This window comes from Eleutherodactylus coqui, chromosome 5, assembly GCF_035609145.1.
Source record: "Eleutherodactylus coqui strain aEleCoq1 chromosome 5, aEleCoq1.hap1, whole genome shotgun sequence".
In the NCBI taxonomy this organism is placed as follows: Eukaryota; Metazoa; Chordata; class Amphibia; order Anura; family Eleutherodactylidae; genus Eleutherodactylus; species Eleutherodactylus coqui.
This window is the reverse complement of record NC_089841.1, coordinates 43,938,770-44,471,809: the sequence shown is the minus strand read 5'-3', so window position 1 is coordinate 44,471,809 and position 533,040 is coordinate 43,938,770. Positions and strand designations below refer to the sequence as shown.

Genomic DNA, 533,040 nt, shown 5'->3' with positions numbered 1-533,040 from the left:
ATCAAACGACTTGATGATAGCCAAATCGAGGGGCGACTACTCCCTACTGATCCTCCTCGACCTCTCCGCAGCATTTGACACTGTTGACCACAAACTCCTCCTCAGTATGCTTTACTCCATCGGCCTAAAGGACACTGCTCTCTCCTGGTTCCCCTCCTACCTATCTGACCTCCCCTTCAGCATCTCCTAAACTTGCTCTATCCCCTCTCTGCTCCCTCTCACTGTTGGGATCCCCTAGGGCTCGGTCCTCGCCCTGTTACTCTTCTCTATCTACACAGCCCTATCAGACAAACCATCAGGAGATACGGCCTCCTATACCACCTCTACCTTGACAGGTTATACACCTCCTCCCATGACATCTCTGCACATCACCGACTCTCCGTCCGCTGTCTCTAACACTATGTCCTCCCTCTTTCTCAAACTTAACATCTCAAAAACAGACCTTCTCGTCTTTCTGCCTTCTGCCAGCCGACCTCATCCTGACATCTCCATATCAGTATCTGGCACCATCCTTAAGCAGCAGATGAACATTTGCTACAATGTATCACTATGGAGTGAGCTCACAGAGCGTTGTCTTATATGTAAATCATTAGTATTTATATGTAAATTAGGTAGTCATAGTACTGTGTTTGGCACTTTCTAGACACTGTAGGGCATGCAGTCATTGTTTATAATGAACTTTATGGAGTTGTAATGGCATCCATATTGGTTGTACTAGAAAAATGGGGAAGTGCAATAGAAAACAAACCTGATGAACTTTTCTGTGGACTTTTTGATCCTCCAGCTAGATTGAAATGTCCCAAAATGATTCAACCAACTTTCTCAAGCCCCTCTTTATTTATAGTATCGGTTAGCACCAGATTCCACGACTCCCTACCCCGAGACTATGATAAGGCACGTTATTATTGGCTCCAACCTCAGTTTTTGTGTGACCCCCAGGTCCTGTAGTCGGCAGGACACTCACATTTGCACTTAGGTAACAACTCCTCCGCTATTCCCATTATTGCACCCTACAGAAGATGGAATATGGCCGTACACAATTAGTTGTGTCGTCCTGCTGATGTTTACATGGAGCATCATTTGACATCCTTTCAAGGTTTCCGTGTGGCCTTCCTTGGCCCCTGTCCTTCACATGAAGATAACACGCTGTTTTGCTGATGCGGGATTGTTTAATCTGCCTGTTTCCGGTGTTTTTGTTCTCTGCAGTCACTTTCTATGGCTCTGCATTTGAATCTGGATGATCACATAGAAAACTTTACAAGGATTGTGTTCCTCGGCTTCTTCTCTAGTGACCCGGTACACAATCATACTCATATGTACATGGACAACTAGCCCTGATTAACCCTCACCACCACCCTCTGCATTTTATTGATTCATCTGGATAGTAGATCTTCTGTATTGTATAATAGCTACCTGTAAGGTCTCCTGCAGACGGCCAGGTTGGATCCGTGCCCCTGCAGTGACCTGGCGCCCATCTCCTTCCGGCGTCTCGCTCTGCTCTGCGCTGGCTGCCACCCAGCCGGCACATGCGCAGAGCAGAGCCAGCGCGTCACTAACGAAGTTTCTGTGCGAGCCTCGCAGGGGCTCGCACACAAATAGGACATACCGCAATTTGTTTACTGCGCGAGTTTTCACGCGGCCAAATTGTGTCTGTCTGCATAGGACTGCATTGTCTAATGCAATCCTATGGCAGTGGGCATAGGTGGAAATTCTGCGGGATATCTCGCCGCAGAATTTCCGCCCGTATGCATTTGGCCTTATCATGGTGTTGGGAGGGGGGAAGTATGAATGATAATCCTACCCAACAGGCCCTGGCGCTAACCTGTATGGGACACGAAGACCTGACACCTCCGCTGAGTGGAAAAACGGGTGTATAAATGAGTTGTTCTCAGTGCCTCCACTCAGGACGAAGCCTTTGACATAACAAGGATCTCTTCCTGAGTATTACCTATGCATTACCCTGAACAGGCAACTGATTGTATATTCACATTATACAAAACTGTTAGTGCAAACCAATTTTTTCTATACGATATGCTATTGGGGTCCAAATTCAATTTTAGAGGTAAGCTGAGCTCAGGAGACTAACATTAAATCACACAGCATGGGATGTGATCCAAAGTAATCTGTTTATTCAGTGACAGGCAACATTTTTTATAGAGTCATATGTTCAATTACAATAATTCAAATCTATTTTAATTCATTTGTTACCATTGGTCCAAGAACATAAACAAAATATAAATATACAAGATAAAGAATTTAACATCTAAAATTAAGGCTGAGTGCCCACGGGCAGGACAGAATATCGCAAGCGATATTCTGCCTCGGGGCAGCACTAATATCACCGTGATTTTCCTTGATGAATCTATCCTAACTTTTAGATGCGAGTGATTTTCCACTCGTGCAGATTGGGCTGCGCTTTCCATAGTTATCCTATGGAAAGCATGTCATGCATGCTTCATGTGCGATTTATCGCTGCGGATCACGCTAAGAAAAATTGCCCGTGGACAGCCAGCCTTAAGGCAAAAACCACGCAAGGGCAGAAGAGTCACACGTGAGTAACTTCTCAGAATACAAAAGAACAATAATTATAAACCATAAATTGTTTACATAGAATGTTTGGGAACATATGTGAACAGCTAGGAACATGTCAGTTTTGGAGCAAAAGCCTTAGTGATAGAGATGAGTTAGTATACTCGCTAAGGCTAACTACTCGAGCGAGTAGTGCCTTAGCAGAGTATCCTCCTGCTCGTCTCTAAAGATTCGGGGGCCGGCGGCAGCGGGGAGTGGCGGGGGAGAGCGGGGAGGAACGGAGGGGACATCTCTCTCTCCCTCTCTTTCCCCCGCTCACCGCCACAACTCACCTGTCACCCGCGCCGGCCGACGAATCTTTAGAGACGAGCAGAGAGATACTCGGCTAAGGCACTACTCACTCGAGTAATGTGCCTTAGCGAGTATACTCACTCATCTCTACTTAGTGATTCACTCAAGGCTTAATAAACAACAATTTAATATCCATAAATCCTGGAGAAAGAGAACAAATGAATACAGTGAAAAGAGACACAGAAGATGGCTACAGATAGGATAGAACATGGAGTCATATTAATTTCACTAACATTCCCCCCTTTTGTAGCCGATTCATCATGCTACTCAGCTCCTCCCCTATACCGTCAACAACATGACCTCTTCCCTCATCTCAAAAACTTGGGCTAACCACTAGGAAATGTGTTGCCTTACCTAGCAAGGAAGATGGAGTTTCCTAGGAGCCATCCATAATCCTCTGATTACACCCACGTAGGGTGGTCTCAGCTCATCCCTAAGGCCTCTATTCTAACCCTGGGTCTGAGAGCAGAGGATTCATATATGCCGCATGCTGGGATAGATGATGAAGCATGACACAACCATTTAGTGGTATCTGAGTTAGATTTCACCTAAACAACATGACCATATTTTTTCTTTTTAACAAAACATAAACTACAAATCTGTGTATTAACGGACCAGTGAACCAATTATTGTATAAATACTAGATCAGGTATGTACTGAATGCAGCAACTAAGGAATATACAAGTTTACCACTATACTGCGAAGTATGCAGAAAAATAACCCAAAACCCAAGAATACACTGAAACAGGAACCAGGAAATCAATCAAACTATCAGGATGAAATAACAAATACCGCAAAAATGTCTTATATCTATGATCAAATAACATCAATTGTATCTCTGTTCTGTAGAGTAGCATCTTAAGTACCTTGTACTTCCACCAGTAAAACGTCTAAGGTCTATAAGGTAGCATTAAGTGCTCTTGCCATATCACATGATATACCATTTATTACCCTGTTATCGCTAGTCCCCCACTAGTGATGCTCCCAGCGCTATTACTTCATTATTACTTAGCAATGTGGAAGGTCTATCACAGGCTTTAACCAGCACATAGGATTCCCTGTAGCTCTAAACTGTAGTCAGGTGATCGATGCATGAGGATACCTGAGTGTAACAAAATACAAAACATACTAGCACTATTGCATTTTGGTTGTGAATGAATTAATCTTGAGTTGCTTTAGTTGGTTAGATAGCCCTAATAATAAAAAAATATATATAAAATTTAGACAATCAGTAACTTGCATTAACTAATCCCTCATCCTGTAGTATGATTGGGCAAATAAAATCATCTAGTAGGCCTAGTCCATAAACATTACATGAGGCTTACTATTGTCCTCAGCTAATTAACCGCAGCTCCCCTGGACAGTGTGCACTCACAGCTCACCATTTATGACAGACCATTATGTGGTAACACAAAATTTAGCATGGCTACTACTGTGTGATCTAGGGCAATTGTCATCTAAAAGTCAGAGCCTAGTTCTGGGCCAATTATATAGCATTGTATCTCACATATTGGGTACTGGTGTACCTTGACGCCACCGGAAGCTAGAGGTTTGATAGGGGTTGCATGGAGGAACACCCCTGTCACGCCCCTAGCTCCCGATTGCCTGAAATCTTTATGGATTTTTGCCTGGGCAGGAGGGTTAGGGCTATTTTTCCTGTTAGTCTTACATTATATGTAAGCCCAACAGGAAAAGTAAGCCTGAGCGTAACCCTTCAGCCCAGGCAAAAATCCATACCGACGCTGCTGCTACAACCTGGGGCTCTCCTACTACCGCAACTGCCACCAGGTCTTTTGCTCCCACTGGGTCTCCTCCTGCTGCCGCCACTGCTGCCTGGTCCCCTGGGGCCTCTTCTCCTGGCACTGTCTCTTCTCCTGTTGCTACCTATCCTCCCGGTGCCGCCTTTCCTCCTGTCGCTGCCTCTTCTCCTGGTGCCAGCTCTCGTCCACTCACCGCAGCCGCCATTGCCTCACCTCCTGGTCCCGCCGCTGCTGCCGCCGCCTCTCCTCATGATGCCAACGGCGCCTCTCCTACTGCTCCTGTGGCGGCTGCTGCCACTCCCACACTTGCCGCTGTGCTTCCCGATGGACAACGGCACTTGAGGGATGAAACACGCCCCCAGCCAATTACAAGTGGGGGCATTACTCCATGTCAAAATTGCTGTATTATGTCGCCACCTCTAACTTCCAGTGGCGACATAATACACCAGTACCCTCTATTTTATTAGTTAGCTCATTGTAATCCCCATAGGGGATGTGATTTGGAAACAGAGGCACTAGATTATTAATGAGGTCCGCGCGCACACACACATCTTGTCTAGGAGGGATACAGTCTATAGTGACACTTTTTCCTGTACAAATGAGATGGCATGATGATCCCCAGTTCATGGGAACTAACCAGGGGTCACCGAGCCATGTGTAACCATTTTTGGGAAATATATATACATACATAAGCACATTTATTTTTAAACATGACCTGACCTCCTTCATAATGAGGTAATGAGGGGTATACACACAAAAGCGTAGAGGAGGATATTATAGGAGCATGGCTATACATAAAACAGTTCTTCAATTTTCTACAAGTACTTCATGATTTTAACGCACACATTGTCTCAGTTATTTTCTAACAAGCCCAAACCCATGGTATTATAATCATAACTTAAAAGCTATGCATAGTCTAGCGGGTATTTCATTCTTTCTTTAGGATGGAGACTCGCATACAGTGGTTGGCATGGGCCCAATTATATTTTCTTTTCAGTTTCTCTTCAACTGAAGTGGCAGTCATAAACTGGATCTGGTATGGTCCACCAAATCTCCATTACGAGCTTTTTCCCAACATGTCCTTCTGAGGACAAGCCAGTCATCATACAACACAACCTTAAGTCTGCATCTGGAATCGAGGAAAACACTTTTATGAGTGACAGTAAACTCTTATCATAAAATAATCACATGAGAAGGGAGATTCCCATGCCAGGACTGGAGCAATATGTGACTGTTCTCAGAAAGAAAAAGAAGGTGATCTTGTAGATATGAGACCCTCTAATGGCTAACAAAAAGACATGATGTCATAGTGAGCTTTTGAACCTACATCGGGTTCTTCCTCAGGCTCATGGCTAATGAAAAAGAGCTGTAGATTTTATATATATATATATATATATATATATATATATATATATATATATATATACACACACACACACACATATACATACATATACATATATACACATATAAACACATATAACTTTCAGATAACACAATCACTTTTTGCCCCACTGGCTAACACAGTACTAAACTTTTCTCGCTTTACCTGACTGAAGAAAGTATAGGTCTATTACAGGGGCCCTACCAGACATAAGTTCCCAGGGATTCAACTCAGTTTGATGATCAGGCACAGGTCTGACTGAGTAGAGGACCAAGGAAATGTGTACCTCTATTATTTTCCATATATGTACATGTTGCTATGTCTGCATGAGACGCTCTGGATACGTAACCTGAAAACACCACGCCACTGCATACTAAACCGTACAAAACAATAAAAACAACCACATAAAAAGGAACAAACTCTCTCTAATAAACTAAAACAAGGAAGGGACCCACCCGGAAAGAGACCCACCCAACCAGCAGACTAACCATCCTGACAAGGACGGACCTTACCTTGTACCTCAGCCACTGGTTAACCCTATAAGGGATAGGGGAATAAAACAGAAAACAAGAAAAAATAAATATAAACCTGCTGTACTAAGCTTTGCGTAGTCACAGGTAACAGAGGAACCAGCTCCAGGCTTCTGGCTTCCTCCACAGCAACACATACATATATGTATAACTAGCTGATATGCCCGGGTTCACCCGAGTTAATTTGCTACTGGTGTCTATCTGGTGTTCACACGGAAAATCTTATGAAGTCGTGATTACTTTAGAAATACCGGGAAAAACATATGTTCACCCTTTTGCATAGTTCTCTGCGTTACCCAGGAAACACAACGGGGAGGTAACCATGCGACGTTACCTTTATATAAAATGACATCAGGAAGTGAGAGAATTAAATTCCATATGTAAAATTTGGACGCTAATTCTTTTGCGCATAGAATTGAATAATCGAGTTGGGACCCATTAGCTTTTCCTATTTATGACATAATCAATGCTCATGCCAAATTTCACATTTCTACGACACCGGAAAGTGAGAAAATTACATTCCGTACATAAAATTTGGACGCTAATTCTTTTGCGCATAGAATTGAATAATCGAGTTGGGACCCATTAGCTTTTCCTATTTATGACATAATCAATGCCCGTGCCAAATTTCAAGTTTCTATGACACCGGGAAGTGAGAGAATTAGATTCTGTACGTAAAATTTGGATGCTAATTCTTTTGCGCATAGAATTGAATAATCAAGTTGGGACCCATTAACTTTTCCTATTTATGAGATATTCAATGCCCATGCCAAATTTTAAGTTTCTATAACATTGGGAAGTGAGAGATTTAGATTATGTACGTTAAATTTCAACACTAATTATTTTGCGCTAGAATTGAATAGTCGAGTTGGGACCCAATTACTTTTCCTATTTTGAAGATAATCTATGCTTGTGCCAAAATGTATGTTTCTACGACATCGGGAACTTGGAGAACTTTTGGCGAGTCAGTCAGTCAGTCAATCAGTGAGTGAGTCAGTCAGTCAGTGAGTCAGTGAGGGCTTTTGTCTTTATATATATATAGATCAATGCTCGTGCCAAATTTCACGTTTCTATGACATTCCGTACATAAAATTTGGACGCTAATTCTTTTGCGCATAGAATTGAATAATCGAGTTGGGACCCATTAGCTTTTGCTATTTATGACATAATCAATGCTCGTGCCAAATTTCACATTTCTATGACACCGGAAAGTGAGAAAATTACATTCCGTACGTAAAATTTGGACGCTAATTCTTTTGCGCATAGAATTGAATAATCGAGTTGGGACCCATTAGCTTTTATTATTTATGACAGTCAATGCTCCTGCCAAATTTCGAGTTTCTATGACACCGGGAAGTGAGAGAATTAGATTCCGTACATAAAATTTGGACGCTAATTCTTTGGTGCTTAGAATTGAATAATCGAGTTGGGACCTATTAGCTTCTCCTATTTATGATATAATCAATGCTCCTGCCAAATTTCGAATTTCTATGACATTGGGAAGTAAGATTTAGATTATGTACGTTAAAGTTCGACACTAATTCTTTTGCGCTAGAATTGAATAATCGAGTTGAGACCCAATTACTTTTCTTATTTTGGAGATAATCTATGCTTGTGCCAAAATTCATGTTTCTACGACATCGGGAAGTTGGAGAACTTTTGGCGAGTCAGTCAGTGAGTGATTCAGTGAGTCTGAGGGCTTTCGTCTTTATATATATAGATTAGTTCATTTGTCAATCTCTTAGCTGTAGTTTTGGCATTGGCATTTTTATTTATTTTATTCTGCAAGCCATGCCTCTAATTGAGAAGAGGTTTATGCAAACCAATATAGACTCCAAGACACCTACCTCTGGTAGCTGTATGCAGTCATCTGCATTCCCTGAAATGGTTAGCCTGGCTTACAGTGAGGTGGTAGGTTGACCCGTTGGTCTGCATTATAATAGGCGCATACCATGCAGCCCAGTACAAACCGGGTCGCAGCAGTATTGAACCCTGGGTCAAATTAAACAGAAGACACTATGCCACACAGTACCCTCTTGGATTGATGGGATAGCTCATTGCCTAGATGTGACATCATGGTATAGGGCATGCAGGGAAAGCACAGGAGTTTATCCTACCTCCAGACCCCATCAGTGTGTAGTCCACTCTTCTTTCTTCTACCAGTCCTCCTTGTCTCCCTCAGAGACTCCTTCAAGCAATCTAAGCAACAGAGAAATATCCACACCCAATCTGTGTGAAACCAAGTTAGCAGCCATACCCTAGTTAAGGAGAGCCCATCTACTGCGTCTATTCTCCGGAGTTACAGGGGTTACATCCTTTGTGTAAGCTTTGGCAGAGATCTAAGGTAGCCAAAGGCAAAGTCCAGCAGACTGTTTTTGTGGGTGGCTTGGCATTTCCTTCCCTAGTCATCTTCTACTCCTCCCCCCGCCCAGCAAGCTGCGTACTCATTTTACAATGGAAGGCTGAGTAAACCTTGGGCCCTACCTGAACGATACAGGGATTGAATACACAACATTCAGGTCGTGAGCGAGAGCTTAGGACTGCAGTTCTGCTGCCCAATGCTCTGCACCACACGAGGCTCTCTGGGAAGATCTGTGTGGACTTGTATAAAGACAACTAAACACTGCTTCTGTGTTCTAGATTGATTTACACAATGGTTCAACAAAAAAAGCAAGAAAAATTTCCACTGCGCCACAAATTGTGTGAAATCGAATACGATTCCAAAAGTGTACCGCAGGTCGATTCTCACCTTCAAGCCAGTCCTAGCCATTGTAACCAGTGCCATCATCTCCAGCCTCCTCAGATATGTCCCAGGAAAGGAGTGGTTATTCCTCCTACTTACTAATATTGGCCATCAGTGCAAAACCTGTTCTGCTTGTCAATTTCCATGATATCCTGGAACAATCTACAAAAACCCAAACCTTGCATTAGTAATTGTTTTTTTTTACATGCTCAGATGCAATTTTGTTCTGTGGGATCTAGTGATTTTAAAAAAAACTGAGTGTTTTCAGGCTGGTTAGTGTTTACTGTTCCCATTTCCTCCCCCTTTGATTACTTTGGATCACATCCCATGCTGTGTGATTTAAGGTTAGTCTACTGTGCTCAGCTTACCTTTACTGAGATAACAATAAAGATAATCACAGAGACTTTATAAAATCATAACTGGAGAGGTCACAGATATACATTACATGATATATATATAGTGACAAGTTGTGGTCTGCTTGCCACAGGATCGCCCACTTTGTGATACTGGAATGGGCACCTCACACGAATTATGCTCCAGAAACTGAAGTTTTTCTTCAAATTTGGCTCCTGCCAGCCTTTATTTCCTAGCACGCAAGGAAATGATATACAGTCCACAAAAGCAAATAGGGTTCGCAACCCACAGGGCTCTGTCAGTAACCCCTCCTGGGGCGTCTGGAGGGCGTCTCTTCCTCCGTCAGACGATGCGACAGACCCAACTGGTCCACACTGGACCTCAGCCTGCAGCCTGTCCTGCACTGCCAAGCTGTAACTTCCCCCTGAGTTTGTTAGAAACTGAGCTTTTACCTAGTTTCTGCTGCACGCCTTGGTGTTAACCTCCTGCTCCACCCCTTGGTGTTAACCCTAGCACCAGAAGTCCTGTCTGCAGCCCTCTATAGGCCCTTCTGTGTACTACACTACTATATATGTCCCATGAAGTACCATGCACAATACCTCAGAAGTAAAATAGATCTTGATGTTGGGAGCCTGCAAGGTGGAGGTAAGGCATTGTGGTCTCAGTGTATATGCGCCAGAGTCAGGCCATCTGAATGGGCGCACAATCGTTAAATTTGTGCGCCCGTTTACGCATTATGTGTAAGTAGGCCTTAATGCTGCATGCTCAGACTCCAGACTTCTGCTTTTAGTCTCTCTATCTCTGCACCACCCTAAGGATGGACTCCGCCCTATCTTATATACCACACACTTGTTACCAGAGTGATTGGGGAAAATGGCGCATTGCTCCAGGGACGGGTTGCCCTCACCAGCACTCAGGGGCACAGAATTAAAGCAAATGTGTTACACAACCAACAAGAATAGAGTAACAATCATTATCACCATCACAACCCCCTCCTACAGGAGCTCTCATGAAGAAGCCACTATAGGGAGGCTTTGTGAGAGGTCTGGACAGATGTTTATCTAACTGATGTTCTTGCTGGCCTGTATCGCCATCGCTTGAGGAAGGAAATCTTCAACTTTAGAATTTTACTTGGTAACAATGAAGATTTCATGGGGACTGTGGACCAGAGTTAAGAGCTGTTCTTCCTTTGGCGCACGCGACAGGTCCATGTATTGCACGGTTGGCCATCCATTGAAATGTATGACTAGACTTACATGAATCAAATAATTGCCATTCTAGGTTCAGCTGAAATAGACATCTTGATGACACGAATAGCTTTAGTCTGCAGTTAATCTTTTTGCAAATTTTGGTAAGAACAGTGGGGCAGCTTTAATTTTACTACTTCTTGCATGTGCAAGTGATGGCGAGAAAACAGGTGGGGAGAAAAAATAGAGACCTCCTGGCACAGGCCAGTGTGTAAAAAAAATGAGGCGGAGCTCTTCCCGTTGGCAACTTTAGAAACCCAATAATGACTCTGCCTGTCGACCTGAATGGCCGTATGAACCGGTAATCAATGGAGGCATCCAAATGTTGTTGTCATCCAAACTGGTGTGGACAGTAATGGAGAGTCATGTGAAGGAGCGCAGAGCAAAAGCAATTTCTGTTACAACTTTATTAGAATCTAAATTCCATAGTTTGAAAAGCTTAAAGGGGTTGTCATAGTATTTCTCTAATCATACAGTAGGTGCACATGTGTTACCGTCCTCTTCCCTAGTGATCCAATGCTGCAGTCCCATGGTCCTCTCTGTATTTGTAGTGGAACAGCCACCCCCTGACCAATGTAGCCAATCAGAGGCAACAGCAGTCAGATGGTGTTCTCCTGGCATTGCCCAACAAAGACCAGGAATGCGCAGAACTCCAGTGCTGGATCACTGAGACCGAGGAAAGGTGAGTACCACTGTTTTTGTTATTTCAACACATGTGCACCTATAATTAAAACATCATCCGACAATCAGGCAAACCCTTTAATCCTCTTTATCTTTAATATCCAGCAGCTAAACGTTTCAAGGCCTATTGCCTTTTCTTCAGGAGTTAACATGATTGCTCCTCCTGGGAAAGCTCAGTGTCCCCAATAGAGGGAAATGCGACCAATAAAGTTATGCCAGATCTCAAGCTTTTACTCTAACTTTGTTGCACACACTTTCTGTTGTGGCCTATATATAAAGATGTATTAAAGGGGTTGTCTCGAGGAAGCAGTGAAATTTTTTTTTTGCCCAGTCCCCCTAATTAAGCATACATTACTAAGCCCCCCTGTAAATGACTTTTCTAGCTGGTTTGTACTTACAGTTCCAGCGTTTCAGCAACTTATAAAAGGTTTCCCCAAGATGGCTGCCGGCTCTTTTCCCGTCGCTTGCTGTAGCCCGACGTGCGCGCTCCCGAGACGCTACCAGCTGTGTCTCCATGACAACACGACGCCCCGCAGCCGCCGACCGGACCCCGGGATTGAACGCGGCCGACCAGTCACCCACCGCCAGGCAGCAGGTAACCGGTGCTAGGCCCCGGCTCCCCCGCGGTAGGCCCCGGCTCCCCCGCGGTAGGCCCCGGGGCCCAGCGGTAGGCCCCGGGGCCACAGCGGTAGGCTCCGGGGCCACAGCGGTAGGCTCCGGGGCCACAGCGGCAGTCAGTCACGCGTCACCCCCGTCAGTCCGTCACCCATCACTTACCTGGGCGGCTGGGCGGCTCTGCTGGGCGACTGGGCGGCTCTGCACCTTCCTCTAAAAGAGGATGGTAGCAGAATGGCCGCTCCAGCGCGCTTCCGAGAAGATACAGCTCGTCTGCGCATGCGCAGAAGAGCTGTAGCGGCAAGCACACTGAAGCGGCTCGTGCTCAGAGCAGAAGACCGGACTGCGCAAGCGCGTCTAAAAAAGCAAGCCGCCAGCGAATTTAGACAGAACCATGGAGACGAGGACGCTAGCAACGGAGCAGGTAAGTGAATAACTTCTGTATGGCTCATAATTAATGCACAATGTACATTACAAAGTGCATTAATATGGCCATACAGAAGTGTATAACCCCACTTGATTTCGCGAGACAACCCCTTTAACTTTGAGTGTTGAGTGTCCCCTTTGCTCACACCAAGGGTGTACGTACCATAGTTGCAGACCATGGACTGCAGTTTGACCCCTGAAGAGAAGGGATCCCAGCTCTGATTGCACCATCTTTTTTTCTACTGGGTAGTGAGTACATATACAGGACCCTCCACCAAAGAAGAACTGTATTGACAGTAAACAAAAAGATGGAGAATTGGCTCAAGGGTCATTTTAAAGGACATTAAACTGCAAAAAAAAAAATCTTCCAGTTCTGAGTGGCAAAACCAGAAAACATAACAGGGACCCATTTAAGTTTTTACTATGGGGCCCCAACACTTGTATGTATGCCATTGGTTCAGGCAATAAGACAACTGGTGCGGAATATGCTATGGTAACAAATGTGAGTATATTCACCTTTCTTGGCAGTTCAGAGAAGGTTTCCCCATGGCTATTGTTGACTGGTATCTATACATAGAAGATAAGCCATTGAGTGTATTTAATTGGATGAGTAATTGTTGGTTCGTTGTAAAAAGGAAACATTATAGTAGAAAACACAGGAAATGTTGTTTCTCAAACTCTATATACAAGACCCACAACCTCCACCCCTGGTATGTTCTTGAGAAGATGCCCCGCTGTGTTCTCGTCTATGTGTCCCCCCCCCCCCCCCCCCCCCCCGGTGTCCTGTTGCTGTGTTTGCACTTACAGTAATCCTTGTGTAAGTCTCTCGCAGGAAAATTTCCCATGTAATTATTAAGGAAACTAACAGCTAATTGTCTTTCCACAAAAGGTAGGACTTTCTTGGAAACATCTACAAATGCGATAGTTATGTAAAAGTTTGATGATCTTTTTATGCCTCATTTAGGAAAGATCCATGGTATAGCATTCGTCAAAGGAAACTCAAAAGATTTATGGGACAGTCACGATTTTAAAGTGGCCATACATATGAAATAATGGTTACCCAAATAGCTGATTTTGGCCATTCAAGGTGATATATTGGTGGGAAAAGCAGCATGAAAGATGGAAGACCATAGTCTGCCAAAAACCTGATCCATTCTGTTGAAAACTTTGGGCTGACGATAGGTGAAGATGCAACTGTAACCAACTGGCTACTACTCTGGGGACCATGACCAGGGAATCCACCAGGAGGACTATACCCTCTTTTGGAGGTCTTAGGGTGAAGAAATGTAAAGCAATTCCCTGGACCTGGGACAAAATATTGTTCTAGGACCAAAGGAGGGGTTGGTCATATTACTTGGTGCCTTCTATGGTGATCCAAGATGGCCAGACAGCTGCTTAGGCTACCCAATGAACACTGTGCATCAGTAATCAGCCAATGCATGCTGCTTTCTCATTGGACAGTGCTGCTCACGTGAGCATCAGAAAGTCTAAGTCATCTTGGATCACCAGAGCTGGTCTGCATGAACTGGTGCATTGGCGGCTGCATGGAAATAAGGGAGGGCACCAGGTCATATACTCCCCTTCTTTGGTCCTGAGACAATACTTTGATTGGAAGGTTGTATTCGTATTAACTATAAACTTCTCTGCTGAGAACGGTAATAATGTTGAGTTTTTTTAGTGTAGCATTGGGATTAGGCTTTAATGGACTTTCCCAACCTAATCACTGTAGGCATATCAATTAGATAAAGTGGTGCTTGAAAGTTTGTGAACCCTTTGGAATTTTTTTCCATATTTCTCCTTATATTTGACCTAAAACTACATCAGATGTTTTTTCTCAAAATATAACGCTTTCCTTTTAAGCCAAAAAGCTCTATTTTGTTCTCCTCTGCCCACAAAACATTGTTCCAACAGCCTTCTGGATTGCCCAGGTGATTTTTTAGCAAACAACAGATGGGCAGCAATGTCTTTTTGGAGAGCAGTGGCCTTACCCTTGTAATCCTGCCATGCACACCATTGTTGCTCAGTGTCCTCGTGATGGCGGACTCATGAATGTTACACATTAGATAATGTGAGAAAGGCCTTAAGTTGCATAGAGGTTACCTTGGATTCTTTTGAGTTCCTTCCTCGCAGACTATTATACACCCTGCTCTTGGCATAGTCTTTGTTGGTTGACCACTCCTTGGGATGGAGAGGTCCCGTTCACACCAGGGAATTTGCGCAGCTATATTAGTCGCACAAAAACTATTAGAACCAATGGTGTCTTATGAAAACGTTCAGACGAAATTTTAGCCACGCAAAACGAATTGCAACTAAAAAAAAGGACATCGGCTATTGAAATTCAGCAACTCAAATTCCCTGCTGCACAAGAATATAGGGCTTGACCTATCTTTGGTGCGCAAAGCACAGGAGTGTCCATAGACTCCTATGGGAGCTACAAAAAAATGGAGTTTAGCTGCGTCCAACGGTTGGAAAAGAAGACAGGTGCCTGTATTTAAGTCATTAGAAGTCATTAGGAGGATTTCTATCAATTGAGGGAATTCCAAACAGCAGCGCATTATTTCTGCAACACTCCGCTCCCGATCGTGCAAATGGGTGATTTTAACAATAATGAAGCTTGGGACTCAATAGAAGAAAATCGTCCATTCACATGATTTTATGCACAGTTAGCCGATATTTTTTTTCATGATTAGGTCCCATGTGTGTACGAGCCCTAATAATAGTCCGAAATGTCTTACCCCAATATTCCCTGTAGAGCATGTAAAACCACAGCTTGTAGTCTTTGTTATACTAGTAACCAAGAATGTCTTCCTGTATAGTAATTATGTTTCTTAAACAAGAATTGGATGAGATATGAGGGCCGTTTCCGGCTTCCTTCCTATTCCACCATCCCGCTCTTCTGCATCTTCTTCACAGCCCTGTAAGTAATATGATGGGTGTTTAGCATAATGTTTATCTCAATGCTAATATACTGTATCGGTCACACAGTACACAGATAGGCCGCCTGCAGACGGCCGGGTCGGATCCAGCTGCGGGAATTCTCGCAGCGGGACCAGACCTGAGCGTCTGCAGAGAGCAGCGCGTCACTCACCTGCTCCCGCGGCCCCGGCTCTTTCATGTGCCGGCTGCCAGGCAGCCGGCTCATGTGCAGACCGGAGCCGGCGGCCGGGGAGTGACGCTTCTGTGTGGGGCTCTGCGAGACCCGAACAGAAATAGAGCATGCCGCGTCTTGTTTGCCGCGCAAGATTTCGTGCGGCCAAATCGCGTCCATCTGCCTAGGATTGCTTTTGCTAACACAATCCTATGGCAGCTTCCACGGGTGGAAATTCCGCGGGAAATCCCACTGCGGAATTTCCGCCCGTCTGCAGGTGGCCATACTACACAGAGTATTATTTACCCCCTTTCCACTGTAAACAATTAAAACATTTTTATTGCCAAGTTTTTGCACTGCCTCCCAAAAGGGGGTCAGTAAAATAATTGTAATAGCAAATTTTTATAGGTTTTTTTTTTTTTATATTTTACTGCTTTTAAAAACTGAAAAAACTTTTATTTATTGTCGCCAAATTCTAACACCCAGAGCTTTTTTATTTTTCCATCATTGGCAGCAATCTGTACTTTTTAATCAGTAATTTTTGGGGTGCATACAACTTTTTGCCAGTTTTTTATTCCATTGTTTTTCAGAGTTAGTGACCAAAAATAACATAATTCTGGCATTGTGTATTTCTTTTTCTTATGGCATTCACTGTGCAGGCTAAAGAGGTTTTCTGGAACTGTTTGGCTTTTTTAAATTAATGACTTGTCCTCAGGAATTCATTAAAAGCCGCGCCTGCAGTAGCAACCGGGTTGCTGCATTATGGCCACTGCGATCTGCTTCCTGCACTGTCCATAGTGATGGTGTCACTGGGAATTAGCTGATCAGCAAGGATCCTGAACAACAGGTCAACTGTATAAAAAGATGCAAAAAGTATTTTAATCAGACTGAATATGGCAATATCAATTAAAGGGGTTGTCCCGCGCCGAAACGGGTTTTTTTTTTTTTCAATAGCCCCCCTGTTCGGCGCGAGACAAACCCGATGCAGGCATAAAAAAACCAAACCGTCCAGTACTTACCCGAATCCTCGCGCTCCGGTGACTTCTGACTTACCTTGTGAAGATGGCCGCCGGGATCTTCACCCTCGGTGGACCGCAGGTCTTCTGTGCGGTCCATTGCCGATTCCAGCCTCCTGATTGGCTGGAATCGGCACATGTGATGGGGCGGAGCTACGAGGAGCCGCTCTCCGGCACGAGCGGCCCCATTCAGAAGGGAGAAGAACGGACTGCGCAAGCGCGTCTAATCGGGCGATTAGCCGCTGAAGATTAGACGGCACCATGGAGACGGGGACGCTAGCAACGGAACAGGTAAGTGAATAACTTCTGTATGGCTCATAATTAATGCACAATGTACATTACAAAGTGCATTAATATGGCCATACAGAAGTGTATACCCCCACTTTGTTTCGCGGGACAACCCCTTTAAGTATTTTTATATTTTTTACTTAAAAAAATAGGAAAGCTTTTTTTAATAAGGATGAGCGAGTATACTCGCTAAGGCACTACTCGCTCGAGTAATGTGCCTTGGCCGAGTATCTCTCTGCTCGTCCATAAAGATTCGGGGACCGCTGCGGCTGACAGGTGAGTCGTGGCGGGGAGCAAGGGAGAGCGGACGGGAGAGAGGGAGAGAGAGATCTCCCCTCCGTTCCTCCCCGCTCACCCCCGCCGCTCCCCGCTCCGCGGCGGCCCCCGAATCTTCCGGGACGAGCAGGGAGATACTCGTCGAAGGCACATTACTCGAGCGAGTAGTGCCTTAGCGAGTATACTCGCTCATCCTTATTTTTTAACTTTTTTTATATTTTTAAAAATTGTTATTAATTTTTTAAATTCCCCAATTGAGACTTGAACTTGTGATCTTTTGACCGCTTCTGCAATTTTTTTTTGGTAACCCCCTTCATAAGAAACAAGAGATAAATATTGTACTGATAGGCAGTTTACTTATCTTCTGCTTGTGCAGAAAGCAACAAGATAACAGCAGACACACCCCAATAGAGGGAATAAATACTGTACCAGAATCAAGCTCAGCATCTAAGTACAGCATCAGAGCCAAGCTAACCTCAGTACATAGATACAATAGCAGAACCAAGCTCATAACATAAATGCAGTGGCAGAACTAAGCAATTGTGTTACCAAGCACCTATGGGCTGACAGCGGACCCTCTGAACATCAGAGGAGAGGTGACAGAATCAAGAGGATGATGATTCATGTAGCTTCACAAGACGCTGCCATACAGAGTAAGATCAACTGACCAGTTGGACTTCAGAGGATGATTGCCCCCAGCCCATATCCATCTGGTGCTCTGTCACAAGCTGTTGGCAAGCACCCTGTGCAACCGCACAGGCTGCACATACCTAAGGATAGCCATGACCGAAAGACATTTTGCAATCTTGTCACAAGTCACGGGGGGGAGCCATTTAGATACTGTTGAATGTGTCATTTGGCTCACATGAGCAGCGCTGGTTAATCAAAGCAGGTGTAGCATCTTAGACTAATGATGCATACTAATGCACAGTGTTATGAGGTAGTCAGAAAAGTAGTTCGGCCATCTTTGCTTGGCCAGGACCAGAGGGTCACTTTAATGTAAAATCCTATGGCCAGATCTACCCTCGCTCAACAAGAAGCAGCTCTTTCTCTGGCGGGACTTGATCTGCTCATGGATTATATGGATGGCCATTCATTTGAATGGAGGCATGTAATACCAAATCTCCCCTGTAGTAGCTGCTGTGGGGAAAATGAGTAGCCTACAGCAATTGGAACCATGACAATCAGCTGATCACTACAAATTAAATGATTTAATGATAATTGGCTATGGACAGGGACATGTGGATGTTTTTCTATCAATAATATGAAATCTCTTGCTGTACTGGAGGGGGATTGGAGGGACTTATATTTCACAGCTTCATCCAGAGGTGGCTATGAAATACAATGAGAGCATACAGTCTCCCTGTAGATGTTGCCCTGCTTGGATTATATCCCATAGTCCCTGTGGTGCCAGGATGCAGTTCCATCATGCCCCCCTTCCCCGGTAATGCACATAGCTTCTGTAATAATATTATTGTATGGAGAGTTCCGGAATATCTCCCATGAGACAGAACAAGAAAAACAGAGATTTCCTTTCCCTTTCAACTCAAGATTGAAAAAATCCCCTTATACTTGATTTGGAATTTAACTTTCTCTCTTATTATTTGTGTCCTTCAGTGTGTAAAACAATATTAGTAGTGACTGTTAATTAACTGGACGTCTGACCGAAAACCCCCTGAATATATCACAGAGTCCAAGAAATAACACCCCGTTGGAAAGAGGATAATTTGTCGAAATTTTTTTGTAAATCACAGAAGGCAAGAAAATGCCTCTTGGAAGCCGCCATGAGAGGAACACATGTGGCTGCAGGACGTCCTGAACATATCACTGAGCTGTCATTGTCCCTCGTACCACTACTAGGGGGGACCGACATTCGTATGTGATGGCCCCCCCAGACAATCGCACCAGCAGGGGGCAGTGTGCTGCTCCACAGCAAATGCAGGATTGAGGCGCTCACCCCGAGGTCTCCAGACACGAACACGACCATCGTCAGCGCCCAAACTAAACCTGGATTTGCAGTCAAGACAACCCGGTTCCACTTTGTAGCGTTCAGTTCCATTATTCATGTCACTACTGCAAGTGGAGGTGACAGTGGGTGTCAAAGACAGTACACATAATGAGTGCCGTGAAACCAAATGTGCTTCAGGCGAGCACCTGGAAATGGTTCCCATAGACACAGGGGTGTAACGATGGCGCCACCTGTCTCTGGATGGTGAACAACGAAACAGTTGAAGCTGCTTGTGCTTGTCGGACAATCAGATGATCCTATCTACTGGTGGTCTGTCGGGGGTTCTGAGCCCGGTCACCTTGTGCACCCTCACACATCCATTGGTCCCAACACCTCCTAACAGTCTGGTCAGGCGCTCCTCTCTACTGGTGGTCTGTCGGGGGGCCCTGAGCCCAGTCACCTTGTGTGCCCTTATACATTCACTGGTCTCAACACCTCCTAACAGTCTGGTCAGATGCTCCTCTCTACTGGTGGTCTGTCAGGGGGTCCTGAGCCCAGTCACCTTGTGCACCCTCACAAATCCACTGGTCTCAACATCTCCTAACAGTCTGGTCAGACACTCCTCTCTACTGGTGGTCTGTTGGGGGTCCTGAGCCCGGTCACCTTGTGCACCCTCACACATCCACTGTTCTCAACACCTCCTAAAAGTCTGCTCAGACGCTCCTCTCTACTGGTGGTCTGTCGGGGGGTCCTGAGCCCGGTCACCTTGTGTGCCCTCACACATCCACTGTTCTCAACACCTCCTAAAAGTCTGGTCAGACGCTCCTCTCTACTGGTGGTCTGTCGGGGGGTCCTGAGCCCGGTCACCTTGTGTGCCCTCCCACATCCACTGGTGCCAACACCTCCTAAAAGTCTGGTCAGAACCTCCTCTCTACTAGTGGTCTGTCGGGGGTCCTGAGCCTGGTCACCTTGTGTGCCCTCACACATCCACTGGTCCCAACACCCCCTAACAGTCTGGTCAGATGCTCCTCTCTACTGGTGGTCTGTCAGGGGGTCCTAAGCCCGGTCACCTTGTGTGCCCTCACACATCCACTGGTCCCAACACCTCCTAACAGTCTGGTCAGATGCTCCTCTCTACTGGTGGTCTGTAGGGGGTCCTGAGCCCGGTCACCTTGTGTGCCCTCATACATCCACTGGTCCCAACAGCCCCTAACAGTCTGGTCAGAACGGCTGGTGGGGGACAATTCATGGATACAACCATCCAGCTTCTCACATCCCAATAAGAGTCAAAACGAAAAAAATGAAAAACAATATTACCCCCGCTCTTTAAACACGCCAAAAGGACTTGACTTAGTGATCCATTGGAGACCTTCAGTCCAGATAAAAATGTTTATTAGCTATGCCTTTCTCAAGCTTCACATACATAGATGCATATACATACTTAAATACATGTGATATCACTTACAATTCGTGGAGTTCGTCAGTAGCGCCACCCGGCATTGACGTGATTATGGGGAGGGAACAATTCTCCTCTCTAACAGGAACGTAATATGTAACTAAGCCTTTGGAACCCATTGTGCGTTCCATTCTTTCAACAAACTTAATTGTACTCTGTTCAGATGAACAGAAAGACGATATTCACTAATTGGGAACTACACCGTTATGTTCACCATGCTAATGCCAATTGGATCTATCATTTTAAGACTATAATGCAACAGGGCTTAAACGAGTGGCCAACAAGCTCTACACAAGCGGAAGAAGAGGTCACTACACACAAGGAGCCTCCGAGAGCCTCTTATAGGCCAAGGGGGGAACCACTTTTAGGGCCTCCGGTGACAAGACCGTTCATCTAATCACCACAACTCTCATCATTTGTATATCTGCCTGAGATAGAACTGCAGGACGGGTTTTACAGCAAAATGGCAACTTCTTCTAGGGGCGGGAGTGTTTTTTGACAAAGTGTTTTTTCTGAACTACTCTAAAGTTCTATGAATTTCGGATTTTGCCAATTGCGGATATTAACCCTTTAAATGCCACTGTCAATTCTGACAGCGGCATTCAAATCCCCCGAACGAGCGGTGTGATCAGGGGAGCTGTGCAGGTGTCATGGCTGCCGGGGGCCTTCTGAAAGGCTCCAGGGCTGCCTTAGGAGACTGCCTATTAAGCCATCTCCATGGGGTGGCTTGATATACTGCCTGTCAGAATGCAGTATGACGTAATGCTATAGCATTACGTCATACTGCAGGAGCGATCAAAGCATCGCATGTTGTAGTCCCCCAGGCGGGCTTAAAAGAAAAGTAAAAAGAAGATCAATAAAGTTTAATTAATTGTAAAAAAAATGTAATAAAAGTTTAAATCACCCCCTTTAAACTTTAAATCTAAATGATAAAGGAAAAATACATATTTGGTATCACTGCATCCATAAAAGTCCAATCTATCAAAGTAGCGCATTATTTACACCGCACGGTGAACATCATTTTACCTTAGATTATCATTATTCTGCTACCTTCTACTTTGCAATATGCTGTGATACACAACACTTTATTTTATAATAAGTCACACCACGGTACAAATAGTATCGAAGCAGGGATGGATTGGAAACTAAAGATAGTCCCAGAATATAAATCTGAAGGTGCGCTCATGTTGTAGGTAGTCCCCCAACTGCAGCCAGCAAGTGATCCAACGTCCATCCACCCTGATTCAGCTGCAAAGAGCCCATTGGCTCTGGACATCTGCCCAGGCGATGACGCCAAACTTGCCTGTTAAGCAATGGTAGAATGTTCTATGGAGGGATGAATCCATCTTTACATTAGATGTCTGTCCCTGATGTGGAGGAGCCTGGGAAACACCTTCTGCCTGAGTGCGTTGTGCCAACAGTTAGGTGCGGCAGAGGTTCCATTATGGTCTGTGGATGTTTTACTATGGTCTCGGTCCATTGGTTGTAGTGACAAGAACCATGAACATGGAGGTGACCCTGACATTCTTCACAATAATGTGCTGCCGAGAATGTGGTAATACTCTGGGAATGGTCAGCCATACTTCCAACAAGACAACGTACCTTGTCACAAACCCAGCACTATTTTACGTTGGTTTGAGGATACGGATGTTCCACGATTGGAGTCCCAACCTGAACCTATTGAACATCTTTGGGAAATATGAACAGCGCCCATATTCTTTAAGAGAACTCGCCAGATGTTTGCAGGATGAATGGAGGGAAATAGCAGCTGAAGTGTATCAGACGTTAGTAGAAAGTATGCCACGGAGAGTATCCGATGTCATTTGGACCGAAGGAGCCCCACTAAGGATTAACATATGGAAATAAATTCTTGCTCAGGTGTCCAATTACTTTTTGCAGGATAGTGTACATTTCCATTAGGAGAGTTGGAATAAGTCATCATCTATACTGATGTTTATGGTTGTTCCCAAGCTACTGCCCACAATGTGATATGTGCTCCGGGGATGTACAAAAGAAATTGTTCTGTGGGTGATAATTAGTATCCATCACTACTGCCTGACACATCTAGTACTGTACCTGGAATACACAATTATAGCTACGTGCGATCATACATAAATCATGACATAATATCATTAATATTTACAAGTAATGTATGTGTGTGTATGTATATATATATATATATATATATATATATATATATATATATATATACTGCAGTATTAGTATTAAGTAAATGACTCCTGCTGTACATACATAACACCCTGCACCAGTATTTCTTGACTAACATTCCTCCTGAGGTGAACACAGGTATGTCACAGCAATTTACTGAGGTGAGGTGGACATGCAAGAACCAAACCAGAAGCATCCAGGTGGGGTGAGTCGTTGACCATTAACATTTGCATGTTGATATAAACCTTTACAATGAACGGCCTCTTGATTAGAGCCCCCAACCCTCACGATTGGCGTTTCAGTATGAATCTACATTAGATGGGAAAATCCAGCGATCTGAGTGACGTCCAACAAGGCCGGGTCATCGGTGCTAGACTAGCTGGGTTCAGAATGTCCCTGCCAACCGTGGGGGGTTTTCTCATGTCATGGTGTGCAGAGTATACCGAGAATAGGGTGATCAAGGAAAACATCCAGCAAAAGGGGATCCTGTGGATGGAAATAACTAATTTCCAAAAGGGGTCAGAGGAGGATGTCAGGAATCATTCTGAATGACAGACGCTGCACAGTCAGGTGCAGCCGAATACAACGCTGGCGCTTCAACTAACGTATTTGAATACACAACTCGCTGTTCCTTAACACAGATTGACTATAACTGGAGATGACCAGTTCCAGCACTATTTCGTCTGTGGAATAAACAAAGTTTTTTTTGCACACGCTTTGGCATATTTTATCCTAGTTTTTGCACCCGTAAAACATGTTTATTCATGCACAGCCAGCAAAGGCACACCGATTGAAATGACTAATTAGTCTTAACCCATATAGGACCAAGCATTGTAAATATACAGCGCTTGGTCCCAGGCTTAAAGCCCAGCCATATGTAAAATTATGGCGGGGATTAAAGTCTCCTGCTTCTGTAATCAATCAGAAGCAGGACGGGTTGTCAGCTGTTAGTCACAGCTTGCAACCCGGAGGAGGAGGGAGAAGTGGGTTTTATTCCTTTCTGCCTCCTCCTTTCTTCAGTACACAGTGCTTAATGAGCGATATGTACTAAAGTGAAAGTGGAAGTATAACTTCCACTATACGTGCCGGGGGTCATGTGACTGCTGGGATTCCCTGCTACAGCAGAGCTGCAGGGTCGTAGTAGACTCTGATCAGCTCTGCCAGTGAGTATTATAACTACAGGGGATGTTTTCTCCTGTAAATCGGACTCCTATGGATGCAGCATCTATGAATGCCCCAGCTACAGTGGGAAAGTATCAAGTAAAAAAACATGTGAATGTCCCCCAGAGGTTTTACATGACAACATGGGGGACATAGACAGTAAAAAAAATAATTATATAAAAAAGTAAATAAAAATTACAGAATACAACAACAAGACAGTTACGGGAAGCTGTGGGGTTGCTAGGCAGCCGGGGACCTCCTGAAAGGCCCCTAGGGCTGCCTATGCAGAGTGCCCATCAAGCGCACGGCTTGATAGGCACTCTGCATAGACAGCTCTAGGGCCTTTCAGAAGGCCCCCGGCTGCCTAGCAACTGAGATCTGACCGGACAGGCTTCTATCAGGCTTGATAGTAGCCTGCCCGGTCCCTGCACAGTATGATGTAATGCCATAGCATAACATCATACTGTGCAGGACAGATAGTTCGTATCTTGCGAAATTCGTAAGTCGAATGTTCGCAAGTCGGGGACTATCTGTATATACATAAGAAAAAAAATAACCCAAAGCCGATGCCAACCAAAACCGTCGCTATATGCGCCCTATAATCCAAAACTATACATATTATATATCGAAACGTCCGAAGCAAAATGAGGAACCAAATTTCCAAACTTTATTTTTGCGTAAATATACTAATTAAAAAAAAATAACTAGAAATGTTAAAAACTTTTTTTTAGCTTTTTATCCCCAATAAAACTAAAAAAAAAGGGGAGAAAAGTCAGTGAAAAAGATATTTAAAAAATATCCCTAAATGTCATAGGAAAAAAAATGCTGAAAAATAATTTTGGTAGCTAAAGGAAAAAAAATAGGACAGATAAACCACCACATGGGTAAAATCCTTAAAAAGTGTCTGGTCCTTAAAGGGGTTGTCCCGCGCCGAAACGGGTTTTTTTTTTTTTCAACCCCCCCCCCGTTCGGCGCGAGACAACCCCGATGCAGGGAGGTAAAGAAAGCTCACCGGAGCGCTTACCTTAATCCCCGCGCTCCGGTGACTTCTCTACTCACCGCTGAAGATGGCCTCTTCCTCCGTGGACCGCAGCTCTTCTGTGCGGTCCACTGCCGATTCCAGCCTCCTGATTGGCTGGAATCGGCACGTGACGGGGCGGAGCTACACGGAGCTACACGGAGCCCCATAGAAGACTGCAGAAGACCCGGACTGCGCAAGCGCGGCTAATTTGGCCATCGGAGGCCAAAAATTAGTCGGCTCCATGGAGACGAGGACGCCAGCAACGGAGCAGGTAAGTAAAAAACTTTTTATAACTTCTGTATGGCTCATAATTAATGCACAATGTACATTACAAAGTGCATTAATATGGCCATACAGAAGTGTATAGACCCACTTGCTGCCTCGGGACATCTCCTTTAAGGTACAAAACAGCCTGGTCCTTAAGGGGTTAATAAGTTCCAGATGAGCTGTTTTTCCAGCGCAATTACGTAGTGTTTCATGCATCTCCTCACGTATTGTGCGCCCATTTGCGCACCCCCATTGATTTCTATGGTGAAGAAGAAGTTTACAAATCACACACAACACTGAATGTGATTAGACGTTGTGTCCTTTATTAGTTAATCCTTGGAAGTATTAATACAGTCTTTAGACAAAGACATTTGAAATGAGGCTAGAAGACGCCTCACTTGTAAATATGTATAATTTATTATAATTCATTTATTATCATTGGTTATTAAAAACTCAGCACGCGCCCCACGTTGGGGTGACATTGCTTTAGAGGCAGGACTTCTCTCAGGCCGATGGAAACTGTTTCTCATAAGACCTCAGTAAACGGCCTTGCATTCCTGTAATTATAATATCTGAATATGGGCTAAGGAAAGACAGAGAAATGGAGAAGGGCAGGTTACAAGACAAGATGGAGGATAGAAAATATTGTGGCTTCTCTCACACTGGTAAATCTACTTGTTCACTGCCTCAGGTGGGACTGTTTTAACTATATATTCTGTACATGACATTCTAGTTTCCAGGGCAGTGGGGACTTTTGGCGCGTTTCGCCAGCCACGGGTTCCCCCAACCCCGTGCCCAGGGGGTACATTGCTTAATCACAATATTACTCACAATCTCATTCTTAAAGGGCTAGTAGGTTCCATTTTTCTGTTCCTCTAACACCTTATCATTTTTACTCTAATGGCCGGGAACATTTCGTCTGAATGTCAAAAGTAACTGATCACAGAGAGAATCGAAAGTCTGGTCACTCCCCAAGAAACCAGTCATTGCGTCCTCGCATCTTAATCCAATGGGACTATTTCTGGAAATGCGGCTGTCCTGCTGAGTGTTTACAATGAAGCGTTCACCTTGTTCTCCTGCATTGTCCCTTGTTTCCTGGATTTCTTTGTTAGTCTCTCAGTTCTGGCTTAGACTATATTTACATACTGCAATAAATAAGTAAACACGTTATTTAGCCTCTGACTTCCTACTTTGTCACTTCTATTCTCTGGACTGATGTTATAGACGCTTATTGTCAGTTTACTTGAGGCCGGCTTCACACGGGCGAGAAATCCACGCAAGATTTGTGCGTTGCGAGATGAACAAATCTCGCACAAATCTGAGCCCAATTCTTTTGAATGGAGTCCTACACATGAGCGTCGCTTTCCCGCATCGCACTGCTAGATGCACGCAGTACGAGGTCTCCTATTAAAAACAATGGGAGACACTCCGCGATAACATAAATCCAGGTTAATACTTAACCCTATCAAGGCCTCATGTAACTTAAATAGTGGCATCATAACTAGATTACATTAACGCTCCCATTAGTCATTTCCCTCACTGTCAGCTTCACATCCCAGCTGCAGCGTTCGTGGCGATTCTTCTGCACCGCCATCGCAAGGTAATCAGAAATGCGATGAGGGATTGTCCCTCTCCTCTCATGCTGCTACAGGGTGCTTCACTCCTGGAATGTGGCTGGTCCTCCATCTTTGCCCTCGGGTCATCAGGGCACACAGTGGTCACTGCCTCTCTCAGGGGGGGCAGCTCCTCAACATGAGGAGAGTGCCCGCTGCTGTACTAGCCCTGAAATGGCCACCAACACCTCATTGCTGATACTGCAGAGACCCCCACCCATCCTAAGAACAGGGGTCCCGTATCCCCCTTCCTTCACACTGCCGCCTTACTGCACCCTCTGCAGTGAGGAGGAGACTGAATGGAGTGCTGGTTGTTCAAGCTTAGTGACACTCCATTCACTTTCAATGAGGTTGCGGAGATAGCTGGGTAGAAGCGCTCAAGTATTTCCATCAGCCCCATTTAAATGAATGGAGCGCCATCCGCACATGCTTGGGCAGTGCTCCATTTATTCTGACCTCTCAGCGGTGGGAGAAGCAACCCCACAGTGATAGGCAGAGAGAGACATGGGACCCTCGTTCTCAGGATCAGTGGGGGCCTGAGCAGTGAGACCCCCACTGATCAGCAAATTATCCCTTATCCTATGGATATCTTGTGATCCTGGTACAACCTATTTACAATGCCATATAAATAGTGCTATACAATGCCCACATCAATAGTCAAACTCCCATGAGTAGCCCCGGTGTATAAAGGGGATGGAAATACGAGTTTGGTGCTCTCAGATAAATGCTGTAGTTGATGATGCTTATTGAACATCCACTATTGTTTGTCAGGCAGCGGTTTATTCTGATTGCTGCAACAGTCTCTGTTGTGGCCAATGTGGACATTGCATGTTTGGTCTCTATCTCAGTCTGGTGACCAATCTAAAGTTTGCACAAGTGGTCAGTTTTGGGAAATCATGTGAGTCTGCTGACAAAAAATAGGGCACCTCTTGCCTGCAGGGTGGTACCTTGTTTTAGGTATAAATGGTGGAATGTGGCACACAAGTGTAGTTGTTGATTCCACTGTGGAAGAATAAGCAAGCAAGTACAAGAAGATTTGGTTTGGCCTGAAGTGATAACCTGCAAAAAGCCTTGGAGCCTCCTGAGAGAGATTGAGTGCAGTAGAAAGCACTTAGCTGTGTGAAAGCCCCGGAGACTGGAGACTGCAGAGTTGAAGCTACTCCAGTTGTTGACCTGCTATATTGCTGAAAGGGGGGAAGCCCTTACACCATAGAAACTGTGAATGCATATCCTTGTGACCATCAGTGTGTACCCAGAGCTATGCCAAGGCTGAGGTGCATTTAAAGAGACTAGCTGTGCCAAAAAGAGACTGTAACTTGAAAACCTAAGTATGGAGTACTACAATGAAAATATTTAGTTACAAGATAGTTTGAAGTGACTTGTCTCACTGAGCCCCGTGTGGTGCAGAGTGTTAAGGCAGCAGAAATGCAGTCCTAAACCCTCACTCATGACCTGAAGGTTGCAAGTTCAATCCCAGCATGGTTCAGGTAGCTGGCTGAGGTTGACTCAGCCTTCCATCTGAGGTTGGAGTACCCAGGTTGGGGGAGGCGTAATAAATGAATTACTTGCAAGAGCTGTGGAATAATAAATTATTACTGAGGGTTCCCTTGATATGTATAGTAATATGTTTCAGCAGGTCACCCAGCATAAGGTGAAAGGTCGACAGAAGGTGGCAGAGCAGTACAGACCTGGGTGAGAGAGACGTCTACAACGTCTGGCGTTCCTGGTGCAAGGATGCAGCCTCTGCGAGGTGGTTTATGGTCAGGATGTTGTACGCACGTCATGCTATGTTATGAAACGTTTAAGTAGTCCAAAAACTTCTCTTCAGTGACTAGCATCTATAAAGCTGGTGTTCAGTAAGCATATTTTTGAATGGCACCATACAGTACCCATATGAATAGTCATATGATGCTCATTTCCTGGCTTTTTCATTAACCACTTCAGGATCAGACATATATCACTTTTTTATTTTTGTTTTTTCATCTCCGCCTTCCAAGAGCCATAACTTTTACATTTTTCCATCAATTGGGTTGTACGAAGGCTCGTTTTTATTGCAGGGTGAGCTGTAGCTTTTATTATTATTATCATTTTAGGGGTCCATACATCTTTTTGATCAATTTTTTGGGAGCTGTGATTTAAAAAAATAAATAAATAAAAATCACAATTCTGGTATTCTGTCTTAAGGACATGGCCTATTTTGGGCTTAAAGACGCAACGGTTTTTGGCGGATTTTCATCTCCATTTTTCAAAATAAGGCCATAACTTTTTTATTTTTCCATCGACACGGCTTTTTTTTTGCGTGGCGAACTGTAATTTTTATGGATGCCATTTTTGGGTGCATAAGACTATATTGTAAAACTTTCATCAATTTTTTTTATGACAGCAGGGAGAACTACAACTTTTTTATTTTTCCATGAAGGGAGCTCTATGAGGGCTTATTTTTTCCGAGACGAGCTGTTGTTTTTATTGGTACCATTTTGGGGTACATACGGCTATTTTGATCACTTTTAGGGCTTACTCAAATGGCCGCAGGAATTTTTAGGTGTTCCCACCGGCGTCGTAAAAACACGCGAACAGGCGCACAAATCTAAAGTTTGTGCGCCCGTTCAGATGGCCTAAGCCCGACGCATATATATGCCGAGGCCGCAATGCCCTACCTACCCCTCGCCGGCTCTCCCCTCTGGCTGTTAGCAATGGAAGGGGGTGGGGCAGGGCGGAGCTAAGATGCCCATTCCGCCCTTTTCCCATTGCAAACAGCCGCTAAACTCCCTCACACCTACCTTTTCCGAACACGGTCATTGGCTCCCATCGGAGTGTATGCAGCGGCCGACGTATTCCGGCTGGGAAGATAGTTCCAGGACCATCTTTCTTGCTGGCTGTAAAAGTGCCCGGCACTATATTTGCCGTCCGGGCACTTTTACACCGCAGGGATATGCCTGTGTGATGGTAGCATATATTGGCCGGCCGTGAGAACGGCGGCTGATAAACACTCGTGTGAATAAGCCCTTATTGCATTTTTCGGAGGCAAAATGAAAAAAAGAAGCATTTTGCTTCCGATTTTTAGCTGTTTTTTTTAATGCTTTTTGCCATGCAGGATAAAAAGCGTGTTCCATTTATTGTTCGCGTCGTTACAGATACGACGATACCAAATAAGTGGGATTTTAATTTTTTTAAATTATTTGGTATGCTAATATCGGAAAAAGCACAATAAAAAGTTTATTTTTCTTTACATTTTTTTAACATTATTTTTTATCTTTTTTTAAACACTTTTTATGTTCCTGTAAGGTACTTGTACAATAGCTATGATAAATGCCTTATCGCTTATATTAGTAAACATGGGCACTGGCAATGCTGGACGCCTGTAGCTGGCATCCTGTTGCCATGGCAACACGTCGTCCCCCTCACCCCTGCGTTTACAACGCAGGGGTCCGATGACGTTGCAGAGAGCGTGCTCACTCTGTGAACCCTTTACATGCCGCGATCTACATAGATAACAGCAGGGAAGGGGTTAACAGCGGGGGGCGCTGTCCTGATCTCGGCTTCTGATCTCACGCTATCCACAGAGTGTAACAGTACGTCCTGTTGCGTTAAGTACCAGGGAGACGGGCGTACACTTACAGCCTGTGGCAGGAAGGGGTTAAAACTGCCTTCACCATGCAGGATAAATATTGTGATATTTTAAAAGTTTGGACTTTTATGTAAACTGCAATACTAAATATGTGAAGTTTTTTTAATAGGAAAAATTGCAAAAATGTTTTTTTTTATATCTTTTTGATTTTATTAACTGTTAAAAACTTAATGAAATCTTTTTTTTTTTTACATTTTTATTTAGTTCCCCACAGGGAACTTGAACTTGCAATCCTTTGATTGCCTGTATTATATACTGCAATACTTCTTGATGTTGCCTATGAAGTATAGGTATCTATGCGTCGTAGCTCTCGGAGTCTTCAGCAGGTTCGTGTCTGCTATTGCAGCTTATCGGCACCCTTCAACTGTGCTGCAAAGGGGTGCTGATGGGGTGTGGGAAGGGGGTTTAAATGCACGGTTAGCTTTGACCTAAACAGTTAAGTGCCACGATCAAAGCTAACTCTGATCACAGCAATTACCGGCGGCTGTCAGAAACAGCTGATAGAACGGACTCGGCTCCTGAGCCCACTCTGTACAGGCCTCAGGATCGCAGGATATTTATAGTCGTTTGGCGGTCCTAAAGTGGTTGACTTATCTATTTTTGCTCTGAAGTTGAATCAGGACACACAAGCTTCTTACCATGTGTTATGCATATAGATGCAGGTTGGATGACATCATCTTGCTGGCTGCAAAAACGCATACCAGTGCACGCTGAAACTGAAAAGGGGCTTCTTAGGCTGCTGTCACACCGGCGTTAGGGTCAGTTCAGAGTTTCTGTCTCTCTGCTACGGTTATGCAGGAGAGAAACTGAAATAAAAAAGAAAAAATGTATCCATTTTTTCCCCCATTGATTTCCAAAAAAAAAATTTATGGAACGGAAGACAACTGAAGCCTTTCTGTTTGCTTTCAATTTTTTTGAAACCCCATTGAAATCAGTGAGGAAACAAACGGGTACGTTTTTTTCCATTTTATTTCAGCTTCTCTCCTTCAAAAACGGAATAGAGAGATGGAAACCCTGAACTGACCCTAACGCAGGTGTGAACGCAGTAATATCTCTATATATAACTGTAACATGCTGTCAAAGTGGAGCTTAAAAGTATACAATAAATGCATTTAGCTTCCTTCTTAGAATCATCCGCGGTCATTGAGTTCCCTTTATTGACAATCGGCGAGCTGAGAAGATTAATCACCTGTATTAGGTCAGAGAAACAAGTGGAAGGGAACCTGAGCCCCGTATACATGAGTCACTCCGAGCCGTAGACTTGGATGAAAGACGTCTCTTCTTTGGGACTTATTGCAGGTTTAGAAGACGATCATGCGGAACAAGGTGCGATCACACGCCGACAATAGCCCCATTCTTCTCTACAGTATGAGCCGGGTGCTTGAAATAACAGAAATGTGACTTCCTGTTGTGAACCGAGAACAAGGCAGGTGGTTTGGTCTCCGCAACCAGAAAGGACGCACACGGGGTGGTCAAGTTAGGAAAAATGTATTTACTACAGGTTAAAAAAGGCAAGTTAATGGTAAAAGAACAGGAATAAGGACAAGCAAAATACACAGTATAGTTGGAACAATTCAAGTTAGATTTCACAATATATTCCATGTTTACTATGTCCACCTCCACAGCACGGACACTGAAAGAACAATAGTCCCAAAACTATCCCTAACTGACCCTAACTTCGCATTTGGGTGCGCACCCCTCTTACCAGTGGCCCGGGTGGACTGCTTACAGTTTGTAGAAGCGCGCGTTGGGGCCCAATGTCGTTCCTTCCTTGTATAGCGAAGCGTCCTCTCCTCACAGTTATCACAATATCCGAGGCAATAAGATTCTTCTCAGCAGGCAGGAAAACAAAATGGATGAAATGGGATCCAACCGCAAGTAGCTCAGCACACTGACAGTCCTGCAGAATCCATACACCGCGGTGTGATATAAGCCAGGGTTGTGCAGTTACCGTCCGGTACTCAACAGCACTGCCAGTCTTTAGCTTTGGTGGCAATGTCCACAGCCACAATGTCAGTATTACTGGTTAGCCACTGGGCACAGTTCTTTCAGCATGGCTCCACTGAACATACTGTCTCTTTATACTCTGTCTGCCTCTGGACTGAATTACACACAGGTTAGCTGCACAGGAAAGTCCTATAAGATCTCCACACACTCTCAATGCAGCACAGACACTTGGTTCTCTCTCTGCAAAGATGGCTGCTGCTCTCTGTGTGTCGTCACATCCTGCTTCCTTCTCATACTGGGTCTGCAGACAGGCAGGCTGACCTCATAGGGGTGTGCCCCTCCAGCATCACATTCCCATTGCAGGGGCTGCTGAGCAGAATCACAGAAACACATATACACTCAACTTTAACACAGTATAAACAAATGAAACTTGGCACATCATTGGGCTGTATATTAGGACAAGTATATGCACAGAAGCAGCACTCCTATTGCCATAAGGCTGGGACACAGTCTGTATATTACATATTCCCCCCACTTTAAGATTGGCAGTCCCTGCCAATGACTGAATATCCAGAGGGTTGTACTTTTATGCGCAAAGTGGTAGTGTACTGTTGTATGGCAGGCCAAACAAACTCATACTGCAAATACCGAACAGGGGGGGGTGCCAGCATTTGTCCTAGTGGTCCGTCTGAGGACCTGTGAAATACTCTGGGGTACTTCAGCCATGGGCTGAGAAGTACTAGCAGACTCCGCACCAGTGGGGACACAGGCTGGAGGCTCAGTAGTCACCGGTGGAACATCCTCAGGAGCAAGGATCGGCCAGCAATCATCCTCATCGTCATAGGCCCATTCCACACCACCAGTCTCTGACTGTGGGAGCTCGTTGACGTTGGCAGTTCTGGTACAATTTGTTTCTTCAGAATGACATAGGCGCAGCATATTTCTGTGAAGTACTCGAACACAATCAGCTCCTTCCTTCTGGACTTGGTACACTGGCCCATTGGCATACTTGCGGCAAACAAGACGATATGGCACAGCCTCCCATCTGCTTTCCAGCTTCCCTTGGGGCTTCTTGACACGCACCAGAACCAGGTTGCCTGGCTGCAATGGTGCTTTTTGCACTGGGGTCTTATCAGAATGAGAATGTTCTCGTAGACGCTGCCGCACCAATCGATGGATCGTCTCAAGTCTCTGCCGATGTGCTCGTACCCAGGAGTTTGGATCCCTTGGAGGGAACCCATCCACATCAGTCAGCTGTAATTCTCCCATACTTCGCCCAGAACGCCCAAAGAAGAGAGTATAAGGGGAGTACCCCGTTGTAGAATGGACCTGATTATTATAGGCCCAGACCATCTCAGACAAGAACTGAGGCCATTGTAACTTCTTGTCTTCCTCCAGCGTCCGCAGCATCTGTAGCAGAGTTCTGTTGAATCTTTCACAGGCCCGTTCCCTTGCGGATGGTATGGAGTTGTGTGCGACTTCTTTATTCCATAGATACGTTGAACTTCCTTCATTACATGGCCCTCAAAGCAGGCTCCCTGATCGGAGTGGATGCGTTGAGCACACCCATACACTCGAATGAAATCTTGACACAGAGCCCGAGCTGCTGACTCAGCTGTCTGGTCCTTGGTGGCAGTTACCACTGCAAATTTGGTAAAGTGGTCCACCATTACGAGGCAATACTGATGCCCGCTGTTGGATGGGCCCACCATTAGATAGTCTATCATGACGATTTCCAAAGGTTCCTGGGTCACTATGGTTTGCAGGGGAGCCCTCTGTTCTATTGCCTTATGGATCTCACAAGTTCGACAGCTGCGGCATACTTCTTCAACCATTTGACGGAGACCATGGCAGTAAATCAGACGCTGTAACCAACGAAAGGTCTTCTCGTGACCAAAGTGACCATTCTTGTTATGAGCCTCCATCGCCAATGAGCGAGCCAGTTCACTAGGCACCACAATTTGGTATCGAACGTTGATTTCAGAAGGTAGATAAACCTTTCGGCATAGAACTCCATTTTTCATCTCTAACTTCTCCCACTGACTCAGAACCGATAATATCTCCCGTGTCAGTCGTTCTCTTTCCTCTCTACAGGGCTTCTTGCCTTCCTCAACAAACTTGATCATCCGTGCCAGCCCCTCATGGGCCTGCTGCATCTGTGCCCATTCCTGTCTTGAGGGACCAAAGCAAGGAGCCACTTCAGTCCCTTCCATTTCACACTGATTAGCGGTGGCCAAGGCCTGTGAAAATCTGTTGAAGTCAGGCACCTCCACATGCTCTAACTCGTGATCCACATCTCCTGTGGGGGTCTGGGTAGTTACCCTAGAAAGTCCATCAGCATTCTGGTTCTCTGTCTTGGACCGATACTTAATGTGATAATTGAACTTAGATATTCGGGCTATCCACCTCTGCTCTAAAGCCCCAAGCTTGGCATTTTCCAGATGAGCTAATGGGTGGTTGTCAGAGCATCCTTCAATTCCCGGAAGGCGTTTTCCTGTTCAGTTCCCCATTTCACAGGCCGGTTCTTCGGACCGCCAGATGTGCCCCGTAGGAGGGCATTTAGTGGTGCTGCTACCCTGGCAAAATCCTTAATAAACCGTCAATAGTAACCGGCTACTCCAAGAAACGCCCTCACTTCTCGCAGGGTAGTTGGTGTTGGCCAATCCTGAATAGCCGCTATCTTGTCCCTCGACGGTCTCACCCCTTCTCCTGATACGCGATGACCCAAGTAGTCAATTTCAGATTGGAAGAACCGACATTTGCTGGGTTTTAATTTGAGCCCGTGTTCCCGCAATCCTCAAAATAGTTGACCCAGTTGGTAGAGATGGTCTTCAAAGGTTGCAGAATACACTATAATGTCATCCAAGTAGATGAGAGTGAACTCAAAGTTGAAGTCACCGAGACATTTCTCCATCAATCTCTGGAACGTTCCGGGTGCATTTGTCAGCCCGAAGGGCATCCGGTTAAATTCATATAGTCCCATGGGCAAGATGAAAGCTGTCTTCTCCTTGTCTTTCTCAGCCATCGGCAGCTGCCAATACCCACTAGCCAGATCTAGTGAGGAGAAGTACCGAGCTCTCCCTAGCGCTGAGAGGGACTCCTCAATCCGGGGTAAGGGGTAGGAATCTCTCACGTTGAAGGCATTTAACTTCCGATAGTCTACACAAAACCGAAGAGACCCATCTTTTTTTTTTACTAACACCACTGGGGCTGCCCAGGGACTTTGGCTTTCTCGGATGATCCCACCTTGCAGCATCTTAGTCAACAGTTCTTTCACTTCCTGATACAACCGTGGAGGAATTTGTCGGTAGCGCTCTCTAATTGGAGGAGTGTCTCCTGTGGGAATCTCATGGCAGACCCCAGTTGTACATCCAAAATCTTCAGCGTAGCGCGTGAAAGTGGCTCTGTTTTCCCACAACAGCTCATCTATCTTCTGGACCTGTTTGGGAGAACACGAATAAGTCTCCATCTTCATCTGTTCTCGAATTGCACAGCCATTCCATTCAGAGGAGGGACCCTCATCCTCTCCCATAGACACAATTATGGTCCACTCATCTCTTTCAGCCGGCTTCAGATGCATCGGCGTTACCCCCTTTACGTCTTCCGGAGTTACATAGATGTTAGCCAGCATCCTTCCTGGTGTCAGATCTACACTCTGGTCCCGGGTGTTTACACATCGGAGTGGTACTCTCCCATTGCGAACTATTGCCAAGGAACGGGCTACTAGCGGATCAACACCTCCTTCAGCTGCCGGCAGTGGTTTTACCAGACAGCTATGCCTTCTAATTTCCGACAGGTGCCTACAGGCATGGACACGATCATCTCCCGACGGGGTGGCAGTGTAACTTTTGTATGCATAGGGACAGAAATTCGTGCTAGAGGACGCTGTGCATCCGAGCTTTCCTGTAAGCCACATATCCGGATCAGCCGCTGGAACGCTGCTCGAGTAGGCCGATGGGTGGTAGTTTGTTTCCAATAACCATGACCTTTCTTTTCAAAGAGGATCTGATCCAATTCTTTTAGCACATTCATCCCCAAAATGACAGTGGCCTTTACTTCATGTGGCTTCTGTACCACCACAATGCCTTTCTTACCTAGATCTTGACCACATAACCGGACATTCATCCAGGTCACTCCCACTACTGGAACTGGTAACTGGTTGGCTGCGACCACTCGTACGAATGTATGGGGATCATATTTCACATGTTGTCGGAAGTACCGTTCATAACAATCTCTACTCAGAGTCGCTACTTGAGAACCCGTGTCAATCATCCCGATAACCGGAATACCTTCTAATTCCATTTGGATGACAGGACTTGCAGCAATTAGGTCATCATCAGGGCATTTTTCCCACATAATCTCCTTCTCAGTCTCCCCTACTCAGTGCCCTACAGGAGCAGGGGACCTTAGTTTAACGGCAGTCTCTCATAAGCTTGTCGCTGGTCTGGACATCTGGCAGCAACGTGGCCCATCCGTCCACACTCCCAGCAGCGTATTTCCCGTCGTTCTGGACATCGATTTGGGCCCCTTCTGTAAGCCCCTTCGGTTTCTCCTGAGCGCTGTACTAAATTATTGGGACCCCTTCGGTAGGTCCTGTTCTCATCCCTCCAGCGGAATTGTGGGTGGTTCTTACCTTCTTGGTGTGGACGGCCCACTCCTTCATCTCTAGTTCTCTGGAAGTCTGCAATTCTCATAGAGTTTTCATCACAACAGGTTTGCAAGCGTTCCATTTGCTCTTTCAATTTCTGCATTACTGTTAGAATTTCTTTAGCTGGCACTCTTTCTACTGTTTCTAGACTGGAGCTAGCCCCCTGCGACAAAGTGACTCCAACTGCGGTCTGGGGCTTTGGGACAATACTATTGGCACGTGAGATGGCCTCTACCTGCACATCATGAAATTTAGCATTAGTCTCTCGTCGTATAAAGTCCTGCATAGCAACAGTCAAACTGCCGTCGCGGATCCCCAGAACAAACTGGTCACGGAGAGTCCGATCAGGGTTACAGAAGGCCGGTGAGCCTCTTTCCTTCCCTTGAATATCTCGGATCAGTTCTTGTAGGGCATTTGCATATTGGGGGAGACTTTCATTCTACTGTTGCACTCTCTGGAAGAATCGAGCCTGCAGGGATCCCAGCAATGCTGTTTCTCCATAGATGGTTTCTAGAATCTGTACCACTTGCTCAAATGTTCGCCTTTGATCGAATGGCCTTAATATCACTGTGGTCTTAGCATCACCTTGTAACGTCAATATTGCTAGCTATACTAGTACTTCTGGTGCGGTCTGGTACATTCGCTGTACCATTCTTATCTGCTCCACCCACATACTCACAGACATATTATTGCCATCAAATTTAACTAACTGACTCACTATAGCTCCTGCTGGCATTACTCCTCTGGCACCATCCCCTCTAACTGGTGCGTTGTCGTCCATTCTGGAAAGCGGATCCTGCCGACTACGCCAATTTGTGAACCGAGAGCAAGGCAGGTGGTTTGGTCTCCGCAACCAGAAAGGACGCACACGGGGTGGTCAAGTTAAGAAAAATGTATTTACTACAGGTTAATAAAGGCAAGTTAATGGTAAAAGAACAGGAATAAGGACAAGCAAAATACACAGTATAGTTGGAACAATTCAAGTTAGATTTCACAATATATTCCACGTTTACTATGTCAACCTCCACAGCACGGACATTGAAAGAACAATAGTCCCAAAACTATCCCTAACTGACCCTAACTTCACATTTGGGTGCGCACCCCTCTTACCAGTGGTCCGGGTGGACTGCTTACAGTTTGTAGAAGTGCGCGTTGGGGCCCAATGTCGTTCCTTCCTTGTATATCGAAGCGTCCTCTCCTCACAGTTATCACAACATCCGAGGCAATAAGATTCTTCTCAGCAGGCAGGAAAACAAAATGGATGAAATGGGATCCAACCGCAAGTAGCTCAGCACACTGACAGTCCTGCAGAATCTATACACCCCGGTGTGATATAAGCCAGGGGTTGTGCAGTTACCGTCCGGTACTCAACAGCACTGCCAGTCTTTAACTTTGGTGGCAATGTCCACAGCCACAATGTCAGTATTACTGGTTAGCCACTGGGCACAGTTCTTTCAGCATGGCTCCACTGAACATACTGTCTCTTTATACTCTGTCTGCCTCTGGACTGAATTACACACAGGTTAGCTGCACAGGAAAGTCCTCTAAGATCTCCACATACTCTCAATGCAGCACAGACACTTGGTTCTCTCTCTGCAAAGATGGCTGCTGCTCTCTGTGTGTCGTCACATCCTGCTTCCTTCTCATACTGTGTCTGCAGACAGGCAGGCTGACCTCATAGGGGTGTGTCCCTCCAGCATCACATTCCCATTGCAGGGGCTGCTGACCAGAATCACAGAAACACAAATATACTCAACTTTAACACAGTATAAACAAATGAAACTTGGCACATCATTGGGCTGTATATTAGGACAAGTATATGCACAAAAGCAGCACTCCTATTGCCATAAGGCTGGGACACAGTCTGTATATTACACTGTTATTGTAACCGGTCGCGGGTGGTGGTGGTGCGACAGGTTCAGGATGGAGCGGCGATGACAAATGGAGGCTTGCTGATACCGCACGTCGTTGGGTGAGCAGTGCAGAGTAAAGGATAGAGATGCAAGACACGTTTTTTTTCGGACTTATTCTCGTAGAAAGTCCCTGGGCATTGATCTCTTTCCCTACTTGGGAGTCTCGCTCTCAGTATCAGTCCAATGGACAGCCAGGCTTAGCTGCTCTAGAAAAGAATTGCCTATTACCTGTGTTACTGGTATCGAGTCTAGCGAATGTGTCATCAGGCTGTTCTCCCTTAGAAGAAAGAGAATGTTCTCTATTGTTGACCACTGACGTCAAGTAAAAAGCATTATTCAGCAAACATGTGGTCCTCCAGTGCTTTGACTTGGGGGCTGCAAGAACTACAACTCCAGTATGCCCAGGTAGGATGATCCATGGGACAACTACGTCATCGTCAGACTCTAGCCCTTCTGCCCGGTCCAGCAAGGGAGTCTCTTACCGAGCATACTCCTAGCATTGTTATGTCCAATTTGTCAAAGGGAAGCCCCACGACTACAGACCTCCAGGGTCCAATCCTCGGCATCTGCTTTGATCATAGCACTGACACTACTGCAGGGGAAGAAGTGATCGCCACAGTGCTAGACAGAGGGGGACAAGGGACTTGAGGTCTTCGCTGAGACCCCCACTGATCGGCAAGTTATCCCCTATGTTGTGCGTAAGCCATAACTTGTAATTGTTATACACTAAGGGTGTCACATAGCTTATGGATGTTTTTGTTGAATTCTATCCTTAAAATACTGGGTACTGTTGTATCTTGTCTCCACCAGATTGGTGGAGACAAGCTGCACGCCCACAAACAACGCCCCCAACTTGATTGGTTGGGCCGCACAATAGGTTTCCATTATGTCCCCTCCAACCTCGTCGTGCCACTGATCCCACGGCCACTCTCCCTTGTGCCTTTATCTGCTTCTGCACTAGACTGCGCTAGAACAGGGATGGGAGAAGGAGGCAGAGTGCCAGGGGCAGTGAAACTCCGCCGCTCTCCCTTGTTCCCTTCAAGGCTCTGTGAATCTCTTTGATGCCGTCACGTATTGCAAGCATTATGCGACGCCGTCAAGGAGACTGATAGCAGGTGACCAACTTTGCCGGAGCAGAGATGGGAGAAGGCAGAGTGCCTGGGGAAGTGCAGTGGAGCGGAAGGGGAATTACAGTGCCAATGTCGGCAGGGAAGGTCGCCGGGGGAAGTATCACTGCGGACCTACAAGCCCACGCTTGAGGGGTTGTCGCCTGGGGATATTGACAGTGCAGGAATGCAATGGATGAGGAGGAGGAGGGGGGGGGGACTTACACCACCGAAGCTGGAAAGGAAGAAGGTCACCGGGGAAATTATGACAGCAGAGCTAGGAGCACAGACCAGCCAATGAAGTTGTGGGCATTGGTTGTGGGCATGCAGCTTGTCTCCACCCATTCTTCTGGTGTGAGAAGATACAACTGTACCAAAATACCGTTGGCAACGTCTGTTTTAATATTGTGCCCTTTGGACGCTTGGAAGGGCAACCTGTGGCTGGTGCAATGTGCCAGATGTACCCCATCACCCTGGGAACCAGGGTGTGGTATAAATTGGAGTGTGGTGCCCACTACCTGGTAGGGCGAGTCAGGATATTGAAAGTGTACAGTGAGTGTTAATGACGTACCAAGCCTAAACCCTTGGAATTAGTGTATCGGGGATGATTGTACCACCCTAAAAACCAAGCTCCACATAGACTGCAATAAAACCCGCTTCTTTTGATGACTGATGTGAGCCCTTTAAGATAAAGTTACCCTTGTTGATGGATGGATACACTTATTATGGTTAACCCGAAAGAGACCACAATACGTCTTTTTACCGACCTCACTAATTGGTTTTAAACCACACAGGCTCCTACTGTACCTGCCAGCAGATTCTGGCAATTTAACACCTTACTTGCCACAATCACTAGCAGCTGCAGCATGTAAGCCGATAACAGGGAGAGTGGGTTCCTTCTGTCACCCATTGACACCATGCAATGTGATTGCAAAGTACCAATGGGTTCTCATCCATAGCAGCTGGAAGCCTGACAAAGGCCTCCATGTCTGCCATGTAACTCAGCCTATTAGGCCCCGCCTTCTGCAGAGTCTAATAGGCTGCTGTCATGCGATTGGTAGAATGCACTGCATAAGTAATGCAGTGTACTATTCTAGCAATCAAACAATCACAACTAGAAGTCCAAGTTCAATGTCTAAAAATACACTTGTATATTGGGTATTGTTGATGAGCTTGATGAACGTACCCTCCTGGGAATTCAGAGAATTGCATCAGGTGTGGAAGCTGCTTACTGCCCGTTGGATGCAGCCGGCACCCGAGAGGTTATACCTTTGGAAAGGGGAATATATAAAAAAAGAGGCAATTTGACTAAGTTTGAGGAAGTTTGGGGAAGATGATCTGATATATATTGGATAGTTTGCATTAAGTGCTGGTTGCCTTGAGGTATCAATGCTGATGAGGGTGGTGAGGGAGAAGGTGGAGAAGAGGAAGTATTTTTTTTTCTTTTGGATGTGTCTAAGACTGCCTCCACATGGGCTAGAAGATCTCGCTAGAAAATCACTGCTACAAAACGCATGTATGTGAAGCCCATGGTTCACATGTAAAAAAACCCACCAAACAATACTCACTTACCCCCGGCGTTCCGGGGCTTGAATACCCAACTTCAAGCAAGCTAATGCTCTGATTGGTTAACAGCGCCGCGTCAGCCAATCAAAGCCAGCGCTCTATTAACCAATCAGAGCATTAGCTTGCTGGAGGCGGGATATTCAAGCCCCGCTTCCAGGAAGAACTGCTCTGTCGGCTTGAAGGAGGATGTGGCAGCCTACAGTAGTGACGGAGAGCAGCGCGAGGATTGGAACGTCAGCGGTAGGTGGGTATTATTAGACACCTTCCCTGAAAATAAGACACGGTGCCTCTTTTGAGGCAAAAATTTATATAAGACAGTGTCTTATTTTGGGGGAAACGTGGTAGTTATGATTTATTGTATTGTTTGGGGGAGGTGACAGGAAGTCATATGTCTATTATATATATTAATGTAGAAATGTGTATAAATTAAGCAATAATTGTATTACAAAATATACTTAAAATATAATTTCAATAAGGCCTCTATCTCATGGCTGCCGCCAGAAAATCGCAGCGATATCGCATCGGTAGTCTGTGTGATATTGCTGCATTTTCTCGTGGCGATGTTGCTATGTTGTATCGCTACAAGGTCACACGTGGTGCTACAAAGTTGAACAACTTTGTAGCACCACGTGCGAGGATTTTTTGGGGGAAGCTTGAAATATAAGTCCTACCCTGAAAATAAGCTCTAGCTGCAAAAAAAAAAAAAAGAATTTATTACCTTTCAGGCACTGTCATATCCTTGCGCCTCTCCCTTGAAGCTCCAGCAGACCTGCTTGAAGTCTTCTGTCATCGCTTCCTGGATTGGAGGTTCAAATTCCCCACCTCCAGGAAGCTCCGGCTGTGATTGGTGCTTGAGCACCGCGGCTCCGCCAATCAGAGCCACCGTTGGATGAACCAATCACAGCCATTCAATCAATATGCAATGGCTGTGATTGGTTCATCGAGCCCTGGCTCGAGAACCAATCACAGCCAGCGTTTCCTGGAGGTTGGGAATTTGAACCCCTGACCAGGAAGCGCTGAGAGAAAAGCGCTGAGAAGATGCGGCGGAGTGAACAGCGTCTTTTAGGTGATGTTTTTGTTTTTTAATGCCGCTAGGGCTTATTTTAGGGGACACAGTATGATTTCCTACTGTACAAGGGGCATCGCACCGCAAGAAAACAGTCATTTCGTGTGATGCAGCACGTAGGAAGGCTCCATAGGGAAACATCGGCTACAAAACATGTAAAAAAAAAAAAATCACACTGCATGAAAAATGTGTCTGCATGTAAGTGTCATGTGATTTCTAGTTTTGTGAGCCTTGTGTGGTGCAGAGTGTAAGCTCTCGCCTACGACCTGAAGGTTGCAAGTTCGATCCCCGCATGAATCAGGTAGCCGGCTCAAGGTTGACTCAGCCTTCCATCCGTCCGAGGTCGGTAAAATGAGAACCCAGCTTGGTGGGGGGTAATAAGTAATAATTACCTGAAAGCGCTGCGGAATAAGTTGGCGCTATACAAATACCATGATTTGATTTGATTTTTTTAGTTTTGCTCACCTTAAACCGAAGGATTAACTGATTACGATGATAAATGGAGTGATCACACATATAACATAAAGCAGGACTCAACGGGCGTGGGAAAAAATGCTACAAATAAAACATGTAATTCCTTTCCCTCTCTGCAACGTGACCTTCATAATAAGCTTTACCCTCCGGGTCCTGCAGAACCTGAAATCCCTAATTCTCTTCAGCCCCCGATGATAAGCGCTTCTTGAAGCACTGCAGCCAGCAGGACTTGTAGGACTCGTACACTCTGCTGCCTCAGGCTGCCTTCACACCGGCGATATCAGGCTGTGAATCCCGTCCTCATATCGCCCTCGCCATCCATGTGAAATCCCCGTGGATGCGAGGTGTTTTCATGTGAAAACAGCCTCACATCACTGCGGGGATGAAGGGAATCCCCGCCGCGACTGTCACAGCTGCGGCAGAGGATCGCCGAGTTCTCCCATTGCTTTCAATTGGACGGCGCTGCTGCTGATGGCCTCATTGGAAGCTATAGGACTGCGCTGCAAGATCTCGCAGCTAGATAGATCATGACACGATTTGTTTCCTACATTGTATCGTATCGTGGTGCCACGCAAGAAAACATCGGTCATGTGTTTGACCCCGTTCAAAAGGGTGGGGTTTATATTCGAGATTTGTGTGTCTTGCACGGCACAAATCTCACACGATTCTCATTCTAGTGTGAAGCCGGCCTAAGGGTCCTTCCAAATGAGTCAATCATCATTTCAACGAGTGAGTGCACAGAATGAGCGGGGAGGAACGACAGGTGAGCCTGCACGGGGGTAGGAGAACAGAGGGATGGTGTTTAGCAGCCACGCTGCTAAACTCCCTCCCACCTATGGCCCTAGGAGCCCATGCAGTGGCCGACGTATTCCGGCCCAAAAGATAGTTCCAGGACTATCTTTTGGGCCTCACGTAAAGACACCCGGCGCTATATTGGCTTGGCCGGGCGTTTTTATGTCTCAGGAATACACCCATGTGATCTGATACATTGGAATCCAATGCATCAGATCACAGCGCATGTGACTAAAAGGGACTTTATGACAAGTGACCAAGCTAACGATGGCTTTTATGAACGACGAACGAAAAGCGAACAATTAATCTTTGGTCCTTCCATTGTTGGCTGCGTTTACATGGAATAATTATCATTTACTTTTGCTCATTTCAGTGATTTTTGAAACAATAATCATTGCATGTAAAAGGGCCTAAGAACACAGGGAACACTTTTTGAGTTTTCTTAAGGTTTTGCCAACAGTTGACCTGAGATGATCATCTATAGTTTACAATTGGACAACTCTTTAAGGACAAGACTCTGGCTACACAATTCCAAGACACAAATCTTCTTTACCAACCATTCCTTACGCCGGCTGCACGCGGGCAGATTCTTGCTGTGGAATCTGCGGCAGGCGTCCGCACCGTGGATCTGAAGCAAATACTGTCCATAGCATGCTATGGGAAATCGATTTTTCCTGCATGGAAATCAATTGCGGTTTCCGCTCACGGGGGAAAATCGCAGCATGCTCCATTTTTGCGCGGATTCCACACGGACAGCTTCCATTGAAGTCAATGAAATCCATCCAACCCCCGGTCTGTCCACAATTAACATTGTGGATAGGTCACAGATTCCGCCACATCGCCTAGCGACGGCACAGGTGTACTGCGCATGTCTGACAGCGAGCTGAGGCACCCTCCATAAACCATGAATATGCAATAGAACACAGAAGTCCTGGGGAATGGGATCCATGGATGTACCTGCATGGCACTGAAACACATGGCACAGGTGCGGGATTTGTAGGAGTTGACTGCTGTCAATCAGGTACCATGGGAGGGGTTATAACTCCACTTCGTGAATGTGCGGGACTCAACTCCAGCTCAACTGCTATACTGGTACACTCAAAAGTGCCACATCTGCATACTATTTGGAGAACTTCAGACGGTGCATACAGGAAAATGGAAAGGTACTGGATTATAGAAATCACTTCAACACCTCCTTTGTACACATATCACAGCTGTACTGGTATTTTAGGTACTAAAACCATGGTGACAGGTTCCCTATAACACTAGAGAAGAGAGAGATTATTCAAAAGTATCTGGACAACTTGAACAGTGAGCAGCAACTAAGAGAATGGTATTTAACAAAGAGAAATGCAAAGTCCTACATCTGGGCAAGAAAAATGAAGAAAGCACATACAGAATGGGAGGAATTGGGCTAAGCAGCAGCACATGTGAAAAAGACTAGGGTATACTGATAGATCACAGACTGAACATGAGTCAACAATGTGATGCAGCAGCAAAAAAGACAAACACAATTCTGGGATGTATTAAGAGAGGAATAGAGTCTAGATCACGTGAGGTATTTATACCCTCTACTCTTTATTAGTCAGACCTCATCTGGAATACTGTGTCCACTTTTGGGCATCCAACTTTAAAAAAGACAAACTGGAGCAAGAAGAGTTACTAAGATGGTGAGCAGTCTGCAAAACATGTCCTATGAAGAACGGCTAAAGGATCTGGGAATGTTTAACTTGCAGAAGAGAAGGCTGAGAGGAGACAATAGCTGTCTACAAATATCTGAAGGACTGTCACAGTGCAGAGGGATCAGCCCTATTCTCATTTGTACAAGGAAAGACTAGAAGCAATGGGATGAAACTGAAAGGGAGGAGACACAGATTAGATATTAGACAGTGAGGGTGATCAATGAGTGGAACAGGTTACCATGAGAGGTGCTGAGATCTCCTTCAATGGAAGTCTTCAAAACAGAGGCTGGACAGACATCTGTCTGGGATGATTTAGTGATCCTGCACTGAGCAGGGGGTTGGACCCGATGACCCTGGAGGTCCCTTCCAACTCTACCATTCTATGATTCTATAACCCAATGACACACAACATAGTTACGACCTGTGCGATGGAGTGGGATCGGGAGCCGCTCCAGACAATGCAGATGCCAGCTGTTTCTCACAGCCGACACCTGCTGGCTACAGTTCTGACAGTGGCAGTTAAATCTCCTGATTGGTTTTGCTGGGTCCTAATCTACTGCATTTGGTCGCCAATTGCCTGTAGCATAGCCTGATGGAATGCCTTTCAGATCACAGTACATTGATACTATGTTATTGTTTCATACTACAGGAGCTATCAAATGATCACAAGTTCATGTCCCCTATGAGGACTAAAAAAAAAGGTAAAAATTAGTTTTAAAAAGTTTTATTAATTATTAAAAAACTAAAAGCTATTAAAAATTTAACCCCCTTCTCCTTTTCCAATATTTATAAAAAAAATCAAATCCAGAAAAAACATATTCGATGTTGCTATGTCAATAAAAGTCTGATCTATCAAAGTAATGTATCGTTTATCCTGCAAGGTCTATAAAAAAATAAAAATACAAAACCCCAGAGTTGCCCATTTTGGATCATCCAGTCTAAAAGAAAAAAAATGTAATAAAAAGCAATCAGAACGTCGTATGTACTCCAAAATAGTACCAATAGAAACTGCAGGACGTCCTGCACAAAATGAGGCCTCGCATAAGTATGTCGACAGATAAACCTACTGCTGAAAATAATTTGATGTTTTTCCAAAGGTACTTTATTTTTTTTTAATAGTACAGCCAAAAGAAATCATAAATTTGGTACCTTCGTAATCGTACCGACCATAGAATAACCTTATGCCATTTTTACTGCAGTGTGTGCACCATAAAAACAAGAACCCCGCCAAAGATGATGGAGTTTAGTGATTTCCTTTTCACTTCACTTAGAATTTTTTTAGGTTTTTCAGTCCATTATATAGTACCATTAAAAAATACGACTCGGCCTGCAAAAAACAATCCTCAGGCTGGATTCAGACAAACGTATATCGGCTCGGTTTTTACGCCCAGCCGATATACGGCATCCTCATCTGCAGGGGGGAGCCTGGAAGAGCCAGGAGCAGGAACTGAGCTCCCGCCCCCTCTCTGCCTCCTCTCCGCCCCTCTGCACTATTTGCAATGAGGAGAGGCAGGACAGGGGCGGGGCTAATTCTCAGAACTTAGCCCCGCCCCGTCCTGCCTCCTTTCATTGCCAATAGTGCAGAGGGGCGGAGAGGAGGCAGAGAGGGGGCGGGAGCTCAGTTCCTGCTCCTGGCTCTTCCATCCTCCCCCCCTGCAGATGAGGAGACCGTATATCGGCTCGGCGTGAAAGCCGAGCCGATATACGGTCGTCTGAATCCACCCTCAGACAGTGACGCTGATGGATAAATAAGAGTTACGATTTTTTGAAAGTGGGGAAGAAAAAATGAAAATGAAAAAAGGGCGGCGTCCTTAAGGGGTTAAATGACTTCGATATAAATATGTCATCCTGTATCCTATCCCTGAACATTACAATAAAAATCTCGAACTACGATGAAGGATTTCTCTCTGAGCCTCAGGAAGCGGTGATTGCTTTTGCGTGATTAGAACATTTGCTAAAACAATTATTGCTTTCACAAAGCGCAGGACTCTTGGCAGCCGATTCGGGAATACCCTCCTGCTGCATTGTTCCAGCACAATCCTGTCTCGGAATGTTAATTACATGCATTTTCTATCAGCAGTTTTTCTGTCCTGTACAGTGGTGTGCATTACATCTGCACATTTCACTAAATACAGTCTCTACAGTCTTCTCCATTTCAGGTCTGGTTGTATACAAAGTCCTTCCCCCTCTGCCCCACTCAACATTTTTAGACACTTTTTGTGATCATGTCAAAAGGGGTGTATATAAAACTAGCTGATATACCCGGCTTCGCCCGAGTTAATTAGGTACTGGTGTTTATCTGGTGTTCACACGGAAAATCTTATGAAATCGTGGTTTCTTTAGAAATACTGAGGAAAAAAATACCCAAGAACCCAGGAAACACCCCGTGGAGGTAACCATGCGACGTTTCCTTTATATAAAATGACATCAGGAAGTGAGAGAATTAGATTACGTACATAAAATTTGGACGCTAATTCTTTTGCGCTTAGAATTGAATAATCGAGTTGGGACCCATTACCTTTTCCTATTTATGACATAATCAATGCTCGTGCCAAATTTCAAGTTTCTATGACATCGGAAAGTGAGAGAATTAGATTTTATACGTAAAATTTGGACACTAATTCTTTTGCGCTAGAATTGAATAATCGAGTTGGGACCCCTTTACTTTTCCTATTTTGGAAATAATCTATGCTCGTGCCAAATTTCATGTTTCAACAACATCGGGAAGTTGGAGAATTAGTGGCGAGTCAGTCAGTGAGGGCTTTCGTCTTTATATATATAGATAACACCACCATACAATACCTTAATAATACCCTCATGCTGTGCCCACGAAATACTGCCATCTACAGCCTTTATAGTACCACCATATGGTACCCCAATAATGATATAAAGTATTCAAATTATACGGCTTTACAAAGGGCTGCCATATACATAAGGCCGCAATTCCACTCCTGAATAAGAGCTTCTTCACATCAGTGTTTTTGCTTTTCGCTTCTGACACAGTTCCGTTTTTAAACCCCACTGATTTCAATGGGACTTCATAAGCTTCAGTTAGGGCTCATTCACATCAGCGCTTGGAGATGCTGTTTTCCTGCTTCATTTGAGAAGCAGGAAAACAGCATCCCCTAACCGAATAGCTTCATCTTATGATGGAACCGAATTGCACTGAACGGACACCACTGACTATAATGGGTTCTGGCTAGACATCCGGCTGTTTGCAAGAGGAAATAGTGCAGCATGCTGTGCTATACTGCCCTGTTTTTAAATAGAATTCAGCTATGGCGGCTGAAAAACCTCTGACGCTGATGTGATTGAGCCCTTATGTTTACTTCAGTTCTCTTTTATTTCCGTTTTTTTAAATGGATATTCGCAATTGAGTCACATTATATGAGCACCTCCTACTTTCGACGTTGGTAGCACATAGCCGATGACGTAAGTAACGTGTGATTGGCTGGCTTGTTGGGTATATAAGGTATGCGATAGGCCGTCTGCTCACGTATCACTCCATGTTGTCAGGGGTAAAAGGGGTGACTTATCAGAGTTGCAAAAAGGAATGATTATCGGCTTTCGGCCAAGTGTGGCAATATTTCTCAAACAGCGCAGTTTGTGAACTGTTCACGTGCTGCTCTGGTGAAAGTATATCATGAGTGGACAAATGTTGCTCACTGGGAATGACCAACATGGAAACTGTGGAGCACCATGTGCCATTGATGGGATCATCCCCATCTGGTATTTAGCAAAAATCACCAAAATATCAGAAGCAGACAGGGCATGTGTGTTGGCTGGGTGCTGCTGCCTTGTAGGGCTGGAGTTCTAGGTTTTTAATCGGACCTTGATTTGGATTGGGACCTGGGACCCCACCACTGCAGGGCAGCAGTGCTGACCCCTGGGCCACTACTACCTCCTCCACCAATATTGTTCAAGGAACATTTTGGAGGCCAAATTAGAGAACCACATTTTTACTCCCATTGATTTTAACGGAATTCAGAATTGGGAGATTCGATTCACAATTATTTTTTAAAACCTGTTTGGTCATTCCCGATCCGATTATTTCATTGATCGCTCAATGCTAGTCAGGATGAATTGCTGCGGTTCTGAAGACCAAAGGAGTTCCAACGCGCTACTAGATGTGGAGAGGGGGGGGGGGGTTGATAAAGTTGTCATTCAGTGTATTTCCAACATCTAGGGGATATTTTTCCTTATATTTGAATTCAGTTGGTACATCCACTGGGTGCACCTCGCAGACATGGAAGTGATATTGCATTTTACATGATGCGCTTGCTGGAACACCTAAGGGACAGTGAAGTGTATACGGGAAACTGGACTCACGGACATACATAACATAGAACTAAAAGCCGGCCAACACACTCACCAAACATTCCCGCACGCATAGGCAGATGGAATTTCTGTAATAAATACAAGGAATTAGTTTGTGCATTGGCCAATGAACTTAAGCTGCGAGCCCAGCTTCAAGGGTCCTCGTGTCTCGGGGTCCCTACTCTAATGGGACAACATGAACCAGAACCCTGCCTACAAGCAGAGCGATCACCTCGATAAAGGCAGCCCTGCGCTAGAACCTAAGGACCATACTAGCCTAGAGATGATACATGATCCAGCCGCACAGGACACAGTTCACACTCCAACACACTAGGGCTAGCATGCAAGACAGAACAAACACAGAACAGGACTGTTCACACCTGATATCTGGCCAGCTGCACAAACACTGGACACTGTTCACACACATAACACATATACAGGCATGCAGAACCAACAGACCCTAGAGTGAAGGGATACCAGCTTCCTCTTGCAGAGGGGCTGGTGTATATATATGCAGCAGACCCGTGGGGATTGGCTGGCAGGAGGAACTCCACACCCAGCCAGCTCCCTCACTTGTGAAGGTGTGCTCCTGGAACCCTGTAGAAGAACAGATCCCAGCAGCACAACCTGACATCAGTCTTTGTGATTACTCTTTTTGGAAGCGATGAGTATAATTTAGTAACAACCCTCTTTCTTTCCCAGAGTTCAACGTTGAACATTGTAACAATCAAAACATGTCATTACCTGCAGGAACAATGTTGGCTATGGAAGGTCTAGTGCTCTTCTTCGAACCTGTGCTTCAATTCAAACTGAGTAAAATCACAGAATCCGCCTTGATCAATCTTGTGCATTATCTCATTTTCCAAAATAGTCTTTTGGGTAATTTATGTAAATTAACCAGTGATGTATTTTGGCGTTCTATTTCTGTAACCAACAATAAAAATTCACAACCAGCATAATACTCGTAAAATATCATTTAGATCTAGGCGAAGTGTGAGCCCCCGCACCCCTGGGAACTGTAAAGCAGCAAGTTTGATTCTAGATTTTTTTCCCCCACCCAAGTGAGATCATTACAGATACCTTCAAGGGACACAAAGAAAGTTTGTGAAATCCACATTAGTGAATGATATGGACACTAGGGGCTCTGGGACAGGAAGTCCAACAGTGAAAGGGTGCCCTGCCAATTAATCAAGTTGCACCTGAATAGGCTTTGTAAAACGCGTAGGTGTTCCACTCAATAGTGGTGTTGAGCCAGGGGTGAGGAGCAGCCTGAGCTTGTGAGTGCCTGAGACTGAAGCACTCAGACTGCATGGAAGACATACCCTAAGTACTGCTGCCCAAAAGATGGTAAATTGTGAGAGGAGTCACAAAGTGGACAGAGGGAGGTATGACTGGTGTGTGGGGTGAAGTGTAAGGGATTAGTTGTGTGAGGGGTTTGGGTTTACCAGGGTGCAGTTGGGGCTAGTCCTAGGGTGGTTGGTATATAATGTGGGGGCATAGCTTGCAGCAGCCATCATCTTCCATGAGCTTGTTGTGCAGTTTTCCCACTCAATCTCCTTTGTTGGCTGTTTTTAATAAAGGGTTATTGTCATGGCAATGAGGAGGAGAGATGTGGTCATGAGAGGGATGGATATGAGTAAATGGAGGGCAGATTTGCAGATGATGGTGGACGGGACCCTCTGGGGTGAACCCAGAGGTCAGCTGTAGCAATAATTGGCAGACCCATTATGTCCGGTGCCCTCGAGGCAGTATTGGTGGCTGAGGCCAAATGGATGGGCTGATGGCATTAAGCCGGGTAACGTACTCATGACTGCATTTCTCTATACTGTACAATTCATGCATACGGTTTGCATGTGTTAAGCTCTTAATATGTTGATTGATAAGTTGTTAATAAGCCATGTAACACAATGGTATGCTTTATTTAATATAGTATCCCCATCCCCTCAGTATTGAACTGTGATCCTGTTGAGATAAACTGTGTTATGTTTAGGCATTAGGACTTGTTAGTGAGGGGGAAAGATAATGTATAGTTAGCGGCCAGCTGGCCAGGATTTATTTTTATGTAATGGTAACAGTGGGAATTACTGTGAACCGCTGCTGCAATGCAATAAAACTGGCAGCTGCCAGATTTTTTAAAAAGTTCTGAGTGTCAAATGTATCTGTGAGTGGCATCAACCATCTTGAGTGGAGAAGATGGCGTTCCTGAATAGTGACGAATTCCCTAATGTCACAGTACCTGCAGCCTAGTTTGACACTTAAGGATGCAAATTTTGGGGGATGTTCATCTCTACATTTCAAAAGCGATAATTTTTTTATTTTGCCATCAACATGGCTGTATGAGGATTTGTTAATTGCGGGGCGAGCCGAGGTACCAATTAGGGGTACAAATAATGCGTAACTTTTATTAATTTTGTTTTGTTTGGGGGGACAGGGTGAAAGAAAACAACAATTCTGCCATCTTTCGAGGGCTTTCACCATGTGGTACAAATGATGCGATTATTTTTTTCTCTGGGTTTGTGCTATTACGACAATACCAAAATTATGTATACTTTTTAGGTTTTTCCACTTTTGCATAATAAAACCCCCTTTTTTTGCATCACCATTCTTCGGTACATATGACTTTTTTGATCACTTTTACTGTATTTTTGGAAGGCACAGAAAGGCACCTTGGCTGTTATTTTTGCTTTTACCTTTTTATAGCATTTGCTGTGTGGGATAAATAGTTTTCAGTTTATTGTAATGTTCATCACAAATTTGTCAATACCAGATGGGTTTCTTCTTTTTTTGGGGGTGGGGGGTGGATAAGAGGGGGAATGCGAGGGCACAAAAATGTTTTTGCTTATTTCTTTTTTTACTTCTTTTTTTGACTATTTCTTTTTATGTCCCTGTAAGGGACTTGAACCTACACTCCTATGATCGCTCAGGTAATACACTGCAGTACGTCTATGCTGCAGTGTACTATCTCTTATCTTTGCATCACAAGCCATGGCAGATCTGGAAGCCGTTGTCAGGTGTCTGGTTGCCATGGTAAGCTATCAGCTTTCTGTCATTGGGTGAAGGAGGGCCGATGATGTTGAAGATGGCACCGGCTTAGATCCTGAGGCCACGCTATGTACATGCCAACATGCCATACATGTATGGCACTTTGTCTGAGCCGCTTCCCTCCTATGATATACATGTAAATCATGATGTGGGAAGGAGTTAACAAGAAATATAATATATTTATAAATTAAAACCAGATCTTGGAACATATATTTTTCTAATCTGTCTTTATTTTCCAATTGTAGATTTTTCTCTTTCCATGACTAGGGGGGCGGCCATCTTGCCTGAGCTGCTGTTAACAGTATTTAGAGATTTGCTTTACAGCAACTACATAAACCATAGGAGACTGTTGTCTAGAGATGACTATGCAGGGGACTGCTGTGGGCATGCTCTGTAACCTATGCAGGGAGGGGGAGGAGGTAAGCTGTGACATCACCTATTGCGAATGGTGGATCCTGCGTTATCTATATATAGGTGTAATCCTGCCGGTGATGATGAGATGATAGCTGAGAAGCTCTCTATAGAACAGGAAGTATCAGACTATTATTAGGCTTAGTGGTCGGTGTGAAAATGTGCTCTTTATTTTATATATTCTGTGCCTTTTATTTTTGTCTTTTTTATGTACCTGAGGATTATAAATATCTCCCTCTACGTCTGTGTTTATTCCAGACAAGTATATATATTCTGAGGAGGGGAGGGGACTTCCCACTTATTCCTGTAAATGTCTGTGGCTTCCTCTAATTAATATGGATTCTGTCCATCCCATCTGCCTTCCATCTGGCTTCCCTGAGGAATGTCTCCAGTGAGTAATGGCTTCTAGTCAGATCTTATAACCTCCTTGTCCACTCTTCTGTGTTGTGCAATGGATTCGGCAATAATCACTGCTCTGCGGCTCATTACCCCGTATCACTGGCTGCGCTCACATCATCTCTTTATACATAATATGCATACTGGTGCTGCTGTCACATTACTTTTTTTACCTTTGCTCAGCTCTAACAGTCTACTGGATCTTTTACTCTATTTTATCATTTCTTCTCTATACTCTTTTTTTTTTGTAATCACTTCTGCTTTCCCCCTGCTGTGTTCTAATCACCTCTATGCTTGGCTCTCTGTTCTGCTCTATACCCTGTTCTACAATCACCCCTGCTCTATGTCTGCTGTTCTCTCTGCTCTTTAATGTATTCCATTCTTTACTTTATTCTATAATCATCTCTTCTCTCTACTCTGCTCTACAACCACCTCTTGCCCCTGTCTACTCTGCTATCTGTTTCATAGTCACATCTGCTCTCTACTATTCGATCATGTTCTGTAATCACATTTGCTCTCTATGTACTCTTCTTTGTACTCTGTTCTGTACTGTCCTATAATCACTTCTGCTCTCCATCTACTTTTTACGCTGCACTATACTCTGTTCTAGATGCAGTTCTACTTTCATATCTACTCCTTTCTTTACCCTGTTCTGTAATCACCTGTGCTCTCTATCTATTCTTCTGTGTACTCTTCTCTCTTCTATAATTACATCTGTTCAGTACTCTCCTCTCTTTGCCCTATAACATCCACTTTGTACTATTCTGTTTCTCTGTTCTATAATCACCTCTGCTCTCTATTTACTTTTTTCTTTGCCCTCTACTCTGTTCTATAATTACCTCTACTCTGTACTCTTCTGTCTACTCTGCAATACAATCACCTCTTCTTTCTACTCTATGCTATAATCACTTTTGTCTACTCTGCTCTATAATGACTTCTGTCTACTCTGTTCTATAATCATTTCCTCTCTCTACTCTGCTCTATCATCACCCCTTCTCTCTGTCCACTCTTCTCTTTATCTCTTCTATAATCACATCTGATTTCTACTATTCTCTGTCATGTTCTGTAATCACCTCTGCTCTCTATGTATTGTACTCCTCTCTGTTCTGTAATGCCCTATAATCACCTCTGCTCTCCATTTGCTTATTTGCTGTTCGGTACTCTGTTCTATATTCAATTTCCTATCTCTACTATCTTCTCTACTCCTTTCTTTACTCTGTTATGTAATCACATCTGCTCTCTATTTTCTCTTCTTTGAACTCTTCTGTCTACTCTTCTCTCTTCTGTAATGATGTCTGTTTAGTACTCTCCTTTCTTTGCCCCATAATCACCTCTACTTTTTATTATTCTCTGTTTCTCTGTCCTGTACTCTGTTCTTAATCACTTCTTTTTTCTACTGTGCGCTATAATCACCTCTGCTCTATCTACTTTTCTCTTTTCTGTGTTCTATAATCACATATACCCTCTACTCTACTCTGCTCTATACTATGTTCTGTAAACAAGTCTGCTCTCTATTCTGTTCTACCCTGTTTTATAATCACCTCTACTTCTTTCTCTACTCTGTTCTATTATCACCTTTGCTCTCTATTCTCTAACCTCTGGCACTTTCACCTCCTCATTTAAACACTCCATCACATCCCCTCTGCTTAAAAAAACTAACCATGGACCCGACTGATGCCGCCAACTACTGACCTGTCTCAAACCTACCATTTATTGCCAAATTACTAGTATGCTTGCTCTGCTGCCGCCTCTCATGCTTTCTCTGACAACTCACTCCTTGACTCCTTCCAGTCTGGTTTCCGCTCTCTACACTCGACCGAAACTGCCCTTACAAAAGTAAGAAATGACCTGATGACAACAAAGTCGAGAGGTGACTATTCCCTACTAATTCTCCTTGACCTGTCTGCTGCATTTGACTGTCGACCATGACCTCCTTCTTACTATGCTCCACTCTATTGGTCTAAAGGACCTTGCTCCTTCCTGGTTTTCCTCCTACCTCTCTGACCGCTCTTTCAATGTCTCCTTTGCTGGCTGTATCGCTCTCCACTTCCTCTTGCTGTCGGGGTCCCCCAGAGCTCGGTCTTTGGTCCCCTCCTCTTCTCTATCTATGCAGCCCCAATTGGACAAACCATCCACAAATTCGGTCTCCAATACCATCTCTACGCTGACAACACCCAACTATACACCTCCTCTCATGAGATCTCTGGACCATTCCTCCAAAATATCACCGACTGTCTGTCCACTGTCTCTAACACTATATCCTCCCTTTTTCTCAAACTAAACCTCTCTAAAACTGACTTCCTTGTCTTTCCACCTTCTAACCAACCTTCCCTCAACATCTCCATTCCAGTGTCTGGCACCATCATAACCCCCAGACGGCATGCCCGATGCCTTGGGGTCACACTGGACTCTGACCTCTCCTTTACCACCCACATCCAATCTCTGGCCCAAACATACTACCCGCACCTCAGAAATATTGCTAAAATACAGCCGTTCCTCACCATGGACACGCTAAAGACACTTGTGGTCGCCCTCATCCACTCCCGACTTGTCTACTGACACTTGCTACTCATCAGCCTCCCCTGCACCTGACTCGCTCCACTCCAATCCATAATAAATGTGGCAGCTAGGCTCATTTTTCTATCTAGCCGTTTGTCAGATGCCCCCACACTATGCCAGTCACTTCATTGGCTGCCAATCCACTGCAGAATGTAATTTAAACTCCTCTACCTCACTTACAAAGCTCTGCATGGCGCCGTGCCACCATACATCACCTTCCTCCTGTCTGCACACCACCCAGCCCGCTCACTCCGATCGGCTAACACACTCAGACTAAACACCCCTGTAATACGAACCTCATATGCTCGCCTCCAGGACTTCACCAGAGCAGCACCAATCCTCTGAAATGCTCTACCCCATGGCATCCGGACAATTCCTGATGTGCGAAATTTCAGATGCGCCTTAAAAACGTACCGCTTCAGGAAAGCATACCAAATCCCCTGACCTAGTCCCCCGCCCCTCCCTATGGTGCTCCACATCTTCTACCCTGCCTATCACATACGACCTCTACACGTGCAACTCCTTACCGCCCCACCCCGTTTGCTTTCTAATAACTGATTTCCGCATGAAATCCCCTACTGCCTGTGTTCCCCATGCCTCGCTCCCCCCCCCTTCTACCTCCTGTACCACCCCAACCCATTTGTTTCAAACTGATTGTACCTCCCATTGTAATTGTTGTATTGTTTGCATTTCTCCAATGCCTGAAAGTGCTGCGGAATAAGTTGGTGCCATAAAAATAAAGATTATTATTATTGCCTTTGCTCTGTTCACAGCCTGGTGCTGTCATCTCTCCCTGTACAGCCTCCGATGACCTCAGGGGTTGATCACCATTCTTACTATCTTATGTGCTCTGATTGTCTTATTTAGGGTTTTTTTGGGGGCAGTTGCATATCTAACCAACCCCTGTGCATAATCAGGCTATTTATGAGCATAGACACATCTGAACACTGCATGCCTTAACGTTTTATTTGTAGGATAAGGAAGGGGCTTACTATGTACCCATTCTCACTTCCGCTCTTATCCCATACCCTCGTTACTGGGAAAAGAGAGGCTAGCGCATAATAGTATGTCTTTTGGAAACATTTTTTGTGGCAGGTGCCATGCTTGTTTTAAACTCGGCACAAAATAGGGAGCCCAACGTCAATCACAGCAGGAGGAACTGGAGCAGGAGGCCTCACCTGCCTTCCACGATCATGATCACAGCTGCATGCTTCTCCTTCCTTTTGGGCACCATTTGCAGGCCAGTCTGCATGCCTCAATAGTCGTAGCTCTGCCATCTATAACCGTACCGCTCGTTTGGTGAGTTGGTCTGGCAGACTTTAACCTGGCAGTTAGCACCTTTCTGGGAGAAGCGCCATTCGGTCCCCAGCTCTATCATTTCGAACACTATCACAAGGACTAGGACTTGTGAATCTCTCTAGCCTCGTCTTTTACACAGTGCCATTACTCCGCTGACTTCTGTCTCACCATGGCTCTGTGAAAAAGGAAGAGTGAAACAGAATTTATCCTCATTTGTAGGGCAGGGGTGGTGGATAAAGCTAGGATTGACTGACCTCCCCCAGCCTGGGCCATATTTCTTATCTTCCTAAGCTAGATCCATTTACTTTCTCTACCTTTACCTTCTCCAGATCCCTGACACTTCTCCTTCCTTCCTCTGCCCTATACAAAGGGTCCTAAAGTTCAAGCCTTCACCTTGTCCTGCCAGCCTTGCCTCCTTCCACGAGCTTCATGGATTGCCCGGCTTGGGAAAGCGAGAGAGGTTGGGGTCCTATCTACCCATCTACCTTCCCCCAAGCCCTTTCTCTGCATTCCCAATGCACTTGCCAGTGCCCCCTTATGGCTCCTCTTCCCTAATTTAACCATCCATCATGATTCTGATGTTGTGAATCTCAGGCTATAACTCAAGCTCATACATTTATTAAAAATAATTACGTTTTGATGCAAAGTTGCATGAAGGTGTCCATGAGTGTAAACAACTGGGAGGCATTTTCACAAGATATCTGGGCAGGGGGGTAGAAGACATTTTTTTTCAAACAGTAAACCCTGTCTCTAAAGCTCCAGCAGTAAAAGGGTGAAAAAAATAGCAAAATGCTCCTACAAATCGTTCTATTATGTAATGTGTAATTATTATTAATATGAGTAAAGTTTAAATTTAAATCTCCTTTTCTCATCTGTTTGTTGAGCGTTACTAAAAAAAGAATGCGCCTCTAATATTGTAAGGAAGGAGAATGAACTCACGAAGGTCGCGCCCGCAATATGAATGTTCTACCAGGGGAAACGGAGAACAATAGCAAATCAGCAGGAAGTATAGATCTGCAATTTCGGGAAACAAACCTCTTAATTCCATAACTCCCCTGACTCCTTCACTAATCAATGACATTCCTGTAAACTGCTTGTTTTTTTTTCTTCAGAGGCCCCTCCTGCAGAGGTAAACACTAGAGATGAGCGAACGTACTCGTCCGAGCTTGATACTCGTTCGAGTATTAGCGTGTTCGAGATGCTCGTTACTCGTAACGAGTACCACGCGATGTTTGGGTTACTTTCACTTTCATCTCTGAGACATTAGCGCGCTTTTCTGGCCAATTGAAAGACAGGGAAGGCATTACAACTTCCCCCTGCGACGTTCAAGCCCTATACCACCCCCCTGCAGTGAGTGGCTGGGGAGATCAGGTGTCACCCGAGTATAAAAATCGGCCCCTCCGGCGGCTCGCCACAGATGCGTTCTGACATAGCTGAGGGAAAGTGCTATCGTGTTGGAGCTGCTATGGGGAGAGTGTTAGGAGTTATTGTAGGCTTCAAGAACCCCAACGGTCCTTCTTAGGGCCACATCTAACCGTGTGCAGTACTGTGGAGGCTGCTTTTTGCAGTGGTGCACATTTTTTTTTTTTTGGTATATCGGCCGTGCAGAGCATTGCGCCCTGCAGTAATACTCCAGGGACAGAAGTGCGTAGGCAGGGCCAGAAGACATATTATATTATTGATTGAATATAGGCAGTGGGCCTTTGCTAAAAAAATTTGGGCAAAAAATCTATTTGGCCTGCCTGTCACTGTGCTCAGTGTTCTGGGTCTGTCTGTGCTGGGTGTAGTAGTTCTACAAAATCATATGCAGCCAGCTAAGTGTTACAGCAGGCTTGCGCCAAATTATTTCCTGGCTCTGTCTGGGCTCTTAAATCACCGCTGTGTTGCAGTTGACAGTGCAACACTCTGCAGTTCTGTGACATACTCCAGGGACAGAAGTGTGGAGGCAGGGACAGAAGACATATTCATTGAATATAGGCAGTGGGCCTTTGCTAAAAAAATTTGGGCAAAAAATCTATTTGGCCTGCCTGTCACTGTGCTCAGTGTTCTAGGTCTGTCTGTGCTGGGTGTAGTAGTTCTACAAAATCATACGCAGCCAGCTAAGTGTTACAGCAGGCTTGCGCAAAATTATTTCCTGGCGTTCCGTAAACGAAGTCAGCCTCCAACCACAGGCCAATAAGCGGCACATTTAATTACAGCGTTCTGTTTCTGAACTACTGGTAATACAGCATGCTGAGGGGTAGGGGTAGGCCTAGAGGACGTGGACGCGGGCGAGGACGCGGAGGCCCAAGTCAGGGTGTGGGCACAGGCCGAGCCAGTGCGGTGGCCAGGGGTAGAGGCAGGGCCAGACCGAATAATCCACCAACTGTTTCCCAAAGCGCCCCCTCGCGCCATGTCACCCTGCAGAGGTCAAGGTGCTCTACGGTGTGGCAGTTTTTCACAGAGACGCCTGATGACCGACGAACAGTGGTGTACAACCTTTGTCGCGCCAAGATCAGCTGGGGAGGCACCACCACCAGCATGCGCAGGCATAAGATGGCCAAGCACCCCACAAGGTGGGACGATGCCTGTTCACCGCCTCCGGTTTGCACCACTGCCTCTCCCCCTGTGCCCCAACCTGCCACTGAGATCCAACCCCCCACTCAGGACACAGGCACTACCGTCTCCTGGCCTGCACCCACACCCTCACCTCCGCTGTCCTCGGCCCCATCCAGCAATGTCTCAGCGCAGCGTCCAGACGTCGCTAGCGCCACTGTTTGAGCGCGAGCGCAAGTACGCCGCCACGCACCCGCACGCTCAAGCGTTAAACGTGCACATTGCAAAATTGATCAGCCTGGAGATGCTGCCGTATAGGCTTGTGGAAACGGAGGCTTTCAAAAGCATGATGGCGGCGGCGGCCCCGCGCTACTCGGTTCCCAGTCGCCACTACTTTTCCCGATGTGCCGTCCCAGGCCTGCACGACCACGTCTCCCGCAACATTGTACGCGCCTTCACCAACGCGGTTACTGCCAAGGTCCACTTAACAACAGACACGTGGACAAGCACAGGCGGGCAGGGCCACTATATCTCCCTGACGGCACATTGGGTGAATTTAGTGGAGGCTGGGACAGAGTCAGAGCCTGGGACCGCTCACGTCCTACCCACCCCCCGAATTGCGTGCCCCAGGTCGGTGGTGGTATCTGCGGCGGTGTATGCTTCCTCCACTAAACCACTCTCCTCCTCCTCCTACGCAACCTCTGTCTCGCAATCAAGATATGTCAGCAGCAGCACGTCGCCAGCAGTCGGTGTCACGCGGCGTGGCAGCACAGCGGTGGGCAAGCGTCAGCAGGCCGTGCTGAAACTACTCAGCTTAGGAGAGAAGAGGCACACGGCCCACGAACTGCTGCAGGGTCTGACAGAGCAGACCGACCGCTGGCTTGCGCCGCTGAGCCTCCAACCGGGCATGGTCATGTGTGACAATGGCCATAAGCTGGTGGCGGCTCTGCAGCTCGGCAGCCTCACGCACGTGCCATGCCTGGCCCATGTCTTTAATTTGGTGGTTCAGCGCTTTCTGAAAAGCTACACACACTTGTCATACCTGCTCGGAAAGGTGCGCCAGCTCTGCGCACATTTCCGCAAGTCCCACACGCACGCTGCCACCCTGCGGACACTGCAACATCGGTTTCATCTGCCAGTGCACCGATTGCTGTGCGACGTGCCCACACAGTGGAACTCTACGCTCCACATGTTGGCCAGGCTCTACGAGCAGCGTAGAGCTATTGTGGAATACCAACTCCAACATGGGCAGCGTAGTGGGAGTCAGCCTCCTCAATTATTTACAGAAGAGTGGGCCTGGTTGCAAGCCATCTGCCAGGTCCTTGGAAACTTTGAGGAGTCTACCCAGATGCTGAGCAGGGATGCTGCAATCATTAGAGTCACCATTCCTCTGCTATGCCTCTTGAGAAGTTCCCTGCAAAGCATAAAGGCAGACGCTTTGGAATCGGAAACGGAGGCGGGGGAAGACAGTATGTCGCTGGATAGTCAGAGCAACCTCATGTCTATATCTCAGCGCGTTGAGGAGGAGGGGGAGGAGCATGAGGAGGAGGGGGAAGAGACAGCTTGGCCCACTGCTGAGGGTACAGATGCAGCTTGCCTGTCATCCTTTCAGCGTGTATGGCCAGAGGAGGAGGAGGAGGAGGAGGAGGAGGATCCTAAAAGTGATTTTCCGAGTGAGGACAGCCATGTGTTGCGTACAGGTACCCTGGCACACATGGCTGACTTCATGTTAGGATGCCTTTCTCGTGACCCTCGCGTTACACGCATTCTGGCCACTACGGATTACTGGGTGTACACACTGCTCGACCCACGGTATAAGGAGAGCCTTTCCACTCTCATTCCCGAAGAGGAAAGGGGTTCGAGAATGATGCTATACCACAGGGCGCTGGTGGACAAACTGATGGTAAACTTCCCATCCGACAGCGCTAGTGGCCGAAGGCGCATTTCCGCGGCCCAGGTAGCAGGGGAGGCGCAGAGATCGGGCAGCATGTACAGCGCAGGCAGGGGAACATTATCCAAGGCCTTTGCCAGCTTTATGGCTCCCCAGCAAGACTGTGTCACCGGTCCCCAGTCAAGGCTGACTTGGCGGGAGCACTGTAAAAGGATGGTGAGGGAGTACGTAGCCGATCGCACGACCGTCCTCGGTGACGCCTCTGCCCCCTACAACTACTGGGTGTCGAAGCTGGACACGTGGCCTGAACTCGCGCTGTATGCCCTGGAGGTGCTTGCTTGTCCTGCGGCTAGCGTCTTGTCAGAGACTGTGTTTAGTGTGGCTGGGGGAATCACGGATAAGCGTACCCACCTGTCAACCGACAGTGCCGACAGGCTTACACTCATCAAGATGAACAAAGCCTGGATTTCCCCAGACTTCTCCTCTCCACCAGCGGACAGCAGCGGTACCTAAACAATACGTAGGCTGCACCCGCGGATGGAAGCATTGTTCTCTATCACCATCAAAAACGGGGACCTTTTAGCTTCATCAATCTGTGTATAATATTCCTCCTCCTCCGCCTGCTCCTCCTCCTGAAACCTCACATAATCACGCCGAACGGGCAATTTTTCTTAGGCCCACAAGGCTCAGTCATATAATTTTTCTAAACAATTTTTATACGTTTCAATGCTCATTAAAGCGTTGAAACTTTCACCTCAACCAATTTTTATTTTTACTGGGCTGCCTCCAGGCCTAGTTACCAATTAAGCCACATTAACCAAAGCGATTAATGGGTTTCACCTGCCCTCTTGGTTGGGCATGGGCAATTTTTCTCAGGTACGTTAGTACTGTTGTTACACTAATTTTTGGGGGCCCTCGCCTACAGTGTAATCCAATTAATTTTTTGCCCACCTGCATTACAGCTGACGTAACATCAGCTGTGTTGGGCACTCCAATGGGATATATTTATGTACCGACGGTGGGTTCCAGGGAGCCACCCATGCTGTGGGTCCACAGGGAGTTGTAAATGCATCTGTCCACTTCTAAAGAACCCCGGTCTGACTGGGGCATGCAGTGTGGGCCGAAGCCCACCTGCATTAAACATGACATTATTACCTCAGCTGTGATGGGCAATGCAATGGGATATATTTATGTACAGCCGGTGGGTTCCAGGGAGCCACCCATGCTGTGGGTGCACACGGAATTCCCATTGCGGAGTTGTACCTGCCTGTGACTATTTATAAAAAAACGCGGTCTGACTGGGGCATGCAGACACCTTGACAGAATAAATAGTGTGTGGCACATAGGTTCCCCATTGCTATGCCCACGTGTGCAGCTCCAGATGGAGGTGGCACAGGATTGCATTTCTCATTGCTTCTGTACAGCATTGTGGACTATCGCCCCACCCCTTTTAAAGAGGGTCGCTGCCTAGCCGTGCCAACCCTCTGCAGTGTGTGCGTGCTTTTCCTCTGGCAGACACACTTATAAATAGACATGAGTGTGGCGTGGCATGAGGGCAGCTGAAGGCTGGGCAGGGACAGTTTGGTGTGCGCTGTGGACACTGGGTCGTGGGGGGGGTTGGGCAGCATGTAACACAGGAGAAGTGGCAGCGGAGTGTCATGCAGGCAGTGATTGTGCTTTGTTGGAGGTAGTGTGGTCCTTAGCTAAGGTATGCATTGCTAATGAGGGCTTTTCAGAAGTAAAAGTTGTTGGGGGGGGGGCCCACTCTTGCTGCTATTGTGGCTTAATAGTGGGACCTGGGAACTTGAGATGCAGCCCAACATGTAGCCCCTCGCCTGCCCTATCCGTTGCTGTGTCGTTCCCATCACTTTCTTGAATTGCCCAGATTTTCACAAACGAAAACCTTAGTGAGCATCGGCGATATACAAAAATGCTCGGGTCGCCCATTGACTTCAATGGGGTTCGTTATTCGAAACAAACCCTCGAGCATCGCGAAAAGTTCGTCTCGAGTAACGAGCACCCGAGCATTTTAGTGCTCGCTCATCTCTAGTAAACACCGTATATCGTACAGCGGCGAGGTAAATAGCGGAGCCGCTTCAGCATTTTTATTTTTAATAAAATAATTTAATTTATGTATTTTGTATAATTATTGGTAGATTTAAAAGCGGAAATTAGATAATATTTAATGATATCAAAGATAATTACAGAATGAAATATTTAACAGAAAAGCAAATAATCTATTAAAAATATAAAACCTTGAACTCCTCTAACCATGTCTGAAACCCTAGCGCCAATGTCATTCACTGAGTTATACACTGAACGGCCCCTTTATTGGACCCCCATCTAGTATCGTGTTGGACCTCATTTGGCTTTCAGAACTGCAGCTGTTCATTGTGATGTAGATTCCACCAATAGATGAAGTCGCTCTGTAGGAATATCGGCCCCTGCGGACAGGAAGCTTCCTGTAGTTGCTGCAGATTAGATGGAGGTGCTCAGATGTTCTGATCAGCTGACAGGAAGGGGTCATTGATTCATGCTGCTTGTGCCATCAGCCTGGTACAACAGAGATCTGGATCCATCTGACCAGGAGATGTTTCTCCGCTGCTCAGTGATACAATTTGTGCTCTTTTGCCCCCCGGAGTCTCGTCTTTGTTTTTACCTTGGACAATTACAGTCAAGAATGAATTTGTTAAATTTAAGGCCAGAAAATGGTGCAAAAAGTTTTATAAATCTGCACCTGCTCATAGTAGCCATAGATTAAATTTTTTTTGGCTTCAAAACAGACCAAAATGCACCAAATGTATTATGAGACTTTCGCCTTTTATTATGTCCGTTTCTATGGACCGCTTTTTAATATGTCCGTTTCTCACAACGGACACGCTAAAGACACTCGTTGTCGCCCTCATTCATTCCCGACTCGACTACTGCAACTCACTGTTCATGGACCTCCCCCGCACCAGACTCTCCCCTCTCCAATCCATACTAAATGCGGCAGCTAGACTCATCTTTCTATCCAGTGGCTTCTCAGATGCCCCCGCACTATGCCTGTCACTGCACTGGCTGCCCATCCACTGCAGAACTAAATTCAAACGTATCACCCACAAAGCTCTCCATGGTGCTGCGCCACCGTACATCGCCTCCCTCCTGTCCATGCACCACCCAGCCCGCACACTCCGATCTGCTGACACACTCAGACTAAACACCCCTCTAGTATGAAGCTCACACGCTCACCTCCAGCACTTCACCAGAGCAGCACCCATCCTCTGGGACACTCTACCCCAAAACATCTGGACAATCCCAGACACATAGAACTTCAGACGCGCCTTAAAGACTACCTCTTCAAAGAAGCTTACCAAATCTCATGATCTAATCCCCCTACCCACAACATGCCCCCTGCCCCTCCTTATGGCTCCCCACACTTTCCACTTTGCCTATCATATATACCTTCTGCCTCCGTACCTCCTTATCACCCCCAACCCAGTTGTTTTCAAATAACTGAATAGCACATGTAATTTTCATACTGTTTGTGTTCCCCATGCCTCATCTCCCCCACCCCCCTCACTTCTATCTCCTGTATCACCCCCCCCCCGCCCCCCCCCAAAAAAAAAAAAAACACCTCACAAAAGCTCTAAAACATTATAGGCATGAATAAAAAGAAGAATAGCTAAATAATGTTTCATCAGTTCAAAAATATGTTCAGTATTAAGGGGTTAAATTAGTATCTAGATAAATATTCTGGCAAGACTGTAGACCAGGGGCGGCCGTCTCCCTGCATTCCAGGAACAATAATAAAGAATTGAAGAATTCTAATTTGCTTCGCTTTAGAATTACTGGTGCATCACAGCATTCAGACTCTGGACTCAGACCCCCCAAATTAATACAAACCCCCTCACTTAAACCACTTCTGATAAATACAGACCCCCAGGATAAATTCAGACCTCAGACTCTAAAAATGACTTCAAACTGCAGATTACAATGTCGTCTCCCTGCATGAGCATCACACCCTAAACCACCAATTCAGAGTGGAGCTAAAACAGTTGTAAGAAAAAGTAAGTGAACCCTTTGGAACTTCCTGAATTTCTTCATTGATTACTCATAAAATGTGGTCTGATTGTTATCTAAGTCACAATCATAGATAAACAATATACCTAATAACACAGAGACAGTTGTATCATTTGTGCCTTTTATTGAGCACATTGAGTAAATATCTACAATGTAGAAAGAAAAAACAAGTGAACCTTTGAGGTTAATAACCTGTAGATTCCGCTTTCACGGTAATCACCTCCACCAAAAGTTTCCTGTTGCTGCAATTAAGATATTGAATTTTGAACCATTCCTGCGTGCAAATATGTTTTAGTTCATCAGTATTTCTGGGATGCCTTGTGTGCACAGACATCTACAGGCCACGCCACAGCATCTCCATAGGGTTGAGTTCAGGATACAACTCTGAACACAAATCTTTTGGTTGCATTCAAGCTGCACACAGATATACCTTATCCAGATTGGATATAGTTTGATGTCCAAAATGGACAGGTATATACAAAATGTATGAACAGAGAACACAAAATATTTCTAACAAAACCAAAATGGGGAAACCGGGAACTCTATCCCCAAAGTACTAATGCAATGAGACCCTACTTAAAAGGAGCGCACTTGCCCTGATTAGGGTGACCCTACATCAGGAAGCTGGGGTTACCTTGCCTCTCCCTAGTAGGAAAAAGGGCTAATGCTTGCTGAAATGACACTGAGCATGCACCGGTATGCATATCACATGGGTCAGGGTTAACGCTGTGACATCACTCCAGTTGATCCCACACAGCCAGCGAGCCGTGACTGTTTTCCTGCAACTACACTACAGATGGCTGGCTGGGAATTCATCTGCAGGGGGGAAAGACCTTGCTGCAGCTTGATAACTACCTACAGACATCAAATATATGGTTTACACAACTCCTCCCTATAATCAGCTTTTCCATGGGGGATGCCACACAAAACTGGAGAATTCCCGCACTCACATTAGTAACTATTCTGCAAACTTTTAACCCCCAAATAATTGCTGATGTTATTAATGCGGAAGACAAAAATAAGCAGAAAAAGTTTGGATTTGATTTCCCCTTTTTAGTAACTCTTTGTGCCAGTATATGAACTCCAGGACTCACAGATCGCCTCCTCCGGGCCGGGTTCTCCAGCTGTTTACTTTCTCATAATCCAATTATTTTGCAACTGTCTGAAGAATGTGCAGCTGCTCACACAGAGGAGGGGAAAGTCTGAATACAACCTATATCTGTAGTGGAAGCTTCTGTATGGAGACACAACTGATTCCTGAGACCTCTCATCACCGCTCTTCACTAAAGTCATTGCACAAGAATGCTTGAAATGGCGCGAAGATTGGATTTTTGAAGAGATTTAACATATATTGCTTCCAAGCTATATGAAAAGTGTGAGACAGTGACCGGCAAAGTGCTGGAGGGCAGATATATTTCGCCTAGGATGCTCTCCTATGTGGCTTTAGGGAGCACTTGGGCAGATACGTGCCACCGAGCAGCCTGGGCTCGGTGGAGGAAGGCGGCAGTCGGGTGTCAGTAACATTAAGTTACTGACACGTTGTAGTGGGTAAATGGCTCCAAGCTGCATAATCAGGGCCAGGTTTTCCTGGAGTGGTCAAAGTAAAGGGTGGGATGGCCACTCCCACGTACCAGGTGAGGCTGGTACCAGGCCCTATGAAGCCTGGGCCTGCAGGTCCTGAAGGAAGTGTGCTGAGACCTCTGCAGGTCTGAGAGCCTGGCTGGTTGTGCGCAGCAAGCATTTGTTTTGCAAGTGAGTAGTCAGGGTTGGTCTATGTCTAGTAAGTGCTCAGACGAGCAGGAGTTACTTTATGTTGGCTTGATGTTAAGGCCTGGTTTTGCTTTGTTTTTGTGCTGAAATAAAGCCAGGCGAAGCCTGGACTACAGACTTTATCCAGAGTGTCACTGTCTGACTGGTTACACCCAGATTGCTACCTGTCCTAACGCTGAGCCCTCACAAAAGGAATAAAGTTACATTTAGCTGCTGTTTGGATCAATGCACAGTCCTAATCAGGAAAACGTCCATTCCCAGTCATTTAAAGGGGTTTTCCTACTAAAGACACTTATCCCCTATCGGCAGGGTATGGAATACATTTCTGATCACTGTGTTGGGAGATGGTGTGTGACACAGGTTCAGGATACGATGGAGCCAATGGAGTTACCAAAAATATAAAAAGGTTTCTTTAGGAACACGAAAATGTTGGTGAAGAACAGTGTATAAATAAGTGATCAATCCAATGTTTACCGTATGGCTACTTGAGGCTATCTATACTGGCGAAATCCTAGAAAGGATACTCAAAGCAGGATAAAAGTGATACTTCAGAAACAATATTAGCAATACTTGGTGAAGGCTAGTCCTTCTACACTGGAATAGAGTTCATGCACTACAATACACAGAAGGGGGTTCTTTACTGTAAGAGCAGTGAGACTGTGGAACTCTCTGCCTGAGGACGTGGTGATGACAAAATCTATAGAGGAGTTTAAGAGGGCTCTAGATGTCTTTCTAGAGCGCTACGACATTACAGGATATAGACATTAAACAACCAAAAGGGTTGTTGACTCAGGGATCTTCCAACTGACGGTCTTGGAGTCAGGTAGAAACCTTTCAAACGTTGATCCCGGGATTATTCTGACTGCCATTATGGAGTCGGGAAGGAATTTTTTCCCAAAAAAATAAGGGGTAAATTGGCTTCTGCCTCATTGGTTTTGTTTTTTTTTTGCCTTCCTCTGGATCAAAAAGGGGGATGGAAACAGGCTGAACTTGATGGACATTTGTCTTTTTTTCAGCCTAACATACTATGTTTCTAGGTTATGAGCAAGGTTATCACTTCACTACTGTCAATACAGTATAACTGAACACAGTGTTTTTACTCCAAGAGCTTGCGTTGGTGCATGCCGTTTGGTCTCCGTCCATAACTTGGGAGCAATGTCTTTTTAGTTATTCTCTAGACAACAGGCCTATTGTGTCCTTCATCTAGTCTCTAGCTGTGTGCATACTTATTTCTTGTGTAGAGGGAGACCTCACTTACAGCTTGTTGCTTAGGTTGGGAGGAGTAGCTGTCCAGAAGCTCTCCTTATCCAGTCTGCAGTCCAGTAACACGAGTGCCTCTTGTATCCACACATGCAGCCTCTCTGTAAACACTTGCACCCAACGTTTCCCTCTCACAGATGCTGGACCCCACAGTCTCCTGGGGCTGGCTCCAGATGTATGTCTCCCACGGGCAGTCTCTGCTCTGCAGACCCTGCCATCCCTTGGACTGTCTCAGCAGCAGCACCTCTAGCTATCAACTACACTCTGTTCTTTCTGGTGTTGCAGTAAACAATTCTTATAGTCCAGCCAGCAACCAATCAGCCCAGACTCTTCTGGACATGTTCAGTTCAGATTGTCACAAAAATTTAGCACTGGCCAATTTTTTTTGCACAAATTGTTGCATCTCACTATCTATATTCATGGCAACTAGTTAACCCCTTTTTGGGCAGCCCCTTAAATCTGGAAGCTAGGATCCAAATCCTTAGAGCTACATATAAGTGAATTCACTTCTATGGGATGGAAGAAGATTGATGTGCTCGGCAATCTTCCTCTGTTCCATAGAAAGGGCTGTGCTGATTGGCTGAGCGCTCAAACAATTACAGGCAGCGCTTAGCTATTCATCCAGCGTTGACTGTAATTGGCTGATCACTCAGCCAATCAGCACAGCCATTTCGAGAGGCGGGGATTTTTAAATCCCGCTTGCTGAAAATGCTGGACAGCAGTGCAGGGGAGCCAGCCAGAGGATGCATCTGAGCGACGAAGAGGTGAGAAATTTTTTTTTATTATTTTTTTTAGGGAAGGGCTTATATTTCAAGCCCTTCCCGAAAATCATGCTGCGGGGGTTGCCACAAAACCACTGCTTTCAATGGGGACAGCAGCAGCACCGACCCCATTGAAAGCTATGGGATAGCATTCTGGACTTCTGCCACAGCTATGGCAGAGGATTCCTTCATCCCAGCGGGAAGGAAACTCCTGCCACAGCTGTCACAGCTCTGGCAGAAGTCTGCGATATTCTCCCTAATATGTTTTCAATGGATCTAGTGCTGCTGCCACTGCCCCATTGAAAACACTGAGTGATATCGCAGATTTCTTCTCTGCGATGCAAAGCTCTGCTGAAACATTGCAAATGAGTATGAATCCATTGGTTTCATAATCATCGCTGTCGCATCGCAGACAAGAAAAATTGCAAGTGGGTGTTCACCCTAAAATTGCTAGTTCACAAGAGAAAAGTCACCCAAAATGACTGATTTTGTCCATTTTGGCTGACCAGTGGTTAAAAATTATCCAGTACTTTTGTGGCTGATGGCAGAATTCTATCTGACGAGAATTGATTGGCCACAATCAGCTTAAAATTCAGCCGCAGTCAGCTTAATGCACATATATTCTAAATATTTGACATTTTGTATAATCCTGAGGGAGTTAGTATTTTTTAAACTGCTTTACTCATCTTCCACTTTGATCTGCAGTGTTGCTGATTGGACTGATTGTATGGATGATCCGATGGGGATCGCTGGGATCAGCTTATCTTTATGGGATCCAAAATGGGATTATCCAAAGTAGACAATCCCTTTAAGGTCAAAATACATTACAGTCTTAAGGGGAGTTGTCCAGGAATTCAAAAAAAATGGCCACCATTTATGCAGCCAATAGAAACCCATCCTAAGGGTGGATTTATCTCTAGACCCGAGAAGAAAGGGGATCAGACCGGGACAACGGACGAAGCCTAACACCACAATGTTCATTGCTGTCAAACTTACCAGGGCATTAGGCTCCATCATTGGTGGCCATTTTGTTGAATTCCTGGATAATCCCTTCAAGATGTTTAACCCCTTAACGACGGCCCCATCGGGAAACTACGTCCTCAGAAAGTGGGCCTTAAACCTAGAGGACGTAGTTTTATGCATCCTCTTTGGATTGATGCCCACTGGCCTGAGGACGTGACAGCTCCATGCTGTCGGTGCCCGAAGGTAGCCGACAGCATGGAGCTGTCATCCCAGGATGCGGGCAGTCCCCCCCGGCATTGCGATCGGCGCTATGCAATGGATAGCGCCGATCGCAAAAAAGCAAAGAAAAGTGCGTAAAAAGTTAGATATTCAGCTGCTATGATGGATCGGATCCATCACGGCAGCTGAAAATACTCACACGGCTTGTCGGCGGTGTCCCCCGGAGATCTGGTCCTCCCGGACCCGCCGGCGGCCTTCTGCGCATGCGCGCCTGACGATGACGTCACGCGCACGCGCAGAAGCCCGGGTGTCCTCGGCAAATTTAAAATCTCCTGGCTCCCGGCTCCTGAAGGTAGCCGGGAACCAGGAGGTGTTACCAGGGACCGCTGTGAGCGGTCCCCGGGCCCGCGATCACCGCTATCCATTGCGATAGCGGTGATCGCGAAAAAGTTTAAAAAGTAAAACAAAAGTAAAGTTTCACCTCCCCTCATGGATCGGATCCATGAGGGGAGGTGAAGATACTCACCCCCGGTCCTCTGCGATGTCCCGATGTCCCGGGACCCGAAATCCCCGTCTGCGCATGCGCGCCCGATGATTGACATCGGGCGCGTGCACAGAGGGGCTCGAGCCCCGGGAAATTCAAAATTGCTCTGCTCCTGGCTGCCATGTGTAGCCAAGAGCAGAGGGATGTCACCAGGGACATGATCACTGTCATCCAATGGATGACAGTGATCATGTAAAGTAAAAAAAAAGTGCAAAAAGTAAAAAAAAATAAAATAAAAAAAGGGGTAAAAGGTAAAAAAAAAAAAGTGCAAAAAGTAAAAAAAAAGTTTTAAAAAGTTAAAAAAACCTTGCGTTTCATCTCCCCCCACGGATCATATCCGTGAGGGAGGATGAAATGACGTACCTAAGGCCTGCGGATTTATCCGCGGACCTCAACCCAGCTTCTGCGCACGCGCCCGTCACCAATGTGGCAGGCGCATGCGCAAAAGCCGTGGTTTTTTAAAATCTCCCTGCTCCTGGCTACAAAACTTAGCCGAGAGCCTGGAGATTTCACGGGGGCCGCGGTCAGCGGTTCCTGGTCACGTGTTCGCCGTTATCCAAAGAATAATGGCGATCACGTAAAAGTTAAAAAAAGGTGAAGCTTCATCTCCCCTCACTGATGCGATCGGTGAGAGGAGATAAAATTTTTTACCGGAGGCCTCCATATTTGCACCCCGACGCAATCTTCTTCCGTGAACTTTCCCGTATTCTGCGCATGCGACCGCCGGCAAAACACCCGACACATGCGCAGGAGTCGGGGAGCCCAGGAAACTTAATATCTCCTTGCTCCCAGCGACCAACGGTCACCGAGAGCCTGGAGCAGTGACGGGTGGCCTCGTTGAGCGGTCCCCGGTCACGTGATAAAAAGGTAGCGATCTACCTTTGGCCGGTCTCACATGACCGGATAGGAATTACGGATTCCGCATGCGTTTGATTAGCGGTAATACGCAGATCAATCGCATTGGATTACACAATTCCGCTCACATTAGCGGGTTGGAATTGCGTAATCCACTCACAGAAAAGAGAACGCAGCAGGTTCTATTTTACCGCGGATATCTGCAACATAGAGCCCATTGTGCTCCATGGTCGTGGATATACCCGCTGCTCATACGCAACTACGTTGTATACGGGCTGCGGGTACCCGCGTCATCGCTAAGCGACGGTGCGGGAAATACAAACAACAAAAAAAAAAAGTGTACTGCGCATGACTGCCCGTGTAAGTACGCAGTTATGCGCAGTACATTACGCGGCCGTACGCAGGGTCACAGCCGGGCTCACAGCTGGGATCCACCTACGGCTGTGTGAGCCCGGCGTTATTCAGACCGCTACCTGTAATACGCAATTTACAAGAAGCCCCGGGAACGCTCGCCTTCCTGCAGTTCCAGGAGCAGCTTGTTGAGCGCCTTCTGTGCGAGACCGCCGCACCTCATCAAGCTTACGGAGACTCACAGAGCGCCACTTTTTACACCCCATCCCCGCCACTGAGGTCAAAAAATGACTCCCAAAAAGCATGAGAGGAGGGGGGATACCCGGTTTTATTGCCCCATGTGCCCATCCCAACCAGCCTCCATAATTACCCGTCTTTGGAAATACTACACAGTTCACATTATTACTTTTATCTAAGATTTGGGGAACGCCGAAAAGGGCGTGGAGGGGGGGGGGGATTTTAGGGAGTCAATTTTTATTCCGTACAAATGAGCAATGGGGCCTGGAATTTATTCAGTTGTGCCCTGCAATCCAACGGGTGTTCCCTCCGTTACAGGCCTTGCCATGTTTCCTGTAAGTAGATTAGGGCCACAATGGGTATGTTTTTGAACACGGGACAAACGGGGGTATCCATTTGGGGTGAACGTCTTCATTCCTATGTAAACTGTACAAAAAAAAAAGTTTTTAAATTGACAAAATTGCCAAAAAAATGAAAATTGTAATTTTTTTCTTCTGCTTTGCTGAAATTTATTCAAATACTGTGTGGTCAAAATACGCAGTACACCCCTAGATGAATTCGTTAAGGGGTCTAGTTTTTAAAATGGGGATATTTGTGGGGGTTCTTTATCGTTTTGGCTGCTCAATGGCTCTATAAGTGGGCAATGGGGCCTGGAATTTATTCCGTTGTACCCTAAAATCCAACGGGTGCTCCTTCCATTATAGGCCTAGCCATGCGTCCTTTAAGTAGATTAGGGCCACAAGGGGTATGGTTCTGAACACGGGACAAACAGGGGTATCCATTTTGGGGTGAAAGTCTTCATCCCTATGTGTGCTTTACAAAAAAAACAGTTTTTAAATTGATACAACTGCCAAAAAAATGAAAATTGTAATTTTTTTCCTACTGCTTTGCTTAGATTTATTCAAAAATTGTAGGGTAAAAATACACAGTACACCCCTAGATAAATTCGTTAGGGGGTCTAGTTTTCAAAATGGGATCATTTGTGGGGGTTCTCTGTCGTTTTGGCCGCTCAAGGGCTCTACAAGTGTGCAATGGGGTCTAAATCACCTTCATGCTAAATTTCTGTTCTGAAAGCCACCGACTACTCCTTTCATTTTGGGCCCCGTTGTGCATCCAGACAAAAGATTAGGGCCACAATGGGTATGTCTCTGAACACGGGACAAACAGGGGTATCCACTTTGGGGTGCAAGTCTTCATTCATGTGTGTGCTGTACCAAAAAAGCAGTTTTTAAAACGACAGAATTGCCAAAAAAACGAAAATCACAATTTTTTCCTTTTGCTTTGCTTCAATTCATTCAAAAACTGTGGGCTCAAAATGGGCAGTACACCCCTAGATAAATTCATTAAGGGGTCTAGTTTTCAAAATGGGGTCACTTGTGGGGGTTCTCTTTGATTTTGGCCGCTCAAGAGCTCTACAAAAGTGCTATGGGCCTAAAACTCCTTCAAGGAAAATCTATGTTCTTAAAGCCACCGACTACTCCTTTCGTTTTGGGCCCCATTGTGCATCCAGACATAAGATTAGGGCCACAATGGGTATGTCTCTGAACACGGGAGAAACAGGGGTATCCATTTTGGGATGAAAGGCTTCATTCATGCGTGTGCTGTACAAAAAAAGCTGTTTTTAAAATGACAGAATTGACAAAAAAATGAAAATCACAATTTTTTCCTTTTGCTTGGCTTGAATTCATTCAAAAACTGTGGGGTCAAAATGGGCAGTACACCCCTAGATAAATTCGTTAAGGGGTCTAGTTTTCAAAATGGGGTCACTTGTGGGGGTTCTCTTTGGTTTTGGCCACTCAAGAGCTCTACAAAAGTGCTATGGGGCCTAAAATGCCTTCAAGCAAAATTTATGTTCTGAAAGACACCGACTATTCCTTTCATTTTGGCTCCCGTTATGCATCCAGACATAAGATTAGGGCCACAATGGGTATGTTTCTGAACACGGGAGAAACGGGGGTATCCATTTTGGTGTGTAAATCCTCATTTTCATGGGCTCTATAGGAAAAAAATATGTCTTTAAAATGACATATTTGCAAAAATATGAAATTTTATTTTTTGTCCCCTAAATTGAACTAATTCCTGAAAAGAACTGGTGGGGTCAAAATACTCATGACACCCCTCAGTGAATACACTAAGGGGTGTAGTTTTTAAAATGGGGTCATTTGTGGGTGTATCTATTATTCTGACACTTATGAGCCTCTGCAAACTTGGCTTGGTGCAGGAAAACAAAGTGCTCCTCAAAATGCTGAAAAGTAATGTTAAATTTGTACGTCCTCTAAATGGTTAAAAAAAACACAAAAGTTTTTCAAGTGTGCATTCAGAATAAAGTAAACAGATGGAAATACATATCTTATCAAAAATTTGTACAGTATGTTTGGACATATTTGAGATATTACGGTTGAAAATGTGAAAAAATGACAATTTTTTCAAAATTTTTCCAATATTGGTACTTTTAATAAATATACACAAATTATATCGGTCTCTTTTTACAATCTAAATGAAGTACAACATGTGGCGAAAAAACAATGTCAGAATCACTTGGATATGTAAAGCCTTTACGGAGTTATGCCACGTTGAACAACGCATGTCAGATTTCCAAAATTTGGCTCCGTCACTAAGGCGCAAACAGGCTTCGTCACTAAGGGGTTAAAATGCCGTATAATATTCCAGAGGGTGTGATGATTAGTAAGCAAATGATGAGTGGGGGGGGGGGGGGGGGTGATTTATCAGTAAATAAGGGGATGTTCCATTATTCTATCATCATCTAAAGCAAACATCCTCCTGCAAAGTCGGCGCTCTAGAATCTGCTCTGCGACAAACATGAACTTACTTGTGCACATTTCTGCCATCCGTTTCCCACAAGTAGACATTCCGGTAGAGCCGCTACACAGGAGGATCCGACCACAAGATCAGACTCGCTTTATACTCACTGGCGGTTTAAGTAAAACATAGAGGAGTCTTAATCCAGTTATTCTTAACATTAAGCTGTGGTTATAAGTCCACGTTATTGCGACAGTTAACTATTACGACACAGTATAGATGTCACTAGAATGTGGTGACAACAACGGTGGTGGAGAACCCCACAACAGGTCCTCCACTGGGTACAATACAGGTCATACCAAAAAAGAGCCCTTGTTTGCTACCTTAAGGTCATCCCATGGGACCTGCACAAGGGTCCTATTACTAATTCGCAAGTACGTAGGTCATTTATTATGTGTAAGTCAAACTTCACAAGCCACAATTAGTCTTCTGTTTCTCTGTTCTACAATGATCCATAGCCAACCTAAGCTATGTGCAACACGTGTGGTGCCACAGGATCACCAGCTTGTAGGAGGAGCATTGGGCAGATATAGGCTCGGGACAGTATTCCCATTTAACACAATCACTTGGTTCTGCTATTTTATTTGAGGAATTTGGTATTGGTACTGCATCCATTTACTTATGTTGGATCATACTATATTTATGTACTGAAGTAGGTTTGTGCTGTAATGTTATGAGATTGGTTCCAATGTAATATTTATGTTATGAGCTTAAACTAAGACGAGACAATCAGAAGATGCGCCAAGTTTATCACAGCGCCCATTGCATATTAGATTTTGCACCATCTTCTTAGACACTTATCTTCCCAATGCTACCTCTTGGATGGCTTACTTCAGAAAAAAAAAAAAATTCTACCAACATTTTGCCACAATTTGATGCATTTTAGGCTACACTCCCCTTTTGTAGACACTTTTCATAACGGTCTAAAAAGTTTTTAAAACGCATAATAAATCTAGTGTAAGTCATGGATACCATTTTTTTGGCATGAAATTAGCCAGAATTCTCATGCAGTTAGCTTAGTAAATATCCCTCAATGTGTTCCAAGACAGAACATTGGGCTAAAACTACTAGAGGGGCCATAACCATTCAGACAAATACAAACAAGACAAAAGCGAGCACCAAACTACAAGGCTAAGTAGCAAGCATTGAACTAGTAATAACCATAGGAAAAGAAATATACTGACAAGAAACAAAGCTAGACTAGGAACAAGATGTTAGAAGTGTGCAAGGAATACAGGATTTAAATGCACATAGCTTATGCTATAACCAGCAAGACACTGCAGAAGCCATATTTAAAGAAAGGCTATTCAATCAGGAGATCTCAACAATCAGGAAATTATCCACCATCCCTGTAGATAGCAGTCACAGAAAATGGCCGTTACTTACTGAGTGAGGAGTGCATTTAGATGCATCCTCTCACCATGCAGGTAGCTGACTACCAAATGGAGGAGCGAATTACACCTGTGCAGGACACCGTGAAGTGGTTAGTGGGCTCATGTATCTTGGCCAACATCCAACCAATGCCTTGCATTTATTATCTATCATTCACATGCAGTGTGGCTTTAAGACTCCAGGGGGAGCCCAGGGTGGCAGTACCAATGTGGTCCACTGATGGAAGTGCAGGGCAACCCACTGAATTATCATGGCGTCATTAATAGGTTGCTGGTCTGCATGGTGAACTACATATATCAGAATGGTCTGGCACCCTGTATCCACTATGTGTGGGAGTGTACACCAAGTAGCCACCCCCCTCTATATCAAAAGGCAGTGTGAGTAGCTGTCTCATCGGTGTCCTGCAGTAAGTACTGGCCGTTTTCTGTGACTATTCCTGTAGATAGGGAATAACTTTTCATTCTGGCACAACCCCTTTAAGAAATATTTGAAAAAGTGGATATTCACTTTAAAGTTCTTTTAACCACCTAACCCCTTAACGCTACAGGACATACAGTTACGTCCTGCAGAGTTGGGGTTTGCATGGAGCGGGATTGAGGATTTCTTACTGCCGGCACCCGCAACAGCTCCGATTAGTTGCGCCACTGATCAGAGCTGTTAACCCTTTAAATACCGCTGTTAATTCAGACAGCGGCATTTAAATGCCCCGATCAATGTTCAGGAGTCCCGCAGTGCTCCCCGCACTGCCCCCTGAAAGGCCCCAGAGCTGCCATTGCAGATTGCCTATCAATCCATGCCTGTGGCATGGCTTAATAGAATGCCTATCAGACTGCAATACATTGTAATGCTATGGCATTACATCATACTGCAGGAGCGATCAAAGCATTATAAGTTCTTGTCCCCTGTGAAGTACTAAAAAAAAAAACTGTAAAAACTAGTTTAAAAAAGCTTTATTAATTATTAAAAAAATAAAAAATTATTAAGTTAAAAAACAAACATTATGCTATATTTATATTCAAAGAATCTAAAAATAAAACAAAAATGCATATTTAGTATCGCTGCATTTGTAAAAGTCCGATCTATCAAAGTAATACATTATTTACCCCCCACGGTGAACGTAGTCAGCAAAAAAAAATAAAGAACGCAAGAATTGTTCTTTTTTTGGTCACCCTGTTTCCATGAAAAAAATGTAATAAAAAACAACCAAAAAGTCGTAAGTACTCCTAAATGTCACCAAATAGAAACTACTGGACGTCCCGCAAAAAATTAACCCCCGCACAACTAGGTCGACGTAAAAATAATGTTACGGTTGTCAGAAGATGGCGGCAGAAAAGAATTTAAATAAATTAAATATCTTTCGAAAAAAATAAAAGTAATCCAGCAAAAAAGAAAACCATCAATTCGGTATCGTAGTAATCGTACTGCTCCATAGAATAAAGTTAGCAGGTCATTTTTGTTGCAGTTTGTGCGCCGTAGAAACAGGACGCACCAAAGATGGCGGAATTTCATTTTCTTTCCGTTTCACACCGCTCCCCGCTCGTACCTAAAGGTTCGGGGGGCGGGGACGAGGGGGGAGGACCGGAGGGGAGATCTCTCTTTCCCTCTCCCCCCCCCCCGCTCCCCTCCGTTCCTCCCCGTTCTCCCCCGCCGGCCCCCGAATCTTTAGAGACGAGTGGCAAGATACTCGGCTAAGGCACTACTCGCTCGAGGAATGTGCCTTAGCGAGTATACTCGCTCATCTCTAATAAATAAAAAAGTTCTGATTTTTTAAAAGAGGGAAGAAAAAACAAAACAAAAAAAAAAAAGTCTGTGTCCTTAAGGGGTTAAAATTGCTAAACCAGGAAGCAGCAGCAGTAAAATCGCTTTCTTGTTCGCACAAACACACTGTAAGTAATCCTCGTATAATAAAAATGCCAGCTACAGTTTCATCAACTGAACCCTATCAATGCACCCTAATGAGACAAAGACGGGTTTATCAGCGCCGAGCTACAGTTACTGGCCAGCGCGGATCCGGTTACAGCGCTGGAAATAGCGCAGCTGCCTCTGCCGCTTCCCACGCCCACTCAGGTAAATATGAACGTTAGCATGAAGGGAGAGAGAAGCCGATTCTATTCTTCTATGTACAACTGCAGCTAATTATCACCCCAGCGCCGTAATTACCCCGTGTTACTGCCGCGCCTGCTCAACGGAAAAATATGCTGCAGCACGCAATTCCGGCGATTGGCTAATAGCTTAAATGGTGGCAGCTGTCTTCTTTCCGGACGCATGTAAACCTTTTTTTCAGCTCCCATTGGAGTCTATGGGAGCCTCCAGTTTTTTTCGTCAAAAGATGACTGGAAATGATCGCTGATTTCACGTTTTGATGGTGTGATTTATTCACGCGCGTGAAAATGACCCGTGTGAACAAATACATCGGAATCCACTGCTTCACATGGTCGCGATTTTTGACCAACGTTTTATCGCGGAAAAATATCTGCATCGGAATCCGATCCTGTGCCCGTCCGGTGCCCCCCGCGTACCTGTCCAGATTCTTCCTAGGCCACGGTCACACAGGGCGGATTCCCGATGGAAATGACGCGGTTTGGCCGCAGCTAAAAAGCGGCTTTGAAGCGGCCCGGCCGCTCGCTCTTCCACTGCGGCTGGCGCTCCCATAGAGGAGAGCGCGGCCGCAGCGGGAAAAAAAAAAAAAAGACATGCTGCGGTCGGCAAATCCGCGCCGCAGCAGCGGCTTCTGCCGGCTTAGCCGCAGCGGATTTGCCGTCCCGTGTGGATGAGATTTCTGAGAAATCTCGTCCACATGGCTGGCTAATCCCGGGATTAGTGGCCGCATGCGGATTTGCCGCAGCGAAATTCCGCACGGAATTTCCGCGGCAAATCCGCCCTTGTGAACCCAGCCTTAGGGCTCCTGCGTACGGCAGACGCAGAATCCTTTTGTACTGCAGATGTGCCGGCCGGCGCACATGCACAGTACAGATAATGCCTGCTAGGCAATGACGTGGATCCAGTGACCTTTCCGCAATGATGATTGTGCAAGGGTCATGGGTCAGAGGGCTTCCATTAACTTCTATGGAAGCCGTCCGCACAGAATCTGCCTCAAAATAGAGCAGGCTGCGATTTTCCCACCTGCAAGCGGTAAATTGCAATTGGTTTCCGCTCTGTCCAGCGACTCCCAGGTGGTGGCCCAGCTCTGCCAGCCCTACCCGGGCATCGTAGCCACCCGCTAAGGTAGGAAGCTCAGGGCTAAAGTAGTGGATAAACCCCATCATAGTGCATAAAGCTCTATAGCCATGTTAAGGAGTACTTGCATTTGGGGCTCATTCACATCCAAAAATCTCGCTCATTAGAACCAATGGTTCCCCTTTGGATTCCTTCAGTAACGAGTTTGATATGCGCAAACGGCATTTTGATCGCAAAAAAAAAGATCGACTGGCTAGCACAAATGTATCAGCCAGCTCCTTGCCATCTCCTCCCTTCATTCATGCGAATTTACGTTCCGTACATTCGTGTGAATAAGCCCTAATATGAACTAAAATAGAACATGCTGCGAATACCTCAATGCAAATCAACGGTGTTTAACATGTCCGTATTGCACACGTAAAAATACATACTACAGAGCATAAATACGCCCGGGTGCAAAAAAAAAAGTGAGGATGAACCCATTGAAATCAATAGGTTCTACTCTTCACGTTATGCGTGGGTAACACGTTTGTCAGTTTAAGCCCTAAGACTGATGAGGCCCTCGGTAAAAAGGAGATTAAGGCCGCTTTCACATGGGCGACAAAATCGCGCAATTTTCAGCGCTACAAATCGCATGTATGTAAAGCCCGTGCTTTCCTATGGGTTTCATCACATTAGTGATGCCTTGTAGGCTGCGACATTGCGAGAAAGAAAATCACGGCATGCTCTATACAGCGCCATTTGCGATGTTTTGTAGCCCATGTTTTCCTATGGAGCCTTCCTATGTGTTGTATCACATTGAATGGCTGTGATTGGTTCATCAAGCGCTGCAGTGATTGGTTCTCAAGCACAGCGGCTCAGCCAATCAGAGCCAGTGCTTCCTGGAGGCGAATTTTTGAACCTCCTGACCAGAAAGCGCTGGCTGAAGACTACAAACAAGTGTTGGGGAACTGCTGGAGGAGAAGCGCGGCGGAGCGAACAGCGCCTGTTATGTGATGTATATATATTTTTTAAAACAGACAGGGCTCATTTTGGGGTAGGGCTTATATTTCAAGCTCCCACGAAAATCCTGGCAAAAGAAAGCCACAAAGTCGTGATATCGCCAAGAACATAGCTGCGATATCGCTGTCGCCCGTGTGAAAGAGGACTACCACCCCTGTCATAGACCATATGAGGGGCTCCTAACAAGGCATCACCTATGGATGACGACTTGCATTGGATGTTAAAAAGGTCTTCCAATCTATAAACGTGGCACGTCCCGCACCATGGCGCTGTTCGCAATCCCAGGCCAGCAGGTTATTAATACGTGGTATGTGTATGGAGTATAATACAGCGTCCCGCTGCTTCAAGAAGAGAATGATAGAAGAAGTCTAAAGTAACCGGACCATTAATACTGAAAGCTTCGTGAAATCACATCAAGCGTGTACCGCGACTTACTGGAAGACGCTAATGCAATAGTCTGTAATGTACTGAGAATAATTGCAGCTGTCTGACTTTTATTGCTCCGTATCTCCTTACAGACATACAGATGTAACTGGCAGCAAACACATCAGAAGGAGAAAACTATGGCTTGATGAGCTTCTGAAAACCATCTGATTAGATCTGATTATTGCTCCTTCAAGGGGGTTTTCCAAGATGATAATGTGATGAATTTTCCTTAGTATTGGCCAACAGTATCTGATTGGTGGGGGGCTGAGTCCAGGCACCCCACCAACCCCCCGTTTCCTGATTGCCTTGCATTCTAGCTGCAGCTCAAAGCCGCTCTAACTCATCCAAGTAGATAGGACCAACTAGTAGTACACTCTATCAAAAACATCCGGCGCCTAGAAGAAGTTGATGCTTTGCTGTAAAACCTGGCATGCAGTTACATCTCAGGTAGATATGCCAATGATTGGAGTTGTGCTGAGATTAGATGAATGGTCTTGCCCCCCGAGGCCCTAAGGCCTCATGTCCACGGGGAAAATGTGATTTAAAATCCGCAGCGTTTTTCCCGCAGTGTGATCCGCGCCCCATAGGGATACATTGGACACCCGCAGGCAGTTAAATACCTGCGGATGTCATTTTCCCCTGAGGCGCAGATTGCGTCTGCGGGAAAACACCCGCGGCATGCTCCATTTTTAGTGCAGGTCTCCCGCAGGCTTCTATTGAAGCCTATGGAAGCTGTCCAGATCCACGGTACACCCGTACCTGAATTTCAGCTTTCCGGCGCGTGCTGAGTAAATCCGTCGGGCCGAAGAAGGAAGATCAGGCCGCGACGGAGGGAAGCTCCGCAGCGTCCGGACAGGTAAGTTAAATCTTTTTAGCCTCATGTCCGCGGGAAAGGAGGGACCCGCTGCGGGATTCTACATGGAGAATTCGCGGCGGGCCTGATTTTCCCCGTGGACATGAGGCCTAAAAGCATCATGGCATAGTTACGGTAGTAGCTTTGTTACCACTAATGGGACACTTGACAGTACTATTATCACTAAGGGGACAGTTGGAGGCACTATTACCACTCTTGGCGCCCTGTTACTATTAGGGCATTTGGCACAACTACTATTAAGGGGATATTTGGGGTACACTGTTACTATTTTGGGGGCACTAGAAATCGTGCACTCAAAGTGTCTATCTGCGAGAGGTGCTGACCATCTTAGGACCTGAGGATGGCGGTCACCATGAGGTTAGCACAATTGGTGGAGGATGCGCTGGCAGGGAATGGTGGCAGGAGGGCTGAATGTGAAAGTGCAGTTGCCATAGGCAATGAAGGTCCAAGCAGAGGTCTGGGCTGTGGTTGGGTGTGGACCAAAAATGCTAAGTGCGGTTGTCAAGGGAGACGACCAGAAGGAGCCAAGTTGGGGTTGTCTAGAGATAGACCACTGTATCTACGGATGTCCAGAGGTAATGTAGCCAGTTGAACCCCAGTGGAGTATGTCTGGAGTCACAGTAAGGGCTTAGTCAGACGGGCGTTTTTAGCCGCGATTTGCGCATGCGTCCGGTGATTTTATAAAACCATTGCTTTGCAATGGTATCGGACACATGAGCGCTTTTTATGCGCTCGTCCGATAAATTATAGAACAGAAATCGCAGATCGCACCTATGTGCGATCTGCGATTCCTGTTCTCTTCTCTATATGCGCTCAATGGGGCCGGCGGCAGCAGCGCCGACCCCATTGAGAACATATAGAACACAAATCATTCTTCTCTGCCACAGCTGTAACAGCTGTGGCAGAGAAGAACGATGTTTGCCCATTGAATTCAATGGAGCCGGCAATACAACCGTCTCCATTGAAAGCAATGGGCTGCCGGCGAGCGCTGGATGAATTGTCAGGAAGGGCTTAAATATATAAGCCCTTCCCTGCAATTCATCCTAAAAAGTGTTAAAATAAAAAAAAAATGGTATACTCACCTTTCCGCTGCAGCCGGAGTTCTGCCGCGGCCGCTGTCAGTTCTCCTGAACTGCTTCTCGGCACTATCAGCCGGCGGGGCTTTAAAATCCCCGCCTGCTGAATGATCTGCCTCTGATTGGTCACAGCCTGACCAATCAGAGGCAGGTTTCACTCACACACCCATTCATGAATTCATTAATGGGTGAGTGACTGCTGCCTCTCATTGGCTCTGCGGGACCAATCAGGTGCAGCTCCCGCAAACGTTTCGCAGATTGGTGTGGTGGAAATTGCGCAGTGTGCTCTGGCATCTAGGAGAGACGTAGCTGAAGAATTAGAGATGACGTGTTACGAGTTAGGAGGAGATTCCACAGATTTGCCTAATCAAATTGCAGAGTTGAAAATGCAGTTAGATAAGAAAAATGCTGAACTGCAATCTCAAATAAGTGAACTTAAAGAAAAGTTGGAAACTAAGAAAGCTGCTTACAGCCAAACAGAAAAACAAGCAGAGGTCTTGGAAAATATGCTGGACATCAAAGCGCTCCATGAGTAAGAGGTGACCCAGTTGAAGATAAGCTTAGCATCTCTTAGCCATCCAACGTCCATCTGGGAATGGTGCCAACCACATTAGGACGACGATCGCCATGAGCGAATAACTCCCAGGTTACCACACCACTTTGACTAAGGATGCTGTGAGTTCAGGTCAGTAGACCTGAGGTTGGACTGGGATACTCATCTGTATAAGGCTTCTTTCCCATTAGCACATATAGGCCCGCCATTTTCACGGCCGGCCGATATGCGCTGTGATCTGATGCATTGGATTCCAATGCATCAGATCACATGGGCGTATTTCTGAGACGTAAAAACGGCAAGCCAATATAGTGCCGGGCGTTTTTACGTCGGGCCCAAAAGATAGTCCTGGAACTATCTTTTGGGCTAAAATATGTCGGCTGCTGCATGGGCTCCTATGGGAGGACCTTAGGACCTTTGGCGTGGCTAAATATAATTATATACATATATAATTAGTTACGGTACTGTATTTATGTTAAACAAGTAGGTTAAAGGATTAATGTTTCTATTGATGACCTGTCCTCAGAATAGGTCATTAATAGATGATCGGTAGGGTCTGCTGCTCAGGATCCCTGCCGATCAGCTGATTCCAAGTGCTACTGGCACTAAAGACAGCTGCAGCAAGCGGATTTCACTAATCATAGCCCAGCAGTTTGTACTGCAGGCACAGCTCCTATTAAATTCAATGGGAGCTACGCCCGCAATATCAACCTGGGCCACTGCGCTATGGACAGCATGATCTGCTTCTTACGCACTCCATAGTAACAGGGGAACTGGGAATCAGCTGATTGATGGGGATCCAGAGCAGCAGAACCCCAACGACCATCTGTTAATGAATTGTCTTGAGAACAGGTCATCAATAGAAAAAAAAAAATCAAGAAGTCCTAGACAACTACTTTAAGGGCTTATTCAGACGTCCATATATCAGCCGGGTTTTCACGCCCGGCCGATATACCCTGTCCCTCTCTGCAGGGGGAGGAGGCAGGATGGGCCGGGAGCAGTGCAATGAGCTCCCACCCTCTCTCCGCCTCCTCTCCGGCCCTTGCCACTGTGTGCAATGAGAGGGGCGGGGCAGGAGCAGAGCTAAGTTCCGCCCCTCCTGCCCCTCCCATTGCAAATAGTGGTGAGGGGCGGAGAGGAGGCAGGAGCTCAGTGCACTACTCCTGGCCCATCCTGCCTCCTCCCCCTGCAGAAAGGGACGCCGTATATCGGCGGGGTGTGCAAACCTGGCTGATATATGGATGTCTGAATAAGCCCTATGACTGGAAACATGGTGTACTTACTATAAACTACCAAACTGCGCCGACCCACAATGGCCAATGACTGCACAATATAGCAATTATTTTTTGTGGCCATTGGCAGCGTGGTTTAGCCTTGTGCAGCCATCCGCACCGTACGTTTCCACCTCGGGATGCGCATCTACTCATGGACCAGTGCTGTGTGCTTGCCCCACTAAGCTAAAATGTGCGAGCCTTTTTTTGCTGCCAATAGACCCCAACTGATTAGATATCAGCAGGCTGTGTGTGGTATTGCAGCTCAGCCCTATTCAAGGTAGCTGCAATGTCATGTAAGTTCCGCCCCCGGCCTCCCCTTTCCCATTGCAAATATTGGCGAGGTTCGGAGAGAGAGCAGAGAGGGTGCGGGGGCTCAGTGCACTACTCCCGGGCCGGCCCGCCTCCTCCCCCTGCAGAGAGAGACTGTGTATATCGGCTGGGCATGAAAACTGGGCCGATATACACACGTTGGAATAAGCCAGTAGGGGGTGCGCAAATGTGCTGAGATGACTGCATAATTCCGCTGAAAAAAAATACACATCAGGAACTAATTAGCCATCTCAATCAGTGCGTTTGTTTGCTGCAAGCCAGTGAATGTGCCCTATGGGGGCAAAAAGTACAGTAAAATATGCCGATGCGTGCGCAAAAATGCAGCGTTCAGGCATATGCCAATATGCTTATATGCTTGTGAAGCCGGCCTAATAGGGAAGCTTCCCATAGGTGCCATTGTGGAGGTACTTTTCCATCCCCTATTTGTACATAGGTGTAAAAATGAAGCTTTATCTATAGGACCCACAATCTCCTGGCCATGAAGTGGTTAACACACATTCCTCGATTTTCCTGAAATTAAAACTAAGAAACTCCCTCTATTTAGTGAAGCGTCTTGGGATCCCGTCCTTAAATGAATGTAACTTTCTTTCCTTCCCGATGACTCCGTTTCCTGTAAGTCTTACTGGGATATTACTAAACCGGATAACATGTTCCAGAAGTGGTTTACACGGCGGCTCGTTATGCAAGGACGGACAGTGAGAGCTGGAGGATGATGGTTTCCTCCTGGCTGCACACCGGTATCACTGCTGGTAGCATGCACTGATCACATCTGGGGTCCCTCCTACGTAGGGGATTTTTCTTCATGTTCAAGCACGATGATGATGATGATGTGGGTGATCATTGTGTATTTGGATACAAACAAACTTTTCTCTTTCGTTCCTAATTGCTGCTTGTTAAAGCAATCTCCCCCTATAGTGACCAGGTCTCACCTTGGGGTTGTAGTGCATACGGTATACATTATGTTGAAAAAAGTATTGGACTCCCACCTATCCTATGCTGTCAGGCATAGGGGATATACAAATTGGATCTGTGAGCATTAGGCCGCTTTCTCACGCACTACAAAAAAAAACCGCACGATTTTCTTGCGATGCAACAGCGCTACAAATTGCAGGTATATGAAGCCCATGCTTTCCTATGGGTTCCTTCACATTAGCGATGTTTCCCAATGGACCATTCCTTTGTGTTGCATCGCCCAAAATTGCGGTTTTTCGTATGGTGCGATGCAACTTTAACAGTAGGAGGTCCTACTGTTGCCCCTAAAATAAGCCCTATCTGCATTTAAAAGAAACCACAAAACAATACATTACCTAACAGGCACTGTCCCTTCCGCTGCAATTGTTTGCAGTCTTCAGTTGCTGCTTCCTGATTAGGTGGTTCATAAATCCCACCTCCAGGGAGGCTCTGATTGGTTCATCGAGCGCTGCATTGATTGGTTCTCCAGCGCTCAGCCAATCACTATCACCATACCACTGGAGGGACGTATCTCTTAAAAAGCGACTTGTGGAAAACCCTATGGGCCTTCCACGAGTTCGGCATATATGCCTTATGCCATGGGGTTAATTACTCTGGTGACTGAAAACGGCCCCATGAACCGAGGAGCTAGCTTTAGTGAGGGTAGCTTTAATTTGTAATAGAGTCCATCGACAGATGGGACCACGGTCTATCTGGAACAGGAAGAGGTAGAAGCTTCCTCTCAGGCCATCTACGAACACCCTTCCCTCGGGCCCAAGTGGAGCATGACCTAACAAACTCCTTGACATCCCGAGACATCTGCGGCCACCAATACAACCGGGCACACAGTTCCAATGTACCTTGGACCCCTGGATGACCGGCCAGGGCAGACAAATGGACTTTCTCCAGCACAAGGAGACGCAGTGCACTAGGGACGAACAACCTCCCTTCCAGGGAGGTCCTCAGGAACCGCCTGTTGGGCCGCCAGGAGTTGAGTGGAGAAGTCAGATGTCAGAGCAGCAACCACAACTCCCGGGGGCAAAATACTCTCCGGCTGGGAATCGTCCACCTCAGGGACCCCAAAGCTGCCTTCACATTCTTAGGTCCAGGCACATAAGTAACCACAAAATTGAAGCATGTGAAAAACAGAGCCCATCGTGCCTGCCTGGCATTAAGGAGCTTAGCGGACTCCAAATAAACCAAGTTCTTATGGTCCGTAAGGACCGTAATAGGGTGCTGGGCCCCCTCCAGGAAGTGTCTCCATTCTTCGAAGGCCCATTTTATAGCTAGCAATTCCCTATTACCAATATCGTAACTGTGTTCTGCCGGGTTAAATTTTTTAGAGAAAAGGCCACAAGCTTGGAGACTGGCCCGGCCTGAGGATTCCTGGGAGAGAACCGCCCCAACTCTGTGTTCCGAGGCATCGACCTCAACGATGAACGGGGGTTAAGATCAGTCTGAACCAGAATCGGCATTGTAGAGAAGGCCCTCTTGAGAAGTATGAAAGCCTCTACAGCCTCCGGAGACCAGGAGTCAACCTCCGCTCCCTTCTTAATAAGGTCGGTCAAGGGTTTGGCCACAACCGAAAAATTCGTAATAAATTTTCAATAAAAATTAGCAAAGCCCAAAAAGCGTTGCAAAGCTTTTAAATTGGTGGGCTGCACCCATTTGGTAATGGCCCTAACCTTGTCCGAATCCATACGTATGGTTGGAGAAATGACATAACCTAAAAACGAGATCTCCTGAACCCCAAACAGACATTTCTCCAGCTTAGCAAACAAGTAATGTTCCCTGAGACGTGACAGGACAGTACGCAGATGCTCTGCATGGGACCCCTAATCAGGAGAAAAGACCAAAATCTCGTCAAGATAGATGACTATGAACCTGCCCAACAAATCATGAAAAATGGTGTTCATAAGGCCCTGAAAAACTGCTGGAGCATTACATAACCCGTACGGCATGACTAAACATTCGAAATGCCCTAGCGGTGTGTTAAAAGCAGTCTTCCACTCATCTCCCTCTCTGACACAAATCAGATTGTCAGCTCCCCTGAGGTCGAGTTTGGAGAATCACTTGGCCCCCACAATCTGATTTAGAAGATCCGGGATCAAGGGCAAAGAGTACTGGTTCTTGATAGTAATCTTATTCAGCTCTCTATAATCAACACATGGCCGGAGACCACCATCCTTCTTTTCCACAAAAAATAAACCTGTCCCCGCAGGAGACTCTGAAGGTCAAATATGGCCCTTGGCCAGACTTCTGTGATGTATTCCTTCATAGCCTCCCGTTCGGGAACAGTTGCATTATATATTCCCCCCTTGGGAATCTTACTCCAGGGAATTAGGTCTATCTTGCAATCCCACTTTTGGGAGGGGGGTGGGTAACGCTTCAGACAGTCCTCAAAACCCTCAATATATTTAGATAACACAAACTCCTCACCACTAACTTAATGAACCGGAACCGAAACGGCAAACCCTGAACCACATCTACAGAAAGATTCTCCATCACCAAAAAGGAACAGGTCTCTGTGTGTAACGCCTCTACCGAGAACTGAAGCTCCAGAGTTCTTCTTCTGACAATGCCAGCATACAGGGGAGTGGAGTCAATTCCGGAGACCCATGCAGGGTGGCTCAGGAGTTGCAGACACTGAGACATGGGCTTAATAAAGTCAAAATTCACAAAATTTGTGTCCTCACCAGAATCAATAAACGCTCGGCTGACAAAATGGTAACTACCGTAAATAATAGCACAAGGAAAAAACTATTTTGAATTTTCCAGAAGTACCTGAGCTCCTAGGCGATCCCTCCGGTCATCACCTAGGAGCGGAAGTTTTCTTGCAGCTGTCTCTTGCAGCAGGTGGCGACCCGGTGTCCTGGATCTCCACAGTAGAGGCATAGCCGATGCTTGAGCCGGTATTCCTTATGCTCCTGTGGGGACATGGAGCCCAGTTCCATAGGTTCTGAGTCTTTGGTAGGTGAGGTCTGGGCCTGGTTCCCTGGAGGAGCAGGAGGTACTCTGTGCTGATGGTTGCGTCTGGCTCTAAGTCGTCGGTCTGCCCTAACTGCCAAAGGTCATGGCTTGATCTAACGTCTCCGGTTCAGGATGTGACAACAAGTCTTACTGCCTCAGACAAACCAGTCAGAAACAAATCCTTTAAAGCACGGTCATTCCATCGGGACTCAACGCAAAACTGACGGAACTGTGACCAATATTCTTCCGCTGAGCGTCTATCCAGGTGAAGTTTTAACAGCTTACTGACAGCATACCACGTGCTATCAGGCTCATCATATATTTGACCAAGGGCCGATGGACTGACGGGTGGTGAGTCGGGAGGAAGCAAAAACGCCCAATTTTGAGGGTTACCCCTCAACCGTGAGATAATCAAGCCCACTCTCTAGTGTTCAGAAGCGGACAAGTAGGGTCGCAAACTAAAGTATAACTTGCAACCCTCTCGGAAAGAAAAGAAGGCTCTATGGTCACTTGAAAAGAAGTCTGGCATGGTGGCCTTAGGCTCACAACAGGCCACCGGAACAGCAGGGGCAGCCGGTGGGGCTCTGGTAGCAGTTTGTTCCTGCTGCTGAAGTCGAGCTGAGAGATCCTGCACCAAACCAGTTAGGGCTTACAACTGGTTCACCAGAACGGATACAGCCTTCATATCTGGACTCACCAGGGCAGGTCGGAGAGAAAAACCCGAGATCGTTTGGACCAGTGTTTCTGTTATGGCTGGTAGGGAACAGATGGCCAAAGGGGGGTCCCTACATCAGCCCACTCCCGTATCCCTACCTACTTGCCCCACGGCGACAACTGGGCAACGGTCCCTGCTCTGATCTAGTGACAGGGACCCCAAGGGAGAGAGACAGGATACGGATGGTCAAACAAGCCGGGTCAAAACCTACTGAGAGCAAAACGACAGGGTAACAGAGTAGTCAAGGAAAACCGAGTCAAACCGGGGAGACACGTGCGTAGTACAAAAGGACCAAGACAGGAGCAGAGGCATAAATGGGTCAAAGAACAAAATAGTCAGGAACAGTATTGTTGCGTCCTTACCGGACGTGCAATAGTCAAAAACAAAAGAAAAAGGCACAACTGTGCAACGGAAATGCAAAACTAAGGGGAAATGCTTTCCATGAACACCCCTAACCCGGGAGGGGGCCCAGCCTACTCGGCAGGCCGATCGCTTCCGACAGGTGCGGACCCACAACGCATGCCTAGGCACTAATAATTCCCTACCAGGGGGTCCTAATACAAAAACGCAATAATACTTAACGTAAACGTGCAGGAGCTCCAGAGCTGGCTGTGCTCCTCAGCAGCAGTCCAAGTAGCAACTGAAAAATTGACCACCACTGAGGTCAATTCTAGCCCAGCTTATATAGGAGCAGAGCTACTCAGAAACAGATGAGGACTGACATCACTCATCCAACCACCACACCCCTCAGCTACAGAAAAGGTAGAGACTCTGCTAAACCCTGGTCTGGCCTGAAAGCAAGGCGAAGACTTCAGAATAGCTGCAACAAGTATATGCGGGTGCTAGCAGAACGAAGTCTAACCAAACACTGGCAACCTCTGTTAGCACTCAGCAGCCTGATATATGAAAGTTCCTGCCCAGACAGGTTGGGGAAAGGTGACAGGGGGGATAGGGGAGATGATAAGACCGTCTCTCCCCGGGGCTGTGTACTATACAGAGAGCCGCGCGGCCAGCCAGAGGGAGCACAACCCCAAGCGCGGCGGGAACGGGCAACCACCAACATGGGGGAATCCCGACCGATGGCACCCGCATTGAATCCCGCGGCACCAGGAGGAGCAGAGCGCGACCGCCGGCCGCCAGTGTCCCCAGCGGTGACCCTATACCTAACAAGTGGATACAATTCAATGCAGTGTAGACAATGCTCTGTGAGCTAAACAGCCCGGACTCCAGACTGATACATTGTACATAGCTAGTCCTGCTCTCAACTGAGGAGTGGATACAATTGTATCCAGTGTAGACAATGCTCTGTGAGCTAAACAGCCCAGACTCCAGACTGATACATTGTACATAGCTAGTCCTGTTCTCAGCATAGAAGTGCATACAGTTGTATCCAGTGTAGACAATGCTCTGTGAGCTAAACAGCCTGGGCCCAGACTGATACATTGTACATAGCTAGTCCTGCTCTCAGCAGAGAAGTGTTTACAGTTGTATCCAGTCTTGACAATGCTCTGTGAGCTAAACAGCCGGGACTCCAGACTGATGCATTGTACATAGCTAGTCCTGCTCTCAGCAGAGAAGTGCATAATCCAGTCTAGACGATCCTCTGTAAGCTAAACAGCCCGGACTCCAGACTGATACATTGTACATAGCTAGTCCTGCTCTCTACTGAGAAGTGGACACAATTGTATCCAGTGTAGACAATGCTCTGTGAGCTAAATGCAGCAGCTGCACACATCTCTCTGCTAGTTTGCTGCAATGCATCAGTCTGAAGTCTGGGCTGTTTAGGCTGGCGGAGAGATATTTTTCCAGCTTTGAGTTGGGTTACAGAAGTGCATATCCTGCATATATGAGCTGTTTATTTTATGTGCAATGTTTATCTTGTTACTAGAAATTACTCCTTCGTTCAATGACCTTCCAGGGAATTACTGCCTGCATAGTGATCGGCCTGCTAGCAGCACATTGCTACTTGTAGCGTTTACTTAACTTATAAATGTAGTACAAATTACAAGTAAATGACATATCAGACATGCACATACAAGCCGGCATGTAATTGTGCATGTGGTTATGGTGTTTGATGTGCAGCTCAATTAGAGGAAGTCTGTCAACAAAATTTACCATATCCAGATATACATTACATGTAATTTGCCCAAAACAGATGAATGTAACAGTAGCTTTTTTATCCTCATTGTCCTCAATCATTCAAAATCCACTTTTACACAATTCCTGCACGGCATGTACAAAAGTCCTGTATTGAATGATGGGCAACTCAACTCATCTGGCCTTTCTCCAGCCTTCCCACTCTGTAAGACATCTTCTATAACGTAGAGCGCCCCCTCTGTGGCCACCAATAAGTAATAGTACGTCCCCTCTGTGGCCACCAATAAGTAATAGTACGTCCCCTCTTTGGCTACCATTAAGTAATAGTGTGTCCACTCTGTGGCCACCATTAAGTATGGGTGTGTCCCCTCTGTGGCCACCATTAAGTAACAGTGTGTCCCCTCTGTGGCCACCATTACGTAATAGTGTGTCCCCTCTGTGGCCACCATTAAGTAATAGTGTGTCCCCTCTGTGGCCACCATTAGGTAATAGTGTGTCCCCTCTGTGGCCACCATTATCACTTAAAGGTTGTTTTCCAGGCATTTTTTTTTCATTGGTGACTTATCCTTAGGATAGGTCATCAATAGTTGATTGGCTGGGGTCTGCCACTTGGGACCCTGATCAATCAGCTGTTCCAGATACAAAACGAGGGGTATGGAGCCGAAGTAGACTGCTCCTACCCCCATGCAGTGAATGGTGTTCGTAATTGCAGGTGCAGCTAATATTGATTTTAATGGTTGTTGCACCTGCAATTACCAACACCACCCACTACACAGGAGTCAGAGCTGTCTGCTTCTGCTCTGTACCCTGTATTTTGTCGGTGACAGCGGGCACCTAAACATTTGATTGGTCACGATCCCGAGTGGTAGTTGCTGATCAACTATTGATGACCCATCCTCAAAATAGAAGTAGAAAACAAAAAAGTGGCAAGAGCACTCAAAATACATTTGTTATCAGAAATATACCAAACTTCTTGATATATAATTTGATTATACATACCATGTTTCCCCCAAAATAGGTCCTACCCTGATAGTAAGACCTATAGTTTTTTTGGGGGAGGCTTGAAATATAAGGCCTCTCCCAAAAAAGAACCTATCACAGGTGACCCCAAAAATAAATAAAAAATCAATACTTATCTTGTCTGCGGCGTCCGGATGATCCGTGGTGTCCTGATGGTCTCTGGCGGCGCTGCGGCAAACGGCTGAGTCCTCCCCATCTGCCTGCTCAGCTTCTGCTGGTGACAAGGCTTTGAATACCCCGTCTCCAGCAGAGCGAGCCCTGTGATTGGCTAATCTCAGCGCCGGCAGCCAATCACAGCCGGCGGTCGATGAGCCAATCACAGGCATTCAGTGATGTCACTGGGCTGCTTACATAACACTTTGCTCCAAAGGCTAGTATTGTAAGATCAGTGGAATGACCGTCACTGTTTCTTACGGAGAAGGAAACACACTGTTACCAAACATAAAAATATGAAAGGGCGACTGGCAGGAAAAAGAGAGCAAAAATATCATCGGAGCAGTCAGTAGCTTAAGTCAATACAGCTGTCTGTGATTTGAATGAGGTGAATGAAAGGCCCCGCCCCCTGAGACAGGCTAGAACGGGCTGCAAACACTAAGACTGGACTTAGGGGTACACAAATGACCTCCAGTCATACATAGATAACAATCATACCATATACACAGTCTCAAGCATATGGTGACTGTACTGAATTAGCAGGAATTGATTACATTAGACTAGACATTAATTATGCATGAGAATACTAAATGACTTTAAGCTAGAAAAATTACTTTAGAGAGCATGAGCAAATGAAACTTTAAACATGAATACGCCTTCACTTCTTCCTCCAAGAAAGAAATAGTGGAGGCAGCAGTTGATGCAATAAGTAAAGAGGTTTATTCCTCCCACACAGAAAAGACAACGTTTCGACTCTTGTGATAATGAGTCTTTGTCAAGTACTTACGTAAAGAGCACTACAGAGGAGGAAGGAGGTAGGGATCACTCCGCACACACTCTGGCAGCAATTATTTACTTGAAGGATTAGCACCCCACACGGCAGGCGCGTGGGTGTGACTCAGTAGCGTACCTCTATACGGTGATTCTGATTTTGGAAGGCCGCTTAGGAACAACTTGTGCCTGAATTGGTACCTGTACGGTGGGTCTCTTTATACAGAGTTACTCGGGGATACTCTCTCTTATGGTTTTAGGACTTACTCCACTCACATCCACACATCCACACTCCAATCGCTACGGAATATCTCTCCTCCTCTTCCATCTTCACCTACATGGAAGCTGAAGGTGCTTCTATGTGGCTCTATGTTAGCACTCTCTAAAGATGGACTTAGCACACAGGTTGAAGACAGAACTCCTCCCCTGCTTTCAAGCACTCCTATATATACTCTCCCTTGTACCACATGACATGACAGACTGATACATTTACAGGCAGGCAATGATTTTATTAGAGTTAACCTCTCAAGCGCCGCAGCTGTCCAACACAAACACTGGATATGACAGGACAAGCTTTGCACAGTGCATCCACATAAGACAAATATGTATGACACTTATGGAGGGGACTAGAATGATGTACTGGGCCACTGCAAGTCCTCATTGGCACAGCAGATTTTTGCCCTGATTTAGATGTAGATTCTGCCCTGTTTTAGTCTTCTATTGATTGCATAAAATTCGTGCTGCGCAGAATTCTTTTCACACGCAGACTCTCAAGGCCATGTTGCCCCAAAAAAGAACTGAAATACCAAGTCTTGGTGCCAAAACTGCATTTGGTAGCAGCACACAGGTTTGCCCTATTGACTGCGGCCAAATCTGCATGCGGATGTGCATGAAAGTCTGTGGTAGAACTCCAAAGCTCAGCCTCAGAGGGTTACAGTGCATTAAACTGTCAGAACCATGGTGGAAAATTTCAATGTGGATGTGGCATTTTAAAAACTGTCGGAAAACATCCTAAAAATGGCATACTAGTCACAGGCCAGTGCTGTGTGCTTGCCCCCAGCCTAAAATTTGCCGTCCAGTCCCTGGCGATAAATATTTGATCTCTTGGGATCCAACCACTGGGACCCCAGTGATTACAAGAACACAGCCGTCCCATAGAAGTGACTGAAGCAGTGATCATGCATGTGCACTAACACCCCATTCACACAAGGGACTAGGGGATGCTGCTATTGTGATATCCAGAGCATAAACATTGATGGCCTGTTCTTAGGATAGACCATGAATGTTTGATTATTGGGTCTGACCTCCAGGACCCTAACAAATCAGTACAATGAAGAGACCACAAGTACCGTACTAATGCTTATCCATGTGGTCTGCGGCTGTACCTAGAACTGTCCTACTCCCTTGATAAGGACTGCATGGCGTCTGGGACTGATGGCCTATACAGAAGTATAAACTATCTGGGTTTAAAGGGGTTTCCCCAAGAAAGGACAGGGTATAACTTGCTGATTGGTGTGGTCTGATTGCTAGGAACCTAAGAACAGGGGCACCCCTTCCATGAGGCAACCTAAGCCTTGTGCCTCAGGCAGCACCCGATCAGTACTTATTTTTTACCAGCCGTGTAAATAGCTAGTAAAAAATAATTGCCAGCTGCAAGCCAGCTGAACAGCAACCCCACAAGCATTGCATTCACTGGGTCCACAGCTGCTAGTTTGTGACCCCTGACCACTCTCTTCCTCCTGCATGCACATGCTGGCCTTTATGCAGAGAATTCAGGGGTCACAGGCTGATTCCAGCAGCGGTGAGCACCTGACTGAAGCTGTGGACCAAGTGAGTGCAATGCTTGTTAGGTTGCTTCCCAGCTGAAGGTCCACTATGGGGGTCACTGTTACTACTGGGGCCTCTTTGGGAATCGCTATTAATAGTGGGGCCACTAGGGGGACTATGGAGGTCACTATTACTTCAAGGGGCCACTATGAGGGACACTAATAATACTGGGGCCACTATGGGGTCACTATTACTACTGGTACAATGAATGGGTCACTATCACTACTCTGCCACTAATGGGATCACTATTACTACTGGGGCCACTATGGGGGTCACTACTAATATGGGGCACTATGCAGAACACTTAATACTGGAGCCACTATGGGAGACATTATTAATACCCGGATCACTATGGGGGTCACTATTACTACTGGGTCACTCTCCACTCAATATTACTCGAAGACACTTAATACTCAAGCCACTATGGGAGTCATTATTACTATTGTGGTTACTAAGGGGCACAGTATTACTATCGTGACTATTAAGGGGACACTTACTATTGGGGCCACTATTACTCTGTCACTTCAGACAAGTCTTAATACTTCAATTATGTGTTGGATATCTTGTGAATTGGCATTTTCAGTGTCTCTAAAATGAATGTTTTTTGCGTGTGAGGAAGGAGGGGCTCTAAAAACCTGAAATATGGGCGTTTTTGGTAGGGTGCTGACGGTTATGAAAGGCATAGCGTGAAGCTTCAGGGCCCAATGCAAAATCAAGACCCCCACCTACCATGTGCCATCTATAATACTGGTGTCTTCTTATGAAGTAGAGGGGTCTCCAGGCAGCCTGGCCCAGATATGACTGCTACTGCAGCGCTCTTCATAACTCTTTCTGCCTACGCATCTTTCAAGAGTCCCATAGATATGATTCCTATTCTGGTAACCCAATCCATTTCTCTGGTGGTCTGGGCTCGGAGCCAGCCTGTTCCGCTTCATGGGGTATCAGTGCTGCCTACACGTGTGATTTAATGCAGTTCTTCCTACTTGCTGCAGGCCGACACTTGTAATCTAGCAGACGAGAATCAATACTTTTCTTGGAATATCTTTTTTAATCGTTTCTTATATCGTGGCAGTAGCAGAGGTCTCCACCCGGTCGCATCATTATAAAGATGTCCTTCATTTTGACAAGAGATTCAGTAAATGCGGCGGCTGCCGGGAGACATGCGGAGATTTACAGGAAGAGAAATATCCAAATCTTACATTTACGGGAAAACTGTATGTTTACTGCGATTAATAAAAAAATATCCATTTCTGTGCGCTCATTTACTAATGTATCTTTATATTTAATAAGACGTCCAAAAATAGAAAAGCAAGAGAAGATTAAAGGGGTTCTCGCTGTAGATAATCCCTACTTGTTAGAAGGGTCCAAATGCTGCAACACACAGGGATCAGCTGTAATCTATTGGGAAACCTGACAGTAAGTGTTTAATTTCCCTGCAGCTCCCCTACAGGAGGAATGAAGCATTACATATCAATGAGTTGTCTGCATAAAACAGGACAGTAAAGGTTCTCCAGAAAGAGATGCTCTCAATAACCACTCTCCACTCTGGTCATTTAACTGTTAAAGCACCACAATTCATGTAGATCATAGCCCCGATAAAGCAAATCAAGATTTCCATGGCCGATAGATATATACTGGTATTTTAGACCCTATACAGGAAGAGGTCTCCAAAATTCTTGTACCAAGTAGTAGCATTCCGTATGGAGCCCATGAGATTCTGGACAGTTCCCTCTCTAGTGTTACCCAGGACTGATAATTACCCCGCTTCTTGTTGCAGACCTTATTTCCCCATATTCTCCCCTTATAGACACTGAATGGTCCCTTTATTGGAGCCCCTGTCCCTCTTAATTATGAGATATGAGAAAATTATAATCGGCACTTCAGTTTTCTTGTGTAACGGTGTGGAGAGAATGGCGTGATTTAGGAAAACATCCAGCAAAAGGGGATCATGTGGATGGAAACAACTCATTACCAAAAGGGGTCAGAGGGGGATGTCAGGAATTATTCTGACCAACAGGCTCTGCACAGTCAGGATCAGCCGAATACAATGCTGGCGCTCCAACTAACGTGTCTGAATGCACAACTCGCCGTCCCTTAGCATGGATGGGATATAACAGCAGATGACCAGTTCCAGCACCATTGTGTCTAAGAGAAACAGAAACTTGAGACTCCGGGGGGCAAAAGAGTACAAAAATTGTATCACTGAGCAGCGGAAAAACATCTCCTGGTCAGATGGATCCAGATTTCTGTTGCACCATGCTGATTGTAGGTCAGAATTTGGCACAAGCAGCCTGAATCGTTGACCCCTTCCTGTCAGCTGTTTTGAACAACCATCTAATTTGCAGCAACTACAAGAAGCTTCCTGTCTGCAGGGGCTGATATTCCTGCAGAACAATTTCACCACCTAGTAGAATCTACACCATGATGAATTGCTGCGGTTTCCCTCTATTCTAGCCGCGTTCTGCTGTAGTATTGGTGGACTTGGACTAGTTTTTTGACTATTTCAGCTGACTAATACAGGCCCTCAAATGCCTTCTGCCACTGGACAGTGGGCCTGATTCCAGACCTTGACACCCATCTACAGCCATTGCACCTTATTTCAAGCGATTTTGGGGAAGTAAGGAGCGGCATTCTATAGTGCAGGAAATTGTGCTCGGTTCTGTACATGTATATGTACAACTGTATTGGGACACACATCAATTCTGTGGTATCAGGTGAAGCAGATATGCAAATTGGATTTGTGAGCATAAGCCGCATCCACACGGGCGATTTATGAGTACCTCATAAACTGGCAGAACGTGGACAACGAGGCCTTGTAGGAGCTGTGAAGACATCACACACATCGTCTGCCCTCACTCAGGAGGTCTCACAGACCATTGGAACATCCATTAGCACCAGACCCATCCATAGGGAACTGCATGTGAAGGGTCACCATGGACGAGCGGCGGCACACAACATCACAGCAGATGGGGCTTGGAGCGTCGGACTGTAAATGAGTGGAAGCAAGTGTTGTGGTGTTGGGTATTTCTGCTGGGTAGGATTAGGGTCATTGGTTATAGTGAAGCTTACCATCAATACCAATGGGTACAGAGACATTCCGGACAACGTGGCATCACCTACCCTGCGGCAATACTTTGGTACAGCTCCCTGTCTCTACCAACATGATGAGCACCATGTCATATATCACACAGGGTTGAGGTTTGGTTTGAGGAGCAGAATATCTTCAAGCTTTATTGGCCGACCCAAAGTCCGGATCTCAATCCCATTGAGCATCTTTGGGACGAAGTAGAACACTGTGTCTGTACACACCCAACACGCCCATCATTACCTGAAAAGATACCCCAGTTTTACCTTGAGGAATGAAGGCAAATCCCTCCACACATCTATGGGAAATTGGAGGAAAGCTGCTTAGGAGGGTTACTGCAGTCATTGAGGCCAAAGAGGCCCAACACCGGATGGAAAAATGTGAATAATCCAATTTCATCACCTTTGAGGTGTCTGATACTTCTGTCAACATAGTGTATGTATTATATCAGCCTCGGACCATCCTGTTTTCTATGCAGACGTAGAGAGAATAAAGCCTTTAATCCTACGACTCTCAGGTGACATTTTCTCTGCTTGCAGGTATTCGTTGTCCCCAACTTCTCCATTTGGCCTGGAGCTGTTCTCATCTTTGAAGTGGGAGATTATGTAATGTGCATGCAGCATGTTTAAGGAAGAGAAAAGTGGGACTGATGAAAAGTAGTGTTGTAGAAGCTACCATGACCCAACGAGATGAAGGGTCATTTCTTTCAGAGTAGTATGTTGCAGGGCAGGCTTCAACAGAGGTGTAGGGGCCTGAAAGAGGTGTAGCGCTGTTTAGCTGTGGGGACCGGTAATATAATAACCGTCCCTGGGGGTTTAATCTGAGTCATGTTGCACAGCAGATGCAGGTAACACAGCAATCAGTTAGTCATTTTATTCAGCTGCACAAGTTAGAAAAAATGCTTAGAGACTCAGATGAGGCAGGTAGCCTAGCAAGCAGATAGGTTGTGATTGGCTGCAGACAAACTGGTCAGGTGACAGAGGCGATAAATAGCTGGACAATGGTCGCAGGGGGCAGAGTAGTGACAACAAAAAGTGAAGCTCCAGAAAGAGAAGAGTAAGAGAAAAGAAAGTACCAGGCAGGAGAGAGACGTGGCGGAGAGAGAGAGAGCAGCAGTGACAGCGAGAGCCGAGCAAGAGAAAGAGAGAGAAGAGAAGAAAGAGAAAGAGCAGAGGAACAGGGAGAAACAAGAAAAATCTGAGAAACCGTGAGTAACAGAGAAGGAGAGTCAGCTTTGACAGTGAGTAGAGGAATAATAAAAGAGATGTAAATATGAAGAGATAAAGAGAAAAGAAATCCAGAGTAAGCTCCCAGGATATAAATGTGTTAGACACAGGTGGATACATTATTGCAACTTGTGTATCATTTATTATTCACTGAGTGTGTTGAAGAAAATTGCCTTATCTCCCTGCTTTATTTAATGATACCGTGTTTACAACAAGTTAAGCAACATATCTGACTCAGTGTATTATTCAGCACCTTCACTATTACAAATTGTGCCCTACAGCACTGGCGTCTGACCTAAAACAAAAAGAGAAAGCAAATAACAATTAATTGCCCACAATACCATAGAGGGCAGCACCTCCAAGACCTACAGTGCAACAGTAGAAACAGGCTGTATAGCCTGCAGTCTGACTTGCAGGGGAAATTTACTGTATGTCTGCAGAGCATAAAAGCAAGATTTAATAGCAGTAAATGTAGTTCAGGGTATTATTGTATCTTGGCGCCACCAGGAATTCCTGGTGGAGTCAAGATTGACAGGGAGGTGACGCCCCCTGTACCTGATTGGCTGCACATGTGTTAGCCCTGTATGTCCTACAAGGCCACTACCAAATCCCAGCTGGCAGCGGTGACCGCGGCATCACATTGGGAGCTGTGAGCGGACTGGCTGCGGTGATCGTGGCAGCACACAGGCAGCGCTGTGAGTGGGAGCGACGCTGATGGAGCAGAGAAGCGACAGGTTCGGCAGGCAAAAACCTGACTGGCGGGGGCTGGGAGAGAGGACTGAAGCGGCGGCTGGAGCTGACTGGCAGCAGTGATCATGGGAGCGTCGCTGAGGGAGCAGAGAGGCGGCGGGGGTCGGCTGGCACGGAACTGACAGACAGCTGCTGGGAAACAGGACTGAAGTGGCGCTCGCCTGGCTCTCCCAGCCACCACAGCACAAGCCCCGGCTGCTGCACCATTGCTATTGGTGAGCAGGGGAACGGAATTCAGGGAGCACAGATTTCTGCTCCGGTGACAGTAATAGCTGCAGCGTGTGCATTGATGTGTGGCTACGCTGCAGCCTTAGGCTGTGGGTTTGTGTTCTTCTTAGGTGTACAGTATTACATGTTAATGACGCCATGTTACAGCCGTAACATGCAGCATTTACAGCTCATTATGTACACCTAAGAAGAACAGAAATCCTCACATGACGGTGTCACATGACGCGCTGGCGGTGTCACATGACGTGCCGGCAGCGTCATATGATGCGGCCGGCGGTGGGCGGGGCGCGTATCCACGTCATACTTTCGCTGTGCTACAGCAGAAGTATAGCGTGACGGGCGGCTTCCATTGACTACAATAGAAGCCATCCGCGCGTATTCCCGCGGCAAATAGGACATGCCGCGGGTAATTTCGAGCTGCATAATTCCGTAGCGTGTACATTGAGCTATCAGGTTCAATAGAATTCAGCAGTATTCTCGGTGAGGGGGGAAATAGCTAACTTCTGAAACTGGAGTTAGAGATGATAGGTCATTAATATGAACACTGGGGCCTGACCCCAGAACCACCACCGATCAGCATGAAGAAGTTATAGTGCTCCTTTCTTTCACTGATTACACAGGCACAGCCCCATATATATGGTTGTGGTTGTACCTGGTACTGCAGCTCAGTCTCTTTCAATCCTACGATCAGCACCAGGCAAACCTGGGCAGATGCCAGGGCACACTAAGTTTTAGGGGCTCCTAGTGATCTGAGCAAACATGCCTGGAGTTGGTGTCATGGGTAATGGTGCACGACGCAGATTTCAGCATGGAGCTCACGAAATTACAAAGAATATACAAAGTTTATTTAAAGGGGTTGTCCCGCGCCGAAACGGTTTTTTTTTTTTTCAACCCCCCCCCCGTTCGGCGCGAGACAACCCCGATGCAGGGACGTACAGAAAGCTTACCGGAGCGCTTACCTTAATCCCCGCGCTCCGGTGACTTCTATACTTACCGGTGAAGATGGCCGCCGGAATCCTCTTCCTCCGTGGACCGCAGCTCTTCTGTGCGGTCCATTGCCGATTCCAGCCTCCTGATTGGCTGGAATCGGCACGTGACGGGGCGGAGCTACACGGAGCCTGCATTCTGCACGAGCGGCTCCATTGAAGAGAGCAGAAGACCAGGACTGCGCAAGCGCGGCTAATTTGGCCATCGGAGGGCGAAAATTAGTCGGCACCATGGAGACGAGGACGCCAGCAACGGAGCAGGTAAGTATAAAACTTTTTATAACTTCTGTATGGCTCATAATTAATGCACAATGTATATTACAAAGTGCATTATTATGGCCATACAGAAGTGTATAGACCCACTTGCTGCCGCGGGACAACCCCTTTAAGGATAAATATTTTAAGAATAAAGAATTTAAGATGTAGCAAATAACGATATGGGAGTAAATAAGCAACTTGACTTCCACTTTACAGTGGCCTAATGCACTAATCTGCACTAAAGGCCCATTTACACAAAAAGATAATTTTTCAAATGACTGAAAGATTTAACGATCTTTTTGCATACAGTGTTAATGGCCATTAATAGCCATTAACACTGTATCATCTTCATTTGCATGTAAAAAGGCCTCCATGAGCTGTTTTCAGAGCCCAGCTTGTGATTAATCACAAGCATAGCTGTGCACACAGCTGCATTGTTCTCATCGCGTGGAGATAACAGCCTGTGGTCTACTGACAGATAAATGTGTTTGCCTTATCTCCAGTAGCTAAATGATGGATTTTTAAGTTCACCTTAAAATCACTGTTCAAATGAAAAGTGCCCGATGCCCGCGTTTAAATGTAACGTTTATCGCTCATTTTCGGTCGTTTTTTGAGTGATAATGATGACATGTAAATGGGCCTTAACTCAGCCCTACTGATAATATTCACACAAGAAATAAAAGAGCAACAGTGTTTGGAAAACAGTATTAACATTACTTTGTAAAAGTTTGTTCTATAACACAGAAATGCATAGTTCACAGAATACAATATACTGTCCCTATGAGAAATGTTAACACCCCCCCCCCTGCTAATAGTATAATAAACTGCACCCAGCATCCTTAATCCTAGAGCTTGCCTTGATATACAGCGTTTGTTCTCTGTCAGTGACCTGTGAAGGAAGTCCCTTTAAGGCCTCATGTCCACGGGGAAAATCAGATCCGCTGCAGATTCTACATGTAGAATCTGCAGCGGGTCCCTCCTGCCCCGCGGACATGAGCGCCGAAAATAAGAATTTAAAAGTATTTACCATCCGGCGCGGGCGGAGAAGATCAGCTGTTCCTCACGGCCGGATCTTCATTTTCGGCCGGCGGATGAATTCCTGACGCCGGCGGCACGTCGCCGGCACGTCGCCGACGTGCCGCGCGCATGCGCCGGGCACATCCGCCGAGCCGAAGCAAGGAAGATGCGGCCGTGAGGAACAGCTGACCTTCCCCGCCCGCGCCGGATGGTAAATACTTTAAATTCCTATTTTAGGTCTCCCGCGGATCCGGACGGCTTCCATAGGCTTCAATAGAAGCCCGCGGGAGCCGTCCCCGCGGGAGACCCGCACGAAAATGGAGCATGGTCCGGATTTTTCCATGCTCCATTTTTTTTAAAATCCCTTTTATTGACGATCCGCGGGTATTTATCTACCCGCGGGTGGTCAATGCATCCCTATGGGATGCGGATCCGCATGCGGGAGATCCGCTGCGGATCTTAAATCATATTTTGCCCGTGGACATGAGCCCTAAGTAAGAATTGCTGCAGCATCAATATATGTATATTTACCAGGCACGTTACTTACTCAGTCCTTATGAGTGTGCACACCCACTATTCCTAGCGAGGTTGACCTCACTTACAGTTCATCGATTACAAGAGTAAGAAAGCATTGTCTAAATTGTCACCTAAGTTGTTGCATCTCTCTTTTGCCGTAGTAACCAGTTATTCACTTTGAGCAGAACATTACACTAGCACTGACCCTGAGACATAGACAATAAGTGCACAGTAGACAATATTCTCGTCTTCACATTTGCCTTTTCTTGAAGATATAAGAAGATTACACATCTCTATGTCAGAGGGTCGTTGCAAAGCTTTCCCAGGATTGTTTTCCTAGAAATTCAGGCATGCTCCGACCTTACTGGGAAAGGAGTCAATGTGAGGCACTACTAAGGATTTTACCTTCATTTCCTAGAATAGGATACAGACAAATCTAGACAAGTGCATCCAAAATTTCTTAATAAAAATCCCAGCAGTTCTGTTAAAAATTAACTTTTATTTATCACATCAGAAAAATTATCCAGGTGGTGTGAACCAGAAGAAATGAGAGGAGAGGGCAGAATAAAAATAAAATAAAATAAAAAAACACAAAAAAAACCTCCCCCCCCATATTCCCGATCAGTAAATGTATAATAAATCGTTTTTGTAATTTAAACCAGATGGAAATCTAGTGTACAACTCAAAGATCCGAAAAGCTTGTCTGTGTAACAGCTCCTCTTTCTATCGCCTCTGCATATGGAGTTGAAAAAACTTTTGATCCAGTAGTATGGGAAGTAGGTAAGATCCCTCTTATGCTGGGAGATAAAGGACTCAGCAGCTCCCGCTACATCTTTAGCTTCCCCATTATGTATGGCGGAAATGTGTTCAAGAATTCAGCGTTTTAGTTGTCTAGTGGTCACTCCACATACTGCAGCTGGCACGCCGAGCATTCAATGATACATACAACATATTCACTGTTGCCATTTATGTTATTTACATGTACCCTCCCATGTGATCAAGTGTTTATATTTAAGTATAAATACGTCTTTAGATTTGTTCCATTAACCCTTTTCAATCCACTGTCTGACGTCTTCCTACATTCAGATTGAAGCTTGTACAGCTTCAATGTCAGAAGACGTCCGACAAGGTATTCTTACCGTCTATTGCCAGCCCCTCCTCTGTCAGAGCCTCTCTAGCGCACAAACACTGGCTTTAGCCAGCAGATGGCACTATTGTATAACAGCAAAAAGAGAAAGCCTTTTAGGAAACCCTGAATCCAAAATTGGATTGGAAAGGGTTAATCCTGAGGAAGAACCCTGAGAGGTTGGAAAGCTCGCTATAACATCATGTATTTTTGTTAGCTATTAAAAGGTATCATATCTACAAGATTACCTGGTTTGTCTTACTGAGAACAATCACACTTTGCTCTACTGGCTAACACCGTACTAAAATATTTTCGTAATATCAAAGAGACGTGTGCCTTCGCATGGTAAATCTGCTCAGTGTGAATGTGAACCGGCAGCTGTGCAAATATTCCTCCCACACTTCAAATTTCCACTATGGTGCAACAACGTTTTCTCCCTCATATTATGTATGAACAGACTGGGTGACAAGTGATTTTCCAGGGTGCATTGAGAACAATGGGCGATATCGCAGAAGATAGGACATGCTGCGATGGGCTTCCTACATAGCATTGCGTCGCTAATGTGGATGGATCCCATTCAAAAGAATAGGTTTAGTATTTGAAGAAGGCAGCCTGAGAGCGGTAAAGCTGGAAACGCTTAGGGGCTCCTTTGGTCGCACCACCTGGATCATTCAATATTGGGATTTCTATAAAAAAAAACATTTGGATACAATTCTATATCTCCAAGGGTCCATTGGAACATACACCCTCCAACATTGGAAACTGGTTTGAATCATGACCTGCAGCATTGGGTGAGCTGACTTTTTCTTAGTTTTTTTTCAAATCTTAGACAAGTACAATATTAGAAAACGATACCGAAAGTACAGTGTGTGGCAACTATACCGGCTGCATGGTACCGGATGGATGAAGCAAAAAAACATTTATTCCAGGACTAGGATAATAGTGCTCTCTAGTGGACAGTGCAAACATGATTATTTCAAGGTGTTATCACTAGGATACATTGCTTTAACCCCTTAACGCTCCAGTATGTACAGTTACATCATGGGGATTCGGGGCTGAGTGAGTGAAGTGCTTGCCTGGTTGCTGCCCAGCCGGCACTTACTTTTTACCCACCACTAGAATGGTGGGTAAAACAAAATAACAATCAGCCAGGTGGCAACCCACTACTTCTCTGAGGTCCTGCAGACCATCGCCTGAGGCAGCAGTCTCAGGTCACTCATGGTCCCAGGTAGGGGACCCTTACTAATTCAATATTGATAACCTATTCTGAGAATAGATCTTCGATATTGGAGACCTAAAAAAACCTTTTATGAGACATGCAACTCCTAATAAATGTGATGAACTTCTCTCCAGTGCTTTCCTTGCCTAGACTGTCGTATGAAACAGCAGTCAAATTAAATCACCTCCTTGACTCTATCTGCTTATCTTGTTTCAAGCACTGGGATGCATTATGTGATCCTTTGTTCATTCATTGCTACTGATTGGCCAAGAGGAAGGGGAGATGTTTAAGAGCATGTATAGGTATAACAGGCTGGACCTTGGAATCACCTTCGGTTCACAGTGGCCATGTACTCTGACTCCCGTCCGGCTATGCTACAAGTGAAGATAGGGGTGGTTGTTGTAATTTGTTACACCAGTTTGTAGTGGGTATATAGGATGTGCGATAGGCTATCTGCTCACATATCACTTGTTGTTGTCGCGGTAGGGCAGGTGACACAGAAATTCGGGCACGATGCGGACACCAGGCTTACAAAAATATATTGTTTCATCATAACGAATAAACTAGGAGATGAAGTTGTCGTAGAAACCGTAGAGTTGCCGTAGAGTTGCTTGAACTCATGTATTTTAACTGACAGGTCTGCGTATAAACCACTACCCCTGTGCACACGTCAACCTTTTCCTGAGGACCAGCCTCACTTACAGATCTCCTGTGTGTTTGGTACCACAATCTAAGTGACACGTTTTTGGATGTCTATTGGGTGTGCTTTGTTGCGAGTTCAATCCTGTGTGGTTCAGCTAGCCGGCTCAAGGTTGACTCAGCCTTCCATCCCTCCGAGGTTGGTAAAATGAGTACCCAGCTTGATGGGGGGGGGGTAATAAATAAATTACCTGAAAGCGCTGCGGAATACGTTGGCGCTGTACAAATAACAAGATTTATTTTTAATTTTTTTTATTTATGAGTGTACAAATGGCGCTATTGGGAATAACAGATGTGGAAACTGCGAAGCACCATGTGCCAGTGATAGAAGAGGTGAACATTAGCTAAGAAGGTAAGCGACAGGTGGCAGATACACTACAGTAGAGCAGCTCACCATGAAAATGAACCAGAAGGCTACCAGACGTGTGTCTACAACAGTTCAGTAAACCCTACTGCTTATGGGGCTCCAAAGCAGACACATGGTCACTGCACCTATGCTAACAAAGACGCATTGAAAGAAAAGGTTTCAATTTGTATGTCAGTATTGGCATTGGACCAGTAGTGACTGGCAAAGAGTTACTTTCTCTGATGAGTCACATTTTCTGCTTCATCGAATGGATGTTGGCGTGTCAAGTGAGAAATCTCAGAGAACAAACACCATTGCTGGAAGAACACAAGCTGGTGGTGACAACGTTATGATCTGGGGTATTCTCTGGGCCCGCTCATCCATGTGGAAGGCACTCTGAACCAATGTGGTTACAATTCCCTTCTGGCAGATCATGTACACCCATACATGCTGTGTGTCTTCCTTGGGGCAGATGGGATCTTCTAGCAAGACAATGCAACATGTCACCGGGCTAGAAATGTCCAACAGTGGTTGAAAGAGCACGACCAAGACTTCCAAGTACTTCACTGGTCCCATAATTCCCCAAACTTGAACCCAATTGAGCATCTGTGGGACCACCTCGATCATCGTGTTCGCTCTATATATCCTCCCTCATGAACCCTGCAGCAATGGATGGATGCACTGCAGTTAGCATGGCTCCATATACCTGACCACCTACCAGCACTTTATTCAGTCACTCCCAGCTCGTCTAGCTGACGTCTATGTGGCACATGGCAGTTACTCTGGATATTAACTACTGGTCATTATAATGGGACTTGACTCTGTATGAACAACATAGGGTATTCCAGGACGACCTACATGTACCCTGACGAAGACCCCTTTAAAAAGGGGTTTTCTAGCACTAAACTGTTAATGACTTTTCCTCAGGATGGGTCATCAATAGTTAATCGGTGAGGGTCTGCTGCTCAGGATCTGTGCCAATCATCTGACAGAAGTGACAGCGGTGTTCGGGTTAGTGTTACAACCGCTTCAGTCCACACTCAACACAGCATTGTGCATCTTATAGAAGTGGTGCCTAGTATAGCAGCTTGATCCCATTCACTGCTCTCAATTATTGATGACCTATCCTGAGGCTAGGTCATCAATAGTTTAGTGTTGGAAAACCCCTTTAAAGATAACCTGTCCCCAGTATCAAAATACTAACAACCACCTGTCTGTGAGTAAGTGAGTGACTGTGTGAGTTACGTCATATAATCAGTCACGTGGGCTCTGAATTCCGCCCCTGATCACATGATGGTGACATCATGACAGGTCCTTCATCCCTGTGAATATTACAGGCAGACTACATCCCCCACAAACCCCCGCATCCTCAGTTGCTATGGAATACCAACCACCACCTGTCCGTAAGTGAGTAAGTTACATGTAAAGATGCCACCATCATGGGATCAGTCATTGGGGCTCTGAGTTCCACCCCTGATCATATGACAGTGACATTATCACAGGTCCTTCATCCCTGTGCACTAAATAAGGGATTATGGGTGGACTACATTCTCCACAAACCCCCACACCCTCAGTTGCTATGGATACAGCAGTACTCAGTCTGGCAGTTTTTAGCTGGTTGTGACACAGCTGGATCACTGTGTGGAGTCTCCAATAAATGACACCCCACAAATGTCCACATACATAGCTGGCGGTGCATATTGACCAACAACATTGAAGCATAGTCCTTCACCACTATCTTCACATCTCCTGAACGTGATATCATGTCATCTCAAGTGCTAATGCCTGTTATACTTTTATAATTACGTGACACATATGTAAATTAGTTTCAAGTGATCTGGGTGGGCACCTGTCATCACCATCCTCTTTGTAATCCCACACATGCTCTGTCTCCCATGATTTCCCCATCTAGTGTGCTCATGTGCAGTGAGCCGAGGTGTATACACCTGCGCATATGTGCATCCGCCAGAACCTACTGCTATTAACTTCTTCTTTGTAGAGATGGAACTGACGAATGACAAGTGCTCTGTGGAAATGTGCAATGCCCGCCAGCAACACGGCATGAAAATCATTCTGGCTGCGGGTTTCGGTGGATGCACCTATAGGCGTGTAAAGTTGGGGTATATATGAAACTGGTGGTCTGGGGCAGAGTCCACCTCCCCCAGATTGTGATTGGATGATGGGTGTTGTAGTCTCTGGAGGTTCAGGGAACTGCCTGAAGTTCAGGTCTCAGAGTCCTCCAAGGAGAACCTGGTGTCCACATCATTCACCCAGCTCCGGACGCTCAAGAACAGTCTTGTCTCAGTCTTGTCACCCGCTGTTGGTAACCGGTAGTCCTTTTGGTCCCCTGGCTTCGTCTCATCACAGTGAGAAACAATGGAGCCCGCATCATCATCAAAATGAATGCGCTTTATTGGCACGCAGAGACACTCACTGTCAACTCTCAATATCTCTGTCCTGACTCACTATGCCAAGGGGCCCTCCGGTTTATAGCACACAATGGTTGCCATGGTGACGTGGATCATTTTATCTATTGTGTCAGCCATGGGTTTCCATTCCCAGTGCCCAGGGGGCACAATATTCAAAAACAGATGTTACTAACAGTATGTAACCCCTTAATGCTCCAGAACGTACAGTTATGCTATGGAAGTTTGAGATTTGTATGGTGGGAGATTGGGGGTCGATACAATACAATGTATGGAATACCATACAATGTGGGTGATGGATGTTTCTAACGGCTGACACCCGCCCGCAACAGCTGCAAGCAGCACTAATTCTGATTGTGGCTGTTACCCCTTTAAATCCAGCAGTCAATTCTTAAAGTGGCAATTAAATGCCCCGATTGGAGTTTGGGCGTCCCGAACGACCACCCGCGATGAAATAGGGAGGTGCCGTTTGGTTGTCATGGCAGCTGGGGGCCTTCTGAAAGCCTCCAAGGCTGCCATTGCAGATTGCCTATCAAGCCATGCCTGTGACGTGGCTTGTTAGATTGCCTGTCAGAATGTGGCATAATGTAATACTATAGCATTACATCATACTACAGGGGCAATCAAAGCATCGCAAGTTCTTGTCCTCTATGGCAGGGGTCCCCAACTCCAGTCCTCAGGGACCACCAACAGGTCATGTTTTCAGTAAGAACACCTGTGGCAATGTCTGAGGCACCGACAATAATTACATCACACTGAGGAAATCCTGAAAACATGACCTGTTGGCGGTCCCTGAGGACTGGAGTTGGGGAACACTGCTCTATGGGGCCATAAAAAAAAATATGTAAAAATCAGTTTTAAAAGGTTTAATTAATTATTAAAAACAAAAGGTAATAAAAGTTTAAAAAAAACAAAAACAAACACCTTTTACCATATTTATAAAAAATAAATAAATAAAAGGTCCCAAAACACATTTGATATCGTTGCATCCATAAAATTTTGATCCATGAAAGTAGCACTTTATTTACCCCGCAAGGGGAACATCATCAGAAAAAAATAAATAAAACACACACAACGTCAAAATTGCACTTTTTGGGTCACCCTGTCTCCAAGAAAAAATGTAATAAAAAGTGATCAAAAAGTCATATGCACTCCAAAATGGTACCAACAAAAACTACAGAACGTTTCGCAAAAAAACGGGCCCTCGCACAACTGCGCTGCCAAAAAATAAGAAAAGGTCTTGTTGTCAAAAAATGGGGGAAGAAAATAATTTAACTTTTTTCCAAAAAGATTCTCTTTTTTAATATTAGTACACCAAAAGAAAAACTATATAAATGTGATATAATTGTAATCGTACCGACTTACAGAATAAAGTTATCAGATCATTGCTGTACTGTGTACACCATAGAAATAACATTCCCCCCTCCCCAGAGATGGCAGAACTGTGTTTTTTTCCCCATTTCACTCCACTTTAAGGGCGAGCACCCACTGGCGTTTTTTTACCTGCGTTTTGCGTTTTGCGTTTTTCCTGCACAGGCATAGAGATAACGTGTTCCTGTCCACTGGCGTTTTTTTTGCGTTGCGTTTGCGTTTTTAACATAGGAACTGTCAGTTGCATATGTGTCCTTATTTTTCTCCATGGAAATTAATGGAAAAGCCGCGAAAACGCCGCGAAAAACGCCGCGAAAAACGCGCGGAAAAAACGCGGGAAACGCGGCGAAAACGCTGCGTTTTTTTCCCGCGGAAAGCGCAAACGCCAGTGGGTGCTCGCCCTTAGTGTTGTAAAAGTTTTTCAGTACATTATATAGTACCGTTGAAAAACTCGTCCCACAAAAAAACAACCGTCAAACAGCGACGTTGATGAGTAAATAAAAGAATGATGATTTTTTTCTAGTAGGGAGGAAAAACTAAAAAAAAAAAAAAAATGGTCCACGTCCTTAAGGGCTTAAAGATATAGTACAAATAAAAATGTACATATGCTATATGACACCTGCTTACATATACACTGCTCGTGTGGGCACTATAAGAGCTGATGTAGCCTGTGTGGGATTACAAAGAGGATAGCACTGATGTGAGTAGTGGGAGGCAAGGGACAATCGGGCGGGGGAAAGAGCTGGAATTGACGGTGCCCACCCAGATATGTGGTGTGCGATTTCAAAAGTAAGTTTTATGGGTAATACAGGAAGCAGCGATTTTAACAAGATTCGGTCACTGGTGGTGTTTACAGGTGGAAGAGCACCTAGCCGGCAGTTTAATACCCCAAAAAGGCAGCAGCTTCCCCTTTAAGTGTAATCAGGTAAAACCTTTTTAGCGAGAATCATAGATTCTGACCTTAGATGGCGTTTGCGCGGTTTTAGTATGACTATAACTTCAGGTCCTCAGGAGCATCTGCTCATGTATTAGTCATGTGCACAACCCCCTGTATAGTCAGTAATGACTGGGTTGGGCTACATGTCATTTTTTTGGAGCAGCGAGAAATGAAAGTGAAGTCGCTCTGGGCTTTTTTCCAACTAGGGCACAGGTCAGGAATTCTTCACGGCACACAAAGCACAAACAATGCGCCGATACCGAGAGAAACAACTAATGCGATTTACACGTTAGAAATATGCAGTACAAGGGTGACCGCTCGTAAAGAAGGATAGCTTTTATCTGTTCTCGGAGCACATTATGATGGCGGATCCGAAATACAATATATTGCTGATACAATGGGGCAGCTTTACTTAGAATGGCGTTAAAGGCACAGGGTTGAAGTAAAGTTTGCGCTGGGTGAAGTGCGACAAGCGTGTTAAGAGGGGCAAGCCGCTTAATAGATTTGGTGCATTCTTTGGGACTTAAGTTGGAAAAACTGGCATCAAAAACTGCCCTGATGATAAATACCCCCAATATAAATGCAATGGGGCACACTTAGACTAAACTAGGCACCAGGCGCAGAACGACAAGTGTATTAAAAGGTGAAGGGGTTTCCTACGGCCTAAAATTGCTTCATAACCACTCTGTACTTCCTGTTGCTCCTGACCAGGACATGTGACGGCTACAGCCAATCGCAGGCCACAACCATGACTTTCTACAGCCAGTAATAATAATAATAATAATAAACAACTTCATTTGTATAGCGCCAACATATTCTGCAGCGCTTACAAAGACAATGGTCAGACATTTAGCCGTGTGATGGCAGAATCGGTATGACTGCAGGAGCGGTTTATGATGGCTAGCAGGGATTGCAGTCAGTAGGTCAGGGAGCATGTTATCAGGCGGAGTACAGAGGGGTTTGTTTAGGGAATTCGGTATGCCTCCCTGAAGAGGTGCATTTTTAGAGCAAGCCTGAAGTTCTGCGAGTCCTGGATTGCCCGGGTAGCCTTTGGTAGTGCGTTCCAGAGGACCGGTGCTGCTCTGCAGAAGTCTTGGAGGTGGGAATGAGAAGTTCAAATTAAAGGGGCGCTCAGTCTGGTTTCATTAGCAGAGCGGAGAGCCCGGGCTGGTTGATGGATTGAGATTAGGTAGGCAATATAGGGGAGCGCTGCGCTGTGGAGGGCTTTGTGGATGAAGGTAGCGAGTTTAAATTGTATTCTGTATTTCTGCTGCAATGTATGCCAGTTACTAGTGTACATTAATCAGGATGGGTGACGGAGAAGTAGGCGGGCACCGGACTCTAATGAAAGCTGTCTAAGGCTTATTTCACACAGGCTACAAAACGCATATATGTGAAGCCCTTGGTTTCCACTGGGTTCTTCCACATGAGAGATGTTTTGTAGCCTGAAAAAAAACATTGGAAACCACGGGGCTTCATATACATGCGTTTTGTAGCGATGTTGGGTCAGGTAATGAAGCTGAAGTCAATGAGGCTGCGCAACAATACCAGAAACAACCTGCTGACATGAGTGGCGCAGTTTCTGCAATTTCATACCACCCCTTTAAGTAATAACTGCAGCTAACTGGACACCAGATAAACCTGCTGCACAGTATAAACTATTCCTGCATAACAGGCATGAACTCTGATAATACCAGAGATCTCTGGATTGTAGTAGGAATGCATCATGGGAAAATATTAACCCTTTCCAATCCAATTTGTATCCTAATTTTCCTAGGGGGCTTACTCTTTTTCTATTGGTATACAACGGCGCTATATGCTGGCTAAAGCCAGTACTGCATGAGACGACACACGTGGGATAGGTTCCGACAGCAGAGAGGCTGGCAATATACAGTAAGAGAACACCGACGGGCGTCTTCCAACATCGGAGCTGCACAGCCTTAAATCATAATGTCTTCAGAGGTCAGACAGTGGATTGGAAAGGGTTAAAACTGATATTATTTCTACATTGTTATTGATGTAAAAACCACAGCACCAGCTGTTACAGGGGCCCAATATCCAAGGGGCCACAAAGGAACAGCAGGAGCTGATAGGAGCACAAACTGAAACCAACACTAGAGGGAGCTCCTTATACATAAATCCATACAGCTAGTTCTGCGTTCAGCATTTTGTTTGCTATGATGAATGGATGGTCATTTAGACCCAGGATCGGGGCTTCCAAATGTGCAACACGCTCACATCCCATACAGAAGTATGCACCCGGCTGTTCCAGAACTGCATACATGGCACAAGATGTACACTGGAAGGCATTGTCAATCATGGAGCACATTTTAAATGGGGATCGTACAGATAGAGTAGATAAAAACATGTATGCAGAAATTCAAATAGGTAAGCAATAATTAAATACAAGTGAAGGTGGTTTCACATCTGTACTGGGGATTCTGCTTTCCTGCTCCATTCGGCGAGCAAGAAAGGGGAATCCCTGCTGCTGGACGGTTGCAGAGACCAATCGGCATCACTAGAGATTTGAAGTGTCCCTATCTTGTTCTGAAAGCCATCTTCCACTCTTCCTTAGGGTAGATCTGTACCAGGTTATATGCTTCTCTGAGGTTCAGTTTAGTAAAGACCTTGGCTGCCCGAAGCCTTTCTATCAGTTCTGGGATTAACAGGAGAGGATGGCGATCCTTAATAGTGATCTTGTTTAGTTCCTGATAGTCGATGCACGGTCGAAGAGTAGAATCTTTCTTTTCAATGAAGAAAATGGGTGCTCCCAGTAGGGAAGAAGAGTAACGGATGAAACCCTTCTTCAGATTCCCATCCAGATGTTCCTGAAGGGTCTTTAATAGAGATGAGTGAGCGTACTCGCTAGGGCAAATTACTCGAGCGAGTATTGCTTTTTGCGAGTACCTGCCCTCTCGTCTCAAAAGATTCGGGTGCCGGCGGGGGAGAGCGGTGAGTTGCGGGAGTGAACAGTGGGTAGCGGGGGGAGGGGGGGGAGGAAGGGAGAGAAGTTCCCTCCGCCAGCACCCAAATCTTTAGAGACGGGCAGGCAGGTACTCGCAAAAGGCAATACTCGCTCGAGTAATTTGCCTTAGCGAGTACACTCGCTCATCTCTAGTCTTTAACTCTGGTTCTGCGAGGTTGTAGATACACCCAAGTGGAATGGAAGATACCAGGAACAACTCAATAGGCCAGCCATACAGCCTGTGAGGTGGAAGCTGACCAGCTTTCTTCTTGTTGCAAACATCCCTGAACATCCGATATTGAACGGGTAATTTCTCAAAGTCCTGTTGACCATCCTCAAGGTTCTGTACTGGTTTAGTGGGGGAAGGTGCTATCTGGCAGTTCTCTTTACAGTATTCTGAAGGAAAAGCAATGGTCCTTGGTTCCCAGTTGATAGAGGGATTATGGATCGAGAACCAGGGGATCCCGAGAATCAATGGAAATTTAGGGGAAGAGATAAGCTGGAAGCTGATCGATTCTTGATGGTCAGGTTTCATGTGGAGCTCCAGTTCGATTGTCTCCTGTGTGACAGGTCCCAAGGACAAGGGTGACCCATCCCTAGTTTCTAAATCAATCGGCATGGGCTTAAGTCTGGTTGCAATGTTTTTGTCAGAAGCTAATCTCAAGCCCCTGAAGTTTCCTCCCACTCATAAGTCCAAGGTCGCTGATCATGTTGTCTTCTGGTTAACCGTTAGGATCTCTATTGGGAGAACAAAATGGTGGAGCGGGGGAAGGGTTTTCACACCATCTTGGACTATCGGTGCAAAGGTGTGTTTGGTGTCATCCATTTGTTTTTGTTTACGATTGGTCGGGGTCTTGACATTGGCTAAGGCGAGATTCCTTTGGAACTTGTTTGGACACTTTAAGGCATAATGTCCTGAGCTCCCACAATAAAGACACAGATTTCCAGCACAACGCCTTTCTTTTTCCGTGGGAAAAAGGGGTTTGCGGATAACATCAACCTGAATTGGATCTGAAGGGGCTTCGGTCCTTGGCAGGGGATTCAACGTGGATCGACTGAAGTGTACTGCAGTGAGTGCAGAGAAATAGTGTTGTCTGGAGTGGAAAGCAAAGATTAACATGTTTCTGAATCAAAAGCAGTGTGGAGGAGAAAGTTTGGGACCTGTCTTCTTATGTGAGTTACACAAAACCCGGTTAAAAGTAAAGTCAGGGAAAGTGAAAGAGGCCCATCTTAAATCAACTTCATTCATCTGCCGTGTAATCTTCTAACAAAGCCCAATCAGATAACTAGGACTGTGGGAATTCTACTGAGTAACCTCTAAATGCAAATAGAGAGATTGAAGATTCATTTGTGTTGTGCTGGACTGAACTGTGGAGCATGCAAAGCAATACCTCTGCCATAACTGCGAGACTGTAATTGTTGTTTAGACTATTACTAAAAGCTGAAGAAAACTGTGTACCTTCAGTTTGCTAATCAATGCTACCAGGACTCGTGTCAGTTATTTCATCATTAACTCTTGGAGTCCCTGCAAAGAGGTGCTGGCATCACATGACAAACCACCGTTAATAATTGTTGACTGTAATAACCCCTTTTGCCAAGAATTGTTCCTCTGCAATGAGAGCCAATTGACAAAGCATGTTATCCTGCAGTATGCACTGCTAACACACATAGCAGATGATCAAATTTATGGGGATGAAAAATGATTTGGATGTTCTGCAGCAGCTGAGGTGCGTATTAGGATGCTCTGCAGCAGCTGGGGTGCGTATTAGGATGTTCTGCAGCAGCTGAGGTGCGTATTAGGATGTTCTGCAGCAGCTGAGGTGCATATTAGGATGCTCTGCAGCAGCTGAGGTGCATATTAGGATGCTCTGCAGCAGCTGAGGTGCTTATAATGATGTTCTGCAGTAGCTGAGGTGTGTATTATGAGGTTATGCAGCAGTTGTAGAATGTGTTGTAATTTCCCATAGCCACCAGGACACTGAGAAGACCTCTACATGTCAGTCAATCAGTTCTTAACACATGAGAGGGAACTTTCAGCAAGAGTGATGTATGACAGACTGGTTCTGCACAGAGATCAGCGGCGCCAGGGTGACCTATCATTCAGAAATGTGAAGCAATGAAAGACAGAATCATTGTGCAGTGTACAGCACCATGTCCGCATGCTTCAGCCACACTCAGGGAAGATTGAAGTCAGTGATTGGGATATGATGTCCTCTACAAGTTCAGTTTTAGCCACTTAAACTTTAAGCTTTCTTTAGTAACACCTACAAAAGAGCAGTCAGACTGATTAAGTTCTGCTTCATCACAATAAATACTCATTACAGAGGATTTTTATGTGCGAAAGACTGGCCACTAGACGGCGTGCAGTCTGCTTGTAGGACACCAGGTGGCGCCACTGTCCACAATTTTTGCCATGTACACTGCTGGTTTGTAGAAGATTGTTGCTTTGCTGCAGATCTCATCCTGCAATTCCATCTCAGGCAGATCTACAAATGATAAGAGTTGTGGGGATTAGATGATCGGTCTTGTCACCGGAGACCCTAAAAGTGGTTCCCCGCTTGGCCTATAAGAGGCTCTCGGTGGCTCCTTGTGTGTAGTGACCTCTTCTTACACTTGTGTAGAGCTTGTTGACCATTAGACTCTTCTACGACACAGATAAGTGATTTCACCCCGTTACCAGAGTCTGAGAGGGGTACATTATTGGGATGTGAGAAGCTGGATGGTCGTATCGATGAATTGTCCCCCACCGGGCCGTTCTGTCCAGACTGTTAGGAGGTGTTGGGACCAGTGGATGGGGGCACACAAGATGACTGGGCTCAGGACCCCCAACAGACCACCAATAGAGAGGAGCATCGGACCAGACTGTTAGGAGGTTTTGGGACCAGTGGATGTGTGAGGGCACACAAGGTGACCGGGCTCAGGACCCTCGACAGACCACCAGTAGAGAGGAGCATCTGATCAACCAGCAGTTCCAACAGTTTTATTGTCTGCTCTCCAGAGACAGGTGGCACCATCATCACATCCCTGTGTCTGTTGGAACCATTTCCAGGCACTTGGCTGAAAGACATTTGGTCTCACAGCACCCATTACATGTACGGCCTTTGACAGCCAGTGTCACCTCCGTTTGCAGTGGTGTTGTGAACGATGCAACTGGACGCTGCAGAGTGGAACAGAGTTGTTTTTAATTAGGAGAGCTATAAACTAGAACAATATGGGAAGTGAAAGGCCAGGTAAAAATATACAGCTAATTAATACATTTGAGAACCTCGCTATTAGAAGTGGAAAGAAAGAACTGAGACGAAAAATTCAGAAGGCAAGTAGAGGAGCAAGAGACACCGATCACAAACTAAAATGTTTTTACACAAATGTACAGAGCATGAGAAACAAACTGTTACGATCGTATTTTGTATCTGTTTTCTCTCAGAAAGTAGATGGAACATCAACTGATCTTGCCTGTGCTATTGGGTGAATAAAAGAATGCAGGCTATCTTAAGCAGAGAGATGGTGAGGGAACACTTAGCTAACTTAAATTAATTAAAGTCTCCAGGTCCAGATGAATTACATCCTAGGATACTAAAGGAAGCAGCGGAGGTAATTGCTGAACTTGCCATAATCTTTAAAAATTCCTGGAGAAAAGGAGAAAACCCAGAAGGTTGGAAAAGGGCAAATGTTGTCCCTATTTTCAAAAAAAGGGAAGAAGGTGGATCCAGGAAGCTACAGGCCTGTGAGCCTGACCTCTATACTGGGAAAGATGTTTGAAAAAATTATTAAACAGCATGTATTCAAGTACTTGGATAAAAATGGAGTAATTAACGAGAGCCAGCATGGGTTTGTAACAAACAAGTCATTCCAGATGAATCTAATTTCCTTCTATGACAGAATCACCAACAGGGTTGATCAGGGAAATGTGGTGGACATGGTATATCTTGACTTTAGTAAAGCATTTGACAAAGTATCTCATATTATACTTATTAAAAAAATGTAGGATTGATAAGGCAACTGTTAGGTGGATTCACAACTGGCTGAGTGATCGTACTCAAAGAGTGGTCATACATGGCTGCACATCCAAGTGGAAGAATGCATCAAGTGGGATACCACAAGGCTCTGTCCTAGGCCCAGTGTTGTTCAACATTTTTATAAATGATCTGGAAGAGGGGATTGATGGGAAACTGATCAAATTTGACACAAAACTAGGAGGGATAGCTAACACTAGGGAAGAGAGGGAGAGTATTCAAACAGTGGGCCGCAACTAACAGAATGGTATTTAACAACGAGAAATGCAAAGTCCTACATCTGGGCAAGAAAAATGAAGAGAGCACATACAGAATGGGAGGAATTGGGCTAAGCAGCAGCACATGTGAAATAGACTTGGGTATACTAATAGATCATAGACTGAACATGAGTCAACAATGTGATGCAGCAGTCAAAAAGGCAACACACAATTCTGGGATGTATTAAGAGAAGCATAGAGTCTAGATCACGTGAGGTCATTATCCCCCTCTACTCTTCCTTAGTCAGACCACATCTGGAATACTGTGTCCAGTTCTTGGGCATCCCACTTTAAAAAAAAAAGACATAGACAAACTGGAGCAAGTTCAGAGAAGAGCTACCAAGATTGTGAGCGGTCTGCAAATTATGTCCTATGAGGAACGGTTAAAGGATCTGGGAATGTTTAGCTTGCAAAAAAGAAGGCTGAGAGGAGACTTAATAGCTGTCTACAAATATCTGAAGGGCTGTCACAGTGCAGAGGGATCAGCCCTATTGTCATTTGCACACGGAAAGACTAAAAGCAATGGGATGAAACTGAAAGTAAGGAGACACGGATTAGACATTAGACACTGAGGGTGATCAATGAGTGTAACAGGTTACCACGGGAGGTGGTGAGTTCTCCTTCAATGGAAGTGTTCAACGAAAAGGCTGGACTAATATCTGTCTGGGATGATTTAGTGAATCCTGCACTGAGCAGGGGGTTGGACTCGATGACCTTGGAGGTGCCTAGCAACTCTGCCAGTCTATGATTCAGCAATAAATCCAGGTTTAGTTTGGGTTCTGACGACGGCCGTGTTCGTGTCCAGAGACCTCGGGGTGAGCGCCTGTATCCTGCTTTGCTGTGGAAGCGCACACTGCCCCCTGCTGGTGTGATGGTCTGGGGGGCCATCGCATACACCAGTCGGTCCCCCCTAGTAGTGGTATGAGGGACAATGTTCAGGACATCCTGCAGCCACACGTGTTCCTCCATGATGGCTTCCAAGAGGCATCCAGCAGGATAATGCTCAGCTGCACACACAAAGGGGTCACAGGAACCCCCCACAACATTGTCACACTTCTGTGGCTGACCGGTCACCAGATTTATCACCAATAGAACATGTATGGGACCATCTGGGATGCCAACTACTACAGCCTACGAGTTTGAACAATCTAGAGCAGGGTTTCCGAAACTGTGCTACGCAGAGCCCTTGGAAGAAACTCTGAAATCCTCGGCCGCAGTTGTGGCAGCCACGGCAGGGGATTCTTTCAGCCCCACAGTGGGCCACCAATATAGGGGGTCACTATTACTACTCAGGCCAATATAGGGAACTTTATTATCACTGGGGCCACCAATATAGGGAACGCTATTACTACTAGGGCCAATATAGGGGATGCTACTACTACTAGAGCCACCAATATAAGGGATCACTATTACTACTGGGGCCGATATAGGGAACGCTATTACTACTATGGCCACCAATATAGGGGACACTATTACTACTGGGGCCAATTTAGGGAATGCTATTACTACTAGGGCCATCAATATAGGGATCACTATTACTACTAGGGTCACCAATATAGGGGATGCCATTACTACTGGGGCCAATATAGGGGGTCGTTATTACTACTGGGACTGATATAGGAGATACTATTACTACAGATTTGCTTCAGAATTTACAGTAGCTGCAGCAGCAAAGTGGATGAGATTTTGAAAATCTAATCCACACACTGTAGAAAAAATCTGCATAAAACCCGTGCGGATATTGACATGTGATGCGGGATTTAATTCAACAACATGTTAATTTTAAATATAAGGTATATCAATAGCCCAGCTTTCCTCCTTTTTTTCTTAAACAGCTTTGTCCTTTTTATAATGACAGAGGTAAAACTCATATGTTGTGATAAGCCACGCCCATAACCCCTCCCCTGACCACACCCTCCGTGGGGCTCCACTATAAAGTTTTGCTTCAAAAAGTAAATACTATGGCCGAAACATCCCAGCAGTGAAGACGAAACCAATCTCCTATTGAGATCAGTGGTTTTGTTTTGTCCCTTTGTGACGGCTGTATAAGGGAAGAATAACACGCCCGTGTGTAAAGCCCTAAGTATAGAATTCCTGGTTGGGATATTGAATGAGCACTGATGAAACCAGGAGGCACGGCAGAAGTTTGGGGAACTAAAAAGCATAAATCAGTCCAGAACTGCACAACCAAAGTTTTCTGCGGTCTGGATATTTTGAGCGGTCTGATCTCTAACCCGTCACCCCGAGTGCCTATTAGCTTCCTTCCTCATCTACTAAGGCCAACTAAGGGCTTCCTGCAGCCGCTCTGGGATAAATTCTCAAGCTTATAGCACATGTTTAGGGTGAATCTAGATGAGGAGTCTGCAGCCTTTGGTGCCCCCAGAGGTGGGGAAATCACTTCATTTCTTGCAACTAGTTAACCTCTGTTTAAGATGGAAAACTTTTGGAACTCAGTCCCCACCTGGAAACTTACGAGGAAAGATAAAAATCTGCCCAAATACACATCTTTAAGGCTCACACATACGGGCATATTTTCTCTGCGTATTTTTTACATGTGTAATATGCACTGCTGTAACCTCATTGACTTGCATTGAGGGATTCATACATGCGCTTTTTATGCATATATTTTAAACGCGTGAAAAAAAATATCACAGCATGTCCTATTTTGCTCTGAATTAGGCCGGCTTCTCAAGCGCAAAATATGCATAACGTACCGTGTTTCCCCGAAAATAGGTCCTACCCCGATAGTAATACCTATCAGGTTTTCGGGGGAGGCTTGAAATATAAGGCCTCCCCTGAAAATAGGACCTATCTTGGGTGCCCCACTAAAAAAAAAGGAAACACTCACATGGTCCGCGGCGGCGGTGTCCATGTCCCTGGCAGTGTCGGCAGCGACGTCCCAGCGGTGGTGGCGGTGAGGTCCCAGCGGCGGTGAGGTCCCAGTGGTGTCTGCGGCGGTGAGGCCCCAGTGGTGTCCTCCTCCGTCTCACAGCTGCCTTCTGCTGGCGACGGAGCTTTGAATACCCCGCCTCCAGCAAAGCAAGTGCTGTGATTGGCAGATCGAGCGCTGGCAGCCAATCACAGCCAGCACCCGATGAGCCAATCACAGCCATTCAGTGAATGACATCACTGAATGGCTTTGATTGGCTCATCGAGCGCTGGCTGTGATTGGCTGCCAGCGCTCGATTAGCCAATCACAGCGCTCGCTTTGCTGAAGGCGGGGTATTTAAAGCCCCATCGCCAGCAGAAGGCTTCTGTAAGACCAGGAGGATGCCACGCCGCTGCCGGAAACCATCGGGAGGAATCGGGACGCCACGGACCAGGTAAGTAAAAGGCCTCCCCTGAAAATAAGACACTGTGCCCTTTTTGGGGCAAAAAAATATAAGACAGTGTCTTATTTTCAGTGAAACATGGCATTTGTGCCGTGAATGTCGTACTTTTGCGTGTGTTTTTGTGCATTTTACAGTATTTTTTTGTCCTGCGAGACTTTTCCTATGTGCACGGGACACAAGCATCCTTTCATTTAAAGGAGATGTCCCGCGCCGAAACGGGTTTTTTTTTTTTTAAACCCCCCCCCCGTTCGGCGCGAGACAACCCCGATGCAGGGGTTAAAAAAACCACCCGCACAGCGCTTACCTGAATCCCGGCGGTCCGGCGTCTTCATACTCACCTGCTGAAGATGGCCGCCGGGATCCTCTGCCTCCGTGGACCGCAGCTCTTCTGTGCGGTCCACTGCCGATTCCAGCCTCCTGATTGGCTGGAATCGGCACGTGACGGGGCGGAGCTACACGGAGCTACACGGAGCCCCATAGAGAAGAGGAGAAGACCCGGACTGCGCAAGCGCGGCTAATTTGGCCATCGGAGGGCGAAAATTAGTCGGCACCATGGAGACGAGGACGCCAGCAACGGAGCAGGTAAGTATAAAACTTTTTATAACTTCTGTATGGCTCATAATTAATGCACAATGTACATTACAAAGTGCATTATTATGGCCATACAGAAGTGTATAGACCCACTTGCTGCCTCGGGACATCTCCTTTAAAGGACTATGTAGCCCAATTAGTTCCAGATGTGTTCTTTTTCTCATGAAAAAAAGAATATACAATTATGGAGTGTAGCGGTGCATTACACAGAATGACCTGCAGAGTGTGCTAGTCAGACATTCTAATACCTGCAAGAGGGAAAGAAAGGGTTAATACCCTATTTGTAGCAAGAGTTAGCTTCAAAAGAGGCAGCTGTGCAGGAAGCAGCAGAGGACCCGTGCAGCAGAGCTGAGGTGCTGCAGGCTGGTGGCCTAGCAGAGGCCAGAGTCCGACAGGGGCGACAACCCTGGACTCACACCCAAGTGGGGTGCACATGGACGGTGTATAATGCCGTTGGATGGTATTGCTGTGTTTTGTGATTGCGGTGATGACAAATAAAGGCTGGCAGGAGCCAGATAAAGAAATCCACATCTCCTGAGCAGTTTCTACACGTGTGGTGTGCCATTTTCATGTGCAAGAGGTCGGCGATCCGCAGGCAAGTGCACCCCGCTTGCTTACATATGGTGGAGGATACGGGCAAGATCTGGAGTGGCGCACAAAGCTGCAGGAGCAACACGTGCATGTCTGCTGGGAATGGCTGTGCTGGATGCCGTTTAAAGGGCCAGGAGGCCGAAACTGCGGTTAAAGGGCCAGGAGGCCGAAGTTTGCGGTTGCTGTGGGAGCAACAGAGGACCAGGCAGAGGAAGTCTGTGAGGCAAGTTTGTGAACTTGTTTGTTTATTATGGACTGTGCAGTCAAGATTGCGGGTGGTGCAGGAGGCAACCAGAAAGAGCCATGCTGGGGGCGTTTGCAAATGGATTTATATACGTTCGGATATCCACTGGCCAGTAAAACCCCACTGGTCTGTGTTGGAGGCTAACTGCAAAGCTTTGAGGGCACAGCAGGAGGTGTCCCTGCCAAAGGACTGTAACAGAGATCTGGAGAAGAATCCATGGAGTGGTGAGGCCACTAAAGAGACTGCGGGTTCTGGGCAGTATGGACTTGAGAGGGAGAAAATGTATGCCAATGTGGTTAAAATGCTGCATAATAGAATGTTTTCCCTGCAGGAGAGTACTGAGAAAACTGCAGTGTCTGCATTGGGTGCAAAAACGTTCAAAAACCGTATGGTACATAATGTGTTGCATGATACGTTGTCTGAGAACTGTGTTGCTGACCGGGTGGTGCAAGAAAAGTCCATTAACCCTGAAATTTCAGGTGTTGGGGATGGTGGGATGTATTCTGTGCCTAATATGTGTAAATATGTTTCCCAAATGAAGTCCGGATGTGAACAGGGTGCAATGAGGAGTGCAGCCAACGCCCATGTGGGAGCCAGTGCAAATGTACCTCTAGTGAAAGCGAGGAGTAATAATGAAGATAGTGTGTGTAAGACTAGAAATGCTGGAGTTAGTAGTACTATGCCTTTAGAGAGAGAAAGGTTAGATCATACTAAATGTGCAAAGAAGAGAAAAAAGAAAAAGGCTGCTGCTAGTAAGAAAAGTGAATTTATCAGTGCAGATCCTGAGGTCCAGGGTGAGACAGCAAGAGAACACTTGTTTAAAATTCAGGAGGGATTTGCACCAATGCAAGCTTATATAAAATTTCCTGAGGAAGCATCGCAAACTGCTAATAGAAATTATGAAGTTCAGTTACAGAAAGAAAGGACTATCTTATGTCTGCTTGGAGAAGAGGCAAAGGCTGCTAGCAGAGAATGCAGCTTTCTTAAAGGAGAATGAGAATCTTGAGAGATTGGCTAAGGAGGAAGCTGATCACCGGGTGTTGCTGGAACAGAAGAATGTTCAGTGTGAACAGAGCTTAGAAGAGATGAGAAGTGAGAAAAAGTATGAGGGATCTCTTTCAACAGCTCATGGAGAGATACAAGACCTCAGAGATGTAGCCAAAGATGAGGCTGATTGGAGAGTATGTCTGGAGGCACAATCTGTGCAGTATGAACAGTACTGTAAGAAACTGCAAATGAAAACCCAGGAGTTGGAGATGACGTGTTGCAAGTTAGAAAGGGCTTCTACAGATGCACGGAATCAAACTACAGGTTTGCAGAATCAGGTTGCAGAGTTGAAAATAAAGTTGGCAAAGAAAAGTGGTGACTTGGAGTGCCAAATAGGTCAGCTCAAGGAAGAGCTGGAACTAAAGAAAGCAGCTTGCAGTCAGGCAGAGAAACAAGGGGAGATCTTAAAAGACTTACTGGGTTACAAGGAAAACCAGGAGGCATTGCATGAGAGACTGGTGTCCCAGCTACAGATGAGCCTGGATGAGGAAGCTGAAGAATATGAAGCTCAGATCCAGGACCTTAATCGGACCCATGCGCTAGCTATGAAGGAATTGTCCCAACGGTTAGAGCAAGCTGAAAAGATGAATGAAACCTTGGAAGAGGTCAAACAGGCTGTGGAAACAAGTGTACTAAGCTTACCCATAAGCTGACGGTCCTTTTGCAGGCTAAACAGGAGTCTGAATGCAAGAGAAATACAGTAGAGATGCAGCTTCAAGAGCTCTAAATAAAAATAACTGAAGGTGACAGTGTGCAGACAGCGTTGTCTGAGCAGGCTGCAGGTGGAGCTGGAAGCTCAGAGTGAAGAGTCCCAGAAGTTGCTACAGGAAGAGACGCAGCAGAGGATCGGTCTCAGTGCACACCTGAAGACAATGCAAGATGAGAGAGATGTGTTCCTCAAGCAGGTGTGCTTGGATTCTGTGGAAGAGCAGAAAAGAGAAATACAAGAGTAGTTAGAAGCTAAGAGGGCAGCAGTATAAAGAGAAGACAGCTGCCTGTTATAAGCTTGAGAAGGTTAAAGTAAGACTTCAGCAAGAGATAGAAGATGTTTCTGTGGAGCTCGGTCTCCAAAAGGAGCTTGTGTCCAAACTGAGGAAGACGCAGATAATATGTGAACAGCAGCTTACAGAGGAGAAAATCAGGTCTGCAAGATGTGTCACTGCATGTGAGCCTGCTAAAGAAAGGGTCCGTATTAGAGATGAGCGAACCTACTCGTTTCGAGTAATTACTCGATCGAGCACCGTGATTTCAGAGTACTTCAGTACTCGGGTGAAAAGATTCGGGGGGGGTACCGGGGGGCGGGGGGAGGCGTGGCGGCGCAGGGGGGGTAGCAGCGAGGAACAGGGGGGTGAAAAAGGGGCGTGGCCGAGTAGACTCGCTCATCTTTAGTCCGTATGAAAAAGACTGAAGTGTTAACTTTAACACGCACCCTAAAAATGATGTCAGAGAAAAAGGGGCTGTTCCAAAAGTTCGCCAAGAATTCAAGTGTGAAGATGAAACGCTGGGCAGCACAGTGTCATGTTGCTGAAAAGAAGGTTCAGAGACTAGTGCGGTCTAGGAGCCAGTTCAGACAGCAAGTAAAAGAAAAGATCTTGGGGGAAGATAATAATGCTGGAAAGCGAACTCTGGTACAAAGAAAACGCAAGGGCGTGGTCCAACAACTGGTGGCAGGAATGAAGAATTGTAAAAATAAGACACAAGTGGTGAAGCATACCAAATTAAGTGAAGGTGACCTGGGCACTTCAGGTGGACAGTTTGTAAAGACTTGGACGGTCTGGAGGAAAGAAATCACTTCTGTAAACAAAAGAAAAGAGCTGAGCAAAAGATGCAGACTGAACAGACCTCTGAGTTACAAGAGGTAGTAAAAATAAAAAGAGACCCCTGAGCCTCGAGTTTTGACCCTGGAGGGCCAAAAGAAAGTGTGATACAGCCTATATCAAAGTGGGGGGGGATGTAGCGGTGCATTACACAGAATGACCTGCAGAGTGTGCTAGTCAGGCATTCTAATACCTGCAAGAGGGAAAGAAAGGGTTAATACCCTAGTTGTAGCAAGAGTTAGCCACAAAAGAGGCAGCTGTGCAGAAAGCTGAGAGAGAGGACCAGTGCAGCACTGGTGAGGTGCTGCAGGCTGGTGGCCTAGCAGAGGCCAGAGTCCGACAGGGGCGACAACCCTGGACTCACACCCAAGTGGGGTGCACATGGACGGTGTATATTGACGTTGGGTGATATTGCTGTGTTTGGTGATTTGCGGTGATGACAAAGGCTGGCAGGAGCCAGATCAAGAAATCCACATCTCCTGAGCAGTTTCTACACGTGTGGTGTGCCATTTCCATGTGCAAGAGGTTGGCGATCCGCAGGCAAGTGCACCCCAACTTGCTACAGTGGATATTACTCTTAAGGGGCCTTTGGTGCGCACTAAAATATAGCATGCTGTGTTTTTTTTTTCATGTGTGCCAAATATGCATGCACAAACTAGATTGAGAATGAACCTATTGAAATTAATTTTGCAAGGGTCAGTTGGAAGCTGCTTTTATGGACCAAAAGCACTCATGCAAGTCTATGGGAGCATTAACCCTTTCCAATCCACTGTCTGATGTCTGAAGACATTATAATTTAAGGCTGTACAGCTCCGATGTTGGAAGAAGTCTGTCGGGGTTCTCTTACTGTATATTACCAGCCTCTCTGCTGTCAGAGCCTGTACAAAGTGTCACCTCATGCAGTACTGACTTTGGCCAGCAGATAGCGCTGTTGTATAGCGGCAAAAAAAAGAGTAAGCCCTGTAGGAAAATAAGGATAGAAATTGGATTGGACAGGGTTAAATATATTCAGTGAATACGCATGATGCATGCGTATTCACTGCACTCCTGGAGGTGCAGGTGGTCGCCACCATGCTCTTGCTCCTTCCGCTGTTCGCTTCCGCACTTTTACCCATAGGGCTCGTGTGCGATCCTACACAGTCTCTTAAAAGGCCAGTGCATGCTTCCATTTCTTGTGCCTCTCCAATCCTGTTCTTGCACTGCAGACCCTAGGGTGGATGCCTGGGTACCCCAGGTGCTGCCCCCTCAGATAGCCCAAACCCATATGTGGCAAGATGGATCCCCATTCACTTGCCTGACAATTTCCATGAATGCTTCAGGGACCCCAGTGTGTATTGGGCAATGGGAGAGCGACCTTGGAAGAGAATTCATGGAGTCCGAAATAGCCTTCATCTTAGCCAGATCACAGGGCTTTTAGAGATAAGTCTGTATACAAGAATATCCATACTAGCCGGTGGTCCAGGACACCCATCTCCTATCTCAGCCACACAGTCTTGCTCAGACTTTCCACTCAGGCTGCCATGTGAGCATAGGTCACTCTCCACCACAGTCCATGTCCCCCAAATTCTTGCTGCCATCACCCCTAGAGGCTAGGAAACCTTCATACACACACCCACACTTCTCTCCAGAAATCATAGGGTTAACACCACGTGTGCCTCTTGCACACGACAGGGTCAAATCTGGCACGTGGGATCCCGCAGCTGAATATGACCCTGTGCGCAGCTGGTTACCCCGCTCACCTGTCCAGATTCTTCTTTTTCTGTACTGCTCGAGCGCCGGCACGCATGCACAAGACAGATAAAGCTGCACCATTGCTAGGCAATGGCGCGGATCCCACGACCCTTCTGCAGTGCTCACTGTGGAAGGGCCGTGGGATGGACGGCTTAGATTGATTTTAATGAAAGCAGTCAGTGCAGAAAACCCCACAGAATGGAGCATGCTGCAATTTTTCTGCTACAAGCGGAAATTTCCGCTCGCGTGCAGGAAGCAGCGGGTCTCCATAGGTATTTGCGGCGGAGTCCGAAGGCAGCTGCCAGGCCGCGGATTCTGCAAATCAAATCTCGCCCGTGTCCAGGAGCCCTAAGGCTTAGGATCAGAGCCCCAAGGTCTGCACTTATCAAAGTTTTTAGACTTTATACAAAAATGCATTGCTTATAATAAAAAGGTAAAAATAAAAATAACATCGATAAATGCAAAACAGATCTGAAAATAACATGGAGAAATAAACAGAAACTTAGAACTTACAGGACATACTAAAGTACTTATAATCTTGAGGGTGGATGGAAAATGGCACACATTCCAGCTGTGATGCGCTGTCCTCAATAACTGTGATACATTTCTATTGTTCAGAATTTCTTTCTCTATATTCCACGCTGGACGCTAGATTAGTAAGTACACACTCCTTAAGACCCATTATCGTTTGATTTTAAGTTGAACTTAAAATCCATGGTTCAGCTACTGGAGATAAAGCAAACATGTTTGTAGCTCAGTAGACCACAGGCTGTTATCTCCGCGGGGAGTCGGCAGATAACATTGTAATTTGAGAACAATGCATCTGTGTACATAGCTGGGCGTGTGATTAATTACACACTGGGCTCTGCAAACATCTCTTGGAGGCCCTTTTACATGCAAATTAAGACGATCAGGGGGTCTGAAAGATTATCTTTGCCTGTAAATGGGCCTTTAGTCCATTAAGTAAATCCCTGGGTTAGGATTGGACAGTGGGATAATAAAGAAGAATAGAATGAATATTCAACAGTCCATTTATTTCCCCCCAACTGGTGATAGGGGCTGCTGAATTGGCTTATCTAATTTGCATCTGATTTGATAGAGGGTGACTATTTTAACCTTGGATAACAATATCCAGCCAGTTTGCCCAGGCTGGACATTGCTATCCAGCATAAAACAATGCCCCCTTCCAAGTCTCTTCCTGCAAAGGTGAACCAAATGGAATCTGTATCCATCGAAAGTATACACTATGTTGATAAAAGTATTGGGATGCACATGCAATGACCGAGACACAAGGCACACCACTGAGGAGATGGCGGGGGTGGTTGTTAGGGATGTCATGGTGGCACTACCAAATCCTCCCCTGAGAGACGTGTGCAACGTTGGCCAAGGCGCCACCAGGCCTCTTCCAAGCAACGCTGAGGCAGCGGTTACCTGAATAGGTAGTGTAGTGGACTTCAAGAAGTGTCACAGTAGATGCCACCGTTCCTTACTCCGTAGGATGTCCGAAGGGGAAAGTAAGAGAGCCCACACTTGAATAACTTGACAACTTCGGTCACTGGTAAGTCAATGACTGGACTTTATTTGCAGGATAAACAGATTCTTACACCAGTGCAGGAAGGACAAATTACAGAGGTCAGGGAGGAACAACGCAGGATGACACCAGGCCTACAGTTCAAGTTATCTGTAGGACTCCACTCCTGGAAACACACACACACACAACCAGAGGAGGACGAATCACTCCACTAACACTCCCTTTTGGACGGGCTTCTGAACACTGCATGGCGGTCTCTCTCTCTCTCTTAGGATAAGGGCCCTTGAACCAGGTCATTACGGTACCTGTCTTCCTCTTTCATTCTTCTCCACATGAGGGTTAAAGGTACCCTCATGTGGCCAACACTCTCCTTCCACACTCAACCATTGAAGCAATGGAATTCCTCTTCTTTTGCACTCGCATATATAACTTGCATACTCATGTGACAACATAACTTGTTTAATTTCCAGACATATCCCAGACATTCACAGACATTAACCTCTTACATGCTGCAGCTGTGCAATACACATAACTAAAGACAAGACAATTTACACAGAGCACCCACATTAAAGATATGACATGTATGACAGTTATGGAGGGGCCAAATATATAGGCTTCGGGCCACTTCATACATAGAAGGTGATGAAATATGAATTTGTTTACATTTTTCAGTACGATGTTGGGCCCCCTTTGCCCCCAATGACTGCAGTAACCCTCCTAGGCATGTTTTCCACCAAACTCTCATAGATGTGTGGAGGGATTTACCTCTATTCCTTGAGGAGAGCTTCATATAGCGATGCAGAGGATAAGTGTATTCGACGTGCATGGATGCGGCATTTTTTTTTGTAGCAAATATGCTCGATGTAATGGAGATCCGGACTTTGGGCTGGCCAATGAAGTTTGCAAATTAGTTGCTCCTCAAACCAAGCCTCAGCACAGACACAGAGCTGTACCAAAGTATTGCCACAGAGTAGGTGATGCCACATTGTCCAGAATGTCTCTACCCATTGGGGTTGAGGGCGGACTTCACTACAACCAATGGCTCTAGTCCTTGCCAGCAGAAATCCCCCACCTTAACCTCCTCCAAACTTCACTGTTGGGATGATGCAGTCATGTTGAACCCACCAGATAACCATCACACCCAAGTGCGGCCATCCAATTGAAAGATGGTGTCCTGTGATTCATCTGTCCACAACACAGCTTCCACTTACTTACAGTCCGCTCCAAGCCCCATCGCAGGCACCGCTGTGCAGTCACTGCTGTGATGTTGTGTGCAGCCGCCAATCCATGGTAACCCTTCACATGCAGTTCCCTACAGATGGTTCTGGTGCTAATGGATGTTCCAATGGCCTGTGAGACCCCCTGAGCGAAGGCAGACGATGTGTATGATGTCTTCACAGCTCCTACAAGGTTTCATTGTCCACATTCTGCCAGTTTACAGGGTCTCCCTGAACGTGGCGGCAACCGCACATACTAGATGGTCTTCATCTCCCAATAACATGGCCAACAGAAGACTTTGGAAGGTCTAAAAGTGCTGGGATGCCCCCTACTGATTAGTTGGTGAAATCCCACCACCAGACCATGTTGTCAGCTCTACACTTGGTGGCATCTGATGGTTTCTGTACTATGATAGAATACATTTGTAAACATTAGAATTGTATCTTTACAGTAATTGATGCCACAATGTGTATGTCATGATCATCAAAGGTCTACCCATCTATGCACCAATTCCCCCACCTTCTTTCACCCCCTCCACTGTTTTTGACAATTTTTTTGGTGAACTTTTTCCTAATTTGATCTTCTTTATAATTATACACATAAATCTAATAAATAATAAATCTAATAAAAACATTCAATTAAAAGAACATAATAAAAAAAAAAAAAGTTACTGTATGTCCATGTTTGTAAATGGGAGTCAGGAGACTGAGCACTTGGTGGAGATCCAGATCTTTGTTCCTCGCTCTGAGTCCTGCACATTCACTGAGGGAAAAACTTTTCCAAAACAATTTTTGTGGCTTTCATGAAATAAACTGTGGAACGTGACCTCCGTTTTCCACAACATAAGCACAAAGCACACAAGGGATCCCTTTAATGTAAGTGTGTTCCTGTAAGCTCTTCACCAGGAATTACACTCTATCTGCTCTGTGATTAGTTGCAGATGGGACACGAAGTGCAGTTCTCCTAATACAATGTTATCCAAAAGGGCCAGCGTTAGCAAGAGTCCCACAAACTGGACTGCAGTTTATGCAAGTTTGGATCTAAAAGGGAAATTTCTGATCCTTTGGGAGCGTTTGTCGTGACCAATAGAGCTTAATTTCTTGGAACTTATTCTAATTTTATTCCATTTCTAATTGAAACCATAATTCAGTGCTGGACGGATACCAAGGGTGCTCGATGGACCCAATAATTTCTAGTGGGGTCTATATGGATCCATTGTGGTGTCTGTCATAGATACGGGGTTAATGAGTTTGATGGTCACCAACCTATGATGTACAGTACAAAACTTCCCAGATTCTGCACTTGTGCACTATGGAGCCCAAATCGCACCAAACATGGCCTCCAATGCCTCAACACACTTTGCTGCCACCACTGACCATTTCCGTCAGGTAGGTCAGACACCTCTGTTCTGCTCACTGTGTGGATACAAGCCTTCTCGGTCTCCACCAGCCAACACACTTCGATGTAATGGAGTCTTAAGGAGCGGCTAAATAAAGTTTGAAGCTTCATTCTAAAAAAGGGTTAGCAGTGCTTAGGTAAAAATATACAAAAGGAGTAATTTACAAAAAGGGTAAGAAGCATACAAATTCACACAAAACCAATATGAAAATAAAAAGGAATAAAATAGAAAATACCAGTCTATGCGATTGTTTCAAATAGGCCTGGGGCAAGAAGTGAGTGAAAGATGGACAGTCCTGCATCAGATGCAACTCCTTGAATCACAATGAGGAGAGGACCCCCACTTTAGTTTCAAAGACATTCCGATCCGCACATCTGCCCTTCTCATTGTAAAATTGTAGTGGCCCGAAGTCTATATGTCAGGCCCCTCCATAATTGTCAAACATGTCATGTCTTCTGTGTAGATGCACTGTGCAAAAAGTCTTGTCTCTTGTTATGTGTATTGCGCAGCTGCAGCATGTGAGAGGTTAATGTCTGGATGTGCCTGGGATATGTCTGCAAAAGTATCAATTTATGTCCAGTCACGTGGTATGCTAGACACTATAAGTATGGGTGTTTGAGAGCAAGGTGTGGGTTCTTCTTCAGTCAGACCATCACTTTCAACGGTTAGGAGAGGAGTAGAGCGCCGGCCACATGGGGGTACCTTCAACCCTCATATGGTGAAGAGTAATGGAGGAGAGAAAGAGCGATATCCTGAGGTCCCCAGTTCCTGGAACTATTTGTGAGAGCGGGCGGGCGCACGCACGAGAGTGAAGGGTGAAGAGTCCGCCGTGCAGAGATTCAAGTCCTCATCAAGTGAGTGTCTGGAGTGATCCTTCCCCATCCTCCTCTGGATAGTTTTCCCTTCCAGGAGTAGTACCTGACATATTTTGCACTGCAGAAACGATATCAACCCAAGTTTCCTCCCTGACCTCAATTCTTCTGTACTACCCGCACTGGTGTGTTTTCCGCTGTATACTGTCAAAGCTACAAGTAAAGTTTTTCCAGCCCCTGAGGTACCAGGGACTGAGGTACTATAAGTTTATGTGTGTGGACTTCCTTCATTTCTCCACGGAGGTTCATTCCAGTGAGTAAGGAATGGTGGCGTCACACATGGCATATCTACATTTCACTGCACGTTTATAGGCCATGCCTGTTCCAGGGGCATCTGGAAGAGGCCTAGTGATACTTGGGCTGAGGTGGGGTGGCATGTGTCCCTCCGAGGAGGAGTCTGGTAAGAGCCACCGTGACAACTCTACTCTTCTAGTTCCTTAGTGCGGGCCTCGTGTCCTGGGTGGCCCTTTGGGGCACCACAAAATCACCAAGAGGTTGGCTCAGTAGATGCACAGATCTTCCAGATGAAAACCCAATTAAATATTTTGGCCATGATTCTCCAGAAGCCGCACCAATAGGGAAACTGTGTCCATCATATTTTCTAGCATGAATTTACCAACTATTAGATTTCAAGCATCATGTCTACAGGATTATTAATCAGGCAGGGGTGTGATTCCATGTGTTCTGGGGGTCGCACCGCAGCGGGAGTGGGATGCTGTGTAAAATGTAAAGAAAAAAAGGATTAAATGTTTTGGTAATCTCATGTATCAGAAGGTGGAAGGAAACATTTTCCATTTCATTTTAAAAAATTAACTTATTCAGAAATTGATGGCAGCAACACATCTCACAAAAGTTGGGAAAGGGGTAACAAAAGGCTGGAAAAGTAAATGGTACTAATGAAAAACGGCTGGAGGGGCGATTTTCTACTAAGTCACATGGCTGGGTATAAACAGAACATGTTAAAGAGGCAGAGTCTCTCAGAAGCAAAGATGGTCAGACGTTCACCAATCTGTGAAAAACTGTGTCTAAGACTTGTGGAACAATTTCAGAAAAATGTTCCTCAATGCAAAATTGTGAAGACTTTGAATATCCCACCATCTACAGTGCAAAAGATTTCAGAGAGATTCGAAACATTTATGAGCACAAGGGACAAGGCTGATGCTCAGTATTGGATGCTCGAGATCTACGGCCCTCAGGCAGCCCTGTATCAAAACAGGCATGATTCTGTAATGCCAATTACTGCGTGGGCTCAGGAATGCTTCCTGAAATTGTCTGTGAACACAGTTCACCATGCAATCCACAAATGCAAGTTAAAACTGCATCATTTAAAGAAGAATCATATATCAACAGAATCCAGAAGCGCCGGCATCTTCTCTGGGCTAAGCTCATTTAAACAGTTCTGTGGTCAGGTGGATCAAAATTTGATTTTTTTTTGTAAAGCACGGACACCGTGTTCTGCGGACCCGAGAGGAGAGGAACCATCCAGCTTGTTATCAGAGTACAGTTCAAAAGCCTGCATCTCTGATGGTATGGCGTTGCATTAGTACCAATGCTGAGCAGCATATAGACATTATAGAACAATTTATGCTCCCATTCAGACCATTACCAATAGAAAATGTTAGGCACATTACGAAACAAAAGACGCCCCCAGGACTGTTGAGCAGCTATAATCCTACATCAGACAAGAATGGGACAACCTTCCTCTCCCAAAACTCCAGCAACTGGTCTCCCCACTTCCCAGATGTTTACAGACTGTTAAAAGAAGAGGGAATGCTATACAATGGTAGATGTGGCACTGTGCAAACTTTTGTGAGATGTGTTGCTGCCATCAGTTTCTAGCCCCATTGAAAGCATAGGGAGAATGCCGCGGACTTCTGCCACAGCTATAGCTATTCATGAATGAATAGCTAAGGGCTATGTGTGATTGGCTAAGCGCTCAGCCAATAGCTAAGCAGTAGCTGCTATTGGCTGAGCCCTCAGCCAATCTGCACAGCCCTTTCAGGAGGCAGGGATTTTTAAATCCCCGACTGCTGAAAGAGCTTCATAGCAGTGCCGGGGAGCCAGCAGGAGGACGCGGCTGAGCGCAGGAGAGGTGAGTAATAAATTTTTTAATTTTTTTTACACACTTATTGATGATTATCAGGGAAGGGCTTATATTTCAAGCCCTTCCCCGATAATCATTCCGTGGCCTTGGCAGAAAGCAGTGCTTTCAATGGGATCAGCAGCAGTGCTGATCCCATTGAAAGCAAAGGGCTAGAATGCCGGGGACTTCTGCCACAGCTGTGGCAGAGGATTCCTTCATCCCCGCAGTCCACGCGGGGATGAAGGAAACTCCTGCCACAGCTGTTACAGATGTGGCAGAAGTCCCCGGCATTCTCCATCTCTTTTCAATCTGGCTAGCGCTGCTGCCGCTGGCCCCATTAAAAAGACCTGGTGATATCCCGGCGTCATGCCGTGTTTTTTTGTTGTTTTTTTTTTTTCTCGCGATGCGAGACTTTAACTTTAGAATTGCATAGCAGTGGAGAAAATATTGCCAGGGTGTGGGAGCCCTTAGGGTGTATGAGATGGGATATGTTTGTCTTTATGTAAAGTCCTGTTTAAAGCCCACATTATGGGAAAATATATGGGATGGAGATGAACATGTGGAGTCTTTATGGGTAGAGAGATACATGGGGGGGGGAAACATTTCAATAATAAAATCTTCATAGGGGTTCTGTATAGGCCACCAAATATAGCGGAAGCCACCAAAAAATCTATTACTGAGGCAAGCTGCAGATCACAATGAGGCAATTATGAGGAGACTTTAACAATCCGGATATAAACTGGGAAGCCGAAACTGGCGTTGTGCAAATAAAGATTAATATTAACCAACAGACCGGACACCATAAAAGGGGTGCAAGTCGGAGGGCACCTGGGAAATAATGACCATAATAGAATACATTTCCACTTGGCTTTTCAAAAGGAGTTTTATAGGGAAGTTACACATAGAACACACATTGATCGTATTTCACCACACATTAGTCATCATGATTTGTGCCAAAACACATAAAATGAAAGTAACCAATATTTCACCTTCTTCACCCAACATAGAGAAGCACTCAACATCCTGGAAATCTGGAGTAATTTATGCTCGGGGTTTGAACTCGTATGATTAATCTTTTCTATTAAAGCTTAGGGCTTGATGTAATATTTATGGAGAATATGGCCGCAACTGCTGGGAATTTGGCTCCTGGAGAAATATCTTACTATAGGAGAACATTTCCTGTAAATGTCAGTGAAGAGGAACATGTGTGCGACTGACAGGTCAGTGTGGGACTGTGCTGTCTAGAGCTCACTAGTAATATTCATTCTGGGGGACCATTGTGTAGCTACATGCAACTATTGCCTGATCCCCGTTCACAAATTAATTGCCGCTGCATACTCCATATACATCAGTAGAAAGGTGGCTGCGTTCGTGTGTATCACTATCTCCACTGCAGTATATGGAGGATTCAATGGGCTGAAATTGGTAGATTGTCATTAATCCAATTCGTGTAGATACTGTACACAGCTTGGGTGGGGTTTGAGGGCCTATGTTGGCTCAGGACCCAGCGGGGGAGTTACCTGCTTTCCTGTGGGCTAGTCCAAGCCTGGCTACAATTGTATCCAGTGTAGAGAATGCTGTACTACAGTTTATTAGTCTGGCGTCTTGGCTGTTTAGCTCACAAACCAGCAGAGAGACTTGTGTAGCTGTTGCTGATCTGTGTAGCTCACAGAGCATTGTCTATACTGGATACAATTGTATCCACTTCTCCACTGAGAGCAGGACTAGCTATGTACAATGTATCAGTCTGGAGTCCGGGCTGTTTAGCTCACAGAGCATTGTCTATACTGGATACAACTGTATCCACTTCTCAGCTGAGAGCAGGACTAGCTATGTACAATGTATCAGTCTGGAGTCCAGGCTGTTTAGCTCACAGAGCATTGTCTATACTGGATAGAATTGTATCCACTTCTCAGCTGAGAGCAGGACTAGCTATGTACAATGTATCAGTCTAGAGTTTGGGCTGTTTAGCTCACAGAGCATTGTCTACACTGGATACAATTGTATCCACTTCCCAGCTGAGAGCAAGACTAGCTATGTACAATGTATCAGTCTGAGCTGTTTTGTTCACAGAGTATTGTCTACATTGTCTAGAAGTGGTGTAAGGAGGAGAAAAGTATCTAACAGGATATGCTGAAAATGTTTAGCATGCTATAGTCCATGATTAGTGCTCAGCATGATTTGTCACATGTTTTGGGCACTTTTGTATTTGGCTTAATCCTATCTCCAAGCATTGTTGAAGTTTGGGAAATCTTGACTGCTCTAGGGATGCTGTAGAAGCCGAGTCATGCGGATTCTCCAGCCATCCACAATCCTAGTTAGCTGCTGACCGTTGCGTCCCTGAAGCCTATAGCTTGTGTCACATTGTTTTCAATGGGTCTGTTCACATGAGTGTATTTTGCACATGCATTTTGTCTGCGCAATAAAATATTCAGCACACGCACAATTCGTGCACCGAAAAAGTACAGTAAAACACGAACACACTCATGCAGCTACATGGCGCAAATGTGCACATAGATACCCTTATACCCATGTGACTCCAGCCTTACTCCTGGATCTCACATGAGAAAACTACTGTTAGCTCCCTTTGACTCCCTGATGGCCTTCTTGGTCATATGTATGGCCCACACACCTGTATGGGCACTACCTCACTACCTGAAGTGGCCTTCTTGATCCTTTGCCGATGCCTGCTGGGAATTGCTGGACCGAAGCTGCTGGCTGCTCCTTTCTCTGCTGTTGCCTGACAAACCCAGATACCTCCACAGTTCTTTTGTGTTTATCCAACTGTGCCCTTTGCAGAGCTTGTAAGGGACTCGCCAGCAGGAGCTAAAGGTTTGCACCAAATTTTGGCACAGCAGAACTGAGGATGCTCAATGGATGCTTGCTGATTGGCTGAGGTCTGCCAATAAGAGACCATTTTTGCTGCATGACAGGAGTACGGGGACTGGAGACAAAATTAGAAGAGATGCTGTATGACTGACTAAGAAGGGAGAAGATGCCAGCCAGGAGGGCAGGAGGTTGCGGGCTGAGAGGACGCAGGAACTGGATTGTCTCATCCTAGACAGCAGAATGCCGGCCCGAACCAACCTAAGGATGGAGAGCAATGCTGTGGGATTGTTGGGGTCAGTAGAAGCTGCAGCCCCCACATGAAAACTCCAAGTGAGGCTGGCCTCAATGGGACTCTGGCTGTGCATACCAATAGGGTTACAAGATTAGTAGGTCACTAATCAATTCCTTATATCCTGGGAATTGCACAGCGACAGGAGTGGATGCATTATATCCATGGAATGCTCCCAGTTTCAAAGATATACCAAGCGTCTGGCTAAAATTCTTAGATTATTATAACCCGGTGTTTTATTTTCCCTTCGTCTCAGCTCAGTGCTTGGAAGTCGCAGCCAGCAAGTCTGGGGAATGTGCATTACAGGAGCAAGGGGACAATGGTTGAACCCAAAAGGAGCAGATGAGATCAAAGACCCCCCAAAACTGATGAGCTGTGCTTCTCAAGATACACACCTAAACATCTGCCCTATTTTACACAACTTTTTTAGATTTAAAGGTGACAGATACCAGAGAGAATAACGGACATGCAAAGATGGGTGAAAATCTACTAATATCACTCCATTACAACAAATGACTTCTAACACTTAAATCCTCATGGGTCTTACTCTGTAATGAATTGTATCCCAAAGACTGAATATAGGATGATGTAACATTCTAATAGTTAGCCCACCCTGACTGTGCTTCCCATCAGCACATGCAGATAAGAGTATCTCATCTAGGATGCGTTCTCCTGTGTTCAGAGATGCCTATAGAATAATCACTTCTGTATAGTTGGGGAGATGTTCAGGAAATGCCTACACCCAGCAGCCCCATTCTGCAATCCGTGTGAAGAGTGAGGTATATTAGAATATTGACACCCACAAGGATCCAGTCCTGCTGTAGGGTACACAGCTTTAGAGGGATTTTCTGGGACTCCAATGTCAATATCCGATTGGTGGGGGTCTGCCGTTCAGGTCTCCCGTAGACCACAGCACTCGGGCAATTGTCGCATCCTCTTCACTGCATACCCGACATAGTGCCATACATTTTGTAGTGGCAGTGTCTGGTGGAGCAGATCAATCTCATTGACTTGACTGGGACAGCCATCGTATATATCTTAGCTTCAGAGGTGTAACATGAAGGCCCTAGTGTAGGATCTGTACCAGGGTCTCCACCTACCATGTGCCATTTATAACACTAGTGTCCGCTTATGTGGCACAGGGACCTTTGAGGCCATCAAGCATCCGGATCCCAAATTTAACTGCCACTTTCGCACCCTCTAAAGCTATGCTCTAAAGCTTGAGGGGGTAAAATGCTTGAAGGGTTTCTTATAGATGCTATCCTGGAGGACATCAAGGAACATAGCTGTATAACTTCGTATCAGCATGTGTATATGAGAGATCCCTCCTGTCCAACCAACCTGATCAGCTTCTATGAGGAGGTAAGTTCTAGACTGGACCGGGGAGAGTCACTGGATCTTGTGTATCTGGACTCTTCCAAAGAATGTAATACTGTGCCGCATGAAAGGTTGTATATAAAAGAAGAATGCTTGGTCTGGGCGAGAATGTGTTAAGTGGGTCAGTAACTGGTCAGTGATAGAAAGCAGAGGGGGGTTATAAATGGTACATACTCTGATTGGGTCACCAATACTAGTTGGCTACCACAGGGGCAGTATTGGAGGGGTCACCATTACTAGGGGGGTACCACAGAGGACCGTATTGGAGGGGAGTATTAGTTGGATACAACAGGAGGCAGTACTGGACCTTATTATTTTTAATACATTTATCTTATTACTACTGGGGCCTATACAGGGGGCATTATTACTACTGGATTCATTATGGCAGGAACTATTACTACTGGGACCGCTAATAGGGCCTCTTACTACTGGAGCCACTACAGTGGGTCACTATCAGTACTGGGGCCACTATGGGTGACCCCATTACTACTGGGAGCACTACTGGAGTCACTATTACTACTGGGACCACTATGGGGGTTACTATTACTACTGGGGCCATTATGGGAGCACTGTTACTACTGTGGCCACTATGGTGGTCACTTACTACTGGGGTTACTAAGAGAGACCGTATTACAACTGTGATCATTATTACTACTGGGGCCACTGTGGGGGACCCTAGTATTACTAGGGACACTATGAGGAACACTTATTACTGGGGTCTCTATGGGGGACACTTACTACTGGGGCTACTATGGATATGCTATTACTACTGTGGCCACTGTAGGATACGCTATTACTACTGCAGTCCCTATTACTACTGGGGCCACTATGGTGGTCACTTTCTACTAGGGCAACTATGGGGTACCCTATTACTACTGGGGGTCACTGTTATTACTGGAGTCACTATTACTACTGGGGGGGACACCATTACCCTGTTTCCCTAAAAATAAAACCTACCATGAAAATAAGCCCTAGCATAATTTTTCTAGATTTTTGAGGATGTAGCATGATTTTTCAGATTTTTGGAAGATGCTTGAAATATAAGCCCTACTCCAAAAATAAACCTTAGTTGAAGTTTATTTAAAAAAAAAAAGTCAATTTAAATAGTGTCCAGGCATCTATACATGTAAAAAAGTTTTTGGAGCAAAAATTAATATAAGACCCTGTCTTATTTTTGGGGAAACAGGGTACTATTGGGGCTACTATGGCACTATGGAGGATACGGCTACTACTGGGGCCACTATGTGGGACACTATACAGCTTTACAATTACAATCGTCCCTTTAAAGGCAACCATAATGCTGATATGATATTTCCCTTGGTGAAAAGGTGTTTGACATCCCTGGTCAAGAGGAAAGAAGGTTTCTACACCAACATAGAAGGGGGTTCTTTACTGTAAGAGCAGTGAGACTCTGGAACTCTCTGCCTGAGACGTGGTGATGGCAAACTCGCTAAAACAGTATTAAGAGGGGCCTGGACAGCTTTCTTGAGCGTTACAATATCACGTGTTATATCACTGATTACCTCAGAAGGGTCAGTGATCCTGGGATTATTTAGATTACCAGATTGGAGCCTAGAAGGAATTTTTTTTTTTTCACTGAAATGGGGAAACTTGGTTTCTACCTCATTATTGGTTTTTTTGGCCTTCCTCTGGATGACAAATAGGCTGAATTAGATGAACAGATGTGTTTTATCAGCCTAAAATGCTACGTTCCTAGGAGTTCTTTGGAAGTCTTATTCTGCAGAAAAGATAAGTGTGACTTATTTCTGTGCATAAATTAGACTTTTACTTCTTTCGGGAAGTATGGAAGCTGGCTTTGCTAAAACATGTTTCTGGAATTACATTCACCTTATCATTCACCTACACCCCCCCCCCCCCCCCAAGGACTGTTGTGTAATAGGAAGGACTGACGCTGAAGTTTTAGGAACAATCAAAAATCTTTTATAATATTACCACTTCTCCCCTCTGAAGGACTCCCAATACCTTCCACAGTATCCACATAGGTACAGCGCCCTCTCCTCTAAGCATGTGAAATACATGGTGCAAGAGAGTCAGACAATCTCCCTTACCACCAGCCATAGTAGTACCAAACTTGTCAACCAGTTTTCAGTAAGTGTCTGCAAACCTTTCAGCTTCTAAACAATGAAAAAAAGGACGATTCTTCCAGCGTGTTGTACTCGCAAAGGTACATTTTTTCAGTTAGGCCACACCTCTTTTATTCTTTGTGTCAGCTCACAGCAATAGTGCCTCTCAATGACCCTTCACGGTAATGGTACCTGTCAGTGACTACTAACAGTAATAGGGCCCCTCAATAACCCCATCGTGGTAATATTAATCCTTAGTGTCCTCATAGCATTAATAGCCTTGCAAGCGTCTGTTCAGTAACAATGCCCCTGCATACTCGCTCCCACATGTGCCTTTCAATAATAGTGCCTCTGCTTGTGTCCCCCTCAGTAATAGGCTGCCACATGTGCCCCTCATTAATAGTGTCCCTCAGTAACAGTGTCCCCACATGTACCCTTCAGTAATAATGTGTTTGCATGTGTCTTTCAGTAATAGTGCCCCCACATGTGCCCCTCAGTTATAGTGTCCACACATGTGTTCCTTAGTAATATTGCCCCTGCATATGCCTGCAGTAATAGTGTCCCCAATTATAGTGCCCCTGCATGTGCCCTCAGTAATAGTGTCCCTGCATGTATCCCTCAGTAATAGTTCCCCACATGTATCCCTCAGTAATTGTGTACCCACGTTTGCCCTCAGTAATAGTGTCCCTGCATGTATCTTTCAGTAATAGTGCTCCCAAATGTGCCCCTCTGCAAAACTGTCCCCACGTGTATCCCTCAGTAATTCTATTCCCACGTGTGCCCCTCAGCAATAGTGCCCAAGATCTGCCCGTCAGTAATAGTGACCCTACATGTACCCCTCAGTTAAAATATCCTCACATGTTCCCCTCTTTGATAGTACTCCTGCATATATCTCTCAATAATAGTGTCCCCTAATGTGCCCATCAGTAATAGTGCCCCTCCCTAGCAGTGTCCCCTAATGTGCCCATCAGTAATAGTGCCCCTCCCTAGCAGTGTCCCCACATGTGCCCATCAGTAATAGTGCCCCAGCAGTGTCCCCACATGTGACCCTCAGTAATACTGCACCATATACCCCTCCTTAATAATGTCTCTGCATGTCTTTCAGTAATAGTGCCCCCACATGCCCCTCTCAATAATAGTGCCCCCACATGTGTCCCTCAGTAACCGAGCCCCTTGATGCTCCGTTTCATGCAGTAAAATAAAATGTAACACATTTTATCCTCCCCTCTCTTGCTTCTGCTTCCATCAATGCCTACCACATGGTCCTGTTACCAGAAGTGAGAGTGGAAACTATAGAAGCATGTGGTCTGGTGAGGAAGTGAAAGGGATGAAGCTAACATTTTTTTGTCTTATTCCATCCGTGATGCAGGACAACTCTTCTTCTACTCAAGATGGTGGGACAGTCCCCAAAATCCAGGACTATCCCACCTAATCTGGGACGGTTGGGAGACTTGTCTCACATTCCCCATAAATTCTCGTCACAGTTCCCTATAAATGTCATACAAAGAGACCCATAAGTATCAGCTACTGGGCCCGCATCAGTGTCAGTCCTGGCGCTCCCATAAGTCTCAGTAACCTCAGAAATGCATCATATTAATAAGGTTTCTCTAGCGAGGTCGTTATTTTGGATGGATGTTTGGCAGGCAGCAGGTTATTTAGAGGCGATGGTGACAACCACTTTCTGAGCAAAGATAAATGGATCACCGAATCTTATTATTTTATGTTCCTTGTTAATGTCCTTCCAGAGAACTTTTACTATCCCTCCTAATTGATCCCATGTAGATGTCAGACAGCAGTTCCAACAATAACATCACAAGGCCGCGCCAAGATAAGAACCAGATCCAACCATAACATTGCAAAATGCATTCACAGAGATTTTATACCGGACATTTCCAGTTATTCCATTCCTACACCGGCCCTATATCAAAAAGAATCTGGAGCAAAAATAAACTACAAGTCAATGAGGAAGAAAGGAAATAATATCTATAGATGGTCCAAATGGTCACTGACCAAACATGCCACCCAGAAGTGCAACCTAAAGCTTCTGGACCCCAATGCAAAATCTGAAACAGGGCCCACCTATCATGTTCCCTATGCACTCAATGATCATTGCATTAGGAATACCTACTCAATAATGGGTTGCTCCACCTTTTATGGCGATCATGGCTTTCAGACATCAAGGAACAGATTCCACAAGATGGAAAACATCCTCCATACTCAGCTCAAACCATGCCCGCTTCAGCAGCTCCATCAGTTGATACACACTTTGCAGATAAGTGGGAGCAGATCTCACAGCCTTTTCAGCATATCCAAAACATGTTCAATGGGGTCACAATCCAGTGAGTCTGGGGATCAAGGCAGTGTGGAGAATTTATTGTCATGTTCTTCCAACCCCTCCTTAGTGATCCGAGCTCGATGATGTTGACATGTAGAAAGATTGCACTCTAGTCGGGGAACGCTTCCTGAAGATATGGGTGCAGATGGTCAGTTAACAGGTCCTTGAAGCATTCATCCTTCAAGGACTGTGGTAGGATGACGAACAGTCCTAGGCCATGCCAGGAAAATGTTTACCAGACCATGACACTGCCACTACTAGCCAGTTGAACCCCAGTGATGCATAGATGGGATATGGCTTCATGCTATTTACACCAGAAGCAGACTGCTATCCATATAGTTCAGCAGGAAATTGGACTCGTCACTTCAGATGACCTTCTGCCATGTGTCCAAGGTCCATTGACTAAACTAAACTAATACATGGAATGAAGGGACTGGAATACCCAGAGAGGCATCAAAATTGGGATCATTTACCCTGGAAAAAAGACAGCTAAGAGGCGATCAAATAACTATGTATAAATACATGAGGGGACAATACAAGGATCTCTCCCATGATCTGTTTATACCCAGGACTGCGACGGTAATGAGAGGGCATCCGCTATGTCTAGAAGAAAGCAGGTTTCATCGCCAACACAGAAAAGGGTTCTTTACTGTAAGAGCAGTGAGACTGTGGAACTCTGTGCCTGAGGACGTGGTGATGGCAAAATCCATAGAGGAGTTTAAAAGGGGACTTGATATCTTTCTGGAGCGGAAGGATATTACAGCTTATAAATCTTAGGTCAATTGTTAATCCAGGTATACAGACAGATAGCAACTATCAGGGGTTGATCTAGGGATTAGTCTGATTGCCATTAGGGAGTCGGGAAGGAATTTTCCCCCAAATGGGCTAATTGGCTCCTGCCTCTTGGGTTTTTTTGCCTTCCTCTGGATCACCAACATAGGAGGCTAAACAGGCTGAACTAGATGGACATTGTCTTCATTTGGCCTTACATACTATGTTACTATGACTGGGCCCATGCAAGGCATTGTTGGCGATGACAGGGGGTCATCAAGACACCCTTGTCAGTCCTCAGATATTGAATCCCTGTTGCTGCAAGGTGCGCTATATGGTCATTGTAATGGGAAACAAAGATCCTGGTGCTGCAGTAAATTGGTATTAGAAGGAAGCAGGAGAAAACTTACTTCGTAGGGGTGTCAGTGACATTGTTTCCCATTGCTTTCTGCTTTCTCTGGTAATTCCTGCCTAGAGTCACCCTGTGATGCTCTCCCTCTCTGGGATGTCCTTCTGACCAGTTCATTGGACCAGTATCTGACAACACCTGCCATCCAGGACCATTAGACGAACCGTGACCTTCCTTGTAAGGTCCGGTTACGTCTGGGGTGAGTCCCATCCTACTTCCTTGTCTGAGTACTTCTTGCCATTTTCTCCCCCATTGGAACGCTACTAATCTCATATTTCCACATGGTCATTGTAAAAAAATTGTCTAACTTCCCTGCTGTTGTACTGCTGGGTCATTTGGTCCACTGTGGCATATCGTTGCCAAGATACCTGAACCTCGCCTCTAGGATCAACCACATGTGGCCTGCGTGATCCTCCGTCAGATGTCTGTTCATGGTTCAACCAGTCTTGGCACACCCTTGATACCATAGTTTGGGATCAGCCAACAAGTGTGACAGTTTCAGAAACACCGGCACCACACCTCCGGTCACAAACAATATGTCTGTGGTCAGAGTTACTCAAGTCACCACATTTACCCATTACTGCCAAATGTTGTCTTCTGCTGCACAAAGGAGAATTCAGCAGATTTGAGAGCATATTGCTCTAATTAATTCAGCATAATGTTCCATAACTAGGTTGAACAACAACGTGGACAAAGGGCATCATTGACAAGTTCCATTTGTAATTTGGAATGATTTAGAGAGAATGCCGTCAACATGAACTCTTGCAGCGGGAGAACTATATAGAGCTTGTATTGCTCTGAACATATTGCCCTGTATGCCAAATTTGTGTAGTGTTGAAAATGTGAAGTCCACGATGTAATCTGTCAAATGCCTTCTTTGCATCCAAAACAAGGATTTGAGAAGATTCAGCTTTTGTGATAAGATGGAGAACCCTCCTAGTACCGGCAGATTGTAGGCAGATTGCAGGCACATTACAGGCACATTACAGGCAAATTGCAGCCAGATTACTGTCAGTATATAGGAGGTGCTGAGACAGTGCAGAAACGGGGACTACATAGAGGGCTGGATGGAGGGGGTTAGCTGCTGCGGGGAGCGGGTGCTCTTACCTAGGCTTCTTTGTGGAAAATGGCAGGGAGAAACATGTGGTGGCTGAATCCTCCCTTGGCCGGCCTGTCAAATGACTCCACCTCCCTACTGCTCGTCGTGCTGTCCAGCCAATGGGATGGCTGGAATCGGCATTACAAGCAGTAGAATTCCCTGCCTCCCGCGATGACGTCATCAACTGAATCACGTGACCGGCGTCTCGGGAGCGCGCACGTAGGGCTACAGCAAGCGCGGTGCACCTTGGGAAAGGACCGGCGGCCATCTTTAAAGAAGAAGTTTTATAAGTTCATGAAACGCTCGAATGGTGAGTAGAAACCATCTTTAAAAACGCTTTACACGTGTACATTGTAATGTTTGCTTTAGAAGGGGGACTGGGCAGAAAAAAAAATTTTCGCTTTTGCCTCGGGACAACCCCTTTAATTATGGATAATGTTTGGAAGAACTATAAGAAGTCTCTGAACTAGAAGTTTTGAGTATATTTTAATGTCACAATTAAGTAAAGAAATTGGCATGAAATTTGGTGGTGAATCTGGTGGCTTTCCTGGTTTGGGTTTAGTAACAATAGTGGCTTGAAGCATTCTTCTGGTAGACGACCAGAGGAAATCGTTCTATTAAAAGTTCTGGTTAAGTGAAGGGTTAAGATACTGTAGATGAGAAAAATGTATAATATTCATTAGCAAAGCTATCTGAGCCTTGAGATTTATGGGATTGGAGAGATGTAATTACTCCAGCAATCTCCGGAGAGAGTATCGAAGGGTTAAAAAGACTGAGTTTTGCCAATAATAAGAATGGGAGGTTAATGATGATCAATCTTATTTGTGTTGTCTGAGGAGTTGAATTATCTTTTAAATTAATTAGATAAATTAGAATAGAAGGCATTGAGTTCGTCAGCTATATTTTGGGGATGGGACAGTTTTTCTCCCGAACCATCTGATTTTATTTTTTTTTATTTTTTATTTTTTTTTATTTATTTATTTTTTTAAGTTTTAACCTTTTGCTGTTTAACTAGATTCGCCATCAGCCTCAAAAGTTTTTGTAAGAAGAATAAAATGTCATGCATGAAAATGTTACTTTTTTGGTGTATTCTTCTAGCAGAACCAGCATTAAATTATGCCATCATTTAAATAAATCTGCATGAAGGAAATCTAAATGAGAAGATTGTATCAATTGCTCTGTTGGAAATTTGTGAGAGGACATCATTGATACATAGCTGTTTTTGTCTTTTACATTGTGAACTTAGTTTTATTTAAACTCTTTGAATAAATGCTTCCAGATAGAAAATATGTTTGTTTCAGGGCTCCGTCACACGGGCGCCGATTCACCCGTGTTTCTGGGCGATAAGACGGTCGCACTGCAGGTGTGGACAACTCTCCGCACCGGCCGGAAAAAAGAACATATGGCTGGCCATGGAGCCGGTCATGCGGAGGTTCATCCGCACGCGGTGCGGCTGTCTAATCATCCAGAAACACAGGCGGATTGGCGCCCGTGTGACTGAACCCTCAGGAATTGCGTTAATTGAAAAGTATTCATTCAGGGCTTCTGTAATAAGCTCTTTATACTGGGAAATGTTCATGAGTAAAATATTATTCCACTAGTTGTACATGATGGGTTATTTAATGAAAAAGTTAAAAAAAAAAATAGGAGAGTGGTCAGACCATGTAGTCATAACTATCTCCAAGGTGAGCACCAAAGGAAGAGTCCATCTATCCACCAGAAATAGGTCAATACGGGAAAGGATCTATGGTGGGAAGAATATTATGCAAGTTCTTTAGAAGAACAATTTAAACTTCTAAATGTATCATATATAAAGACGAAAGCCCTGACTGACTGACTGACTCACTGACTCGCCAAAAATTCTCCAACTTCCCGATGCCATAGAAACATGAAATTTGGCGCGAGCATATGGTGAACATATTTTTTCCGGTATCTCTAAAGTTACCACGACTTCATAAGATTTTCCGTGTGAACACCAGATAAACACCAGTACCAAATTAACTCGGGTGAAGCCGGGTATATCAGCTAGTGTATCATATAAAGCTTCTCTGTAAAGCCAAGAAGCAAGAATGGGAGAAGTCCTATTAGCATGACCAGTAGAGTCAAACTTGAAATTAAAATCTCCACAGACAATCTTCCACTCTGGAGCCTACAAATGTTTTTAACAGTGTTGTTCAGAAATCAGATTGAGATAAATTTGGAAATCTATATTTACCAGAGCCATTTGTGAACAGTTTATAAACCCCAATATTATAATGAATCTTTCCTTAGGATTTACGAACTTCTCTGTAAGGACACAATTATCACAGAACCCTATCAGGACCTCAGCTTGTTTTTTACATGCACATGCCATGTAAATTTTTGAAAATTTTTAATGAGTGAATTTGCGACAAGAAAATAATGCAAAGTGGGCTTCTTGTAGGCGTAAAGGTCAGCCTTATTATATAATGCCTATTTCCAGACTAAGGATCTCTTAAAAGGAGATTTAAGCCCTTTTATGTTTAGGGAGAGCATTTTAAGTGACATGTACATTTTAGTAAGAGATGATATGTATAATAGAACCTTGGTATACTTGCCTTTAACTAGGAGAAGATAACATAAAATCATAGGAACAATTTTGAACATTCCGAGCCTTTCATACCCAATAGGAATCACGAAAGGTATTCTCTCAGCTGGATGAAGTCTTGCCCAAGTCTTGAGTTATTTTGGTGGATTTTCTTTTAGAGATGCTTTGTTGTTGTCTTGAAACTTGTAAGACCCATGATGCCAGTAGTTTGGAATCCTGGTTTGCTTTTGATAAGACTTGTGTAGATCCGTCTCTTTGAATTAAAGGGGTTGTCCCGCGCCGAAACAGGTTGTTTTTTTTTCAATAGCCCCCCCGTTCGGCGCGAGACAAACCCGATGCAGGGGTTTAAAAAAAAAAAAACAGATAGTACTTACCCGAATCCCCGCGCTCCGGTGACTTCTTACTTACCTTGCGAAGATGGCCGCCGGGATCTTCACCCACGGTGGACCGCAGGTCTTCTCCCATGGTGCACCGTGGGCTCTGTGCGTTTCATTGCCGATTCCAGCCTCCTGATTGGCTGGAATCGGCACACGTGACGGGGCGTAGCTACGAGGAGCAGCTCTCCGGCACGAGCGGCCCCATTCAGAAGGGAGAAGACCGGACTGCGCAAGCGCGTCTAATCGGGCGATTAGACGCTGAAATTAGACGGCTCCATGGAGACGAGGACGCCAGCAACGGAACAGGTAAGTGGATAACTTCTGTATGGCTCATAATTAATGCACAATGTACATTACAAAGTGCATTAATATGGCCATACAGAAGTGTATACCCCACTTGCTTTCGCGGGACAACCCCTTTAAGAGTTTTGTAGGAAAACCCCATTTATAAAGAATTTTGGCTTACCCTAAAGTGTCTATGATGTTGATAAAGGCTTTTCTTGCTTGAATTGTGGCAGACAAAAGATGAGATTTGCATAAGGACTTGGAAGGATATTAGCTTTACAGGCTGCAAAGATTAAAGCCTCTTTGGTGGGAAAAAAGTGTATTCTAGATAAAACAGCATATGTTTCCGGAAAGGAATCTCGATCTTGGCAGTCTATGTGCTCTATCAAGGAGTTCTTGGGGTGAGCTAGAGGGTAGTAGTGTTTTCATCCAGTGAAACAGATAGTCTATCAGTTCTGATTAATTTATCTCACAATCTCACAAAAATTTACATTATTCCTTCTACTCCGATCCTCGAGGTCTGCCAGTTTGCTTTTAATAAAATCAACATCTTTCACTAAGGAGTAGGGAGCGTCAATTAGATGGTGCTCCATTGGTCATGCTGGTGCTCCATTGGGACAAGCTTCAATCTAATTGAGGTCTGATGTGGTAATTGAGGTCTGATGTGGAGTTGCTACAGGAAACGTCGAGTGGAGCTCAGAAAGAAGTGTCTGTCTCAGCTCACAGTCAGGATTGTCTAGCCAATGCATGCCCTCAATGGTGGTGGAAAAGTTTCTCAAAAGTTTCTCTTAGCATATAAACAACAGTGGTGAGTCATCTGTGGGCTTCACCAGTCACTTTTTGGGGGTCACCCAGCACCTCCATAGGTCTTAGTGACAACTACCCTACTACCATCACAGGCTCGACTTCAATCAGTGACAGAGATACAATGATCACGCTATTGATACACCCACTGCACAGTTACCTACACTGCTCATTGGTCGGTCAAAATACAGTTCAATTGGCAGAACGCCACTATGGATTAGGGTGCCGTCTCATTAACCCTTTCCAATCCAGTGTCTGACCTCTGAAGACATTATGATTTAAGGCTGTTCAGCTCTGATTTAGGAAGACGTCCGTCAGGGTTCTCTTACTGTATATTGCCAGCCTCTCTGCTGTCGGAGGCTATCCAATGTCTCTTCTCATGCAGTACTGGCTTTAGCCAGCATATAGCGCCATTATATAGTAGCAGAAAAAGAGTAAGTCCCCTAGGAAAACCAGGATATAAATTGGATTGGAAAGGGTTAAGGGTCACTCCAATGTCATATTGCACTCTTCATACACCTGTTAAAAGTTGTAAGTAATGTATAAGTTCCATTGGACCCTTCACTAGAGTGGGTTATGGTCAGCTGCGCTCAGCCTTGACTGTTCTATAGTAAGAATTTGTACATTTTTGTCTTGTCCGTTGCGGTTTTCTCCTGGAGAAGTGACAGCATCCTCCCTACATTGTTTTTGGACTCCGTGCGCCACATCTCAGCTGAGTGGAAATATGACTCCAGCGAGACTTTCCTTAGAAGTTCACATACACTTTCTGGCAATTGCCTTGATTATTTAAACCATCTGTTGAATACAGAAATAATGACATTATAAAATGTTGTCTGTTTAAAAAGAACAAAATTGACGAAATGTATAAAGTTGGCAAAGAAAAGCTAAAAATGCTTACAATCGAAAAATGAAAACAAAAATAAAAAATTGCATTAAAAATTGCAAAATAATATTCAGAAATACCAAAAAACATAATTCTGTGACAGATCCATCAGCCAATGACTTTAAGCACTTTTCCACCATACTGATTATTCTGAGCTGTGCTTAGGCAGCAGCTTCTCTCCACACAGTTGGACCCATTCACACCATTCTTTTACCTTCTGCTAATTTAGCCTCTGAATCCCTGGCATTTTGGCACTCAATTGAATGCTATGGAAATTCACGTCATAATTCATTTGGCTCAGATTTCTGTCATGGATTAAAGGAATATTTGGAGCTTCTTTAACTGGTGACCTATCCTTTTGATAGTCATCAGTAGTTGATAGAATAGGGTCTACCACTCGGGATCCCCATTCATCAGATGATCGTCCAGTCTGCCACACTGGCTGGCAGTGGGACCATATGTTGTCATCAGTGGCCATAGAAGGAAGTCACAGTGCTGGGCTTATTTCCATTGAAATAAAGAGGAGCACCACACTGCTTTTACATTTCCTGCTCAGGGCAAAATGTGACGTCCTGCCCATGTGCAGTGACCGACGCACACCACTGAGGAGATGGTGGGGTAGATGTTAGGGATGTCATGGTGGCACTACCAACTCCTCCCACGAGGGACGTGTGTGACCCTCGGCCAAAGTACTGAGGCCTCTCCCAGGCAATGCTAGGGCAGCGGTTACCTGAATAGATGATGTAGTTGACTGGAAGAATTCTGTCACGGGTGACGCCACCGTTCCTTACTCCGTAGGATATCCGACGGGAAAATAAGTGAGTCCACACATGGTTAACTTGTTAAACTCAGCTGCTGGGAGCAGTCAACAACTGGAACTTTACTGGCAGATAGATATCTCAATACAAACTCATAATTCTCTGTGGGTAATTTCACACCAGTATAGGAAGAAGGACGGAGGTCAGGGAGGAAAACACAGGATGACACCGGGCCTACAGTCGAGTTATCTGTATGACTCCACTCCTGAACACACACACTCCAGACGACAAGAACACTCCACTGACACTCACTTTCTGATGGATTACAGAACACTACATGGCAGATTCTTTTCTCCTCTTTCACACTTTCTCTCTTAGGATAAGGGTCCTCGAATTAGAACTGCTCTTCCTCTTCCATTCTTTACCACATGAGGGTCCACAACATGGTCCTCAGCAAAAAGTGCAAGAGCAGCATGGTGCCCCTATTGATTTAAAAGGGAGTGAAGCTGATACTCCAACTTCCTCCTCTGACCACTGATGATGACGTCCAGCACTGGCAGCAGGTCAATCAGCTAATGGATGTGGGTACTAAGCAGCAGACCCCATCCATTAACTACTGATGACCTATCAAGGGATGGGTCATCACCTAAAAGCTCCAAATACCCCTCTAAGTATCAGATCCACATCAAAACATCCCAACCGAATGCAGAGGAGTAAATAGTTATATTGGTCTTTCAAACCAAAACCAACATCATTAAGGGTTAATATGCACTAAAGGACTTTTTACTTTCAATGTGACCTATTAGGGTGTAGATGGGGGTCAATATCATTGCAAATACTAGATCATTTAAAGGAGGCTCACAAAGTATTCTACAAATCACTGCAATAACCACCCCTAAAAGTTATACTTTATTAAATGCACTCCTAAAACACCCGAAAAGACAGATAACATGATTACCATATAAAACCTACATGCTAAGTGAGGTCTATACACAAAGTAAAATAAAGTATCAGGGCATGGGAATAGAGGTGATAAATCATACCATTGCATTAATCCTTATTACTCACGATTCTATCAACCTCACCCTGTTTAGTCTTGTGTATTCCAAGATTACAGATGATGCAGCAATTAGTTCTTCAAAACTAATCCTCTGAATCAATGCACCTATCAAGGCCATATGGGCGAGATAGATATCCTCACACTGACCACTAGAATTTCCTGTCTAACGGTGGGGCTGCCTCCCTGAGAAGGATGCTCCACTCCATGGTGGTGGTCACCTATAACAACCCTCCAATGCCCTATAAAAAAGACAGAAACTCATCAACCCGAGCCCAAGATGCGCTGAATGCCTTAGGGATCTAAAATTGTCTAGCTTATGTAGTTACAAGTACAGGCCTGACTCAGTTTGTCTGCCCTGCGAGTGAGCCTTGACCCCAGGATGGTGATAATGCAAGAGGTTGAAATAATCGGTCACTATACTGGGGAGAGATGAACAGTCGTGGAAACAAATGGGAGCTGTTAGGCGCACCTCCTAGGAGGAGCTACATGGGAGTTTACAAAGTGTGTGCAGTGCCGAATGGCATGAGATGTTGGGTGTGGCAAAAGCCATGACACAAATGCCTTATGACCCTATTACCCACCAAAGCTGATTAGAGTACCATGGCTCCATGTTGGGCCGAAACCAATATGCAAACTGAAACTGTACTATCTCAACCTTCTCCTGTGACCCAGGGAAAATTCAAGCCTGATCCTCAGCACCATGTTAAATCCTGGTCATAAAGGACAGTTTGACCTTGTTAGATCTGGTTGGGGTACCAAGAAAAGGGCTCCCTCTTTCCTCATGGCCAAGGACTGAGTGCACTGCTGTGCATGGAGAGTGTGAATCGCCTTTTATTACATGTTTACTTGGTACCTACCTGCCAGAGTAAAACCATTTGTGTTACCACAACATTTTTCCTGTCTCTTGCTGGAGCTAATGATATATGCCAGCCAACCCCTGAAGATACAAAACTACCATCCAGAGGAAGTTGTAGCTGTCACCTGAGCCAATGATAAATCAGCTCAGGTAGGAAGAAGGTGGAAGAGGGAACTTAGAGTGGCAGGAAACCTATGGAACCCTCAGGACAGGTAGATTAAAAGGGTTTGCTTGGACATTAAAAAAAAATAAAACAGTGCTAAAATAAAGAGGAATTGAATGCTCACTTATCCCTGCTGCTCCCTGTTCAGTGCTGCAGCACCATTACCCGCTGCACAGAATCCATAAAAAGCAGCCGGCGGTCAGGTGACATACCTTGTGACTGCTCATGTGGTGACCTGAAGGGTCCACTCGGGACACAAGGCCCACGTGGAGGAGCTGGGAGGGTAAAACTGTCATGGGTCACAGCATACCAGTCTCCTTCCTGGAGGGCTACACGTGAACTCCACCCAAGTGCCACTAGGCCACTTCCAGACACCCCCTAGGATAGGCATGGCCAATAAACATTTAACGATATTTTAGATTGTCACAGGTGACACCACCATTCCTTTCCCACCTGTATAAGACGTCGGCGGTAATAAGCAGAGTCCACACAATATTAACTTTTTAGTACCTCAGTCCCTGGGAATGGTCAGGGCCTGGGAAAAACTTTACTTTAGTAACTGGAACACTTCACAAGGTACAATGATACACCGATGCAGGCAATACAGAGAAAGACGGCCTAGGAGGAACTCAGGATGATGTTGGTCCTACAATCCTTAGGACTTGTATGGAAATACTCCTGAAAGGGGTATACTCAGGATGACACTGGCCGGATAATCCTAGTTATCTGTCCAGGACCGCTCCTGGAAAAAGGGAAGGGGCAAACTCTCCCCAGATAATCTCTGGACACAGTACCTCTGCACGGTGATCTGGGCTCGCCTTTGCACTCACTCTCTCTCTCTCACACACACTCTCTCCTCACTTTGCATTGATGTCCTGAAGATACCTTTCTTCCTCTTCCATTCTCTTCCCCACATGGGGGTTGAAGGTACTCCCATATGGCTAGCACTCAGAAGAACTCCTGATGAACAATCTCTGAAGAAGAACTCCTTATCACACCCAATCACTCATATTTATAGACTCTAAACCTACCACATGACTTGAGAAGGATACATTCGCAGACATTAAAGGGGTTGCCCCCGCGCCGAAACGGGGTTTTTTTTTTTTTTCAACCCCCCCCCCCCCCCCCCCCCCGTTCGGCGCGAGACAACCCCGATGCAGGGACCTAAAGAAAAATCCGCACAGCGCTTACCTGAATCCCCGCGCTCCGGTGACTTCTTACTTACCGGCTGAAGATGGCCGCCGGCATCTTCTCCCTCCGTGGACCGCAGGGCTTCTGTGCGGTCCATTGCCGATTCCAGCCTCTTGATTGGCTGGAATCGGCACGTGACGGGGCGGAGCTACACGGAGCCCCATTGAGAACAGAAGAAGACCCGGACTGCGCAAGCGCGGCTAATTTGGCCATTAGACGGCGAAAATTAGTCGGCTCCATGGAAACGAGGACGCCAGCAACGGAGCAGGTAAGTGAAAAAATTCTTATAACTTCTGTATGGCTCATAATTAATGCACAATGTACATTACAAAGTGCATTAATATGGCCATACAGAAGTGTATAGACCCACTTGCTGCCGCGGGACAACCCCTTTAACTCTTCATCCACTGCAGCTGTGCAATGCACATAACAAATAACAGGACAGTTTCTGCACAGTGCATCTACACAAGACATTACATGCATGACATTTATGGAGGGGCCAAGGATATATGTTCTGGGCCACAACAATCAACCACTCACAGGCTTCAGTGGCCATAGAAGAATCATGGTTGAAGCCTGTGACTGGCTGAGCGATCGCATGCACGATGAATGGCACATGACTGCCTATCACTTCTTCTGGGTTCCGTGCAGCGGGCACCGGGGCTGCAGCTCTGGACACGGAGCAACAGAGATAGAGGAGTATTCAATTTTTTTAACCCTATATAATTTTTTTAATATTCATGAAAACCTCTTTAAGAGATGGCAAATATGTTGCAATAAACAGTAATAGTCTTTACTTGGCTGCAAATTTAACGCTGCATTATCCTTTACATTGGCACACACTTTCAGAACTTTGCAACACTGTTTTAGCACTTGACAACACTGTCTTGACCTTTCAGGCCTTGTGGGATCAAGCCACAGTCTCTTTAAATGCATAGCAGACCTGGCGTGGCTTTGGGGACACACTCAATGACTCTCATGGGTATGCACTCACAGTCTATATGGTGTAGATTCTGTCATTCTCTCAGCAATATATCAAGCCAATGATTGGAGTTACCTCAGCTCCACAGTCGCAGGGCTTCAGGACTTTCCTACATCTGACTGCTTTCAGCTGCACCCAAACTCCCAGCAGTCTCCACATCTCTCTTTCGGCTCTTGACTACAGCCCACCTCCAACTTTCTCAAAGATCTCTCCTTCTTGCTTGTACACTCCACCACATCAGCAACAACAACCATATTGTGTGCCACACCATGCCATTTGTACCACAAGCAGGCACTGCCCTGTGAGGCAAGACGTGCCTTACCATTTATCCAACAGACTCACATGCCCAGCACTGTGACTGGCTATGCAAACCTTAGAATGGCCATGAAACTCGTAACATACCCATACATACAATGTCCACAAGGGCTACAACAGTCTCTGTTACAATGATCAGATTAAATGGTTGCATAATGAACATTAGTAGTTGGACAATATACATCAGCATTGATGGCATTCACCCAACTACACAACGCTAACATTTTCATCCTCCTTACAAACCGCTACTGCAAATATGAAAAACAAGTGTTTTGAAGCTTGGCTACCATAGGTCAAATATACTGCAGTAAAATGCAATATTATAGTATCAATATTTAATAAAAATGAATAATAAAAGTTCCGGGTGAATTTTCTTAAGTAGCAGCACTAAATCACGGTCAATAAGTGAAGCAAGAACATAAAAAACTACTTAAAAGGATAAATAAACAATTAGTTCACATTAGCGTAATGCCTTCCATTATAACAGTGCCAAGACAGCTGGGACAGATCTGTTCTCCAGTGGATCCCAACCAATTCCGATGGACCCCGGTTCTAGTATTTTTTGAGGGTGGCCACAAGGTGCAAAAAAAGATGACAATAAAAATACAAAACAAGTAAAAATAGGTTTTGTTCACATCCACATTGTTCTTTCCATTCTTGGAGCAGCCTAACAACAAAAATAACAGAAGTGCCGACTCCCTGACATGATAGACACCAATGGCACCCAACACACAACATGGGCTATAATGGGGTCTATTGGGTGTTTGACATTTTACAATGGCAGAGCATGCTAAGCTATCTTCTCTATAGCAGGCAGCAAAAGGAAAAGATCCCCACGCTCACAGATCCCACAGGTTTAAAAAAGGACTCTGCGGTCCGTATTCAAACATCTTTATTAAAAGATGCAACGCGTTTCGGCAAATTGTTTGGTTTGCCCTTTTCAAGCATGCTTGAAAATTTACAGAACAATTTGCCGAAACGCGTTGCATCTTTTAATAAAGAAGTTTGAATATGGACCGCAGAGTCCTTTTTTAAACCCGTGGGATCCGTGAACGCGGGGATCTTTTCCTTTTGCTGCCTGCTATATTGTATCACAGACCGGGAGGGCTGTATCCCAGAGACGTCTCTCCGGTGATCCGGATCTGGAACCCAGGGTGGTTTTACAGGCGATCGTGGATATCGGGTGCCAGTGGGCTCTCAAGATCGGGAGTCCCACTGAGCACCAGGTGAGTTGATCCAATATTCACCTATTGATTGAAATATCCAAAAATTTGAGTTTCTGATACTTAAACTTTTTAAGCTATCTTCTCTGGCATTTCTGAGGGAATAACCAATGAGCAGCCTTATAGAACGCAAAGAAGAAAACAACGAAAGGTCTAAACACATGCAGCACTAGTAAAGAAGTGGCAGAGGCCGTTTAGTGAGCTGATTTAATGACATAACCTGCTGGGGGTGTGGAGAGAACTCCACTTGTATGTGCTAAGCAGGGGGATTCAAGAATGCTAGAGCAAGAGTTGAGGTGATTCCATAGCACAAACCATAGCAAAATCTGTAGTGTTGGTGTTGGGGGGGGGGGGGCTAAATTGGGCAATGGCCTAGGGCTCCCATCTCCAAAGGGGCATCCAGGCCACCTGAGGCACTGACTGGACCTGCCAATGTGCAAGTCTACAGACAGATTGTGACACCCTCCCTGAGCAGTGGCATAGCAATAGCAGTTGCAATTGTGGGGCCCATAAGTAGGAGGGCCCAAGAGCCCTCTCACCACTGACATAAACTTACAAATGACACACAATGTGCTGGCTTCTTCCTGTCAATGTAAAAGTCCTCTGAGCTGCTGTCTAGGGAAGATCCCTCAGTGGGCTCAGTGTGTAGTGTCCCCCCACAGCCCTGCTGTAGTGCTATGCATGCTACAGTGGCCATGGAATGTTTTCATTGAAGAATCCTTAGGCTATGTTCTGAAAATCTGTGGCATTTATAGTAGCAACAGAGTCGATTAGATTTTTACAATCTTGTTCACATGCAGGGGAAAAAATGTGCCCAAAACCCATGCGGAAATTAACACACGGTGCAAATTTTAAATCTGCAGCATCTCATTTATTATATCTGCTCCAGATATTCTGTAGCAAACCCGTCCGTGTGATCATATCTCCAAATTATCTTCACTGCTATGTGAGGAGTAAACCTTTCCAGTAGTGATAGAGTTATAGCCCAACACATTTCATCATCAGATGTGAATGGGTGAGAAAAAGTTTATATATACACACACTGGCCGATCATTCAAGGTCAACTGTTTGCCAGGGTGCCAAGTGGTGTTTGTGCTGGGCGGCGCATTCTTAAAGGGGCTCTGTCTGATATCACAACCCCTTTAGGGTACTTTAACATGGGATGGAATATTATGCAACAGCACTGAGGAATGTCCTGAAAAGCAGCAAGTTAGTTAACGAGCCTGCTAGGGACTGGGAGGGGGCATGATTTGTTTAAAAAAAGGGGGGAGAAGCAACCAGGATAGGAAGGGGTAGAAGGGTTAGGGATATAGAGGAAGAGGAAGAGCCTGACAGTCATGGTCCAGGAGAAGAAGAAAGAAGACACCTGCCCGCCCAATGATCAGGAAGGGGGATGGATCAGATGGATTGGAAGTTGTCACAGCTGAAGGATTGCAGGAGATTTTACTTTCCATGCCCGCAATGGTCTGGAAAGTGGCTTTCCAAGCCCATTTCATGGGGCTTTCTTACGCCTCGCTTTTTGGTTCACTTTTGGAAGCATTTTATAAAGCATGGAAAGGACTGTTGGTTTTTTAAAATCTTTTTGAAATATTTGAAAATTTTTTACATCTTTTTTAATTCATTAAAAAAGTTTTTACAAATTGTTATTAAAATGTTTTAATAAACCTGTGGCCTATCACACAATAAAAGCTAGGAAACAGTGTAAGTGGTCAATTATTGGGAAGGGAGCGTTAGTAGGGGAGGTAGCGAGTCCCCCAGTCCTGAACTCCGCACCAAAATCCGTACATATAACTGTGCAGAATTGCCGGCAGAATGCTGCCATTTTCTGTTCCGCTCAAAATCTGCATGTTAGCAGATGCTGCTGACAAATATTTGGTCCTGTGTGAAAGTACCCCAACATTTTGATTTCATTAGGCTTCGTTTTCCCCTCTTCCAACCTACAGGCACCCCCCCACACACACACCTATGTTCTGATCATAATGCTCACTGTATGGCAGTACTAGAAGTGGGCATGGTGGAAATATTGGTAGTATGGGTCATTATATAGTGCGTTCTGTTAAAAACCGGTATGATGGTAATATGTAACCACTGTATGGCGATAATACTTCCTGGTATTTGGTAACTAGAAATGGACATGAAATATATATATATATATATATATATATATATATATATATATATATATTTATTTTTTTTTACTTTAAACCCCGGCAACACCCCTAGAAGTCCTAGAGTTCAGGGTCATTATGTAGTGTGTTTTGTTCCGAGCGGTATGGAGGCAATATGTAATCACTCTATGGAGGTAATCTTTTGTTTCAATGATTTTTAATGAATTACTACAACAAATAGGATCATCTTTCATGTACAAGGAAATATAGACGGATTACGTCATGCAGAATTAATTGCACGGTAATCATTGATTTGAATTTAATTCTGTGAAACATAACTAGAAGAGAAAAACGAGTAGAAAAAAGAAAGTAAATAAATGTAACGAAGTTACCAGGTCTGTAAAAATGGCCTGATCCGTGTCTCACCCGAATGGTTGGCAGGCTTATCCTGGGGAGAGCGTCACACTCCACCCGCTACATAGTAGGTTCTAACGTGCTAAAGACTACGCTCTCCATATGTGATGGAATTTGGGAAGCATAAGGCTGGGTTCCCACACGGCGTATTCCTGAGGGAAGTCTCGCGGTTCTGCCGCAGCGGAAAAAGCTGGAAATTTCCGCCTGGAAAGCGCTGCTTCAAAACCCATGGCATTTAGCCGCTAGTTTTGGAGCGGCTTGGCTGCATGCTTTTCTGTTTCGACCGGCACACCTATAGAGGAGAGCGCGGCTGCAGTGGGGAAAAAAAAAAAAAGAATGGACATGCTGCGGCCGGCGAATTTGCGCCGCAATGCTGGCTTCTGCCGTCTTTGCTGCAACAGATTCGCCGTCCCGTGTGGACAAGATTTCTGAGAAATCTCGTCCGCATGGCTGGCTAATCCCGGGATTAGCGGCCACAGGTGGATTTGCCGCAGCGAAATTCCGGACGGAGTGTCCGCGGCAAAAACGCCCTGTGTGAACTCAGCTTAAGGGCTTCTTTAGACGGCTAAGCTTTCAGATCGTTTTGTGATCGTGAAAATCATGTCCGCAAAACGCGACAAAACAAAACCATTGATTTCAATTGTTTTGTTTCCACTATCGTGATTCTCATACGTTATTACTATGCACAAAAAATAGGCCCTGCACTATCTTTCTCACATATAGTTTTAATACATACAATACATACATTTTTTTTTAACCTCCTCGCAATAGCGTGAAGCCAGACTATAAATGACCGGACAACCAGAACCAGGTGAGATCTGTCATCACTCACCTGACACCACACCCCACAGAACCAGGAAAGGCAGAGATACTGCTAAAACCTGATCCGGCCTGCACGCCAGAGGGTGATATCTGCACAGCTGCAACAAGGACTACAGGGAATCTTCCTAGACTTTAAAAAGTGGGTAATATTTAGTACTCTCCTTGTGTTGTCTGATGCTTGGTAGCCCTTCAAGAATCCCACCGATTATTCTTGGCAAAATAGGTGCCAGTCTAGAGGCCAATATTTTTGCGTAGGTTTTGATGTCAGTGTTTAATAGTGAGATGGGTCAGAATTTGTCGGGAACATGTTTTTTTTTTGTTTTTTTTATACATTCTTTATTTATTGCAGGTAACCGTTCAATAACAACTGAGTTACAACTTTAAGGTTCAACCTTATTCACATTGCCAGTGTGCCTCAGTATTAGAAAAATGGTTAGATAGAGAATATTTCCATGTAAACATAAAAACATGTCAAGTAGTATGATATAATAAATGAAATCTTGCCTAACTTCCTGGCTCCGTCTGTAATTCTTTCCACTGTACACTGTGCAGAACTTCATACCTTTATGCACTGTATAACATATTCAAAAGTGTCCAGTGAGACAGACAAGACACATGAGGGGTGTACACAAGGGTTGAGGGTAGGTGTATAGCTGATGGTATTAGGGGGGTGGGGGGTGTGACTGGGTAGGGGGGGTAGTTTAGTTAGTTTGGGGGTTAAAGGGGTTGTCCCGCGCCGAAACGGTTTTTTTTTTATTCAATAGGCCCCCCGTTCGGCGCGAGACAAACTCAATGCATGTGTTAAAAAAAAAAAACGTTTAGTACTTACCCGAATCCCCGCGCTGCGGCGACTTCTTCCTTACCTTACCAAGATGGCCGTCGGGACCTTCACCCACGATGCACCGCGGGTCTTCTCCCATGGTGCACCGTGGGCTCTGTGCGGTCCATTGCCGATTCCAGCCTCCTGATTGGCTGGAATCGGCACACGTGACGGGGCGGAGCTACGAGGACCAGCTCTCTGGCATGAGCGGCCCCATTCACCAGGGAGAAGACCGGACTGCGCAAGCGCGTCTAATCGGGCGATTAGACGCTGAAATTAGACAGCACCATGGAGACGAGGACGCTAGCAACGGAACAGGTAAGTGAATAACTTCTGTATGGCTCATAATTAATGCACGATGTACATTACAAAGTGCATTAATATGGTCATACAGAAGTGTATAACCCCACTTGCTTTCGCGGGACAACCCCTTTAAGTAGCTGGCGGTATTCTTCTGAGTCTTGGAAAATTATCCAGTGGTACCATGTTTTGCGGAACCTTTCTTGCGTACCCTTTAGTGCTGCAGAAAGGTCCTCCATCTCCTTAATCCAGTTAACTGTGTTTAGCCATAGTGCCAGCGATGGCGGGGCTGTCTGTCTCCAACATCTGGCTATACATGACCTCGCCGCGCTCACCAAGAAACAGACTACCGATTTTTTGTAAGCAGCCAGCGGGATATCACTGTGATGTAGGAGGAAGAGCGCTGGTGTTTTTGGTAGAGTGAAATGGGTAAACTTAGAGGAGATCCGACAGACCTCTGACCAGAAGCCCGCCAGCACCGGACAGTCCCAAAAGACATGCAACATGGTCCCTTGCTCTGATCCGCATCTCCAACACATGGGGGAGACCGACGGGAATATCTTATTCAGGTGGGAGGGCACCCTATACCATCTGGAGAGAATCTTAAAGCCGGATTCTTGTATTCTGCTGGAGAGGGATGAGGAGTGTGTGATAGTGAATATTTTGTCTGTTTCCTCTGTGGTGAGATTGATTCCCAGTTCCTCCTCCCATTTCTCAATGTATCTTGGGGGGGCAGTTTCCGGTTGTGAAATAAGGATATTGTAAATTCTGGATAGAGTGTGTCTAGAGGGGCCCTCTTCAGTGCATATTGCTTCAAATTGTGTTTTTGGATGGGAGAACCCATTTGGCTGTGGTAGGGACTGTAAAAAGTGTCTTAGCTGTAGTGTCTACCAGAGTGGGAGTGGGGCTGGAACGGTGGGCCCTCTCAACGTGTCCACCGAAAGCCACTGGCCGTTTTGTATCAAATGTTCAGCCCTATATCTACCTTCTGTGAGCCATGTGCGGAATACTCCCTTCTCCCCTCCCGGACGAAAGTCCGGGTTACCTAGGATCGGGAACAGTGGGGATGGCCTGGGGGATATATCTGTCCTCTCTAATACTTTGGCAGCAATTGACAGTGTAGGACCGATAGTTGGGTGTCGCGTCAACTCTCCCAGGCTGGGGCCATCCGACCAAGGGAGGACCACCAACGGTGAATGAGATGCGGCTTGTTCGATGGCTATCCACTGCTTGAGTGCAGAGTGCCGATGCGAGTCTATTATGCATACCAAGTGAGCCGCTTGGTGGTATCTCACAAAGTCCGGTAACCCCAGGCCGCCCTCTTTTTTTGGCCTAGACAGTGTAATACGTGCTATCCAGGATGTCTTTCCTGCCCAGATAAATGTGGTGGTAAGAGAGAGAAGGTGTTGGAAAAAACTCTTTGGAACATGTATGGGGAGGGCTTGGATTAGATATAGGACTATATATGAAAATCAAAGGTGACAGAGGGCATCCCTGTCTCGTACCATTCGTGATGGGGAAAGGCGCTGAGAGCTGGCCATTTACTCTTACTGATGCTGTTGGATGGGAGTATAGGCTCGTGATCCACTATAGCATGTTAGGTCCCATACCCATATGTGTCATGGTTGCAAACAGGAAGTCCCACTCCACCCTGTCGAAGGCTTTATCTGCGTCTGTGAACAATAGGCATATTGGCAAGGGGAGTTTGCGCGCTGCATGAATTAGATTAATGGCTTTAGTTGTATTGTCCCTTGCCTCTCTCATTGGGACGAAACCGACCTGGTCTTTGTGGATTGTGGTCTGTAGGTAGGGGGAGATCCTGTTTGCAAGAATTTTGGCAAACAATTTCAGGTCAGCATTTAGCAGGGAAATTGGGCGGTAGCTTTGGCACTGTGAGGGATCTTTGCCCTCTTTAGGGATGACCGAGATATTTGCTGATAGGGTGTCTCTGGGAATTTCATTCCCGGTGGTTATGGAATTAAATGCCTGGATAAAGTGGGGTGCTAGAGTTTCCGTGTATTTCTTGTAGTAAGTTAAAGTAATCCCGTCTGGTCCCGGGCTTTTCCGGGCCGGGAGGCTGCGAGCGCTTCTGCTAGTTCATTTGGGGAGATGGGTACTTCCATCATGTCTATTGCCTCCTGCGGGAATTTGCAGAGGTTCGCCTGCTGCAGGTATTCTCGAATTGTGGCTCTCTTTTGCTCTCTAGCCTGGGTTGACTGTGGGGGGGATAGGTTGTAAAGAGCGTGGTAATATTCCTGAAATGCACCAGCTATTTGTTGCGGTAGGTGTTGCATGTGGCCTTTGGAGTTGTTGATATGCGGGACGTATGTTCTGGCTCTTGTGGTCCTCAGGGCTCATGCCAGTGTGCGACTGGGTTTATCTCCAAACTCATAGAAATGATGCCTGCATTTCGCTATGCCTGCTTTGGCCCTCCCCAGGCAATAAGAGCGGACCTTTTCCCTGAGTTGGATCAGTTTTGCTCCTCTAGAGCTGTCGTGGGTAGATTTATGGGTGGACTCTAGCTCTTGGATCTGGTCCAGTAGTTTTTTAAGGTGTGCGAACCGTTCCTTTTTGATGCGGGAGCCTAGGTTGACACACTGTCCGCGGATTACACATTTGTGCGCCTCCCAGATCGTTAGTGGGTCTACATCTGGCGTTGTATTATGGGTAAAGTAGTCTTTTATCGTTTTGTGGATTTCGTCCGAGATTTCCGGGTTGTGGAGGAACGATTCATTGAACTGCCAATACCATGTTCTGTTGTATAAGGAGGGTAATTTTACTGTTAATGTGATCATGGCATGGTCTGAGAAGGTAATGTTGTCTATTGTTGCCGAGACTAAGGACAATAGTGTGGAATGTTGGAGGCGAAGTAGTCAATTCTGGAGTACGTGTTGTGTGGGTGGGAGAAGAAGGTGTAGTCTTTGGTCGTGGGGTGCAATGTTCTCCATGCATCTACCAGTTGGTGTCTGTGGAGTGTTCTTTTGATCCTGCGGTGTACGGAGGCGGAGAGGCTGTCAGATCCCTTAGATGTATCTATCCGTGGGTCCAGGGGGACATTAAAGTCTCCTCCTAGCACCAGGGTGCCCTCTTTGAATTCGTCCAAGTCCTCCAGGATCCTTTCGAGAAAGGACACCTGGTCGGAGTTGGGGGAATAAATCACGGCAAATGTGACTGGTGTGCTGGCCAGCTTACCTTTTGAGGAACAGGTACCTGTCTCCCGGGTCATATCGCGTCTCCCCATGCTCCCATGGAACGGAGTTGGCCAGGAGGATTAAGTCCCCTTTGGACTTGGACTTAGCGTTCGTACTGTGGTATGCTTTTGGGAATCTGGCGTCCGCGAACCTTGGGCAAGCGTTCGTACGGAAGTGGGTTTCCAGAATGAAGGCCACCTGTGCTCTCTTCTTCCAGAGTAGATGGAGGATGGAGGACCTTTTCTCTGGAACGTTTAGGCCCTGTGCGTTGATTGAAATTATCGAAAGGTTATTAGGATCCGATGACATGGTTACCTCTGAGCCTTGGGGTTGTTACTAGAAGATAAACACAGGGAAGGGGGGGAGGGAGTGGTATGTAGAGGGAATGGATGGAGAAGGAAGAGGCGGGGAGGTGGGGGTCAGTTGGGGGAACACACGACACAAAAACAAAAATAACAGGAAGGTTAACCTCTAACTAACCTAGTGGTTAGCAACTACAACTTAATCAGGGAGCCTGATGCCTCCAAACCGTGAGGCCGGAGCAGGTCCCCTGATATCCTACTGGGGGAAACGTGGACGTTCACCGAATCAGCAAAGCCGCCTCCGGGCTCTCAAGTCTGTTGACTGTGTCTATCAAGTAGAGGGGGAACCGTATTCTTTTCTTGTGTTAGTTCCTTTCCTTTACAATCCTGCCTGGGAGCTCCAGGCCGCCGCTGATGTAGGATCTAATGTGTGGGGAACCAAGAGAGGGTCTGTTACTGTATAGACCGCTGGTTCTGGGGCCATTTCCGCCTGAGGGCACTTTTTGAAGAACTTTCAACGATGAAAACAAACGAGAACAAAGTCAATAAGTCCCACGTTCAATGTGTATGTCACGTGAATCTAATTCCAGGGCTGGGGTGTTGGTGTCCTCTTCTTGGGAGATTCCTTTGCTCAGGGAATTGTGGGAGCTAAGTTAATGGGTTCAGTCCAATCCGGGATCGGTACCGCTGGGACCTCCAGGAACCTAAACGCTCCTTCCAGGTCTGACGGGGATCTAACCGTAAAAATGCGCCCTCTTTTTCGGAGGATCAGGGGGAAAGGATGACCCCATTTATATGTGGCATCCGCTCTGCGGGCTGCCTCGAGCAAGGCGCGGATCATTTTCCTACTGTTGAGGGTCAACCTAGAGACGTCGGGCAAGATAGTGATCTCCGCTCCATTGAATTTAACTAGGCCTCTTTCCCAGGCCAGTCATTGGATTTCCTCTTTTTGCCTATAAAAATGCACCCGACATATTACATCCCTAGGCAGATTGGCGTTACGTGTTCTGCCCCCTAGCGTCCTGTGGACCCTGTCCAGTTCTATTATTCTGTCCTCCGGGCGCTGCATTACTTTATTGAAGATGGCAGTTACACAGTCATGCAATGCGTCTGGGGGAATGTCTTCTGGGGGGCCTTGTAGTTTTAGGTTGTTGCGGCGACCTCTGTTCTCGATGTCATCAAGATGAAAGGTCAGGTCTCTAATCTTTTTCTGCTGTTTTTCTACTATTAGTGAGAGTTGTTGAAAATCCGTAGACGAGACCTCTGGGTTTTCCTCGAGGGCCGCAACCCGTTCTGTGAGGGCCTGTACTGAGTGACTGACTGTAGCGATGGCTTTATCATGTTTTTCTTCAATACGTCGCAGTTGCATCTCGAGATCTGTCTTAGTAGGTAACGCATGAATCATGACCCACACGGCCTGCAGTGTTTGAGAGTCATCAGCAGGTGGTGTTATTGGGTTGTCGGGGGTCGTCTTTGTAGGTGGCTGTGAGAAGTAAGGGCCAGGTGGAGTGCGGCTGCTTGCTTTAACCCCTTCAGTGAGTGGAGGACGAGTGTGGGGGGACAGAGAGCCCTCTTGTTCTCCTGTAGTTGTAACTGCAGTTTCTTTTGTGGGTTGTGTGGAGGATGCTCCTCTACTATATGCGCTGGTCCTTGCGTTAGTGTTGTGACCTTGTTTATGCGCTTCATTAAAATCACTTTTCTTCCCAGACACTGCGATTATTGCGGCCTCTTGTGTCTGGGTGATGGCTGCCTCAGTGCCTCCTAAGTGGGGCTTTCCCATAATGTCATGCCCCTGTCTGGGTGCTTCAGCATCCCCCTTTCCCCCTGTGTGGTGCATTGGGTTGGTGGGGCGCTCCTGTGGTGTCCCAGGGTCTGCTGCCCCCTTCCCCTTACTGACCGTTATAGTTGTCCCTCCTGGGAGTTGGGGTGCCGCTCTTTCTGCGTGCCGAGGTCCCAGCGCCTTGTGGTGTCTCGGCGCCATGTTGCATAGGGGAGGGGGGGTTCTTCTTGCTTCCCCGGTGTCTGTGTGTGGAGCCTCTGCTCCTCTTGCTGTCTTGCTGTGTGGCATACTCCGCGTCCCTGTGCAGGGTTTTGAAGGTGGCCGGGACGTTGGCTACTGGTTCCGGAGCCTCTGCATCTCCGGCGGGCTTTCTGTGTGGACCCGGTGCCATGTTGGCGGAGTGCATCAGTGCTCCTACTGTGCTCTGTATCGGGGAGCCCTTCTCCTTGCTCCGCGGCTGTTCGGCTTCCTTCTGCAGCCCCTGGGTGCCCAATATCAGCTTTTCCTTTGTGCCTGTTGCTGTTGTGAGCAAAAGAGCCTCTGCTCCCCTGGGCGGTTGCGGAGCGGGCTCCACGTGCAAGCCGGCCGGTCTCCTCTCTGCTCCGGCGCTTGTTCCGTTTAGGTATCTGTTGAGCGGGGATCCGCGGGACTGCGGCTGGCTCACCCTTCTCTTCCCCACCCTGGTCATCATTCATGGGGCTGATTGCTGTCTTGTTTCCCCGGTTCCTGAAGTTTAGCGGCAGCGGAGCTCCGGAGCATGCGACCTTACTCCTCCATGGCTAGCCACACCCGCCCCCCTTCCCCGAGAGCGTGTTTTTTTTTCCGGTTTAGGAAGGGTAACAATTAGAATGTTATTGGCTTTCCTTCGGAAAATAACCCTTTGTGACCCTAGCTGAAAAGTTTTATACAGAGATAAACTCACTTGGAAGGTTTTGTAATAAGCATCTGTGAGTCCATCTGGGCCTGGTGATTTACCCGCTGGCAAGAAGTTAATATGTTCAAGCACTTCTGATATTGTGATTGGAGAGTTGAGAGATTCTCCCTGAACCAGGGAACGTTAATTAAACTTTTGTGAAAAGGGCCGCACTAGAAAAAGGGAACAGATCGTCCTTCAGTTTATGTAGGGCTGAATCATAATCTTTAAAACTATTTGCTATACTGTATCCATTGGATTTTCTAATTTCCCTGTGTCACTTGGACCTAATAGATATGAGATCAGAAATTTTAAAATGCTGGACATTAGGCCTCTTTCACATGGATGACCGCGATTTTGCTGCAAGAAAATCGCAGCAATATCACATCTGTGTTCTGTGCAATGTCGCTGCATTTTTTTATGGCGATATCGCGATATTGTGTCACTCTTTTGCCGGGATTTTCAGGGGGGCTTGAAATATAAGCCCTACTCCGAAAATAAGCCCTAGCTGCATAAAAAGAAACAAAAACACAATCCATCACCTAAGAGGCGCTGTCCGGCCGCACGTTTCCTTTGCAGCTGTGATTGGTTCATCTAGCTCTGCAGTGATTGGCTGAGCCACAGCGCTCGAGAACCAATCAGAGCCAGCGCCTACGGGAGTTTTTTAACCATTAATCAGGAAGCGCTGGATGAAAACAATATATTTTGGAGTGCCCGCCTGCAGTGAAACAGTTCTGCTCGTTGTGTCCTTTGAGTTAATTTATTGTGTGCTTCAAGGGACTTCATTTTACTGGGTTTCTTTTTTTACGTAGTGTCCTGATCTTATGAATGAGCCCCTTTATACGCTTTGTATGCGTTCCATAAGACATGAGGATTTACCGCAAGGGATGTATTAATAGGAGATATTCCCTTGGGTCTCTTTCAAGGTTGTTCTTGTGTCCGGCCTGAGATAATAAAAATCATTACTTCGCCACAAGTAAGTGGGTGTTTCATTATATTGCGACATGATCGGTCCACGTAATTGTCTCGACCGTCGCAGTCTGATACAGCAATAGTAAATACCTCAGTTATAAACCAGCCGGTCCGCTAGTAGCTGTTATGGACATGGGAATAAAAGGAATAATCCTTCTCACAGCTGTGCATAGCTCGCCAAAACCCAAAAAATTCTTCTTTCCACCAGGGATTGGGCGTGCCTACGCGGTTTAGAGGTCTTATCTATGCTAATGTCTGAAACTGCATTGAAGTCTCCACAAATAAAAAATCTGCCTTGTTTTAGTTTGGAAAGGATGTGTAGAATTTTGTGAGTAAGGCCGAATGCCCACGGACAGATTACCGCTGCGGAATTCCCGGTCAGACACCCGCCGCAAATTCCACATCAATGTCCGTCCATAGACAGGCGGTGTTAAATGATTCTCCCCTGCCCCCAAGCGGAAATCAACTGCGATAAATGTTGCCGGATTTGATTAGAGTCTTGGCGGGTAAGGAAACATTAAGTTCCATTGGTTTAGAAGGTTGATTCCATCTTCCAAAGACTTGATGACAAAATTAGTGTTGTCCTTGGTGATCAAAAGCCAAACAGAAAAGCCCCATCAATACAGGATTCTGAGATCTATAAAGAGGGGTGTATGTGAGCGGGAAGGAGGTTGATGATCTTCCATCTGCCCATGCTGTTGGAGGACCCACAGTGATACAGGGGAGCACCTTCAGCTTCCTTGTATCAAAAATAGTGAAGGATAGGCTCCCTAGTTGGAGCTGAGGATCTTCCCTCTTCCCTGATCAGCTAAAGAATCTGCAGGGGCGCAGAGGGACATCTCTGGTTACTTTGCACCTAATATGGAGGAGACGGAGAGACCACCAGACCGCATGTGAAGTGCATGGGAGTGAGCCTAAGGCTGGCTGCACATGGACGGATTTCCGCCGAGTAATACGTGGCGAAAATCCGCCGCGTTGCCCGCAGCTATTAGGTTCTATTGAACCTAATAGCTCAATGCTCACAGTGCGGAATTCTATTGCGTAATTCCGCACCATGAAATCATCCGTCCTCATCCGCGGCATGCTCAATTTGCCGCGGGTGTACGCGCGGACAGCTTCCATTGCAGTTAATGGAAGCCCGTCCGTCACGCTATCTTCCGCTGTAGCACAGCGGAAGATAGCGTGAAACCACTTCCCCGCCCACCGCCAGCCGCGGTGGGCTTGTCATATGACGCGGCCGGCGCGTCACATGACGCTGCGGCACATGCGTGATTATTTTATCCCACTGCATCTCGTGTGATAAAATTCAAGGATATCATGATCACTGCCTCCTAAGGTCCCAGCCACCCTTACTTCCTCAACCATTCGCTCCCTGTTGGTAAGAATTAGGTCCAAGATGGCAGATCCCCTCGTTTTCTCTTCTACCTTTTGGAAGATAAAGTTGTCAGCGAGAGCGGATAAGAATTTGTTGGATCCATTACTTTTACCAGAGAGATTCCCAACAAATGTCTGGATCGGTAAAATCTCCCATAATCACCATGTTGTGCTTTTTTAAACCAAATACTTTTTATTAAACATTTTCATACAGTACACGATGTTATAATCTCACATGTGTTGCTTGTACATAGGTTATACATTGAGTTTAATGATGAGCGAACGTGTTCTTAACGAACACTTACGCACCCGGACACCGGCTTTGCCGAGGACTTCAGTGTCCGCGCGTAAAGCTTCGGCGGGCGCCGGGGGGCGGGGAGAGGCGCGGCGGCGCGGGCGGCAGCAGCGGGGAACAGGGGGGAGCCCTCTCTCTCTCCCTCTCCCCCCCCACTCCCCGCCGCACCCCCCCGCGCTGCCACGGCGACCCCCGAACTTTTTTCGCCCGAGCACGGAATTGCTCGCAAAGTTCGGTGTTCGGGCGAAAAGGGGCGGAGCCGAACACGTTCGCTCATCTCTAATTGAGTTCTTTTATCTTATTATAATACATTTGTTTAACACTTGAACAGCAGTGTATAAGTTCTTTACATGACAGATTTGTATATTCAAATAATAAGACGTTTCTTGTGTTGCATCAATTAGTTGTGTTTTATCGGTATTGTCCTATGTCCTATCTTTTAGAAAAATTTGTTAAATGCGTAACATATTTTAATAAATGCGTTTCAAAAGTGAGAGATTCTGAGATCTAAATATTCTAACCTGCTAAAATGTTATAGTTTTTTACTTTAACAAAACTTAAAACAGTTCACAACTTACTTTCCTGCCAGTACTTCCATACATCGTTGAATTTATGTAAGCAATTATTATTTTTAGCATGCATTTTTTCATAACAATAGTGATCTGTCATCATATCCAACAAATCTTTAATTTTTGGAGGGTGTTCTAATCTCCAATTTCTTGCAATAATATTTTTTGCCGCTAATAGAAAATGACAAATCCATTTCCTCTTCTTTTTGGGGATAGAATCGCAGCCCAAGAGCAAAAGGGCTAATTGCGGGGAAAATGTTAGTCTCTCCTTCGTGATGCTCTGTATATTGTCAAATATCTCTTTCCAATATGTTTGGATCTTGGGACAGGCCCAAAACAAATGAAGGAGAGATCCCTCGTTCCAACATTCATTTTTTACATTGTCAAAACATTTTGCTAGTTTTAATGGTGTATAATACCACCTTGAAATCACTTTTTGATGGGTTTGGATTAAATTAGCTGAAAGGGTGGCTTTGTTTGCCCATGTGAATGAATTCAGCCATTGTAGTGAAGAGAAGCTCTCTCCCACGTCTCGTTCCCAATTTATTAGATGCATTTTCTTGACATTGCCCATGCTTCCAGAAACGTTGCCATATATTAATCTAGTTAATGAACCTTGAGAAGATCCACACCTTTGGAGTAGGGTCTCTACTTGTATAGGGAGAGAGCATCTCTCCAAACGGGAGATATTCAAGAAGGAAACCACCCTCATATAGGAAAACAATTCTGAGTTTGGTAGGTTGAATTTTTCTTGGATTGACTTGAATGTAAGGGGTTTATTATTTTCTAATAATTCTGTTACAGATTCAATCCCCTTTTTTCTCCACTCCTTTATGTTAACATCTTGAACAAAGTACGAGAGAATCTCTATAGGTATATATAGAGACGTAATGCGAGGTGCGTTTTTAAATTTGTGTGCTAGGTCTTTCCAACACTGTAAAGTCAATTCCATCATAGGAGAGATATTTTGTATTTCTAATGCTGGAATAGTTTTAGGGTATAAGTTTTTAATAATAGAGGCTTTAGTAAGCAACCCTAGGGGCCTGTTATGGTTTTTGTATTTTTCTATATACCCCCAAGGAGGGGTTTGAGAGTCTCTCAGCCAGGTACCAGATTGATTTATAATAATTGCCTGATAATATGTTAATAGGTTTGGGACTCCCAGTCCTCCCTGTCCTTTACGTAGGTACAAAATTGATGCTGCTATCCTGGGTTTTTTCTTGTTCCAAATACCGTATATACCGGCGTATAAGACGACTTTTGAACCCCGAAAAATCTGCTCTGAAGTCGGAGGTCGTCTTATACGCCGGTAATACAAAAAAAAAGTGTAAAAAAAAAAATCATTACTCACCTCCCCCGGCGTTCTGTCGCGCTCCAGCAAGATGTCGCTCGCTCCTCGTCCCCGGCGCAGCATTGCTTTCTGAATACGGGGCTTGGAATCCCCGCCTCCAGAAAGCTAATACACACGCCGTCAGCCAGTTACAGCCATTCAATGACAGCATTGAATGGCTGTGATTGGCTGAAGCCACGTGTGTTAGCAATCACACCCATTCAATGATGTCATTGAATAGTGTGATTGGCTGAAGCCACGTGCGCCTTCAGCCAATCACAGCCATTCAATGCTGTCATTGAATGGCTGTAACTGGCTGACGGCGTGTGTATTAGCTTTCTGGAGGCGGGGATTCCAAGCCCCGCATTCAGAAAGCAATGCTGCGCCGGGGACGAGGAGCGAGCGACATCCTGCCGGAGTGCGACAGAACGCCGGGGGAGGTGAGTAATGATTTTTTTTTTTTACACTGTATTACCGGCGTATAAGGTGAAAGTTGGGGGGTCGTCTTATACGCCCCGTCGCCTTATACGCCGGTATATACGGTAAATGTTAGTAGTTGTTTTTGGAAATTTGCGATTGTACTTTTAGGAATAGGGTAGGATAATGTGCGAAATATGTAGAGGATTTTAGGCAGGATCAGCATCTTATATAATATGATTCTGCCTATCCATGAGAACTCCTTTTTCTTTAGGTCTTCCAGTTCTTTATTGAGTGTATTTAGTAGTGGGTCTAGGTTGGAAGATATATTTTTTGCTCTAGACTGGCATATTTTGATACCTAAATATGGTACTTCTGTGTGCCATTTAAAGGGGAATTCCTTCTGGATGGCTTTTTTCAGTCCTTTTTCTATATTAAAATCAAGGATCGATGACTTATCTGAGTTTAGTTTATAATAAGATGCCTCGCTAAATTGAGTTATGCATTGTTGGACATTTCTTAGGGAGTTTAGAGGATCGGTTAGAGATAGAAGAATGTCATCCGCGAAAAGTCCGATTTTATGTTGTCTTAGGTTAGTTGGTATTCCTCTAATATTTACAGCTGATCGGATTGATTCCGCCAGTGGTTCGATGAACATCACAAATAATAAGGGAGATAGAGGGCATCCTTGTCGGGTACCATTTGTTATGCTAAAGGAGGAGGATAATGCTCCATCCACCAACACCTTTGCAGAGGGTGTCGTGTAAAGAGCTTGAACTGCATTCAGATAGTTACCGTTTACTCCGAACTTTTTGAGGACCGCAAATGCAAATCCCCAGTGGACCCTATCGAACGCCTTCTCTGCATCCAGGGAAAGGAAGAGAGAAGGCGTCCGACTCGGGCCCACCATTTCTATCAGATTTTGAGTTCTACGTGCACCATCTGACGCATTTCTTCCCTTTGTAAACCCCACCTGGTCACTATGTATTATATCTGGTAATACATCTAACAATCTCAGAGCCAATATTTTTGAGTAGATTTTTGTGTCTGAATTTAATAGTGATATAGGTCTAAAATTTGCTGGGGAGGTGGGTTCTTTTCCCGGTTTGGGGAGTGCTATTATCATGGCCTGAAGCATTTCATCTGGCAACGCTCCTTTATGCATAGATTCATTAAATATGGTGACCATACGTGGGGATAAAATAGATGTGAAGATTTTGTAATATTCGTTGGACAAGCCGTCCGGGCCTGGAGACTTGTGATTTTTTGTAACGTTTATAGCTTTGTTTATTTCGTTTATAGATATTGGTTTATTTAGTTCTTCCTTTTGCTCTCCTATTGAAGGCAAAGAGATATCTTTTAGGAAATTTTCTATGATTGTAGATGTCGGTTGGGGTGTTGTAGCACAATTTTTTAAGTTGTATAAGTTGGCATAAAATTCCCTGAATTGTTCCGCAATATGTTGCGGATGGGATATCTTTGTTGTGGGGTCCTTACTGCATTTTATATAAGGGATCTTTGCCTTCGTTGGTCTCGTTTTGGCTAGTTTGGCCATTAACTTTGAAGGTCTGTCAATGTTAGAATAATAATTAGCCTTCAAGTAGGTCATATTTTTATTATAGCTGTCCAGTAATTCTTTTCTTAATTCTCCTCTCAGATGCATCAGGTCCGATAAGGGTCTGTTTTGGGGGTTTTCTTGTTCTATTTTTTCTTGTTCTTGTATTCTTTCTAACAAGGTTTTTATTTTTGCTTGTTTGCTCTTTTTATCTTGTATTTTTAGCTTTATCATAACCCCCCTAATTACTGCTTTATGTGCATTCCATATAACAAAGTTATCTGTTTCTTGGTTTTCGTTTAATTTAAAATATTCTAACAAAGCTTGTTTGATTTGTTCTTGGGCTTTAGGTGTTTTGAGTAGGTTTATGTCATTTCGCCATATTTTAGTTTGGCTGAATGGACTGCCTATTTTGATGTTTATATATATAGGAGAGTGATCCGACCATGTGATCGTTCCTATCATAGATTCTGATATGGACTTGAGTGTCCATCTATCTGTTATAAATAGGTCAATACGTGAAAACGTCTTGTGCCTTGGTGAAAAGAATGTATATTCTCTTGAGGTGGAGTTCAGGCATCTAAAGGTGTCGTATAGACCCTCTTTGTTTAGCCAGGGTTGTAGAACTGGTGCAGTTCTTTTTTGTGCTGTGGAGTCCATTGCTTTATTGGGTATAGTGTTGAAATCGCCACAGATAATTAGTTTACCCTTTTGAATTTTCCTAATTTTTTTGGTTATTTTATTCAAAAAGGATACTTGAGAGCTGTTGGGAGCATATACGTTAGCTAGAGTAATTGGTGTTTTATTGAGAATGCCCTGAAGGACGATATATCTCCCCTTCAAGTCAATTATTTGTTTTTCTACTGAAAATTGTACGCTGTCTTTAAAGGCAATTGTCACTCCTGCGTGTTTTTTGTTTCCGGCACTGGCTGAGAAAATTTGGGGGTATTGTTTGTTTTTAAATTTTGCGGCGGCTAGTTCTGTGAAATGTGTTTCTTGTAAACACAAAATGTCTACCTTGTTTGTCATTGCATCCTTCCAGATCATAGACCTTTTAAAGGGAGTATTCAGTCCCTTTGTGTTCTGTGAATATAATTTAATGGACATGGTAGATTTTAATATGCAATCTTCTATACAGAATTATTTTGGCAGTGCGAGTTGTGAACAAAACATTGTAAATCTTATATAAAATATCAACCATAGGTCTTCTTTTAAATGATCGTTTGCTTGTGTAAGTGTTGCGAAATAGTTGTAAGACCTGTAACATGAAACAATAAAATTTGTATACAGTCTCAGGGTAAACCTGATGTATTTTTGGGGGGTGAAAGTTCGCCTTGCAGGGTAAAACCCCTTTTACTCACTCGTTTGTAGTCCCAGTTAGTCCAATCCGCTTGGTTTATTCTGAGTTTGGGTGTACTTCCCTTGGTGGAGTAGAAGGCAGAGCGCGTCTGTTGGTCCCATTTTTCGGTTTTGTGTTTTCAGTTGTTTGCAGCGGGATGTTCCATTTCTCCAAGATCTTCTCTCCTGCTTCTGGTGAAGAAATAACATGCATAACGTTGTTCTTGTGTATTATGATTTTCGTCGGAAACCCCCACTTGTATGGGATTTTGACAGAGCGTAAGGTTGCAGTCACTTGTGCAAAAGCTCTCCTAGCTTTTATCGTGGACTGTGACAGGTCTGTGTAAAGACTAATGTTCTCATATGGGGGTGGCAGAGAATGGATGCGCCTCACCGTTGCCATCAGTTCTTCTTTTGTATGGTAGAAATGTAATCTTGCGATTACGTCTCGAGGTATAGCGTCTGGCAGAAAGCTAGGTTTGACGAGTCTGTGTATCCTGTCAATTGTGCACTCTTGGTTAGTAGAATTAGGGAGGACCTTTTTTATCAGGTTGATAAGGTATTGTTTTAACTCTGGTTGGGATACTTTTTCTGGAGCGCCTCTGATCTTTATGTTGTTCCTCCTGCTCCTGTCTTCTAGGTCAGTTAATTTGTTTTTAATAATTTCTACCTCCTCCTCTAGCGCATAATGGGCGTCTATCAACTTGTTATGTGAAGTTGTGATTTCTCCCATTTTTGTTTCCACATGGTCCGCACGGACCTCTATCTCATGTATGGAGTTGTTTACTGTAGCTGTCAAAGCTTGTATATCTTTCTGCAGGGATCCGTGCAGGGCCAGCATCATATTTTTTATAAAGTCCTCTGATGCTGGATGTTTGGAGGAAGGGACATTTTTTATTAATTCTTCTCCAAAAAAAAGTTTCTGGCTATGTGAGTTAGGAGAAGTTGAGAGACGAGGTCTCAGTTTTTCTGGGCTTGTGGATGGGGAGGAGGATGCAGAGAGAGAGGGAGTTTGTGAGCCGACCGGCGCCATTTTGGGAAGCTGAGCCGATATATTTTGGAGCTCTTCAGCTCCTTCACTCACCCCACTGCAGCGCAGGTCTCCCGCTGTCCCTCCGTTTCTTCTGCTTAGGCTGACAGCTTCCTTAGGAGATGGTGTTCTGGGACGCAGTTCACCTCCGCTGGCAACGGGGCTTGTGTGCGGGACGGCGCCATTTTGTTCAGCAGGGGATGCTCTTGCCAGGCCGCGGGACGAGAAGAAGTCCGACACTTTGTGTATCGGCGGTTTTCCTCCTCTTCTCTTCGGCATGTTGTTCAGTAAGCCGTTGGGCACTTCTCTCCGCTATTTGGACGCGCTGGGTAAGCTTTGTGTTGCTATGCAGGGGTTTTAAAACCGGAGCCTGGCTCTATACGTCTACCTTCTGCTGCATCAGGCCACGCCCCCCATGTTGTGCTTTTTTGAGAGCTTGGCCATCTGATGTAGATAGAGTTCCCCCATATCTTCTGCTTGCCCAGGTGGCCTATATTAAATGCCTACAATGGTGTCCTTTCTGTTCTCTCCTTGTATTCTTACCCAAACAGTTACTACAGCCGTGTAAGTGGGATCACATGTTGTCTTCATTTCATTTTAGTTTATGGATGTAATTTGAGTTAAAGCACTTTCCCCTCCCTGATTCATATTTCATCATGTCCTGAAGGCTTGTACGGTAGATAACATGAGTCAGCAGGAGTTTCAGCCTCAGCTGTTTTTGGAGAGCATTTAATACCACATTACAGCTCTGGATCTCATCTGATGTCACAAACAATTGGCAAACAATTCCTAATCCTTGTTCAGACTTGAAAATTCTGTGTTTTTGCCCAGCAGCCAGTTCTAGCGCTTACTAGTCAGAGTTTTCATGTTTTACTCTCTCCATTCTCCAATGAATTTCTATACAGAGACCAATTGATCTGATCACACAAAGGAATGAGCAGTGATTAGGCAAGTAAATGACCACTGGGCAACAGAAATAGGAGTACAAAAGGGTTATTTTGAACTAGTACACCAACAGCTAGTTTTCATGGCACTAAACTATTCCCAGAGGGCTTTTAGCCACAAAGCACCTTTCTGAATGTGTATCTATAATTGTCCATTAGCCTCTTAGGAAAAGTACTTCTTAATAATCCCATGACATATGCTAATAAGGGCTGAAGGGGGTTTTCCAGGCACAAATACTATTGACAACCTCTCCTCAGGATTGGCCATTAATAGTTGATCATGGAATGCAGATGATGCAGAGAGCGGGTGCATGCTGCTCCGACCTCTGTGTAGTGGCCGGGGCTAGTAAGTGCAGGCTGGGGTCTCGCTAAAATCAACAGGAGCTGCCCTTGGAATTAGACTACCATTCAGCTAGCAGTTGTATCTGAATGGTATAAAACTTTCTCGGAGATCTATAGGAAACTTTCTTGAAGATCTAAGGAGTTCATCACTCAGGACCGGGACAGTCATGACAAATCTATGCAAATTTGGACCCTTGGTTCCCGTTCAGGGAATCCCATGAGTTCTGTGTTCGGCTCTGTAGCCTTTAGAATTTTGCATTGTTTCCACTGTCTTTCTACTTCTATATTTTCCCTTGTCTTTTTTCTCCCTCCTCTTTTTCTCTTTATGTTGTTTGAGTCGGTTTCCCTTTTACAGGATACATTTGGTTTGTTTTTTGATTATGAAGGTAAATTCTGAGTGTTTCTTTACCTGTTATGCCATTCTTTATTCTTTGTGTCTTATACGATAACAATTGAAAGTGCTTTGTCTTGTTTTTTTTTCTTTGCTAGCTTGTATAACCGGCATTGCCCAGGTTTCCACTTCTACAGCACATTCCATTGAAATTTCTTGGCATGACAGTAGCTACATATTTGGTCCATTTGTCTAATAATAACATTTGGATGTCGATTGTAGTCCTTGTGATGATCATACTGAAAACTTCCAGAAGCAGATTTGAATGCTCATTAGGTTGTAGCACGGCCAATGAGCTAGATAAAATGAGGTTTGGCCCACGGGCCTTGTGTTTGTAATGTCTGATCTATAAGCTCAGTTCCAGATATGCCGCAGGATATGGCTCTAGGAATGTGACAGTGAGAAGAAAATGAAAAATTGGTTGGTCATTAAAGGAGATGTCCCGAGGCAGCAAGTGGGGTTATACACTTCTGTATGGCCATAATAATGCACTTTGTAATATACATTGTGCATTAATTATGAGCCATACAGAAGTTATAAAAAGTTTTTTACTTACCTGCTCCGTTGCTAGCGTCCTCGTCTCCATGGTGCCGACTAATTTTTGGCCTCCGATGGCCAAATTAGCCGCGCTTGCGCAGTCCGGGTCTTCTGCTGTTCTCTATGGGGCTCCGTGTAGCTCCGTGTAGCTCCGCCCCGTCACGTGCCGATTCCAGCCAATCAGGAGGCTGGAATCGGCAGTGGACCGCACAGAAGAGCTGCGGTCCACGAAGATAGAGGATCCCGGCGGCCATCTTCAGCGGTAAGTATTGAAGTCACCGGACCGCCGGGATTCAGGTAAGCGCTGTGCGGGTGGTTTTTTTAACCCCTGCATCGGGGTTGTCTCGCGCCGAACGGGGGGGGGGGGTTAAAAAAAAAAAAACCCGTTTCGGCGCGGGACATCTCCTTTAAGAATTAAAATGGAACTATCATGAAGGGGTTAACAAAAGAACAAAAAGAAAAAAACAGATTTAAATAATGAACATTTCCTGATGATACTTTTTATGCTGGTTTCTCCTTCAACTTACAGCTTAACTCCTTCCCGCCCAATGACGTAAGGGTATGTCATGGCAGGCTGGTACTTCGCGCAAAATGACGTACCCTTACGTCAGTCACAGCCGGCAACCTGCTGCAACAGCGGGGGGCATCGGAGATGCGCCCCCCGCTGTTAACCCCTTTCCTGCCGCGATCTAAGTAGATCGCGGCAGGAAAAGAGTTCACAGAGGGAAAAGAAAAATGTAAAAAAAAAAGTAAAAAAAAACCTTTTTTGTGCTTTTACTAATATTAGCATAAAAAAGGTAAAAAAAAAAATTAGAACCCCACATATTTGGTATTTACGCGTCCGTAACAACGTGTACAAAGAGTTGAACACGCTTTTTATTTTGTACAGCAAAAAGCGTAAAAAAACGCTAAATTTTTTTTAGCATTTTGCCTCCCAAAAAATGCAATAAAAATGATCAAAAAAGGCGTACACTCCCCAAAATGGTACCAATAAAAACTACAGCTCGTTTTGCAAAAGATAAGCCTTTATAGAGCTCCGTACATAGAAAAATTAAAAAGTTACAGGACTTTGAATGCAGTGATAGAGAAAAAAATTTTTTTCCAAAAAAAAGGGGTTTTATTACAAAAAAGTGTAAAAACCTAAAACAAATATAAGAATTTTAGTATCATTGTAACCGTACCTGCCCGCAGAAAAAATGTAGTGTGTCATTTATGCTGCATGATTAACGCTGTAAAAAAAAATCTATGGCAGAATTGATGTGTTTTCTCTTCCTGTTATCATAAAAAAAATAATAAAAGTTTTACGATATAGTCTATGTACCCAAAAGTGGCACCGATAAAAACTACAGCTCGCCACGCAAAAAACAAGCCCTTATACGACCGCGTCGACGGAAAAATAAAAGTTATGGCTTTTGAAAAATGGAGATGGAAAAATACCAAAAATCGCTTGGTCCTCAATGCCAAAATAGGCCATGTCATTAAGGGGTTAATGAACCCAATATAGCCGCAGTATCAGTCATTACTTAAATGATATATTTACGAGAAGGAATGATAACAGAGATATTTTCCAGGTTCATTACACACAACTTGGAAACACTCGATGGATTGTGAAACAGAGTTTGTCCATTCTGCCTTGAGGGCGATCGCTAAGAAAACTGCTTTACTGTAATTACTGTATCACATTTAGTGCAACTAAAGACACAGGAAATAACTTAGTATGTAGCAGACTATGTGAACGCTCCCTATGTGACTATCCTCGGGGTTCCATGACAGCTGCTACGGAATCCCAGAACGGAAAGAAAAGGGGGCCATTCACTTCTATTGCGAAACGAACATGGCTGTTTTACCAGATTCCCGTTCGTTTCCATTACATTTGGAGTATAGAATAGTGTGGTTAACTACATTATTCTGTACTCACTCCAAATATCGTTGAAACAAATGGAAACCTCGTAAAACGGACACCAAAGAGGTGTAAGAAATGAATGCACCGTTTGTTTCAATCTGGGGATTTAGTCGCAGCGCTATTTTCATTGAATTATTAATGGCTGAGCGCTGCCTGTGATTGACTGAGTGCTGTGACTAATCACAGGCAGCGCTCAGCTGTCATTCAATGAATGGCTGAGTGCTGCCTGTGATTGGCTAAGCACTCAGCCAATCAGACACAGCCCTTTCTGCAGGCAGGGATTTTAAATCCCTGCCTGCTGAAAGAGCTTCAGAGCAGTGCACGGGGACCAAGTGGCTAGACGCACCTGAGCCCCAACAGCGGAGAGGGGTGTATATTTCTTTTTTCCTATTTTTCCTATATTTCCTATCATGCTAGGAATGATTTTCAGGGAAGGGCTTATATTTAAAGTTCTTCCTCAAAAATCACTGCAGGGGTTGCCGGCATCCTATTGCTTTCAATGGGGGCCGCCAGCCGCAGCAGTGACCCCATTGAAAGCAATGGGAGAACATTGCGATCCTCTGCCACAGCTGTCACAGTTGTGGCAGGGAATTCTTCACTCCCCGTGGGGAGTGCCATCATTACTGAACACTGTGACAGTGCTGTCACAGTGTTCAGTGATGAGGGGACTTTCCGTGGGGAATAGTTACGCACGGCAAGGACCTATGCGGTGCACGCATGTCCTATCTTTTGCAGGTTCACATGTTTGCATGCCTGTAAAACACGGACATGTGAACACACCATAGGAAACCAATGGTTCTAATAGATGCGTGGTTTTGTGCGCACATAAACACGCTCGTCTGCATGAGGTCTAATGTGGATTCACACTGAAACTGATCCACGGAAAACTTGTCACGTGAAAACTTCTCATGACTGTAATTCCAGACAGGGGAGCGCCAATCATTAGAGGGCCGGGGCTCTAATAAAGAAGCCATTCATTTTAGACAGTACATTGTTGGAGGTTATGTCTACAGTCATTAATATATCCTAGTGGCACTGTGAACTCGAAAGAGATGCAGCAGGGCGCACAATATAAGGCACTTCTTGTCTCACCTGTACAATGACTGCAGAAATGGGAGATCAAGAATTCCACAAATTACACAATCCAAACAAAAAATTAAAAGGTTTCAATGAGATGAAATATAGTATTTATCTGGGCATTGTATGACCATATCTTGCATTGCATGTGCTCAGGGGCATAACTATAGAGGGTGCAGGGGATGCGGTTGCACCCGTGCCCAGGAGCCTTAGGGGGCCCATAAGGCCTCTCTTCTCCATATAGGGAGCCCAGTACTATGAATAAAGCATTATAGTTGGGGGCCCTGTTACAGGTTTTGCATTGGGGCCCAGAAGCTTCAAGTTATGCCTCTGTGCAGCATGGTTTAGGTATGGGTACGGGTACAGATACAGATAGAGGGGTGGGGGGGGGGCCCAGCTCACCTTTTGCATCAGGGCCCCTGAGCCTTTAGTTACGCCCCTGCATGTGCTGTTTACCCGGGCATTGTATGCTATTTATCTGGACATCACATTGTACTGTCAGATATTTTTCTGGACATGATCTAAGTGCAGAATTCACTCTTGCGCAATTTACGGCACCATTAGAGCATCTCAGACACATCAGCTGATTTCAGCTGCCAGTATGTTTTTGGAGTGTGTGAGGAAACTGGTGCAAACATAGAGAGAAGATACAAACTCCATGCAGATGTTGCTTTTAGTCTGATTTGAACTCTGACTCAAGGGCGTAACTATAGAGGGTGCAGGGGATGCGGTTGCACCCGGGCTCAGGAGCCTTATGGGGCCCATAAGGCCTCTCTTCTCCATATAGGGAGCCCAGTACTATGAATAAAACATTATAGTTGGGGGCCCTGTTACAGGTTTTGCATTAGGGCCAGGAGCTTTAAGCTATGCCTTTCTCGTGACCCAAGTACTAACCACTGACCCCCTATATGCTGCAAATACTAACATAATGATAAAAATATATTTGATTCTAAATTTTCTTCAGGCGAAAAACAGCTGAAAAGAAAACAAATATATTTTTGTGGAAATCTCTATTTTGGCTCCTGTTGGCCTCGAGGATGGGAAACAGGTGGGTGGTGTTGTGTAATGGCATGGTGGTGACAGACAGAGGCAGTACTTATTTTACACAATCTTACTTTTACTGTACGAATGCAAAGACTAACTGGTTACACTGCATAGGAGGTTGGAAGAATGTACTTTGAGCGTTACATCTTTTTAACCGTAAGTCACATATATGATTTATATTCACATCTCCACTTCTTGGCGAGACAAGCACTTTGAATTTCTCTTAAAACTAACCACTGTCCCTGTAGTACTCGATACTCCTAGTCCTACTCCATACTATATCCTCACAGGTCCATGGCATGACTAACATTGAGGTCTCACACACCATAGATGCCAAAGTACATCACCAATTTAAGAGTCCCACATCACTGCAGACTTCACGCACCATAGATGCATACAGACATATCTCATACACTCACATCTCACATCGTCTCTTACTGGCGCATAGCGCTAATACCCCAAGGTGCCTTGTTCTCCTGTTACATATCACACATCGTCTTATGGCATCTCTTCGCACATAGTGCCTTGCATCACATTTACTATTCTCCTACTGAACATCAGACAAAATTGTAACCATTCCCATATTCTCTGTATCACCGTCCCTTCCAGGGTGCTACTCCCTTAGTCACATCAGTCCTATAGTATGCACCCACTAAATTGTCATTGGACCAGTTTGAAATTGTCATTGTCTTCCAGCTCTATGTCAGGATCTATGGAGGTGTTCACTGCTTTAGGACGGAGTCCATGACAGGATGGGAGGCTCCCTCTCCTTCTATGCAGCGTTTTGTCATTTTCAGCCCCCAGGTCATCAGGACCCTTTCTCCAATGCTGCTACTCCAACACTCGGAGCATTTTCCACTTGCATATGCGTGTATCACCTGATGATACCTCCTTTTTCTTGCATATGACCCTTTGCCCATGATTGTGATCATATATTTCAAACATTTTCCTATACCGAGGAGGACGTTTAAGTCTTCCACTTATGTCCCTGGGAAATAGGGCAAATCTGTACTCTCATACGGGTGATTTACCTAATGAGTGCTTATTTGTCTCAGGCAGCCTGCAATCTGGATTTTTAACCTTTATCAAGTGAAGTTAAATTTATATCTAATGTATTTTAGGAAACATGATATAGGGGTTAATGCTTTTGTATTTGCTTTCACTTTTAGTCCCCATTCACAGCCCCAGCACAGATGAGTCCCAGGGAGTTCCAGGACCTTTCTGGGAATGGGGCCAAACGTCCTTTTAACTCCTCTGGGCCAGAATTCCTATAACAGTGGTCAAAAGTCCAAAAAATCAAGTTTCATAAATGGCGCTGATAACTGTGTTTTAATAACGACGAGGGAACAGTCTGTTCCGATGGGTAGAGTCAGGGTTTTTTCTGATCACCACTCATCTGATGCAATCGTTTCAAGTCGCATCTTGTTCTTATATTTCGGATTGTGAATTTGTTGTTTTTATTCTTCGTTTTGCACGATCTGTGTAATACATTTAGTTATGTTTTATATAAGAAGTGATTACTGAGAATAGTTAATTAAGGGATGGATTTCAGAATTCTGTTCATTAGTTTGCTATTAAAATTACCATATATACTCGAGTATAAGCCTAGTCTTTCAGCACATTTTTTTGTGGTGAAAAAGCCCCCCTCGGCTTATACCGGAGTCAGGGAAGGCTTAAAAATAAATACCTCCATCCTCACCTCCCAGCCGGCGTCTGTGTCTTTGGCGGCGGTGCAGCAGGCTGCTTGAATTCTCTCCACTGTCATCCCCCGCCGTCCTCTTTACTCGGCTCTGTCATCCCCCGCCATCAGCGCTGTGTAAGTAGGAGCTGTGATTGGATGGAGTGCCAGCCAATCACAGCCAGTGCTCAATCATTCACAGCCAATCCAATCACAGCACTTACTTACAAAGCACTCTCAGAGCCAAGCAGAGAGGACGGCGGGGATCACAGCAGGAGAATTCAAGCAGCATGTCGCGCACACACAGACACCGTCTGGGAGGTGAGTATGGAGGTATTTTTTTTTTACCTAGTATATACTCGAGTATAGCTCGGCTTATACTCGAGTCAATAGGTTTTCTGAGTTTTTTGTGGGGAAACTTATTGTCTCGGCTTATACTCAGGTCGGCTAATACTCGAGTATATACGGTATATATTACATTATTACAGCTATGAACAATACAGAAATTAATTAGTACTTGAAATAAAATGTTTATTGAGTTAAATTTGACAATATTTGTTTTTTCACTAGAAGATTACAGTATAAAGCCTAATAACAAATTTATTCTTTTGAACGCGTTTATATATATACTAGCTGATATACCCGGCTTCGCCTGAGTTAATTTGGTACTCGTGTTTATCTGGTGTTCACACGGAAAATCTTATGAAGTCGTGGTTACTTTAGAGATACCGGAAAACATATGTTCATTATTTTGCATGGTTCTTTGCGTTACCCAGGAAACACCACGTGGAGGTAACCATGCGACGTTTACTTTATATAAAATGACATCAGGAAGTGAAGAGAATTAGATTACGTACATAAAATTTGGTGCTAATTCTTTTGCGCTAGAATTGAATAATCGAGTTGGGACCCATTAACTTTTCCTATTTATGACATAATCCATGCTCATGCCAAATATCATTGAGTCAGTGAGGGCTTTTGTCTTTATATATATATAGATTCTGTCCGACCAGCTGCCCAGCATACAGTCATATCGCTGATTATCGTAACAGATTCTTATTCGGCACCCGCGAATTAGTAAAACTACCAATTTTGACCATTAAATTCATAAATTTCACTTTTGTTCAACTTTTAAGGTATGCTGGCCCAGTGTGCACAGCCACAAAATCATAGTAAATAATCATGTGACTTAAACATATAGAGGTCTACCATGTACATGTTGGCACATCAAACGGGTTTAACCCCTTACGTCCTCCTTTAAACATGCAGCATCATTTTTATTTTTCGTCTCATCCCATTTCAAAAGCCATAATATTTTTCTTTCGGTTTTTTATGCTTTTTAAAGATAGCATTTACATTTTTTAAGTGGGACGTATAACAAATGTAATTCCGTCATTGGATTTCCTTTTCCTGTTTTTTTTGTATCAGTAGTTCTCTGAAAACCATAAATTATGTTTTATATTTGTTGTATAACTTGTAATGATTTGGAGGACATACTATGAAAGGTTTATCCTGCAATCCCACATTTTTTTTCAAAAGTGCAGTACCTTCCTAACATCATTAAATAGAATGCCATATGCCCAAATGCACTTACTATGTGCCCCTCCTATATATTTAGACTCTGCTACGCCAGTTGGTGAAGGTTCCTTCACTGATCAAACTGGGTGGCTGCCTCTGATTGGTCACAGCGCTCAGCCAATCAGAGGCAGTGCTTTCAAGAGGCTGGGATTTTTAAATCCCTGGCCAGAAGAGAAGGACTAGAAGAGTGCTGGGGACCTGCTAGAAGATGCACCAGAGATGACTGTGCTTCCAAGGTGATGTATTAATATTTTTTAGTTATTTTCTACAGTTCATGGGTTATTTTCGGGGGCGGGAGGGGTCTAATGTTTCAAGCCCTCCCCGAAAATCCTCACCATGGGGAGTCCCAGAGGATCGCGAGCATCTCCAATTGATTTCAATGGGGCTGGCACTACTGCCGCCGGCCCCATTGGAAACACTGGGAGAAGATCACTATGTCCTGCTGTGGCTGTGACAGCCACAGAAGGAGATTCCTTCTGCCCTACTGGGATGGGAGGCTGCTTCCCTGGGGAAATGCCTCACATCCGGGGCTTCAGAAGGATTGCGAGAGCGATACCAGGGCGTCAATCACATCCCGATAGCGCTCTCGCAGGAGCCCTGATAGGACCAACTGAAGGTTGGACCTGTTCATATGAAAGGGTTAACATTTTGTCAGAGGTAAGGGAGCTGAACTTACTGAATGCAGAGGAGAGAGAGCAGAGACACAGCCTGTTCTGCACAAAGTCACCCTGTGTGCTAAAACAGAGACATAGCAATGACATAGAAGGGAAGACAGGATGAACTGAGTATACTTGACCAGAGTGAAGAACTATTGAAGGACGTGTCCAGGAGCAATCAAAGATAAACAGAGAGTTGGGACAGGATGTTTAAAGGGGTGTGGGGTCAAGACTGGAAAATTTTCAAAAAATTGATGCATCTGAAAAAAATTACTGGTTTTACATATAGAACACCAATGCAATCCTGGAAGAAGAACCCCTTTAACCAAAACTTTTTTTTAATTAAAAACCATCCTGTATAGGCTGGAGCTACACCTTGTGGGACCAAAATAGTTATGCAATGTCTTAGTTTTGCAATTTGGCTGTAACAAAAAAATGCAGGCAAATCCGAAGCAAGTCAAAAAGTTGCATGGAACTTACATTTCAGTCTATGATAACAAAATCACAACCTACTTGTGATCTGCAACCAAACATCTAGCATCTAGTAAAATCCTCTGCTGTTCCACGTGGCAGGCAATGCCAGAATAACCACCCAACTCGGGTTTCACCTGTCGGCTTCATCTTGGGCATAGCATACAAAAGCCACAGGTGAGTTTTTATGTGCAAAGCTTCTTATGCCGCTGATTAAAACTAATAAAACACATAAATACCATAAAAATATTTTACTAAGGCCGCTCTCACATGAGCATGTTGTCATTGCACACCGTATACGCAACACGCAATGCCGATAGCCCATTGATTTCTATTGGGCCACTCACACCAGTGTGTTTTTTGCAAATGTGAAAAGAAATCCTAACATACACTATCTTGGCATATATTATGCGTGTATACACGCCAAGATAGTGCATGGGGATTGGCACTCTGTTCTATGTATCTTGTGCCAGGATTCAAAACCCGTCCTGCAAGACGCCTCGACACACCTATCTTTCCTAATGACACTCGTTCTTGATAATAGATTGCTAGAGATGAGCGAGCACCAAAATGCTCGGGTGCTCGTTACTCGAGACGAACTTTTCGCGATGCTCGAGGGTTCGTTTCGAGTAACGAACCCCATTGAAGTCAATGGGCGACCTGAGCATTTTTGTATATCGCCGGCCGATGCTAGCTAAGGTTTTCGTTTGTGAAAATCGGGGCAATTCAAGAAAGTGATGGGAACGACACAGCAATGGATAGGGCAGGCAAGGGGCTACATGTTGGGCTGCATCTCAAGTTCACAGGTCCCACTATTAAGCCACAATGGTGGCAAGAGTGCCCCCCCCCCGCACTGTCAGCGTAAAGATCGTTCTCCTCTGCCACAGCTGTTACAGCTGTGGCAGAGAAGAACGATATTTGCCCATTGAATTCAATGGAGCCGTCAATACAGCAGATTCCACTGAAAGCAATGGGCTGCCGGCGATCGCAGGATCAATTGTCGGGAAGGGCTTAAATATATAAGATAGCCCTGACCTACCACCAAGGCCAGAGGCGCTGCTCTATTCATGCTATACTCTATACCACTATATCTCAGATAGAGACCTATTTAGGGACATGGAGACTCTGCTACAGTGACCCCACTGTGCATATATCTAGCTACTAGATCAGACTCAGGTTTTGCCTATACCATCTTTATTGGAAAACCTGAGCCTTGCACTACTTGACAGGGGTCACTTTTATTTATTTGTTGGCAGAAGAGGGCTTATTCTCTAATTTTAAAAAAGAGGCTTCCTCTAATATAACTGCCGCTATAGGCAGTATTTGCTCTATTTTGCCCGTTCACAGGCACAGTTAAAGAATTGCTACTGTGCACGCTTTATCCATGTAGGCATAAGAGGGCTTATTCTCTAAAGAGGTCTCCTCTAATACAACTGCCGCTACAGACATTATCTGCTCTATATTGCCCGTTCTCAGGCACAGTCAAAGAGTTGCTACTGTGCATGCTGAGATACTGAATCAGACCTAGCTGTTATATAGACTTTCTTGGACAACAGTCTCGGTCTGGTCAGGGGGCATCCTTTGGCAAAAAGGTCCTTCAAGACCCACTATTAGCCCACATCTCTAATGCCACTTTCATTCTAATACCTCAAAGAGTCTCCCTCTATATAAACACGAATAAAGGAGAGGAAGTTATGGAGGGCGCCAAACACTTTTCAAAAAAGTAGTGGGTGACTTATATTAACTCACCTGGTGCTAGACATGACACCCTGGGGTGAGCATGTCAGCACCTAGTATCCAGGCAGGCATATAGCATTTTTCTTTCTTATTGTCACAAACGAATCCACCGGATTGTCCTCCAATGGAGAGCTGCAGGTATCTGAGGTAAAAAAGAGAAAAAAAGAAAAAAAGAACCGGTCTTTGTTTTTCGTGTAAAGTAGCGCAGGAACACCATTTTTTCTGTTTGTTCTATATAAACACGAGATATTACCGTTACTTGGCAGTATATGCTTGATATTGGTTCGGAGTAAACTCGGAAATACATTATGAACAAGCACCAATGATTCGTGCTTTTTGTACTAATAAACATATAAAATTGATCCTTTAGTACTAAACTCATTGATCTCCTGATGACCCGCCATTATTAGCGGAGAAACGCGTTGAGAATAAATGGAAAGAGATTATACAGTACTGAGAGAGCTAACTATGAGTGCATCAATGCCGATATTAGTAATCTGAATGAATTAAGAATCCAGGACTACTAAACAGGCCCTGGAAGGAGAAGTGTGCTCACTGACATTTATACTGGGCCCACAACTTGTCCTTATATCCTTTCTCTTTTGCTCGCATGAATTCAAGCATAAGAGGGTTTCTAGAGAGGCATATAGGTTTCTGAATAATGATATGAAGATCCGCACTACTGCATGATACATTTCAATCAACCTTTATTACAACACAGCTCTCTAGAAACTTATTTTCCCTCTGTTTAAAACTATACTATGCTCATCTATTTAAGCTTCATTGCTGAGTCTATCTAGTGATGGTAGCTGAGCTGTTCATTACTTTGATAGTGAACTAAGAGCACAAGAGAGGGATACTAGTATAGAATTTGGTCCGAGTTCTTTTTAATTGTTCGTTGATTAAAGCCACTGTACGTTGCCAACTTCCCATAACATGCTCTTCCTCTCTGCTATGATTGTATACAGAGGGAAGCAGTATTAGGATGTGGCACCTAGGTCCTTGAAGAGACTCTCATATCTCCATCAACCCAGTGGCTTCTGTGTTGTGCCCCGTGTTCGTTCAAGTAATTTTTAAATATAATTAATAAAGAATTATCATTTTAGATTTGTCTAAACTGTGAAAGGGCTTTATTACTAATAATTTAGACGTTAATCTGCTTCTGTGACGGCGCCTTGGGTAACAGCTGTTGCAGCATCCGAGTGGCGCACGTCAATGTGGGGAAGACCACGGGTTAACAGGATGGTTGTCACAGGTGGCTCTGACATCTCTCCCACCAATTGTGGCCAAGTGCCTGGCTCGGCTGCACAAAGTAGCAAAAGGATCAGTGTAGTAAAACACAGTTCAACCGTGGTTTGTCACATAACACCAGCACCTCTTCAGGAACTTTGGAGTTAAAGACGAAATAACTGACACAAGTCCTGATAGCTTTAGTTTGCTTATGAAATAGTGGAACAATCACAACAATGGCAGACTTGCAGATTATGACAGAAGTGTTCACTTGACATACAGTTGGTAACGTTGCTTCGCAAATCCAGTTCAGTACATTTAACACTTTTACTCTTCAACACTCTCACTATTTGTTCCTAGAGGTTACCTAACAATCCTCCCACAGTCCTAGTTATCTGTTGGGGTGTTTGATCTGAAGACTTTACAGTAGTAACTGAAGCTGGTTTAAAGATGGGCCTCTCTTATTTTCCCTGAATGTATTTGAGCAGGGTTCAGTGTAACTCACTGTTAGATGGAAAGGTCCCAGTTTGTTTCTCCACACTGTGGGTTGATTCGGAATCTTTTTTAATCTTGGCTTCCCACTCCAGGCAATGTCTTCTCAAATCATCCCAGACAGATATTTGTCCAGCCTTTGTTTGAAGACTTCCATTGAAGGAGAACCCACCACTTCCTGTGGCAATCTGTTCCACTCATTGATCTCCCTCACTGTCAGAAAATGTCTTCTCATATCTAATATGTGTCTCCTCCCTTTCAGTTTCATCCCATTGCTTCTAGTCTTTCCTTGTACAAATGAGAACAGGGCTGATCCCTCTGCACTGTGACAGCCCTTCAGATATTTGTAGACCGCTATTAAGTCTCCTCTCAGCCTTCTTTTGTGCAAGCTAAGTATTCCCAGATCCTTTAACCGTTCTTCATAGGACATGGTTTGCAGACCGCTCACCATCCTGGCAGCTCTTCTCTGAACAGTTTGTCAATGTTTTTTAAAGTGGGGTGCCCAAAATTGGACACAGTATTTCAGATGAAGTCTGACCAGGAAAGAGTAGAGGGGGATGATTACCTCACGTGATCTAGACTCTATGCTTCTCTTAGTACATTCCAGAATTGTGTTTGCATTTTTTTGCTGCTGCACCACACTGTTGACTCATGTTCAGTCTATGATCTATTAGTATGATGATTATGATGAACTATTCAGTTGTTGCCGACTCTGGGTCACCCGATGGATCAACTCTTGCCATTTTTCTCTATCAAGTACAGCTTCTTTTAAATGGCAAATAGTCATGCCAGTGTCTGCCATGATTGTGTCTAACCAGCAAGTTCTTTGACGACCTCTTCTTCGTGAACCACTCTGCTTGCATGTGGTATCGGTGCAATATTTGGGTAATTGGAGCAGTCATGTGCATCACTTTCTTTTGGTATTGCGATGAAAACAGATCTCACCCACTCTTTTGCCAAGCTTTTGTTTCCAAGACCTTCTGACATAGAACTAGTATCCTTTTAGGGACTACTCAGGTCAATTCTGCTGGCAAATTGTCAGTTCCTTGTGCTTTGCGGTTTGAAAGTCGTTTTAATACGAATTTGATTTCTGTTTCTGTGATGTTAGGCTCTTGCTCTGCCTGTCTTACAAGCATGCTGACGCTCAATTGACTTTCATTGTGACTGCAGAGATTCCTGAGCGACAAGTGCTTGGCTATATCTGTATTAACCCCATTGAACGGAACACTGACAGTGTAGGCTCGGACAATGCTCCATTCATACTGATGCTACTGCGTGGGAGAAGTAACCCTCAGTGATAGGCAGAGGGGGACATGGGACTCCCGTTCTTTAGTACAGTGTGGGTCTCAGTGGTGAGATCCCCACCAATCAGCATGTTATCCCCTATCCTGTGAATTCCCTGTGGGTAGGGGATAACTTATGATCTCGGTACAACCCCTTTAAGGCTTATTCCCATCTTATAAAATGTTGATATATACCTCAAGAAGATGCAGTCACTTTGTGTAGTTTAGCGGTGCTGCAATTCCCAGCGGAGGGCCAACTGTGCTGAAAAAAAATGGTGAAGCAGTAGGGGTACTTTTAGCCTGGGTTCACCCGCGGCCGCTAATCTCGGCATTAGCCAGCCATGTGGACGAGATTTCTGAGAAATCTCGTCCACACGGGACGGCCAATCCGCTGCGGTAAGTGTGGCTGAAACCACGGCTGCGGCTTCAAAAGATGCAGCATGTCTATTTATTGTTTACTTTCATCGCGGCCACACGCTCCTCTATGGGAGCGCCGGCCGCAACGGAAAAGCGAGCGGCCGGGCCGCTTCAAAGCCGCCGCGGGTTTTTCCGCAGCGGTTCTCCTGGCGGAAATCTCACAGTTTTTGCTGCCGCCAAACCGCGGGATTTCCGGCGGGAATACGCCCAGTGTGAACCCAGCCTTACACGGAGCGAGAAATCATTCACTCAAGAGAACAAGTAAATGATGACATAGTTTGTTCATGTACAGGATCGTTCAATCGTTCAGCTTCACTGTATAAGTGAATGAGAACTACTGATCGGTTACTATTTAAAGCCTGTTTCACATCGGCGACATGATATCGCTGCTAGAAAATCGCATGATATCGCATTGGTGGTCTATGCGATAGTGCTGCATTTTCTCGCAGTGATAGTACGATTTTGTACTGGTATACAGTCACACGCGGTGCTACAAAGTCGCATAACTTTGTAGCGCTGTTTTGCTGGAATTTGGGGGGGGGGGGGGCTTGAAACATAAGTTTAGAAAAAAAGACTTTCATCCCACCTTAGACGGCTTCTAGCTCCTGGTTCCGAAAAGCAGGTGCGTCTCCCAGTGCTCATACAGCCTTGCGATCACTTTGGCTTTCTTTCACAAGTAAATTCCATAGACGGGGAGGCACTGGGGTGACAAACTTCCTGCTTTATTGTTTAAAATATGTGCATATTCACAGATAAAGAAGGACCGGTTTCAACTCTATCACGAGCCTTGTTAACCCCGGCATTATCCCACAGCTATTAGGTCCTATTGAATCTAATAGCTCATAGCTCAATGTTAACGCTGCGGAATTGCGCAGCGTGAAAGAAACTGCGGCATGCTCTAATTACCGCGAGCAAACGCGCAGACGGCTTCTATTGTAGTCAATAGAAGCCGTCCGTCACACGATACTTCCGCTGTGAGCACAGCGGAAGTATCGCGTGCTTATGCGTCACCGCCAACTGCCGCCCTTCGCACTGCCAGCGCTTCATGCACTACACTGCGTATACGCGCCGGCTCGCCAGATGGGAGTCGCACAGCGGATCCGGAGAGGTGAGTATGGGGGGCGGTGTGTCAGACCCCGCTGCGATATTCCACTGGCGGAGTCCAACACAGCCGTGGGCATAGGGCCTAAATAGGAGTGCTTAAGAGTGGGAAAAGGGTGGTCCATGTCTTCTGGAGCCCTATTCAAAAGGTTGAGCTACATGGGGATACTATTAACCGTCATGTAGTAAAGCATGGAAGAGGAGGAGAGCTTTTCCCAGCTTGGATGTACATGTGATGAGGAAGGAGTGAGCCCCACCTAAGCAGAGCGAGAACAACCGTGAGTTAGTGCTTTTTAAGGCCCAGTGCAGAGGTACTGTCTACGCCATATTTTCCTACGAGTCCATCTGGATCCAGTGGATCACCGTGTAGAGGTACACCCAGTTCTCTTAAGTCTATTGTTCACGCACGGGTGTTCTGAAGTCTGGATCATCAGTCTGGAGGTACTACTGTTCAAGTCTATTAATTTCCTGCACTGTCCTTCCACTAAATTGTGCCTTGTACTGTTGAAGTTTGGCAAGTAAAGTTATTCCAGGCCCTGACCATTCCCAGGGACCTGAGGTACTTCATATCTGTCTGCAGCACATTTTATTCTCCGCCGGGGTTCATTCTGGTGTGTACTGGAACAGTGGCGTCACCCGTGACAAACTCTTTCCCTGTTCTACCATCTATTGGGCATCCGTATCCTAGGGGTGTACGGAAGAGGCCCAGCACTGCCCTGGCCTTGGCTGTGTGCGTTCCCTCCGGGAGGGAGCGTGGTAAGTGCCACTGTGACAAGCCAGCATCTTGCCCTCCGAGCTCTTCAGCATATGCCATGTGTTCAGGGTCACCCTACAGGACGCTGCACATGGATGGCTGAAGTCTGCCAGAATGGGACCTATTCTTACAAATCAGCTCTCCATTATGGCTCACAGATGGGGGGCCTGAGCAGAGGACTCCACCCCTTTATGATGCTCACATGTCCTAACAGAACATAGGGACAGGGGTTGTATTCATCAGACAACCTTATTAAAGCTGAAAACTAGTAAAAAAGAAATTTAAATAAAATTTATACTCATTGCTTGCACTGCCGAGCAGCACTGCCGTGGATGAGACTGCAGTGGGAAGTTTATAGCTTAAAGGGGTTCTGTCATTAAAAAAATCAATACTTACCTATTCCTCTCCAGGCAGACTACTTACTGCACCTTCTCCCGCCGATCTTCTCCTGGCTCCTGTATTCCTCGGGTCATGTCACCTACAGCCAGCCAGATTCTTCTGATTCTTCTGCGCATAGTACTACACATTTTTGCGTATGCCCGTTCACATGGCTGCGCAATGCACCCACGCCCTGATTTAAATGACTATTTAACCTAATGAGGTCCAGATGTGTTCTCCTCTTCATGGAATTGCACAGCATCTTGTGCATTTTTGCTCACATTGCGCATGCATTTCCACAGCTTCCAAAGACTTTTTTGGGGACGCTTGATGAGCAAATGCACACAAAATAGAGCAGGTCCTAATTTTTTGCGTGCGTGAGAAATGCGTGCGCAAAAAAAGAAGATGAGAACAAACTCTGCTCTGGCAAAATTGCAGTGCGAAGACGTGTGCAAAACCTGATTATAAGCCTTTCCAAACCTCATTCATGCACAAAGAGTGAAGCTACCCTATAAAGACAGAAATAATGAGCCTGAATACCGTACAAATCGCATCCATAGGCTGCTGAGTTTTTCCGCACAGAAATTGACCCGTGGTGCAATTTTTAAAAAAATCTGCAGTATTCGATTACTGGAACAGAGATTTGTTGCGGATTTGTTCATTATCCTGACACTTGTATAAATCACATAATATTCTTCACCTACAGAGTTTCTAAGTGTCTCCTGGTCCTTGTTAGTTTTACTGATGCAGATTGGTTATCTGCTTCTACTCTGTGAAGTCAATCAAGCAGTGCTATACAATCTAATGGAGAGTGGAAAGTTTATTGGCTCACTGAGCAGCAGTCCCCCCCCCCCCCCCCCCATCCCATAAAACAGTTGTCAGTGCTGCACTGCCTTACTATAGCCCACATCACCCCTGATGAAGCCAGTCATGGTGAAACATGTTGGCGCAGGGGCGTAACTATAGAGGGTGCAGGGGATGCGGTTGCACCCGGGCCCAGGAGCCTCAGGGGGCCCATAAGGCCTCTCTTCTCCATATAGGGAGCTCAGTACTATGAATAAAGCATTATAGTTGGGGGCCCTGTTACAGGTTTTGCATTGGGGCCAGGAGCTTCAAGTTATGTCTTTGTGCAGCATGGCTTAGGTATGGGTACGGGTACAGATACAGATAGAGGGGGGGGGGGGCAGCTTACCTTTTGTATCAGGGCCCCTGAGCCTTTAGTTACGCCCCTGTGTTGGCAGGCAATATGTTCATGTTTTTAGTTCAGGAGTTTTGTTTAGTCCATAAGATATGACTGTACTGTGATAGCTAGAATGCTTTATATGGAGGGGGATTCATTTACCGCTCTCCTATTACTAAGATAGTCAGGCAGGCTTGCTTAGCTTCAGCCAGTTTGGTCTGACTACGGTATCACCTGCAATACGCACATCTTAAAGTGACGCATTGGCTCTGTGTATTTGGACCACCTGTTCCTGGATTATCTTTGTCTTAGCACTTTTGCATACATGTAATAATAGTTTATTATTTTATTTTCATTTTGGAAAGGCATGACAAATAGATAATTTTTTTGCCTCTTTGAAGTTTAATGTAATGAGACCTAGTATACCTTAGCCCTATTCACTTCAATGAAGCCGACAGGTGTGGTGGTGTTTCTGGAGGAAAGCAGACATCTTTTCCTAATCCTGGAAATCCCTTTAGGCGAGCGCGATATGGAGCCGTGAATCACACCCTCATATTGCGCTTCCCACCATGTGAATTACCTGAGGATGTGAGGCGTTTCATGTCAAAGCAACCTTGCATCACTTCGGGGAAGAAGCAGTTCTCTGCCACAGCTGTCAGCTGCAGAGGAAGATCACAGAGATAGAACATGCCGCGATTGGTTTCCGGCATCGCATCACGGTGCCCTCCAGGAAAATATCGATCATGAGTATGACCCCCATTCAAAAAAATGTGGTGACATATATGTTCCTCTCGCAATGCACAAATCTCGCGCGCTTTTCTCACCCGTGTGAAGATGGCCTCAAGATGCATTATTGTGGGTTTTGCATGCTTCCACAGCAAAATCTGTAAGTGTACGTTCTAAGTGACTTTTATTTCCCTCAGAAAATCTGCATGAACTGATGTGGATTTGCCATTGTAGATTTCTGAGGATTTCCTATTCGACATTTGTGCATCACATGTAATCTGTGTGCACTTACCCATTAAATCCTGGCCAATCTGATCTTGCAGCCATTTATTACTTCTTGTTAGTGTTGAGCAAACCAAAACAGTCACACCCTGTGAGGGGATCACCAATGGGCATTATTATTGTGAGGGAGTCACAGGCGGCCACTATGTCTTTGAGGGGGTCACTGAGAGACACTGTTACTGTGAGAAAGTCACTAAAGCACACCATTACTGTGAGAGTCACTGCGGGGCACTATTGCAATAAAGTATCACTGAGGAACCCCATTACTGTGAAGGAGTCATTGAGGGTCATTATTACTGTGAGGGGGTCACTAAGGGCGAGTAATACTGTCAGGGCTCAAACCCAGGGCCTCCTGCATTCTAGTCAGCAACTCTCTCCACTAACCCATCCAGGACTTGGACAGCTCCTCTGCTGAACACCTAGCCATGCCCCTGTGTGTCGCTGACTGGCGCTAAACACTGTTTTCCCTGTTCTAGCTCTGCTCAGTTCACAATCAAGCAAACTATAAAAGCCTGGCACTGCCTCTGCCCTAGTGTGAGACTGTGCTTGCTGTCTCTACAGCTCCTCTCGATACAATTGCTAAGACTTACTGATACTGACCTTTGGCTTCCCATCTAATTGACAATGATATCCATTTCCTTTACCTGTATTGCGAACCAAGACATACTGATACCAACCTCTGGCTTCCCTTCCTTAGAATTATTCCCGCCTCCACCATTTGTACTTCGAACCTAAGATCACCTGTTGCTGACTTATGGCTCTTCCCTGACTACTCTCTGGCTGCACAGTTACTACACCCATGGCTCCAAGCCTAGTGCTGGAAACGCTACAAAATTATCTCACCCAAAAATGAGTGACCACCCTGCAGAAACAAATTACAAAGCTCCAGGAATTATGTGCCTCCAGTTTTCTGGATTACAGTTATGGATCAACAGAAGGAGGCAAGACAAGCACCATGTGCAGTGTCCAAGGAGCGGGCCCCAGCATAGGAGACAGCGGGGTAGAGTTTGGGCCTTGTCACGGGGCCCTCCTGTCTTCTACCCGGAGGGTAACTAGGAACATGTCCAAGGGGCTGAGGACAGGCTATTAAATGGGTAACCCAAACTGTGATGTACTTTAGTTTCTTGTCATGTGTGACGCTACTGTTACGTTCTCTGTGGTGAATTCTAGACAATGTAATAGAGCCCACGCATGATCTTCAAAGGCTAAATCGGAAATGGGCGGTAGAGCCATTTACTTGCAAAATAACTTAAATAAACGTGGAGAACAGTCCATACAATTTACATCCTCCGGCAAGACACTGCTGCAGAAGGACTCGAGATGTGGCAGGGAGGAATCACGGGAGAACAGAGGGATTACACAGACCTAATTATCTGTGGTTCTCTGGTCCTGGGCACTCTTCATCTTGCACCATCTAACTCTCTGTCGGTTCACACTTATGGGGTAGAACATACACTCAGCGCTGCACGGTGTGATTTTGCAGACTTGTGGCTCCTCTCTTGCCCTTCAGAGACAGGGCTTAGGTAGAAGGAACCCAAGACACACATATGCCATCCGCTCAGATTCCTCCATCTTCCCTACATACAGGCTAAAGGTGTCTGTGTGCAGACAGGCTCCTGACTTGGGTATCTCAACAGAAGGCTGATAGAAAGACCACACTCATGCAGCTTGCAACCACATATATAAAACAAGGTCACATTGGTACTGGTGTATCTTGTCTCCACCGGAAGAATTGGTAGAGATGCGGGTTGGCCTGGTTGAGTTGTAGCGGAGGGCTTGGTGATGCCCACAACAGCTCTCCTATCTCCCCTGCCGAAGATGCTGCTGTTAGTGTCTCGCCTCCCATCTGCCAGGCCGACCCCACGTCACCCTGCTGCTGTGAGCCTCACATGCCGGTCCCACAGCCTGTGCTCCCTGGGCCGCTGATTCCAATAATAAGGATAAGAGGAGCCCAACCAATCGTCCAGAAAATATCCTGCTTTATTTTAATCCATACACAGAAAATTTTCTGTGTATGGATTAAAATAAAGCAGGATATTTTCTGGACGATTGGTTGGGCTGCTCTTATCCTTATTATTGGAAACGGACTGTGTGGTTCTGGAAGGCTTGGAACCTGGTGAGCTTGCACCCTTTCCTGTCCACACCTCGCACCTGCCTATGGTGTATTTTTGCTAAGTGCTGCTGCACCACTTTACTTTTGCCCTCGGCCGCTGTGACTGTCAACCGTTGTGAGCTGTCTATCAGCTCCCTCTGCCCTGGCATCCCTGCTCGCATCTCAGCTGTCACTCTGCACCCCCCCTGCCATCGTCTGCTAATGGCCCCGTTGGCTCTGTGTCCCCCGTGCTGTGCCATGTGACAGACCCGCACTCCCTCACTCTCCCCCAGCGCTGTCCTCCCCTCTGTGCTTGTGGCTGTGCTGTCATTGTCCTCCCCGGCCACTGTCAGTCTCCTCTCCAAGCACCTGTGCTCCCTCACTCTCCCCCGGTGCTCTGTGCTCCCAGTCTCCTCTCTGGCAACTGCGCTAAAACCGAGAGTGGGGCCGCCTTCTGGGGCACGGGGACAGCATACCATATTGCAGGAAGGCCGGCATGAACACACTTACAGCCAGAGGCATTGTAGGGAGGTCGACAGGGAAGCCACTTGAAGCTTAGACAGGAGGGTATCGCACAGCCCAGGCAATCAGCAGCTGTGGACATACCCTATATCTCCCACAGCACAATCCCAGGTCTCCACCGATTTTTGTAGTGGGGACAAGATGCACCAGTAGCGGTCACATGACATACAAAAGATACATTTCCAGACATAACACAGACAGTAAGCCATTAAGTACTGCAGCTATGCAATTCAAAAACGTCCAGAATGTTCTGCACATCAACTTCTGTACACTAAACATGGGCTCTGTTTTTCTCCAGGTTCAACGGTGTCATTTCCTACCAACCCGGTTCCAGAAATGGCAAGGCGGATGCTTTGTCCAGGATTTTTTCAGAGCCTGAAGGGGATAGTCAATGGACTGCACTATTCTGTCCCCACTTAATTTTTTTGGGATTGTGCACTCAAAAAACCTACTAGCTAAGTTTAAAGAAGGATAGAAAAATGACGCTTTCCTGAATCATTCCTCTAAAAGATGTGTAGCTTGTTTTTAAGAATGGAATGTGGATGTGAAAAGACCAATTATATCCCCCCAAGGCTGGTCAACTCGAAGTTCTTAGACTGATTCATTATTTCAGGCTTGCCAGTCAGCTTGGGATTACAAAGACTTTGGAACGCTTACTTCGTTCCTTCTGGTGGCCCGACTGCAGGAGGAATGTGAAGAGGTATGTCACCTCTTGCAACACATGTGCTTGAAACAAGACGCTTTACGGGAAGCCCAGGATACCTATGAAATAGCAGCTGACCGACACCGCCAAGCTGCTCTTATCTTTTGGGTTGGAGAAAAGGTGTGGTTATCCACCAAGAATCTGAAGACCCATGTATTCTCCCAAACTTGGGCAAAAATTCATTGTACCCTTCCTAATCTTAGCGAGGGTCAGCCAGGTGGCATTCTGGTTGAAGCTTCCAGGCAGCCAGAGTATTCACCCTGTGTGGTCTAGTGTATAGAGGAGCTGTTGACTCTCCTGTGTGGTGTAGTATATAGAGGAGCTGTCGGCTCTCCTATGTGCTGTAGTATATAAAGGAGCTGTCTGCTCTCCTGTGTGGTGTAGTATATAGAGGAGCTGTGGACTCTCCTGTGCGGTGTAGTATATAGAGGAGCTGTTGACTCTCCTGTGTGGTGTAGTATATAGAGGAGCTGTCGGCTCTCCTGTGTAGTGTAGTATATAGAGGATCTGTCGGCTCTCCTATGTGGTGTAGTATATAGAGGATCTGTCGGCTCTCCTGTGTGGTGTAGTTTATAGAGGAGCTGTCGGCTCTCCTGTGTAGTGTAGTATATAGAGGAGCTGTCGGCTCTCCTATGTGCTGTAGTATATAAAGGAGCTGTCTGCTCTCCTGTGTGGTGGAGTATATAGAGGAGCTGGCGGCTCTCCTGTTTGGTGTAGTATATAGAGGAGCTGTGGGCTCTCCTGTGTGGTGTAGTACATAGAGGAGCAGTGGGCTCTCCTGTGTGGTGTAGTATATAGAGGAGCTGTCGGCTCTCCTGTATGGTGTAGTATATAGAGGAGCCCTTCTGTGTGGTGTAGTACAGTATATAGAGGAGCTGTCAGCTCTCCTGTGTGGTGTAGTATATAGAGGAGCTGTCAGCTGTCCTGTGTGGTGTAGTATATAGAGAAGCTGCTGGCTCTCCTGTGTGGTGGAGTATATAGAGGAGCTGTCGGCTCTCCTGTGTGGTGTAGTATATAGAGGAGCTGTCGGCTCTGCTGTGTGGTGTAGTATATAGAGGAGCTGTCAGCTCTCCTGTGTGGTGTAGTATATAGAGGAGCTGTCGGCTCTCCTGTGTGGTCTAGTATATAGAGGAGCTGTCGGCTCTCCTGTGTGGTGTAGTATATAGAAGAGCTGTCGGCTCTCCTGTATGGTGTAGTATATAGAGGAGCCCTTCTGTGTGGTGTAGTACAGTATATAGAGGAGCTGTCGGCTCTCCTGTGTGGTGTAGTATATAGAGAAGCTGCTGGCTCTCCTGTGTGGTGTAGTATATAGAGGAGCTGTCGGCTCTGCTGTGTGGTGTAGTATATAGAGGAGCTGTCAGCTCTCCTGTGTGGTGTAGTATATAGAGGAGCTGTCAGCTCTCCTGTGTGGTGTAGTATATAGAGGAGCTGTCAGCTCTCCTGTGTGGTGTAGTATATAGAGGAGCTGTCGGCTCTCCTGTGTGGTGTAGTATATAGAGGAGCTGTCAGCCCTCCTGTGTGGTCTAGTATATAGAGGAGCTGTCGGCTCTCCTGTATGGTGTAGTATATAGAGGAGCCCTTCTGTGTGGTGTAGTACAGTATATAGAGGAGCTGTCGGCTCTCCTGTGTGGTGTAGTATATAGAGGAGCTGTCAGCTGTCCTGTGTGGTGTAGTATATAGAGAAGCTGCTGGCTCTCCTGTGTGGTGGAGTATATAGAGGAGCTGTCGGCTCTCCTGTGTGGTGTAGTATATAGAGGAGCTGTCGGCTCTGCTGTGTGGTGTAGTATATAGAGGAGCTGTCAGCTCTCCTGTGTGGTGTAGTATATAGAGGAGCTGTCGGCTCTCCTGTGTGGTCTAGTATATAGAGGAGCTGTCGGCTCTCCTGTATGGTGTAGTATATAGAGGAGCCCTTCTGTGTGGTGTAGTACAGTATATAGAGGAGCTGTCGCCTCTCCTGTGTGGTGTAGTATATAGAGGAGCTGTCGGCTCTCCTGTGTGGTGTAGTATATAGAGGAGCTGTCAGCTGTCATGTGTGGTGTAGTATATAGAGAAGCTGCTGGCTCTCCTGTGTGGTGGAGTATATAGAGGAGCTGTCGGCTCTCCTGTGTGGTGTAGTATATAGAGGAGATGTTGGCTCTCCTGTGTGGTATAGTATATAGAGGAGCTGTCGGCTCTCCTGTGTGGTGTAGTATATAGAGGAGATGTTGGCTCTCCTGTGTGGTGTAGTATATAGAGGAGCTGTCGGCTCTCCTGTGTGGTGTAGTATATAGAGGAGATGTTGGCTCTCCTGTGTGGTGTAGTATATAGAGGAGCTGTCGGCTCTCCTGTGTGGTGTAGTATATAGAGGAGCTGTCGGCTCTCCTGTGTGGTATAGTATATAGAAGAGCTGTCGGCTAACCTGTGTAGTGTAGTATATAGAGGAGCTGTCGGCACTCCTGTGTAGTGTAGTATATAGAGGAGCTGTCGGCTCTCCCGTGCGGTGTAGCATATAGAGGAGCTGTCGGCTCTCCTGTGTGGTGTAGTATATAGAGGAGCTGTCGGCTCTCCTGTGTAGTGTAGTATATAGAGGAGCTGTCGGCTCTCCTGTGGGGTGTAGTATATAGAGGAACTACCGGCTCTCCTGTGTGGTGCAGCATATAGAGGAGCTGTCGGCTCCCCTGTGTGGTCTAGTATATAGAGGAGCTGTCTGCTCTCCTGTGTGGTGTAGTATATAGAGGAGCTGTCTGCTCTCCTGTGTGGTGTAATATATAGAGGAGCTGTCGGCTCCCCTGTGTGGTGTAGTATATAGAGGAGCTGTCGGCTCTCCTGTGTGGTGTAGTATATAGAGGAGCTGTCGGCTCTCCTGTGTAGTGTAGTATATAGAGGAGCAGTCGGCTCTCCTGTGTGGTGTAGTATATAGAGGAGCTGTCGCCTCTCCTGTGCGGTGTAGTATATAGAGGAGCTGTCGGCTCTGCTGTGTGGTGTAGTATATAGAGGAGCTGTCAGCTCTCCTGTGTGGTGTAGTATATAGAGGAGCTGTCGGCTCTCCTGTGTGGTGTAGTATATAGAGGAGCTGTCAGCCCTCCTGTGTGGTCTAGTATATAGAGGAGCTGTCGGCTCTCCTGTATGGTGTAGTATATAGAGGAGCCCTTCTGTGTGGTGTAGTACAGTATATAGAGGAGCTGTCGGCTCTCCTGTGTGGTGTAGTATATAGAGGAGCTGTCAGCTGTCCTGTGTGGTGTAGTATATAGAGAAGCTGCTGGCTCTCCTGTGTGGTGGAGTATATAGAGGAGCTGTCAGCTCTCCTGTGTGGTGTAGTATATAGAGGAACTATCGGCTCTCCTGTGTGGTGTAGTATATAGAGGAACTATCGGCTCTCCTGTGTGGTGCAGTATATAGAGGAACTACTGGCTCTCCTGTGTGGTGTAGTATATAGAGGAGCTGTCGGCTCTCCTGTGTGGTGTAGTATATAGAGGAGCTGTCGGCTCTCCTGTGGGGTGTAGTATATAGAGGAACTACCGGCTCTCCTGTGTGGTGCAGCATATAGAGGAGCTGTCGGCTCTCCTGTGTGGTGTAGTATATAGAGGAGCTGTCAGCTCCCCTGTGTGGTGTAGTATATAGAGGAGCTGTCGGCTCCCCTGTGTGGTGTAGTATATAGAGGAGCTGTCGGCTCTCCTGTGTGGTGTAGCATATAGAGGAGCTGTCGGCTCCCCTGCGTGGTGTAGTATATAGAGGAGCTGTCGGCTCTCCTGTGTGGTGTAGTATATAGAGGAGCTGTCGGCCCTCCTGTGTGGTGTAGTATATAGAGGAGCTGTCGGCTCTCCTGTGTGGTGTAGTATATAGAGGAGCTGTCGGCTCTCCTGTGTAGTGTAGTATATAGAGGAGCTGTCGGCTCTCCTGTGTGGTGTAGTATATAGAGGAGCTGTTGGCTCTCCTGTGTGGTGTAGTATATAGAGGAGCTGTCGGCTCTCCTGTGTGGTGTAGTATATAGAGGAGCTGTCGGCTCCCCTGTGTGGTGGAGTATATAGAGGAGCTGTCGGCTCTCCTGTGTGGTGTAGTATATAGAGGAGCTGTCGGCTCCTCTGTGTGGTGTAGTATATAGAGGAGCTGTGGGCTCTCCTGTGTGGTGTAGTATATAGAGGAGCTGTCGGCTCCCCTGTGTGGTGTAGTATATAGAGGAGCTGTCGTCTCTCCTGTGTGGTGTAGTATATAGAGGAGCTGCCGGCTCTCCTGTGTGGTGTAGTATATAGAGGAGCTGTCGGCTCTCCTGTGTGGTGTAGTATATAGAGGAGCTGTCGGCTCCTCTGTGTGGTGTAGTATATAGAGGAGCTGTCGGCTCTCCTGTGTGGTGTAGTATATAGAGGAACTACCGGCTCTCCTGTGTGGTGTAGTATACAGAGGATCTCATAGCTCTGCTCTAAGGTCTGGTGAGACATGACTTATCCTGTAGTCAGAACATGTTAAATACACTAAAGTGTAAATACTAAAAAGAAAAAGTACTAATCCCTCTTTCCCAACGTCATGTGATTCACCGCCCCTTCCTGTCGTCCACCCCCCTCTCTCTCTCTGTCTCTCTCATCTACTGGTTGATCTGTTGACCGCTGGGATTTTGGGATTCAACTAGATATCATGAAGAGGATCTGAATAAGTTCACAGGAGAAAGTTTCCTCGCAGTTCTGGGCTGATGTCTCCTCTTCTTCTCCGTCGTCTTCTTCTTCCCTCATGTGACCTTTAATTAATTCAGAATTTTTGGAAGCTGCTCAGGAATTCTCGTGGGCAAAGAAACAGTGAGTACATGTATTCTGACCCGAGCGAAGAAAGTGTTAACAGTCAGGATACTACCATTCATATACGTAGTAATGCATGTTATGTACTCAACTGTCCCTAAGTGTTTAGCTAGGAACTCGCAGGTATCAGCCATGGCCATATTGTGATGAAGCAATAGTGAAAGTTACCCCACAGCCGAAGCTGAGAGTCTGACGAGAACCGCAGGAAGGATGGATTTCATAGAATCCTAGAATGGTAGAGTTGGAAGGGACCTCCAGGGTCATCGAGTCCGACCCCCTACTCAATGTAAGGTTACACATGAGTACAGATGCAGAAGTAGGACTGAAGTTGCCACAGCTCTTTGTCACTCTGTGCCATGTTTCAGATGGGACTGTAGGCAAAGTTACAGTTGGGTTCAGATTGTGACAGACTATTGACCGTTCTACAGGGGTTCGTGGGGGAGCTCAGAGGTACTGGAGCCCCTCATGCTCGAATAGTGCAAATGTGAGACGCACCATAAAGATTATTGCTGAACTGCTGTCTCGTTAAATATGGCTTGGGGTAACATTAGAGCTAAACTTTCATGGAACTGCACTAAAACTGTTGAAAGTATTAACTCCTTAATGACACGGCCCTTTTTTTTATATTTTAGGTTTTTCCTCCCCACTCATTACTCTTATTTATCCATCCATGTAGCTGTCTGGGGGTTTGTGTTTTGTGGGACGGGTCGTATTTATCAGTGATACTATTTACTGAACCATATCATATACTTAAAAAATATTGAAACATTGTTAAATGTAGTAAAATGGGAAAAAATGCTATTTTGTCATCTTCATGGGAGGGGGGTGTTGTTCTTGCGGTCTGTGGGTCAGTGCAATTACTACGATATCAAATTTACATAGTTTTACTTCTTTCTGTACTACTTTTTAAAAATAATATATTATTGCAAAAAATGTTTGTTTTGGATTTTTTTTTTTGCTGCCGTCTTCTGACAACTTTTTAATATTTTGTGTTGATATAGTTTTCGGAGGGCTTCTTTCTTTGTAGTACATCCTGTAGTTTCTATTGGTACCATTTAGTAGTTCATATGACTTTTTGATCTGATTTTATTAAATTTTTTTTTTGGAGAGGTGAAGGTGACCAAAAAACATAATTCTGGTGTTGCATTTTTTTTACAACACTTCCAGTACGGGATAACTAATGAGCTCCTCTGATAGGTCTGACTTTTATGGACACGGAGATACCAAATATGTTTTTTTTGTTTTGTTTTGATCTTTTATTATAAATATAGGAAAAGGTTTTTTTTAAAATTGTATTATCTTTTATTCCTTTACATTTTTTTTAGTCCATATGAGGGACTTGAACTTGTGATCGTGTGTTCATTCAGTTCTGACATGCACCACGTTCTGATAGGCAATCAGTCATGGGAACCTTAGGGTCCTTCAGAAGGATCCATGCTGCCATGGCAACTGAACAGCCTCTTGCAATCTCATTGAGTGGGAGAGTGCTGTTCAGAACCCCCAAACGCCAGTCGGGGCATTTAAATGCTACTGTCAGAATTGGCAGTGGCATTTAAAGGGTTAACAACCACGATCAACGTTCACACTGATCGCAGCTGTTGCAGTGTCAAAGGCAGCTGGCACCCACAGTGTATGGAGTGTTATCGACTACTGATCCAACTCCATACAAAGCCCCTGCTCCCAGGACTTTACTGTATGTCCTGGGGCAGGAAGGGATTAAAGAGATTATCCAGCCTTTGAAAATGAATGGCTTATCCTCAAGATTGGCCAACAATATCTGATTGGTGGAGGATCCCCCTTAATATCTGTGCCAATCAGTTGATTGGGGGGGCTACATCGCTGTTGTGAATGCCTATTCAATGTTTATATCTGAGCAGGCTTCTCCCATTGAAGTGAATGGAGCAAAACTGTAGTACTCAACAAGAGCCAGCCATTCATTGGCTGTGATTGGTTCATTGAGCGCTGGCTCTAATTGGCTCTAATCTCTTGCTGGAAGAAGGTTCTTCAAACCCTGTCACTAGCAAAAGATGGTCTGTCGGCGATGACAAGTACCCGGCAGCCAGCCCAGAACTCCGGACAGCAGCGGGAGTGACCCGGACATCACCTGCTAGGTCAGTGTTGATTTTCTTTTTGGTAGTGCAGCTAGCTCTTCTGTTTAGAGCTGCCAAAAACATGGTACCAAGTTGTGCCACGTTTTCAGCAGCGCTTAAACTGCTGCCCATTCATATCAATGGGCGACGCACGGCTGAAAACGGCCAATGATAGAACATGCTTCGCTGTCAAAGCATTGAAGATGCTGCATTTTGATGCTTGTGTGAGCGGCCCCATTGAAATGAATGGGAGCGTTGTACAACGTTTAGCGCAGCGCTGAATAGGCAGCGCTAAATGCTGTACAAAAACGGATGTCTTAAGGACACGGACATTTTTTTCCCATTTTCATTTTTCCTTCCCCCTTTTAAAGAATCATAACTTTTATTTGTCCACGGGGGCTTGTTTTTTGCAGGATGTGTTGTATCCTTCAATGGTACCATTTAATGGACTGAAAAAACTTTAAAATAATTCAAAGTGGAATGAAATGGTAGAAAAAAGCGCAATTCCGCCATCTTTGGGTGCGTCTTGTTTCTACGGTGTACACACGGCAACAAGAATTACCAGATAGCTTTATTCCATGGGTCAGTACTAGAGATAAGCGAGTATACTCGCTAAGGCACATTACTCGAGCGAGTAGTGCCTTAGCCGAGTATCTCCCCGCTCGTCTCTAAAGATTCGGGGGCCGGCGTGGGTAACAGGTGAGTTACGGCGGGGAGCGGGGGGGAGAGAGGGAGAGAGAGATCTCCCCTCCGTTCCTCCCCGCTCTCCCCCGCCGCTCCCCGCCCCCCGCCGGCCCTCGAATCTTTAGAGACGAGCAGGGAGATACTCGGCTAAGGCACTACTCGCTCGAGTAATGTGCCTTAGCGAGTATACTCGCTCATCTCTAGTCAGTACGATTACTACGATACCAAACTTATATAGTTTATTTTTTTGCTGTACTACTTTTATTTTTTTTTTAAGATATATATTTTTTAAATTACTTCTTGCCGCAATCTTCTGACAGCCGGAACTTATTTTTTTGTTCATGGACATAGCTGCGCGTGGGCTCATTTTTTGCGGGACGTCCTGTACTTTCGGTTGGTACCATTCTGAAGTAGATGTCACTTTTTGATCACCTTTTATTACATTTTTTTTCTTGGGGACGGGGTGACCAAAAAGTATTTACCTTGCGGGGTAAATAATGCATTACTTTGATAGATTGGACTTTTATGGATGCAGCGATACCAAATATGTGTTTTTTTGTGTTATTATTAAGATTCCTTTTTTTTTAATATTTAGTAAAACTTTTTTAAACTTATTTGTACTTTTTTTTTAGTCTCCAGAGAGGACCAGAACTTGCGATGCTTTGATCGCTCCTGCAGTATGATGTAATGCCAAAGTATTACTTTACTCAAACATGCTCCCATTCATTTAAATGGGCAATTAAGTTAATTAATTGTGCACAGGAAAATAGAGCATGCTACGCATTGTTTTTTCTTATGGGAATGAACCCATTGAAATCTATGGGCTCTATTCACTGTGTTTTGCGCGCACAAATACGCTCGTGTGACACAGGGGTTGTTTTCCCGTGCGATTTCCGTATTTGCACAGAAATCCTGCAGGAAAATCGCCCGTGTAAATGCACCCTGAAAGCGTTAAATGGAAAGCCCCTAAACCGCCGCCAGAGTGTTGATGCAATCACATTGCAGCTGGAAAAATATCTCTTAACGACTCCCGGGCCTCAAAATAAGCCGAAAATGATAGGTTTCAGGGACCGCGGGTCACCAGCTCTGGATTTCGCCCTTTTACTTTCCACAACATATAATTTCCCATTGAGCTGTTTTATGACTTGTGTATTTATAGAGGCTTATGTCCCTCGGCAGGCGATTAGCTGTGTGTTATGGCATAGGGACGGACAGTAGTGCCGTATATCAGACCACACATAAAGCCCGGTGGGGCACCACCTTGTTTGGTCACATGAAAAATTAATGAAAATGCTGCACTTCAGTGGACACCGCTGGGCCTTACAACACTTACTATAGAGCATCCTCAGGGCTCACTCACTCGGGCGCATGTGTCCTGCGTATATAAATAAGGAAGATGGAACAGTACCTCTGCAGCGCCACCTATTGGATGGCAGCATTCCTGCATATCAATGTCCGACCCTTTATACAAGTCTTTAGAACAATGATTGGGAATTGACCCAAAGCCCGACTCGCATCACAGGCCTCTCACTAGCCAAGCCAGGATCCTACTGCACACTGATTAGGGGCAAGCACCCCGAAACAGCTGTCTGTGTATGGGTTCTGGCTCGGCTTTCAATTCACGGTCATTGCTCTAATGACCTGTATAAAGGGTCTAACATTGATTTTCAGGAGGTAGCGCTGCAGAGGTATTGTTCCATCTTCCTTGTTTGCATATTACCCAGAGGAGGAAGCATGGCCTTATAAGTCTCCTCACTCACCTTCTAGGTGTCTCCTTAACCCCTTCGTGACGCAGCCCTTTTTTTCCCGCCATTTTCGCTTTTTCCTCCCCCCATAACTCCTTTATTTATCCATCGACATCGCTGTATGAGGGCTTGTTTTTTGCAGGACGAGTTGTATTTTTCAGTGGTGCTATTTAATGTACCATATAATGTACTGAGAGACGTTTAAAAAATTCTAAGTGGAGTAAAATGGTAAAAGAAACGACATTCCACCATCTTTCAGTGCGTCTTGTTTCTACGGTGCACAAACTGCTAGAAAATGACATGATCGCTTTATTCTACGGGTCGGTACGATTACTACGATACCAAACTTGTATAGTTTTTTAGTTTTGCTGTACTAATTGAATTTTTTTTTCAAAGACATTTAATTCTTTAAAATTATTTTCTGCTGCCATCTTCTGCGCGCAATAACTTTTATTTTTCCATTGACGCCGTTGTGCGAGGGCTCATTTTTTGCAAGATGTCCTGTAGTGTGCATTGGTACCATTTCGGAATACGTATGACTTTTTATTGTTTTTTATTATATTTTTTCTGGGAGACAGGGTGACTGAAAAAGTGCATTTCTGGCATTCTTTTTTTTTTTTTTTCGGACGACGTTCACCTTGCAGGGTAAATAATGCGCTACTTTGATAGATCAGACTTTTATGGATGCGGCGATAGCAAATATGTATTTTTGTTTTAGGATTTAGAGTTTTTATTATACATGTGGCAAAGGGGGTGATTTAAACTTTTATAACTTTTTTTTTTACCATTAATAAAACTTTATTGATCTTATTTTTACTTTTTTTTTTTAGCCCCCCTGGGGGACTACAACTAGCGATGCTATGCTATAGCTATATTTGCTGTAGCATTATATCATATTGCAATCTGACAGTCTGTCTGCTAAGGCAATCCTGGGGCCTTTCAGAAGGATCCCGGCTGCCATGACACTCACACAGCTCCCTGCGATCTCATGCAGGGGGGCCGTACGGGACCCGTGAATATCGGGGAATTTAAATGCCGTGAGGCCGATTGCAGCTATTCCCCCTGGAGGGGTCAGCTGTAATAAACAGCTGACGCCCGCACTGTATGAAGAGAGATTGCGCCCTGATCTCTCTTCATACATAGACTGCCGATACAGGCCGTGAAAAGGCGTATCGGCAGTCGTTAAGGGGTTAAGGAGAGATGATAGCCCCCCAGTCCTGCAAATTTCTCATGCGCGTGAAACTCGCAGTAAACAGCAATTACATGTGTATTTGCTGTGTAGGTTAAAAAAAATAATCGCCCTAGGCCGGCCTCATGCAGATATATGTACATTTATGCATGCATTTGCGCTGCGTATATGCCTGATGGGCATTGCATTTTTGTGCATGCCTGCGCGTGTTTAAAGCCCCTTCACATGGGCATGTTTGTGAATGCAAAATACACATTTCAGTCGCACAAAAAATCAGCGGCCAGTGCGCAAATGTGCGTAAAATACACTAGGAGATGTGGGAAACTCTGCGAAACAAAACATATCTGGAACTCATTAGTCTAGGTAGCCATTTCAATTGGTGCGTCTTTGTTTGCTGCGTGCAAATGCACATGCCTTGTGGGCGCAAAAAATACGACGATACTCGTGCAAATGCGCCTACGCTCGTGTGAAGCGGGCCTTGCTGTATTTTTACGTATTTTTGCGCACCTAAAAAACACACAAGCTTTCTCCCATTGATTTAAATGGGCAATTAAGTTAAATTAGTTTAGCTAGAGTGACCTGATGTTCGCTATGCGAACATAAAATGTTTCAGGAGTGAGGGTTGTGAACCTCTAAATCTGCTTGGTTAGTGATTATTTAGAGGGTCACTGTGTATTTGGAGCAGATATCTAATATAAAAAAGCCTACAGGTCTCTCTCTGTCTGTCTGTCTCTATCTATCTTTCTGTTTGTTTCTGTCTCTTTCTCTCTCACTCTGTCTCTTTCCTTCTGTTTGTTTGTTTCTCTCATTGTCTGCCTGTCTCTCTGTCTGTTTGTCTCTCTCTGTCTCTCTATCTGTCTCTTCCGTTGTCTGTCTCTCTCTGTTTCTGTCTGAATATCTCTCTTTCTGGCCCATCCCTCTCTGTCTGTCTCTCACTCTTTCTCTCTATCACTCTGTCTTTCTCTGTCTCTCTATCGCTCTCTCTATGTCTCTCTGTCGCTTTCTCTGGGTCACTCTATCACTCTCTCTGTCTTTCTATCGCTCTTTCTCTCACCATTTCTCTCTCTATTGCTCTCTCTGTCTCTCTATCGCTCTTCCTCTCACCGTTTCTCTCTCTATTGCTCTCTCTGTCTTTCTATCGCTCTTTCTCTCACTGTTTCTCTCTCTATTGCTCTCTGTCTTTCTATCTCTCTTTCTCTCTATTGCTCTCTCTCTGTCTCTCTATCGTTCTTTCTCTCACCGTTTCGCTCTCTCTGTCTCTCTATCGCTCTTTCTCTCACCGTCTCTCTATCTATCTCTATGTCTCTAGCTGTCTCTCTATCGCTCTCTCTCACTCTGTCTTTCTGTCTGTCTCTCACTCTCTATTGCTCTCTCTGTCTCTCTATCGCTGTCTTTCTATCACTGTCTCTCTCACTCTGTCTCTCTATTGCTCTTTCTCTGTCTTTCTATCATCTCTCTTTCTATCGCTGTCTCTCTCTCTAATGTTCTTTCTCTCACTGTCTCTCTATTGCTTTCTCTGTCTCTATTGCTCTCTCTCTCTATCATTGTCTCTCTCTCTATCACTGTCTATCTATTGCTCTTTCTCTCACTGTCTCTCTATCGCTCCCTCTGTCTCTATCGCTCTCTCACTCTGTCTGTCTTTCTTTTGCTCTCTCTCTGTCTGTCTCTCTATTACTATCTCTCATTCTGTCTTTCTCTCTATTACTGTCTCTCTATCGCTCTCTCTGTCTCTATCGCTCCCTCACTCTGTCTTTCTTTTGCTCTCTGTCTGTCTGTCTCTCTATTACTATCTCTCACTCTGTCTGTCTCTCTATTACTCTCTCTCTCTCTATTGCTCTTGGTTGGGTAGGGTATGATGCAGATTAGCAGTGCATGCTGTGTTGCTTAGCAACGCTTCACTCATTCCAGCGCATGCCTGAAGCACAGCAGCGCCACCCATAGACCTAACATTGTAACTTTCACCCCACCTGACAGTCCCTGAATGTAATAAACTCACATCTGATGATTTTCCGGCAGCGGTGAGCATGTGTGCCTCATCTAATGACACCAACATCATACACCAAAGTTACAGCAAAGGGGGCAAAGTGTGGGGCAGGAAAAAGTATGGAGGCTTATTTATATTAGATGTGTACTTCATTTGTGCACAATACGCATGAAAATAGAATATGCTGTGTATAAAATATGCTCGTGTGGACAAACCCATTGAATGCAAATGCCCTAGTCTATATTGGTGCGTTTTGCGCACAATACACACCAAAATAGGACAAAAGAAGGCAGAAGCCCAATGCTTTTTTCCTGCATATTTAAAAAAAAACTCGCCAGCAGACAGTTGGCATTCGTGCGCTGCCTGTTTTTTTCTCTCCCCGTTGACTTGAATGGACGAATCTCTTCCATAAGACAGATCAGAGTAATGCATGGGATGAGTTATTTCAGGCAGTCCATATCTGTGTGAAGGAACTCCGTAGTGTGTAGCACCATGGAGTAATACGGGTCCATATTCTGTCCATGTATCGTCCGTTTTTTGTAATGGACTACGTACAAACGAAAAAAAAAAAAGTAGTGTGTCAGAGACCTTAGGGCTCAAACAGATGGGCGCATGCACTAATACGCTCACCGCTATGGAGCGCATTAGCGAATGACCCTGGTTTTTGTTTATGACTATTCAAACTCCGCACTATAGCGAGAAAGATAAGGCATGTCCTATCTATTCTCCTGCGTAGTATTAACCCTTTCCAATCCAATTTGTATCCTGGTTTTCCTAGGGGAGTTACTCTTTTCCTGCTGTTATACAACGGCGCTATCTGCTGGCTAAAGCCAGTACTGCATGAGGTAACACATTGGATAGGCTCTGACAGCAGAGAGGCTGGCAATATACAGTAAGAGAGCCCCGACGGACGTCTTCCAACATCGGAGCTGTACAGCCTTAAATCATAATGTCTTCAGAGGTCAGACAGTGGATTGGAAAGTGTTAACGTGCGAGAATCCCGATAGTGAAACCGAAACCATTGGAATCAATGGCTTTGTCCTTTTTTGTGGCCGTGATTTTCATGTCAGAATAAAATCACGCCCATGTGTTTCAGCCCTAAAGGCACACAAGTGTATATTCAGACTCGGGCTAGAACACTGAGCCACAGTAGTCCGTGTGGCAAGACGGACATCAGTTTTCCTACATGGGCACATGGATCGCAACAAAAAAGTCACAGCATGCACTATTTTAGTTCAACTGGTGGGCAAGACTTGCCCATGCAGGTAAATGGGGATGCAAAAAAAAAAAACAATGGTCTGCACTCAGATGCCACCCATGTGCTGTTGGTTTTATACCAGTCAATTGCCAGGAAATGCATAAAAAAAAGAGCTAAGAATATTTCCAATTTTTTTGGAATTGGATTTCTTCAAGTCTTCAAATTTTGGAAGTGACAGGCAATCATACAGAGGTTGTTGTAAAAGGCTTGAAGTACCCATTCTCTGCAATACCCCACTAGTCCCAGAGTAGTATGCAGTTCCTGGGGGTTTCTGGGAAGAGGGACAGCCTGAACTGGCTGTACTGTCAGCAGTGATGTGTCTAGTACCTTCTAAGATGCAATGATCCAGAAACAGGGCTGTCAGTTGGCAAAGCTGAAGTTTGGACTTGGATGCCTTGTAACCATTGTCAGCAAGAAATTGCAACAGACTCATTGATAGCTTCTACTAAACACTCTTCAACAGTGTGGCAACACAAAAGAAAATCATCAACATATTGAAGCAGTGAGGTGCTGACATATTTTGGGACCTAGTTTTGTAAACTACTTGTAGGAGTCATACCCTGGGGAGTTGGCTGCTCCCTGCGGCAACATACAACAGTAATATTGCTTGCTGCGATGTGTGAAAGTGACCCCTTTTTGTACCGGCACACTAAAAAAAGCATCTGTGAAATCCACGGCTGCAAAGAAGGCAGGGCAGGCCGGCACCTAAAACAGCAAGATGTAGGAATTCGGTACAAGTGGAGTGTTTACAATAGTTACAGCATTCACTGTTTACAGACCCGAAAGGTGGCAGATTGCCAAAGATGGGGGACGACGATCTACCAGTATTGTCTCATCAGATGGAAACCCCAGGAGCAAACTAACGTCATCCGGTATTATTTAACAATGCATGATTGTATTATTTGGGAACTGAATTGCACTATTATGTGGACTCTTTAACTACTTGCAAACTCGCTCATCCACATATTATTGTGCAGAATCGTATTCAAACATCTCTGCTAGAGACGAGCGAGCATTCTCGATAAGGCAAACTACTCGAGCGAGTAGTGCCTTATTCGAGTACCTGCCCGCTCGTCTCTAAAGATTCGGAGCGGCGGGGGTGAGCGGTGAGGAACGGAGGGGAGATCTCTCTCTCCCTCTCTTCCCCCCGCTCCCCCCTGTTCACCACCGCAACTCACCTGTCACCCGTGCCGGCAGCCTAATCTTTAGAGACAAGCGGGCAGGTACTTGAATAAGGCACTACTCTGCAGAGTTTGCAGCTGCATGGAAATCAAGATGGGCTTTACTATCATCTCTGTCTTCCTTATCGCCATGTATTCAGATCGGAAATCGGCAATATGGGGTAATCGTTGGGTGCTGGGTAGCTATAAAATCTTAGCAGACCCAAATCAGCTCTGTTATGTAGTCAGGAGTCAGTATTCCTCCCTTGGCCTCTCAGATAAATGTATTTCTCAATGGCCGTAATACGGACGTAATATAGATGAAATTGCATCCATATTTAAACTATTTTTGCCTGTATTTGCCTTTTTTAGATTATTTTAAAACTGGGTAAAAAAATCCATTATTTGCCCAATAGAAAACAAACAATACCAATGAATGCAAATACGGACGTTAAACGGCTTCATCTGTATTTTAATCATCCTCAGTAGGAGTCAATGGGCATATTACATCCATAGAATGCAGGAAACTAGTGGATGCTCCGTTTTTTCAAATATGTGCACATTCATACCGACTAATGTTTGAGCAACAAAAAAAGAGGGACAACCATAGCGGAGCACGTGGGATGCCGCAGCAGTGTTTTAGGACAGGCCACGCCCCTTTTATATTAAAGCGTGCCATTTGTATCCTATAATAGTGCCCTTCAGTAAACCCCTTACAGTAATAGTGACCAAATCTGGGGTGGTTGGGATACATTTATAGGTATTGCAGTGTAGTATACTAGGAATCTTCAAGTTCATTCAAAAAGTACATAAAATTGAAATAAAAAAAAAAATTCTTCCTTACAAAACTTAAAATTGCTATTCATCCACCTCCTAGAAAAATGCAATAAGGAGTGATCAAACAGCAACATGTAGACTAAAATGGTACCAATGAAAACAACAACTCGTCCCACAACGATCAAAACAGAATCCAGCTCAGTTGGCGGAAAAATATAAATGTTATGGGTTGTTGAATGCAATGATGGAAATACAATTTTTTGATAGTCCCCAGTCTTGAATAATACCCCCTCATTATTCCACAGTCTTGAATAATGCCCCCAGTGTTTAATAAGGGCCTGTTATGCCCCCAGCCTCAATACCCCAATTCTGTAAAATAAAAAACAAAACTGATTTTACTGTTTTTTTGATATTGTTAATTGATGTTAATATCATTGCTATTGAAATCAATCAGAGCCGTGCCTGCAGCTACCAGCACCGGCCACTCCGACCTCAGTTATAGCGGTGCTGATAGCATGCGCCCGCACAGCTGATCGATCGGCGTCCCGAGCGGCAGACCCCAGCCGATCAACGGTTGATGACCCATCCTGATGATAGATCATCAATAGTATTTCCACAAATCCCCTTTAAATATGTATTTTAATAATACTGTCTGCTATTAAAAAATCTATTAAAATTCTGACCTGACAATATTATACACCTATATATAAGGGTGGTCTCACATCTGCACTTGAGGTTCTACTTTCCTGCTCCATTCCATAGTGGAACTGAACCGCCCCAAGTTCCAGTCAGCCGTCCGGCTTTTGGAACCAAGTAGCACCAAATGGACACCATTGACTATAATGGGGTCCATTGGGTTCCTGCTCAGCTACCAGGCACTTTTTCTTCTGGTATTTTGTGCCGGATCTGTGCCGGACCCTCTGAACAGACGTTCCTGCGCACATGTGAAACCACCATTATTTTTACAGAAATTATAAAATCAGTTCCATTTGTACCAATCTTGCTTGTATGAGGAATGAAGCGGGTTGTAAGAAGTGCTGAGGTCACTGATATCCGGATATTGCGGTCAGTATGTGGTGTATATATGATATTAAAGCTCTCTGAAGTCTCACTAAAAGGGCAAAAACTCTCATCGCTTTGATCTGAAACATGTTTTTTTAAATCTGTGCAGAGAATTATGGGCCGTGTTGCATCTCTGTAGGTTTCATCAGGACTTGTCTCGCCTTTCTTAATCTTGGTAAGCCTTCATAAAATCAAAAACACCATCATAATGTCTACAGCATCTTACTGTAATCCCAGGCTGTCCAGTCAGCATTTCACAACCACTTGGGATTCCAAGTCTTATAATGTGCAGTAAGTGCGATATAATCCGGCACTTAACGTCACTTGGTTCCATCCAAGTCAGATGTTAACTGTTGGTATGTAACCCTAAATACCACCGAACTCTGGAGTGCAATTAAATGGTTCCAAGCGCCTACTTACTGTGCCCATTAGCTCCAGTGGCTGGACAGACGCACTTCCTCTTCCTGTCACCATCGGTTGGCTGTTTCCAGCACATCAGCTGCCTCTAGTAGAAGGCCCGCAATGCTACACGCCGCAGCTCTCCTAGCGACCAGCGTATAGTATGAGTACGACCTCCTATTTTGAACTGTGACGTCACATACTGCCAAATACAAAAGGACGTCCTTTGCAAACCTCTGACCCTATGTGACTCCAACACTCCAAGTTGTTGTATCTGACAATGTTGATTTGTTGTCCTGATTCTACCTTGTGTCCCCATTTCTGAACCATTGCCTGTAACCCTGACCTGTTCTTGTCTACCGTCTTTGAACTTGAGCCTGTGACCTGAGCTTTATTTTGGCTAATTTCTTGGATCTTAGTTTGGCACCGCTTCTTCATACTGTCATTTTGCTATCTCCAACCAGCCAGCAGGTTTATGACAGGTCAGCTCACACTTCCTTGGGTTGGCTTCTGGTGAAGTTAGGGGGACCTGTGAAAGCAGGTGGTTGGTGCATGTATGGTGCGGTGGGGTCAAACAGAACAGAAACTTTTAGGCCTCATGTCCACAGGGAAAATCAGGCCCGCTACGGATTCTCCATGGAGAATCCGCAGCGGGTCCCTTCTGCCCCGCGGACATGAGGGCTGAAAATAGAAATTACTCACCTCTCCGCACGCTCCAGATCTTTCTTTCTTCGAGGCTTCATCTTCTCTCCGTCGCGGCCGGATCTTCTTTCTTCGGCCCGGCGGATGTGCACGGCACATCGGTTGCGTGCCGCGCGCATGAACTGGCCCGAAGAAAAAAGATCCTGTCGCGACGGAGAAAAGATGAAGCCTCGAAGAAGGGAAGATCCGGAGCAGGTGAGTATATTCTGATTTTGGTCTCCCGCGGATCCGGACGGCTTCCATAGGCTTCAATAGAAGCCCGCGGGAGCCGTCCCCGCGGGAGACCCGCACCAAATGGAGCATGGTCCAGATTTTTTCATGCTCCATTTTTTTTAAAATCACTTTTATTGACCATCCGCGGGTATTTATCTACCCGCGGGTGGTCAATGCATCCCTATGGGATGCGGATCCGCATGCGGGCGATCCGCTGCGGATCTAAAATCTTATTTTGCCCGTGGACATGAGGCCTTACTGAACAGCAACTGGATGAATAATATTTTCCCTCCATAGAAGGGCACTGTGCTTGAATGTTAATTAATAACACTTAGTATAAAGTAACCAATACATTTTTACCACCTTGTATTTCGCCCCAGCATTTACATTTCCGGTATGGTGTCTCAGTCTGGTGGCAGCAAGGCACATGACTCTTGGTCCTTTTCTCATCAAGCCCGACACCAGTTACACTATCTTTATACTGACCCCTCATGCTCCATAGGAGATGCGTCCTTTCCTTACCAGATGCACAGCGTTGTTGACATCATTAGCACCAGGGTCACTGTCCTGCCCGGTTCATGGCATGGAGTTAGTCACCATGTAATCAACAGCTTGGTGGTGACTGGTGAAAACTAGATGGCTTATCTAGTAATTGGGTGGTCTTCATGTTGAGTTTTTGCTTGATGCTCCAGTGTCTGGCGTTCAATAGTGGATGCCAGTATCTTGATATCCAATATATTGATGCCCTGGTTCCTATTGTGCAGTGAATTGATGCCATGCTACCTTGTAGGCAGTAATAACCTGGTCCATTGGTTGAAAGTGACCCTCCATTCCAAACAAAGATGGCCAGAGCACTTCTCTCACTAACTGATGCACATTGTGCTTAATATGCATTGGTAGTCTAAGACAGTGTTCCCCAACTCCAGTCCTCAGGGACCGCCAACAGGTCATGTTTTCAGGATTTCCTCAGTATTACACAGGTAATATAATTATTGTCGGTGCCTCAGACATTGCCACAGGTGTTCTTAGGCCTCATGTCCACGGGGAAAATCAGATCCGCTGCAGATTCTACATGGAGAATCTGCAGCGGGTCCCTCCTGCCCCGCGGACATGAGCGCTGAAAATAGAAATTTAAAAGCATTTACCGTATATACCGGCGTATAAGGCGACGGGGCGTATAAGACGACCCCCCAACTGTCACCTTATACGCCGGTATTCAGTGGAGAAAAAAAAAAAAATTTTATTACTCACCTCCCACGGCGTTCTGTCGCGCTCCGGCAGGATGTCGCTCGCTCCGGCAGGCTGTCGCTCGCTCCTCGTCCCCGCCGCAGCATAGCTTTCTGAATGTGGGGCTTGAAATCCCCGCTTCCAGAAAGCTAATACACACGCCGGCAGCCATGACATCATTGAATGGCTGTGATTGGCTAAAGCACACGTGGCTTCAGCCAATCACACTATTCAATGACATCATTGAATGGGTGTGATTGCTAACACGTGCGCCTTCAGCCAATCACAGCCATTCAATGATGTCATTGAATAGTGTGATTGGCTGAAGCCACGTGTGCTTTAGCCAATCACAGCCATTCAATGCTGTCATGGCTGCCGGCGTGTGTATTAGCTTTCTGGAAGCGGGGATTTCAAGCCCCGCATTCAGAAAGCTATGCTGCGGCGGGGACGAGGAGCGAGCGACAGCCTGCCGGAGCGAGCGACATCCTGCCGGAGCGCGACAGGACGCCGTGGGAGGTGAGTAATAAAATTTTTTTTTTTTACACTTTTTTTTTTTTTGTATTACCGGCGCATAAGACGACCCCCGACTGCAGAGCAGATTTTTCGGGGTTCAAAAGTCGTCTTATACGCCGGTATATACGGTACCTATCCGTAGCGGGCGGCGAAGGTCAGCTGTTCCTCACGGCCGGATCTTCATTTTCGGCCGGCGGATGAATTCCTGACGCCGGCGGCACGTCCCCGGCACGTCGTCGACGTGCCGCGCGCATGCGCCGGGCACATCCGCCGAGCCGAAGCAAGGGAGATGCGGCCGTGAGGAAGAGCAGAGCTTCGCGGCCCGCTGCGGGTGAGTAAATGCTTTAAATTCCTATTTTAGGTCTCCCGCGGATCTGGACGGCTTCCATAGGCTTCAATAGAAGCCCGCGGGAGCCGTCCCCGCAGGAGACCCGCATGAAAATGGAGCATGGTCCAGATTTTTTCATGCTCCATTTTTTTTTAAATGCCTTTTATTGACGATCCGCGGGTATTTATCTACCCGCGGGTGGTCAATGCATCCCTATGGGGTGCGGATCCGCGCGCGGGAGATCCGCTGCGGATTTTAAATCACATTTTGCCCGTGGACATGAGCCCTTACTATAGGATATCCTGAAAACATGACTTGTTGGTGGTCCCTGAGGACTGGAGTTGGGGACCTCTGGTCTAAGACACTACATGCTGATCTGACTGGCAGCACTGCTCATGTGGGCTTACAGCACTAGGGTCATTGGTTGAATGGTCAAGTCCCAGATCACAGACACTTGATCAATGGCACATTTAGGTTGGAAGCATGTGCCTAAGGTGCCAGATGCCAACAGGGGCATCATCATCCCACTCTCCCCATGCAAAGATTTTAAATTCAGGGAACTCAAACAATTTTCATCGATCTTTCCACTGTCTGGAAAATCATCTACAAATGGAGATTTCCCACAACCTCTTGAGACCAGCAAGATCAGCTCTAGAATAATACACCATGCTGAAAGAGAAGATCATTCTGGGGCTACACCATAGGAGGGAAGCATTAGAAAGAATGCACACATGGCATCTACATGGGGTTGCCAAGAGGAGAACACTGGTGTGTAAGAAGGGAGCCCAGGTTTGGGTTTGTGCTGTAGTGAGCTCTGCTATGGTTCTTAGCGTTATGTAATTTGAATGGTATAAGGGCAACCTCTACTGGCAATCCTACATTACTGCGGTTTGTTTATTTCTGCATGGAGTGTTGTATGTGACTTCTCATTGGCTGCAGAGGTTGGGTGGGAGATCTGGAGGACTTGAGATCATAGAGAGATACAAGCTGGAGACCAATTCCAATGGTACAGCATTACATTACTAAACATGAGGAAAATACATGTAAGTGAGGTCGGCCCTCAGGAAAAGGCCTGATATGTGCACATGGGTAGTGACTTAAATGCAGGTCTGCCAGTTAAAGTGCGCAAACTCTAGCTGACACCAGAGGAACACATATTCATCCGCCAGTTGCGGACAAGATATTGGACAACACTTGCAGGCCACCATCATTGTTGGGTTGAAACGTTGGGTGGTACCACCACGTGTTCTACAGTTGAAGTGTGTTGCTGATCTCTGTGGTTTATAACAGATCGCTACCAACCGCCACTAATGTGAGTGTTAATATCCGCATATTGCTTACCTAGTAACAGAAACTTCTGACATACCCCTAGCATCATCCATGTGGCTGCTCGTTGTGCAGCGATGGGTCACTTAAAAGATCCAGTAATGTAGCATAAGGTTTTTTTCAGAGTTCTTTTGGCAGCTGTGAAGGGTTAGTTACAGGGGAAGGGTGGGGAGGCCCAGGCTGAGCTTTTGCACCGGACCCATGAGCTTTTAGCTACGCCCTTGTATATGGAGGACATGAACCTTTGAAGAAATTTCTGCAAATTGTTTTGACATTACTAGATACTTCTTGATGAAAACCTCTCCAGCGTTGTATCCCTGACCCTTCGCTTATCACCATATTATCCGCGGGAGATCCATTCTGCAGAATATTAGTCGGCATCCGGTGCTGCCAAATAAAAAAAACTCCCTGTATTGAATGGCAATTAAAAGATAAGCAAACAGAGATGGTGCCACAGCTACTGCAATCGCCGACGCGTTTCTGACATCAGTCCTTAAGGCCTCAGTCAGACAAACGATTTGGTTTTTTTTAGCGCATAAATAGGCACACTTAACCCCTTAAGGACACGGCCTATATTGGCCTTCAGGACCAAATGATTTTTGGCTAATTTTAATCTCCACTTTTCAAAAGCCATAACTTTTTATTTTTCCGTCAACGCGGCCGTATAAGGGCTTGTTTTTTGCGTGGCGAACTGTAGTTTGTATTGGTGCTATTTTTGGGTACATAGACTATATTGTAAAAAAAAAATTATTTTTTTTATGATAATGGGGTGAAAAAAAAACATCCATTCTGCCATAGATTTTTGTTTTGTTTTGTTTACAGCGTTAATCATTCAGAACAAATGACACAATCCATTTTTTTCTGTGGTCGGTACGATTACATCGATACTAAAATTCTTATTTTTTTTTTTTAGGTTTTTCCTCTTTTCTGCTACAAAAACCCTTTTTTTGGAAATCTTGTTTTTTTTCTAAATTACTGCCTTCAAAGTCCTGTAACTTTTTAATTTTTCCATGGGCTTATTTATTGTGAGACGAGCTGTAGTTTTTATTGGTACCATTTTCGGGTACATATGGCTTTTTTGATCACTTTTATTGTGTTTTTTCGGAGGCAAAACGCTAAAAATTAGCCTTTTGCCTCAGTTTTTAGCGTTTTGTTTAACGCTTTTTGCCGTGCAGGATAAAAAGCATTTTCCATTTATTGTACGCGTCGTTACGGACACAATGATACCAAATATGTGGGGGGGGGGGGGGGGGGGTTTAAGCCAATATGAGAAAAAGCATAAAAAAGGTGTTTTTACAATTATTTTTTTTCAATTTTTATTTTTTGTACATTCTTTTTATCTTTTTTTTTTTACACCGTTTGTGTCCCTCTGGGGGGCTTACACTTATTACAGTGATCACAGTCACTGGCAATATAGGCCACCAGTATCTGGTGTTGTGTCACCATGTCAACCAGCGGGGCTCTCTGTGATTATATCGCGAGACCCCAACAACGTCACAGAGGGAGCGCGCTTCCTCTGTGAACCCTTTGCATCTATGTCGATCATCTATGTAGATCGCAGCAGGGAAGGGGTGAACAGCGGGGGTCGCTGCTCCGATGCACCCCCGCTGTTGCAGCGGGAGCCCGACTATCAGTGACAGCCGGCTCCCGCTGCCGGATAGCGTGAGATCTGTCATGATCTCGCGCTATCCCTGTAACGTAAGGGTACGTCCAGTTGCAGGAAGTACCCCGCTGCCCATACGTCATATGGAGGGAAGGGGTTAAAAAGTGTCTCTATAAGAACCAATGCTTTCCAATGAAAGTGTTGACATGCATGTTTTTTAAATAATTGCACCTGCAAAAGATAGGACATGTGAGTGCAAATTCGCCCATTCACGTGATTTTTTTTTACACGCGATGTGCGAATTTTTTTTTTTTTCTTTTAGCGCAGCTATTCATGTGCTTGGTTCATGAGAACAGTCTGAAAAACGTAACATTTTTTAAGGGGAAATGCAAAAGCAAAATGGAAAAAAACACATCTGGGCCATTTTTGGTTAAGTTTTACTTTTATAGCCATCGTGGTGCAGTAATAATGACACGATGACTTTATTCTGTGGGTCAGGATGATTATGATGATAGGAAATCTCTTTAGTTTTTTATGTAGAGATACTAATAAAAAAAACTTTAAAAAAAATTATTTTCTGTCGCCATCATAATTTTTTTTATTTTTACGTCCATGGGGTTGTGTGAGAGCTCATTTTTTGAGAGGTGACTTAATGATGCCAAATTATAATTTTTTTTAAAAGTTTTTTTGAATTTTAAATATTTTTTAGACTAATTAACCCCTTAAGGATGCTGCTTTTTTTTCTCCCCCCAACTTTCAAAAAACGTAACTTCTATCTTTTCGTCGACATAGCTATCTAAGGGCTTGTTTTTTGTGGGCCGAGTTGTATTTTTTAATAGTACTAATTAGTGTGCTGAAGAACTTCAAAAAATGTTTAAGTTCAGTCAAATGGGAAAAAAAAAAAATCACAATTCCGCCATATTTGGGGCGGTCTTGTTGTTACACCGTACACAATGCAGCAAAGATTACATCACTTTATTCTATGGGTCAGTACGATTACTACAAAATCTACCGGTAATTTATATAGGTTTTGTTTTTTTTTGCTGCACTAGTTTTAAAAAGTTAAAGATTTTTTGAAAAAAGCTAAATTATTTTCTGCCGCCATCTTGGGACCGCCATAACTTTTTATCCACCCGTTGACATAGTTGTGTGAGGGCTCATTTTTTTGTCCCATAGATTCCATTGGTACCTTTGTTAGCATAGATGTAGTGACCGCCCGTCTGCTTCGGAGCCCCATACGCAGTTGGGTTCGCTGAGCTGTTGTTGGAGACACACGTCTGTTAGCCCCTGCTTCATTCTCATGCTGACAGAAAGTAGGAGCAGATTGTAAAAATGTGACTCAGCTGTTGTGGTTGCTTCCTTGTCCTGTGAGCCTCTGCCTGTAACCTACGATCTCATATGCTTTGGCAGCAGCTGCCTGATACTGGTTGCTAAAGTTGAGTTTACTGTCTGCCAATATCCCCAAGTCCTTTTCTGTGGCAGTTTTAGGATTTGGCAGTGTCTATAATTATACATTTTGTTTCCTTGGCCCAAATGCATAACCTTACATTTAAACGTCACCAGCATCGCAGTCATGTGACTCAAATGGCCATCATGGCAACTGGCCTGTCAGCATCCACAGCCCTCTGAAGGCTTGCGGTGGGCCGTGGGAGCCGACAGAACAGGATTTTCTTTTTGGCTTTGCCTTACCCCACCCTGGCAGCTGGAGCCACGCCGAGGCTCCACTGCACCCAGATAGGATTACAGTTACCTGATGAGTAATACGTGGATGTTGTTTCAAAGAAGAAGGTTGGAAATCATTGTTTTCGGCATTTTGGAGTATGATGGAAAGTACTTATCTTATCGACAAAAATAATTACACCCATCATGTGCCAGAGAGAGACTCCTGAGCAGGAGATTAAATATGTGATACAGATATGTCAACTGGAAACCATGCCACGTAGCTGTAAGTAGGGTGCAGCCGGTGGTGTCCTCCTTGGGCACTGAGCCCCATACCAAGCTGCCATATTTGTTACCTGGTATTTATGCCCATGTAAATCCTCTACTCATTTCTAGTCGTATCCGGTAGATTCCAAGATTAGACAGTGAGGAGAATCCTAGGAAAGGTTGACAACTGAGGCATCAGGGACTCTAGAGATGGTGCAAATGGGAAGATTGAGCCTCTACAGCGCCACCTATTGGAAGGCAGCATTCCAGCAAGTCAATATCAGATCTTTTTACAGACTTTGTAACAATGACTGGGAATATAAACCAAAGCCAGAGTCTTCTCCAGAAGGAAAAGATAAACCATTCACAAACTGTTTCAGGGTTTTTGTTGCTCCTCATCAGTGTGCAGTAAGTATTGTTCCATCTTTCTATTTGGATATTTCCCGAGTCGGCGGTGAATCCACTGCTTCCCTCCTGACCACGGGGGTGGTAGTCCTTCCCCCTGGAGGGTGATGTAATACATAAGTGCAGATGGTGACGTGGTGAGAAGAGAGTCAGGAGGAACCGTGAAACAATAAATGCTTTATTTACGAAGGAGACTCTTCAGTAGCTGACATGTTATACAATGGGCATCGCTCTATTTCCTGATATGGATAAATCCATACCAGCACTGTAATTACATCTGCACGCTCAGAGAAATAAGTCCAGCAGCCACACTCTTCTGTAGCCTAGACTCTTACTCCTTCTGTTTCTCTCTCTTTGTTTGCTCTGTATTTCTTCTTCTATCTCTTCTTGCTATTAATTTCTTTCTTCACTATATTTCTTTATGCATTCAAACTCTCTTTTTCTTCTCTTGCTACTGTTACATGAACTATTTCTTTACTCCTAGATTAATGCATAAACTGGTTCTTCTTCCCTTTTCTTTCTTGTCTATATAAACTATTTCTCATGCTTTCTCTCTGTCGTCTCAATGCAAACTTTCTTGTGGTACTCACACTTCCACTTCTCACCGCACTGTAACTTTCTTTAGCTTTGGTCTTTGCTTCTTTGCTCTTCACTTGCTTTTTTCTGTCTCCTTCTCAGATTCCACTTCCTCTTTTCTCATGAAATTTTCTTAACCAATCAGTGAGGAGGGTTTATTCTCCAATCACAAACCAGCTGTCTCCTTGTTACCTAACTAGCCAATAGGGTACAGTGTGAGTTACCAGACAGAATATGCGTGAAAAACAAACATTTAACATTCTTAAAGTAGTACACACATATTTCAGTAAAGCAACTGTATTGCCTTCTGCAGCGGCCTTATAAGTCTCCTCACACCTTCTATGTCATCTCCTTAAGAAGAAACTCTATTCTTTCTGACCCTCATTAGAGGCCTATAACCCAGCAACCTACTGCACTTTGATGGGAAGAAAAACCTTGAACAGTCTGTCTGTCCTGGTGATCTTTTCCTCCTGGAGTATAGTCTGGGTCTGGCTTAAAGTATATTTCCAGTCATTGCTAAAAGACCTGCGAAAAGGTTAGACATCGATTTGCAGGAATGCTGACTTCCAATAAGTGGCGCTGTAGAGGTATTGTTCCATCTTTCCATTTACATATTTCCTAGAGGAGCATGGATGGCCTTATAAATCTCCTCCCACCTTCTAGGTGCTCTCCCTAAGGAGAAATAATACCCTTTCTAGAGACAGTGATTTCTAGAGTAGCTTGCATAGAGCTGGGTTGGTGGATTTCCCATTTTTTGCATCGTAAGTAGCTATATCTAAGCCAATACAGCAGATGATAACGATTTCCTCTGTATTTCAGATACCTTCTATCAATGGACCCTTGCACTGGGCAGCATGGAGTCATTGTCGCCCTGTTCCTGACTCTCAATTTTGGACTGTGGCTTTGTCAAGGTAAGTCATAGATTTCTACAGATCTCCGATGTGACTTGCTGATGTTCTCTATTAGTTCCTAGTAGACGCCTCCACTCCCAGCAATAGGACAGATAATAAAGTTATAGGTCAAAAAACTGGAACTGCTCAACAGTGAAAGAGTGGTCACTGGTGGGCTTCTGGATGCCAAAAGGGGTACCAACCTACCTTACCTTGGCCAGGAGGTTTAAATAGAGGACTTGGGCAATAAACTGACCGTTGTGCCGGTTGAAGCGAAGAGTCTTCCATTTTCCCACCTAAGATATGACCCTACTGGTCCAGCAGCACAAACAGATGTCAGTAAATGGGACCCGAGGTGACAATTGCTTTCATCTTGCCAAAATAATAGACAAAGTTCTCACCGTTTCTCGTAATTCACATCAATTTACGAATAAACAGACGACGCTATAAACAATTAACCTCTTCCAGCCGGCTTTATGTAAATACACTGCAGCCGGCAGTGTGTCATTCGGCAGAGCTGCCATATATTTACAGTCCTCGTTCCCCCGATGTTTGCAGGGTTTCTGCTGCATGGAGTGCCCAGATTTGGTTGTACCCAACGGCCTCTGGTCTGAGCAGAATGATTGGGTCCTGATGGGTTCAGGTACCAATAACTTTTCCAGGACTGGAGGCTGTTCGTTATTACCAGACCTGAATACACGTATGCTGCAGCGCATTAGAAAACGGGGCGGGAAAACTTCAAAAACAGATTGCAGAAGTATCGGCAGGGATTACAGAACCAAACAGCGATGAGGAAATCTCATTAGCAGCGCTGCTACAGGTCATGGAGAGACAATACAGACATATCTGACTAACGGCCTTTTTATTATCGCTCAAAAAATTGTTCAAATGGGCAGAAATGATATCCGCTCAGTGCAACCGCAGCAATGATGCGTGTAAAAGGGCCCTTTACTAGAGATTGGTGATCACAGTACAGCGCTCTCTCTACATGGGGAGAGATGAGCTCCACTAAAATAGGAGCGTATTTGCAGAGCCTATTATGTGTGCAAAATGCGCAGTGAATAGAACCCATCGATCTCAATGGGTTCACTCACAAGCGTGTTTTTTTTCACGCAATATACGATCGTGTGAAAAAATACGCAGCACGACCCATTTTATTGGGCATTTGCGCACCACAAGAACCCATTGAAATCAATGGACATGCGTAAAAAAACCTGCCTATTCCCTGCGCATACACACACAAAATGTGATTTTGCGCATTTTTTTTCTGTTCCAAAACACGTGGTGCATTTGCGCACACAAGTACAAGCCGAAGCAGCCAAAATATGTGAGCGTAAGCGAGTTTCGGTCACAGCTAGAGATGAGCGAGTACGCTCGAATAAGGCAGTTACTCGAGCGAGCATCGCTCTTCTCGAGTAACTGCATTCTCGTCCGAGCAGGCTCGGGGGGGGGGGGGGGGGAGAGATCTCACTCTCCCCCCCCCCCCATTCCCCCGAGCCTGTTTGGACAAGAATGAAGTTACTTGAGAAGAGCGATGCTCGCTCGAGTAACTGCCTTATCCGAGCGTGCTCGCTCATCTCTAGTCACAGTGTATTTGCGCTTCCAAAATGTGCTTACGCCTGTGTGAACGAGACCCAAGTGCATGGGCATTGATTTCAGTGATTTCGATCTCATGAGCATATTTTTTTACATGATGTGTAAAAACGTGAAAACATATGCAGCATGTCCAATTTTAGAGTCTATTACGGGAAGCCTGCGTATTCACTGCATATTTGCGCAACAAATACATGGGTCCTACTGCGTATTTTTTTGCATGCCCAACCACGTAGTTTACTTCCACACACAACAACCTACAGCAGCAGACTGTAAAAATATGATTTTCGAACACGTAAAAACGCAGCATATTTTCGCAGCCAAAATGTGATTGCACCCGTATGAATGACCCCTGAGGGCCCTTTGTCATGGGGCGACCTGTTGGGCGCAGATACCTGACCAGTTGTCCCAGTGATAATCGTCTCTGAGCTCTTACACGGGAATGAGCATCGCTCTGCGAATTGAGGCGGAGCTGGACGGAGATCCTTGCATCTACCCGCCTCCATTCACAATAAACAGGCAGTTGGTTATAAGTGATCAACTACACGCTGAAACGGTAAAGCAATATGTGATTGTTCTCAGCAAGAAAAACCAAATCGTCTTGTAGATATGATACCTTTTAATGGCTAACAAAAATACATGATGTTAATGTGAGCTTTCCAACCTACTTAGGGTTCTTCTTCAGGCTTAATGGAACAAATCTACAGATGTATTTATATTAAAACATATACACATGATCACATGGGAGGGTACAGACATGGGGAACTTAATTTGCACTAGATAAATACCAGAGACATGATGAGAGGGCATAGATGTTGTGATTAACAGCACCTAGATAAATACTAGGGAGGGGTGAGCATAGCAGTAAGTAATTAGTCAAGTGACAGAGGTAACATGCTGACCTACAAACTTTCACATTCCTTGTCATTGGACTAATTATTTACTGTTATGTTCACCCCTTCCTGGTATTTATGGAAATGTTGTGTGTGTTTTCTCTATGGAGGCAATAAAGAAGCATTGTTTGATCTAAAGAGAACTTCTATGGTGTGCTGCTAATCTGATCATCTCTCTGCTGTGTTATGGAGGATTTATAAGTCTGACTCCTATACTGGAGTGCGCATGCCTTCTGCTTCCCCACCACCTGGTTTGTGGTTGTGCTGCTGATGTCTTCTTTATTTTGGGAATTACTATTAGGTGGTATGGTAGTGTCATTAATGTTGTTCACCTGCCTGAGCTTTCCTTGGCAGTGTGCCGGGTTGTAGGGCTGCAGAAGGTCAGACAGGGGTCTACGAATGTTACGAGGACATTACCATATTGTCTTTTCACTTTTTATATATTTTTCATATATTACTGCAGCTTTTGTACTATAACAAGTCCATGTGTGTTGAGTTTCTTGACCCAACCAGAGATCTTGACTCTATCCGCATGTTCTTAAGCCTTTTTATGGTTTTTGACCATGTCTGTTTATTTGTCATTTGATATCTTTTCGTAAAGCTATTTCATTGGCTCAGATGTGCCTTCTGTTATATATGTATTGGACTTGTTGCACTCCATAATATACATTTGTGGTGCCCCCCTTCTCTTTAGTTACCTTCCCTCAGACGATGACTGCTTGAACCTCATACAATAGACTGCTGGTCACATAGCAAACACATGAGCAACAACAACAATTTCTCTTCTAGGACAAACATGTGTCAAGAATTATCATAATAGTCCACCTACACAAGGATGACTGGCCCATTCTCCAGCTCCACAAGTCTTAAAGGGAATGTGTCATATACATTTAGCCTCATTTATTAGAGCTTGCGGCTGTAGAAGAGAAAGAATGTGTTTTTCTGTTCTAGAAACTTTGTAGCTATTTTTTATGCATGAATGATTAACTTTTGGGCAGAGTGATTTCGAGGACATATATTTCCTGTATTGTCTGTATAGCTGTGGCCATATTGGAGACACGCGCTTTCGTATTGTCTGCATTGTCAACTGTGCAGTAGGTCGTACGTGCCTTATAGCAGCTATAATAAAAGGGAATCAATGGACAGAGAAATGTCATAGATTACTACAGTCTCAAGGAAGTAATGAAGTACCACTCCTCCCTCAAAAGACCAAGGAATGACTAAAAAGTTGCATGCACAACCTTATCTGTGTGTAGAGTGTTATTACCCTGCCTTATCTAGGCTTCCAGTGGTACAAAAGGGTTGTCAGAGTCTCTCCTGCCCACTAATGTTAATGAGATGACTCTGCTGATTCTTTCCCAGTCTATACAGTGAAGCTGACTAATGAGCTACAGAAGACAGGATGTTAGCTGGTATAAGTATGGTGAATTCCCTCTACCCATGGGGGGTTGAATCTTTTGCATTATTCATTACTGTGTGTTTGTAAAGTCGGTGATGGGGGCTCTTGGAGTGGATGCTCATGTAACTGTATTAGGTGGGCACGGCCAATGGGGGGACGCTGATCTCTGTGGTGGCAATGAGAGCTCAGCTAGGATAGATGGAGACAGAGGAGACCCAGACAGACTCCCCGTCAGATGACCTCAGCTATACCCATAGACAGGCAAAAGGACCAGGGTTCCCCTAATCTGGGCCTCGATGGTTCGAAGCTCAGTCTCAGACAATAAATATCTTGGCACTGGTTCAAAGCTCATCACAACCGAAAATTTCTTAAGAACTTCTCCAGGGGTCCCTTGGGTATGTAGTTTATTTAAACAAGTTGTTTAAACAAGCAAGTGCAGCTAGCAAGACGCTTGCACCCAGTTCACACAAAGTTTCTAGTAAGGAAAGTTTCTCTTAAGGTGACAGTTCCAATGTAGGGCACTTGGCAAGGCAGCGTACCTTGTGTGCTGAGGGACTATGGTGCAATTCATTTTGCCTCCTACACAAGGGAAAGGAGCAAATGCAGCTGTTGTTAAGCCGTAGAGATGCTTGCCAGAAATCCTGTAGACTACTTCTGAACAACCTGGTGAGTCGCACTTTTGGCTGCTGGTGGGCGTTGCACTGGTGGAGAACCACCGGTCTCTCTTGGGGTGCCACCACACACAGAATGGATCCCCTGACTTCTGTCCTGGCTGTCATCTCTGCTCACTCTGAACAAAGATTGCCTGCACTTCTTTCCAGCTCACGCTAGTTAGTTGGCATTGAGGTGGAGGGAAGCATAGCCCTGATTGAGTTGGGTGAGGAGCTCTGGAGCTTTGGAAGAGACAGCCGAGGAGGAAGCAAGCGCTGCCAGTGCTGAGTCACTGAAAAAATATTGGGCTCTTAAGAAACAGTTCTTGTATTGTTGTGCCGGCAGAGCCCTATCACAAGGTAACGAATGGTGCTTACTGTTGGTTATGTACCTTTAAGTCGATGGTCCCTGGACTGCCAAAAATTCCTACAAGAGAGTAAATTTACTGTCCCCAAAGATCCTGTTACGCCCGTGCATGGCTTATCCATTCATAGTCTACACAGCGTAGGTCCTAAAAGGATAAGCACAGTCTTCCCAGTCTATACAGCAAAGCCATCAAGAGAGCTGCAGAAAACAGGAAATGTCAGCATACTTGTGCTCTACTGGCCAGTGTGAGAACTGCAAGATTTCAAGATTTATTTTATTTTTTAGAAAATATTTGTGTAAGACTCTGACTGAATTGAGGATCTGCTAACACATACCTAATGGTTATGACCAACTTTAAGAGATCCTCCATTGGCTTCTGGCATTGTTACATCTGTGCAGGGCTTATTCTTACATTGCCTATGCAAGTGTAAATTTACTGTCCCCAAGGACCCTGTAACGCCCGTGTAGGGCTCATCCATACATAGCTTACACAGCATATGTCCTAAAAGGACCAATTATTATGTCTAGAAAGCACCTATTAAATACGTGCAGGAATTATTCATACATGGCCTGCATGGTGTAAATGTAATGTCCTAAACAGATGAAAATATACCACCAAAGAAAACACGACAAAACGCAGATATACAAAACATATACACTTTATTTGGTACCAAAGCGAATAACCTAAATGGCATAACAAGAATGTAAGTGAAGAATCTGACCCTGATCTGCCAAATAGGGAAAATATTAGCAATAAGTGGAGTGATCTCCCTGATAAGGACGGCTCCACATTAGGAACCTAGGGCAACCCTGGTTTTCCCTAGTTGGCAACAGGTAAACAGTGGCAAACATTGGATGATGCAAAATAACTACAAGAACAGGGATCAAGATGATACAACATCCCTGCTTATAAGTAAAACTACAGACGGACTTGTCATGATAAAGGTTCTTGTTCTGACTTGTGCAGAACATGAACAGGTGTAGCTGAGGAGACAAAAAGCACCAACAGACTGAGAGTCTACAGAAAGAAGTCAGACAGGGTACAGAGCAGGAGTGAGACAGACATCAGATGAGACTCAGAACACAGCCACAGACAAGACTTTGGTGTCAGACATCACATCTGAGTATGTTTAGACCGGACGTGGGCCCAGACTTAGACAAGAAACAAACATAAAGTCAGGACACAGACAGAGATCTGACCAGCATGCATGATCAACCTGACAACAGGAGAATAACCAGCACCCTCTGAGAGGAGGGGCCAGAATAAATGTGATGTACAGACAAGCAGTGATTGGCTGCCTGAGCACATTCACCTCACAGTGAAGCAAACCAACCTACACCTGTGGAGAAGTGCTCCTGTCGGTGCCTAGTGCCAGTATGATAGGGTAAAGTGTGATTGTTCCCAGCAAGAGAAACCAAGTAATCTTGTAGATATGATATCTTTTAATGGCTAACAAAAATACATGATGTTACAGCGAGCTTTCGAGCACAGGCTAACACACAAAGGTGTCATAGTGTTCAGAATCTGAGAAACTCTTTTTTTTTACAGAGCAGGGAATATGATGCCCTTGTCTGCTGCACAAATGAAAGGTGTTATCCAAAGCATTTCTTATATTTGCTTTATTTTTTTCTGTTCCAGAAGCTGAAGTGTTTTTCACACCAGTGAATCTGAAAATCCTCAGTGATTCACCGCACCAACGCCTACTTGTGGAATGGAGTGTCAGCAAAGAACCGCACAAGTCTGATACCAACATAAAGTTCCACATCCAGGTGGCCAGGTCGGAAAAAATGAACATTATTGCAAATGTGAGTAATTATCTAATCTCATATCTATCTATACATCTCTCTATCTATCTCATATCTTCTGACTGACGTGCTCCTCTCTTTCTCCATTAGCCCATTGCTTGCCAACCACACATGTCCTTGCAAAGGACACTTCAGTACCTAAAATGTATAACGCTTATCCTTGCTATTGCTGGCTGTATCTCAGGTTGTGTTGTGGCTACAGCTTTGATTTTAGGTTTCTTTTAAAGATATCAGCTCACTAGACATAACTGTAGCAGGAAAAGTCATGTAAGTAAAATAGCTCAATAGTACTATAAAGACAAAACCCTCAGCTAAGGCTGGTTTCACATATGTGTCGGAACCTCTAACGCAGTGTTCCCCAACTCCAGTCCTCAGGGACCTCAAACAGGTCATGTTTTCAGGATTTCCTAAGTATTGCACAGGTGATGTAATTATTGTCGGTGCGTCAGACATTGCCACAGGGGTTCGTACTATAGGAAATCCTGAAAACATGACCTGTGGGGGTCCCTGAGGACTGGAGTTGATAAACACTGCTCTAACCGGTGGTTCAGTCACATATGTGGCTGAAAATACTGGAAGAAAAAGCGCTTTTTTCTTCCATCCAAAAGCTGGTCAGACAGCGGGCAGACCCCATTATAGTCAATGAGGTCTGCCCGGCGCTGTTTGGTTCTATCCAGAAATGCACAAACGGAGGTATCCCCAGCTCAGATGTGAAAACACTCTAATCTTTGTTAGTACTTGTCAGGGTTTGGAGCAGAGAAGCAATGTGCTAAGCAAGGAATTGCAACAACCACTGCATAGACTTCAACACAATGACTTATAATGCAATCACTTCTCTAGGAGGAAATACATGTTTTTGTAAGATACCTCCTGTAGATTAACTTCCATACCCCCCGCTGAAAACAGGATGTACCTACCCAAAACAGGCTTTAAATAGTGCTGTAGTACACACCAGCAACATCAAAAGCTCCAAAACAGAAAGACTAGTCAAGCGTGCCCTTAACCAAGATGGCCACAGCTGCTTCAGGTAGCAGAGCGGAATGTCGATTTCTAGAGTCCTACCTTGCAAATATGGCTGCAGCCATATCAGACAAACAGAATAGAGCCAGAAGAGACTTCTGGTTATACCCGCGGAAGATGTGTGTGACCTATGTGACTATTGTGGTGGCAGCGCACATACTGGGACCAGTACTGCCGCCGCTATGGGCCTGGAGAACAGCTCAGGAACCAGTGCCTGGAAGGGGGTGCTGGTACAAGGTGCATAAAAGGGCCATTTTAACCCAATAAGGACCAAGCGCTGTATGTTTAAATCTCCTGCAATCTAGAAGGTCATTCATGATACCCCTGCAAACGGAGGCGACGGTGGGTGTCAGAGGCAGAACATGTAATGGGTGCTGTGAGACCAAATGTCCTTCAGCCAAGTGCCTGGAAATGGTTCAGACAGACACAGGAGTGTGACGATAGCGCCCCCTGTCTCTGGATGGCTGACAACGAAACAGCTGCTTGTTGGATGATCAGATGCTCCTCTCTACTGGTGGTCTGTCAGGGGTCCTGAGCCCATTGTGTGTCCTCACGCATCCTCTGGTCCCAACACCCCCTAACAGTCTGGTCAGACGCTCCGCTCTACTGGTGGTCTGTCGGGGCCTCCTGAGCCCGGTCACCTTGTGCCCTCACGCATCCACTGGTCCCAACACCTCCTAACAGTCTGGGTTCTCAGCTGTCTCTGATAGGACCCAAAGGAGGAGACAGAAGTGCTTTTTAAACACTTTTGCCTTCTCTTTTACAGGCTACATAGCGCTCAGAGGGGGCACTATGCAGAAGAAGCAGCGTTGCCGTTTCCTCTATGGGACCCAGTGACCGCCGTAATCCCTGGCTTGTCAGAGCTGCAGGGTCTTAACAGACCTCTGACCCACTCTGCCAGCGACTACTGTCACACTAGGGGGATGTATTCCCCTGTAACTGGGGCTGCTACAGATGAGGCTCTTATGGATGCCCCAGCTACAGTGGAAAAGCGTGAAGAAAAAAAAGATTAAAGTGTGAATGACCCCCAAGGTCTTATATGCCATCATGGGGGACAGAGATGTACAAAAATAAGTTACAAAATAAGTTTAAGAAAATTACAGCATTAAATAAAAATATTTACAAAAAAATAAAAAGAACATGACCCACCGCCGACGCCAACCAAAATGGTCTCCATAACCGCCCTGTTATCCAAGACTATACAATTATATGTCAAAATGTCTGAAATAACATGGCGAGCGCAGCGCTCATCCTTATTGTAGCCCAAATACAATAGTGTTAGAAATAAAGAACTATACATTTATTTAATTTTTTAACTTTTCGTACAAATTGTACCAAATAAAAAGACTAGAAAAACAAAAAAACAAAGACATTTTTAAGTGAAAAACATTATTAAAATATAGATAGCCCTGTGTGTCATGAAAAAACACAGCAATTTTAGCAGCCCAAGAAAATAAAAAGGGCCAATAAGCCACCAGATGCATAAAATTACCAAAAAGTGTCTGGTCCTTCAGGACTGAAACACTCTGGTGCACCTGTCAGCAGAACCAACAAGTAGCTAGAAGGAGGAGTCAGATGGATGATACTTTCTCTGTGTGATTGTAACACTGATATGAGTAGGTGATTACAATATCAGAGTAAAAGGGTCATTTATTGTGGAGAACTGACCCCTTGTAGGGAGGCTCTAGTACCCTGTTGTACCGCCTATAGCTTGTATACAAGATGTGATACGGGCAGGCATGGAGGCTCTAGTACCCAGTTGTACCATCTCTAGCTTGTATACAAGATGGGATACGGTCAGGCATGGAGGCTCTAGTACCCTGTTGTACCGCCTATAGCTTGTATACAAGATGTGATACGGGTGGGCATGGCGGCTCTAGTACCCTGTTGTACCGCCTCTAGCTTGGATACAAGATGTGATACGGGCAGGCATGGAGGCTCTAGTACCCTGTTGTACCGCCTATAGCTTGTATACAAGATGTGATACAGGGGGCATGGAGGCTCTAGTACCATGTTGTACCGCCTCTAGCTTGTATACAAGATTTGATACAAGTGGGCATGGAGGCTCTAGTACCCTGTTGTACCGCCTCTAGCTTAGATACAAGATGTCATGTGGGAGGCATGGAGGCTCTAGTACCCTGTTGTACCACCTCTAGCTTGGATACAAGATGTGATACGGTGAGCATGGAGGCTCTAGTACCCTGTTGTACTGACTCTAGCTTGGATACAAGATGTGATACGGGCGGACATGGAGGCTCTAGTAACCTGTTGTACCGCCTCTAGCTTGGATACAAGATGTGATACGGGCAGGCATGGAGGCTCTAGTACCATGTTGTACTACCTCTAGCTTGGATACAAGATGTGATATGGGCACCATGGAGGCTATAGTAGCCTGTTGTACCACCTCTAGCTTGGATACAAGATGTGATACGGGAGGCATGAAGGCTCTAGTACCATGTTGTACCACCTCTAGCTTGGATACAAGATGTGATACGAACGAGTATGGAGGTTCTAGTACCCTGTTGCACCACCTCTAACTTGGATACAAGATGTATTATGGGCCAGCATGGAGGCTCTAGTACTCAGTTGTACTGCCTCTAGGTAGGTTACATGATGTGATACGGGCGGGCATGGAAGCATACAGGTTCTATATGCTATCCTGCAGCATATTGCTTTATATTTCCTGTAACAGAGCCCCTAGATCGTGTAATCTCGTGAGCTGTCGCAGGTGGCGTCCCAGATTATCCCATACATGTTCTATTGGTGATTGCAACTGGGCAGGTGACGGAAGTGTGACAATGTAATGGGGACATTCCTGTGACCCCCTTGTGTGTGCGGCTGAGCATTATCCTGCTGGAAGCTGCCATGAGAGGAACACATGTGGCTGCAGGATGTCCTGAACATATCGCTGAGCTGTCATTGTCCCTCATACCACTGCTAGGGGTGACCGACTGTCGTATGCAGTGGCCCCCCAGACTATCACACCAGCAGGGGGCAGTGTGCTGCTCCACAGCCAAAAGGCAGGATTGAGGTGCTCACCCCGAGGTCTCTAGACATGAACACGGCCGTTGTCAGCGCCCAAAGTTGGATGATCAGATGCTCCTCTCTACTGGTGGTCTGTTGGGGGGCCTGAGCCCAGTCACCTTGTGTGTCCATACGCTTCAACTGGTCCCAACACCTCCTAACAGTCTGGTCAGACACTCCTCTCTACTCATGGTCCATAGGGGGTGTCCTGAGCCCGGTCACCTTGTGTGCCTTCACACATCCACTGGTCCCAACACCTCCTAACAGTCTGGTCAGACACTCCTCTCTACTGGTGGTCTGTCGGGGGTCCTGAGCCCGGTCACCTTGTGTGCCCTCACACATCCACTGGTCCCAACACCCCCTAACAGTCTGGTCAGAACGGCCCAGCGGGGAACAATTCATCACTACGACCATTCAGCTTCTCACATCCCAGGGAGGGGTGAGCATAGCAGTAAGTAATTAGTCAAGTGACAGAGGTAACATGCTGACCTACAAACTTTCACATTTCTTGTCACTATGACTAATTATTTACTGTTATGCTCACCCCTTCCTGGTATTTATCGAAATGTTGTGTGTGTTTTATTTATGGAGACAATAAAGAAGCATTGTTTGATGTAAAGAGAACTTCTCTGGATTCCTGTGCGCTGCTAATCTGATCATCTCTCTGCTGTGTTATGGAGGATTTATAAGTCTGAACCCTATACTGGAGCGTGCATGTCTTCTGCTCCCCCACTGCCTGGTTTGTGGTTGTGCTGCTGACGTCTTCTTTATTTTGGTAATTACTATTAGGCGGTATGGTAGTGTCATTAATGTTGTTCACCTGCCTGAGCTTTCCTTGGCAGTGTGCCGGGTTGTAGGGCTGCAGAAGGTCAGACAGGGGTTTACGAATGTTACGAGGACATTACCATATTGTCTTTTCACTTTTTATATATTTTTCATATATTACTGCAGCTTTTGTACTATAACAAGTCACACATCCACTGGTCCCAACACCCCCTAACAGTCTGGTCAGACGCTCCTCTCTACTGGTGGTCTGTCGGGGGGTTCTGAGCCTGGTCACCTTGTGTGCCCTCATACATCCACTGTTCCCAACACTCCTAACAGTCTGGTCAGACGCTCCTCTCTACTGGTGGTCTGTCGAGGGGTCCTGAGCCCGGTCACTTTCTGTGTCCTCACACATCCACTGGTCCCAACACCCCCTAACAGTCTGGTCAGACGCTCCTCTCTACTGGTGGTCTGTCGGGGGGGGGGGGGGTCTTGAGCCCGGTCACCTTGTGTGCCCTCACACATCCTCTGGTCCCAACACCCCCCCTAACAGTCTGGTCAGATGCTCCTCTCTACTGGTGGTCTGTCGGGGTCCTGAGCCCGGTCACCTTGTGACCTCACACATCCACTGGTCCCAACACCCCCTAACAGTCTGGTCAGAACGGCCGGTGGGGGACAGTTCATCGCGACGACCATTCAGCTTCTCACATCCCAATAACGCGCCCCCCTCTGGTAATGGGGTGTAATCTCTTCTCTGCGTTGTAGAGGCGTCTAGTGGCCAACAAGCTCTACACAAGCGGAAGAAGAGGTCACTACACACAAGGGGCCTCCGAGAGCCTCTTATAGGCCAAGGGGGGAACCACTTTTAGGGCCTCAGCTGACAAGACTGTTCATCTAATCACCACAACGCTCATAATTTACTGATCTGCTGAGATGGAACCGCAGGACGGGTTTTACAGCAAAACAACAACTTCTTCCAAGGGAGGGAGTGTTTTTTTGACATAGTGTGTATTAACAAGCATGTGAGATCATCATCCAGTTCAGAACAATGCACTAGACTGCTAAACAGGAATTGCGTAATAAGTATAACATTATATATAGCAGCTGTCCTGCTTGCTGATGGTTTCCAGTGCATACATACAGCACATTGGCTGTGTTAATGATAAAACCTATTTCTGCCTATTATGACCAACTGTATTTATTCTCAGACCTGCTCTTTTAGCTCTACATTCCTGATGTGATTTCCCATCTCAGTGCTGATATTTTTAACTCTATTGCAGAAATACATTACATCGAATTTCTCCCGAAGTCCTGTGCCGTTCGGCTGGAGCTGGGAATCTCAACTGCCCTTGGAATGTGACTCTCATTCGGTGCGGTTACGGAGCGCAGTTGTAGGAAATGATCCCAAAGCAGACATGAACTGGAGCGAGTGGAGTGAGTGGACAACCCATGATGGTGAGTTGGAGAGGTTCTCGATGTCTGACTGGGAGGTGTTTTGTAGGGCAATGCAAACATTTTTCCTCCATAGTTATGTGGGGAGTCCTGGAATCTCCCGTCCCCTCTAGTAGTAAACATAGTCTCCCCCTCTTGCCCAGTAGGCACAGCAGACTCCACTTATTTACAGCAAACCCCCCCCCCACACTTTTAGCCAGCCCATCGCCAACTTCTGACTCCCAGAATGATTCAGAAGTGCTGATCTTGTCCCTAAATGGTCTTCTCTGTCTGACTATATGTCAGATTCATAAATATAGCGCCAGTAGACTTTGTAATAATTTTTGCCTAATTGCCAGTTTAACACTGGTGCTAAATTAACGAATACCCCCACTTGGCTTAGTCTGGGTCGGAGCAAGACTACGTGGTTATGCTATATCCCTGAGTCCCTTACTCAGAATCCTTACTGGAGTCACCCATATGATTCCCGGGTGCCCATATACTTCCTAAGGCTTCTTTCACATGAGCGCATATATTTTCACGGATTCCAATGCATCAGATCACATGGGCGCATTTCTGAGACATAAAGACGCCACTCCAAGCCAATATAGCGCCGGGTGTTTTTACGTTGGGCCCAAAAGATAGTCCTGGAACTATCTTTTGGGCCGGAATACGTCGAACGCTGCATGGGCTCCTATGGGAGCCCATGGCAGCGGCCGTAGGTGGGAGGGAGTTTAGCAGCATGGCTGCTAAACTCCCTCCCTCTGTTCTCCTCCCCCCCCCCATGCAGGCTCACCTCTCATTCCTCCCTGCTCGTTCTGTGCAATGGGAGGGGACGGGATGGGGGTGGAACTAAGCGCCGGTCCGCTCTTCCTCCTTCCATTGATGGCTATGGACAAGGGGCGGGACGTGGGCAGAGCTAAGTGCCTGCTCTCTCCCACCCCTTGTCCATAGCCATCAATGGGAGGTGGCGGGGGGGGGGGGACGGCGCTTAGCTTTGCCCCCATCCCGCCCCCTTCCATTGTACAGAACGAGCGGGGAGGAACGAGAGGTGAACCTCCGATGGGGAGGGAGGGGAATTGAACGATGGCCTGGTGAGCTCAGCGCATTTACGCCGGCCTCACTAGGCCATATGAATGGGCGCACAAACGCTTGATGTGTACGCCCATTCGCCAGATTTTTCACTCCCAATGTAGCGTATATCAGCCGGCTGTGAAAACGGATCGCCGATATGAGCTCGTGTGAAAGAAGCCTAAGGGAGAAGGAACACACAATCTATATCCCCATCCTTGGAGAGTACAAGTGAATTAGGATTTAGCACAGGGGTGGCGATTCTTTGTTTGAAGATTTACGTTTTGTTGGTTCTTGTAGCCTTCTTATTTTAGAATGAATGAAATAAATGGTAAGTCTTAGAGTCAGTGCGGTGACGGCATACATATGAAAATGATGATTATTATTGCCTGCTTGGTATAATTGGTTAGTCATACAACTGACTATAATCCTACAAAGTCCATGACTGTGTGCAAGTGTACCTAGAAGATCTGGTGCTGTTTGAAGGTAAAGGACGATCACACCAAATATTGATGCCATTTACATTTCTCTTTTGTTCAGTCATTTAGCATTTTGTTAATTTACAAATATGAAGCATTAACATGTCCAGTTTTGAAATTATTCTTACTTTGCAGCATTTTCCCACACCTGCCTAAAAGTTTTGCACCGTGCTGTACGAGTTGTACTGGGGTGGATCTTGCTTCATGCATGTGCAGTAGGCAGAACTAACTGCACCTGTAACTGCATCCAACCACTGGGACCCACAAGCATCACATGTCCTCAGATAATAAACGGTTCAATGGAGCACTAGTTAGCTTTTTCTGTCAGTCGCATTTATACTCTCTGTCAAAAACAATCCGGCGCCTAGAAGAAGTTGTAATTTTGCTGCAGATCCCGTCCTGCGGTTCCATCTCAGGCAGGTATACAAATGATGAGAGTTGTGGTGATTAGATGAACGGTCTTGTCACCTGAGACCCTAAATGTGGTTCCCCCCTTGTCCTATAAGAAGCTCTTGGAGGCTCCTTGTGTGTAGTGACCTCTTCTTCTGCTTGTGTAGAGCTTGTTGGCCACTAGACGCCTCTACGACGGATAAAAGAGATTTCACCCCGTTACCAGATTCTGAGAGGGGCACATTATTGGGATGGGAGAAGCTGGATGGTCGTAGCGATGAATTGTCCCCCACCGGCCGTTCTGACCAGACTGTTAGGAGGTGTTGGGACCAGTGGATGTGTGAGGGCACACAAGGTGACCGGGCTCAGGACCCCCGACAGACCACCAGTAGAGAGGATCATCTGATCTTTCGACAAGCACAAACAGCTCCAACTGTTTAGTTGTCCGCCATCCAGAGACAGGGGGCGCCATCATTACACCGCTGTGTTTGTCAGAACCATTTCCAGGAACTTGGCTGAAGGAGATTTGGTCTTACGGCACCCATTACATGTTCTGCCTTTCATACCCACCGTCACTTCCGTTTGCAGTTGTTTTTTGAACAATGAAACTGGATTGCCACAGAGTGATGAATCCAGGTTTAGTTTGGGCGCTGACAATGGCAGCGTTCATGTCTGGAGACCTTGGGGTGAGCGCCTCAATCCTGCCTTTGCTGTGGAGCGGCACACTGCCCCCACTGCTGGTGTGATGGTCTGGGGGGCCATCGCATACGACAGTCGGTCACCACTGGTAGTGGTATGAGGGACAATGACAGCTCAGCGGTATGTTCAAGACATCCTGCAGCCACATGTGTTCCTCTCATGGCGGCTTCCAAGGGGCAGCAGGATAATGGTCGGCCGCACAAGGGGGTCACAGGAAGCCCCCACAACATTGTCACACCTCCATGGCTGCCCGGTCACCAGATGTGTCACCAATAGAACGTGTATGGGAACATCTGGGACACCAACATCAACAACCTACGAGTTTGCAGGATATAGGGGCTCAGTTACAGCAAATATGGATTCATATGCCGCAGGATACCATAAGGAACCCTTATGCCTCCATGCCCGCCCGTATCACCTCTTGATCCAAGCTAAAGACAGTACAACAGAGTACTAGAGCCTACATGACTCCCGTATCACATCTTGTATCCAAGCTAGAGGCGGTACAACAGGGTACTAGAGCCTCCATGCCCGCCTGTATCACATCTTGTATCCAAGCTAGAGGTGGTACAACAGGGTACAAGAGCCTCCCTTCAAGGGGTGAGATAGAGATTAGAGATAGATTTATGTGATACATTCCCTTTAACTCTCTATCCTTTGTAATAACTCTACAGGTAGGGTTAAATAGTAGAGAAAAAGTCTATGAATGCAATTGCAACAATATACAGGTAATCAGTAATGATAGCAAACGACCGACCAGACGTGAGATGGAGATGTCATTGAGCTGGTGCTTCTACATCGTTCATTATATGGTGACATTCCTGGTGCCAGCTGTATGTTAGATAACCTGCTGCCAGCTGCCAGTCATACAGTTCTAACCTCGGTGCTCAGTGCCAGTGAAGCCATCTGCAGCTATCTGGGCATCAGCATCTTGGGGGTCTGAGAGCTGCATTTGGTCGGGTTATTTGGAATCCGTTAGTTTTGTGGTTTTGGGAAATTGTGCTCAGTCATCATCTTTCCTGGGAAAATGACATAGAAGAAAAACAGTTATGTGAGGGATTAGGGAGGTCCCTCGGCGTGCGGGGGTTGTCTCACATTTTATTTTTTTGTTAAAGCCAGGTCCCTCACAGCAAAAAATAAGATGCCAGCTCATCCTCACCTCTCCCAGCTCCCTGTCTATGACTTCAGATCTCCTCTCCGACATGTTGCTTCCAGGCTGCAGCAGCTTATGTACAGGATGTCACAGACTACTGCAGCCAATGACAGAGCACATGATCAAGCACTCAGTTCTGTCATTGGCTGTAGTAGCCTGTGACATCCTATACACAAAGTGCTGCAGACTGAAAGCGACATGTCAGAGATGGGACTTGGAGCCACCGAAGCTAGGAGAGGTGAGAATTAGCTGGTTTGTTATTTTTTTGCTATGGGGGACTGGCTTTAACAAAAATATTTCCTTGGACAACCCCTCTAAGGGATTTGGGGCAAAAAATGCACAGCATATCTATTAGAGGAGGTACAAACAAAAATGTACATCTAAGATTAAAGCAGAGAACATTTCTATAAGCACGCCAGTAGTTTGTATTAATTACTGAACATTTGGCTCAAAAGCCAATGAAAATACTCAAACTCTATTCAGCTGTTTTCGCCTTTAGGGCTTTAGAGCCATTTATGTTGGGCCTGTAAAAACAGGGATGTACTCAGAGGAGGTTCTGTAGTACCTGCAAACCCGGCTTATGAGAAGCCATAACATTTCTTCTGTTGCCACTAAGGGGAGATCACTTCTTATGAATTTATTACAAATTTAATTGGTAGCTGTAGAAATGTCTGCGCAGTGAGCTCCCCCTAGTGGTGGCTGCAGAATTATATTATGCAAGACTTTAGCTATGTTTGCTGTCAGTGAAAGAAAACACTCTTGATTCCATTCAGAGGCAAATAGCTGTCAGCTGTGAAGTGGATACAATTGTATCCAGTGTAGACAATGCTCTGTGAGCTAAACAGCCCGGACGCCAGACTGATACCTTGTACATAGCTAGTCCTGCCATCCACAGGATGTATGTTTATGCCCTGTCGCATTAAGGGGTTAAGTAAGTTTTTTTTTAGTGATTCTATTTACAGGGAAAATGTAGAATTGCATGATGGTCATTCACATGAATCACTGCCCTGTAATGCCAGGATGGCACAAAGCTCTTGGCTCATCACTTTAATGTATTGTTGACACGCTGCTGAATCTGTGCACACAATGTGCAAAATCCAGAAGTCTAACTGGCCAAAAACAAATATTAGCAAATCAGGAGGCGGTTATAGAAATTCAGCTGCAGACTACAAAACAGTAAGAGTTATATGACTGCCGGGGGTTAAAGATAAACACAGGGGCTGAATTATTAACTATCAACAAGTCAAAAAAAGAACTCCTTTAATTAACCTCTTATACCCAGGCTATTTTATTCCGTAAATCATATAGCAAGAAAATAGGAAATCAGTGTATAAATAAAAAGTTCTAAAATATCTTGTGTTTCAAATCTCAACCATTTTCAAAATCATTGCTTGCTGTCAGAGGCAGTAACCCTGTACATACCTAGTCCTTCAGCTCAAAAATGAATACGATTGTATCCAGTATAGACAATGCTCTGTGAGCTAAACAGCCCAGCCTCCAGACTGATACATTGTACATAGCTAGTCCTGCTCTCAGCTGAGAAGTGGATACAATTGTATCCAGTGTAGACAATGCTCTGAGAGCTAAACAGCCCGGACTCCAGACTGATACATTGTACATAGCTAGTCCTGCTGTCAGCTGTGAAGTGTATACAATTGTATCCAGTGTAGACAATGCTCTGTGAGCTAAACAGCCCGGACTCCACACTGACACATTGTACATAGCTAGTCCTGCTGTCAGCTGTGAAGTGGATACAATTGTATCCAGTGTAGACAATGCTCTGTGAGCTAAACAGCCCGGACTCCACACTGACACATTGTACATAGCTAGTCCTGCTGTCAGCTGTGAAGTGGATACAATTGTATCCAGTGTAGACAATGCTTTGTGAGCTAAACAGCCCGGACTCCAGACTGATACATTGTACATAGCTAGTCCTGCTCTCAGCTCAGAAGTGGATCAATTGTATCCAGTGTAGACAATGCTCTGTGAGCTAAACAGCCCGGACTCCAGACTGATAGATGTTGATGTTTTGTGTACACTCAATACAGTTATAGCCCCCTCTCAGCTGAAAACAGGACTAGTTATGTACTTATGTTGTTTAGCTCACAGAGCTTTGTTTTCTAGTGGTGGGTGTATAAATCTGTATACAGTAAGCTACCCCTAATGTAGGTTATACAAATCTATATACAGTGAGTTCTCCCTAGTAGTGGATATATAAATCTGTATACAGTGAGCTCCCTCTAGTGGTGGCTGTATAAATCTTTATATAAGGAGCTCCCCCTAGTGGTGGCTGTATAAATCTGTGTTCTCTGAGCTTTTTGTACACTTTTTGCATTATGCTCCCATCACTTCTCATTAATTAACCCTTTATTTCATCACTTTTTCCTTCACAGGAGAGAATATAGGGAGAAAGGACACAAAAGTTTACCCACGTGAGCGTGTGGTTCCAGAGGGGTCCAATGTCACATTTTGCTGCTTGCCTGGACAGGATCAGACAATACAAGAAATGATATACGGTCCTGAGAAGATGGAGAGATGCCTCGACATGGGAACGGACGTTTATGTAACCTCCAGAAATAATGTGTCAATGACCAGATCAGATGGAGCCAATGTGGTCTGCCTGGTGGATAAGGATGATGGTGTTCCCCCCGGGACGGTGCTCATCGTCAGCAGTAAGTGTGACGCATGGTTGTAGCCCACTATATGTGGAGGTGATACATCTCTTCCCTGGAGTAATGATGGTGCCCGCTGGGGTGTTATTTTGGCACAGTATGATGACATTATTTGGTTGCTATAAATCTTTTTAATTTGGGCTTTGTATGTGTTCATTGTATGGTACTAATTATGTGATCACTGTATGGCAGTGTTATGTGGGCACTGTATGGCAGTGTTACGTGGGCACTGTATGGCAGTATTGTGCATATTGCTAACTAGCTGATATACCCGGCTTCGCCCGAGTTAATTTGGTACTGGTGTTTATCTGGTGTTCACACGGAAAATCTTATGAAGTCGTGGTTACTTTAGAGATACTGAGGAAAAAAAATATGTTCACCATTTTGCATAGTTCTCTGCGTTACCCAGGAAACACCACGGGGAGGTAACAAAGCGACGTTTCCTTTATATAAAATGACATCAGGAAGTGAGAGAATTTGATTTCATACATAAAATTTGGACACTAATTCTTTTGCGCTTAGAATTGAATAATGAAGTTGGGACCCATTAGCTTTTCCTATTTATGACATAATCAATGCTCCTGCCAAATTTCCCGTTTCTATGACACCGGAAAGTGAAAAAATTACATTCCGCACGTAAAATTTGGACGCTAATTCTTTTGCGCTTAGAATTGAATAATCGAGTTGGGACCTATTAGCTTTTCCTATTTATGACATAATCAATGCTCGTGCCAAATTTCCCGTTTCTATGACACCGGAAAGTGAGAAAATTACATTCTGCACATAAAATTTGGACGCTAATTCTTTTGCGCATAGAATTGAATAATCGAGTTGGGACCCATTAGCGTTTCCTATTTATGACATAATCAATGCTCGTGTCAAATTTCCCGTTTCTATGACACCGGAAAGTGAAAAAATTACATTCCGCACGTAAAATTTCGACGCTAATTCTTTTGCGCATAGAATTGAATAATGGAGTTGGGACCTATTAACTTTTCCTATTTATGACATAATCAATGCTCGTGCTAAATTTCACGTTTCTATGACACCGGAAAGTGAGAAAATTAGATTCCGTACGTAAAATTTGGACGCTAATTCTTTTGTGCATAGAATTGAATAATCAAGTTGGGACCCATTAGCTTTTACTATTTATGACATAATCAATGCTCGTGCCAAATTTCACGTTTCTATGACACCGGAAAGTGAAAAAATTACATTCCACACGTAAAATTTCGACGCCAATTTTTTTGCGCTAGAATTGAATAATCGAGTTGGGACCTACGAACTTTTCCTACTTATGACATAATCAATGCTCGTGCCAAATTTCACGTTTCTATGACACCGGAAAGTGAGATAATTAGATTCCGTACGTAAAATTTGGACGCTAATTATTTTGCGCATAGAATTGAATAATCGTGTTGGGACCCATTACCTTTTCCCATTTATGACATAATCAATGCTCGGGCCAAATTTTAAGTTTCTATGACATTGGAAAGTGACAGATTTAGATTACGTACGTAAAATTTTGACGCCAATTCTTTTGCGCTAGAATTGAATAATCGAGTTGGGACCCAATTACTTTTCCTATTTTGGAGATAATCTATGCGTGTGCCAAATTTCATGTTTCTACGACATCGGGAAGTTGGAGAACTTTTGGCGAGTCAGTCAGTGAGTCAGTGAGTCAGTCAGTCAGTGAGTCAGTGAGGGCTTTCAGCTTTATATATATAGATAAGTATTTTCTGTATGCTAATAATATGTAGACATTGTATAGCAGTATTATGTGAACCATAATTGGCAGTATTGTATGGGCACTGTAGGGAAGTTTAAAGGGGTTGTCCCGCGCCGAAACGGTTTTTTGTTTTTTTTTTAACCCCCCCCCCCGTTCGGCGCGAGACAACCCCGATGCAGGGGTTAAAAAAACAAACAGCACAGCGCTTACCTGAATCCCGGCGGTCCGGCGTCTTCATACTCACCTGCTGAAGATGGCCGCCGGGGTCTGCTCCCTCCGTGGACCGCAGCTCTTCTGTGCGGTCCATTGCCGATTCCAGCCTCCTGATTGGCTGGAATCGGCACGTGACGGGGCGGAGCTACACGGAGCCGGCATTCTGCACGAGCGGCTCCATTGAATACAGCAGAAGACCCGGACTGCGCAAGCGCGGCTAATTTGGCCATCGGAGGCCGAAAATTCGTCGGCACCATGGAGACGAGGACGCCAGCAACGGAGCAGGCAAGTATAAAACTTTTGATAACTTCTGTATGGCTCATAATTAATGCACAATGTACATTACAAAGTGCATTAATATGGCCATACAGAAGTGTATAGACCCACTTGCTGCCGCGGGACAACCCCTTTAAGCACTGTATACCAGTATTGTGGGCCCTGTATGCTATTGTTGAGGGCACTGTATGGCAGCATTATGTAGTCACTATATAGCAGTATTATGTGAGACCTGTATAGAAGTACTGTTTATATCACTAATATGTAGGTTCTGTATGGACGTGTATGGCAGTCTATGGTAATAGATGTATTATGTGGCAGTATTCTGTGTGTAGTGTATTTTATTGTTATTAAGAGTTCTGCAGTGCTATTATTCATCCCCACATGGCGGTATTATTTAGGCAGTATAATGGAGGGATCAGTCTAGGTTTACACCACATTAGGGTACTATGTTCAACATATACATGGAGAAATACTTCTGATGTATAGTATAGACTGACACACAAATGCCATACAGTGCCCAAATATTACAGCCCTACAGTGCACATACAAAGGAATGCCATTCGGTCCTGTGGGGTAAATCCTTGGCAGTGCCCTGTTCTTATTAAGATGTGACAGGAAATCCATGTAATGTCATTTGATCACATCAACTGATCACCGTTGTATGACTGAGTGGCAGCCTGGAAGTAAGATAATTTTGTCAGGCCTCAATTGGATGCTGCAATCACTTCAAACAGATGGTAAACAAGTAGTGGGCATCAGTGGTGCAAGATCAGCAGTAATGCTATACAATACTATATACACTATATACCATATATACACTACACTGTATAGGCTGACCTCTAACACAGGTCTAAAAATACAGGAAAGGATTAAAGATTCTTAAATGAAGCCCCACCATGTACGCATTATCTTAACCCCCCCCCCTTTTACCCTGAAAATAAGCCCTAACCTGATTTTCAGGATTTTTGGGAAGGCTAGAAATATAAGCCCTACCCTGAAAATAAGCCCTAGCTGCATTGCATTAAAAAAAAGAAAGTAATACATTGCCTAGCAGGTACGGTCCGCATTCTCCTGCTGCTCTCTGGAGCTCCGACGTGCTTCTTGCAGTCTTCGCCCCCCCACCAAAGACCACATCCTGGTTCCAAGATTCATAAATCCCACCTCCAGCGATGGCTCTGATTGGCTGAGCAGTGTTCGAGAAACCAATCAATGCAGCGCTCGATGAACCTACGCGATGGCTGTGATTGGTTCATCGAGTTCTGCATTGACTGGCTGAGCAGCGGTGGAAGAATTAATCACAGCCATGGTGTTGTTGTTTATGAATTGGCCAATCAATGTCGCAGTGACATGGACCAAGCCTGCTAGGTAAGTATAATAAGACATCCCCCGAAAATAAGACCTAGCACCTCTTTAGGGGGAAATAATATAAGACAGGGTCTTATTTTTTGGGAAACACAGTATATATGTCCTGTGTCAGTTTGTAACTGAAATACTGCCACCCTCTGGTTAAATGACCACATTCCTCGCTAAGGCATTTATATCTATGGGCCAATAGAGGGGGACTTGACCCCTAATTGTTTATACTGTAGAGGACACTGTGGCCCACACTCAGCAGGTGGGGGTTGAGGAAGAACGATGCCATACCACTCACTCACCAGTGTAGCAGAGAGCAGCTCCTGCTACACTCACAGTTAGCACCCGCATTGAAGCGCTGTATAGGATGCACAGCATGATGTGGGCAGTGCCAAGCAGGGATAGGGGGGAAGTAAGCCATCTCATCCAAACTACCTCCACTGTGCCTCAGCAGTGCAGCAGAGAGTGGCTTCCACTACATTAACCTGCACAATTAGCTCCGCTACTAATGCCCCACCAACATACGGCCGGCCGTTCCTGCTGCATTCAGCGCCCACATGGAAGTGCTGCACAGGGATGTATATAATTTAGATCAGAGGGATAAAGTAACCCCTATTATTTAGTATCTGTCTACTGTATTTTATTACCCCCCTCAGCTCGGTGCTGCTGGGAGGACCCCAAAGTGTATAAAAGTTACTGCTCAGTTCCAAAATCTTCAGAAAGGAAAGCACTTGAGGTGTAGCAACAAGTACAGACAGTTGGTTAAGGGAAACTGCCAGGTACAATGTTGCAGGAATCGTCCCAGTGACAAACCTGGATAAGCAGTACAGGACTTTGTTGTAGGCAGCGGTACCTCCAGTCGCCATCTCCTGACCTGGATATATGGAAATGGACTGTATTCAATAAATGTAAATCTTGATGTTAATTCCATTCCTGACTCCTGGGGCTCCTTTTCACTAGGGTACCTACACCAACTGCACTGTAAGATCATCCCTAGAGGAAGAGACCAGCACATAACATCAAGTCCCCCATCATTCACTGTGGTGCAGGCGAGTTGGAATTATAGGCTCTATCTAACAGGTGTGGGAGTGCAGTACACGGAAGGGCCTGTAGAGGACTGCAGACAGGACTTCTGGTACTGCAGTGAAAGGGTTAACACCTATGGATGTGGCAGAGAGCTACATAAAAGTCTTGGTTCCTGACACATTCAGGGGAAGTGATAGTGCAGTAGAGTTGAGGTGGTGCAGGTCGGTGGTCTAAGGTGGACCAGCAAAGGCCTGAGTTGGACAGGGGACAACAACCCTCGACTCATATTGTAAGGCCTCAAGTTTGACAGGGAAGACGACCCTAAACTCACACCCAGGTGGGCTGCGGTTAATATGGACACTGGTATGCTGTACATGATTGCTGTGTGATGTGCCATAAATACTGGCAAGCGCCAGATTTAAAGAGAGTCCACGTCTCCTGAGTGTTTTCTGCACATGTGGTGCCCATTTCCTGACAGAGAGGTCGATGATCTGCAGGCAAGAACAGCCCCCCTCCCTCCCATCCTTTGCCACACGGGCCTCCTGCCCTGGTTCACTACATGTACAGTGTGATGTGGGCCCTTAAGTAGATGCATATTCTATTAGTCACCGTCCTGGGATGGGCTATCTACTAGTAAATGCATCTGAGATTATTAGAGGGGTCTCCATCCTTTTCACATGTGGATCATCTTTGGTATCTTACAGGATTACCGGATGAACCCAAAGACTTTTCATGTAAAACCCAAGACCTGCGATTACTGAGATGCACCTGGGATCCTGGACACGGCTATAACTTTTATAATCATCTCAGCGTCCGTTATGTTCTCCATGAATGGTAAGTGGTGATAATAATGGGAACGCCGTCAGACAATATAAGGGTGGAGCTATAAAACTACAAGATCTGTGATTTGCACACACACACTCACACTATTGGGGTGTGTTCATACAGCGGAATCCGACATGGGCTTTTCTGCATGGTTTCCACCTCTAAGGCTTCCATCATGCAGGATGTTTGAGCTGCGGAATTCCTGCTGTGCTTCTGCAGATGGTGGAGCTAACGAGCTTTGTGGAATTTGCTGCTGTTTTAGTTGCAGGTTTTGTTTATGTGGTTGCATCTTTATGTGTGGATTTTATGCGGTGGAATGTATTGCGTTTTTGTGATATGGTAGCGGTAGGGTAAGAGAGCGGGGCACAGGCTTTGGGTTTTATTGGAGTATTGATTGCATTGTATGTACTGTCTCTTTAAGATTGCGTTGTAAAAAATGTTTTGTTTAAGATTGTACCCTCTGGACACGGGGTTGGACCACCCATTGCTGGCGCAACATGCCAAAAGTCCCCATTGTCCGGTAAGCAGGGTGTGATATACAAGTGTAAGGGCGGTGCCTGCTACCTGCAAAGAGTGAGTGAAGCTGATTTCACATCTGCGTTCAGGGGTTCCGTTTCTCTGCTTTGATCTGAGAGCAGGAAAGGGGAATCCCCTGGCTGAACGGATCCATCTTATGACAAAGCCGAAGAGTACCCAACGGACCCCTCTGACTATAATGGGGTCTGTTTGGTCTCCGCTCAGTTATCTGGCATTTTACTGGATAAAAAAGTCCTGCAATCAGGACTTTTCTTTCAGTATTTTGGATCGGATTCGCAACGGAACCTCCAATCGACTGTTCCCAGTGTGTGAGGATCTACATACTGCGAGAAGTCTAAGGCGAAGTGAGGACTACCTTCTGAGCTCCCAGTGTGCCACCTCAGCGACCAGAGCGAATCCAAGCGTCACATTAAAGTTCTGTTGAAGTTCACTATAGAGGTGCGTTCTGGTACTTCTTGTGGGGATAAAAACCGGAAGGAATGCAAGTTATACAGAGTGGGAGATAAGACCGTAGCAGGGGGATAAGCTGGGCAGATGATGTGGACCGCAAGGTTTCCTGTGGAAGACTCCACATCTTGAGATCCAGGTAGGCTCCAGAACCCCCAGAGACTGCTACATCTGTCGGCCGATCCTGGCTCAGAGGACTCTGTCCCTTTTCAGTCATTCCTGGCTTTAAGTTCACACTGGCAAACTTTATTTTCAAAAATCCACAAACGCAGATTCACTGTTTCCGCTGCAGAAATGCTTCAAAATCTGTAACAAAATTCTATTTGTGGCTATTTTTTTTTGGGGGGGGGGGGGGGGGGGGGGCGATGACTGTTGAAAATCTCATTGCTCTCACGTTTACTTGGGGATTGATTTCAGTGTAGATTTACTAAAGAATTATAAATCTTGTTATTTGTATAGTGCCAACTTATTCCGCAGCGCTTCCAGGTAATTTATTTATTACCTCCCTCCTGCAGCTGATCCCTCTCTTCCTCCATCCCTCTGCCCATCCACAGCACACAGAAATTGAGCGAGAGAACCTCCTGCAGCTGTATCCCCCTTCTCCCTTTACCCTTTTACAGCACAAAGTCCCTTTATGACAGACAGTGCTGCAGCTGCATCCCCTCTTCCCTTCATCCCTCTACCCTCCCACAGCACACAGGCACTTTATGACAGGCAGTGCTGCAGCTGCATCCCCTATTCCCTTCATCCCTCTACCCTCCCACAGCACACAGGCACTTTATGACAGGCAGTGCTGAAGCTGCATCCCCTCTTCCCTCTACCATCTGACAACACAGACACAGAGAAAACATACTGCAGCTGCACCCTCCTCTCCCTCTCACAGCACATAGACACTTTATGAGAGACCCTACTGCAGCTATTTCCCCTATTCCCTCTACTCTCCCACAACACACAGACTCAGAGAGAACATACTGCAGCTGCATCCCCTTTTCCCTTTATCCCTCTACTCTCGCGCAGCACACAGACACTGTATGACAGACAGTGCTGCAGCAGCATCCCCTCTTCCCTCTACCATCTCACAACACACAGACACCGAGAGAAAGAGAACCTGCTGCAGCTTCATCCCCCTCCTCCCCCATTACTCTTTTTTTTTTTGCAAGGAGGTTTAGATACATTTACAGAGATCCTGCGGGCAGGAAAAAGGCAAACCATAAACTGCTGGATGGTAAGGAAGATGATGCTGTTCCCTGATATTATAGATTACAGTGATTCATTAAGTGGCTTCTTCTATACTACTTACTCCTCCTATTATATCTGTCCTATATTTGATTGTAATTCTCCTTCCCTTTTATTCAAGGTCGTCACGGAAAAATATTTCTTGTGAGAGAGATCACTGCGATCGCTGGCCGATTCAGATGGACCAGCAGATGTACAACTTTTCATTGACCGCTACAAACCCAATAGGAGAGAGGAGGATCAACTCCATTGTGTATCTCACCGAGAGTGGTATGTGCTATCCGTAACCATACCTACGCTACAGGCAGGGGTATATCTGTAACCATAGCCACGCTACAGGCAGGGGTATATCCGTAACCGTACCTACGCTACAGGCGGGGGTATATCCGTAACCGTACCTACGCTACAGGCGGGGGTATATCCGTAACCGTACCTACGCTACAGGCGGGGGTATATCCGTAACCGTACCTACGCTACAGGCGGGGGTATATCCGTAACCGTACCTACGCTACAGGCGGGGGTATATCCGTAACCGTACCTACGCTACAGGCGGGGGTATATCCGTAACCGTACCTACGCTACAGGAGGGGGTATATCCGTAACCGTACCTACGCTACAGGCGGGGGTATATCCGTAACCGTACCTACGCTACAGGCGGGGGTATATCCGTAACCGTACCTACGCTACAGGCGGGGGTATATCCGTAACCGTACCTACGCTACAGGCGGGGGTATATCCGTAACCGTACCTACGCTACAGGCGGGGGTATATCCGTAACCGTACCTACGCTACAGGCGGGGGTATATCCGTAACCGTACCTACGCTACAGGCGGGGGTATATCCGTAACCGTACCTACGCTACAGGCGGGGGTATATCCGTAACCGTACCTACGCTACAGGCGGGGGTATATCCGTAACCGTACCTACGCTACAGGCGGGGGTATATCCGTAACCGTACCTACGCTACAGGCGGGGGTATATCCGTAACCGTACCTACGCTACAGGCGGGGGTATATCCGTAACCGTACCTACGCTACAGGCGGGGGTATATCCGTAACCGTACCTACGCTACAGGCGGGGGTATATCCGTAACCGTACCTACGCTACAGGCGGGGGTATATCCGTAACCGTACCTACGCTACAGGCGGGGGTATATCCGTAACCGTACCTACGCTACAGGCGGGGGTATATCCGTAACCGTACCTACGCTACAGGCGGGGGTATATCCGTAACCGTACCTACGCTACAGGCGGGGGTATATCCGTAACCGTACCTACGCTACAGGCGGGGGTATATCCGTAACCGTACCTACGCTACAGGAGGGGGTATATCCGTAACCGTACCTACGCTACAGGCGGGGGTATATCCGTAACTATACCTACGCTACAGGCGGGGGTATATCCGTAACCGTACCTACGCTACAGGCGGGGGTATATCCGTAACCGTACCTACGCTACAGGCGGGGGTATATCCGTAACCGTACCTACGCTACAGGCGGGGGTATATCCGTAACCGTACCTACGCTACAGGCGGGGGTATATCTGTAACCATACTTGCGCTACAGGCGGGGGTATATCCATAACCGTACCTACGCTACAGGCGGGGGTATATCCGTAACCGTACCTACGCTACAGGCGAAGGTATATCCGTAACCGTACCTACGCTACAGGCGGGGGTATATCCGTAACCGTACCTACGCTACAGGCGGGGGTATATCCGTAACCGTACCTACGCGACAGGCGGGGGTATATCCGTAACCGTACCTACGCGACAGGCGGGGGTATATCCGTAACCGTACCTACGCTACAGGCGGGGGTATATCCGTAACCGTACCTACGCTACAGGCGGGGGTATATCCGTAACCGTACCTACGCTACAGGCGGGGGTAGGTTTCAGTTTTGTCTACAACAGTTTCTGGCATAAATTATAACAAGAATATGCCAGCGTCCAGATTATCGTGGAGAGGATGAAATATCGTGTACACGGATGGGTAATTTATGTGGATTTGAAAATGGCGACTTACTGCTTTTCTGGTTGATAGGAAAAAAATATTCCTTCCCCCCACTGCACATAAAACATGTTTGATGAAGCAATTTAGTCAAAGTGCTTGGTCATAATGGAGACTGCTTACACCACGTATGTTTAACCTTTCCAAGTCTGAGGAGAAGGAAAATGCAGGAATATTTGATGGACCTCTGATAAGAACTCTCTTCAGGGATGCCCACTGTGTTACAACTATGAAGCTGGAGCTTGGAATGCCTTCTCTAATGCGGGCAGACGTTCTTAGGGAACAGGAAAGCTGACAACTACTAGATTGTGGAGGAGCTTTTCTTGAGTTTTCAATCACTTGGATATAAAATGAGTATTGAGGTGCACTACTTACAGTGATATGAAAAGATTGAAAAAGCTATCCATAGCAACTTGCCACCAATTGTCGATCACTCTAGTGATATTGCAAGCCTCTATACTAACGACTCCAAGCTTGTAATCTCGTCAGCGTGACTGATCGAGGCTCTGCCGTGATGGCTGGTAGTGACAAGTGCTCTCAGAATAGGCGATCTATGAGTAATCTGGGATAGATAGGTATCATCCCCTCTCCCTCCTGTACGTGGCAAATTGGTTGTAGCGGTGGTATTCTAACAACTCCAAGCTTGCAATACTGCTAGAGTGATCCATCGAGGTTCTGCCATGACGGTTGGTAGCGGCAAGTGCGCTCGGAATAGTCAATCCGTGAGTAATCAGGGACAGAGGTGGGATTGATAGGTATTGTCTCCTCTCCCTCCTGTATGTGACACTTACATTGTCACTTGGGTAAATTTCCAGAGAACCTGGGTGATGTTAGTGAAGAGGAAGGTGAACGCTTTCATCAAGATATTAAAGTAATGGAAGAACGCTACCAAGGCCGATGGGGCTCCAATATGATGGCAGGTTACTGCTGGAGCTTGATGAGATGTTCCAAAAGTTGAGCACGACAGAATGTCAAAGAAGAGGAAGTTTATGTAGCTGTAGCATGACCGAAATGAATACAATTTTTGGATGTCTCGATTTTTACTTATTCCACTATCAGCATAAAATTAAAGTTTCTAGTGAAAATACAATATCTCAGATCCCGAAAACCTGATGTGATGGACAAAATCTGATGACCTATTTAGATTCAGCACCCCAAAATTAGCTAAAATCCATCGGAAAACCTTGTGCCAGAAAAATTGTGTTATCATTCGTCATTCATATGCTGCCGGTACTTACACTGAATGATTGTTCAGATTCCTGCGATCCAGCGAGAATCTAAATGATTATGGCTCAGTGTAAAAGGGCCCCTCATTAGACCCCTTTAACCCCTTGAGTGGCACGCCCGGAAATTTTGCGGGACGAGCTCCACTGCTCATAGTGACATAGCCCGGAAGATTTCCGGGCTATGTATCACTATGGGAGCTGCAGAGCACAATGCCACAAGCTGTGACAGTGTGCTCTGCCTGCAAAGACCCACACAGAGCAGTGCAAGGGCTTTTTAAAAACCAGCAGAAGATATTGCCGATATGTCGGCAACCTCCTGCTTTGTTTACAGGTTGCCATAGAGACCATCGGCTTGTCAGAAGCAAGCCGATGGTCTCTGTGGCAGGGAGAGCTGGTTGTTAGCTGTCAGAGGACAGCTAGGTACCAGCTCTTACAGCAGAGATCAGAGAAAACCTCCGATCTCTGCTGTGTTAACCCTTTACATGCTGCAGTCTATGTGACTGCAGCATGTAAAGGGCTGTCACTGCAGCATGTAAAAGGCTGTCACCATCGGACCCCTGGAATGTGATCAGGGTCCTGATGAGTCCCTGTGGAAGTCCCCTAAAGGGACAAAAAAAAAATGTAAAAAATTATTTAAAAAAATAATAACACTTGTCTCCCTTTACTTTGTAAAAAAATCAAAAATACAATCACACAAGTGGTATCCATGCGTCGTAATGACCCAGAGAAGGAAGTTAATACATTATTTAACCCCTTAATGACATGGCCCCTTTTTTTCTTTTTTCCCCATTTCTTTTTTTCCTCCCCCCTGTTTAAAAAAAATCACAACTTGTCCTGCAAAAAACAAGCCCTCATATGGCCATGTCAATGGAAAAATGAAAAAGTTATGGCTCTTGAGACGCAACTGCAAAATTAGTTGAAATTCAATGATTAGACCATTTAAAAAAAACCTGCCCTGGTGGGCACGACAGGGTGGTAGGAAACCCGCCACTCAAGGGGTTAAGAAAGACCATCTATTTAACATCTGCTCAGGGCGCCATGTGCATTGTATACAAATGAAGCCTTCGCTCACTGGCACCATATAGTCGTGACCATGGCACTCAACTACATGGTAGCGCTCCACCTGACTGGATTGGATTCCATGGGCATTTGGGTGTTGGTCAGCATCTGCTGATGGGAATCCGAGCATATAATGAATGTTGTGGTCTGTCCGCTAATCGATTCTCTTCAAACTAAGAAGGATCTCTATCATGACCATCTGATAACTTTCCCGCGCACAAACAACTTCCTCTAAGACAAAGTCTTCTCTAGAAGGAAAAGATCAACCATGTACAGAAGACTTTGGCTTCTATTCCCAGTCATTGTTACAAGGTTTGTGAAAAGGTCTGACACTGAATTGCAGGAATGCTGCCTTCCAATAGGTGGCGACATTGTTCCATCTTCCTATTTGCATAAATTTCCCAGTGGAGCATGCAAGTCTCCTCCCCCTTAGTAGATGCCCTCTCTAAGTCTAGGCATTTGCTTACGGTTACTAAGTACTCCCGAGAGATTTGTGCGCAACTCGCATCGGACACCTGTCCATGTGCTGTCTGATATATGGAAGGTCTGCACACTGATATGTATTCGCACGTCCTAATTCTGGTCTGTGATACGGAGACCATTGTTCATGTGGCCCATTGGTCCGTGTGAAAAAATAGCAGTGTGCGTAGCCTCATAGGCTATAATGGGTCGGCGTGCTGCCATAAATTAACACAGACAACACTGACCCAAATACTGTAGTGTGCCGGAGGCCTCAGGAGAAACTTTGCCCCTTTCAACCCACATCGTAGGCCTCTAACCCAGCGGCCCCCTGATGAAGGGTAAAAACCCCCAAACTGTCTGTCTTTACATGGTAATCTTTTCCTTCTGGAGAAGACTCTGACCTATACTCCCAGTCATTGTTACAAGGCTTGTTAAAGGTCTTGCAGGAATTCTGCCTTCCAACAGGTGGCGCTGTAGAGGCATTGTTTCATCTTCCAATTTGCATACACAGAGACTTAAGGACCAATTACACGGGACGACTGTCAGGCAAACGGTGTGTAGTGGCCTGAAAAATAGGCACTACATAGCACATTTTCATTATGGGGACCGGTAATATAATAACCGGCCCTAGGGTTTAATCTGAGTCAGTTTACACAAGGGATGCAGGTAACCTAGCAACCAGATAGGACGTTTATTAGTCAGCTGGACAAGATAGAAAAAATGCATAGAGACTCAGATGAGGCAGGTAGCCTAGCAACCAGATAGGCTGTGATTGGCTGCAGACAAACTGGTCAGGTGACAGGAGTCAGTTGGTGAGTGAGCCAGTGAGTCGCACCAGGCAAAGCAAGTGCCAGAGAGAGAGCACCAGAAAAAGAAGCGCCCGACAGGTTCGGGGGGCGGCGTGGTGGAGTGGGGGGTAGCAGTGGGGGAACGGGGGGGAGCTGACCCCCCCACCCACCGCTCACCCCCGGCGCCCCCCAAATTCTTTCACCCGAGTAGTCAGTTACTCGAAAAAAGCGGTGCTTGATTGCGAAATCGTGCTTTGTGGTGTTACGATAATGCTTTGAACTGGCACCATAGCCATTTCTGGCGACATAACAGATGCCCGACACTCTTCTCCGCATATACTCACTCCCATGCTGTTAAACAGGAGCAAGTATTGCTGGCTCGCTCACAGAGTGGCCAGCAGTGGGCCGGGGCGGCTGGAAAAGATTTCTCTCCTCCCTCTCCCCCGCCCCTCTCCATTCATTTAACGCAGCCATTCAGGACCGCTGCATAAAGCTGCGGTAAAATCCTGAAGGATCGTTTAGTGTAAACAGCAGCAATTCAGTACTGAACGGCCTCTGCTGAAAGTGAATGGAGAGGGGCCACATTGAAAATCATTGGTTTCATAATTGTGCGTTTTCACTCATCACATCATGTGATTTTATCACCGGTGTGAAGGCACCCTTATCCTCAGGATAGGTCATCAATAGTTGATTGTGGGTCCACCACTCAGGACCCTAGCTGATCCAGCATCTGCCATCAGCACCACAACACACAGTGTATGGGGGGGAAAGCGGTTAGCTCCAACCTCTATGTAGTGGCTGGTGATGGTAATTGTAGGCTGGGGTCCCATTAAAATGAATAACACCAGCACCTGCAATTACAAGCGCTGGCCACTGTACAGAGGACGGAGCTAAGTGCTTCCGCTCTGACTCCTCTGTGTCATGATGCTGACAACAACTGCCCAATAGAGATGAGCAAGCGTATTCGCTAAGGCAAACTACTCGAGCAAGTAGTGCCTTATGCGAGTACCTGCCTGCTCGTCTCAAAAGTTTTGGGTGCCGGCGGGGAGCGGCGGGGGAGGAACAGGGGGGGGGAGATCTCTCTCTCTCTCTCTCACTCTCTCCCCCCCGCTCATTCCCGCAACTGACCGCTCTCCCCCCGCCGGCACCTGAATCTTTTGAGACGAGCGGGCAGGTACTCGCATAAGGCACTACTCACTCGAGTAGTTTGCCTTAGCAAGTACACTTGCTCATCTCTACTGCCCAATCAGCTGATCGGCTGAGGTTCCGAGTGGTGGACCCCCACTGATCAACTATTGATAACCTATACCGAGGATGGGTGATAAATAGTAATAGCCTGGAAGACCCCTTTAGGGCCCTTCCAGAGGATGGAATTACATCACAGCCAAATCTGCAGCTACAGAAGTCCACATCAAAATCTGTAGGTAGCCTGCGGATTTTGGTGCAAAACTTACCGCAGCTTGTGGTGCTTCATGTGGCCTATTCCATCCGGTGTGCGAAGTCTCTTATAGTATGCCTTGTCTGCACCCCGCTGTGCCATGTAATTGTTACATTGTGTCCCCCCGATTGTAAGGAACTGCTCTTACCTTATTTTTACTTCCCAGTTCTACTTTTGGCACCCCACAAACTGAGTGCAGAATCCGTGAACGCCTCCGCCATCACACTCACCTGGTCGCTGAGAGCCGACTACACGTCCCTGCTGGTCCGGTGTCAGGTGGATCTCCAGAGGAACCCAGGCAGTGAGGTCTGCCATACTTTCTATCTCTTCTAATTGAGGGCTTTTCTCAGGAACCTAGCAGATATAAAACTCATTACACTAATTGCCCGTTACAATCAAAAGGTGCATGGTATGTGTGCAAAATGTATAGTAAAACGTTTCAATAGCAAAAAAAATGTATGTTTAATCACATTGCACTTGCATAAAAATTGCATCAAAATGCAAGTGTTTTTTTTTCCCCCTTTTTTTCCTCAACTCCAATAGAAAATAATATGCAAAATAGGACCTGCAGTACTATTTCCAGACTATCGGTCCAAGAAACAAAATTGGTCATTCACACACGCAATAGCTGACCGTACGTCTACATCATGCGTGAAGCTGGCCGGTGTGAATGCACCCTAGCTCCAGAAGTGGGCGCTGTTGTAATTGGATCCCCTGTTAAACCGTTGATTTTTGCTTCTGGGGGGCGAGAGTAGAGGAATATCAGGGGTCGCGCATCCTGATGCACGGCACCTTTACAATTCACAAAAACTGTGCAAAATCCTTTAACTGTTCTGCTTCAAGTTTCATAAAACTAAGGGTCGATTCAGACGAATGTATACCGGCTCGGTTTTCACGCCCAGCCGATATACGTCGTCTCTCTCTGCAGGAGGGGAGCCTGGAAGAGCCAGGAGCAGTGCTCTGAGCTCCCGCCCCCTCTCTGCCTCCTCTCCACCCCCTATCCGCCCCTCTGCACTATTTGCAATGGGGAGAGGTGGGACAGGGGTGGGGCTAATTCTCAAATTCTCACCACTTAGCCCCACACACGCCCCACCTCCTTTCATTGCAAATAGTGCAGAGGGGCAGATAGGGGGTGGAGAGGAGGCAGAGGGGGCGGGAGCTCAGTTCCTGCTCCTGGCTCTTCCATCCCCCCCCCCCCCCCTGCAGATGAGGACACCGTATATCGGTTCGGCGTGAAAACCAAGCCGATATACGGTCGTCTAAATCCACCCTAAAAATGTAAAATGTTGCAAATTTTTGCCCCCAAAAAGGCTTGTCTTAAACTATACAATTTTTTTCACACCCTACTTAATAACCTCACTCTCTGTATTTGTAATGCCCCTTACATGACAGAAGATCCTGATTTTCTTGGTTTTACGTCATTCATTTAGGTCAATATGACGAGTAGAGGAAAACAGTCTACTGGGATATACAATGTCAGACTGGGCGGATTAGAACCGTACACACTATATAACCTGACAGTGCGCTGCATGGCGGTGTCATCGCTGGCCGGATGGAGCAACTGGAGTCATCTTTTAGTCACGACACTGGAGGATGGTAAGTAGATTGTACAAAGAAATGTCACTTTCAGTTTTTTCATTTTTTTTTTACTTTCATGTGGGCGGCCATATTGGAGCAGGACACTTCCTGTATTGCCTTTATACAGGCAGCCATACTGGAGACACTTCCTTCCTGTATTTTCCTTATATATACAGTAAAGCATGTGGTTTGCACTTTATCAGAGTTAATGGACAGAATAATCTCATAGTTTATTACAGTCTCCAGGAAGCGATGCAATACAAACCAGGGAGTGCTATACAGATTACTATCTGTATACAGATTAGTATCTTGTATTATCTAGGCCTTCAGCTGTACAATAGAGCTATCAAGAACTCTCTCACCCTTTAATGATATTGAGATGACTCTGCTCATATGTTCCCAGTCTATACAACAAAGCTTTCAAGTGAGCTATAGAAAACAGGAAGTGATGCAGCACAGCCCCTTCTCCCAGAGACCAAGCAGTGACAGGGGAGCTGCATAGAGAGTCTTATTTGTATTACTATCCTACCTTATCTAGGCCTCTAGCTGTACAGTAGTATCTCTACATGTATTGCAATCCCAAAATGATTTCATATAACTCATGTAATCCAGCTCAGATACATACATACTAAACTTCTCCCCATATAAGATTTATCAGGGAGGATATTGGGGCAAGGGGGGCACGGAAAGAAGGGAAAAGAGAGGTTTCTTTCTTTATTGGGGTGGTGGTGGGGATGGGGGGTTGGAACACTGGGGAAGGGGGTAACCACAATGGCCCTCAACCAGGCCTCTAATAACCAATAACCATTGACCTGCCCGACGCCAAGATGATTCTTAGATGTCTTTCGAATGTGTTTTTTTTTTTTTTTTTCTCCTCCTGCTATTATTTCCAATTTGGTATCGGTGAGGTCTCAGGACCTGTTTCCATAACATGGCGCCCAGGTCTCCCGACCAATGTCGCAGAACACTTCTATGTGGTATTTATTGGGGGTCTCCCACCATCACTCTCTCCAAGTACCAGCAACTTAGTTTAAAGGACTCCTTAATAGCTTCTTTTACCCGTCGAGGCAAAATCTCAATGAAGCTTTCCCATGTTTCAAAGAAATTTTGGACCTGTGCTTCTTTTGCCAATGTTGCCTCCGCCCAATCCATGTGCATGAGGAAAGATAGTTTTTCCATAAAGAGCCGTAACAGAGGGGAGGATGTGTCAACCCAGGTCTGCAGGACTGTTTTAACCCCTGCCATGGCCACCATGTGTAATAGTTTTCGACTGCCTGATGTACATCTGATTTGGTCCTGGTTAATGTGTCCAAAAATTGCCCATGTCGGGTTAAACGGACAGGCCGACGTTAGATGTGTGGTAGTGAATCTATGTACTCTGATCCAAAAGGTCTGAACTACCGGGCAGTGCCACAAACAATGGCGGAGACCTACCCCCGCCTCCCGGCAGCGAGAGCAATTGTTGGTTGTTAATACTCCCATCTTAAATCCCCTGAGGGGGGTGATGTATGCCCTGTGGTAAACCTGGAAGGTCATCTCTACGTATCGGCTTGAGGGGAGAATCCGCAAGCTATATTTCAAGGCCTTCAATAACTGGGATGTTGTTAAATCCGGAATATCAGCGGTCCATTTATTAGTGGCCGTTGGGGAAGTAGTGTGATCTTTGGGCGTATGGAGGAGACTGTCTATTTTTGTTGTGTCTCCTCCTGTGTGGGGGATGGGTCAGACATGTTATCAGGCAACAATCCCTCCCGTGGTCAAACATTAGCGGGCACTTTTTCAATGTAACTTTTGGCTTGTAGGTATGAAAAAACAGTTATGTGAATTTGTGGGTATTTGTCTTGTAAGGGTTAACATCTTGTAATAAGCAGCCTATGTTAAGTATACCTCCAGCCCTCCATCGTAGGAATTCTACCCAGGGTGCATTGCTTTGGAAACTGGGATTATTTAGCAAAGTTAAGAACGGGCTCAAGACTTTTAAAGTGACGGGCATCAAGGATCTGAGACAATAGACCAGAAGGGTGCTGCGGACTAACTCTGATATCATTATTACATTTCTCTAACCTGTCCCAAGGCCAACCCAAAAAATAGCAGAAATGTGTTTCTAATGTAAATCCCCTGCAATACTCTTTTTGCATGAATTGCATATACACATTATAGCACTCCTGATGCTGAACTCAATAGGAGCTTTATATACCTGTAAGGAGCGCTCCCTAGTGGTGGGTTCAGGCACAAACTATTCTCTCATTTACTGCTATGACTATGTGACTTTTGCTCCTGAGCAGTGCCGATCCTTTGTGGCCCCTCAGACTTTAAGCCTTATAATACTCCTACCGCTGTAGTTACACCCATGGTGATGTAGAATCAGTTGTAGCATTCACCCATGATGCATTTCTACAATTTATTTGGTATGTATTTCAGCACCCGCAGGAACGCTGGATGTTTGGAGGCATATTGAAGAAAGTGATGGTGAACAACGAATTGTGACCCTCTACTGGAAGGTACCAGAACCAAGCTTATAACACAAATACAGCACCAGAGGCAAGCTCATAACATACCGATTAAAGAACCAAGCTCAGTACATATATACAGTACCAGAACCAAGCAGAGTCGCTAACTGGCTGACAGTAGTGCCTCAGAACATCAGAGGGAAAGACAAAGCCAAGCAGAGGATGATTTGTGTAGTTCCACAAGGCACTGCCGCACAGAGGGAGATCTGGCATAGTGGATCTGGAAGGGGAAGATCGCTCCCAGCCTACATAACCTGGTGCCCACCCTACAAGCTGGTTGTGGACCCCCTGTGCGACTCCATGGTTTACATGCAGCTAAGGCCAGCCATGATGTTATAAAGACTTATGTCAGGGGGACATTTAGCAAATAAGAGACCAGTATTCCATAATCTTAGACAAACACTACACAGATATCTATGGTATAATAAGGGTTCAGGCCTCTTATATAGGAATATCTTATACTATATGTAGGTGTTTGGTTCAGTGTCCAATTAGCTACACTCATTTCTTAAAGGGACAGTATGAAATTGCAGAAACGGTGCCACTCATGCCAACAGGTTGTTTCTGGTATTGCAGCAGAGCCTCATTCACTTGAGCTTCATTACCAGGCACTGACCAGAGTGGTGTAGTTCTAGAAAATAATCAACCTTTTTTTTTTTCGAATCATGGATGTCTTTATTAAACCCTTACACCGCTACTGCAGAACCTCTTTTAGAGGAGATGAGGGGTGCTCCATGCCAATGGATGAGTGATCAACATGAAGTTAATCTCTTTTTTTTTTTTTTTTTTTTAAAGAATGTTCTGCCGCAGTAGAGGTGTATATCATGGAGTACATTAGGGCAGGGGGCACTAACTTTCCCACTGTCATCTGTGTGTTGCTGGATGTCTATAACTGGTGCATGCTGCCATCTGTACGTCCATGTAACGTCTACATTTTCCATCCATCTGCACCTTCGTGTGACGTTTCGCACAGTGGATTTCATTTTAATCTTCGCCGTTCGCATGTCCAACTTCTTATTTCTTCACAATTACGTTTCAGCCGTCGTCGTTATTTAGAACCAATGGAAACCTCTCTCACTATAATATAAAATTCTGGGCCCTTGAGGGCGGTCCTGTGGGCAGCGAGAACATCAGCTCCAGTGTGAACAGCTCCCGAATATCTATGGGCATAAGAGCGTATTCTATCAGCGTCACTGCCCACAATAAAGCTGGAGGATCGCTACCTGCGGAGCTGAGGATCCCCGCAACCGCTGCGCCTGGTATGTGCTTATCTATATGCCTGGATACAGGGGGGTCTTTATGTATAAGGAAAACTTGAAGGCGACTTGAAGACATGAGTAGGCTTTAACCCTATACTAATAATGTAGCGATAGTTAGATCTGAGATACAAACCCAATTCCAAAAAAAGTTGTGACTGTGTAAAATGTAAGTTTATGTAAAGAAAAAAAAAGAATGCAATGATTTGGAAATCTCGTATAACCATATTTTATTCACAATAGAACACTCATCACAAGGGGAAAGAGAGACCTTGTTCCATAGCATTTTTAAAAAATGCTAACAAGGTTAACAAAAGGCTGGAAAAGTGGTAGTAGTGAAAAACAGCTGGAGGGAGGGCCAATTTCTAGTCAGAGGACTGTGTATAAACAGAGAATGTTAGAGAGGCAGAGTCTCTCAGAAGCAAAGATGGTCAGAGGTTCACCAATCTGTGGACCACTGCGTCTAAAAATTGTGGAACCATTTCAGAGAAATGTTCCTCAATGTAAAACTGGGAAGACTTTGAATATCTCACGATCTATAGTATAGAATAGCATGAAAATATTTAGAGAATCTGAAGAAATTCATGTGCATAAAGCTAACGGTCAATATTGTATGATTGAGATCTACGGGCGTCACTGCATTAAATACAGGCATGATTCTGTAATGCAAATCACTGTGTGGGCCCAGGAATACTTCCAGAAATCATTGTCTTTGAACATAGTTCAACGTACAATCCATAAATACCAATTTAATCTGTATCATGCAAAGAAGACCCCATATATCGCCACAAGCCAGAAACGCCAGCGTCTTTTCTGGGCCAAAGCTCATTTATAATGGATTGAGGCAAAATGAAAAACTGTTCTGCGGTCAGATGAATCAAAATTTGAAATTCTTCTTCAAAACCACGGATGCCGTGTCCTGCAGACTCAAGAGGAGGGGATCCATCCAGCTTGTTATCAGCGAACAGTTCAGAAGCCTGCATCTCTGATGCTATAGGGTGGCATTAGTGCCTATGGCATGGGCAGCTCACACATCCTAAAAGGCACTGTCAATGCTGAGCCGTATATAGAGGGTTTAGAACAACATATGCCCCATCCAGACAACGTATCTTTCAGGGAAGGCCTTGTATATTTCGCCAATAGAAAACATTTGGTGCCTTGAAAAATCCAGCAGAGACGCCCCCGGACTGTTGACGCGCCAGAATCCTACATCAGACAAGAATGGGACAGCTTTCCCCCCCCCAGAACTCCAGCAATCGGTCTCCTCGCTTCCCAGATGTTTGCAGACTGTTGTAACAGATGAGATGCTACACGATGGTAGACACGGCCCCAGAACAACTTTTGTGAGATGTGTGGCTGCCATCAGTTTCTAAATGAGTACATTTTTTAAACAATTAAATTGAAAAATCTCCCCCCCCCCCCCTCTGATGGGTTCTGTTTTATTCTATATAAAATATTATATGAGATTTTTGAATCCTTTCATCACTTTTTTTTCCCGTTAACATTTAGTTCCTTTTTTACACAGTCACACTTTTTGGGGGAATTGGGATTGTCGATAGATATGAGAGATATTCATTCGCAGCAAGCTTCCCCTACTGGTAGCTACCAGAAGCCTGTTCTACTGAGTGTGCCAAATCTCTCCTAATTCAGGAGACTCCCAGACAATACAGGATGGTATATAGTATTCTGTATACTGTGCATGAGTGTATATGTATCTGTGTACACTATATCTTGTATATTTGGTCATATACACATATATATTCAATTAATCCGGCACCTGATTTATTGGAAATACAGACTTTTCAGCATTTAAAGGGGTTGTCCCGCGCCAAAACGGGGGGTTTTTTTTTTTCAACCCCCCCAACCCCCCCCCCCCCCCCCGTTCGGCGTGAGACAACCCCGATGCAGGGGTTAAAAAAGAACACCGGAGAGTGCTTACCTGAATCCCCGCGCTCCGGTGACTTCTTACTTACCTGCTGAAGATGGCCGCCGGGATCTTCACCCTCGGTGGACCGCAGGGCTTCTGTGCGGTCCATTGCCGATTCCAGCCTCCTGATTGGCTGGAATCGGCACGTGATGGGGCGGAGCTACACGGAGCCCCATTGAGGAAAGAAGAAGACCTGGACTGCGCAAGCGCGGCTAATTTGGCCATTAGACGGCGAAAATTAGTCGGCTCCATGGAAACGAGGACGCTAGCAACGGAGCAGGTAAGTGAATAACTTCTGTATGGCTCATATTTAATGCACGATGTACATTACAAAGTGCATTAATATGGCCATACAGAAGTGTATAGACCCACTTGCTGCCGCGGGACAACCCCTTTAACACTTATAGTCTAACACCAGGTTACCTTGTAGGACACCCAATAGGCTAGCGCTGTTCATGGTACAATGTGCCATCCCGAGGAATAAGAATCAGTATGTAGCATCCGACACACAGCTATCTACAGCATGTAGGACAGGGCTTATAATTACAGTCTGGTAATCCGGTACCTCAGTGATCCTAGGATGCCAGACTAATGGAATTGTACTGCAGCTGTAACTATTCCATGTCCTACGTGATTATTACTTATATCCTGTAATTGTCGCCTTTAGGCACAGAGCAGATAACTGCCAAGAGAACGTATGGCAAAGATGGAGGAATTTACATAACTTGGTCGCAGAAGGCCAACGCCCATGGATATGTGGTGGAATGGTGCGCTGCACCTGGATCTCCTCACTGTGACCTCCAGTGGAAAAAGTACAACTCCTCCGTCAGGAGTGACGTCATCAAATCACGTAAGTGGTAGGAAACGCTTGGAAAATATTACCATCAATAAAGCAGAGAAAAGACATTTAAAGCTTCAGACTTGTGCAACCAATTTATTTTTTGCTCCACTGTGTCTAACATAAAAAATGCCTAACGACTTCTCACTGTTTTGTGCATACTGTTCCAGGCCAGACATTCATCCCTTCAGATATCCCCCTGTAGTCTGATCCTGCAGGTGCGATATTATTAATAAGGCCCATTTGAAACGGAGCTAAAAATACAATTTGGTTATAAATGTCTACTGTCATTTTTACAAAAACATGCATTTTTCACAAAGAGCGGCACGTGACTCCAGCCTTATGCACTTCTAGGACTTATTTCCATATGGCCCCACAAAGGTCACCATGCTCTATAATTATTGTGACATAATATCCCTTGACCCCCATAATTATAACTGCAGCCCCATAATAGCCAGTCTACCCTCAAAATAATCACTGACTCCATAAGTCAATCTACACCAATCATAATCACTGTGACACTGTAATAGCCACTTTACCATCATAAGCCCTGCGAACCTATAATATCCAGTCTACCCTCATAACCATCCTTGTGACCCCTTAATAGCCAGTCTACCATCATAATAATCACTGCAACCCCATAATATCCACTGTCAGTCCATAATGGCCACTTTACCCCCCCCTAATAATCACTGTGACCCTATAACAGCCACCCTACTCTATATTTTTCACTGTAACTCCGTAATAGCCAGTCTACCATCATAATAATCACTACAACCCCATAATATCCTCTGTCAGTCCATAATGGCCACTCTACCCCAATAATAATCACTGTGATCCAATATTAGCCACTTTACCCCCCCCCCCCAATAATCACTGTGACCCTATAACAGCCACTCTACTCTATATTTATCACTGTGACCCCATAATAGCCAATCTACACCATAATTATCACTCTGACCCCATAATAGCCAGTCTACCCTATATTTATCACTGTAAGACAATTATCAATGTGATCCCATAATAGCCAATCTACACCATAACTGTGACCCCATAATAGCTCCTCTACCCCCTAATTATCACTATGACTCCAGTCTACAATCATAATAATCTCTGTGACCCTTTAATAGCCAGCCTACCAATATAATAATCACTGTGAGCCCATAGCAATTAATGTGACCCCATAACATCCACGGCGAGTCCAAAATGATCACTCTACCTCATAATTATCACTGTCACCCTATATTAGCCACTTCATCCCCTTAATAATCACTGTGACCTTATAATAGCCAATGTAACCCATTCATCATCACAATACCCCATAATAATGACTGTGACTCCATAATTGTTGCATAGTCCTATAATAATAATGACCCATTTGCCTCAATCCCATCTGCTCTCTGTCTCCTGTCAGGCAGTGACATGTTAGAATCACTTAGCAGCAGCAGGATATGATTGATCCCACCTTGTACTGCATAATCTGCTAAGTGTGGCTGGTGGTCTATTCATATAGTTGAGGTTCTGGACTCCCTGGGGATCTGAAACCATAAGGGTATAAAGGGTGCAGATGGCACCAGGTCCAGATGAGGATTGGTGGCACCCCCTTCTCAATAGTGTCTGGATAATTGGCCATACACATTAGATAATTCTCAGCAGATCCCAAGTCGGCCATAATGAGCAGAACCAATATAAAATGTTCCCCCGTCTGTTCTAACGGCAGGAGTCTTCAGACCAGAGGTGAGATATGACTTCAGAATTTATGGATCTATGAAAGATGGAGAACGCCTCTTAGAGAAGATGGTCGGGTACACACAGGAAGGGGGTAAGATACTCGTGGGCTTCACCCCTAGCTCTGAGCCATGCTCGTTGTGGGTACTAGCCACATCCATAAATGCCCATCAATGTGTGTGAGTATACAGCATATTATAAGTACTTGTTTTTGTATTCCACCATTATTTTAGTATGTTCCATGAAACCAAATGTGAGAATCAATGAGCTAAGACCCAGGTCAGTTTCCTTGGATTGGTGGCCATATTCAACTGACAAGTGCCTGAAAGGATTTCTTACCGGATACAACATTTATGTGAAGGATACAGAAGGAGACTGCAAGCTGAGCAAATCTGATAGACATATACAGCAAGGTGAGGAAGCAATCAGCTCGTCCCTACAGCAGCTACATTATGGAAAATTATAGAACAAACCCAAAAGTCTCTAATCTCTTCTCCCCTTCCTTAAGGCCCATTTACACACAGAGATATCTTTCAAAAGATTGAAAGATCAGTGATCGTTTTGCATAAAGTACTAATAAGCACTAATTGCTATTAGTACTTTATTAGCTTCTTTTGCATGCAAATGAACTTCTGGGAGCAGTTACAGAACTCAGCAGGAGCTCTGAGCTTTGTAATTAGCTACATTGTTCAGCTACGGGCTCCCCGTGGAGAATTCAGAACCATGGACAGCAGATACAGCATGCTGTCCTGCTTATCAGCTGTAATCAGCTCTTTGCGGGCAGAGTTGTGGTTATTAGATGAACGGTCTTGTCACCTGAGGTACTAAAAGTGGTTCCCTCTTGACCTATAAAAGGCTCTCTGAGGCTTCTGGTGTAGTGACCTCTTCTTCCGCTTGTGTAGAGCTTGTTGACCACTAGTCACCTCTACGACGCAGAGAAGAGGGGGCGCATTATTGGGATGGAAGAAGCAGGATGGTTGTATGGATGAATTATCCTCCACCTGGGCCGTTGTCACTAGACTGCTAGGAGGTGTTGGGACCAATGGATGCATGAGGGCACACAAGGCGACCGGGCTCAGGCTTCCCTTAACAGACCACCCAGTAGATCGTCTGACAAGCATGAGCAGCTCCAGCTGTTTCATTGTCTGCCATCCAGAGACCACCATTATAGGCCCCCTGAATCTGTTAGAAGCATTTCCAGGTGCTTGGCTGAAGGACAGTTGGTTTCACTGTGCCCCTTATGTGTACTGCCTTTGACACCTCCATTTCCAGTGATGTTGTGAATTAAGAAACTAGACTGCTACACCATGGAACTGGGTTGTCTTCAGCAACGAATCAAAGTTTTTAGTTTTGGCACTGATGACAGCCATGTTTGTGGCTGGAGACTGGAGGGGTGAGCACCTCAATCCAGCCTTTGCTGTTGAGCTACACACTGTACCCACTGTTGGTGTGATGGTCAGGGGGGCCATAGCAAATGACAGTTGGCCACCCCTAGTAGTGCTACGAGGGACACAGCACCCAGCATGTGTCACAGTCAGCAGATTTATCACCAATAGAACACATATGGGATCATCTGGGACACCAACTTCGACAGCCTACACGTTTGCACGATCTAGTTACAGCAAATATGGAGTGGTATACCACAGGACATCATATGGAACCAGTATGCCTTTATGTCCGCCTGTATCACATCTTGTATCCAAGCTAGGGGCGATCCAACAAGGTAGTAGAGCTTCCATGTCCCCCATATCACATCTTGTATTCAACCTAGTACAACAGGGTTCAAGAGCCCGGTCAACCCATTACACATTTTGTATCCAAGTTAGAGGTGGTATAACAGGGTACTAGAGCCACCATGCCTGCCCGTATCACATTTTGTATCCAAGCTAGAGGCAGCCAACCGGGTACCACATCTTGAATGCAAGCTAGAGGCAGCACAACAGGGTACTAGAGCCTTCATGCCCCCCCGTATCACATCTTGTATACAACCTAGAGGTGATTAAAAAAAAAAAAGGGCACTAGAGCCTCCATGTCTGTCTGTATCACATCTTGTATCTAAGCTAGAGTCGGTACAACAGGGTACTAGAGCCTCCATGTCTGTCTGTATCACATCTTGTATCCAAGCTAGAGGTGGTACAACAGGGTACTAGAGCCTCCATGCCTGCCTGTATCACATCTTGTATCCAAGCTAGAGGCGGTACAACAGGGAACTAGAGCCTCCATGCCCACTCATATTACATCTTGTATCCAAGCTAGAGGCGGTACAACAGGGGACTAGAGCCTCCCTATAAGGGGTTGGTCGGTTCTCCACAATAAATGATGCTTTTGCTCTGATATTGTAATTCCTTATGACAACGTTACAATCAGTTTCATTCCATTCGGACTTCTTCTAGGGGAGGGATTGTGTTTGAAAATGAGTGTATATCTCTTTCATCTGTGTTATCTTTTTGTAGATGGCATCATCTTGTGCAGATTTCATATAGGAAATCCAAATAAAACACAGATCACGATCAATGAACTAAAACCAAATGGAGAATATGAGGTGGCTGTTGTGGCCCTCACCGGAGGAGGAGAAACTCCTAAAGAATACATTAAAGCCCGCATCCCCACAGACGGTGAGCATTGTTATAATAGTTGGTCAGAGACTACAGAACGGTGGGGCATATGTATTAAACATCATGCGATAGATTTCTGGAGCGAAAAAGTCACAATTTTAGAGTAGTTGCCAAAATTGTGACTTTTTGGGGCTTTAAGCTGCGACCTGAACTTTTTGTAAAAACTGGGCAAAGTCTAGCATTAGGGGCATGTGATTAGGCATGTCAGATTTGCCGTAATTTACGCCAGAAACAAACAAATTATAGTCGAAACCTCTGCCAACTAGTTGGCTTCATCCTGGCACACAGAGGTACCACCAGATACAATAAGTGTATGTAGAGGCTTGGGCCTATTAATATACTCTTTGCACTTACACCGGAGCAAAACTTCATAGACCAGAATTTGAAACCCGGTCTTAGTAAACATGCCCCAATGTATGACTACAGGTATGTTGTCTGGATAGATTGCTCTGTCACAATGAAAATTTTGGATCCTACGCCCATGTTGATAGTGAGGAATGTTTATTCATACACTGTGTACTTGCCACAAATCAAACCTCTTGTAGCAGATGCAGATTTGAATTTGGCACAAGTGGAAGTAGCTTTCTGCTATAATGGACACCAGTTTGTCATACATTCTAGTAAATGGAATGCATCACACAAAGCCCGGCTCACTTCTTGAAAAATTCGTGGGGTCTGGCATAAAAGTCTAAAGTTGCGGTTTTGGCACATGCAGCAAAATTGCAACTTTTGTACATCAGAAAACTAGTGTACAACAAATTCTAGACCGGCTCCATGTGGAAGTGCTTCTTTCCAACTACAACTTTCAGCATATATATACTAGATAACAAATAAGTGATGACTGCAGCAAGCAATGGGTAACTATAGGTTTATACTGAGTGTGGATCTGTTACTCTCACTATGGCCTAGGCTTGGATCTAACAATGTATCCATGTCCTAGGGTTGGATCTACACTCTCCTACCAAATGTATTTGTACCCAACTATCAGTAGAATGGATTGGGTCTTGCTAGCATGTCACGTGTCCTAAACCATGCTCCATAAGATGCAGACCCTTTGAGGTGTCAGCCATAGTTTGTGACGGGAACTGCCCGCTATTGCATATACAAGTTATGCCGCTGCACACAAGCAGTCCATCACGAAGAACAATGCATCGGCCTGTATGCAATGGTGCAAGGAATGCCATCATCGGACAGCTGAGCCATGGAAGAACGTTCTACGTAGAGGCAAATCATGCTATTGCATCTTCAAGTAAGATGGATATACCTGGGGAATTTCTTCTGCCTGGGTGTATTGTGCCAACAGTTAAGTACGGCGGAATATTCGTTATGGTCTTGGTCCGTGGCAAGAACTATGAACGTGAAGGTGTACCGTCTAGATGTCAATGTGCTGCTGACAACGTGCCAATACTCAGTGAAAGTATTGTTGACAGTTTCCAAAGACAGCATGTCACTAATCCAACACTGTTTGTTGGTTTGAGAATATGGATGTTGCATGATTGGACTGGATGCACAGAGTCCCCACCTAATCCCTACTGACCATCTTTGGGACGAACTGAAACATCGGGTCATAAAACCTGAACAGCGTCGGTCTTCTTTGGGAGAATTCGCCAGACGTTTGCAGGATGAATGGAGGGAAATACCAGCTGAAGTGTATCAGACATTAGTAGAAAGTATGCCATGGAGAGTATCTGATGTCATTAGGGCAGAGGAGCCCCACTAAGTATTAACATGTAGAAATAAATACTACTTCTGATTCTTGCTCAGGTGTCCAACTACTTTTGGGAGGATAGTGCAGCATCTATGTACTAAGCTCAGTTCTGCACTGCACAAGCTTTGTATCCAGGAGCTGTGGAGAGGGGCAGGAAACTATGGTCTGTGCTGCCAAACTCTATCCCCCGCCAACATTCCCCTGAAGCGCAACTTAACCAAAGGCCCTGTGCAGGTTTGTGGTTCACTTATTCTTCTTGTTCTTCATTTTAGACGCAGCAGCACTACTTTCCATAATCGTGCCGATCATTATGGTTTCGGTGTTGGCACTAGTGCTACTATTCCTAGGATGCTGGAAGAGAACCTGGTGAGTGTTCACACACTGCATATATGACTTTACTGCATACAGCAGCAGTTGCAACAAATCACAGAAACACAATTGGACCACATGATGTGACTCTTCCCAGGGGCATTTGTGTGATCTAATGTCACTAATTAGAAAACACTTCCAAGTGTGATATCCTGTCCCTCCTGACAACAGTGGCGGTCTTGGGTAAGATGGCACTCTGTGCGCCATTTTTTTTGCGTCTCCAGTCTTAAGAAAAAAAGATATATTGCACTGATAGGCTGTCTGCCTGTATTCTGCTTGTGCAGAGAGCGGCATCGCTACACCAGAACTACTCAATGGCTAAACATTGGCCCAGAAACAAGTCAAGAATAGAAATGCAACACCAGAGCCACTTTCCACTGGGTAGATTCTAATCTCTGTGCTAAAACTTAACTTAAAGGGGTTGTCCCGCGCCGAAACGGGGTTTTTTTCTTTTTTCAATAGCCCCCCCGTTTGGCGCGAGACAAACCCGATGCAGGGGTTAAAAAAGAAAACCGCATAGTGCTTACCTGAATCCCCGTGCTCCGGTGACTTCTTACTTACCTGGTGAAGATGGCCGCCGGGACCGTCTCCCTCGGTGGACCGCAGGTCTTCTGTGTGGTCCATTGCCGATTCCAGCCTCCTACAAGGAGTCGCTCTCCGGCACGAGCGGCCCCATTCAGAAAAGAAGAAGACCGGACTGCGCAAGCGCGTCTAATCGGGCGATTAGACGCTGAAAATTAGACGGCACCATGGAAACGAGGACGCTAGCAACGGAACAGGTAAGTGAATAACTTCTGTATGGCTCATAATTAATGCACAATGTACATTACAAAGTGCATTAATATGGCCATACAGAAGTGCTTACCCCAACTTTGTTTCGTGGGACAACCCCTTTAAGTAGTGCGATACCCAAAAATGGGCAGACGATGCGCTAACAGAACAATCGCATCATTTATAGCGAATCCATGGGCTTTATGGTGTCAGTCACAGGGATGACATGGGGTGTTGCTCTGGACTCCCTATGTATATTTTCTGTAGCTAGGTGAATTGGCGCGGTGTTCCTTTAGCGTATAACAGGAGCGGCACCAATATAATAGCCCTACTTCATCTCACTGTACAGACAATATCCAAAAGGATCATGGATGAATGATGCGCATCCACTACACCAAGTCCAGTGACTTTATAGTTATTAGTCCCTGGGATAACATTCGGTATTATACTGCACTCCCAGTGGGTGTATTTTCCATAATTGGGTAGATAGATACTGTATTTAAGTGAGACAGAAGTGGTATAAGAATGGAGGGCCTATTGGGTGTCACCATCAGACGTCCAACTGATCGTGCCTGACAAGTTTACCCCAGAGTTCATCAGCAAGCCCCAGAGGTAATTACTCTACTCGTTAAGGGACAATACTCGAGTATCGTCTTTTTCGAGTACCTGCCTGCTCGTCAGAAAAGATTCAGGTGCCGGCGGGGAAGAGCCGCAACCCAACCGCTCACCCGAATCTTTTCTGACGAGCAGGCAGGTACTCGAAAAGGACGATACTCGAGTATTGTCCCTTAACGAGTATGCTCGCTCATCTCTACTGACATATATGCCACATAGGGACTTGTAGCCATTTTCCCCCGGTGTAATGAAGAATAGAAATTTTAGCAGTAGTGTTAAAGTGCATATTAGGAAATGTGAGCATATCAAGCACATTAGATATTATCCGGCTACTGCTCTCACCAGATTAGTATCTGAATGGAATCCGGTCTCCTCTGGTGAGTGTATTGGAGACAGGGACTGATGGGAATGATGGCAAGCTCTGTTCTGCACTATATAAGAAACCTTTTAAGCACCCTTTTTAAGAATCCTCTCCTTTTAGGCTGAAGAGAATGTGTCTTCCTGATATTCCAGACCCCAACAAGAGCAAAATATTCTCCTTCAATAGACTGGAGGTAAAAGATGAAATTTATTATTGATGTTTATTCTTATTAACCCCGTCAAGGGATTTCACAGCTTTAAAAGAGTGATGAAATTGTTGGCTGAGCCACTTCCACAGTTTATAGAGCAGGAAACAGCTCCATAGATTGTGCGGTGGTCGGGCGTGGTATTGCAGGCACAGCTCCCATTGAAGAGTCACAACACAGGGCTGTGTGCGTTCTACTCTGCACACTGTGACAGCAGCCCAGTAAACAGCTGATTGGTGGGAGTCCCAGTTGTTGGACCTCCATTAATCAGCTGTTGATGACCGATCCTGCGGATGTTCTGGATAACGCCTTTAATGACCGAGACTTTTTAGCAATTTTGTGCATGAGATAGTTTATCTGCTCTGGTTTTTAATTGGTTGGGGTATCAAAATAATTTTTGCTGTTTTCTTTGCGACACATTAGGCTGCTTTTCAGCCTTTTTTGACACAATGCTTTCACTTAGTTGTATTTGGTGTAAACTGTAAATATTTTATTCAATTTATAGAATTCCAGTTCTTCTCTATTTCCTTAGTGATTCGCCTATTTGGTGCCTTAAGGACGAAGCGATTTTTCTCATCGTCGCATTGCAAGTGCCATAACAGATTGACATAGCCGTAGGAGGGCTTATTTTTTGTTGTATATTTTAATGGCAGCTCTCTGGGGTAACATGGAATGTGTTGTGTGACTTACGAGGGGCCGATGGGAAAATATCCAGAAATTCCACTATTGTTTTGGGGTTTTAGTTTTACAGCGTTCGCCATTTGGTAAAAATAACATCAGTTTATCTGCAGCAGCACGATTACTGCGATACCAAGTTTATAGAGATGATCTTTAATTTTTTTACTACTTCAGCACATTCAAAACACTTTTTTTTTTTTTTTTTTTAAAGAAAACCAATAGAATGTGGCGATGCAAATTCAAAGATCCATAACATTTCTTTCTTTCGTGCTTTTTTGCAGAAAGAGTTGCAGTTTTATTGGTACCACTTTGAGGTATATGTGACTTCTGAATTGCTTTTTATTACATCTTTTGGCAAAAAATAGGCAAAAAAAAATTGCAATTCTGGCATTTTTAAAAAATTCTTTTAACAGCGGTCACCATGCACGATAAACAACTAGATTTTCATTGTCTAGGTCTTTATGAACATGTTAATAACGATTGTGTTTTTTAAAAATATTTTATCCATATAAAAGGGTTTGTTTTTTTTTAATGGGAGAAATATGTAATTAAAAAAAGAAATCCAGTTAAAAACCACCAACTATTGAACTTTACAGTTTTAAGGCTGATTTACACACAGTGCTCATCGCTCAAAATTCGTCCAAACGACTGCTTTTTAGTAGCTGTTGTGTGTAAATGTGTGCTAATCGTGCACACTTCATCCATCGCCGACTTCAGGTCAGCATAAAATCGGTCGTCCCTGATGAGAGGGACTGTGTGCGGCGCGGGCAACGCTGATACCATTGTGTGCATCCTGCTGCCTGTGGCAGAACAAAAGCGGTGTATTTAGAGAACAGACCACCTGTTCTCTAAATACATACAAATGAGACTAGTTAGCTACTAATGGGCAGATTAGCCCATTATTACTTAATACAAAACGATCACTCAAACCTGTCAGTTTCTGATGAATTTTGACCGATCATCTTTGCGTGTAAATGGTCCTTTAGTCTCTGAAGGGGACTTCGATGTGGTTGTTCAATCACTAGAATAATCCACGACCTTACTGACGTATTGCATTCTACTAACCCTGTGACATCAGTTTTAGTCTTTGCTGGAGGGGGGGCCTAATACGCTGATTTACATGGCAGACATGGAGGCCTTTGTCAGGCTTCCGGCTGCCATGGGAACCCATTGGTACCTTATAATCAGACTGCCGATGGGTAAGAAGTATGCCCCTTCTACTGTCCTTTGCTTACATCAGAGGAAAACAATCCTTAATGGGTTAATAGTCACTGGCGGAGCTGATCAACAGGTCCAGTAGAAGCAGCAACATTTCAGTTGCCTCTATTCACTACCGCTTCTGCTAGATTGACGGAGCACTAAAGAAACACGGTCATCAAAATCTACATTGACCCAAACCCTAGGCACTAAGAACAGTGAACAAATTTGTATCGCTTCACGCCGCTCATTGCCATTCAGCGCAATCAACACTATTCCGCTGAACACCATCAGACCATCCCATGGGTAGTAAGCTGACACAGACTGGTCTTAGCTTTCTTCTCTCATTCCTCCCACACCTCAGCCATTACCTGGAGATGACTTTTAGATACTTTGGAACCCTTTTTTTTTTTTTTTTTTAAAGCTGACAAACGGGCTGCGCAGTCAATAAGGCCACTCTTACACGGGCGCTTGGCAAAATGCTGTGATTTCAACCACCATTACTGCAGCATTCAAAATAGATGTGTGAGTGGGCCAAGTCAGATCCAACACTATATCTTAGTGCTGGTGTCCCATATTGAAATAGTGTACTTGAGTAGAAAGGCATGGATGTGCTACACGATGGTATGGCTCACGGACTCCATGGATTTCAATTTTATGTTGTGGCCCGTGTAAGAGAAAGTAAACCCCAACTGCAAAAGTAAAGAGTAGCACGTGAGAAGCAGAAATCTGTTTTCTGCGTCTCTCTAAGTTCTGTGGGACCGCTGCTAGGACTGAAGGAAAGTGTACTGAAGTGTCCGCCTCCTGCTACAGTCATGAAGCCATCATTGGACTCGTGTTCATTCCAGGGACTCAATGTGGATCGGTACCTAATTCTGCTGCAGGCGACAGTGGATGACCTGCCCTTATTGTAGTACAAGGAGGCTGCTTAAGAGTAGGCCTTTTCTCTGCTTCAGTAACAACTGTGGTCCCATGGAACTTAGACACGTAAAGCAGATTTCTGCTTCTCCCATTGGTTTTTTACTAGAGATGAGCGAGCATACTCGATAAGGCAAACTACTCGAGCGAGTAGTGCCTTATGTGAGTACCTGCCCACTCGTCTCTAAAGATTCGGCGGTGACAGGTGAGTTGCAGCGGTGAGCAGGGGTGACGGGGGGGGGGGGGGGGGGGGGAGAAAGGGAGAGAGAGAGATCTCCCCTCCATTCCTCCCCGCTCTCCCCCACCGCTCCCCGTCCCCCGCATCTTTAGAGACGAGCTGGCAGTTACTCGAATAAAGCACTACTCGCTCGAGTGGTTTGCCTTATCGAGCACGCTCGCTCATCTCTAGTTTTTACGCTCTTGGTAATTCTCTCTAACAGGGACCACAACTCAAAATTGAAATCCATGTTCCGGAACCCCCAGGGGCCCATATGCCATACCATCATGTAGCACATCCATGCCTTTCTATTCAAGCACGCTATTCTTTCAATATAAGCTAACAGTACTGAGATAGCGCGCTGGGTCCGTCTCTTTAAACCACATTCTGTATAGTAAAACTTTGATAGACTGCATGACTATAAGCCATGAAAAGCTTACACATTTTTCTTCTTTTCACCAGGGTTCATTGAATCGAACTATCTTACCAACCCTTAACTGTGAACCCCAAATGGTGGACATCGTCAGCTTCCATGAACACGGGCAAGCCAAAACACTTAGAGAGGTGAATGACTCCCCCGAACATCAACTACACAAGACAGACAGCAGAATCCGAATAGAAGTTGAAGATTACTTTAGCAAAGGTTACGTTCCTTTTGACAATGAAAAGTCTATGTATCTATCGATGGATGATCCAACATACAAACTCCAAGACCTTCCCCACCAGGCGTTCTTCAACCAGACCTACACCTATACATCAAATTGTATAAGTGACAATGTACCCGGCTACAAACCTCAGACTGACATCGCACAACTGCATTGTCCGCCATATGATGTGCCAAAATCAAGACTTGATGATGATGATACAGCCATCTGCTTAAAGAGTCCTGGTTATTACAGTGAACCAATGAGTCCAACCTCCGTAGATTCTACTGCATTCATGCTTGTAAACTGATCTGAACTTTATCTGGATCACACGCATTAAATGGCCAGATGTCAAAAACACACTTGGGCATTAAACAAACTTCAGGAAAAGGTGATTGTGAGTTTTAGCATTTGAAGACTTGTATATTGAACCTGAGAAACAGTGAGACCAAAAACTTTTCTATTACAAATGCTGCTCTTCTTTGGAATAACAGACTTGTCCCATGCCTGGACTTGTCCCATGCCTGGACTTGTCCCATGCCTGGACTTGTCCCATGCCTGGACTTGTCCCATGCCTGGACTTGTCCCATGCCTGGACTTGTCCCATGCCTGGACTTGTCCCACGCCTGGACTTGTCCCACGCCTGGATCCTCACATATCTCATCAACTGAATATGGACTCCCACTTGAGCCTTCTCTTTGATGTCCTACTCAAGGCTCAGTCCTGGAACCTTGTTTTTTTTTTCTACCATTGGCCTGGGACCAATCATAATATCGCGTAGGTATCAATGGCACTATTATTTTGAGGATACCCAAATTTGCCTTTCTCTGACTATTTTTACCTGTCTGCTATACAAAGTGTCTAACCACTATATCCGCTAACCCCCCCCATTCACTAAAACTCAACATGGACAAAACATAGTTCGTCCTCTTCCCCCATCTAATTCAAATCACTACCAAAATCGTTCGTTAATGGCTCCACACATTCACAAATACACTACCTCCTTATAACCTCCAATTAAACCCGGTCATTCAGGCAACACATGCAAGTACTTACCTCCCACCATCTACTCTTGGCTCAAACGTGAACCAACCAAAATGCTTGTACATATCCTCATTGTATCCTCCATGACCCCTACTTTAGCGACCTGCCAGTCAACTTTGAATCTGTTGCCTGATTAATCCACCACTTTCCCAATTCCCTACTGCGTCTAACAGTCCCATCACCGACTACCCATCAGCATACAATATTATTTCAAAATCCTGGCAATGACACAGAAATAAAATCTTATTTGTATAGCACCAACTTATTCTGCAGCGCTTCCAGGTAATTTATTTATTACCTCCCACCAAGCTGGGTACTCATTTTACTGACCTCAGAAGGATGAAAGGCTGCGTCAACCTTGAGCCGGCTACCTGAACTATGCAGGGATTGAACTTGCAACCTTCAGGTCCTGAGCGAGAGCTTAGGAATGCATTTCTGCTGACTTAGCACTCTGCGCCACACGAGGCTGTAAAGGCCTAAGTTGACGCGCAGTATCTATTCTGATCAGTTTCATATCTGATATATCCCTTCTCTGGGGAATGGATTTTTAGAACAGGGAGCTGGAAAAGGAACTTGCTGTCCACTTCATGCATTGACTTGGTATCGCTGTACTCCAGGATCGGTCCACCCCCTTGAAAAAAAAAGACAGGACCACCATGCTGCTCTTGAAAAATAATTCAGTATTGGCTGGGAAAATGCACTATGCACTGCCACACTATCTACAAAGAAATGGAGTGCGGTGGAGCAGGCCTGACAGTGAAGTCTATGCAGTCGACTAACCCATTAGGTTCATTGACCTATTTACAGTAAAGTCAGGCATCGAAATGGCCAAAGATATATTAAATGGATTTCCAGAAGAGGGATCTGGAAAAGGAACTTGCTCTGTCCACTCCATGCATTGACCAGGTATTGCAGCATCTCCAGGACCGGTCACCCCTTGGGAAAAAAAGACCATGCTGATCTTGAGAAAATACAGTAGAAACTTAAAAAAAAATGTAGCATGCACTGGCCCCATTATCTTCAGAGACATAGTGCGGTGGAGTCCGCTATAGTTTTGGCTAAAGGCCCATTTAGATGGGACGAATGTTAAGCCAACGATGCATTTCTGCTGCACGGGAGATAGTATCGCTGGCTCAAAGCGAGGAAGCTGCAGATTTCTCTTCTTGCTCTTTATTGACTTAACATAGCGGCCGTTCAGTACTGAATGGCTGCTAGTTACACCGAACGATCAGCGTTCAGCGTCTATGTGAGCAAGCCAGCGATACTAGCTCCCGTGCAGCGGCACACTATCTGTAGATGAATGGAGCCAGCTAACCCATCAGGGTCATTGTCCTACTTACAGTACAAACAGGCCTGAATATCTCCGCCCCCGGCCTGCGCCTACAACATGATGATGAATCTGTGAACTCCGTGCCTGTGAACAAGTTATTGTTATAAATATTGTATGTAATGAACATTAATGTATATATATAGTTTTTGTTCTAGTTTTTGCATTGCAAATTAATGTTGTACCAAAATGCAGAGACTTCCTGCACACTACGGTCCTAATTTCCATCTCTACAATATTTTTCTAAAAATAAAATCTAAAATTCATGATATTTTCATTTGGTTTTATAGTTTTTTACACGCAGAACAGGATTTTATACCGTGGTGGCATGAAAGCCGATGGAGTGCAGTCTGTTCACAGGCTGATGACTGCCCCAAACAGAGAACAGGACTTGTCTGCTCATCAAGGCTAAGGATCACCATGTGCCTGCAGCAAGCCACAGCTACCAATACGGCGGTCGCTCCACATATAATGGACGTCCAAGAAATAGTGTATGTTAAAAATATCGTCTGCTGTCCATCACAAATAATACGAAGCAAAATGAAGCAGATAAGTAATATAGATACAACAAGTCCTTACGTGTAACAGAAAGCTGCTGGAGGCTGTAAAACACTTACTATGTAGGGGACAGCAGCTTCTTCAGGGTCTGTACAGCACACAAGAACCAGAGAAATGACATGGAACGGCCCTGCACGTCCAATGGAACAACTCATCCTAGTACCTAGCAGTATAGGATATGTAGTACCGCACTGTAATGTAGAGTGGTGCTACAGCCAATTGGTGCATGCACTTCAGTAATACAGGTGGTCTACAAGTGAAATGCCCATGCTGATTGGCAGGATGTTCTGGCAATGTGCAGATCAGTGTCACTATGTTGAGTCTGGTTACAGTTACACTGGCCGGGAAAGACCATGCTGGAAATATCCTGAGGCCAGTGCAACTGGAGGAATCATTGTATACAGTTAGTACAGTGTAAAATGCACTTTCTATAGAAATAGAATATAGTGAGGAAAGAGACTTGCACAGAACTGATAAATACTATAGAATAGGGTTTGCAGAAATCTCCATGACAAGCCATCTGACATTGGAGAGAAGCTGCAGCACAAGACTGCCTCTTCCCTCCCTCCTGGGTGGTCTTGCAATAAGACCACCCAGGAAAAAAGGCACACTGGGTGACGTAAGGTCATTAGAAAATTAGATTTAGTAGCAATGACAAGATTGTTATCAAAGAAGAACTGCTGCAGGGAAAAGAACAGAAGTGAAGACATAATGCTACATACTAGCCAAACAGGGAGCAGTTACAATTCACCAACTTGACACTTAAAAGGAATGTTCCTGTATGTAAGGCTACTCCTATTCATTAGATTTCAGTCTATCAAAAACATTTTTTCAAGTTTTTACTTTTTAAAAACCTGCTCCTGGGAAAAAAAAAAAACATATTTAAGTCACTTCCTGTATAGAGGCAGCAATATTGGAGAAGCAAACTTCCTTCTTGTATTGTCTGTATAGGAGCAGCCATATAAGAGGCACACACTTTTTTCCTGTATTATCTATTAGGTGGTGCTGCAGGGTGTATACTTTATGTCAGCAACAAGCAATAGGAGTCAATTCACAAAGAAATGTCATACATTACTGTTAGGAATTAATTAAGTACACCTCCTCCCCCAGAGACCAAGCAGCAGCAGGGGAGCATCATACAGAGCGTTACGTATAGTGGTACTACCTTGCCTTATCTAGGCCTCCAGCAGTACAATAGAACTATTAGTAACTCCCCTGCCTCTGTTAATGACAATGAAATGACTCTGCTATTATAGCCCAAGCTACACTGCAAAGTTAACAAGTGAGCTGCAAAAAAATAGGAAATGTCAGTGGGTCAGAACATGTATATCTAGACATTTTTGCGAACAAATACCCCACCCGGTCACATATAACCTGAGCTTTGCACATTATTTCCACATTCCTTAACATCCACAGTCAATGTTTCTAAATGAATCTATTTTTCATAAGAGCAAATAAAGCGAATGAAACCTCCAACTGCAATTCAGTATTCACACGTGCATAAATTTTTGTCTGAAGCTCAGAAAATTGCAAAGAACGGAATGGGTAATTTTCAATTATTATACAATTTTAATTGCATTTTATACATTTGTTTCGCCTACGGAAACAAAAAGTTTCAATATCGCCGTGAATGCCAACCTCTGATTTCCCGTAAGCATTTAGGACATATTCTGTGATGAAGATTTACACTGTTCAATTTCACACTTAAGTCATCATTTGCACAGATTCTAACAGTCCAGCTGGATGATATATATATATATATATTTATATACATACACTCAAGCCATTCGACATGATAAAACGTGAGAGAGTTTACATACACGCAAAATGTAGTGAAGGTATCCATGCGATTTATATACATATTTGCATATCTTCACCCTTTAACTGCCAGACAACGCTCAACACTTTGCGCTGCAAGGGGTTAATGGGAATCTGGCAGCAAAAAGTTATTCAATGTTTTTGAACATTTCCATCCGATTGTAGACAGATATGTATGAGCTAAAACGGAAAAAAAACAAAAAAAAAACAGAAAAAAAAGGTGCACGTATCAAAGCAGTCGACCGTCTCTGACCGACTACGCCGTTTGAATCTTGTGCAAATCGATTTCCAAGGAACACTGGCATTAAATAAAAAGGAAATAAAACACACGACACAGACGTGGTGCTAGAATATTCTCAGGCTTGTCCGATATTCCTCTAGCAAGTCTTATATCCTGATGTGATAAATAAGAAAAAAAAAAACTAAAAAAAAACTTTGATAGATTGTCTTTTTCTTTGTCTTCTCGTGGAATGTGCAAAATGACCAATTTCTTGCTTTGCTTCCCGTGACCTACAATGTTGCAGTGAAATGTATCATCATGGCGGTGATGACTGAGGGGAAGGTGGGGGGACGGGGTCAGATATCGGGGGCAGCAAAATCTGCGCAAGTTTAATATATGATGAATTCCTTCAAATCCTGGTGTTTTGGATTATTTGACATTCTTAAAAAAAAGTAGTTAAAATTCACTTAAAAGGGTGGAAAATTAAATAACGATTGAAGAATTTTTTCTCTGCCGTTTGCGTTATATTGAATGTTGGTATCGGATTAAGGGGATTTCACTGTCCTTTAAGTGCTCCGTTTCTCTCCTATGGTTGCCCAATGACTACCAATCACGAAGTTGAGTCAGTCTGTAGTTAGGATGCCCCCTTATGGCCAAAACCAGAAATTGTACCCCTCGCCCATTGACAAGTGCGATCATCCAAACCGAAATGTCTATGTTTCACTGCTATCTATTATAAGTCATTAAAGTAAGTGAACCTATGCTGCAGTAATAACTTTTCAGGCTGTCTTCTCGTCAATATTATTTTTAAAAAATGACCATTTACACCCTCCCAGCCACGTAGTGTTTCGAAAACGCACAATAGGATCTTCCTCCCTGAGGCGTCTTTAAGAAGGTTGGCAGATGTGGAGGAGCCATGCGGGATAAAATTTGTAACAAAAGTCCATGTACAAGGCATCATAATGCTGATCAGGGGGAGGTCTGCTCCGTACATCTGGCTATATACAGTATATGGGGGGTTCAGTGCTTGGTGGTTGCATACAAAGTATTTGTTTTTCCTCAGGATGGATCCAGATTGATTTTGGGAAATGAAATAATTCAATGTCGCTCGGGTTAAAAAAAAAGGGGGGTTCTTCATTCATTGTGCGCTGAGCGGTCAGCGCTGAACGAGAGAAGGTGCTCCTGCAAGAGAGAGCTGGTCGGCGGCCGGTAATGTCCACAACTTTCAGTCCATAATAATATATAGAATTAAAAAAAGTATCTATGGTCAGGATTCTGCATCGGTGCAAATTACTGGTTGCTTTGGTGGAACAGCTAGGAGGCCCTCCGCTTCCTCATGCATCTGTCGGAGAAAAGCACAGACAAAGGCAACATAAAGAAACCAATTCGTAGAACCAAGAAATATAGATATATACATTGACCAGCCACTACAGGGCAACGGTAAACCAGCAATGTAACCCCTTCATACTCAGGATTGGCGGGGGTCCCAGAAGCTGAACCCCGTACTGAGAGTAATGCAAGGGTATATTGTAATGATCTGTCATTACATTAACAACTTCCCGTACCAAGACGTAAATGTACATCCTCGCAGGAAAGCAGCTCCCATGAACAGATATACATTTATGCCCTATGGATGGCGAAGGCTCAGATGCGAAGGGGAGCTGACTGTGACTGACTGCGATCAGTGTTGATCGTGGCATGTTATTGGTTCACAGATGGAGGGTGCTCCCTCTGTGTCATTGCCCATCCACTATGTAATTGTGGAGGTCCAATGGGTTGCCGGGGCGTACAGATGTGAAACAATGGCATACAGGTCTGCCATTCCCTGCGATAAACAATAATGCATTACAGTACAGAGGTACTGCGGTGTATAGTTGGGGTGATTGCAGGTTCAAGTCCCCTACAGGAGCATGAAAGATAACCTTTTTTGTGCCCTCTCCCCTCTTTTTTTTTTTTTAAACAAAGTTTGGTATCGTCACATCCTCAACGACCAATACAATAAATTGAGCAAACTACATCCTACGCAATGTACGCTTTAACCCCTTTCCGTCATGCAGCGTCAGGGTATGTATGAAGAGAGATTACGGAGCGACCTGCGGGCAGTAGCTGCAATCGGCCGCGCAGCAGATCGCGCCTATTAACGCTTTAAATGCCGCTGTCAATTCAAAAATGCCTGCCTTCTGAAAGCGCTAGGTCTGATTGGCGCTCAGCCAATCACAGGCAGCGCTTAACCAATCAGAGGCAGCGCTTAGCCAATCATTGAATTCAATGAATGGCTGAGTGCTGTCTGCGATTGGCTGAGCGCTCAGCCAATCAGATCCAGCACTTTCAGGAGGCGAGGATTTTTAAATCCCTGCCTGCTGAAGGAGCTTCAGAACACTGCCGGGGACCAGGTGACAAGATGTGCCAGAGCCCTGACAGCGACAGACAGCTGATGTATATATATTTTTTTTTATTTTTAACACCAGCTTAGGACGATTTTCAGGTAAAGGCTAATATTTAAAGCCCTTCCCCCAAAATTACTGCGGGGCCTGTCGGCATCCCATTACTTTCAATGGGGCCAGCGGCTGTAGTGCCGGCCCCATTGAAAGCCATAGGCATGGAGCTTCGTTATCGCGCATTTTGCACATCCACGCAGTACATTTTTTTGCGCACCACAGATGCGCCAAAATACACACTCGTCTGACTGAGCCCTAAAAGAGTAAAAATATTATATAAAATTTGGGTACTGTTTTAATCGTAATTAAGGGGTTAATGGGATATTCTCAAGTACCGACTGATACAGTGGGCTGTAAAAGGTGCTGCAAAAAAGTGTGCGTTTTACAGTAGTTATGCAATGTAAACACACGATCTCAAGGTCTGTCAGCTATTCAAGCTGCAAGCTAAAAACGCTGGTTATTTGCTGTAAGCTCTTGACGTACGCCGCTTTTCAGCGCCTTAGAATATTCTCATTTTTTGATGCAACTGCTTCTCATCTTCTCCAGTTAATCCATAGTGATACATTCTAGATCTAGATTTTGTGACGCTTAATACGTCTCCGCCCCATGGATTAGCGATCCGTTCTGATACTTACAATCTGAAATTGCACATCTTGAAAGAGCTCCTGAATAAACCTCCGAGATGGGAGACGAAACGTGCAATGTGCTAATAAGTAGGAGACCTCGGAATAGAGACAAATGTCATCGAAAGCTTGAGGAAACTTCTCTTTAATTCTGAAAGAAAGGAACAAACAAAGCAGAATTAGCGCGGCAATGTCAGCAGTCCCAGGAACGTCTGCAAGCTACAACTCCGGGAGACGTCCGCACATCCTACCGGGTGACAAGCTTCAGTGGAGTCTACCTTCATAGTCCCAGAAGCCACAATGCCTGAGGTCCGGGAGCTTCATCATCACACATTGTATGACTATATATAGAGAATGTCCAGTCCTTCACACACAGAAGCATCACTAACATGACTGCAGCTCCAGGGCGCAGCGCAGACCAGACCCGCTCATGTAAAGTCACAGCTTATATCTACAGCACATCTAATATGTTACATTTACTATAAAACTATGTTGACAAAAGTATTGGCCCCCCCACCCTTCCTGTGCTGTCAGGTGACGTGTGAACATTAGGTATAAAGGAAAGGATCACACATCAAATCCCAGTACAGAAACCATCAGGTGCCCCCAGGTGTAGAGCTGACAGCGGGGTCTGGTGGTGGGATGTCACCAGGTGTAGAGCCAACAACGGGGTCTGGTGGGGAGAGGTCACCATGTGTAGAGGTGACAACGGGGTCTGGTGGTGGGATGCCACTAGATATTAAGCTGACAACGGGGTCAGGTGGGGGCATGCCACCAAGTGGCGAGCCGACAACGGGGTCTGGTGGGGGAATGCTACTAGGTATAGAGCTGACAACGGGGTCTGGTGGGGGAATGCTACTAGGTATAGAGCTGACAACGGGGACTGGTGGGGGAATGCTACTAGGTATAGAGCTGACAACGGGGTCTGGTGGGAGGATTTCAGTAGGTGTAGAGCTGACAACGGGGTCTGGTGGTGGGATGTCACCAGGTGTAGAGCAAACAACGGGGTCTGGTGGTGGGATGACACTAGGTATAGAGCTGACAACAGGGTCTGGTGGGGGAATGGTCACCAGGTGTAGAGCTGACAACGGGGTCTGGTGGGGGGAGGTCACCAGGTGTAGAGCTGACAACGGGGTCTGGTGGGGGGAGGTCACCAGGTGTAGAGCTGACAACGGGGTCTGGTGGGGGGATGTCACCAGGTATAGAGCTGACAAGTGAGCATGGTGGTCGGATGTCACCAGGTATAGAGCTGACAATTGGGCCTGGTGGTGGAATGTCACCAGGTATAGAGCTGACAACCGGGTCTGGTGGCAGGATGTCACCAGGTGTGGAGCTGACAATGAGGTCTGGTGTGAGGATGTTATGAGGTGTAGAGCTGACAACGGGGTCTGGTGGGAGAATGTCACCAGGTGTAGAGCTGACAATGGGGCCTGGTGGTGGGATGTCACCAGGTGTAGAGCTGACAACGGGGTCTGGTGGGGGGATGTCACCAGGTATAGAGCTGACAATTGGGTATGGTGGTGGGATGTCACCAGGTATAGAGCTGACAATTTGGTATGGTGGTGGGATGTCACCAGGTATAGAGCTGACAATTGGGTATGGTGGTGGGATGTCACCAGGTGTAGAGCTGACAACAGGGTCTGGTGGTGGGATGTCACCAGGTGTGGAGCTGACAATGAGGTCTGGTGGGAGGATGTCACGAGGTGTAGAGCTGATAACGGGGTCTGGTGGGAGAATGTCACCAGGTGTAGAGCTGACAATGGGGCCTGGTGGTGGGATGTCACCAGGGGTAGAGCTGACAACGGGGTCTGGTGGGTGGATGTCACCAGGTGTAGAGCTGACAACGGGGTCTGGTGGGGGAATGCTACTAGGTGCAGAGCTGACAATGAGGTCTGGTGGGAGGATGTCACGAGGTGTAGAGCTGACAACGGGGTCTGGTGGGAGAATGTCACCAGGTGTAGAGCTGACAATGGGGCCTGGTGGTGGGATGTCACCAGGGGTAGAGCTGACAACGGGGTCTGGTGGTAGGATGTCACCAGGTGTAGAGCTGACAACGGGGGCCTGGTGGTGGGATGTCACCAGGGGTAGAGCTGACAACGGGGTCTGGTGGGAGGATGTCACCAGGTGTAGAGCTGACAACGGGGGCCTGGTGGTGGGATGTCACCAGGTGTAGAGCTGACAACGGGGTCTGGTGGGTGGATGTCACCAGGTGTAGAGCTAACAACGGGGTCTGGTGGGTGGATGTCACCAGGTGTAGAGCTAACAACGGGGTCTGGTGGGTGGATGTCACCAGGTGTAGAGCTAACAACGGGGTCTGGTGGGTGGATGTCACCAGGTGTAGAGCTAACAACGGGGTCTGGTGGGGGAATGCTACTAGGTACAGAGCTGACAACGGGGTCTGGTGGGAGGATGTCACCAGGTGTAGAGCTGACAACGGGGTCTGGTGATGGGATGTCACCAGGGGTAGAGCTGACAACGGGGTCTGGTGGGAGGATGTCACCAGGTGTAGAGCTGACAATTGGGTATGGTGGTGGGATGTCACCAGGTATAGAGCTGACAACGGGGTCTGGTGGTGGGATGTCCGTAGGTGTAGAGCTGACAACGGGGTCTGGTGAGGGGATGTCACCAGGTGTAGAGGTGACAACGGGGTCTGGTGGGGGGATGTCACCAGGTGTAGAGGTGACAATTGGGTATGGTGGTGGAATGTCACCAGGTATAGAGCTGACAATTGGGTCTGGTGGTGGGATGTCACCAGGTGTAGAGCTGACAATTGGGTATGGTGGTGGGATGTCACCAGGTGTAGAGCTAGCAATTGGGTATGGTGGTGGGATGTCACCAGGTATAGAGCTAACAACGGGGTCTGGTGGTGGGATGTCACCAGGTGTAGAGCTGACAACGGGGTCTGGTGGGGGGAAGTCACCAGGTGTAGAGCTGACAACGGGGTCTGGTGGGGGGAAGTCACCATGTGTAGAGGTGACAACGGGGTCTGGTGGCATAGAGCTGACAATTTGGTATGGTGGTTGGATGTCACCAGGTGTAGAGCTTTTAGAGCAAATCAATTGCACATATGTCATAAAAATACCATGCCATTATTCCAGCAAAAATTGCTTCAGAAATAAGCCCCACAGAGTTGGGAGGGAATTGTTCCCCAACAACAAAAACAAATTGTGAACTGTCTCATGGGAATAGCCTTTACCTTCCTCTGGATTACCACTGAAAGGGTATCCTTAAAGTAGCTGTAAGGTACGTCATAAAAACCTGATAGGTGCAAGTCCCACCTCTGGGTGATCACCAATGGTGGATTCATGGCCACCGCAGTCTCCATGGAAGTGCAGTCACCATCAGGATGGATAGGGCGCAAATGTTTAAGGTGGGAATATCCCTTTAAGGGCAACAGATTGTCTTTATGAGGCATGCTCACCTCGTGTCTTGGAGGCAGGACCCTCCGTTATACTACGATGTACAGAACGCTGTCTCTGGTTACATTCTCTGTGCTTAGATGTATTTATAGACTAAATTTTGGAGTTTTGTTTTCCACTGCATGATGCACCCGGTTTTCCCCGCAGCCATGATTTCTGCTCTCCATGTACTGGTATGCATCTTCCTAATTGTTTGCTCCCGTCAGAATCGATGACCGTCACTTACACACATGACGTAAAGATTAGTGACAGCGCCGGTTTCCAGCGAGGTTTCACTACATTAAACCTAACTGCACAAGGCCAGCTTATGTGGAGGAGGGGATGTGTAGGGGGAGATTTCAATTTTCTAGTGTTATATGCGAGAGAATGGGCCAAAAAAATTAAAAATCAAAGGAAAAACCACAACGTGTGAAGACTAACAATCAACCTTATTCCCGTATGTTGCCACCTGCCTCCTGCCTCTTCTTCAGGCCTCAACGGCAGAACACATTCTAGCCCTAAGGTTTTGATTGAAAGAAAGCTCGCAAAAGGGCTGTAAAGCAACATGGAAGCACAGGAGAGACGGAGGGCGATAAACAGGGTCATTTCTCTGTCAATATGACACAAACCACACCGGAACCCAACAGATCCTGTTTTAAGCTAAAGGGGTTCAGTGGATCCGACACAGCCTGGGGCCTCTGCTAGTAACAGAAGCTGTAAGGAAAGTTAAACAGGCTTTCCAGAACTAGAAAAAAAGTTTTTAGGGGCATGGACCAGTGTAAAATAAGTTAATATGCCATACCTGCCTCCTTAAGAGTTCCCCGCCACCTCCCTCTATCCCTCCCTGTCCAGCAGAGGAGCCCCGATTGGCGCCGCTCTGATCATGTGCCATTCACGGCAAAATCACCACTGGGACCTGCCAATGAATGGCACGCGACCACTGCAGCTGTTTCCGAGGTTGGTGCACCTGCACTGGATGGGGACCAGTTAAGGATGTGAGAACAGCCATTTCTTTATTTCACACTATCGCCTGGCCCTGAATTTTTTCTGGTTTGAAAAACGTCTTTGACATATCCACATCAAAGAGGCTCTACAGCAGCCTGGATATGTATCATATAGGGACTCCCCTCCCCCCTCCTCCCCCCCTGCTCCTGCACAGCCTCATAATATACACATCAGTATTTTACATTGCATGCAAAAAGAAAAAATCGTGGCAAACCATTTTTAATCACTTCAGGACCACCGAAAGACAAAGTGGCAACTGCTCCAATCAGAGCTAGCTCTGATCGCGGCACTTAACAGTTTATGTGCTGTGGTCAAAGCTGAGAATGTGTCTGGTCAGAGGGGGGGGGGGGGGGGGGACGCTTTCCACACCCCATCGGCAGCCCCGTAGTGCAATCGGAGGCTGTCAATGGGTTAGCATGGCAGCCCAGAACATACTGAAGGCTCCCAGGACTGCCATACATTGATCCCTACCAATAGCTGCCCGAGGCAAGGCTTGAAAGGCAACCTCCAAAATCGCTTTATGATCGCAAGTTCAAGCCCCCCGTGGGAATTAAATAAAAGTGTAAGAAAATATTTACGTAGTAAATTTACGTAAGAAAATAGTTTAAAAAATGAAACAGTTAATTAAAAAAAAAAAAAATTAAAAAGTAAAAAAAATAAATTAATTAAAAAACCCTTTTCCCATTTTTCCTATAAGAAAAAAAAAAAGTTTGGTATCACCACAATCGTAGTGACTAGATATGAGCGAGAATACTCGCTAAGGGCAATTGCTCGAGCGAGCATTGCCCTTAGCGAGTACCTGCCCGCTCGAGAGAAAAGGTTCGGGTGCCGGCGCAGGGGAGCGGTGAGTTGCGGCAGTCAGCAGGGGGGAGCGGGGGGGAAGAGAGGGAGAGAGAGATCTCCCCTCCGTTTCTCCCCAACCGCTCCCTGCCCGCCACCGGCACCCGAACCTTTTCTCTCGAGCGGGCAGGTACTCGCTAAGGGCAATGCTCGCTCGAGCAATTGCCCTTAGCGAGTATGCTCGCTCATCACTAGTAGTGACCTGTAGAACAAAGCTCATGTGTCATTTCTCCTGCACTGTGAACACTGTAAAAACTAAAAACACACCACAAATGGCGCTATATTGCATTTTTTTCTCCCATTTCCCCACTTAAACGTTTAAATGTTTTTCAGTACATTAAATGGTGCCAATAAAAAAAAAACTCATTCCACAAAAAACAAGCCCTCACAGTTATGTCAATAGAAAAATTACAAAGCTATGACTCTTGGAAAATGGGGACGAAAAAAAGTGATAAACCTCTGGTCCTGAAGTGGTTAAAAGATATTCAAAGATTGACTTGCATACAAGTGTGATAGATGCAGGTCCCAACTCTGGCCTCAACCACCCCTCGGGCGGTGGCCAGGGGTGGTCGGAAATTTCAGAAACAGCAACGCTACACTATTCCCATAACTCTCTTATAAAAATGGGAGTTGCAGAAACAGTATAGGATAGTGAGCAACACTGTTTCCACTACTTCAGAAATACAGAAGCAGTGTGGCTTACTGTGCTAGGCAATTTCCATAACTTCCATGTAGTTCTATGGGAGTAATGAAGACGGTGTTGACCGACTGTACTTGGCTATTTCTATCATCCTAGCCACTCCTATCCAGCAGTCTTCCTATCGGGACCATGTCCAGCTGAGATGGGAACATCCTTTTAAAGAAAACTTGGATTGCATCTATCAAACAACTAACGACCACTTGTCAGTGAGTATGTATGAGAGTGCCTCCCATGCTCCGCCCCTGGTGACATCATCATACCGCTTCGCCCCCTGGTGATGCCATCGAAGGTCCTACAACATATATAAAATACAGAGCCTGACCGACAGAAGAACACCACAGTTAGGGCTCTTGAAAAGGGGGGGACAAAAATTGCAAAATGAGAATATAACTAAGACGTTATTATCTCAGACACAACTCAGCAGTCCTGACAGAAGACACCGACCCACCGCCACCACAGAGATCCGGTGGGCTGAAGGACCTGTGGTGACGTCACTGCTGTGGGGAGAAGCCAAACTGTTTGTGTCTTGTGCGGGAATCAGGATGGATGTAGCACAGCTGTGTGTGGGGGGATCATAATGGATGTAGCCTGTAGCACAGCTGTGTGATGCATTGTGCCACCAGAAACACTGGTACTATAATTACTAGTCATTGTACAAGAATCATCTGAACTGTCCATTCCTGCTCTGGCTGCGAGTTGCATTTTTGGAAAATCTGGAGATCAACAGACTGGAACGAACTGCCTTGGGGGATTTACTCTACAGCAATAGTAAAGCATATGATTAACCGTTTACAGTAAGGTACTAAATATCCATCATCACATTCTATCTTTATGAAGGAACAAGATGAATACGATAAAACCAATATCTTACGTTAGGAGTCCTGTTTCATGACTCTTCGTTCCTACAGAACTACTTAAATTTATGACGAGTCTTAAGACTTCTTTGCGCAGCAATATTCGGCACACGGGTGTATCTTCAGGAATGGATTTCCCTCCTGTAAAGAAATTCTACATTAATCTGGATTTCCAGCCTCTCACGTCCCTCTTCATATAGCCGCTCATCCCAAAAACTGGAGCTTAAATGAGCTTTCCCACAACTTCAAAATGGCTTCACAACCTCTCAGTCCTTCCTGGTTGCTGCAGACCGGGACCTGAGACTGCTGCAGCAAATCCCTGGCTATACAGGACCACCGCTGTGGCCACTGATTGGCTGCAGCAGTCACATGACATGGTCAGCAGCAACCAGGACGGACAGAGTGGATAAAATATACAGCTAATAAATTAGTCTATGGGAGGCTCCCCCTAGTGGAGGCTGCGGGACGGCAGAATTGTTGATCTAAAGTGGTTGCCAGGGAATTTACTATTGATTGCTAGGATAGGTTACCAATGGTTGATTGTCAGGGGTCTGCGGCTCAGGTCCTTAACAATCAGCTGAACCTGGCTTGTTGTCTGTGTGAACAGACCCGGAAGCAGACAGCTCTGTCGAATATATTTTGTATTTCGATTCTTCATTATTTTTAAAATCTCTGCCTGCTGTCAGTGAATGAACAAAGTGGTTTCCATTCGGAGGCAGTAACTCTGTACATAGCTAGTCCTGTTAACAGCTGAGAATTGGATGCAATTGTAATCAGTCCATACAATGCTCTGTGAGCTAAAAAGTTCGGACTACAGACTGATACATTGTAGCAATTTAGCAGAGAGATTTGTGCAGCTACCACCGATTTGTTTGGCTCACAGAGCATTATCTACACTGGATACAATTGTATCCATTTCTCAGCTGACAGGAGGACTAGCTATGTACAATGTATCAGTCTGGAGTCTGGGCTGTTTAGCTCACAGAGCATTGTCTAGAATGGGCAGGCATTCTGTAAGGCTGCTTTTACATCTGTGTGGAGTGTACCCTTTTCCTGCTCCATTCAAGAAACAGGAATCCCCTGGATGAACGGCCCGGGCTTATGATGGAACCCAACAGCAACTAATGAACCCCATTGACCATAATGGGGTCCGTTCAGCCTCTGCTTAGCCGCCCAGCATTTTACCGGAAGTGCTGCATGCTGCGCTATTTCTTGCAGTATTTTGTGCAGGATATGCACGGAATCTCCAAACAGAGGTCCCAGCGCAGGTGCGAACCTGGCCTAAGATATACATATGTATAATCAGTAACAATGATGCTACGTGTCAGTTTATCTAAATAGATGAGAGAAATATGTAAGTGAACATTTGTGCAGCCACTTACCTAAAACCAGCTCTGTACTTTTGGTGCTGCTTGCAGAGCCCTGGGAAACAGCATCACTACACCCTGAAATCCCAGAATACTTGGAAGAATGGGACACCACCTCTAAATGATTGGGGATGCTATGTGCACACCAGTCAGAGTATGGAATGTCAGGAAAGTCTGGGGATAAATAGCGGAGCGAGATGAACAATGAGCAAAACAATCATAGAAAAGGAATGAAGAACCTGACGAAGAATTGAGGGACTCCCAGCATAACCCTTTACTACGCGACACAATGTCGGGAACGGCCGTGTTGGACCACTCAGCCTATGCCCCACTGAAGTCACAGGAGCAAACAAGTGTGTTTGCGCTAAATGTTCAATCTGTGTTGTGCACGAATTTCGAAGACTAAAGCAAGAAGCTTTATTACAGAAGTGCCAAAGGTAACAGTTGAACCTCATGTAAATGTAAATGTAGACCGAGGATCTGCATGAGTATTTATCCTTTCAAAGGGCAAAATCCATGTGTGAAATTCCGGAAACCGATTTTGCACAGAATCTGCACCAAAAAGTGGCATGTCACATTTCCTTCTACGTGCGGATGTCAAATCTGAGTGCGGTAAAAACTTGTGTTGTATAGACCATAGCATGGATTCCCAATAAAAGAAATGGGGCGCAGATTTACCGAGGATTCTACATGAAATTTCCCCCCTATGTAAACACACAATACAGATTTAAAGAGGACTTTTACGATATATCCACTGGATATGCCATGAAAGTCAGATAGCTGCGGGTCCCAGAGGTGGGTTCTGCACTTAGCTTGAATTAGAGCCGCCATGCCCCCCCAGTAATCCTGAATGCGGTGGCCGAAGGTGGTCAGGAAGAAAATAGCTCAGTACTCAGTGCTACGCTGCTTCCATAACACTCATATAAGTTAAAGGGAGTTATGTAAGCAGAGTAGCACAGTGCACTATACCATTTGCGTAACGCTCATTGACCTATATAGAAGTTATGGAAGCAGCGTAGAGACGCCAAGTTCAGCTGCTTCCATTATTCCGGCTATGTTTGGCTGAGATAGGGACACCCCGTTGAAGTTATTCCCTATCCACAGGCAGGGTATAAGCGTCTGATCCGTGGGTGTCTGACTGCCGGGACCCCCAAAGATCAGGAGTACAAGGGTACGGCGTCTCCCCGTCTGAATGCAGCGGTGGCCGAGCATGCACCCTGCAGTGCCGCTCATCCATGTAGGATTGCTAAGCACTGTGCTTGACTTCTCTTCCTCAGTCCCATAAAGATGAGTGGAGAGGCAATGTGCGGCTGTCACTCCATTCACAAAGGGAGGCCGATGATCAATGGGGGTTCCAGTTGTCATAACGCCACTGATCACACACTTGTCTTTATCCTGTGTTGAGGGAGGATGACTTTAAAGGGGTTGTCCCGCGCCGAAACGGGTTTTTTTTTTTTTCAAACCCCCCCCCGTTCGGCGCGAGACAACCCCGATGCAGGGAGGTAAAGAAAGCTCACCGGAGCGCTTACCTGAATCCCCGCGCTCCGGTGACTTCTCTACTCACCGCTGAAGATGGCCTCTTCCTCCGTGGACCGCAGCTCTTCTGTGCGGTCCATTGCCGATTCCAGCCTCCTGATTGGCTGGAATCGGCACGTGACGGGGCGGAGCTACACGGAGCTACACGGAGCCCCATAGAAGACTGCAGAAGACCCGGACTGCGCAAGCGCGGCTAATTTGGCCATCGGAGGGCGAAAATTAGTCGGCACCATGGAGACGAGGACGCCAGCAACGGAACAGGTAAGTATAAAACTTTTTATAACTTCTGCATGGCTCATAATTAATGCACAATGTACATTACAAAGTGCATTATTATGGCCATGCAGAAGTGTACAGACCCACTTGCTGCCTCGGGACAACCCCTTTAAATTCTAGGCAGTCTCTAATGACTGTCTACCACGAGGTGCTTAAACCCACGCCAATGTAAGCTTACTGCAAGGATTTAGGTTGGGTGGTGAAGTGATTGGGCAGATAAATGTTGGTGCTCAGCAAGACCCCCAAGAGGGTTTCAAAAGTTATAGCAGTAAATCTATAATATAATCAATAGGCATCTGGTCCCAAAGACTGGAGACACCCTGAACCGGTTACTGTCTGTAAACGTGTGAAGATGTGTATAATGTATGACATAATGACCAGGGAGTGATGACACATTCATTCCTTATGGTGGTGCCCTAAACGAGACCCCCACAAGCGTACGACCCCGGACTGTGACACCTACCTAAGCGGCTGTACTCGTTCAAGAGGCCACCACTGTATCCTATGATCTGGATGCCCACACAGTACAGGCAGTTGTCCTCCGTGTGCTCCTGCAGGCCGGTGTCCTCCATGTTTTCCAGGAACTGAGAGGCGTCTGAGCGGCTCGAGTTCATTATTTCGGTAATACTGAATTGTTGCCGCAGTGCTTGGTACGGACTCTTCACCCCGGATCCGGTAATACCTGCAAAAAGACAGACAGGAATGCAAATCAGCTGAAACCTAAGAAGAGAATGATAGAAACTCCTGCAGTCAACATTAAAGGGGTTGTCCCGCGGCAGCAAGTGGGGGTATACACTTCTGTATGGCCATATTAATGCACTTTGTAATGTACATCGTGCATTAAATATGAGCCATACAGAAGTTATAAGAAGTTATTCACTTACCTGTTCCGTTGCTAGCGTCCTCGTCTCCATGGAGTGGTCTAATTTTCGGCGTCTAATGGCCAAATTAGCCGCGCTTGCGCAGTCCGGGTCTTCTTCTTTTCTCAATGGGGCCGCTCGTGCAGGATGCCGGCTCCGTGTAGCTCCGCCCCGTCACGTGCCGATTCCAGGCAATCAGGAGGCTGGAATCGGCAATGGACCGCACAGAAGCCCTGCGGTCCACCGAGTGAGAAGATCCCCGCGGCCATCTTCATCAGGTAAGTAAGAAGTCACCGGAGCGCGGGGATTCAGGTAAGCACTCTCTGGTGTTCTTTTTTAACCCCTGCATTGGGGTTGTCTCGCGCCGAACGGGGGGGGGGGGGGGGGTTTGAAAAAAAAAAAAAAAAAAACAGTTTCGGTGCAGGACAACCCCTTTAAGCTCTGAACGATCAGATCATTTTTAGTAATCCTGCATGTGTGGTGGTTTAACCCTTTGCAATCCAATTTTGGATTTAGGGTTTCCTAGGGAGTTTTCTCTTTCTGCCATTGTACAATGGCGCCATCTGCTGGCTAGAGCCAGTACCCAGTACTGCAGTATGGGACATGCTGGAGAGGTCCACGACAACAGAGCGGCCATTGCTGCATTCAAACCCAATAACGTTTATATTGTTTTATCACCTGAGCTCAGTGGGGCTTGTTTTTTGCATTATAAGATGTCGTTTTATAGGTACTATTATGGGGTACATAAGGCTTTTTTGGTCGCTTTTTTTTGGAAGGCAAAATCAACCCACCCAATACAGCATTTAGGCTCCCTCTCTCTACAAACCCTTTACATGCAGAAATCAATATTTATCAGCGATCCCCGCTGTTGCAGTGAAGGCTGGCTGTCAGTCACAGTCAGCTCCCGCTGCAGATGGTGCAGACTCAGTATCTAAGCCGGCACCATCCTCAGGACGTAAGCTTATTTTCATTTGTGGGAACCGCTTCCCAGCCAGGACATGCATTTACATCTTGTGGTGAGAAGGGGTTAAAGTGGGTCTGGTCCCCAATACAGACTTCCATTAATCAGGTTGCCCATTATAAGTTTGCCCTTGATTGGTAGTGCCTATAATATAAACCCACTACAATTCTCACTGTACCTCCGACTTCAGGAGCGAACACTTTAGCAGCTCGTTCCTCACTGGACAGCACCGTCTTCTGGAAATATGGCGTCTCCTTTACCTGAAAATCAGCAAAGAAATCCCAATGACACGTTGTCCCACATCACAGTGTATCCGGTCCGTAGGGCACATGAAATAGCACAATTTACCTGGAACATATCGTTTATATCCACAGGCAGAGCCAAGCCGATATAATCATCGGAGCTGCCGATGGTGGCGTTGGACACCATGGAACGGACAGAAGACGAGCGCTGCAGAGAGTTCTGGTTTATGGGGCTTAATAAGTCTTCTTTATCTAGAGAGGCATAACTCAGCGCCTTCATGAACCTGTAAAGGGACAACGTGACATGTGAGGACAAGGAAGACGTCTTACACGCTATACATCCATCATACACATCTACTAAACCCCATAAAGGGTTGATCCGGAGAACTATACTTACCTGAATCCAGTCTGGGTCCAGCGGGGCCGGTATATCAGATGCTGGGAGATCTTCTAAGGCTGGGTTCCCTTGGGACGGAAATCTCGTAGGAGCTGGCGACACCCTTCCAATAGCCTGGCTGTCTAAGTCATTTCAATAACTAAGCCCCCCCCCTTCTCCGTATCATCTGTGACAGAAGGGGGTTACTTAACTATATTTCTCCAGATAACCTATTTAACGCCTTCACGACTGCGTATGTTATGGTTGTGGAGTGTGAATGGAGCGCGCTCAGGAACAGAGTCCGCTCAGCAGGTGTGAGCTGTTTTTAACAGCCCCCAGTAAAGGTTACGATTGGAGCTAGCTTCAATTGCAGCTATTAACGATTTAGAAGTTTCAGTTAAAGCTGACCGCATTCCCAACTAGCTAGCCAGAGAGTGGGCCCCCTATGGTGCGACATCAGCTCTTCTATGATCACAAGGTGTCAATAGGTTAGCATGGTAGCCTGGGACCAAGTGAAGGCTACCAGGACTGCTGTGCATAGATGCCTATTAAGCCCTGCCTGTGGCAGAGCTTAGTAGGCCACATTTAAAAGTACTATATACTGCAGTACAGTGATTTCGAGTCCACTATGGGGACTAAAGAAATTTAAAAAAAGTTAGAAAAAGCTTAATAAACTCTTGAAAAGTACATAGTAAAAAAATATTAAAATGCAGAAGAGAACCCTTTTTCCATAAAAAAAATCTAAACAATTAAAAAAAAAACACATCCCACTATTTATCCTGTACATAATACCAGAAGTCTTTATCAGTCCCCAAAAACAAATGAATAAAAGGTGGCCAAATAGATGTATGTACCCATAAATGGTACCAACAGAATTACAGCCCGTGTCGCAAACATATGAGTCCCCACACTGCCCAATCAACAAATAAAGTTCTGGAAGTCAGGATGCAGCAGCAAAGCAATTCTGGTTTAAAAACGAAAAAAATTATATATCTACATGGACATATATAGTAACACCCAAAAACCTATATATTTATTCGGTATTGCTTTAATTGTATGCACTCACAGAATAAGGTGCACATCATTGAAATTTTTTTAAACATTATATTATATGGTACAATAAATGGTACCATTAAAAAAATACAACTTGTCCCGGAAAAAAGTCGACCGAAAGAAATATTAAAAAGTTATGACTCAATCAGGGACAAAAAAACTACAAGAAAGAAAAAAAAAACCCTCGTCTTGAAAGGGTTAATGGCCTTCAGAAAGACCCATGTTGTCACAGTTCTAGGGATACCAATACTCGGATACTGATGTATAGCAGTATATTGTGCCTGTGTGTATGCCACTGAGATGTGCTAAAGACAGCCCTGGGGAGCTTACACGTTTTCCTGTTGTGTCCATACTGACATGACCTCTGAAGATCATGTGACAGGGGCCAGCCAATCACAGTCACGGGGGGCCGCCAATCACAGTCACGGGGGGCCGCCAATCACAGTCACGGGGGCCAGCCAATCACAGTCACGGGGGGCCGCCAATCACAGTCACGGGGGGCCGCCAATCACAGTCACGGGGGGGCCGCCAATCACAGTCACGGGGGCCAGCCAATCACAGTCACGGGGGGCCGCCAATCACAGTCACGGGGGGCCGCCAATCACAGTCACGGGGGGCCGTCAATCACAGTCACGGGGGGCCGTCAATCACAGTCACGGGGGGGCCGTCAATCACAGTCACGGGGGGCCGTCAATCACAGTCACGGGGGCCAGCCAATCACAGTCACGGGGGCCAGCCAATCACAGTCACGGGGGCCAGCCAATCACAGTCACGGAGGCCAGCCAATCACAGTCACGGGGGGCCGCCAATCACAGTCACGGGGGGCCGCCAATCACAGTCACGGGGGGCCGCCAATCACAGTCACGGGGGGCCGCCAATCACAGTCACGGGGGGCCGCCAATCACAGTCACGGGGGGCCGCCAATCACAGTCACGGGGGGCCGCCAATCACAGTCACGGGGGGCCGCCAATCACAGTCACGGGGGGCCGCCAATCACAGTCACGGGGGGCCGCCAATCACAGTCACGGGGGGCCGTCAATCACAGTCACGGGGGGGCCGTCAATCACAGTCACGGGGGGGCCGTCAATCACAGTCACGGGGGGCCGTCAATCACAGTCACGGGGGGCCGTCAATCACAGTCACGGGGGGCCGTCAATCACAGTCACGGGGGCCGTGCCTCCTGCTACCTTGCACAGTGCTGAGATCAAGCTTGATCATGGCAATAAGAGGCTTAATGGTCATGATTACAGCTTCCTTCAGTTCTAGCAGGAGTGCAGCTGTGAATCAATAAGAGTAATGCAAAAAGTGCAGCAAAGCAAACTTCTTTGTTTCAGTAACTCGGAAGCTGCAGAAACAGCACAGCTTAATGTACCACCCATTGTGCATGACTCTCGTTGACTTCTATGGGAATTACAGAAACAGTATGGTGCATCCCATTCAGCTGTGTCCTGATCACATTTAGCCGGACTGGGGGCCACAGCTCGAGACACATGTAGATCTCAAAGATGGGACAAGCATCTATCAGAACTTTATAATGGGATTAACCCTTTAATCAGTGCAGATTTCCATGTGACCAAAAGTGGAACTTTAAATGGTTTTCCGGGCAAAAACTACAGATGATTTATCCTCAGAACAGGTCATCAGTAGTTGATTGGCTGGGGTCCATTGCTCGGGACTCTGGACGATCAGCGCAACACCACACAGGGGACTATGGAGCAGAAGCAGTTAGTCCCAACCCATGTATACTGGCTGGAGCTCATAATTGCATTAGTTTTAATGAAAGTTGCATCTGCAGTTGCAAGCGCCGGCCAGCATACAGGGGTTGGAGCTGCAGCTTCCACTCTGTATCCCAGTGTGAATTGGCAATGACAGTGGACAATCAGCTGATTGGCAGGCGGACCCCAGCCGATGAACTATTGGTGATCTATCTTGAGGATAGGTCATCAATAGTATTTCCCTGAAAACCCCCTTTAAGCTTTTGCAACTCAGCGTTGAATTTTTTTTTTTATGGTGGGAGGAAGAAATTTGGGACAAGGCTGAATTTGAACCAAGACATTTGGAGATATACCTGCTTGAAGTTAGTCTAGAGTCTAAGCTTCCCGTTTTCATGGTTATGGTATCGGTGAAGAGAACATCTTTGGCTGGAGAAGCCAAAGCCTCCGAATGTGACAGTGAAGGGTGCATCCGCTGCTGCTGCAGCCGCTTCAGTGTGGCGTAGCCGAAAGCATCCCGTGAACTTGTGTAGATAAAGTGATAATCTGCCAAACTCTTTATGGCGGCGATGGAAGGAGCCTTTAATGACTGCGCCCTCCGAGGAAGCGTATGGGAAGACCCCGGAGGAACCAAGGAGACAGAGTTTGACTTAGAGAGGGGTAGGTGATTGGGGTGCAGCATGGCGGGCAGATTGGGTTTGACGGTTTTGGTGCTGATGACGGTGCTCAGGCTCCCACAGTCCGTGTCTATGTTTGTAGTGTCTATTCCCACAGTCTCTCGTGAAGGGCTGGAGCTCATGGAGCTGATGCCGCTGGTTGTGGTGTCCGTGTTGAAGCTTAAGCTGCGGCTCTTGAAGTGCGTGGTGGTGGAGCCGTCGCCTATGAGCCTCTCTCGGCTGGCGTGGTCCCGGTGGTTTTCGTTTCCTAAACTTTTTGGAAGCTTGAGATCATTTTCGGTAATACTGGGAGTGCTGCCGCTATCGTCCAAGTGTTTGCCGACAGGGGTGTCCAAGCGATGTGTGCTAATTTTGGGGACTTTGAACACAGAGCCTAAACTGTCCATGGAGTGGAACTCCGACTCCGACCATGGCTCAGTCACTGTTCTGTTGCGCCTCAGTTCCGGCTTGTCCAGCAGTTTATTGGTTTTGGGATCGCTGCTACTGCTGCTGCGGAACTTCTTACTTGGCAGAGATAAAGAATTTAAAAATCTGTTTTTCACGAACTTGCTTTGTGCCAGGAGGGTGAACGGACTGCGATCCTTGTCTTTTAAAGGTTTGTCAAAGAACGCCTGCTCAGAATCGTCGTACATGTAGAAAGGGCTGGATGAAGAATTACCACAACGGTCGTCTTCATTGATAAACATACCTGTACAGAGGAAGAGACAGAGGTTAGATCGGCACAAGATTCATTAACCCACTAGCATATCCCCCACTTGGGACCCTTCTATGAGCTCGAAAAGAGGATCTTCTGTTTTGGCGGACTCAAGCTGTCCTTACATTATATGGTCATTCATCTGCATGGACGCCATACAATTCCACATTTCCCTTGTAGTGGCCTCTGTGGGGGAAACGCTTGGCTGGCTGCGACTTCCTCCGGGAAAATCGATCACCGCGGAAGCTGCATTTTGCAAGGGCTCTGTCATTAAACAGCCACCTTAACCCCTTGAAGACCACAGATTTTTAATTTTAATTTCTTTTTGTTTTTCCGTCCCCGCTCTGCAAGAGCCAGGACTTTTCTCAATTTTTTTCCGACAACATAACTTTTTATTGTACCAGTTGTATTTTTTTTAGGGTACAGCAAAACATTTTTGTGCCAATTTTTTCAGGGAGTTTAGTTCTTGAGGCGTTCACGGTGCAGTAAAAAGGACACACTTTAGGGCTTATTCACACATACGCTTAGTTTGTCTCTGTGCAGTCTGCAGGGGCTGCACATAGATCCATTCACTTTAATAGGCCTTTTTAGACGTGACTGTGTTTATTTATTTTTTACACAAACCCGCAGGCTATTTCTCTCTGTTGAGAATATGACATGCAATATCCAGTGCGCCCCTTGGGGCTCGGACTGCACATGGACGAACTGTATTGTGTATTTTATTTTTTTTTCTACTATTACCTATTTAGCCCTGCCTGTCGCATGGCGGCCTTCAATTCGCTCCAGGCTGCTATACTGCTCCATATGCACTTTGAAGGGCTGCCAATGGGGTGCTGGAGGGCTCCCCCTCCAGCTGGCTGATTTGATGTGTGGTCAGCTTTGACCGCAGCATCTAAATAGTTAACAATCAGAGCTAACTGTCATCACTGCTGTTAAAAACAGCTGACACCAACTGGGAAAGGAGTGCATCTGACTCCTGAGCCCAATCCATACAGCCTCAGCGATTGCATAATTAGGTTATGTGGTAGGGAAGGGCTTAAGGGTTCAAGATGATGCAGCGTGCTGCGAACGACACTTTTTTTTCCCATTTGCAATATTTACTTTGTATTTTAAACTGGAACTATGTAATTCCGCCATCTTTGGGTGGGGCTTATTTTTGTGGCGTACATACTGAGGCTGGATTCAGACGACCGTATATCAGCTCGGTTTTCACGCCGAGCTGATATACGGTGTCCTCATCTGCAGGGGGGGGGGGGGGGGAGGATGGAAGAGCCAGGGGCAGTACTCTGAGCTCCCGCCCCCTCTCTGCCTCCTCTCCGCCCCTCTGCACTATTTGCAATGAAAGGAGGCGGGACGTGACGGGGCTAAGTTCCAATAATTAGCCCCGTCCCCATCCTGCTTCTCCTCATTGCAAATACTGCAGAGGGGCGGAGAGGAGGCAGAGAGGGGGCGGGAGCTCAGAGTACTGCCCCTGGCTCTTCCAGGCTCCCCCCCTGCAGAGAGAAACGACGTATATCGGCTCAGCGTGAAAACCGAGCCAATATACAGTCGTCTGAATCCAGCCTGAGGCAAAAACGACATGATAACTTCATTTTGTGCTTCAGTATGACTATAAATATGTCAAATGTATATTTTATATACACACACATTTATATATATATATATATATATATATATATATATACATACATATACACACATATATATACACATATACACACACACACAGATATATATATTTTGACTGTTCTACTTTAAAAAAAATATATATATATTTTCTGCCACCATGCAGTTTTTATTAGTATGAGGGCTCGTTTTCTGCGGGACGTCCTGCAGTTTTCATTTGTACCATTTTGTAGTTCATGACATTTTGATCGCTTTTTATTATATTTATTTCTTGGCGATAGGATGACCAAAAACAGCACAATTCTTTGACGACTTTCACCATGCAGGACAAATAATGTGTTACTTTGATAGATCAGACTTTATGGACACAGCGATACCGAATATGTTTTTGTTTTTAATGCTTTCGATTTTTTTTCTAATTATAAATATGGGAATAGGGTAGTTTTTTTTTTTAAACAAACTTCCTTTAATTTTTTTTTATTAATAAAAAGGTGTTTTTTTCTTCCAATTTTTAACTTTTTTTTTGGTCCTCACAGGGGGCTTGAACTTGCGATTGTTTGATCACTCCTGCAGTGTAAGATGTAAGATAATACCATAGTATTACATTATACCAGGATCTGCCAGGCATTCTACACCAAGCCACACCACAGGCATGACTCGATAGGCTTGCTGTCATGGCACCTGGCACGGCATTGTGGGTGCACATGGACAAGTAGAGTCATCGGCACAATCAATCATAAGACAAATGCATCTCTCTTACTAGGCAGTGCGGATTCACTCTCGCTGTTATGGCGGGAGCTGGTGGACTCGGAGTTGAGGCTGAGAGTACTGGGTACAGATGACAGCTCGTTACAGAGCTGCTCCAAGTCGTCGGGGACCACCGGCCAGGGATGTCTTCTGCTGTGTCTTACAGCGTCCCAGTTATGCTGCTTTAAGATATCACATCCTTGCTTTGTTTTGGAAAGTATACCAAGAACGTAGGCGCAGGTTCTAGAAGCACAAAGTGAGAGACATAACAGGAGGAGCGGTGCTATACAGACTAGCGCTATATGCAATGAAAGCATTGGCAGTATATGCACCTTAAAGGCCAAAATGCTGACTGCCTGCGGCCACCACTAGAGGGAGCTTATATCTATATTACTCCTCAAATGCACACCATTCGCAACCTGATTGGCTGTTTGAATTTACTCATTCCCGGTGATTGGTTATTTGGTTTGGCTGGTTCACGGTGATTGGTTGCTTAAGTTGGCTTGTGTAGAAGTGGGGAGTAATAGGCTAATTTGCCTAGAGGGAGCTTATTGCATATATAGGATCAATGTAAAGCAGGATGCAGTAAGCTTTCCCTAGTGATGACTACAGGAAGACAGAACTGCCCAGATTAACATAGAGTAGCATTTGATACGGCAGGGTCTACCTCCCTTTGAGTCTAGTGGCCGTGGCGGCTTCCGGTACCTGTGCAGTGTCAGTATCCCAAATTGTCCACCTTACTGATAGCCTGTAGTGAGGGACTGACTATGTCCAAAGAGAACACACACGTACCCCCTGCCCCCCGATACAATACTGTGTAGCACCTGTTGCTAGAGACTCTGTAGAAGTGCAGCACTTGTTGACTTGTCTGTAGTTCAGCTGCGAGAAGTGCATTGTGGGTCAGCATTTAAAGGCAGAATATAAGATCCATGCTTGCTATGAACAGGTAGATTTGCACCTAAATTTGTATAATTTTATGCCTTTTAGGCCTCGTTCACACGGGCGACAAAGTCACGCGATTCTGTTGCGTTGCTACAAATCCCATGTATGTGAAGCCCCTGCTTTCCATTGGGTTAATTCACACATGTGATGTTTTGTAGCATGTGACAACCCGAAACAAAAACCTCGCGGGACCTCGCGCCCATGTTTCCCTATGGAGCCTTCCTCTCTGTTGCATCGCATGAAAACGCGATTTTCGTGCGCTGCGATGCAACTTTGACAGTAGGAAATCCTACATTCTGAGCCCTAATCTAAGCCCTAGCTGCAGAAAAAAATATCGCTGTCATCTCCGATGCGTCTTATCCCCGAAACGATTCTCCTTCATCCCTTCTGGTCTCCTGGAAGCACTGCCACTGATTGGCTGACGCTTAGCCAATCACAGCCAGCACTTGATGAAACAGTCACAGCCATTCATCAAGCGCAGCATCTCATAGGCCAAGTGTCAGCCAATCAGAGGCAGAGCTTCCAGGAGGCAGGGATTTTCAGAAGAGATGAAAAACAGTGCTTCTAAGGTGATGTATACTCAAATTTTTTTCTGCAGCTAGGGCTTATTTTGGGGGTAGGGCTTATATTTTAAGAAAACACCCTCCTCCCCCCGAAAATCTTAGCATGTGGTGCTACAAAGTCGCGCAACTCTGTAGCACTACAAAATCACGGCATCACACGGACTAGCAATGTGATATCAATGCAATTTTCTTGCTGCGATGCCGTGTAGCCTGTGTGAACGAGGCCTAAACTTGATAAATCTGCTAGTAGTTGGTAACCCACCCCCCTTTTATTTGGAAGCAAAAAATAAAACTACTGGTCAAATTGCACAAATATGGTGTCTATAATAATTTGCGCCTTTGTTATGCCACGGAAGTGAAAATAAACTCTCCCCAATGTATTAAAACATTTAAAAAAAGCAGGTCATGTGACTCATGCTGAAGGTTTTGCAGCAGTTTCATCACTTTACTGTCTGACGGATGGATCTGTAAGTAGGACTCTGTTTCCAGGTATCGCCTTACCCTCGGAGAGAGAGCACTTCACAGTGCTGAGCCAGTGCAATGATGTCTGGAATCACATTTTCTTCTTGAAGCAAGTTGAGACCCCAGTTTGAAGAACCGATGTTACCCTGCAGACAAACCGGCCAGAGAGATCAGTCATTTACAATGATCTTATGGGAGCAAGAATGTACATCCAAGCTTTACGCAATGTCAACCAAAGTTATGTGTGGTGTCCTCTACTTTAAAGGGGTTTTCCTGGGCTCAGATATTGATGTCTGATACTCAGGATAGGTCATTATGAGATCGATAGGGGTCTACCATTTGGGACCCTCGCCGATCAGCTAATTGATAAAGAGTTCTGCGATGTTATGTTCATCCATCGGTTGGCCTAAGAACAGCTCACTCCCATTTAAGTGAATGAAACTAAGCTGCTATACTAGCCATTGCCACTATGAAATGTACAGCGCTGTTCCTGGCATGCAGTGAAGAGGCAGCAGTACTCACAAGAGCACCAAGGCTTCTTCACACATCTGATTGGTGGGGATCCTAGGAGCTGAACCCCACCTACCTTAAGAAGTCATTAATATCTTAATCCAAGAACAGCCATTTAAAGATCAACAAGACTCCTTCCCTTCCTAAATAAGTCATAATAAAGCTAAGTTATTAATAATCTTTATTTGTATAGCACCAACTTATTCCGCAGCGCTTTGATGCATGGGGGAGCACAATCAGCGCAGGGTATGGTGGTACAGGAGGACGTCATTTGAGGGCGGGGACTAAATTAGGAGAGTTGGTAAGCTTCTTTGAAGAGGTGGGTCTTTAGGGCATGTCTGAAATTCAGTGCGTCAGGGACTGTCCAGATGTTTTGGGGTCGAGCGTTCCATAGGGTCGGTGCTGCTCTCGTGAAGTCCTGGAGACGAGCATGTGAGGTTCGTATTAGGGGGACGTCTAGTCTGACTGTGTTGGCAGAGTGAAGTGCGCAGGATGGGTGATGTACGGAAAGGAGGGAAGCGATGTACGGTGGCGCAGCGTCATGGAGAGTTCTATGAATGAGGGTGATGAGGTTTTGCAGTTGATCACTTTAAGATGCTTGAAAACAGAACATGTACAGTGTGCTTTAAATATAGGGAGCCGTGCAGCCTCCTGTTCTCAGACCCTTCCTGGTGACTGTAATGTGATAATGTATACATCAAGCCAAGCTAAGACACATATGTAAATGTAAGAAGTCAAACCTATGCATTTCTGTGCTGCGTTTGACCAATTACTTCATTATACGATTCATACATTACAATGTATACGTTTTGCTGGCTGTCTAAAGCATGAAGTGAATGAGAGAGCCTGAGACATTCTTACCAGAGACCAAAGAGCTGCCTTTAGTTGTTTGATTCCTTCCCACTTGTCCAACGACGGAGATCGAACCGTGTAACTGAGATCCGGAACAATGTTCTATAGAATAAGCATAAGAGGCCGATGTCAGCGGGGCAACATTTGTATACAGCGGGCAAGAAAATGCAAGCGCAGATTGTAGTAGATATAACGCTGTATCTGCAGTAGGGTATTCCCCCACAAGCGAGCCCTCCCCCATACTGAGAGGGGCAACAGACATAAAAACTAAGGAAAGTAATCAGAATAAAAAAAAGATTAATATACTCAGTTCTATCTGGCGATCAGGCTAGGCACCGATTCCGAGAGCCACAGGGTGCCCCTTGCTTTTATGGCACTCATGGTGTTATTTTTATTACGTGGGTCAGCGCTATTATGAAGAGGTCACATCTCTAGTTTTATTATGCACCACTTCAATAACTAAAAAACTATTATAAAAATATGTTTTTCGTCGCCACGTTTGCTCCCCCACAACCCTTTACATTTTTTCCCCTGATGGGGCTGTGTGATCTATTTTATTTGCAGGGCGACCTGTAGTTTCTGTTGGTACATAAAGACTTTTTGAGCACTTTAATAATTTCAGGATGATAAAAAGAAAATGAGTGTCAGGATGATAAAAAGAATTCTTATAGTGTTCACTGTGCGTGATAAATGTGATATCTTTATACTGGGTGTTTTTATCAACATAGCGATATTAATTTAATAATTTTGTTTGGTCAACAGAGGTTGTTTTTTTTTTTTTAATTAAACTTCATGTGTTTTTTGTCCCACGAGGGGACTTGAACTGTGATCGTTTGATCGTGTCTACAAAATGCTGCAATCCTGCAATACTGTACAAGCAGGGCTTACCTTGTAAATGCCCGAAACCCCCCTTTAACCCCTTGAGTGGCGGGTTTCCTACCACCCTGTCAGACCCACCAGGGCAGGTTTTTTAAAATGGTCTAATCATTGAATTTCAACTAATTTTGCAGTTGCGTCTCAAGAGCCATAACTTTTTCATTTTTCCATTGACATGGCCATATAACGGCTTGTTATTTTGCAGGACAAGTTGTGATTTTTTAAAGAGGGGGGAGAAAAAAAGAAATGGGGAAAAAAGAAAAAAAGGGTCCATGTCATTACGGGGTTAAATAATGCATTAACTTCCTTCTCTGGATCATTACAACGCACACGGATACCACATGTGTGATTGTATTTTTGATTTTTTACCAAGTAAAGGGAGACAAGTGTTTTGGGTTTTTTAAATAATTTTTTTACGTTTTTTTTTTTGTCCCTTTAGGGACTTCCACAGGGACCCATCAGGACCCCCTGATCACATTCCGGGGGTCCGATGGTGACAGCCCTTTACATGCTGCAGTGACAGCCCTTTACATGCTGCAGTCACATAGACTGCAGCATGTAAAGGGTTAACACAGCAGAGATCAGAGGTTTTCTCTGATCTCTGCTGTAAGAGCTGGTACCTAGCTGTCCTCTGACAGCCAAGCACTAGCTCTCTCTGCCACAGAGACCATCAGCTTGCTTCTGACAAGCCGATGGTCTCTACGGCAACTTGTAAACAAAGCAGGAGACTTAGAACCAGGAGATTGCCGGCAGATCGGCAATATCTTCTGCTGGTTTTTCAAAGCCCCTGCTTTGTTCTCTGTGGGTCTGTGCAGGCAGAGCACACTGTCACAGCTTGTGGCATTGTGCTCTGCAGCTCCCACAGTGATACATAGCCCGGAAATCTTCCGGGCTACATCGCTATGGGCAGTGGAGCTTGTCCCGGAAAATTTCCGGGTGTGCCACTCAAGGGGTTAATAGACATCCATATGCCACAGTTCTAAGAGCCTTCTTTAGGTCCCAGACTGCCATGTCACCCCACGGTTGTGTTAAGGTGCCCTCCAGCTAGCTGCTTAAACTCTGCAGTCAGTATTGATCAAGGCCTTTAAACAGTTGAACAGCCATGATCAGAGCTAGTTCCGACTGCAGTCGTTGCCGGAGGCTTTTAGCAACCAATCAGCTGATTGGTCGCTTGCTGACAGCGCCGCAATTACACAGGGGTCGGAGCAGACGTCTCTCCTCCAACCTCTGTGTAGTGGCTGGTGCTTGCAACGGCAAGTGCAGCTCTCATTGAATTCAATGGGAGCCATGTATGTAGTTACAAGCGCCGGCCAGTTTACAGAGGTTGTAGCAGAGACTTCTGCTCCAACCCCTGTGTAATTGCAGCGCTGTCAGCAGGCGCACAGTCAGCTGATTGGTCGGGGTCCCAAGCGTCAGACCCCAGCTGATCTGAGGATAGATCATCAATAAAGTTTTCTCCCTGGGAAAGCCCTTTAAATGCTGCGCTGCTTCCAACAATACATTGAACAAAGCTTGAAGTCACTGAGGCCAGCTAGCCTCTCCTTGCCGAATGACATACACTGACAAGTCTCTTATGTTTGTGCGCAGGAAGAGAACTGTCAATCTAAGTCATCCAAGCAGGAAACGATTGGCTCGGCTCCGCCCCAGTGACCCCAAGCCTTGCTCCTGGTGGATTTTCAAAGTATAATTTTCTTCAGCATGAGCCTAGTGACAAATTCCTGTTAATTTAACCCAATTTTCCAAAAAATTAATCCATTACATGGCCGCAAAAAGTTTTTTTTCACCACTTTCCACATACAACGATCACTTATCCTTACCTGGACTTCCAAGAGATGGCAGCCGGTTTTATGATGCACCAACTGCCCATACAGGTGAACTGGTAAATACACGAATGGCCGCTGTACTCTGCAAGTAATAAGATAAACGGACATACTGAGGTTTCCCACAATAGAAAGATATTTAATGGAGCTTCTCTTTATATAGTAAGAGATCAGTCCATGTATAGAATCCCTCCCTTGGAGAGTCCGCTATATCAGTAAAGTCCTATTGCCATGGCTGTCTTAATGGGTGGTTTGTTGCCCATATATCACACAGATGGCACAAGGCCCCATTATAGCCCATGAGGCTATACAAAAGCCATTTTTACATGGGCCGTGTGAAAAAAATAAATTCACAGCTTGTCCTATTCTTGTCAGTTTTCATGGATGAGAGTAGGACATGCAATAAGCAGGGCCTGTGGAAATCAGACAAGACAGACGGATCTCAGAGAGCCCTCCCATGGCCTTGTGAGGCCGGCGTAAGGCAGCTGTGTTACCTTTGATTACTGCGTCGAACATAGTTGTCCCCATCGACAGGCTTGCGGTAAGTTGTCAGAGCCTCGTTGAGCTGTTCTTCGATGAGATCAACATATTTTAAGTTATATTCCTAAACAGGAAGACAAATAGTAATACGATGTGACAGATGCCTATAAGAATAGCGCTAATTCAGAAGGTTTTAGACCAAAATTGTACAGAATGTCCCTGCATAATGTACTAGGATGGAAATACCCCTTTAAGGCCTTCCGTAATTCACAAGGTCGCTGGTTTCTGACCATTTCATATTTTTACTTGCCGCCAATGGCATCACTTTGTAGCATGTGTATATTCATACCTTCCAGAGTGCTATAAACACATCGCATTACATTCTTCAATGCCAATAAATAATCTGTATTAGGGAATACGAATATCAGACCGGCCCCGCGCCCCATAACCCCCATCGGTGATGTATATAACTCATGGTCATTCACTCTGATGGTGCATCAGAACAATACGCGTCCAGGTACATGTAGATAAGCTTGATCCGCAGCCATGGGTCATTAGCTGGACTGGGTCCTATGTCAGTGGGGGCTGGCTTCCTTAAACAACCCCTTTAAAACTTTTGGCGACACTGAGTCAGTAGGGTCTTCTCACAATTTAAGGGATCACTACATGTAAAAAAATGCACAAAATAAATATATCTTTCCAAGCACTTTCCCTTTAATGCATTAAGGGCCAAGAGCCGTAAATATACGTCCTTGGTCCAGCGCTTTGATCACGGCTGACAGTAAAATATAGTGCGGGTTTAAAGCTCCTGCCATCTAGCAGGAGCAGGTGGGGTGCTCGGCTGTCAGACAGCCAGGGCCCGAAGTGAAAGATGGAAGCGGTTTGTAACCACTTCTGCCTTCTCTTTTCCAGTCTATGTAGAACTGTGTAGTTAATAAAGGAAGTGGTAATGCCGTTACCTCTATGGGACCCGGTGATCACATGATTACTGCCAACCTTCGGCATGGTAGAACTGGATGGTCTAAAGGCCCATTTACATGCAACGTTTATCGCTCAAAAGCCATAGTTTGAGCGATAATTATCGGTGTGTGTAAATGCTCCCATCTTTCACTCTTTGGCTAAACGATGATTTTTGGATGAGCAAAAAATCCATTTTTCAGACGGAGAGAAGATAACACAGACCACATGCTGTGTTTGCTGTCAATGGTGCTGTATTTCCCAGGGAAGCAGATTGCTGGGGTTGCAGCAGTTGATTACATTGTATTGCAGCCCCATGGCAGAACAAGGGAGCTGAATGCAGAGAACAGACCACCTGCTGTTCTCTGCATACAGGTCCAGAGGTTCCTTTACATGCAAATGAAGGGGATAAGCTGCTAGTGGATATTAGTGTCCATTAGCAGTTTACGCAAAACAATCACACAAAAGCTAACTTTTGAACGATTATCTTTGCGCGTAAATAGGCCTTTAGCAGACCCCACTCCGGCTCTGCCAGTGACTACTGTCACACTAGGGGCTGTTTTTTCCCCCAACTGGGGCTACTAGATAGCTTCAGTGGAAAAGAAAATTGACATTGTAAATGTTCCCCAGAGGTATTATGGGATGTCATAGGGGACACATGTTAAAAAAAATCGTTAGAAAAATAAGTGCAAAACAATAAATATCACAGAAAAAACAAATATATTAAAAAGAAAAAAAAGAACCACCACCCCACGCCAACCTGAACCATCAATAAGCCGCCCTGTAATCCAAGATTATACGAATTATATACCAAAATGTCCAAAACAAAATGGGGAACCCAATCCCGTACTTTATAATTTAGTGTTACTACTCTAACTTTAAAAAACGCTATAAATTGATTTTTTTTTCTACCTAATGTACACATGACCTTTAATAAAAAACAAAAAGGGGGGGGGGAGGGGGAATTAATGAAAAATATATTTTAAAAAACAGCCCTATATGTCAAATAAATGCAGCAAAAATAATTTTGGAAGCCCAAGAAAATTAACAGAACCATAAATCCATCACAAGCGTAAAAAAATCCTAAAAGGTTTCTAGTCCTTAAAGGGGTTGTCCCGCGCCGAAACGGGTTTTTTTTTTCTTCAACAGCCCCCCCCGTTCGGCGCGAGACAACTCCGATGCAGGGGTTAAACAAGAACACCGGACAGTGCTTACCTGAATCCCCGCGCTCCGGTGACTTCTTACTTACCTGCTGAAGATGGCCGCCGGGATCTTCTCCCTCGGTGGACCGCAGGGCTTCTGTGCGGTCCATTGCCGATTCCAGCCTCCTGATTGGCTGGAATCGGCACGTGACGGGGCGGAGCTACACAAAGCTACACGGAGCCCCATTGAGAAAAGAAGAAGACCCGGACTGCGCAAGCGCGTCTAATTTGGCGATTAGACGCTGAAAATTAGACGGGCTCCATGGAAACGAGGACGCTAGCAACGGAACAGGTAAGTGAAAAACTTCTTATAACTTCTGTATGGCTCATAATTAATGCACAATGTACATTACAAAGTGCATTAATATGGCCATACAGAAGTGTATAGACCCACTTTGTTTCGCGGGACAACCCCTTTAAGGACCAAAACACTCAGGTCCTGAAGAAGTTAAAGGGGTCTTACCATTAAAGATATAGGGGGAAAATGTCTGCAGCAGGAGATTTTTAAAGGGGTTTTCTGACTTTTATTACATTTTCCCTCTCCAAACCATTTCAGCGCCGCATCATGTGATCAGTAGTCACTGATTAATGGCGTCCCATTGCGAGTCTTCCTAGTGGCTTCAGTGGTCATGTGGGTAAACACATGATCGCTGCAGCAAATTTCAATGGGAGTGAAGCTCCCCTATGACACACGCCCTGCCTGCTGCACTGACAGCAGGCAGGACTAACGGCAGAGATGCTGAGAAGCGGGTCCCCAGCTATCAACTAATGATTACCTATCCTGAAGACAGGTTATCAATAGTTTTTGCCCAAAAAACCCTTTAATCCAAGCCCCTGCCAGCAATGAGTTTTTTTTTTTTTTAAATCGGGAACCCCTTTTAAATCGCACCCCATTAACAAACCCCACCTTTTAGTTGTTCACTAATTGCACATGGGACAGGTGAGTAGGAGATTAGTCAAGTTATCACCTGGATTTCTACAAGACTGTTTCAAGAACATGCAAAACATCCCGCAAACTGACAAACACTTGGGCACGGTAACACACATCAGCTCCAGTACCTTCTGCCACTTCTCCAACTGCTTGGTCACATAACCCCTTTCATTCAAGTAGGTAAACCCCTTTGGAATAGAGAGGAACCTGCAAATATAAATAATGGATGAGAACAGAAGCAAAGGCTGACAATGAAGGAAGCCTGCAGAGCAATGACCAGCCGTACCTCAGGAGGAGGAGCAGCCCCTTATCTCCGAGGTGAGAGAGGGCCGGCTTCATCTGGATGAGAGCATGAAGATTAGCCTACAGGAAAAGAAGAAATTGTCACTGGCAGAGAAGTGAAATGTCATAGCTTATTACATCCTCCAAGAAGTGATTGAGTATAGCCACTACCCCAGAGACCTGGGAGTAACAAGTGAGCTGCATACAGAGCCTCATCTATATGTATAGTGTCACTATTCTGTCTTATCTAGACTTCCAGCAGTACAATAGGGCTTTCAATAACTCCTTCCCCCTCTAACGATAATGAGATGACTCTGCACTGTCTGTCCCACTCTATACAGTAAAGCTGACAAGTGATCTGAAAGAAAAACAAAAAAACTGAAAATGTCGCCCTATTGTGTGCTCTAGTGGCCAGTGAGGGAACTGAAAGATTTAAAGAGTATTTTATGTGGCTAGTTACATAAAAAATTAGCTGTAGTACATTGGTGCACAAGTACTAAGACTAAATTTTTTATATGCAGCTCTTCGTCTGATGCCTGCCACAATAAGATGTGACAAATGTATTAGGAGGTGCACACTTAAAGGGGTTGTCCCGCGATAGCAAGTGGGGTTATACACTTCTGTATGGCCATATTAATGCACTTTGTAATATACATCGTGCATTAAATATGAGCCATACAGAAGTTATTCACTTACCTTCCCTGCGCTGGCGTCCCCGTCTCCATGGCTCCGTCTAACTTCAGCGTCTAATCGCCTGATTAGACGTGCTTGCGCAGAAGGGTCTTCTGCCTTCGGGTCTGTCCGGCAGCAGCGGCGTTCTGGCTCTGCCCCCTTGTACGCATCATCGCATAGCTCCGCCCTGTCACATGTGCCGATTCCAGCCTCCTGATTGGCTGGAATCGGCACATGTGACGGGGCGGAGCTACGTGATGACGCGTACAAGGGGGCGGGGCCAAAACACCGCTCGTGCCGGACCGAGCCGAAGGCAGAAGACCCTTCTGCGCAAGCGCGTCTAATTGGGCGATTAGACGCTGAAATTAGACGGCACCATGGTGACGGGGACGCCAGCAACGGAGCAGGTAAGTGAATAACTTCTGTATGGCTCTTATTTAATGCACGATGTATATTACAAAGTGCATTAATATGGCCATACAGAAGTGCTGAACCCCACTTGCTATCGCGGGACAACCCCTTTAATAAGTGTTCAGTTCACCAGTAAGTCAAATCTATGTCAGCTATGAGCCGGTGTAGATTAGTGCTACATTATAGTAAATGTGTCCGGGCGTTGGTGGTCCATTACCTTCTGCCAGGCACATCCTGTAGTAGTAAGGACAGTAAAAAAAAAAAAAAGGGCAAAAAGCTGCAATTTTCTGCACAGGAATAGCTGAAGCTAAAATTCGAGATTATTTTCTCTTTTAGGGCACAATGTAGGTGCGTGACCATTATTACATTTTATTGTTCACAATGGTATTAGAAAGATTTACTAAATAGAAAAGGAGGAGGTCATGTGGAAAGGATTTATGTGCCCTGAGAGGTTAGTAATCCCCCTTTGCTTGAAGTAAAGGGAAGGGAATCAAGCATGCTTGACCCCCTTTCCAATGGGGAGGTGCGGGCACGTCTGCGGGTTGATGCATCACCTTATCTTCACAAGCTTCATCCAGAATGTCCAGGGCTTCCGAGGAGATATTTTTATTTTTGTCATGCAGCTGCGTCACCAACAGCTCAATCCCCCAATTGCTGAAGAACTCGACGTTGGCTCTCAGGAGGACTCGCAGGTGCTTGGTGGCGTAGAGACGGCAACTCTGCCAAAAAGAGGGGGGGGGGGGGGGGTGTGGAACAACTAACATTTAACAACCAAGACCAGTCATGCTTATTCTCATCAGTCTCCAAATATATATATATATAAAAGTGACAACTACTTTGTGTGCCAGAAATGTGTACGGAGAAGTCGTCGGCTCCTGAGCTTCACCCCCCCAAAAGAATGCAATTACCACTGTCACATGGTTGCACTACAGCCGCGGCACCCGACAGCCCTGTGCAGGCCCGCCGAACCGCACTTCCATTACCATAGAGTACTACAGTGATCACAGATCTCAGTTTAACCCCTTGGTGACATCCAACGTACACAGGGATGTACGAGGGGTTTGTATGAAGCAGGCTAAGGATCCGAGCTGGTTGGCTTTCACAGCCGACACCCAACAGCAACTGTTGCGAACGGAGATAACTCCGGTCATAGCCGTTAACCATTTAGGCATACTAAATGGATCGACAAAAGGGAGGGAGACACTTCCGTCACCTGCGACAAGAACACAGGCGGCTATTAGTACTAAGGCCCCCTAGGGGAGCCATGGCCGTCAGCCTATTTAAAGGGTATTTCAGTTAGAACAAACAAGCTGATCAGTGGGGGTCGACTGCTGGGACCACCACTAATCCCAAGAATCGGGGTCCCATTTATTCCACATCCAGTCACTTCGACATCGCTGCTGCAACCTCACTTTGATTAGAGCCCTGACCACGCATGCCATTTCTGTCAGCCCCATTAAAATGAATGGAGTGACAACGCATGCGCAGTAAGCACTCCATTCAAAGTGATGCTAATCCGGTCGCAGCAGCGATGTAGAAGTGACTGGAAGTGGGGCAAACGGGACCCCCTGCTCTCAGGACTGGTGGAGTTCTCACTATAATTATAGACCTTTAGAAGGTGTCTAAAATGAAGTGATACAGAGAGCCAAACCAAGCTGTTCAATGGATGGGTAAAAACCTGAAATGACGCCCCGTTCCTGGATTACCCCTTTAAGACCTGCCTGTGGCAAGGCTTAATAGAAATTTAAGTTATAAATACTCTTTTCTGCCATGTACATAAGACGGAGGCACAATAAAGCCCCCAACCTGGAGACACTTAAAGGGGTTATCCAGGACTGAGATATTAATGACCTGCCCTCAGGATTGGTCATCAATAACAGGTTGGGGGGGGGGGGCAGTGGAGCCCCACCAATCAGCAGTTAAAGAGGCTCAGGTCTGTGACGTCATCGAGGTGGCTGAGTGAATAGGATTGCGTTGCTAAACAATGTGCGGCGCTGTACCCGCTATACGTGACAACAGCGCTCATCGAGTGTCACGGCCACTTCAGACTGCTGATTGGTGGGGATCCTGAGCGGCGAACCCTCACAGATCTGATATTGAAGACCTCTCCTGAAAATAGGCCATCAATATCTCAGTCCTGGAAAACCCCTTTAAGTCTCCATAAGAGTTTGTACACGAAATGGTAGGAGATTTGTAATCAGTACTATTTACAGCATTTGCTTTATTTCAGATATACTGCGATATAAAATAGTTCTGAAGATGCATCCGGCCTCTAATATGCCAAAGCATCTCTAAAGAGTAAGCAAGCAACAAATGAAATGAAACCTAAGAATAAACGTAAAATCCGCAGCAGCATAGCAGCCATTATGGGTGCGGTCACACGGTGCCAATTTGCTGTGGATTGCGTTGCAGATTTTGGCAGATTTCACCTTTTCAATTGAATTCAAACTGAAGGGTTGAAATCTGCTGCAAATCTGTCCCAAAATCCACAGCGGATCAACGTGTAACACATCGTATTACTCAGCAGTTTAGGAAACAGTGGAAACAAGTGGCATTAATCAGACTTACATCCGGAGAAGCGGTTAAGGTTTTGGACAGAATGACTCTGGCAAGTCCGTCTCGGCTGTAATCCAAGCTGGAGACGGCCAACTTCAATAAGTGGTCTTGGTTTTTCAGCGAGCAGAGATTTAGGAGACTGTAATATAAAAACTGAAGTGAGGAATTCTACAAGGATATTCCAGGAAATTCATACCGCAAGCAGGGCTGAAGGAAGCGTCAGAGGGGCCGCTTGTTTCTACCCGGAGGCCGACAGCCTAGAATTACCCTCGACTCATGGAAACCTCCAAGAAAGTGAATGCCCGGGACTGAGAAGCTGCAAATGACTTCCGCTGTAAGCAACGCAGCGTGTGGGATTTCTATACAAGCACAAGGAAGCACAGACTAATTACATGGTCCGATCAGCGGGATCAAGCGATCGCCTAGTCGTGTAGAAGGGACAACAGTTAGCTGTCCGCTGTGCAGACACTCTGGCCAGCTCATTGTTGTTTCTCAGTAAGCCTATAAATGCTCGCCAGTCGGCTGCTCAGCTGCCCATGTTAGCAGGGAGAGGGGCTGCCAGCCTATGGGCATGGGCGGTCATAAGGGCGGTTGTTTGTCCCCATACCAGCGATTCTTGGTACATGTACAAACACAATTGCCATTCCTTAGATCTGGCCGGGAATCGGTCTGTCTAAAACGAACAGATTAAAACCAGATAGTTCAGCTTTAGCCATTATCATTGCAGTCAGTTTGGGCTCTTTTTTGTTCTTTGCACCACAACTACCAAACGTTGTATCCACATGAGAGCGGTGAGTTGTGGTTTTACCAGGACGAGTTGTACATACACTATGTTGACAAGCCAATGTGGTGATGAAATTGATGTAATCCACATTCTTCCATCTGGTGTTGGGCCGCCTTCGGCCTCAATGACTGCAGTAACCCTCCAAGCCGCTTTCCACCAAATTCCCACAGATGTGTGGAGGGATTCCTTTCCTCGGGGAGAGCTTCATAGAGATGCGGGGAATGACGGGCGTGTTGGGCGCATGGATACTGCGTTCCAATTCAACACAAAGATGCTTGATGGCATTGAGCTCCAGACTTTGGGTCGGTCAATGAAGTATGTAGACATTCTGCTTCTCAAACCAAACCTGAACCCTGTGTGCCGTATGACATGGTGCCCGGTCATGTTGGTAGAGACACGGAACAGTACCAAAGTATTCCCACAGGGTAGGTGATGCCACATTGTCCAGAACGTCTCTGTACCCATTGGTGTTGAGGGTGGTCCTCATTACAACCAGTGACCCTAGTCCTTCCCAGCAGAAACACCCCCCACACCATAACAGAACATCCTCCAAACCTCACTGTTGGGACGATGCAGTCATATAGAAACTGCTCTCCAGATAACCGTCACACCCAAGTGTGCCATCCGATGGGAAGATGGTGTCCTGTGATTTATCTGTGACAACACTCACTTCCACTCATTAACAGTCCGACGCTCCAAACTCCATTGCAGGCGCCGCTGTGCATACACTGCTGTGATGTTGTGTGCCGCCGCCCGTCCATGGTAACCCTTCACATGCAGTTCCCTACGGATGGTTCTGGTACTAATGGATGTCCCAATAGCCTATGAGACCTCCTGAGTGAGGGCAGTCGATGTGTGTGATGTCTCTACAGCTCCTACAAGGCTTCATTGTCCACGTTCTGTCAGTTTACGAGGTCCCCCTGAACGTGGCGGCACCGCACATATCGGATGGTTTCCATCTTCTAATAACATGGCCAACGGTGGACTTTGGAAGGTCCAAAAGCCCTGCGATGCCCCCTACTGATTGGTTGGCGACATCCCACCACACCACTCCGTTGGAAGACTGCCAACTCTACACCAGGTGATATTTTGATGGTTTCTGCACTAGGATATAATGTGTGATCGTCTCCTTTATGCCTAATGCTCACACATCCGATTTGCATATTCCCTTTGCCTGACAGCGCAGGTTTGGTGGGGGCCAATACTCTTGTCAACATACTAATATTTTTCAATGGCAACATTTCTGTCCTGGTACCGGAGTGGGGCAGTTATACTGGCCTTTTGTGCTGATGCCCCTCTGATCCGCCAGTTTTGTGTCCCATTTTCAGCTATTCCAAGACGGCTGACACCATTTTTAGACTACCTAACTCACAAAGTGAATTGGTAGTGTTATGTTAGACTAATACACAAAACCTACCCCGATTGGCCAGCACTGCTCACATGATCAATGTTGGCCAATCAGAAAGCAGTGCACAATGTGCATTAAATAGCCAGAAGATTGCAGTAGACATCTTAGACATCTGATCCAAAAGAAGCAGATCAGAGGAAATCAGCAGAGAAAAACAACAGCAGGAGTATTTAAGTTGAGTAAAACAATTCAAGAAACTTATTTAAAGGTAAATTAAAGGAATTTCCACATATTATATATAATTCACTGCCACTGGATAAATAAAGAAGTTTTCTGGGAAAATACATTTGATGACATATCCTCCTTAGTAATTAATCACCAGGGACACGCTACTCGGGATCCGCTGTCAGGGCAGCGGGGCGGGATATCGTCATCAGGGTTAGGGGCTGAAGTATCAGAGGATTTCACTACCATTGAAATCAATAGGGGGACAGCCTCCACTGGAGTCAGACAGGGAACTGTACAAGAGGCTGCGCTCCTATTGGTTTTAATGGGAGTGAAGCTCCCTATGACGCTTCCACTTCTGACCCCGATGAGGAGGCCTGGTCCCGCGGTTCTGACAGTGAGCTGGGAAATCAGCTGAGCGCAAGGGACCCCAAGCGGCAGGTTCCTGGCGATTAACTATTGATGACCTATCCTGAAGATAGGTCATCAGTAGAATTTGCCCAGAAGATCAGGATGATCTGTAGTGGTGGAGAACCACCAGCACTGACCGTCCTCATCCTCTTTATTTCTTACCTGTCTATGTAATCATTATATACAGCAGTACTTACCACTGAAACACATTGCACTTTTCCAGCATCTTGACTCCATGCGGATTGCAGGAGAGAGTACCAATGAAGAGAAAGTAGTACTGGCTGAGGGTGTTCAGTAGGCCGTTGTTCTGGAGACTTCGCTCTTGTTTCATTCCCGATATAGTGACCAGCCATTGCACAATGTCTTTCACAAGTTCCTCCAGGTAACCCTGTCCATCCTAGGGGGGGTAAAAAAAAACAAAACTTCACATCGACCAGTGTGACGTGTCTGTGGCTTTAATTAAATGGCCCGTTGTAAAAGATGACATAAGCGGAGCTGCAGTTTGGAGGTCCGTCAGGGCTGGGATTCACATGTGGCAGAATAATTCTGCTGTGGATTAATGGACAAGTGTAATACTTTGTGTTTCTGCAATGCAAGTGCTGGGAGTTTTACAAGACCCCATTCACACAGTGTAGGAAGTAACAAACCACAGTGGTCTTTGAATGCAGATTTCTTCCAGACTTTTGTCATCTGTCCCCACCCAATGCATTGCGAAGGAAGAAATCTGCGGCCAAATCTGCGGCAAACAGCATTTGCAGAGATCAATCAATGGCCTAAAGGAGGGATCTGACTATTGTGACCGTAGGGATCCTGAGACTGGCATGCCTGAATTCCCCTATGTGAAGTGAACGCATATGGGCATGTTAGACCATTGCTTCATTCACTTCTATGGAACTCGTGGTGATGAATGCGCTCAACTAACTCCCTCCATTGCATAGAATTCAACGGAGCCGTGGTAAAGGAAGATAAGCTGCTACCAGAGGGGTCAAGCAATGGCTTATTCCCCTTTCCACTAAAATTAATAGCGGTGGAGTTGAGCATTACACCCTCGGATGCTTCTTCAGCACAGAAGGGGTTAAGAGGGGCAGGTCGATGTCTCATCGACAGCTGGTATCCGTGAGGCATCCAGGCCTGTGTGGCCAACTTTGGGCTTACTGAATTGCTAGTTTTGCTGTATTAATTGACTCACCTCCTCCGACTCGAGCAGGAACTCTGTGAACTGGCATCCCACCACCGTCAGCTGCCGAGCTTTACTGTAGTCTAATTCCAAATTGGCATAAAGCGCACTGCTGGGCTTGTAGAAAAACAGCAGCCGACGTACAAACCTGGCGAGCAGAGAGAAAAGGAATCACCCCAAGGCTTGGAAAACCGTGCGGGTCGCTACAAGAGCCCGCACCCGGTCTATGATCCCTATGGGGCCGCAGCGTGTCCTACCTGTGCAGCTGCTCGTCTTTACAGTTTCTCAGATTCACATTTGGCCACTGAAAAATAAAGAGGAAATGAAGCTGCAGATTTTACTCAATGAAAAGTCAAAGCAGCCAGACAAACCGTAAATAGGGGAAAATAAGCGGATGTGTGAAGAGGATCTGTCTGGCCTCTATCTGAGGGCAGAGCAGGACAGAGGGAAGCCACAGCGGGGATATAGAACGTATTCTATCAAGTTCAGTATTATGACAAAGCTTTCCAGTCCTGCTTCCCCCACCCCCAGACTCAGAGACAAAGCTTGTGAGTCCTTCCCCACCCCCCACTCATAGAGAGGCAGTGTGCGAGTCCTGCTCCCTCCCAACTTAGAGAGGCAGCGTGCGAGTCCTGCTCCCCCCCACTCATAGAGAGGCAGCGTGCGAGTCCTGCTCCCTCCCAACTTAGAGAGGCAGCGTGCGAGTCCTGCTCCCCCCAACTCATAGAGAGGCAGCGTGCGAGTCCTGCTCCCCCCAACTTAGAGAAGCAGCGTGCGAGTCCTGCTCCCCCCAACTTAGAGAAGCAGCGTGCGAGTCCTGCTCCCCCCAACTTAGAGAAGCAGCGTGCGAGTCCTGCTCCCCCCAACTTAGAGAAGCAGCGTGCGAGTCCTGCTCCCCCAACTTAGAGAAGCAGCGTGCGAGTCCTGCTCCCCCCAACTTAGAGAAGCAGCGTGCGAGTCCTGCTCCCCCCAACTTAGAGAAGCAGCGTGCGAGTCCTGCTTCCCCCAACTTAGAGAAGCAGCGTGCGAGTCCTGCTCCCCCCAACTTAGAGAAGCAGCGTGCGAGTCCTGCTCCCCCCAACTTAGAGAAGCAGCGTGCGAGTCCTGCTCCCCCCAACTTAGAGAAGCAGCGTGCGAGTCCTGCTCCCCCTAACTTAGAGAGGCAGCGTGCGAATCCTGCTCCCCCCCAACTTAGAGAGCCAGCGTGCGAGTCCTGTTCCCCCCCAACTTAGAGAGGCAGCGTGCGAGTCCTGTTCCCCCCCAACTTAGAGAGGCAGCGTGCGAGTCCTGCTCCCCCCAACTTAGAGAAGCAGCGTGCGAGTCCTGCTCCCCCCAACTTAGAGAAGCAGCGTGCGAGTCCTGCTCCCCCCAACTTAGAGAAGCAGCGTGCGAGTCCTGCTCCCCCCAACTTAGAGAAGCAGCGTGCGAGTCCTGCTCCCCCAACTTAGAGAAGCAGCGTGCGAGTCCTGCTCCCCCCAACTTAGAGAAGCAGCGTGCGAGTCCTGCTCCCCCCAACTTAGAGAAGCAGCGTGCGAGTCCTGCTTCCCCCAACTTAGAGAAGCAGCGTGCGAGTCCTGCTCCCCCCAACTTAGAGAAGCAGCGTGCGAGTCCTGCTCCCCCCAACTTAGAGAAGCAGCGTGCGAGTCCTGCTCCCCCCAACTTAGAGAAGCAGCGTGCGAGTCCTGCTCCCCCTAACTTAGAGAGGCAGCGTGCGAATCCTGCTCCCCCCCAACTTAGAGAGCCAGCGTGCGAGTCCTGTTCCCCCCCAACTTAGAGAGGCAGCGTGCGAGTCCTGTTCCCCCCCAACTTAGAGAGGCAGCGTGCGAGTCCTGCTCCCCCCAACTTAGAGAAGCAGCGTGCGAGTCCTGCTCCCCCCAACTTAGAGAAGCAGCGTGCGAGTCCTGCTCCCCCCAACTTAGAGAAGCAGCGTGCGAGTCCTGCTCCCCCCAACTTAGAGAAGCAGCGTGCGAGTCCTGCTCCCCCCAACTTAGAGAAGCAGCGTGCGAGTCCTGCTCCCCCCAACTTAGAGAAGCAGCGTGCGAGTCCTGCTCCCCCCAACTTAGAGAAGCAGCGTGCGAGTCCTGCTCCCCCTAACTTAGAGAGGCAGCGTGCGAGTCCTGTTCCTCCCCAACTTAGAGAGGCAGCGTGCGAGTCCTGTTCCCCCCCAACTTAGAGAGGCAGCGTGCGAGTCCTGCTCCCCCCAACTTAGAGAGGCAGCGTGCGAGTCCTGCTCCCCCCCAACTTAGAGAGGCAGCGTGCGAGTCCTGCTCCCCCCAACTTAGAGAGGCAGCGTGCGAGTCCTGCTCCCCCCAACTTAGAGACGCAGTGTGCGAGTCCTGCTCCCCCCACTCAGAGACAAAGCTTGTGAGTCCTGCTCCCCCTACTATATAATCAGTCATATGAGAACAAGAAATATATAATGCCTGCCGGTTAATATTAAACCAGGTCTGTAAATTACTGGGATCTGATGTCATTGTTAGGTCATCCCAGAATAAGATCCATGGCACTTCTCTAAAATGTCTGATTAGCATCTATGGAGCAAGAAATAAAGCTCGTTATACTCCTGCCTGACTATTATGGCGCATAAAATTAGCTTGTGAACAGGAAATAATTGTGACCGGCTCCATTAGCCATCCAGGCTCTGCCACAAGCATCGGGCATAAGACCAAAGGAATGACTTTGTTATGGAACATATAACATGAAGTGAGAAGACTTAAAGAACCTTAAGTATGGTCCCTATGAGATTCCAGTTCCACTCCAGGTTCTCTTTATGATTCAGGACCTGGCTGTCTCGTAGATTCATCACCAAGGCATCTTCTGCATCCTGCAGACAAAACACTAATATTAGACATTTTAGGAGGTTAAAAACAAAATAAACTACTAAAAAGAAAAACCTCAATAGGTTTGACTCCCCAGAAACCTCCCTCCCAGCCGCTGACAGGGCAGCTTAAGCCCCGCCCCTTTCAGCAAGCTTCCTGATTTGCATGTACTAATGCAGAAGGTAAGGAAGAGACAGATCTCTTCTTAGTATATTCAGTACGTTAAAGCAGCAACTAAATACACCGTCATGGTCTGTAGCTGCTGCTATATTTACACGTTAGCAGGAAGTGCGGCCATATTGGTTGTCGGGTTTAATTTAATTTCTCAGAAGTTAATGACTTCAATAACAAAAAAAGATAGATTTAACATCAACTCCTGAGAGGCTGGTTCAAAGGTGATACCAATATGGCCATACTTCCTGTTATTTTTGGAGAATTGGGCAACTCAATACAGCTATTGAGATTTAAGAGTGAGGCTTCTCAAAGTTTATCTTCTTGTGTCTCATCACCAAAATCAATGCTGATGCCGAGGCCTCCAAGGGACAACTACTACATAGCAACGCCTGGAATGCTTCTGCAGTGTCAAAGTGCCCATATAACTGCCCACTCAAAACTAAATACCAACATACAGTGCCCAAATACCACCCAAAGTAGTACTAAATACCACCATGCAGTGCCTGAATAGCTACCAGGCAGGACCAAATACCATAATGCAAGCATTCCCTACCAAGCAACTCCAAATACCACCATGCAGTGCCCAAACATCACAACAGCACCAAATACCACTATGCAGTGCCCAAATACCTCCGCCAACAGCACCAAATACCACCATGCCCAAACACCCCCCCCCAACAGCACCAAATACCACCATGCCATGCCCAAATAATTCTCCAGAAACACCAAATACCACCATGCAGTGCCCAAATATCACAACAGAACCAAATACCACCATGCAGTGCCCAAACATCACAACAGCACCAAATACCACTATGCAGTGCCCAAACATCACAACAGCCCCAAATACCACCCTGCAGTGCCCAAACACCACTCCAACAGCACCAAATACCACCATGCCGTGCCCAAATAATTCTCCAGAAACACCAAATACCACCATGCAGTGCCCTAATAATACTCCAACAGCACCAAATACCATCATGCATTGCACAAATATCTCAGCACCACCAAATATCACCATATAGTGCCCAAATACGTTCCCTGCAGAACTACATACCTCCCCAGCAAATGCCACGCAGTTCCTGAATACCTAACAAGTAGTGCCATATGATACCATGCAGCACCCAAATACCTCCTCCGGCAGCACCAGATCCAATCATGAAGTGCTCAAATATTTTCCATAGCAGCAAAAAACCCACACAGTTCACTACAGAATACCCCCAGCAGCAATACTATATACTAAAGTGCCAAACAAAACTCGACCCGGCAGCCGCACGCATACAGAAAAAGCACTCGTACCTGAATAGCCAGGGGCAAGGACAGGAGAGCATACTGCAAGAGTCCAGAGCAAGCCATCTCATTGGCTTACTCCTGTCCCTGTAGTGTGCAACCAATCAAAATCGTACTTGGAGCAAAAAGAGGCCGGGTAGGAGGGACCATAATACCACCAACTGTCAGTCACAGCCAGCTCCTGCTACAGATGGCGTGGGCTCACCTTCTGAGCCAGCGCCATCCATAGGACGTACATATATGCCCATTGGCAGGAACTGCTTCCCAGCCAAGACATTTATACGGTCACCAAATAGAGCTTCGTAAGCAAGTGGGATCTGAAGATGTGAAGCAGACCCCAAACACTTCATCAATATCCCATATTCATGTACCCCCCCTGAATGCGATAGACCTGCTCATTAGTTATTTGTGAAGTACCTTCAGAATAAATATATCCTTCTGGACTCGCAGGTGCTGATCCCTCTTCTGATGCGTTGCCATCGCCTTCTGCACCGTGTTATCCAAGTACAGGCTGAACGGTTTGGGACCTCGTTTCTTCATTTCATGGAACCTCTTTAAGCAGTTCAGAGCTGCACTCGCACGGCTGCAAACAGAAGATGTCTATTTAGTGACGGGATAACTTCCCGCAATACCCGGACGTTGCACACCACATAACGCGTTACCCTTTATAAAGGCCCCCAGTGATAACAATAGAATACTTACAGCCTCTTTTCCTTGGAAATGTCAAAAGATGCGGCCATATTCATCAGGGTGGGTAGGCAGTGCAGGTGGTGACTGTGTGAATGGGGCAGGATTGTGTTGGCCTACCAAGTGAACAGACACAACACATTTCAAGTTCAATAACTCTTTCTGAGCTACAGTGAATGACCCCTTTATTAGACCCCCATCTAGTAACACGTTGGATTTCCTTTGGCCTTCAGAATGCAGATGCGGGGGCCTCTAATAAAGTGCCACTCAGTGTATGGGCAGGTGACGTTAAAAACAACTTACCATGTGTAAGAGCTCTCCAAGGATGATGGTTGCCCTGACCGATACGTCATCATCACTGCTTGTAACCACTTCCACCAAGCCCTGTGTAAAGTCACACCGTGACGTCATCTGCTGCATTGCATGGTACATACCTCTGCTGCATTTCCAACCTGCCTGACACTTACCTCCAATAGTCCATTAGTGATGAAAGCAGACAGTACAAGAGCTAGATAGTTGTCAATGAGGTCCGGCCTGTAAGACAATGCACAGAAACTAAGACTCCAACTTCAGATGTAGAAAAAGTAATTTCTGTTCTCTGTTCTTTACACATGGCCAAACTACTACTTCAACAATCTGAGAAAATACACTGAGGAGAATCTACCTTACCTCTACCTGTATATACTGAGGAGAATCTACCTCACCTCTACCTGTATATACTGAGGAGAATCTACCTCACCTCTATGTGTATATACTGAGGATAATCTACCTCACCTCTACCTGTATATACTGATGAGAATCTACCTGACCTCTATGTGTATATACTGAGGAGAATCTACCTCACCTCTATGTGTATATACTGAGGAGAATCTACCTCACCTCTATGTGTATATACTGAGGAGAATCTACCTCACCTCTATGTGTATATACTGAGGAGAATCTACCTCACCTCTATGTGTATATACTGAGGAGAATCTACCTCACCTCTATGTGTATATACTGAGGAGAATCTACCTCACCTCTATGTGTATATACTGAGGAGAATCTACCTCACCTCTATGTGTATATACTGAGGAGAATCTACCTCACCTCTATGTGTATATACTGAGGAGAATCTACCTCACCCTCTACGTGCATATACTGAGGAGAATCTACCTCACCTCTGTGTGTTTATACTGAGGAGAATCTACCTCACCTCGGTGTGTATATACTGAGGAGAATCTACCTGACCTCGGTGTGTATATACTGAGGAGAATCTACCTCACCTCTATGTGTATATACTGAGGAGAATCTACCTCACCTCTATGTGTACATACTGAGGAGAATCTACCTCATCTCTGTATATATACTGAGGAGAATCTACCTCACCTCTATGTGTATATACTGAGGAGAATCTACCTCACCTCTATGTGTATATACTGAGGAGAATCTACCTCACCTCTATGTGTATATACTGAGGAGAATCTACCTCACCTCTATGTGTATATACTGAGGAGAATCTACCTCACCTCTATGTGTATATACTGAGGAGAATCTACCTCACCTCTATGTGTATATACTGAGGAGAATCTACCTCACCTCTATGTGTATATACTGAGGAGAATCTACCTCACCTCTATGTGTATATACTGAGGAGAATCTACCTCACCTCTATGTGTATATACTGAGGAGAATCTACCTCACCTCTATGTGTATATACTGAGGAGAATCTACCTCACCTCTATGTGTATATACTGAGGAGAATCTACCTCACCTCTATGTGTGTATACTGAGGAGAATCTACCTCACCTCTATGTGTTTATACTGAGGAGAATCTACCTCACCTCTATGTGTTTATACTGAGGAGAATCTACCTCACCTCTATGTGTATATACTGAGGAGAATCTACCTCACCTCTATGTGTATATACTGAGGAGAATCTACCTCACCTCTATGTGTATATACTGAGGAGAATCTACCTCACCTCTGTGTGTATATACTGAGGAGAATCTACCTGACACCTTTGTGTGTATATACTGAGGAGAACCTACCTCACCTCTATGTGTATATACTGAGGAGAATCTACCTCACCTCTGTGTGTATATACTGAGGAGAATCTACCTGACACCTTTGTGTGTATATACTGAGGAGAATCTACCTCACCTCTATGTGTATATACTGAGGAGAATCTACCTCACCTCTATGTGTATATACTGAGGAGAATCTACCTCACCTCGGTGTGTATATACTGAGGAGAATCTACCTGACCTCGGTGTGTATATACTGAGGAGAATCTACCTCACCTCTATGTGTATATACTGAGGAGAATCTACCTCACCTCTATGTGTACATACTGAGGAGAATCTACCTCATCTCTGTATATATACTGAGGAGAATCTACCTCACCTCTATGTGTATATACTGAGGAGAATCTACCTCACCTCTATGTGTATATACTGAGGAGAATCTACCTCACCTCTATGTGTATATACTGAGGAGAATCTACCTCACCTCTATGTGTATATACTGAGGAGAATCTACCTCACCTCTATGTGTATATACTGAGGAGAATCTACCTCACCTCTATGTGTATATACTGAGGAGAATCTACCTCACCTCTATGTGTATATACTGAGGAGAATCTACCTCACCTCTATGTGTATATACTGAGGAGAATCTACCTCACCTCTATGTGTATATACTGAGGAGAATCTACCTCACCTCTATGTGTATATACTGAGGAGAATCTACCTCACCTCTATGTGTGTATACTGAGGAGAATCTACCTCACCTCTATGTGTTTATACTGAGGAGAATCTACCTCACCTCTATGTGTTTATACTGAGGAGAATCTACCTCACCTCTATGTGTATATACTGAGGAGAATCTACCTCACCTCTTTGTGTATATACTGAGGAGAATCTACCTCACCTCTATGTGTATATACTGAGGAGAATCTACCTCACCTCTGTGTGTATATACTGAGGAGAATCTACCTGACACCTTTGTGTGTATATACTGAGGAGAACCTACCTCACCTCTGTGTGTATATACTGAGAAGAATCTACCTGACCTCTGTGTGTGTATACTGAGGAGAATCTACCTCACCTCTGTGTGTGTATACTGAGGAGAATCTACCTTAGCTCTGTGTGTGTATACTGAGAAGAATCTACCTCGCCTAGCTCATGAGTGCCCAAAAGCCAGAAAACACTACACATACAGCTGTTTCTGGGTTTTTGCCCCTCATCAGTGTGCACACTTATGAGGGGCATAAACCCCTAAAACATCTGTAGGTTTATGGTTTTCTGGCTTTTGGTTCTCAATTACCAGTTATTGTTATAAAGACTATTCAATTTTCCTTTTCTGCATACTTCCTAGAGGAGCATGCATGCCCTTATAAGTCTTGTCACTCAACTCTTAGGCGTCTCCTCACACACCTTCTACATGCTCTCCTTAAGGAGAGAGGACACCCTTCCTGACCCAGATTTGACTGTGTAATGGCCGTGTGACTGAGGCTTTATTCTCACAGCTATGATTTTGTCCCATTATATCAGTGCAGGAAATCATCTGTAAGCTAAAAGCAGTAGCAGTACAACTCTCTAATACCAAGATTATGTCCGGTTGTGCGATATGAAGATGGCAACGCTGCATTGTGATACCACGTGCTTGTTTTACGACAGTCAAAATAAATAAATTGGGATGATCATTCAACCACGTACCTGGAACGCGCTCTGTGGGGAAGAATAGTCTTCGCTTCTGCTGCTACAAATCCATCGGCGAGTCTCCAGGACTCCTGAAAGCGACTTGGGTCTGGAGGGAACAAAAAAAAATACATATATGTAAAGTTGTGTTTTTTCTTGATGGGGCTGTAAGAGGCCGGGCTCACAAGGACGTTTGGCGAAAAGCTATGTGTATACAGGTGCAGTCCCACGCTGCGTAAATCCTGCGGAATGTCCACAGTGGGATCGCACGGAAATTCACGGAGAGTTCCAGGGCAGAAAGGCAGCTTCTCTATTCTGTTGCGGCCATCTCTTCCCATAAATGAGAGAGAGTTCGCAGTGGAAACAGCGATAAAATTGACATGACGGCCTGTCCGCAGCGCGTGGATGAGATTTTTGCAAATCTCGTCCACTTTGCTGCTTAGGTTTAATATTGCAGGCGGAATTTCCGTGAGGAAAGTCTACACGGAAATTCCACTTTGTGTGAACCCAGCCTTAAAACGGTTTACCGCTGTGTACCAGCAAATCACCGTGATTTTGCATAGGGCATGACAGCGTATTTCCCGCTCTGTCATTTAGCGACGTTACATATAAACGCCAGACTTACGTACGTACAGAGTTCTTTATGCGCCCATGGAGAATAAAAGAGCTCTATTGCATGTAATACACGGTAAAAAAAGAACACGCTGCGTTTTTTTTTTTTTTACGTGCATATGATACGTAATGTATGCAATTGTGACTGGATCAATGAAATTCGATATGCTTTCATTGATCCCATTCACCATGTAATACGCAATTTAAATTACGCTTGTGTGAGCCTGCCCTAAGGCATAGTTTTGCGCCGGTGCTCGGCCCCCGCTCTGGTCTGTGTTTACAGCTACAGTCCTGGCCGGTTTATGGTAAGTCACAGCGATCAACTGCTGAGCCCTGCTATTGGCGTCAGCCGGTGTGACGTCCCGTACACCGGCCAGCTGTAAACACGGAGCGGGGGACAGAGCACGGGCGCGGGGACAGGTGAGTCTATCATTATTTGGTATGTTAGGGCACGGGGAAGGGGATGTTGTGAGATGTTACAACCCCTTTAAGGGCTCGTTCACACGGGCGTATGCAATTTTAGTCCATGAAATATACACAATTTGCACCGTGTGTGTATGCGCATTTTTTTCTGTTTGCGCTGCCTGCGTGTCGTACGTTTTTCACACAAGCAAAAATAAAAAAAAACACGAGAAACTCCAAGTGACATCAGTTTTGTCGCAACCCGCAGCAAACGGGATGTGCGAAAAAAGAAACAAAAAAAAAGCAAATACGGATACCAATGTGCGTTTGCTGCTTTTTTCTCTTCTACGCACCCGCAGATTCTAATGGGTGATTTTGTGCTGTGAATACGGACCAATATAGGACGTGCTGCGATTTTTCTCTTAACAAGCAGCATTGGTCCGTCGAAAAAAAACGTATGTCTGAATAAACAAATTCAATGTAATGGGTGCGTATGCTTCCCATATTCAGTGCGCAAAAAATACGGACTAAATACAGAAAATACGACCCCGTGAAGGGGCGCTCGGAGAGCAACGAAGTGGTACAAGGTAACGAGAGCGCAATATCGGACGGCGAGGAGAGGACGGCTCTCATGAACAGCAGGCACCGAGCACAGGCCAATGTGCAGCCGCTGAGAACAATCCTCCCCGTCCGCGCACTTACCCACACTCAGCAGAGCTTCAATGAAGTCCTTTGTCACAACAGGAAGTGGGAGGCGAAAGATTTCATACAGAACCTCCAGAAGACCTCGCTGTGCAAAACAATGTCAGATGAAACACAAATCAGTGGACGCGTGCCAAGCGAGCGCCGCCACAGAACCAACCGGAACGTAATGTGAGCAGAGGAAACTAACACATAATTATCTGTATTTCCACAACAAGCAGCCCTATTAAAGGGGAAGTCACCCCAGAATTAGATGTGCGCGGAGTAGAGAAGAACACAAAACGGACATTCAAGTCTGCGACACTGTCAGGAACTGTCTGAAACCAGGCATCTAATCAAGAGTGTGCAGAAGACAAGACAACTCCTTTAGAAGCGATTGTCTCGGCTCGTTTGGACTAACGACTTATCCTCTGGATAGGTCATCACTAGTTGATGGGTGGGGGTCTGCCGCTCAGGACCCCAATTCATCAGTTGATAGTCCAGCCCGCTGTCCAGTGCAGCGAGCCGGACGTGATCATCGGCGGACGCTGGTTACACTCCCAGTGACACCAATAGGAGAGCCGCGCCGCTGCGGTACTTCCTGCTCCTGTAACGGGGCGCCCTGTGAGCCAACACCCACACTGCCTCCACTGTCCATTGATGACAGCAGGCTGGACGATCAGCTGATGGACCCCAATCCATCAACTACTGATGACCTATCCATGGGAGAATTCATCAGTCCAAACAAACAGGGAGTTGTACAGGATTAGAAAAACAAGGCTGCTTTCTTCCAGAAAAGGCGCCCCACCTGTCCCACAGGTTGTTTATGGTATTGCGACTCAACTTCATTGAATTATCTTAACTTCCCCCTGGAGACGTAGCCCCTTTTCTTTTCATTCCCTCCATTAAGACACTTTTTAAATGTTCCTGTTAACAGGGCTTGTTATTTGCATGAAGAGTTGTAATGGTGTCATGTAATGCATCTCATAAAATTTTGAAAGAGTTTTAACATTTTTTTAACAAGGGTGAAGTGGGAGAAAAACATTGCGACTGTACAATTATAGAAGGGCTTGGCTTTTATTTACAGTGTTCACAGGACAGTAAAAATGACACCAAATTTAAATCATTTTTACCACTTTATTCTTTGTTTTTAAACGTTTTTGCTAAAAATGTTTAAAAAATTATATTTTCCCTCAGCGGAGCTATATGACGGATTGTCTTTTTTGGGGGAATGCCCACAATCCCTTGAACATTTTTTTTTTAAGGGAGCTACGATGAAAAAAAAACCGCAATTCTGGTATTGCATATTTTTGTTTCTAGCGCTCACCATGCGGGATTATTAGTTTAAACTTTGCTGAATGCATTGACACCAATTAAGTTAATTCTTTTCATTATTCAGATTTTTTATGTTAAAAATGGTAAAAGGGTTTTTTATTTAAAGTGACGATCCAGCTGCAGGGCAAAATTCTGTCTCCGGACCAAAGGGTGGAAGGGGTATCTTACCTGTACTTCATGATCTCCTCCCGGCCCTTCGTTCCACTGGTTCTGGTTTTCAGACGGTTAAGATGGTCATCGCCATCTTTAGACTGCAGAGTACTGGTAGGGTTAGGACTAGCAATGCATGATAGCTGCTCTGCAATTGGTTAGTGCCGCTCACATGATCTGCATTGGCCTACCACAGAGCACATCGCAGCGTCTATTGGATCACTAGAAAATGGCGTCGGCCATCACTGTAGTCCGAAAACACAGCACTGAACCAGCGGAATGGAGAGAACTGGAAGAGAAGATCACCTACAGGTAAGATAACCCTTCACCCTCCAGACTCCAGACAGAATTGTGTCACAAAATAGAGGGTTGCTATCATTTTTTTAATTTTTATACATTTTATTTAACGGTTTGTTTTTCTTTTTACTCTATTTAGTCTCCAAGTAGAACTTGAGCTTTTGATTACGTCTAGAATTTTTTGCAATACTGCTCTATTTCGGTGTATTGATTCCCAGGGTGCAATTCCCAGTTTACATGTGTGATATTCTTTGGAAGAAACCAGCCATCTTTTTCTAATCTGAAACAATCGAGTATTGACTCTACTCAGACTAGAGGCCCTTTGAAAGATTATCTTTGTGTGTAAAACGGCTGAAAGATTTAGCAATCTGCATAAAGTGTTAATGGACATGAATAAAATAAGTAAATCTTGTTATTTGTATAGCACCAACTTATTCTGCAGCACTTTCAGATAATTTATTACCCCCCCCCCCCCTCAACAAGCTTGGTACTCATTTTACCGACCTCAAAAGGATGGAAGGCTGAGTGAAGCTTGAGTCGGCTACCTGAACCATGCAGGGATTAAACTCACAACCTTCAGGTGAGGAGCGAGACCTTAGGACTGCATTTCTGCTGCCTGAGAGGTTCATTAATACTTTCTCATCTTCATGTGCATGTAAGAGGACCTCTAGAAGTTGTTTGCAGAGCCCAGTGTGTGTTTAAACACACACCCAGCTGCGTAAACAGCTGCCTCACCTTTCTTTGTTCTCCTCGCAGCTGCAGGCCTTATGGCTAGTATAAATATGCCACGGGGAGAACATTCTGGAGTCTATTGAAAGATGCGCAAAATACAGAGGTACCTCGGGATGCGAGTGACCCAGCTTGCGAGTTTTTTGACTTGGAAGCAGGCTCTCTCCCGAATTTTTGCTCTGGTTTACGAGCCTGCTTGCAAGTCCAAAAACTCGCAAACTGAGGCTCATGGGGGGGGGGGGGGGGGGGATCTATACCCCCCTATCGCCGGTGTTTCATCCCCGCAATGGTCTGCAGTACTGCTGACTGGCTGCCGCTCCCTCCTTCACGCCGACAGAGCATTGCTTTCTGGATGCGGGGCTTGAATGCTTCGACTGGTTAACTCAGCGCCGCATCACCCAGTGAACACCGGCAATGGGTTAACCAATCACAGCCATTGAAGGACATCATTGAATGGCTGTTATTGGTTAACCGAGTGCCGGCTTTCATTGGCTGATGCAGCGCTGAGTTAACTAGAGGATTAGCTTGCTGGAGGAGGGGTATTCAAGCTCCGCATCCAGAAAGCTATGCTTCGTCGGCATGGAGGAGGGAGCGACAGCCTGCAGCAGCGCTGCAGATCATCGCGGAACCACGGTGGTAGGGAAGTATTGATTTTTTTTAACTTGTAGTTAGTTTCCCGATTGAAATGCACTGGAACGCATTAATGGCATTTCAATGCCTTTCAATGGGGAAAAGTGCTTTGACATACAAGCTTTTTCGGCTTAAGAGCTCCGTCTCGGAACGGATTAAGCTCGTATGCCAAGGCACCCCTGTACATTCACGTGGAATGTATTTGCTCAGTCTTCCAGTGGCTATACAATGGATTTTGAGTGAACCAAAATGCATCATTCAAACGAAGAGTGCACGATACCCGCGTTTACATGTAACGATTATCGCTCATTATCGGCCGTTTGATAATCGTTGCGTGTAAAAGGGCCTAACAATTGATGCCTCTGGGATACACTTGCTGCACCACGGTGAAAAATAAAATACAAAGGGGCTGATTTTTTTTTTTTTTATGTCTGTGCCCCTTTAAAATTGGTCTAACACAATAGACCGCTCACATAATGTAATATAACTACACATCTGACCAACAACAGGTTTCCATAACAAACATTTGGCGTTCCCTTACCCGTATTTCCATGTTTGGTATACAAAGAACTCCTATCAGGGACTGGATGCCCGAGTTTCCAGGCTTGCACAGGCTAATGATCCCTACAAAAGGAAAAGAACATGTGAGCCGGTGATCTCTGACTAAGAGACATGGCAATAATCTTTGGCTGCAGCGAACATACATGACAATACGAGAGCAGACCTCACAATCCCTCCCCATGTTCTACCTACTAGACGGGAATCAAAAAGATCCAACCAGCGATAAGCGGTTATGGGGACGTTCACAGCATACTCCATGAACCGACATGTAACTCCCTTCTAGCATCCTCATCTCTTGTCCAGAGCACTTATAAAGAGCGCCTCTCGTACTGGAGGACTGTCCTGTATTACACAGCAACTCACTGATGTGAATAGACACTGTGCAATACTTCATCTCCCCTGTGGAGGCGCTGCAGAAAAATTAAACACTTGGGCCTCATGTCCACTGGGAAATTTGGGCCTGCGTGGATTCTCCATGCAGAATCCTGCTGCGGATCCCTCCTTTCCTGCAGACATGAGGCCTGAAAATAGATAATACTCACCTGTCCGGACGCTGCGGGTTCCCGTCCGTTGAGGCTGGATCTTCTTTTTTTCTGCCCAACGGATGTGCTCGGCACGCCGGCAGCGCGCATGCGCCGTGCACACACTTTTTTTTTTAATTACTGCTTTCCCGCGGTACAGCGAAAATATAGCTGCGGGTGTGCCGCGGGAGGGGACGGCTCCCATAGGTTTCAATAGAAGCCGTGGGAGCCGTCCGTGCGGGGAACCCGCAGAAAATGGAGCATGCTGCGGGTGGTTTCCCGCACGTGCGATCCGCGCGGCAGGGAAAAATGACATCTGCAGGTATTTCATTACCTGCGGGTGTCCAATGATTCCCTATGGGCGCGGACTTACTAATTACATTTTGCTAGTGGACAGGAGGCCTTACTGTCAGGCTTCCCCACAGATTACAGCTGATCAATGAGGGTCACAGCAGGGCGGACAATTTGATTGTTGTCAAGGGACTCTTCTAAAAAGTAGGGAATGTTCAAAGTAACATAGTAACATACATAGTAACATAGTAACATAGTATGTAAGGCCGAATGAAGACAATGTCCATCTAGTCCAGCCTGTCTATCCTACTGTGTTGATCCAGAGGAAGGCAAAAAACCCCAAGGCCAGAAGCCAATTAGCCCTTTTGGGGGAAAAATTCCTTCCCGACTCCCTAATGGCAATCAGACTGTTCCCTGGATCAACCCCTAATAGTTCCTACCTGCCTGTAAACCAGGATTGACACTTAACCTAATATTTATATCCTGTAATATCCTTCTCCAGAAAGACATCAAGTCCCCTTTTAAACTCCTCTATGGATTTTGCCATCACCACTTCCTCAGGCAGAGAGTTCCACAGTCTCACTGCTCTTACAGTAAAGAACCCCTTTCTATGTTGGTGATGAAACCTACTTTCCTCTAGACGTAGCGGATGCCCTCTTGTTACCATCATGGTCCTGGGTGTAAACAGATCATGGGAGAGATCCTTGTATTGTCCCCTCATGTACTTATACATGGTTATTTGATCGCCCCTTAGCCGTCTTTTCCAGGGTAAATAGTCCCAATTTTGATAGCCTCTCTGGGTATTCCAGTCCCGTCATTCCATGTATTAGTTTAGTTGCTCTTCTTTGAACCCCCTCCAGTACTGTAACATCTTTCCTGAGCACCGGTGTCCAGAATTGTACGCAGTATTCCATGTGAGGCCTGACAAGTGCCTTATATAGTGGGAGGATAATGTTCTCGTCCTTCGCCCCTATACCTCTTTTAATGCACCCCAAGACTTTATTTGCCTTTGCAGCAGCAAAGTGGACTAGGCTTTAAAGGGATTTTGCCACCATAAACTTTTATGGCTCACTGACTAGCCAGGGTCTGATGGAGGCGGTCCCAACACATCCAAGAGGAGGAGCTTAGTTTTTATTTTTTTACCAAAAGGAAGAAGCTGAGAAGGAGAGTGGAAGATGCAGTAAGGGCCGTGGTGGTCACATGTCCCTTATGTTGGTAATGTCATTGCTGCAGCAAGTAGAAAGCATTGAGAGATTGGAGGCGAACGGAATCGGGAGAGGATAGTATGACTTCAAGATTTTGCAGCCTGGTGAGCGGCTTTCAGAATTTTTTATTCTACTCGCTTGCACCGGATAGCATCAGGTTTCCCCCACCCACTAGTGGTATCGCCTGACGGTGAACAGAGCAGATCATCCCCTTGACAGCTTAAAAGTGCCAGGAGCCGAATCTAGCAGCGATTAGCGCAGGAAAGGGAAGGGGTAGAGTTAGAAAGAGAAGGTGTGATAGACTCAGCAGGGCGACGGCTGCAAGGCCATGCCGAGATGCCCACTGACCAGAGGCCGTGCCGAGATGCCCACTGACCAGAGGCCGTGCCGAGATGCCCACTGACCAGAGGCCATGCCGAGATGCCCACTGACCAGAGGCCATGCCGAGATGCCCACTGACCAGAGGCCATGCCGAGATGCCCACTGACCAGAGGCCATGCCGAGATGCCCACTGACCAGAGGCCATGCCGAGATGCCCACTGACCAGAGGCCATGCCGAGATGCCCACTGACCAGAGGCCATGCCGAGATGCCCACTGACCAGAGGCCATGACGAGGTTTATATACGGGCATAGAGATCCTCGCTTGTCGCAGCACATGCCCCAACGTAAACAGCGAGAAGTGCTCCCCACAAATACAATCTTATGGGAACGAATAAGCGAGCCCATACTACCAATCCTCTGCCACAGGTAGCGGAAGGTACATATCGACATATATTATCGATCGGTGCTTGTTAAACAGACGAAGAATCGGCCTGAGTAAAAGGACCTGTAGGGCGGATTTCATACATCCGGCATTTTTCCCCAGTATTAAAGGTGTTGTCTGGGACTGAAGTATTGAAGTCCTGTCTTCAGGATAGGTCATCAATAGCTAATGGGCGGGGGTCCGCTGCTCGGGACCCCTGATGATCAGCTGTTATGCATTTCCCATACTCAGGGAAGAGAACAGGACCCGCGAAGGGTAGTGCCAACCCCGAGAGGTTGGAAAGCTTGCAATAACATCAGGTATTTTTGTTAGCCATTAAAAGGTCTCATATCTACAAGATGACTTGGTTTCTCTTGCTGGGAACAATCACATGCTCAGCTCGAGGTGATGGGGAGGCGGCAGAATAAAGGATTTCTCTCTGATTATCACACATTTTCTATTTCCGCTGTAAAGCTTGTAGCTGTTTTCCCACGTTACAGTAATTGAGGAGGAGCAGCCGAGGCTCAACCACAAGTCCCTCTGGTGGCTTCACAGCTTTCTGTACTGTATTACAGTAATCTAGTGTAGGAGCTGAAGTTCACTGACAACCCCTCCCCCCACAGAGGCCACGTAACATACTGCCACACGTTCTAGCTTACATGTTAGAATCATTTCAGCTGTAGTTTCTGTACGGCCCCCTTCCCGGTCTGTAAAGTGACATCACTTCCTGTCTGTGACCCGGAGTCCGGCCACCGATCAATCCTACCAGTTATCGTCAAAGGCAATAACTTACATAGGGGCCTGGGAGAAAACTGGACAGGCAGGCTCCGCCCATGAAGAGAACAGGGCAAGGGCCATCTCCACCCGTAAAGAGGACAGTGCACGGCAGGGTTTCTCCCACTCCCCTTGATGAGGGCATGGAAGGCTCCCCTCTCTCATAATAAGTGCACGGCAGGGTCATCCCCCCACCCCACATGACAAGCTCACAGCAGGAAGGCCCCGCCATGATGAGCATGTTTCAGGGGCATCCTTTCCCCCATGACAAGCGCATGGCAGGGTTGTTTCCACCACAGACACACACATACACACGAGTGCACGGCAGGATCTCCCCCCCCCCCCCCCCCCCTCCAAGGACGAGTACACGGCAGTCGTCTCCCCATGAAGAGCTTACAGCAGGGTCCCCTTCTCCCCCCCCCCCCCCCCATGAAGAGCTCATAGCAGGGTCTGCCCACCCATGAAGAGCGTATGGCAGGGTTCCCCCATGGAAATAACAGGACACGACAAGGTTCTCCAATAAGGAGTGCAGAAAAAAAAGCCCCGCCCATGATGGAGAACAGGGCAGGGGCAGGCACCGCCCATGATGGAGAACAGGGCAGGGGCAGGCACCGCCCATGATGGAGAACAGGGCAGGGGCAGGCACCGCCCATGATGGAGAACAGGGCAGGGGCCTGTTTAAGAAAGTTGGATGTAACCCCCTAGAAAAGGGTAAAATTACTAAATTACAGAATTTCGCGATAAAGGGAACCTTTCGTCACCTTTGATCCCCATAATGTCATTTTTGGGGCTCAGAGGTCATGACAGGATCCTTTTAAAAAGAGGTGGTCCGCATTCAGATCTCATCTATTAGCCAGAGTACAGGGACTTATAAAAGGGTATGTTCACACATAGCAGCAGAAGGCGCGTCAAAAATGTACCGCGTAAAGCATTCAGAAGCCAGATTTTGAAGCCGCTGTGGTTTCCCTCCGCAGCTTTTAATCACCACACGCATATTGTGATTCTTTTAGGTTGCTTTTCCATTAGTTTTTGCTGTGCCATTTGTTTTGTATTGAACAGCATTGCAAAATCGCAAAGTAATATAGTTAAACAGAATCTACATCTAATGCAATACATTTTGCGATGCAGTTACGGTTTTCTCTGCTGATGTCAATGGGATGAACCCACAAGGAAAGGCTTGTTCACATCTGCGTTTAGGATCTGTCGCACTAAAATCCAGGGTGCAGCGCCATTTCATTCGCAGAAGTGCCAGAGGGCTTAACATAAACTGGATAGACCCCATTAAAGTCAATGGGGTCCGTTCAGCACGATTGAGTTCCGTCCTAAGATAGATCCTTTCTGACCGGGGATTTGGTTTTTCTGTGCCCAAAACGGAGCAGGGAAAGGGAGTGATGAACAAGCCGTCCAGTGCACAAGACATGTCAGAAGGGGCATACAGCGGTGTTCAAAAGCCACAACTGCAGTGTAAAACCGCACAGCAGAAAAAAACACTACAAACTACTTTTCCGAAGATCTGATGTAAGTAAAGGGATCGTTGTTCTTTGCGATTTCCAAGGCATAAAACGGTGACAGAAAAAAAAACGCTGCTATGTGTGAATGTGGTAATGCAGGGATATTCGGCTGAGTTGCGGCACTAATTACAGTTGGGAACCCTTTCAAAAATGCAGTGTAAAAAGCAAATGAGTCCTTTTGCAGACAGATTTATACAGTCACCCAGCAGAAGACATTATTGGTTGGACTGATGCTGCTGCAGTAAGTAGTAAGCGGCACCAACCTGCCCAGGATCGGAACGCTGCAACAATCCCCAGTTTGCTCGCCTGCAGCCGAGCCTCCCGGTCTTCTCTGGAAAGGAGACAAAAAAAAGCAAAAATTGAATTTGTCTCAGTTATACCTGTAAGAAACGCGGGAATGGACAACAAAAAGTTATGCATTTTCTAATACAGTGATACCGTGGGTTAAGAGTGCCTCCGCTTACAAGCTTTTTGACTTGAGAGCAGGCTCTCTCCCGAACTCTTGCTCTGATTTAAGAGCAAAAACTTGGGTGACAAGCCTTGCTCTCAATTGGGCCACCGCTGCTGCCAGTGGCCCCCATTGAAAGCAATGGCCTTCCGGCAACCCATGCAGTGATTTTCGGGGAAGGGCTGTAAATATAAGCTCTTCCCTGAAAAATCATCCCTAGCTGTAGTAAAAAACATATACTCACATGCCTGCCGCTGCCGGGGCTCAGGCATGTCTAGCCGCCACTTGTTCTCTTTGCATTTTTAATCCCCGCCTGCTGAAAAGCTTCAGAGCAGTGCAGGGAGAACAAGCGTTGGCTAGACGCGCCTAAGCCTCGGCAGACAGGGGAGTATACAATTTTTTTACTACGGCTAGGGATGATTTTCAGGGAAGGGCTTATATTTAAAACCCTTCCCTGAAAATCACTGTGAGGGTGCCGGTGTCCTATTGCTTTCAGTGGGGAGCTTCGCGATTCGGAAAGGATTAATGGCTTTCCATTCATTTCAATGGGGACAATTGATTTGACTTACGAGTGTTTTGGGTTATGAGCTCCATCACAGAACAAATGCAACTCTTAACCAAAGGCAGCACTGTATTGCCATCTCTGCTTGCTTCCACTGTATGGGATATTTGACTGTTTACTACACCATCAAGAGTGAAAATATGTCCTGGCGATATGATGGACTCACAGATTGGGGTTTGAAAAGTCTTTATGGCAGATTCACTAATGTGAATGCACTTAGAGGCACCCGAGATCTGGTACTCAACATGGTTCTTCTAGACTCCAAGAGCTCAAAAGCAGCAGCGTACATTTACATTGGCGTGGATTTAAAGCCCCGGACCATGGCATATCAGCACTGATCAATGAGATTGGTATTCATCTACCTGGCCTTTACACAGACCAGTTCTGACTCATTTGTCCCCATTGAGCCATCCCCCCATTTACACGTGGAGCCGTGCGACCAACTACTGAGCATCTTTACGCTTGTAAGAAGGAGCAGATCAGGCAACAAACAGGCGTTTGCTCATTCATCAGCTGGCAGTTTGCACTTCCGCAAGGCCAACAATTGGGCCAAAAAGAGTGTTTGCGCAATTATCAGGCTTTGAAAAGATGCTTTAAACGAAGGCAATTAACAGACGTCGGGTGCTGCACACGGCAATGACTTACTTCAGCTGCCCTTCCGCTGTATCCGGATTATGTCTGTAGTGAAAATCCGTGTATGGCGCTAAAATTTGCTACAAAAGAAGAAAACGTATTTCATTATTAATTCCGTTTTATTATATGTGGCTTATAATTCAATCAAACTGAGAAGATAAACACCTTATTTTACCTCCATTGTGACATGATGCCACCTTAAGGCAGGCTTGGTTGTTTTTTTTTATTCTTATGTAGAAAATTACATGAAACCAGAAAAATTCTTTTGCTCACCATCAGGAAGCAACAAAAATTTAAAGGGCTTGTACCAAAATATTAAGTTATCCACAGGATAGGGGGGAACTTGCTGATCGGTGGGGTCTCACCACTGAGACCCCTGCTGATCTGGAGAATGGGGCTCCCATATCCTGCTCTCCTGTCACTGCGGGGAACGCTTTTTCCCCTGCAGTGATGTCACTCTGAATTGACTGCTGGCCAATCGTGGGCGGTCAGCTCTCCATTCATTTCAATGAGAGGGATGGAAATACTCAAGTGAGTGCGCCGCTCAGAGACTTGCAGTCCCACTGAAAGCGAAAGTAGCGCTAGTGCTCTTGCGCGATCAGTACTCCATTTAGTCTCCTCCTCCCTGTGGGGGGTGCAGTAACCCCGCAGTGAGCACATAGGACACCCGTTCTTGAGATCAGCAAAGATCTCAGCGGCGAGACCCCCACTGATCAGCAAGAAGATAGACTTGATATTCTGGTACAACCCCTTTTAAAGAGACCCTCCTCTCCCCTTTCTTGCATTTCTCCAGCAGACCCGCCCGCCAGTTCTCCTCTAGTCTTCCAAAATGGTTGCAGCACTTTTCTCCCTAGGCTATGCACTGCTAGTGACTATTGATGTGCTACACCTGCTGTCTCTCTGACCAACATGCTCACATAAGCAATACCGGCCAATCAGAAAGCAGGATGAAGTGCGTCACTACATATCAGAGGGGAGCCCTGTGACCACTGCCTGTCCAATCACAGTGGCGCGTCCGTAAATGCAGCCATACCTGGTACTGCCACTCAGTGCTATTCAAGTAGTCATACACCCAACATGCAATCAGCAGCCCAGACGAAAGGCGTCACGTACCTCTAATTCTACGTCCGCTCGTACGTACTGCCGCGTCTTTGGATGATTGAGGAGGTGCAGGACCGTGGTGATGAGGGCTTCGTTTATTCTACTTAACTGGCAGTCAATCACATTTTTTAGGATGGTACTGAGGCCGCCTCTGAGCGCCACCACTTCAGGGTTTTGAAGTGCTGCAGTGATAAGGAGTAAACAGAAACCAAAGCACTTAATACACAAAGGCAAAAGTAATGTGTCAGACAATAAATCACTATTCTCATACACTGATTGGCCCCTTTATTAGACCACGGCCCTCTTATAACGGGAGTTATGGATATTCTCCCCGTGACTCCGGAGCATAAAATCACGTGACAAGTTTTCCGTGGATCAGCTTCAGCGTGAATCCCCATTAGATGGGAAAACCCAGCGATTTGAGCGACTTCCAACGAGGCCGGGTCATCAGTGCTAGACTAGCCAGGGGCCGGGACGTCACTGACAACCACGTGGGGTTTTCTCGTGTAACAGTGTGGAGAGTATATGATAAATGGTGTGATTAAAAAAAATAAAATATATCCATCGAAAGGGATTCCTGAGGATGGGAACAACTTGTCATCAAAAAGGGGTCAGAGGTGGGTGTCAGGAATCATTGGGATAAACAGGCACTGCACAGTCAGGAGCAGCTGAATACCACACTGGTGCTGCAACTAACATGTCTGAATGCACAACTCGATGTTCCTTGGGGACTATAACAGCAGACGACCTGTTCCAGCACCATTGGGTCTAAGAGAAACAGAAAGACAAGACTCCAGGGGGCAAAAGAGCCCAAAAATTGTATCACTGAGGAGCGGAGAAACATCTCCTGGTCAGATGGATCCAAATCTCTGTTGCCCCGTGCTGATGGGAGGTCAGAATTTGGCGAAAGCAGCATGAATCGATGACCCCTTCCTGTCAGCTGGTCAGAACATGTCAGCACCTCCATCTAATTTGCAGCAACTACAAGAAGCTTCCTGTCCGCAGGGGCCGGTATTCCTGCAGAGCGATTTCATCACCTCGTGGGATCTACACCACAGCGACCTGCTGCGGTTCTGAAGGCCAAAGGAGCCAACATGTTACTAGATGGGGGCTAATAAAGGGGCCGGTCAGTGTATAATAGGAACCTACATAGGAGGAGTTGTAGTAGTAATATAAGACACACCACATGGTTACACAATATCAGCAGGGAGTAACATTGTGACTGGTTTCTGCCAGCAGGAGAAGCAATGAATTACTACCTAGTTCACAGATAATGGCGATGCACGCCCGCACCATCCGGTCCCGTTCCTGAAGGCCATCATTTCCAACAGCTATCAAAGAATTGGTTATAGAACTAGGGAATAAGGAAGCATTCACAGTAATCATCTGAAAAAGAGATAAGGAAAAGGATCAGTCCCGGCGATCGGACCCCCACCTATCATAAAGGGACGGCATATCCTACACTAGGCCATCGCTATGTCAGGGCTTTTACCCACTATCGGGTTTTTTTTGTTTTTTTTTTACACTGCTATATCGCTGCATTTTTTTCAATGGGACTTTGTAATGTTAAAATCGCATCACACAAAAAACCCCCCCAAAAAACGCAAAACCGGAAACTTGCGATTTTTGTGCGAGGCGATTTTAACATTAGAAAGTCCCATTGACGTTTGCCGTAAAAAAAACGCTAGTGGGTAAAAGCCCTGACACCCTCCATCCAGCCGAGGAATCTAAAATGTAAAAGAGAAGGCACTTTGTATCTCAAAAGCTCCAGTTCTGCATCTCCATCTATGCGTCTCCATGGTAACAGACTACAAATGGTGTAGTCTGAGCCTGTAGTCTAGTGTTCCTGCCTCTCAGCTGTCTCTGCATTAACTTCCTGTCATGTCAAGACCCCCCTGCTCCTTAAAGGGGTTTTCAGAGTAATGAGTGGCAGTGGGGTGATGCACAGTATATAAAAATATACATAAACACAAATACTCATCTCCCGCGATGGTTCTTCGCTGCCGCTCACTGCGCTCTAGCGTCACATGGGTTGTTTACCCACGTGACCGCGGGAGCCAAAAGGGGTCCAGAAAGGAACGTCCCTGAAGACATCTCTGGGGGTTTCTACATTAGAAGCCCACGTGATAGGTTTACGGGACCTCGCTGGGTGACGTCCCCTATCAAATGCCATGGCGCATATTTACTTTATATGGCTTTGGGCACGGAGAGCCAAAAACTATATAAAATAACTCATAACATATTTAAGAATCTAGAGGTCACATGACAGGAAGTAAATGCACAGCAATCACTAGGGGGCACAAAGGACCCTATGTACATGATGAAACAAAAGTGGGGTGCAGAAAAGGCAAAATAGTCACCTGATCACATAACTAATATCACAGTGACCGCGTTTGATAATGCCCCCGTCACTTACCTTTCTGACTAGTCTCAGCGCCTGCGTCCTTTCTACTTCATTACTTTGTTGAATATCTATACACCTGGAAGCAGATGAGAGATCTCCGATTAGGCACAGGCGGCAATGACAGACTATAAACGGATAGCAGGCCCTGTACTGAATGCTCCCCAAATCAATGACAGGAAAATCTGACTCCTTGTGGTAACACCCGAGGTCAATGGAAATCCATTACGCTTGTACCAAGACGTTCCTAAGTGCTGTGGTTCAGCCCGTGTTATTGCCATTAAGCTGCAGTAAGTAACCGCGTGCGGCGCTACTAATCACAATGCTTTTATTAGCCGGACTGGCTGCGGCCGAATCATTGTCCGTGCAAAGAAGGGAGTGGAAACTGCAACCAAATGGGGTCTGGTCACCAATATCTATGTTTTTTGGGCAAGCAGCCTTTCAATGGAGAAAAGCAGCATCTGCTGAAGCACAATTCCCTTACCATCTATACAGCTGCTCGCTATTAACCCTTTCCCTGCCCAGGATATATATCCTACGTCCTTGCAAAGCAGAACTTCAGTAGCCAAGCATGTATAAGATACATTCTTGCTTTAAACGGTTATATCTCAGGCAGATCTGGTTGCAGTCAGCGAAGAATCTTGGTTTGAAAACAAGCCCAACATCAAAGCTCTATCTGAAATAAAGCCCGAAATATAACCGTTTGAAGTGGGAGTTGCATAGAACTCAATAAGCTGCATCTCAGACTGTATTACAGTTAAAGGGCCTGTATTAAAGGGGTGCCTCATCTCAGGTTTTGACGGCTGAGATGAGAAACCATAGTTGTTTCCAGATCACCTCGCCGAGTGTGACCAAAACAACCGAGACAGCAGCCTTAAGCCTGGTTTAGACACACCGATTAATGATAAAAAAAAACAAAAAAAAACTTTTGAGCGATTTTTGAGTGATAATCATTGTGTGCTTTTTACAGCGCAAGGTGATTGCTCAAACGTTGAGCGATCACCTTGCGCTCTGAGCAGAGGATGCAGAAGACAAGCGGGATGTCTTTTGCATCCAGCTGTTCCCCGCTCGGAGCGCCTGGCTGTTATAAAGCCGAGCGCTACGAGCAGAGGACGCAGAAGACAAGTGGGGTGGCCTCGTTTGTTTTCTGCATCCAGCTGTTCTCTGCTCGGAGTGCCCGGCTGTTACACAGCCGAGAGCTCCGAGCGGGATATGAGAAAGACAGCTGGACCGCTCTGTTCTTCATACCCAGCCTGTCATCAGGGAGCGGGATACAGCTGAAACAATAGTATCAGCTGTATCCAGCTGTGAATCCCTGATAAAGATCAATGATTTTTAAGCATGCTGAAAGATCAGCGACGGTTTACCGAAAACTGTATGATGTCAGTGCAGTTAGACACAACGATTATCGCTCAAAAGATAGCTTTGAGTGATTTTTGAGCGAAAATTGTTGTGTCTAAATCAGCCTTCACGCTGAAGTAAACGGATGTTATGGAAACTACAAAGCACAGCGGGCTACACTGTTTCTTCAATGGGTGTTACGGTAACAGCATAAGGTTGCCACCTCGGCTATTTTAGTAACACCCTGTATGGTGGTCTGGAAATGTCCGCAGTTTCCAATCACAACTTTGAAATGCTGAGAAGGGACAACCCCTTGAAATATAAGTATCTGGGTTATAAAACACCACCAAAATGAATGCTCTGTCATAAATATAGCCTGAGATGCATCAAGTTGATTTGAGTTTTAGGTGCAAATGTACTTTAAAGCTTTTTTTTTAGATTTCTATTTGTCATAAAGTTACGCAAAGGTGACCCACAGGGGGGCCAAAGGGGCAGACCCCAACTAATTAGATATTGTGGACCTAACCTGAGGACAATATTAGAGTCACAGAAAACCCCATTAATAAAATGATATAATGGCTTCCCAATTTTGTTACAGCACTGTTAATATACAATATGTGCAGACACTGATTTTTCTGTGACCCCCCCCCCCCCCCCAAGATGTTATACAGGAGCTCTAAGACATTCACACGGCATACTATAGCTTTTAGTTTCCACCTGTAAATGGGGCATGCAGGGGAGCCTCGGATATAGGGGAACACAGAGGTGACATTAGCCAGAGACACGAGGATCATGCGATCACCGAGACCAATAGAGGAAGTGGTAACACCACAGCCTGTACTCAGTACATAGCGCCCACTGTGGGAGGAATTTATTTAGACCGGTGTTCTACACACTACTTATGGCAGATATTATAAATGGGCTTGTGAGTTGCCCCCACTGAGCGCTCTGTAGGCTAAAATGAAAGAAGTGGTTGTAAGCCGCTTGTCTTCGGGGTCTCCGGCGGTCAGGCGCCCCACAGGTTCCCGCTAGGGGCTCATATATTTACAATGCTGTGGATCACACACTCTCCATTACAGGCACAACTGTAAAGTCTGCATTACACACATGGAAGCCACTTACCTGGCTATTAAGTAATCTACTTTTAATGTTAGCACCTTCTGTAGAATACTGGAGTCTCTGATGAGATACCGGAGAGCCCGCAGCCCCGCCGCTCGCACTTCCTTCGCTTCGTTTAACAAGGCTAACCGCAAACTTTTGTCATAAACAAAACAAAAAACACACAGATTGCCGTCAGATGGAGATCTACACACAGTGACCTATTAATGTGTCATTCATTACACCACACACTTACTGTATGTGCGACCAGAGGGTAAAATTAGATAGGAGGGAGGGCTGTGCGCAAACTACGAGTCCCCAGTCTGCATGTTACTACAGTAGTAGAATGTGCTCACTATAGTACATTCTGCCTCGTCTCCTAACCCACCCAACATTACTTGGCTCACCGTGCACATTTCTACACCACACCTCTCCATCCCTACACCGCCCTCTACCCCTGGGGGAGATCAGCTGCTTACCCCAGATAACAAAAGATACCGCTCCTACACAAAGACCTGGTTCAGATAATTCCCATTGTAGGTCAGTCCATACGCCCCGCCGCGGCACCCCTGGGCCAGACTCGGCCCCGCCGCGGCACCCCTGGGCCAGACTCGGCCCCGCCGCGGCACCCCTGGGCCAGACTCGGCCCCGCCGCGGCACCCCTGGGCCAGACTCGGCCCCGCCGCGGCACCCCTGGGCCAGACTCGGCCCCGCCGCGGCACCCCTGGGCCAGACTCGGCCCCGCCGCGGCACCCCTGGGCCAGACTCGGCCCCGCCGCGGCACCCCTGGGCCAGACTCGGCCCCGCCGCGGCACCCCTGGGCCAGACTCGGCCCCGCCGCGGCACCCCTGGGCCAGACTCGGCCCCGCCGCGGCACCCCTGGGCCAGACTCGGCCCCGCCGCGGCATCCGTTTGGCAATGGCATTCACTTGAATGGATCTGAGCTGCAATACTAAACTCCGCCTGTATAACAGGCATGGCGCTGCTTCTTGAAGAAAGCTGCCATATTTTCCTAGTTTCAAACAGCCCATATAAAAATGAATGTGATAGTGTGGCCATGACCAGGACAGACTCCCACCCTACCAATGTGAATCATGTGGAATCACTGGGATCCTGCGCCATGTCCGGCCGTGAGCAGGAAGTGCAAGATCAGCGCAGCGCTCCCACTGATTTCAACTGGTGCGGCGCTCCGGCTCCCTCCTTATCGAGCCGCTGTTTGAGTAATGAAGTTTGGTTCCTTGTAGCCCTCCCCACACTAGCATGGCTACCAGATATGAGGGACCCCCCGCATTCTTACACCCCGAAGACACCCCTGATAATCTTAGGACTACTGCACTTACCAAATAATTATGTCTTCATATGTAAAACCTAATTTTTCTTCACTGTGGCCAACGTTGCATAGAAGCTGGAGAGACAAAACACAAAGTGATGTGAAGAACGTGACGGATTGCGAGTCTACTAAGGCCAGGGACACGCCGCCATATCTCATAGGATGCTCAGAGTTCGAGGCTGGGACGCACATCCGAATTACAGACGCAAAAATGTGGCTGAAATATGGTGGCGTGTCGCCAACCCAAGAGTAAATATTAACTAGCAGCGAATTATAGATTAGATTTAATATCCAAAAACAGCGCCACTACTGTCCACAGGCCGTGTCTGGTATTACAGCTGACAATAATCTGGAGAGATCCTGACACTCGCTGCTTCTGCTGAGGAATTACTTCATTGCATGGAAATGCATTGGAATTCCGCACGCGCATTTTGCCCACGGATCCGCGCCAAAAACTGTGGCAGAAGCGGTGGGTATTGATGCAGCTTTCGAAGGCGAATTCATATGGAATATTCCATAGTGAATTCTGCCGTATAAACATACCCTAAAGGTTCGTTCACACAGGCCCATTTACCTTCTGTTCATACATGTAATACAGACAAAAGCCCCGTTGGTCGCGGTACAAAAAAAACCCCAAAAACACAGCATGCCCTATTTTTGTGCATATTTACGGACCAAAAATGGCCATTAAATCATTGGGCGCAGACATTACAGTCAGATCAACGGTCAGATGTTTTTTGACGCGGATCAGTTACATTTGCAGCGAGGCCTCAGAGTTGCGCCACGGGTTTTGATGCGGATCCGCACAATGATCTAGCCCATCCGTGGGACCAATCGGCATGCAGCAGCCCAATGTTCGTTGTGGGTGGGAATGGGGCCAAAACCCAACATATCCGTTTTTTTCCTGCAGCACGAATTTCACATTCCGTATGTGGAAGGCTCTGTCGTGTGAACTACGGCGCAGTTTTTCATGGCATTCGACAGAACGCTACAATGATGCTAAATCCGTGGTGGAACCTTGCCATGTGAACGAGGCCGAAGGCTTCCCTGGAGAGGTCCGTGTTCGCGTACACCAGCGGCGGCGAAGAGCGATTATTTGCAGGCTTAGAAGAAAGAATTTTGCTTTCTTGTAAAGGATGTTTAAATGTCTTGTGAAAGAAATCGTTGCGCGGCCGCGGGGCGCGTGATGTACGGCTAAAAACAGCGATGAACAGGAAGCAAAGAGAAGGTGTTAACCCTTTCCAATCCACTGTCTGACGTCTAAAGACATTCTGATTGAAGGCTGTACAGCTTCAACGTCGAAAGACGTCCGGCAGGGTATTCTTACTGTAAATTACTAGCCGTTCTGTGGTCTGGGGCCTCTCCAGCATGTCACATACCGCAGTACTGGCTCTAGCCAGCAGATGGTGCCATTGTTTAATGGTAGAAAGAGAAAGCCCCCTAGGAAACCCTGAATCCAAAATTGGATTGCAAAGGGTTAAACCAATCACCAGTGATATACATCAGCCTCCTCGGTTCGGCGGCTTCTAGCTCAGTCCTCGCTGCGCTGTCTCCATCTATAGACGCATCCGTTTTGTCGCAGCTTAGTTACAGCGACGAATGCGGCCGCGTCTCCAGAGATTTAACTCTTTGGTGCGCGGATAATACGCCTTTTTACTGACCTCACTAACGGACTTAAAACCTGCAGATACATATTTTAAAAGCGGTGGCCTGGCCGACTACTGACAGCCAGGCTCCTGCTCTAACCAGCCAATAGTGGAGAAACCTCAGAGCCTGGCTGTATAACCCTTTACATGCCACAATCTATAGCACCTGTAGGATGATGACAGGGGTTAGGGGTTCCTTCTGTCACCCATCAGCACCCCAAAGTGTGATTTCAAGGTACCAACGGGTTCCCATGGCAGCCGGAAGCCTGATAAAGGCCTCTGTGTCTGCCATGTAACTCAGTTTATTAGACCCCGCCTCCTGCAGTCTAATAGGTTAATGTCATAGGCTTACTAGACTGCACTACATAAGTAATGCAGTGTACTAGGATCAAACAGTCACACTTTAAAAAAGTATTTTGATTATGCAAAAGTAGTAAACAAAAAAAACCCCAAAATCTCTAAACTTTGTATCACCTTTAATACCTGATCTTTGATCAGATAATAGAGTTACCCTGTTATTTTTTTGGAAAGGGAGGGGGGGAGGCAAGGTGGTGGGCGGGTGAGGGGTTCCATCTGTACAAACCCACCCTACCTGCAATGAGTTATGACTCTCGCAATGCAACAATCGCTTGGTGCATAAGGCAAAAAAAAAAGGCTGGTCACCAAGGGGTTAATAGACGCCGTCAGGAGGCCTTCATTATTAAACAGGAAAAGTTTGTGCGACTACTTTAGAACTGCGCTTAGACTAGTAGCAAAAAGCCAAATCAGAGGCGAGTCGGGATGTAGTCAAACAACAACCAAAGGCGAATGATGGCAGGCGATGACCTCAGCCTGGATGGCGGAGCGCCCGGCCCGAGGGTCCTCGCTTCTCAGGGGATTATGACCGGAAGCAATCACACACAAACAACAAAGGATCAGCTGCGGCCACTGAAACCAGGGCAAAGTTTCCCCGACGTCTTGTGACCGGGCCGTTACATCAGCCCCGAGAGGAGAATGAATGGCAGGCGGGAGAAGCGCCGCTCCATTCACGAGGACGCTCCGGCTCCGGTCAGCAGACGCTTCTCTGCCAGTAGAACAGCCAGCTGCCACACACAAGCAAGAGTCACACAAACAATAATAGTTGTGTCCAGGAATATTAAAGGGATTGTCGGGGGATTTACTATTGAGGACCCATCCAAAGCATCCCCACCAATCAGCTGACGTCAGTGCAGAGCAAGAAGCAGATAAAGCCATCTGCATTGCAGAAGCCCAGTTTGGTACCCTGTTTCCCTGAAAATAAGACCACCTCAAATTTTTCAGGGAGGCTTGAAATATAAGCCCTACCCTGAAAATAATCCCCAGCTGCATTACATAAAAAAACAACAAGTCACCTAGCAGGCTCGGTGGAAGTCCCTCCTGCTGCTCTCCACAGCTCCAGCGTGCTTCCTGTAGTCCTCGGCCGCCCACAGAAGATCGCTGCTTGGTTACGGGATTCATAAATCCCGCCTCCAGGAAGCGATGGCTCTGATTGGTTCATCCAGCGCTGCATTGATTGGTTTTCAAGCACTGCTTAGCCAATCACAGCCATCGCGTTGTGCAGGCGAGATTTATGAATTGGCCAATCAATGCTGCGGCTAAGAGACGCGGACCGAGCCTGCTAGGTAAGTATAATAAGACATCCCCCAAACAAGAAACGTTTGGGGGCAAAAAGGAATATAAGACAGTGTCTTATTTTCAGGGGAAACACAGTAGTGCAGACACAGCCCCCATTACAGTTATAGGACATTTAAAATAAAGAAAACTTGAGTACTCACCTATCCCGGTGGCTCCCCGTCCAGACCGGTGCCTCATTGGGTTTTTTTTTTGCCTTCCTCTGAATCAACAAGGGAGGGAGGGGTTGAAGGGCGTAACTATAGAGGGTGCAGGGGATGCGGTTGCACCCGGACCCAGGAGCCTTGGGGGGCCCATAAGGCCTCTCTTCTCCATATAGGGAGCCCAGTACTATGAATAAAGCATTATAGTTAGGGGCCCTGTTACAGCTTTTGCATTGGGGCCCAGAAGGTTCAAGTTATGCCTCTGTGCAGCATGGTTTAGGTATGGGTACGGGTACAGATACAGATAGAGGGGGGGGCCCCAGCTCACATTTTGCATCAGGGCCCCTGAGCCTTTAGTTACGCCCCTGGATGGGTTGGTAGGGTGGGGACACAGGCTGAAGTGGATGGACATTACCTATTTACAGCCTAACATACTATGTTACACACAGAAGGGTCAGACGATCACATGCCATTCATTGTGTGCATAACTGCTCAGCCACTCACGGGCTACAGCGGCCATGGCAGAATCCCCACTGAAGCCTGTGATTGGCTGAGCAGTTACATGCACAGTGCATGGCACATTACCATCCGCTGCTTCTTCCATGTTCCATGTACGGGAGCTGAAACGCCACCCCGGTAGGAGAGTATTCCATTTTTTTTCATTTTAAGCCTGTTTAACCTTTGCCCTGGAATACCCCTTTAAAGCAATACAGAGAGCGGGGACCCAGCGATCACCTGATCGTTTGAGATCCCAAGAGGACCCTTGTCGATCAACTCAGGATAAGTCATCAATAGTAAAAGGTCCGGCACCTGTCACCCCATATCTATGAATCCCATCTATAGATGGGGTGGAATGAAGACCAACCTGTTCATACCTACCTAAACCAGATATCGGCTGTTCCCTTCAGCATGTGAAAGGCTCGGCTGGGGGTGTAGGGTTCTCAATACCGATAGGGGAATAGGTTTTTCTGTATAAACATGTAACATCTTCAGCCCAGTGTTGAGGCGCCGGATTCCGTGACTGACACATGCCTAGGGGTGCAGCAGCGGCTGAACTCAAACCTCTCATCACGCTGCAATTCTATAATCACTTCCGATCCCGAAAACTGCTGACCTGACCGGCACCCGAGCGTCTCCAAACATCTATCGCTCGCACTTTACCCACTCAGCCGTAAACTGATTCGATCTTTAATTAAAAAGTATGGCAGTGTACAAAGAGACGTGAAGAGACTGGAGAGGCTCTACGACCGAAAGGTCTGTGCGGCGGGACACGGCGACGGGCACACCGGAATATATTACTAGCATTAAGAGCGCTTCCCTTCTGACATGAGATCTCCGGCCATCAAGACTTCTTATAGTAGTTTCCATAGGTCTTTGTAGTAGAGCCAGACAGTGAAGAAATGATAAGGTGGTGGTGGTGGGGGGGGGGGGGGGTAGATACATGAGTTTTGCTGGAAACAGTGCGCTCCAGTGCTGCTAAATCCTTTGGTATAAGGAGCTTTGTAAAGCTTTTCCTCTTCAATACCCAGCCATTTCCTCTGCAGACACCTCCTACCTCCTAAGTCACTAACAGAGAGCTGTCGTTATTGCAATCATCTGACATGTACAGTAGAGCTGCAGCCGCTCATAGACATTGCTTCAATAAGCCTGCCAGATCACATTTTCTGGCCATTCATCCTCCACCCCACTCCTATATACTTCTTGAAACAAGGCAGAGGCTGCTGTGATCACAGGACTTGATCTGCCAGTTCCCTGCACACACACACACACAGAGCAAACAATTCCCGTTTGAATTTTTTGCACAATCTATTTAATACATCTACTGTATCAACATACACAGGCAAACACTACATATAACATCAGATATTTCTGCTCCTGCAGCTCACTTCAGCAGGGAGGGAGTAAAGGACTGCAGTAAATTCAGCAGCATTTTAACCTGTTTAGGACCAGTCACTGTAAATTTACGGCACCTGATCCTGGGCTTAAAGCTTAGCCGTATGTAAAATTCCAGCGGTGCTTTGAGCCTCTTGCCTCTGCAATAAATCAGAGTCAGGACGGGTTATCAGCTCTTAGTGACAGTTGATAACCCGAGGGAGAAGGCAGGAGGGGTTTTTAACCCTTTCTGCCTTCTGCTTCCCTGAGTACACAGCCCTAAATGAGTGCTGTGTACTAGAAAGTGAAAGCGGAAGTGTAACTTTCACTACTGGCAGAGCTGGAGGGTCATACTAGACCCTGGCCAGCTCTGCCAGTGACTAATGTCACTACAGGGGATGTTTTCCCCTGTAACTGGGGCTCCTATGGATGCCCCAGCTACAGTGGGAAAGTGTCAAATAAAAATGAATGTCCCCCAGAGGTCTTGGGGGGACGTAGACAGTAAAAAACATAATTACATACACAAGTAAATAAAAATTCCAGAATAAAACAATATATACACTACCGTTCAAAAGTTTGGGGTCACCCAAACAATTTTGTGTTTTCCATGAAAAGTCACACTTATTCACCACCATGCGTTGTGAAATGAATAGAAAATAGAGCCAAGACATTGACAAGGTTAGAAATAATGATTTGTATTTGAAATAACATTGTTTTTACATCAAACTTTGCTTTCGTCAAAGAATCCTCCTTTTGCAGCAATTACAGCATTGCACACCTTTGACATTCTAGCTGTTAATTTGTTGAGGTAAGCTTGTGAAATTGCACCCCACGCTTCTAGAAGCATCTCCCACAAGTTGGATTGGTTGGATGGGCACTTCTGGCGTACCATACGGTCCAGCTGCTCCCACAACAGCTCAATGGGGTTCAGATCTGGTGACTGCGCTGGCCACTCCATTACCGATAGAATACCAGCTGCCTGCTTCTGCTGTAAATAGTTCTTGCACAATTTGGAGGTGTGTTTCGGGTCATTGTCCTGTTGTAGGATGAAATTGGTTCCAATCAAGCGCTGTCCACTGGGTATGGCATGGCGTTGCAAAATGGAGTGATAGCCTTCCTTATTCAGAATCCCTTTTACCCTGTACAAATCTCCCACCTTACCAGCACCAACGCAACCCCAGACCATCACATTACCTCCACCATGCTTAACAGATGGCGTCAGGCATTCTTCCAGCATCTTTTCATTTGTTCTGCGTCTCACAAACGTTCTTCTTTGTGATCCAAACACCTCAAACTTGGATTCATCCGTCCACAACACTTTTTTCCAGTCTTCCTCTGTCCAATGTCTGTGTTCTTTTGCCCATCTTAATCTTTTTCTTTTATTGGCCAGTCTCAGATATGGCTTTTTCTTTGCCACTCTGCCCTGAAGCCCAAAATCCCGCAGCCGCCTCTTCACTGTAGATGTTGACACTGGTGTTTTGCGGGTACTATTTAATGAAGATGCCAGTTGGGTACCTGTGAGGCGTCTGTTTCTCAAACTAGAGACTCTAATGTGCTTATCTTCTTGCTTAGTTGTGCAACACGGCCTCCCACTTCTTTTTCTACTCTGGTTAGAGCCTGTTTGTGCTGTCCTCTGAAGGGAGTAGTACACACCGTTGTAGGAAATCTTCAATTTCTTAGCAATTTCTCGCATGGAATAGCCTTCATTTCTAAGAACAAGAATAGACTGTCGAGTTTCAGATGAAAGTTCTCTTTTTCTGGCCATTTTGAGCGTTTAATTGACCCCACAAATGTGATGCTCCAGAAACTCAATCTGCTCACAGGAAGGTCAGTTTTGTAGCTTCTGTAACGAGCTAGACTGTTTTCAGATGTGTGAACATGATTGCACAAGGGTTTTCTAATCATCAATTAGCCTTCTGAGCCAATGAGCAAACACATTGTACCATTAGAACACTGGAGTGATAGTTGCTGGAAATGGGCCTCTATTCACCTTTGTAGATATTGCACAAAAAACCAGGCATTTGCAGCTAGAATAGTCATTTACCACATTAGCAATGTATAGAGTGCATTTGTTTAAAGTTAGGACTAGTTTAAAGTTATCTTCATTGAAAAGTACAGTGCTTTTCCTTCAAAAATAAGGACATTTCAATGTGACCCCAAACTTTTGAACGGTAGTGTACATAAGAAAGAAAATAACCCAAAACCGTCGCTATAAGAGCCCTGTAGTCCAAAACTATACATAGTTTTGCAGTAAAAATAATTTTGGTAGCTAAAGGAAAAAAAAAATAGGACAGATAACCCACCACATGGGTAAAATCCCTAAAAAGTGTCTGGTCCTTAAGGGGTTAATGTGCAATTAACATGCACATTAGAAACCCGTATAAGCACAGCCTTGGTCTCATTTACTCGCTCTCCCCAATCAGTATACAGCGACGCTTCACAGCGGTTTTCAGCAGTGTTTTCAATTAACATGCACAGCAAAAACACAGGTGAAACGCCAAAGAACCGCCACGTGGGAACCTAGGCTAACGGGCTATATAAACAACGATTATCGCTCAAAAGAGGTCATTTAAGCGACTTTTGAGCGATAATCGCTGTCATGTACATCCGGCTGTTCTCTGCTCGATGCGCCCGGCTGTTATACAGCCGAGCGCTCTGAGCGGAGGATGCAGAAGACAAGCGGAGTGTCCCCGTTGGTCTTCTGCATCCAGCTGTTCCCCGCTCCGAGCGCTCGGCTGTACAACCACCTTAGTTATGTTGCAAGTCCTCTTGAACGTTTGAACAAAGACTCATAGGGAAACTACCTTCCAGCAGATGGCGCTATGGAGGTATATTTTCAGCCCATCTTTGTATACTTCCTGTTGAATGAGAGCTTATTTGCATATACACTGTTCAAAAAAAAAAAAAGGAACACCGATAACCCCAAGTTACTTGGAAGGTTTTAGAAGGATGCAAACATTTCTAGATGAAGTGCCTTACATAACTTTGCCGGCTGGCTTGCCGCTGCGCCCCGTGAGAAGATCTCTAACTACTGCCAACATGACTTTACCGTGGGCTCCACAAGTCCCATCTCTGACTGCGCTGACATTTGCTCATTGTCTCTCCCCCCCTTCAAATACTACATAGGAGACGGACAGGACTGGAAGTGGGGACAATATATGGGATCCGAATACCCATGATGGTCCCCTGGAAAAGACGCATGGAAGCGGAGAGGTAGAAAACCTCATTACAGAAATGTATACTTGCACAATATGCAGGAGGAGGGGCTGCCAGGGGCTACAAGATGACCGTGAGTGGCTACTGACCAAACTGTCCTGCATAAGACTCCATAAGGACCCGATGTCCTGTAGTGGGACCCCATCTCACAGCCCGGCACCGGGCAGCTCAACCTGATCAAACGGACCCCAATGGTAGTGAGAACAGAGCCTGAAGAGCCCATATATGCAGCTTGACTCATTCCGATAACGACAATGAAGGAGGAGCTCCATGTAAAGACGAGCAGCCAACCAGCGGGAGCCGAGCGCAGGTCCACCGGGCTTCATGCTCTCCTTATAGAAGGCGACATCTTGGTGTGACCACAGAAGCCACATGCAGAACGAGACCAAAGTAAGCAGAAAACAAGGAGGCGCGTGGCGATGGAGTGCTTCCTGGAAGCCAACCGCAGGTCACACTAACAAGTCCTACAAGAGGGGCGCTCTGGTGGGCTACACAATTTACCTCCTCCTTAAGAAACAGCACTCCAATATCTGACAACACTGCATTAAAGGAACCGCTGACCGGTAAGATGCTAATGTACCGCCAATTGGATGAGGTCGGAACCTGCTCTCATGTACAGCGGACGTTTTGCCCGACAACACCACAAATGCACAAATGTTATGGGATACATTATGGCCTCCCCCGCTGCCGCCCTCGGACCCCCGCGCGCTGCGGCGTCCCCCGCTGCCGCCCTCGGACCCCCGCGCGCGCGCTACGGCGTCCCCCGCTGCCGCCCTCGGACCCCCGCGCGCGCGCTACGGCGTCCCCCGCTGCCGCCCTCGGACCCCCGCGCGCGCGCTACGGCGTCCCCCGCTGCCGCCCTCGGACCCCCGCGCGCGCGCTACGGCGTCCCCCGCTGCCGCCCTCGGACCCCCGCGCGCGCGCTACGGCGTCCCCCGCTGCCGCCCTCGACCCCCGCGCGCGCGCTACGGCGTCCCCCGCTGCCGCCCTCGACCCCCGCGCGCTACGGCGTCCCCCGCTGCCGCCCTCGACCCCGCGCGCTACGGCGTCCCCCGCTGCCGCCCTCGACCCCCGCGCGCTACGGCGTCCCCCGCTGCCGCCCTCGACCCCGCGCGCTACGGCGTCCCCCGCTGCCGCCCTCGACCCCGCGCGCTACGGCGTCCCTCGCTGCCGCCCTCGACCCCGCGCGCTACGGCGTCCCTCGCTGCCGCCCTCGACCCCGCGCGCTACGGCGTCCCCCGCTGCAGCCCGATGGACATAGGACTTTTTTGTGTCGTCCACACGATTCCCTTATCTTAGTACCCATCTCTACGTTGTTTAGCAAGAAAAACAAGGGGGGAAAAATCAAGAAGAGCTTTTAAAAATTAAAAGGGATCTAGCAGTTTTCAGCCCCACCGCCCGGCTCCGGTTATACTGAACACTCACCTTAATAAAGTTGTTCAGGTGACCCAGCTTGCGCATGTTCGAAACTCCATGAAGTTTGGCCACATTTTGTAAAATTTCTCTAAGGTTGTCACTTGGTTCTAGAAAGAAAAGTAGAGAATAAATTAGGCGCAGGTTTAACCCCTTAAGGGACAGACATGTTTCTTACTTAATGACATTCTGAACTTCATAACTTTCTTTTGGCAGAGAAGCGGTCACCAGGTTGATGCGGTCCGCGCCGCGAGCAGCGAGGAACGGCAAACACTCCTCAAGGGCCCTCAGAAACTAAATGATTGCTCAAAACAATGGTTGGATGGTGCGAAGCTGAACGCTAATCGCTCAGTGTAAACACGGCCAATAACGAAGGCCACATGGGCATTTGTTCGCTGCTCGTTTGTCTTCTAGGTTATGCAGCATAAAAGCAATCGTGCGCTCGGTCACATGTCGTCACGTGTGAACGGCGATCATTCAGTCCGTACCAGTGAATGGCTGAACGCACTTGCAAACGATTTTTCTACCTGTATATACAGGCTGCACGAGCGGGCGGGTGGACTCTGGCATCGTTCGCTTGCACAAATAATTTATCGTTTCGGGTAAAAGGAGTCTAAGCCTTTGTAAGTGTCTATTTGTGCCATTTTGGGGCTCCGTGTACGTTGAAGGGGTTGTACCACCATTGACTTATGGTTCATAGGTTAGTTGATTACAGTCCAATTGGTGAAAATCTCACCACCGATCCAAAGAACAGGGCCCTGTCCCCCCCACTTCCCGTCCCTGCAGTTTTGCTGCACCCATGGAGTTGGCAGCTCTGCCACCTCCGGTGGTCCCATTGAAGATGAATGCAGTGAGCCCACAATGATGCCTATTAGGACACATTCCCATAACACTCTCGGATCTGATCACACGGAGTAGAAATACTTGGGATTTTCCATGGCGGAATATTCTGTTGGGAAATCCGCAGCACTTCTGCATCAAAATCCGCACCATTGACTTAAAATCAGCCGCTCCCCACCTTGTAATACTGAGCCCTGACTGTAGTGCACATCCCTCGCCCGGCGACCACCGAGTCATCAAAAGCAGCCGCCCCGATTTCTGTGGCTCCATTCCCGGAAGCTCCTGCCGCGGTCATGTACCCGTCATCATTTACCTGACCGCTGGCTATAACGGACATGTGTACAAGGATCGGCGCAGTCACACTGGACCAGCAGAAGACTTAAAGCAACCCTCCCGCCATGAGACGCAAACCTGTCATGGGGCAGGAGAAGAAGAATGGTGTGAAATTACCTGCCGCTTCTCCTCTGATCAGCCGATTCCAGACCAGTTTTTGACCGTCCAGATGGCAGCTGCATTATTATAACTACCCAATTCACACTGTGCATGGTTCCGATTGGCCAGAGCTGATCACATGAGTGGCACTGGCCAATCAGAGAGCATATATGGTGCATTAGTCATCAAGACCCGTAACCAGTGGACATCAGCACAGAAGACCAATAACTGCCCCTTCAGTCTCGGGACAAAGTTATGTCCTGGGACGGGAAAGCCACTTTAAGGCCTCTTTCACACAGGCGACAGCAAAATCGCAGCAATATCGCTGCTGTGTTCCCACGATTTTGTAGCGTCAGTGATTGAAAAATCAAGCATCGCCTTGTTGCTGCCAGCGATAAACTCTCGCAATTTATGTTGCGAGAAGCTTAGGCCCTACCCCCAAAATAAGCCCTAGCTGAACTTACTAGAAAAAAAAAAAGGAATGCTTAACTAGCAGAAGAACCAATCAAATTGTGGAGGCGGAATTTATAAATTGGCTGAGCCACGGCACTGATTGGCCAATTCATAAATCCCGCCTCCACAACGATTGGTTGAGCAGAGTTTTAAGAACCAATCACAGCCCCCACATTGGTTCATAGAGTGCTGCATTGATTGGCTGAGTAGCGCTTGATAAACCAATCAGAGCAAATGCTTCCTGGAGGTGGGATTTATGAATCCAGCAACCAGGAAGTGATCTTCAGTGGGCAAGCGAGGACTGCAGAAAGCCCGGCGGAGCTCCGGAGACCAGCGGGAGGACCCACCCGAGCCTGCTAGGTAAGTATTTCCCTTTTTTCTGGGGTAGGTACAAAAAAAGAAATGTAAAAATCGCAAATCACTCAAATATTGCGCATGCCGTGATTATTTTTCCCTCGCAACATAGTATCAATGAAAACATCTAGAATGTGAAGGAACCCATAGGAAAGCATGGGCTTCACATGCACGCGATTTGTAGCGCCGTCGCATCGCGTGATTGTGTCGCCCGTGTGAAAGCGGCCTAAAGATGTGGACTACTTTGGTTTCTTTTTATTTTAGTCCATCCTCTACCCGTACCAACTTTTTGAGAAGTCCCTGAAAACCCCCTTATTATGGCACACTAGAAATTTGCCATTGGCGCCTACATAATTCTTATTAAGGAACCCCATAAAATAATTGACTTTGCTCCCGGAGAAGCACGCCGCCCCCCCCAGCTCCACGGTATTCTGTTGCTCTGCTCCTGCGGGTCTCATGTGCTGTTATATGGATGGGACGTGTTTTCATTGTGTGGTCACCCCCTTACAGCATTCCTCACTCATAAGTCAGAATCACATTAGGGAAATGATATCAGGACGGATGACTGGACGCCTTCTGGAGACCCATCCCTCCGCCGGCATCTCACGTACTCCTGGTATGAGCAGAGCTGCTCAGCCTCCCCTTTGCATTACTATGTGGATTATTTACGCACCCCAAGGGCAGAACATTGTGAGAGGGTTGAGGTGGAGAAACCATTAGGCATGTCTTTCGAAGCATTGTATGTTTTAGTGCAGGGTCTTGCAAGACCATGAGGACCCTTGCTGCAGGTTGCATATAACTAATACCCCATTACTTCTGCAAGATGCAGTCCAGTCTTTCGATTCTGGAGGAGATGGGGTGCGAGGACTTAGAAGGTGCAGACGCCTGATCTAATCACTTGGGCACAATCAATAGGCTGTAAGACCGCATGGTGCACTACACGGTACAGACACCCCCTGAATAAGTATATTGCACCGGTATGACCCCCCTGTATTGTATAAGGCCTTGGTAGCGAGACGATCTTGGAATCCTGGACCAAGATGGTGTCTTATTTTTCCTGGCGCTAGCAGATTAGTGGTAGTTCCATAATTTTACCAATGACTGCAGTGTACCAGCTTGTAATGGTGCAACCAGAGGAGAGGACGGTCCAAAGCCCAATTAAATGGTGGGGGCTACTGGTTCTTCCAGGTGAACCTCACGTATAGCAGAAAGCCATAAGCTCCCAACCTACCATACTCCGTCTCGTAGACGTCCTGTTGAGCCAACAGAAAGCTGGTACCATGGACAGAAGGTCCACATGCCGAAATCATACCTCCTGCACCAGGCTAGTGGTGCATCTGCCCTTGTCAAAGTTTGGCTCTTTTTTTTTTTTCCTGGGGCACAAGTTATGTTTTGGGGCAACCAGGGGGCATTACTAATTAATAGTGCATTTGGGGGCATTAGTACTTTTTAGGAGGCACTAAGGATGAATTACTATTTCCAAGGGGCAAAAAGGGGGCATTATTACAATGCGGGGCCGCAAAAGGTGAATTATTACTGTGTGCAGCACTGAAGATCACTATTGCTCTGCGGTATACAAAAGATGGCACCGTTACTGTGTGGTGCACTATTATTGCCTGGGGCACAATATAGGGCACTATGGGGGACCTTTAATAAAGCTTAACACTAGAAAACTGATGCAAAAATTTGCTAAATGTGGTGCAAGAACTGCTTGCAAAAATGTTGCAACTTCTCAGCCTTCTGGGCTGGCCTTGCCACTTTTGGGTGTAAATTCTGCCAGAAATGTCCACGTTGTTCCAACCAGGACCAGATATGTGAAGGTGCTCGGAGCTGCCAGTTACATGCTTAATACATGCGATGGGGAAAAATATACTAAGCCCCACGTTGTAAACGCCAGGCTTAGTAAATGTGTTTGGCATGATTGGTATCATGACATTACATTTAAAGCACAACATTTGGGGGGCATCGTGCAAAACAGCTGGTACAGTAATAGGGGCAGAATTTGGAGTAGCAGTAAGGTTGAACATTTGTATAGGTAGGTAATTAGGGAGGGTACTGGAAAAAGAGAGGAGTAAAATATGTCAATGTTGTCTTTACGGAGACTGGATAGAAGTCATCATAGAGGTCTGGGCCGGATGGAAAACACAGTAAGAGTGAATGACTCCAGTCAGACAAGTGAATCACTGCATTTATCGGTACTGTCATCACTTATACGCTCTGCAGTGTGCCGATAACTACTACTGTATGGTCAGCGTATGGCGGTAATATTGGGCTTTGTCTAACTACTACGATTAGATAGCACCTCTGCAGCCATACACATGCGTCCTCTCGGTTTGGGGCCCACTCAAGATGTTTTGCTCCCTGTGTTAAACCTCTAGTTACCCCTCACAAGAGGCGTCCAGACTATTCATATAGAAACACGGCGACACAGGCACAATTAAACTTTGCAGAGCCGTAGAAGCGAAGACACTTCAACCATAGCCAACCACAAGAGTAAAACCCCATGCTACTATCTAGTATTGCAGCTGGTTTCAATCATACGCTCTACTGACACCGAGAGGTCGGAAATTCACCAATAGCCATTTCTAAGAATGACACTTATTAGTCATTTATGTAAATGAGCTGTGGCCACATAACGAGACCTCAATACCTGCAGGTTATAAGGCGACTGCCATTCCTGAACTAACCAACCTCCGGGAGTTAAGCTGAAAACTGCATGTAGCAGATAACGGGAGCGAGGACATCCCGGCAGGCTATAGACTTACTGAAGCGCCTACAGTTAACTTTTACCGGAAACCGTGTTTCCAAATGTCCCTGACGTGGTTCCTCCCGCACAGCTAGATGCCCGTCCAATACGAGAACACCTGGGACTTTAAGGAACAGGGACATCTAACATGAAGGTTGACAAGTGGTTTCACTGTCCTAAGCTCCGACTTCCAATATTGCGACGCTACAACTTCAGCATTAGGACTCATTAAAGCTTCATCATTAAGGGGTTAAAGGGAACACAAAAATGTAGAGGATACACAAAAAATGGAAATGCTGACAATTCCTTACTTGATCCTATTCCGTATCATATTGTAATCCAGGCCGTCTCCAGCTGTAAGGCACCTGGCTACAACAGCAGCCCTCCCCATGGCACTGTTGGCAGTAGGAGAACCATGCCACTTGGCACCACCTCTCTGGTCAAGGGGTATTTCTGGGATTTTGATGACTTATCCTTCGGATGGGCCATCAGTATCAGATTGGTGGGGGTCCGAATCCTAGCACCAGCTGATTGAAGTGGCCACAGCACTCCAGCATGCACCGTGGCCCCTTTATTGCTTACCAGGCATGGTGTCGTACATTTGTAGTGGTTGTGCTCGGTACTGCAGGTTAAATTGGTTGTCCGCGGACCGTTTTTTTTTCTTCTCAAAGACCAGCTCAGCCTGCTGTTCCAACACGTGGTGCTTACCTCAGCACCCCCCGCCACCTGGTGCACAGCTCTAATGTTCAACACCAAATCACATGACCATTTCAGCCAATCATCAGATGAAGTGAGTCGGTGATCGGCTGCCTCGGTCACATATACCTGGTGTTGGTGACTTCATTGCTAGTTCCATGGGAGCAGCGAGGGCGCGGGAGCAGCGAGGGCGCGGGAGCAGCGAGGGCGCGGGAGCAGCGAGGGCACGGGGTATGAGAATACATCTTGCTTTACGTTGGTACTGCAGGCTGAGCTGGTCTTTGAAGAAAAAAAAATAACTAAAACCCCGGAAAACTCTTTTAAAGGGGTTCTGACACGAATCAGGTTTTTATGCTAATGGTCTGCCTAATGGACACAGGGACCCCACGATTTTCGGCTGCTAAAGCATAAAAAACCTAATGCTTACCTTTTTGTGTTGTTCTTGTTCTGCCGCGGGGTCATCTCCCAGCAGGCTTTCAGCTTCCTCTGACGAGCCGCACTCCTCCGGGATTGTGCGCAGAAGACAGCTGCCCTCTGACAGGAGTCAGGATGGGCCGCCTCTCCACTGCGCACGCGCAGAACTTGCAAGACAGACGGGCCGCCCAGAGCACTGCTTGTGACGTGGTGCCCGTCCATTCACCTCAGAAGTGGCTGACGGACGGAGCAGAGCAGGAAGCGGTCATTCTGACTGCTCCAGCTCTGCTTCAAGAAGCTACAGAAGAAGATGCCTGATGGAGGCGACATGCCTGACTATCGGTCCTGGCCAGGCAAGGTGTAAGTAAAATTTTTTTTTTCATGTCAGAACCTCTTTAATGCACCTCCGTCCCATTCAAGTGACTAGGACTGAGCTGTAATGGACAGGCATAGCCACTGCAAATTGTATGGCGCTATGCTTGGCAAACCGGGGATGCGGCACTTACCACAGGCTCTTCAACCAGTTGGGTCTATGGGGGTGCAGGGTGTCATACACCACTGATCTAAGGAAAGGCCGCCAATATCAAGGTCCTGAAAAAAACAACTTTTAAGTCCCAAGCACGCAGTCTAAAAGGTATAGGGAAGATAATAAAGTGTTCTCTGCAGCATTTCCACAAGACTCTTTACTTCAGCTTACTTTACTGTTAAGGGCAGCGGCTTTTATTAACTAGTTGGGGTCTCAGGATTCTTCATCCATTGGGGCGACATCTAGTTTGGGAAGGGAAAGTCCATAAGACTTCTACAAGTCGGAGGAAAGCCCGGGGGAAGCAGTGCTATTAATTGTCTGCGGTCAGTGAGGTTTGGGGACTTCCTCATCTGTCCCTTCTTCAGAGTCCAACTTGCTAGTGAAAAAAATCAACAATAACAGATTGAAGACTTCTTGTTTATGGTGATCGCCAAAAAAAAAGGAACTCAAATTCTATGTAATTCCCCACCCTCCTCAGCGTGCGGGAGGGGTCCGAGGCCAGCTGAAGGTTGTAAGGTTGTGCGTCAAGGTTCAGGAGACGTTTCAGTGTAAGTCTATGAAGGCTACTAAGGGTCTGTGGCAATGCAACGTGTCCTAATCCGTCTCATGTATTACACATGGTATACCTTGTAAAGAGGTCAAGAACTATCTTCAGAAGACATCTCCAAAATTGAAGTAATGCCCTGATGTCGTTGTCCTGTTGCAGAAGAGTTCTGGCTGATAGAGGGCGCTGTCGTTAGGTAGTCCCACTGTCTGTATAATGTTCGGTAGGTGGGACGTGCCACATCCGCATGATGCCAGGACGCAAGTACCCAGCAGGACATTGCCCATCACACTACCCCGCCGGCTTTTCTTCCCATAGTGCATCCCGGCGCCATCTCTTCCCCAGGTTGGTGACGCAGTCGGCCGTCCACATGATGGAAAATGTAATCCATGAGCCCAGGCGCCTTCCTCCATTTCTCCATGGTCCAGTTCTGATACTCACATGCCCACTATAGGCACTATTGGCAGTAACATAGTAACATAGTTCGTAAGGCTGAATGAAGACAATGTCCATCTAGTCCAGCCTGTCTAGCCTCCTGTGTTGTTGATCCAGAGGAAGGCAAAAAAAACCCAGAGCAGAAGCCAATTAGCCCTTTTGGGGAAAAAAAATTCCTTCCCGACTCCCTAATGGCAATCAGACTGTTCCCTGGATCAACCTCTAATAGTTCCTACCTGCCTGTAAACCAGGATTGACACTTAACCTTAGATTTATAACCTATAATATCCTTCCTCTCCAGAAAGACATTAAGTCCCCTTTTAAACTCCTCTATTGATTTTGCCATCACCACTTCCTCAGGCAGAGAGTTCCACAGTCTCACTGCTCTTACAGTAAAGAACCCCCTTCTGTGTTGGTGATGAAACTTGCTTTCTTCTAGACGTAGTGGATGCCCTCTTGTTACCGTCACAGTCCTGGGTATAAACAGATCATGGCAGAGATCCTTGTATTGTCCCCTCATGTACTTATACATGGTTATTTGGTCGCCCCTTAGCCGTCTTTTTTCTAGAGTAAATAATCCCAATTTTGATGCCTCTCTGGGTATTCCAGTCCCTTCATTCCATGTTTTAGTTTAGTTGCCCTTCTTTGAATCCCCTCCAGCGCTGTAACATCTTTCCTGAGCACCGGTGACCAGAACTGTGCGCAGTATTCCATGTGAGGCCTGACAAGTGCCTTATATAGTGGAAGGATAATGTTCTCGTCCTTCGCCCCTATACCTCTTTTAATGCACCCCAAGACTTTATTTGCCTTTGCAGCAGCTGACTGGCATTGGTTACTCCAGTTTAGTCTACTATCCACTAATACCCACAGATCCTTTTCCATATCACTTTCTCCTAGCAGTACCCCATTTAGTGTATATTGGTGACATCCGTTTCTCCTGCCCATGTGCATAACCTTACATTTATCAACATTGAACTTCATTTGCCATTTTTCTGCCCAAGCCCCCAGCTTATCCAGGTCCGTTTGTAGCCGCACATTGTCCTCCGTTGCATTAATTATCTTGTATAATTTTGTGTCATCTGCAAATATTGATGTTTTGCTTTGCAGCCCCTCTATCAGGTCATTGATAAATATGTTGAACAGAGTGGGGCCTAATACTGAACCCTGCGGCACCCCGCTAGCGACTGTGGTCCAATCAGAGTATGAACCATTTATTACCACCCTCTGCTTTCTATCATTGAGCCAATTCTTTACCCAATTACACACGTTTTCACCCAATCCGAGCTGCCTCATTTTATATATCAGCCTATTATGCGGCACGGTGTCAAATGCTTTAGAGAAGTCCAGATATACGAGATCAATAGACTCTCCCAGGTCCAGCCTAGAGCTTACTTCATCATAGAAGCTGATCAGATTTGTCTGACATGATTGACCCTTCATGAATCCATGCTGGTGAGGAGTTATTCCCTTGTTCTCCTTGAGGTGCTCATCGATGGCGTCTCTCAGAATCCCCTCGAAAATTTTTCCTGTTACTGAAGTGAGACTTACTGGCCTGTAGTTACCAGGCTCACTTTTGATCCCCTTTTTATAAATTGGAACCACGTTGGCAATGTGCCAATCCAATGGTACTACACCGGTCTTGATAGTGTCTAGAAATATTAGGTATAGCGGCCTAGCTATCTCACCATTTATCGATTTTAATCTTCTTTAACCTGTTCCGCACTTCCTCCTGCATTAGGTATGACATATTTTGCGAGGTGTTTATTTTATTCCCCTTGTATCTTGTGTGGCATTTCCTTTTCGTTTGTGAATACGCTTGAAAAGAAACTATTTAATAGTAGCCAGGGGTCACATGGGCACTGACCAGCCTACCACTACGCCACCCCATACACAACAAGCTGCGATGTCCTGTGTGATCTGACATCTTTCTATCACCACCAGCAGGAACTTTACCAGCAACTTGTCCTACAGTCGCTCTTCTGTGGGATCGGACCTGACGAGCGGCCTTTACCCTATTTGGGTGGGTTTTGTTTTTACGGTCCAGATAACTTTATTCTGTGGGTCAGTACGATTACGACGAGCCCAAATATGTCATTTAAAATCTATTTAAGGGAAAGTAATGAAAAAAGGATAGAAGTCAGAAGATGGCGGCAGTCAATGTTATTTCCCGCCAACATGGTCATGTGAGGACTCGTTGTTCACAGGACGCCCTGCAGTTTCTATGGGCACAGTGTTGGAGTATATACAACTTCCTGATAGCTTTTTCTTAAACCTTCTATTGGAGACGGGGTGACCAAAAAAGTGCAATTCTGATGATGTGCATTTTTTCTGCCAACGTTCACCGTGCGAGACAAACAATGCATCGCTTTGATAAATCAGACTTTTACAGATGCAGCGATACTAAACGGATTTTAGTTTTTAATTGTTTTATTATAAATATAGGAAAAGGGTCCATTGTTTACATTTTTACGTCTTTTTTTTCTCATAAGAGGTTACTTTACTCCTTTTTACACTTTTTTTGTTTTTTAAGTCCCAACAGGCAACTTAAACTTGTGACCATTTGATCCCTCATGCAGTATAATGTAATGCAATACCTTAGTATTACATTATACTGTGATCTGACAGGCAATCTACCAAGCTGCGCCAAAAGCATGCCTTAATAGGCAAATCAGCCATAGCAGCGCTGGGGGCCTTCAGAAGTCCCCAGGCTCTCGTGGCAAACGAATGGCATCTTGCTACTGAAATGCGGGGTGCCGTTTGGGACCCTGAACTCAGATCAGGGGATTTAAATGCTGCTTTCGAAACTGACTGCGGCATTTGAAGGTTTAACAGCCACAATCCTGGTTCACGCTGATGGCGGCTGTTGCTGGTCGGTGTCCGCTGTAAGTAACAGCACGCACGTTGTATGGACCGGCTCCGATCGCCCTCCATACAATCCCCGAATACACAGCAATTCTGCGGTCTGGATCGGTAAAGGATTGTCTGTGTATTTTTTTTTTATAAAACCTTGCTTCCCAAGCAGTGAAATAACTAGCAGGTATATAATTACCTCCCCCACTGCCCACTATATGCCGGCCCCGGTGCTCCGTCCTCCGCTGCAGTGTTTATAGGCTGCAGCCCCGCCCACTTTAGGGGACGTCACAATCGCTGCTGCCAATGACAGAGCTCAGCGATCAAGCTCTGTCATTGGCCGCAACACATGTGATGTCCTGTAAACAGACAGAGGCAGCCTGTAACCCTAACGTCAGAGGGGAAACCCAGAGCGGCGGCCGCATGGGACACAGCGGGAGCCAAGTGTGAAAGAAGGGAAACGTAGCTTCTTGACATTCCATAACAGAACGTCCTTTTGCCTGCGGGTAATTTTATCCCCTTACTCCACATCTTCGCGTTGCTGGTTTATATAGCTACGGCAATAAAATTACTTTATCGCAGACACAACAGCAAATGGCGCAACGATAATCTGTTCTGCACATCAACAGCTGCGGAACCGAAAGCCTTTGTAGTAAATATGCCTTTAATTCTCCAGGTGTGACGGTACATTAACGACGGCCGTCCATTATGTAAGAGCGCGCTCCACGAGGCGGCTGCCGTACGGGAAGCCGTTTATCCCTCAAGTCATTGAGTGACTGAAATAACTTCTGAAACGCTGTCAGAAATATCCTAAGACACAAAACTCAGTCGCCGCGCAGCACAGGCACGCGGGTCACAAGACCGTCTCGGGGGCAGTAATCTCTCGCAGCACAACTCATTACACCGGGAATCAAGACGCTGCAGCCGACGGGGCCGAATACAAGGGCTCGGGGAGAGAAAGATGTTCCTGAAAGTTCAACTACAAACCAAATCCTTCACAACTAGAAAACAAATACTAAATAAAAACGGCAGTGCCTCTTAAAAAAAAAAAAAAAAAAAAAGTGAATCGGTTTTAAAATATACATTTACTTCATTATTAGAGATGAGCGAACGTACTCGGTAAGGGCGATTTCACAATCGAGCACCGCGATTTTCGAGTACTTCACTACTTGGGTGAAAAGTACTCGGGTGCGCCGGGGGTGAAAGGGGGGTTGCAGAGGGAGAGAGAGAGGGCTCCCCCCTGTTCCCCGCTGCTACCCCCCGCTCCGCCGCGCCCCCCCCACCTGCCCCCCGGCACACCCGAGTACTTTTCACCCGAGTAGTGAAGTACTCAGAAATCGCCCTTACCGAGTACGTTCGCTCATCTCTATTCATTATGAAAAATAGAATAAAGCTTAGAACCGGAGAGGGTTCGGGAAACAAAAAAGGAAAGCTACAAAATAAAAATGGAATAAAAAAAAAAAAACATTAAAATTTACAAACTTGATTATTCAAAAGTAAAAATATATTTCACAAAAAATATATAAAAAAAATTGAATTTACTATGAAAAGTAAAATAAAAATGAACTGGAGTTTTTTTTTTTTTAAGGGTTTAGCCGGATACATCTATTTTTTTCAAAAACTGTCTCAGCTTAAAGTATGAACATAACAGAAGACATAATTGTAAGGGGTTACGATAAAGGGTTAAAATGTTGCTATGACAATGGATTGCAAAGTTGTGCCAAAACGTACACAAAAATTTCCACGTTTCCAAAATTTTAGTGCTATGAGACGGAGCATGCTCCATGAGAACTTGCTGGTGAGCTGCCAGAGTTGAGGGGGTGCAACAGCCTGCAAAAAGTGGCTGCAGAAAGGACAGGGATCGGAAACTGCCTTACGGATGGAGTCAAAAGAGAGAGAAGAGAGTCAGTGTTGTGTTTGCAACCCAGCGGGACATCTGGACAGAGACCAGGAATCTTGGGGTTAGAGCGGTCCTGTACTGGCCAAAATGACTATTCCCACGCAACATACTGTAAGTGAGGCCGGCCTCAGTAAAATCTCTAAGTGCGCACACGATTAGGGAGATTACTGGCTGAACAATAGGCCTGTTGTATTGATGGGCACTATGGCCAACAGACTGTCACTCACTCTACAGTGCTTGTATACACGACCTGAGATATTGTTACATGGGCCTACACAGGAGGGACAATTCAAGTGAGTTCCATGCATTGCATTTTCTATAGACTGCGATGATTGTTGTCTAGAGTTAACCCTTCAAAGAAGATTCGTGACGGGACTGAACTTCGCCAAAAATTATTGATATTGTTGTAGAAGGTATTATGGTTACTCCGTGTTGTACGCCAATCGTTTCCAGGATTTAGTTAGCTGTAGCTAGCAGTAAGGGATTCTGCGGTAACAGCATACCCGCTGACTTGTTATTACATTATTCTCTTCGTTCCTAAATAAATATTGCATACTTTTGTAACTCCTCCTGCTGCATCGTATCCTGAATCTGCACAACATTCTCACCTTCCCCGATCTCCGCTGGACTTCACTTCCGGATGAAGAGCAATGATGTCACAACACTAGCTCATGTGACTGATACAGCTAATCACTGGCTGGTGATTGGCCGACACAGTCACATGGTCCTGGTGTCAGTAACGTCATCACTGGCTCACCATCTGAAAATGAAAAGCAGCGAAGACCAGGGACACAGGACAAGCAGACCCGCAGGCTAGGCTTGCATCTCGCTAAGCGTTTCAAACCAAGTAGTTCTTCATCTTGAAGTCGGTTTTCAGGTTCTTTTTGAAGTTTTCCAAGATGGCGGAGAGTCTGATGCGCTAAGGTAATCAGGTCCAAAGTATAGGTAACGCATGGGAGGAGTCTTCTAGAAGGTTGGGTGTGGAGCAGACTACAGGACAGCAGAGAAGGAGGTGGTCTTCAAGGACTAGGCATTATGTATGGGGATGTATCAGGACATTAGGTCAGAGAAGTATAAAGCGGTCAGGTTGTATATAGCAGGTGTGGGGAGGTATCAGGATATTATGTATGGAGGGGACAGGGCCAACTTTTTGAGGCAGCCATTTACGAGCAATGGTTCTTGCTCCGGCAACCGCAATGCATCTACGTCAAATATCTGAATGGCGTCATGTAATACTATACTTCGCCTATAGTGGCCGCTGTAGAGAAAATGAGCCGTGAACGGAAACTTCCTCCTGCAAAATCAGCAATCACGGGGAACAACTCTTATTTTATAGGGGCCATCCGTGACGAGACAACCCCTAACCCCCATGTCCATTAAAGACAAGAGCGTAGATATTGAGACCAGATGAGTCGTGTGGGGCCCAGGAATGAGGCACTAACAGCAGACACCTGAAGCAGTGTTCTAGGCTCCAAGGATGCGTCCGTAGTAGAATTACCAGTGAATTACAGCGACATTACCACTAAAGTGACATTCCTTTTGCTGCTCACCAATTAGATAGCAGACGCTCATTAAGCTTCAGGAATAGCCGGTAACAGATTGCACGTTCTCGGTTGCTTAGCTGCAGACTGACACTGCCATATGTAGCCTCTCAGTGCAGATCTGCCGCCAGAATCCATTCATTTTCTCAGTTTCCTTTCCATCAAACAGTTGGAAAGTACTGGTTCTCGTTATGGAGATGCAGCTGGGGTACGCGCTCTGCTCCCTGGGAAAAAAATATGCAAATTAGCTCTTTTCGAGGAGGAAGAAAACTGCCTCTTTAGTGCCACCTATAGGTATATCTACTGTAAAGCTGATGTGCAGTGCATTAAATAGGTGGCATTGGAGAAAGTTTTCTTCCTTCTGGAGAACTAATCTCCCTCAGACAAGTAGATGGACCCCGCAGTGATACAGAGGTGTATGGACTCGGCTGACAGCCAACATGGCTACGCTGCTGGTAGAAACAAGAAACCTATCACAGGGACATCAGGGACCCCCACTGTTACTGCTCCAATAGGTTTTATTGGAACACTAGAAGAAAAGTTTGGGTGTAACGGTGGGCAGAGCCTTTAAAGGGCTTGTGTGAAAATGACAAACCACTCCCAGAATAGGTACCTGGGGCGAATAGCTGATCACCCCCTGGGACCCGCTCTCAGCACCCCCAGCAGCGCCCTACTAATCACGTGAACATCTGTCCTGTTCTAGCAAGATGGCAGAAGTTCCTCCAAAACAGGAACCGCTCTTACTGAGCAGCTCTCTGTTCTGAGACACAGTGGTGGGTCCAAGACCAGAACTCCGCCATGTAGAAACAAGTCCCTTTTCGGTGGGCTCAACCGCGCCTATATTACATAGACGGACATTCATCTGAATTATGGTGATGTAATACACTTACCCCACAGCAACTGCAGCGGAAACGCCTGGCTGCCTCCCCCTGTACAACCAGCTATCAGGGGTGGCGGTAGTGGGCACCACAGCAATCAGCTGATCGCCACAAGACGTGTATTCTGAAAGGGGTGGCCTCTAATACTACACTGCCTTGTAGGAGTCAGGAGCTCCTCCAGCTAATGGGGACAGCAGGAATAGGCTGCTGCATATATAGTCGCTGCTTCTTCTGGGTTCAGAAACACCAGGGGGGGGGGGGCAGCGCTAGATGGGGAGCCGCCAAGATAGAGAAGTATACATTTTTTTATTTTAAGCCCTGTTAACATTTCAGAAAACCCACTTCAACTTTTTTTTTTAAATATTTTTTATTAAAATAATGCTTTTTTTTTAATTTTCGATGTCCCAATCTAGGTTTACAAAAAAAAAAAAAAAAAAAAAAAGCTCAAATCCTGCAGTTCTCACACCAACCACTAAGCCTAATAATAGTCTGACACTTCCTGTTCAGCAGAGAAAACTTCTCAGCCCTCATCTCACCATCATCACAGGCAGGATTATAATGAGGTGACATAGCATAGATAACACAGGAGCCACCAGAGATGTCACAGCTCACCTCCTCCCTCTCCAGGTCACAGAGCATGCCCAAAACACTCTCCCAATGAAGTCAATGGCTCCCCTCCTGCCCACTGTATCAATGGCCCAGGTTTCTGATGTAAAGCATATCTCTAAGGCTGGGTTCACACAGGGCGGATTTGCCGCAGCAGATCCGCCCGCGGCAAAACCGCCCGCGGCCACTAATCTCGGGATTAGCCAGCCATGTGGACGAGGTTTCTCAGAAACCTGGTCCACACGGGACTGCTAATCCGCTGCGGTAAATCCGGTCGAAACCGCTTGAAAAGATTGCGCATGTCTGTTTACTTTCGTTTTTTTGTTTATTTACGTCGCGGCCGCGCTCTCCTCTATGGGAACGCCGTCCGCAACGGAAAAGCATGCGGCCGGGCCGCTTCAAAGCCGCCGCGGCTTAAACCGCGGTGGTTCTCCCGGCGGAAATCTCGCGTTTTTTACTGCGGCCAAACCGCGAGATTTCCGACGGGAATCCGCCCTGTGTGAACCCTGCCTAAAAGAATCTCTGTGCAGTAAAAGCAATATGTAAAAAAACCAAAAATCTACAAAAACAGAAAAAAACATTTTTCTAATCTGATTTTAAACAAGTCGCCATCTGGTGTAGATCAGTTACAGATATATAATGCACATTCCCTTCAAGAGACACCAGAAAGAAGGGAAACTGTAGTTAAGGGGTTAAGCAGCATCATGCAGCGGACCCGACCCCTCTACAACTTCCATCTGCCCCCCAGGGGTATATTCATATGCAGTACCCCTCTGAACGGCTCTTGCAGAAATGTGCTCGCTGCACGTTATACTGACCTTCTTAAAGGGATTTTCCAGGAGAATACTATTGATGACGTGTCCTCAGGATTGGGCCTCGATAGCTGATTGGCTGTGGTCTACCACTCGGGATCTTGGCTCATCAGCTGATCGAGCATCCACTGGTAGCACCGCATTACACAGGGGTCGGCGCGGAAGCTGCTGCTGCTCCGCCCCCTGTGTAATTGCTGCTGCTCGTAATTGCATTCGCAGCTTCCCTTGCTTTTAATGAGAGCCCAGCCTGCAGTTACAAGCGCTGACCACTACACAGGAATTGGAGCAGCAGTTTCCACTCCAACCCCTGTGTAATGCGGTGCTACCAGTGGATGCTCTATCAGCTCCCGAGCGGTAGACCGCAGCCAATCAACTAACGATGATCTATCTGGAGGATACGTCATCAATCGTATATTGCATGGAAAGCCCCTTCATAATACCTGCAATACCCAGAACTCTGCGGATCTACTGAATCAGACAGAACACCATAGTCAGGTTCTGTATAAAGCTGAACACCAGCTATAACCGACACTAAAGTGTAATAAAAATGTCCCACGTTTGCATGTGAAGTGCCGATAACTCCTGTCCAGTTGTAAACTATTGATGGTGTACACTCAGGGCCGGTAGATTGACGTGGGGCCGCCATTAGGGAACCCTGCCGATCTGCTGTTCTCTGAGCCCATATACTCATGCACTGGGCTGATTTCTGCAGTAAGCAGACAGCTCTGCTCCCACTGTAGTGGTCAGGCTTTGTATTACAGGTAAAGCTAACATCGAAGTGAATGACCTGCAATTCCAAGCCTGACCACTCCAGTGGAAATGGAGCTGTCTGTTTCCTGCATGTACGTATTGGAGAACAGCTGATCAGTAGAGATCCGGTGCCGCAGACTCCCGCCAATCAAATATCGATGGCCTAATCCAAGGCTAAGCCATCAGTAGTTTACAACTGAACAACCCCTTTAAGGAGGATGTTAAATAATGACTGACCCGAATCTGGGGCTTTACAAAACGCATACAACATAGCCGACGGTGTGAAATCTTACCTCTGCTGAGATCTATAGGGACGTTCTCCTCCCCACTGTCATTTCGACCTAAAAATAAAGGAATCATCATTAGACAAAGTTTCCTCCTCGGTTGGTTTCCCCCCCTTTACATCAGCGCCCCCAGTCCTCCAGAAGATGCTACCTTCACTGCACCCTCCTACTCGGCTCCTAAAGTCACAGCTCTCTTAATAGTTGAGGCGCACGCACACGCCAGTGCCGATCCCTGTACGACACCACAGATCACGGACCCCGCATGTTACTATATGATGCCGCTAGCGAATAACTCTATATTACACTTTCCTACCAAAAGTAGTTGGACCCCTGAGCAAGAATCACAAGTAGTATTTACCTCCATATGTTAATACTTAGTGGGGCTCCATTGGCCCTAATGACATCAGATACCCTCCGTGACATACTGTCTACTAACGTCTGATACACTTCAGCTGATATTTCCCTCTATTCATCCTGCAAATGTCTGCCGAGTTCTCCCAAAGACGTTGGACGCTGTTCATATTTCCTGACTAGACATTCCAGTTCATCCCAGAGATGTTCGGTCGGGTTCAGGTTGCATCCAGTCCGAACTTGGGACATCTTTATGCTCAAACTAACGTAAAACAGCGCTGTGTTTGTGACAAGGTGCGGTGTCTGGTTGGAAGTATGGCCGACCATTCCCAGAGTATTGCCACATTGTCCACAGCACCTTCTTGTCTAGAACAGCGGTTCCCAAACTTTTTCAACCAAGGAGCCCTTCTTGAAGCAAAAGTTTATAGTGGAGCCCCATAGAGGATGTGATCAGGAAGAGGGGGGGAGGGGGGTTGGGGCATGGCTTATCACAACAGGGAGGAACGCTGCAACGTTGGATCAGCTATTGATATACATTATATTTTAAATTAACATGCAGCAGAATTAAATCCCGAACCTCATGTCAGTGTCCACACGGGTTTTGCGCAGCTTTTCCCCACAGCGCGTGGATGACATTTTCTACATCTCACCCACTTTGCTGCTGCAGCTACTGTAAATTCCATAGCAAATCTGCCCCAGTAGTAACAGCGCCCCCTGTTGCGGCCCCAGTAGTAACAGCGCCCCCTGTTGCGGCCCCAGTAGTAACAGCGCCCCCTGTTGCGGCCCCAGTAGTAACAGCGCCCTCTATTGTGGCCCCAGTAGAAATAGAGACCCCCTTTGCCGCCCCAGTAGACATAGTGACCCCCTTTGCCGCCCCAGTAGAAATAGTGACCCCCTTTGCCGCCCCAGTAGAAATAGTGACCCCCTTTGCCGCCCCAGTAGAAATAGTGACCCCCCTTTGCCGCCCCAGTAGAAATAGTGACCCCCCTTTGCCGCCCCAGTAGAAATAGTGACCCCCCTTTGCCGCCCCAGTAGAAATAGTGACCCCCCTTTGCCGCCCCAGTAGAAATAGTGACCCCCCTTTGCCGCCCCAGTAGAAATAGTGACCCCCCTTTGCCGCCCCAGTAGAAATAGTGACCCCCCTTTGCCGCCCCAGTAGAAATAGTGACCCCCCTTTGCCGCCCCAGTAGAAATAGTGACCCCCCTTTGCCGCCCCAGTAGTAATAGTGACCCCCCCTTTGCCGCCCCAGTAGTAATAGTGACCCCCCTTTGCCGCCCCAGTAGTAATAGTGACCCCCCTTTGCCGCCCCAGTAGTAATAGTGACCGCCCTTTGCCGCCCCAGTAGTAATAGTGACCCCCCTTTGCCGCCCCAGTAGAAATAGTGACCCCCCTTTGCCGCCCCAGTAGAAATAGTGACCCCCCTTTGCCGCCCCAGTAGTAATAGTGACCCCCCCTTTGCCGCCCCAGTAGTAACAGAGTCCTCCATTGCCACCCTAATAGTGATTAGGTCCCTTATTGCCACCCCAATAGTACTAGGGTCCCATACTGCCACTATGCTTTTCAGATGCAGGGAGGAGTTTAGCATAGGGGCAATTCGGACAGCAGTGGGCCCCCTTGGAGTCTAGGGCCCAGGGCGGTCGCTCCAATCATAATCTGCCATTGGTCCCCGCTCTACTCACCTCTGTAGCAGTGTCCGGAAAGCCTGTACTGAGGAAATAAGCGTGCAGGACCTTTGGTCGGCATAGCAATGCGGATCATAAGTGGAGCTGGCTCATATGATCTGCGTTGCTATGCCAACCACAGGTCCTGCACGCTTATTTCCTCATTACAGGATATGCACACATCGCTACAGAGGCGAGTAGAGCGGGGGACCTAGACCCTCCGTCGAAGCCCCTGACAATCCGGAGAGCACACTTTGGGAAACCCTGCTCTAGAATGCCCTCCGTGTTCATGGTTCTTGTCACTGCAACCAACAGACCATGACCATGCCACGTAAACCATCCCCAGACCATAATGGAACCTCCACCGTTCTTAAAGGGGTGTTCTGGTGTTTCTACGCTTCATAGGGCAGTAACATGTAATTTTGCGGTTTAATGTTATAACTAGTTTTATCACGCTGCAGGTATGCCCCCCCTTATCACGCTGCAGGTATGCCCCCCCCCCCTTAGTTCTCCGTTGGTATCCAGCGGTGACGTCCTGTAGGCTCTGCTGTGTTGCCGGTCAGCTGCTCAGTGCCTGCATATTCTGTATTGGGGATGGTTTGTACAGTAGTGAACGCTGGCAGTGGGGCATTGTGGGAGATGTAGTTTTTGCACTCCCGGCAGCCATTTTAAATAACATGGAAGTCTGAAGCCTTCAGGAGATCAGCGGTGGCAGCAAGAGGTACAGCTTAATGATTTACACAGACGTTTGGAATAATGGCAATAAGTGGGAAAGTTAGGGAAATTTTGAACGTTTTGCCCCGTCTCCAGAATCCCCCTTTCACTGTTGGCACAATGCCCTCAGGTAATAGGCGTTCCCCCGGCTCCTTCACACCCGGGTATGGACATCTCATGTGAAGACGGAGTAGTGTGATTCGTCACTCCAGAGATTGATTGTCCGCTGCTCAACTGTCCACCTTCTGTGAGAGAACTCTGACGTTTGCAGGATGAATCGAGGGAAATGCGAGCTTAAGTGTTAAGACATTACTAGAAAGTATTCCACAGCGAGTATGCGATATAGACCTCTAGGTCGCACGCCAAGCACGAATCACACAGGCCAAATGTGGCCCACCACCTCATTTTATGTGGCCCGCCAGCTGTGCAGCACACTAACAGGCGCTCGACTCACCCAGCCTGCAGCTCCGGCCAGCGGAGAGTCTGTGACAGCCGTCTCCCCCCAGCAGCGCAGGCGCGGAGGGTAGAGGTCAGCGCTCAAAGACTCAGCAGCGGATGCCGTCGGACCAGAGCGGCAGGCTGGGTGAGTGGAGCGCCTGTAAGGGATGCTGCCCAGCCGAGGGCCAGTTGTGGTGGGGGTCACTTATTACTACTGGCGCCGCTATCCCTCTATGGGGCCACAATGGGGGACCCCATCACTACCAGGGCCACTATGGAGTTCAGTTCACCACCTTATTTGAAAGTGTGAAATCCACGATGCCAATCAGCAGCATAAATGGACATTCTGCTGACCTATGATCCGCCCGCGGCGCCACTCTGCATGTTGTGCGGATGGGATCTGTTCATCGCTCATGTGAGGATCGCAGCATTTACACGACGTGTGAACAGATCCTGCAACGCTGCTGCAGTTTTTCCCCTTAAGGCCTCCTTCCCACGAACGGATTTCCGCCGCGTAATTCGCGGCGAAAATCCGCTGCGTTGCCCGCAGCTATTAGGTTCTATTGAATCTAATAGCACAATGCTCACGATGCGTAATTCCAGTGCGGAATTACGCACCGCGATTTCTCCCGTCCTCACCCGCAGCATGCTCTATTTTCTGCGGGTGAGGACGGGCTGTACGCACTGACGGCTTCCATTGCAGTCAATGGAAGCCGTCCGTTCACGCTATCTCCCGCTGTAACCAGCGGGAGATAGCGTGAAAAAACGCTTTCCCGCCCACCGCCGCGCGTCATCTGACGCCAAATGACGCGGCCGGCCGCGTCACGTGACACGGCCGGCCGCGTCACGTGACACGCTCGGTGACGCGGCGGTGGTGGGCGGGGAAGCGATTTCACGCTATCTCCCGCAGGTAAGTATAGGGGCTCTGGGGGGCGCCGTGACGGGCTTCACAGCGTAATATTACGCGGCGGAGCCCGTCACGCTCGTGGGAAGGAGGCCTTATTCTTGTTTTTTTATCCCTACTCTCAAGAATTATAACTCTTATTTATCCTTATTTCCTCCAAAAACAGAGCAGAGACGGAAAAACCCTGACGGGCGTCCCAAGGCCGGCTTCACACGGACGAGAATCTCACGCACGATTTGTGGTTCCGAGGCGCACAAATATGACCCCCATTCTTCTGGGCGGGGCCATACACGAGTGATGTTTGCCCGCTTCGTCCTACCTTTGGGCGTGCCCAGGCATCACCCATTGTTGTCAATGGGGCCGGTGGCAGCATCGCCCGCTAGGGGTACATGAGTGCGGTGTGAGGTTACCCACCGAAAACAGGATACAGTCCGCGATCCTCCGCTGCAGCAGAGGAGGGGGATCGCTACTTCCCCCGAAGTGATGCAAGACTTGTAGACCCAAAACCGCCTTGCGCCTGCAGGGAGATCCCACGTTCTTCAATGCAATATCGGAGCGAGTTTCACAGCCAGATACTGCGACTGCCCAAGTGAAGTTGGTCCACAGGGCGTATGATTACCGCATATTACGTGAGCGCCCGTGTGATAAGTGGTGCGAGTGGTCCAATGGGCTTTCAGCCCCACGTATCGCGCAGTACACATCCGCCCGTGTCAGCGAGCCCTTAGATTTACGTTGCGCCCTTCCAGCAATGATTGTCACATCCAAACACGTTTGTGGTGCAAGTGACTAACATCGGAGTACTGCCCCCTGGTGACGGCAGTGCAGACGCTACAGGCGGTTATGTTCCCACTACTGGAAAGGAATAACACTGCGTGCAGCGCCATACGTCTCGCCAAAAAGACGGGAAGCATGAAGGTCATTAGAGAGCACAGCACACATGCAGACGGCTCTCTCCCGCGTCGTCCCCTCTGGCTTTGGTGTCCAGCCTATTGCCCCATCTAAGATTGGCGCAGTTGCAGAGTAATAGGTGCGGCCAGGACTCGGCGGGCAGATGTAGGCTTACAACATCTACTGTGCCAGAGGTCACACATCGCTGCTCTATAAAGGTCATTCATATATATATATATATATATATATATATATATGCCTCAAAGCCACGGTTTTTAAATGGGATATTTCGCCTGGCGCCATCCTGCAACTTCGCTCTGAACCGACCCTTCATTCTCATGAGAACTCCCCTCCGCAATGGGTGGAACGGATTCTTGTGCTGCATACTGTCTACAAATACAAGTAATCGGAACCTTTTTTTCACTCTTAATGACATTTTCATACTGAGCGGCAGCCTTAAATCAGGTAAATGTTGCAGGGAGGTAGCAGACAGCGGGCACGCCATGGGTAACAGGTAACTGCTCTATGGATCCACCCTGAACGGCATTCATAGAACTATCCCAGTAGGCCTCCATTGTTGTGAATGGGATACTTCTTTGGGCACCATACTGCAACTTTAACCAATCCTTCATTAGGACACCACGGGGCAGATGCCACGGCTACCCGATCACTGAGTGGCAGCACGTCCGAAGCTTTCTCCCAACTCAATAACATTGTATGGATTTATACTGAATGCGCCAATAGCATCCGGCAAAAGTCACAGTTAGGAAGTGGTCTTCAGACAGCTGGGGGCGCTGCAGGTTACAGATCGCTGTTCTAAGGATACGCCATAAGTGTTATACTTCTAAATATCCCTTTAAGCTCTTGTTGTCTTAAAGGGGTTTTCAGTTTTGAACCCCAGGTGATCTGAACCTTTTCTCCTTTTCAATGGCATTTCTATACTCCGCAGGCGGATCTGGTAAAAGTTGCAGGAGGAAGCGGCTGGTAGTCAGAGTTTTGCAACAGCTGTAGGATGCTGACATTTATGGTAAATATATAGAACTATCCCTTTAAAGGGGTTGTCCCGCGAAAGCAAGTGGGGGTATACACTTCTGTATGGCCATATTAATGCACTTTGTAATATACATCGTGCATTAAATATGAGCCATACAGAAGTTATTCACTTACCTGCTCCGTTGCTGGCGTCCTCGTCTCCATGGTGCCGTCTAAATTCTGATGTCTTCTGGCGTTTTTAGACGCGCTTGCGCAGTCCGGTCTTCTCCCTGGTGAATGGGGCCGCTCGTGCCGGAGAGCTGGTCCTCGTAGCTCCGCCCCGTCACGTGTGCCGATTCCAGCCAATCAGGAGACTGGAATCGGCAATGGACCGCACAGAGCCCACGGTGCATCGTGGGTGAAGATCCCGGCGGCCATCTTGGTAAGGTAAGGAAGAAGTCGCTGCAGCGCGGGGATTCGGGTAAGTCCTAAATGTTTTTTTTTTAACCCATCCCTTGGGTTTGTCTCGTGCCGAACGGGGGGCCTATTGAATAAAAAAAACACCCGTTTCGGCGCGGGACAACCCCTTTAAGCCTCTCTTGTCTTAAATGAGGCATCTCTCTGCGCACCGTACTGCAACTTTAACCAACCCTTCACTATGACAGCACCCACACCGGGCACACCCCACAGCTACCCTAATGGCAACAAGCAGCCCGTCTGAACAACATGTTGATGGGCTCTCCAACCGCTGGGGCACTACAGGGTGCGGACCGCTGGGGCACTACAGGGTGCGGACCGCTGGGGCACTACAGGGTGCGGACCGCTGGGGCACTACAGGGTGCGGACCGCTGGGGCACTACAGGGTGCGGACCGCTGGGGCACTACAGGGTGCGGACCGCTGGGGCACTACAGGGTGCGGACCGCTGGGGCACTACAGGGTGCGGACCGCTGGTCTATTGGGGATCCCATAAAGGTCATACATAGAAATGTCTCTAAGCCTCCATTGTCTTAAATGGGCCATTTCTCCCACCGCCATCCTGCAACTTTAGCTCAATCCAACAATTCGTCATGACAACACAGGCCCCGCAGCTCCGGGCAGATCCTCGGCCACCTGCACCCCGTGTCGTCACCAAATCCAAGTCATCTGGACCTTTTTATTCTAATTAACGGATAGCGCGGCGCCCTCAAATTAGACAAAAATGGCATCAGGAAGCGGCTGGGGTGGTTTGGATCAGCTGGGCACCACCGCTGTGCCACGGATGACTTTCATGGTAAATATGTAGAAGTGTCCCTTTAAGCTTCCATCGCCTTAATGGGGATATTCCTTCCAGCACCGTCCTGCGACTTTAGCATGAACCAACAATTTACCACAATGACACCACCCACCCCGTAGGACGGACGGACACTGCGGCTACCTGGGTCACCCAATACCAGTCATCTTAACCGCTTTCCCGTCTCGAGGACGTTTTTACCCGACTTATACTCAGCGGGCAATCACGGATCGGACAAGCGCTGCATCGGGAGCGGCGGGGGGTGGTGGTGTCCCTACAGCCGGGGCGTCGCTGACCGCTGCATCGGGAGCGGCGGGAGGTTGTGGTGTCCCTACAGCCGGGGCGTCGCTGACCGCTGCATCGGGAGCGGCGGGAGGTTGTGGTGTCCCTACAGCCGGAGCGTCGCTGACCGCTGCTCTACGGACCCGCCATATATGTCAGACGTATAAATACCCCTTCCATTGTCCTAAATGGGCCGTTTCGCCCGATGCCATCCTGCGACTTCAGCGTGTGCCGGCCCTTCGGACGGACGCCGCCAAGTCATATGAACCTTTTTACATCCCTGATGGCATTTTTCACCGCCGCGTCCCCGTCACACGGAAGTTGCGGTGGGGTAGCGGCGACATACTGCGTGGCACTGATCCATGGGCAGCAGCGGGTGTCGTCATGGCTACAGAGCACTGGGAAGAGGTGACACCTGTCCTGGCACAGGGAGGAAGCGCCCAGCCGGGCATCAGAGGACATGACAGGTAAACATCTGCCAGGGAGGGGGCTGGGCACAGGGGCGCGGGGCAGGGCTGCTGGCAGGGGAAGGCACACACCTATGATGCCCCCCACCCGGGAGATACCAAGAGGGCTGCGGCCGGGGGGGTTGGGCTGTCTGTCCCTACTGTGTCCCCTCATCCCCCAGCTTCCTCTCCCGCCCGGACGCAGACCTCCAGAACCCCACCCTGCTCGGTTACCTCTTATCCTGAGGTGCCGGAGGGAGCGGGCGCGGATGCTGGCCGCCATGTTCCTCGGTGGGGAGACATTCACAACACCGGAAATATCGCTCCCTCTCGCGAGAGGACGGCGGCAGAGGGCGGGGAGGCTGCGGACGGGAGGACGGCAGGGGCTGCTAGTTTTGACAGGGCGGGGACCGAGGCTTTTTCGACGGGAGACAGGAAGACGCCCTCGGGGGCGCAACAGAAATTTTGAATGCGAGGAATGAGATACGTCGTTGCAGAGGCCGCGGCGGCCATATTTGTGATGGGCAAGTTCCAGCCAAGGCTTCAGAAAATGTAGGATGTTTTCTTTTTCCCTACATTTTCACGTCCTAGATCCATTCTGTGCGCTCTAAATAAAGTTTTATTAACACAAACGGTAAAAAAAAAAACTAAGGCTGCATTAACTCGTCATAAACTACTATACTACAAGTCCCAGCATCCTATGCTTTCGTAGGCTTTATTGTCCCGAGGCGCCCTGACCGTGAGGCGGGGTAAACGGTGAAGTTTAACCTCCACTCTCACCTCAGACCTTGTGCTACTGAGGGAGGCGCAGTGTTCATTACTCCGCCACGGGGGATACAACGGGACAGGTGAAATACCGGGCAGCCAATCAAAGAACAGCTCGTTTACTCTGATTGGTTGCTTTGATGACTTCGCTGACCAATGGAGTTATATCAGACTGGTAGCGAGGCAGAATGAATGAACTTGCCTCTGATTGGCTGTGGGCTTCACTCCTCCAACCAGCAGGAAGAGGTCTCTGACAGACACGTGAATGAGTAAGCGTTAGTCTGATTGGCTACCAAGATGACTTCACGGACCAATGGAGAAATAGCAAAGTTCGTAGTATGGCAGAATGAATGAACTTCCTTGTGATTGGTTGCAGGCTTGACTCCTCAGCCAATTGGAAAAGACAAGATGCTGGCTTCATATTTCTGACCAATAGGGAAAGAGCAGGCTGGCAGTGAATGAATAAAGTACACTGTGATTGGCTGGCACGGTTCACTTTTAGCATGTTTTAAAAATTAATTTGGCACATGACCAGGTGTAGATTTGTGCCATTTATAGCCTACATTTCGGTGACCACACCCACTTTTCATAATTTTTCGAATTAGCTGCGTAATGGGGAAAATAGCATTTTTTCCCCACATTTCAAACCAAAACGTCAGGGACGGCCATTGAGCCTATGTGAATAATAATGGGGCCCGCGACTCCCATGAGTGCCGCACCCCGGGGTCAGCCCCCACTGATCACACATCGATGGCCGATCCTAGGGGTCTTTCTGAAGTCATGGCCTAGCATGTCATAAGCAGGGACAGAAAAATATATTCAGCCCCCGGCAGTCTGTATACCCCCCCCCCCCCGCAGGGCCCCTTCGCAGTGCCAGTTTAAGGTGCAGACTTGGGTTCGGCCCCTCATGCCCATCTCTTGTCCAGCTGCAGGCGCCACTGCTCTGGACCATAAAGTCCGGACTCTGTGCGCAGAGCGGGGTGTTGAGGTCCTGTATTATGAGGGGATCTGCAGATAAGGACTACTTGTGGGACTCCCTTATACACAGCGTCCTGACATTAAAGGGGTGTTCCTATCTTGTCATGACCAGCTTGTCATGGCCGAGATAGGAAAACCGGACTGTTCGGCTCAACCCCGGTCAGAAAGAGCCGAGTGCTGCTTCCGTAGCTCTCACAGAGCGATCTTAATGAGCTGCACCTGCAGTTACCAGCGCCAGCCACTACCCGGGGTGGAGCAATCGCTCCATACCTATGTGTGTTCCAGCGCTGGCAGCAAACACCCAACCGACTGTTCGGCCAAAGTCCTGAGCGGTGGACCTCAGCCAATGAGCCACCCTGGGGATAGATCAGCAATGGTACTTACCCTTAAAAGCCCTTTAAGAGCCCCTCATGACCTCCATTAAAGGGAATCTGTCACCTACTTTTAGCCCAATCAGCTAAGCTTATGGACTAAAGGTAGGTGACCCGCTGAGTCCAGGGATGTGATTGTTATACTTACCTCCCCGTCGTTCCCCCGGTGTCAGGGCTGGAAGCTGCCGCTCCATGCTAAGTAGTCCGCCCATTATAAAATTAGAGCGGGAGGACTACTTAGCAGCGCCGCTCAATGCACTGCAGCGCTGACACCGGGGGAACAACAGGGGAGGTAAGTATAACATCCCCGGACGCAGCGGGTTACCTACTTCTAGCCCAGAAGCTGAGCTCATAGGGCTAAAAGTAGGTGACAGAGTATCTTTAAGTGATAATGCCCCTCATGGCGCCATTCACAATAACGCCCCCCATGACCCCGTTTTATATCATACTCCTCATAGCCTTGTTGAGTAGTAATGCCCCATTACATAATAGCACCCTTCATGACCCCTTTTGTTAGTAATGCCCCTCATGGCCCTATTTAGTAATAATGCCCCTCATGGCCTGGTTTGGTAAAAATGCCCCATTGCCCCTCATGGTCCAGTTTATGCCCTTTGTAGCCATTTAAAACCCCCAGCTATACTCACCTGCATCTGTCCTCCCACTCCCGGCTTCTGCAGTCTCTGATGGTCTCCCACTGTCTTTTATGTGAATGCTACGGCCAGCCCCCAGCTTCAACATTATCCACAGATCCCCCATAGCAGCGTGTTATCTGCACATTCTCCAAAAGAGTGTGTCTTCAACAGTTCCTGCATAACAATGTGTCCTCCACAGATCCCTCCATAATAGTGTCAGCCGCAGAGCCTTCATAATAGTCTGTCATCTGGAGGTCCCCCATAACATTGTCTCATCCGCAGATACCCCATAACAGTGTGTCCTCCACAGATCCCCCCATAACCGTGTCCTCCACAGATCCCCCCCATAATTATGTGTCCTCCACAGATCCCCCTATAATAGTGTGTCCTTCACAGATTCCCCCCATAAAAGTGTGTCCTCCGCAGATCCCCCCCATAATTATGTGTCCTCCACAGATCCCCCCATAAAAGTGTGTCCTCCGCAGATCCCCCCCATAATTATGTGTCCTCCACACATCCCCCTATAATAGTGTGTCCTCCACAGATCCCCTATAAGTGTGTCCATCCCAGATTCCCCGTAAGTGTGTCCTTCACAGATCTGCTCCATAACTATGTGACCTCTGCAGATCCCCGATAATAGTGCGTCCTCCCCAGATCCCAATAAGTGTGTCCTTCCACAGATAACCCCTCATAACAGTGTGTCCTCCCCAAACCCCCCATAATAGTGTGTCCTCCGCAGATCCCCCATAATAGTGTGTCCTCCACAGATCCCTCCCAAAATTATGTGACCTCCACAGATCCCCCATAATAGTGTGTCCTGCACAGATCCCTCCCATACCTATGTGATCTCCACAGATCCCCAGAACAGTGTGTCCTCCGCAGATCCCCATAACAGTGTGTCCTCCGCAGATCCCCATAACAGTGTGTCCTCCGCAGATCCCCCATAACAATGTCTCCTTGCCAGATCCCCCATAAGTGTGTCCTCCACAGATCCCCCCATAAGTATGTGTCCTCCACAGATCCCCCTATAATAGTGTGTCCTCCGCAGATCCCCATAAGTGGGTCCTTCCACAGATAACCTCTCTAACAGTGTGTCCTCCGCAGATCCCCCATAACAGTGTGTCCTCCGCAGATCCCCCATAACAGTGTGTCCCCTGCAGATCCCCCATAATCGTGTGTCCTCCGCAGATCCCCATAACAGTGTGTCCTCCCCAAACCCCCCATAATAGTGTGTCCTCTGCAGATCCCTCCCATAACTATGTGACCTCCACAGATCCCCATAACAGTCTGTCCTCCGCAGATCCTCATAAAAGTGTGTCCTCCGCAGATCCCCATAACAGTATGTCCTCCACAGATCCCCCATAACTGTGTCCTCCACAGATCCCCCATAATAGTGTGTCCTCCACAGATCCCCCATAACAGTGTGTCCTCCACAGATCCCCATAATAGTGTGTACCCTGCAGATCCCCCATAACAGTGTCTCCTCCGCAGATCCCCATAACAGTGTGTCCTCCGCAGATCCCTATAACAGTGTGTCCTCCGCAGATCCCCCATAATAGTGTGTCCTCCACAGATCCCCATAACAGTGTGTCCTCCGCAGATCCCCATAACAGTGTGTCCTCCGCAGATCCCCATAACAGTGTGTCCTCCGCAGATCCCCATAACAGTGTGTCCTCTGCAGATCCCCTTAATAGTGTGTCCTCCACAGATCCCTCCCATAACTATGTGACCTCCGCAGATCCCCCATAACAGTGTGTCCTCCACAGATCCCCCATAAGTGTGTCCTCCACAGATCCCCCATAACAGTGTGTCCTCCACAGATCCCCCATAACAGTGTGTCCTCCGTAGATCCCCATAACAGTGTGTCCTCCGCAGATCCCCATAACAGTGTGTCCACTGCAGATCCCCCATAACAGTGTGTCCTCCGTAGATCCCCCATAACAGTGTGTCCTCCGTAGATCCCCATAACAGTGTGTCCTCCACAGATCCCCCATAACAGTGTGTCCTCCGCAGATCCCCCATAACAGTGTGTCCTCCGTAGATCCCCATAACAGTGTGTCCTCCACAGATCCCCCATAACAGTGTGTCCTCCACAGATCCCCCATAACAGTGTGTCCTCCGTAGATCCCCATAACAGTGTGTCCTCCGCAGATCCCCATAACAGTGTGTCCACTGCAGATCCCCCATAACAGTGTGTCCTCCGTAGATCCCCCATAACAGTGTGTCCTCCGTAGATCCCCATAACAGTGTGTCCTCCACAGATCCCCCATAACAGTGTGTCCTCCGCAGATCCCCCATAACAGTGTGTCCTCCGTAGATCCCCATAACAGTGTGTCCTCCACAGATCCCCCATAACAGTGTGTCCTCCACAGATCCCCCATAACAGTGTGTCCTCCGTAGATCCCCATAACAGTGTGTCCTCCGTAGATCCCCATAACAGTGTGTCCTCCGCAGATCCCCATAACAGTGTGTCCTCCGTAGATCCCCCATAACAGTGTGTCCTCCGTAGATCCCCATAACAGTGTGTCCTCCACAGATCCCCCATAACAGTGTGTCCTCCGCAGATCCCCCATAACAGTGTGTCCTCCGTAGATCCCCATAACAGTGTGTCCTCCACAGATCCCCCATAACAGTGTGTCCTCCACAGATCCCCCATAACAGTGTGTCCTCCGTAGATCCCCATAACAGTGTGTCCTCCGCAGATCCCCATAACAGTGTGTCCTCCGCAGATCCCCATAACAGTGTGTCCTCCGCAGATCCCCATAACAGTGTGTCCTCCACAGATCCCCATAACAGTGTGTCCTCCGCAGATCCCCATAACAGTGTGTCCTCCACAGATCCCCATAACAGTGTGTCCTCCACAGATCCCCATAACAATGTGTCCTCCGCAGATCCCTATAACAGTGTGTCCTCCGCAGATCCCCCATAACAGTGTGTCCTCCGCAGATCCCCCATAATAGTGTGTCCTCCGCAGATCCCCCATAACAGTGTGTCCTCCGTAGAACCCCATAACAGTGTGTCCCCTGCAGATCCCCCATAACAGTGTGTCCTCCGCAGATCCCCATCACAGTGTGTCCTCCGCAGATCCCCCAAAAGTGTGTCCTCCATAGATCCCCATAACAGTGTGTCCTCCGCAGATCCCCCATAAGTGTGTCCTCCATAGATCCCCATAAGTGTGTCCTCCACAGATCCCCCATAACAGTGTGTCCTCCGCAGATCCCGCATAATAGTGTGTCCTCCGCAGATCCCCCATAACAGTGTGTCCTCCGCAGATCCCCCATAAGTGTGTCCTCCGTAGATCCCCATAACAGTGTGTCCTCCACAGATCCCCCCGTAACAGTGTGTCCTCCACAGATCCCCCCGTAACAGTGTGTCCCCTGCAGATCCCCCATAACAGTATGTCCTCCACAGATCCCCATTATAGTGTGTCCCCTGCAGATCCCCCATAACAATGTGCCACCCTGAGTTCCATTGCAGTTATTCTTTGCCATGTTTCAACCAATATGGGATTCCACACAACATCACATGGCAGTCACCCAGCTTTCTAAGACTCCTGAGTGGTCTGTCTGCCTTAATATGCAAGATAATTAATAAAGTTAATTTTGTGCTTTATAAGAAAGTCTGGCGTTCAGGACTCCCGAACCCACACAGCGCCCCCTGAAGGAGCCGCAGCAGTGAGCAGGTTTTATGTCACCTAGCTTCCTTACAAAAGGAGAAGTAGGACCTTTATAATAATGCTGCCTTGTTATAGTGAAGAATCCGGAACCTTCTCTTGCTAATATCAGATGTTTGTGGAGTGGGCCCTCTAGTGGTGACCAGCAGGAATTAAACCCTTGTTTTCCACACACCCAGGCTAGGCGCACACTAGCTGTGAGTATAACGCTCATCGTGAACACAGCCCGGTTTTGAATTTGAACCGCACAGTGGATCATCACCCCCCCTTCCCCGGTGATCAGCCAATGGGGACTTTAAAAAGCTTTATTCACTACCCGGCTGTGAGCTACCAGCCGTGTGCCAGATGTTGGTGAATATATACTTGCTGCATCGTAACACACAGAAACGTATTTGGGTGACTCGGTTTCAGAAGGGTTTGCGGAGAATAAAGGTAATTTATACAGGTTGTGCAATGCTCCCTGGGAAAAGGTATGCAAATAGAGAATGGAAAAGTACCTCCACAGCACCACCTAGTGGCAGGTAGCCTCACTCTGAGGACCCTGCATTCAGCAGGAGTCGGAACGATTATCGCACAGTGTGTATGCATGCCTCGACTGAACAACGATGAGATTTGCTTCGCTTCTCGTTTGTTGTTCACATTCTGCATGCAGAAAACGGAATGACAGATCGGCCGTGTAAACAGGCAGTCATTCACTTACAAACAGCTGCCTGTTTATTATGAATGGAGACGAGTGGGTAGAACGATCCCCGGTCCGCTCTGCATGCATTCACTGAGCTATGCTCGTTCCTGTGTAAAGGCAATCATCGCTGGGACGACCTGTTGGGCATCTGCCACTGGTTGGCCCTTATAAAAGGGCCCTAAGTCACTGTCCCGACCTTTCAACAGACCTTCCAAAATGACTAAGTGCCCTTTTACAATTGTCAGGCACAGATGCCCAACAAGTTGTCCCAGCGATGATTGTTGCTGTGTTTTTACACAGGAATGATCATCGTTCAATGAATGGATGAGGACTTTTGTGCTGCATCACACTGTTGACTCATGTTCAGCCTGAGATCTATTAGTATATCCAAGTCTTTTTCGCATGTGCTGCTGCTTAGCCCAATTCACAGTAAACAGGCAGTTGTTCATAGATAAGTGACGCCTGTTTACACGGGACGATCATCGTTCAGTTTTTTTATGCAGGCAGAACAACAAACGAACAACAAATAAATTATTATTTCACAGGAATCTGAACGATTTTCGGCCCGTGCAAAGGGGCCCTTAAGCCAAACCACGATTGATTATCAAGGTAATGGAAGATTATTGGCAACCTCTGGGTGTAAACTAGAATGTTCCCATTCACTAACAGCAAGCAGAGATCTTCAGAAGCATTGAGAAATTAAAACACAATTATACGTCACCAGGGACATGGCATTCTTTTCCAGTTTTGCCCCATCGTATTCTTAGGGTGGATTCAGACGACCGTATATCGGCTTGGTTTTCACGCCGAGTCGATATACAGTGTCCTTGCCTGCAGGACGGGGGGGGGGGGGGGGGGGGCTGGAAGAGCCAGGAGCAGGAACTGAGCTCCCGCCCCCTCTCCACCCCTTGCCACTATTGGGGTGCGATGGGGGCGGAGCTAAGTCCTTTCGCTTAGCCCCGCCCCCATCCCGCTCCTCTCATTGCAAACAGTGGCGAGGGGCGGGAGCTCAGTTTCTGCTCCTGGCTCTTTCAGCCCCCCCCCCCCGTCCTGCAGGCAAGGACACTGTATATCGACTCGGCGTGAAAACCAAGCCGATATACGGTCGTCTGAATCCACCCTTAAAGTCATTACTTGTTTTCGCTGTTTTCGTTACCATGTGAGGTCTTTGTTCTATTTCCTAATACTCACATTTATGAGTTTTTACATGGTCCACTAACATGTTACTGCAGCGGCGGCGGCATGATTCAGTGGTGAGTACTGAGTAGTTTATTCCTTTATTGCATTCTCTGCCCACAGACAGTTTTTTTGAAAGTCTTGGAAAACCCCTTTAATACACACATTTAGGGGAGTTGGTGAATACGGATTATACTTCCCTTTCCTCCCTCTCTCCTCTTGTACATCAGAACGAGAGACAGTGAGACTGAGTTATAGAATCAGCGCAGAGGCTGCTGTAATCACAGGACAATATTAGCTAGCAGGATCAGACACATACAGAGCATGTTTGGGTATTCAAGGTATTTCAGATCAATCAGTAATAAGGCATTCTGCAGAAATAAGATGGACAAGTACAGCTTACAGATGAAATATTACTTACATGGCACTGCCATCTCCCATCTATGTATAAAAAGTCCATATCGACAATAGGATAAACTCAGTGTAGGCTCTAGTGAATAGGGCTGAGCTGCAGTACCACACACAACCTGGAGACAGGTGTGGCACTGTTTTTGAAAAGAAAAGCAGCCATTTTTTCTAATCTTTCCAACCCCTTTAAGTAAGGGGAAAATGGAGGCAATCGTTTAGTTGAAGATAGCAAGAGGAGTGTGGAAATGAGACCCTCTGAAGGAGGTGATGGTGGTGGCAAGTTTAAAGGGGTCTTTTCTTGCGCCAGTTCCCCGTACGAGGTAGAGTGGAATGTGGGGGTTCACCTGCTTAAACTCCTGTGTAACAAGCAACATATGGAAAAACTGCGCCAATATCAGAGTTTTTATTTAAAACACTTCGGAAGTCGTTGTGTTCCCAGACAAGAGGAACAATATATTTATTTCTGTACATGGATCACAACGCATCTCGCCATCAATAAATACAGTGGGATTCTAGGCAGGTTTCATGTAACCGATACAAACACAGAGCTGGCGATGCACGCTGCCGTCACATTGTGTCGCCCCTGCGGTGGGGCAGGACTGCAGGTCATATCACCGCATATTCACACACAACGAACCTTTGCTCGCACCTTTATCGCTCTGCGTTAATACACCCTCGGTGCTCGGTCACACGGGCGTATGCAGATTTTAACCGCGTAAATACCCTGCATTTTTCGGACGTTCCTCTTGGTTTTTGTGTGTGTAAATAAGCTGCGCATTTCCGTGCACAAAAAACAGCAGAGGGGCTCATTGTGCAAATATGCGGGTGTCCTGGGTATTTACTGCATATTTGCGCTCTCCCGTTCCCTTCAATGACCTATTTTGGGGCGTAACACACCGAAACAGTACATTCTGCGTTTCGTTTTCACGCAACCCAACAGGGCATGAGAATGATGCACACGTGAACGAACCCATTGAAATCATTGCCTATAATGTGCGTAAAAATAAGAGTGGGGTTCATATTTGAGCGTTGCGAGATGCACGAATCTTGTGTGAAAATGGCCTTTCATGGCGATTGCGGTACATGAAAACGTGCCAAAATAGGACATTCTGCGATCTTTTTTTCATGGACCATTAGTCTGTAAAAAAACAATTGCGCATGTGAATGACTTCATTCACTTGAATGCGTCCGAGTTCTCGCTCGTGTGAGTAGCGCCTACGGCCTTATAGCGTATCGGAGATCTCTCTTTCAGCGCACCTACAGCAGGACCTGATCAGGATGAATTTCCAGACATGTTTCCATTCACTGACAACAAAATAAGATCTTGAAAACGGTGATAAGTTGATCACAATGAATGAGGCGCGCCTTCATATCACGGCGGCAAAACCGGAAGTCCTTGTGGTCTTACCGAGCCATAGATCACCAGAGGACCCTATAGCGAGCTATGGCTCAGTTTAGTAGAGCCTCGGGTAGAGGGCATCTGGGTTGTGGGTGAGGCAGCTGTAATATGGACTCAAAGGGACCTTTTACACGTGACGTACAGAGTAGGAAGATGGCAGCCCCTGGCTGAGCGGTTTCATCTTAGGACGGAAAAACGCCACCATATGGTCCCCAATTGACTAAAATAGGGGGCCGTTTTATTTCTGGTTTTCCAGAGTTTACAGGAAGAAATGGCGCACCTTCTGTGCTTTTTCATCCTGTTTTCTCGCAGAAATCTGCCACTGAGGTGTGAACGGAAATTCAGCGAAATTTCGGCTGCGGCAAATACCGGTGGCAAAACTCCACAGCATTTCCGCCTCGCATGAATGTACCCTAAAACCTGTCTACAATCCCACATCAAAATCCGCAGTTAGACCTGTAATTGCGCAGTTGCGTCCTGCGCCGTAATTCCATCCCGTTTGAAAGGTCCCTAAAACATGTCTGCAGTACGGCAGTGTAAAAAGAAAACCTTTTACTCCCATCATGCCTCAGGGTAGAGACGCTTCAAATAACGTTACGGTTCCCACAATAAATCTCAGTAAAGTAGCTGCTTAAAAGGAAGAAATGTTATACATACAAAATCTAAAAGGTTTTAGTCAACCCCTTTTTCTTACAAGAGTGTCCTCACAGTAAGCAGAGATCTCTGGCGATCAGCTGGGATCTCTGCTAGAACCTGGCAGTAAGTGTTCAGTTTCCCTGCAGCACCACCGCAGGAGAAATGAAGTATTGCACTGTTGTCATTGAAATCAGCGGGCTGTCTATGTAATGCAGTGATGTGCCGGGTCCTCCGGGGCGAGTGACGCTCTTTGTAGTACCTACTAGAAAATAGTGAAATCGTTCCCTATAGGGGATCGGTTGTGTTGGCGCGGTTTTTTTTATACATGACACTTTGTACAATGTTTTTCCTGGATGTGAATGCGGTTGATGATGCGGGTTGAGGGGGATTCAGTCGTTGTCATAGATGCAGTCTGCGGATAGAAAGGACAAGAGTTACACATGTACCGCTAATAAATGATCATCTCAAGGTAACATGGATGGCGAACGCATCACCAATAGAAATATTGGCCCACACCGTATCCAGGGACAGCTGACTGGGCGTGCGAACTGCGTGACCCGTGTTAAGAGCGCCACAGGCTTGTCTCCACCACCAAACTTTAAAGGGGCTTTCCAGGACTAAACTACTGATGACCTACCCTAAGGTTACGTCATCAGTAGCTGATTGGCGGGGGCCACATCTCGGGATGTCCAAAGAGGCCACGTGGGTTCTCTGGCCAGTCATGTTCATCGGTCACACTGCCTGAGAGCAGCTTACTTCTATTCAAACTAATAGAATTAAGTTGCAATACCAGGCATTGCCACTATACAGTGTTCGGCGCTGTGCCTGGTATGGAACGGAAGCAGCAACTTCTGCTGTCACTTCAATCAGCTGTTCGTTGGGGACCCCAAGTTGCGGACTCCCGCCAATCAGCTATTCTTGATCTGAGGACTGGTAATAAATTTAGTCCCAGAAACCTCTTTAGCCGGCATCACACAAGTGTATGTATATTTGCGCATACATGAAAGTAGCGCTTCTGCAAAATGAATGATGCTTTTTTTCTGCACGCATTGGCGTATTCTACTGTACTCTTTGCCCCCCAAGACACGTTCATTTGTGCCCGGCAAACAGACAACCAATCGAAATTGATTTTTTGTCTTATGAGTTCCAGATGTGTTCATATTCCAGTGGAATTACGCATCTCCTTGCTTATTGCGCATCCTCATTGACTTCTATGGGGACCTTTCGTGCGAAAATGTGCAGAAGAGTAGAGCGTGCTGCGTTTTTTTTTTTGTGAGACTGAAATGCACAGGAAAGATACGTGTATGTGAACAAACCTATTGGAATCAATGGGTTCCATTCACTGCGGATGGCACACAAACACGCCCTTGTGACGCCGGCCTTAATTTCAATGTGTTTGTTCACATGAACGATTTTTCGCTTGCAGCAAGATTGGAAGGTCGCTGCCTGTCCTGTAAGGATTTGCCCATTATTTCCTATGTGATCTTTAACCCCTTCCCGCTGCAGGACATACATTTACATCCCGCAGTGTTGGAGTATGTATGGCACGACCTCTCTTCATACAGCGCGCGCATCAGATGTTTATTACAGGTGACACCCGCGGGAAATAGCTGCAATCGGCCACATAGACGATCGCGGCTTTTAACCCTTTAAATGCCCCAACCGCGTGAGATCACAGGGAGCCATGCAGGTGTCTTCTAAAAGGCCCCAGGGCTGCCTTAGCAGACTGCCTGTCAAGCCGTCCCTGTGGGGTGGTTTGATAGACTGCCTGTCAGATTGCAGTATAACGTAATGCTATAGCATTACATCATCCTGCAGGAGCGATCAAAGCATCGCATGTTGTGGTCCCCTAGGGGGGCTGAAAAAAAAAGTAAAAATAAGATCAATAAAGTTTTACTAATTGTGAAAAAAAAGGATGAAAAGTTTAAATCGCCCCCCTTTTGCCATATCTATAATAAAAAAAATGTAACTCATAAAACAAAAATACATATTTGGTATCGCCGCGTGCGTAAAAGTCCGATCTATCAAGGAAGTGCAATATGTACCCTGCACGGTGAACGTCGTCCGAAAAAAATATAAAGAACGCCAGAAACGCACTTTTTCAGTCACCCTGTCTCCCAGAAAAAATGCAATGAAAAGCCATCAAAAAGTCGTATGTATTCTGAAATAAACTAACATAAATTACAGGACATCCCGCAAAAAACGAGCCCTCGCACAACTACATTGATGGAAAAATAAAAAGGTTATTGAGCGCAAGACGATCGCAGAAAATAATTGTAAAAAATTAAATGTCTTTGAAAAGAAATAAAAGTAGTACAAAAAAACCCAAAAAAACTATACCAGTTTGTTATCGTAGTAATCGCACTGACCCATAGAATAAAGTTATCATGTTATTTTTGTTGCCATTTGTGCGCCGTAGAAACAAGACGCACTGAAAGATGGCGGAATGTCATTTTTTTCTCATTTTACTCCACTTAGAATTTTTTAAAAGTTTTTCAGTCCATTATATGGTACACTAAATAGCACAATTGAAAAATACAACTCGTCCCGCAAAAAACAACAAGCTCTCAAACAGCGACGTCGATGGATAAATAAAGGAGTTATGATTTTTTAAAAGGGAGGAAGAGAAAGCGAAAATGGAAAAAAAGGGCTTCAAAAGGGCTTAAAAGAATCGCCCTCGCATGCCATGCGATTTGCGTGCGAATGCAATGCGCTCTTTACCATTCAAACCTATTGGAAGCACTTGCAGTCTTTTCACAGGCGTGCAAAGCTCCGAAACATGCCGCATAAGCAGAAAGAAATACAACAACTTTATCCACCTTTCCGCTGCCGCCCCCCCCCCCCCGGGTGCGGGCCACTGCGCCAGTCTGATCCCAGAAGAGACCGCAGCAGTCACGTGCCATTCATCGTTCATAGGACACTCAGCCAATCATCTGTTCCTCAATGACATGTGAGGCCAGCGATTGGTCAATGAGCGGCACATGACCTCTGCAATCTCTTCTGGGATCGGAGCCGCAGGGTGCAGGATGGTCGCGCTGTGTCGGGGGCAATCGGAAAAGTGAGTAAAGTTTTTTTTTTTCTTTTAACCCATTATCTCCCTCCTGGCAATTGTTCTCTACACTCAGAAATCACCTTTAATTGTATAGTACTATTAGGCTGATTTCACACCAGCTTTAGGGACCCCGCAGCAAAGACCGTGTCCCGCTTGGAAGGGTGAAGATCGGGTGATGCCTCCTCAGATAGCTCAAAGCCAAATCGGTGTGTGGCACGGCGGGTCTACATTCGCCTGCCTGACAATGTGTCAATGTGCTTTGCTACTTATATATAGTTCACTTGTTTCCAGAAGCCTCCAGCGCCACCTAGCTACAAAAAGCGCACATTCCCAAACACGCTGCAAAGTCCAGAAATTGCGTATTTTGTTACAAACAGATACATTTTTGAAAAGGTATATTTTGTGTCATTGCACCGTCTACTTCTCCTTTGCTTATGGTTTGGATGGCTTCCACTGGCTTTGAGTAAAATTATCATTGCTTTTGATTTTGCAAGGACTTAAATTTTTGGAATGGGGCTAAGTACGGTCATGGAGGGTCACAAACAAAAGTCTCGCCCAGAAGTCTATTGTACCCAGTGGACAGTGAAGTCCTGGTGATGTCACGTGACTATGGTGGCCATCATTAGGAATGAAGCATCACCACATATTACCGGTATGGAGGAATCTCATCATGAGTGTGAATGAATATAATTCGAGCACCAGTATTGTCAGTGTGACAGAAAAGAAAGGTACATATAGGTGTATGGAGGTTTGGAGATTTACGTACCCTCGCCGATATCATCGTAGATCTCCCCGTCACTGCAAATACAGACAAATGATTATTAATACGACTGCAGCATCTCAACTGGTTGCGACATTTGGGATCACAATGATGGTCCTCAGTATCGGACAGAGATCAGCATGAGGGCAATCTGTCCATACGTATCTCCTTAGAGGGGAATAGAGTTTGGAAATTCCCAGTTGCACTTATTTGCCTTTTTCCAACAGCCCAATTCATTGTGAGTGGGGTTGTTGTGCCGGCCATTTTTGCAAAGGAGGCACCATAAAGTGCATTTATACTGCCTGGTTGGTACATTAGGTATTCTCTTCAATTTACAGGTAACCATGATTGTATACAGCCATTGCCATTGAGAAGTTGTAGCTCCTACAGACTTCTACAGAGAGGACCACATGCCAACATGTCCACTTCTCCATTAAAGTGGATGGAAAACAATGAACGTTGTCCCGATAGGTGAGGGTCCCAAACTGGAACCTGCAACTATCAGGTATATATAGCATATCCCATAGGATCCGTCCGGTGATTGCCGTAGACGTCTATGGGTCGAAGAGATATAACATGAAGCTCCTTAGCCACAATGCCAATATCTGCATTGGATGAGAAACCATGAACGTTCTCCTGATAGGCAAGAGTCTCAAGGTAGAACCTGCACCTATCAGATATTTGTAGCATATCTTGCAGGATCCATTCCGTGATGCCCATAGACGTCTACAAGAGGAAGAAGTATAACATAAAGCTCCTTGGTCACAATGCAAAACCCGTACCAGGGCTTCCGGATAACATGTGCCATTTATAATACTGGAGTCTTCTTAAGACAGATGGGGCATTGGACCCGGGTACATTTGCTACCTTTGTACCCTCCATAGCCATACACCTTCACATGGAGGTATACAGAAGCTTCATACAGATTCATCAGAGGATTCAAAACTGCGGCACATTCATCATACTAGATATTATGGAAGTATTGCTCCTAAGGGAAATGTAATATTGAGGGAGCACCATATGATACCACAAGCAGTGCCTGCGGTTCTAACTAAGGCTCTACATACATGGTGTTAGTAACCCTGCTCATGGTTTCCTCCTGGTTGTTCTGTCTGAAAAGCCAAAAGCAGCATTCAGATGGAACTCTGGATAGAACCATAGACTGCCAAACTAGAAAGGAGACCAACGTTGCAGGGTTTGTACTCCATTCTAGCAGGTTTCAGTTCATTTCCAGCATCTTAGCAGCGCAGAATAATGTAATCGCCTACGGAATTGCACAGAAACCGGAGCCTTAGGTTCATGGAATACACTAATCTTTTATTATAGCACTCTGATGCCAATACTTACTTATCAATTAGGTTGCTTCTGGACACATAACCATCTGGGAAAGAAAAAATATCATTTTCAATTAAGTAATTGCAATGATCCGAACGTGTAAAATAGCAACAACACCAAGCAAAAAATGGCATGTTGATACATCAGTCGCTTTACTATCAATGAGTGACTTCTGTTTCATGTAGATGGGTAAAACTCATATTATGTAGTCTCATATATAGGCACTAAGTAGCAGGAATAACACACCACTAGTTGCTGATATGGACAGTTTAGCACAGGTGATCAGGATGTGGAAGCGGATGAGGATACTTTTTTCTTATTATAAGGTATATTACAAAGCTTATTGAGCAGTCTAATTGTTTTGGATGCAGCTATCGGTGCCGCATGTCCTCTCTTTTCCCTGTTGCCCGTGGCTGTCTGCATCACTTGTCCATTTTGTGTAGCAGATGCAGCTCTGTTCTCCTGGGTGTCTGCTCTACCCATACCACCTGCACCTCAGGAATAATGCTAAAATACGGTCGTTCCTCATCACGGACACGCTAAAGACACTCCTTGTCGCACTTATTCACTCCCAACTCGACTACTGCAACTCGCTGCTCATTGGCCTCCCCCACACCAGACTCTCCCCTCTCCAATCCATATTAAACGCGGCAGCTAGATTCCTCTTCCTATCCAGCCATCACTCGGACGCCCCCGCAATATGCCAGTCACTGCATTGGCTGCCCATCCACTGTAGAACTAAATTTAAAATCCTCATCCACAAAGCTCTCCATGGTGCTTCACCACCATACATCGCCTCCCTCCGGTCCATACACCACCCAGCCCGCTCACTCCGATCCGCTAACACACTGAGACTAAACACCCCTCTAATGCTCACCTCCAGGACTTCACCAGAGCAGCACCCATCCTCTGGAATGCTGTACCCCAAGGCATCCGGACAATCCCCAATTCACGGAACTTCAGACGCGCCTTAAAAATGCACCACTTTAGGGAGGCATACCAAATCCCCTGACCTAGACCCCCTTCCCCTCCATATGGCTCCCCATACCTTTCACCCTGCCTATCGCATAAGACCTCTATGTAATTCCCGTGCTGCCTGTGCTCCTCCATACCTCATCTTCTCCCCCCACCCTTGTACCTCCTGTAACACCCCAACCCCGTTTGTTTCAAACTGATTGTATATCACATGTAATTGTTGCATTGTCTGTGTTTTCCTGTGCTTGGAAGTGCTGCGGAATAAGTTGGCGCCATATAAGTAAAGAATATTTCATCATTATTAGTGTGCACGCGTGTGTAGCCCCTCTTTTAAAATGCCAACTCTCGCGCCCAGCTTACCCGTCCCCATCCAATTCTGATGCTTCCTGGACTTTATAAGGTTCCTTCCTCCACTAGCGAATACCTTAGCAATAGGTTCTGTTTAGGTCTACAGAGGTGCTATAGATTCCTGTCTGACTCATGTTTTGAACCATGCCTGTTCACCAGCTTTACCAACTTCTCCTGTCTTGACCTCAGCTTGTTATTTGACCACGTTCTATTTGACTGCTGCCTGCCTGACCTTCTGCCTGTCTCTCTGTTCATGCATGAACTTCTCCTGCCCTGACTTTGGCCTGTGATATTCACTACAACTCTGCCTGTCTCTCCGGCAGTACCGCGCTGCAATGCTTCTGACCTGTATCAACTGCCACTGCATCGAGACAATTCGGCAGTCTCTGGCACTCCCATTGAAACGAATGGAGTGACGGTGCTCCGCTTCATTCATGTGGGTACGTTTGGGACCCCTGTTCTTGGGATTGGTGGGGGTTATAGCAATCAGTTCCCCATCAATCATAAAGTTATCCCCCAATCCTTAGGCAGCTTTCTTACATTTGTTGATTTTTTCCTGCAGTGTCATGGCGTCTGGTCATGGCTGACCGAGCTCCATACCTCCCCCTGCTTTTGGTGGCAGCCAGCGCTATGTCCTCCATGAGGTCTGCTGCAGATGTGGCATCTCCTGTTTTTTTCCTGCTCCCTATAGGGTGTGAACAACTGGCCTTCCTATTAAAGGGCCACTAAACACACCCAGCTTTTCTATTCCCAGCCAATCCGGCCAAGCCTCTGACTATTTTAGGCACTCTCCCTGCTAGCAGGTGCCTGAGCAATGGCTGACTGGCTTTGACCCCTGCTTGCTTTGCCCTGCTTTCCTGACTTCTTCTCTCCTGACCTCAACTTGTTTTTGGACTACTTTATCTTTGCCCACTGCCTTGCCCTGCCCCCTGGCCTGCTATGTCTGCATGGCTCTGTGCCACGACATTGTCTCTGCCTGCTCCATCAGTACCACGAACCCGCTATCCTGACTAGTTTGTGCTGCCATACTGAGACTACTTCTGGGGTAACGACTTGGGGGCCTGTAGAGCAAAATAAGATTATGATTGGTGCAGTTAAAGGGTGAATATCAGGAAACCCCAGGTGCGACCCTCAGGAGTAGTCCTAAGGTTGTATCACAGTACATCCACACCCGATGCTTGACACTAAGTGGATCACCCTACACCAATAGTATGAAGCCGACCTGTGCTATCTGCGTGTGCTGCCGCTATATGTACTTACATTTGCCCTCGTTATTTTTGCATAGAAGTGTAGTATTATTTGCAAGTTGTATGACGTCCAGCATTTCTCCAGGCTTCAGAGGTAAGTCCTTGGATCCCCACTTCTTGGTTGCCAGGTTGGCTAGCACCTGGACTGATGACAGCACTCGAATCTCACCAGTGAACTATAGAACAGAAATCTGATTATTACCCATCGGAGTACACAGGATGTTGTCACAGGGAGGGGTCAGGGGCCGGTTATGAGGATAATACTGCAAAACTGTACACACATATACACTGAACGGCCCATTTTCAGACTCCCCATCTAGTAGCACGTTGGCCTCTTATGCCCTTCAGAACCGCAGCAATTAATGGTGGTGTAGATCCCACAGGTGATGAACTCATTCTAAAAGAATATCGGCCCCTGTGGACAGGATGCTTCTTGTAGTTGCTGCAGATTAGATGGAGATGCTGACATGTTCAGACCAGCTGACAGGAAGTGGTCAGCGATTCATGCTGCTTGCGCCAAATTCTGACCTCCCATCAGCACGGGGCAACAGAGATCTGGATCCATCAGACCAGGAGATGTTTTTCCGCTGCTCAGTGATACAATTTTTGCGCTCTTTTGCCCCCTGGAGTCTCCTCATCCTGTTCCTCTTACACACAATGGCGCTGGAGCTGGTCGTCTGCATCTATAGCCCATCCGAGCTAAGAAACAGCGAGTTGTGCATTCACACACATTAGTTAGAGAAGCAGCATTGTATTTGGCTGCTCCTGACTGTGCAGAACCTGTTGCTCAGAAAGATTCCTGACATCCTCCTCTGACCCCTTTCAGTGACTAGTTCTTTCTGTCCACAGGATCCCCTTTCGCTGGATGTTTTCCTTGATCACACCATTCACTCTATACTCTCCACACCGTTACACGAGAAAACCACACACGGTTGGCAGTGAAATCCCGGCTAGTCTAGCACTGATGACCCGGCCTCGTTGGAAGTCGCTCAGATGGCTGGATTTTCCCATCTAATGAGGATTAACACTGAAACTGATCCACAGAAAACTTGTCACGTGGTTTTATGCCGCACTCCAGGGTCGCGGTGAGAATTTGCATATAAAGAAGCACAAATCGTGAAAGGGTCGGGGTCTATAATTAAGGGGCCATTCAGTGTACAATCCCATTATAACACATAAATAACACCATCCGACTATACAAATGAGGATATGTTCATATTGGCATCAATGACATCAGTCAGGCTATCCCTGGGTCAGAATAGGTTTTAATCCTGTTACTTTTCCCTTGGTGTACCAAAGTGCGCAAACGTATATTGTATGTAATATTGTATTACAGTCCATCCTTTGGTTACTGCTCAAATCCAAAGATTGTCCTGCCAATCACAGTTGGACTGCCGCTAAAACATAACCTTTGTGGAAAATATATAAAAAAATGTCTCATGAAAATACAATGAATGAAGAAAGTGAGAAAACAAAGGGGAATTAACCGATCCCTATTCTAGCCCTACAGCAAACTATCAGATTGGGATATCTGCCCCGATTAGGGCGATCCCACCAGAAACCTAAGATGCTCCTATCAAATGCTAGAAGAGGGTATTGGATAAATGAAAGGGGTGTCACTGTTCAAGAAAATGCCTTCAGGATATGGACACATTTTATGCATAAGATGACCCAAAAATGAACCACAAATATCCCTGCAAGGTTCTATAGGTCAGACTTGCAATGTCAATACCACCATCTCCATCCGATACACATGAACCACTGTTACCAAAGGGTGGTCATGGGGTCCCCAGTTATATAAATGGTTCACTGCAAGATACCCATCGCACATCAGTCCACCTGTGATTTACTGTATTCTTTACTTCCATATGATATGATATACAAAGAGTTGGGTTGTCCTGCCAATCCAGCTGTGAAAGGAGAGGGGCTTATGTAAACACCGTATGCATAAAAGGGGCTTTCTAGGCAGTTTTGAGGGCAGGTTGAAAATCTAATGCTGGAGGGATAATGTAATAAACAGGGGCATAACTATAGAGGGTGCAGGGGATGCAGTTGCACCTGGGCCCAGGAGCCTTAGGGGGCCCATAAGGCCTCTCTTCTCCATATAGGGAGCCCAGTACTATGAATAAAGCATTATAGTTGGGGGCCCTGTTACTGGTTTTGCATTGGGGCCCAGAAGCTTCAAGTTATGTCTCTGTGCAGCATGGTTTAGGTATGGGTACGGGTACAGATACAGATAGAGGGGGGGCCCCAGCTTACGTTTTGCATCAGGGCCCCTGAGCCTTTAGTTACGCCCCTGGTAATAAAGGTATTTATGTCTTTTCCTCACTACAGTGCAGTTTACGGTCAGCAAGTTGGCAGACAATATCAGACTCTGCTATGGGATCCAGTGAATTCTAACAATGACCCTGTCTAAGGAGGGCAATCATTCTGCACCAAAGGTCAAACTAAAATTCGCATGCGGATTATGGTGTGGATTTTCATCATGAAATTCACTCATTGCAATGCAATTAATGAAATCTACTGTGATTTTCAAATCAGCAGCATGGCACTACACCAGGGTCAGAGCAGCGGCTTCCACTCCGACCCTGGTGTGTCCCAGCGCTGCCTGAAAAATCCCTTTAAGAGCAGAAGTAATGTAAAGAAGTGTGTAAAACAATGTCAGCATCTGCACCTCTTGCATACAGTATAGTAACTTGCTTAACATGTATAATACAGAACCTCCTTGGAGACATTATAACATGGTCTCTATATAATCATTAACCGTATACCTTGAATTTCTTCCTGAATTCCTTCTCCTCCTTTTCAATCCTCTTCAGTGTCTTGAAATCCGGTGATTTCTCAACAATGGAGGTTCGTAAACTAAAAAAAATTGTATGTAAAAAGTCATGAAAAAAACTGCATGGATATACTGTGATCTCCTGAGCTCCCCCTAGTGGTGGCTGCTGAGAGACAGAATTGTATATTGTAATTCTATTTAGGAGATTTTGGTCTCTGTAATTAGATATTAATCAGTGCAGCTTTTCCCAATTATTATTAGGGGTATTGAGGATAGGCACTGACTTTAAGCTTGAGATCTCTGTTGGCCAAATGTTTACTCAGCAGCAGTTGTAAATGTCAGGCTGTGGGGTTATGTCTACAGTTTTGGTCATTCAATCCTCACTAAAAATTAATATAGATGAAGCTGATAACTGCAGATACTGCGGTGTACCCATATACACTGCTGGATGATCTGAGGGGGACACTAGAACATCAGCTTTACCTATCAAATCCTCAAACAGGAGGCTCCCAACCCCTCATACTTATCCATTCTTGGCACGTATGTACTTCTTACCTGCTCTCAGTAGGAGGAGGTGGAAAATCACTGGCGTCAACATCATCATACACATCATACTCTGTGCAAAGAAACAACCAGAATGTTAACTTAAACTCAATATAAACAATGCAACATCAGAGTCAGCTCTGTTACATCTCTCATATCCATCTCCCTATAGAATATTTATCTATCTAATATCTATCTATCTAATATCTATCTACGGGGGTGGACAAAAATATGTGCGAAAATGCATACCTTAAGTTACATGGGATTATAAATCATATTTCAATAAGACATGTAGAGACCGATTTTAAGTGGAGATACTGCCGGGCAGAAGTGAACTGTTACTTCCGTGCGGGACACTAATCGCGAAACGGACATAGTATTTGCAAGGACCAATTACACCACTCCAGGTAAGGATGGAAGGAAACCTGTCCCTCACTTCCCCTTACTAATCAGGGAAAGCGAGGCACCCATGCCTAAAAGAGGGGTAGGCGCCCTAATAAGGACGGCCCCACTGTCTTCATCTGGGACCTGGCTAACCCTGATTAGGTACCTGAAGAGAAGCATAAAACACATGACATGACACTGTTCACCCATACAGAACATGACTGTTCATACACCTCATGTCTGGCCAAATGCACAGACACTCAGAACATGTCACTGTTCACACCAACACACCAGGTAATGCATACCACACAGAACAGGATGGTTTATACAGCACATGTCTGGCCACCTGAACACACATCTGGTAACCCAAACCACACAAAACAGAAACCCCACTCAGGACTCGCATGCAAACAGCTAGTAAGTCATAGCTAGTCCAAGTGTCCTCACACCAAGTAGAAAGAGAGTCAGCCACCACGCTAACATAAAGGGAGCAGTGTCAGGAATCACCTATTTGACCATACATGATAGACATCTGGAGGCCATACCTGTCAAAGGGGAAGGGAGAGGGGGTCCACTTAAGATGCAGACGGGGACTACAGGTGTCCAGACCGTCCTAAGGGAAGGTGAGAGACACACTTCAGACTATCAAGCATAACACCCAGCTCTGAGTGGGAATAAAACAGAATGCGTAAAATAACCAGCATCCTCCTCAGAGGGGCTTGTATCTATGTGCAGCAGACCAGAGGGCATTGGCTGGCTAGAGAAACTCCACACACAGCCAGCTCAATTATCCCACAGCTGTAAAGGTGTGTTTATGGAAACCCATAAAACTACATGTCCAAGCCACTCAAGCTAACATGAACTTCTGCCTGAGCAACAAGTTTCCATTGGTCAGGGGTTTTAGCCACTCAGCTGCTGTTACCAGCTGGCTCCCAAAACCACCCAGAGCAGGGCAAGAGGTGAAGTAAACACAAATTTGGCAGGATAGCTCTCAGACAAGCGGGGATCAAAAGGGCAGCTCAGTGCTAATGATGAAAATCCCATGCATTTCGTATGGTGTTTCCATATTTTTGTCCACCCCCTATATCTATGTCATGTCTCTCTGTCTGATCTCTTTCATAACTCTTATTCTCTCTAATATGGGTTTCTCTCATGTCTTTTTTTGTGCATCTCTCTGTCCTCTCTTTTTCATCTCACCCCCTCTTCCCCCCCATCATCTCTGTCATATTGTAATCTAGATTAAAACAAATAAGTCTCTCTATTAGCACCATATTATGTAGATATTCCCCTTTCTAGAGGCACCATATGGTGGCCCGCAGAGCACCTATGAGTCCATAATACAGACCTATAGCCCCTCTGAGTAGCGCTATATGGGGTTTGTGCATTGCTGTGTGTATGAGCCCTTATGGCTTTGTTCACACTTATACTTTGGTTTTCTGTTCTTCAGCTCCATTGCGGGAATGTTTGAAGTGCTGAATTCCCAACACGATGGGCACAAACAACACCCAACAATCCCCAATAACTATAATGGGGTCCGTATAGTTAAGTCATGCCTTCTGGCCACTATAGGGGATGCAGGGAATGTGGTTGCATCCGGGCCCAGGAGCCTTAGGGGGCCCATAATGCCTCTCTTCTCCATATAGGCCAGTACTATGAATAAAGCATTATAGTTGGGGGCCCCGTTACAGGTTTTACATTGGGGCCCAGGAGCTTTAAGTTACGCCTCTGCATTAGGGGATTAAGAGAAGTTGGGGGGCCCCAAGATAAACTTTTGCACCTGGGCCCATGAGCCTTTAGCTACACCTCTGCTTCTGGCATTTGCATTTTGTGCTGCAGGCTCCATGAGGCGCTTCCAATGCAGATGTAAACAAGCCCTTAGGTGGCACTATTCTGTCTAGTGGGCGGCACAATTAGGATTTGTGTATATTAAGCACACGGCTACTTACCAGTGGTAGAATTAGCCCTGTGAAGATACAGAGAGGTTTGTATTAATATGATGACAGTGATATTTCTACATATATATATACACACACACACACACATTTCCTGGAGGTATGAAAAGATCTTCTCATCCATCGCCTGCACAGGTTGGCGGAGGGTACTCGGATGGCTGAAGCACTATACATGGAGCTTATTGTGTTGCCTGATGATAGTGACAGACAGGAGGCGCTCTCTTCTTCATGCCTCACTGATCTAACATCACTATGATACTGGAGAGCGGCCGTCTATCAATGTTCTGTCTATCTAGTGGTAATAGCAGCATGTTTGTTGTCACTTAAGGAAAACACAATGATAACTTAGAAACTGCTCAAAAGAATGAAAAAGCCTAAAACCTGATGAGAGTAACTGAAGGGTTTATCTCATTGCATGGGGTAAATCCATCTCAGACATAGAAAACACCATAAAGATCTGATAACTGCAGATCCCACCTCCAGGATCAGCACCTATGTCATGAACTGGGATCCTTGAACCCCACCTCATCTGGTGAAGTGGCCGAGAATAAGGTGGCTGCACATGTGGGCGGCTCTCCATTCACTACTAATGGGGTTAGAGCAACAGCCGAGAGCATGAGTGCACAGCAGTAACTCCTATACACCAGAATAGAGAGAGACATACGTGCGCCGCTCTTCATTCATTCTATGCTTGGATCTGGCAGCACCTTCACCATGCGGGATGAGCATCAAGAGATCCCTGTTCTCAACATAAGTGCAGGTTGCAAAGGTGAGAGATCTTGTACCGCCTCTGGCTTGGATACAAGATGTGAAAAGGGGTGCATGGAGGCTCTAGTACCCTGTTGTACCGCCTCTAGCTTGGATACAAGATGTGATACGGGTGGCATGGAGGCTCTAGTACCCTGTTGTACTGCCTCTAGCTTGGATACAAGATGTGATATGGGTGGGCATGGAGGCTCTAGTACCCTATTGTACCACCTCTAGCTTGGATACAAGATGTGATATGGGTGGGCATGGAGGCTCTAGTACCCTGTTGTACCACCTCTAGCTTGGATACAAGATATGGTATGGGCAGGCATGGAGACTCTAGGACCCTGTTAACCGCTCCTAGATTGGATACAAGATGTGATACGGGTGGGCAAAGAGGCATACAGGTTCCATATAGTATCCTGCAGCATATTGCTTGTAACTGATCATATTCCAATAATGCGCCCCTCTCAAACTCTGGTAACAGGGTGAAAACTCTTCTCTGCATCATAAAGGCATCTAGTGGTCAACTAGCTCTACAAAAGCGGAAAAATAAGTCACTACACACAAGAAGCCTCCGAGAGCCTTTTATAGGCCAAGGAGGAACCACTTTTAGGGTCTCAGGTGGCAAGACTGTTCATCTAATCCTGTGGTGGCAAACCTATGGCACACTAGCTAGAGGGGACGCGGCGCCCTCTCTGCTGGCACGCACGCCAACGGCCGCTCACCATGGCCGGTAATCACTTAGTGGCGCTGATCCCCGGTGCACACTCTGACGTTAGTGTTTGCACCGGGGATACTCCTTCCTTGACCTCTCCTCCTTAGTTCCGCAGGAGAGAAGAAAGGAGGAAGTGTTCCAGGGCACACACACTGCCTTCAGTATGTGCACCCAGCATCAGTGCGGAGAAGAGGAGGAGCAGTGCTAACTACAAGGAAGAGGTAAGTGTATGGGTTGGGGGGCTATTACTACTGGGGCTACTGAGGGGGTTACTATTACTACTGGGGCTACTGAGGGGGTTATTATTACTACTAGGGCTACTGAGGGGTTATTATTACTAGGGCTACTGAGAGGGTTAATATTATTACTTGGGCCACTGTGGGGGTCACTATTACTATTGAGGTCAATGTGGAGGTCATTATTACTACTGAGGCCACTGTGGGGGTCACTGTTACTACTGAGGCCACTGTGGGGGACACTGTTACTACTGAGGCCACTGTGGGGGACACTGTTACTACTGAGGCCACTGTGGGGGACACTGTTACTACTGAGGCCATTCTGCACATGGCAGTATGCCTTAAGGTGAGTTAGGGTATGTTTACACGTGGTGGAAATACTGCAGAATGTCCGCAGCGTAAATTTCCATGGCAAATTCCGCAGCATTTCCACATCCCAAAAAACTGTCAAAATCCACACCATTGGTGAGGACTTTGACTAGAAATCATCCATGTATCCGCAGTTGATTTCATACTATGTTGCGCCCCCCTCGCCTCCCTTGTAGGCTTCCTGCTGTCAGCGCTGCCCAGCTTCCGGTTCCCAGCGGCCTGCTGAGTTGGGGCGTCATTGGTCAAGTGATGCTGGTCAGGTGAGGCTACTACAGGCTGCTGGGAACCAGAAGCCGGGGAGCGCTGACAGCGGGATGCCTACAAAGAAGGCGAGGGAGGCGCTGCAGAGTATGAAATCAGCTGTGGATACACGTCTGATTTCTAGTCAAAAACGGCACCAATGGTGCTCCAGCTAGGAAAAAACTCAGGCTGTTCCTCCCTATCTATTGTGAAGTAGCCCTGTCCTCTTTATAACGACGGAAGTAAGATCATATGTGATGATAAGCCCCGCCCCCTGGCGTGTTGCCACTATGCGATAAAACGTGGGTTTGGGGTTGCAGTTTGGGCACCTGGTCTCTACAAGGTTCGCCATCACTGATCTAATCACCACAACGCTCATCATTTGTATATGTGCCTGAGATGGAACTGCATGCCGGGTTTTACAGCAAAACGCCAACTTCTTCTAGGGCCGGATTGTGTCTGACATTAGTGTATTTTAGCTGCACAAGTGCATATAATTTCAGATTTGTCACATTTGAACAGTAGCAGACTCTTGTAACCGAATACACAGATATTCATTGTAATTAATATGGCGCGAACATAAGAGTAAAAGGATAGACATAAGCAAAATCATACGTTAAGGCTTCATTTATCAAAACTGGCCAAAACTAAATCTGTCCTTGTTGACCATAGCAACCAATCACAGCACAGCTTTCATTCACCGCAGCAGTTTAAGAAATTAATGCTTAGCTCTGATTGGTTGCTCTCGGTGACACGGCCCAGTGAGACCCATAGTGTGTAAATAGTGTAAATGTAAAGATTCTAGCAGAGGAAACAAGAACATTTCAGCAGTTAGTAGAGTCACAGAGATCAGAGGTCAGGTGTGAGTTAAGGTAACTGGAAAATTCCTAGAACCTATTTTCCCCTTTCACATCCCAATTTTGTTTTTACTGCACCTTAAAGCAACCCTCATGTCCTTGGGGCAAAATTTGTCCCAGGGAAGAAGTAATATTACCTGCCACTCTTCTCTGCTTCTTTAGGTGCGTCTTGCAAAAATATTCTGCACTTGTGAAAGGCTCCTTAGACTACTGATGCACATCTGGTGCCAAGTATGCATCAAGTAGTCAGAAAACCTGTTCGGCCATCTTGGAAGACTGAAGAAGGACCGACCTAGAGCGGAATACCAGGAAAGGAGAGCGACTGGTAATATTACTACCCTCCAGTCTCAGTGAAAATTTTGTCCTGGGACAGGTGGGTCACTTTAAGTGAAAATAAAGCAATTTTGCAACAGGTCTAGATTAAAAGTCTACTATCATTCATGGCTTCTACACACACCAATGCATCTCCATGGTTACAGACTACAAACAAACCCTGTGTAGTCGGATTGTAGAATTTTCAGGTCACTGAACCTCACACCTCCCTACAGTGTTATTAGCTAGTCATTGAAAGACAGGCAATTACCTGTCTACAGCAGACCATAACTAATCAACCAGACATTTTTTTTTTCGAGGAACTGAAACGAAGTGATTAGTGAACAAATTCTCACATGTTACCTGGTTGGTAGCCGTACTTACACGAAACAACTGTTGCTTATATTCACTGTATCGAGTGACTATATGGATAATAGTTGTCTCTTGTAATGCACCATTACTTACATTTAGTAGATGGAAGAGTATGACTTGTGATAAACATACGGGCATGGTTGTAGAGGGGAGGTATATTTTCCTATGTGTAGTAATAGGACGGGTCTTACCTGCTAGATACTTAATCCAGAAGGTAGACATTTAAGGCAGCTAAGAGAACAGTCAGCTGCTCTTCCTGGGGACACAGAAAGCTTGTCTGTGTGAGACTCAAGTGTGAACTGAGTATTGTAAGGTTGCCAAGTGTGTGTTGTAAGCTGGCAAGGAGAAGCTGATAGAGAGAACTGTACTTTGTATAGTTAGTGCCAAACAGGCAAGCATTTACTTTTGGTCCTGCTTTGTTTTGTTTTTTTGCTTGCAACCTTCTTAGGCTGGATTCAGACTAATGTATATCGGCTGGGTTTTCACGGCCAGCCGATATATGTCGTCTCTCTCTGCAGGGGGGAAGCCTGGAAGAGCCAGGAGCAGTGCTCTGAGCTCCCACCCCCTCTCTGCCTCCTCTCCGCCCCTCTGCACTATTTGCAATGGGGAGAGGTGGGATGGGGGTGGGGCCAATTCTCAGCACTTAGCCCCACCCCCATCCCACCTCCTTTCATTGCAAATAGTGCAGAGGGGTGAAGAGGAGGCAGAGAGGGGGCGGGAGCTCAGTTCCTGCTCCTCGCTCTTCCATTCTCCCCCCCCCCCCCCCCCGCAGATGCGGACACAGTATATCGGCTCTGTGTGAAAACCGAGCCAATATACGGTCATCTGAATCCGCTCTAATAAACCTGACAATGGGTCAACTGAAAGATATTCCATGCTGCTTGGCTTTGTGTTGTATGAAAGAAATAGGTTTCCTTTGACCCCAGCAAAAGCGATGCAAATCTAAAATTTCAGAGACTGCAGAATCCGACTACACAGGGTTTGTTTGTAGTCTGTAACCATGGAGATGCATCAATTTGTATAGGAGCTGAAGACCTGAAACAATTGGAAATGTGTCAAATTATTTGCAAATTTGGTTTGTTTTCAATTTCATATATATTGGGACAACAATAAAATTGCTTGTGAAAGTGACGTAGTGTTCATTCTGCTCATCCTAGATCTACAGCTGTTGCAAAGTTTAACTTGACTCTTAAAAACTATTTCTATGCCACAGTTTTTTTACCCTTTCACTTGATTTTCAATGACTTTTACTATGTTAAAGGGGTAGTCAAGGACTTCACTACTGATGACCTTTTGTGAGGGTCTGCCAGTTGGGATCACCAGCTGATATTGGACCCACTCTCATTGGAGACAGCACCGAAAGCAGGTAGCTCTGCACATGTTGCAGCAGCCCAGGTTAGTATTGCATTGAGTTTATTGGGAACTACAACTACAATACCAACCTGGGTGATGCAGATCAAATTTTTTGTGCCCGGTAAATACCATAGGGCATAATGAAGTGTGTGGGACCTGTGTAAAATTAGTAACAGAGATCTCACCTGTGCCATATACTGATGTCTTGTGTGGCTGAGGGACCTTTGTTTCCCCCTTGGCCTCGAAGCTTGGGTGGAAACCACTACTTCATACATCCCCTATATCTACACCACTCAACACCAGACATTAGACACCTCTCATAAGATGCAGAGCAGAGATATGGTGATATTAACATCTGAAGCCCTATACACAACAGCCAATGACCTCCAGATGCCAACACTCCTTGGCCAATGATGGTCATGGACGCTCAAGTTTATCACGTGTTCTTCCTTGTACCGTTGTATCATTCTGTTAGTTTATAAGAAGCTTTGTATAATCAGTCATTTTGGCGGGTTAATCTGATAGATAAGCACTTGATTAATAGCAGATTGATTGGTATTGATTGGCGGGTTACACCAGTGAATTAATACTGGGTGCGGTTAGCAGAGCTGCTCTCAGTGGGAAGCTTTTATAGTCTTACAAGGACATTTCGGCTTCTTCGTTATCTTGCTCTGTTTTTTCCTGTACATGTTTCTTTTTGATTTCTGTTCCCTTCCGCTTCTTAAAGAGACCCCACAATGACGTGCCGCCTTTCTCTTCCTCCTGTGGTACAGAGCTTTGCAGTGTGTAGAATGAACCGTTCAGTTCAGAGAGACAATGTAAGTGCAGAGGCAAAAATAAAGGAACTCTTGAGTATGACGTCAGTTCTTATGTGGAAATTAAGCTTCTAGTTTGTACAGAGTTGACTTCACTACTTTATTGCATATACACAGTTTAAAGGGGTGTTCCATTTTTTTTTTATTTCACCCTCTCTGTCCCAAACATTAATTTTGGGACAGAGAGGGTTAAATTTGCTTACTCAGCTAAGACTGCATGAGTTTGACGCTATGGCAAAATGTCACATGGCTTGTGACATCACCAGGTCTTCTGGCCCCAATGACCAGTATACAGGTCCCATTGGGTTGTAGTTTAAGGGGTTGACCAGTTTTAAACTACTGATGGCCTATTCTCTGGATAGCCCATTGATAGTAGATTTACAGAAGTGCGCTACCCGGAACATCCGATGATCAGCTGCTCTCTGAGCCAGTGCGCTCATGCACTGTGCTAATTTCAACAGGAGGCAGACAGCTGCATTCCTACTGCAATGACCAGGCTTCATATTGCAGGCTGTTTACTTCAATGGGAACTGTAATACCAAGCACAGCCACTGCAATGAGAACGGAGCTGTCTGCTTCCTGCAGAAATCAGCTCAGTGCACTAGCACACTGGCCTGGTGAACAGTTGATTGGCGGAGTCCTGGGTGATAGACCCTTGCTGATGTACTATTGATGAGCTATCCTGAAGGCAGGCCGCCAATAGTTTTATAACCGGACAGTCCCTTTAGCAGGGTCAGGCTTGTATACAGGACATCACTGATGACATTCCATTCCTGGTTGGGACACTCACTTCACTGCTGCATGTAATGTAAAAACAGGATGGAAGTGATGGCATTGGAGAATCAGGCAGTAGCGCGTAGTATGCTTTTTTGTTGTATCATTCTTTCCACTGCCAGCAAAGCTAACATATCAGACAACTCATTTAAAGGAATTGTCTAGGGAGGCAAAATCCATAGCCGTATCGTATCACGTCATTGTAAGGGACTGGCTGTACAGCTCATCTTAATGCAAAGACAGAGAACAGGGCTGGCGTAGTTATTAAAATGAGCGGAACAGCCAGTGGCATAGCAAGGTCAGGTGGTACCCGATGCAGAAAATGTTTTTTCGTCACCCATCCCGGACCTGTACAGTGAAGCCCATCACCTGGCACTGAAGAAGCTGCTGACCCAGGGGGCCGAAGCACTGTGGGTCTTTCTGCAGCAAGAGTCACAGCGGGTGCTGGCATTCCTGTCCAAGGTCGTGGAAATCCTGAGCAGCACCACCTCCATCTAGTGTCCACCTCTATGGATTGCTCCTCTGGAACAGCAGGTAGGAGTGGCGGAGAATGCGGCAGGCAGGACCACACCTGAGCTGTAACCCCCCCAGTGATAACGCCCGGGGCGGCCCGCACCTGCTGCACCCACCTTCCTATGCTGCTGCGAACAGCCAGTCCCTTGTGATAACATGACTGGCACAAAGAGAGTCCATACCACATGACCCAATAATGGGACCAGACTGGAAGCAGAAAAGGATTTTGCATCCCAAGATAACCCATTTAATGTTAATACTAAATGGTACAGACACAGAAAATTTAATTTTAACATTTAAGACATTACATACCAAGTCCCATAACCTTCTGTTATGTGTAGGGAAACCGTGGTTTAAAGGGTTGTCCACCTGGGACCCCCTCTGTTAATCGAGAATCGCTGCAAGTCGCAATGCAGCTTGTCTTCGCCCCAACAGCTTCACACCTATACATCTCCATGGCTACAGACTACAAACCCTGTGTAGTCACATTCAACAATTTTGTGGTTCTGTGTCTCCTGGGGAAATTTCACAGACTGCAGGATCCGACTACACAGGGCTTGTTTGTAGTCTGTAACCATGGAGATGCATCAATTTGTACAGGAGCTGAAGGCATAAAACATTTGGAAATATTTTGTACAACATTTGGTGAGGGTGGTCCTATAAACCAGACCCCTAGTAATAAGCACACCATCAGGGAATAGGTGCTAAACACAACCGCTGTCTTAAGTGGAGCAACTAGTCAATGGGCTTTCATATCAAGGACCAGTAGTAAAGGTCATATAGCAAAGGACCGCCCCCTTCTCACAGGTATGGAGAGTGTAGCATCACACACACTCTCAGGTTTAAAGGTTTGCAGAGGAACTGATGGAATAGTGGATACTTCAGATACTGATGGAGGCCATTCACAGAAACAGGGCTGATTCACTTAATACCTTTAATAATACTACGTGTTACGGATCGGCACCTTCATCGGGTTTGGAGGTCTAAAAAAAGTTTATATTCTTCCATTTAAAGGAACATACTAATGGCCACTATCTACCTTTCAGCAGGGCCTTCATCAACACCATCATAGATGTCATCATCCTCATTAATGGGCGGCGGCGGTGGAAAATCTGTAGAAACAAATGTATACATGGACAGCTGTCATAGAGGTTTCACAGAAACGGATGTAATCCAGAAGGGAACATGTCACCCTGTGACTACGCTGCAACTTGTACGTCTTTCAGCCCATTATAAGTTGTATATAGTAAAAGAATAACCCCCTTGGCTTCCATTAGTATAAAAGATGCATATGGTTGTACTTACGTGGATTTGCACCAAGGCTGTGACTGAAAAGAGAAAGAAATAGGAACAATTAAATACTAAAACTGTAATATATATATATATATATATATATATATATATATATATATATATATTTGGCACCCTATGAGGAATATTTTTTTAATGCTCCCAATTCACAAGAGAAAAAATCTCTTGCACTGATAGGTGGTCTGCCTGTGTTCTGCTTGTGCAGAAAGCAGCAAAATAGCAGCATACCCGCACCAGAGCGGCTCAGAGAATAAATACCATACCAGAACTAACATAACATAAATGCAGCCCCAAAGCCAATCTTAGTACATAAATACATAAATCCAACCTCAGTACATAGATACAATACCAGAACTAAAATAACAACATAAATATACTACCAGAACCAATTTCAGTACATAAATACAGCACCAGAACCAAGCTCATAACATAAATACAGTAGTAGAATTAAGCAATTGTGTTGTGGCGGGTGCCAATGGGCTGATAGCAGAGCCTTGGAACATCAGAGGTGTAGAGGCAGAGCCAAGAGGAGAATGATTCATGTAACTTCACTAAATGATGCCATACAGAAGAAGAAGATGATCTGACCTGCGGACCAAAACGTGTTGATTCCCTACAGCCTACATCTGCCTGGTGCCCCCTCACAAGTTGGTGGCAGGCCACATAGCTAAGGCTGGCCATGTTCACCACCTACTATTTACACTGAGATACCGCAGATATTTGAGACTTTTCTTTGACCATATAGAGTTATTCTGTTTATATACTAGTAGTAATGAAGGTTATTACTTCTACATTATATCGCCCTGCAGTGTCAAATATAATACAATAACCACAGTGTCAAAATAATTAACATAGGCCTGGTGGTCTAGAGTGACAATGGGGGTAAATTAACACAGGTCTGGTGATCTAAGTTGACAAAAGGAATAATTAACATAGGCCTGGTGGTCTACTGCTACAAATAAGTTAATTAATATGGGCTCACTGGTCTAGGTCATCAAAAAGGTTAATTAACATGGACCTGGTGACAAATGGGCAAGCAAAATAGGTCTATTGTTGCAAATGGGTTAATTAAAATAGGCCTGGTGGTCCAGGGTAACAAAAGGTTAATGACATAGGCCTTGTGATCTATGGTGACAAAGGGGTGAATTAATATAGCCCTGGTGGTCCAGGGTAACAAAAGGGGTTAATGTTCACATATCCGGATGATTTGCCATCTCCTTTTCTTAGCCATCTGGCCACCTTTTACCACCTCCTCATCTCCGAGCCCGGCAAGGTCTTCACTGTTTTCCCTTTTGTATTCCTCTCTGCAGTTTCATTTATCCTAGTCTAGGCGGTCTTCCCCTTCGTCCGCCCCTCCAGTCTTATACCATGTCACTATTTTATAAAATATGTTTCTACCTGCTAGCAAAAAAATTGTCAAATGGTTTTAATTCTGATTGGAGTAAAAGATAAATGTGTCTCCTACTTGCTGATGGCCTCCTGCTCCCCAACGTCATCATAGATATCCTGGTCATTCTCTACAGCAGCATTCATTGCCGGCTTCTTTCTCGGTAGTGAGTCATAATCTACTTTCACCATCAACGTTTTTATATATCCATCTGAGAAACAGCAGATTGTATTACAAGGAAGAAACTGTCAGTGATAATAAAAAGATGCACATCAAACGTGACATTGGTGAAAAAAAGAAAGGAACAAGGAAGGAAGAGAGAAAAACAGGAAAGTTGAAAGGAAAAGACAGAGAAAAGAGAGGAAGGAAGGAGGTAAGAGAGGAAGGAAGGAGGTAAGAGAGAGAGAGAGAACAAGAAAAGAGGTAACAGAGAGCTGAAGAAATGAAGGAGGTAGGGGAGAGGAAAAAAGAAGCTAAGGAAGGGATGAGGTAAGAAAGTAAGGAATGAGGTAAGAGAGCGCAGAAGGAGATAAGAGAGGAAGGAAAGCGGTAAGAGAGAGGAAGGAATGAGGTAAGAGAGCGGAAGAAATAAATAAAAAATCAGAAGGAAGAAGATAAAAGGATGGAAAGTAAGAGAGAGGAAGAAAAGAGGTAAGTGAGAGAGGAAGGAAAGAGCTAAGAGAGTGGAAGAGGTAAGCGAGAGAGAGAAGAAGAAAGGAGGTAAGAGAGAGGAAAGAAGGACTGAAGGAGGTAAGAGAGGGGAAAGAAGGACTGAAGGAGGTAAGAGAGGGAAAAGAAGGACTGAAGGAGGTAAGAGAGGGGAAAGAAGGACTGAAGGAGGTAAGAGAGGGGGAAAAAGGACTGAAGGAGGTAAGAGAGGGGAAAGAAGGACTGAAGGAGGTAAGAGAGGGGAAAGAAGGACTGAAGGAGGTAAGAGAGGGGAAACAAGGACTGAAGGAGGTAAGAGAGGGGAAAGAAGGACTGAAGGAGGTAAGAGAGGGGAAAGAAGGACTGCAGGAGGTAAGAGAGGGGAAAATAGGACTGAAGGAGGTAAGAGGGGGGAAAAGGACTGAAGGAGGTAAGAGAGGGGGAAAAAGGACTGAAGGAGGTAAGAGAGGGGAAAAAGGACTGAAGGAGGTAAGAGAGGGGAAAAAAGGACTGAAGGAGGTAAGAGAGGGGAAAAAAGGACTGAAAGAGGTAAGAGGAAGCATGAAGTTAAAGGGGCTGTCCCGCGCCAAAACGTTTTTTTTTTTTTTTTCAACCCCCCCCCCCGTTCGGCGCGAGACAACCCCGATGCAGGGGTTAAAAAAGAACACCGGACAGCGCTTACCTGAATCCCCGTGCTCCGGTGACTTCTTACTTACCCGGTGAAGATGGCCGCCGGCATCTTCTCCCTCGGTGGACCGCAGGGCTTCTGTGCGGTCCATTGCCGATTCCAGCCTCCTGATTGGCTGGAATCGGCACGTGACGGGGCGGAGCTACACGGAGCCCCATTGAGAAAGCAGAAGACCCGGACTGCGCAAGCGCGTCTAATTTGGCCATTAGACGGCGAAAATTAGACGGCAACCATGGAGACGAGGACGTCAGCAACGGAGCAGGTAAGTGAAAAACTTTTGATAACTTCTGTATGGCTCATAATTAATGCACAATGTACATTACAAAGTGCATTAATATGGCCATACAGAAGTGTATAGACCCACTTGCTGCCGCGGGACAACCCCTTTAAGTGAGAGGAAGCAATGAGATAAGAGTGCTGAAGGAGGTGAGAGAAAAATGAAGGAAAGAACTAAGAGAGAGGAAGGAAGGAAGTGAGAGAAAGGAAGGAGAACAGAGGAAAGAAAGAAGGAGGTAAGATATAGGAAGGAAGGAGCTGAGAGAGGAAGCAAAGGAGGAAGAAATGAGGGGAGGGGAAAGAAGGACAGCAGTAGTCCTAGCAAACGTTTGTGTCCTCTGTCTGCGGTCCCACACTGCAGGAGTCAGACATAATACTCTGTGATGCAGCGTTGCGCTGTAATGTTTCCCATTTTTCAGCTGTTACCAGGGGTTTAGTCAGGCATTTCTCTCTAACTGGTGACTTAGATTATTCTGCTGGGCATTCACATATGGTTTGGAGGAATGTTCACACTCTGACAGATACTCACAATTTCCATTCATCCTCCCGAGCCACTTTCCTTCCGGATTATCAGTAACTCGTATGATTTCAATCTCATCTTCCTTTTTAAAACTGAGTTCATTTTTGCCACCTTTATAGTCCATGTTGGCCTTGGCATTATGAATGACGTCTACCTGCTCGGTTAACTGCAGGAAAAGCAGGGAGTCATATTATAAGAAGGACTTGGGGTACTATGTAACACCACCAATAATCTCATAAAATGGTCCACATACGTATAAAGTAATCTTCTGAGCTCCCCCTAGTGGTGACTGTAAGTAGTAAAATGTTATCATGTAACTCTATGACTCTACAGGAGATTACTGTATACTGTGTTACTATAGAGTACAATGTATATACAGTAATCTCCTGAGCTCCCCCTATTGGTGGCTGCAGGTAGAAGGTTATCATGTAACTCTATGACTCTACAGGAGATTACTGTATACTGTGTTACTATAGAGTACAATGTATACACAGCAATCTCCTGAGCTCCCCCTAGTGGTGGCTGTAGGTAGTAGAATGTTATCGTGTAACTGTATGACTCTACAGAAGATTACTGTATACTGTGTTACTAGAGTACAATGTATATTCAGTAATCTCCTGAGCTCCCCCTAGTGGTGGCTGCAGGTAGACAGGATGTTATTATGTAACTGTGACTATCCCTACATGCCTATAATCCAAAAACAATTTTTTAAATAAATAGATAAAATAGAGAAATGGCGTTCACTGTTGACATTCACTAAGTTTGAGTATACACTTTCTATATGACACTCAGTAGGGTTGTTAGGACTTACCTTGAATCGCTTTCTTATCTCCTGCTCCTTCTTTTCTTTTTCCTTTTGCTCTTTCTTAGCTTGCTCCAACTCTTTTTTCCGCTTTTTCTCAATCTTGTCCTCTTGTTCTCTCTTGTGCTGAGCACTAAAAGGAGAGGCTCACAATGACTAAAGAGCAACTGCACTTTGAAGAAACTTTTGACATGTAGGAGTGGGAATGACATGTCAAAAGTTTTGATTAGTGGTGTTCTTGGTACCCAGCCTGTTGTGCTATAAGGAAGGATATATAGTAGATGTAAATGCTATCTTTTTAGCTATACATCGATACATGAGAGCTGGACTAACATGAATAAACCCCGCAGTAGAAGAATCACCTGTGTTACTTAGCTGCGGAGGATCGCAGACACACTAGACACCTCAGGGAGGAAAATAACCTGCACCCATATAGAGGCGGGCCCAGAATAAATACAACACCATTACGGCTGATTGGCTGACTAGGGAAAACATCTACCTGTCTGCTAATTAGTTAATACAACACAGGAGATATTTTAACTGGGAAGAGAAGAAGGGAACACTAAACACTGAGGGATTCCTGACAGACAACACCTAAGGGAACTTCTGCAGTGACAAGAAAAAGGCAAGTGACAAGGCATCCATCAAAGGTGCAATCACGTGGGCTGGAACTGATGTTGTACGCCACCCCGACTCCACTGTTTGATTGTGGCCCCCGTTGCAACAGTGTCTCCGCTACCAGATCTCCGCTAAAACTTTAAAAGTTTCTTAAAAGTGCAAATCTCTATTTTGGTGGATCACTACTATCATCTCCTTACAGAGGTGAAGTTAAAAGAAAAAAGTATCCAAAGTAGCGCTTCACGGGATGAAGTTTGTTATTCTACACCTGGAAGGTGTAGGTTTTATTGCAATAAAACCTACACCTTCCAGGTGTAGAATAACAAACTTCATCCCGTGAAGCGCTACTTTGGATACTTTTTTCTTTTAACTTCTGTGCACACTGGGCTCCCTGTAACTGGGGACCCCAGACATCCAAGCGGCTCTCCGGACAGGATAGGGAAGGAAGTTTTTCTACAGGCTATCCCGGATATGGAGGCACTAGTGAGTTAACCCTTCACAGGGTTACTCACACAGTGCCGGGTAAGTCCTTTTTTCCTTATAACTTCATACAATCATATATTGATAAAGTCATTTGGTACTGTTGGAGCGCTCCCACTGATCCCGATACTATTGTTATTCTCTCCTTACAGAGGTGGGATGGCATGCTATAAGCACCTGACAACAGAGACATAAAAATACGCTGTACTTACTTAAGCTCATCAATTCCTTCGTAGCAGTCATCATCGCTTTCTTCACTCTACAGCATTCAAAATAATTTATGTGAGTAAAACAGAAAATCTGGATTTAAGACAATTTCCACTTAAACTCCTTGGGAATTATAAGGTAACTAGAGATGAGCGGTATACTCGCTAAGGCACATTACTCGATCGAGTAGTGCCTTAGCCGAGTATCTCCCCACTCATCTCTAAAGATTCGGGGGCCGGCGCGGGTGACAGGTGAGTTGCGGCGGGGAGCAGGGGGTAGCGGGCGGGAGAGAGGGAGATCTCTCCTCCGTTTCTCCCCCGCCGTTCCCCGCCCCCCGCCGGCCCCCGAATCTTTAGAGACGAGCGGGTTATACTCAGCTAAGGCACTACTCAATCGAGTAATGTGCCTTAGGGAGTATACTCGCTCAACTCTAAAGGTAACTCAGTTAGGATCCTCATCTATTATGGAGAGCACCTTCACAGGCACTCTCTCTCTCTCTGGATAGCTCATTGTTTTCAGTGAGAACTGTGTATTACTAAAGGCCCTTTTACTCGCAACAATTATCACTCAAATTCGTTAAAACAATGGCTTTTGAGCAATGATCGTGTGTAAATGCTACCATTGTGCACTTTTCATTTGAACGATGATTTTTAGTTCAGCATAAAAACCATTGTGCAGCCCGCATGCTGGGAGCAGGAGATAACATTGTATTTTTTTGCTGTGCGGCCTGTGGCTGAAAACAGCCCAATGTTGTTATCTACACGGAAGCTAGAGATTACATTGTTTTCTCTTAGCAACCATGGCTGAACAATAGACCTAATTACAGAGCTCAAATCTCCTGCTGAGTTCTGCTACAGCTTCTGGAGGCTGATTTGCATGCAAGTGAAGCTGATAAAATACTAATGGGTATTAGTGCCCATTAGCACCTTATGCAAAATTATCTCTCAAAACTGTCATTCTGCTTATCTCTTGAACTAGTTTTTCTTCCATTATTCTGAAGTTGGTAAAACGAGTTCCCAGCTTGGTGGGGGGTAATCATAAAATTACCTGAAAGCGCTGTGGAATAAGTTGGTGCTAAACAAGACTTATTTTGGTTCTTTTTTACCTCATTCCCTGCTCTAGACCACCAGGGATGTTGTTGTGATGTTTTGGTATCTTAGACTCCAAGGACATTAGAGTTCTTCACACCCTCAAAATCACACCCCATTTTTAAACATCTTATAGTTTGTGATGAAAAAGGAGGCAACCCTTTAACCCCTTCCATTAGTACCTCTACACCCCTATAGCGGCATCTCTAATGGGAACTGTAACAACACCTATAATGGTCATACTGGCAGAGACCCAACTTTCCCAGGAGTAGATATAAGTGCTGAATAGAACTTTTAACTAGAAGAAAGTGGGCAATTTCTACTTATTGGCGAGTCTATCGTTGAGGGAGCTGCGCCCGAGGTTTAGTTTGGTGTCAGTCTCTGTCTTCCCTGACATGATTAAGTCAGCAGCAGCAGCGCTCCCTGTCACATATCATTGTACTGTCTCAGTGTTTCCCGTCAGCCTTGCTCTTGATGTCCCGGGTTATATACACGTCAGTTAGTTACACGCATGTCACTGTCTGTATAGTACATGTGTAGCTGTCTCCACCGTGACAGGAGGCTCTCGATTCTATTGATTGTCTCAGAAGAAACATGTTCATGTCTTCGGGATCTATGGATGACATTGCAGCCTTAGCTCTTCATCCAGCTTTCACTCTCGGGTAAACTCCTCTATAGATCAGCCAGCTGCCCTTGTATAATAATATATGGAATGTTATAATTGTCTTCTTTGTTAAAGGGGTTCAATAAGTTTGTAATGGCGATCTGAAATTGTAACATTTTTTTAAAGATCTATAAACATTTAAAGGAGCTGTACAGCATTAGAAAGATCCGGTTGCTTTCTTCTATAAACAGCGTCACACCGGTCTATAGGATGCGCCTGGTATTGCAGCTCAACTTCATTAAAATGAATGGGCTTGAAGTGTAGTACCAGACACAACCAGTAGACAGGTGTGGCACTCCGTGTTTTCTAATCCTGTGCCGTTACTTTAAATATAACACATACCCCACCAGTACCCCAAAATGTCTTTTCTTCACAGAAGTAATACTTACTATTTCATCAGCAATAGATCCTGCAAGATATAATACAAAAAGCAACATAAATGAAACGATTCACTCACTATAACAATGTAATATTAAGAGCAAAGCTGTATAAATCTCTGTGCTAGTTTGCTATAATGTATCAGTCTAGAGTCAAGGCTGTTTAGCTCACAGAGCATTGTCTACAATTGTATCCACTTGTCATCTGAGAGCAGGACTAGCTATGTACAATGTATCAGTCTGGAGTCTGGGCTGTTTAGCTCACAGAGCATTGTCTACACTGGATACAATTGTATCCACTTCTGAGCTGGGAGCAGGACTAGCTATGTACAATGTATCAGTCTGGAGTCGGGGCTGTTTAGCTCACAGAGCATTGTCTACACTGGATACAATTGTATCCACTTCTCAGCTGAGAGCAGGACTAGCTATGTACAATGTATCAGTCTTTGCAGTGTATGCATCATTTCAGTGAGTGTCCTGCAATGTTTCAGCATCCCTCCAGCAGGTATTTAGGGAAATTGAGCACTGGCTCAGGAGATATAATATCCTAGAAATATCAGTTAGGAGCACCGCCACACACACGTTAGAGAAGATCAGCGCTGACAACCTGTATGAGCTGAACACCCAAACACGGATGTATGCATCCAGCAATAATAAGCGTCTCCCATACATACCGTCCTCGTTCTTGTAATCTTCATTTGGGTTTCTGTGGGGTAATAAAGAATTATTAATATTTAACTGCTTTCTATTAATTGCCCATGTCAGTCATATCTCCCAACACAGCTCATCCGTCTCAGTGAGGTTTAAAATCATCTATGTAATTTAGCTGTTTCTTACATTTTTATTGAATTTCTTGTGTTTTATTTGTGTCTACACTGTGACATCACTGTGTATATTATCTTGTACTGTGACATCACTGTGTATATTATCTTGTACTGTGACATCACTGTGTATATTAATACTGTGACATCACTGTGTATGTTATCTTGTACTGTGACATCACTGTGTATATTATCTTGTACTGTGACATCACTGTGTATATTAATACTGTGACATCACTGTGTATGTTATCTTGTACTGTGACATCACTGTGTATATTAATACTGTGACATCACTGTGTATGTTATCTCTGTACTGTGACATCACTGTGTATGTTATCCCTGTACTGTGTCATCACTGTATATCTACAGGACATCCCGCAAAAAATGAGCCATCACTGAACTACATCCACGGACAAATAAAAAAGTTATTGCGCGCAGAAGATGACCACAGAAAATAATTGAAAAAAATTAAATGTCTTTGAAAAAAAAAAAGAGTAGTACAGTAAAAAAAAACTATACAAGCTTGGTATCGTAATAATTGTACTGACCCATAGAATAAAGTTATCATGTCGTTTTTGTTGCAGTTTGTGCGCCGTAGAAACAAAACGCACTGAAAGATGGCGGAATGTCGTTTTTTTTTCATTTTACTCCACTTAGAATTTTTTTAAAGTTTTTCAGTCCATTATATGGTACATTAAATAGCACTATTGAAAAATACAACTCGTCCCGCAAAAAACAAGCCCTCATGCAGCGACGTCAATGGAGAAATAAACGAGTTATGATTTTTTTAAGGGGGTGAGGAAAAAACGAAAAGGGAAAAAAAAGGGCAGCGTCATGAAGGGGTTAAAGACAGTTTTTTTTGTTCTATAGTGCACATGAAAATGAGGATTGACGCCCCAAAATGGATCCCCCTGTTTGTCCTGTGCTCAGACATGTACCCATTGTGGCCCTTATCTTCTGTGTGTATGTAAGTTTCCCAAGCCCTCCCCAGCTTCTGCGCTAGCGTCCGCCATATTGCTAACGGATGCATGCGCCAAAGCTGGGGAAAGGTTTGTGGATAAAGATCCCATCAGGGAACATCGCCGGAGGCCCTAGGTAAGTAATTTCACCTACCCTCATAGATCGGATCCATGAGGGGAGGTAAAACTTTAACTTTTTTTTCTTTTACATGATCACTGTTATCCATTGGATAACGGCGATGATGTGGCCAAGGACCACGTACCACGGCCCCCCCATGAAATCACTAGGCTCATAAGTTATTATGTCTATCAGCTATAATGGATATTAACGTCTCATTAATCGTGTACCAATTCAGGCATCTTTTACCTGAGAAAAGTCCAATGACTCTATATCCATTTGTTACTACAGTTTCTAGCAGTAATATTTCCCCTCACCACTAGATGGGGCTATTCTTCAATTTCAAAACTCTTAGTACCCATCTATTATTGGACAGTAGACAATATAAAGGTTTTGTCTCTGCAATAAGAATGGCAATGATTTTTTTTACAACTTCTGTGCTAACCACCCATCCATGTACCCAAATACACTCTTTGTCAAAAACACCCCGCTCCCAGAAAAAGTTGTCGTTTTGCTGCCAAAACCTGCCCTGCAGTTCCATATACAAATGATGAGAGTTGGGGTGATTAGATGAACGGTCTTGTCACCTGAGGCCCTAAAAGTGGTTCCCCCCCTTGGCCTATAAGAGGCTCTCGGAGGCTCCTTGTGTGTAGTGACCTCTTCCTCCATTTGTAGAGCTTGTTGGCCACTAGACGTCTCTACAACACAGAGAAGAGATTTCGCCCGTTACCAGAGTCTGAGAGGGGCGCATTATTGGGATGTGAGAAGCTGGATGGTCATATCGATGAATTGTCCCCCACCGGCCGTTCTGATCAGACGGTTAGGAGGTGTTGGGACCAGTAGATGTGTGAGGGCACACAAGGTGACCGGGCTCAGGACCCCCGACAGACCACCAGTAGAGAGGAGCGTCTGACCAGACTGTTAGGAAGTGTTGGGACCAGTGGATGTATGAGGGCAGACAAGGTGACCGGGCTCAGGACCCCCGACAGACCACCAGTAGAGAGGAGCGTCTGACCAGACTGTTAGGAGGTGTTGGGACCAGTGGATGTATGAGGGCAGACAAGGTGACCAGGCTCAGGACCACCAGTAGAGAGGAGCCTCTGATTGTCCAAGAAGCATGAGCACCTCCAACTGTTTCACTGTCCACCATCCAGAGACAGGTGGCGCCATCGTTACACCCCTGTGTTTGAAAGCCCTTTGGTCTCCCATTGCCCATTACATGTAGGTCTTTAACATCCACTGTCGCCTCCATTTGCAGTGGTGTCATGAACAATGAAACTGGATGCTGTCTAGTGGAACCGGGTTGTCTTCTGTGACAAATCTCAGTTTATTTTGGGCACTGATGATGGCCGTGTTCGTGTCTGGAGACCTCGGGGTGAGCGCCTCAATCCTGCCTTTGCTGGGGAGCGGCACACTGCCCCCTGCTGGTGTGATGGTCTGGGGGCCATCACATACAACAGTCGGTCACCACTGGTAGTGGTACGAGGGACAATGACAGCTCAGCGATATGTTCAGGACATCCTACAGCCACATGTGTTCCTCTCATGGCGGCTTCCAAGAGGCATCCAGTACGATAATGCACAGCTGCACACACAAGGGGGTCACAGGAAGCCCCCACAACATTGTCACACTTCCGTGGCTGCCCGGTCACCAGATTTATTACCAATATAACATGTATGGGACCATCTGGGAGGCCAACTTCCACAGCCTACGAGTGTACACGATCAAGAGGCTCAGTTACAGCTAATGTAGAGCAATATGCCGCAGGATACCATACAGAATCTGTAAGCCTCCATGCCCACCCATATCACATCTTGTATCCAAGCTATAAGTGGTCCAACAGGGTACTAGAGCCTCCATGCCCACCTGTATCACATCTTGTATCCAAGCTAGAGGCAGTACAACAGGGAACTAGAGCCTCCATGCCTGTATCACGTCTTGTATATAAGCTAGAGGTGGTACAACAGGGTACTAGAGCCTCAATGCCTGCCCGTATCACATCTTGTATCCAAGCTAGATGCGGTACAACAGAGTACTATAGTCTCCATGCCCGCCAGTATCACATCTTGCATCCACGCTAGAGGTGGAAAAACAGGGTACTAGAGCCCCCATGCCCACCTGTATCACAATTTGTATCCAAGCTACAGGTGGTACAACAGGGTACTAGAGCCTTCATGCCAGCCAGTATCACATCTTGTATCCAAGCTAGAGGCGGTACAACAGGGTACTAGAGCCTCCATGCCCCCGTATCACATCTTGCATCCAAGCTAGATCGGTACAACAGAGTACTAGATCCATGCCAGCCAGTATCACATCTTGTATCCAAGCTAGAGTTGGTACAACGGGGTACCAGAGCCTCCATGGCCTCCTGTATCACATCTTGTATCCAAGCTACGGGTGGTACAACATGGAACTGGAGCATCCAATCCCACACCGTATCACATCTCGATCCAAGCCAGAGGCGGTACAACAGGTACTAGAGCCTCCATGCCTGCCCGTATCACATCTTGTATCCAAGCTAGTGGCAGTACAACAGGGTACTAGAGCCTCCATGCTCACCGTATCACATCTTGTATCCAAGCTAGAGGTGGTACAACAGGGTACTAGAGCCTCCATGCCTGCCCGTATCACATCTTGTATCCAAGCTAGTGGCAGTACAACAGGGTACTAGAGCCTCAATGCCTGCCCGTATCACATCTTGTATCCAAGCTAGATGCGGTACAACAGAGTACTATAGTCTCCATGCCCGCCAGTATCACATCTTGCATCCACGCTAGAGGTGGAAAAACAGGGTACTAGAGCCCCCATGCCCACCTGTATCACAATTTGTATCCAAGCTACAGGTGGTACAACAGGGTACTAGAGCCTTCATGCCAGCCAGTATCACATCTTGTATCCAAGCTAGAGGCGGTACAACAGGGTACTAGAGCCTCCATGCCCCCGTATCACATCTTGCATCCAAGCTAGATCGGTACAACAGAGTACTAGATCCATGCCAGCCAGTATCACATCTTGTATCCAAGCTAGAGTTGGTACAACGGGGTACCAGAGCCTCCATGGCCTCCTGTATCACATCTTGTATCCAAGCTACGGGTGGTACAACATGGAACTGGAGCATCCAATCCCACACCGTATCACATCTCGATCCAAGCCAGAGGCGGTACAACAGGTACTAGAGCCTCCATGCCTGCCCGTATCACATCTTGTATCCAAGCTAGTGGCAGTACAACAGGGTACTAGAGCCTCCATGCTCACCGTATCACATCTTGTATCCAAGCTAGAGGTGGTACAACAGGGTACTAGAGCCTCCATGCCTGCCCGTATCACATCTTGTATCCAAGCTAGTGGCAGTACAACAGGGTGGTCGCATGTTTCGCAGTCATGCCGCTCTAACATAATTTTTCCTATGCGCAAAACAGACCCCTAAAGAAGTGTTTGCAGCGGGCAGGTAATCATGTTTTTGATATTGACGGGAGATTATGACAATACTTTGAGCTTTTTTGGGTAAGTAATTTTTGCCCCCAAAATCTGGAGACCTTAGAACTTGGATGCCCTTCATACATTGCGGTCCCTGCAGGGGAAAGGTCTGGCTGCTAAAAACTTTCTTTGGCCTCTTACATTTGGGGGTCCCCGAATTGGACCCATGTTGATGAGCTGATGACTGCTGCAGTAAGGGGTCATTGCTGCAGCCACTTATGGTCTATGTAAGGGGCTTTCTCTAATCACTGCTGTTCTCCCGTTAGGGACACTGAGGATCCGAGGCTGTAAAGTCATTGATTTCTGCTGCGCCCTGTGCCCGCTACACAACCCATCTTCCTCTTTTGCGCTCTTGTGAAGTATTTCTGCAGATGTTGCTTCATTCTGAGGTTGCAGTTGGATCTTACAATCTGATTCTTCTTCTAATAATGCACCCTGCTCTTCCGCAATTCCCAACTGAGCTTACAAATATGTATATACAATTGTGTGGGTTTGTGACCTGTGGACATGGCCGCCATAGTGACTTTTGTTTGAGGGATTCTTGCAGTAAATGTGTGAGTAATTGCAATGGTTCTGTAACCTTAGTGTATTCCCATAGGCGAAAAGTCATATAAGGCCGCCTGCACACGGGCAGGTCAGACCCTGCATGCGAGATTGCCACAGCGAAGTTCAACTCGGTGCCTGGCTGGTGACGCCAGCGTCCCTCTCCGCCGGTCTTCTCCTCTGCTGCAAATGTGCCGGTGCACATGCGGAGTACAGAGGACGCCGCACCCTCGCTATGGTGATGACGCAGCTCCCGCGACCATTCTGCAATCATGATTGCAGAATGGCCGCGGGATGGACGGCTTCCATTGACTTCAATGGAAGCCGGCCGTGCGTAGTTCGCACAAAACCGCTCATGGGCAGGAAATTGCACATTCTCATAGCATCCTATTGGCTGGATTGGCTGCGAAATCCGGAGGCAGAATCCACCCCCAGAGTTTGCAATGCAAATCCGTTAGTGTGCAGGAGGCCAAACAATTACAGGAATACTGACATTGTCCATAGTTGCCAACATTTGAAATGATCTTCCAGTATATGACCAGAAAGAAGTCTCCTTCTTGACCTTCTGCTTTCTAACTCGTAGTTGGGATACATGCTATATAGCTATTCTCACAGCTGATTCATTAGGGTGGTTGAACTGACCTCATTGCTCAGCCAACCTCATTTAGGGAGGAGTTCACATTAGATAGACTTCCTTTCAGTGTCCCTGGCTTCTGCAGTGTGGTTGCTGGTGATTGCAGTAACAATGTGCATTGATATCCTGTTTTCCTTGTTTAACTTCTAGTACCTTGTTTTGGTCTAGTTTGTTCTTTTTCCTATGGCCATCTCCTAGTCCAATTCTGTTTCCTAGCCATGTAGTTTATTTGTCTGCTCGTTCCTTCTAATTAACCTTGATTCATTATTCAGGTTGCTTATTTGGCATCTTGTCTGGGTCTTAGTACTATCTTGTTCTCAGGGACAGTATTTCAGGTAAGATTCACCAATAGGAATAACTGAGGGCTACTTAGGGACAGTGGTGTCTGATGTTAAGGGCAGTGTTCGGAAGAGATTAGAGAGCGAAATAGCATTAGGGATACGATTTTTCTGGTTATTTCTTTTGCATTCCATTTGCTCTAGTCTCCACTGTCAGTTTTTTTATTATCATCATCTTAATACCCAGAATTTGGTTACCATGACCTTCTGCCCCTGTCATCTAATGCTGAGTTCTAAATTTGCATTCATAATTTTATTATGTTGCCTCGTATCCATTACTGTTCCAATGTCTGGTTGTTACGCTCAAGGGAGCAGGAGGAGATGTCAATCAAGAGTCAAGTGATGGTTTTTAGGTTGATGGAGGAGCAAGAAAGCCTGCACCAGTCTTGCAAACTGAAACACCCATCGGAGCAGTTACAGGTAATTTTCCTACTGTACGCGGCGTGAAAACAGCAGTTTTGGGGATTGGACAGAGCATGTACATACATAGCTAATCTTTGCCCAAGGTGAAGGCAGGCCCAGTAAATAGAGAAATAAGAAGCTGATACCTGATGTTTCTGGGAGGTAAACTGGGAACAGGTGGAGCTCCTGGTGGAGATTTTACCGCAGGTGGTGGCGGCGGCGGCAGTGCGGAGGACAGAGCAGACGATTTCTGTTCACTGACTGCAACTTTGTTACCTAAGTAAACATAACACCATAATTGTGTTAATATGCGGTGCAACAATGGAAACACTGTTTATGGGAAAATCCACATTCTGGCATGTACCATACATGATTCACCGGCGTGAGTTTTATAATGTGCTTAAGATGATTGTCCTTATATAATTTACAGAGGATGGACAAAAATATGGAAACATCATATGAAATAGATGCCTTAAGTTACATGGGATTATAAATCAGATTTCAATAAGACATGTAGAGACCGATTTTAAGTGGAGGTTATATGACACAGATGCTGCCGGGCAGAAGTAAACATCTGCCTGAACAACAAGTTTCCACTGGTCAGGGGTTTGAGCCACTCAGATGTTGTTATCAGCAGGCTCCCAAAACCACCCAGAGCAGGGCAAGAGGTGAAGTTAACACAAATTTGTCAGGAAAGCTCTCAGCCAAGCGGGGGTCAAAAGCGCAGCTTAGTGCGAATGATTAAAATCCCATGCTTTTGCTGACCATGTGTCTCTCTGGCCTCTTTCCCAACTTTTCCCATTTCTTCTCACCTTGTCCCTATGAGGGGTGGCTTTCACTATATTCATCCCCATGATCCACCTCTTCCTTTTGTCTCACCCTCCCCCCTTTTTCCTCTCCCTTATCCCAAGTTTTATGGTTTCTTTTATAAGATTAGACGTAACCCTGTTTAATTATTTGATTTTCAGTAAATAACTGGTAGAGGAATCATTCTGGAATGCTCATTAGGGCTGCTCAGCAATTATATTCTGATGTTATCTTTGGTCATAACCTTTCTTGTTGCATAACCATATACCAATGCCATCATTGTCTCGATTCCTTTGCCTCAATAAAAGCTTTTTAAATGAAAAATCCCATGCTTTTCGTATGGTGTTTCCATATTTTTGTCCACCCCCTGTATTTTATTTGCCTCCTGATTCTGATGTCCACTGAAGAAAAGTCAGTGGATCAGTGGAAAAAAAATCGTAAAACATACCTTTTATTAATCAATATGATGAATACTCTAAACATAAAAATATAGTGACCACTACCAAACCCTAAAACACCCTTCTGTCAACCGTAAATGTGCAGCTACTATCGCCGTGACAAGAGCGACCTGGGATAAATGATTGGTCACTGGGGAATCGACCATTGGAACCCCTAGCGACTCTGAGAACAGAGCAGTCCGAGTCCCTGTAGTGAATGGAGCGGGGTGTGCATGTGTGACCAACCGCTCCATTCACGTCTGTAGGACTGAGGCAAATAGTGGTCTGCAGTAGTTACCTATCTCCATAGACAGTGGATGGAGTGGAGATCATGTATGAACACCACTACTTTATTAGTTAAGGGGTGTAGTGTTCTTGTGATCCCTGGGGGTCCCAGTAGTAGAAATCCCCAGCAATCAGACATTTATCATCTATTCTGTGGATGTGGTACATGTTTTTGGTGGGATAACCCCTTTAGCCCCTTGATGCCACAGGATGTAAGTTATGTCCTAGCTGGGTGGCACTTAACGCAACAGGATGTAAACTTAAATCCTGTGGGGGGTGCGTTCTCAGAAGCCTAAGAACACCAATCCCTGCTGTTAACCACTTACATGCCATTATCAATATTAATCGCGGCATATAAAGGGTTTACAGAGGGAGCGTGCTGTGATGTCATCGTCCCTCCAGCGTGCTGTGATGTCATCGTCCCTCCAGCATGCTGTGATGTCATCGTCCCTCCAGCATGCTGTGATGTCATTGTCCCTCCAGCATGCTGTGATGTCATTGTCCCTCCACAATGTCATAACACTATTGTAATGGATAGTGCTTCACAGTACAGAAGTCCTGCAATGCCATAGTGATCATGGCTTTTCTGATTCTATAGCGATATAAAAATGTAAAAACATCAATAAAAATAGTAAAAAAAGATGTAAAAATAAAATTGTAAAAAAAAGAGTCCCATTTTTTCCACACTTTCCCCTCCTTTGTATAAACATATTTTGTCTCATTGTATTCGTAACAAACTGAACAATAAATTAAACATGCAGAGCAAAAACTGTAAAAAAAACAAAAACTCAAAAACGGAGCCAAAAAATTTCCCACTGTAGTATCAATAAAAGCTACAGCTCATCATGCAGAAATCAAGCTCTCACAGAGCTCCGCCCATGGAAAAAAGTTATGAATCGATGCAAAAAAAAAAATCTGCAACAAAAAATGTTTTTTATTGTGCAAAAGTGGAAAAACCTAAAAAATATATATAATTTTGTTTTCGTTGTAGTCGCATCGACCCACAGAAAAAATGTATCATGTCATTTAGGGCTTATTCACACGGGTGTATATCGGCCGGCGTTTTCATGGACAGTCGATATACGCTACCTTCTGATGCATTCGATTCCAATGCATCAGATCACACAGGCGTATTCTTGCGGTGTAAAAGCACCCGACCGGGTGCTTTTACGCCGGGCAGGAAAGATAGTCCTGAAACTATCTTCCAGGCTGGACTACGGCTGCTGCCATAGACTCCTATGGGAGCCAATGACAGCGCCCTTTGCCGCTGTTGGCAATGGGAGAAGCAGTGCGGGGGCGGAGCTAAGCCCTGCCCCATCCCACCCTCTCCCATTACTGGCTGCCAATTGAACCAATTACTGACGAACACAAACAGGACCGTACAATTATTCTAGATCGCTATCGGCTTTGCTGCACATTTAGCACAATTTGTTCCTTCCTCTTTCTATGGTTTGCATAATCAAATATACACAATTTGCTGCTTCATCACAAATATTAGTTTAGGAGTCAAACAATAGGTTACAACTGGAGCAAAGGAGCAGTTGTCCGTAGCTACCAATCAGAATCCAGCTCTTCCCTTTCACCAGTTGTAGACCTTCCATCTTGGTCTGGACCATTCAAATTAAAGGGGTTTTACAGACAATGCTGGCTGTCAGTGCCGGTATACACCGGGGTCACAGAAGAAGCCACTGCTCCGACCAGTGTAGTGGCAGGCACTCGAAACTGCAGGCACAGCTCTTATTGAAATCAATGGGAACTGCACCTGCAATTACAAGTGCTGACCACTACACAGGACTTGGAGCAGTGGCTTCCGCTCCGTCCCCGGTGTATCCCAGTACTGACAACAGGCGCTGCCTGTAAAACCCCTTTAAGTGATTCCACTTCTACAACTTTATTCAGGACTCACGTAGCGCAGAAGCATTGAAGTGGTTAGTAAGATGATGTTTTAGCCTGAAAAGAAACTCCGGTGAAGTCACTGTTATGGGGACACTGGGGGAGATTTATGAAACTATCTTAAAGAAAAATGGTCTTAGCTGCCCCTAGCAACCAATCACAGCGCAGCTTTCATTTTGTATACGTCTCTGGTAAACCTGTAGATGAAGTTGTCATAGAAGCTTCTGTTAAGTGGGGGATGGCGACAATCTGTTATACATCAAAGAGATCAGCAACACACTTCACTGTAGATCACGCTGTAGTACCACCCAACAGGTTAACCCAGCAATGTGGGTCGCCCGCACACAGTCTGAAAGTAACACAACTGCCATCCAATACCTTGTCTGCAATTGGTGAATGGACATATGTGTTCCTCTGATTTCCGCTCATATTTTAACAGGCAGGCCTGCTTTAAAGTCACTACCTGTGTGGACACGCTGGGCCTTTTGCTGAGGGCCGACCTCACTTACTTATCTCCACTGTTTGGTACCATAATGTAGGTGATGTTCTTTGGCTATCTGTTGCTGGTACCTTGATTTGCAGACTTGCAGGATGATGTAATTCCTTTGTGGCAGTCTCTCTAGCTGTAGTCCCTGCAGCTTTGTTCTCTCAGCGACGTTGGTTGTGACGCTTTATGGAGATGCACTTATCAAACACTGGCTGCCTCCCTTCTTGTGCTATAGTCCCTCTCTAACAGGCATAGATTTTCAAGCACACATCCTCAATAAACCCCTAAGCCGACTCTGTACTCCTTTGGCAGCTCTCTCTCTCGGCACTGCAGGCTCTCTTAAGGCTCAGTACCACTGGAATTGCTCTTCAGCTTGCAGCTCTCTATCATCTCAGGTCCTCCAGATCTCTTACTTGACCTCTCGTGCCAATGGGAAGTCACATACAACTCTTCATAGAGAAATGCACAAACTGCAGTAATGTATGACAACCAGTAGAGGTCTCCCATATACCATCCAGATTTCATAACTATAGGAACCATAACAGAGCTCATTACAGCACAAACTCAAACCTAGGCTCCCTCCTTGCACTGACACAGTGGATGCGATGACTATCACTTAGGCTGAAGCCATATGGCTGTATTTTCGTTTTCTTTTTTACATACAGTATATATTTTGATTTTATTCTGTAATTATTTTAAAACTTATTTTTGGAATAGGTCTTCTATTTCTTTAACATCTATGTCCATGTCCCCCATGATGTCATATAAGACCTCTGGGGGTCATTCGCATTGTCTTTTTAATTTCACACTTTTCCACTGTAGCTGAAGCATCCATAGGAGTCACATCCATAGGAGCCCCAGTTATGGGGAAAAACAACCCCTTGTTATAAGGGTAGTCACTGGTAGAGCTGGTGTGCGTCTGCTAAGACCCTGCAACTCTGCCATGGCAGGGGGCACCCGACAATCATGTGATCGCTGAGTCAAATAGCGGAAGCGACACTTCCGCTTTCTCTATTCTCTACATAGTGTTCATTAAGCACTATACAGCCTGCAAGAGAGAAGGCAGAAGTGATTTTTAGCCATTTCTGCCTTCTCCTTCGGGTCCTCCTCTGTGACTAACGGCCGAGCACCCAATCTACTTCTGCTACATTTTAGGAGCAGGAGCTTTACTATTGGCCAAGATTAAAGGCCAGGACCAAGCGCCATAAATTTATGGCGCTTGGTCCTTATTGGTTTAAAGGCCAAAGAAGGACAGAGGTACTGGGGTCGCAAATAGGGACTGTCCCTACAAAAGAAAGACACTTAGGAGGTAGGATTATTGCCTATGAGGTTATAATTTTTCACATGGAAAGCACAGCATTCCCTATTCTTGCCTACTCAGTTTTCACGGAGGAGAATAAGTCAATGTGCAGTGTCCATGTAGATTGGACAGTGGATGGACGGGTGTCTGATGCGAGCTAACTTGGGCACAGCTCTCACCATGGCCATGCGCCTTCGGCCTTATGCAGAGGCTATCTTTGTTACAGGACTGTGGTTGTTAGCACTGCGGCCTCCTCTCTTCCTGTTTAGCCACTCAAAATAGAGTATGTGAAAAATCTGCAATATGGTTGTTAATTCCTGAGCGTTCTTCTCTAGCTATGCAGCAAGAGAGTGCAGAGAACCAGGGCTATAGAAAGTACAGCAGTAGAAGTTGCGTCGGGGTCCTGGTGTTTGAAGCCGCTCAAAGGTCCTTCTGCCCCATACAAAATCACCAGTGTTATAAATGGTAAATGGGGGCCCTTATTGTGCACTGGGGACCAGAAGGCCAAGTTCAGCTACTGGCACATGTGCTGGGTACCAGATGGTTGTCAGCATGCCACTTGGCCTTGTTCAGAGTATAGAGTATTTACGAGGGCTGAATTCCTGGTTGAAAGAAAGCCTAGGTATAGGTCTTCTACCTATTCATGCAACTGGCACTACCATTACTGCCACATATATACAGTGGATGTGCTTGCCCATGCAGTCAGTGCAACTGTAGAAGAGACCCATGCAAAGGCATGGGAGAAGAGTCCTTCACTCACGTGAACCTAAGAGCTAAAGGGGGCATCTAAAAGGGCTAGAGCTGAGTCACAGCTCCAGTACCAGACACAGAGGCCAGGAGCAGTAACGTGTGTGTGTATGTACTACTCCGCAACACATGTTTTGGGTGGCAGACCAGTAAAGGAGGACGTGAAGTTCATGGCAGTGGTCAGTGAGCATGGAGCAACTAGTGTTGCCCCCATGTTCGGAGAAGGCAGTGCTTAAGAGATTACCAGAATTGCCCTGATGACCCGAGGGCCAAGACTGGAAGGAAAGCGATTCTCCTTTCCCACAAAGGGCTCAGTCCCTGAAAGCCACTAGGGATGGCCAAAGCTGCAGGAATTGTATAATACCAGTCCACTGGTATAGCGGCTACTGCCATCTCAGGAGACTGGGAGGCCAGGTGACAAACCATTCAGGAGCTCTAGGTGGTGGTAGCATTCTGACAGTCTGGTTTCAAAGCATTCAAGGACCAGCACATAGCACAAGGCAGTAAGCACTCTTCTCCAGGCACAGAGGGCAAATAGTTTGATTCAGTGGAAACTATAGTTTGTTCAGCAGCACGTGTCTGTCGCATCACAGCTCACGCTTTATGACAATATCACAGTCAAAAGCTGCCATTGACATCTAAGTGGTTAGACAGAGGAAAGAAGTTCCCACCGTCCTTTGAGCTCCTCCCCTTCCCCCGTGACATGGTTGTTGTGGGGTTATGGAGATAAGGGGAGATAAGATTTAGCAGGCTTGATTCCACAGATTAGTTCTAGATTGTCGTCGTGACGCCAGTGTCCCTAGACAAGTGACAAGTAACTCGCGATGAATAAATTAATCCACAAACAAAATGTTTTTCAAAACCGGAGACATGGCGGTTTCCTTTTACGCTTGGTTTAACTTTGATTTTCCAATATTTTTAAACACAGAAATAGAGGCTTCTGAACAGATTTGAGCTTTTTACGTTTCCTGACATACTTGAAGAACAGAAAGTTCTTTTCCCCAGGGCAAACATATCATCAGATGCTGCTATCTGATAGACACTCTCTTGGGACAGCCACTGTTGTGTTACATGGCTTCTTACAACTGATGCTAGCTGTAGCGAGGTTTTGGCGCTTCCTCTGTAGATGCGGCTCAGCGGGTGAGTGTGTGGCACGTACATTCCAGCACCATCCCCTAGAAAGCATCTTCTGCACTCTAATCCCCGGAGGGGACAAGCCTGTTAGCAGAAGAGCCATGAGCGTGGCACCTCCTGCACCGACCACCAACTACTTCTCCTCTCACCTTTCTCTAAAACTCCTCCCCCAATTCCCAAACTATTAATCACATCACCCCATTCAGTATAGGGAGACAATCAGACTTACACAAAATCGATGTCACTCACACAAAGACAAACAGGCTTACAAGTGATGGAGGGACCCTAACTACTGATTGAGGGTCACTACTAGAGATGAGCGAGCGTACTCGCTAAGGCAAATTACTCGACCGAGTATTGCCTTATGCAAGTACCTGCCCGCTCGTCTCAAAAGATTCAGGCACCGGAGGGGGGCGGGGAGCGGCGGGGGAGAGCAGGGAGGAATGGGGGGGGGGGGGGGTATCTCTCTCCCTCTCTACCCCCCGGTCCCACCTGCTCACTCCCGCAACTCACCGCTCACCTCCGGTGCCTGAATCTTTAGAGACGAGCGGGCAGGTACTCACATAAGGCAATACTCGCTCGAGTAGTTTGCCTTATCAAGTATGCTCGCTCATCTCTAGTCACTACTGTATTGCCATAACCGAAAGTCCGAAATAATATAAAATATAATATTATTGTCATCTCTGCTCCCTCGAAATTGGAATAAAAACTAAATGCACCCCGATACCAATAGAAACTACAGCTCACCCCATAGAACACAAGCCCTCTCCCCGGCCCATCGACAAATAAATAAAAAGCCTCAGCGTCTCAGAATGTGGCAACAAGGCAAAGATTTTTTTAACCTTTTTAAAAAAGAGTAAAATATAATAAAACGATATAAATATGGCGTCAACATAAAAAAGTGTAAATGGGTTTGACGCCGTATTACAGATGGCTTGTCACCTGCGTCCACAACGCAGGAACGTTTACAACCACACAGTCATCTGTGAAGGGAGATGGCAGTATTTTCTCATAGATCTTCTTAAAGGGACCCCGCAGACAAAACTGAGCCATTGTGTTGTACCCGGAGGGTCGAGCATGACCCGGGGATTGACGGATCATCAAGGATCGAAGTTAGGGCTCATTCGCACGGGTATAATTGCTCTGCGTGTCGTAATGCGCACAGAATAAAACCCGTAGATTGGTTTTGGGTTATTCAGACGAGCACATTTTTTAGGCGCATTTTGGTCGTGTGAAAAAATGGCAGCACGTCCTATTTTTGTACACAGTCTATATTCGCATGAATGACTTTTTGACACGATCGGGTCCAGATCTTAATTCAAGTATTTAAGGCCATTCGCACCGGGCGCTGCTGTAAAAAAATAAGCAGAAGCGATGGCAAGCAACGATTGACAGAAATCCTAGGAATGGCATAAAAATGCCTAATTAGGGCGAGCTGTCTTCTTTTCCCAGCATTGTAGGCAGGGTAACTCCCTCCCTTCTTTCCTGCTGCCATAGACGTCTATGGGAGCTTGCTGCGCATCACGGCAAAAGAGAGGGCAAGACCTAACTTTTCACACGACGTATGATGGTCGCGTTCACTTTTGCACAACTTTTTTGCGCCCTGAATGCGGGTACTTTGTGCGCCTACCTGCGACAATACTGTGCGTATTTGCGCAGGCATCGCTAGTTCACATGGGTGGAGGAATCACCCCCACCCTGATTTAAACAGCTATTAAGCCAAACGAGGTGGAGCTCTTTGTTGCGCAAATGTGCGCAAAATATATATTTCTTCAGCTAAAATACGCCAGTCTAAAGGAGCCCTGAGCTGGTCTTTTTTGCGTATCTATTGGCGTATTTTTCTGTACTTTTTGAGCACACCGGGTGTGTTTGTTCACGTGTGACAGATGAACAGCCCCCACTTCAAAGGGCTATTTAGCCTAATGAGTTCTAGGTGTGTTCTTTGTTTCATGGAATTGTGCGTTGTTTCACGCATCCTCATGCATGTCTGCGCACCCTGCATAAACTTCTTCAGATGTTCATATACGCAGATATGCTGGCCTCAGCGCAACATACTTGCGCACGAATGAGTCAGTTTTGCACGCGTATCCGCGCATAGCACTGTATTATTTGCATATGCATGACATGTTCACTTGCGTGCGCAAAACACCCCTGCCCTGATTTAAGCCTAATAAGGTCCAGATGGGTTATTTTCCCGTGGCTTTGTGCAGCATACTGCGTATTTACGCCGTTAGTGAGCAAATACGCAGAGAAAAGAACAGGTCCTACTTTTTGCACACGCAGAGAAAGTTGATTTCGGTGCTGAATATTCCGCAAGGGAGCACAAACTGCAACATTGTTGTGGAATATTCCGTCCCGTGTGACGGCACGCTCATCGCCTGTTCCAAGTCCGCTAGGAAGACTGAAAAAAAGCAAACAGTTTAATAAAAAAAATGTTAAAAACATTTTCCCGTTATATAAAGAGATCTGCCGGCAAGGGGAAGGGGAGGGACTTCAGCATGGCTAGCGCTAAATATCTCATGGACTTCTTTGAGAGCTTCTATGGCTGCGATCATTCGGCAAAGAGGCGGAGGGAGTTTAGCAGCGCTATACTCTCTCTCCTCAGGTGATGGAATTCTGGGGTGCGGCCTATATATGGTGCACCCGGCCATCTGAATGTGGTGCAGAGTGTTAAGGCAGCAGTATACAGTGCTAAGCTCATGCTCACCACCTGAAGGTTGCGAGTTCAATCCCCTCTTGGTTCAGGTAGCCAGCTCAAGGTTGACTCTGCCTTCCATCCTTCCGAGGTCAGTAAAATGAGTACCCAGCTTGGTGGGGGGGTAATAAATAAATTACTTGAAAGCGCTGCGGAATAAGTTGGCACAATACAAGCAAAAGTTATTTTTGTTTAGATAAGCAAAGTCCAGTGAGCTGCAATTTCCCAGAATTACTCTATCGCACTGTGTTGCACCCACTAAGCCGAAGAGGCCCGTGACACCTGATGAAAGTTGCATTCTCTGTTACTCATTTACTTTCTAGCATTGCACAGAAATGGGAAGTTTATATACAAAACAGCCTGAGGAATTGTCGGCAGAGAAATAAGGAAGTGCTGCGGATAGCAGAACTTGTCGCTGGATGACGACACGCCAAAACTGAGCAAAGTCAGGCCGTCGTACTTTGCAATGAAAATTGTGTAAAAGCCGATATGGCCACCGTCCCAGCCGTACAGCTGACTACAATCACCCTGGCACAACTACCAGTATAGCAGGTGCTACAGCCGAGAGGGTGCCGGCTTCTCTTCCACATGGCCAAATAGTCTCCCTATTACCTATTGTAGTAGAAGCAGAACAGGACTGACTGGCAGATGAGGCGTCATGTCTTCACTTAACCCCTTAGTACTGAAACCTGTTTCAGCAACTAATTTTTCATTCGTCCCACAAAGCCAAAACTTTTTGGTTTTTTTCCATTGACAGACCCGTATGAGGGCTTGTTTTGGCAGGACAAGTTGTATTTTTATTAGCATAATTCTTGGGTGCATATAATGTATTGTATAACTTTTAGGCTGGATTCAGACGACCGTATATCGGCTGGGTTTTCACGCCGAGCCGATATACGGTGTCCTTGTCTGCAGGGGGGGAGAGGATGGAAGGGCCAGGAACAGGAACTGAGCTCCCGCACCCTCTCCGCCCCTTGCCACCATTTGCAATAGGAAGGGGCGAGATGTGGGCGGAGCTAAGTACTGCCGCTTAGCTCCACCCCCACCCTGCCCCTCCCATTGCAAATAGTGGTGAGGGGCGGGGAAGGGGCGGGAGCTCAGTTCCTGCTCCTGGCTCTTCCATCCTCCCCCCTGCAGACAAGGACACCGTATATCGGTTCGGCGTGAAAACCCAGCCGATATACGGTCGTCTGAATCCACCCTTAGTTATTTTTTTTAGGGGAATTTGGAAAAAAAGAAATTTCCGCCATTTGTTTTTTGTATTTTATTTTACGATGTTCAGCATGCAAAAGAAATAACATGATACACTACTCCATGGGTCGGCACAATTCAAGTTTTTTTCAGATTTTTATGTTCTTCAATTTTTGTACATAAAAAAGATTTTTACATTTTTTTTTTTAAGATTTGCTTTTGTGTCGCTGCCTTCCAAGAGCCATAGCTTTTTATTTTTCCATTGACTGAGCTCCAAGGAGGCTTGTTTTTTTGCAGGCTGAACTTTAGTCTTCGTTTATTCAGCTTTTAGGAATATATAACATTTTGATTGCTTTTTATTCAATTTTTTTTCTAGAGGCAAGTAAGAATATGGTTTAAATATATTAAATTAATTCTGCGGGTCACAAGGATTATATTAAAACCAAATTTATATAACTTTTTTTTGCAACTCTTTCAGACTTGTTTTTAAATATATATATATTTTTTTATTTTCTATTGCCACTTTCAAAGACCCCTTAGTTTTTTTCCCATTAACGTTTTTTTCTCTTTTTTAACCCACTCTGTTACCTATCAGTCATTCCTAGTTAGTCCTGGGATTGGGTAGAAGGTTTCCCCATAGTCCAGGATTGGTTGGTGGGGAGGTATAAAAGACAGCACTTGGGTGTGGTTAGGGGGATGATGATGGGATGATGATGGAAGATGTAAGCTAGTCTAGTGCAGACTAGTCTAGTCCAGGCTAGGCTGAAAAAGTCCAGCTAGGAGTGGAGTCAAGCCTGAGAAGAGCCAGAGATGGAGTGTAGTCGGGAAGTCAACTGGAGGGGAGAGCTGAAGGAGAGCGGAGTCTTTTTCATCTCTACCTAATGAGGAGTCTAAGCCAGGGCAGATCCTGTGGAAACTGGAAGGAAAGGCAGCCTATTCAACTGTGAGTTTATCTTGACCCTGCTCAATTAAGGTTGGGTTTTAATGTTTGTTTTTTTAATATTGTTTGCTATTTTTCTGTCACACTTTTTAAAGTTTTTATTTTCATCCCACTAGAGGATTTGAATATCATCATTTTTGATCATTCTTATAGTACACTGCAATACCTAAGTATTACAGTGTATCATGTTGGCCTTTGAAGCTCAGGCAGAGGCTGAGCATTATAGGACACTGTGGGTGGCAGACTTGGAGACCAACTTCAAGCCTCCGGGTGCCATAGCAACCCATTGAGACCTCATGATCACATCGCAGGGGTCCAATGGGAGGGAATCTCCTCCTTCTGTCAGCCCTTTACTTGCCGCAATCACATTGACCATGACATGTAAAGGGTTAAACGTTAGGGATCAGCATTAGACTGCAAAGCCCCTGCTGTTTCTGGCACGGGAGACCCATGCCAGGCTTTTGATGCAGCACTGTAAAATTGTTTCCCTTAGAAATTGCTGTAAAAAGGGGTATAGGTGGTCGTCAATGGGATAAAGGAACCTCAAAGTTGAAGGAGAGTTAACATATTGTATCAGTGTTGCATGGAATGTGCTTTTAAAGGGGTTACCCCATGAAAACAAGTTATCCCTATGCTTGTTGTTTGATTGTGGTCCGGTGGCTGGGATCCTCACCAATCCTGTGAACTGCGGTCAAGAGCATTGCTCAATGAAGACAGCGTTCTTTGCACACGTACACCGCCACTCCTTTTATTTCAGTGGGTCTGTCAGACATAGCCAGGTTTAACTGACCCCCTTATGGCGTGCCATGGAGTGCCCAACTACACTATCCAAATGACAGTGCCATCTGGCAACCAAAGAACAGAGTCTAACAATTATTTTTTTATCAGCAATAGCAAGTGCCAGTAGTTTTGCACAATATGTGCCAGTAGTTTTGCACAATATGTGATCAATGAGTGGAACAGGTTACCACGGGAGGTGGTGAGTTCTCCTTCAATGGAAATCTTCAAACAAAGGCTGGACAAATATCTGTCTGGGATGATTTAGTGATCCTGCACTGAGCAGGGGGTTGGACCCGATGACCCTGGAGGTCCCTTCCAACTCTACCATTCTATGATCGTCAAACATTGTGTGCAACCAGATTATGTCATATTCAGGAGTAGCTCAAGTTTGGGCTTGGTGTAGGTGGAAGAGGCAGAAGAGAGAGACACATACATTCAGTAGCTGGGCATGTATATATAAGGTGCAGGTGTGGTGTTATACGGCATGGCAGTAAAACAGGCAAGATGTTAAAGCAAATACTGTATAAAAACTTTCATAGTTTCACTGCATAAGAGGGCACACTGCTTGCAACGTAATGGGAACAGTCTGAATAGCCACAGGTCTTACTGCCTTGAGGGGGAAAATTTCTACAAGAACACCATAGCAGTTTCTACTTAATGCCTAGTATCAAGGGGGACCTCCCTGATATAGGGGCGATGACAATGGTGGCTGCTCTGGCTCAGGGTCCACTCTCCACATGGCTGTAAGGAGGGTGCCCTCTGCACCCCTTTGTTGGTAGTTTATGAAGTAACCACCTTGTTTGATAGGATCAGTGAATATAGCCTGAACTCTATAGGTTAAATGATGTTATTACATTATAGATTCCTAATGTGTTTATATAGCTGTTTTGTGATTGGCTACAGCTGGACACATGGGGCATGCAGATGCCAAGACTACACACACCCAATAAAAGGCATGTATGTGCCATCTGACGGAGGATAAGAAGTATGGATAGCTGTGCATGTGGTCAGAAAGCATCGCTGCCAGTTTGGTTGCTGTCTCAGGCCCTCTGGCACAGTGTTGCACCACAGTCTGGCATCTGGGCTGTGGTTGTGAGAAGACTGTACCACTCACCAATGGGGAATTCCTTGCAGTATTCGTATTTGGAGTTAAAGTGCCCTCCAGTTTGGTTCCAGTATCTGCTGTCTCTACATTTCCAGTTGACGCTTCTACCTTCGATGGGTTGGAGGCTGTCTGATTGGACATTGTATCATGAGTTCCTCACCAATAAAAAGACTTGTTTGTTTGAACCATTCACCAAGTCTGTATATGCTCAATTGGTATTCTGCTGGAGGCCGCTGTCAACCTGGTGCCAGCTTTGGGACCAAGCCCATTATACCAGTCATGGTCTTGGGTTTGGTACCTATGATGTGGTGCCAGAAGTCATGGTAAGGACCCTACAGAAGGACCTGAATGTTTTCCACTCTGTGTCCCAAGGATTGACCCAGTGGCAACTACATAGTGAGTTGAGTGCAAAGCCATGGACCCCCGCAGGCCTCCCAGTTAACAACCTGCCTGTGGCTCCTTTGTCACCCAAGGGGCCTCTTTCATGGTGGTGTCCACTCACCCAGGGCATTAACCAACCCGTGGTTCCACAGAACACAGGAGCTGATGCACGGACTTAAGCATGGACTTCTGTGTTCATGGACCTAGTGGCACTAACCCTTTTTGCTATCTTTCTCTTCGATCCCTGACCTCTTTCAGTAGCCTCAGCTTCCTTTGCACCCAGTTTGGTCTGTGGCTTAGTTATCTTGGCTCAGTTTGTGGCCTAGTCATCACCGCAGCCCTTTTATATCATCTGTGATAATAGAGCAAACTCCCTCTTCTCACAAGAGCTGGTTCTCTGCTGCTCTGGGCCACAGTGACCGCTATCCCTTCTTTTCAGCCAGGAATGTTGGTCCGCTGATCCCTGCTGGCTCTCACATGGGTCCCCTGAACTACTGGGCCTCACTCCACCTCCCACTCTTGCCAGGCCATTTGAACTTGCTGCACACTTTAGACCCCCCCATTGCTCTGTAATCTAGATCTCTTCACAGGTCATCAGAGTCGATGATGCCCCTTTCATTAGTAGCAAGTTATGCATCTTGTGCAGTTGTAGAGGTTGCACACCCCTAAGGCCAACCTTGCATAAGAAACTGGTCCTATGTCTTACTGTACCTACTGATGCCCAAGTTCACACATCTCATCTGCTTAACTCTCTATTTTCTTCTTCTCTACAGCATTATCTCAGAGCTAGAAAATATCCAACTGATTGCTCAAACAGAGAAGTGAAAACTGCAATATCAGCATGCCGGGAACATTATTTGTCCCATTATTTGGTGGGAAAGACCTCCTTGGCTGTAACTACCGTAAATATCCTCCTTGGCTGTAACTACCGTAAATATCCTCCTTAGCTGTAACTACTGTGTAGATCATCCTTAGCTGTAACTAGATAGCCTCCATGTATTGTCACCATGATCTCTTTGTGTGACAAACGCTTTTACTCAGGAAGAACTGTGTGCAGAGATAAAACAGTTCTTTTTAGTGTGCTCTAGCCTGTCACAACGTATAACATTCAATGCACAATACAAAGTGGAGGAAGTTCCAACAACGAGCAAACAAAGCAAAAGTTAACAAGGCAAACTAGAAAACAGGACTTTCTAAAGTGTATTTCTTTCTTAACAGTTTAAAAAAATCAGCAGCAAGTAACTTTTTGAGTCGTCTTCTTCTCTTCAGCTATATTTTAGTTAATCTGTTGTTGGGAAAGGATTTGACAACAAACATGGCCACCATTTGAGTCTTCGCAGGAGTTACCACACTCTCCTTTAGGAAATCTGAATAACTATGTCCTCAGGGTTGAACCGCCTCCAGGAAGCAATGGCTCTGATTGGTTCTCAAGTGCTGCTAGCCAATCAATGCAGCGCTCGATGAAACAATGCGATGGCTGCGATTGGTTCCTAGAGCGTTGCATTGATTGAGAAGCACTCAAAGAACCAATAACAGCCTTCGCATTTGGAGACGGGATTTATGAATTGGCTCAGCGGCGTTTATCTCTGCATCTCCAGCAATGATAGCAATGTTGCAGAGCGAGGAGAAACCGCCGCTCAGCCAATTCAAAAGTCCCGCCTCCAAGACGCAATGACTATTGAGTGGTTCTTAGAGTGCTGCCAGGCCAATTACCACAGAGCTTGATGAACCAATCACAGCCATCGCATTGTTTATTGAGTGCTGCATTGATTGGCTGGCAGCGCTCGAGAACTAATCAGAACTATCACTTCCTGGAAGCCAGATTTATGAATTCCGGAACCAAGAAGTGATCTGCTGTTGGTAGCTGAGGACTGCAAGCAAGCACGCCGGAGCTCCAGTGGGAAGACACAGACCGCGGCTGCTAGGTAAGTATAATAAGACATTCCCCAAAAATAAGACTTAGTGCCTCCTTTGGGGCAAAAATTATTAAAGGACAGGCTCTTATTTTCAGGGGAAACACGGTAGTAGATAACTGCACCTAAAGCTGGCGATATATCTAGTAGTAATGGCTAAATAACGCATCCTCATTTAGGTCTTTATGTGCAGCATTTGTTCCGTATATCTAGAGCTTCGGGGCTTGGTATCATTCCCTGTGGTGGCCCAATCTACACTCCTCCTATACTTACCAGTAGTGATGAGCAAACTTTTGCAAAATTCGGTTCAGCTGGTTTGCCCAACTTTTGCAAAAAGTTTGGTTTAGTTCAAACTAGTTAGAACCATACCGGAAGTTCACCTACACCTCCAAAACTAGTGTATAACGGTGTCTAAAGCCATAAAAGCCCCGTATAACACTTTGAGAGTATTATACAAGACTTTTATGGCTATTAGACAGTGTTCAGGACTAGTGTGGAGCAAACCAAATCAATAGAACCCTGTTTGGGGAGGAACTTTGCTAAAAGCTCGGTTTGGGTTTGTGCCAATCAATGCAATTCACCAGTGTGGGAACTGTTATGGTGGCCATGTCAGTTGTCACCAGGAAAAAAATAGTAGCAATATAATAGACTATAGATACATAATGTTGGTAAAAGCAACTTTTTGATCATTTGATTGCACAAATTGGATAAACCAGAATCATGGGATATGTAAATGAGGTGCCATATTGTATAAATTGACCCCCCATATGCATACACTTGTGTGCAAGGGGCCTTAGGGAAACCGTGTAGCTCACCGTTTTGGAAACTATAAAAAAGCTTGCTCAGCTGTTTCTGTCAGTCCAACCACCCCTGGCCACCACATACAGTCAGGTGGGGACTCAAGATAGGTGCTGGTCCTAGAGATGGGACACAATTCATATCTACTGGACTTTGATGGCATATTCTGTGGATATGTATAAAAGTCCCGGATGGAAAATACCTCTTTAACATCTTTTTGCCCTTAATAAGAAAAATTTCCTACTAAGGAACTGAAAGATATGTTTCCTTTTCGGTTATAGAAACCCTTCATGTTCAACAATAAATATAAATAGACTAGAAACACAAATTTTACATAGAAACAAAATAGAAATATAACATTTTCGTAGAAACAACAATTTTTAGCTAGAAACAAACTAGAAGCTACTTTTTTTGCATAGAAAGAGGATAGAAACTAAACTTTTGCATACTTCTGATACTTTTTTATGCTTACATAAGGCTTCTATCACTTACGAAACACGAGAATCAAACTTACCCATCGTCTTTCCATTTCGAAAACGTTCTATGTCTACGTTAGGAGGTCTCGTTGGCTTTTGAGGTGGAGGGCCCAGTTGAGCAGGTGTCGGTAGGGGTTTTCTTCTGGGTTCCGATGAATCCTTCTGTTCTTTTACGTTGTCCGAGGCGCCGGTCATCTGACTCGTTGATGGGGTTCTTGGATATTTTGATATGTAAGGTAGCGAGTTGCCTCCATCATGGGTTGCTTTTACTGGTGTACTTTGCTTTGTCCTGTCATTCGGCTCATCTGTGTTTTGCTTTAGAAATGGGCTCTGCAATTGTTTAATCCCGGTTGGTCTTAATGTCACTCCTGGAAAGGCCTGAGATGAAGAAACCGGTGCCGGATTTTCTTCTGTTGTTTCTTTCGTTGGTTTTAAGGGTTTATTTTCTAAGGAATTTGAGAAGGTCTTTGAGACTAAACCATGCTTGTTGACTGTGGCTTCACCCAGGGACCCCACAGAGTTCACTGTAGGCTTCACCCCAAATGGCGGCTTCCTCTGTATGTGGGGTTTAGATTCATTCTCTGATGCTTTAACAGCTGACGGCTTGGGGAAAGCTGGTTTTTCGCCATCTTCTTTAGGCTCAGTTGGAACAGGTGTCTTGACCCCAAACTTATGTTTCTGGGAAGAATTAGTTGTTGGAAATGGTTTACTGCCAATGGGTTTTGGAAATGGCACCTTGGGTTCATCCTTCTGATGCTCAAAAGTCTTAAATCCAGATGGTTTGGGAAATGTAGGCTTTATGTCCGAGTCTGGACTTGGTACATTAATAGAACTCCCAATTCTATTAAAACCTGCCGATCTTAGTACTGGGGGTTTTACTTCATCAGATGCAGATTTGGGAACCTGCAGAGGTTTCTTGGGGAAGGTTCCTGGGGTAGAGTCGTTACCTCTTGCAAATTCTGCTCTTCGTATTTGAAAGGAGTTTAACGGCGGATGGCCCGGGGACTTCTCAGCTCCCTCCATGGAACTGGATGGCGCATTAAACATCGCCGTGAGGGACTTCACATTTGTGCCTTTTTCCTGCAAGCATAGAGAAAAGACGAAGTGAAGTGAGAAGTTGCTACACTTTGCTGTCACAAACTCACAGCTATTTCAAAGGCTTCCTGAATTGAGGCTTGCAATAGAGCTGATTGGTAGAGTTTCTAGATGAAGTATCTTCCTGTACAGCCAAGTGATTACTAATCCTTTTTAATTCTATCAGAAAATGTCGTTTTTTTTATGTAGATATGATTTATTGTAATAATTACCCTAGGACAAAAATTACTCTTTATCACCCCCAGAATTGTCTTATATTACGTATGCTCATTTGCTTTTACTATTGTCTAATGCAATTTAAAGTGCAACACAAAATAAAATGAAAATTTGACTTTTCTATAAAATGTTGCATCTTTAACCCCCTCCTGACATCCACTGTACATGGGTGACATAGTAGTATTTGAGCCTGTTCCATACATTGCAGGTGCCAACTGTAAAATACAGAATTTAACCCATTTACTGGCAAGTGTGATTGTTCTCAGCTAGATAAACCAAGTAATCTTGTAGATATGATACCTTTTAATGGCTAACAAAAATACATGATGTTAGTGCAAACTTTCGGGATATCGCCCCCTTCGTCAGGCTAATGATTGAAATTAGTTTGGATGGCACATAATTTTAACATACAAATGCAGAGGGGAGGGGGGCACCCCTCTTGATCTAAATGTCACATTCCTCAGCTCAGTGGACTGATTTAGTGTTTGTCTCTCTGCTCAGACTGTCTTGTGTTTTTTAACCCTTTCCAATCCAATTTGTATCCTGGTTTTCCTTGGGGGCTCACTCTTTTTCTGCCATTATACAACTTCGCTATATGCTGGCTAAAGCCAGTACTGCATGAGATGACACGTTGGATAGGCTCCGACAGCAGAGAAGCTGGCAAGATGCAGTAAGAGAACCCCGACAGACGTCTTCCAACATCGGAGCTGTACAGCCTTAAATCATAATGTCTTCAGATGTCACAGTGGATTGGAAAGGGTTAAGTCTCAAATTTCTGTGTGTGAACATTTATTTAGATCAAGAGTGGTGTCCCCCCTCCCTTCTGCATCTATAGGTTATAATTATGTGCCATTCAAACTAGTTTCAGTCATTAGTCTGACGAATAGGGCGATATCCCGGAAGCTCGCTGTAACATCATGTATTTTTGTTAGCCATTAAAAGGTATCATTTCTACAAGATACTTGGTTTCTCTTACTGAGAACAATCACACTTTACTCCACTGGCTAACACCGTACCAAACCTTTTTTGTCACATTAGTTGTATTTTTAACTCACGCTAGTTTTGAGCCAAGGGCCTCGTGAGTTACATTTAACTCACATGTGTCTTTACCTTTGTAACAACAAACAACACCATGGCCCCATGAAAAAAAAACCTGGTGTGGCAGTCAATGTATTAACTATTCAATGCTGGCAGTAGAATTTAACCCGTTAATGCTACAAAAGGTAGAGTTATGTTCTGCAGCTTCCGGGTATTTTTGAAGGGAGAGAGCGGGGCGATCTCGCTCCATACGACGTGGGTGCCGGTTGTTTCTTATAGCCGACTCCCGTCCGCAACAGCTCTGATAAGCCACGGTGCTCATCTGAGTTGTTAAGCCTTTAAATGCCACTATCAATTCTGACAGCGGCATTTAAATGCCCCGACCAATGTTCTGGGATCCAGTACGGAACACCGCAATGCGATCGTGGGGTGGCGTGCGGGTATAATGGCAGCCAGGGGCCTTCTGAAAGTCTGCAGGGCTGTCATAACAGAATTCCTATTAAGCCATGCCTATGGCATGGCTTAATAGACTGCCCACCAGACCATGGTATAATGTAATGCTATGGCATTACATCATACTGCAGGAGCCATCAAAGCATCGCAAGTTTTTGATCCCTCTGGGTTCTCAAATAAAAAGTAGAAATAAGTTGAACATTTTTTTATTAATTATTTAAAAAAAAGTAAATAAATAAATGAAAACCCTTTTGTCATGTTTATAATAAAATCATCTAAATAATATAACAAAAATACATATTTGGTATCGCTGCATCCATAAAAGTCTGATCTATAGAAGTAATGCATTATTTACCCCACATGGTGAACGTCGTCAGAAAAAAAAAATAAAGAACGCCAGAATTGTGCTTTTTTAGTCACTCCCGTCTCCAAGAAAAAATGTAATAAAAAGCGACCTAAAAATTCGAATGTAATAACAATGGAAACTACAGAATGTTCCACACAACTAAGTCGATGGAAAAATAAAAAAGTTCTTGCCGTCAGAAGATTTAAAAAAATTAAATATCTTCGAAAAAAAACAACAATATAAATTTGGTATTGTAGTAATCGTACTGACCCATAGAATATGATTATCATGTCATTTTTGTTGCCATGTGTACACTGTAGAAACAGGATGCATTATTATTGTTTTCCATTTCACTCCACTTAAAAACTTTTTCAGTCATTTATATGGTACATTAACCCTTTCCAATCCATTTATTTTTTCTCATCCATTCTCCCCAGCTCCAAATAAATTGGAGCTGGGGAGAATGGATAAGAAAAAATAAATTTTCCTTGCACCCTCCTGAACTGACAGAGTTCAGGGGGGTGCAGGTGCTCACTGCACCGTAGGGGGACCTGTTTACCTGTCCGGTCAAGTGGCACCCAGCAGTCACATGATCGCCGGGCCGGGAGGCATTCCCCCCACGGTGCAGGCTCCCGGCTCGGCATTCATGTGATCGCTGCGGGTCAGGTAACTCAACAATCACATGATCGCCGGCCGGAATCTCTGTGCATTACATAGCGCTAATTGAGCACTATGTAATGTGTAAAGGAGAAGGGGGTCCTTGATGAGGACCTCGGGGGTCCTTGGGGGTCCTTGATGAGGACCAGTGCAAGAGTGCATCTGCACCCGATGTGTCTGATGATCGGGTGCAGATGCACTCCTGCACTGCAGTGTCAGGCCTGCCCCGACATCGGAGCTGTGGAGGGAAATGATGATGTCGGGGCAGGCCTGACATTGGATTGGAAAGGGTTAAATGGTACCATTAAAAATACAACTCGTCCTGCAAAAAACAACCCCGAGACAGTGGCCACGATGGATAAATTAAAAGAAAAGTTGGGATTTTTTAAAAGGGAGGAGGAAAAAACAAAAATCGAAAAAAAAGGGGGCCATGTCCTTAAGGGGTTAAATGGCTGGAAAAAAGGAGAGGTCCCTCTGTCCCTTTCTGCCTCCCCATGACAAGATGGCAGACTGCTGTTCAGGTGCCATGGTAGTCTAAAGCGTAGTGAAGGCTCCCAGGCCTGCCATGGATTTTTTCCTATTAAGTCCTAATTTCCCATTTGTGTGCTGTCTGTGTATTTTACATTGACCTATTCTGGTCAATGTTTGCTGTCCCCACAGATTAGATAACCACATGGACGGGTGTCCGCATGCTGTCCGATGTACATTGTGCCAGAAATTCCTGAGCGCAACTCACATAAGGCCATCTGAATGCGCCCTAAGCCCTACCTGTATCCTAAAGTATTGCAGTCTATTGTACAAGCATTGGAACAATGAACATTCCAGTTCCAAAGTGGGACTAAAAATAAGTGAAAAAAACATTTTTGTTACAAAAAAATACAAAATTAAAATTTAACAAAAAAACTAATAATTTTTCCAGTTGTCTCATCAACAAAATGTAAACAAAAAAAGGATTGTTCATAATCGGTACTGGCTCATCTGTAAAGTTCCAATCTATTAAAATATCGTATTTTTGAATCCCGTATATTGTAGGTAAATGTTGTCACAAGCAAAAATACACAATGTGAGAACTGCACACTGTGGTCGCCCCAACTCCAAGACAAAAATTAATAAAAAGTCATCCAAAATATGCATATAGCACAAAATGGTAAAAACTGAGGGTCACTTCACAAAAAATGAGCCCTTACACCGCAACATCAACAAAAAAAGAAAAAAAGTTATGGGGATCGGAGAATGGCGACAAAGCAACTTACATAAAAAAGGTAATTATTTTCAAGTAGCTCAACATAAAAAAACTATATAAATTTGGTACTGCCATAATCATATTGACCTGCAGAATGAAGATAAGACGCCATTTTTACCTCACCATGAATGCCGTAAAAACACCCACCTTCAATGGCAAATTTTTGTGTTTTTTTTTCCGAATTCATCCCCCATAATTTTTCTGCTAAGTTTTCCAATACCTCATACGATACATTAAAGGGATATTGCAGATTTTTTTAAACTGAGGATCTATTCCCTGAATAGGTCATCAGTAGTCGATGGTTAAGGGCCTTCTACTTGGGACTGCACCCCTCAGCTAATCATTTGGCCCGCAGTCCAGTGTAGTGGGATGGATGTCGTTATCGATGGACAAAGTAGGAAGTGGGAGCGCTGGCTTCACTGAAATCAGGATGTCTGGTCCTGTCCTGAACAGGAAGTGTAAGAGCAGCGTGCGCTCCCATTGATTTCAATGGGAGTGAAGCCAGGGCTTCCACTTCCTCCGCTGACCACTGATGACAATGTCCGACATGATGCACTGGAGAGCGGGCCAGACAGTCAGCTGATGGCCTGGGGTCCCGGTGGCAGACCCTTGTCCATCAACAACTGAAGACCTATCTAGAAAATAGGTCATCACTTAAAAAAGACTGGAATACCTCTTTATATAGTACAATTGAAAAGCACAACTCATTCTGGTACACAAAAACATTTCATGTGGCTATGTCACTGGCAAAATAGAAAATATGATTTTTGGCTGCCACAGCTATGGGGATTTGTGGCTGACTTTCTCTTATGAGGTACCTGGCTGTCTGCATGGGTATACCATGAGGAAGTAATTTGCAAACTTTGACTCTGATGCCAAAACAACCTTTCCCAACCCTAGGGCAGATCTTAAAGCTGTACATACTCTCTAAAGTTTGTCATATGGGGATGCACAAATGCGCAAAAACTCCACACGAACATGCCTGAAAAATGGCATAATTTCACAGCCACCTGTGAAATGTCCCTTCTGCAGGAGAGGGAGGGGGTTCCAGCCTACCAATTTGCAGTAACACCAGGCACATCACAGTACTTGACTGCTAATGGCTAGTGCACAGGGCATTGCAGAATATGAGTCCTAGTGTGTCAGTATTGAAGTTGTTCAAATGTCCAACTAGTTTAAAAAATTTTTAGTTCACAGAGTTCTTCAATCTATAGGGGTTGTATAAGATTAGTGCCGCTCTCCGTTTCACTGGGTACAAGCATAATGACACTATCTGATACAGTTGAGCTGAATAATGTAACAACCGGACAGCTACATGAACAAATTTGTAAATCATGTATCAACATCAAGAGGAAACACAAATGCAAGACTAGAAACTCAGCAATAGATGACTGGAATAAATGGTGATGGTAAATAGATGATGATGCAGATGACAGTCAAATAATGAAGTAGATTGTTTATCAAAACATAAATGGCAAACCCCCAAAAAACTGACCCTAACTGTACCCTTCCATATGTCTTCCCCTAAACTATTCCTGAAACTAACCCTAACACCAGACACCGCTGTCCCTGAGTAACACTCACATATAACTAGTGGAAACCCTGTCTGAAACACTATCCATGAGAAACAATGAGAGGGCACTAAAACCAAGAGATAGGAAAATCAAAACAAAGCTGAACTATGAAATTAGACAAAGACAGATACAAAAGGGAAGGAGCAGACAAAATCACAAGGCTACGAAGTAACCAAAGGAACAAGACCACCTTGACAAGAAAAGGCTAAAAACAAGACATTTGAAATAAACAAGGAATACTGGATTTAAATGCATACATCTTACGCTATAACCAGCAATACACTGCAGAAGCCAATAATATTTCAAGAGAAGCTAGCCAATGTGGAACTCCTTTCTAATTGAGGCTGGGCTGACCCACTCTAATGGATCAACTGTGAGACACCAATTGCCCTTACAGCAAACAGTCTGTGTTTTGCCCCAAATGTTTTGATCTGTCCACGACAGAACAAAACATTTGGGTCAAAACCCTGGACCAAATATCGCAGCATACTGCTCATCTGGGAATATGCTGGACAGCATAATGGCAACTAGATAAACCCCATTATAGTCAAGGTGGTATGGCACTGTTCGGTTCTTCATATGATGGATTCATTTGGACAGGATTTCTGTTATCGGCTCCAAAACAAACACCCGAATGAAGTCCTTAACACTGAACTGTATAGGAAGCGCGCGCATGGGACTCTGAGATGAGTCGCATCCTCGGACGATGCAAGGATTTTACAGGCGGACACTGTGGGAGACAGGAAGCGGGTGAGTATAAGAAATACATCCACCGGCTCCCTATCACCTGTGATAACCGCGCCATTACATAGGTTTATGGTGCTTTAAGCAGGTAACACATTCCCTTTAAAAAGTGACAAATTCCAAATCATCTGGAACGTTACCTGGCTCTGATGAATATCAAGAGGGGAAATGTACTAAAATAAAGTGTTATGACGAGTCGGTGTAAACCTGAAGACAGTCGTGATGATTGAAGCCACTTCCTGACTACTGCAGAGTTGTCGCTGTTACACACAGCTGGCTTCATGTCTCCACCGTTGTGCATTCAGTATGAGGTGCTGCGTGCTTCATGTTGTCTCCCTCTCACTGACGGCACAACAACACTGGTCTTGGATTTGTTTCTATACACGTCACTGACTGACCCCTTTATCAGATCCCCAAGGCCTTTATTAAAGCCCTCGATCCTTTATTATAGTCCCCGGCTGCCAATGCTTGGCGCTTCCCTGCATACAAACTAGAATCGTAACCCCAGAGTGCAGCATAAAATCATGCAACAAGTTTAGCATGCATCCCTTTCAGTGTGAACCCACATTAGATGGAAAAAGCTAACGATGTGAGCGACTTTCAGCGTTGTGGAGAGTACACCGTAAGTGGTGTGATAGAGAAAATACATCCAATAAAAGGGCATTCTGTGCATGGAAACAAGTCATCACCGAAAGGGGTCAGAGGAGGATGTCAGGAATCGTTCTGACGAACAGCTGGTGCGCAGTCAGGAGCAGCAAAATACAACGCTGGTGCTCCAACTAACATGTCTGATTGCACAGTGCGCCCAGCACATCATCCTGTTATTACAGAGTATATATGTTCATTGTCAAAATAAATTCCAGACAGTCCCATACATGATCTATTAGTGATAAATCTGGTTACCGGGCGGCCATGGAGGTGTGACAATGTTGTGGGGGCTTCCTGTGACCCCCTTGTGTGCGGCCGAGCATTATCCTGCTGGAAGCCTCTTGAAAGAGGAACACACGTGGCTGCAGGATGTCCTGAACATATCGCTGAGCTGTCATTGTCCCTCGTACCAATACTAGGGGTGACCGACTGTCGTATGCGATGGTCCCCAAGACCATCACACCAGCAGGGGGCAGTTTGCGCTCCACAGCAAAGGCAGGATTGAGGCGCTCACCCTGATTTCTCCAGACACAAACACGGCCATCGTCAGCGCCCAAACTAAACCTGGATTCATCGCTGAAGGCAACCCGGTTCCACTCCGTAGAGTCCAGTTTCATCGTTCACAACACCAAAGTCAGTACATGTCATGGGGGCCCTGAGACTAAATGTCCTTCAACCAAATGCCTGAAAAACGGTTCAGGCAGACACAGGGGTATAACGGCAGCGCCACCTGTCTCTGGATGGTGGACAACGAAACAGTTGGAGCTGCTTGTGTTTGTCGGACAATCAGACGATCCTCTCTACTGGTGGTCCTGAGCCCAGTCACCTTGCGTGCCCCCACTGGTCCCAACACCTCCTAACAGTCTGATCAGACACTCCTCTCTACTGGTGGTCTGTCGGGGGTCCTGAGCCCGGTCACCTTGTGTGCCCTCACACATCCACTGGTCCCAACACCTCCTAACAGTCTGGTCAGACGCTCCTCTCTACTGATGGTCTGTTGGGGGTCCTGAGCCCGGTCACCTTGTGTGCCCTCACACATCCACTGGTCCCAACACCTCCTAACAGTCTGGTCAGACACTCCTCTCTACTGGTGGTCTGTAGGGGGTCCTGAGCCCAGTGACCTTGTGTGCCCTCACACATCCACTGGTCAAACACCTCCTAACAGTCTGGTCAGACACTCCTCTCTACTGGTGGTCTGTAGGGGGTCCTGAGCCCGGTCACCTTGTGTGTCCTCACACATACACTGGTCCCAAGACCTCCTAACAGTCTGGTCAGAACGACCGGTGGGGGACATTTCATCAATACGACCATCCAGCTCCTCACATCCCAATAATGCGCCCCCCTCTCAGACTCTGGTAATGGGGTGAAATCTGTTCTCTATGCCGTAGAGGCGTCTAGTGGCCAACAAGCTCTATACAAGTGGAAGAAGAGGTCACTGCACACAAGGAGCCTCCGAGAGCCTCTTATAGGCCAAGGGGGGAACCACTTTAAGGCCGCCTGCACACGAGCGGGTCGGATCCGGCAGCGAGAATTCTCGCCGCGGGACCCGACCCGAGAGCCTGCAGCCTGGCGGCCCCGGCTCTTTCATGTGCCGGCTGCCGTGCAGCCGGCGCATGCGCAGACCGGAGCCGGCGGCCGGGTGAGTGCGTGCCTCGCACAAAAATAGGACATGCCGCGGTTTGTTTGCCGCGCGAGATTTCGCGCGGCCAAACCGCGGCCGTCTGCATAGGAGTGCGTATTGTAATGCACTCCTATGCAGACTTTCAGCGGCGGAAATCCCGCGGGAAATCCCGCGGCGGGATTTCCGCCTGTGTGCAGGCGGCCTTAGGGCCTCAGGTGACAAGACTGTTCATCTAATCACCACAACTCTCATCATTTGTATATCTGCCTGAGATGGAGCTGCTAGACGAGTCTTGCAGAAAAACGACAACTTCTTTTGGAGGCGGGGGTGTTTTTTTTTTAAACAAAGAATGTATCTGTCTCAGATATAGATGGTGGTGCTGATTACCGGCTGTGAACAGTGATCTCCTATTTTAGCAACAGGAAACAGGAATAGGGGTGTTATCTCCATGTCACACACAATGCAAAGTATTTACTAAAGATTTGCATGTGGGGTAACCTGCAGCAGCTCAGTGGACTTTTCTTCACCTGGCTACATCCAGTGATCCCAGTCATCCCTTTAGCATACATCACTCATAGGCTCCTATTATTGAAAAATGTACACTTTTCTTTTGCAAGATACCTCCACATTGAATAACATAGTCAACTATGCTATTCAATACTTAAAAAAACGGAGTACTGACTCGTAGGCCATTTTACCTAGAATACCCTTTTGGCATATAGCAGGTTGGTGAGGCCGTATAGCAGAACACCAGATTGGTGGGGAAGGAAAAACAGTAGGTTTTGTGCTGTCTGTATCATTTTCTGGTTTTGTGTTTATTGTATGAGCTTGGTTCTGGTACCATATTCATTTGTTGAGCTGTTCTGGTGCTGTGTATATTATAGTCTGCTTCTATGTTTATGGTATGAACCTAGTTCTGGTGCTGTATATATTATAGCCTGCTTCTATAGTTATGGTATGAACCCATGTCTGGAGCTGTAGTTCAGTACGGAGCTTGGTTCCAGTACTGTATTTATGTAGAGTATGCTGCATTTTGTTTTGTGTTTATTGTATGAGCTTGGTTCTGGTACCATATTCATTTGTTGAGCTGTTCTGGTGCTGTATATATTATAGTCTGCTTCTATACTTATGGTATGAATCCGGTTCTGGTGCTCTATATATTATAGCCTGCTTCTATATTTATGGTATGAACCCAGTTCTGGAGCTGTAGTTCAGTACTGAGCTTGGTTCCAGTTCTGTATTTATGCTGCATTTTGTTTTGCACGATCAAAATGAACAGGAACAATATACCTAATGCCTGAGTCCGACAATTCCACCTCACATCAACCTCTTAGGCTAACTTCACACGGATCGTGGAGGGTCTTTGTTTTCATTGGGGAGACCTCACATTGCATCATACTCGCGTGCACCTAGCGATGACACGCCAAAAGATAGGGCATGCCGAGATTTTTTTCTGCATCGCAGGAAAAAATGCGAATCAAGAAGAAAATCACTCCTGTGTATGACCCCATTCAGATCGCACAAATCTCGCACGAGAATCTTGCCAATGTGAAGCCAGCCTTAAGCCAGCCATTGCTGTTTCTTTGTTTTTATCTTTTCCTCCTTCTCACTTTTCAAAAAGTCGCAACTTTTTTTATTTTTCTATAGACGTGACTGTCAGAGCACTTGCTTTTTGTACGACAAAGTATATTTATTAATGGTACCATATTATACATTGCGCTGTTTTTTGGTAGGACTTGTTTTTACGGTAACACAAAAATAGTATGATAACTGTTTATTTTGTTGGTCCATATGATTATGGATATATCAAATTTGTATAATTGTTTTTTGTACACTACTTTTAAAAAAATCATATAATCTTTAAAAAAATAGCTTTCTGCCATGGTCGGACTGCTATAACCTAATTATTTTTCTGTCAGTTGTGCTGTGTGTGGGCTCTTATTTTGCGGGACAACTTGTGGTTTAAAATACATTATGTTTCACATATGTATACCTTACAGCATGCCTGTCCAGTCTAGACAACTCTCTGTGAGCTAAACAGCCTGGACCCCAGACTGATACATTGTACATAACTACTCCTACTCTCAGCTGGGAAGTCCATACAATTGTACCCAGTGTAGACAATGCTCTGTGAGCTAAACAGCCTGGACCCCAGACTGATACATTGTACATAGCTAGTCCTGCTCTCAGCTGCGAAGTGGATACAATTGTATCCGGTGTATACAATGCTCTGTGAGCTAAACAGCCCGGACTCCAGACTGATACATTGTACATAGCTAGTCCTGATCTTAGCTGAGAAGGGGATACAATTGTACCCAGTGTAGACAATGCTCTGTGAGCTAAACAGCCTGGAACCCAGACTGATACATTGTACATAGCTAGTCCTGCTCTCAGCTGAGAAGTGGATACAATTGTATCCAGTGTAGACAATGCTCTGTGAGCTAAACAGCCCAGACTCCAGACTGATACATTGTACATAGCTATTCCTGCTCTCAGCTGCGAAGTGGATACAATTGTATCTGGTGTATACAATGCTCTGTGAGCTCAAACACATCAGCAGTAACTACACAAATCTCTCTGCCAGTGTGCATCCAGTTGTCTGGACTTTACAATCAATCATCAGGATAGGTTATCAATGGTCGATTGGCGGGGGCCTACTGCTCGGGTCCTTACTGATCAGCTGGTGATCGGCCTGCTATGTAGACAGCTCTGTCCATAATACAGAGGCTCAGCATCCATTGATTTCAGTGTAGTATAAACCTGGACCACTGCACAATGTCAAAAATGACAGAAGGCCTTTTCAATAGCTAATATCTGGGCATAGAGCTTAGAATGTTCCTTTAATTCACGTGCATACTATTAGTAGAGCAGATATTGAGTGCGTGGCTGGGGTTGAGGGTTTGACTGTGAAGTGTAGGTGCTCTTATTATATATGTCGGTGTGTTTCACTATTAGCACAGTCTTGTGTGATAACCGAGGAGTTCTCTGCTTTGTGCTTCCTTTATTTTACTGTCCACTATTTTGCTGTCTTGGGCCATCCATCTGCACTTGTTGTATAAGTCAGCAGACTTATTACTACTTTTACCTCTAGTTTTAGAATTCTCTCCATTTCCCAGGGACTTTCAAAGCAGATAAACTCCTCCCATAATGTAAAGAGAGAATACCATATACTGCCATGAAGAAAGTAAAATGATTGCACTTCCTCAGACTTTCCTTCTCCTTTCAGAGAGGAACTTATTTGCATATATTTCTCAAGGAGCCTTGCCAGAAGAAGTCTCGAATCTCTGTAGCAACTCCTGAAGAAAACCCTTTTTCAAAAGGAAGCAGGTGCGCCGATTATCTGATGACACCAAGTCCTGGTTTCCGCACTCCCAAGATCATCTGCTACCATTTTTGGAAGCCGGCACCAGCTACACATTTTCCCTACAGTGCCTTCTGCAGGAAGATTGTAGCACTGCATGTCAGCCATTCATGCATGAAAAAAAATGCAGAATGTCCTATTTTGATGCATAATATGCACCATTATAGTCATAAAATACGTATTGAGCACACATTTTACATGCGTATTTGCTGGCGCAATAGGCTGTGTGAGTGAGCCCTAAATGTAATGCATGAATGTGCTGGTTCCAATGGAGCAGGAATTGCAATTACAGAGCAGCTTTCTGTCCTGGCACTTAAAAGGGGTTCCTAAGCTGGAGACCCCCCACTATGACATCCATATGCCCTAATAGGACATGTGAAGAGCGCTCGCCCTGTTGGGATAACGCCTTCAACTAGCAGATTTCCTATTGAGAAGTATTGGAAAGTCCATGGAGACTGTAATGGTGGTCATATTGGTGGTCGGCCCATTTTCAAGGAAATAACAAGACCTCTGTTGGTGATGAACCTGGCACAAGATGCCAGCAACAGATCCTATACTTCCCATACGTTAATCTAGGTGCGTAGCTATAGGGGTTGGAGGGTTAGCAGTTAGTACTGGGTCCTCGAGCCTTAGCCTCACAGATTTTGGAATGGGACCCAAGAGCTTCTAGTTACAGCTCTGCGTTAGTCAGTGCGGCCTCCATGGATAAGACTTGTGTCCTTGATCAGATTGAAATGTGCAGAAGTCATCACTTTCATTTCTGGTGCATTATCTTGCTGATAGAGGGCGCTGCCATTAGGGAATCCCGCTGCCATGAAGATGGTACCTGTCTATACAATGTCAGGTAGGTGGTACGTGTCACATCCACACAATGCCAGGATTCAAGTACTTAGCAGAATATTGCCCATCACACTGCCTCCACCAGCTCATCTTCTTCCCATAGTGCATCAGGTGTAATCCCCAGGTAAGTGATGCACCTGACCATCTACATCCAAACCTATAAACTCATCCTTTTTTACAGGGGGTCAGCCTATTTTCATCCTCTCTCTCCCAATCAGCCTGTGATATAGGGTTTTCACTCTATTGCTGGTGAGCGAAACTAGAATTAGAGCGCAGGGGCAGCTGAAAAGATAAAATTACTCCAAGAAATCGGGACCTGTACATTTACACTCCTGGCTCTTCTTCAGTTCGGGGCACCGCTGCACTTTGTCTTGACTTCATCAAGTATCAGGATATATGGAGGTGCAGACAACATCCTGACTCTGGATGGCATCAAGACCAAGTGCAGCGGTGCCCGGAGCTGACCAAGATACAGGGGTAAGGAGGGTAAGTGTATCGTCTTGTCTGGAGACTGAACATGATTTTTTATCTGATCGGAGGACTGAATAAAGTTTGGGGTCTGGTCTGGGGTCAGTCTGGTCTGGGGTCTGGTCTGGGGTCAGCACAGGTCTGGAGTCTGACTGTATTTAGGGGATCTGGTCTGAAAACAATATATTCAAGGGGTCTTGTCTGGGGTTTGAGTTAAAGGGGTTTTGCAGGCACAAATACTATTGATAACCTATCCTCCAGATAAGTCAATAGTAATTAATTGGCTGGCCTCCACCACTGGAGAACCTGGCTGATCAGCTGTGTTGTCAGCACCAATATACAGCTCATTGTTTTCAATGAGGCCCTATCCTGCAATTATAGGTCGGAGCAGCGGCTTTTGCTGCAACCCAGTGTATATCAGAACTGGCAGCATCAGCTGATTGGCTAGAATCCCAAAGTGGCGGACCTCAGCTGATCAACTATTGATGACCCATTATGAGGATAGGTTAACAAGGGCTGGAAAACCCCTTTAAGTTAGAGGTCAGAGGTCTGAATATATTTAATCAGCTTGATTAAATATATTCATTTCAGATCTGAAATTAATTTAGGGGTCTGATCTGAACTTCAATATTAATATAGGGATCTGCATATTTTTAGCTCCGCCCTTATATATTAGAAACACCCCATAATAGTGCCACCCCATTTTGCTGTGACCTTTTGCTCAAATATCACCCTGCGATGGGCTCTTTCATTTTGACATCTCTGTAGATGATGTAAAACACAGTCCATCTGACCAAGCCATCTTCATCCATTACACCCTGGTCCAGTTCTGTAGACACTTCTAGTGATAAACAAGGGTCACATTGACACTATAAACGGTCCACGTTGCTACACCCCATACACAAGGAGCTGCAAGTCCTGTGAGAGCTGACACCTTTCTATTATCCACAGAAAGGACTTTATCAGTAATCTGTCCTTTTCTATGGGATGGGACCAGTAGGACTAGTATTCACCCTCCTCTATCACCAGTCATCGGTTATCCTTCCTTGGAGCACTTTTAGCAGGTACTGACCACCCCAGAAGACTGGCCATTCTAGAGACACTCCGACCAGTCGTCTACACGTCACAGTTCAACCCTTGTCACAGTCGCCCCGACAGGTGCCATTGTCACCAGATGGTAAAGGTAAAGTCCCCTGGTGTAAGCACCTAAGGTTTTCCGTAGTGGTTTGTCATTGCCTTCCCCAGTCATCTTTACCCCCTAGCAAGCTGGGTACTCATTTTACTGACCTCGGAAGGATGGAAGGCTGAGTTAACCTTGAGCCGGCAACCTGAACCAAGCGCGGATTGAATCCACAACCTTCAGGTCGTGAGTGAGAGCTTAGGAGTGCATTTTTGCTGCCTTAACACTCTCTGACACATGAGGCCCATTGTCACCAGATACTCAGCGCTATTCACTCCAACTGTCAGTAGTTTTAATGTTACATATTGTTGATTGGCGTCTATATATATATATATGTATATCAATCTTCCCTTTTCTTTCACTGATAACTGAATAACGGGAATTCCACCTGTATCTGCTTCAGATCTTATGTGACCACCTGTATACGTGGGGTGCACAGCAGATTGTGCATCTAGATCTGAACAACTGCCCGAGGATGAGAAAAGTGTGGGCTGATACTGCAACAATCATATATCATTTATTGCTGTCATGTAAGTGCACACAGGAAACGGTGCAGCAATTATCAGACGCCATAATCTACAGGATGACTACATCAAATCCCACAGGTGAACGCTTTGTGTCAGAGCAGTTTGGCAGTTTTTTTTGTTCTTGCAGATGATACCTAGCAGTGGCACAACCACCATGTGATATCCTCCCAGATAACAGCTTCGCTTACTGTAAAACCCTTGGGACTGCAATGCAGCGAGAGATTTCTTATGGGCGGTGGCGCTGCATTGCAATATGGAGTCCAAACATCACAAGACTTTGCTTATTGGCGGAGGTTAGAATCATAGAATGGTAGAGTTGGAAGGGACCTCCAGGGTCATCGGGTCCAACCCCCTGCTCAGTGCAGGATCACTAAATCATCACATACAGATGTCTGTCCAGCCTAATCTATGTCTCCACCCTTTCAGTTTCATCCTATTGCTTCTAGTCTTTCCTAGAGAATAGGGCTGATCCCTCTGCACTGTGACAGCCCTTCAGATATTTGTAGACCGCTATTAATTCTCCTCTTAGCCTTCTTTTTTGCAAGCTAAACATTTCCAGATCCTTTAACCGATCCTCATAGGACATGATTTGCAGACCGCTCACCATCTTGGTAACTCTCTTCTCTGAACTTGCTCCAGTTTGTCTGTCTTTTTTAAAGTGGGGTGCCCAGAAGTGGACCCAGTATTCCAGATGAGGTCTGACTAAGGAAGAGTAGAGGGGGATAATTACCTCACGTGATCTAGACTCTATGCTTCTCCTAATACACCCCAGAATTGTGTCTGTCTTTTTTGCTGCTGCATCACACTGTTGACATAATACAACAGTACCGCTACAGTCAATGGTTACAGAGCAAGAAGTGAGAGAAAGAGGCATTATTTTCCAGTTTACTCATGCTGCCCATAGAAGTCTATTGAGAGATGAGGAGTAGGGAGACTCACACAGATGCAGCTGTTACTAATAGTAAGTTATTTGCAGCTACTGAAATCACATCTACATTGCTCAGTACTTCTTCAGTGTCCTCTATCATGCTTTTATTTATGGGTGTATTTTAGAGAGCTAGGGCCTTTTACACAGGTGAATAAATCATTCAATTCAGTGTAAATACATGCCCCGACTGAATGATGAATGAGAATTCATCATTCAGTTTCTGTATGCAGAAAACTGTACAATGGATCGGCCCGTGTAAACAGGCAGTCGTTCACTTATTAATGACTGCCTGTTTACCATGAATGGAGTAGGGCAGACTAATCTTCGGTCCTTTCCACCTCTTTTCACTAGCGATGATCGTTCCTGTATAAAAGCAGGTCGCCCCATGTAAAGCGGTATTTAGGGCAGCTTCACATGGGCATATGTGCAAATGTTCATGTTTCAGTGCAACGTACTTAAACAAGCTTGATTTGCACACATGTCTGTACATTGTACTGTACTTTTTTGCACATACAGGGCCTGTTCATATGCGCGTGCAACACGCCCCACCCTGATATTAAAGGATATTTAGCCTAATGAGATCCATAGGTGTTCTTTATTTCATGGAATTGCGCAGCATTAGAGATGAGCGAGCGTTCTCGGAAAAGCACTACTCGCTCGAGTAATTTGCTTTATCCGAGTATCGCTGTGCTCGTCCCTGAAGATTCGGGTGCTGCTGCCGCTGACAGGTGAGCCGCAGCGGGGAGCAGGGGAGAGCGGGCGGGAAAGAGGGAGAGAAAGATCTCCCCTCCGTTCCTCCCCGCTCTCCCCTGCAGCTCCCCGCTCCGTGCCGGCACCCGAATCTTCAGGGACGAGCACAGCGATACTCGGATAAGGCAAATTACTCGAGCGAGTAGTGCTTTTCCGAGTACGCTCGCTCATCTCTACGCAGCATATTAGACATTTGCATGCTCATTTGCGCACCTCCCATAGACTTTATGGGGACCCTGGGTGTGCAAATGTGCACAAAAATAGAACAAGTTCTATTCTTTTGTGTGCGCAAGAAATGCGCCTGCAAAATAAGGAAATGGGAACAAACCTATTGAAATCAATGGGTTCTATGCTCTGCGTATTGTGCGTGCAAAATTTACGTGTGCAAATACGCCTGTGTGAAGGTTTGCTGCTTTTCTCTATGTGCAGTATACAGAAGACATCATAGCAGCAGTTTACATCTACCAGCTCAAAGAGAACTGAAGATTAGAGATGGAGTCTGCAGAGGGGAAAACTGCTCATAAGTAGGAAACAAGTCATATAAAGGCCAGATATAGTGTTGCTCCTCATGTACACACAGCAGCTTATCCTGAGAAGGGCACAAGTCAAGGGGTGCTGGGCAGTGGTTGCATATTCCATGTAAATTAGGGTGCAATCAGTCCAGGAAAATGTGTTATTCATGAGTTGGGAGCTTCCCCGCCCACCAATCTCTTCTTGCTGACTTCTCTGAATCCAAGCTAATACCGAGAAGTTGTCAGTCAGAGGCGGGTGAAGGGGGAGCTTCCAGCTTATGAAAAGTGAAAGTATCTATAAACATGGTGAACTCTTCTACTAAATGACAGAGTCAAATGCCTACACCTAAATATCCAGTAGTATATATAACAGGCGTATTATAGACCTACATATACATTCTCTTTATCCATATATGCTAAGCATCCACACAATCACTGACAGCATATAGCATCATTAGAAAGAAAGTATATAACATATACAGAATAATAGTTGCCAAATATTTCCATCATGTACAGTATGTGCCCATCTGCTGTGTTCATACACGTATACTCACAAAATACTGTCATACTGTGCTTGAAAACTCATACCAGAAGGACAAAATAACAATCCTATGAAGTACCCTGATAAAAGCTTCCGATATACTGTTATACAATACAGGCTTTGTCAAAAACAATCCTACCCCTAGAACAAGTTGTCGGTTTGCTGTAAAAGCCTTCATGCAGTTACATCTCAGGCAATACACCTCATGAGAGGGCTGCTGTCTTCCAGGTGCACAAATCAAAGGTGTGTCTGATAGACTGTCAAGACTCTTCAGTCATACAGAACACCACCCATTCCTACTAATACATGTAGGCCCCAAAGACACTGCAAAAAAGGACCTTGCAACTATCTGCAGAGACTTTGAAGACCTCGGAAAGAAGGTGAAGGGACTAGGAACACAGATGGTCTTCTCATCCATCCTCCCAGTGGATGGCCATGGAATAAGAAGATGGAACAGGATTCTAGAGGTGAACAACTGGTTACATTGATGGTGCCATCAGCAAAGATTTGGATTCCTAGACTATGGAGTGAATTACTTATATGATGGACTCTTCGCTAGAGACGGGGTGGACGTTACAAAGACAGGTAAGCATATATTTGGTGGTCGCTCTGCTTCACTCATTAGGAGAGCTTTAAACTAGAACAATGCAGGAAGTGAAAGACCAGGTGAAAATATACAGCTAATTAATACATTTGAGAAAACTCAGACCTCAAGGTTGGATTTTAGAAAGGCAGATTTTAATGAACTCAGAAAGAGGGTAGGAAGAATCCAATGGCTGAATGTTCTTAAGGACAGAAATCTTCAAGAAGGTTGGGAAATATTGCGAAATGAGATTCTCAAAGTACAATCGTTAACAATCCCTAAAAGAAGGAAGAATGGGAAGCATTTAAGGAAACCAGGATGGATGAACACAGAACTTGCACACATGTTAAAAAGGAAGAAAAATATGTTTATCAAATGGAAAGAGGGGGGAATATCTAAAGAAGAATATAATGCGGTCTGCAGAAACTGTAGGGCAAGTGTCAGAAAAGATAAAGCGAATAATGAATTGAGGCTTGCAACAGAGGCCAAAAGCAATAAAAAAGGATTTGGGGGTATGTCAAAAGCAAAAGAACAGTCAAAGATGCTATTGGATGCTTACAGGATGAAAAAGGGGAATTGGTTAAGAATGATGTTTAGAAGGCTGAACTTTTAAATTCCTATTTTGTATCTGTTTTCTCTCAGAAAGTTGATGGAGCATCAACTGAACTTCCCTCTACTATTGGGGGAATAAAATAAAGCAGGTTATCTATAAGCAGAGAGATGGTGAGGGAACACTTAGCTAACTTAAATGAATTCAAGTCCCAAGGCCCAGATGAATTACACCCTAAAAATACTAAAGGAAGCAGCAGAGGTAATTGTTGAACCACTCGCCATAATTTTTGAAAATTCCTGGTGAACAGGAAAAGTCCTAGAAGATTGGAAAAGGAGAAATGTTGTCCCTATCTTCAAAAAAGGGAAGAAAGTGGATCCAGGAAACTACAGGCCTGTGAGCCTGACTTCTATATCGGGACAGATCTTTGAACAAATTATTACACAGCATGTATGCAAATACTTGGATGAAAATGGAGTAATTAACCAGAGCTAGCATGGGTTTGTAACAAACAAGTTATGCCAGATGAATCTAATTTCCTTCTATAACAGAATGACTGACTGGGTTGATCAGGGAAATGCAGTGGACATGGTATATCTTGACTTTAGTAAATCATTTGACAAAGTATCTCATACCATACTTATTGAAAAAATGACCACATATGGGATTGACAAGGCAACTGTTAGGTGGATTAACAACTGCGGAGTGATCGTACTCAAAGAGTGGTTATATTTGGCTGCATATCCAAGTGAAAGAATGTATCAAGTGGGGTAGCACAAGGCTCTGTCCTAGGCCCAGTGTTGGTCAACATTTTTATAAATGATCTGGAGGAGTGAATTGATGACAATGATGCATTCAACTCTCTACACTGTTCAAAAGGTGTCACAGCTCAAAAGAACCCTAATTGTGGATGTAAGGATGTAAAGAAATTTTGGAGCTGGAGAATCTGCCAAGCCGAGCGAGGAGATTGCAGTCAGTGCACTTGGCAATAACCAAGACCCATCCTGAAGAACGTGGTGGGCACAGTATCCACAACAAGTGAACCACTGATGGAAAGACCCCCTCTCCAGTCCCGCTGGGAAAGATTGAAAAAAAGAGGAACGGGAGAAGGGGAAATTCCAATCTGGAAAATACTCAAGAGACCACTTTCAAAGTTGGACCAAAGGTAGTGTGGGCCATGGCCTCTGGAGAAATGCCGTTTCGCAACCATGGTAGTCCTGTCAGGGGTAGAGGCAATGACGCTTGTTCCAGTGGCACCCAGCATTTGAAGTCCTTATGACTGTTTCAGTCAATGACTTGCAGCAAATGAGAGGCTTAGTGATAATCTATGAAGTCTGGAAGGTCCAGGACACCTTCCAATTTAGACCGCACGAGTGTAAAGCATGCTATGTGAGGGGATTTGCCCATCCAAATAAATTTAGTGAGAATGAACAGTAACATCTTAAAAAAGCAAGAGATGGTTATTATTCAGCCTGCAAAAAATATAGGATCCAAGGGAGAATGTTCATTTTGAATATGGAACAACTCCCAAGCCAGGAAAAAATGTCCCCTTGTCCAGGCTTCCAAATCATTTCTGATATTACACAGGAGGATAATTCACTGCATAGATACCATAGATATTTGGTATGAATGCCCAGATATTTTATAGAATTTTTGGACCAGTGAAATGAAAAAGCCCAACCAAGATATGAAGCAATGAAACTTTATGGGCTTCTGATTTTTGGTAATTGATTTTAACCCTTTCCAATCCAATTTGTATCCTGGTTTTCCTAGGGGGCTTACGCTTTATCTGCTGTTATACAACGGCGCTATATGCTGGCTAAAGCCAGTACTGCATGAGGTCACACGTTGGATAGGCTCCGACAGCAGAGAGGCTGGCAATATACAGTAAGAGAACCCCAACGGACGTCTTCCAACATCGGAGCTGTACAGCCTTAAATCCTAATGTCTTTAGACGTCAGACAGTGGATTGAAAAGGGTTAAAGTTTGACAAGTGGGCATAATTAGGGATAGAGATACTGTGGCAGAGGAGAACGATCGTTATGCTGACAGGGGGGGGGGGGGGGGTCTCACTCTTGTCACTATTGTGGCTTAATAGTGAGACCTCGGAGCCCGAAATGCAGCCCTGCATGTTGCTCCTTGCCTGCCCTATCCATTTCTGTGTTTTTTACATGACTTTGGTGATTTGCTAAGATTTTCACAAATGAAAACCTTAGCGGAGCACCAGTCATATACAAAAATGCTTGAGTCGCCCATTGACTTCAATGGGGTTCGTTACTCGAAACGAACTCTCGAGCATCACTGAAAGTTCGACTCGAGTAACGAGCACCCGAGCATTTTGGTGCTCGCTCATCTCTAATAGCTAACACTAGGAAAGAGAGAGAGGATTCAAAAAGATCTAGAAAATCTTGGACAGTGGGCAGCGACTAACAGAATGGTATTTAAGAAGGAGAAATGCCAAGTCCTACATCTGGGCAAGAAAAATAAAAAAGCACATACAAATGGGAGTAAATGAGCTTGTATCCAAGCTACAGGTGGTACAACAGGATACTAGAGCCTTAATGCCTGCTCATATCACATCTTGTATCCAAACTAGAGGCAGTACAACAGGGGACTAAAGCCTCCAAGCCCACCTGTATCACATCCTGTATCCAAGCTAGAGGCGGTACAACAGGGTACTAGAGCCTCTATGCCTGCCTGTATCACATCTTGTATCCAAGCTAGAGGCGGTATAGCATGGCTACTAGAGCCTCCATGCCCGCCTGTATCACATCCTGTATCCAAGCTAGAGGCGGTACAACAGGCTACTAGAGCCTCCATGCCCACCTGTATCACATCCTGTATCCAAGCTAGAGGTGGTACAACAGGGTACTAGAGCCTCTATTCCTGCCCATATCACATTTTGTATCCAAGCTAGAGGCGGTACAACAGGGGACTAGAGCCTCCATGCCTGCCTGTATCACATCTTGTATCCAAGCTAGAGGAGGAACAACATGATACTAGAGCCTCATCCCCACCCAAATCACATCTTTTACCCAAGCTAGAGGCAGTACTATAGGGTACTAGGGCCTCCATGCCCGCCCGTATCTCATCTTGTATACAAACTATAGGCGGTATAACAGGGTATTAGAGCCTCCATGCCCGCCCGTTTCACATCTTGTATCCAAACTAGAGGCAGTAAAACTGGATACTAGAGCCCCCAGGCCTGCCTGTATCACATCTTGTATCCAAGCTATAGGGCGAACAACAGGATACTAGAGCCTCATCCCCACCCAAATCACATCTTTTACCCAAGCTAGAGGCAGCACTATAGGGTACTAGGGCCTCCATGCCTGCCCGTATCACATCTTGTATACAAACTATAGGTGGTATAACAGGGTATTAGAGCTTCCATGCCTGCCCGTATCACATCTTCTACACAAGCTAGAGGCAGTACAACAGGGTACTAGAGCCTCCATGCCTGCCTGTATCTCATCCTGTATACAAACTATAGGCGGTATAACAGGGCATTGGAGCCTCCATGTCTGCCCGTATCACAACCTGTTTCCAAGCTAGAAGCAGTACAACAGGGTACTAGAGCCTCCATGCCAACCCGTATCACATCTTGTGTCCAAGCTAGAGGCGGTACAGCAGGTAGAGCCTCCAGGCCCATCCATATCACATCTTTTATCCAAGCGAGAGGCAGTACAACAGGGTACTAGAGTCTCCATGCCCACCCGTATCACATCTTGTATACAAGGTGGCGGCGGTACAACAGGGTACAAGAGCCTCCATGCCCACCTGTATGACATCTTGTATACAAGCTGAAGTCAGTACAACAGGGTACTAGAGCCTCCAAGCCTGCCTGTATCCCATCCTGTATCCAAGCTAGAGGCGATACAACAGGATACTAGAGCCTCCATGTCTGCTTGTAGAACATCTTGTATCCAAGCTAGAGGGGGTACAACAGGCACAGGCAACTAGAGTCTCCATGTCTGCCCGTATCACTTCTTGTATATAAGCTAGAGGTAGTACAACAGAGTACTAGAGCCTCCATGTCCACACGTATCACATTTTGCATCAAAGCTAGAGGCAGTACAACAGGGTACTAGAGCCTCCAATTAGGGTCGTCTTCCCTGTCAAACTCCTGGTCTGCACTAGACCCTGGGCTAGCAGCCCTACCAGCTCCACGAATCTGGCTCTCTCAGCCAACGTCTCTCCCAACTTGGGTGTGAGTCCAGGGTTGTCGTCCCTGTCATACTCTGGTCTCTGCTAGGCCACCAGCCTGCAGCATCTCAGCTCTGCTGCACTGGTCCTCTCCCCCTCTTGCTTTTGGCAGGAACTGGCTTTTATCTGGCTCCTGCTCCACCCCCTGGTTTTAACCCTAGCAGCAGAAGTCCTGTCTGCAGCCCTCTATAGGCCCTTCTGTGCACTGCACTATATATATATATATATATATATATATATATATATATATATATATACACACAGTATATATATATATAGTAATAATAGTATAGTAATTAAAGGGGTTGTCCCGCGATGACAAACACTTCTGTGTGGCCATATACATGCACTTTGTAATATGCATCGTGCATGAAATATGTGCCATGCAGAAGTTATATACTCACCTTCCCTGCGCTGGCGTCCCCGTCTCCATGGTGCCGTCTAATTTCAGCGTCTAATCGCCCAATTAAACGCGCTTGCGCAGAAGGGTCTTCTCCCTTCTGGTCGGTCCGGGCACGAGCTGCGTTCTGGCTCCGCCCCCTTCTACGCGTCATCACGTAGCTCCGCCCCGTCACGTGTGCCGATTCCAGCCAATCAGGAGGCTGGGATCGGCAATGGACCGCACAGAGCCCACGGTGCACCATGGGAGAAGACCCGCGGTGCATCGTGGGTGAAGATCCCCGCGGCCAACTTGGAGGAAAAGAAGGAAGAAGTTGCAGAGAGGGGATTCGGGTAAGTAAAATTTTTTTTTTAAATTTCAACACATCCCTTGGGTTTGTCCTGCGCTGAACGGGGGACCTATGCAAAAAAAACCAACCGGTTTCGGCGCGGGACAACCCCTTTAAATATATAAGTACATAAATGTCAAAAATTACTGTAGATATAGTAAAAAGAGGGAAAACTCACCAACCCGCCGCGTGTTCGCCGAGTACAAGTGAAAGATAGAAAAAAAAAAGCTGAAAAATGTATCCAGAGTGCAGTGGTGGGGTTACGTGAACACCGTTGTGGAGTTTATTTTATGGCATCACATGGTTTCAGATGTGGTGGCTGCACACGGCCGTGACAGGCTCCGCTGCGGAATTCTTACCTGCGGATCCAGCGTCCTCGCTCCCACATGACGCTTCCCCGCCCACCGCCGCTGCGTCATGTGACACGCCGGCCACGTCACATGACGCGGCGGCGGTAGGCGGAGAGGCGATTTCACGTTATCTTCCGCTGTGCTACAGCGGAAGATAGCGTGAACGGACGGCTTCCATTGACTGCAAATAGAGCATGCCGCGGGTGAGGATGGGTGAATTCACGGTGCGGAATTCCGCATCATACACATTACACTTTAGTAGTTAGAACAAACCGATAATTGTGCGGATGATTCTCTAATATACACTCTTTGTGAAAAAAATCCCATTCCCAGAAGAAGTTGTCATTTTGCTGTAAACCCATCCTGCAGTTCCATCTCAGGCAGATATATAAATGATGAGATTTGTGGTTCCCCCCTTGGCCTATAAGAGGCTCTCGGAGGCTCCTTGTGTGTAGTGACCTCTTCTTCCGCTTGTGTAGAGCTTGTTGACCACTAGATGCCTCTACGACGCAGAGAAGAGATTTCACCCGTTACCAGAGTTTGAGAGGGGCGCATTATTGGGATGTGAGAAGCTGGATGGTCGTATCCATGAATTGTCCCCCACCGGGCCATTCTAACCAGACTGTTAGGAGGTGTTTGGACCAGTGAGGGCACACAAGGTGACTGGGCTCAGGACCCTCGACAGACCACCAGTAGAGAGGAGTGTCTGACCAGACTGTTAGGAGGTGTTGGGACCAGTGGATGTATGAGGGCACACAAGGTGACCAGGCTCAGGACCCCCGACAGACTACCAGTAGAGAGAAGCGTCTGACCAGACTGTTAGGATGTGTTGGGACCAGTGGATGTGTGAGGGCACACAAGGTGACCGGGCTCAGTACCCCCCAACAGACCACCAGTAGAGAGGAACGTCTGATCGTCCGACAAGCTCAAGCAGCTAGAACATTTTCGCTTATCCGCCATCCAGAGACTAGTGGCGCCATCATTACACCCCTGTGTCCGTCAGAACCATTTCCAGGCACTTGGCTGAAGGACATTTGGTCTCATAGCGCCCATATACGGCCTTTGACACCCACCGTCACCTCCGTTTGTCTTCAACGACAAATCCAGGTTTAGTTTGGGTGCTGACGACGGCCGTGTTCATGTCTGGAGACCTCAGGGTGAGCGCCTCAATCCTGCCTTTGCTGTGGAGCAGCACATGGACCCCTGCTGGTGCGATGGTCTAGGGGGGCCACCGCATACGACAGTCGGTCAGATTAATGCACATATTAAATGAAGTAACTCAACCAACAAGGCAATGTTTCACCCAAACTAGCAGCACATATAGCAATCACATCAGAACATAGAGATACATTATAAAAAGGACACAACTAATACTCACATTTGCAGCCCCCACAGAGTACATCGTATCAACAGAATAAAGCTGTAGTCAGTGACTAATACTGGAGAAGGTATAACTCTACACGCCTGTTGCAAAGCAGCTGGATAAGCCGTCTTACGCTGTGCTGGCTGCCAATGTAGTCCGCTGCCAAATGACAAACAATTGCACTTTTCAAATAGTAGCAATGTTTACAAGAACTAGAAGGAAAAGACGGCTGAAAGTGAAAGAAACCAGCGGCGTAAATGCAATGGAGGTATATGAACAGCAACAATATAGCGCTAAAGCACATGTCAAAGTCAAGGCCTGTAGCCGAACCCGGCCCGCAATGTCATCTTATGTGACCCTCGGCGAGGTGCGGGCATAGAAGGACCAACTCTCCACTTTCCCCAGAGGATGCATCCAGCGTTTGGCAGAGGGGATGCCGCTGGCACTGGGAGCGGGTGCCATCTTGTATTCTGAGCTCCAGTGCGCACTTTTACACCACTCTGTTCAGCGACTCCCAGTTGGTGGCCCAGCTCTGACAGCCCTACCCGGGCACCCTAACTACCCTTCAAGGTAGGAAGAGATGGATGGGAAGAAACCTGATTGGAGCGGTTAACCCTTTAAATGCTGCTGTCCATTCTGAGGAGATCGCAGGGAGCCATGCAGGCATCATGGCAGCCAGGGGCCTTCTGAAAGGCCCCATGGCTGTCATGTCAGAATGCCTATCCAGCCATCCCGTGGGGTGGCATGATAGACTGCCTGTTAGATCACAGTATGATGTAATGCTATGGCATTACATTAAACTGCAGGAGCAATCAAAGCATCACTAGTTGTGGTCCCCTAGGGGGCTAAAAAAAAGGAAAAATAAGAACAATATAGTTTTACTAATTATTAAAAAAAAGTAATAAAAAGTAAAAAAAAACAACCTTGGGCCATATTTATAATAAAATAATCTAAATAATAAAACAAATAATACATATTTGGTATTGGTGCGTCCATAAAAGTCTAATCTATCAAAGTAATGCATTATTTATCCCACAAGAAGAACGTCAGAAATGCACTTTTTCGGCGAAAAGCATGCTAGTAGGTAAATAAAAATTGTAGGGCTCAAAGTAAGTAATAACAATTCTGATAGCAGTATTTAAATGCTCTGATTGGTGTTCAGGGGTCCAAAATGGCCCCCTTGCAATGTGATTAAGAAATGTTGTTCAGTTGTTGTGATATCTGGGGGTCTTCTCTTTCTCCATCAGGCACCCTAGCATCTCTCCTGACCCTCCTATCTATCGCACCTCTAGGAATCTCCAGTCTGTCCGCACTAAACAGTTTGCCAAAACTATTCAGTCCTCCCTATCGCCTATCTCTCGCCTCCCCTGCCCTAACCTGGCAGCCGAATACTACCACACCACCCTCAGCCGTGCCCTGGATGAAGTGGCACCGCCCGTGACGCGAGCCATCAAACGCAGACCACGGCAACCCTGGCTCTCGTCCCAAACGCGCTTCATCCGGCGGTGCTCTAGGTGCGCCGAGCGGCTGTGGAGAAAGTCAAAGCTGCCAGCTGACTTCCTCCACTTCAAATTCATGCTTAAAATGTATAACCTAGCCCTTCACCATGCCAAACAAGTTTATTTCACCTCCCTTGTCTCCTCATTATCCCACAACCCCAAACAACTCTTTGAGACCTTTCACTCCCTCCTCAGCCCCAAGGAACAGGCCCCTGCGACAGACCTGACTGCTTGAGAACTAGCTGACTATTTCAAAGAAAAAAATCGACCACATTCGAAAAGAAATCTCTGAAAGCTGCATGGTTAGCCCTGATCCCAGCTTCATCAGCACTGCACCCAGCACCTACTCACTATCTACGCTAGAACCAACGACAGAGGAAGAAGTCTCCAGGCTACTTTCCGTTGCCCGCCCCATCACCTGCGCTAGCGACCCTCTCCCCTCTCACCTCCTCCGGTCCCTTTCCCCAGCTCTCATTACTCACCTCACTACAATCTGCAACCTCTCCCTAACCTCTGGCACTTTTCCCTCCTCATTCAAACACTCCATTATATCCCCTCTGCTTAAAAAACCAACCCTGGACCCGACTGATGCTGCCAACTACCGACCCGTCTCAAACCTCCCCTTTATTTCCAAATTACTGGAACGCCTGGTCTACTCCCGCCTTACTCGCTTTCTCTCTGACAACTCACTCCTCGACCCCCTCCAGTCTGGTTTCCGCTCTCTACACTCGACCGAAACTGCCCTTACAAAAGTAACAAATGACCTGATGACTGCAAAGTCGAGAGGTGATTACTCCCTACTAATCCTCCTTGACCTGTCTGCTGCTTTTGACACTGTCGACCATAATCTCCTTCTCACTATGCTCCACTCTATTGGTCTAAAGGATACTGCTCTCTCCTGGTTCTCTTCCTACCTCTCTGACCGCTCTTTCAGTGTTTCCTTTGCTGGTTCTATCTCTGCTCCACTTCCTCTCGCTGTTGGGGTACCCCAGGGCTCGATCCTTGGTCCCCTTCTTTTCTCTATCTATACTGCCCCAATTGGACAAACCATCCACAAATTTGGCCTCCAATACCATCTCTACGCTGATGACACCCAACTATACACCTCCTCTCGTGAGATCTCTGGACCATTCCTCCAAAATATCACCGACTGTCTGTCTGCTGTCTCTAACACTATGTCCTCCCTTTTTCTCAAACTAAACCTCTCTAAAACTGACCTCCTTGTCTTTCCACCTTCTAACTGACCTCCCTTCAACATCTCCATTCCAGTGTCTGGCACCATCATAATCCCCAGACGGCATGCCCGATGCCTTGGGGTCACACTGGACTCTAACCTCTCCTTTGCCCCCCATATCCAATCTCTGGCCCAAACATGCCACATGCACCTCAGAAATATTGCTAAAATACGTCCGTTCCTAACCACGGATACGCTAAAGACGCTCGTGGTTGCCCTCATCCACTCCCGGCTTGACTACTGCAACTTGCTACTCAATGGCCTCCCCCGTACTAGACTCACTCCACTCCAATCCATACTAAATGCAGCAGCTAGACTCATTTTTCTATCCAGTCGTTATTCAGACGCCTCTGCATTATGCCAGTCGCTGCATTGGCTGCCCATCCACTGCAGAACTAAATTTAAACTCCTGTACCTCACTCACAAAGCTCTGCATGGCGCTGCGCCACCATACATCGCCTCCCTACTGTCTGTAGACCACCCACCCGGCTCACTCCGATCGGCTAACACACTCAGACTAAACACCCCTGTAATACGAACCTCATATGCTCGCCTACAGGACTTCACCAGAGCAGCACCCATCCTCTGGAACGCTCTACCCCAAGGTATCCGGACAATTCCCGATGCACGAAATTCCAGACGTGCCTTAAAAACGCACCTCTTCAGGGAAGCATACCAAATCTCCTGACATCGTCCCTCGCCCCTCCCTATGGTGCCCCACCCTGTTTGCCTTCTGATAAATGATCTGTACATGAAATTTCCTATTGCCTGTGTTCCCCACCTCCTGTACCACCCCCAACCCATTTGTGTCTAACCCAATGTACCTCACATTGTAATTGTTGCAATTGTTGTATTGTTTTGCATTTATCCATGCCTGAAAGCGCTGCGGAATAAGTTGGCGCTATACAAATAAAGATTATTATTATTATGTCTTCTGAAGGCTCCCAGGGCTGCCATGAATCATCACCTATTAAGACGTGCCTGTGATAGAACGCCTACCAGAATACAGTATAACGCAATACTATGGTATTGTATTATACTGTAGGAGATTGTAAGTTCAAGAGGGCCTAAAAAAACAGTAAAAACAAGTGAAAAAAATATTATCGTATATATTAATGGATATTAAGATTTAAAAAAAATATATTTTTAATTAAAAAAAAAATCTAAATGAAATAAAAGCCAACATATTTGGTACCGACGCATCTGTAGAAGTCCGATCTATGAGTACCGAATTATTTATCCTGCACAGTAAACGTCATCAGAGAAAAAAATACATAATGCCGGATTTGCGCTTTTTTTTTTTTTGGTCACGCCCTTAGGCAATCAAAAAAGTTGTATATACTCTGAAATGGTACGGATAGAAACTGCAGGATGTCCCACAATAAACGAGCCCTCACACAAATACACCAACATAAAAATAAAAAAATAATGGCGGTCAGAAGATGGCAGAAATTTTTTCATTTTTTTCAAAAACAAAACTATATAAATCTAGTATTGCAGTAATCGTACCGGCCCACAGAATAAAGTTATTATGTCATTTTTTCGACGTAAAAACAAGACTCCCCACCCAATGCGCTTACCCCCATGTGACACCCACCTGAGAACTGAGGAGACTCCCTGCATTTAGTGAACTTTGCAGTTGCCAGTCACTGTAGTATCTGTCCAGCGGGCGGTTGGAGTATCACTGAGGCCAAGCTTAGAGGTGCAGGCGGTACCGCTACTCCGATCAGCAAGCGCATTACCCAGCTGAGACCTCTAATGCAGTATACGAGTCTGCTGATTTACTTGCAACCATGTTGGGCTCCAAAAGTAAAGAAACAAGTTTTACAACAAACATTTGGTCCTCCAGAGCCTAAACCTGGGAATTACAGGAGCTACAACTCCACTGTGTATCAGGTAGAATGACCAATGGGCCAACCACATCCTCCCCGCTGGACTCCAGCCTAGAGAGCCGCCCTTGGGTATAGCAATGCCCAATCTGTCTGAGGAGCTCCTCCGGCTGGAAGCCTCCGGGGACCGATCCTCCGTATCGGTTCTGAACTGTGCCAACGTGTGTTATAGCCTGATTGACTCTGTTTACCTAGACTAGTAAATGCCAGGTCCTGCGCAGTGAGTAAATACACCCGGGGGATAGACCGCACTAGTGACAACAGTTCAGCTGTGAAATCTCTCATTGTTTTCATTTGCTGCAAGGGTGAATTAAGGCGATGATAGAATGTACACTGAAGGGCCCTTTATCATCTAGTAGAGTGTTGGACTCTTTTGGCCTTTAGAACCGCAGCAGGTCGTCGTGGTGTAGATTCCACCAGGTGATGACTTCGTTCTGCAGGAATATTGGCCCCTGCGGACAGGAAGCTTCTTGTAGTTGCCGCATGATAGATGGAGGTGCTGACATGTTCTGACCAGCTGACAGGAAGGGGTCAGCGATTCATGCTGCTTGTGCCAAACGGAAATCTGGATCTATATCACCAGGAGATGTTTTTCCACTGCTCAGTGATACAATTTTTGGGCTCTTTTGCCCCCCTGGAGTCTCATCTTTCTCTTTCTCCCAGACACAATGGTGCTGGAACTGGTAGTCTGCTGTTATAGCACATCCGTTGTAACGAACAGCGAGTTGTGTATATGTACACAATAGTTGGAGCACCAGCATTGTATTTTGCTGCTCCTGACTGTGCAGTGCCTGTTGGTCAGAACGATTCCTGACATCCTCCTCTGACCCCTTTCGGTGATGAATTGTTTCCATCCGCAGGATCCCCTCTCACTGGATGTTTTTTCTTGATCACGCCATTCTTTGTGTACTCTCCACACCATTACAGAAAAAAAAAACCCTACGACAGTGACATTCCGGCCCCGGCTAGTCTAGCACCGATGACCTGGCCTCATTGCAAGTCGCTCAGATCACTGGATTTTCCCATCTAATGTGGATTCACACCGAAACTTATGCACAGAGAACTTATCATGTGATTTCATGCTGCACTCCGGGGTCATGGGGAGAATTGCCATGCTTGGTAGCTTCAATTGGGGGAGGGGTGGGGGCTCTAATAAAGGGGCCAGTCTGTGTATCATGCTTTGTTTTACCGCCTAGCACAAGATTTTAGCATTCTTGTTCCTCCAACTAGTCTGCCTGGCATTAGACAAGAGTGCTCATGCTTTGGAGAACTGGGTCTATGAATTACATAGTTACATTTAAATTACATTTGAATGGCTGACTTGTAATACTACATTTCTCCTCTAGTGGCCACTAATGTATAACCAGCTGCAGCCTTCCTGATGATATCTGCTGTTTGCCAAGAGAACACACCCACAGTGAACAGCTGATATCTGGGCTGGCCTTATTTGCATTCACAGTTGTTGCGCTATCATAATTTTATAATCTATGGAGAATTTGCATTTTAATAACCTCTAATGTAAACTCTTTGTAAAAAACAATCCATCATTTACAAAACTCGGCATTCAGTTACATCTTAGATATGCAAATGATTAGAGTTGTGATGCGATTAGATGAGACCTGTGGCCCTAAAAGTGGTTTCCCCTTGGCCTATAAGAGGCTCTCGGAGGCTCCTTGTGTGTAGTGACCTCTTCTTCCGCTTGTGTAGAGCTTGTTGGCCACTAGACGCCTCTACGACGTAGAGAAGAGATTTCACCCAGATAACAGAGTTTGAGAGGGGGCTGAGGACGCCCTTGACAGACCACCAGTAGAGAGGATTGTCTGATTGCCTGACAAGCACGAACAGCTACAACTATTTCTTTGTCTGTCATCCGGAGACAGGTGGTGCCATCGTTATAGGCTCCTTGTTAGGAAGAGGCTCACCGCTGGGGGCGCCGCTGCTCAGCGTGGGCGTGCTGTCCTCCCTGGTGCTGCTGGCGGTCTTGCGGCATCTCCGCTTGGGTCTCCCCCGTGCTGGTGGTCGCTCGGGCTGGTCGGCGGTGCGGGTCCTGCGGCCGTCCCGGCCTGGCTCGGGGCTCTTCTGTTAGGAGGCATGGCAGGAAGGGTCCGGATTTATTACATCACCGGCCGGCGCATCATCTTGCTCCGCCCCGCTCCAGGCGGGGTCTTCTGTATTTAGCCTGTCTGATACTGGATCCCAGTGCCAGTGTTTCATTTGGTCTTGTCCAGCTAACACCTACGATATCTGTTCTGCCTCTAGTTTTGACTCTGCTATTCCCTAACTATGAGCTTATCCTTTCCCTCGGCCTGACGTTCCCGGTTGGGTTGACACGGCTATTCCCTGACTCTGAGGTTGTCTGTGCTTTGGTCTGTTATTTGCTGTTAGTTGTCTCCAGTTGGTTATTGCAGAGTAGGGACCGTCACTCAGTTGTCGCCCTGGGGCTTAGCCCAGGGGGGCAAGTAGGCAATGACACGGAAGAGGGCTGGCGTAGGGACTTCCGTAACCCCTGGTTTCTAGCCAGTCCTGACAGAAACACTGGCCGTACTAATTTCAAGTTTTTGTATTTTCCAGTCCCAGGTATTCCCGGCTATGGAGGCTGTGTCTGCATTGGTTAAACAGGTGCAAACTTTGACTGATGTGGTACAGGATTTGTCGACCAGGAGCAAGTTGTAGCTGGTGCCCCAGTGGTGACTTCCCATGGTCCTGTATCGATATGCGAACCCAAAGCTACACTTCCCGACTTCTTTTCAGGTGACCGGTGGGCGTTTTTTGCTTTTCGTGAAGGATGTAAATTATACTTTAGTTTGCGTCCACACTCTTCTGGGTTGGATTACCAGAAGGTGGGTATTGTTATCTCTCGTTTAAGGGGTGATCCACAAAATTGGGCCTTTTTTATTGCCACCCGAATCACCCTTTCGTCAAACTTTTGATGCTTTCTTTGCAGCCTTGGGTCAGATATATGATGAACCAGACCGAGCAGGCTATGCGGTTTTCAAATTGTTAAGTCTCTGTCAGGGTAAGAGCTCAGCCGAAGAATTTTGTTCCCAGTTCTGACAGTTCTGTGTTGACTCTGGGTGTAATGGCCTTAAAGGACTTCTTTCTCCTCGGGTTGTCTGAGTCAGTAAAGGACCTGCTGTTGTCTCATCCTGAGCCTAAGACATTAGAGACTGCCATGACTTTAGCAGTTAGGGCTGACCGTCGTTTTAGGGCCAGACTCAACCCTATATCTACTAGTTCCTCCCCCGCACCGAAGGAACAGAATCCTGTTCTACCCAGTAACCACACTGAAGCCATGGAACTGGGGTACATGTCATCTCCAGATTGTAAGGTATTCCGCCTTAAGAACAGGCTGTGTTTCTACTGTGGGGATCCTGGACATCGGGTCGCCACCTGTGACAAGAGACATCTGCAGGAAAATTTCCACTCCTAGGCAATGTCTGGAGGGATCGCATAAGAGCTCAGGTACTTCCAGGTAATTCCAAGTTGCTTCTTCCTTGCTCCATTACGTTTGGATCCTGTCAAATGTACGGCCATGCATTTATTGACTCTGGGGCGGCTGACAATTTTGTAAATTTGGAGTTTGTCAAGTGCTTTGCATCTGAATTGCGGGACCTGAATCCTCCCATACAGGTCTCTGGGATTGACTCCACCCCGTTGATTGCGGGGTTAATTAAGAAAACCACACTGGAACTAGCATTCTCAGTGGGAGCCCTACATACTGAGACCTGTACCTTTTTAGTCATGGAGAATTTATCAGTTGATATCATTTTGGGGTTACCGTGGTCACAACCCCGTTATTGATTGGGCAGCCTCTGAGTTGATACAGTGGGGAGCGGGCTGTGGAGATCATTTAACATCTGTCCAACTACATTCTTCCAGCTGTGAGGTTTCTGGCCTGCCTAAATACTTAGAGGAGTTTGCTGATGTATTTTCCAAGCGACTCTCAGAAGTGTTGCCCCCGCACAGGCAATGGGATTGTAAAATTGGAATGGGATTGTAAAACCCTCGTTCCTGGGGGTAAGATTCCCAAGGGGAAAATTAACAATGTTACCATTCCCGAACGGGAGGCCATGAAGGAGTATGGCCAAGGGGCATATTCGTCCGTCTGAGTCTCCTGCGGGGGCCGGGCTCTTCTTCGTGGAAAGTAGTAGTCTCCTGCCTTGTATTGGTTATCGAGCGTTAAACAAGATTACTGTGAAGAATCAATACTCACTTCCTCTGATCCCCAATCTCCTTAATCAAGTTGTGGGAGCTACATGGTTCTCCAAACTCGACCTTAGGGGAGCATACAACCTGATTAGAATCAGAGAAGCGGATGAATGGAATAATACTCCATTCGGGCATTTTGAGTGTTTGGTGATGCCGTTTGGATTATGCAATGCCCCGGCCGTCTTTCAGGGATTCATAAACGCTTTTTTTCATGATATCCTTGGTACTTTTGTGGTGGTGTATTTAGATGATATCTTAATCTTTTCTCCCAATTGGGAGACGCATCTGAGTTATTTACGTGTTGTGCCCTCTCGTCTTCGAGAGCATCATTTGTTGGAGAAATTCAAATTTGGGGTCCAAGAGATCTCTTTTTTGGGGTATGTCATAACGCCTTCTGCTATTCAGATGGATTCAGATAAGGTTCGGGCCATAACTGAATGGTGTCAACCCACCAATTTAAAAGCTCTGCAACGCTTTCTAGGCTTTGCAATTTTTTGCCGTAAATTCATCAGGAATTTTTCATGGCCAAACCTCTGACAGACCTTACCAAGAAGGGCGCTGAGGTAAATGTCTGGTCACCCGAGCCTAAGGAAGCCTTTGCACGCCTCAAGAAGGCATTTTCCACTGCTCCGGTACTAGTAGAACCTAATCTCAATTGTCCGTTTGTTGTGGAGGTGGATGCTTCCGAGCATAGTGTGGGTGCTGTCCTATCCCAGGGATCTGCTTCTCTCTCTACTCTTCAGCCCTCTGCCTTCTTCTCCAGGAAGTTTAGTCCGGCTGAACGGAATGATGATATTGGCAATAGAGAATTGCTGGCTATCAAATGGGCATTTGAGGAGTGGAGGCATTTCCTGGAGGGGGCCAGACATCAGATTACTGTTTTTACGGATCATAACAATTTGATTTATCTAGAGTCTGCTAAGCGCTTAAATGCCCGACATTTTAATTTTTTTCTTGTTTTAATTTTGTAGTTACATATGTACCAGGCTCGAAGAATGTCAAGACCGATGCTCTATCCCGTAGTTTTGGGGCGCCTGAACAAGAGGATTCTCAACCCGAGAGATGTTGGGATGTTGGTGGCGGCTTTGTTGTCAGACATCTCCGGCTAAATTCTTGTGGCCCAACATGGTGCTGCGAGTGCCCTTTCCGAAGGGAGATTGTTTGTACCCAGTGCCTTGCGTTTACTTGTCCTAGGGGAGGTCCATGCATCTGTTTTGGCGGGTCACCCTGGTATCCGTGGCACGTTGGAATTATGCAGACGTCTGTACTGGTGGCCGCAGATGGTCCGGAATGTCAGAATTTTTGTTGAATCCTGTTCAGTTTGTGCTCGAGGGAAGAATGTTAAGAGACGACCCGAGGGGCCGATTCTGCCACTCCCGGTTCCATCCAGACAATGGTCGCATTTGTCCATTGATTTTGTCACAGGGACACTCTGTCATATGGGTGGTAGTTGACCGGTTCTCTAAGATGGCACATTTTGTCCCCCTAAAGAAGTTACCGTCGGCTCCCGAATTAGATTCCATTTTCATCAAGGAAGTAGTGCGTTTACACAGCATTCCTGACAACGTAGTGTCGGACCGAGGGGTTCAGTTTGTCATCCGGTTTGGCGTGCATTTTGTAAAAACATCGGTGTTGGGTTCTCTTTCTCCACGGCTTTTCACCCTGAATCTAATGGGCAGACTGAGCGCATGAACCAAGAACTTATTCAGTACCTCAGGCTATATGACACTTCTGACGGAAGGACATTTGGTGTCAGGAATCGAACCCGAAACCCCCTGTGCTTCAGTCACTACTAAGCAATCCAGCCTGTGGACCAGCCTTGTTCCCTGATCCCAGTTACCTAGTTCCTGCCTCCTCGTCCTGACCCTGCCTCTGTCTTGATTGCACTTCCTATAAAAGCCTGGCCCTGCCACTCCCTCCGTGTGTTATTATCCTGCTCCGCAGCACCATTTGATCAAGCAGCACTTGCCTGTTCCTCCTCTGTTCCTCCTGATATTGACTTCTGGCTTGCCTTCTGATTACACTTCTGGACTCCTCCCTTGTACTGCAAACCGGGACTACCTGTTAATGACCTCTGACTTCCTCCCGACTACTCTCAGATCCTGTACGGCTACAACACCCGTGACTCCAATCTAGTGCCTGAAACGCTACATTTGTTTTTATGGTGCCTATTATATGTACTACCTTTGAAAGACTGGTGGCGATGGTGCAATACTCTAAGTTTGGAATTATTTAAAGCTTAGAGTGTTCCACCATCACCTTAGTCTTTCAGTTCTATTCTCCTGTTTTCTCACGCCCACCCAGGTGGTTCGTCATCTAGTGGGTGACACCTCAACCACTGGTACTACCATCTAATTCTTTGTATATAATTTTTCTTCAATTACATGACTGTATGGGTTTTGCTCCACCACTCTTTTTTCTTTTTCTTATGTACTGCCTACCACACTCACTGTCACTTCTGTTTACAGTGATGTCGAGAATGACAAAACTGGACTGTTACAGAGTGAAACCGGGTTGCCTTCAGCAACAAATCCAGGTTTAATTTGGGCATTGACAACAGCTATGCTCATGTCTGGAAATCTAGAGATGAGCGCCTCAATCCTGCCTTTGCTCTGGAGTGACACACTGCCTCCAACAAGGTACTAGAGCCTCCATGACAGTCCGTGTCACATCTTGTATCCAAGCTAGAGGCAGTACAACAGGGTACTAGAGCCTCCATTCCCCCTGTATCATATATTGTATCCAAGCTACAGGTAGTACAACAGGGTACTGGAGCCTCCATGCCTGCCCGTATCACATCTTGCATCCAAGCTAGAGGCGGTACAACAGGGTATTGGAGCCTACATGCCCGCCCGTATCACTTCTTGTAGCCAAGCTAGAGGGGGTACAACAGAGTACTAGAGCCTCCATTCCTGCCTGTATCACATCTTATATACAAGCTAGAGGTGGTACAACAGGGTACTAGAGCCTCCATGCCCACCTGTATCACATCTTGTATCCAAGCTAGAGGTGGTACAACAGGGTACTAGAGCCTCCATGCCCGCCCATATCAGATCTTGTATCCAAATGAGAGGCGGTACAACAGGGTACTAGAGCCTCCATGCCTGTATCACATCTTGCATCCAAGCTAGAGGTGGTACAACAGGGCACTAGAGCCTCCATGCCCACTCGTATCACATCTTGTATCCAAGCTAGAGGTGGTACAACAGGGTACTAGAGCCTCCATGCCTGCCTGTATTACATCTTGTATCCAAACTAGAGGCAGTACAACAGGGTACTAAAGCCTCCATGCCCACCCGTATCACATCTTGTATCCAAGCTAGAGGCGGTACAGCAGGGTACTAGAGCCTCCATGCCCCCCGTATCACATCTTATATCCAAGCTAGAGGCGGTACAACAGGGTACTAGAGCCTCCCTACAAGTGGTCAGTTCTCCACAATAAATGATGCTTTTGCTCTGATATTGTAATCACTTACTTAGAACAGCGTTACAATCACACAGAGGAAGTTTCATCCATGCGATAACTTCTAGGGAACATGTGTCAAAAGTAAAGGAGGGATGGTTTATGACAATGAGAGTAATTCAGGATTAGTCATAGAGGTCACAGGTATCACCACGGTGAGTGGATATTGAGATCCTTCCTCTTTCTATGTCTGCTGGACTATAAGGGACATTTGTTTCTAGGCTGTAGAACAATTTACAAAAGTAGAAGAAAAGTCTGTTGTTCCACTTTACAGCATAATGACTCCTGTATGTGCGACGGCCGCATTACACAAAATGGCTTCGGGGGAATGAAGACTCAGGTAAGTTCATAACAAAGAGCTGCACTGTTCCACCCAGAAGCATATGCAAAGCATTGACATAATGAACCTAACACATGCCACGAGTGTAATAAAGAAGAGTGGCCAATGGTAAAAAGATGGGGTAAAAAAAGCAAGAAACTGATTTAAAAAAAATATAGCACAATCAATGTGTATAGAGTCCCTTTAACTTAGGACTTATGGATCCTTTAAATGACGCTCATTGGTCGACCGGTAGAATAGGTCTAAGCTGCACTACCACGTGCAACCACAACCACATGTATGGTGCTGTGCCTAGATAAAGAATAAAGGGGCCCCAGTTGTTGGACAGTCATAGTGGCTGCACCCAGGAGCAGAGGTGGACTGAGACGAGACGCCATGGCTGTCCTAGCTCCATGAAACCTGTGTGGTTGCTCAGGGCACCAGACATCAACGTATAGGAAGTGTAGCAGGCAGATGTAGGCTGTGGGCGATCATTCCCTTAGGTCCACCTGGTCACATTGTCCTCTTCTTCCATGTGGCAGTGTCTTGTGTAGCTACATGAATCCTGTCTCCTCCCCTCTGATGTTTTGCAGCTCACTTAGTGATCACTTAGTTCTGGTGCTGTATTTATGTCATGTGCTTGGTTCTGGTGCTGTATTTATGTCATGTGCTTGGTTCTGGTGCTATATTTATGTCATGTGCTTGGTTCTGGTGCTGTATTTCTTTTAGGAGTTTGGTTCTAGTATTGTATTTATGCCCTGAGGTTGGTTCATGCTTTATTTGTGTTATGCTTGGTTCTGGTGCTATACTTATGTTATCAGCTTGGTTTATGCTGTACTTAATCTGGTCCTGTTTACCATTAAGTCATCAGAAAAGGAACAAAGCAACGCAAGAACTTACACATGACACCCAGAGTCACATGAGGCATCTTATGGGCTCAACAGATGTATAACTGGAGATCTTCCAAACATCATAAGATTCTGAGTAAATCTGAATGAGGTCGACAGATCGTGATGGCGGGACAAATCCTGATGGGGAATTCATCCTGACTGGGGACATATCCGGGCCAGAAGGACAGATTGTGATGGAGAAGTCATCTTGATGTAGAGGACAGATCTTGATGGGGAGGATGAATCCTGATGGATGCGGGGTTTGAGGCAGATCCTAATAAAAAAAGATGGATCCTCATCATGGGGGACAAGCCCTGATTAGGAGGACAGACTTTGATGGGGTGAACAGATCCAAGTGAAGTGCACAGATCCAGATAGCGAGAATAGATCCTAATAAGTAGGAGTGATCCTGATGGGCAAGATAGATCTTGATGTAGAGGATAGACCCTGAGAGGAAGCATGGATCTTGATGGAGAGGATGGATCTTAATGGGTCTTGGGCAGATACTGATGGGAAAGACAGATTCTAGTTATGGAGGAGAAGCCCTGATGGGGAGGACAGATCTTGATGGGGTGAACAGATCCAGGAGGAGATGGCAGGACCTGATGAAAATGACAGATCCTGATGAAGAGAACAGATCCTTGTGAGGTATTAAGATAAAAGATGGACTGCCGTACTATTTTTTGAGGTTCAGAGTGGGTCAGGGACATGCCTTTTGCCTCCCGTGATGGCGAGACAGCTACCAAAATTCCAGATTGCCCTCTTTGATCCGGAACGGTTGGGAGGAATACGTAGCAGTAGGTTCAGCACAGTAGTGTCCTGCAGCCTGAGCTCCTGTGAGGTAAACAGTATCATGCATTGTAGCAAACTAAGGACTCACACAGGCATATGTGTTCTGCGTATTATGCGTCTATTTTTCATGCATGTAGTACGCGTTGCTAAAAGTCCATTGATTTATGTTAGGCCACTCACACACGCATTATGTCTTATTTTTGCACGTAATATGCAGCAATATAGGCAATTTGACTTTATGACAGCAATTAGTCTTTTTGGGTTGGTGTCTATCAGCATGGTACATTTTGACTTGGCAATCTTTGCCCACTCTTCTTTGCAAAAGTGCTCCAATTCATCAGATTTTGAGGGCATCTCGTGTGTAGCGCCCTCTTCAGGTCAACCCACAGATCTGCAATGGGATTCAGGTCTGGGCTCTGGCTGGGCCATTCCAAAACTCTTATCTTTGGTCTTCTGGTGTTGCGCAGTGTTGGTTATGTATCAAACATACCTATTAGAATTATGGCTAAAAAGTCCAACCTTGGCCTCATCAGACATAACACGTTCTCACACAAACTTTTGGCAGACTTAGGGCTCCCACCCACTGGCGATTATTTTTCCCTGCGAAATTCGCAGCATTTTTTTCTCTGCAGGGGTCTATGGGACTTGTAATGTTAAAATCGCGATCGCGCAAAATCGCGATTTCGCGGTAAATTGCGATTTTGCACGATCGCGATTTTAACATTACAAGTCCCATAGACCCTTGCAGAGAAAAAAATGCTGCGAATTTCGCAGGGAAAAAAAATCGCCAGTGGGTGGGCGCCCTTAATGTAGCTTTTGGCAAAACATAGCCGGGCTTGGATGTTCCTTTTTTGTTAGAAAAGGCTTCCATCTTGCACCCCTCCCCGCAGCCCAGACATATGAAGAATATGGGAGATGGGTGTCACATGCACTACACAACCAAGACTTGCCAGAAACTCCTGCAGCTTCTTAAATGTTGCTGTCAGCCTCAAAATAATTTTCTTCTGGTCTTTTCATGAATTTTTGAGGGACGTCCAGTTCTTGGCAATGTCACTTTTGTGCCAAATGTAAGCCACAGAACATTGTCTACAATAGATACAATTGTATTCACTGCTCAGCTGAGAGCAGGACTAGCTATGTACAATGTATCAGTCTGGAGTCTGGGCTGTTTAGCTCATAGAGCATTGTCTACACTGGATGCAATTGTATCCACTTCTCAGCTGAGAGCAGGACTAGCTATGTACAATGTATCAGTCTGGGGTCTGGGCTGTTTAGCTCATAGAGCATTGTCTACACTGGATGCAATTGTATCCACTTCTCAGCTGAGAGCAGGACTAGGTATGTACAATGTATCAGTCTGGAGTCCGGGCTGTTTAGCTCACAGAGCATTGTCTACAATGGATACAGTTGTACCCACTTTTGAGCAGAGGGCAGGCCTAGCTATGTACAATGTATCAGTCTGGAGTCTGGGCTGTTTAGCTCACAGAGCATTGTCTACACTGGATACAATTGTATCTACTTCTTAGCTGAGAGCAGGACTAGCTATGTACTATGTATCAGTCTGGGGTCTGGGCTGCTTAGCTCACAGAGCATTGTCTACACTGGATACAATTGTATCCATTTTTGAGCTGCAGGCAGGACTAGCTATGTACAATGTATCAGTCTGGAGTCCGGGCTGTTCAGCTCACAGAGCATTGTTTACACTGGATACAATTGTATCCATTTTTGAGCTGAGGGCAGGACTCTACAGGGTTACTACCTCTGCATGGAAACGAGTTCTTTCATTTACTGACAGCAAGCAATGATTTTGAAAATGATGAGATTTGAAACGCACAATATTTTAGAACTTTTTATTTATACACCGATTTCCTTCTTTTTAATATATGATTTACGGAATAAAATAGCCTGGGTGTTAAGAGGTTAAATAAAGGAGTTCTTTGACTTGTTAATAGTTAATAGTTCAGCCCCTGTGTCTATCTACAACCCCCGGCAGTCATATAACTCTTACTGTTTTGTAGTCTGCAGCTGAATTTCTATAACCGCCTCCTGATACATTTGCTAATATTTGTTTTTGGCCAGTTAGACTTCTGGATTTTGCACATTGTGTGCGCAGATTCAGCAGCGTGTCAACAATACATTAAAGTGATGAGCAAAGAGCTTTGTGCCATCCTGGCATTACAGGGCGGTGATTCATGTTCATGGCCATCAGAAATTGATACCAATAAAAACTGCTGTTTGCCATGCAAAACACAAGCCCTCAAGGGCCATGTCAATGTAAAAATAAAAAAAGTTATAGTTTTTGAAAAAGTGTGATTGAAAGCCAATAATGAACTACATCTGTAGACAACGCCAAATTCAATAATAGTCAAACTGACCAAGCAGTAAAAGGGACCGGACTTATGGAACTGTCTGACTAAGTTATCACTGCTGACTGAACTAACAACTAAGTTGTCGAACCTTTGTTAAAATTATGGATCGCCTCTATAAAGGCGGGCCCTACCTACAAGCATAGCGATCGCCTTTATAAAGGCGGGCCCTACCTACAAGCATAGCGATCGCCTTTATAAAGGCGGGCCCTACCTACAAGCCGAGCGATCGCCTCTATAAAGGTGGTCCCATGCTGGAACCTCAGCTCTGCTCTCCCTGAAAGGGTGCTACTCGCAACCAGGCGGAACTGGCACATAAAATGCACAAACTCACTTACCACCCAACCTCGTACACTAAAGCAGATGGCAAAGCTGAATATAAAAGCAAGGGATTAGTTTGTACATTGGCCAATAAACGTAAGCTGCAAGGCCGCACCAAGGCTCCTCGTGTCTTGCAGTCCCTACTCTAGCACTAAACAGGCAGCACAGGACAGCAAACACCCAGCAAGCTGCAAGCTGACCAGACACTAAACACACAGCAAGCTGCAAGCTGACCAGACACTAAACACCCAGCAAGCTGCAAGTTGACCAGACACTACTCACACAGCAAGCTGCAAGCTGACCAGACACTACTCACACAGCAAACTGCAAGCTGACCAGACAGTACTCACACAGCAGACAAGACTGAGGAAATACAGCTTCCTCATTGCAGAGGGGCTGGGGTATATATTTACCCCCAGACCCAGGGAATGGGCTGACCAGAACAACCACACCCAGCCAGCTCAATTAACTCTCACCTGTGCAGGTGTGCTCCTGGAACCCTGTAGAACAACAAACTCCAGCAGCACAACCTAACATAGAGGCTCAATAGAGTCCTTTAGGAGGTTCCAGCATGGGCTGCCATCTTCAGAGTGATAACTCCATTCATCAAGGTCACCATATATAGGGTATTTATAGGGTGTGTCTGAGTACTCCTTTAAATTTAGAATTGATAATAAGGCTATTGGGATTGGTCCAAATTAGTTAACGATGGTCATCGGAAAGAACAAAAGACATCAACCGTCTATGAAGTCTCTATTGTCATCTTTCTGAGGAGCTCAGTGTTAATTTTATTAATAGTATAAAGTAGAACAAAAGAATGTGTATTGGTCCAATCACAGGGGGCAGCACCCTAAGTTACATCTTACTGCAGTAGCTAATTGTTACATAATGTGACCTGTGCATACAGTAACTACATTGATAAGACTAAGGAATGCGGATACAATGACTAAATATGGTCTCCAGAAAACGCTCAAGACCCCACTTGAAGCAACTCAGCTTTTATGGACTCAACTCTATTAACCCCTGAATGACAAGTGTAACATGGGTCATCTTTATACTTTCACAGGGTGAGCTAGTTCCCTAAGTCCCGCACTCCTCGGTCAGTTTGCCTTGTGTTTGGTGTTGTCTACAGATGTAGTTTATCATCGGTGTCATACACACTGAGTACAATCATCTGTGATTATACTGATAAAGGTTAATGTGTAGTAGTTTGTTACGATTCCATTGTCAGTGATAAGTGTTTATGGCATGGATGATTATAGGGTTTTCACTGATTACGTTTCCCCTGAAGTGACTTATTACCCCAGGTCCTGCACTCTGGGGAAACTTGTGCCAGTTGGCACAACACCTTTAATGCTTCTTTTGCACAAAATCGTGCAATGTTCTCACGATTCGACAGTGCTACAGATCGCCTGTATGTGAAGCCCGTGCTTTCTAATGTGTTCCCTCACATGAGCCATGTTTTGTAGGCTGCTACATTGCAAGAAATAAATTGCGCCATGCTGAATATTGCCGCGATTTGTGAGGTTGTGTAGCCCATGTTTCCCTATGGAGCCTTCCTTTGTGTTGCATCGCATCACACAAAATTGCGGTTTTCATGCGGTGCGATGCAACTTTTACAGTAGGAAATAAGTGTTGCGGAACTGCTGGAGAAGAAGTGCAGCGGAGCGGACAGCGCCTGTTAGGTAATGTATTGTTTTTTTTTTTATGTAGCTATGGCTTATTTTTGGGCTAGGGTTTACATTTCAAGCGCCACCAAAAATCCTGGGGAAAGAGCGCTACAAAGTCATGTGACCAAATCGCGATATCACTGTGAGAAACCGCAGCAATGTCACACAGAACACAGCTACGATATCTTCCAGCGGTTTCTCACGGTGATATCTTCCTGATATAGTTTCTTGGCAATATCGCTGTCGCCCGTGTGAAAAAGGCTTAAAGCTCCTACAATCTGGCAGGGGCAGGTCGGGATCTCGGCTTACAGAGACTTCTGTAACCACTTCTGATTTCTCTCTTGCAGGCTGTGTAGCCCTCATTGAGCATCATGTAGATCGGGGTGTGGGGGGTCAAACTCATTTTTATGTGCTAAAAACAAAAACACAGGAATGTCCAAAAACACACCGTTATGGTCCATGAAAACTCTGCGCATTTCACAGACCCAAACTATCCCCCCTTGTGAATGAGGCCTAAATGTAACTAAGTACTCCTTACCCTGGCTATGGCGCTCTCTGCACCATGATGGGTTTCTCCCCTTCCACCTCTTTAGCCCCGAGCTTCCTACCTTGGTGTTTGGCTACGGTGCCAGGTAGAAGGTCGGAGCTGGGGAGAGTGGAGGTGTGGAGGTGCACCGAAGCTCCTAATCCAAGGTGGCACCCATTCCCTGTGCTGGAGATGCCCCTCTGCCAAGCACTGGCCACGTCCTCTGGGAAAAATGGAGAGCCAGTCCTTTTGCGTTCGGATCTCAGTGTTGGCCACATAAAATGACATGGCGGCTCACGGGCCTTGTCTTTGACAGATGTGATGTAGCGCATAGAGGAAGCAGAAGTACCGTTCTCTCCATTGGACCGGGTGATTACAGGACCGCCAGGTTTCTCCTTGCATGGCAGAGCTGTGAAGTTTTAGACCAGTTTCACATGAGTGAGAAAATCACGCGATTTTTATACAATGCGAGAGTAGGTGAAAACTCAGAATTCTGAAACCAATGGTTTACAATGGTTTCATTCTCATTTGCGATATTTTCACTCACGCAATGTTGAATGTCCTATCTTTTTGCGATATCGACCATTCTTTTCAATGCAGCCGGTGGCAGCACCGGTCCAATTGTAAGCAATGGGAGAACTCCACGATCCTTCATTGCTTGCGGGGACGAAGCGATTTCATGCAGTAATGCGAGGCTGTGTTCACATTAAAACGCCTTGCATCCATGGGGCTTTCACATGGTGGAAAGTGCGATGCTGGGATGTGAATCACGACCTGATATCGCCCTTGCCCGTGGGAAACTAGCCTTAAGAGCCCAAAATCAGCTCTGCTAGTAACTCCTGACACTCAGAGCTTATCCCCATGAACGAGAAATGCGCACAAATATGAAATCCATTCTTTTGAAAATCGCAGCATGTTGTATATTTGGATGTTCCCCTGGGAAACTCACCGCTGTTTCCTATGAGGCCTTGGGAAAACAATCACATGGCACTTGCATGCCAAGCAACGTGCATACGGGTGAGATGCGATTTTCCCCATTGAAGTCTATGGAAACACTTGCAATCCTCTCATAGAAGTGATGCAATTTTTAATCAAAAAAGGATCGCCGTGAAAATCGCATATCACGCTCAAACAGCGCCGCTAAGGAGAGTCAGGGCACCTTCACAATGGCGAGGGCGATGTGGGGCCGTGAATCACAGCCTGATATCACCCTTACAATCATGTGGAAACCCCTGGAGGCGAAGTGTTCTCACATGGAAGCTGAAGGAATTCCCCATTGCAGCTGACACAGCTGCGGCAGGGGATCCCGATGTTCTTCCAATGTTCTCAATGGGGCAGATGCTGCTGTGCTTTTTTCCCTTCATAGTATCACAATGCAGGGAAACATCGCAAATGTGAATGAACCCATTTTATATTCGGAAAGCAAAGATCGCGTCAATCTAGTATATTACAAAAAGTAAACAATCCACCACACGCACCAGCGTAAACTGTCGCCATATCTGTCCTGTAAACTGATGTATATCTATATATATATAAAGGTGAAAGTCCTGACTCACTGACTGACGGACTCACTGACTCACTGACTGACGGACTCACTGACTCACTGACCGACGGACTCACTGACTCACTGACTGACGGACTCACTGACTCGCCGCTAATTCTCTAACTTCCCAATGTTATACAAACATGACATTTGGCACGACCATTCTTTAAGTCCTAATTAGGAAAAGTACAGGGGTCACAACTCAATTAATCAATGCTCCGTGCAAAAGTAAGTGCACCCCTATATAATGTAACTTCCTGGTGTTATACAAGCGTGAAATTTGGCACAACAATCTAACTGACCTCTATGTGTATAACTGAAAAAGTAGATAGCTAGTAAAGTAGATAAGGAAGCGGCCATGGACTTCAGGGATGGAGCATGCCTTTAAGGCCTCCTTCACACGGGCAACGAAGTCACGCGATTTGGTCGCATTGCTACTATGCTACAAATCGTATGTATGTGCGATGTTTTGTAGCATGCAACAACCCGACACAAAATCCTTGTGGGTCCAGCGATATGCCAGCGACACACAAGGCACAAGGTTCTGTAGCCCATGTTTCTCTATGGAGCCTTCCTCCCTGCTGCATCGCATCGCATGGAAAACGCGATTTTCGTGCCGTGCAATGCAACTTTGACAGTAGGAAATCCTACTGTCAAAGCCCTAATCTACGTCCTGGCTGCAATAAAAAAAAACAAAAAACACATAAATCACCTCTCCGGTGCTGTCAGCCCGGCCACATCTTCTCCCCGGGAACCCAGCACTATTCTCCTTCATGTCTTCTGGCCGGGAATTGAAAAATCACACTTAACCTATCACAGCCAGCACATGATAAACCGATCACAGCCATTCATCGAGTGCTGGCTCTGATTGGCTAAGCATCAGCCAATCGCAGCCAGTGCTCTAGGAGGCAGGGATTTTAAATCCCTAGCCAGAACAGATGAAGAAGACAAGTGCCGGGGACCAGGAAAAAGCTGCAGCTGAGCCCTGGACAGCGCTTCTAGGTGATATAGTTTTTTTTTTAAATTATTTTCCTGCAGTTAAGGTGTATTTTCAGGGTAGGGCTTATATTTTAAGCCTCCACCCACACCCAAAAATCCTTGCATGTGGTGCTAAAAAGCCACGCAACTTTGTAGCACCATGTGCAACTTTGTAGAAGACGCAGACTAGCGATGAGATATTGCTGCAATTTTTTCGCTGCAATGCCGTGTCTCCCGTGTAAGGGGGCCTAAGGCTACGAAAGTGCTGCAACCTCCAGTCTGGGGGAAAATTTGAATAAAAAGGGGTGTTACCTTTAAGGGTAAAAAGTGAGGAGAGTGGGAGAGGTGGCACATTCTGCAGAGGGACATCAGTACATGCAGTCTGAGGAGAATCTAACGCTCCTCTGTGTGTATACATATTCTTCCTCAGTTCCTCTGAAGTAACCACGACTTCATGAAAATTTTCCATGTGAACAACAGGTAAACACCAGTACCAAAAAATTGGGCGAAGCCGGGTATATCAGCTAGTACAACATATATGTATCAGAAAACACAGTCCTACATGACCCGAAAAAAAAGAATAAAATAGAGTGATAAAACCATCACAAGCAGAAAATTACTGAAGTGTCTGGCTAATGTACAATGTGCAGTATATTGATCTGAATTGCTGAACTAGAGAAGTGGGCATTATCTGGGCTCAGTCACACGGGCACATCGGCACCGATGCGCCCGTGTGACTGACAGTTAGAAGACGGCCGTACCTGAGGATGGACGTCTCTCTGCTGCGCTGATGAAAGAACACATGACCGGCAAAGAAGCCGGTCACATGTTCTTCCTCCCGGCGCTGCAGAGAGACGTCCGCCTTCAGGTACGGCCGTCTTCTAACTGTCAGTCACACGGGCGCCCATGCGCCCGTTTGACTGAGCCCTTATACAGCCTCATATTAGCTGCATAGGCTGAGATTTGGGGTTTCTTCTGTGTATGATGAGTTTTTATCATGTGTTGGATGTGATTTTACTATAATGTCGTTTTCTTTACAGCTTTCATAGAGGTCGCAGCCAGTCTTTTGTGCCTACTTCATGACTTACGGATAAATCAAGACTGTGGCACATGTTATCTCTTGATAGAGGGTGTTCCTTCCTGTTCTGTTTATTTGCGTCCTTTGATGTATAATAACATCTATTTGTGGCAGGGTATCATGGAGGTTGTCGGCTGTATAAGATAATGGGTAAAGTTGTTTATAAAGTTCTGGGAGGGCAGCTTCGAGATTTTGAGTTTTGATCCGGTGGATACAATGATGGCTAAGGTCACCCTTGTGGTGTTTTTGACTTCCCCTGGTGAGTATAGATATCATGTGTGGCTTATTAAAGGCTACATATAACATTTTTTTTACAACTCTTTCATATCTTGACACAGTATCTGTTTTTCGATTACAGAAGGCTGGAATTTAGGATCGGTGAGTTTTACATTTTTTCAGTGGGTGGGGGTCAGTGACTGGTACGTTTGGGAGTATCTGATCATTACTTGTATTGATGTTGTTCCCACTTCTCTAGTTTAGCAATTTAGATTGATACACTGCACATTGATTTTTTTGATCATGTGATCAGGTATTGATTAATTGCATTGGAGTTGCCGTATCAGCACTTAGATACCTTTTTCTATTGGTACGTAATAGTGCATGGGCTCTGGCGCCGATTCGCACATGCATGTTAATGCAGGTCTAGTAATGGTTCGCATGTGCGCACTGGTGAGGGATCGTGTGTATGCATTCATGATTGTTTGTGCATGTGTTGAGTTGAGTGAGACAGGATGGGTCTAATCATCCGGTGCCATGACGGGTAAGTACTGGGGTTGGTATGCTGGATCTCTCCATGATGTAAGTTTAATTATCATGACAATGCTCTGTGAGCTAAACAGCCTCCAGCTCCAGACTGATACATTGTACATAGCCAGTCCTGCTCTCAGCTGAGAAGTGGATACAATTGTATCTAGTGTAGACAATGCTCTGTGAGCTAAACAGCCTGGACTCCAGACTGATACATTATACATAGCTAGTCCTGCTTTCAGCTGAGAAGTGGATACAATTGTATCCAGTGTAGACAATGCTCTGTGAGCTAAACAGCCTGGACTGCAGACTGATACATTGTATATAGCTACCATGTTTCCCTGAAAATAAGACAGTGTCTTATATACATTTTTCCTCCCAAAGGAGCGCTAGGTCTTATTTTCAGAGGATGTCTTATTTTTCCATGAAGAATTAACATTTATTGTTGAACAGAAAAATGCACATTTCTTATATAGTGTACAGTCGATGTCATCACAAACCAGCAGAACCAGACAAACTGTGAATCCTATCAAGAATGTCTTGTTACTACCATTATTTCCATGTTCACACTGTCTGGAGACTGTAACGATCACCCCCTAAAGAATTAAAGTGACACACTGGTTGCCTGACTCACATACAGGGCCACAAAAAATAAGCGCTGTAAAGTACCTGGCTTCGACACACTGTCTGGAGACTGTAACGATCACCCACTGCAGTTCCTGGACCACTTGTACAGCAGGAATGGTATTGCAGCTTCCAGCCACCAGGGGGAGCTCATCACAGCAGACTCACACAGCAGGGACAGAGCTAGGTCTTACTTTCTTACGGGGGAGACCTTCTATATTTAGCACTTCAGCAAAAACCTCTACTAGGTCTTATTTTCAGGGGATGTCTTATTTTGGGGGAAACATGGTAGTCCTGTTCTGAGCTGGGAAGTGGATACAATTGTATCCAGCGTAGACAATGCTCTGTGAGCTAAACAGCCCAGACTCCAGACTGATACATTGTACATAGCTAGTCTCTGAGAAGTGGACACAATTGTACCCAGTATAGACAATGCTCTGTGAGCATTATACACTGCTACATTAAGGGCTTCTTCAGACGACTGTATGTGCAACTGCACATGCTTCAGTGCGACGCATCAATGGTTTTGGCCGTATAAAACCTGCCCATCTGTTTAACTACCTAGGGGAGGCGTCACGTGGCCGTTTTCGTGTGCATTTTTGATTTCAATGGGTTTATTCTCAGAACCAGGTTTTGCGCGTACTTAAAATAAGTCCTGCTCTATCCTTTTTGCAGGGTGTGACACTGCGCGAAATGCAGGGAAAGAAGACAGCTGGACGTAACTAGGCTTTAATGACCATTCAATTCCACGGAAATGTTTTTTTACGTGTGCGTGTGAATTGGCATTGTGAGTGCAAACAGTACAGTAATATGCGTGGACACGTGTGCAAAACCTTGATGAGGGCTTCTACAGACGGGCAATTTTGGACGTGTTTTCTGGCGCAAAATTGCTTGCGCAAACCGCGGTGAGTAGAACCATTTATTTCAATGATTCCCTCAAACTCAGCATTTTTGCACTATATTTTCACGCGCAAGAAAATATACACGCCATGCTCTATTTTTGTGCGCATTTGCGCACCCAAGGCACTGTTCGAGTCTATGGGGGTGCGCCAATACGAACCTGCTCGAATTTGAGATGTTGACCCTTTCCAATCCACTGTCTGACATCTGAAGACATTCTGATTGAAGGCTGTACAGCTCTGATGTTGGAAGACGTCCAGCAGGGTATTCTTACTGTATATTACTGGCCACTCTGTTGTCAGGGGCCTCTCTAGCATGTCCCATACTGCAGTACTGGCTCTAGCCAGCAGATGGCGCCATTGTATAATGGCAGAAAGAGAAAGCCCCCTAGGAAACCCTGAATCCAAAATTGGATTGCAAAGGATTAATAACACCGAGGACTAATTAGGCTGCTTAACCAGTTCAATCATGGCACAGGTTTGTCCCACGCCGATGTGAATGGGTCCAGCAGTGTGGAAAAGTACAGTAGAATGCACAGATGCTCCCCTTCATGGCACAATTATACCATGCTATTGCGAGCATATATACGCATACGCTCGCCTGCAGGAGCCCTTATAGCCCTCTCAAACATCATTCATGCGCAAATACACTAGGGAGAGCATTTTTGTGCAAACACTTGCACATTGGTGAGAGGCAAAAACCCCGAAACAGCTGTCTGTGTATGGATTCAGGCTTGGTTTTCAATTCCCAATCATTGCTCTAAAGACTTGTATAAAGGGTCTGACATTGATTTGCAGGAATGCTGCCATCCAATAGGTGGCGCTGCAGAGGTATTGTTCAGCTTCCTTATTTGCATATATTTCCCAGAGGAGCTTGCATACCCTTATAAGTCTCCTCACTCACCTTAAGCAGAGATGAGACCCCTCTCGATTCAACAATGTTGGCACTAATATATAGACTGCATGGAAAATCACCATAGTGTCGGAAAACCCCTTTAAGTATTTTTTCGTATTTTTATTTTCTTTTTCCAATCATTATTGTATTTCTAACATTCATCTTGTTTTATGACTTTCTAGTATTTTGTGTCCCATTTTACTCATTTTTCTAGAAAATATATTTAATGGCAAAATGAGACATTTAGAAAGAGGAAGATTGTTTCTGCATTCGTGTTACGTAAGTATCCACTTGTAATCAAACCTAAGACTCTGCGGTGACAAAAAATTAAAAATAGCTCTTGTGACCGGTCTCTGTTCTGGAGAAGAATGATTGGGACATGTTGTGCATATACTAATATTGTCCTATATGGTGGCAGATATGGCTATAAAGGCATCCTGCTAAAATACAGGAATTATCGCAGGGGTGATGCTGGGACCTGAAAGGCTTCAGAACACAGTCATGAAATTACCAGCAGTCATACAGGGCTGGTTTACCAAACCTGTAATGTGCCACACAATGCACAAATAGTGCCATCCTATGGTGCCCAATAATTTTGCCAAATTAACCCTTTGCAATCCAATTTTGGATTCAGGGTTTCCTAGGGGGGTTTCTCTTTCTGCCATTATACAATGGCGCCATCTGCTGGCTGGAGCCAGTACTGCAGTATGTGACATGCCAGAGAGGCCCCCGACAACAGAGCGGCCAGTAATATACAGTAAGAATACCCTGCTGGACGTCTTCCGACATCAGAAGCTGTACAGCCTTCAATCAGAATGTCTTTAGACGTCAGACAGTGGATTGGAAAGGGTTAAAAACACTCCATACAAAGCTATAGGCCGCCTGCAGACGGCCGGGTCGGATCCCCTGCGAGGGACCAGTGTGGGTCTCACCTGCTCCCGCGGCTCTGTGATGTGCCGGCGCATGCGCAGAGCAGAGCCGGGGCGCCGGGAGTAACATTTCTGTGCGGGCCCATGCAAGACCCGCACAGAAATAGAGCAATTTGTTTTCCGCGTCTGCAAGGAATTGCGTTTTGTAATGCAATCCTATGCAGACGGGCAGGGGGGGAAATTCTGTGGGAAATTCCGCCGCTAAATTTCCGCCCGTGTGCCTTAAGAAGACCCATCAGTTCCTTGGCACTGCCACACTGGTTATAGCCCACTTTTTTTCCAGTAGTGCCCTCCATGCCCCAATTTCAGTGGCCGTTGTTTCCACACCTGATGTGCAAAAGATGGCTGTGTGTGTCAACAGGGCGGACACTAATGCTCTGATACAAAGGAGCAACTACTTTCCAGCTTTGACACTGTCCAGTGTCAGAGCAGCATGACAGTGTTAGAGCAGCTACTGAAGCAGTGCCGGCCTTAGGTTAGATGATACCCTGTGCAGAATATTTTTTTGGCACCCTCCCTTCCGTGTCATAATAAAAAGATGATACATATTTAATTGATCGGGATTCAGAAGACAGCAAGATAGCTACATACCTACACCAGAACAGCTCAATGAATAAATACTGTACCAGAACCAAGTGCATAACACAAATACGGTACCAAAACCAACCTTGGTATATAAATACAGCAGCAGAATCCAGCTCACAACATAAATACAGCACAAGAACCAAGCTTAGTGCATAAATATAGCAGCAAAACCAACATGTGTACATAAATAAAAGACCGGAACAGCTCAATACCTAAACACAACACCAGAACAGCTTGGTGAATAAATGCTGTACCAGAGCCAAGCACATAACATAAATACAGCACCACAACCAAGCTCAGTATATAAATACAGTAGCAGAACCAAATTCATAACATGAATACAGCACAAACTAAATTCAGTACATCGATACAATACCAGAACTAAGCTCATAACATAAATATAGTAGCAGAACTAAACAATCCTGTTGTGGGGCTGGCAATGGGCTGACTGTGATGCCTCGGAACATTAGAGAGGAGGAAACAGAGCGAGGAGGAGGATGATTTATATAGCTCCATAAGATGCTGCCACATGAAGAAGATTGTCTGGTCACATGACCTTAAGGGGCGCAATCACCCTCAGAGCCTAACATCCACCTGATGACACCCCTACATGCTGGTGGCTGTCGCCCTGTGCAACCGCTTGCATCACATCTACAGGAGCTGGAAGAACTCCAAGGAAGGGACCAGGGCAAAGGATAGAGGGATGCCAAGCTGCCTTTCCAACAGAGCCAGAGTAGAGGGGGAAAACATTGATCTGCCAACTACTCCATGCTGGTTGGACAGTGCCAGAGCTGGAAAGTACACTCCTCTTTGTGTTAGACTGTTGGTGTCCGCCCACTTGACACATTCAGCCTTCATTTGCATAACAGAAACAATCAGCACCCATATCTGTGAAACAGAGGGGGCTAGAAAAAAATAGTGGGCTACCATCAGTGCAGTGGCACTAGGGACTGATAATAATGACGGTTGAAGTGATTTGAGAACATTACAGGTCCTCTTTAAATAATACCGCCATACAGTGCTCATACACTAAATTACAGTGTCCCCATGTAAATAAATACAACACAGCACATACAGATACTCTCTTTCCCCTTCATTGTATAAGCACCCTGTGACAGACATGCAGGATGCCTTTCCTTAAGTGACTACTTCTGTTCTGTGGGACGCAGCACCAAGATATCCGACTCCCTGGAGTTCCGCTGTCTCCTAGCTGAGCATTACCATAGATGAAGACCACTGCTAATACAACTTGCTACAATCCATAAGAGTCACATGCATTGTACTCACCATTGTGTTTGTGTGTGTACTTCTTGGCGGTGGAGTATATTCTAAGGCTTAATCATTATCCCTCTGCATGGGCTGGAGGCTGCGCTCACAACACTTCCTCTTTTTTTTTTGGCTCGTCTCTCACTCCCTGCTATCATAGATCCATTATCTGTTGTTACTGCTGCAGATAATCTCTTGTTTATGAGATATTTGTGCGGCAGGGACATAATACTGCTAGAGAAGTCACCGACGGTACCTGCCACACTATGGGGAAAGTGGACAATGATGACTTATCTGGTTGTTACATGTGCATATTTTATACACGGCCCCTTATACGGTAGATTACTTCATCATTTCTATAAAAATGGTAACATTGTGTAATTTCCCTCTACTTTGGCTACTTATACTGTATATACAGTAATGTTCTGCAATACAATAAATGCCATGCAGCAGACATGGACCCGCTACGCCACTGACTGATTTGGGTTTGGGCTTCTCTTAAGAGCAGCATCTGGTTTTCACCTTTTAACCCCTTTTTGAGGGATCTGGTCTTACCTGCAGGTAGTCTTACCAGAAGTAGTGCCGATGCAGTGGCAGCTGACACAGAGAGATCAGAGGCAGAGATGATGTAGTTGATGTAATAAAGCAGAAGCAAAATGGAGAAGCAGGCGGAGGGTCAGGGCAGGGAGCAATCAGGAAAACTGCAGTCAAAGAGGAAGCTAAGGTTAGGGCAGAAGAAGATGGGAAAACTGGGTGCACAGGCATAAGACAAAAACCAAAAGTCAAGCAAGGACTAGTAGAACTTTTATAGAACCTGACATAATATAACTAGAGATGAGCGAACGTACTCGTCCGAGCTTGATGCTCGTTCGAGTATTAGGGTACTCGAGATGCTCGTTACTCGAGACGAGCACCACGCAGTACTTGAGTCAATTCCATTTCCTTCCCCGCATGTTTTGCGCCATTTTCTGGTCAATAGACATGCAGGGAAGGCATTACAGCTTCCTCCTGTGACGTTCCAGCCCTATCCCACCCCCCCTGCAGTGAGTGGCTGGCGATATCAAGTGACCGCCGAGTATTTAAAGCAGTCCCGCCCCCGCAGCTCGCCTCAGACACATGCTGGCAGAGATTAGGGAAGGTGGTGTTGCTCATTCAGGCATAGTGTTAGTGTCTTCATGAACCCCAACGGTCCTTCTTAGGGCGCCCACCCACTGGCGATTTTTTTTCCTTTGCGTTTTGCGTTTTTTCTCAAGAGCAATTAGAATTGAATGTGTTCCTGTCCACTTGCGTTTTTTTTTTCAGTCCGTTGCAATTTTTAACATAGGAACTGTCAGTTGCATATGTGTCCTTATTTTTCTCTTAATGCACCCATGAATGTCAATGGAAATTAACGGAAAAGGCGCGAAAAAGCCGCAAAAAACGCACAGAAAACGCGCAAAAAACGCACGGAAAACGCACGAAAATCGCAAACGCCAGTGGGTGGGCGCCCTTAGGGCCACATCTGACCGTGTGCATTACTGTTGTGGCTGGCTGGGAGCAGTTTTGCGCCCCCAATTTATTTTTCATCTCGGGCTCTGCAGGCTATTACAGCTATAGCGTTCTCAGTCTGCAGTCAATTATACAGAGTACAGGGGCAGTACTGGTCAGGCAGGGACAGTGGTAGTGTAGAATCCTGCCAACAAGTACCCCAACGGTCCTTCTTAGGGCTACCTGTGATCGTGTGCATTACTGTTGTGACAGCTGGGAGCAGTTTTGCTTTTTTTTTTCATCTTGGGCTCTGCAAACTATTGTGTTCTTAGTCTGCAGCCAATTATACAGAGTATAAGGGCAGTACTGGTCAGGCAGGGACAGTGCTAGTGTAGAATCCTGTCAACAAGTACCCCAAAAAAGCTCCTGCTTAGGGCTACCTGTGCGCATGTGCAGTTTACTGCGTGGCTGCTAGGAGTTGTAGTGGCTCACTATTAGCCAGCTAGGCCTTTCAGCAGCCTAGTGTATAATTTTTTTGGCCTACAGTGTGCGTAACATAACCGCTGTCAGCCTCCAAGTGCAGGTAAATAATAGCCTAATTTTTTACACCGCTCTGTGCGTCCCGTCAACTTCACGCACAGCGTACGGCTACAGCCGCTGATTGAGGGAAAGACATATACATGCTATCTAGGCTCCTGGTTTTTTCAAAAACATCTGAAAAGAAAATCCTCCTTAGGGCTACCTGTGAGCGTGTGCAGTTTACTGCATGGCTGCTAGGAGTTGTAGTGGCTCACTATTAGCCAGCTAGGCCTTTCTGCAGCCTAGCATATAATTTTTTCGGCCTACAGTGTGCGTAACATAATCGCTGTCAGCCTCCAAGTGCAGGCAAATAATTGCCTAATTTTTTACAACGCCCTGTGTCTGCTGTATTCGAAATACACCATGCTGAGGGGTAGGGTCCTAGAGGACGTGGCCGAGGACGCGGTGGTCCAAGTGAGGGTGTGGGCACAGGCCAAGTTCCTGGTCCAGGTAAATCGCAGCCGGCTGATGCGGGATTAGGAGAGAAGAAAGTTTCTTGGGTCCCCAGCTTCATATCACAATTTATGGATCCACGTAGTAGACCTTTATTACAAAATGAGCAGTGTGAGCAGGTCCTGTCGTGGATAGCAGAAAATGCATCCAGCAATGTATCGACCACCCAGTCTTCTACGCAGTCCACTGCTGCAACTCTGAATCCTCTGGCTGCTGCTCCTCCTTCCTCCCAGCCTCCTCACTCCATGAAAATAACACATTCTGATGAGCAGGCAGACTCCCAGGAACTGTTCTCGGGCCCCTGCCATGAGTGGGAAAAAATGGTTCCTCTCCCACCTGAGGAGTTTGTCGTGACCGATGCCCAACCTTTGGAAAGCTCCTAGGGTCCGGGTAATGAGGCTGGGGACTTCCGGCAACTGTCACAAGAGCCTTCAGTGGGTGAGGAGGTCGATGATGATGAGACACAGTTGTCTATCTGGAGGTAGTAGTAAGGGCAGTAAGTCCGAGGGAGGAGTGCACAGAGGATTTGGAAAAAGAGCCGCTGGACGATGAGGTGACCGACCCCACCTGGTTCGCTAAGCCAACTGAGGACCGGTCTTCGGAGGGAGAGGCTAGTGCAGCAGCAGGACAGGTTGGAAGAGGCAGTGGGGTGGCCGGGGTAGAGGCAGGGCCAGAGCGAAGACTCCCCCAACTGTTTCCCAAAGCACCCCCTCGCGCCAAGCCACCCTGCAGAGGCTTAGGTCTTCAAAGTGGTGTGCAACCTGTGTCGCGTCAAGGTCAGCCGGGGAGCCACCACTACCAGCTTCACCACCACCAGCATGCGCAGACATATGATGGCCAAGCACCCCACAAGGTGGGACGAAGGCCGTTCACCGCCTCCGGGTCGCACCACTGCCTCTCCCCCTGTGCCCCAACCTGCCACTCAGATCCAACACCCCTCTCAGGACACAGGCATGAACGCCTCCTGGCCTGCACCCACACCCTCACCTTCGCTGTCCTCGGCCCCATCTAGCAATGTTTCTCAGCGCAGCGTACAGCTGTCGCTAGCGCAAGCGCAAATACGCCGCCACGTGCCCGCACGCTCAAGCATTAAACGTGCACATTGCCAAATTGATCAGCCTGGAGATGCTGCCGTACAGGCTTGTAGAAACGGAGGCTTTCAAAAACATGATGGCGGTGGTCCCACGCTACTCGGTCCCCAGTCGCCACTATTTTTCCCTGTGTGCCGTCCCAGCCCTACACCAGCACATCTCCCGCAACATCAATCGTGCCCTCACCAACGCGGTTACTCGGAAGGTCAACTTAACCACGGATACGTGGACATGTACTGGGGGGCAGAGCCACTATATCTCCCTGACGGCACGTTGGGTGAATTTGGTGGAGCCTGGGACCGAGTCAGAGCCTGGGACCGCACACGTCCTACCCACACCCAGAATAGCGGGTCCTTCCTCGGTTCTGGTATCTGCGGCGGTCTATGCCACCTCCTCTAAACCCTCCCCCTCCTCCTCCTCCTATGCAACCTCTACCTCTCAATTAAGAAATGTGAGCAGCACGTCGCCAGCAGTCGGTGTGGCGCGGCAGCACAGCGGTGGGCAAGCGTCAGCAGGCCATGCTGAAACTACACATCCTAGGTGACAAGAGGCACACGGCCCCCGAGCTGTTGCAGGGTCTGACTGAGCAGACTGACCTCTGGCTTTCGGCGCTGAGCCTGCAACCGGGCATGGTCGTGTGTGACAACGGCCATAACCTGGTGGTGGCTCTGCAGCTCGGCAGCCTCACACACGTGCCATGCCTGGCCCACGTCTTCAATATGGTGGTTCAGCGTTTTCTGAAAAACTACCCGCACTTGTCAGACCTGCTCGGCAAGGTGCGCCGTGTATGCGCAACTTTCCACAAGTCCACTACGGACGCTGCCACCCTGAGGACTCGGCAACATCAGTTTAATCTGCCAGAGCACCGGCTGCTGTGTGACATGCCCACACGGTGGAATTCTACACTCCACATGTTGGCCAGGCTGTATGAGCAGCGTAGAGCAATAGTGGAATACCAACTCCAACATGGGCGGTGTAGTGGGAGTCAGCCTCCCTAATTCTTTACAGAAGAGTGGGCCGGGATGGCAGACATCTGCCAGGTCCTCGGAAACTTTGAGGAGTCTACCCAGATGGTGAGCAGCGATGCTGCAATCATTAACGTCACCATTCCTCTGCTACGTCTGCTGAGAAGTTTGCTGCAAAGCATAAAGGCTGACGCTTTGCGGTCGGAAGAGGAGACGGGGGAAGAGAGTATGTCGCTTGATAGTCAGAGCATTCTCATGTCTATATCTCAGCGCGTTTTGGAGGAGGAGGGGGAGGAGCAGAAGGAGGAGGGGAAGAGACAGCTGGACCCACTGCAGAGGGTACCCATGCTGCTTGCCTCCCATTTGTTCAGCGTGTATGGCCTGTGGACGAGGAGGAGGAGGAAAGTGATCTTCCTAGTGAGGACAGTGATGTGTTGCGTACTGGTAACCTGGCACACATGGCTGACTTCATGTTAGGCTGCCTTTCTCGTGACCCTCGCGTTAGACGCATTCTGGCCACTATGGATTACTGGGTGTACACTCTTCTCGACCCCTGATATAAGGAGAACCTTTCCACTCTCATTCCCGAAGAGGAAAGGGGTTCGAGAGTGATGCAATACCACAGGGCCCTGGTGGACATGTTAAACTTCCCATCTGACAGCGCTAGCGGCAGAAGGCGCAGTTCAGAGGGCCAAGTAGCAGGGGAGGCGCGGAGATCAGGCAGCATGTTCAGCGCAGGCAGGGGAACACTCTCCAAGGCCTTTGCCAGCTTTCTGGCTCCCCAGCAAGACTGCGTCACCACTCCCCAGTCAAGGCTGAGTCGGAGGGAGCACCGTAAAAAGATGGTGAGGGAGTACGTAGCCAATCGTACCACCGTCCTCCGTGATGCCTCAGCTCCATACAACTATTGGGTGTCAAAGCTGGACATGTGGCACGAACTTGCGCTGTATGCCCTGGAGGTGCTTGCTTGCCCTGTCGCTAGCGTCTTGTCAGAGAGGGTGTTTAGTGCAGCTGGGGGAATCATCACGGACAAGCGTACCCACCTGTCAACTGACAGTGCCGACATGCTTACACTTATAAAGATGAACAAAGCCTGGATTTCCCCAGACTTCTCTTCTCCACCGGCAGAGAGCAGCGGAGCCTAAAGAATCTTTTCGCTGCAACCGCAGATAAAAGCACTCTTCTCTATCACCGGGAAAACGGGCATTTTGTCTTTGTCATTCTGTCTCTGACATTAGTCCTCCTCCTGCTACTCCTTCTCCAGAAACAACATGTCATCGCGCTGAACGGCCAATTTTTCTGCGGCCCAAAAGGCTCATCTACATCTACCAATTTTTTTAACAATTTTTCAAAGCTTCAAAAGTATTGAGACTGTAACATGAACCAATTTTTTCAACAGGGCTGCCTCCAGGCTCTGTTACAAATTAAGCAACAGTGAGCTTTTTTCTTTAAAAAAATGTTTATGGGTTTCACCTGCCCTCTCGGTTGATAAATTTTTCAGAGGTACACTTGTACTCTTGGTACACTATTTTTGGGGCCCACGCCTACACTCTTATCCAACAAATTTTTCCGGCCTTCGCCTACGCTCATGGTATCCCAATGTTTCAGAGGGAAACTATACTATACTATTACTACAGAAATTTTACTGGGGCCTGCCTCCCTGCCTATACTTCTGCTACAAGAAAGTTACAGGGGTCTGCCTATACTGCTGCCACTTACATGTTACAGGGGTCTGCCTATACTGCTGCCACTTCAATGTTACAGGTCTCCCTATACTTTTGCAACGTAAATCTTACAGGGGTCTTCCTATACTGCTTCCACAAGAATGTTACTGGGGTCTGCCTATACTGCGGCACCATTAATTTTACTGGGGTTTGGCAATACTGCTGCCACAAGGATGTTACTGGGGTCTGCTAATACTGCTGCCACATTAATGTTACAGGGGTCTGCCTATGCTTCTGCTACTTAAATGTTACAGGGGTCTTCTTATAATACTGCTGCTGTAAAAATGTTTCAGGGTTCTGCTTATACTGCTGCAACAGAAATGTTACTGGGGTCTGCCTATACTTCTACTACAGACATGTTACAGGGGTCTGCCTATGCTTCTGCTACATAAATGATATAGGGGTCTGCTTATACTGCTGCTACAGAAATGTTACAGGGGTCTGCCTATACTACTGCTACATAACTGTTACTGGGGTCTGCCTATACTTCTGCCACATAAATGTTACAGGGGTCTGCCTGTACTGCTGCCACTTAAATGTTACAGGAGTCTACCTATACTTCTGCTACAAGAATGTAACTGGGGTCTGCCTATACTTCTGCCACGTAAATGTTACAGGGGGTCTGCATATACTGCTGCTACACAAATGTTACAGGGGTCTGCCTATACTTCTGCTAATGAAATGTTACTGGGGTCTGTCTATACTGTTACTACAGAAATGTTAATGGGGTCTCCCTAGAGTTCTGCAACACAAATGTTACTGGGGTCAGCTTATACCTTTGCTACAGGAATATTACAGGGGTCTGTGTATACTATGGGTGCACTAAGTCTTCCCATCTGGCCCCCCCAAAAAAGCAGACTGACTAGGGCATGGCGTGTGGGCCACGGCTAACATGTATTTCCTCTCACGTAACCTCAGCTATCCGGGGCACTGCAATGGGATTTCTTTATGTACCGCCTGTGTGTTCCTGCTAGCCACCCATGCTGTGGGTGCACACAGACTTGCCATAGCGGAGTTATACCTGTCTGTCCCCAAAACACTGACAGACTAGGGTAGGATGCAGAGTGCAGATGGTTTACCCCTTGTGTTGTCAATGAGGTATCCGACACCCAAACAGAATGAGTAGTGTGTGGACACATGGAGTCCCCATTGCTATGTCACTCGCGGCACCTTGGGCCACACAAGGTGTTTGCTGGGACCGAGGCAGACCCAGGGCCCACTCACATACTTCCCACACAGAGTATTGCTGCATTGTGGAGATGTGTAGAAGTGCTGGGCTGGCAGCGGAGTCCCCTTTATGCCCACGTTTGCAGCTCCTGATGGAGGTGGCAAAGGATTGGAATGAAGATCGAACGTCAATCTATTATCAATTCTCAACAGCATTGTGAGCTATCGCCACCCCCCCCTCTTTCGAAGAGGGTCGCTGCCTGGCCCTGCCAACTCTCTGCAGTGTATGCCTCCGGTTCCTCCACATGGCAGCCGCACTTATAAATAGACATGAGGGTGTGGCTATGAGGCAAGCGTGTGGCATGAGGGCAGCTGAAGGCTGCACAGGGGCACTTTTGTGTGCGCTGCGGACGCAGGGTCGTGCGGGGGGTCGGGCAGCATGTAACCCAGGAGAAGAGGCAGTGGTGTGTCCCACAGGCAGTGATTGTGCTTGGTTGGAGGTAGTGTGGTGCTTAGCTAAGATATGCCTTGCTAATGAGTGTTTGTCTGAAGTAAAAATTGTTGGGGGAGGGGGGGGGGCACTCTTGCCGCTATTGTGGCTTAATAGTGGGACCTGGGAACCTGAGATGCAGCCCAGCATGTAGCCCCTCGCCTGCCCTATCCGTTTCTGTGTTGTTTTCATCACTTTCGTAGGTTTTGAAGATTTGCACAAATGAAAACCTTAGTGAGCATCGGTGATATACCAAAATGCCAAATTGACTTCAATGGGGTTCGTTACTTGAAATGAACCCTCAAGCATCGCTGAAAGCTCAACTTGAGCAACGAGCACCCGAGCATTTTGGTGTTCGCTTATCTCTAAATATAACTGATTGCTCAGACACGCTCTAGTAGGAGAGGACGCGGCCACTGACGTAACTATAGGGGATGCGGTTGCACCCGGGCCCAGGAGCCTTAGGGGGCCCATAAGGCCTCTTGTCTCCATATAGGGAGCCCAGTACTATGAATAAAGCATTATAGTTGGGGGCCCTGTTACAGGTTTTGCATTGGAGCCCAGTTGCTTTAAGTTACGCCTTTGTGTTGAGGGGTTAAGAGAAGTTGGGGGGACCCAAGATAAACTTTTGCACCCGGGCCCATTAGCCTTTAGTTACGCCCCTGGACGTGGTCCTTAATTTTAAAAAAGTTTTTTCATTTTTGTTTCTTCCTCCCCACTTTTAAAGAGATCATAACTTTTATTTTTCCTTGACCTTAGATGTCTAAAGGCTTGATTTTTATGGGAAGATTTAATTTGTCAATGGTTCTAGTTAATGTACCATAAAATGTACTGGTGTGGATAAAAAAATGCAAATTCACGATCTTTGCAGGGGGTCTTGTTTTTACTGCATACAAACAGTGATAAAAATAGCATGCTAACTTTATTCTGTGGGTCAGTACTAGAGATGAGCGAACGTGCTCGTTTAGAGCAATTACTCGATTGAGCATCGCTTTTTTCGAGTAACTGCCTAATCGGGCGAAAACATTCGGGGGGGGGGTGAGCGGAGGGTTGTGGTGGGGAGTCGGGGGGAAAGAGAGAGAGCTCCCCCCTGTTCCCCCCTGCTACCCCCCGCTCCACCCCACCGCCTCCCGCCCCCTGGCGCCCCTTGAATCTTTTCGCCCGAGTAGGCAGTTACTCGGAAAAAGCGACGCTCATTCGAGTAATAGCCCTAAACGAGCACGTTCACTCATCTCTAGTCAGTATGATTACTATGATACTAAATTTATAGTTTTTTTGGCTGTACAACTTTTTAATTAGAAAATAATTTAAAACATACTTGTGTGTGTGTGTGTATATATGTGTATATATATATATATATATATATATATATATATATATATATATATATATATAGTGAGACGGTGACCGGCAAGGTGCTGGAGGGCAGGTATATTTCGCCTAGGATGCTCTCCTATGTTGCTTTGGGGAGCGCTTGGGCAGATACGTGCCACCGAGCAGCCTGGGCTCGGTGGAGGAAGCCGGCAGTATAGTGTTAGTAGCATTAAGCTACTAACACGTTGTAGCAAGTAGGTGGCTCCAAGCCGCATAATCCGGGCCAGCTTTTCCTGGAGTGACCAAAGTGAAGGGTGGGATGGTCACTCCCACGTACCAGGTGAGGCTGGTACCAGGCCATATAAAGCCTGGGCCTACAGGGCCTAGGGGAGAGCTGAGACCTCTGCAGGTCTGAAAGTCCTGGCTGGCTGTGTGCAGGAGCCATTTGTGTTACCAGTGTGTAGACAGGGACGCTCCATGTATAGTAAGTGCTCAGACGAGCAGGATTTACGTTATGTTTGCCTGATGTGAAGGCCTGTATTTTGGCTTTGTTTGCTTGGAAATAAACCCAGGCAAAGCCTGGACTAAAGACTTTATCGCAAGTGTCACTGTCTCTGACTGCTTATGCCCAGGTTGCTACCGATCCTAAACGCTAATCCCTCACAATATATATATATATATATATTCTGACAGCCGTAACTTTTTTATCTCCTGCCGATGTTGTGATAGGGCTCGTCTTTTTGCAGAACCTCCTGTAGTTTCTATTGGAGTACTTATGACTTTTTAATCACTTTTTAGTCCATTTTTTCTTGGAGACAGGGTGACTATGTGGGAGTTTTTTTTAAATTCTGAATACAGTTAAGGGCTCTTTTTAAAAAAAAACTCTCAATATCCGTTATTTTTTATAAAGAAAAACTTTATTTTTCAATTTTTTTTTTCTAGTTAATTTTTTAGAGGGCACGGAGAAAAAAGATAAATTCTGCTGTTTTTGGGGGATATTTTTATAGCGTTAATCATGCAGCATACATGACTTAGTACATTTTTCTGCGGGTTGGTACGATTACAACTATACCAAAATGATTTTTTTTAGGTTTTTCGATATTGGCACCACAAGAATTCTCATTTTTGGAAAATATTTTTTTTATTGGATCGTTGCTAGAGATGAGCGAGCGTACTCGGAAAAGCACTACTCCCTCGAGTAATTTGCTTTATCCGAGTATCGCTGTGCTCGTCCTTGAAGATTCGGGTGCCACTGCGGCTGACAGGTGAGTCGCAGCGGGGAGCAGGGGAGAGCGGGCGGGAGAGAAAGATCTCCCCTCCGTTCCTCCCCGCTCTCCCCTGCAGCTCCCCGCTCCGTGCCGACACCCGTATCTTCAGGGACGAGCACAGCGATACTCGGATAAAGCAAATTACTCGAGCGAGTACTGCTTTTCCGAGTACGCTCGCTCATCTCTAATTGTTGCATTAAAATTCTCATAAAGTTCTTACTTTTCCATGGACGGAGCACTGTGAGGGCTTGTTTTTTGCGTGATGAGCTGTAGTTTTATTGGCACCATTTTAGGGTACGTATATGGCTTTTTTGATCACTTTTTTTCTTTTTTTTGGAAGGTATGAACACAAAAAGCATTGGCTCAGCTTTTTGCTTGCTTTCATAGTGTGTGCTGTGCAGGGAAAAAAGTTTGTTCCACTTTATTGTACAAATGCTACGATACAAAACATGTAGGATTTTTTATTTAATTTTTTAAACGAAGAGAAAAAATTGTGCAAAAAATAGTGGGTTTTTTTAAAAAACATTTTTTATATCCCTGCAGGGAACTTATAGAATTATAGAATGGTAGAGTTGGAAGGAACCTCCAGGGTCATCAGGTCCGCCCCCTGCTCAGTGCAGGATCACTAAATCATCCTAGACAGATGTTTGTCCAGCATTTGTTTGAACACTTACATTGAAGGAGAACTCACCACCTCCCGTGGTAACCTGTTCCACTCATTGATCACCCGCACTGTCTAATATCTAATCTGTGTCTCCTCCCTTTCAGTTTCATCCCATTGCTTCTTGCCGTTCCTTGTGCAGATGAGAATAGAGCTGATCCCTCTGCACTGTGACAGCCCTGCAGATATTTGTAGACAGCTATTAAGTCTCCTCTCAGCCTTCTTTTTTGCAAGCTAAACATTCCCAGATCCTTTAACCATTCTTCATGGGACATGATTTGCAGACTGCTCACCATCTTGGTTACTCTTCTCTGAACTTGCTCCAGTTTGTCTATGTCTTTTTTAAAGTGCACTGCCCAGAACTGGACACAATATTCCAGATGAGGTCTGACTAAGGAAGAGTAGAGGGGGATAATGACCTCACGTGATCTAGACTCTATGGTTCTCTTAATACATCCAAGAATTGTGTTTTCCTTTTTGGTTGCTGCATCACATTGTTGGCTCATGTTCAGTCTATGATCTATTAGTATACCCAAGTCTATTTCACATGTGCTGCTGCTTAGCCCAATTCCTCCCATTCTGTATGTGCTTTCTGCATTTTTCTTGCCCGGATGTAGGACTTTACATTTCTGCTTGTTAAATACCATTCTGTTAGACGCCGACCACTGTGCAAGCTTTTCTACATCTTTTTGAATCCTCTTTTCCTTAGTGTTAGCTATCCCTCCTAGCTTTGTGTCGTTGGCAAATTTGATTAGTTTCCCATCAATTCCCTCCTCCAGATCATTTATAAAAATGTTGAACATCACTGGGCCTAGGACAGAGCCTTGTGGTACCCCACTTGATACATTCTTCCTCTTGGATTTGCAGCCATTTATGACCACTCTTTGAGTACGATCACTCAGCCAGTTGTGAATCCACCTAACAGTTGCCTTGTCAATCCCATGTTTGGTCATTTTTTTAATAAGTATGGTATGAGATACTTTGTCAAATGCTTTACTAAGGTCCAGATATACATGAATTTGTGATGCCATGATCACATAGTATATTGCAGTACTTCTGTACTTCAATGCATTATTGTTTTTCATAGCAAACACAGGTCATGGTAAACCAGGACACCATTATCTGGTGTCTGGTTGCCATGGTAATCCACCAGCCCTACACAATTACATGGCTTAGCATGCAGTGGAAGAGATAAGGAAACGGCATATGACTGGGGACTGGGATAGAAAGGGTTAAAAAGCGAACGTAGCAGGGTGGGAGGAGTCTAGGACAGGAAGTGAAGAGGGAGGGGAGTGGAAGAAGACTAGAGAAGACGACACGAGGAGAAAAAGGAGAGATCTGGAGCGGAGAAGACCTACAGTGCAAATAAGGCGAAAGAAAGCAAAGAAGACAGACTGTGGAATAAGAGGAGCCGAAGAGCAGGAGAGGCTTACAGAAAGGGTGCAGTGAGCGAGTCAGGAGCGGCAAGCAGGAAGAAGGAGAAAGAGCGGTCACGCCGTTGGAAAGGAGAAGCCCCAAGATGGAGGACCTACGGGAGAGGATCCAGCAAGCGGTACAGCAGGATGGCACCGGGTGGCTTGAGGAGCTCGGGATCGGAGTCCGGGATGCCAACGGAGCCGGCAGCACGGGAGCCAGCAACCAGGGGAGGAGCAGTACAAGAGGGGGATGCCGGGCGAGGCCGCCCGAGGAGAAGAAAGAATCCCCCGGCGAGACTCAGTCCGAGTCCCGCCACAAAGAGAGGCGGCCGGAAGAATAGTCAGGGAGGCGAAAGGCTGCGGGGAGCAGAGCGCGCCGGGAGGAAAATGGCGGCAACTTCAAACCGCGCGGCGGGAGGAACGCCCGCGGGGGACGTGCGGTCACCGCCAACCGGTAGTCCGCGACAAGAAGGAGGACATCCAGCAGCATCGCGGGCATGCTCCGGTCCGGCTGAGCAGCGCATGGCAGGGCGCAGGACAGCCGAAACGCGGTCACTACCAACCGGTAGTCCGCGGCAAGGAGGAGGACATCCGGCAGCATTGCGGGCATGCTCCGGTCCGGCTGAGCAGCGCAGGGCAAGGCGCAGGACAGCCGAAGCGCAGTCACTACCAACCGGTAGTCCGCGGCAAGGAGGAGGACGCACGGCAGCATCACGGGCATGCTCCGGCCCGGCAGATCAGCGCGCACCCGGGCACATGACAGCTGAGGAGCGGTCACCACCAGCCGGTGGTCCGCGGGAGAGAGGAAGAGGCACAGCAGCTGCTAGGGCATGCTCTGGCTTGGCGGATCAGCGCGCGGCTGGGCGCACGACAGCCATTTCCAGCATTGTGGATGTACAAAGAGGAAGGAGGGAAGCAAGGGGAAGCGGACAGCACGGCTCCAGACACACCCAGGATGGCGGCGGCACCAGCCAACGGCTACAGGTAGAGGCGATGGGGGAGGGGAATAGAGAGCTGGCGAGGAAAGAGGCCAGGGGCCAGGGCTCTGTAGGATATAGCCGCAGCTTAGAAGGGGGGGGACAGTATAGCACGGCCACTAGCACATCAAGCAGCATCGGCTGTAGATCAGCAAGCATGCATGGCAGCGACAGGGGTAGAGGGTATATAACGGAGGATAGCGGGAGCATGTTTTCGGACCGCACCCCTGTAAGAGCCCAGGTCCTTTGCTCCAGCGACCCCCTTTTCACGCAGGGTACTAGCAGTCCGTGTCATCAGCGGCCCCCCCCTTTCCGCCTTTTACCACATATCCCCCCATAGCGGGCACAGCAACCAAGGGGGGCGCAGGATCATCCACTCGCAGCAGCCAGACATTAGGGCCCAAAGCTCCCATAGGCGCTGCTATGTTAACCCGCGTTTCGTGCGGGCCCTCTCCCCGGCGGGGGGAGAGTCGTCTTATAGTAACGTCAGCCGCGCCAGCAGCAATAGGCAGGGTCAGGGCGCTAAGCGCAGGCAGAGGGAGAGAGCGAGGAGAGAGCGATACCAGCGCAAGCGGGATAGTGAGCAAGGTAAGCTAGTCTCTGAGGCCAGTAGAGGTAGGGTTAGGGCAAGCAGTGAGAATGAGGGCGACAGGTACATCGGTCCGTAGGTACATAGGCATCAAACGGAAGCCTACCGCCAACCAGAGTTATCGCCAACGACTCATACAAGCAGGGATTCAATACGCCGCACGGGGCGGGATTTTTCGCAAGAACGGCCGGAGCTGGGCCACCTTGGAACAGAACAAGGAAGGAGGGCTCGAGAGGCTCTGCACGCGAGTGTTCGGCAGCCCTCGCCCGACAGGGGCAGGAGCCCAGGAGGAAGGCCGGCAAGGACCACGCCCTTGGCATCGCCGGAGGTCGGCCAAGCCGGTGAGTCTAACTATTTAAATGCGTGGAAAAATGTGATGGATCCCGCTAAGGCGGCAGATGGAAGTGATTTGGTTAATGTGTTAAAATCGCTGTTGAGCAAGGTGGATCAAAAAGATGTGTTTTTTCAGAGTCCTGTGGATCCCCAGGGGGCGTGGGCCCGCCTGCGGGGCAGGAGGTGGGATGCTCAACAGCCGGTGGTGATGTGGTAAATGTGATGGATCCCGCTAAGACGGCGGATAGAAGTGATTTGGTTAATGTGTTAAAATCGCTGTTGAGCTCGCCTGCGATACATAAAGATGTTGTATGCTCAACAGCCGGTGGTGAGGCGGACCCTTGAGAGGGGTTTAAGATACGCCGACCCGTTGTTTTGTGGTGTGGCCCCGTTAGGGGTCGGTTTGTCGGATGAGTTATTGGAAAAAATGCGAAAAGGTGTTTATGTGGTTTTTTGGTCCTTGCTATCGGTGGACCACGGGATGGAAAACTTTGGTAATTGGCTGCAAGCGTTCATGGTGTTGGCATACATTACATGCCAGCATCAGCCTAAAAAGGTCCCGAGCTTATGGTGTACCTTAACACCATATTTAGCGCATATAAATTACACTGCGCGCTGCCTGGTAGCGGTATGATGAAGATTTCAGACGCCGGGTATCGGGCGTAAGCCACATAAGTTGGGCGTCAAAAGCTACTGACGTATGGATACAGCTTATTTTGGCGCAGCGTCCGCAAAGACCCTCCTTTCAAGGGGGAGCCGCGGGGAGCAGTCAACAGCCCCCCCCCCCCCCGCGGCCTCTCCGAGACCAAATGGCTCCTGTTGGCTTTACAACAAGGGCCATTGCAGGTTTCACGCCTCCTGCAAGTTTAGACATGAGTGTTCTGTCTGCGGGGGCCAACATGCCGCGGTACATTGCTTCAGGAAGCAAAGAGCATCAGGCGCGGGGGGTGGTGCCAGTGGAGCACCGATCCCCGGTGAAAAGCATATACCTGTTCCAGTGGCTCGACAAATACGACAGGAGGCAGGAGGCAAGAATTCTTAGAGAGGGTTTTTCCGTCGGTTTTGTCATTCCTTTTTTCGTTTCAGCCAGCTTCCACGTTGTGGGCAAATTTAAAATTGGCAACCGACAATTTAGAATTAGTAAAGAGAAAGTGTTAAAAGAGGTAGAGCTGGGCCGTATGGCGGGCCCTTTCGAGGAGCCTCCATTCGTTAATTTGCGGGTCTCTCTACTGGGGCTAGTTCCCAAAAAGGAGGCCGGCAAGTTCCGCCTGATATATCAGCTATCCTTCCCAAGAGGGGAGTCGGTAAATGATGGCATTTCAAAAGAACAAGCCTCTGTGGTTTACACTTCTTTTGATCACGCGGTGTTGCTAGTTAGAATGGCGGGAAAACGGGCTCAGTTAGCAAAAGCTGATATTGAGTCTGCTTTCCTGTTGTTGCCTGTCCACCCTGAGTGTATTCACCTACTGGGGTGCAAAGTGGACAACCAATTCTTTTTTCTTTGATATGTGTTTACCGATGGGTTGCTCCATTTCATGTTACTATTTTGCGCTTTTCAGCTCCTTCCTGGATTGGATGCTCAGGTATAAAACAGGCATTTCATCGGTGTCACATTACCTTGATGATTTCCTGTTCATCGGAACGGAAGCATCAGGTGTTTGCGGGTTTTGGTTATGCACATTTTGTAAGCTCATGCAGCAGGCCGGGGTTCCGTTGTCTGAAGAAAAAATGATGGGGTCCAGTGACCAGGTTGACATTTCTCGGGATCGAGATCGACACTGAAAAATGGTTTTCAGGTTACCGTTAGACAAAGTAGCCCGCTTGCGCCAGACGATAAGAGAGGTAGCGCGCTGCAAGAAGGCCACGCTGCGACAAGTTCAGGTCCTGATGGGTTTGTTAAACTTTGCACGCAAAGTGATCCCCATGGGTCGTGTTTTTTCGAGAAGGTTATCACTGGCGACAGTGGGAGTAAAGGAGCCCCACCATTTAGTAAGGATCACTCAAGGAATCAGAGCTGATTTGCATATATGGAGTGTATTTTGGAATCGTTCAACAGGCAAGTGGTGTGCCCTAAGGAAGAGTGGTCGGGTTCTGAGCTCTGTTTGTTCGCTGATGCAGCGGGCTCGGGTGGTTTTCGGGGTCATTTTCCGGAACCACTGGTGCAGGGGACCCTGGTCAGTATCCTGGATTGAGAGACAATGGAACAAAAACATCACGTTGTTGGAGTTTTTTCCCACTGGTGGTGGCTTTGGAGTTATGGGGAGAGGAACTCCAGGATCATAAGATCAGTTTTTGGTCCGATAACTTGTCGGTTCTCCAAACCATCAATACGAAGTCTTCGGCTTCCCCGCCGGTATTGGCACTTTTAAGTTGTCTACAACGGAACATTTATTTACGGGCGAAGCATGTTCCGGGTTATAAAAATCAAGCAGCTGACGCACTCTCTCGTTTGAAAATGGAGCGGTTCAGGGAGCGGCACCCACAGGCGGAGGCCGAGGGGATACGCTGCCCGCTTTCCTTATGGAGTCTGGCAGAAGAGAGCTGCTGAAGCTAGTGGAGACATCGGTGGCAGCGTCGGATAAACGGTTGTCGGTTGATGCAGCAAAAAAAACACCTGTCAGGTGTGGCGTTTTTTATTGAAATTACATGGTTTTGAAGTTGTTACCAAAGAGTTCGTCTTTCGTCAAATCGGGCATGGTTGGAAGAAGGACAAGGGCCGGGTTGATGCCCGCCGTCCTATAACATCCGGTATTGTGTAAATTGTTGGACAGTTTAGAGATCATCTGCATTAACGGTTCGGAAACCTTATTGTTCAGGACGGCGTTTTTGCTCGCGTTTTTTGCGGCTTTAAGGATCGGGGAGATTGTCCCAGTTACTAAAAAAAAAAAAAAAAGCAGGGCCACCAGGGCCCACGGTGAGCAATTTTGGTTCACTCTTCGGGTCTTCCCCTTAACCGCTTTCAATTTTCACGGTGCTACGGTTCGCTTTGCGGTCAGCGGGTTTTGATCCATCGAAGTTTGGGACGCACTCGTTTAGAATCGGTGCGGCCACCTCGGCAGACGCGGGTGGCATGAGCGAAGAAGGTTTGAAAAGACTGAGCAGGTGGAAATCTCTAGCATATAAATCTTATGTGAGACTGGATCTGATGGTTGGTGATGTCCGCTAGTTTTTCTACCGGCAGGGCAATGTTTCCGCTATTTTGAGAACGGGTTTTTTCCTGTGTATTCCTTTTGTTTTTCTCAGCCGTGGAGCCGGGGAAGGTGTACATCATGGGCCATTCTTACATTTATGGTGCACAAAAGAGGGCAGCAGTGCGGCCATTAGGAGAGAACTTGGGCCTAACCGAAACATCTGTAACCTGGCACGGAGTACGGGGATTACAGTGGCCCGACATGCTGAAACTGGTAATAGACATAAGCAGGCGTACCCCCCGGAGAGTGGTGTTGGTCGTTCACGCGAGGGGGGAACGACCTGGGTAAGATAAAGACTCGTGATCTTTTGGCTATTATGAAGCAGGACATTTTGCGTTTCCATGATTGTTTTCTAGGAGTGATAATTGTATGGTCGGACATAGTAGCGAGAAGAAACTGGAGAGGAGCCAGAGATTTGGGGGCAATAGAGTGAGGAGGTTGGTCAACATGAAAATGTCGCAGTTCGTTCACTCTATCGGAGGTTTGGCGGTTTGACACTGGGAGTTAGAGGACAAAGAAAAAGGGGCATTGAGGGAGGACGGGGTCCACCTCTATGAGTTAGGGTTAGATACATTTTATCAGGCTTGCAGGATGGCGTAGGGGCAGCCTTAGCTAGGGTTGGTGGGGTGGGACGGAATGAGCCGCAGCGGTATGGCATATCCCGTGTGGCCCAGAATTAGTCCATGCTGGATAGGGATAGGAGAGGAAGGTTTGCAAGCCGGAGGACCGGGGCTTACGAATGCCCTCGGGGACGGTTTGCGGACTCATAAAGTTAACCTTCGTACAGCATGGATAGGGTTTTGATATTAAAAGTTATTAATAATGTGTTTATCATATGTTAAGTTAATAAAGCTGTGGCCTACCCCACATTTATATAGCAAGAAGTTTCAGACATGTTTTTGTTTTAGATAAGTGAGCAGCTTCGGTAAGTTGGTGTCCCCAGTCATGAAGGAGGGGTTGTATTCCATCACTTTCTGGAAACTAACCTATGACATTTCTCTTTCCATTGACTCTTATTCATTGCAGCACCTATAAAGCACAAACTATTCTGTGCTGTTGATACAGACAATACAGGAATGTGTGCCTCCAATATGGCCGACCCTATACAGACAATAAAGAAAGAAGGTGTCTCCAATATGGCCACTCCTATTCAGACAATACAGGAAGGAAGTGTTTCCAATATGACCACCCCTATACAAACAATACAGGAAGGAAGTGTGTTGCTACAATATGGCCACCCCTAGATAGACAATAAAGTAAGGAGGTGTCTCCAATATGGCCGTCCCTGTACAGACAATACAGGAAGGAAATGTGTGTCTCCAATATGGCCACCCCTATGCAGACAATATAGGAAGGAACAGTGGGCTTCCAATATGGCCACCCGTATACAGACTGTATATGAAGGAAGTGTGTGCCTCCAATATGGCCACCCCTATACAGAAAGGAAGTGCACATTTCTAATATGGCAGCCCCCTATACAGATAATACATAAAGAAAGTGTGTGCCTCCAATATGGCCACCCTCATACAGAGAATTTAGGAAATGTGTGTCCAGCATGGCCTGAGGGCCTCGTGTGGCGCAGAATGTTAAGTCCAACTGAAGGTTGCAGGTTCAATCACCATATGGTTAAGGTAGCCGGCTCAAGGTTGACTCAGCCTTCCATTCTTCTGAGATCAGTAAGATAAGTACCCAGCTTGCTGGGGAAGTAATAAAAAAGCAAACAAAAAAAATTACCTGAAAAGCGCTGCGGAATGAGTTGGCAAATAAATAGTCCGCTTCCCTTTCCCTTGAGTCAGGAGGGGTATCATCACTCTTTAAGGAGAGCACTTGGAAGGTGAGTGAGGAGACTTATAAGGCCATGCATGCTCCTCTAGGGAAATATATGCAAATAAGGGAGATGGAACAATACCTCTGCAGCGCCACCTATTGGATGGCAGCATTCCCGCAAATCAATGTCCAACCCTTTATACAGGTGGCGCTGCAGAGGTATTGTTCTATCTTCCTTATTTGCATATATTTCCCATGGCCTTATAAGTCTCCTCACTCACCTTCTAGGCGCTCTCCTTAAGGAGTGATGATACCCCCTCCCAATTCACATTCATAGATCTCTCACTAGCCAAGCCAGAATCCTACTACACACTGATGAGGGGTAAACACCCCAAAACAGCTGTCTGTGTATGAATTATTGGTTTTCAATTCCCAGTTATTGTTCTAAAGACCTATATAAAGGGTTGGACATTGATTTGCAGGAATGCTGCCATCCAATAGGTGGCGCTGCAGAGGTATTGTTCCATCTTCCTTATTTCCAGCATGACTTGCACACCTAATACATTTGTCACACTCCAGTGCTGTCTTTACTTAGACTGGTATGGAAAACATTGGTTGTGTGCTGTAAATCTCCTCTATTATTTCCCTTCCACAGATTGAAATTTACATACATGAGAAATTCAAAGGGGTTTTCCGACCTTCACAAAATCCTCGTCAGCAGTCTGCAAATAACTAAGAAAGAGAAACGGAAATTACTTAATTCTGAAGCTGAGTTTTATTTTTGTAACGCCAGTACCCACTGCATCTTGTTCCATTGGTGGAGCCGTGGTGTGTAGTACGTGGATATGTGATGGCACAGTTCCATTGGTGGAGCCGTGGTGTGTAGTACGTGGATATGTGATGGCACAGCCAATCAATAAATTTGGTGTAACCTGACATGTACCAATCTTGTATTTGCTGCAGATGTTACATGTCTACCGCACCAAAATGTCTCAGGTTCCCCAAAAAGGAGGGCTTCCCTGTAGAGGACTTTTCTCCCAGATCACCCAGGGTTCGTTGGTCGTTCAGTGGTCCTGCAGTCTGCACAGTGGAAGATAAGCACTTGTGTATGTACTGTCTCGGTGATAATGACAGCAGAGACAAAATCCTGTCCTTGTTGTCATCACTGAACCACCAATGGCCCTATGGCTGGCAGGGTACTGGTGTAACTTGACGGCACCGGAAGCTGGGGGTTTGACAGGAGTTCCATGGAGGAACGCCCCTGTCACACCCCTAGCTGCTGATTGGGTCAAGACTAGAGATGAGCGAGCATACTCGTCCGAGCTTGATTCTCGTTCGAGTATTAGGGTGCTCGAGATGCTCGTTACTCGAGACGAGCACCACGCGGTACTTGTCTCGATTAAGCGAGCACTGACCATTGAATTCAATGGAGCCGGCAATACAGCCGGCTCCATAGAAAGCAATGGGCTGCCGGCGATCGCGGGATGAATTGTCGGGAAGGGCTTAAATATATAAGCCCTTCCCTGCAATTCATCCAGAAATGTGTAAAAATAAAAAAAATATATATATATACTCACCTTGTCCCGGCAGAACGATGTTAGCCCATTGAATTCAATGGAGCCGGCAATACAGCCGGCTCCATTGAATTCAATGGGCTAACATCGTTCTTCTCTGCCACAGCTGTTACAGCTGTGGCAGAGGAGAACGATCTTTGCGCTGACAGTGCGGGGGGGGGGGGGGGGAGGGTGTCTCAGTCTTGCCACTATTGTGGCTTAATAGTGGGACCTGGGAACTTGAGATGCAGCCCAACATGTAGCCCCTCGCCTGCCCTATCCGTTTCTGTGTTGTTCCCATCACTTTCTTGAATTTCCCAGGTTTTCACAAATGAAAACCTAAGCGAGCATCGGCGATATACAAAAATGCTCAAGTCGCCCATTGACTTCAATGGGGTTCGTTACTCGAAACGAACTCTCGAGCATCACTGAAAGTTCGACTCGAGTAACGAGCACCCGAGCATTTTGGTGCTCGCTCATCTCTAGTCAAGACCTGAAGGTCCTAGAAGGTGCAAAACCCTTTTTCTGCCTGAAGCGCCGTGGGGTGTCACTGAGGGGTGCTTCCTGCCGCAGTGTGCTCCATGCAGCTGAGTGCGTTCTACAAAACTCATATGGCTGGGGGAAGGGGGCCGCCGCCGCTGCTAGCAAAACCGCTTCACCATGCTTAGCACTCCCTGCTTTAACACAGAGGGGGATGGTGCAGGTGGGGAAACCCCTTTACGATGTGGCAATGTGCGCCTGGAGCGGGGGACCTGCATGGCAACTAACTGATGTGAGTGCCCTTTCCGGTGGCCCAATGCACACCTCTGTGGCCGCCAGCTTTCGGGCAGTGTCCGACGTTGCTGTGGCCTTAGTGCTGCAGGGCCAGCAGGGAAGCAGCCTCATGCCGCTGTGGTGTCCCTGCTGATTCCCCCGCCTCCTGTGCGGTGAACAGGCTGCCGCCCGAGAAGGAGCTTCAAGGCACTGTGGTGCGGAGGCCGCGATATGTTTTTGCTAGAAGGCCTTCTGGCCAGCCAGCATGGAAAGACCTTGCAGCTAGGGCTGCCTGCCTGCAGCGGGGGAAGCAGTATGTTTTCCCCATTATTCCTTA

General features: G+C 46.0%; 3 protein-coding genes and 1 non-coding gene across 10 annotated transcripts; 2 read left to right on the top strand and 2 right to left on the bottom strand.

Annotated features, from left to right (window-relative positions):
* The first annotated feature begins 206,763 nt into the window (after positions 1–206,763).
* Positions 206,764–285,868, top strand: OSMR (oncostatin M receptor). Of its 3 annotated transcripts, none has more exons than XM_066602405.1 (18): positions 206,764–206,996; positions 228,983–229,074; positions 235,595–235,761; positions 241,851–242,025; positions 248,187–248,465; positions 253,770–253,899; positions 256,232–256,380; positions 263,258–263,397; positions 264,522–264,687; positions 267,091–267,170; positions 268,219–268,438; positions 271,030–271,212; positions 272,921–273,022; positions 273,162–273,341; positions 275,382–275,543; positions 277,524–277,617; positions 279,488–279,560; positions 283,045–285,868. In XM_066602405.1, the coding sequence occupies exons 2-18, from the start codon at positions 228,996–228,998 to the stop codon at positions 283,534–283,536; spliced, it is 2,871 nt and encodes a 956-aa protein (XP_066458502.1). In that variant the 5' UTR covers positions 206,764–206,996; positions 228,983–228,995; the 3' UTR covers positions 283,537–285,868. The 3 variants fall into 3 exon arrangements, with proteins under 3 accessions (XP_066458502.1, XP_066458500.1, XP_066458501.1); XM_066602403.1 differs by having other exon boundaries at positions 272,918–273,022; XM_066602404.1 differs by lacking the exon at positions 206,764–206,996 and adding an exon at positions 207,124–207,282 and having other exon boundaries at positions 272,918–273,022.
* LOC136630936 (U2 spliceosomal RNA) lies at positions 284,714–284,903 on the top strand. The gene has a single exon (XR_010792947.1). It is a non-coding gene; the product is annotated as a U2 spliceosomal RNA (small nuclear RNA).
* Positions 285,869–287,701: 1,833 nt separating the features above from the next.
* Positions 287,702–390,932, bottom strand: RICTOR (RPTOR independent companion of MTOR complex 2). Its single transcript, XM_066602402.1, has 38 exons — positions 390,809–390,932; positions 382,656–382,703; positions 365,598–365,695; positions 355,656–355,720; positions 354,340–354,471; positions 351,892–351,955; positions 350,735–350,861; positions 349,488–349,657; positions 348,387–348,454; positions 346,995–347,062; positions 341,667–341,749; positions 338,006–338,093; positions 336,308–336,398; positions 333,077–333,143; positions 332,913–332,993; positions 332,625–332,725; positions 332,340–332,505; positions 330,362–330,463; positions 327,897–327,943; positions 327,652–327,787; positions 326,660–326,859; positions 323,707–323,833; positions 321,693–321,857; positions 320,060–320,136; positions 319,902–319,980; positions 316,698–316,807; positions 316,201–316,288; positions 313,517–313,609; positions 312,185–312,291; positions 310,192–310,421; positions 306,791–307,799; positions 303,400–303,577; positions 303,230–303,311; positions 301,694–301,912; positions 299,434–299,592; positions 298,069–298,192; positions 291,267–291,405; positions 287,702–289,535 (listed from the first exon to the last, which is right to left on the bottom strand). The coding sequence occupies exons 1-38, from the start codon at positions 390,855–390,857 to the stop codon at positions 289,461–289,463; spliced, it is 5,112 nt and encodes a 1,703-aa protein (XP_066458499.1). The 5' UTR covers positions 390,858–390,932; the 3' UTR covers positions 287,702–289,460.
* Positions 390,933–399,643: 8,711 nt separating this feature from the next.
* FYB1 (FYN binding protein 1) lies at positions 399,644–510,996 on the bottom strand. 5 transcript variants are annotated; one of them, XM_066602397.1, is made up of 19 exons: positions 510,968–510,996; positions 455,741–456,782; positions 438,480–438,609; positions 431,716–431,747; positions 431,054–431,073; positions 428,918–428,964; positions 427,617–427,740; positions 426,815–426,971; positions 424,752–424,884; positions 423,281–423,303; positions 423,015–423,087; positions 420,514–420,648; positions 414,664–414,680; positions 412,346–412,406; positions 411,783–411,873; positions 409,025–409,187; positions 406,454–406,487; positions 405,113–405,144; positions 399,644–401,706 (listed from the first exon to the last, which is right to left on the bottom strand). In XM_066602397.1, the coding sequence occupies exons 1-19, from the start codon at positions 510,968–510,970 to the stop codon at positions 401,684–401,686; spliced, it is 2,340 nt and encodes a 779-aa protein (XP_066458494.1). In that variant the 5' UTR covers positions 510,971–510,996; the 3' UTR covers positions 399,644–401,683. The 5 variants fall into 5 exon arrangements, with proteins under 5 accessions (XP_066458494.1, XP_066458495.1, XP_066458493.1 ...); XM_066602398.1 differs by lacking the exon at positions 510,968–510,996 and adding an exon at positions 486,555–486,881; XM_066602396.1 differs by lacking the exon at positions 510,968–510,996 and adding an exon at positions 482,240–482,309.
* Between the last annotated feature and the right edge of the window lie 22,044 nt (positions 510,997–533,040).

Coding starts and splice junctions, on each gene's coding strand:
- OSMR (XM_066602403.1), top strand. CDS start 228,996: ATGGACCCTTGCACTGGGCAGCATGGAGTCATTGTCGCCCTGTTCCTG. Junction 248,466..253,769: donor GACGGTGCTCATCGTCAGCA/GTAAGTGTGACG, acceptor GGTATCTTACAG/GATTACCGGATGAACCCAAA. Junction 264,688..267,090: donor AGTCACGACACTGGAGGATG/GTAAGTAGATTG, acceptor TATGTATTTCAG/CACCCGCAGGAACGCTGGAT.
- RICTOR (XM_066602402.1), bottom strand. CDS start 390,857: ATGGCGGCCAGCATCCGCGCCCGCTCCCTCCGGCACCTCAGGATAAGA. Junction 307,800..310,191: donor GAGTGAATCCGCACTGCCTA/GTAAGAGAGATG, acceptor TCCTCTGTACAG/GTATGTTTATCAATGAAGAC. Junction 289,536..291,266: donor AAGATGTGCAATTTCAGATT/GTAAGTATCAGA, acceptor TTTCTCCGACAG/ATGCATGAGGAAGCGGAGGG.
- FYB1 (XM_066602396.1), bottom strand. CDS start 482,263: ATGTACTCTGTGGGGGCTGCAAAT. Junction 456,783..482,239: donor ACTCTGTGGGGGCTGCAAAT/GTGAGTATTAGT, acceptor CTATGCTTGCAG/GAAAAAGGCACAAATGTGAA. Junction 405,145..406,453: donor AGAAGCAACCTAATTGATAA/GTAAGTATTGGC, acceptor CTGTATTTGCAG/TGACGGGGAGATCTACGATG.